The sequence below is a fragment of the Carettochelys insculpta genome, chromosome 4, assembly GCF_033958435.1.
Source record: "Carettochelys insculpta isolate YL-2023 chromosome 4, ASM3395843v1, whole genome shotgun sequence".
Taxonomy (NCBI): Eukaryota; Metazoa; Chordata; order Testudines; family Carettochelyidae; genus Carettochelys; species Carettochelys insculpta.
In genome coordinates this window covers 49301671-49771989 of record NC_134140.1, presented here as the reverse complement: position 1 = coordinate 49771989, position 470319 = coordinate 49301671, and the positions used below count along the sequence as shown (strand labels likewise).

The 470319-nt window shown below is 43.1% G+C and overlaps 3 protein-coding genes, 4 long non-coding RNA genes and 1 other non-coding gene across 16 annotated transcripts in view; 3 read left to right on the top strand and 5 right to left on the bottom strand.

Moving 5' to 3' along the window:
- The first annotated feature begins 12969 nt into the window (after positions 1-12969).
- SCFD2 (sec1 family domain containing 2) lies at positions 12970-300501 on the top strand. Of its 2 annotated transcripts, XM_074992763.1 has the most exons (9): positions 12970-13933; positions 24470-24638; positions 63881-64008; positions 99429-99604; positions 143705-143954; positions 272323-272468; positions 278488-278622; positions 290792-290911; positions 297692-300501. In XM_074992763.1, the coding sequence occupies exons 1-9, from the start codon at positions 13105-13107 to the stop codon at positions 297782-297784; spliced, it is 2046 nt and encodes a 681-aa protein (XP_074848864.1). In that variant the 5' UTR covers positions 12970-13104; the 3' UTR covers positions 297785-300501. The 2 variants fall into 2 exon arrangements, with proteins under 2 accessions (XP_074848864.1, XP_074848865.1); XM_074992764.1 differs by lacking the exons at positions 272323-272468; positions 278488-278622; positions 290792-290911; positions 297692-300501 and adding an exon at positions 216743-216917.
- Positions 300502-303483: 2982 nt separating this feature from the next.
- RASL11B (RAS like family 11 member B) lies at positions 303484-307889 on the bottom strand. Its single transcript, XM_074992762.1, has 4 exons — positions 307607-307889; positions 307293-307349; positions 305998-306074; positions 303484-305100 (listed from the first exon to the last, which is right to left on the bottom strand). The coding sequence occupies exons 1-4, from the start codon at positions 307749-307751 to the stop codon at positions 304633-304635; spliced, it is 747 nt and encodes a 248-aa protein (XP_074848863.1). The 5' UTR covers positions 307752-307889; the 3' UTR covers positions 303484-304632.
- Positions 307890-345849: 37960 nt separating this feature from the next.
- On the top strand, positions 345850-361473 carry LOC142012488 (uncharacterized). Of its 4 annotated transcripts, none has more exons than XR_012645363.1 (3): positions 345850-346223; positions 352740-357695; positions 358767-361470. It is a non-coding gene; the product is annotated as an uncharacterized LOC142012488 (long non-coding RNA). The 4 variants fall into 4 exon arrangements; XR_012645362.1 differs by having other exon boundaries at positions 345851-345960; positions 346066-346223; positions 352740-361472; XR_012645364.1 differs by having other exon boundaries at positions 345859-345960; positions 346028-346223; positions 352740-361473.
- A 6335-nt stretch (positions 361474-367808) lies between these two features.
- LOC142012485 (uncharacterized) lies at positions 367809-371129 on the bottom strand. 2 transcript variants are annotated; one of them, XR_012645358.1, is made up of 3 exons: positions 370574-371129; positions 370195-370259; positions 367809-368060 (listed from the first exon to the last, which is right to left on the bottom strand). It is a non-coding gene; the product is annotated as an uncharacterized LOC142012485 (long non-coding RNA). The 2 variants fall into 2 exon arrangements; XR_012645359.1 differs by having other exon boundaries at positions 370730-371123.
- On the bottom strand, positions 369922-370039 carry LOC142012954 (small nucleolar RNA SNORA26). Its single transcript, XR_012645514.1, has one exon. It is a non-coding gene; the product is annotated as a small nucleolar RNA SNORA26 (small nucleolar RNA).
- An 8067-nt stretch (positions 371130-379196) lies between the features above and the next one.
- LOC142012486 (uncharacterized) lies at positions 379197-382769 on the bottom strand. The gene is made up of 4 exons (XR_012645360.1): positions 382637-382769; positions 380230-380330; positions 379338-379464; positions 379197-379219 (listed from the first exon to the last, which is right to left on the bottom strand). It is a non-coding gene; the product is annotated as an uncharacterized LOC142012486 (long non-coding RNA).
- On the top strand, positions 382645-427763 carry USP46 (ubiquitin specific peptidase 46). Of its 4 annotated transcripts, XM_074992757.1 has the most exons (10): positions 382655-383098; positions 384364-384485; positions 397948-398028; positions 398902-399115; positions 400580-400809; positions 403447-403523; positions 413353-413436; positions 414072-414269; positions 415683-415761; positions 420316-427762. In XM_074992757.1, exons 2-10 carry the CDS (start codon positions 384405-384407, stop codon positions 420415-420417), a joined length of 1146 nt encoding a protein of 381 aa, XP_074848858.1. In that variant the 5' UTR covers positions 382655-383098; positions 384364-384404; the 3' UTR covers positions 420418-427762. The 4 variants fall into 4 exon arrangements, with proteins under 4 accessions (XP_074848860.1, XP_074848861.1, XP_074848858.1 ...); XM_074992759.1 differs by lacking the exons at positions 415683-415761; positions 420316-427762 and adding an exon at positions 415111-415671 and having other exon boundaries at positions 382645-383098; XM_074992760.1 differs by lacking the exon at positions 415683-415761 and having other exon boundaries at positions 382652-383098; positions 420316-427763.
- A 30681-nt stretch (positions 427764-458444) lies between these two features.
- The window catches only part of LOC142012487 (uncharacterized), a 126949-nt gene continuing 115074 nt past the window's right edge, over positions 458445-470319 (bottom strand). Inside the window, exon 3 of the long non-coding RNA XR_012645361.1 lies at positions 458445-458664. This is a non-coding gene — a long non-coding RNA (uncharacterized LOC142012487). The remainder of the gene's footprint in view (positions 458665-470319) is intronic.

Below are 470319 nucleotides of genomic sequence, written 5' to 3'. Positions count from 1 at the left end.
GCCCTGCCCCCGCTGGAGCATGCTCATTGCAGCTGGGAGAATCCTCCAGCCCTGCCTAGGCCCACGTTAATGAAGGCCTTGCTCAGGTTAGTGGCAAGGGGGAAAGGGCTGTTCCCTTGCAAGTTCTACCTGTCCCAGTCCCTGTAGGCATATCTACTGCATCCTGCATTGCCAGGCCCTCCTGATGTCCATTTATGGCAAAGGAGATCGTTTTCCTTAAGGGCAGCACTGTTTCAGTCCCTTTGCAGAAACAATAGGTAATGTCTGCCATCTTTGTTATGAGAAGCCTCCCTTTCACATGCAGCAAATGCTGTGGGAAAATGGTGGTCATCATTAATGTGGTCGGAGTCTCATACCAGCGAAGGAAAGACTTAATGGTAAAATGTAAGAAGACTGAGGTGTGGAAACAAATTTGGCCCTCCTCCCTGGGTCTGCTTCAGCCAAGTGTGGGTGGTTTTCCTCATCCCAGGCTCCTGCAAACACTGAAAAAAAGCTCTCACACCATGGTTCAACCTCTGAAAATCAAAATGGAAGCCTATACGAAAAAAGAAAAACGAAAAAAAAAGCTTCACTGTGTGCTGGGAAGCTCGTTCTTTGGATCACCTATATGGACAACCTGGTTTTTCAGCTCTGTACTTGTCATAGGTGTAGTCTTAAATGCACTTTCCCTTGTTTGAAGAAATCGCCTTTTGAAATAAATGTTGAAGGTTTGAGAATGGTGTAATGAGTATGAGATGTACATTGCTTTTGTTATGTAACCATGCAGTGAGGTCAGATCACTTGATAATTTTAAGTGGAGTGAGAAAGGTTTTGATTTGGAAAGTTTGAGACCTGGTTTTCCTATGCAAGGAGTTTGTATGCACTTTAAGGAATTTCTCTCTCTTACTATTTAAGGAATTTGTGTCTTTTATTGAGGGACAGTATTTCTCTTTGCCATTCTACCCTCCACACCCTTATTTGTTTACTTGGTACATTTCACACTGTTGAATTTGTTCAGAGCAGGCATTCTATGTAGACACAACAGTTCATCTGAGAAAAGTGCTTTGTAGGATTGGGCCCTCAGTCTATGCCAGTTACGCTGTTTCACTTACACAGTCAGGCAGTTTTAATTGTTTGGACTTTCACACAGATGAGAAAATAAAACATTGAATTAAAAGAACCTGATACTAAACCCACAAAAATTGACAGGACTCAAAGGCAGCTGGAGAACCTGAAACTATTTTTATATCTTTTTTTTAAAACTTGGAAGATTCCAAGTTTACAACGAGTCTTCAGATCAGTACTGACTATTTTAATTTCCGGAATGCTTAAATATTTGCATAGGCAGTAACTAAAATAGACTACAAATAACTGCCAATGTAAATTTTCTCATTAGTGGGGTCACTCTTGATTTACACTGGTTAATTTGAAGTTGTGCGTTGTCTTACTTCCAAGCTGTCCTTTGAAGAGAAACAGTTGCAAAACAGAACTAAACTGAAAAGGCCTCATGATTTCTTGACATAACTCCCATTGTTTTGATTTTGCATAATTGTGAAAATAATGTTAGGTAGAATATTGACAATAAAAATATGACACCCAAAAACCAGAAGGAAAGAAAAACAAAAAGTTTCAGCCTTTGTGATATGCTGAAGAAAAAAATTCAAGATTTTTAGCATCCAAAATAATTCAATCTGACAGTGAATTAATTGTGTATGCTTATAGGCCCAGTGATCAACCATCACCAAGCCCTTTTGGTACTAACTGTTAACGTCATATAATTTTCCAAACTAATTTTGTCTTTCATATTGTTCAGCTTTGTAAAGTTTTACACTACGGTTAGTAGGTTAAAATAATAGCTCTGAGCTGAGATAAACAAAGATACATATCAGAACTGCGCATTGAAAAGAAGATCAGAGTGGGAGTAAGAGGGAGACACACCAGAGCTGTAATTAAATGATCCTTCTGCCATTCACCATCACAGAAGATCAGAAGTGTTGTCAGCCCAGGGCCATCCTGAGGAGGGTGGCAAAATCTGGGGCAACCTCCTGCACTCTGTGTGCCTCACTCTGCCCCCAGACCCTCATCCACGACCGGCCTGGCCAGGGATTACCTGGGGCCAGGCATGGAGTTGGGAGCAACAGCAGTAGGTGGTTGCCTCACCTCAGCTTCCCCCTTACACTCACCACACAACGGCTTCCCAGTCTGGTGAGCTTTGTTTCTCCTGCTGCTGCCTGATCCCACTGCCCATGCCCTGCCCCAGGTAATACTTCCCCGTCCAATCCACAGGATGTCTGGAGTGGTTGTCGCAGTGTCCCCAAAAGTGTGGGGCCTGTGGTGGCCACCCACCTCATTTTATGAATGGGACGGCTCTAAGCAGGCCCATTATTACTTGTCCTACCTTCAGCAGACGTGAAGAAGAATTGAACAGTGTCTTCTTTATAAAACCCTCAACACGGGTCTGCAACCAAAATAGTGAGAAAAGCCATTTTTTCAAATTCAGTTACAAAATCAATACTTTAAGAGTGGCTATACATGTGAGTATGGAGCAGTCCTTAATAAATAGCTTCAAACCATACTTTTTGTCACACCTATTTTAAGAACAGTGCACACACAATGATTTGTTCCAGTTAAAAAGCTTCTTACTTTTACTCCTGGATTTGAGAGCAAATGAGGACAAGGAAAACTCTGTGCCTGACGATAGGCTCTTAAGCAGTCAGGAGCAATGTTCACATCAACCTTCCATGCTCCCCCCTTCTGCCCCACTTTTCCAGGCTCTACCCCCATTGGCCCACAAACCATCCCCCGCATCTGTTGGCTTAACCCCTCGCAGCCGCAAACCTGCCTCCCCATCCCCAGGCTTAACCCTTCTCAGCCCCAAACCCCCAGCCACATCCACAGTATTAACACACCTCAGCCGACAAGCTCCTCCAGCTGAGTGCAGGGTGGCTCCTTGCCCTTCCTGCGTAAGATCTCCTGCAGCTTGAATTGCAGGTACCCGTTGTACTGGTATGCATGCTTGTGCTAGGCCAGCAGAAGGTAGTACTGCTCAGTCAGCTCCATGTGCTGCTGCTCCTCTATGGCTGCCTCTTCCTCCTCTCAGGGGGCTGCATGGCTCCAGCAGGGGCAGACTTGGCCATTACCTCCCACCCCCAGCTCTCCTACATGCTTAGCATTTCCCCCACCTGCAGTGTGGGCAGCTATGTGCTCTGCCATTGCTGAAATAATGGAACTAAATTTAATTGGTTTCACAGCCAGATCCCCCCAGCAGTCCTGCCAGCCATTAAACCAATTAAATTTAATTCTACAGTTTCAGCGTCGGCAGGGCAGTGAGTCACAAGAGGAGTCAACGGCGGCAGCTTCTGGAGCCACAAATGACTCCTTAAAGAGCCACAGGTTGCCTCCCCCTGCCTTAACATATCTGAAAATTGTTATCAGGTCCCCACTTCAGTCTTCTTTTCTCAAAACTAAACATGCACAAACGGCGTCTTTCCTCCCAAGCCCACTTTTCTAAATCTTTTATTGTTTTTTGTTGCCCTTTGGACTCTTAATTTGTCCACATCTTTCCTTAAAGTGTAGCACACAATACTCCAGTTGTAGAGGCCAAATAGAGATGAACAATTATCTCTCATACAACACTCTTGTTAATATATGAGAACTTGTGGGACACGAATCTACAGTAGAGGAGTTCTAGGCTACCCATGCCTCTACATTGCTATTTTGAACTTAGGTCAGATTGCCTGTAGAGCCTGGGACCCTAGACAATGCAGGAAGTACGGACCAGCAGGATCTGAATGGCAGTCCTCCCCCACCCCACCCTCCTGTCTACAGACTGGCCCATGCTGGTATATAAACCAGGAAGCCATCATGTGTAGTTAAGTAAGCAATAACACAGACCGTCTGCTTGCTTCTGTTCCAGACCGTGCCTCACTGTAGAACCTAGCCTCTGGCTTCTGATTTGTCCTTGCCTGCTTGATTTGATACTTGCCTGCTGTCTGTCACCTGATGCCAGCCTGGCCCTGACTTCCTCCTATTCTGGCTCAGCTCCCAGCCTGGGAGGCAGGAGGCTCTACTTCTTTGCCATTATGATCTGCTGCTCACTTTGTGTTGCTAGTACAGGGTACTGATTCCTGACTGAGATGGATGTGAGTCCTGGGTGGGTGTAGAGCATTGTCTTCTGGCCTGGATGGCCAGCCAGTCTCCTTCCTCTAAAGCAGCTGCTTCTCCTTCCTCCTCTGGTACCAGCATGGTTGTGTAGTTAGCTAGTATAAGAACAGCAATACCAGGTCAGATCAAATGTCCATCTAGCCCAGTATCCTGTCTTCTGATAGGCCAATACCTGATGCCCCAGAAGGAGTGAACAGAACAGGTAATCACAGAAGTGATCCCTCACCTGACCTCCATTTCCAACCTCTGACACACAGAGGCTAAGGGACACCATTCCTACTATGAGGGACACACCTAGTTACCTCTCTCCATTCTGAAAACTTAGAATTTATTCCTACCCATTTTTTTCTTGTCTTTTCACCAGTTTTCAATCCATGAGAGGATCTTTCCTCTTATCCCATGACAACTTATTTTACTTAAGATCCCCCTTGTCCATGTTCTTATTGACCTTTACAGAGATCATGTTGACTTCTCCCCAACAACTTACGTTCATCTATCTACATGACTGACAATTTTATTCTTTTCTATAATTTCAATTAATTTGCCCAGTACTAATGTTAGACTTACCAGTCTGTAAATGCCAAGATCACCTCTAGAGCCCTTTTTAAATATTGGAGTCACATTAGCTATCTTCCAATTAGTAGGTGCAGAAGCTGATTTAAAGTATATGTTACAAACCACAATTAATAGTTCTGCAATTTCACATTTGAGTTCTTTCAGAACTCTTGGATGAATGCCATCTGATCCAAGTGACTTGTTATTATTGGCTACGTCTACACTAGCCCTTTCGGAAAGGGTATGGTAATGAGCAAGTTGGGAAGATGCTAATAAGGCATTACCATGAATATGCAGTGCCTCATTAGCATAATAATGGCTGCATGCGATTTGAAAGTGCTGCTTTCGAATTGTGTGCCTCTCATGTAGACCGGGGCCTTTTGAAAGGACCCACTGGACTTTGAAAGCCCCTTCTTCCTAAAACCAAATAGGATGAAGGGGCTTTCAAAGTCTGGGGGGTCCTTTCGAAAGGTCCCCAGCTACATGGGTGGCGCATGATTCGAAAGCGGGACTGTCAAATTGTGTGCTGCTGCCATTATGTTAATGAGGTGCTGCATATTCATGTAAGCACCTCAGTAGCATCTTCCCAACTTGCTCATTGCCATGTCCCTTCCATGACGGAAGCCATTATCAATTTGTTCCAAGACCTCCTGTAATGACACCTCAATCTTGGACGATTCCTCTGATATGTCACCTAAAAAGAATGGCTAAGGTTGGGAATCTCCCTAACATCCTCAGCGGTGAAGAACAAAGCAAATTTTTCATGTAGTTTCTCCACAATGGCCTTATCATCTTTGAATGCTCCTTTAGCATCTCGATCATCCAGTGACCCCATTGGATGTTTAGTAGGCTTCCTGCTTCTGATGTACTTAAAAATATTTTGCTATTACTTTTTGAGTTTTTGGCTATCTGTTCTTCAAACTCCTTTTTGGCTTTTCTTATTTTGTTTGTATATTTAACTTAACAGAGTTTATCCTCCTTTTCTACTTTCCTCACTGGGATTTAACTTCCACTTTTTAAACAATGCCTTTTTATCTTTCACTGCTTCTTTTACATGGTTGTTAAGCACTTTTTTGATACTTGTATTATGTTTTTAAATTTGGGGTATACACTTAAATTGGGCCTCTATTATGGTATCTTTGAAAAGTTTCCATGCAGCTTGCAGGGATTTTACTTTTAGCACTGTATCTTTTAATTTCTGTTTAACTAACTGTCTTGTTTTTGTGTACTTCTCCCTTTCTGAAATTAAATTGCTGAGGTGCTCTACCCACCACATGAATGTTAAATTTTATTACATTATAGTCACTATTTCCAAACAATCCAGTTATATTTACCTCCTCGACCAGATCCTGTGCTCCACTTAGGACTAAATCAAGAATTGCATCTCCTCCTGTAGGTTCCAGAACCAGCTGCTCCAAGAAGCAGTCATTAAGAAATTTTATCTTTGCATCCCATCCAAAGGTGACGTGCACCCAATCAATATGAGAATAGTTGGAATCCCCCTTAATATTAAGTTTTTTGGTTTGGTAGCCTCTCTAATCTCCCTAAGCATTTCATAGTCACTATCACTTTCCTGGTCAGTAATATATCCCTACTGCTATATTTATATTATCAGAGTACAAAATTACTATCCATGTAGATTCTATGGAACGTTTAGTTCATTTGATTCTACATTCTCTTTTACATATATTGCCACTCCCCCACCAACATGACCTGTTCTGTCCTTCCAGTACATTTTGTGCCCTTATCCCATTGATAGTCCTCATTCCACCAAGTTTCTTTGTTGCCTATTGTATCAATATCCTCCTTTAATACAAGGTACTCTGGTTCACCCATCTTGTTATTTAAACTTCTAGCATTTGTGTATAAGCACTTCAAACATTTGTCTCTATTTATCTGTCTGCCTTTTCCAGATGCATTAGATTCTTTTTCAGTTGATTGTTTCTCTCTGATCTTACCTGTATTTTATGATCTTCAGTTCTCTCCTCCTTTGTAGAATATAGAGAATCCTTATTTATAGGCCCTCACATAAGAGATGTCTGTGCACAATCTACATGCTTCTCTGCATCCATCGGCTTTCCCCAGCCCTTATTTAAAAATTGCTCTATGACCTTTTTAATGTTAAGTGCCAGCAGCCTGGTTCCATTTTGGTTTAGGTGGAGCCCATTCTTCCTGTATAGGCTCCCCCTTCCCAAAAAGTTTCTATCATTTCTAATGAATCTAAACTCCTCCTCCTTACACCATCGTCTTAACCACACATTGATATTCTGAAGTTCTGCCTGCCTAATGGCCCTGCACGTGGAACTGGAAGCATTTCACAGAACACCAACATAAAGGTGCTAGATTTCATTCTCTTTCCTAGCAACCTAAATTTGGCCTCCAGAACCTCTCTCCTCCCTTTCCTTATGTCATTGTGCCTATATGTACCACGACCACCGGCTCCTCCCCAGTGCTACACATAAGTCTATCTAGAGGTATTGAAACATCTACAATCTTCGCAACAGGCTGGCAAGTCACTGTACGGTTCTTCCGGTCATCACAAACCCGGCTGTCTGTGTTTCTAATGATTCCCATTACTAACACCTGCCTATTCGTAATGGCTGGAGCTTCCTCGCCCCAGAGAGGTATTCTCAGTGTGACATTATCTGGAAGGAGGGTCCCATCTATGGGATGGTTTCCCTCTGCGTCAGTTGAATGTTCTCGTTCCCTGAGACTTTCACACTCCTCAACAGCACAGGGGCTGTCTGAATGGAGATGGGACAGTTCTAAAGTGTCCCAGAAAACCACATCTGTGTACCTCTCTGCTTCCCTTAACTCCTCCAATTCAGTCACCATGGCCTGCAAAACCCATATATGGCCTCTGAGGGCCAGGAACTCCTTGCACTGAATGCACACAAAAACCACCTGTCCATAAGGCAGGAAATCATATGTGCTGGATTGGGTGCAATAAACAGCAAAACTTCCACTCTGCTGTTGGGCTTCTGACTGTATTTCCTCCTACAAAAAATTAGATTTTTGATAGGGTTTTTATTTAAATCAGGTAGTTTTTATTTTAGTTTAATTTCAAAGAGGTTTTAAAGAATGTCAGATGTATCTATTCTCCTTCAAAACTCCCCCACGAAACTCCCTGTTAGCTATCCCTGTTAGCTCAGCTCCCAGGTCACAGGATCCTCCATTATAGCATTGCATAGGTCATAGCATCCTCCACGCTAGGTGTTCCCACATGCACATTGTCAATTAAGTCTTCATGTTCCTGCTGCAAGTCAAGACCAGGATAGAAACCTCCAGGCTCAGGATGCCTGTTTGATGGTGGGCCCCAGGGGTACAGTTAGCAACGGCATTGGCATTTCATGTCTCTTCCATTGTCACTTTTTCTCATAGGGAACCTGCAAATTAAGGAATATCAAAATTCTATGGCTCTGCTTTTCCTCCACTAGCAAACGCCATTACCTAACTTCCTATGGTAGAGGTCCCCAGACGGTGGGTTGCAATTGCTTGGGGGCCATGGAGAACTGCTTAGGTGGAGAAATCTGGGTCCTGGGGCAACCCCCAAGGAGGGCAAGGTGGTGGAGTGCCACACAGCTCCATTCCCAGCCCTGGATGCTGGTCCCATCATCAGGGCCTCACTTCCAGCCCATCATCCAGGGTCCCATCACCAGGCTGGGACCCCAGCTCCCAACCAGGATTCTGCTTCTGGCTCTGGCCCCCACAGTAGCCACAGTCTCAGTCCTCTTACCCATGTCCAGGTCCTTGTTCCCCACTGTCAGTGCCCCAGCCTTTATCAAACTGGCTACATTGCTCATGGCTTTGAAAAATTTCATGTTCTGAGGACTGACTAGTTTGACCTAATCCCTAGCTTAGATGCAGCCCACATGACAGAATTGTTCCACAGGCTTAGCTTCTACCTCTTGGAGAGATGGATTAACTGCATGGACAGAAAAATACCTTCTGCAGGTGCTTTAAATTCACCCCTTTGAGATGCAGTAGCTAGGTCAATGGAAAAATTCATGCACTGACTTAGCAGTGTCTACCCTGGGACTTCAGGCTTACTTAACTACATCTCTCCGGGTTTTGAAAATTTTATCCCCATGACTAACATGGGTACATAAGTCTAAGGTTAGGATGTAGACCAGAGCTGAATCTTTCAGCTGCTTTCATCTTACAACAACTGGGCACATACATGCTTTTGAAAATCTGGGCCCCACACAAAGCTGCAATGGATTACTTCCCCTGTACGGTGCAGAAGTGGCTCAGGGTCAGTGTTCCTTGTAATTTTTTCCATCAATGTGCAGAAGAGGGAGTGGTGGATAGATGGAACACGTATCCCTATCTTGGCACCAGACCACCTTGCCATAGAGTCCTTAAATCACAAGGGGTCCTTTTCCATGATGTTTCAGGCTGTTTTGTCAACATCGTGTGATGGTCGGGAAAGGTACATGATATGTGCATCTTTACAAACTGTTCAGAAAGATGCAGAATGGAACTTTCTTTCCATACCATAAAATCACCTTTGGAAATGTGGAAATGCCCACAGTGATCCTGGGAGATTCAGCTTACCCTTTGATCCCTTGGCTCATGAAGCCATACACAGGCAGCCTAGACTGTGGTAAGAAGCAGTTGAACTACAGGCTGAGTAAGTGCAGGATGGTAATAGAATATTCATTTGGCCACTTAAAAGCCAGGTTCAGGTGCCTCCTGACTCACTTAGACCTCAGCGAAAGCAACATTCTCCTCATGCTGGCAGCCAGCTGTGCGTTTCATAATTTACATGAGAGTATGGGGGAAAATTTCGTGTCAGCCTGGAGGGCAGAGGCAGATTACCTGGTCACTAATTATGAGTAGTCAGACACAGGGCAATAGGGAGAGCACGGTGAGGGGCAATGCTAATAATGGAGGCTTCGAAAAACAACTTTATGAATCACCAGAGAACAAAATGACAGTCATGTCTGTTGCTGTTAAAGAGGTGCCCCCTTTATGATGTGTACTGGCCTGTAAACTCTGTAACTGCATCTTATCCCTGTGCAACACAGATAATAAGACACTGTTTTTGAGTGCTTAAATGTTTTTATTTAGGGGAGAAAATGTACACACTAAAGGAGTCCATGGTAGGGGCTTTAGGAAGGGGTAATCAAGGGCAAGAGGTGTTTTGCCACCACAAGCGGGGGAATATCAGCCTTCACCTTCAGAAGCATCCCTGGGAGTAGAATGCAAGGCTGCCCTTGACTCCCCCTCACCTGCATTCTCAGGTGCTGATGGGAGGGGAGATACAGAACACGGTGAGGAGGGCTTGTTGTTCATGGGCTGCAGTGGGGCTCTGTGCTCCTGTATTGTTATGCTTATAAGAAGCACACAGGCTCTTTTCAGAGGGATAAGGCAAGAATGCTACATTCATTCAGAATACAGCACAATCATACTATATGCATATAATATACTTAGTTTACTCACACACGCACCATCTTGTGGTTGCTTACAGTTGCCAAAAGTTGCTCACTCTAATCCACTGGCCAGATGGATTAGATGTGTGTGTGAAGCCAAGTGCTATAGATCCGGATCAATGTTAACAAGACAAAATGAACCCAACTCTGTAGTGGTGAACACATCTTTTATAGCTTTTAGTCCAGCTTTTAGTGGTTCTGTCCCACTGCCCCAGGCACTATGAGTCACCGGTCAATGGCAGAGAGTTCCCCTTTCCTCAGGAGCCCAGAGAAGGGAAGGGGTGTCAGGGCATGGGGAACAGGCATGACAGTTTGGCTTGTGCTTTCCTCCTTGGGGCTGTGTATGGGGCCCTCCTGGTCACGATGTACTTCCCCACCCCATTGAGTGGGACAGTGAAAGTTTTCCTTATCCCAGGTGCCCAAGGGGTGGGGCAGGCATGGCAGTGCAACTTCTGCTACTGGAAATGTGTGGATCTCACATATGTTGCATGCTTCTCCTTCCCACTATGCTGGGACTGTGAAAGTCTCCTTTCACCTAGGAGTCCTGGGAGGAGGGTCAAGGCATGGTGGAGTAGCTTGTGCTATTGCTTAATGCTCCTTCCCCTGCTTTCTCTAGGATGCCATGTGAGAAATTAGCTTGCTTAGAATAACGCACATTAATAAGCAAAGGATGCTGACTGAACGTGGGCAGGAGGCTGGTTGGCATGCTGCACTGCTGTGTGGTGCAGTGATGCCAGATTACTTACTGCTGGCTTGGCATGGAAAGGTGTCCTACTGCGGAAGTCAGAATCAGGTGGGTGTCCCCAGAAACCTCATGGGAAGGATTAAAGAGTTCTTGTTTGAGAGCTTCATGTAGATGCGCAGGGAGGATAGGCACTCCACCTCCAGACCCATTACCAAGTTGATACAGGGGGCCTGGGATGTGCAGGTACAGTGCCTGCCACAGATTGACCCAATAGTCGTAACCCACTTGTACCATGAGTAAAAATGAGAACTCCCCAGTGGTGCCCTAACTGCCATCTGGGTTGGGCTGTGAAATGTCCTGGGATGAGGGTATGAGATCCAAAGTTTCAAAAGGTTCCTGGCTGCTGGAGATCATCTCTGTTTCCCTGCTGACTATGGCTCTCCTCCTCCTCCTGCATGTCTTCCCTGATGCTGCCAGAGACTTCCTGAGAAATCGCTTTCGAGATATCCAAGGATTCTTTGGGGGCAGTGGTTGGGTCCTGCCTAAAATCCCATGCAGTTGCTTATAGAAGCAGCATGTTTGCAGTGATGATCCAGAAGGTCTGTTTGCTTCCTTTGTGTTCTACTATGCCTGCACGAACACCTTTATTTTCACATGGCACTGCTGGGTGTCCCTGGTGTATATTTTTCCCTGCTTGCCCTGTGAAATTTTTGCATAGCTGTTTGTGTTTCTTTTGCTTCTTTATATTTCTTCTAGCAGAGCTTCCCCCTACCCCAACCCACAGCAATAGGGTCATGGACCTCCTGCACGTGCCAGGCTGGAGCTCATCTGAGACTCTGGGAATTCATGGCCAGGTGTACTGCTGAGGTGTGTTGCCTGCTCCACTTGCCACACTGGTCAAACAGGAAATGAAATTCAAACTTTCCCAAACCATTTCCTGCACATCTAGAGAGGAGCAGAGCTGAAAATGGTGGCTAGAGTGGTCACATTGGGGCACTGTGGGACACTTTCAAAGTGACTAAGAATATCACAATACTCCATCTGCACTACCCTAAAGTCAACTACGCCAGGTCAATTTTGGCTTTATTCCTAGCGGAAAGTAGAAGTACCAAAGTCAACCTTAGGAGCCCTTAAAGTTGGTGGAACAGACCTTATATTGTGGGCTGAGGGCTTAGAAAAATCGACCTAAGTTAGCTAAGTTCAACCTAACTAACATCCTGTTGCAGTGTTTCATAAACTTTTGAGAACACCAAACAATAATATTTTTATTGAGAATATCAGTGAAAATTTTCTTCAAAACAATTATCAGATCAACAAAACAAAAACAACCGAACAACAACATATACCACAAAACCAAGATGACGAATCAGATAGCACAGCATCAAAGAAACATTGTATCTGGTTTTAATAATAGAAAATATATGCCATCAGTGTGTGATATCAAAAAAGTGTCAGATGCTTATGGTACACTTGCAAGTTGTTCCTGGAACACCAGTGTTCCCCAGGACATAGTTTAAGAAACACTGTCCTAATGTAGACCAAGCCCAAATCACAAAGCCACAGTTTGTGGAGCCCTGCTGTGGGTGCCATGGTTTTTAACGTCTCTACTCTATAGCGTTGCAAACAAACGCCTGGAAGCGTGAACCTTACATATGCTCAAAACACGGGCAGAGACAGGGCTAGCTTGCCGTGACCCCCAATGCCGGATACGTGAGCGGGCCCTCCGCGCACAACACATAAAAAGAAAGCCAAACAGGGGCCCCTCGAGCTGCTGCGGGCTCCACGCTGCTGTCTAGTTTGTTGACAGTCAGCTCCGGCTTTGGGCGCCAGATTTAAACCCCCTCAGACTTTCAGTCCGTCGTGCTAGATTTTGACACGTAGGAGGGTCACGCGGGAGAGGCGCCGGCGTAACCCCGCCGCGCGCGCGCACACCTCTGTGGCCGCCCAGCGACCGAGGCCAGCACCGGCATAAGCGCCGCTTAGCGCCGCTTTGACACTTCCCCTCGAACCCGGCTCGCAGCCGCCGGTGCCGCAGGCTCACCGTATTGCCCCGCCTCGCCCTTAATCATCCAATCAGTGCCCGTCGTCGGTTCTTTACGTCATATTCCTGCGCCAACCTGCCCCTGGCACGTGTGTTGTGTTGTGCCTGTCATCGCCAGCTCGGCGTTAGCTGCCCTTTCGTCGCTCTTCCGGGGCCTCACTCGCTCCGCGGGGATCGGGCTGCCGCTCCGCCGCGCGCCTCCTTCCCGTTCCCCTTCCCCTGCCGCTGCGCTGCCCGCGCTCGGCATGTCGGGCTGCCCCGCCGCCGCCGTGCTCGGCGCCTGCCGCGAGGCCTGGAGCCAGGTGCTGGCTAAGGCCAAGCGGGCCGTGGTGTTCATGGACGCGGCGTGCGCGGAGAGCCTGCACTGGGCGGGCGGGGGCGCGGGCAAGCTGCTGGAGGCCGGTGCCCTCAACGTCAAGGAGTTCTCCAGCTTCGAGGCGGGCGCAGCGGAGCAGCCCAAGGCGGTGTTCGTGGTGAGCAGCCTGCTGAAGGGCAGGGCGGTGGACATCATTCGCGACATCGTGAGCCTCAGCCGCTTCCAGTACTGCGTGGTGTTCACGGCCGTCAGCCACGCCGTGCACCTGCTGGCCCACGGGGCGCCCGGCGAGCCGGAGGGGGGCAGCCAGGTGGTGTTCGAGCAGTTCGAGGAGAAACTCTGCCAGTGGATGGGCAACATGAACTACACCGCCGAGGTTCGGCATGCCCCTCTGCTCTTGGCGCCTATCTCGCCTCATCTCTTCGTGACCCCCGCCTTTGCTTCTCTCTTCCCCATGACGCTCCAGGACCTGGGTCGTATCAACTCTTCCAGGCCTGAGAAAAAAAAGTTTAGCAGCTTGAACGACCTGGATTTCTCCTCTCTGCCTTTTGAGCTGCAGCTTCAGATAAGGATGCTGGTGTCTAGCATGAACTCCTTGTTTGAGAGCCTAAATGTGAGAGAGGAGTTTTTTGCAGTTGGGACGCTGAGCAAAATTATTGCAGGGGATTTGGCAAATTACTCACAAGCCAAAAATAGGAGGAAGATGGCGCAAAACCGAGCCTCTGTCATCTTCATAGACAGGACATTGGATCTGACAGGTAAGAAGCTTAATAGTATGGGTGGCAGTTACTACTGTTGTGAGCCATGCTTCATTCATATTATGGTGATTGCTGGATATGGAACTGCTTGTACAGATAGGTGCTCACATACAAATGTGAATATAGCGGCCCATAGAGAGGGGGTAGAAATAGGAGATGTGACCACAAAGGTATGGACTCTTGTTTTAAGCAGGAGACTGAGGCTGGGATCTTGTAAGTTCTGTACCTGCTTCCGCCACTGACCTTGTGAATTAAAGTCTGTTTACATCATCATGCCTCAGGGTCTCAATCCTGGGAAAAGGAAATGTGCTTTGAGATTTATTTTATCATGGTTTGTAAAATGCTTTCAAATCTTTAGATTTACAGTGCCACATAAAGGCAATGGATTTGTTTTTTATAATGAGATACAAAACCTTAGTTGTATCTTTTTTTTAATTTTTTTTAATTTTTAGATTTTATGTTATCTTTCCTGCTCAATGCTATTTTAACAAACAAAATAGCAAAACAAAATAACTTTCGTTATGCAGTATATTAGCTACGTCATTTAATGCACTTGTGGAAGGTGCCGACATATTACAGCTGATGAGCGCATTGTAAGAACCTATAAGGGAAGGAAGAGAAAAAAGATAAAATGCTGAGCCATTTATAAGACACTTCTCATCTAAATAGTGGGGAAAAAATTGTATTGATAAGCCGAAATGAAAGACTTGAGTAGAAGAATCACTAGCAAGCTTCAGGAGCAATGACTGTGAAAAGCCTAAGCTTTCATATTTTGTGTTCGGATCTGGCAGGTTACATGTCTGATAGGCTTGATTGCCTCCCTCCAGTGATGAAAGAAGAAGAAGATTTCTTTTCCTTTCCCAATCCATTTTGTTTCAGGTGATTGTTTGTGGAGAGAGACGGTGATAAACTAGCCCTCATCTCCTTGAGGGAGGGAAAGGAAGATGAGAGTTGTGGGGAGGAGGGGCGGATGGGGGAAGAGAGCTGGGAAAAAATGTAGAACCCATCCACCTCAGAGCAGCCAGGCAGCTGATGAAAATTTTCCTTCCCCATACATAACTTCAGTGTGTTGCAGTAATTTCCCAAGAAGTAGCAGTGAATAACTGAGGTATGAGCTGCCATGCTGGATGTGATCAGAACATGTCTTTTACAGTAATCGGTAGTAGAGGCATTAGAGCAAGCTCCATTAAAGGATGCCCTTTTGATAATGTGTCTTTGAGATGATGTGTTTTTCTATTTCCAGGCACTTATTGATTGGCTCATGACTTTAAGAGCACTAGTCCTTATCTGACTTCAGTGGGTCTCATGGTTCTGAACCATTCAGGCATTTTTGACAATGTGACCAATTTATCATATACTTAGTTAACTATAAACATTTAATTTTTTCAATCATGGTGAGATCTTTGGCTCACTACCTTTGACAGTGACTTTCACAGGTTAATTTTAAGGGAATTTTTAAAAAGGTTTTCTTTTATGTTTGACATTTACCTATTAATTTTTGTTCCCTAAATTTTTTATATTCTGAAGCTTAGATTGAAACTTGCACAAGCTTATGTAACAGTAAACCCTCAAATTATGCAGGGATTGCATTTCTGCAGCCCCTGCAAAACTCGAATTTTCATGCAAGTGGAGGGGGAGCCAGGAAAATGACCAGCCCTTGTGCGTTGGTCAGTTTCCTGGCTCCCAGGGTGGCAGGGAGCTGGGAACCCTGGGGCAGCCTGCCTCCAGTCTCCCTATGGCTTGTGGGACTCAGGACCTGGAAACTGACCAGCCTGAGAAGGCACTGTCTGTGGGGTCTTCCCTCCCCCCAGCCAGGGACCCCATAGCTGGCTCTTCTCCAGTTGCAGGGCTGTGGGGTATCTCTGCCCCTGCACAGCACTGCCCCACCGCTTCACGTGTAAGTGTGATATACACACTTTGAATGCGCATATCTGGGGGGGATTACTGTGCTTATCTTTTCTATCATAGAATCCTAGGGCTGGAAGGGACCTCAGGAGGTTGTCCAGTTCAGCCCCCTGCCTAAAGCAGGATCAGCCCAACTCAGTCATCCCAGCCAGGACTATGTCAAGCTGGGACTTAAAAACTTCTAGGGATGGAGATTCCACCACCTCTCTTGGTAATGCATTCCAGTTCTTCACCACCCTCCTGGTGAAACAGTTTTTCCTAAAATCCAATATATGCCTCTCTGTTTGTAACTTCAGACCATTGCTCCTTGTTCTGCCATCTGACACCATTGAGAACAGTCTCTCTCCATCTTTAGAGCCCCCTTTCAGGAAGTTGAAGGCTGCTATCAAATCGCCCTCAGTCTTCTCTTCTGCAAACTAAATAAGCCCAAATTGCTGACTGGTCATGTGCTCCAGCCCCTTAATTGTTTTTGTTGCCCTTTGATGAACCCTCTCCAAAACGTCCCCATCCTTTCTATACTAGGGGGGTGGGGGCCCAGAACTGGACACAGTACTCCAGATGTGGCCTCAGCACTGCCAAGTAGAGGGGGATAATAACTTCCATAGATCAGCTGGAAATGCTTCTCCTAATGCACCCCAATATACCATTCACCTTGTTGCCTACAAGGGCACGCTGTTGACTAATATGCAGCCTCTCATCCACTGTAATCCCAGGTCCTTTTCCGCCGCACTGGCACTTAGTCATTCAGTCCCCAGCGTATAACAATGCTTGGGATTCTTTCATCTCAAGTGCAGAACTCTGCACCTGCACTTGTTGAGCTTCAAATTTCTTTTGTCTCAATCCTCCAGTTTGTCTAGGTCACTCTGTACCTTATCCCTACCGTCCAATCTATCTACCTGTCTCCCTAGTTTAGTGTCATCCGCAAATTTGCTCAGGGTGCAATCCATCCCCTCATCCAGGTGATTAATAAAGATGTTGAACAATACTGACCCTACAACCGATACCTGGGGCACTCCACTTCAAACTGACCACCAACCAGACATTGAGCCATTGACCACCACCCATTGGGCCTGTCCATCAAGCCAGCTTTCTATACATCTTACAGTCCGTGTATCTAATCCATACCTCCTAACCTTAGGGGAAAGAATGCTGTGGGAGACTGTATCAAAAGCTTTGCTGAAGTCAAGGTATATCACATCCATTGATTTTTTTCCCATGTCCACAGAGCCACTTGCCTCATCATAGAAGCTAATCAAATTGGTCAGGCACAACTTGCCCTTGTTGAATCAATGTTGACTACTCTTGATCACTTTTCCCTCTTCCAAGTGCTCCAAAAAGGATTCCTTGAGGATTTCCTGCATGATTTTTCTGGGGACAGAAGTAAGGCTGACCACTCCATATTTCCCTGAATTGTCCTTTCCTGTTTTAAAGATGGGCGCAACATCTGCCTTTTGCCAGTCATCCAGGACATCTCCTGATCTCCATGAGTTTTCAAAGATAATGGCCAAAGGCCCTGCAATGACATCTGCCAATCCCCCAGGTACCCTAGGATGCATTAAATCCAGACCCATGGATTTGTGTGCAGCTAGCTTATCTAAATAGCTTTGAACCTGTTCTTTCCCCACCGAGGGCTGCCCACCTCCTTCCCATACTGTGTTGCCTAGTGCCATAGTTGGGATGCTGACCTTGTCCGTGAAGGCAGAGGCAAAAATAGCATTGAGTACTTCAGCCTTTCCCACATGGTCTATCAACAGGTTACCTCCCTCTTATTGTTAACATGCCTTTAGAAACCCTTCTTGTTGACCTTCACATTCCTTGCTAGCTGCAATTCCAATCCTGCTTTCACTTTCCTGATTACCCCCCCAGCATTCTCCCACCATATATTTATACTTAGTCATCTGTGCAAGTTTCACCTTCTAATACACATCCTTTTGAGTTTAAGCTTGCCACAGATTTCCCTTATAAGCCAAACTAGTTGCCTACCGTATTTGCTTTTCTTACTGCTCATGGGGATGGTTTGTTCCCCTTCATATTAGCTTCCCAGGGGATTTTGCCCATCAGTTCTCCCAGGGGGTCTGTCTGCTCTTCTGAAATCCAGGGTCTGTACTTCACTGCTCATCTTTCTTCCTCTAAGCTTTTTATTGTGCAATAAACTTCTGATGTTTACCCTTTTATTAATTGTTCAGCTGCATCATGCTGATTTCTTTTTCAAGTAAGAACAGCCCTATTGTATGAGAGGAAAGGTCCATCTAACCTAGTATCCTGTCTTCTGACAGTGGCCAATGCCAGATGCCCCAGAGAGAATGAGAAGAACATGTAATAATCAAGTGGTCCACTCCCTGTCATCCACTCCCAGCTTCTGACAGACAGAGGCTGTGGACACTGTCCTTGCCTGTTTTGTCTAATAGCCATGCATTCATCCAGTTATTTTTTTGAATCCTGTTATAATCCTGGTAGGGATGTAAAATCCCACTTAATTAGTTAACCTGTTAACTGATTACAAGGTGGGGGGCAGCTGGATCTGCCTCCCCAGGTCACCCTTGCCCGGTCTGAGCCTGCTCCCTTCAGGGCAGCCACAGATTGGGATGCTTGTGGTGGCCCCACTGGTTTGGAGCAACCCCCAGCCCATCATTTCCTATGTATGGTTGGGAATATGTTTTCCAGTGTGCATTACTTTGCATTAATCAGTATTGAATTTCATCTGCCATTTTGTTGGCCTGTCACCCAGTTTTGTGAGATCCTTTTGGAGCTCTTTGCAGTCTGCTGTAGACTTAACTATTCTGAGTAGTTTTGTATCATCTGCAGATTTTGCTACCTTGCTGTTTACGCCTTTCTCCAGCTCATTGATCAATATGTTGAATAAGACTAACCCTGGTACAGACACCAGGGAAACACTCAGCTACATCTCATAATCAAAGGCAGTCTGCTTATTTAACAATATTGACATGGGTATTTGATGTGCATTCATTGGCAGGAAAAAAGTCATCCACCAATGCAAACAGCTATGTCTTTGTCCATTTAGTTTCTGCCTATAAAGGATCAAAGAGATCTGATGCATAAAATTACCAAAAGTTGTTTTTTTTATCACTACCTTTTCAATAAGCTTAAATAAAAAGAGCATGAAAGATTAATAAAGAGTTGGCTGCACTGTCAAAATCAATTGATTGCCAGTGCTTCTTTGAGACAGAGATGAGTAGCTTTAGCTTTAAAAAAAATATAGTATGCATATGGCTGCTTTTCCGGAAACAATCTCTACCAATCATGACTATTCACTGTTTTTTCCCTGAGCTGTGTACAGTCATATCTTCTTGAACCAAGTTCTCCCACCAGTGCCAGTACTTCAGATAGCTATAGTGTCTGACATGAAAATAGAAGAATTAGCATTTGTCTCCTAAAGATATTTTCTTATCTCCATAGAAGCAGATATCTCTGCCTGTATCTGAGCAAAATCTCTCTACCAAAGAATTCTCGCAGTGATAATGACTGTAAGATCAACCGTTGAACATAACCAGGTTGAACTAAACTTATCCCAGCACCCAAAACAAATCTGATGGTCATAGCTCAGAAACTTATGCAGGTCTGGAGCCTTTGATCAAGCTGTTATAATTTTATTGGCTGCTGATCCTACATTAATGAACCAAAGGCTGTTCAAAGGAATTCTTGGGTGGGTGTCTTGCATCTGATGTGGGAGAACAACAAGACTGCTATTTAGGGTTGTTAGATGTCTTGTGGTATGAAATGTTTTAAATTGTTGAAACAAAAAAAGCAGTCAAGTAGCACTTTAAAGACGAACAATAATTTATTAGGTGAGCTTTCGTGGGACAGACCCACTTCTTCAGACTGTAGCCATACCAGAACAGACTCAATATTTAAGGCATTGAGAACCAGGACTAACTGATGAGCAGAAGATTGGTGGTCAAAATAAACGAGGCCTTGGTAACAAGAAAGGTCAGGTGTTTTGTCCAAAGTTTAATCCAAAATCAGATTTACTTATAGTCTGCTTTGAACAAGCTGAAGAAGTTAATGTGACAGTTATCTGAAAGATCCGATTTGGGTGACCTGAAAACCATGTATGATGTATTGAAGAAAGCAGTCGGACCAAACATTACCAAAGTCACCCCACTCAGCTGATCACAGATGAAAAACTGCAGATGTTCAGATGGGTGGAACACTGCTTAAGTCTTTATTCCCACGAGCGTACAATACAACCTGAACTTGACAACCTCATTCCAACTCTTCCAGAAATGTCTGAGCTAGATATGGAGCCTACAGAGGAGGAACTTTCTCAAGCTCTTGATGCTCTCTTCAATGGAAAAGCACCAGAAAATGACATAATTCCTGCTCAAGTCCTGAAGGCAAACAAGGCTGTGCTCTTCCCCTTCCTCTACGATTTACTCCTAAAATGTTGGAGAGCAGGTGATGTCCCACATGACATGAAGGATGCAAACATCATCACTCTTTATAAAAACAAAGGCGACCAGGATGACTACAAAAACTACAGAGGCATCTCATTACTGAGCATCACAGGCAAAGCATTTGCTCGTGTCATTCTCAAACACCGGCAAAAACGCTCAGATTGAGTCTACCCAGAAACACAATGTGGCTTCAGGGTTGGCAGGTCAACAATGGACATGATTTTCTCACTTTGACAACTACAGGAAAAATGCAGAGAACAAGGAAAGCCATTATTCATAGCATTTGCAGATTTAACAAAGGTGTTTGACACAGTTAGTAGATCAGGACTGTACAGAGTATTAACCAAGATTGGCTGCCCAGTGACTGTACTCAAGCTCATAACATACTTTCATGAAAACATGAAAGCATCAGTGCAATATGATGGATCTACATTGGAAGAGTTTGCAATGAACAGCAGAGTCAAACAAGGCTGTGTTCTCGCCCCATCCTTTTCGGCATATTCTTCTCAGTTCTACTAAACTGCGCATTTCAAAACTCATGCAGCAATGCGTTTCTCCACAGAAGATTAGATGGCTCTGTCTACAACCTGGCAAGACTCAAGGCCAAAGCTAAGGTCAAGAAAGTCCTTATCTGGGAACTCCTCTTCGCATATGATGCAGCTCTTGTCGCTCATAATGAAGACACTTTACAGTCACTGATGGATTCTCTATCCAAAGCCAGCAAGTTGTTTTCTCTTGACATAAGCATGAAGACAACAGTTGTGTTCACTCAAGGTATACCTCAGCGACCCAATGTGATTCTGGATAACAGCCCATTACACAGGGTTCAACAGTTCTGTTACCTTGTGTCTACTGTGACCACAAACCTATCCATGGATGAAGAACTGAGCATCAGAATCAGGCAGGCAGCTACAATTTTTGGCAGACTTAAGAAGCAATCATGGACCAGTCCTAAGCTGACAGAGAAAATAAAGATATTAGTCTACCAGGCAAGTGTATTGAGCATCCTGCTATGTGGTTCTGAGGCATGGACCACTTACTCGAACCAGGAGAAAAAATTGAACAGCTTCCATCTTCACTGCCTGTGCAGAATTGGGAATATCAGCTGTTAAGATAAAGTTTCAAATGCAGATGTCCTGTCAAGATCTGGCATACCCAGCCTCATAGCGATCCTCAGCAGCAGAAGACTACGATGGCTCAGTCACATGAGAAGAATGGGTGACAAACATCTTCCCAAAGAAATCCTCTTCAGTGAACTATCATGTGGGTTGAGAACTAGAGGAAGACCAAAGCTAAAATTCAACATAGCATGCGAAAACGCCGTGAAAAAATTCAACATTGATCCAAAATCTTGGGAATCTACATCATCAGATCGAAATATCTGGTGACGATTGCTACAGCAGGGCACATCATCCTTTGATAGTATATGTGCAAGCCAAGCAGAAGAGCATCGTCTCAGAAGGAAAATCTCTCAGACTCAAGAATGCAGAAATTGACATGCAGTTATTGCAGTCAATGATGCAAATCCAATATTGTACAGATAAGCCACAAGAGAAGCTGCACAGTCAAACACTGCCCCTAGATCCTCACCAGCACTGCTAACCATCATCTCTCAAGATGAAAAGGGGCCATATTAGTTTACTCACTATGATGATGGGAACTGGGACTGATGAGAGCAGCATGGTGGTGGGAATCAAGAGCGTCTTGAAGCTAAGTATCGGTGATGGCAACCAAAAGCGCCTTTTAGAGTTCCTTCTCCTTCCACTCCTTCAGAACTCTTTTTCTTGTTGACGAGCAATTAAGACAGGGAAATATATGGGCATTACTATTGTCTTGCTATCAATGACTTTTATTCCAGTTTATTTACTATTTAATGTTGATCTTACATCTTGGGCTGTTCTGGAATAAATGTGACCCCTGCTGCTCATTTGTATGTTTGAATTGATAGCATGCTGCTCATATTTAATACAGTAATCCCTCAAAAAGTATGATTTCTGGTCGTGCTTAACTTTCATTAATGTGAGTTAAGTGCAACTCAAAATCCTGCTCCCCTCTGCCTCGGCTGACACCCCCGCTGCACGGGGCTCTGGCTCAACCCCACCGCCCTGGTCCCCTCCCCCGCAGTCGCAACCCACCTCCAGGCTAAACTCTCCTTAACTGCGCCCTCCCCTGAACCCCAGGACTTACTTTTCAAAAGGAGCTCCAGGTGCTCGTGCTCCTTCCCCAGCTGCAGATTGTGTTCCACTGGGGAAAAAAGCTGCCCCCCCGACTTAAGTGAAATTCAAGTTACGTGAGGTCGCGTGGGAACGCAACTGTCACATAACTTGAGGGACTACTGTACCTGGATCTCAAAGAGACAGGAGTTAGAACTAGGAAGGGGGAGGCTTGTTTGTAAGCAGAAAAGACAGCTGCTGTTTGTTCGGACATGAGACTCTTTTCATGATGATGCCACTTTTTCTTCAAGGGAATTTTGCTCCGTGTTGCCATGCCTTGTCCTCAACTTGAAATGGTTTCCGTCTCCCTTGTGCAACAAACCTCTTCCCTTAATATCCGCTTTTTAAAGACAAGCCCGCACTTGTCCAGCAAAGCCTTTCTACAACAGATGTAAGTTATTGCACTCAGTGTGGTGGCATGAGGGTGAAATTTAATGGTTTATGAGGTACAGGCGGTCAGAATAGCTGATTTAGTGATCCCTTCTGTCCTTAAAGTCTGTGATTACCTATGGGAGAGGAGCTGCACATTGTTTCAAAATAAAGTCTTTAACAGATGGTTTCTTACCTATAAAGATGCAGCCCCTTTCCTTTTTTGTTTATATGGTATTGTGAACTAGCAGTATAGGAGCAGAGTTTCTTATATTGTGTTCTGTGGAACACAGTTTATGTTCTGAACAGCTCACAGGTGTGCCATGAGAACACACTGATGGCATACGTTTTCTGTTATGATATCTGACAATTTTTTTTCTTGAAGAAAATTTTCATAGGTGTTCCACGTTAAAAAAATATTGTTTGTTTGGTGTTCTATGGTCTCAAAAAGCTTGAGAAACACTGGTGCAGAGCAAATATATAGGTTTATGTCTACGCTACAGCAACCTGTCAATAGAAGTTACTGTTGGAAGAGATTTTCCAGCAGAACTTCTGTTGACAGATCACATCCCGGCACAAAAGCAGATTGAAAGAGCAATCCGCTCTGCTGACAGAGAGCAACCGGGCTGCCCAGCTGCACTCTCGACAGAACAGCCCACTAAAATCTCAGCAAACAGGGCTGCCTGGCGAACTGGAATCCCTGTCTGTCAATAGAGAGCCCCCTGGAGCATCTACACAGCTTTTTTGTCAACAGAAACTATCGACAAAGGCATTGTTCATCCCAGAGAGGCAGAAGGCTGTTGACAGACTGTTGACAAAACACCTTGGCTATATCTACACTAGTCCCCTGGCCATTCGAAAGGGGGATGCTAATGAGACACTTTGGGATATGCTAATAAGGCACTGAAATGGATGTGCAGTGCCTCATTAGCATAATGGCAGCCATGGCACTTCAAAAGTGCTGCTTTCGATTGCATGCGGCTCATGTACACGGGGTCCTTTTCGAAAGGACCCCACACACTTCGAAATCCCCTTATTCCAATAACCAAATGGGAATAAGGGGTTTCGAAGTATGTGTGGTTCTTTCGGAAAGGACCCTGTGTAGATGATCTGCGTGTGATTGAAAGTGGCACTTTCAAAGTGCCATGGCCACCATTATGCTAATGAGGTGCTGCATATTCATTGCAGCCCCTCATTAGCATATCCCAAAGTGTCTCATTGGCATCCCCCTTTCGAAAGTGGGGGGGGGCTAGTGTAGACATAGCCATTTTGTGTATAGACACTTCATGGGTTTTGTCGAAAAAAGCAGTCATATTTTGCTGACTTCTCTGAAACTACTATAGCACTTTGTAACTAACTGCTAAGAATTCACAAATGCTGCTGTAAAGCTCCATATATAGCGGTGTGCTTAATTAATTGTGAAAATTAATTCACAAACTGTATCTGAACACAGCTTAGACCTTATGAGCCGGTGTGTTTGGTCCTGTCTGAAATATTTTCAGATGCTGTCAATCCGTACATTAAAAGTCTAAACTATTAAAAATATAATAATTTAATTTGGCTTTTCTGTGAATCCTATCTTGGCAACTATCTGTCAAAATTGTTTGACTCCTTGTTTCTTTATCTTTTCCCAGGGGCAGTTGGTCATCATGGTGACAGCCTAGCAGAGAAGATTTTCTCTGTACTTCCCCGACTTCCTGGCCACACAAATGATGTGATGGTTAATATGGTGGAGCTCACTGCGTTGGAGGCTGAGGATGAAACTTGCAGTATTATAGCACCTGGCTGCTTGGCACAACCTAAGTAACACTGCTTTTCTTATTTTTAAATTATAGAGTTTTGAACGTGGTATAGAAAAAAAAAACCAGTAATAGTCTTTCCAGAAGAAGTGGAGGATTATAGTTTTAGAGCTATTGTAATAGATTCTGAAAGACACTGGTGGGTAAAATAAGATGCTAATAGTGATATGATTCCAGTTCTCTTCTTCAGGTTAAATTTATTTTTTAAAGGAAAACAGTGCAAAATAAATCAAAACAGATAAGCCAGGTCCTGCTGCAGGGCCTTTCATAAAGCCTCTACCTCACAAGACTTCTGCTCCCACATAGAGTATCTCTGGCCTGGTATTCCAGCTTGTCAGGGTAGAGGGAATCCTTCCAGATTCTGTCTCCTACAGGAACCTTCCTGCTCTTGTAGTCTCTCCCTAACTGAGCAGCTTGCTGGCCTTTTACCTGAGGACTGTGTGACTTTCAGCTTATCACCATATCACCTCACTTGCAGAGGGAGTTAATTAGGCTCAGGTGAAGCTAAACTCACTTTATTTAAAGGCTATCCTGCTCTGTGGTTACGCAGAAAATAAGTGACACTTAAAAGAAATAAATTTTATTTACTTTGCCCATATTTAATCCAGCACAAGTATTTTCTTTTTATGCATATAGTGTGCCCAATTTGAAGTTCAATTTTTAGATGTAGTTGCATGTTTGTAAATTTCTGTGCAGCACCTAAAACTATCTCTGTGTAGCTGTCTTATAAATAAAAGCTCACTGTTTTTAATCTTAGAGATATACCAGATTTGCTCAGTACAGTGCTCTGAAAGGCCTAGGGTGGGAACAAATACGTTAGGTTATTTTCCTTTTCCCACACATCCCCAACTCACATTGGAACATGATGTTCTGAGAGAAGCTGTAAAGTATGTTTTGTTCCTTCTGGGCTGACAACTTTGGGCTCATGCTCTCCACCCCTCATCTTTTGAAGAGGACCTCCCAGTCTAGTACGTTCACCCTACAACCTTTACAGGATTTCTCTGTGCCAAATACTCTGTCCCAGCTCCTACCCCAGAATACCTAGGTACTGGTGGGTCCAGTTTCTGAAGTAGTACACAGTCTGTTCTTCAGAGGGTGGGAGAGAGGGGATGTGTGTGCTCAGCTAGGTGGACTTTACCTTCGGTTATTGCTCTGATGACTGGGTTAGTGGAAATCAACCATTTGCTGGATTTTCACCAGTCTTTTTGCATGGTGCTAACTGGTCCTTTTGAGTCTTGCTTTAAGAATGTGGCTTCCTCAGACTCCAGGAAACAGCATCACTCCGCTGAGTTATTGTAAAGCAGATTCTAGGGTAGCTATTGGTGTATTTTGCACTGTCTGTTTTTCTGTAGCGAGCTGAAAGTGTTTGTGTTACTTTTCCAGCTATATTTATATCTCCATGTCACTCACAACTGGAAAAGTATTACATGACCCAAAAAACTCTCACCCCCAAATCAGACTGCTATTCTGGATAATTCAGACCAAATGTATTTAATGATTTCTATAAACTATGAAATGTTTGAAAAGAGTTTTCAATTACAGCTGGCATTTCTGAGGCAGTTTGACATTTTGCTGAAAGTCTCTGAATCTGTGACATGATTGGAGTGGAAGTCTAACTATTGTAAACTGGTTGCTATTCTTTAACACAAGTCTTTTTTGAACTGTCACATCACAAATATTGATCAGTGTGTAGCGCTGAAGTCCTTCCACAATACTGAAGTTCATTTATAATGTCTGACAATGAGCTCCAGTGCTTGTGGTGCTGCAAGTGATCTCACTGCTCATCAAAATGGCTGTTGTAATTAAAAACAAGCAAGCTCAAAAGTGCTAGTTGTAATTAAAAATGTGAGCATACAGACATGAAGTGCAGTTTCTGCATGGCACGAAATGCTTCTCGGCTTGTAAATTTTCCAGTTACTCTACAGAGGGAAGCTGCTGACACCTCTGTCAGGGAAAGGACTGGTAATATAATGTAGCATGGAAGTGGACAGAGTGGGAGTCTTCGCAGTGGTTTGGGAGCAGTTGTGCCAAATGCAGTGACACCTAACAAATGCTAACTTCTGCATTCAGAATCTTTTAAACACTTAAAAGTGTTTTTCCCCCCGAGTGAATATTCAGATATATCGTGGTGGGGAAATAGGAGGAGAAAAGGGTCCTCCTGCCACCCAGCTTGCTGTGTTTAACGTCTTTAAGGAATGTTTCTCCAACAGAAACATCTGGGCTCAGTTACGGGGTGAGCAAACAGAGTTAATGAATAATTTATAGCTGGTGTGGTGAAATAAAGCAGGGTTATTTTCTTAAACCTAAGGAAATAATGGGCTTCTTTAAAGATTGAAATGAAAATTTAAATGCCATATGCTGCCTAAGTTGTTATACTTTGAAGGTGATATCTTGACGAGGGAAAAAAGTTCAAAAAGGGCTTTTTTAGAATTTTCAGTTATAGTATTAGCAATACAAAAATGGAAGAACAAACGTTGCGTTATTGTTATTATGGACACATTGCTATTCCAGCATGAGTGCGTTACTAATCAAAAATATTTTGAAAGGAGCCAAAGACGCTCTTCTAATTTAAAGAAAGAAACAACTTACGGAATGAGAAGTAAAGGCATCCATGTTCTATCAGTACTATGTGCATCTCCATTATTTTTTTTGAAAGCAGGAAAAACCTTGCTTTTTCAAACCAAGAATGTACAACACGAGTGAAATAATGGTATGATATCAAAATAAAAAAGCAGTCAAGTAGCACTTTAAAGGCTAACAAAATAATTTATTCGGTGAGCTTTTGTGGGACAGACCCACTTCTTCAGACCATAGCCAGACCAGAACAGACTCAATATTTAAGGCACAGAGAACCAAAAACAGTAATCAAGGTGGACAAATCAGAAAAAAAAATTATTAAGGTGAGCAAATCAGAGAGTAGAGGGACAGAAGGGGGGTGGAGAGGTTAAGAAAAAGATTAGGTCAAGTATGCAGACAAGCCCCTATAGTGTCCGAGAAAGTTCCCATCCTGGTTCAAACCACGTGTTAATGCGTCAAATTTGAATATAAAAGAGTTCAGCAGCCTCTCTTTCAAGAGTGTTGTGAAAATGCCTCTTCAGTAACACGCAAACTCTTAAGTCATTAACAAAAATGGGCCCACTCCATTAAAATGCCAGCTTACAGGTTTGTGAATCCGGAGTGTTTTTATGTCTGTTTTTGTGCCCATTGACTCTCTGTCTAAGAGTTTGAAGTCTATCCAATATACAAAGCATCTGGGCATTGTTGGCACAGGATGGCATATATGATTTCAATGGTATGAGAGAAACAGTTGTAGACATGTAAGAATGAAAGCATGATATGGATGACATCTTGGTCTTAGCATTTAGATGAGTAGTAGAATACTTTTTGGAATCAAGTTTGTATTCATATCATTTCAGTTACTTTTCTTATTAAAGACAACAACAGTTCTTTGGGAGCACTTTATGCCCTCTTTGGATGAATATCTGGGTTCCTTCTTTGGACTTGTTTTGTCCACTTGAGGGCAGGATTTGGCCATTTACCTCATTAAAAAAACGGACAGTCTATCCTGGGTACTTGTATGTTCCTCTGTTACCGTAGTATCTGATCATTTGTTCATTCTCACAACATCTTGAGCTGTGTTATGAGGCACAAAAGGCTTAGTGACTTCTTCGAGTTCACATGGACATGGAGTCTGTGAAAACAGGGACTTGCACCCAGCTCTGACGCGTTCCACTTTAATGTTCTCACCAGCAGGGCCAACAGCTTCTGTGGGCACCTGGGCAAGGTGTGAGGAGCCCAGCTCCATGCCCCAAAAAGAGGTGGGGCCTTGGGATGGAAAGGCAAGGCTGGAGGCAGCCCCCTGAAGCCTTTTAGCCACATAACGGGCAGTGCTCTGGTGGAAATGTAAGGGACCCAGGCCTCTGGATGCTGCCACACTAGTAGCAGTGGTGGCCAGGAGCCCTGTGCCTCTTTAACTTGCTGGACCCTAGTGCAGTGCCCCCCTTTAGGCTCCCCCTTCCCTTCTCTCCCTCTCCCACCTAGTCAGCAGGCCTGGTCCTAGCTACTGGACTATGATGAATAAAAAGAAAGCATACTGACTAACATGTTGCTAAACTATGGGAAAGTTATTAAAATCTTTTTAAATTGTGCCTTTTTATTATCCCACCATATCTTATGTTTTCAGTATCTAATTAGCCAAATTATAATACATTATACATGTATAAGTGACTTCCTGAATACAGCTTGTTTTTCTTACCTTCCCAAAACACTTGGGAGCTTCTCAGTTTCTCCTGTGTATACATTTTCAACCAACTTGGCAGTAAATAGAGCTCAACAGAGTGCCAGACATTTATGCAGAAGATAAACAGTTTTTATAAAACATGAAATGGGATATTAGCTACTTACTGTAAACATTTTGTCCATGGGAATGCAAAGCCCTACTAAGGTAGATTTCACATTTGGACTGCAGTGCCCAAAGCAATTCAGTAGGCAATAGCGGCAAAGGTGTCTAGACCTTTTTGACAAAGCAATTAAAGTAATTAAATCATCTGGGTTTGCATTGGTAAAAATTATAAGCTCAATGTGATGATCTTGTTCATCGGGGTGCGATTCAGTAAAGCTTGAAGTGCAGACCAGATGTTTAAAATAAAATACATTACAAAACTTTTTCTTTTGTGCCCCCAGATAAAATACATAGCAGATTTATCTGGTATTACTGTGTGTATTTTTATGAAATTAATTTTTATTTCAGATTTCTTAGAAAAGGGATTGCTTACATTTATCAGTTTTTTTTAAATTTTTTTAGTAGTTTTTAAAATGGGAATTCTGTCAATTTTTTTCTTCATCCTTAGAAACTCTTATTATTTACCGTGTTTTAACAAAAAAGGGCTATTGGCAATTTGGTTTCCAATAACATTTTGTACTAATTTTCAAACCTTAAGCATTTCTTCACAAATTTCTCTGTTTTATCTCTTTTCTGTAAGGTTTATTTAGAAGCAAACCTGTTCCAGATGCATCCTATTTTTCTGTCTCTTTCAACATTTGCTCAATTCAGCATTCACTTAGTTCTGTCAGTTTTGAGGGCTGTACTTCACTGGGTGATAACTGTCTCTTTTCTGTCTGATTTTTATGAGAAGCAATCCCATTCCAGACTCATCCCATTTTCCTGGCAGAACTAAACTGTTGCACTGCCTTAAATTGTGATAAGAGGAAGTTGTATTTTGAATTTGGTGGTCCTAGTCCTAACCATTTAGGAGGAGTTCTTGATCAGACAGACAGACTCTATAAAATATATAGTAGATGTACAGTGGCAACTTAATCAGCTGTTGAGAAACTATGGTAGTTTTTTTTTTGTTTTTTTTTAAGTCAATGCCTTTCTACTCAAGAATATGATGAAGCTGGAGACAGGTGTCTTCCTCAGTCCTGAAACAGTAATTGCACTTGTTTAACGTTAGTCATGTATTATCTTTGGCAACTCTACAGGCGCACATATGTGTGTTCTTTTGGTCCTATGATAATAGTATATCTTCATCTTTCTGAAAATATTTGTCACATTTTTAAACTAGGAAGAAAAAAATTCCTAAAACCCACTAGCTCTTCCATTATATTGACGTTCTTGCAGATGATGTGGTAATGAGGGGTCATGCAGTAGACATGTGGAACTCTGCAAAACTGCAGAGGCATTTATGAGTGTAGATCTGGGGCAGCATGTGGCTCCAAAATACTCTAGATGGCTTGTGATCAGTATTGGTGGTGGCGAAGGCTTTTAACTGGCTAAACGCAGTTTAATAATAATATAGCAAGCCCTCACTTTACACGGAGATTGTGTCCTGGGCAACCTCTGCATAAATCAAATTTTGCATAAATTTTTGGTGGGGCGTTGGGGAGATCCCTGGAATTCCCCTGGCGGGGGGAAGCAGGTGGTTAGAGCCTCTGGCTCCCCCTGTGGACAGGTGTGTGGGGGTCAGGTTAGGGGCGGGGAGGGGCACCTCCTGCTCCAGCCGCCAGCCATGCAGAGTAGCCATGGTGCCCCTGCTGTGCCCCAGCCGCGGTGCCGTTTGGCTCCGAGGCTGCTCGGGCGGCAGCAGCTCCATCCAGGGTGCTGGAGCCCTGGGCAGTTTTGAGCCACAGTGCAGCTTGGTGCTGGGGCCACTTTGGTGGTGGCAGCTCCAGTGCTGGAGCCCTGGGTAGCTCCAGCTGCAGTGTGGCTAAGCCACAGGCAGCTCTAGCCATGCCTGCCCTTCTCTGCCCCCGGCATTGCACAAGACAGAAGCTGCTTCCTAAGGAGCCCCTGAGCCGGCCGGCAGCACTGGGGTAAGCGGCAAGGCAGGGCACAAGAAAGTAGGGTCCTCCCTGACTCGACTTGCATTAATATTAAAACGAGTAAGTCGAGTCTGCGCAAAGAGAGGGTCCACTGTAGTCCTTTCGTGTGTGTGAAGTGAGCTGGGTGCTAATTCTAATTGTACTGTCAGTTTGCTGTGCGATCTTGGGTAAGTCTCTTCATCTCTTTGTGCCCATTTCCCCTCACTATCTGCCTTGTCTATTTGGATGGTAAACTCTTTAGGACAGGGATTGCCTCTTTTTATGTTTGTCCAATGTGTAGATAAGAGTCTTTGCTCTCAGTTGGAGTGTAATTAATTAATGGTACTTGTGAACATACTTAATAGGCACAGTCTCAATAATTTTACTATTTTTTTCATTTTCTTTCAACATTGCATCCCCTGCATCATTTTAGTTGTGTGCTGATTTTTTTTTAAATGCATTAGACTTCCTATTGTTGCTTGAAGGATGAAAAAGGCTATATAAAAACTACTGTAATGCTTAGATTGGGTTGTCAACCTGAGGCTCCAGAGTAACATGTGGCTCTTTAAAGAGTCATTTGTGGTTCTGGACACTACCACTGCTGACTTCTCTGCAGCTCTCTAAGCAAACCCTGCTGGCAAGAGCCCCTCGGGCAAGGCCTGGCCACAGAGCTGCCTCAGGCAGGCTCCCCACTTTGCTGGCAGGCTGCCAACCCCGGGACTTGAGAGAAGTCTTGGGGATATGCTCCCTCAAGCTGCATGTGGCTGTTTAAACAATAAAATGCTCAGAGCCACAGGAGCGCTGTGGCCTCTGTGAGGACACATCTGGTCTCAGCGCTTCAAGGGAGAAGTGGCTGGCAGTAGTGGTGGCTCTAGTGAGTTGCAGCATTGGATTACAGCAGTGGGGAGGGGTCTGGGGGTGCCTAGCTCTGGAGGAGGGGAGCAGGGATTGGGTTAAAGCAGGAGAGGGAGCTGGGGGTTGCTTGCACTAGAAGAGGAGGAGGATTGGGTTAATGTGGGGGAGGGGACTAACATTGCCTGGCTTTGGCGGAGGGAAGGAGAGGATTGGATTAAACCAGGAAAGGGGGCTGGGGATGCCTGGTTCTAGAAGAAGGGATGGGGGATTGGGTTAAAGCGGGGAGGTATTTATAATTTTTTTTAAAAAGGGGTACTTGATTTTTTTTTTAAAAAAAAGAAAAGAAAGAAAGAGGTTGACAAACACTTGTGTGGAGGGTTGATGTGAACATTGCTCCTTCCTGCTTCAGAGCCTATCCCCAGGTGCAGCGTTTTCCTTGTCCTCATTTGTTCTCCAATCCATTGGTGCAAATCTGTGTGTGTGTGTGTGTGTGTGTGTGTGTGTGTGTGTGTGTGTGGTGCTCTGAAAAGAGGGGTTACAGAAAACACTGTTTGACATCATTTATTAGGAACTTCTTTTATTCACATACATTGCTGCTTTTGAAATATTGATTTTTTGTAACCAAATTTGAAAAATGGCTCTTCTTGCTAGTTTAGTTGCAGACCCCTGACTTAGCTGTACTCACCCATCAATGTATACTAATAAAAATTAATGAAGATAGGCTCTTCTTGGTCTTTTTTTTTTCTTGACCATGAGAAGGAAGATTCTTTTTCTACTTCCTTTGGAAAAACAAAACTGCAAGTCGTCGTCGTCATCAATAGCCAGGGGCTCAGCACCCGTTGGTGTCTGATGCCTCCCTCACTACTTCCTTCCATCTTTCCCTGTCCGGTGTGAAGTGCCTTAGTTTCTGTAGACTAGCTCCACAGCAATCTAGTGTATCATCTATCCATTCTCTGTGGGGTCTGCCTCTCCTATATGAACTGTCCATTATGCCAAATACCAGGGTCTCAATTTTTCGTTCATCATTCATTCTGCAAATATGCCCAATTAGTTGTAGCTTCTGTTTTATAACCTTCTGCAGCAGGTTCATAGAAACATAGAACAATAGAGCTGGAAGAGACCTAAAAAAGCCATCGAGTCCAGCCCTCTGCTCTAAGCAGGACCAAACCCATCAGATCAGCTCCACCAGGGCTTTGTCGAGGCGAGACTTAAACACCTCCAGGGATGGAGACTCCAGTATTTCCCTGGGTAGACCATTCCAATGCTTCACCACCCTTCTAGTGAAAAAGTTTTTCCTAGTGTTCAACCTGGACCTTTCTCATTTGGCTGTATCTTTCTATATAATGCCTCACTGGTGACCTTCTGCATCCATCCTATTCTCAGAATCTTTCTATAACCACTCCTTTCGAATGCGAATATTCTTTTTTTCGAATCTTTCCTTATCACCCATGTCTCACATCCATACAACATGCTGCTGAATATGCACGTTTTCAAGATGCTCAGCTTCATTCTTAGGCTAGTTGCTTTGCTTTTCCAGATCTTATCCATCGCCTTCAAACTCGCTCTTGCTTTTGCTATTCTGGTTGCTATTTCCTCCTTGCAGTCTAGATCATACATTATGTTGCTCCCCAGATATGTGAACTTCTCTACATTTTCTAGTTCAATACCATCAACACTGGTCTTCCTCCCTATTTCCTTATCTCCAAATACCATTTTTTTTTTTTGTTTTGTTGATGTTCATAATCAGTCCGTACTGCTTCCCTTCTTCGTTTAACACCTGCACCATTTTTGCTAGCTTCTCCTCATGTTCCTCGATAACTATATCATCCACAAATCTCAAGTTTAATTCTTTTCCCATGCACAGACACCCCTTCTGCCTCTTCCTTGATCTTGTCCATTGCTCTCTCCAGATGTGCAGTGAAGATACTTGGCAATTTTGGATCTTCTCGTCTCATACCTCTACTTGTTTTAAACCAACTTCGCAACTCTGCGCATTACGGCGAATGAAAGACCAGGGAGATGTATAAGGCAATTAGGAATATTAATAGGACATGGCAACCAAAGCAGATGGCAATCAAAGATGAGAACAAAGAAGTGCTCATGAACTGGGAGAAGACTGTGCAGCGATGGACGAGATATTGCACCGACCTATACAAAGCACAGTTAGACCCAAGTGTTTCAGAGAGACTGACTGAAGAACTGAAAGATATCTCCACCGAGCATTGAGATCGAGACCGATATTTCGAAGGAGGAAGTAGAAAAAGCAGTGAAACGACTAAAGAACAACAAGAGCCCTGGAAATAAGATCACAGGAGAGATGATCAAATATGGAGGAGAAAGCATGATTCAGGAAATACACCGACTATGTATTTATAGCATGGAAAGAAGGGAAGGCACCTAAGGAATGGACAAGATCTGTGCTAGTGACAATACTCAAGAAAGGAAGCACATTGGAGCGCAGGAGCTACAGAACGCTTGCCCTAATGAGTCATCTAGGCAAGGTGCTGATGATGATACTGACTGAGAGATTAGGTTCACAGATAGGAGAACATATAGCAGACAAGCAAGCGGGGTTCAGAAAAGATAGAAATACCATACAGCAGATATTGGCACGAAGAGTGATAGTGGAAAAAGCTCGACGAAAGGACAAGAATGTATACAAGTGTTTTGTCATTTTTCAGAAGGCATTTGACGGTATAGATCAGAAAGTGACTTGGGCAGTGTTGCAGTCATGCGGAGTGGATGGCAGGCTGATAAGGTTGTTGAAGGATATCAGCGACTGCGGAGGCAGCAGTGAAAACTGCAAGTGAAAGAGAGTTTATTTCCAGTAGCAGGGCGTTGTTTCTGATATTGTACATACATGCTTTGTTCTTTTGACCTATGTTCTTGAACACAATTTTTAAAAAAAAAAAAAAGAATGATTGTTTCTCTTTAATGCTGAATAAATATGTCATACTGCAATTTAACAGTCATATTGGATAATGATTTTTTTGTATTTTTTTTTTTTGGCCTGTGAGAGAGAACTCCTGGTTTTCACAATGCAAATCAGAGCATTTGTTGCTGAATGCAAATTTGAATTTCATAATTAGAATAACCAAATTATCTCCATAGCATGTAAATATATTATTTTCCTTCAATGACAGTATAACAAAATCCAGATCATTCTTAACTAAATATTATTCTTCAAGAACTAGGGGAAAAATGTTGCAGAATGGTGTATGCAGAGGGTCCTTTAAATGTAAGATATGCGTGTGTCTGTTTTTTCATCCCTCTCTGCATTGGTCTTTCTTCTGTATCCATTCTACAAACTCAGTGCTTCAGTGGTTCAGTGCTGCTTGGATTTTCAGCCTTTCTCTTGTATACTGTCTGGTAAAGATTCCTCTTGCAACTCTCAGTTGTTTGACATTTCCCCCTGCTGGATGGTTTCAGATACTGCACTCGTGGTTGGAAACCAGTGTTCTAAAGGCCTGCATAGATGCAGGTCCACAGTTTTGTATCCTTCAGGCTCAACTCCTAATCTGATCTGTGATCTGGATTTTACTAGCATCCGCACAACAAATCATCTGGAGGGAAGGGAGCACAGATGAGAAAAGGAGAGGGAGAGGCAGGGTCATGTAGGGAAGATGCAGCCATCATAAAAGCAGGGAGTGGGGGTAAGAGGCAGCAGGGATCCAGGACCAAGGCTTACAGGGAGCTTTAGGATGGAGCTTCTTGTGCCCTTTCCCTGACAATAGTGGGAGGGCACCACGGCAGGCCCCTGCATCTGCCTGGCAGCCAGGCAAAGAGGGGAGACGTCCATGGGCATCCACAGATTTGCAAGGCTCTACAGTGTCCTTCCTCAACTTCAAGGCTTTCCTTTAGTCATCTAGGATTACTCTGTTTTCAGATATGATAATGGCCTTTTTAGCCTCCCTCCCTACACGAGCTGAGTAGCTGTGCTGGTGTGTGCAGGTGGATGTTTGTTGAGGGTTTGATAGAAAGCAGAACGTATTTTAACTCTCTCTTCTCAGCAGAAGCTTCAGCAGACTCTAGTTAAAATCAAAGGCGTTTTCCCTTTCAGATCCGTGTTCTGTTGGGACTCTTTGTTCCTGCCCACCTTTTCTCCTGCAGCAGGATGACTCTGGACCATTTAGGGTTCTTTTCTGGCAACAAGTCTTGGCTTTTTAGGATTTGTATATGAACTTCTGCTCCTCCAGTTATCAGAAGTCAGGTGTCTTCTGGTAACAAAAATTCCTGAAATGTGTCCCCTGTTCCCTGGCTACTGGAGTTGCTGGCTTGCATGCATAGAGCCTCGAACTGTAGGAACTTGATTTAGACTGATCAGTCAATTTATTTAATTTTGGGGGGATATTACAAATTAGGAAAAACTCTCTCAAAATTTGTGATTGCTGTGTCATCTTGTGAAAGGATCATTCTGCTTTCTGTAATGAAAAAACATCCACTTGCATTTAAACACACACAGAACAGCTTCACAGCCTACAGTGGAATGAATTCCTAGTTGGGAGGTTGCTTCGCTAACTGCATTTAAGGCCTGAGAACTAGAGAGAGGTCAAAGGATCATGTACCAAAAAGTGGCCTTACAAATAGAAAACATTCAGAGGCAATTCCTGGAATTCCACTGTATCACCATTAAAATTTTTTTATACATATAGAAGAAAAGACAATTTTAAAATGTGTGAACGTTTTTAGTCCTATTATTAGCTTCTCCTGCAAAAAGTGATCCAAAATATTAGTTTTGCATATATGAAGGACATCTATTGGATAATAAGCTAGTGTGTCTGTAAAAATGGACTTGGCACTCTGGATATAATCCCTGAATGTGGATTCTGTTCTCAGCACCTTATTATTAACTGCTCTTTCATTGGAATTGTTCTTTTTAAAATAACCTTATTTGATGGTGTTAGAACAGAAGTTGTTTTAAATCATTATGTTTCATGTAGAATTCCCAAGCAATACAGATGTTCCAAGGATCAACATATGTTATAAGCATAATTCATTTGCTTTGTCCAAAAACTAAATTCAGATCCCTGACAAATGACTCTTAAATATGCATTGCATAGACATTTACTTGGCAAGAAATTGTGCTGAATATCTGACTTGGAAACTTTCAGTTAACTAAACTCCTACAATTATAACTCAGTCTGGTGTTCTCTATAAAATTGTTTCACAGCTTATATGAATAAAATGTTTACAGAGAATTTTCATTGGGGTAAGAGGCAACTAAATGAAACTCGGACAAGTCTGAAACAGTGCTTGTGAGTAAAGGTTTTTGTGGAGGTAGCTTACGCATGCTGGTTGTTAGGGAGTTTGGCCATAACTAGAGAGAGAGGAGCTGCATTTAAGGTCGTGTCAGCATGATCTTTGTGTTCAGGCTCATATTGTGATAGTCGGCAGGAGTAGCTATTATGTTTCTGCCTATCTAGAAAAAGTACCTGTTTTTCTTCCATATGGGCTTTACCATAGTCAGTCACGTTTGGGCTAGATTGCTTAATGTGTGTCCAGTCATGCTTTCAGCCCAACTGTTGTAGAAAAAAGATGCTCCTGGTGTCTCAGAGTAGGAGGAAGGGGAATCTGTTATGACTACTGCCGGGGGGGTGGGGGGAATCGCGTGTGGGCAGTAATTGCGTGTGGGCAGGATATTCAGTATTTATCCAGTTTGGGTTTTTTGCATCTCCCTCTGAAGCATCTGATACAGTCCACTGTTGAGAACTGAGGCTTGGACTATGGATCTGATGTGGCAATATTTATGTTTTTAACTTATTTAAAGGTGAGCTGCAGGACCTGAATGATGACAAATTGTGCCCTCATGGTGTGCGTGTGTGTGCGCATGCGTGCATGCATGTGTTTGTGGGTTTTTTCCCCCCTTTCCTTTTTAAGGTACATAATGAATAAAGTAGGCTGTCCCAGCTTCAGGATGTCCATTGCAGGAGGGGAGTCCCCTCTCAGATCTCCAGCCATATCTTGTCTCTGGAGAGGAATTGTTGCGCCACTCCCTTTTGATTGGTGGCTTTATGGCTGCGCAGTTTCCTGCCTTACACTTCGATATCCCCTGCAAGCCAGTCTACCTTATGGCCAGTGCCTATGCTTTGCTTTCTCTCCCAGGGCTATGAACAGAATTGCCAGAAGTTAAGCCATCACACAGCTCTTTCAAAGCAAGCACTGCGGAGAAATCATAGTAAAAACAATTAACAGTTGGGAATCTCTGTTGGACGGAAAGTCTTGTCTATTTGCTGGAACTGAAAGAAGACTGAGTCAGTTTAAACTTATCTTTAAAAAAAAATCAAAAGCACCCCCCCACAACTTTTTTTTTTTTGTTCTTAATCTCTGGATAACTGAGATTAAACCAGTATGTAAAAGTATCTATGGGGGGTATTTTGCAACCTAAACGAGTCACGTTAATTGCCCCAGCCTCACCTCTTTGTGGTTTTTGGTGTCTGGAGGAGCTGTGGTAACCCTCCCTCCTGGAGTTTCCCATAGTCTCTGTTACACTGTGATACATAAACAATAGCATATAGTCCTGAAAGATATTGCAAAGGGGATATGGGGATTGCAATAGCTGTGTATGCTTTACTGAATAACATGGGCCTCGGGAGTTTTATAGTTGTTGGCTCCTTCTTCAACATTAGAAATATCCTGTCTACATTTTCTCTTTTTGAGGGAGAACTCAATGGCCTAGAGAATTGGTGGGATTTATGACCTCACAAGAGACTGATAAGCAAGACATGAAGGAATTTTTAGTTGGATTTTGTTAAGCTTCCTCTTCATTTTTGTTTATACAGTACAAGTTGAACCTCTAAAAACTGGGACTCTCTGGTATGGCAACATCCATATTCTGGAGCCCATCCAGGGCTGGCAGCAGTGGGGCCAGCAGCCCGGATGGTGGATGGGGGCCAGAGTGGGACTGCCAGGTGGGGCAGGAAGCTGGTCTGGAAAGCTGGCAGCCATGGCTAAAGGGAGAGAGGAGAGGAAGGCAGACAGGAGGCTGGCAGCTGGGTCCAGGATTGGAGCCAGGCAGGGTAGCTGGGATTGATCTACCCTGGTCTGGCAAACTTCTTCCTTCAGGACCAGGGAGGTCCAATCTGCGAATTTAATTCAGATGCCTGACTAACACTTGAAAGAAAATCTTCCTTTGATAAAGATTCATCTGAGATGTGAGAAACGTCAGTCCTCAGGTTAAAAAAAAGAAAAGTCAATTTTGAAAATTATTAGTATGTCTGTACTGCCTATAAAGCAGAAGGCATCTTTCCTTTACACAGGAGGACTTAGTCCCTGCCTCTGGCCAGCTTACCTTAGAAGAAGAAGCAGGCATGCATATAACTTTTTTACATTCTTTTACACACACACGTATGTAGGTACCTATCTATGTATGTAAGCATCACCTGTACCTGAGTGGCCTTCAATCCAGAGGCAGGGATTTGAGAGGGGGGAGGCCTGGGGGGCTGAGAAATGGGCTGCATGGCTCACCCATGAAGGGGCTCCCATGACTCACCCCTTCCCTGTCAATTCCCCTCCTCTGCCCATGTCCTGTCCCTGCTCCATCCTGCCCACCACTTTTGGTGAATCCCTCTAGAGTGGCACATAGCCTAGGAGTAGCACAAGCTAAGAAACTTACGCTGCTTTCATACTGCGCCACTCTAGGAGAGGCTTCTGCACTCATAGGAAGTAGCACTGATGGTTAGTGTCTGTGTGGGGAGGGGGGTTCCCCCATGTAGCCTTATGTGTTGCCTATGCTTCAGTCCACTGGTTATTTATTAGTCAGTTTTTTCAGCTGTCACAGAAGTGAGTCTTGAGGAAGAATTTGGAGGATGCGAAAGTGGTTTTGGAGAGCCAAAAAGTCATTACCTTTATATTCCATTCAGGATGGATGTTCCATGCACAAGGCAGCCCAGAAGAAGGTGCAAAAATGATTGCAGAAGAAGCAGATTAGTTAAGGTTAGCAATATTCGTAGAGCAGTGGAAATGTGGTGAACAGACAAGTAATAAGAGAGAGGCGTGGATATGGAAGTGTATCTGTAAGGTTAAAAACGATTAATTTTTTTTTTTGAAATCTCCAAGGTCATTGTTTACATCCATAAAGGGCACAAATTAAAAAATCCTAAAATCCTTTAACGTTCATATTGAAATAACTGTGTGTACTGTCAAAGATGAGTTGTATCAGATGAGGGGTATTTTATATAAAAAGCATCTTAATGACTGGTTTCTGCTGAAATTCCAAAAATGCCAACAACCAGTATCTGTCAGACTTCTTTGAGAAATGTTATCAGTTTTCAGCATGAGGTTCAGTGGTGGCAAGTATGTCAGAAAGTATTTCTGTCTTGTGAAGATCGTTCTTTATTTCTTGCACTTTATTATTATTTCTTGCTACACGGTGAAGACTTATCTCTTGACTGCAAATGAGGAAAAGACACTCAGGCTACGTCTACGCTACAGAGATCTTTTGAAAGAAGCTCTTCTGGAAGATCTCTTCTGAAAACTTCTTTTGAATGTTTGTGCCCACACACGCAAATAGTGGATCAAAAGAGCAATCTGCTCTTTCGAAAGAGAGCATCCACACAGTCCCAGCTCTTTTGAAAAAAGGGCCAGAGATCGAAAATGAGGACTGCTCTCTCGAAAGAAGAGCCATGCTGAGCATCTACACATTCCCTTTTGAAAGGGAGCGCACTTCCTGAAACGGGAAAGGAAGAGCAATTTTTGAAAGGAGCATCACATACTTTTGAAAGAACATGTTTTGTGTGTAGATGCTCTATGGGATCTTTCAAAAAATCGTTTGAAAGAACTTGCTAGTATAGATGCAGCCTCAGATATGTAAACATCCCCTTCCTTCTCTCAACAGACTGTCACTAGGTCCTGAAAGCCTTAAGTGTGTCTAGGCTCCTGAAGCGAAAGTGTTTCCTTGCAATTGATACTTTTTTATAATGAACTTTGTATATATTACACTCTCACTTGAGGCCTCAACTGAAAAGAGAATCCTGTTGTATTAGGCATGTATAAATGCATAATATGAGACTGTTCTTGCCCTAGAGAAATTACAATCTCCTTTACAATCATTTAAAAATATTTAAGCAGCCTTTGGTAAGCAAAAAGGTTCTGGTGACAGTCCAGATTATTTCTTTAACTATGGCAATTTATTTTCTTTTCAGCTATGGTTGCATTCATTAGTGATAATAAGGGACTGTTGCTCTTTGATAATACATTGTTCATTGTTCACTGAATAAATCAGCTCTACTGATTGTTGTGTTACAGCTGAGTATGATGTTTGCAATGCAAAACAAAGACAACATTTCTTCTTATACATATTTTCACTGTTTCTATATTTCTTCCTATAAAATATAGTTCTGCAGTATCATTCCTTTGCAGACTCTACCCATTTGCTCTGATATAGCACATAGAATAGGTGAATTTCTTTAGGGAGAAACTGTCTTCTGTCTTAAAATGTATACATCTAAAAGATGCCAGTAAAACAATTCAGATCCTCTGAATTACAAATTCTTCTGCACTGTCTTTTCTTGTCTCTTGATGTTCCTGAAAGAGAATATAAAAGATCACAAAAACTGCTAGAATGGCTTACATGTTAAGTGCTTCACATCATAGGGTTTGCTTACATTTGACCTTGAAGTTTACAGGTTCAAATTAATATTAACGATCTTGGGAACAGTCAAACTAAACAGAAAGAGGTGGTGAGAGCTCATAGTTCATTAAACTACTGTATGATCCAGGGTGTTATTGAATTGTGCAATTTCACTTTAGTTTAACGTAGCGAAATGCTCTAATTTTACCAGTGTTTCACCTTTTAGAGTATCTTTTCTGTAAGGAAAAACAAGAAGGATTTTGGTGGCATTGTAAAGACTAACACAGTTATTACGCATAAGCTTTTGTGAGGTACAGATCACTTTCTCAGCTGCTGAAGAGAAAAGAAAAGAGAAAAGGAAGAGATACAGGGATGGGCGACATCAATGCTGATTGTTGAAACTTGACCGCACCTCTCTTTAAAACAACAACAAATTGTATATAAATAAGTTTGGATACTCTTTTAAAAAAATGTTTCAAACAGCATTCAGTGTGTATTATGCATTCTTACTTTGTTTTTCATTTTTTGTGGGAGAGATTTGAACAATGAAGTGTTTTACCAGAACATAAATGCTTTGTCTGTCCAAATGAACAGGTTTATAATTACAGATTTATAACCATGTTCTAGGTTTTACTTCATGCCAGCCCTTTCTTTGTAGTACTCATGAGCATGTTTGACTACTCATAAAATATATAATATGGTTCTCAAGATTTTTTTTTCTACACTTCTTGGTTATTTTCCTTGTGGGTTAGCACAGACCGACAACACTGAGTCATACTGTTACTATTGAAGTTGGGGGTGGAGGTGGGGGAAGGCATAGTGAGCTGAGTTGAAACATGTTATTCCTTAGGCAGATGAGTTGTATCTTGCTAATACGGTGATCAACAATTAAAGTTGTTCCATGTCACAGAGACTAAAATACACTTTAAACTTTGACATTCTAAATCCTAGGAACTTCATCTTTGTGTGTATACTTGAGTGCACTCTTCTATATCAGCAGTGAGGACTGTGCTTAAGATGCTTGTCCATGAAAAATTACAAGATGCTGACTTGCAGGAAATCTTTGATTAGAACTTGAGATACGGGATTTGTTGGTGGTTTGGCAAGTTATGAACTCACTTAGAATGTTGGTTGACCACAGCAGACTAGATGGAATACACATTCTACCTCATGAGTGCATTTATCTATAAGATGGATTTGAGAGGCATGTGGTACAATCTGTTCTCTGCACACTTGGTAAACTTAACCAGGCTATGTGATATCTTTTTCCCCCCACTGGGGTCATCCTCTGATATGTGCAGAATCGTAGCCAAACTTTTTGTATCTTTTCAGTTTTTACTTTATTATAGTCCAGATTATTCTCTGGACTAAAATACATAATGGAGAGTAAAGTTTATTAATGGCTAACTGTAAAGCAAGAATGAAGTAAAATATTGGTGTTCTGCACTGAGGTTTGGGTTAATCGCAAATGTTTCTAGGGCATTTCAGGATTTGTAGCTCTGTTGTGCTTGCAAGAACCTTTGGAATTCTGTTGTTTTCAAGATCTCCCATGTTTCGCAGATGTTGGGATACATACACAATAATCTTGCAAGTTCATGTTATTTCAAAGTAATATTAAAAGATGTTAACTCTTTTTTGTAATCCTTAGCTGACTAAAAACCAATAGCGGTTACATACAGGCTGTGGCCACACTTGGCCAAAACTTCTTCAAAATGGCCATGCAATTTCAGCGGAGGGGAATAAGGGGATTTTGAAATGCGCGGGGTCCTTTCGAAAAGGACCCCCGTGTAGCTGCGCTGAGCCACACGATTTCAAAAGCGGCGCTTTGTAAGCGCCGCGGCCGGAAACGTCCTAATGCTAATTGAGGCGCTGAATATTCAGTTCAGCGCCTCATTAGCAGTCTTTGAAATGGCCATTTGCATGGCTATTTTGAAGTTTTGCCCGAATGTGGCCACAGCCATAGTCTCAGCATCACTTAAACATTTTGGCCACATCTACATGCGCAGCTTTTCCCAGCAAAACCGGTCTTTTGCCAGAAAAAAATGCAGAGCATCTACATGGCGAATGCGCTAACAGTTTGGCAAAACCCGGCACATCTGCTGGCAGCATTATACCTCTCCCCATTCAGGTATAACACCTCTCTCGATTAGTGTTCTGTTGAGAAAACATTTGTGTAGATGCTTCGGGGCCCTTTTGTTGACAGACAGGGCTTCTGGTTAACTGGGCAGCCCTGTTTGCAGAGCTTCCGGTCAGCTGTTCTATCAACAAAGGGCAGGGCAGTCGGGTTGCTCTCTGATGATGGAGCAGATTGCTCTTTGGATCAGCTTTTATATGTAGATGCAATCTCTCGACAGTAGTTTTGCTAGGAAATCCCTTCCAACAGTCATTTCTGTCAGTAGAGGCTTCTCATATAGACGTGGCTTTTGAGAGTACCTTTGCAGAAAGGTGTCTCCCCAGCTAGTCTGAGTGGACTCTGGGAATTCTGTTTATAATGAAGTGGACGTATGTCTTCTGGAGAAGATCATCATCATCAAATTGAGATAATGTTTCTTTTATTTTTAAAGAGGTCACTGGCCCCACCCAAGGAATGCAGGGTCTTTCCCACCACCTCAATGCCATGTAGCTGCCTGAGTGATTTTCCTCTAACTGTAGATATGATCTGGGGAAAAATACAGAGAGTTATTCCATTCCCTTTTAGATTAGGAACTAAATGTGCCAATATAATTAACTTGTTTATGGCTACATTTTCACTAGATATTCTACTGTATCTAGGGAAGGTATTTGAATGCAGTTCTACCTAAAACACTTTTTATGGCGCTTTGTAAGGTGCTTGTCTTACCTAATCTAGAGCATAGTTTTAAAATTGTTTCATTCCATTTGTGCTCTCTGGCTAGACTGTAATAGAAATCATTTAACTGTATCTCTATTTAAATGACTTTTAAATATTATATACAATTAAATTAGTACCGTACTATATGGGAGTGCCTAAGTATTGGTCTACCTTGACTCCAGTGCAGATTATAGATTTTGTAGGAGCAACTGTGAAGTCAATTAGGTGATAGACAGACAGGTTTCATGCCACAAGCAACCTAACGAACTGGGCTATGCACAACCCTTGAACATGGGTTTGGATTTGCCTTTATCTCCTGGTGTGCATGGTGTCCTGCAGTTATATTACGCTATTCACCAGACTCCACATTCATGGTCTGCAGCCTGGGGGGCCAAACTGATATACCAAAGAGACTCATCATGAGCACCATAGTGACAATTCCCACCATCATGAGGGCGTCACTAGCTTGGTGAAAGATCGTGAACAATGGTGTGTGACTCCTTCTGTCCTGGTCCCCACACCATAGTAATAGCAGTTATAATAAGCCTCTTACACTCTTATTTCTTGGGACATAAGCCATTGATGACCATTCGCCAGTGTCACCTGTCCTGTGCAATCTTTTCCAGTTCTCACCATGTGTATCCCCACACCTGACAAGACAATAATTACAGAAGCCGCCCTCCTAGTCTAGGGAGCGCCTGTGGATTGTCACACAGCACAAAGCATTTGCATGCACAGAGAGATTTGAATGCATATAAAATCTTCTGATATTCCAGGGAGCACAAGTAGTTTTCAGAGCATTCTAACAATCTGTTGTAACGTGCTGTCTGATGTTATCAGTAAACATAATTGTCAATTCTACATTAACAAAGAAGGAAAAGTGAAATGCATTCCCCCTCTGTATAGCAGTTGTTAGCATTGGAGAACTGATGTATCAAAAACCATATCTTATTGGCAATGTTCCTTCAGGAACCCAAAATTCATTGGCAGACAGCAGGCAAGAGAGACTTACACAATTCACTAGAGAACAGCATTTTCTCTTCAGTGAGGAACCCCCCACTTGGAATCTGTCTACCTCCCAGGCAAAGCAACATATGGCACTTCAGAATAGCTCAAAGAAAGCATTCAAGATGTGATGTTTTCCTATTACATTGGACTGATCACTTGCGCTGTGCATTTACTCCCAGCCTGCTGCTATCTTGAGCTCTATGGAAGATTTGATTGGCTAGAGCACGTGTCACCTTATTGTACCCAAATAGCTCTGACTGTTATGGTTTCCAAAAATTTCTTATTAATATCATCCAATCTACCTATCAGCATTTGGTCTTTCATGGATCTCTTGACCCAGGAGAGTAACTGAGTCAAGGATACCCACCTGGATGTATTTCATCTCATGGCTTTCTGCTTGGATGGAACTCAAACCTAGAATGTTCTTGTTCTGAAGTGGTGTAAACTGTTCTCAATAATAGCAGAAAAGTAGCTACCAGAAAATTGTTACTTAGCCACATACATAATTTTGCTCAGCCCTGAGAAATATTTTTATCTCCAGAATAGTCTAAAACAATGAAAATATCCACTGTCTTCTTACTCACTAAAGAATAAGTCTTTCCCTTAGTTCTGTTGATAAAATTAGAATACATTAAATTATTTTAATGGTCTGCATTACGTTAATGGTATATGTGGCTAGATCGTCTGTCTCGTTAAAGAATATTCAAAAGGATAGTTTCTAATAATGAAGTTTGTTTAAACCCAGGCTCATAACAAACAAAGGTATAAAGGTTTTTGTTTGCGGAAGTTTTTAACTGTTCTTTAGTGTTTAACTATATGCGTATGTGCCACTTAATGAACCCAGAATCAACGTGTCAGGATTAACTTTCTTCCTTGGTGTAGGTCTGGTCTCACGCCAATGTCCCTTACTCCATGTGGTAGCATGGAGTACCAGGGTCGCCGGCTGAGCCCAGAGAGAGTGATTTTGCTGCATCTTCACAGACACAGCAAAATTGAACTCCAGAGGATCAGTTGCAGAACATTGACTGCACGGTAAGTATAGACATACCCTAACTCCCCTTAAGCAAGTGAAAATGTGTGTGAGCATTCTGAGTGGGCCTTCTGAGTGACTTTTCATGTTGTATTGTTTTGCCTTCATAGTGTAGTGTTTTGAAAAAGATTTGTAGCACAAAATGTCCCGCAAACTTCATAATGTACATTCACTGGCAGATTGCACCCCTCCACCACCTCCAAAGTCTTCCATCATCAATTAACTTAACTAAAACAATATTCTTATTAGTTAGTCTCAAACCTCCAAACTCATAGTCTCCACTAGAATTTGGAAGAACTCCAGGAATTTTATAGCCTTGGGTTATTCACATCTGTTTCCAATTGAGAAGCCACTGCCTCCACACACCATGCCCCTGGAAATGTATTTCTAAACCAGCTAATCCATTTGTAGGAAGAAAAAAAAACACCCTATTTTTTTTTTAAAGCCATATTTTGTTTTCCTTTGGCTGTACTTCTGCACCACTGTTCTGCTGAAGGAAAAGGTGCTAAAATGTAAGCTCGTGAAAGTCCTTCATCAAACTGATGCACTGGTGTGAGTCAACTCATTTATAGACCTGTTAGTTTTAACCTTCCTGGAAATAAGATTTATTGCATTTTACGCTGTATAAGATCTCTTTGCTGCTTATGGATTTGAAGCTAGAATTAAACTATGCAAATCAGTACCACCAGGATGTTAGTTTAATTTTCAGACGATATTCTCATTAGACATATTACAATGAAGGTAACCAAATCAGAAAAAAACTTTACATTTATATATTGCCTTTAATACAAAAGGATATCAAAATGTTTTACAGGCTAGTTCAACGCACAGACCATTTTCACAGCAGTGAACGGCAACTGGCTCTGGCAGTTAATTGACAAGTGTCTTGTATCTCATAAAGGCCAATGTTGAAAAAGATATGAGGATCATCTGCATTAACTCATTCTCTGCCAATTAAAAAATGTTCCTTTGTTGAATTTTTACTAAAGTATTACTCAGTTTAGTTTTAAAAGGCTCAAGCAAATGGCACTTCCACTATTTCTCGAAAGAGACATTTTATGGTCAGTATTAGGAAATTTTCTGGATATTCAGCTTGAATTTTCTTTGTCTTTAATGTCATTCATTCAGAAATTTTAGACTTGGCAGTTTAATCAAAACCATCTTTTAAAAGGCTCCTACAGCATTGGCCTATGTTAAATCATTTTGATCTTTTCATAGTAAATCTGTTAATTTTGTGTCTGTTGTGTTCCTATTTCATTTTGATTAAAAACAAATTTGATTTCTTCTGCTGATTCTTACCTTCAGTTTTCTACCACGTGATTATTGCTTAAACATCTGTAGAAAGATGCAAATTTTAAGAAAAATTTCATATGATTCAAGCACAGAAAAATTATATTTTAAGAGGCAAGAGTGTTCTTATTGTTGTTTTTCAATTAATTGATAGCATAACTTGATTGACAAGTCTAACAATAGGTTAATTGGATAATTTGATGTGACACAGCCTTCTGTAATTAAATGCAGAAGGCAGGTGAGGGGCAAGTCTGTCCAAACAGCCCATGTAAAGGGTACAGCTAGCAGCCTGTCACTAGTCCTTTATCTGTGGACTTTTGGCAAATAAATCAAATAACCTCAAAGTTTTGATCCTGTGCCTAAATACACAGGCATAGTTGAGTCTAGAGGAGATTACACCAACCAAGTGGCTTGAGGGTTTGGAATTAATGTTAAATAAGCTTAATTCACTCAAGAAAATATTTATATTCTTTAATATTGGATAGCTGCTTTTTTAAAATATCCATTTGCATGTGGTGATTTTTAGAAAAATCCAGGCATTGAGGGGATTTAAGCACAATAAATCCAAATGAGGGTAAAGTCCAGTGAATTCTATGATTGTTAGACAGCTGTTGTTAATAAAAAAAAAAAAATATTGCATGCTGTAGTTAGCTAGACACTCAGTTAAATTACTATTAACTCTTCCTGTAGTCTGCAAGATGAATCAGCATGAGTGGACTTGCCATTCATGTTAAAAATTCAGCCAACTAATATGAGCCATTTTAATGGCTTAAAAAAGTTGTCTGTGATTATTTTATAAATAGTCATATTAATGTTACAAACCCCAGATTAGTCACCATGTTAGTTCTAGAATTAAATGTTTTGGTTTAGTTTTGGTTTTTGTTTCATTAGGCGAAACCACTACCATTCACCCAGTTAAATTAATTCTAGTTAATTGGAGCTAGCAAGTACACGGTTTGTTCGTTTGGTGTACTCATACTAAGGCATTATTTAAAAAAAACAAAATCCAAAAATATTAACACTTGTCCCATCTCAAAGCCAGTTACATTATGTATCAGAGGCACATTACTGTTTTTGAAAAATTAAATAAAAGTGCTACTAAGTCAGGGCCAAATAGGGGCTTATGACTCAAATCTCCCATTACACTTGTGTGCCAACTACCAGCATCATGGCTTGTCAGCATGGTAAGGCAAGAGGGTTCTGCAGGGCTGATACGTTTTCTACATCATGCACTTGGGACCCTCGTTTTGTTTTGGTTTTTTTTGGTTTTCCTTTTCCCACAAGCCTGTCCAGCACTGCTCCACCTCAGATGCTTCTCTCAACAGTCATATACCCTCTCTGGTCAGGACCCAGCTGCCCACTGCTTTGGTGAGCAGCTCCTTATGAACAGAGTTGCCCCAGCAACTCACCCTCTGATTGGCTCCATAGGAGCCTTTTCCTCATTTGCTGGAGCTCTGTGCAGGCTGCTCCTGCCTGCTTTAACCCTTCCAGATGGAGTGGGGCAGCTGCCTCACTGCATGGAGTTAATGCATTGCCTCTGTGAAAGGTACTCTCACTAGTTGCTCATTTTCTTTGCAGTCACTCGGTCTTGGCCAGAATGAAGAATTAATGAAACACCAATTTAATCCACGTGACCTTGGTTTTTTTCCTTCTTGCTAAAATATACATAGTTAACTGAGCTTCATAGACATCAAGTGAAGTAGTTCTGCTGACTTGGTAATCATAGAATCTGTTCGCTGTCTCATGGTTTTGCTTTTTTTTTTTTTCTTACATATAAAAGAAATGTTTAGAAACACAGTAAATGGTTAAATACCATTATTGAAATGCATTTCTGTCTGAGGTAATCAGGGCAACAATGATGTACAGTTACTGACTCCCAGTGGTTCAGATATTTCCTCACTTGCAAACCTCTCTGCTCCAGCTATTTTAGGATGCCAGGAGCAGAGATGACTGCCATTGGCTTGCCATCCCTCTCCACCATGTCTCAGGCATGCTGCTTCACATGTCCTCTTCTTTACCACTTCTTGCTCCTGTGCATAATAGGCAATTTGAACAGGAAAAAACTCCCCATCTTCCTCCTTTACCAGAATAAGATGTCTGATGAAGAAGCAGGGCTCTAGAGGTACTGTGTCCTAATTTAATTTTGAAAGAGCTTTTCGGAGAGTTGGCTGGACCATAAATGTTGGTTTTCCAGTTAAGTCCTGGAACAGTGAGGAAGTTCCAGAGTACTGGAAGACAGCTAATGTTGTGCCAGCACTTAAAAACGGTGAATGGGTTGACCTAGGTCATACTTTGGCTACTAGGTAAAACGATGAAACTATTGATACAACATGGTTTAATAAAGTATTAAGAGGTGGTAATATAGTTAATACCAGGCAGCCTGAGTTTATGGAGGATAGATACAAACTAGCTTGATGAAATAACCCTTCACTGATAAGGAACAGGGTGTTGATGTAATATACTTTGCCTTGTATTAGGCATTTGTCTTGGAACCAAATGACTTTTTAATTTAAGAAAATAGAAGTGTACAAAATAAATGTGGCAAAAACTCAATAATGATAATGGATAATTAGCTCCCCGGTTCCTCAGGCTTAAGTCCAATCAGTTAATTAAGAACTCCAGTCCTCAGTCATACTTTTTCTGGGGGTACTAATGAATGCTGAAGTGATCAGAGTGGTGGGCCAGCTACTGGCTCTCACTATTCTGTCAGACAGACCTTATAGCTATAGATGCAAGGAGCTCAATCTGTTTAGTTCATCAGGAAGAATCACAAGGAGCTACTTGCCACAATCTGCATGAAGGACAGAAATGTGGTACTACAGGGCTCTTCAGTCTAATTTACAAAGGTATAAAATCCAATGGCTGGAAGTGGATGCTATTCAAATTTAGGCTATAAGCAAGATGCAACTTTTTAACAGTGTGTGTGGGGGGGAGGTGGGAAGGGGGTAATACACCATTGAAAAAGTTTACCAAAGTTTGTGATGGATTCACCATCAATGGAAATTTTAAAATCAAGGTGGATTGTTTTTCTGTAAGGCACGTTATAGTTCAAACAAATAATAATTTACGGAAGACTCGTCCTGCGTTACGCAGCAGAGCAAAGCAGAATCACTTGATGTTCTCTGGCCCTGTCTGGCCCTTCATAATCTGTGAATATTGGGAAATGCTCTTTCGAAGAGGAGAGGAATTCTGTACATGACCCCAGTTGTCTTGATAATAAGTGTCCTTATGTAAGTACATATCTTCGGAGTTCAAGTTGCTATTCCAAATGTGAGAAGCACCCAAATTAGAGGACAATAGAATCCTCAGGGATGACACATAAGATGTGCAGCTTGAGTTCTGTGACAACGCTCTTGGTTTTCATGGATCTAGCGTCAGATCCAAAAGCATCCTGCTTTAAAAACAAGTGTTTACGTGTAAAATTGAGCTGGCAAGACCATCAAATGTATTGTACAGAATGATATTTTTCAGTTCTCCTTTCTATTAAATGCACAAATCCCTCTTCGCAAGAAAGAGGGATTGGCAGTAACTTGGGTGTCAGTCAAGAATCTTCTACAAGGATCAAATGACAGTATTCTTGCTGAGAAGTTTTTGTTATATATGGCTGTCTTTCTTAATGTTAATGGAGAATTTGGTGTTACTTATTCATTTTGCAAGATTTATGATCGACCACCAAATAACACCATGGGAACTTTTTTAAAAAAGTACATATGTGGAATTGTAGCACATGAGGGGTTGCTGGTGTGTTGTACTGGTTTATTAAGTACCAAGACCACATAATAAAAATAAGAGACAAGCCTTAAAAATATCTGGGGTAAAATCCCTGACAAAATATTGATAGTCACAGGAGATTAACATTTCAACTTTGGGTTCTAATTCCTTGCTTTTTTCCCATTCTCTGGCTTTGGGCAAGTTGCTTAACTTGTCATCGTCATCATCAACAACAACCATGGGGCTCAGCGTCCGTTGGTGTCTGATGCCTCCCTCACTGTTTCCTTCCATCTTTCCCTGTCCAGTGTGGAGTGGCTTAGTTTCTGTAGCCTATTAACTTCTGTGCTACCCCTTCCCCACCCCCATAAAATGTGTTTTATAATCCTTAAGAAATGTTGTTAGAGTTTTTAAGGTAGTTTAGGGTTCCTTGAATGTAAGGTTCTATGAGAATAATGAATTGTTTAATATTACGAATATTAAAACTTAACAGCTTTATGTTGTTTTGCTTTTGCAATAAATAATTAAAGGTAAAATCCATCATCGCCACAGGGATTCTGATGATGTATGCAGCTATGTAAAGTGGCAGGAAATAGAGGAAAAGGAACTAGGGGAGATAATGTATTTAAGACAGAAAAGTTGCGTAAGTGTAAGGTGTTTGAGCAGGTCTACACTACAGTGAAAAATTGATTTTAAGATATGCAACTCCAGCTACTTTAATTGAGTGTCTGAAGTCAACGTATTGCAATTTGATTTGTCGTACCATACCCACAGCAGGGGGATGATGGGAGAAAGTCTCCCCTTGACTTCCCTTTCTCCTGTCATGGGAAGTACTGGGGTTGACGGTGGAGCCCTGATGGTAGGATTTAGTGTGACCTCATTGGGTGCACTAAATTGAACCCTGGAATGTCGACCACCACTGCTTCCATGGTAATTGTAGATGTACGCTTTGCATCATCAGAATAAACAATTTGGAGTGAGAGTGCAGGAACCAAAGATGAAAAAGGTGGTGAAGAGAACTGTGGTGTGACAGAGAATATTAAGATAATAAGTCTTTCTCTTCCATTTTTTTGTTTTGGCTTATACTGGCAAATAGGGTGATCCTCTCTCCATTTTTCATTTAGTTCAGGATTCTAAAACACAATGTGGTAACGTTACCACAGTTACAAGGGGGACAAACAACAAAGACATGTTTGCTTCTCCGTGTCATTTACATCCATTTACTATTGTACTCATTACATCCATACTCACTGGGAAAATTATGGAGCTTAATATTTCTTTAAGTTGAAACCATTCCCCAGAGCTGCAATAGAGTAGGGGAGAGGAACTGCAGAAGGATACGTATGAACATTTGTGTTACTCTTTAAATCAGTTGGTGACTAGTCCTTGCTGCAGTATTAGGCATAATGCAAAACCAGACTATTTTTCTATGGTCTGTTGAGACTCAGAGTTGTTCTTTGTTTAAATTATTTTAATAACTAGTCTGTCCTAATGCTAGCACACTAGATCACGCTAACAAAAAGTGATGTGATCTACTAAAACATATGTGGTCTCATGCCACGAATGAACAATGCATATTAGCAGTTTAATTTTGAAAGATCAGGTATTGGTGACCCATGGGATAAATTTTGGTTTTATTTCCTTTTCCACTCACTCTGTTTTAATTTATAAGAAGGTTGTTAAGAAGTGAATCATAGGAATGACTCAATGAAGTGCAAAATAGAAAAATAGACTCACATTTTATCTTATTAGCATTTCCTGTTAGTTTCTAACAAACTCCAGCTGATATTTATTGCATGCCATAAATTTTTCTAATGCTTTATCCAGATTTATGTAGCACTGGTGAAAGATAGGAATTGCTTTTGGTGCCATGCTATTTACTGATAGAACATCTTTAATCTATAAAAGTCTATTTTCAAATCTTGAGGCGACATTTGATAAAGATTGGTAAAGCTGTGCATTCTGAGTGGAATCCTCTTTCCCAGTAAGATGCCAGTTTTTTACAGATTTTACCACAATAAGTGAACATTGTAAAAATGTAGACTTTCACTGTGTTCAAAATTGCCACTTAGAGCTTTATGTATGGCTGAAAGGATGGTGTTTCAAGATGGAGAAAATTCTTTGGCTGGTCATAAAAGCTGTGTCTACCCATGCAAATAAATTCGAAATCTCTGGCCCCCTCTCAAAAGAATGCAAAGAGTATCTGCACATACAGTGCATTCTTTTGAAAGGAAGTTGAAGGAACATGGTGTAGATTTTGCAAACCTTACCCGATCCTGTATTAGAAAGAGCATCCTCTTTTGAAATTCTCCATCGGAAGAAGATGTGTAAACACTTCATGACCCGCTCTTTCGACATAGAAGTTCTCTGTGGTGCTGGCTAGCTGGAGTGCGGAGATGCCCTGGCCCAGAGCAGTGGGGCTCCATGATATCTGCGTCCAGCAGCCTTGAAAGCTGCATGGACCCAGAAACCCTGTAGCAGGAAGCTGGGATCATGCTAGCAGCACAGCCGCAAGCTGCTTTCAGCAGGCCCTCGCACCCACCCCCCAAAATTGCAAAAAGAGAATGGCCAGCTGCTGTCTACTGCAGGATTCCCAGGCCCCTGCTCAGAGCCCTCACAGGAGCCACAAACCAGGGGAAAAATGAGCCCCCTCCTGGACAGAGCTGGAGCTCCAAGATCTCCTCAGACTACGAAAGCAGGAGGAGGTGTTGAGGGAGATGGGTGTGAAGCACTGCAATGCCGCGGCCTTTGCCCACCTCACGCCTGGCCTCAGTACCAGGGGACACCCCGAGCAGACTCTGGACCAATTCCAGAGTAAAGTAAAGGAGATCCAGCAGGGCTACGCCTGGGCCCAGTATGAGACAGGATGATCGGGGCAGGTCCCTCAACCTGCCTCTACTGATCAGAGCTCCAGTCCATCCTGGGGCCCAAGGACAGCTCCCTGCCGCCTGCCATCCTGGACACTGCTGCAGACCAGCCAGAGGCAGAAGCCCAGGAGGAGCTGGGACCAATGAGCCAGAGCCAGGGGCTAGACATGAGCTTGGAGCGGTCGAGCAACAAGGGGGAGCTCGTCATCAATGTGCCCTCCTGGTCATCCAGCCAGGCGACCAGGAGCTGGGCATCACTGGACTCTGTCGAAGGACCCTCTGGTAAGTCCCTGGTGGGGCACGCTCTCTGGCTAGTGGGGCAGGGATGACAGAACTGCTAGTGGGACATACACATACCTAGTGGTCCTGACTGGGACGCATCCCAGCTTGCCGTGGCCCCTCAGCATGCCATTGCCCCCTGGCACACCATGACACCCGCTGGTGGCAGCCGGCACCTGCCCCCATGGACAGCGCCATGAGCTGCACTTATGGCAAGAGGTAGGTGGGGCTGGAACACATCTGGGGACTGTCGCACATGGGCAGGGAACCTCTACGCAACCGTAGCACCCCATGCCTCCTGTGTCCATGGCTGGGGGGGTGCCCCTAGGAGGGGTGGGTGTTGCTTCCAGGGGAGTGTTGTTACCAGGGGGATGGCCCCAAGGGCTATGATCAGGGAATTAAATGCCATCTTCTCTCTTCTCCTTTCAGCTGTGCTGTCCGAGGGCCAGGAGAGTCCCGTGCCCTCCGTGGTCCCAGAGAGCCCCGCAGAGGTGGTGGAAAAGGACCAGGCACCCCCGACATCACCACCACATTGGGTCCACAGCCGGAGACCTTAGCAGTGGTCGGGGGAGGACGGTGCCAGTTTCCACCAGGCCGAGGTGGCAGAGCAACAACTCCTGCAGGAGGAGGCCAACATGGCCTGGCAGAGGGTGGCCTGGGGCGGCTAATGTCCAACCTGTAGCACATTAGCAGGATGCTGCGGGCGAACATGGCATACTGCTGTGTCCAGCCTGACCCTGCCAAAGCCCTCCTAAGGCCCTACCTGCCTGTGGTTCCTGCCCTATCTCCCTGTCCCTTCACAGTGTTGTGGAGGGAACAGCAGGTGCCTGCCACCTGCAGCACATTTTGAAATCTGACCTCTAAGCGTGAGAAGAGGCAGTGCCACTGCCCCTTCAGGTGCCAAAGGCCTGCTCAACCACACTGCGAGCCTCACGTGAGGCAGGTATTGAAGGCCTCCTCTGTGGGGTCAAGATGGCTTGTATAGAGCTGCGTGAGCCACAGCTGCAGGGGGTAGGTGGCATCCATCACCATGCAGAGTGGCAAGGTGACATCTGTGACTGGGAGCTCCCGCTGGGGGATGCAGGTCTGGGCCTCCATGCACTGGCACAGGCCAGAATTCTAGAACACACAGGCATCATGTATCTGGCTTGCCCAGCCCACATACATGTCCATGAACTGGTCTTTGGAATCCACCAGAGCCTGGAGGACTACAAAGTAGTAGCCCTTTCTGTTGATGTATTGGTTGGCGCTGTGGGCCGGAGTGCAGATGTGTGTCCCATCCAGGGCACTGAAACAGTTTGGGAAACTGAGGGCTGTGAATCTCCTTATGGCTGCATCTGGTCCCGGATGCAGACAGCTCTGTGGAGGAGCATCACCTTGATCTCGCAGACGACGTGCACGGGGTGGAGGATGTGTGCTCTTGTGAAGGTGTGGTGGGTAGTTTCCAGTCCCCTCCCCGTGGTAGGGGTGTGTCCTGGGGCCTGGCTTACCTCCATAAGGACAGCCCTGACAGTGGCCTTGCCCACTCTGAACTGATGCCCACAGAGAAGCAGCTGTCCGGGGTGGCCAAGTTCCATATGGTGATTGTGACACACTTCTCAAGGGGGAGAGCAGGCTGCATGGAGGTGTCCTGGTGTCTGAGTGGTGGGCGAGCCAGTGGCAGAGCTCCTTCAACGTCTGCCTGCTCACGTGGAAGTTCCACAGTCATCTGGCATTGTCCCACTGCCCCAGCACCTCCCACCAGTCTGAGCTGCTGGGGTGGCTCCAGAGGCACCGGGGCATCTGGGGGAGGGGGAGCAGGTTGCCAGCAGGATCCAGGCTGGGGGACTCCACAGCTCCAGGGGAGAGGGGGCAGCTTGGCCACCTGAGGAGATGGGGTGTGGCAGTGAAGACTGCACAGCAGCTGTAGCACAGTGTTCAGCAAGTTGGCATCTGAAGCCAGGAGCAGGCAGTCAGACTCCATTATGCTGCGTGCTGGCCTCTGCGTTGCTTGTGGCAGCTCGGCAGGCCTCAGCTCATGCAGGCCCGGGTGTTTGGGAGAGGCCTTTTAAGGAAGCGGCAGGCTGTGGGCCCTAGAAGGGCTTGACAGCCATGCAACCTCGTCAATGGCTCCTTGGGCTCTGTTCTTTCGAAGGAGTGCCCAGACGTGTGTGGATGCTCCCTTTCCAAAGAATGAAGTGGTCTTTCGAAAGGGCAGATCGTACCTTCGATCTGCTCTTCATGTGTAGTTGGATGCTTTTGACAGACTGGAATTTGATTGATATCATTTGAACTTTTACCATTTTGGAAGAGAGAACTCTTGTGTAGACAAAGCTACAGTGTTTTGGAACTGGTACATTTTTGTTGGTACATTTCAGCCGTAAAGCACATCACATAACCTATCAGGAAATCAGTAGAGTGCACTACAGACTGCTATTTTACCCTCTCCCTTAAATTTTTTGATCTCAAAGACCCAGATCCTGAGAGTTATATAGGCTTCTAACTTCTGTTGGTTTCACTTGAAGCAAGGAACCCAAATTCCTCTGGGATCTAGACACAATCTCTGAAATATGATCAGTTTCTCTTCCATCAAAGTTTTTAATATTGACTATTGTTCTTCCTCCTCTTTTCTTTGATTTCCAGGTTGGAAATCAAGTTGATGAATTTTATTAGGGATGTTAATCTCTCCTTAAAAGGGGAAGGAGAGAGTACAGTGCTCACTTTTAAAAATTTGCCTATTTTACTATAAATAACTAAATTATTTTACCTCCTTAATTTCAGTATCATGGCTATCTAAGGAAATACAGGGCCTACTGCAAATACTTGAGTAACTTTATTTAAAGTAATATTACAAATTTTTAATTAGCATTTCTACATACATGAACTGAATTACCCTATTGGCTGTTCAAAGCACTGAGAGAGATTGGTTTAAACCAGAAGATTGGGGTGGCCAGCAGAAGACTGAGGTGGCCAGTCTAATTTAGCCCAGAGAACTGAAATCGAAAAAACTCTTCTTTCTTGATTTTGCACATTTTGAAGCCAATGGCAATTGTATATTTGAGGTTAGTCTGCTTCATCAGACTCTGCAAGAGGATATGCCTTAACCTCTATTGGAAATGTGAGGTTCGAGCTGCATGTATTTCCTTGCTTATTAACCCAAGAGGCATATACTGGTGATCCCAAATCCTTATGTGATCCTGGATCACTTCCAAATATTTGTATACAAAGACTTAGATCTTGGATATTTTGTTTTTTGACGTCTGTAGAAAGAATAAAATATCTATGATATCCTCACTGCAATTTACCCTTCTTGCTATTTTTCCTTTTCAACATGAATTTTGTCTGGAAATACTCATTGTAATTTGTGCACAGCTACAGTCACATGGGAATATGGCAGGCCCCAGTTAGCTGTAAGCTTTCACCACACTTCTCTTTTTTTTTCCTCCTGTTTTAGTACATTAAAACAATCCTCCTCCACACAATGTAAACCAGCAATAGTTAAATAAATAAATAAATAAATAAATCCACTGGGTCAACAACAATCTGCTAGGTCAACACTACGTGAAAGAGAAGAAAAAATAGAGCTTTGTTTTTAGTACGTCAGTCTGGCTCATCCATAAGTCTGTTTCTTGGTTTTAAAAAATGTTTATTTAAATAATAATAATAATAACTAGCTCCTATATGACACTTTTCAGCAGTAAATCTCTAGGTGTTTTACAAAGAGAGATCATTTTTCAAATGAGGAAATAGAGACACAGAGAAGGATCTAGCTGGCCCAAGGTCATGCCGCAGGATAACACCTGAGCTGGGAATAGAACTCAGTTGCTTGAAACTCAGTCTGATGGTCTTTATACTGGATCATAATGCCTAGACAAGGCAGAGAGAGGCTAAGGGAAAAAGCACATAACATACAAGAAAACAAAGCAACAATGAAGTTCCCTCAAAACAAAAAAGCAGTCAAGTAGCACTTTAAAGACTAACAAAATAATTTGTTTGGTGAGCTTTTGTGGGACAGACCCACTTCTTCAGACCATAGCCATACCAGAACAGACTCAATATTTAAGGCACAGAGAATGAAAAACTTTAATCAAGGTGGACAAATCAGAAAAAAAAATTATCAAGGTGAACAAATCAGACAGTAGAGGGGCAGAAGCAGGGGGAGTCAAGAATTAGATTAAGCCAAGTATGCAAATGAGCCCCTATAGTGACCCAGAAGATTCCAGTCTCAGTTCAAACCATGTGTTAATGTGTTGAATTTGAATATGAAAGAGTTCAGCATTTTTGAAGGGTGTTGTGAAAGTTTCTCTTCAGTAACACGCAAACTCTTAAGTCATTAACAGAATGGCCCACTCTGTTAAAATGCTGACTAACAGGTTTATGAATCAGGAGTGTTTTTATGTGTGTTTTGTGCCCATTAACTCTTTGTCTAAGATGCTTTGTATATTGGACAGACTTCAAACTATCTGGGCATTGTTGGCACATGATGGCATATATGATGTTAGTTGAGGAACATGAGAATGTGCCCGTGATTCTGTGAATAACCTGGCTAGGTCCAGTGATGGTATCTCCAGAAAAGATATGTGGACAAAGCTGGCAGTGGGCTTTGTTGCAAGGAAAAGTCCCAGGACTGGTGTTCCTGCAGTATAGACTGGGACTGTTGATGAGAATCCTCATAAGGTTCCCTGTTTACTGTTTTAATATCTATGCTTTTTGGGTGGGGTTTCCAAATTTGATTTATGTTTAAATATAATATACTGCAGCCAAGTAGTAGGAAAGACAGCTGTTCTGTCATGTCTCACAATTCTGTCAGTATTGGAAATTAAAGTGATCTGAAGTGGGTCTGTCTCACAAAAGCTCAACACCGAATAAATCATTTTGTTAGCCTTTAAAGTGCTACATTTCTGTTGCTTTTTTTGTTGGAGTACAGACTAACATGGCTACCTCTCTGCTACTATTCAGTTTTGTCAGGAGCATTGCTATATCAAAGCCCAAGCTCCTGGAGGCACGTGACTGTGAAAACTGCATATTACCTTTCTTTTTTAAAATGAAATTTTCTAGCCTCATGTTTGTGGAGAAAAGCAAGAAAATACGAACTCTCAAAATCCAGGATATTAAGACAATTTCCTCATATTTTGAGTCAGATTCACAATAGTTGCGTGCTCAGAATTGGTCAGGGGGAGTCTGAAGGCAAGTAGCCAGAAGAATAAAAAGAAAGGGAGGTAAGAGGATGGGGCCCAAGAATGGAAGCGCATGGGAGAGTGTGTTCCAATGAAGAAACTGTGAGGATGGGGATTATTGGGGCAAATAGTCAACCAGCAGAGGGGAAAGAATGTTTAAAATAAAATTATGTAAAACCTTCTCATGATGTACAATCTACATGGGCCCATAGAACAACTGAGGCACAAGGCAGAAACAGATGTGAAGCGACAGTGGCATTGAATGAGGTGGAGGACAACAGAAAAACATGCAGAGGAGGGAAAGGAAGGAGATGAGATCCAACCCTCACCTCCCAAGTACCATTGTAAATGATCACTAGCAGAAGATTTCCCATTATGCTACAGGCTGGGAACCCAGTTACAGCATTAATTCATTTTATAATTTGATAGGGATGCAGCTAAGTTCCAGACAAAAGTCTTGAACAAATCACATCCAAGGCTTTACCATGCTTGGGTAGTACGTTAGTATCCCGTGTACACTGTGGAGCACAAGTGTTGTAACAAGATCAAGGGATAACTTGTATTAACGTAACCCTGAGACACAGTTTAAAATGATAGATGTGCCTTATGTGATCGGTTCGAACAGAGTAAGTTACATTTTTATATGATGATGATATCTAGAAAGGAATTTAAGGAGTAAGCCCAAGCAATCCAGTAATCATAACTGTGAAGCAACACAGCAGTGCATTGGTTCAAGGAAGTTGCATTGAAGCATACAGTTAGTTACTCTTGGAACCTCTGAATAGTAACAGAGAGGAAGCCGTGCTAGTCTATACACTATCAAAACAAAAAGCAGTCAAGTAGCACTTTAAAGACTAGCAAAATGGTTTATTAGGTGAGCTTTCGTGGGACAGACCCACTTCTTCAGACCATAGCCAGACCAGAACAGACTCAATATTTAAGGCACAGAGAACCAAAAACAGTAAGCAAGGAGGACAAGTCAGAAAAAGATAATCCAGGTGAGCAAATCAGAGAGTGGAGGGGTCGGGGGGAAGGTCAAGAATTAGTTGGCTCAATCTAATTCTTGACCTTCCCCCCATCCCTCCACTCTGTGATTTGCTCACCTGGATTATCTTTTTCTGACTTGTCCTCCTTGCTTACTGTTTTTGGTTCTCTGTGCCTTAAATATTGAGTCTGTTCTGGTCTGGCTATGGTCTGAAGAAGTGGGTCTGTCCCACGAAAGCTCACCTAATAAACCATTTTGCTAGTCTTTAAAGTGCTACTTGACTGCTTTTTGTTTTGGAACTTCTGCTGTGTCTTGAATTCTAGTCCTTGTATCAAAAATCTTGTGTTATGAGAGACCAGGCTGGTGCTGGGCTGGCCATTGTGGTACTGCACTCAGATGGCCTTTGCACATGGGGAGTCCTGCATGGCTTCTGGTTACAGCATGAGAGGGCTGGGTGGTCTCTGGAAGTAGCTGTCCCCCAAGCCTCATTGGCCTGAGAGAGATGTGATAGTGTCCTCGAAATTAGAAATGGAGAGACTCACTAGGTCAGCCGGTCAGCTCCTCTGCTGATGGAGGATTGTGCTGTAAAGCAGACTTTTCTAGTGCTTTATCAAGGCTAATTTTTAAATTACTCAAGTGATAAGTCTCCTGGAGAGACTCTTTCCCAATTGACTCCAATCTTTGTCTGCTGTTTAACTTGGATTATCTCTCTCGGGCACATCCATGGAATGAAATGTTTGTTCTTTTATTCATATACACATATAGCATACACTCCCTTCCCCTACCCTGGTTAGCTGGGGGAGGCATTTAGTTTCTTTCCCATCATCCGCTTCTCACCGTGCCCCCTGCCAAATACAAATGGATTGTGGGATTGTTAGGCTGCCAATAGAGAGGTTGGAAACCACTGTCACCACCATATCATCAACCACTGCAACACTCAACATAACCAGATCATTACAGTGGACAGAGCACAGCACATTTTTCAACTTAACTACGAGTATTTCCTAAAACAAAAGTATTATTTCTGGCATGTATAAAACTTGTGGTCAGGGTCTCTAGAGGAAAACATCTGAGAGAAAACAGAAGGAAGCTGTTTCAAACAAACAAACAGAAAAACAGCCCAGTGAAGCAAATGTGTATGGATTTAACCCAAGGCAAATTTGTTCTGGTAAAAACACTGGAGCCATTTGTAATACAAGATATAGTATCTTAGGTGAGAGAGCATATCGATGAGGAAATGAGCTCAGATGAGAGAGAGAAAACATTAGGGATATGGTTATATTAGCAAGTTTTGCTGGCAAAACCCCAGTTTTGTGAATAAAACTCATGGAGCGTGCATGCACAAAATGGGATTTGTCGACAGTATCTCAACAAAACACGGCACTTTCGCTGGCAGCATTATGCCTCAAAGCTTGGAGGCATAACGCTGCTGTTGACAGATTGTGTCAACAAAAAAGCTGTATAATGCCCTCAGGGGGCCTTTCTTGACAGACAGTAAATCTATGACAATGGGCAGCCCTGTCTGCTATGCTTCCGAGTGCCTGTTTTGGCAAGAGAGCAGCCAGGCAGTCTGGCTGCTCTGTCGAGAGAGCGGAGCCTTCTCCTGATTTTGATTTTGTGTGTGGCCATGCTCTGTCAACAGAAGTTTTGTTGGGAAATTGCTTCTGACAGTAACTTCTGTTGACAGAGTGCTGTAGTGTAACCACAGCCTAGGTGTCTTTTACTGAAAGCTAACTGCAAATAATTTGAGCATTCTGTAGATACCAAAAACATAGACTGCTAAGCCTTATTGCATATGGTTTGTTTCTTGTATATAAGTATGAGGGTAATAAATAAAAGCCCTGAGATACGATACTCATGGTACCCAATCAGCACATCGCCTCCAAAATTTTACGAATGTTTGCACCAAGGTCCAGACTCCAACTTTGGAGTTAGAGTTTAGCTGTACTTTGGCTGCAGTATTTGAAAAACCTCAGATATATTTCTGAAGAGAACATCTGGGCTTTCTTGTTTGTTTTAGTTTATCTTGATATCTGTGGAAATATAAATATGTCTCTTGCAACATGCAAATATATGGTTTTAATATAGAAAATGATGGGGACTAATTTAGCTATAACCTCTTGAGAGAGAGCTTGGAGTCATTGTGGATAGTTCTCTGAAAACATCCACCCAATGTATAGCAGTAGTCAAAAAAGCAAACAGAATGTTAGGAATCATTTAAAAAGGGATCGAGAACAAGATAGACAATATCTTATTGCTTTTATATAAATCCATGGAATGCCCCATCTTGAAACCTACGTACAGATGTGGTCGTCTCATCCCAAAAAAGATATATTGGTGTCTGAAAAGGTTCAGAAAAGGGCAATACAAAGGCCGTGTCTACACTTGCCCCCTCCTTTTGGAGGGGGCATGTTAATGAGGTAGTTCAGAAGATGCTAATATGGTGCTGACATCAATATGCAGCACCTCGTTAGCGTAATGTCGACCGCCCACAATTCAAAAGTGCTGCTTTTGGAATGCACGCTGCCTGTGTAGCCAGGTTATTTCCTATTTGGTTTTAGGAAGAAGGGGCTTTCAAAATCAGCGGGTTGTTTCGAAAGGCCCCCATCTATACGAGTGGTGTACGTTCCAAAAGTGGCACTTTTGAATCATGGACGGCTGCCATTATGCTAAGGAGGCAGTGCATATTCATGCCAGTGCCTCATTAACGGCCCATTCTGAAAGGAGGGGGCAAGTGTAGACATGGCAAAGTGATTAGGTGGTTGAAACGGGAGCCATAAAAAAAGAGAGCGAGAGAGTGACTTTTCAGCTTAGAAAAAACGATACTAAGGTGGGCCATGCTAGAGGGCTATAAAACCATGACTGGTGAGGAAAAAGTGAATAAGGAAAAGTTATTTATTTGTTCCCTTAATGTAAGAACCAGGGGTCACCAAATGAAATGAATTGGGTGTCAGGTTTAAAAGGCCAGGACTTTAACAGGGGTTAAAAAAAAGAACTAGACAAATTCATGGAGTTAAGCTCCATCAGTGGCTGTTAGCCAAGATGGGTAGGAATGGTGTCCCGAGCCTCAGTTTGTCAGTGGCTGGAAATAGATGACAGGAGAGGGATCGTTTACCTTTTCTGTTCGCTTCCTCTGGGGCATCTGGCACTGGCCACTGCTGGAAGAGAGGGTACTGGGCTAGATGGACCTTTTGGTCTCTTCTGATGTCCTTAATCACAGTAACTGTTTTTGAAAGTTAATATTTAGTCTATATACTATCCATCCCATAGAAGTTACTGCATATGAGAACACATTTAAATTGTAAATATTACTGTGAACTTATTTCATTATGCAACAGGTGTTTAGTGTAACCCTCTTGGTTTCTTACAGTGAACCAGCTGCCAAAGCACTCTGGGAGTCCTTGATGAATCTCAAACAAAAGGAAGCTGTGATGGAAGTTAGGAGACACCTGGTGGAGGCTGCAAGCAGAGAAAACTTACCCATTAAAATGAGCATGGGTAAGCATTATGTTATATTCTTCACCACGTAGTATGGGGAATGTTTCAGTATCCATGCTTCCTTTGGTCTGAAGCATTTAAAGCCCTGGTGCCCAAATCTTTTCTGTCATTCCCCCTACCCTCCATGGAATGTGTCCATGCTTCCTTGACCTGGGAGTGGAACCCACGGGATGGGGGCTGGGAGCTGGTGGCCTAGAGCCAGGATTAAACCCTGTCTTCAACTATGGCTGGGGGTGGGGTGAAAGTGAAGCTGGGAGCAGAGCGGCGCTGGGTGGTTTTCTATCCCTGCCTCCCTGGGTAGTCTGGCCTGAGTCCTGCTGCACCCTCCCAAGCATTTCTCCACACCCCTCAACCCACTTCATGGAGATATGCCCCTTGGTTTCGAGGCCACAGCTTTAAAGGATATGCATTACTATCGAAATTCTTAACCCACTATCATCACTTCGTCCCTGGTGAATTTTGAGGCTGAATGAGAACAATTTGTGCTTGTATGCATGATGTAGTTGTGTTTTTTGGAGCTTAATGGTAAAAAATAAAAAAGGGGGGGGGTGTTGTTTTTTGAAAAAGATTCAAAAGCCTGTTAAATTGTAGAGCTATGTGGAAGATGATAAATACACTGACGCAAATGCTTAATCTTTTGCCTTTGTACTGTGAAGCATCACAGTTTGGGACATGTTTACAGAGTAGTCTGATGAGTTTCTGTTCTTGACAAGGAGACAGGCTAGTCAGCAGTAGAACTATTGGCATCTGTGCTGATCTCTCTCTCTCTTTTTATTTTTTTTTTAAAACTGAATTTTCTGTGAAGCAAGGCTACCGCTTAGAAAACTGAAAACAATATTTAAAAGTCTATGGACTCGGAATCCTTAGAAATATGCTCGCTGTGCGGCATGAAAGTTTTTCAACTTTTTGAATATATTATTCTCATTGGACCAAAATAAAGCAAAGAAACATTGAAATGCAAGAAGTTAATGGTAGGCTTGCCTATTTAAACAAGTCACGAAATACAAAAACAGATGAATCTTGTGATTAGCAACAACTCACTCATATATTCTCTATGCATCTGCTGTACAGTAAAACCATGAAATGTACAGTTTTGAATTGCGCTTAACTCACATTAATGCGAGTTAAGCGCAACTCAAAATTCTGCTCTCCCCCCACCACGGCCCTGCGTGGCCCCGGTTCAACCCCTCTAGGCCTGGGTTAATTCCCACTGTCATTGCTTGGGCTCTGCAGATGTTGGTAAATTCCAGTGGACTATACAGTGTCTTTTGCTGTTTAGGAGTAGTACCTCCATCTCACGTGTATTTAGAGTGGAGGTTTTGAGCTCTTTTAGGCCTTGCCTGATATTTAATACCATAGGCATCATTTTCCAACATGAAGAAAATCTCTTCACGCTTTGTCTTCTATCAGATGGGAAAACTGTTTTTTTTTTTATGCTTAACATAAGGAGGGAAATGCATTTGGAATCAAAGCTTTACATTCCAGTTGGTATTTCTGGAAAGTCCCATAGAGGGCAGAAGGCTGAAAAATGCCATCATGTTTGATACTGGCAGCGTGGGAGTCCTATTTCAGAGAGTATAAACTATAGTCTCTCATCCTTTAATATGTGTAAAGAAAGTAAAACAACTTCTGCTTCTTATAGTGCACTAAAATATCCTTTATGACTTACTGCTGTCAATCAAATCATTCTTGTGCCATCGTGTGTGTGCGTTTTCATATTTTTTCCAGACAGGCAAATACTAAGTATAGTAAAACTGAATTATCTAGAATTTGGATAACTGACATGCTTAATTAACTGGCACTTGCTCTGCCAGTGGCTGCTTGGCTGGGGCCAGCAGAGCTGGGCCATTTGCCACAGGGCCAGAACAGCCAGCAGCTTCAGGTCTGGCTGCCCAAAAGGTGCTGGAAGCAGCCCGGATGGGGCTGGGACTGGTGGTCGTGGGGCAGCTGCAGGGTTGGGGGCCAGTGGCAGCAGGGGCGGGGGCCGGCTGCCCAGCCTGCAATGGCAGCAGTCGGGCTGGTGGAGCAGGGCCTGTTGCGCCACTCCAATATCTGGCACATTTGATTATTCGGCGCACGCACGCACGCACCATTTCCTAGGGTTGCTGGATCGTAGAACTTCTACTGTACCAGCTTTTTCCTTTCTTGGATTAGTCTTATGTATTAGGAGCAGAGCACCTGTCATAGGAGCGCAGCTTTCTGTGTGAGACCCAGTCATCCAGAACCTCCTCGGGTTCTGCATCAATGCTCCTCCCCTATGGTGGGAGGAGAGTGAGAGATCTTATGAAACCAGCTATGGGAGAAGAAGAGTTGTCATTGTAACTGTTCCTGCACCTTCTGGCAACCACATTTCCTCCACTCTTGAAGCTGCAAGAATGAACAGCGGGAGAGAGTTCCGTATAAGTGCCAGGAGAGACAGAGAAAGGGAACAGACATCAGCCCTCCCATTAGCCAAGAGGGGGTGTGTGGGTGTCAGAAACCTGGCCTCACCATTTGGGCACTGCCTTTGAATCTCACTGGTGCTGGGATCCTTATCTGTGCTTAGCCTTCACTAGTATGCAAGCTTGAGTTTCATTTTAGTAGTTAAACCCAAGTCAAGTTTTCAGCATTAACAAGCTCAACGAATAATAAAGATGAAGACTGGTGAAGAGAATCCCAGGAGTCAGCAATTATCTATCAATCAACATTCATAAAAAAAATGTATAATTCTATTCATGCCTTATTAACCACTACATGTCTTCCACTTCGATACCAGGAAACCCTTTCTTACTAGCCTTTCTGAGTGCTTCACAGCAAAGCTGAAACCAAAGTATTGTACTGTCTAGAAGCAGGTTTATTCCACTTATTGCATGTTGGTTCCCTGACACTGTGGGACCTGGGGCGTTGGTGGACCTCAGTGCCTGCTCTTCTCTGTCTGTGTAACACCGTAGTCTGCTCTGTACATTGTAATGCTTTGGTCTCAGTTCAGTTGTTTGGTTTGTTGTATGAGTGCTAGGTGAAATTGGTGTCTGATACTATTCAGGAGATCAGACTAGATGATCTGGTGGATCCTTCTGGCCCTAAACTCTGAAACTGAGGCTGCGTTTACAGTATGTGATAAAATTGAGTTTAATTCAGTTAGCTGGATTTTGCCACATGACTGTCTTCACTGTGAAGACCATTAGCTCGATTTTGGGTGCACTGATCTCAATATTACACAATCACAGTTACCTGACTGGTATAGCATCAAGCTCAAATTCAGAAGTTCGATTAAATGTAAATGTGGAAGTGTCACGTCTTAAAAGCGAATTTATTAGCCTCCAGAGGTGTCCCGTATGTAACCCATAATGCCCTTTGGTGTTCCTCTCTGACTGCTGCTCTCCAGTAACAGGAGGAGCCTGAATTTCCAGGCAGAAGCAGCAAACTGTTAGCTGTGGACTCCTGTTAGTATGAGAGTCTGAGAAATTACTTTTCTTTCTATGCTGTTAGCAGTGTGAGTGCATCTACCCATTCAAAATAGCCCCTGCAGGGAGTTCATGGTTCTGCCTGTACCACGTGTCAACAAGGCTGTGCTGGGGGTCGTGCTTGAATAACACGCCAAGAAACTTCTTCTCGGCGGTTTACATTTTAGCGTGAACCCTCTTGCCTCCCCCACAGGTGCCATGCAGTCCGAGTCTGTCCCACGTTCAGCCACATCACATGGGTGGCCCTCCACCCAACCCAGTAAAAGGAGATGTGCCTGCCGTTCGGTGCTGACAATTTTGCCAGTCATGCAGGAAAGAAAGTCTGGGCTTTGCTGCTGCCGTGGGGAAGTCTCCCCTGCTGGCTAAAGGGCGTGGTACTGCTGCCAGGGAAGGAACAACTCAACTGATTGATTGATTGTCCACGGACCCCACTCCCCGCCTTGGCCCATACCTGGGCTTCCTGCTGTCATCGGGGAAAAGTCTCCCCAGTGGCTAAGGAGCTTGCTGCTGCCGTAGGGGAAGGAACAACTCAACTGGTTATCCACTGACACCAACTCCCCACTTGCCCCATATCTGGACTTGCTGCTGGGGAAAAATCTCTACCCTGGCGGCTAAGGGGCTTGCTGCTGCCTGGAGAGGACCACTTCAACTGGTCATCCAATACCACACATCCCCCTTGGCCCATACCTGGGCTTGCTGCCACAAGGGGAGAACCAGATATTCCTTTTTTTCCCCTGCACTTTTCTATCCTCTTTCTTTTAACTTTAAAAAATAGTCTGGGACCCTATGTTAAGACTCTCCCCAACACCAATATAGTGTATGGGGAAACCAAAAATTCTTTCTTCCTATGTTCTTCTCAATGTAAGAAACATTCTGGGGCCCTGCATTATTTTCAGCAATAACATTTCTGCAATGATGGGAGGTGGAATGCTCAGTGGATGGCCAGTTGAGAACTCAGTCGTATGGAAGCCTTACAGTGTAGTGGAAAGCCACATGCCCTTTCCATTAAAAATATAATGAATGAGGAAACAAAAAATTCTTTCTTCCTGCATTCCTCTCAAATTAAAAAGCCTTCTGAGCCCCTGCATAATTTTCAGGGATCTCATACATGCAATCATCAGTGTATGTCCAGTTGAGAATAAGTAGCTGCACCCGTGTTGTCAAAGTAATGTGTGGGGAAATCAACAGTTCTTTCTTCTAATTTTGAGTGTAGTCGGCATTATTTCCAGGGATTGACATGTTTTCAGGGATCAGGAGGGGAATGATGAAAATGCAATGGGGGAAGATGATGTCAAGACCAGCGAGCATACTCAGAATGCTACGGAGATGAGGGAACTGTGGGATAGCTTCCCACAATGCACTATTGCAACAGTCAATGTTAACCAATGTGTGTGTGGCAGCAATGACTCGACTTTGTGGGGAGCCTGGTCTGAATTAGAAAATCAATATAAATTTGAATTTACCTCGTAGTATAGACGTAGCCTAAGTATTGGAGAACTTTGGAAACTACTTTCTTCTTGCATGCATAGAGTCCCTGTGCTGCCAGTGTCCCAAATGATGTCATTTTTCAGGAAAATCTCTGCCACCTGTAGGAGACTCATTATTGTCTCCTTAAGCTTTCATTTGAAAGTTCTGGGCACCATTTACCTTTTGAACTCGCAAGAATGGATTGAGCAAAATTGCTGGTACCTTCCTGTTAAGGGCTTGTGTATGGTTCCATTACAAATCCCTAACTGTAGGGAATTCTGACTGAGCTGTTAAAACTGCCCTGAGGCTACAGCTGAGTGAATTACAGGAGTCTATTGAAAGGATTGGAAGGATAGGTTAAATCCTCCTCTGAACGGCACTGTTTTAACAGATTTTTATTCTATAGGGATTAATGCTTTAGAGAAGTGATAGGAAACAACTCTGAGAACATTTTCCTGAGCTGAACAGGCAAGGTGTGCAGTGTTTTTAAGGTTTGTTTTGGTCATGCAACGTTACCGCTGGCAAAAGCGTCATCAGGTTTGAGGAGAGCACTTCTGGAACAGCTGGAGACTTTTGCAAGAAGCCTGAACGTAGGAAAAAGTGAAGCAGGGTGCAGTGAGCATCTCTAGCTGAATCTTCTGGGAGCTCAGAAAGCAGCATAATTCTAAGGGGACGAGAGCTCCCTGACATCTACTGAGGAGTTTTGTTTTCTCCCATGAATGTTGCAGTCACCTTATGCTGTTGTTTCCAGGTAGTAGGTATGAGCTCTTTAGAGAGTGTGTGCCATTTTCAGATGTGTTTGTTCCCCCCAAAAGAGGTCAGAAAGAACATTGGCCTCTTAAAGTTGCTGGTAGCAACCACATTGTCCAAGACAGATATTGTGCCACAATTTTACAATGTCAGGGTCAGATTCCTGTTCAGCTGACTTCCTAGAAAATACTTAAGAAATCTTTATCGATAATACTGATGCTTCAAAGTAGCATCTGGATGAACTTCGGATATCTTTGCCAAAGGAAAACTTGAGGTCCTGGGGAACCATCTCACAGAAATAGACAAAGAGTGGGCCTTTGATGGCCTACTGTAGGCCAAACATGTGAGTCAGCCTTGCTTCTCCATAGGGGAGCCAAATGTGATTTTTGTAGGAACTGCTAGAATAGGGAAAAGGGATATCCTTTTATCCATATGACTCTGCATCTCAATTTAAAGAGCATATTTTATTTTCTAAGATTAATATCTGAGAAGAGACTTGAAGGAGGAAGACTAAGGTCTACATACTATTTTAAATTGGGACCACTGTTTTATTTTTGACTTTTTATGCTATATTTGGATTATTTATGAATGGTTTTAGAGATGACTGGTGAGGTAATATCTTTTATTGGACCCATTATTGTTAGTGAGAGAGCTTTCAAACTTATGTAGAACAATGGTTTGGGAGTTACTACTAAGATTTAATTGTAAAGTGTTTTTACACTCCATGTGCAAAAAAGGTTATTTAGTTTTAAAAGTCTTAATATGTTGGGGTGTTCAGTAATGTTTTTTTACCATTTGTATTTTTTGTTATGAATTTCTTGTTCATTGTGATTTTTGTTTATTGCAGTACACTGAATACTAAGTGTGTTTCAATGGGTGCACTAAAGCCACGGGGTTGAGATTATTATTGTGGCAACAGATCAGAGAATTGTTGGAGTTGCTTTAGTTAGTTCTGTCTGTTTTGGATGTATTTCCCAGAGCAGTTCCACCTAGTTTCTAAAGTCCAGGTGCAACTCTGGACTTTTCATTTTGGTTGGTTGGTCTGTTTTTATTAAGAATTCCATAAAATATATAAACTATTTGAGAACCATTTGTACTGAAATGCATGGAGTACTATACTTCTTTATTATTTAAAATAGTAAATGAAAATGAAATTGCTTCGTCCTACTTCTCAAATAACTATGAGTGTTTAGTAGGTTAGCACTGTTAGGTTATGTCCACACTATAAATTACTTTGATATAACTTACTTCATTCCAGGGTGTGCGTAATCCCTGAGCAATGTCAGTTATACTGACCTAAGTGCTGGTGTGACCCGTAGTATGTAGATGGGATAGCTTCTCCCACTGACCTAGCATATGGCTCTTTTGGCAATGGGAGTTGAGACGTCTCTCCTGCTGGCTTTTAACATCTTTATGTAGAAGTGTTACAACGGCACAGCTACATTGGTGCCGTTATGCCACTGCAGCTACTGTAGAACAGAAATAGCCTTAAATGCTAAGAGAAGATGAATATTGTACAGGGCAATTCTGATTGGCTGGTGGGTGGGTAACAGTCATTATTTTCTGTACAGTAGGGTCTTGACATTCACAAGTGGCACATTCGCGAATTCAATTATTCGTGAGTGGCCTCACTTCCCTAGGGCCCTGGGGCGTTGAGCACTGGTGGCTGCCATGGCTTCCCCAGGGTCAGAGCACTGGCAGCCGCCACCTCCCCAGGGCCCCGGGTGGGGAGCACCCATGGCTGCCACTTCTTGGGACTCCAAGCCCCCCCCCCCCCCCCATTCATGAGGGTTCTGAACACTGAACCCTCGCAAACATTGAGACCCTACTGTATTTTGGTGCAATAAACACATTGTAGCTTTTATAGAAAATCATTCATTTAAATTAAACAATTTTAAAACAGTCTGTTTTCAGCAAACCTTTTGTTGAGATCATTTTGAAGGTACTGTATTTATTTTTTTGTGATATGCAAGGAGAATGACGTCATTTAAAAATCAGCGTCCGATGTAGCGTGCTTTTACTTAAGAACATAAGAACATAAGAACGGCCATACTGGGTCAGACCAAAGGTCCATCAAGCCCAGCATCCCATCTGCCGACGGTGGCCAATGCCAGGTGCCCCAGAGAAGGAGAACAGAAGACAATGATCAAGTGATTTATCTCCTGCCATCCATCTCCTGCCCTTGTTATGAAGGCTAGGGCACCATACTTTATCCCTGGCTAATAGCCATTTATGGACCTAACCTGCAAAAATTTATCAAGCTCTTTTTTAAACCCTAATAGAGTCCTGGCCTTCACAGCCTCCTCGGGCAAGGAGTTCCACAGGTTGACTGTGCGCTGTGTGAAGAAAAATTTCCTTTTATTAGTTTTGAACCTACTACCCATCAATTTCATTTGGTGTCCCCTAGTTCTTGTATTATGGGAAAAGGTAAATAATTTTTCTATATTCACTTTCTCCACACCATTCATGATTTTATATACCTCTATCATATCGCCCCTCAATCGCCTTTTTTCCAAACTGAAAAGTCCCAGTCTCTCTAGCCTCTCCCCATATGGGACCCTTTCCAAGCCCCTAATCATCTTAGTCGCCCTTTTCTGAACCTTTTCTAATGCCAATATATCTTTTTTGAGGTGAGGAGACCACATCTGCACGCAGTACTCGAGATGTGGGCGTACCATAGTTTTATATAGGGGAAGTATGATATCTTTTGTCTTATTATCGATCCCTTTTTTAATAATTCCTAACATCCTATTTGCCTTACTAACTGCCGCTGCACACTGCGTGGATGTCTTCAGAGAACTATCCACTATAACTCCAAGATCCGTTTCCTGATCTGTCATAGCTAAATTTGACCCCATCATGTAGTACGTGTAATTTGGGTTATTTTTTCCAACATGCATTACCTTACACTTACCCACATTAAATTTCATTTGCCATTTTGCTGCCCAATCACTCAGTTTGCTGAGATCTTTTTGTAGTTCTTCACAATCCCTTTTGCTTTTGACTGTCCTGAACAACTTGGTGTCATCTGCAAACTTTGCCACCTCACTGCTTACCTCATTTTCTAGATCATTGATGAACAAGTTGAACAGGATCGGTCCCAGGACTGAGCCCTGGGGAACACCACTAGTTACCCCCCTCCATTGTGAAAATTTACCATTTATTCCAACCCTTTGTTTTCTGTCTTTTAACCAATTCCCGATCCATGAAAGGACCTTTCCTCCTATCCCATGACCACCTAATTTACATAAAAGCCTTTGGTGTGGGACCGTGTCAAAGGCTTTCTGGAAATCTAGGTATATTATGTCCACTGGGTGCCCCTTGTCCGCATGTTTATTAACCCCTTCAAAGAATTCTAATAGATTAGACAGACACGACTTCCCTCTGCAGAAACCATGCTGACTTTTGCCCAACAATTCGTGCTCTTCTATGTGCCTTACAATTTTACTCTTTACTAGTGTTTCTACTAATTTGCCTGGTACTGATGTTAAACTTATCGGTCTATAATTGCCAGGATCTCCTCTAGAGCCTTTTTTAAATATTGGTGTTATATTGGCCGTCTTCCAGTCATTTGGTACCAAAGTGGATTTAAAGGATAGGTTACAAACCACTGTTAATAACTCCGCAATTTCACATTTGAGTTCTTTCAGAACCCTTGGGTGAATGCCGTCTGGTCCTGGAGACTTGTTACTATTCAGCTTATCAATTAATTCCAAAACCTCCTCTAATGTCACTTCAATCTGAGTGAGTTCCTCAGATTTGTTGCCTAAAAAGGCTGGCTCAGATTTAGGAACCTCTGGCTTAAAGTCAAATTGTTTTTAACAGACTTTGAGAATATCATTTATGACTGGTAAGTTAGCTGCAGCTATATATTACAAGTTCCATTCTGGAGTTAGGGACCCACTTAATCCGGAGGAGAAATGTTACTGCTTTTTCCTCTTCAGTAGAAGTGCTTCTTCTTGCCTAATCCTGACTTCTTCTCTGACCCAGTTACTAATCCTGTGTATATTTTAGTGAGCCTTTCACTGGGATGGTCCCCAATTCTCATGTTGAAAGCTGTGCTATTAACATGTTACTTGGCAGTAAAAGAAAGCCTGCTACAAATATCTTTCTGTTGTCTCAAAACAGCTTTGTTTGGCAGTTTTAACAGAGGATGGTAAATCTAGATTGAATCTGAATCCCTTTATTGTTTTTATTGATGTAGTGAATGATCAAAGTTGAAACACCAGTACTGTAACAGAAACAAAGTACTTTCTGTTGTTACTTTATCCTTCATTAATTGAAGGAAAGCCTTTTCAATTTCTTTCTATTAAAGTATACAGAATACAATGTGAAAGTTCAAGTTAAAGAAAAAAAAATGGAGAGCCCAGAAGAGACCTATACTAACTACATAGTCCAGCATCAGGCATTGCAAAAGATGGTGGGGTCAGAATCCTGTAACTCCCTAAAATGGTGTGGTAACTCCCTGAGTAAAGTTTGAACTGAATTTACAGATTTTGAGGGGGGTTGAAACATACGTGAAGAATTGGCCTGGCCTCAGGGAACATGAAAGAATAGCCTGTGAGGTAATTGAGGGAAGGTTGGGGATAGTCATTAGCCTGGGGGGGATTTTTTCCTGTGGAAAATTGATCTGGAATTCTGTTTAGAGAGTAAACCAGCAACTTTTCACTGTGCTGGGGAAGTGCAGTGTCTGAAGCAGATGTAGACTAGGAAACAGGCGTTTTAAAGAACCTCTTTGCATGACATTTACTAATATGCTATTTCTAGAGACATCATCAATCCAAAAATATTGAAGTCTCAATACTATCAAGTTGAGGGATTAAACAAAATTCAGGAATATCTATAATACTTTTCACAAAGATTACTGCATTACTGTATCATAACATTGCAAACCACTGCAAATTATTCCTTATGAAGAGGAATTCTGGCTGACTGGCTTTCTTCTGCTGCACATCTAAACCTAAACAGTGTTGACATAGCTTTCCATGCAATATATAACCAGGGCTGTCCCTGGGGGCATGCAGGGCTTGGGGCAATCACCTGTATGGGGCTCCCCTTAACATTTTTATACAGGCAAGGAAGCCCTCATACAGCTCTATCATCTTGCAGACTTCCCCTTGCCCTGTGTGTATCTTCATCCACATATATGGATGTGGATAGCAGTGGCTCATTTTTACAGATACAAATGCGGACATGGATGCAAATTTTGTATCCATGCCGGGCTCTATCCAAAAGGATGCCCTTGCACAGGTCTCATACTATGTTCTTTCAGAATGTGAGTACGTACATGGAATCATAGTTGTCATCGCCAGCTTCAAATGGGAGGAGATTATATAAACATAAAGACTGCTTCCTTCCCAGCCCAAGATTCATGTGGAAATAGAATTTGGTGGCTCTTCATCGAGTGTCCCCGTGGGTGCTCCACAATTGGTGTGTCGGGCTCGCCCGGCGCCACAGATCGCAATTCTTACAGCAGTTTCTCCTGGATCATGCACGCGCCGCTCCCTTGCGCATCCCCGGCCACGTGCGCGATCCGGTCCCCGCCAGTTCTTTCTCAACCGCCATCGGCTGCAGATGGAATCCGCTCAGGCTACGGCCAGAGTCAGATTAGACAGTGTTTCTACGTGTAAATTGTTGTTTCCTTTTTTCAAAAAAAAAAAAAAAAAAAAAGGATCGAGAGGAGCGGAGAAGAAGAGTGGACGTGAAGGCCAGTAGGCCGCCTGCTGCCCTGCAGTCCAGGGTCCGCAATTTGGGTAAACAGGCATGGATAAGGTGCTAAGTACCCTATTAACAGTAAAAGACTCACCGAGATGGCTTCTTCAGACTTTAAAAAGTGTGAGTCCTGCCGTGAAGCTATGCCGGCCTCCAATGGGCATAGTGAATGCATCCGATGCCTGGGGGAATCACATGTTACCCAGAAGTGTTCCCGCTGTGCTAAGCTCACAGCCAGGGCAAGAAAAGACAGAGAAATGCATCTTAAAATGCTCTTGTTTGATAAGGCCCTCCAGCCAGACGCGCCGGAGAGGCAATCAGAAGGCTCTGGGTTCCACAAAAGGAAGGCATCTTCTCTGACCCCCTCGGTGCAAAAACGGAGGAAGCTCTCCCCAGCTTGATCCCTGCCGGCGGTCTCAGCGAGCGGGACGGGCGGAACACACAGCCCCCAGCCGCATATTCAGGCAAGCGGCACCACGGCAGCGCACGTGGCAGAGGCTGAGCCTCCGATTACAAAACAGCCGGCACGTGCAGGGCCTAGAGCGGCGGCCAGGCCAGCGCAGGAACCGGGGGCACCGCCACAGGCAGCACCGACCCCTGCGGCACCAACGGTGCAGGGCCAGCAGGCACGGAGCCCACAGGCACCGGAGGACGTTATCCACGCGGCACCGCAGCTGAGCGGGCAGAGTGCGGCGCCGACAGCGGGGCCGAGATCCCCGGTGCGGCAGGGGGCGGTGCCAGCCCCGCAGGGGAGGGGAAAGGCAAGAGCCAAAACCCAGCACCGCAGCCCTTCTCTGGACAGGGCTGCGCTGCTGCTAACAACAAGCTCTCCCCCTGTGCTACACATGCCGCCCAGAAGGCCTGGGTCTCCACTGGCCCATCCAGAACCTCCTTCTCCGTTCCTCCAACCAATGTCACCATGGCTCGGGCCACCTTCGCCCTTTCTAGGATTGGATCCGCTGGAGTACTGTCACAAACCAGTGTCACCGCTATCTGTGTCATCGCGGAGGTCTCGCTCTCCCAGACATCGGGGGTACACACCCCGAGAGTGGTCCAGGTCTCCGTCCCCGGACCCGTGCCTGTGCTGCCATGGTTGTTCCTATCATGCTGGACACAGACACCCCAGGCCTACGCCCAGGGGCAGGTCCGCCCCGGCCAGCCAATACCCCCGTGGACACTCCCGGGCGGGGATGGAAACTCAGTTATCTCAAGGGGAGTTAATTTTAGAACCCCGAGACTTTCCTTTGCAACCCTCCAGCGAGCAGGTACACCATCGACTGCAGGAACCTGAGAGTTCGAGGGAGGTTTACCTTAGTGGTTCCTCCTCATCCCCCCCAGATGAGGCCATGGCCCCTGGGGATGTCGCTCCCCCGGATGACCTTAAACAGTTTCAGGAGCTGTTTAAAAGGGTGGCTTTCACGCAAGGCATTCAAACGGCAGAAGTGCAGGAGAAACATCACAAACTCCTGAAAAATGTGAGACCCCCGGCTTCATCCAAAATTGCTATCCTGCTGGACGAAGCCATTATGGAGTCAGCCACTACCATATGGCAGACTCTGGCCTCTGTTCCGCCTATGAATAAAAAAGCGGACAAGAAGTACTTTGTCCCGGCAAAGGGCATGGAGTTCCTCTTCAGTCACCCACAACCGAACTCACTGGTGGTCGAATCATCCCAGCAGAGGTCAAAGACTTTTCAGTACAAATCGGGGGGGATCGGACAAAGATGCCAAGAAGCTTGAGCTGTTTGGCAGGAAGGCATATTCCTCTTCCACCCTGCTATTGAGAATGGCAAATTATGCGGCACACCTAGCAAACCATAACTTCGATAATTACTCCAGGCTTACTTCTCTCATGGATTCACTTCCGGAGGATAAGAAGCCAGTGTTAAAGGCAATTGTGCAAGAGGGCTACGCCGCTTCGAGGACGGGAGTCCAGACCTCCCTGGATGTGGCAGATACGGCGGCACACTCAACGGCTACAGCAGTGGTCATGCGTAGAGAATCCTGACTCCAGACATCGGGCATCCCGAGGGATCTACAGGCGAAGATCGTGGATCTTCCCTTTGACACGCAAAAGTTGTTTGCAGACTCAACCGACTCGGTCCTCCACTCCAGTAAGGACTTGAGAGCTACACTTAGAGCCCTGGGTATTTATACCCCTCCATATAGGAAGAAAAAATATTACCCTCAGCAAAGACGCTACCCGTACCAACCACAGCGTGCACAGTATCAACGGGGCTACGACCAAGGGCGACATCAACAGCAGCAACAGTACAGAACTCCCAGGCGACGTTCCCAACAAAGCCGTACACCCTCAGGACAGGCCCAAAGGCAACAAGTTTGACGGGCATGTCGAGGGCTGCACTATCACTACCATCGCGCAATGCCACTCTCATCTCATGTTCCATCATCGCCTCAGACCATTTCGCTCCCAATGGCAAAAGATCACCGCAGACAAATGGGTTCTGGAGATCATAGCCATGGGTTACGCAATCCCCTTCCAGTCGCTCCCACCGACGAAGCCTCCCTCCAGGCCCCACCTCCGGGACGCTGCCCACGAGGCGAAGCTCAAGCAGGAGGTGGACCATCTTATGTTCATAGGGGCGGTGGAAAGAGTGCTGGAACAATTCCAGGGGAAAGGGTTTTATTCATGCTACTTCCTCACAGAGAAGAAAACAGGAGGCTGGAGGCCCATCTTAGATCTTCGGGGCCTCAACCACTACTTGCACAAGCAACGGTTTTGGATGATTACAGTCGCCTCCATACTCACGGCACTTGATGATGGAGATTGGTTTGCAGACCTCGACTTACAAGGTGCTTACTTTCATATAACGATCCACCCGGCACACAGGCGCTTCCTCCGCTTCATGGTCGGCAAGGAACGCTTCCAGTACAGGGTTCTTCCGTTCGGCCTCTCCTCGGCCCCCAGAGTCTTTACCAAAACCTTGGCAGTGGTGTCAGCCTACCTGCACAGACGGGGTATTCATATTTCCATACCTGGATGACTACCTACTGAAAGGAGCCTCGAAGACAGAGGTCCTACGCATGATATGCATCACAGCGGACACGTTTGCTTCGCTGGGCCTAGTCGTCAACCTCGCGAAGTCAAAGACTGACCCCACACAGGACAGAGTTTATGCGTGCCCCTATGAACTCTATATCACAGCAAGGGTGTATCTGCCCGAGGCCCACTTTCGCGTCATCAGTACGCTGGTGCAAGTCATTACATACAGCCCCATGGTGCCAGTCTTAACGTGCTTACAGCTGCTGGGCCATGTGGCGGCAGCAACATTTGTGGTACAGAATGCCAGATTGCACATGCGAAGCCTACAGCATTGGCTGGCGAGCGTCTACAAACCGGCATCCCACGCCGTTCACAGGGTAGTGTCGCCCACAACAGAGGTGTGCAGATCCCTGGCGTGGTGGGTAAACCCCAAGAACTTGCTAGCAGGGATGCCCTTTCACCAACCAGAAATTTCTATTTTTCTTACTACCGATGCCTCCCACATAGAATGGGGAGCGCACATCGGTGACAAGGTGACGCAAGGGCCGTGGTCCCCTGCGGAACAGTCACTGCACATAAACATACTAGAGCTCAGAGCAGTGTTCAATGCCTGCAAGCATTTCCAAGACCACATATGTGGCAAAGTAGTCGGGATCAATACAGACTTATACCTCCACTATGTTTTACATAAATCGACAAGGAGGAGCCCGATCCCGTGCCCTATGTGCGGAAGCAGTCCGACTGTGGAACTGGTGCATCGCCAACATTACGTTGAAAGCCTCGTACTTGCTGGGTGCTCACAACGTGAAAGCAGGTCAGCTGAGCAGGCACTTCGCACTCACGCACGAATGGCAAATCCACGCCGATCTGCTACAACTGATCTTTCATACACGGGGGTTTCCCCAGATCGATCTGTTTGCCACACAGCACAACAAGAAGTGTCCCCAGTACTGCTCCAGGGCAGGAGTGGGGCGGGGGTCCCTGGGGGACTCATTCATGATTCCATGGAGGGGCCACCTACTTTACGCGTTCCCCCCCAACAGCGCTTATCCACAAGGTCTTGCAGAAAGCCAGAAGGGGGAGAGCTCGCATGATACTAGTAGTCCCAACATGGGATCAGCAGCAATGGTTTCCCTTGCTTCTGCGCATGTCAGACCGTCCACCGCTCCCCCTACCGGTGGCGCTGGACCTACTCACGCAGGCCCAGGGGTCCGTAGTGCACCCGAACCCTCAGAGCCTGCGCCTACAAGTATGGCTAATCCGTGGCTCAGCTCCTTAGAAAGTACATGCACGGAGGGAGTACAACAAGTCCTGGAAAGTAGCCGAAGGACCTCCACCAGGAAGGCTTAGAAGCAGAAATGGACTCAATTCACAGCCTGGTGTTCCGCCAAACAGTTAGCTCCCCTTGCTGTTCCTGTACCAGTAATACTTGAATACTTATTGGACCTCAAGAGGGATGGACTTTCATTATCCTCGCTAAAAGTCCACCTCGCCACTATATCAGCCTTTTGGCATACAGAGGAGGGGCCCACGGTACTTGCCCATCCTGTCGTTACCAGGTTCTTGAAGGGGTTGGTAAACCTGTACCCCCCTCGGAAACCGCTTCCTCCATCGTGGAACCTGGACCTGGTGCTCAGCACGCTTACGGGTCCACCTTTTGAACCATTAGCCACGGTTCCCCTAAGTCTCCTTACGATAAAAACAACCTTCCTCCTTGCAATTACGTCAGCTCGCAGGGTCAGTGAGCTTGCAGTTATGGCAATGCCGCCCTGCACAGTATTCTCAAAGGAGGCGGTAACCTTAAGGCTGCACCCAACCTTTGTTCCAAAAGTTTCATCAGAATTCCATCTTAACGAGCCAATAGTTTTACCCTCGTTTTACCTGAAGCCTCACAGCTCCAGCAAGGACGCATGCCTGCATCTCCTGGATGTGAGAAGGGTGTTGGCCTTCTACATAGGCAGAACTAAGTCCTTCCGGAAAACAGACAGGCTTCTAGTCTCTCTCGCTCCCAGGTCAAAAGAAAAAGGTCTCTCTTCACAGAGAATCTCGAAGCACATTGTATCCTGTATAAAAATGTGCTACGAACTTCGAAAGACTCCTTTGCTGGCCCTGCCCAGGGCTCAGTCCACCAGGGCGGTGGCGGCGTCAACAGCCTTCTTTAAGGGCATTGCATTGAAGGACATCTGTAGAGCGGCGACCTGGTCATTCTATGACACTTTTGCCAAGCATTATGCCCTACATCAGGTATTCCAAGAGGATACCCGCGTCTCGACAGCGGTCCTCTCGGAGGCAAGCTGCACATAAACCGATTACCCGCCTCCTTTCTTGGGTTACTGCTGGGTAGTCGCCTATTGTGGAGCACCCACGGGGACACTCGATGAAGAAAGAGAAGTTACTCACCGTAGTAACGATGGTTCTTCGAGATATGTCCCTGTGGGTGCTCCACCACCCGCCCATCCTCCCCGCTTCGGATCTCTGTCTAGTGTTTTTCAGGAGCATCTGAGGCAGTTGGTCAAGGAACTGGCGGGGACCGGATCGCGCACGTGGCCGGGGACGCGCAAGGGGGAGGCACGCGCCGGCACATGCGCAATCCAAGAGAAACTGCTGGAAGAATTCCGATCTGTGGCACCAGGCGAGCCCGACACACCTATTGTGGAGCACCCACAGGGACACATCTCGAAGAACCATAGTTACTATGGTGAGTAACTTCTCTTTTTCAACCTTAGTAATTCATTTCCTCAGTCAATACATCTTCCTCTGAAGGCCTTTTCACACACATCTTCTGTTTTTTCAGTTGATCTTCTTCTGATGCATCTGAAAGGCTTAGTACATAGGACGTTCTGCATATTCGTTAATGGTTTTTCTTTTATGCGCAAATGTGTATAGTCATGTTTAAACATATCTCCATGTACCTAGAAATGTGGAATTCTCCTGAGTAGCTCATGTGTGCAAGGCTAAGTACAGCTCACTTTTTCAATAAAGTAATATTTAAAGTTGAAGTGCTTCCTATAGAGATTTGCATAGAATTAAAAGTCAAAACTATAGGAAGCAACATGATCGAATTTTTAAAAATCTGTTCTTTCACATTAAGGTTGCACACACTGGCTCAAAGTGTACAATTTGTGTGGATCACTTGGACCTTAAAACACTAATCTTGATCTTTTTTTCCTTGAAATAGCATTTTTTCTTACTTAAAATGCCACTGTTTTTTGTTTGTAATTTCACAGCATAATTGGTGCAGGTCCCACAGCTATGCTTATACTAGAACAATATTTGCTTTAGTTTGTTTGTGTAAAACAGAAAACAAATGTACTAGTGCTTCCAGTCCAACAAGCATCTTTAGAGCCTGGCTTCCGAGAACCAACGTCTCCTTCCTATCTCCCAGGCACCTTTCTAACAGGTTAGCTATGGGCATGTCTTTCTCACTGATTGGACTCCCAAAAACACAGAAATACTTGTTTTTGGAAAAGTTTTCCTTACCGTGTGTGTGCCCAGTTTTGGGATGTATTCCAGTGACTTATTATTGTGTACTGATAGCTGGCTTGATAAATTACCAGTGCCCTCTAGAGGAGCATAAGAACTAAGATGTTTTTGCATACGTGTTTAAAAGGAAACTGTTAGTGCTTTTCAGAGTCTGTGCATGATAATCTGTCAAAGAAACCAGTGATTTTAGGAATTTATACTGGATCTCTCAATTGCTTGAAATGTACTTATTTTTATCAAGGATTTATTAAAAACTATTGTGAAAGGTCCTACTGTCAGCTTATTTAAAAAGGCAGGTTTATTAGAAACCTCAGATTTTCAAAAAGGCAGACAGACATCATTATGTCAGGATTCTCTGTTAGCTTAATTTAATTTTCAGCTGTTCTTTTCATTTTTATTATGTTTTCATGAACTGCTTGCAAAAGTTCAGGTAGGGATGAAATTCAAAACTGTAATATGTTCAAGAAACACAAAAGTAAACTAGAACTGGTGCAGAAAAGAGCTACCAGGATGGTCATTAGCTTTCGTGGGCAAAAAAAACTATTTTGTCAGCTGCATCTAACCAAGTTTAGTTGTGCCTTCAAAATCTTATGTCCAAATAAATCTGTTAGTTTTTAAGGTGTCACAGGACTCCTCATTATTTTTGTGAATACAGACTAACATGACAACCCTTCTGATACTTGTCAGGATGATCAGTGGACTGGAGCGCCTATCTTGTGAGAAGAGGCTGAAGAGCTTGGCTTGTTTAGCCCAGCAAAACAAAGGCTGAGAGGTGATGGGATACTGTCTATAAAACAGGGTAAATTGCAGGAAGGGTGAAGAGCTGTTTACTCTAAAGGCCAGTGTTGTACAAGAACAAATGGTATTAAACTGTCCGTGGACAAATTCAGGCTGGAAACCAGAAGGTTCCTAATGATCAGAGAAATGAGCTTGTGGAACAGAGTCCCAGTAGGAGCTGTGGTGGCAAACAGTGTAATTAGTTTTAAGACAAATGTGTACAAATTTGTGAATGGGATTATAGGGCAGTGGGGTTTGTGTTGATGGAGACAGGACTCGGGAACCTTGGGGATTCCTTCCCGTTTGTCTCCTGTTCCTAAAACTTATGCTTCAGGTTTCCAGCTGGTTATCTGTAGGGGGCAGGAAAGACTTTCTATCCTCTCTCTTTAGTGTATTCCTAGGTGGGTTTTTTGATCTTGTTCATCTGAAGCAGCAGGGATGGCCATAGTGGGAGATGGGTGGGGCAGTGGTCTGAACTGGCTCTGAGCATTCTCTTTCAACTGAGTTTAGCTGGCTTGTTTTTGCTCTTAGGCTTAATAGCTAACTGATCACTGTACATGGGGTTGGGAGGGAATTTTCCACCAGGTCAGCCTGTCAGTGACTTTTCCACTGCAGTGTTGGGGATATTTGCCAGGATTAACTGGAGATATTTCATTTAATCATTTCCCGGCCATTGCAGGTGCCTTGTGTATTGGTCTTTCCTAGTTTCAGAATGTAGCATACAATAGTCCTGTCTCCTAAATGGTGATGGTGAGGTGCCTCACAACCCTGGGTGCCTCGGGGGAGCATCACAGCTGGTGTGGTCTGTTAACAGGGCAACAGGTACAGCTCATGCAAACAGGATGTGGTGGAAGTGTTTTCAGTGACGTAAAAAAATTAACTACAGAGCAGAGGCTATCGAAAGATATTTGCCCCATTTGGAGGGAGGCTGAAATGAGTAATGGGAAAATATATTCATAATTGAATGATATTATGTTAAGCAGTGCAGGTTAGCAGCCACATTGTAGAAGAGGTGCTGATGAACCAAAGAGGGAGAGAATTCTGCCTGTTCAGAAGAGTATGTATCTTGAACATTAAAAAAACTTTATAAGTCTTCATTGGCTAAATGTAACTAAATATGCATAGGTCAGAGCAGAATTTGATCTTTGATATTTTAGGATACTACTTTAGTAGATAAATATTGGAATTTCCTTTCTTCTTCATCTGATGTAGCAGCTGAATAATAATTTATTTTCTAAGTCTGCATAATAGCTTAACTATGTTCATTTATCTTGGAAGAGGAGGTATTAAGGCCCACAATAATTTATAAGGAAACAAGATACAAATATTCAGTTTAGAAAAAATATCCCAGTTCTCTGTTGTAATACAAGAAGTGCATTCTGCTGCTTCATATCTTTTTGCAGAGATCATTGGCTACTCTGCATTTCAGGGTTTCAGAACTATTTTAGTCATGTCTTCACTTGGCGAATAATCTAGAGCATCTGTAATGTCAGTGGTGTAAGATGGGTAACAGTTCAAGCCCAAAGAAAATTGTAAGGCGTATCATAATTGTGCCTCATAGCTCGCTTACTTTTCCCTTTTATTGTAGTAAAACCATTTGCAGATGGAAGTGAGACATTATTGGAATGCAGTGTAGTGATGTGAAACAGCAAAATACTGGTAGTGTGTTATTTTTGATTAAATTATAGTTGGCAAATGAAAACAGTACTTCTTGGCTAACCTTACTATTATTCCGTTTAACAAGGGAGTTTGTTGACAATAGCCTCTTTGTAAGCCTGGAGGTTCTGGATAAAGCTCTTATATTTTTAATCTCAATTTTTGTCATAGACAGAAATCTCAAACACTTAATTTGAATTCATAGGCAGGTCACTTTATATGTCTGGTTGTTATTACAGCTTAAAGGTAGCTCAGAAATTGGGAAAAAAAAACAAGTGTGTTGCTCTTATAACAATGATACAATTAAATCCAATTTTGTTGTTGTTGTTGCTGTTAAATTGCAAATAGTGAATATCAGCTTCATCAGAGACTCAGACATTTGGGCAGAAGTCTCATAGTAAAATTTTCAGCTCTTCTTTAATGTGCTCTTATGTTACATAATTTGTGGGGTGTTTTCTAATGATCAGTTATGGTAAATATTAATCCACTGATGCGTATCCATCACATTTTAAAAGGTTTAACTAAACATGTATTGTCATTCATGTATTATAATTCTTTTCATGCAATTCCTTTGAAACTTGGGTTGGCTTTTAAAATGTTGGTATGCAAAACTGACAAAATACTGTTTTAGACTGCTTACTAAAATAATGAAAGTCTTGGTTCTGGAGTCTCGGAAATACAACCCACTGTAGTTAGGACACCACTTTCTAATGTTCATGAAATAGGTAATATGTGACAATATGGCCGTGTCTACACTAGCCAAAAACTTCGGGCCATTTCGAAGTTTACTAATGAAGCGCTGAAATACATATTCAGCGCCTCATTAGCATGCGGGCAGCCGCGGCACTTCGAAATTGATGCGGCTTGCCACTGCACAGCTTGTCCAGATGGGGCTCCTTTTCAAAAGGACCCCGCCTACTTCAAAGTCCCCTTATTTCTATCTGCTTATGGGAATAAGGGGACTTTGAAGTAGGCGGGGTTCTTTCGAAAAGGAGCCCCGTCTGGACGAGCCGTGCAGCGGCGAACCGCATCAATTTCGAAGTGCCGCAGCCACCCACATGCTAATGAGGCGCTGAATATGTATTTCAGCGCTTCATTAATAAACTTCGAAATGGCCATTTGCATTGCCATTTCGAAGTTTTTGGCTAGTGTAGACGTAGCCTATATGTGGTAAACTTCTGACTCCCAGGTCATCCTGTAATATGTTGAGGCCATTATAGGTATGCATCCTGAGATATGAAACAGGCAAGAGTTGTCCAATAACACATCCATCAGTTTTTACTGATTATCCACTAATCGACAGTAGATGTAAAATCCCTGCCTATAGGCAACTTAAAGGCAATCAACAATGCTATTAGGCACCACTGGAAATTGATGCCTTTCTGGTTTTTGGTCTCTGCTGAAAGTGGCACTGTGTCATTACAGATACACATGGATGTTTCATTTATTCACTGGATCAAGAGAAGTACGTTATGGCTTTGTAGTAATTATTCTATTTATATTTTCTCATAAGAAAAAAAATCTCATTGTACAGCAAAGAAGGACAATGTACTGAAATGAATACCTCCACATAATGAATGACCTCTCTCACCTTGAAATAAACAAACGTCCGCACAAGATGCCACATTGCAGGACTTTCATAATACTGTACAAAAAATCTATAATACACCCTTCTAGTTCCTGCAAAAAAGAAAGGACCTCGTTTCTCTGATCCCGCTTCAGAATACCAAAATAAACTGTACCACCCTCTTAAGGAACTCCCTGCTTCTACTTGGGACCAAATTTACACAGATATGCCTTCTGCGCCCCGACCAGGATTATTCTGTTTGCTTCCCAAAAATCCATAAACCCGGAAACGTTGGACACCCTATCATTTCAAATATTGGTACCCTTACTGCCGGACTATCTAGCTAGGTAGACTGGTCTCTCAAACTCTGTGCCCTCAGCACTCCTAGCTATCTCTGTGATACCAGTGGCTTCCTGAGGAAATTATAAAACATTGGAAAGCTTCCTGACAACACCATCCTTGCCACTATGGATGTAGAAGCTCCCTACACCAATATTCTGCCTGAAGATGGACTACAAGCTATCAGGAATACTATCCCTGATATTATCAAGGCAAATCCGATGGCTGACCTGTGTAACTTTGTTCTCACTTGCAATTATTTCCAATTAGAGGACAACTTATACCTCCAGATCAGTGACACAGTTATGGGCACCCACTTGGCCCGACAGAGTGCTAATATTTTTATGGCTGATGTAGAAAAACGTTTTTTTCAGCTCTCGTCCCCTATTAGTTCTCCTTTACTTTTACTACACTGGTGACGACATTATCATTTGGACCCATTGTAAAGAGGCTCTGGAAGAATTCCATAGAGTTTTTAACAACCTGCACCCCACCATCATTCTCAGCCTTCACCATTCCACATAAGACATACATTTCCTGGACACCACAGTACAAATTACTGATGGCCAAATCAATACTAGTCTCTACCAGAAACCCAGTGACTGCTACACTTACCTGCATGCCTCCAGCTTCCATCCAGGACACACCACACGATCCATCTTTTATAGACAAGCCCTTAGATACAACTGCCAGACGAATACCCAGAGACCAACTACTTCCAGATAGGCTCAAGAAGGTCAATAACAGAACACCACTTGTCATAACCTACAGCCCCCAGCTCTAACCCCTCCAACCCATTATCAACAGCCCACAACCTATACTGGAATATAATGCTATACCCCGAGAGGCTCTGGGTCAGAGGTGTCTTCTCTCCCACAGACAACCAGAAAATTCTCACTAGCAACCACAGGCCATACCACAGTAATACGAATCATGGAACTTTTCCTTGCAACAAACCCCATTGCCAACTTTGTCCACATATTTGTTCTGGGGATGCTATCACTGGACTTAACCACATCCGTTACATGATCAGGGGTTCATATTCCTGTACCTCAACTAATGTTATATATGCCATCATGTGCCAGCAATACCCTTCTGCCGTATATATTGAGCAGACTGGACAATTACTTCTCCAAAGAATGAACGGATATAAAGCAGATATTAGGAATCTGAATACACATAAACCTGTCAGTGAGTATTTCAGTGGAGCGGGCCACACTGTTAAAGACCTGGGAATATGTGTCTTAAAACAAAGAGACTTTAACAGCAAATTACAAAGGGAAACATCTGAACTGGAGTTTATGCTCAAATTTGATACTTTGCTCCTTGGCCTCAGTAGAGAGAGCAATTACCTTATGCATTATGAAGACAGCATCCTCGTCTTTGATATTCATGGTGATCTCAGGCAAGCCACTTAATAGAACCCTACAGTAAGTAATTTTCTCCCTCCTACTGTCCATCCTTCACTCCCTTCTCTCCTATGTACCTGATTTGTCGGATTTCATTTTAAATTTTTTTTTGCCTGTATTTCTGTGTTATATAATCGTCGTGCCAGTTCACCTTCAGCACTATTTCCAGTACAGCACTATATCCAGATCTGAAGTGGGTCTGCCTCATAAAAGCTCATCACCTAATAAATTATTTGGTAGTCTTTAAAGTGCTACACAACTTTTTTGTTACCTCCACATAAGTGTAGGTCGCTGAACTGTGGTGACAGCAGCTTGGAAATGTTGAATGTTACATATTCACTGATAATACTAATGAAAAAAGAAAGATGAGTTCTCTGTTACTTAAAAGCACAGCAAAAGCTACATGTGGTAAATATAATCTGCAAGAAGGTAGTACTGAGCAATCAAACATACTCAATGCAGAGAATATTTGCCAAAAAATCTGCACTGCAATGTAATGTGTGAAACAGAAACTATGTCTTTAGATTTACAGAGCACCACAATAGATGAGCTGTGCAGGTTTTGGTTCAACAAGATTCCACATTCTAGATGAGTTGCATAATAAAAGTGTGACCTGTATGTGGGTGACTATCAAGATACACTCAAAGAAACCAAAGTGGCTCCTGTGGCACTCTTGCAACATGACTGTTGGACCATAAATCTGGAAAAGAGAAGACCAAGAGGGGATATGGTAACGGCTTTCAAGTACCTAAACGTTGTTCTCCTTGACCTTTGGTGGTAGGACAAGATGCAACAGGCTTAACTTACAGCAAGGGAGGCTTAGGCTGGACATTAAGAAAAACTTCCTAATCATCTGGGCAGTTAAACACGGGAATAAATTGCCTAGGAAAGTTGTGGAATCTCCATCATTGGAGATTTTTAAGAGCAGGTTAGACAAACACCCGTTAGGGATGGTGTGGATGAGGGTGGGCAGTGTACAGCCCACAGACTGGATCTGGCCCATGGACCACCTCAGTCACAGAGCAGCCCCGTGCTGCTTTAAGCCTCTCCCTCCTCCATGTAGCTCTTTGCTCTGATCCCCAGGGAAAGGGGGCAGCCTTGGACTGTGCCCCCTGCAAAATTTCTCCGTTCCCATTGACAGGTTTCCGGGCGATAGGAGCTGAGAGCTTGTGCTTTTCGGGGGGGATGGGGGAGATTGAGAGGAAAGGAGAAACAGTACATGTAGTCTTCTCTCCTCCTGGCATCTAAACCAGAGAGCTGGGGCAGCAGTGGGCAGCCTCAGAGGACGGCTGGCCAGGAGCCGCCTTCTTAAGTGCCTCCCAGCCAGCACCTGCCTGGCAAGCGAGCCTCAACCTCCCCTGCAACTCTGCCACAGGTCACCACCCACACCCTCTGCAACCCCTCTCCCACCCGCTGCAGGTCACAACTCCCTCCCTGACCCTGCAATCCTCACCCAGGCCAGAGTCCTGCTTGGATCAGTATGTCAGAGCAGGAAGCCAACTGGTAGTCATGTCATCACAAGTCCTCCAGACTTCTGGTTTTCACATAGGATACAGAGAACATGCAGTTTCAGAAAAAAATCACTACATAGAGACTGACTCGAAGTCTGAGGAAGCAGCAGCTGCCAGGACGAAAGGGCTGATGCCCCCAAATAAATATGCAGTTAATAAACACAGACATGAATCACTGAGAAGCTGGTCTACTGTAAATCTGCTAAGAAGTTCATCATGTTTGTATGTGGAGCAAACCCAAAACAACTTCAAAGGCATATGTTGAGGCTATGTCTACACTTGGAAATAAAGTCAAATTTATTAAAGCCAAATTTAATTTATTCGCCTAGATTTTATAAAGTCGATGGTGAGTGTCCCCATAGTGTGTCCCCATTACTTTGCTAAGTTCGACTGGCAGCAGTGTGTTGTGGGTACCTATCCCACAGTTCCTCCACTCCCATTCTGTTCCACTGTGTTATGGGGAAAAATGTGCCGCAGGTGGTTGTGGGTGTCTGACTTATCATCCCAGAGTGCATTGCTCTCATTCTGTGTTCCCATTGAAAACAAACTGCCAAATGCACCGCTTTTCTACAGCCTGCTCCAGCACACACCTTTACAAGGCTCGTGGGCCAGTCCTGAGAAATGTAAGATGCAGAAATAAAAATCTGAAAAGTTTAAATTTGGAGCTATTGAAAATTTGTGTGTTTTTTTTTTTTTTTTTGTATTGTTAAAATGCTTTGTTTTGCCTAGTGTTATTTTGATTCATTTCATTTTGCCCTGGCAGCTGTGTGGTGGGGCGGGGGGGGCAGCTGGCGAGCCCAGCAGCTGTGTGATGGGGGAGGGGGGGCAGCCATGTGCTGCAGGGGGCAGCTGGAGATCACAGGTCAATTCCTACTTCCTGTTTCCTACTTCTTGCTCACCTGAGCTGCGTCTACACGTGCACGCTACTTCGAAGTAGCGGCACCAACTTCGAAATAGCGCCCGTCGCATCTACACGCGTCGGGCACTATTTCGAAGTTAACTTCGACATTAGGCGGCGAGACGTCGAAGTCGCTAACCTCATGAGGAGATAGGAATAGCGCCCTACTTCGATGATCAACGTCGAAGTAGGGACCGTGTAGACGATCCGCGTCCCGCAACGTCGAAATTGCTGGGTCCTCCATGGCGGCCATCAGCTGGGGGGTTGAGAGATGCTCTCTCTCCAGCCCCTGCGGGGCTCTATGGTCACCGTGGGCAGCAGCCCTTAGCCCAGGGCTTCTGGCTGCTTCTGCGGCAGCTGGGGATCTATGCTGCAGGCACAGGGTCTGCAACCAGTTGTCAGCTCTGTGTATCTTGTGTTGTTTAGTGCAACTGTGTCTGGGAGGGGCCCTTTAAGGGAGCGGCTGGCTGTTGAGTCCGCCCTGTGACCCTGTCTGCAGCTGTGCCTGGCATCCCTATTTCGATGTGTGCTACTTTGACGTGTAGACGTTCCCTCGCTGCGCCTATTTCGATGTTGGGCTGAGCAACGTCGAAGTTGAACATCGACGTTGCTGGCCCTGGAGGACGTGTAGACGTTATTCATCGAAATAGACTATTTCGATGTTGGCTGCACGTGTAGACGTAGCCCTGGAGAGCAGCGAAGGTGAAAATGATGGTCGGAATGGACACACTTCTGGAGGCCAATAAAATCCAATTGAATAATACTGTGTCTGCACTACCATTAAATCGGTCTGGCAAATTTGAATGTGACATTACTCTTCATGAAAAAGTTGGAACAGAAAAGTCAACCTTAGGACCCCTTAACATTGACCTAGTGATATTTGTAGTGAAGACAGTACATTATAAAATCAACTTAACTCCCTTAAAATTGACTTTATGCTCTAGTGTGGACATAGCCGAAACACACAGAGATGCACCCCACCCTGGGCTTGTTCAAAATACGTGACAAAGGGAAGATAAACTGCAAGTCTCTGTACTCGTCATCTCCAAAAGATCCTATGGAGCCCTGCTTGAAAATATTGATACTGCTGTCTGGTTGTTCCTTATTCAAAATGAAAAGGGTGGTAAATTGTTGACCAAAACACTATGTATGCCGATATTAAGTCTTCTAATAAACCACATCACCATGTCTCATAACTTGGGGATAAAGAAAAGGACGTCTGCATTTATTTACGCAGAAGTGAGATAGCCACACCGGTGGCCCAAGAACACAGGCAAATTCTCTTTCACATGAGAGGACTTCGTGAAAGGAATGAGAAGAGTACAAGAGCAAGACCTTATTGAGAGAGCGCTATCTCGTGAAGCGCTGAAACCGTAGATGTCTTTAAAGCACAAAATGAAGACGTAATACACATTTGTGTATCTGTGCAGTCTCCAAATGTGACACTTAAAGTGAACTATCATATGACACTGAATCTGGATGAACTGCGCTTGATACTTTTAATGGAATTGGAATCAAGACCCTATTTCAAAAATGTTTACAGCTACATAAACTGTACCTCTAATCCATACACATCATCATGGTTTCTACACACTTTGGATTACAAAATGCCCAAGGTGATCCTTTAAGTATTCTCATCTGTAAAAGTTGTTGGAAACATCATCAGACAGATAATCAGTCCCTTGAATAATGTACTGACCTATTGCAATGACCTGCTTGTCTTTGGAACAGCTTGCCAAGAACATGATAAAGCACTCAAAAATGTCTGAAAACACATGAATTGATGCTAAATGAGGGTGTGTGCATTTTAAAAAAAACCACCTGAAATCCTCAAGGCATATACTCTTTCAATCAGCTCATCTTGCTAAACGATCTAGGAGATGGCTTAACCAAGCAATGTAGTAAATTTCCAGTCATTTTATAGACATCAGCAGTTGGTGCTAGCATTTCATTTTAAATTTGCAACTCTTGCTCCTCCACTTCAGTTGCTTCTAAACTATGACTGAAAAGCAGATTCAGAGAAAAGTATATAATTTTATTTATGTATCTGTAAGAGGACAGTCCCCTTCTGAATACCTCCCAATGGCCATGGGTGGCTCTTGCAGCACACTGGTTCATTTTTCCTGTTGGTTCCTCAACAACTTGAATAAAAAAGAAGGATTTCACAAGCCTAATAACAGCTTTAGGGTCTTGCTTTATTAACATAAAGTTCAAAATGAATTCATAAAGATTATCTACTCTAGTCTTAAGATGGGAACATGCCTCTGTTTTTATTATTCCTGCAACAGAAGAGTGGTTTTAGTCACATGACTGTCTGGCATGTAATTTAATTCATTCCCTTTCATTTGGATATGCAAATCAGCTGCAACAGAAGTGAGCTGAGCTCTTTCTCCCCTCATATGGGCCAGCCACTCTTTTATTTGCAAATACATAAATAACTGCTTTCCACAAATGCCCCTCGTCCTCCTGATGACAATGCTCCTCAGCCTACCCACTAAATGCAAGTTGATTTAGAACAGAAGAATGGCCATACTGGGTCAGATCAAAGGTCTGTCTAGCCCAGTAGCCTGTCTTCCAACAATGGTCAATGCGAGGTGTTACAGAGGGAATGTACAGAACAGGTAATCATCAATAGTCTCAGAGGGGTAGCTGTGTTAGTGGTGATGGAGTGGGTCTTACCCACAAAAGGTCATTATTTCGTAAGTAAAAGTGTTTAGTCTTCAAGATGCTACAGGACTGCTTGGGCTGGTGTGTGATTTTTGGTTTGTTGAGGTAATCATCAAGTGAATTGTCCCGTCAACCATTTCTGTCAAACAAAGGCTAGGGACACCATTCTCTACGCATCTTGGCTAATAACCGTTGATGGACCTGTCTTCCATGAATTTATCTAGTTTTTTTTTTTTTTTGAACCCTGTTAAAGTCCTGGTCTTCACAGGATCTCCTAACAAGGAGTTCCACAGGTTGACTGTGTGTTGCATGAAGAAATACTACTTTTGGTTTGTTTTTAAACCTGCTACCTATTAATTTCATTTGGTCAAACCTAGTTCTTGTGGTATGACACTACAGCAGAAAAGAGTGCTGAGAAAGATTTGAGTGGAGAAAGTATTAGGCTTACAGATCATTTCAGGCAGTAAAGTCTGTGCAGAAGAAGCAGCGGGGAAGAAGGCAGTAGGTGATAAAAAGGTAATAATTAAAACATTTATACATTGTACTCACAATGTAGAAATAAATATTGAAAACTCAAAATGAAAGTAGGCTGAAGAGATGGTGGGTCAAGGATGAATACAAAGACAAGTGCTCTATATACCATACAGGTTGATCTTCTCTAGTCTGGCACACTCTGGTCTGACAACATCCATGACTGGCATGATTTTAGTTGGCCACATATATGATAAGTGGATATCAGGCTAAGTTTCCTGCAGTCCCATGGAGTTTGTTTCAAGCACCAGTCCTTAAAAACCTCTAAGGGTCAAGATCCCACCACCTCCCTAGCTAACCCATTCCAGTTCTTCCCCACCCTCCTAGCAAAATAATGTTTTTCAAATATCCAACCTAAATTTCCCCCACTGCAACCTGAGTCCCTGGTTTCTTGTTCTGTAATCTTCCACCAATGAGAACAGCTTGGCTCCATCCTCCAGCCTCCCCGCTTCAGGTAATTGAAGGCTGCTTTCAAATATCCGTCCCCCGCTTCTTCTCTTCTGTAGACTAAAGAAACCCAGTTCCTTCAGTCTCTCCTCATAATTTGTTGCCCTCTACGGGACCCTCTCTGATTTTTCCATATCCTTTCTGTAGTGGGTAGGGGGGCCAAAACTGGAGGCAATACTCCAGATGTGGCCCCAGGAGTGCTGAATAGAGGGGAATAAACACTGCCCTTAATCTGCTCGCAGTGCGCCTACTATCTTTCTCAGAATTATCTGTCATTAGAAAGGCAAGCTACTCAATGAGACGGGGCTGTGTTTGGAAGGGCAGGTCTACGCTACCACTTACATCAATCTAACATTGCTCAAGGATATGAAAAAGCTTCCCTCCCAAAGTGGTGCGGTGTCACACTATCCACACCAGTGCTGGTGGGAGGGGAGATGCTCCTCTGCTGACATAGCTTCCATTTCTTGTTGGGGTGGAGTAACTATGTCAATGGGAGGGTGCTTTTGACATAGTGTATCTTCACTGATGTAGTGCTATAGTGTAGACTTACTTGCCCTAAAATACTAGGAGGGGGACATGCTCTCTTTCATATTCCATGGCACTGCAAAGTCATCCTTGTGAACATAAGTGTTCCAAGATGACCACCAGTTAACTTCTTTTCCTTGGATTGGTCAAGTGAAATATGGACCTCAGCAAATGTGTTCCAGCACTAGTCAGTGAAGTTCAGAGTGTTCAATTTTATGCAAGACAACTCGGTTCAAAGTTGCAGATACATGGCAGAGCCTGCAACTTCATCAAAGTGTCCACTTACTGAGTCGAGCCTTCCCAAACTTACTAACCTAATAGCTTGTTTGTTGGCCTCTATGATAATTAACAGGGTGTTAGATGCTAAAATAAGTACTTATATATATTTGGAACAATGTGTTGATATTTCAGGTCTTTGCTGTTCAGACACCTCATTCATCCATAAATTCTGGTGTGAAAAATAACTTGCTCATTTAGGAGCTTGAATTTTAAAAACCTGTCACTTTTAGCACTAAATCTATCTTGCAAAATAATCATCCTCTTGAAGTGACGCTGACATAAAAGCATGCGTCAAACAGGGTTCCATGATTTAATTTGTACAAAAGATGTTTTTAGTTTAACTTTTAATGTACATAAAGGACTTTCTGTTAACTCATTTGTATACTCTTAATATGATTGAAGACAGGCATGCTTCAGCTTTGTCTCAAAATGTAAAGCTCTGTACATATTGGCTGTTTTACTTTGTAATTTCTCCCTACTTGAAATGGAGCAATGTTACTTGATTTTTTTTTTTTAAATTTGTAAAGTTGTATCCTTTCCCACAGTTCCCTACCAATGTGCCTCAGCCCTGCACTGCAGATGTCCATCTGAGTGGTAAGAAAGAGTAGTACCGTCTGTCTGGCCAGTCTCTTTTTGGTGTTTCCGTTGAGATGCCAGAACGGATGCCTATTGTGGTGGTGGTGGTGGTGGTGATGTTTGAGATGCATGACTCATGCTTGGAATCACCCTGTGATCTACCACACCAGCTGAGATCAGTCCTCTGTCCCTCAGATTCTGTCATTATTGGACCCACTGCTGCAGACAGTTGCATTTTGAAATGTAAATGTTTTTATAGCACTGACCAGAAACACAGTGTACAACTCAAAACAGTTAAGACTTTAGAATGTCAGCTACTGGATGATTTACCCTGTCCAGTATAATTGTGTTAGGATTAATGAAAGGTAGGAAAAAATCAGTAAAAATATCTTGTTTATTATTGTTATTTTTACATTGTTTATTTTGAATTCCAGGTAAACGAAGATAAAATTTCATTCTAGACTTCTCATTCTAGACTTTTCTCTGTATTGAATGGCGGGGTGGGGATGGGGAGGCAAAGTCATAGTTCACCTTGGGTACCGAAAAACATTGGGTTGGCCCTGGCTGCAGCTAGACATTTTGTATCACAGTTTTGATGTATACTGCTTCTTCTGATAGGCACCAACTTGTAGCTGTCCCTTTCTCATGGAACCTTGCCAGTGGGCCATGGGTTTGTAACTTAAAGGCTAAATTACTGCACTGCACTCTAAGGGCAACCATTGAAGAGGATTCAGAATTGTCAGTCAGTGCAGATGGAGCACTGCGTTGTGAGCATGAAACATAAGTTCTCCATTCTCTATAGTGGATTCCTACTAATTCATGAGGGGACATTGTGGTTCTAGCTCTAATCCCCCATTTGGTAGGGATACATGTTATCTGAGGTATTGTTTCCCTTCCTTTATTCCTTTATCTGATGGAGCGTTGCTGTTATTGGGTAGAGAGATTTTCCTCAGAAGTAAAATACGTCTCTGGAGCCTTCTTGGTCCACAGCTCTAGAAAAGCCAGTGTTTGAGGGCAATGTGAGATCTACTTTAAGTATTTTTGGTGAAAGTTTTTGATTGACCTACGAGTAGTAATATAGAATGGTGTGGAGGGGTTAAGTGATCACAGAGGATTGTTATATTTTGTTTAATTGATGGAAGGCCAATAAGCTGAAGTATGTCTGTAGAAGACTGGTAGATATTTCTAAAATAAATGAACTAACTTCACATTGACCGTTCACAAAACAGCTTAGAGGTAACAGCTGTCATTGTTTTTGAACTGAACTAGATTCAAACCATTAACTTTTGAAATGAAAGTATTCCATAATGAGTTCCCTAAATCATGTGCAACCCTTCTACTAGTCTTCCTTCAACTTTAGCCTAAGTCTCCAAGATTGTTGTTACTTTATTTGTATTGCTTAACAGTTTTTGCACAAATATGTATAATATTAAGCTTTTTAAAAGCTTTGTACCAGGAAGACAGACTACTTTCCTCTTTTGACTCCATCTCAAGCTAATATAGGTCATTATTTGTGCATATAATATTCTTATCTTTAGTGTTCATTCTTTTATCTGTTGTTTTCAAAGTTGTTACAGAGTTACTTGAACACAACCCCATAAAGGAAAAATATTGTTGTTTTGGGATCTTCATTTCATGCCCAATAACTTCCAGTTGGAATTCAAGTTAGTGTTAGCCTAACTGGTCCTAAAAGTTTTGAGTCCTTGTTTTGTGGGAAATAGCTTCTTTTCTTTGGACTTACAGAAAAAGCTGAGGTCAGCAGATACTCTTGAAATGATTCTTCTTCACTCCAAACAACAAAATTACTGTTAAGATGCTCTTGGAGAGGGGTCCTCACACTGGAATTCACTCCCCTCATTGTTCTGCCAGAGCTCGGATCTGTTAACATTTCAGAGGTATTGCAAAATCCCTTTTTTTCCTTCCCAGGCCTTTAGGAAGTGGGTGGGCTGAGATTTAGAGGTATTGTTTTCATTATTTTGCCTTCTGCCGAGACTTTTTATTTATTATCATATTTACTAGGGCATGTTTGTATATTTATTGCTGGAGTGTGATTTTAATCCGGTCGATTAATTTTCATAATAAATATCTTAATGTAATGACAGCCAGAGTCTGAGTTGAGTTCTTGTTTGTTTTTGCAAATGTAAATAAATGGTTGCCTTCTGCTGTATTTTTTGTCAAAGTTCATTTCCTAATCTCTGTTTAGTTTTTAACTTTTGTGCTAGAACGGATATTCTTAACTTATTTGTATCCCTTAGCAAGACAGTGTGGCCTCTATCTCTGTTATCTAGGAGGACTTTAGAAATAGGTAACTACTTTGCTTGCCTAATACAGGAAATTTGTTCCCTGTGGTCAGACCACTGTGTCCACAGAGCCTCTTCAAAAAGCAGTGAGGTTGTGCTCAGATCCAGTGTCCTGGAAATGAGTAGAGACAAAGAGGAGCAGAAAGGAGGTAGCTGGGAAGGTGGGGGACACACAGGAGGATACATATACTCTAGGTAGATACAGAGAAGAAAGTATGGCAATTGTAAATATTGCAGGTGAAATCCTGTCTCCACTGCATTCAATGGAATGCTTGCTATTGGCTTGCAAAGGCTGAGATTTCGTCCTATGATTTCACATGCTGTGGAACGTTCTCTTGTTTACTACTCTAGAGCTAGCAGAGGTATTATACATTTAAAAAAAAGCTGAATGGATCTCAAAGGAATAGACCCAAAAATGCATCTGGATTCATTCGTATAATGACTAGCATAAATAACTGAATTTTCTATATTGATATCAGAGGTCTTGATGATCCGTGTGTGTGTGTGAAAAGGAGGACTTACAGCTTCATGTTTTCTAAATTGTAACAAGGTATCAGATTTTTTTTTATCAGGACTACTAAAGGTACAAATATGTTCATTATCAAAGGTATGTTGCAGAGCCTCATGGGGTGACATTTTCCAATCACCATTTAAATCTCCCTGACACAGTTTTAAAAGAACTAAAACATAACTAAAAGTTCCAGTGTTTAGACTAAAAACACATAGGGCTGAGGTTGGTGTTTTAGGCTATGTGAACTAACTATAGAAATCTTTTGTCAGCTCTTTGTTCCGCTAAGCCTTGTCAGCATGACTAATGTGTTCATTGCTGACTCCTGCCTTAATGCTTTGAGTTAAGTTTTCTGTAGTCTTGCAATATTTTGTTTGTTTGTTTTTAATGGCTTTCCATATTTTAAAGATACCTTTGGAGGCTTGCTGTTTGGAATCACTGGGGTTAGAAGGAAGTCCTTTCAAGTTTGTATCTCTGTGAATAAATCTGAGCCCTTGTCAGCACTACCACTTTAATTAATCAGCTGTTGCACCTCTACACTCCGCTCCTTGTGTCAGCAGAGTACACCATCATTAGCAGCTCTTGTCAATACAGAGAGCAGTGCACTGTGGGTAGCTACTTCGCTATGCAACTGGCTGTAGAGTGCTTTGGAAAGGTTTGCAGTGTCTCATGGAGCAGGTACAGCATCACATGATCCAAGTTTCTCAATCCCATTGTTCCACAGACAATCTACTAGGTTCTCAGATACTTTTCAACTGAACTGCAGTGGTTGCAAGGGGAGAGTATGTGTGTTGATGGAATGTGGGAAGGGGAAGGAGAAGGGAAAGTCCATCAGCATGCTGTCTCTTTGATTTCAGACAGCATTTGGAAGCAAGCAGTCCTGCAGCAGGCATGGGGTGGAGGACACGTGACATCACTTGTTAATTAATCCTGTCATGAGGGCAGGTGACTGGACTAGATGACTCTCGAGGTCTCTTCCAGTCCTATGATTTTGCACAGCACAGCAGTCTGTCTCTTACACACAGACGCACTGACTCCTGTCCCCCTCTGCCTGGCATTGTGTTGCTAATGCTGGAGATGTAGGGTTCCACATTAAAGATTTGCTTATTGATGCTTGATCAGTGGCATGCCCAGGAACCAGAACTTCCCAAGGCTGTGAAAGGGGAGAGGTATACATGCCCGTGTAGCTGGAATTCAACAGTTAAGGTCAAAACAGTGAACAGAGTGGTCACGGCAGGCATTGTGGGATACTGGGAGAAGCCAGTTATGGGGACAAAATGAACAGCAATGTCTGACACTTCGTTGCTTAACTTTGCCTCAGAAAGCTTTATACCTCTTGTCCAGGTGGCTTTATTTTGTTGATAATTTTTTTTTATATAAACAGCAAAGGGTAACTCCAGCTGACTGCAGTAGACCCAAGAACAGGCCCGTAGTTTGTGAAACTTATTTTCTGACTGAAAAGCAGTACATAAATATAATCCATCATCATTAAAAAAGTTTGTTCAGCTATTTCATTATTCACTGTTGTAAAATGTTGTTAATACTTCCTGGATTTTTTATTCTTTTTAACAGGGAGAGTTACCCCAGAACAGCTCAGTTCATATGTCAAGCTTTTCAAAAACAATTCAAAAGCTCTGAAGAATCACTGTGGACTTCTACAGCTTGTGTTGGCCACAATCCAGACTTTAAAACACCCCCAGAATGCCAAATGGGACAACTTCTTAGCCTTTGAAAGGCTACTTTTGCAGGTACAATATTATATGAGCCTAATTAACTTTATATCAAGTAAACAATGTTACTTTTAAGTAACTAGTTTTTAAATTTTGTGCATAATTTGTTTGAGCTATATGATATTAAAAAGCTACCTCCGGAACTTTCATTTTTCATACTTTTTAAGCTATTTAAAAGAATGTGAAATTACACAGTTAATATATTTGTAACTTTTAATCTAATAATAATTTTAGATACACTTAAATGCTTCAGCTGAACATACATAAAGCAATCTGAATTGGGATTGGAACAATTTGCATATTAAATTGTAAGATGACAGGGTAGATTTAGCTCAGCAATTAACATCACCATTAAGCTTTTAAGCAATTATGATAAATAATGGACTTCTGGTGCCAAGGCATAGTCAAATTCAGAGATGACTTAGAGTGGTAAATTACAGATCTTTATGTGAGTGTAAGTTTGTGTAATTTACATATTGTCACATTTTAAAAGGAAAAGCCACCTTCAGGAGAATGTGATATTAATTTGTTCGCTCACACATTAAATGTATAAAAAGTATTTACATGATCCCATTCAATTATGAATTGTACTCAGGGCCTTCAAACCATTATAAGTTCAACACTTTAGTTAAAGAAGCTTTATAACACAATGTTATGACTTCTGTTCAAGCATATGTTCATGTTCTGTGCTTCAAAGAACAATGATTTTGAATTATACAGACCATAATGCAGATAATATATTCTGAATCAGAGATGGGGATGTAGTTAAGCTCTGAAATTGGTTTCTAGGAGAGGTTTAGGAATCTTCATTATTGCAGGTTTTTAAGAATAGTTTGGACAACCATCTGACAGAGATGGTCTAGCATTCACTTGGTCCCGCTTCAGTGCAGAGGGCTGGGCTTGATGATTTCTTGATGTCCATTTCACTTCTACATAGCTTGATTCTATGAATTCTTACACTGGGATGCTCCTGGGGCAGCAGAGCAAAGCACCATGTCTTAGTATGGTTTGTGGTCATATAATACATAGCCCTGAAGATTTTAAAGTATTAGTGGCTAGAATCTCCCACCCTCGTTCACAGTAACTAGCAGTTTATTCCATGGGTAGTCTCATTTGTTTCAGAGTGACTTTTGTAAGGGAAGGAGTGTTTACAATTAGTAAGAGTTGCAGAATCTTGTTCTAAAATATCATAGATGGATAAATACGTTTGGATGACTTAAAATATCTGCTTTTTCCCACAAAGAAGCATTTAAAATTTTACTGCTATATTTCAGATTTATAACAAAGTTCAGAAAAGGGCAGATGTAATCTGACTACAAATTAATATAAACTGGTTTAACAAATGCATTTAGTTGAGTCATAAAATTAGTTTTACTCCTATTGGCATAATTTCTGTCTGACAACAGGTTTAAATTCATTTAATCTACTGACATGGTATGACATACAGTTTTTTGCACCTTCTCCTGAGCCAAAAACATCAAGTGCGGATTTTATTATGTAGATGTGTCTAGTACATGAAATGGATTGAAATTGCCATCTCTCTCATCTATAGTTGTTTTCCCTTATTTGGACTCATACAATGGAAAAGACAGATTGTTATCTAGGCTGCTTAAAAATATAATGCTTGGAAATTAATTTGACTAGGAAAAGCAAAGTTTCTTGTTTCTATGATACATTGCTGATATTTTGTGTTACTCTTCAGAAGGAAACTTTTTTAGTGGGAGTTTATTGAATTTTTTTGAAACATGGCACTCCATAAATGCTGAAAGCCAACAGCTGTTTTCAGAACTTTTTTTAAGTGAGCACCTCTTTTGTAGGAGGTTGTTCTTTGTTACAATAGCATTGGGATAAAAGCATGGTAAGAAGAGTAAAAGTCATGATAACAAAACTGTTAAACCAAAACATCATTGCATTTAGAGCTAAACTGCCCAAAACAAGGAAAGGAAGTTCTCCTTAATCCAGTCCTTCTGCCTAAGAATCACTGCATAATACTGGGCCTTGTAGAATATGGTCTATTGTGAAATGCGGAACAAGAGGGTAACAATATTTGTAATAGTAACAGAGAGGAAGCCATGCTAGTCTATACACTATCAAAACAAAAAGCAGTCAAGTAGCACTTTCAAGACTAACAAAATAGTTTATTAGGTGAGCTTTCATGGGACAGATCCACTTCTTCAGACCATAGCCAGACCAGAACAGACTCAATATTTAAGGCACAGAGAACCAAAAGCAGTAAGCGAGGAGGACAAATCAGAAAAAGATAATCAAAGTGAACAAATCAGAGAGTGGAAGTGTGGGTAGGGGGAGGTCAAGAATTAGATTAAGCCAAGTATGCAGACGAGCCCCTGTAGTGACTCAGAAAGTTCCCATCCCGGTTTAAACCACGTGTTCATGTGCCGAATTTGAATATAAAAGCCAGCTCGGCTGTTTCTCTTTGAAGAACGGTGCGAAAGTTCTTTTTCAGTAACACACAGACCTTTAGGTCATTAAATGGAATGGGGCATTCTATTAATGACCTAAAGGTCTGTGTGTTACTGAAAAAGAACTTTCGCACCGTTCTTCAAAGAGAAACAGCCGAGCTGGCTTTTATATTCAAATTCGGCACATGAACACGTGATTTAAACCGGGATGGGAACTTTCTGAGTCACTACAGGGGCTCGTCTGCATACTTGGCTTAATCTAGTTCTTGACTTCCCTCCACTCTCTGATTTGCTCACTTTGATTATCTTTTTCTGATTTGTCCTCCTTGCTTGCTGTTTTTGGTTCTCTGTGCCTTAAATATTGAGTCTGTTCTGGTCTGGCTATGGTCTGAAGATGTGGATCTGTCCCATGAAAGCTCACCTAATAAACCGTTTTGCTAGTCTTGAAAGTGCTACTTGTCTGCTTTTTGTTGTGATAATGTTTTGGAAATTACCTAGAAAGTCAACATAGATTAGTAGACTGAACGTTGGACTTAGGACCTATTAAGACTGTGTTGTGATCCCAGTTTTGTTAGTGGTTTTGCTATGTAATACTGTGTAAGACATGTAATCTAAGGGTTTGCCTATACTTGAAATAACAATCATGCTTTAATGTCATTATTAATTACATTGAAAATACTAGCATAGCCAAGGACGCAACTGATCCTGTTGGTCTGGTTAACTTTGGGATCTGTGACCAACTAAAACTCCCCAACTTTTTTCTGCCACTTGATTTAAGATGTGAACTCTTTGGGCTGGGATTGTGTCTTGTTGTGTGTGATTCCGGACTTGTTCAGTAACAATAAATGATAATAGATTGCTGGGTGCCAGAGATGCTGGCCTACCATTCATTGCTGAAAGTGACATCAGTAAGCTTGAATCTCCCTGTTCTTCGAACTCTATGAATACCAGTTATTTAGGTGGCACAAATTGGTCATCAGAGAAGCAAGGTGCGTCCTGCCTCTGAATGACCAGGAAGAGTGAACAAAGACTCAATCAAAACTCCCTGTTTTGTATGTGCAACACTTATTATATAGCTGTTATACTTTCAGGCTAGTTCAAGAATTAGGTTATTTTAGTAGAGCATTTTAGGTTTTAGTGGCTCCTGTCAAAGTGAATAGGTCAAATATTGTGGTGACAGCAGCCATTGAAGTATCTAAACGGATAAATAGTGGCAGAGTACAGTATTTTCATGGTCTGAGTGTCCACAACATAATTTGTTGTTTTTAACCTTTTGTGTTATTTACTTTGTTCTCTTTCCCAAGAAAAATTTTGAAAGGCAAAATCGTGGGGTTTTTGTTCTGCTAAATGTCTTGAATAAATAAAATTATATGCATATATACATTTGAAAAAGATGAAACAGAAGCTTAATGCCAGCTGGTCATTCCAGTGTTTTTATTCCTCTCCTACAGGAAAATTATAAGGTTAATAAAATGACATCATTCTCTCACCCGTAAATGCCACAGTGCAAACTATGGAAAAAGGAGTGGAAAAATAGTATAATACATTTGAACATATTGCATTACAGCTGGTATTTAATTGCAGGTAACACCATACTCTGTGTCATTTGCCTCCATTTTGCCAGAAGCTGGGAGTGGATGATGGAATGGATCGCTTCGGCCTTGTCTATTGTTACCCCCAACTTTGAAGGGGGCATGTTAATCAGGGCGATGGGAGATTACTAATGAAGTGCTGCAGTGAATATGTAGCACTTCATTAGGCTAATTCTCCCCCGTGGCAACTTCGAAGTGTCAAACTTTGAAGTGCCCAGAGCTACATGCATGCTGGCACTTCGAAGTTTGACTCTTCAGAGTTGCTGCAGGGGACAGTTAGCCTAATAAAGTGCTGAGGATTCACCACAGGACTTCATTAGTAATCTCCCATCGCCCTGATTAAAATGTCCCCTTCCAAGTTGGTGGCAAGAGTAGACCCAGCCTTGGTGTTTACTTGTTCTGTTCATTCCCTCTGAAACACCTGGCATTGGCCACTGTTAGAAGATATGTTGCTGGGCTAGAAGAATCACTGGTTTGACCCAGCAAATCCCGTTTTCATGTTTCAATAACAAATATAAGTTAATGTTAAATGTTATAACTTTAAGAAATAGATACGCAGTTATTGCAGCCCATGCTGTGATTCTGTCTCATCTTCTAGGGTGAAGCAGGGGTTTGTCTGGCTCAGTCCTTAACAGATGACACAAGGTTTATTTATTTGTATAGGTAGCAAGTGCACACACACATATTACAGGAAGTGGTACACATCGTTCAGTAAGGTGGGAATATTCACTCTGAATACCAGTCCAAAGCCTAAGGACAAAGTTAAGAAGTGCTATTTGGGATGCACAGTTCTTGACAGTCCTTAAAGTGCCCATTGCACTGCGCAGTTGGCATTTATGGACACAAAGCTGCTGCTGACGCATGAGAAGACAGCAAGGCTGAATCTGTTTCTTTTGCTAGTGAATAAAATAATTTTAGGACTCATGCATTGAGGTGTGATTATCTTTGTCTTTCATTATTCTATACAGGGCTGTCCCGAATGGGGCCAGGTGCAAGCCACCCCCCACCAGTGCCTGTATTGGGCCCAGGACACCCCCACACACACTTCAGACCCAACTCCTGTTCTGCCCCCCCCCCCCCACTCCCTTGCCTGAAATCTCTTCCCCTGAGCACCATGAGCTTGATGAGTTACAGGCAAGACCTGTTTTGGGGTATGAGCTTTCCTCCACCTCCAAGTTTCCAGCCAATGGAAATGTGGAGCCAGTGCTCAGCGCGGGGCAATGCATGGAGCCCTGTGGCCCCCCTGCCTAGAAGCTAGACTTTGTGGATACTTCCAGACCGCATGGCATCAAAATAGGTAGGAACTCCCCATTGGTTTTCAAAGTGTGTAGGCGAAAGGTGACCCCAGCGCTTTATATTCCATATCCCAGTGCAGGTCGTGATCTGAAGTTCGAAAACCACTGGTCTAGAAAAGAGAAGTCCCTAAAAAGGTGTTACAAGGAGGAGGGAGAAAAAAATTACTCTCTGATGACAGGACAAAGAGCAATGTGCTTAAACTGCAGCAAGGGAGGTTTAGTTTGAGCATTAGAAAAAAAAAGCTTCTTAACTATCAGGGTGGTTTAAGCACTGGAATCAGTTGCCTGGGGAGCCTATGGAGTCTCCATCACTGGAAATTTTTAAGAGCTGGTTCGATGAACACCTGCTAGGGAAGGTCAAGATAGTGCTTGCTCCTGCCATAAGTGCAGAGGAGTGGACTTGATGATCTGTCGAGACCCCTTCCAGTCCTGTGAAGCCATGTGTAGAATTTTATGAGGTATGAATTAATTTCCCACCTTTTAAAGTATGTTTTTTTCCTCTCTTGCTAGGTTTTTTGAACTTGAAGGAAAAAAATAGGGTAGGGATTCTAATTCTCAAAATAAGGCAGAAAATACCTTTTAATTGTGCAGCATTGAAACAGGCATAATGAGATGTTAAGGGGGAGGGGTTAGGTTTATGCTTGTGTAGCAACAGCTTGTTTTCAGTCCTCTGTAGAAAATGAAAAGTACACTGGTCTGGTCATGACTCTCATTTAAAAGAGTATCTTTTAAAAGAAAAAAAATTCTGTGCATCCAAATAAAATTTATACACAGCCCTGAAAGCAAACACCTAGTGAAGAAACAACTTTGTTATATGAACAACTGTCTACAGCAGTAAAACATAAAAGCCTTGGAAAAGAATGCTGAATGTGCTAAGAAAAGTGGACCTTTTAAATGAAATTCCTGTGTACCAAAACAAAACATGTGCTCTAAAATATTAGAATTTTGTTAAATAAATGACTGTTAATGGAGCTAACTATTAATAACACATACATTATTTTGAACGATTAAGTATTTAACAGATTTTTATTCCCTTTCATACCATATGAAATCTATTTGCAATTGATGTGACTTACTTTCTAAGTGTACCCTAAAAGATTGTTTTATAAGAACATTAGTCATATGAGATTTGTTGAAGCCATTCATCAGCATCATGGGAATGTCAAAAAGAGTTATAGGTCTACGTACTGCTGTCAATCACATGTCACTCTTATTCTATATTCCTCTCATCCTCAGATGTATTATTAGCTGTTCACTTCCTATTAAATAGTTCACTAATAGGGGTCAAAGGCTAAGTACTGTGATTGTATGCAGTGCAGAGGTAAGGAATAAGGTAACATTAGTGATACAAGAAGTTAGGTGCCATGTACCTTTTTAAAACATTTGTTTTCTGAGTATATAAATTAATCTGTTGAGAAATTTTATAGAGATGAATTTACACATAAGGATTCTGCCACCTTTAGTCAGTGACAGTAGGCTCTTATTCTGTGGGTAGTCTCACTAATGACTCTATTGAATGAATAAGGTGTTACTCAGCTGGAATAGAAGTGGGTGATTCTGGTCCCAAATCCCTAAATTCTTAAGCAGGTTATTGTAAACTTCATTAAATAACTTCAGCACAGTGTTCCATCATATAAAATGAATGAATTTCACAAGTTGTAGTGAGTGGTCAAAAATACAGAAACTTTTCAGAAAACAGGGAAAATGAGTCCAATGCACCACCCAAGTTTTTTGGCTTACCAAACGTACAGGAAAAAGTGTTGGACATGTTTCAGAGCTAACAAAGTGATGAATTCCAAAATCCTAGGCTGAATTTTCTAAATATATAATATGGAAAAGAAATGGTGTCTTTAGATGTGGCCTTTGTGGTCCTATAAAAACAAACACAACTATGACATATTCCCTGTTGTGCCTTTTGCCTCCAAGTAACAGAATGCCCAAGGAAGACACCATTCCAATCTTCATTTTGAGTTTGGTTTGTCAAACAAGCTATTTTGGAAAGATTCACCCAGTACTGATTTTCTTTTTTTTTAAAAAGATGGACTGTGCTGCTGTTTTAGCCGTGCAAGAACTGGGCATTACTAGAGAGCCACTGTGTTGGAGTGGCTGGGGTGCTGGCTTGGGAGACCACTGCTCATTTCCAGGCTGTGCTGGTGTGCAACACTGGGCATGTCAATTCTCTTCTCCTTACTCTTGTTTTCCATCCATCCCTTTATCTTTTATCTAGCTACACTGTGGTCACCTCAGATCCAAATTCCTTCTCTCTGTTTGTTTATACTGTGCCTAGCACTTTAGTGCTACAGTCCCAGTTGGGGGCTTCTAGGTGCTACTCTAATGGAAATAGTAGCAGCACCACCATGCGGGTGCAACATGTAATCTTGTCTTTAGAGGTTAGTCTATGAAGGCCTATGTCAGCAGTTCTCCACTGGGAGTCCATGGCCAATGGGTCTGCTAGCCATTTCTGGGATCTACTGAGTAGGATTGCTTGGAGCCCTGAGTCTGGCAACCTGCAAGCAGAAACCCCAGTAGAAGTGCCCTGTGCTCCAGCAGAGGCTGCCCCCAACCAGGCTGAGGATGCAAGCCTTACCCCAGCCCTGGAAAACTTGCCTCTCCTACCATGCCTGAAACCCAGAGGTCCTCCCCTCCTAAACCATGGAGTTCCTATGACTTTTTTTGGGGAATGTGGGCTCTGAAAGACAAAGCTTCCAAGCCCCTGTTGCACATCATAACAAACCTCGCCTATATAGGCAGTACATTTTTTTTAAACAAATCAAACTGATTTATTCAGCACCAGCACTGGATTTACTAACAGTTTTTAACTAATAGGGTTTCTAAATCTGACCACTCAGATTCCCCGGTTGCTTATAATCTTTGGAGATTGTCTAACTGGCCTCCTTTTTTGCCTCTTCTTGATGCCTAGGGGTTGGTACAAGTGAAGTGACAAAACAAAATTAGCATGGGGGAAATATTTATAATTGTAGCTGTGGCTCAGTATTAGGATTGGGACTGCTAATTAGATACCCTCCTGACCTTCTGTATTCTGCATATCATTTTAGAACTCCCAAATAGCATCAACCAACAGGCCAATTTTGGCATATTCCCTTTCTCTCAATAAATACATTCTGCCTCTCAGTAGCTCTCTGCTGAAATTTGCCCCGTTGCTCCCCAGCTTTTGAAGCAAGAGACGGTTCCCCTTTTCTCTCAGCTGCCCTCTTCTACCAGCTAGGGTGCCTGCTTTTCTTCTTTGTTCCCCTCCAGCCTCACCCCCTTTGGCTTTCAGGTTGTTGCCGGCTCCTCCTTGCACTGTCTTGCCTTCACCGCTGGGTAGTCCTCAGCCTGCTGCATCCTTGAAATGATCACCTGCCTGGTCCTCAGTCACTCTCAGCTGTCCTCCACTTGGGCCCCTGCTGTTCCTGTGGTGGGGTTGGAGTGCTACCCTGGGGTAGTGCCTGTGTTTAGGCTCTTTGGAGCTAGTCTCCTTTAGCCCTTAAAGGCGTTGTTTCCTCAGAAAAAAGATATGTTCTTAACTTGTGGTTAGCTAACTGGTGGTAAAATCCTAGGGAAGACAAGGCAGTTTGTAATTTTCACACGAGTTAGCAAGTTGAGATAAATCTGAAGATCTCCCGTAGTCTTTAACTCAACCTTCTGTAGGAGAGCCTCCGATTTACCATGACCTGCTAATTTGTGTGAAAACAACAGCCGTGTCCTCACTAGAATTTACCATGTTTTAGTTACCTCAGATTCAGAACCCTCCTTTTTCCTAGTGAAGTCACACCCAAAGAGGACTGGAAGGGCAGCTTGTGAGTCTTCTCTGGTCTGTACTTCTTTTGGAATGACTTCTCCGAGAGGAAGAGGGGGAAGCTCGCACAAAGCAAAGTTAGCAAAGATTAAATCCACGTATGCCCACATCTTGAATACTGCTTTCAGATGTGGTTGTCTCATCTTAAAAAAGTTATCTTGGCATTGGAAAAAGCTTAGAAAAAGGCAATAAAAACGATGAAGGGTACGCAGCAGCTGCCATATGAGGAGAGATTAGAAAGGCTAGAACTTTTCAGCTTGTAAATGAGATGACTAAAGGGGATGAGATAAAGGTGTATAAAATCATGAGTGGTCTGGAGAAAGGGAATAAAGAAGAATTATTTACTATTTCCTGGAACACAAGAACTAGGGGTTGCCAAATGAATTAGTGGGTAGGAGATTTAAAACAAACACAAGGAAGTACTTCACACAACACGCAGTCAACCTATGGAACTCCCTGCCAGCACATGTTGTAAGACTATAACAAGGTTCAAGAAAGAGCTAGATAAATTCATGGAGGATAGATCCATCAATTGCTATTAGCCAGTATAGGCTGGGACGGTATCTCTAGCACCTGATTGTCAAAAGCTGGGAATAGGTTACTTCATGACTACCTGTTCTGTTCATTCCCTGTAGGGCACCTGGCATTGGAGACAGAATACTGGGTTAGATGGACCTTTGATCTGACTGTCGTGGCTGTTTTGACGTTATATTTTTAAGTATAAAGAGCGTGTGGCTGGGCTTCTATTCCACTATGAAAAAATTCCATTCTTTGTAATACCATTCTTTATGAACTTTGAAACAGTCTTCCCAAATATCCATCCTTTAGGCTTGTGCGTATGTTTCTGAAGGGCAAATTCAGTCAATTTTGATTTCTCAATTTGGCATCTCTAGACTAGGAAAATAGCTCTTTTAATGCATTTTAGCTATTGTGATTTTTAAATGGGCCTTAATAACAGATAGTGTACACACGGCAAGTAGTGTTTTCAGAATAAATTTGTCTGGCCAGGTTCCTGTCTCTGGGGGAGTTGGGTTTCCACTTCCTCTTCCCCATGAAAAATGACCAGAGGCTTTGCTGCTGAAACAAAAGAAAACCCTCTGGCTGCTTCTGCAGTTGCCCTGTCTGGTTGGAGGTGGCATGATAATGAGCAACGAGAAGACTTGTGGCGCCATATAGACTAACAGATATTTTGGAGTATAAGCTTTCGTGGGCAAAGACCTGGCTCGTCAGATGCATGAGTCAACAGGTCGTCTTGTTGCTTTTGAAGATACAGGCTAACTTGGCTGCCCCTCTGATACTTGTCACGATGGTAATGAGGCAATTTGAAGCAGGCTAATGAGGCACTAATGTACATTTCAGTACCTCATTAGCATAATGATGGCTGCGTGAATTTCAAAGTGCAGACTTGGAATTGCAGATTGACAGTGAAGATGGGGGCAGCTTCGAAATAAGCACCCCACTTCGACATTCCCTTACTCTAATCTAGTTTTGTGGTAGTAAGGGAATTTCGAAGTTTGGGGGCTTGTTTCGAAGCTGCCTGCATCTACACTGTCAATCTGCAATTCGGAGTCTGCGCTTCAAAATTCGTGCGGCTGCTATTACACTAATGAGGTACTGAATATGCAGATTAGCACCTCATTAGCCTGCTTCAAATTGCCTCATTACCATGCCGCCTCTGATGTGGGGGGGAAGTGCAGAGGCAGCCTCTGTCTCAGAAACAGGTGATGTATGAGACACATATAGATAACCAGAGAACGAAGGGGCACTTCATGCTGGTACACTAATTGACGCACGTGCATTCATGCATGCCACATGCAGTGTTATGGATTAATTCCTTATCTGTCCAAGTAGAAACTTTCTAAACTTCCTGGGGAAATGGAGAAAGGTGTGCTCGCTCTCTCTCCCTCTTCCCCCCGCCCCCTGCATCATCCTTCCAGCTTCCTCTGTTAGTAGCACAGCTTCGTGCATTACAGTAAATCAAACACTTAAGGAATTCAGACTTTCTCTCTCAACTTTCCTGACACCCTGCAGCCCTCCTGCACCTGACTGGCTTCTGAGATGCATGAGAATTACATTAAGCACACTTAAACATTTTAGGGGGGACAAAGGTGGCTCTGTGTCTAAGGCTGTCTGGGAGTCAGAATGGTCCCAATGAACATACAACAATGTAAGGGCTGATCTAAGCTACTTAATAACAGCCCCAGAGGGCACAAAGGGGAAGACTTAGTCTAGGCCTGGATGTGACAAATATTTAGTATCTCCTCAGACCAGAGGTGGGCAATGATATTTGATGTGGGGGAGGCACTTCAGGAATTCTGAAAATGGTCAAGACCTGCACTCTTCCATGATACCAATGGAGTGTGTGTGGGGATGGAAGTTGGGTGCAGAAGGGAGCTTGGGATATGGGATTGGGGTGCAGGAAAAGGAGTGGGGTCTGGGAGGGAGGTTAGGTGGAAGAGGCAGTTTTGACCTGGTACAGGGGTCTGGGATGCAGTGGAGAGGAGTGCACGGGTTTGTGCTGTGGCCTAGGGCAGGAGGGGTTGTGACCTGGGGCAGGGGACTGAGGTGCAGCATCTGGGAGAGGGTTTGGGTACAGAAAGGGGGGCAGAGGGTTAGGGTTATGTGGGGTAGCGGGGCTTAGGGTCATGGGGGGGCAGAGTTTGGAGTATCAGAGGCAGGCTCTGGCTGGGAGATTTACCTGAGTGGCTCTGGGCCAGTGGCCCTCTGAGGCAGGCTCCCTTCCTGCTGCAGCCCCAGACCACTTCAGATCAGTGCCTGCTATAGGGAGCTCTTTGCTCCAGCCATCAGAGGGCAAGGGGAAGCTCTGCGTGGTGTCCCCAACCCCCAGCAATCTCTCAGCTCCTGTTGGCTGGAATCCGTAAACTGGCCATTGGGAGTTGAGATATTTTGCAAGGGGGTAGGAGCAGCACACAAAGCCTCCCCCTCCCTCCCTCCCTCCCTCCCTCCCAGCATTTGGAGCAGAGAGCTCCTGGAGCAGAAGCAATCTCTTAAAGCAGCAGCTGGTTGCTCTGTGTCTGAGGCAGCCCATGGGCCAAATCAGGCAGCTTGGCAGACTAGATCCAGCCCCCGGGTTGCATCTTAAGCACCTCTACCTCAGACTCTTGAGCAAACTGCTTCAGTGAAAGGGTAGTTTGTTGATTATACCTATAATACTCTAGCTTCCTTAGAGTTAGTTTAAATAGTTTTCTGTAATGTGTATGTAATTTGCTAATGGGTTAAAATATCTGTTGTAGTGACAACAAATAGATGAATGAGTCTGTTGACCTCTACCATGCATCAGAACTGCCTTGCTGATGTCTGATTAATCCTTTGTGGGAGTAAAACGTATGTAAATAGTGGTGGCAAATAGACTTCTGTATGGGTCTCTGACTAGTGAAGGAAAACCAAAAATTGTCAGAATATCCTCAGTTAGGGATGTAGTAAGGGAATGGGAAAAGGCAATGCACTAGAAATGAGAAGCTCTCTCCAAATACGAATCTGGTTACCAAAGATCAGAGCATAATAGGAAAGAAAATACAATACACCCCTGACTTACATGTAGGTTACTTTCCTGGGCAAGCACATGTAAGTCAAATTTTGCGCAAGTCAGGGGACCTGGGAAACTGCTCAGTGCTGCTGTGCTGGTCAGTTTCCTGGCTCCCATAAGTGGTGGGCAGCTGGTTCCCTGGCAGCAGAGCTGGTCATTTTCCCCATTCCTGCAAGCAGAGGGGAGCCAAGAGCTTCCTGGTTCTCAGCTCCCCGCCACTCACAATTTGCGACTTGTGTTAATCCAAATAACGTGCAAGTTGAAATTTGCATAAATTGGCCTATGTGTACACTAGCCCAAAACTTCGAAATGGCCATGCAAATGAAGTGCTGAAATACATATTCAGCGTCTCATTAGAATGCCGGCAGCTGTGGCACTTTGAAATTGGCGCAGCTCACCGCTGTGTGGCTCATCCAGACGGGGCTCCTTTTCGAAAGGACCCCAGCAACTTCGAAATCCCCTTATTCCAAACAGCATTTTTGGGGTAGTGTCGACACGGCCAAGGGGTTTTACTGTAATGGTTGAAATTATCACTGTCATGTCTATATACTTTATTTCAAAAAGGCTTGAGAAATTGATATAATTGTTAGGCCTTAATTAGAAAGGCTTTCAGACGCATAGTAGTGTTAACTCTGAAGCAGTTCTGCATATGTGGTCCTCTTTTTCAATGGTGATGGCTCTGTTTTAAGAGAGAGAAGGTGTCTTAAAGCAATGTATTTTATTTTATTTTATTTTATTTTATTTATAGTAATGTCTTTAGTGCCTCCTGTGACCTTCTTATAGCACTGGAATACTCCAGAACCTAAAAACACAATAACTTCAGTGAGATCTCACAGTGCTATCTTCACCTGAAATCAAACTGATCCATTGAACCTATAAAATATACCCAGCCTAAGCTGTGTGTTTCAATTGACAGTAACAAAATGTTAACCAAGCAAAATATACTACCAAGAAAGATGAAAGGCTTCTCATCTAACCATTGACAGTTTTGTTAGAGATGGGAATGCATTTGTATTCACATTTTTAAATCTTAAGGCTATGTCTACATGGTGCACTGCCCAGTGCCGCTGCCAGCAGAGCTGTGCAAAATGAGCTTTTTGGGATTGCAAATGGCATCCCATTTACATATTCCCGAAGCTCATTACCATAGCCCTGTGAGAGTTCGGCATCGGCAGAAGGGGTGCCAGTACTGCAGAGGCCGTGTGGACGTGCCTCTGCTGGCTAAACCCTCCCTCTGTTGCCAAGGCATAAGGGACTGGCAACAGAGGGGTTTAGCCTTCCACACGGCCTCTGCAGTGCTGATGCTCCCTTCTGCTGATGCCGAACTCTCACGGGGCTATGGTAATGAGCTTTGGGAGTATGCAAATAGCATGCCATTTGCAATCCTGAGAAGCTCATTCTGCATAGCTCTGCTGGCAGTGGCGCTGGGTGGAGTGCCATGTAGACCCAGCCTAACTCTTGGTCTGTCCTGTATTTGTGTTTTGTAGACACTAAAGCTGCTGCAGTCTTTCTTTTTCTGATAGAAATCTGTTTGCAAAATAAACTAATAAGGGGATTTAAAAAACCTTGTCTTGTGGTGCAAGACATAATATTAAGTACTTGATGTCGCATACTTCCACTTCTCTATGTATGCTTAAAGGTTAACTACTCTTTTAATACGTATCCTGGTCTGTGTCCTCAACCAGATTTAGGTTTTGTGCAACATAGATGAAGAACCATAGCAATATATTTGAGTCAAAATTTTCATCTATCAAGAAGCAAGTGGGACAAGCCATATTCTGTTATTTCTGATCTTCTTGCTCATTGTAAGCATACTTCTTTGTCTTATATTAATAGAATCACCTTTTATTACCTATGAGAGAGACTTTTTTTTCTTCATGTGTACTAGTGGATGACATGTACCTCAATTATTTTATTGCTGTATGTCTTCATTCTATAATTAAGAAATTCACAGGAGCAATATATTTACATAGGTTCAAAATTTTCTCCGTCTGCTTCATTTTGTATTTTTAACAGCCTTTGTTTACTGATTTGAAGGAGATGTATTTTTCTTTTCCACAGGAAAAGAGCAGATTATTTTTAAGAGCAGCCCATTGGTTCTCACTTGAGATGTTGATATTCTAGTAAAAGTTGCTGAAATGTTATCCGTTACCTTTCACTACATCTATGGCAGCAATAGCCTCAGGGGGAAAAGGTTGCTATTTATTCAGTAGAATATCAATGACTTAAGCAAGCAAGGAAATTAAGACCATGTTAATTTTGGTTGCTCTTTTGCTTATTTCAGGAGCAGAGATTTGCCATCGTATTAATGATATGCCTTTCTAGATTAATTGACAGGAGGCTTAATATACACATCAGTTTTAATTTAAACTCTAGAGCGCGCGCATGCATTTTGGGGGACTGAGCGGCTGAGAAAATTAGCAATGAAACACATCCTTTGGCTTCCAGTCCATAAGTTCAGATTTTAGAAAGTTTTGTAATTATGACAGAAGTCCTCTTGAACTCCATGCAAATTGACTCCACACAGGGCTATAAATTTAGATGCTGCCTATTACTACCTGAAGATGTTTTGGTGTCTTCTATGAAATCACAGTGTCCTAATGGACAGCTGTCATAACATAACAGCTGACATAAAAAAGGTGACTCATGTTCTGCTGTCAATTTGGTAAGAGATGCTAAGGATGGATTCAGCATGGAAAATGAACTACACTTTGACTTACTGCTTGGGGCACACCAGTGTGGGAAAGCGTGTATTGCTAATTCCCTGTCTGTACTCTTTCAGTAAATCAACAGATAACTAAAAATCTCCTGGTATGTTAATCAAGTACTAGGTGTCTTGCTTTTTTTTTTTTCTTCTTTTTTTCTTTTTTGGTCTTATCAGTATGTGTGGAGAGAAGGGATACCATTTCCGTGAGAAGTATCGGAGGGGTAGCCGTGTTAGTCTGGATCTGTAACAGCAACAAAGGGTCCTGTGGCACCTTATAGACTAACAGAAAAGTTTTGAGCATGAGCTTTCGTGAGCACAGACTCACTTCATCAGATGCTGGTCCCATCTGTTAGTCTGTTAGTTTCTGTTAGTCTATAAGGTGCCACAGGACCCTTCGTTGCTGTTACATTTCTGTGAGGGTTGTTGCAGGAGATGGTGACTTTCCTTAATACAGGATTTTTTTGCTGTGTAGGATGAGGATGGAATTAAATATTTTGTAAAAGAAGTACATCATCATAAACAGCTGTCTCACCCAGGCAGTAATATATTACATATGGATGGATTCCGTAAGAAAGGTAGAAATGTGAACTCACGTATGGCCAGGTGACCTGTTTTTCTGGCCTGAAGAACAACAGGTTGAACCTCTCTAATCCAGAACTCTCTCATCCAGCAAACTCTGTAATCCAGCATGATTTTAGTTAGTCAAACAACCACTTACATGGTTGTGGCCATTTCCCATGGTCCTATAAAGTCTGTTTACAGCTCCCAGTCCTGGGTTTCAGTGTTCTGTGCCGTTTATTTAGCTGTAATTTACTCCTAAATGTCTTCTAAGAGCCCAGTAAGCAGTGGAAGCGTTGGTAATGGGCTAGAAAATATTGACCTCCCATTGCCCAGCAATTTCTCTCGTCCGTCACTGGTCAGGTCCCAAGGGTGCCGGGTGAGAGAGGTTCAATCTGCATAAAACAATTTACAAGGTTTTAAAACACTTGCATGTCATCTTTGTGCGATTACTGTTACATATTGAACTGATTAGATTAAACTTCGTTGTCGCAATATTCTCTTACGTCCAAGTGCCATATGGGCTTCACATCTGGTGAACATTCAAGACCTTCTGAAAAGCACCATCACATTTTCTGCTTAGAAACATGTACTGCAAATATGCTTTTTAATCTGCTTCTTCTGTTGCCTGCAAGCACATTGCAGTCTAAAGCCGCAATTGCACAATTATAATTCCACCAAAGATAACTGTAAGAAGTTCAAGACATTAGCTGCTTCCCTATTGGTTCTCCTTTCTTGCATCTGTGTGTGATAACGCTTCTTTGATGTTCCCTTGAAATTACAATGGATTGTTATGACTATACTGGTATTTCAGTCAGCTCTGGAGTTGTGGTCCTTCTGGCCATGTCTAGCAGGACAGTCATGAGTAAAGTGGCTAAGAAAGGAGTGAAAAATTCTGTTATATTTATAGTAATCTGTGTGCTTTTCTCCCTTCATTCAGTTTTGTTTTTTGAAATTCCTCTGTTACTGATGCTAAATGGATTCTTGTAGGAGTAGTGCATTAAAACTGCTTGCATTGTGTGAAACATTAAAAAAGAAAGAGGCACAAGGAAACTAAATGGCTATGTGTACACTTGCCCCCTTCTTTGAAGGGGGCATGGTAACCAGCCTGATTCGAGAATACTGATGAACTGCAGTGATGAATGTGCAGCACTTCATTAGGCTAATTGTCCCCATGGCAACTTTGAAGTGTTGGCACAACATGTAGCCGTGGTCACTTTGAAGTGGAAAGTAAAGGCATTTCGAGGTAACACGGGCACTTCAAAGTTTGACACTTCAGAGTTGCCACAGGGGAGAATTAGCCTAATGAAGTGCTGCATATTGATCACAGCACTTCATTATTATTCTCCGATCAGGCTGGTTACCATGCTCCCTTCAAAGAAAGGGGCAAGTATAGACATAACCAATGAGATGTAACTACTAATTATAAAATTTCAGTTACCTGGAAAAATAGGAACACTTAATCAGTGCGATAGGCTATCAGTGTTGATGCTACCTGGAGTTAGAAATGAAGGTTTTCAAACTGAAAGGTTCTCTTACATATCCATGAAGTACAATTTCATGCATTTTTGTAATGCATTTACATAAACATTTACCATATTGAGTGATAATCATGATGTTCAATTTATTGTGAATTACTTATGGCTGTAAAATATTTCCAGAGTGAGCACCATCTGTTTAGAATATTTGATTCCCAATACCAAATCCATTGCATGTAAGTGGGATTGCACTGTACTTTTCACACATTATTTATTGTGTAGAACAAAGTTCAGACTTGCGATCGGTGTCTTCTTACATTTCACCCTTAGGTGTGCATGAAATAAAATCTCATTTGGAGATGCATAATACCAAACCAAAACCTAAAACATGTTCAGTAGGTCTTAGAATGAAGAACGAGAAAAAATGCTCCTGACTTAATAATGAACTTCATTTCTCTTTTGAGACTTGACTTTTGACAGAGAGAGAAGACCAAAATAAAAAACAGAGTGAGTGAGGGGCCTGACACAAACCTGCTTTTAATTAGGCTTTTTAAAGGCGTTTTTCTGCTAAAACTCTCAGGTTGAAGAGTTCATGAACAAAACCTCTCTGTGGCATATAAGAAGCCAAACTTGGACTTTCATAAAACATTTCACTATAGTAACAAGGTCGCTGTGTTTTGTTAAAGAAGGTTCCCCTTTCTGGTTATCATCCCTTTGTAGGATACTGTGTGTTTTAGTTTAAAACTTAATGCCAATTCAGAGTGCTTTGATACTAATAAACATAAAAAATTAATAAGTTTGGTTTGCCTTTTTCCTATTTTTCATAATTTCATGAGAATCTGATCTATTCCAGCCATATACAGTTAATATGTACCAGAAATGCATGCACATTTGAAGTCAGTATCTTTATATGCTACTGGTAAAAGCCAAAGTACCATTCTTGGGGGAAAAAAACAATCAGATACATGTAATTTTACTGCATGAAGAAATTGATCATACTAGTTAAAAAACCCGAGCTTAGGTCTGTATTCTGAAGTGTTGGTTACATTTCATAAGTCAAGTATCCACTCTGTATGTGAGGTGATTTCCATTGCATTTTCTCAGTGCCCTCTACTGGATGGCTCAATTTCAGACAAAAGTTTGTACTTCTACAAAATAAAGCTTTGGCTTTAATGTCATGATGAAAACAGAGAGCGGAAAGATAAAGATAAAACTCCGCAAAATAGTGCTAAGCATGAATAAATAGTTCCCTTTCCCCTGCAAGTAACAGGTACCAGATCCTAAAGCTTCCTTAATCATCCTACATGATTAAATGAGACCGTAAACTGAATAAGAAGAATAAACTTGAATTTAGCTTAATTTGTGGTTGTCACAGTAAAAATCAACTTATTTCCCTAGCGAAGATCCGATCTCTGTAGTCTCACATCAGCCTCCCTTCCTACCATGATAGCTTGGCATACAAGGGTCAATGGCCGAGCCCAGAGAGAGTGATTTTTGCTGCATCTTCACCAAACATGTAAATTCGAACTCTGGAAGATCAACTGCCAGTGTGTCGATCTTCCAGCAAGTATACAAGCCGTTAGTGTTTCAGTTAGGGTTGGGGGCCTTGATGTTTTGTTCTTGTCACAATCGCTTCATTATTTCTTGCATTTTGAAGTTGAGATTCACCTCTGTTTTTCTGATTGTGAGTTTCAACCTCAATGTTCAATGAAACACAAGAATTTTCAGAAAGGTCTAATGGAAAGTATGATCCTTCAAGCAGAGCAGATAATCTTTTATGCCTCACCAACAAGTAGGTGGCTTTCAGGTATCAGCTTATGTGGGTTTGTCCTCAGAGATTACACATCATAAACAACAAATAAAGCAAGACCGAAGATACTAACAGTGGAAAAAGTCTCAGGAGTAATTTAATCAATTTTCATAAAATCTTTTTAAAATCATGTGTTGTCGCCATACAGGAGGCAAATATAAGGTCGTGTGCCCCCATTCTAATATTCATAAAATCAGCTGATCCAGAATATGAAAGTATTTTTTTTGTTTTTGTGCTTTTGTGCTTCATAGTAATGAAATAATTTGATCATGATCATTCCCTAGTAAACAGCTAAATATTTAAGAGCAACTGGTAGCTCAGAGAAACTACGAAGTCTCTCATTCCTTCTGTAGTTGTTCATATGTTCCCTTGTGTCTTTTTAGCCTGTTTACATGCACCAAAAGTTGTGATTTAAGATTGTTACTTAATAATTAAATCATCAGTCATTCTACTTCCTGCTTCTTCAGCAAGCTTCAGGGAATCAGATGTGACAAAAAGATTCTATTAGCCATCTACCCTTACAGAAATGAAGAAGACTAAAAGTGACTGTTCCCAGTGTAACATATACTCTTTGTCCAATATAAAGGATTGATTCTAGCATCAAGACCTGGCAAAGGATTTTATCTGGCTTGGCCAAAGGGAATGAAAGCCATTGAAGGCAGTGTATCCAATACAAGCAGTTTCAGTTTCCTTTCTCAGCACTCCTGCCAAGAGTCTTCTCAGACAAAGAAAGGTTCAGCTAAATAGAAGAAAATTGTTGCACTTGTCACAAACATTTGCCTATCCTGAGTATTTGAAAACAACGCTCAGTGTATTCAGGTCATCTTTTTAGGTCTGAAGTACTCAGGGTTTTTTTTTTTTAAGAAGAATTATGTAGTAAGAAACATCTGGATTTTTGTGTAAACCACTGGGAAATTCTGCATTTTAAACAGTGACATTCACTTTCTATCAATTAAAAAGAACAAAATAAGTTCATACTGGTAATTCAACAGCAATTTTGTTATGTGTGGGTAATTACAATGACATGGCTGAAGCTTAACTTTGAAGTCTGTTACATCATTTCAAAAAGCATTTTACGTTTTTTGTGTCAAGGCAACCAGTATAGTGTAATACTGCCACCTACTGTAACTGAGTTATTTGGAGATCCCACTTCATGCGGTATCATATGTCCATAATAACATACACAAAGCAAGAAGCTGCTAATAGCTGGTGATGACTGTAACCATTACATTGGGGTATTTATAAATTGCATGATTAAGGGTGGTTGCTTTTTGTAAAAATAGTGTAGGCAGGATGCTGTGGCATCAGCCTTGTTGATTTTTTTTTTTTTTAAAGTCTTTCAAATTGAATAGTGTTATTTGGGGAAACAATACAAGATATTATTTTAGGCTGGAATAAGAATGATACTTTTGTCTCCTGGACTACTTTGTTTTTATTTATAATTAGCAAGAGTTCTATGGTATAGTGTATCTATGTAACAAAATGTTACCTTCTTGCCAAACCAAACATATCAGTTTGCAAACAACTCTCTATCCTTAAGGCAAAGAGAACCAAAAATTCATTTGGACAAACTCATAAGTCCTGATACCTATATGGGACAGTTTTTCATGCAAAAGTTTAATTCGTTAAGTTTTTTTTTTTCTTTGAATCAGTATTATTATATTAAATGAAGTTGGTGGTAATTCTTATGCTTTTTTCTGATGTAGAAGAACAAATCAGAACCCACTTATCAGATGAATCATTGTTAAAGTCAGCAGTAATCCTCTGTGTAAAATCTACCCATAAAAGCCAAGAGGATGGGGGATTAAACCTGGAGCACATTAAATTCGTTCCAGCCTATCCAGAGCAGGCTGTGCGTTGCTTGCTTAGGCAGGCACGACGGAAACAGGCAGTTTATAACAAGCAGTCTGGTTTAAAAACAGTGGGGTTCATTGGAAAAAGATTTATATCCCCCACTTATATAAACATTACAAATGTGGGCTGTGAGCAGCAGGCAAATCTTTATCAAAATCTCTTTAAGAGCTTTTTCATTGTGAATAAAATAGCTTTGTGTTTGAAGATTCGCTAGTATTTGTAGAATCTGTTTCTTTCAGTGCTCTGACTAATTAAATCACAGCTTTATGTGGAACAGCCAGACCCCCAGCCAATAATTTACCTGGTTGCTGAAGATATTAGAATTGATCAATGTGAGGGAAAACAGGCAGGGAAGGGGGGAAATCTTTACTGGTCTGTGAAGTAAAGCTAATCACTTTTTTGTAGAGAGAACTGTAAAAAGTTCAGTGTTCGTTTTTTAAAAAGAAAAATAACTGTGACCAAATGAATCTCATTTCCTTGTTTTTTCACATCAGTATTTTAAAACAATACTGTGCAAATCCCGTTGTTGTTGTGAATGATAGAAGGAGGTGGTTTGTAGTCTGACACCTACCTCTGAAAATTTTGCTCCCATAAAACTAAAAATGTAGCCTGGGAGGTGACATCACAATTTTAACATGAGTAGCTACTCTGTTAAGATATTTTCAGGTTAATAACTAATATGTGCTGATGTTGGTGTGTAGGTTTATTTTTAGGAACATACAATAATACATCAGTCTAGAAGAATTTAATTTATTTTTCTTGTTCATTTAATAACAGCTAATATGGAGTCCTCTGTAGCAATGTCTAGTTCCTATTAGGTCATTTTATTTAGTTTATTTAATATATTCATTGAACATGTTGTGCAGGTCCTGGTTTTAATAGCAAGTGTTGTTTATATTTTGTTTCAATGTCGTTAAACTATGATTTCTCAAGGTACATAAATATTCCTATCTTACTTTCCTGAACAGGGGTGCTAAGCACTTCTCAAATAAATGCCACAAAGTATATTGTGTGTTGTAACATATAACTGAGATTCATTGGATTTCCTAGATGCCACATAGTGTTTCTTGCCTCTTCCTTACTGATGATAGTTACTCTCCACAGGGACAAAAAAGCAGTCACGTAGCACTTTAAAGACTAACAAAATAATTTATTCGGTGATGAGCTTTCTTGGGACAGACCCACTTCTTCAGATCAATAAGAAGAACAAGTAGTGAAGATCTGAAGAAGTGGGTCTGTCCCATGAAAGCTCATCACCTAATAAGTTATTTTGTTACTCTTTAAAGTGCTACGTGACTGCTTTTTTGTTTTGATAGAATACAGACTAACACGTCTACTTCTCTGTTACTATTCTCCACAGGGAGTATGGCTTACCCAAAAGATTTTGTTGTATCCTTGCACGGCATTAAAACTTAATTCTTCTATCCTTGGATTGAGTTAAAATGGCCTGTTCAGGTATCAGAAACTGTCACTGGTGTGGGCAGAGTTGCGCACTTACCAATAGCCGCCAAGCAGAAGTACATATTTAGGCAACATCTGCACTATAGCTTTCCTCAGCATAATTTATGCTGTTCTGGGGGTGAGTAAATCACCCCCCTGGGTGACATAAGACATGCCGTTAGAAACCTTGTGTAGGCCATGCTGTACTGGGGGAGAGCTTCTCCCACTGGTGTAGCTACTGCTGCTCATAGGGGTTGGGGTGCTTAAACCAATGGGAGAGCTCTCTCCTGTCTGTTGAGAGCTGATATAGAGATCTTACTGCGGTGCATCTGCACCCCCTGTAAACGCTCTAGTTCAGCCATGCTCTTCTACATGGTTACTGTCAGGTACATCTCAGGGGTAAAGCTGCACTCCCAGTGCAGAGATCCCGTGCCTCAGACAGCTCCTGCACTCTCTCCCATCCAGACTTCCTCACCCCTTCCTGTGCCCATCTCTACTCCTCACCTCACCTGCATCCTGCCCCTGCCCCCTCACCCCAACCCTGACCACCTGCATCCCAAATCCTCCACCCCTCCCGCCTTGACCCCACACCCTCCTTCAGCATCCCCCTCCTGTCCAGACTCTCCACCTGCATCCTTCTCCTGCTTCCTCCCTCGCAGACGCCTCACCCCACCCTGTCCCCTTCCTTCCAGACCCCATGCCCAAACTCTCCTGTACCCTTCCTCTCATCTAGACCCACACCCCCAGTCTGCTCATATGCCCCCTCCCACCCAGGTCCCCTGCTCACAGCCCACTCCTACCACCCGTCCTCCTGCCCAGACCCTCTAATTCCCAGCCTTCTCCTGCACCCTCCCTGCCACCCGTAGCCCATAGTCAGGGACCACATCAGTGAGGTGTTGAGGTGTATTTTTTTTTCGTTTGGTTTGAGGTTTTTGCATCTCACTTCAATGGCCCCTGACTGATTTATCTATGGGTCAGTGACTGTCAACCCAGAAAAAGTTCCCCACTCCAATCTAAACCATTCCTGACAGGTGTTTGTCTTAACTTGCTCTTACAACTCTGCATTGATGGAGATTTCACAGCCTCCCTAGACAACTAATACCAGTGCTTAAACACCTCGACTGTTAGAGTTTTTCCTAATGTCCAACCTAAACTATTCTCACTGCAATTTTAGCCCATTGCTTCTTATCCTATCACCAGACATTAATGAGAACAGTCTTTTCTCTCTCTCCCCTTTGTAACAATTTTTTATATACTTGAAATCTCTTGTCATATCTCCTCTGTCTTCTCCCCAGAGTAGACAAACCCAATTTTTTTCAACCTTGTCTCATAGCTTGTGTTTTCTAGACCTTTCATTATTTCTGTTGATCTTCTCTGGACTTTTTCCAGTTTCTCTGCACCTTTTCTGAATTGTGACACTGGACAAAATACACCAGTTGAGGCCCACTCCTTGTGCAGTAGAATGGAAGAATGACTGACTTCTTATGTCTTGCTTGTAACATTCCTGCTCATGCATCCCAGACTGTTTGCTTTTTTTTGTCACGGTGTTACATGGCTGACTCACATTTAGCTTGCGATCCAGAAACACTGCCAAATCCCTTTCTGCAGTGCTTTTTGCTAAGCAGTCATTTTCCATTTTGTATTTGTGCAACTAATTGTTCCTTTCTAAGTGGAGTACTTTGAATTTTTTTTTTTTAAATTTCATCCTGTTTACTTCAGATCATTTCCCCAGTTTGTCCAGATCATTTTGAATTTTAATCCTATACTCCAGCCCTTGTTACACCTCTTCACTTGGTAAACTTTATGGTTATGCCTAAAGTAGAGTGATCTATCGACAGAAGTTTGTCGGAAGTTATCTTCCAACAGAAACTTCTTTCAACAGCTGGCAGCCAGACTGTCAAGCAGACTGAAAGAGCAAACCATTCTGTTGCCAGAGTGTGGCTGAACTGCCAGAGAGTTCTCTCTCGACAGAACAGGCAACTGGAAGCGCAGCAGACAGGACTGGGTGGTGTCCCGGAAGCCCTGTCTATCAACAGAGGGCCCCCGGGAATGTCCAGACTAGCTTTCTGTGGAGGCGTTCTGCCTCATGGGGGGAGTGGCAGAATGCCGTTGACAGAAGTGCCTCATTTTGTCAATTAACTGTCGACAGAATGTCTTGGGAATGTGGACGCTCCACAGGTTTTGTTGGCAAAACTCGCGAGAGTAGACACAGCCTTCAAGTGTCTTCTCTATGGCTTTGTCTAGTTTGAAGCAGTTACCACTTGCTACTTTCCTTCTTTCAATGCCTTCTCTTACCTTCTCACTAACCCCATCCTTGTTTGTGCAGCAGAACAGCAGGAAGGTTTGGGTTGTTCTTTTGAGACAATTTCCCTTTGTCTTGTTACTGCAGCTCTTTTTACTCTGTCAGTTGCTTTTGAAACCATTCATTCCTCCCATACGACGAGTGACACAACTTACTGTTCTCATGATCTTCAGTTAGTTGCTAACTTGGGGCTTTTTCTCTCCTCGCCGTGACCTATAGGGAGCAAACATTATCTTCTTAACCAAATGTAGAATAAGTTAACTTTTTATTATTATTCTTATCCCACATCCATGTATTATAATATATGAAGGTGAGGATTTCTGCTTTGTTAAACAGTTAAGCAAAATGTGAATTCAAACAAATTAATCTCTGTGAAGGAAAAGAGGGAATAACAATCTATCCTTGGCCAGACAGTGTCACCATGACGGAGTGAGAAGTGAAATAAATGGGTATTTAGGAGATTTATACCTTGTCCCTAGCTTAAGCCCCAGTAATAATTAATCCTTAAATACCTACGTTTGTTTATAGTCTCAACTGATTAGCCTATTGTGCCTGTTATTTTCATCCTTTAATATGAAAAAAGAATAATAGTAGCACATTTGAAATACAACTTTAGATTATTTCACCCTCCCAAAAAGATTGTAAACCAATCTTCTTTTAATGGCAGGAAACTAGGATATTTAACTTGATACTAAGTACAGGATGAAATTCGATTTGAACATGTACTAGAGATGGTGTTATCTTTCCTAGCCTAGGGAGAAGGGAAAGAAAATACACTCCATCATTTAAAATCATAGCGGAATGGGCATGCTTTGGGTTGTATTTTAACTGTGTTCTGATCCCAAGATGGCTGTATGGCTACCAAGTCTCAGGGAGTAGAACTGAAAAGAGCATATGGGTTAGTGGAAAATGGACATTTATGGCACAACATGTACCATGTTTGGTAGCGTCCAGAAAACTGATGTTTATTTTGAATTGTGTATTAGGACCTGCCTTAGAAGGAATGGTACTTTACACATGTATTTGATGGGAGATGGCTCTTCTCAAGTGTTTGTGGAAATATGTAATATCTAGTAACATTAAACTTCTGCTGGTTGACATATTGGTCTTGAATACATTTAGTTAAAAGTCTGAGAAGCAAAATGTAGGTAAGCAAAACACAGCAGTTGGATTTTGTAACGGAAAAGGAAGAAAGATGCTTTTTTTTTTTAAATAGTAACAGAGAAGTAGCTGTGTTTAGTCTGTACTCCAAGAGAACAAAGCAGCAGAAATGTAGCACTTTAAAGACTAACAAAATGATGGATTCGGTGATGAGCGTGATGAGCTTTCATGGGACAGACCCACTCTTCAGAAGTGGGTCTGTCCCACGAAAGCTCATCACCAAATCCATAATTTTGTTAGTCTTTAAAGTGCTACATTTCTGTTGCTTTTTTTTTTAAGTTTCAGAAATTGGGACCAAAGCAATAACAGTAAGTTAAACAAAGCACCCTGGTTTTTGGTGTGATGATGATCAAACTACTGTCCCGAGCTTCATTATGATCCAAGCATTTTTTTCTGTACGAGACAATTAGCTGATAAACAGCAGCTTATCTGTGGGTAGCGCAAAGAAACTGACAACCAGTATTTCTTGTAAGGTGATCAGTTTGGTAACAACCCGGGAGAGATTCAGCTGCCACCCAGCTAATTAGCAAAGCACCCACAGCCAGCAGCATATGTTTTTGCTGGTGGTTCACATCTGAACATACCTTGATGCACATAACAAAATATATTCCACCCACAGATGGAAAAAAATAGACAGATTCTTGCAGACAGCCTTTCGTCCCTGCCTCAGGTCTATCCCCACCTCCTCTCAGCAGCCTACACAAATAGGGGTTTTAATAAACTGAGAGAACCAAGGGGCTCAAGACATATTTTGTTTGCAGCTTTCCTGGAGAAGACACATTTTTTCCCATTCCTCTCTGTTCTAGTCAGCATAATTTCTTTGCTTGTGGTGCCTGTGGCTATGACACTAATGACTGACATGCTGCCAAAAGTCTGGAGTTATTCCAGAGAGTTTGAGAAATCCCTTCGAAATCAGAGGTTAGACAGTTGCAGAGAAGAGCAACCATAGACAGGGAGAACTGGTGAGGGACAATGAACTGGACATGGCTGAGAAGGGAAGGAGGGGGGAGACAGAGTAAGACAACGCAAGGCTGCAGGAGAAGAAATACAATGTGAGGTCATAAGGTGGGGCCATCTGTATTTATAAAGAATCTCTCTTAAATATTTTTTAATGCACGACAACCCTGAGAGTCACTTCTAATATTTCAAAAGTGGCCCCCCCGGTTCTTTATGCTTTTCCTAAGTGATTTCCGCTGGCTAGTCCACAGTTTTTGTTTTATTTTTTCCTGTACTGCTGTTAAGAACTGTGCCAAAGGGTTTAAAATTTTATTCACCAGGTGCTCCTCCAGCTTAGTGTCTTATTGAGATTATTCTCTCTGAAGCCCCTTACGGTATCTTCCCATATTATAAAACTGGGAAAACATAGCTGAGCTCACAAGAGAGAAACCTAGATCCCTACATGTTTTCCTGAGGAAGATATTTTCAACTAACTCCAAATGGCAAGTGGCCCAAACCATAGTCCCATTGTACTGAGAGAATTAAAACAAAAACAAAGGCCAGCTTAATAAATGGTGAAACTGTAGTGGATTCAAGATCTATCCTGAATAAAAATACATGTATGCAAAAATTAAGGGGCAATGATGCAAACTCACAAAAGTTCCCTTAAAATTCTGCTCGTAAACTTGGCAGGACTACATTATTTTCTTATTTCTGTATTTAATAGATATTTCTAAGGTATTTACTATTATAGTTTCAGAGGTTTGGAGGCTGGTCAGGATCATTAGATCATCTAATCTGATCTGCGTTTTATAGAATCATCAAAGAATTGTAGGACAGAAGGGGACCTCAACAGGTCATCTAATCCAGCCTCCTGCCCTTAAGGCAGCACGAAACATTATCTAGACCATTCCTCACATGTGTTTATGTAACCTGCTCTTAAAAATCACCTCCCTAGAAAACATATTCCAGTGCTTAACCACCCTGATAGGAAGTTTGTACAACTTAAAGTGCCCTCACTGCAATTTAAGCCCATTGCTCGTTGTCCTGTCCTTAAAATGTTTAACAAGAACATTTTTTTTGTTCCTTGTAATAACCTTTTATGTGCTTAAAAGTTATCATGACCCCCTCACTCTTCTCCAAGCTAAACTAATCCAGTTTTTTTTTCAATATTCCTTTGTAGATTGTGTTTTTAGACCTTTAATCATTTTTGTTGGTCTTCTCTGGACTTTCTCCAGTTTGTCCACATCTTTCCTGAAATATGATGCCCAGAACAGGACACAATACTGGAAATGAAGCCTAATCAGGTGGCCTCAAAGGCAGACACACTAGCTGCTGAAAAAGTCATAGAGGTCACGGAAACTAATGGAATCTGTGATTTCTGTGACAGAGTTCTTAGTTTGGGTGAGAGACTTTGAGAGACCATATCAAAGGCTTTCTAAAAGTGAAAATACATTATATCCACTGGCTCTCCTTTGTCCGCAGGTTTGTTGACTCAATCAAAGAATTCTAGTTGATTGGTGAGGCCTAATTTCCGTGTACAGAAACCGTGTTGTATGTGTCTCGACACATTTTGTTGATCTATGTTCCTGATCATTCTGTTCTTTACTGTAGTTTCACCCAATTGACATTTAACCAATGATCATTCTCTGTTAACTTTGTGGGTGACAAAAATATTGGCAGAATTTTATGATAATAGGAGTATATGGTAAACTGGTGCATATTAACAGGTGTGCATTAACAGGTGTGTTGTGAACAAAACACGAGAATCATTCTCCCGCTCTACTCTGCGCTGGTTAGGCCTCAGCTGGAGTATTGTGTCCAGTTCTGGGCACCGCAGTTCAGGAAGGAGGTGGAGAAATTGGAGAGGGTCCAGAAGAGAGCAACGAGAATGATCAAAGGTCTAGAGAACATGACCTATGAAGAAAGGCTGAAAGAATTGGGCTTGTTTAGTTTGGAAAAGAGGAGATTGAGGGGGGGACATGATATTAGTTTTCAGGTATCTAAAAGGGTGTCATAAGGCAGAGGGAGGGAACTTGTTTTTCCTTGCCTCTGAGGATAGAACAAGAGGCAATGGACTTAAATTGCAGCAGGGGAGGTTCAGGTTGGACATTAAGAAAAAGTTCCTAACTGTTGGGGTGATCAAACACTGGAACAAATTGCCAAGGGAGGTGGTAGAATCTCCATCACTGGAGATATTTAAGAAGAGGTTAGATAGATGGCTTTCAGGGATGGTCTAGAAAGTGCTTGGTCCTGCCATGAGGGCAGGGGGCTGGACTCGATGGCCTCTCGAGGTCCCTTGCAGTCCTACTCTTCTATGATTCTATGATATTAAACAAAATGTTTTTTAATACAGCCAAATGCAAAGCTGTCTATCAAGGAACAAGGAATGCAGGCAGTATTTAAAGAATGGGGGACTATATTTTGGATGGCCGTGACTTTGAAAAGGATTTAGGTGTCAAAGTAAACATGCAACAGATACTCCTGGGGGAATTCTGTGCCAAAAAAGTGCACATTTTTTTTAAAATTCTGCATATTATATTTGTCAAAATAACACTACATAATCACACTTTTGTTGTTTTGTTTAATGTATATCAAAATTCCTGTCAGCAATGTCTGTAACAATACATATGCAAAAAAAAAAAAATACACCCATGAATAGAGTTAAGAAAACCCCAACAACACCCTCGTTACTATTTTTCTGCTCCTTCCCCCTAAGAGTGGCTCCAAAGGGGCAGCCTTGCAGCCAGCCACATTGGCTGCTGCTGGAGCTGCCCCAAGACCAGCGTCATTGGCTGCTGCTTGGGCAGCCCTTTTCATTTGATGCCAGGGATCCTGCAAGAAGCAGTCCCTGGAGATGGAACGAGCACCTGCACTTTAACAGCCCCAGGCAGTAGTCCTAGGGGCAACCAGCGCAGCAGTTGGGGAGGGGTGGGATAGCCCCGGGGCAGCTCCAGCACTCACTGATTAGCAGCAACAGCTCCCTGTACCCTCCGCAGTAGCCCCCTCCACAAAGCAGTGGGTCCTCTGGAACTCTCCAGAGCAGTGCCCCCCCCCGCCCCAACTGAGGTTTAGTTACTGCCACTACTTAACCATTGTACTCAGAGTCAAGCACAGGTCATCTACAAGTCTCCTCCTCTTCACTCTGTCTTGGGACAAAACTTCTAGCTGACTCCAGAAGAACCGCAGTTAGGGGTATTTATATTCCAAGTCATGGCAGGTCAGGGTTAATACCCTTAACTAAATCATAGCCTTAGTCATCAGATAAGAGGGAAGGTCCTTCCATAGATCACTAACTGGTTAAAAGACAGAAAACAAAGAGTAAGAACAAATAAGTTATCAGAACTGAGAGAGGTGAACAATGGTGTTGCCAGGGATCTGTACTGGGGACTAACTGTCGTTCAACATATTGCTAAATAATCTTGGGAAAGGGTTAAATGGTAAGGTGCAAAGTTTGCAGGTGATAACAAAATTACTCAAGATAGTTAAGTTGTAAGCAGCAAGTTACTAATAAGAGATCTCAGAAAACTGGGTGTCTGGACAACAAAATGCCATTCAGCACTGGTAAGTGAAAAGTGATGCACGGTAGCATCTCCATCCCGAGAGGTTTTTAAGTCCCAACTTGACAGTCTTGGCTGGGATGATTTAGTTAAGGTTGATCCTGCTTCAGGCAGAGGACTGGATTAGATGACTTCCTAAGGTCCCTTCCAGCCTTGGAATTCTATGATCATCTCAATTATATATACCAAGTGATAGGGTCTAAATTAGTTGTTACAACCCCAGAAGGCGATCTGGATGTTAAGGATTGTTTTCCAGAAATATGCTCAATGTTTTCTTGCAGTCAAAAAAGCTGATGGAATGTTAGGAACTATTACGAAAGGGATAGATAAAACAAGAAGTACAATAACTCCATTATGTAAATTCATGGTGTACCCACACCTTGAATACAGCATACAATTCTGGTCTTCCCAGATAAGGAAAATAAATCTTGCAATTGGAAATGGCACAGAGAAGGACAACAAAAATGTTAAGAGGCCTATGGAAGAAATCCCATGTGAGAAGAGATTAAAAACACCAGGACTGGTTTTTCTTTTTACAAAAGAAACGATAAAGGGGGATATGAATGGTATGGAGAAGGTGAACGGGGAGTTATTTATCCCTTTGCATAAAACAAGAACTCGGGGCCACCCAATGAAATTATAGGCAAGGGGGCTAAAAAAACCAAAAGGCAGTGTTTCTTCATGCAGTACACAGCCAGTCTGTGAAGCTTGTTGCCAGGGATGTAGTGAAGGACATAAGTATAATGGGATTCAAGGTCAAGTTGGATGAGTGAATGGAGTATAGAACTATCAGTGGCTATTAGCCAAGATGATCAGGGATACGACCCCAAGCTCTAGGTGTCTGACTGCTAGATGCTGGGACTAGAAAACAGAGAATGGAATGCTTGATGATTGCCCCTGATCTCTTCATTCCCTTTGAAGTATCTGGCATTGGCTGTGGTGGGAAGACAAGATATTGGGCTACATGGACCATTCTGGCCTTCCTTATGTTCTAACATTTAATTCAGGATTGTTTATGAAAATGTTCAATAACTTTGTGCCTCGTGTTGGACTGATTTCTGTGGCACTCAACTAGCAACACCGTCATTCAGTTATAATTCCCCATTGACACCTACATTTTTTGTGATCATCAGCGAGCCAGTTCTTAATCAATTTAAAATGTGCTCTACTGATATATAATTATTTAAAATTAGAACATTGGAAGGTACTAAGGCAAACACCTTATGTCCCTTGTATTAGGGATAAGGCTTACCAGTTACGGTTACCTGATGGGGGCTGCAGCAGTGGGCAGAGAGCTTCTCTAGCTCTGCAGGGCCCACCATGGGTGGGGAGGCACTCCAATGAAGCCAGAGCAGCCCTCATCTGCATTGGGCCCGGTTATGCCATGGGCATGTGTGCTGCAGCCCAGCCAGAGTAGCCCCCATCTGCAGTGAGAGGGGGCACACCAGCCCAGATAGCCTAGAATGGTCCCTCCTCTTTTATCAGTTAACTGGTTAAATTTAACGTTTAATCAATTGACTAATTAAACAGGCTTTCATATCCCTACCTTGCATACCTAAGCTTTCATCTACATAATAGCCTTTTATCAACTGAACGTATGATCTTGCCGAAGAATGAAATTGTTTGTTGAACAAGACCTATTTCCACAGAATCACGTTGACTGCCATTAAGTATATTCCTATCTTTGAATGCTGTATCAACTTTTTCAATTATTTTGAGGGTTGATCTATTATATCAGGATTGATGTCAGGCTTGCTGGCCTGTAGTTACCTGTGTCATCTTACTTGACCTCTTTGATTGTAGCACAACATTAGCACTCTTCGTCATCTGGAGTTTCCCTAGTCTTCCAAGATGTATTAACAATTAACTTTTGTGCACCAGAGATGTGTGCCACTCCAAAATTTTAGGACTCTTGGGTGCAAATTACCTGGGTGTGATGATTTAAAAATTATTAACAAACAGATGTTGTCTACCATTCTCCTCAGTTGCTAATAGTTTGGAAAGTTTTCCATTGTCCTCGTTATACAAATACATCATCCTGTTTATTGCCAAATACAAAACAAATATTTATGCAACACTTCTTTCTCTTTTACAATCTCTGTCAAGTAATGGACCTGTGCTGTTGTATGTAAGGACCTGTTGCTCTGAAGCTAATGTCCCTTGGCCAGTAATGCACTGTTGCTCTTGTATTCCCATAATGTAAGTGTGTAACCCCTTGCTGCTGGTAGCTCACAGTCTCTTACTCCCTTATTTTTGACAGATTTACTTAATTTGCTTATTCATGGTTATTCTAAGTGTGCCCGGCAGAAAACAATCATAGCTAAAGGCTTTTGACCTAGCAGGGTTGGACTTAAAGCCTCCTTAACCCTTTCCTGGCTGATGATTCTCTTCTGTTAGATATTCAGTATATGTCTATGCTTCAGTAAAACACCCACGGCTTGTCTCTGTCAGTTGACTCTGGTTCATGGGGTTGCAGGGCTAAAAGGCTGCACTGTAGGTGTTCAGGTTTGGTCTGGAGCCTGAGCTCTGGGACTTTTTCCCCTCCAGGGTATCCCATATCCCCAGTTTCAGCCTTATCTGAGCTGTCTCCACTGCAGTTTTATAGTTTTGCAGCCTGAGCCCCATAAGCCCAAGTCAGCTGACATGGGCCAGCCGCGGGTGTTTTATTGCAGTGTAGACATACCCTCAGGGCTTTAAATAAAATTGGTCTTATGCTTACAGAGATTTGCCTAATAAAATCCAGACTTACTTTATATCTCCTTTTTTTAACATCCTGTTGCTATTGGGCCCCCATGAGCTCATTAAAATATCTTAACACAGCTGTAAACTTATATTGTTTCCAAAGTGAGACCAAGAGAAGCTGGAACTTGCAATATATTGCCAGGCAGCATAACTCATTGAGATGGATTAATTTTTGTACTGTGTCCACTCCCAGATTAGTTACTTGGAAGTTTATTGACAGCCTTTATGTTGGATAACTAAAGATATTTTATTTTATCTTTTTTTTTTTTTGTTAGAACACGTGTTTAATCCTTGAAGGTATTGTGTATTACAATTAACAACTAAATCTGACAGGCATATAACTAAAGAGAAACAAGAAATGATTGAAGATTATGTGAGTTTAATGAAAGCAGGAAATTGCCACTTAAACAACTGGGGAGTTCTGGAGAGGCAGGGAGAGTGAGGTGGGAGAGAAAGGAAGTAAAGGGCTTTATTAATTATACCCTTCAAAAAGGGTTTGATGTGCCTCTGGAAAGCAGGTAAAAAAGCACTGAAATACAGTCCCATAATTGGTTATGCAACATAACCAAATCTGCAAACGATCATTTCCAGGGCATAAAGATGGGCTAGATCAGTCCTTAATTCAAAATACTGTTCCATCCTTCTCTTACAAAATGTTATAGTGCGAGCAGCTTGTTTCAAACATTTTCTTCTTTTGTGCGTGTTTTAAGTATTATTAGTGTGTCAACTGCATGCTTGGAATTGTCCTAGATACACAGTCAAGAAAATTGCTGGACAGAAGTTTGTAAGTTTAATTTTTAGCTTTGTGCAATGAGTTATTTCCCTTTGATAGGTCACTATGTCATGCAGTAAACCCCAATAACATTAAAGATCTAGGGTTTTTTATGATTTTTTTTTTCTTTATGAGGCCTTAAATAGCTACACTAGGCCAACTCTTCAGTTGCTGTAAATTGGCATAGCTCTGTAGAACAGAGTAGAATTCCCCACATTTATTATATAATGCGCTGCTTGTGAATAGTTTGTTCTTACACCATTTATTTTCAAAACATTTCTCTTTGTTAAAGTGAAAACATTATTTGACCAACACACCCGCATCCGTGGTTATTCTGTGGGGGTTTGGAAGGGGTGAAGGGGCAAAGGGGAGGGGTTGTGGTGGGAATGAGATAGGGCTGTGGGCCCGAGTCCCATGCTAGGGATGTCCTGGGGAGAGTCATTGAGGGCTGTGGGAGATCTCCCTCAGGGCCTCACGAATCCACAGCCCACCCCAATGGGCCTGGCAGATTGGAGCTGCACCTTGCTGCTCATAGCTATGGCTGGTGTCTGCCCCCAAACCTGGGAGGAAGGCCTTCCCCTTCCCCTCCACTATGTTGTGGATGGCAAAACGTGCAGCCACAATGTGGGGTACGTTGTACTTCCCCGTATCCAAATGGGTGAGAAGGCACCAAAAGCATGCCAGTGGCCAGAAGTACACTTGGCCTGCGTCCAGGACCGGTTGAGTTGGGCATTAAAGAGTTCCTGGCTGGGTCCAGCTGGCCAGTGTACATCTTCATAAGTCAGAGTGTGAGCAGGTAGGTTGTGTTCCCCACAAGGCAGAGTGGCATGTGCACATCCCTGACCACTAGCTCCCGTTGGGGGACAAATGGGCCCGCCTCCATCCTTTGTCACAGGCTGGAATTGCAGAGCACCCGGCTGTCATGTGCCTGGCTCACCTACACAACGTAAACGTTGATGAAGTGTCCATGGTAGTCAACCAGGGCCTGCAGCACCACAGAGAAATATCCCTTCCAGTTGATGTACTTGGCTGTGCTGTGGTCAGGGTCATGGATTGGGATGTGGATCCCGTCGATATACCAAAGCAGTTTGGGAAACCCAGGAAAGCGAATCTGGCCGCGACCATGCCCACATCTGCCAGATGGACATCCCTCCTCAGCAGGAGCAAGTTGATGGCCATCACAACCTGCAAACGGAGGGGAACAAACACACACATCAGGGACTGAGGGAGTTCCGTGCTTCCACCCATTCCTCCCCCCCCCCCCCATGAGACACCCCCCCCCCCAAAGCAGGGCAACGTGAGGGCGGGATGTCATAGTCTCCTAGGCCAGGGATCCCACACACACCCCTTGCACTCTTGACCCCACCTCCCCAATATTCTCTCTTGGGCAGGATTCCCTCTCCACCCCCTGTGCAGGAACTGCAGCCCAAGAGTGCCTGACCACCATGAAGAGGGCCCTCTTCCCCATGCCAAACTGGTTGCCCTTGGACTGACAGCTGTCGGGGTGGCGAGCTTCCAGAGGGCGACGGCGACCTGCTTCTCCACAGAGATGTCAGGCTGCAGCCAGGTGTCCTGTCTCTGGACGGTGGGGAGAAGCTAGGTGCAGAGTTCCAGGAAGGCGCCCTTCCGCCTGCAAAAGTTCTGGAGCCACTGCTGGTTGTCCCATTGCTCCACGACCAGCCAGTCCCGCCTGTTGGAACTGGTTATGTGCCTCAGATCCACCTGTGCACCCAGGGGGGCGAGCGCAGGTGGGCCTGTGCAGCATCAATGGCATGTTCCTCAGAGCTGGTGCCAGGTCATCCTGCCAGAGGAAAAGGAGGGTGGCTGTGACGAGGTGCAGTAGATGCTGAAGGACCTGTGGATGGGGCTGGTGCAAGCCCGGGAGCTGCTCTGGCACCATAGCTAGCTGGAAAGCGCTGTGTCTGCCAGAAATCACTGAAGCCCTGCTGTAGCTGCTGGGCTGTCCCTCATGGCAATAGGCAAGCCTCAGCACAGGCAGTGAATGAGCATCGGGCGGGGGGGGCCTTTAAGGGTGCGCCTTGCTGGGGCTTCCAGAAAGGATTGCCGGACATACGACCCTGTCTGATTGGGTTCCAGGGGCCGTTCCATTGAGAGAATAGCCAGGCAGTCTGGCCAATCTCTGTCAGCAGAGCAGATCACGTTTTCGATCCGCTTTGCAGTCTGGCTGTATTCTGTCGATAGATGTTTTCTTGGAACATACCTTCCAACTGTAACTGCTGTTGACATATCGCTCTAGTCTAGACGTAGCCGAAGTGTTGCACCTATTGGGGCTGGCTTTAAAAAAAATAATCAAAACATTTTTTGGAAGCAAGTTGGCTCTTTGGTTAGGTGAAGTTTTTTGCTAAAAGTTTCTGCTTCCCACATAAACGTTTTTAAATTAAGCGCCTGAAAACACAAACATTGCAGCTGGAAACAAGAAGTTTGGATTTGTTTGTGCTGCTGTGGTGCCTCATGGGAGCTGTAATTCAATCTTCTAACGTCCCCATTCTCGTCTATGGGCTGGGGCTTCCCAGCTGGATTGTATCTTGCATGGTTCACTGTGACTGTGGACTCCCATGATGCAACCACCTCCTCTCACCATGAATTGCGACTGTGGTGTATAGCAGGAGTAGTTCATGCAAGGAGCCTCGCTTAGAGAGAAGAATGAGTGCAGGAGGCTCCTGAACAACAGTTACATGAATGTTCTATGGCACCATTTCTTTGGCGTTTGGCCATTTATGTTTTGCTATTTTACTTTCCACAGGAAACCTGAAATAAGATTTTCCAATTAGCTGTGAATTGCTAGGAGCTTTTTATCTCCCACTAGCTAAGTCTGTGAAGCATTTTCATCTTCACCTCGCCCTTGTAAGGTATTGCAGGCAAGCCTCTAGTTTTATGTGGCATTAAAAGCGTATGGGGCAAGATTTTTAAATGTTCTCAGCTCCCATTTAGACAACTAAGAAGAGGCTGGATTTTCAGAAGCGCTTATTAGGAGTTGTTAGATGCTGACAACTTCTGAAAATTCTGGCTAAGCTGCTTTGTTGACGTGCTCCGTTTCACATAGTACCCTGTTTTCGTGTCCGAGCTGGGAACAGACATTGGGAGTTACTGTTTCAGTGCTAAAGCCTCATTTTTAAACTGTGTCATCACTTTCTTTGTGCCCAACAGACATTTTTCCTTCTGTAATTAAATCTTCAGTCTGACTGATTTGTGTTTGTATTTTAAATGCCACGTACCAGTTTAATTTGAAAGTGGATGTAGGATTATCAGGAAGGGTGACACTTGTAAGAGATTGCTGGAGAGCGGACAGGAACCAGTGTCCTCTGATAGGCAAGGTCAACAACTATGCAGGAATAGGGGCCTCCAGCAAAGATTAACTGTAGAGGAAATGGTGAGATTGAGGAAACCTCAATCTTAGAAGTTCTCAAGGTTTGGGTCCAGAGTGCCAGTGTTTAAATGGATACAATGGCCAGTGAGCTCCCTGCTTTAGGAGGGGAGGCAGGGTTGACAACTTAATATGCAGCCTCCAGGGGGAGAGGGTGATAAGAGTAAAGACAGAGGAATCAGGCTAAGTCTGAGGGTCATCATTCTACAACCTTTGCCTTTTACCATGAGCAGCATCCTGTCTTTACTGGCCGCAAGAGCCGCAAGCAGCTTGATCATAACCCTAATCATCTATACAACAGAACAGAGTGCCGGCTCTGCCTTTACTCTTAGTTATTTGTGTCTTTCCACCTAGAAATGGCCTTTTTCAGCAGAACCTACCAACCCTATGACCTCAAGCCACTGCAAGGTTGCTGGCTGCCTCGTCTACTTCCTTTCTGTCTCCATAACTTGCTGAGGCTGGGATTTTCTCTGTTCCATCCACAAAAGGGGAGCCTGTCAGCTTTACCCATGTGTAAACCTGGAGCTGAAACAAGGAAGTTAATGTGTTGCTTCTGTGATAGCTTCCATGCTCAGTACTTGGAACCCTGCCTGATCTCTTGCATCCAATCTCAGATGTTATGAGAAGTGAAGATGTAGTCAGGATGTCCTTAACATTTTCTCTGATTAAACAGGTAAACTGCATATTGAGAGAGACCCTGCAGATTAGGGTACAACAGAAAAGCTTCTAAACTTTAAAGAGTTTTCTGTTGAAGGTGGGAACGAGCAACCCACCCTCTCAAATTCCCTCACTATGAGGGCATTTTCTGATTAGACCCAAATTTAACTACAATCCACTGATACTTGGTAATATTTTGATGTAAATTATTAATATCAGAGAGGTACAAGCCAAGTATATTTCAACTAAAGAGAAGAATCCATCCTCACTTTGAATGTCCTGTATGAATAATTCTGTGTTTTACATTTGGACCATTTCAGGTTCACAGTCACCATATGAGTAAGAGCTATATTTTTAAAGGGAGAGAGAAAAGAGGGAGCAAACGTGTTTGTAACTTCTCTTTTCGTTTTCACTCCCTTCCCCTCTGCCTTTATCCTAGTATTTAGAATTCAAAGCTACAAAGAAGATAATTTTATGTATAGAATGGTACATAAGTAATAAACTGCCCTGGCTTCTTAAATTTATCTTGAGAGGTATAATTTGCTTGATAAGATCTTATTTTGAATGTTTTGTTAGTGTGTTAAGTCAAACTAGATATAGCTCATGGCACTCACTCTATTCCAGATCTTGTTTAATGAGAGTAGGAAGCGCACAGGCCCATTACTCTCACACAGTGGAACTATGTTCTAGTCGGCCAAATCTCAGTGTGCTGAGTAGATTTGGAGCATCTCTGGAGCTGAGCAGCTGAAAGGAGTAAGTTCCTTCTGACTCTGACTGCTGAACTTGCTGAAGTTACCACTGCAGTAGCTCCCTTGACCTTGCCATAAACATGGTAGAGGAGGAGTGAAAAAGTATTTCTTGTGGATGAGGGGATCTTGATGCCCTCCAAAGAGGCTAGTGTTACTGCACCTCAGAACCATCTGACTCCCTCTAAGGATCTCAGTGACACACTGTCAGTCAACTGCAGAGATCTGACCCTCACTGGGATCTGTGGGACTCTGTATATGCATGTTTTGGAGTTCTGCAATGGTGCAATCATGTTTAATAGTACCTTCTCAGCTCTGTCGTCCTTTGATCTAAATGCTCGGGTGAAGATAGAGACTGGAGAATTGCACGCTGAAGTCTCAGGCTGCCATGAACCACACTGACATATTAAATATAACTGGGTATTCCTTTTCATGCATAGGAAATGTGGCCTTCGGGGTAATGGTAGCGTGATAATTCAGTGCTCTTTAAAGTGTGTGTTGTGGGGGAGGTAGGGTTAAGTATTGTAAAGCTATCTACTTTGAGAATAAACAGAAGGAGAACATGTAGCAGCAGCAGCAGAAGAGTTGCATACTCACACAAACTTGAGTTGCTTATGACATGTTTATTGTAGATTTATTTTCTTCTGGGCAAATCCATTCGACATACATCAGTCTTTACTTACAATGGCTGTTTGACACTTGCTACACCAAAATAATAAACAGTATTCAGAATTAGAATTACAAAAACATTAACTATGTATGCCATTTTGAATCTTGAATGTGTAGCTGTTATTGTTGACAATGAGTTCTGTTGTTCAACTGAATCTTAAATTTCCCATCTAAAACTTTTTCTAAAAGCCAACTGAAAATTGGGTGAGAGATTCTAAATTATGTACAGTAGTGCCGCGATTTACGCAAGGGTTCCATTCGTACACACCCTTGTGTAACTCGAATTTCTCATAAGTTAGGAGGGCTGCTTTTTACCGGCGAAACGAACATTCTGCAGCTGGGGAAGCAGCAGGAGTGTGCGGAGCTCCTTGTGAAAGGTAAATCCTGGGGTCGGGGGTGGGGTGCAGAATTAAGCCTGGTGGTGGATTGGGGCTGTGCAAGGAGGGCAGGGAGGTTAAGCCTGGGGGGGGTTAGGGCTGCAGGGGGAAGGGGGTGGAGTTGAGTGGGAGTTACATGCGGTGGGGGGGGGGTCGGTTGCATCAGGGCTGTGGTGGGGTGTTCAGCTAGCTCCAGGAGTGCGGGTGGTGAGCTGGAGTTGTGCTCTGGTGGTGAGCTGAGCTACAGGAGGTTTGAACTGTGGCCAGGGGTGAACCGGAATTGTGTGTGAGGGGTGGTGAGCTGGAGCAGCTCATGGGGGGTTGAACCAGGGGCGGGGGAGTTGAGCCGAGCCAGAGCCATGCATCAGGGATAGTGAGTTGGAGCCATGGTCAGGTGATGAACCAGTGGGGGTGGGTTTGAACTGAGGTTGCACATGAGGGGAGGTGAGCCAGAGCCAGAAAAGGCCGGAGCCCTGTGTGGGTGGTGAGCAGGGCTGGGGGGAGGGGGTTGAACCAACGCTGAGGGGAGCAGGATTTTAAGTTGCACTTAACACGTGTTAATGCGAGTTAAGCACAACTCGAAATTGCGCGTGTCGAGGGTTTACTGTACTGCAACTTTAGGAAACTGAACGCATCTGCTGCTCATCTGGGTATGCGGCACTCAACATCGTGGTATTTTGGAGTTCATATCAAAAGAGAAATATGTACTTTTGCCTTTGGCCCACACTACATATTAGAAAATATGTCTGATTGTCCTAATTTGGGGGAAAAAAGGTTCACTTCTTGACAATTTCTTTTACTTTGCATCCAAAGAGGAAATAGAAAAAGGTATGTCAGATTCTGGTTATCCTGCCACTCACTGACCTTCCCTGGCCTTGTTGTCATTAACACAAGCAAATCTCTATTAAATATCTTAAACGTGCACATGCCATCGTTGGGTGGACTAGTGTTTTCCTGTTCTAGCTTCTGTGATTCTATTTATTTTGTGCATGTTGCAAAGATCTTATGTAAAAATTCCAGCTGAAAACTCACATGAATGCGCATTAATTGCCACCTGTTTTGTTTGGCTTTTGTTTTTGTTTTGGTTGGTTGGTTGCTTTTGGTGGGGGGGGGCAGTATTAAAAACAGAGACTTGAGCATCAACAACCTTGTATGTTGGTCTCAGCTATAATTCTTTTCATTAAATGCTTGCAGTTGTAAGCTATCCTGTGTTCAAAAAAAATTCCTTTAATTAGCACTAAGAGAATAAAATATTCTTTTGTATCTTAAATTAGAAACCATTTGAATAGTGGCATAAAAGAGCAATTTATTGAAATATCTGATTTTTAGAGAAAATAATGAAACTCTTCTCTCTCTATTCACCTCTCCCAATGCTGTAGTTATTAATATTTGCAATAATTGTACTTGATTAAAAGTTTACTTTGGAATACAAAATATTATTCCTTTTATTATTTTTATGCTTCCTCTTCAGTGCTGTAGATTCTCAAAGTCAAATTTAGCTTAATTTTTGAAGCATGATGTCATGTTCACTTTTTGGAAACTAAAAATTTTATTTTTACTTTCTCCTGTATATTGCTCAGTCTGCCAAAAACAGGCCATTCGTTGGAGTCAGCAAACTGACATCAGTTCATTTGCCTTTAGGGGTACTAAATTATTGCTTGGCACAAGAAAGCAAAGAAAGAAAGAAAGAGCTTGCTTTCTATAGTCTGAAGAAGGGTCAATCATAGAGGTAACATGTCCGAAGAGTGCCACTGAGGAGACGATGATGAAGTCTGATTCTAAGTTGGTGCCGACTTGAATATTTTGAGTGTTCTTTATGGTGGCTTGGAAAGGCTAAAGATTGACCTATTTTTATTGGCTCCCTTGATGATACACAAACAGGGCTAACCTGAGGCCAACATTACCAGCAGGAAATTTGGGTCATGGGCAGTTACATTTTTAAAACTTGTGTTTTAGGGTCTGTTTAATCAGCATAATTGATTGATTGTAACGAGGCACAGAGAGCACCTTAATCATTGGAGGTGGTTGGATAATGACAAACTGCTAAGGATTTTATTTGAGACAAATTTCTCAACTGCCTGTAGTATTCTGCTCAGAAAAGAGGTGACTTGGCCCTTATTTCATGCAGAGTAAGTCCATCTAGCCTGTTTACACAAAATAGCCTCTTAAAATTGGCATTTGAATTTGAAATCCACTGTAACATCACTCCAAAGAGATGATAAAAAACATTTCAAATTAGATCATAATCCAAAAATCTCAATGCATGTTTTGAACTTAGCAGTTGATTATAGTTGATAAAATTATTATTTCTTTTCTTTTTTAAGAGATTTTTTTGAAGTTTTGTTTATACTCTTTCTTTAGTAAACGTTGTATAAATATAGGTGGAAAGGCCCAGATTTTTAAAGAAATTTAATCATTGACAGTCAATGGGATGTAATATTCTAAGTGCCTAAATCACATTTGAACATGAGACATAGGCTCCTAAATCAATTAGGTCTTGCAGTGCTGTGCACCACAATGCCTAAATACCTTTGAAAGTGTGGGCCAAAATTTATATCCATTATGTGTGCAATTTTGCACATACTTATTTTAGGTTCCTGTGTTTGCTCTGAGCTAGAAGTTGAGCCTGCTCTATTTTGTATGTCCCCAAACAACACATCCATTTTTGTGGACTTCTACACCTGAACAGGGTGTGTGCAAAAAAGAACATATCCTATTTGGGAGTTTGTGCCTGACTTTTTCTTTCATTGGTGGTCGTGGGACCAGTAAAATCTTGCTTTTGTGCACTGCAGATGGCTTCTTTCATGAATCTTTACAACTGTTTCTTTCAGTTTTTTCTTCCATGTTAGGATCAGTGGTGATTTGAAAAGAATAACAGTATATACATACATGTGAAACAATTTGTTACACCAAAAAAGTACTGCTTTCCAAAGACAGAGAATTAAAGCTAAGCTAATAATTAAAAAGCACATGCGCTGGATTCTTTCCAGCTATTCCACTGGGCATGAGCTTAGTCAGTGTTAGTGTTTTCCAAGTTATAAGCCTTTAAAATATTTTAGTTTGCACCTGCTTAGTAGAGACTTCTTCAGTATTTGAAGCTGTAATCTCTAAAGAATTTGTCCCCACTGAGGTGTACTGAAATCCCTCAAAGTTCATAGTGCTAATTAGATCAGTGTTTCTTAAACTATGTTCCACAGAACACTGATGTTCTGTAAACAACTCACAGGTGTGCCACTAGTATCTGACACTTTTTGATGCCATACACTGATGGTATATATGGTCTGTTAAAGCCAGCTACAAAGTTACTTCTTCAATGAGATGATACTTGATTAAATTACTTCATTAATTTTTGCTGTATATGTTGCTGTTTGGTTTTGTTTTGGTCTGACAATAATTTTTTTGAAGAAAATTTTCATAGGTGTTCCACATGAAAAATATTGTTGTTTAGTGCTCCATAGTCTCAAAAAGTTTAAGAAACCACTGGACCAGGTAGTATATGGACCATTCTCAGGGAGTGACCAGACATGCTCTAGAGAGCGGGAGGAAGGCTATCATAACGCATATGCAACTGAAAGCTATGAAAACAGCACAGGCAACTTTACTTCTGGCTTTTCCTAACTTTTGAGTGCTTGTGTGTGTGTAAAATGCATAAGTATTATTTCTGCAAGAAACTCAAACTAGAAAATATTCAGGTAAAGTCATAATGCATAGTCAGAAAATCTACTGCCTGAGTCACCGCCATTACTGATGCGTAGGAGTTTGTTACTGTGCAGGTACTCCCAAGAGTGTGCTCAGGACCCGAGCATAATTTTTTCGGGCCCAATACAAATTTATAATGCAGGCTTCCTTCCACACATATACCACAGTATGCAGAGTGGGCCAGGCCCCCAGTAAAGTGTACTCTTTCTTTTCCCTCTATCTTACACTGTGTTTGGGCCCTGAACATGCTGACCTCCTCACAGTCCAAATGAGAGGACACAATCCTTGCCTCAAGGAACTTGCACATAATAGGAGGAAAAGGGCAACATCACTGAGACTGTGCCCTTTCTCCATAAAGATTAGTTCATGGCATAGTGAAGGAGGCAGTGCTTGGATTTGTTTTGAATAAATGATGCGGTTTGGTTTTTGGTAACAATGTGGTAGAAGTGTTCTTCAAGAAGAATCTGAGAACACATGGGCAGCCTTGCAGAAGAATTTAGTAGGGCTGTTCCCACATGTAGGCAGCAGCAGCAGCAGCAGCATCTGTTTGAGGGTGGCAAAAATGACCTGTTTATGTCATAGAAACCAAAACCATCTCTTCTCTATTTTCAGAATATTGGTGAGTCAGAGATGCCCAGTGTTTTGAACCAGTTACTGCCTATGATCAAGTCTCATAATGAGAGGACAGCTAATGACTACACCTCTGAAGACTTCCTTGTCTTGCTAGTGTATATTTACTCTGTGGTTGGGGAAATCAAAGCTTCAAAAGAGCTGGATAAAGCTGAAGGAGAAGTGAAAAAGATGCTAGTCCGGGCTTTTTGTGATGAACCAGAACTATCTTCCTTACTGCAGAAAATAACAGGTGAGTTTGTATTTCAGTGCAACGAGAAAACAATAGGTTTGAAATTAGTATGTAAAGAAAGCATAGGAATACCATGAATGGTATGTGAGTAAGCATGAGGATTTCCTGTAGATTATTCCATCACTGATGTGCACAAAAGCCAAATGCTGACAGGTTATCCTGAATAATGCTGAAAGTGCTGTAATTTGTTCTTTTTGTTAGAGTAGTCAAGTTTGTGTGTTTGCATAAAATAATCTTTTCCGCCATTTTCTTACATTGATCAGTGTAAAGTTGACCTTGGAAAGTCAAACTTAATCCTGGAAACATGCTCAGTGAACCACAGGGTTGTGGATCCTAGGAAATGCCCTGTCTGTCAAAGTAAGAAGAATTGTGTCTAAAACTAACATTGAATTTTTAACGGAAGTAATAAGTGTGGTGATATAGTGCTTGCCAGAAAGGTAACTTATGAGCACCTTCTGTGGACTAGCCAAGTGCTAACTTGTGAACTTGCCACACATTTGAAAATTGTTCCAAAAGGTGGTTAAAAACTAGAACTGGAGATGAAGAGAAGAATTTCAGATTGGAAGGAAGGCTGTGATCCCCATTTCCTGGGGGGTTCACCTGCCTGATCACAGGTATAATTATTATTTATACTGCATTAGCACCTAGGAGCCCAAGTCATAGACCATTGTGCTGTGTGACGCTGAACAAAAAGCCCATCCCTGCCCCAGAGTACTAACGGTCTGTTTCCATATCAGTTGAAGGGTTTGTCTATGCTGGGCCTGGGGGCTGGGGGGGGAACCCAGAAAATCTACTAGCCCCAGACTCCCCGAAGAGCTAATCTGGCCCTGTAAGCCCTGATCCTTGGCAGCACTCCACCCCGCATGGGGCTGGAGCTCAAAGTGTGTGTCTTGTTTTTCCTTGCTTCTCTGTTGTGGGGCTGAGCACATCTGTGTGTGGTGGAGGGGGTGTCCTTCTCACCTGTGGGCCGGGTCAGTGAGGGATTTTCTTCCCTTCTGACTTGTGTGTGGCCCCCAGCTGATTTTTTTTTGTTGCTCAGTGGCCCCCTGATCCAAAAAAGTTTCCCTACCTTGCAGTCTACACAGATGTTTACTGGCATAATGATACCACTATAGTTATACCAGTGTAACTCACCAGGTTTTAAGAAGATCCCCAGATCTTCTTGATGTGAAGAAATGGGTCTGTCCCACAAAAGCTCGTCGCCTAATAAATAATTTTGTTAGTCTTTAAAGTGCTACTGGACTGCTTTTTGTTTTGATAGTATATAGACTAGCACAGCTGTCTCTCTGTTACTATTCCCCGGATTTAGTTTATGTCACTCTAGGAACAATATAAATTAACTCTGAATGACACTTATGTACTGGAATAAGCATGCCCGGGATTTATATTGCTATAGCAGTATAATAATACGAATATAATTATGCCAGTACATTTCGACACACATTGAAGCTCTTAAGATGATTTTTGTGCCCGTAGGAATGCAAGGTTTGTGTTCCACCTTAGTATACATCTCAGGGATCATACACTTGCACCCTGCTCCAAAGCCCAGTAGAGATGGTTGGAGACTTTCCATTGATTTCGGTGGGAGTTGGATTAACCATGAAATTGTTGTTTGTGGTGTGCAGCATGTAGTTTGTCCATTGTGCCCTTAGTTTTTAGGTGTTAGTATCGGACGCAGGGAGTGTCTGTGGTCTATATTTCTTGCATTTCATTTCCATGACACTTTTTTCAGCACATGGTGATGGTCTTGTGCTCCATATAATGTTTTCAAATGACCTCAATCGTATTCACTGTTGGATATTGCACAGACTGAACCCCGCAGTGCAGATCTCTTTCTTCAAGTTGAGGTTTTTCTTCTGTTGAGCAATGTTTTGAATCACTGTTTTATAAATCCCTTTATTGTGACTAGTGAAGAAAGAAAAATGTAACTTTTAATTTCATTAAGAACCAGCAGGGAAACTGCTTTCTGATTGGCACAGCATCTTTGCTCATTGCGCTGTACATGCTTACAGTCCATCAAAGTCGCTGGTACAAAGACAAAGTTGATTACATAGCTCACTGCACTGGAGTAAGCTCCTAACAATTTTCACCATGTTATGTTAAGTTCTAACTTTATATACATTTGCATATTTTATATATAGATTTCCTTACTTATTTCTAGAGTTTTGCATCTGTATATTTGCTAGAGTGGAAGCAAATGTCAGGATCTTCAAAGAAACAAACAAATAAAATGGTAAATGAAAGCACAAATACAAATGGGTTATATTTTGAAGAAAATTGTTTTCACATGGCAGACATAATATTTGAACAGTGGTGTCAGAAATAGAGCACTCACATGTGCTCCTGATTAAATAATTTGGAACTAGTATGGAGCTGCATTTCACAATTTAGGCACATTTTGAAAACTGAGCTCTCTGTCTGCGTAATAAACTTTGACTAGTGTGAAGGGGGCTTTAGCTGCTGACCAAAAGTTTTGAAAAATTCATGCTGGCATGCTAAAGGGGTTTCATAGACAGTCCAATTAATTGTGGATTAGGAAGGCCAGTTGCCCAGGCAATCTGCAGCTAGTTATACAACATTGTAAACAGACCAGTGTAGATGGGGTTCCTTTGGGAAAAAACGATTTTCGAACGAATCCTGTACACCTGCTTATTTTTCAGGAAGAAGTGTTCTTTTGAAAATGGCCCCCCCACCGCCCTGACAAAGGAGCGCCATCTACACGGCTGTTTTTGTTTTTGGAAAAGTCTCTTCCAGAAACATGATTGTGCCAGAATATGCAAATGAAGGATGGGATTTGTAAATCAGTGCTTCATTTGAATTTTCCATCTCTCTTATTTGGATTCCTTTTCCAAAAGGAGAATGGTGTGTGTGTGTGTGTGTGTGTGTGTGTGTGTGTGAGAGAGAGAGCGATTTTACTACATGGTCTGTTGTCTGTTCACTGGCATATTTTTTGACCTCTTGCAGTTCAGTGGTTTGTATCTTAATTAGATGTGTCAGTTCACCTGGCCCAATCACACAGAAAAAAAAAAAAAACAAACAACATACTGTTGGTGACATTTTGTTGGACTAACTAAAGAGAACAAAAATTGGCCTACAGGCAGGATCTTGTGAAAGAGACTATTGGGCTAGATTCTTGGCGGTGTAAATTGGCATCTCTCCTGGAGGTCAGTGAAACTGTGCTGGTTTACACCAAATGGAGATATGAAGTATTCCAATTAGAATATTTATGATTTTCTTTTAAATTAAAAAGTATGTTTTGCTTTTGAATGCCTGCAAAACTTAATTAAACTGAAACCAGTTTAACTGAATTTCTTTTCCGTGATAGAATAGAGGGAAAAACTCTTTTTATGCCTTATTTAAGAATTTCATAAACCTAGATTGTTGGCAGAACATGAAAATTGCACAGTTAAACATTAAAGTCAGGAAAAGCAAAAATTAAGGTTGTATGTGCTTTACGCATATAGTGCCATTTATCCCTCTTGGAGATATCACAAAGAGCCAGAACTCCTGCAGCTCCAAAGGTGGGAAGATACAGCCAGAACAAATTTCCCCCAACTATCCTTTGGACCTACCTCATGCTCCATCCCGCTTTTTGAGAAAAATCTGTGGCTGTTGCCACCTACTAGGAAATTTCATACCAAAAGGCTAAGTTGAAGTAATGTTATTAAGTTTGCTAATTCAAACACATGAAGGTTAGGGAATGCCAGTGCTGAGACTGTACAACCTGAGTTCAGCTCCTTTTGTGTATAAAGTGTAATAGGGTCTTTATTTACATGCTCACATACTGGATTTTTCCACAGGGGACAGCCTCATTGGGTGCACAGGATAAATGCAAAAGGGAGCAGGAAAGTGTAAACTAACCATTCATGTGCAACATTCTAAAGAAGAAATGTAATGTCATAAAGAAATAGTGATAATTAGGCCACTTAATTTTGCAGCAAAGGTAGCTATGTTGTTAAAGAATTCATAAGTAAAACTGCAGATTGTTCCAGTAGACACAGCATGGCTCTAAGGGTCAGGACCCATGTGTTCTCTTCCTGGTTCTGCTGCACATTCATTTTGTGACCTTGGGGCAATCCTGACTTTCTTTGGTATTAATTTATGTTACAGATTGGAAATTAAGACACATTCGTTTCTGAATCACTTTGGAAGGTATGGATGAAAACCACTCTATAAGGCCTACAGGTGATAGGTTATGTAAATCAGCCTCTGTACCAAATTACTGAGTGATAAATAATATGATACTCTTTAAAAAAGGCTTCAGAGGTAATCCTGGTCAGGAAGTCTAACTTCAGTACCAAGCAAATTGGTTGAAACTAGTAAGGAAGAGAATTAACAGACACACAGAAAGCATGAGATGATGTGAAAGAGTTCGCAGGTTTTGTGAAAAGAAATCATGTCTCACAATCTATTAGAATTTTTCAGGCAGTCAGCAAGGGCATTAGTGTTGATATTTTGTACTTGGATTTTCACAAACCTTTTAACAGGGTCTCACGTGGAAGGTTCTTAAGCAAAGTGAGCCGTCTTGAGATAAAAGAGAAGCTCCTCTTAGTAACTGATTAAAGACAGGAAACACGATAGGAATAAATGGTCAGTTTTCACAGTGCAGAAAGGTAAATAGAAGTGTGCCGTTCAACACATAACTCATTGCCAGGGGATATTGTGAAGACCAAAAGTATAACAGGATTCAAAAAGAATTAGATAAATTCATGGAGGATGGTTTCCATAATGGCTATTAACTAAGATGACCAGAAATGCAACCCCATGCTCTGGGTGTCCCTAAACCTCTGACCGTTGGGACTGGATGACAAGGGTTGGATCACTCTATAATTGCCCTGTTCTGTTCATTCCCTTTGAAGCATTTGGCATATGCTACTGTGAGAAAGCAGGATTCTGGGGTAGATGGACCATTGATCTCACCTAACATGGTCATTCCTATAATCTTAGTATTAATCAGAAAAACCCCTTTGAGTTTGACAGGTATTATTCTGTACTCCCTAAGTACAAACATTTAACAAGCCCATTTTCTGGTTCTGATTTGGACAAGGCTGATATCAAAATGCTGACTGTAACTGTGCTTCTGAACCTTAACCTATACCCCTAGTGTACCCTTCTGGGCTCACCCCTTCACTTGCAGAGTTTGTAAGTTGTGCAGGCTGAACCCATTCACATTTTTCCTTTCTTTGTCTTCTCCCTGTCCTTTAAAATACTAGGGAAATTAAATACCAAATCCAAATTTTAAAGGATTTTGTTGATGTCTTTTATTTAGATTGAAAGGTCAAGTAATCAAAAGTGAAGAAATTCTCCCACAACAACAACTTTGTCATTCTATTTTCCATTTGTGCTGTCCTTATTAAGCATAGGTATACATGTGTTATATGTTGGGAGGACCTGTGTACGTTTAGGAAATTTGTACTGCCGTAACTACATATATGAAGTAAACCCCTACTAGATGCACTGCACTGTAGCAGTGCTTTCTTTTGCTGCGTTACTCCTGAGGAAATTCTGTGTCACTGCACAATTGCAGAATTTACCTGGAAATTAATGTTATGTGTAGAGTTTCCTCCCCACACCCAGCTCAAAGAAATGGGCTGTGGAGCTGCTGGCTGCTAAGGGGCTGCTAGACCTGGTAGAGTCCAGCTCACAAATACAGGACAGAGCTGGAGAGTTCCAGACAGTTGAACTAATGACTGCAACAAACTTCAGTGCCAATTCTGCTCACATATCTATACCAGCAACATCATCCCAGGACATAACCACGTCAGCCACACCATCAGGGGCTTGTTCACCTGCACATCTATGCCATCATGTGCCAGCAATGCCCCACTGCAATATACAATGGGCAAACTGGACAGTCTCTATGTAAAAGAATAAATGGACACAAATCAGAATCAGGAATGGTAACATACAAAAACCTGTGGGAGAACACTTCAGTCTGTTTGGACACTCAGTAACAGATTTAAAAGTAGCCATCCTGCAACAAAAAATACTTCAAAAACTGACTCCAGAGAGAAACCCGCAGAGCTGCAATTCATTTGCAAATTTGACACCATCAACCAAGGATTGAACAGAGACTGGGAGTGGCTGGCCAATTACAAAAGTATTTTCTCCTCCCTTGATGTCCACAGCTCCACATTAGCTACTGATAATGGGCCACATCTTCCGTGACTGAACTGACCTTGTCAACTCTGGCCCTCATCTTGACTGGGACTCACTCCTTTTCATGAGCCTATATATTTAGACCCTCCTCTGGACCCCCACTCATGCATTTGACAAAGCGGGTCTTTGCCCACGAAAGCTTATGCTCCAAAATATCTGTTAGTTTATAAGGTGCCCCAGGACCTCTTGTTGTTTTTGAAGATACAGACTATCTTGGCTACCCCTCTGATACTTCAATATTTAGAATGTCCTTACTTACAAGTGCTTAATTTTAATATCCTTAACATTGCATGCACACATTTTTCATGTGAAATGTGTGATGATAATAATTTGTACTTGTATAACATCCTATATCAGCAAAGCTCAAAACTTCCTGAGCTCATTAATTACACTGAAAGCATAATAGGATAATCACCTAATTAAATTCAACAGCAAATCAGATATGAATTGTACAGCATATCCATTTTAAAATATGATACAGTTGTCGCTTCTTTTAATGTGGCTGTACAGTAGTGAGCATTTTGGTGAACTATTTTGATACCTTGGGTACTAAAACAATGTTTCAGTTCCAGGACTTTTCAGGGGTGTAATTTACAACAGGCATGTGTTCTTCATCACCGTTTCATGAAAAGATCTTGGAAATCGGGGCGGGAGAGGAGATGCTTAGAACAAAATAGTGATTTAAACTATAATGGAAAACGATGCTTTTCAACTAATAGCATTTTTTGGCAGGTGTAGGAAAAATGGGATATAATATATGCTATCATATTATTTTGTTTATTTCAATATTTAGCACAGAGCTTCACACAATAAAAACATGAAAAAAAATACCAATATGCCCGCACAACAACTCCGAAGTACGTCTTACAGTTTCCAAGAGTAACTCTTCCATCCCCTGCTTCATAGAGCAACCCTGGAAGGAAAAGCCTGGGAGAAAAGACACAACTTTATGGTGTGCTGGAAGACCAAAATGTGAGAGAGTCTGTTGGACTGAAGGACAAACCTACTGAGATACAGTAGTACAGTAAACTCTTGCGAGTTAAGTGCAACTCAAAATCCCTCTCTCCCCAGCTCTGGCTGAAGACTGCCAGCCCCTCCTGGCCCCTGTTGAACACTCCCCAGCCCCGCTCACCACCCACACATGGCTCCAGCTCAACCCACCTCTTCTCCCCGCCCCCCAACCCTGGTTCAAACCTTCCACTCATGCCTCTGGCTCACCACCCCCATGCGCGGCCCTGGTTCAAACCCCCCGCTTGCAGCTTCAGATCACAACCCCCACATGTGGCTCAAGCTCAACCCCACCAGCCTGGTTCATTTCCCCCCACCCCGCATGTGGCTCTGGCTCAGCTCCACCCCCTGCCCTTCTGCAGCCCTAACCCACCCCAGGCTTAATCCTCCCCATTTGATCCCCCCAGCCCCAGGACTTACTTTCCAAAAGGAGCTCCAGGTTCTCCTGCTACTTCCCCAGGTGCAGAAAGTGCGTTCCGCTGGGGAGAAAAGCTGCCCCCACCCAACGTACGTGAAATTCAGGTTATGCATGGGTGCGTGGGAATACAACCCTTGTGTAAATTGAGGCACTACTGTACAGTAATTCTAAACTCGTGGGAAGTGGCCTGTGACTGGGTTCCTAGGGACACCTAATGCATCTTTCTCCAACAGTCACACCAGCAGCTCTGTCTCACAATACCAAAAAACTTCACTTTGTGTCATTTTGTGACTCAACTCCATAATTCTTTATAGCCACAAAGGACTGAGGTATGGCAGACTGGGCTGTTTTTTTGTTTTTCTGTCCTTTGTATGTCTTGTAATGCAGGACTTACCACATGGTGTCAGACCCGTGGTCCCTTTAGCTTGGTATTCTTGTGTAGCCATTTGCTCACTCACCATTGTGGCGCCTCTTGCTGGCCTATCTAGCAATTTTCTCTTCCAGCTCTGGGGTACCCCCTGGTGGCTAGTGTCTCGCCCTCAGTTACCTATCTTCTTCACCACTTCAGGTCCTGTGTCTCACGGCCTACGGTACCCCTTTCCTCATGGTACAGCTCCATGGTAGTGCCCACACACTGGGGTCCTTTCCCACTTGCCTCAGTGACCTCCAGTCGTCATTTAGCACCTGCCTCAGGGGCAAGCTGCAGCCTGACATGGCCACTCCTTACTGGCACTGTGGTCTGGACCTGCTGCCTTCTCCTGCCCTGGCTGTCCTCCTGCAGCCCTTAAAATTAAAGCCTCAGCTTGTGAGGTTACCTGGTCAGAGTTCCTGAGCTCTGTCTACTTTTCCCCAGCACTGCTTTGTCTCTGGTACTCTCCCTTGATTACTTGACAGCCAGATTCTTCCTGATCCACGGCTGAAGCAAGTGTCTCCCTGAGCTTAGCAGCCCCTGTTTATACTGTCCCAGCTGGGCCCTGCTTGGCTGCTACCTGGCTTCACCTGATTGGTCTACAGTCCCAGCCCTCTCTCAAAGCTGGCTTTAACCATTTATTTCACCAGAGCAGGGTGACCACCCCACTATACCTTGTCTCTTACAGTGGCCAATACTGGATAAAGATACAAGAAATTCCAGAGTAGGCAGGTGTAGGATAATCTGCCCCGGTAAGTCATCATCTTAACCCCTTCCAATTAAAAATGTTCATAAACCTTTGAACCCATTAGTTTTGCTGTTAAATGTTTTGTTCTTAGCTGTTTGCCCATCCAAGGCGCCTTTGAATCTTGCTGAATTCTTGGCTGCACCACCAGCCTGTAGCAGTGAGTTCTGTGTAATGTAAGAAGGCATTTCCTTTTATCAGTTTTGAATTTGCTACCTTGCAGTTTCATTGACTGTTTCCTTGTGCTATGAGACATGGAAAACCAGCACAAAAAGTTTGAGAGCTACTCCTCTAGTGGATGAAATTTTTTGTTGCAATCCTTTACTAAGGGAGAGACGTGAAAAGGCTAAATAATTCGCAATGCCTCTGGTTAGAGGCAAAGTATCTTTTTCAGTTTTTCGCATTGCACAGGAAGGGATTTGGGCTTGTAGAACAAATGTATTTTCACGTATTACGTGTTTAAGATTGTAAACAAACGTAAATAAGGAAATTCAGAGTTGTTATACCCAGTCTTCTGCCCTCTACTCCCTCCCTAGCTGCCACTTTTTCTGCTCCTGGGGGATTGGCTGTCCCCATTCATATTGTCTGCTTGGAAATGGCAATACGAGAATAACATGTTGTTCTTGTCAAGGCAACATGGAGTGGTCAGGGTGCAAGAGTCTGGTATTGAGAATTGCTGCTTGATTGCAGGCATGTGTGGGCGTCCGCCTGTAGATGGGGTTATTAGATATAGATCTGTTCCAGGCCAGAGCTAAGATTTATAAACAAAGCTGTTTATTTTAAAAGTTCACAGCATGGTTAAAGGGGGCAGGGTAATGCCTCAAAGCATCAAACAGCAAAACATTTTGAATTTCCAGCCTCACTGCTCTCTAAAATACAGATTAGCTTTCTCCAGTCCCAGTTATTAGAGTAAAAGATTACTTTCCTGTCTGATGTAAGCAACATGACTGCAACGTCAGTTTTATATCACTAAGAAGATCTTGTTCCGCTGGGTTATCCTCCAAACATATTCAGCAGCGGGCAGTATTACTGCAGGAATCTACTCTGTTGTACAAAGCTCTTGCTATAAACGTTCCTCCATAATGATAGCAAAAGGTTGAAGACTGTTGGTCAGGGTCTGCATCGACCATCCTGGTGCAATTTGTATGGAAGCATGTCATTGCCGTGGAGCCATGATGTCTCTGAATGTCATAATGACTTTATTAAAATAGAAGAAAACGGTTAGTTGCAGACTGGCCACAATCAAAGTGTAAACAGGAGCCCTTCACAGATTTTATCTCCCCCCCCCGCCCCACGCCTTGGTTAAGAGCTTGGTCATTGTTAAGCATGACTTACCCGATGTCCTATAGAGATAACAGAGTTTATTGGCATGATTTCTCTTTTTATAGTTCATGTCAAATATGGCCTTTTCTGATCTCAATATTTGGCCTCCCACAGTGCCAAAATTGTTACAGCAGGGCCAAAGAAAACCAGATCGCTTTGGTCCAGGGCACACTGAATTGCTTTTCAGCTGCTATGACACTGGTTGTTTCTCCCTGCAACACCAGCTGCTATTATCAAAATTTGCAATGCTTGTTTCTCTGCCTTGCAGTGTGTGCATATAAAACTATCTCTCATACCTTTCAATCTTTTACCTGATATATTTTGGTCAAAATACAGCTGCAAACATTTGTAGGCAAGAAGCCTTAAAAATGGTGAATCTGACACAAAACTTGCTTCATAGCCAAATTATGGTGCTACATGAGAGGTGAAGAGCTCATGCAAATTAGCTTCCTTCAAGCTTCAGTGGCTGAATGTTTTAGTCCATCTTCTCATGGCAGTGCAGCAGCTGGGAGTTCATACTGCCCCAAGTAGCTCTAAATACTTGACAAATTTTAATTTCCCTGAGCATTCTTAGCAGTGAACCCAGACAGTGTTCCTGAGTTCGACATGATAAACAGGAAATAGCACTCCACCCTTGAAAATGAGAGGTGTGGAATGTCTGATTCAGATTTCTCTTGCTTGAGAAGAGAGAGTTCCTCAGCAGATGAAGAATTAAGATCTTTTGCTGTCTAATTAGGATGCCTCGGAAAATCTTCACAGAGCACCACCAAGGAGACAGTTTCATCTGTATTTTTGGCCATGCTAAGTCTAAATTGAGATATAAATAATACAGTGTTTGTTTACAGACCTCTTGTTGGATGTCTTATAACAAATTACTCAGTTGAAAAACTGGGTCAGAATCAACAGAAAAGAATTAGGCTTCTTTGTGCAGAACAGGGATATTTTAGTTTAGATTTCAAACTGATGTTTCAAACATATCCTAGAACATAATCCCCATAGAAGCCCAAGTTTGATTCTGCTTTCATATGTTACCTATTTATTTTGTCTTCAGCACCTGGTCGGAGTTGGCTCCAAACTGGATGGTAATTTTCATTGAAGTGTTTATAACATGAGACTTTTTAACATGAGACATATGCCTGCAGCTCTACAGGCCCCTGAATTGCTGCCAATATAACAAGACAGCCAACTGGAGCAGGAAACTGATATGGTGCAATATTCATTAACCATTTATATTATTTTTCAGCATGCAGATGCAATGGAATTTAGTTGATATTTTGACATCAAGTATTCCTATTCAAGTAAGCTGTGAAATGGAAACCAAAGCTCCTTTTTTTAAAATTAGGTGACCTTTTTTTTGAAAGGTACTTGTGCAAATGGATGTGGTGAAGTTAAATCTTGTAATTTTTTTCTCCTTCTTTTTAATACAAGTCACCTCCTTGCAAATGTTCCAGTTTGTAGGCTATAATTGACTAATTTTTAAAATATGAGTAAATTCTTACTAGTTTGCAGTGCGTGCTTACCCTGGCAAAGCAAAAACCAGGTAGGTGTTAGATAATGCAATTAAACATGTTTTTTAAGTGGTTCACCACATTTATAAAATAAATCTGGCACTTTCTCTGCTTTTCTTTCACACATCTAAACGAATGTTTCTGAATTTTTCTAGATTTTAGGAGCCAGGAACCAGCATCACTAGTACATGCTAAGCCTTGCAGGTAGTAGTTCCGAACAACTATACACTGTGCTCAATTGTTTCAACTTTTTCTCAGTGAAAATGTATAAGTTCAGACAACAATACATCATCTGAGGCAAGCAGGAATAATTATTTTCGGAACTGGACATTTGTTGGACTGTGTCAAATATATCCCAGTGTATACCAATGCGTTAAATGGGGTCATATCAGGGATTAATTTGATCCACTGAATTTAAGGCAGTTACAGCAAAAGAGGAATCTGTGCAGTTTTCCCATGGATACGGTATACTGAAAGATGGTATTTCAATGTAAAGCCGTACACAGATGTAAAAAAAGAGTCACAATGATCCAAAATCATGATGCCTGTGCAAAGCCAAATAACTGTCCTGAATTATTGATCAGAACCATTTCTTACATAAACCTATTGATACTTGTAAAGTCTCATCGTATGCATGGAATTAAAATGAAAGGGACACAGAGGAACATTTTTTAAAGCTGGTATGTGTTTTGCTTAATAATGTCATGTGTTCTGATTTTCATTAAAAATAAGTGTAGTTTTGCAGATGCCGTGAGTGTTACGTGTTCTCCTTTGGGAGCTTTCCTTAGAGGGTGTGAGTCTGTTATTGACTGTCATGACAAAGCCCCTGGATCTTTAGCTCAGGCTGTAGTGACTCATACTTCTAGCTCTAGAGGACTCCAGTTTAGTTCCCTGAGATAGACTCTGTCCCTTGTAAAATAATTAAGGGCCAGTTCCAATTACATCTGTCTAAAAATACACTTTGATGAGGTTCATTTTAAAAAATACATCTATCTCATAGAACTGGAAAGGACCTTCAACGGACATTGAGTCCAGTCCCCTGCACTCACAGCAGGACTTATCACCATCCCTGGCAGATTTTTTTTAATTATTATTTCTTTATTATCTGTTTGCCCCAGATCCCTATATGGCCCCCTCAAGGATCAAATTCACAACCCTGAGTTTAGCAGGTCAATGCTCAAACCACTGAGCTATTCTCCCCACCTCAAGGCCAAGATCAAATGCAGCCATTGTGATATGCCCTATAAACCCATTCAGACCTAGGAGCATAAGCCAGCAGACTCGGAGCTCAGCTGATTTCTGAAACTTGATGGTACAGCTCTGGTGTTTCACTGCCTTTACATAAGAATTGTAATAAAAATGTAATTAACAATTATTACGTATTTTAATACGGCATATAGCGTGCTGTGTATGCTCTGTGGTGTTGCTGTTGGTCTTTAGTGCCATTTAAAACGTTACTATCCTTTTCTTAGTCCGTTACAAAGGATCACATAACTAGCTCTTATTTGGATTTAAGTAAATACTGTTCTGTAGAAATCTTTATGTACACTCTGTTCCCTATTGCATACCCAAGACGGCAGAGCAGGAAATGTCTCTGGAGTATCTTTTGAGAGGTACTAAATTGTCTTGTGTTTTAGTTCAATATGGTCTAGGGGGCTCCTGCATTCCCTCCTTCCCTATTTGTTCTGTTTAATTTTAACTGCTGCATAAATATCACCTCTGGAAGTTAAAGTTCAGGTCAAGATACGTCTTGCTTTGACCCTTTTAGTTTGGTTTATGGACGTGCAGGCTGGCATCTGTCAAGATGTAAAAGTTCACAGACTGTAGTGCAGGATTTCTTTCTTGGATTTGCTTTCGGCACACGTAGTGAGTGACAGTCGTACACAGTTAGACAGAGGCAGTTCTGTTACACAGCAGTCTCCCACAAATAGCAGAGTGCAGCGTCCATACACTTCATAATTTTAGAAAGCATCATGCTTTTCCTAGCAAATGTATGAGCTTTGTTATTTAAAATTAGTTTCCTTTTTCAGGATAGTAACACTATTTGGGAAATGTTTGTCTGATGATCAGTGGCAAGCGGTGTGTCATTATCAATTAGGCATGTTTCTATAATGAAAAGCAATATGCCGGTGTATATGACGAATGTGGAGTTCTTATAAAGCGAGTTAAAATGCAGTTAAAGATCACACAGATTCCTTGTTTTGTCCAGGTTTTCCCTGGCATGTGCACAAACATACACACATCTACAATGCTATCTGTGTGTAGCGATTCTGGTGTGTCAGTGTACATGTTAGTAAATGTTACCATTTTAGTTTCCACAGCGTAGCAATGTTCTATAAGTTACAGGTACATTTTCAGAAGCAGATTTTGCAAATTCTAATTAAACTGGATTTCTGTTTGGTGTTAACACAGATACATTTTGAACAGCTTGTGCACAGATTTAGCCACATGACCTTAAATACACTGTAGCCTTTGAGGAATACTGATATGCATGCCTGTTCAGCAAGCACAGTTAGCCAGAGAATAATTTCTATGATCAGGAACAGTCGATGTGGATTCACCAACAGCAAGTCATGCCTGATTAATCTAAATTGCCTTCTATGGTGAGATAATTGGCTCCGGATATGGGGAGAGAAGTGGGCGTGATATACCTTGACATTAGCAAGGGTTTTGATGTGCTATCCCATAGTATTCTTGTCAGCAGGTTAAAAGTATGGCTTAAATGGAAAGACTATAAGATGGACAGAACACTGGCTGGATCATAGAGCTCAGTAGGTAATGCTTGGTTCAATGGAGTGCCCCAGGGGTCAGTCCTGAGGTCAGTTTTGTTCAAGATCTTCATTAGTGATCTGAATGATGGGATGGATTGCATCCTTAGCAAGTTGCAGGTGACACTGAGCTGGGAAGAGAAGTACATACATTGGATAAGATCTTGAGTGACCTAGACAAACTGCAGGATTGGGCCAGAACAAATCTGTTGAGTTTCAACAAAGAGAAGTGCAAAGACCTGCACTTAGGACAGAAGAATCCCATGCGGCAGTTCTGCAGAAAAGGACCTGGGGATTATATTGGACAAGAACCTGGAGAGGAGTCAGTGTGTCCTTGCTGCCAAGAAGGCTAATGAATTGAGCTGCATTAGTGGGAGAATGGCCAACAGATCAAGGGAAGTATCTGTTCCCCTCTGTTTGGCACTGATGATGCCACATCTGGAGTATTGCATCCAGTTTTGGGCCCACACTACAGAAATGACTTGGACAAGTTGGAGAGAGCCCAGCAGAAAGCAACAAAAATCGTTAGCATCTGAGGTGCACGTCTTATGGGAAGCTGAGGGAACAGGACTTATTTAGTTTGCAGAAGAGAAAAATGAGAGGGGATTTGATAGCAGCATTCAAATAATAGAAGAGGGGTTACCAAAGAAGGTGGAGCTAGGCTGCTCTCAGTGGTGACAGATGACAGAGCAAGGAGAAATATTCAGAATGAGAGTGCAAACTGTATGCGGTATAACTAAATGTGCACCATCATTGATACAGTATTTGTATGGTGAAAAATACACCCCTTACCATGTCTTACTGCAGTCACTTTTATACAGGCGTCAAATAACACTGAGTTTTGAGAGTGACAGGAACAAGCATCTTTGGTATTTTATGAGAAAAGCTTCAAATGGCAGTATTTTTGTCTGTCAGACTATGATTTGACAGAACTGTCTTTGCCTTTTTTTTTAAAGGCTCTCTAAAGAAAGTATTTCTAGATAAAGAAGAACACTGAAGAATTATGAAGCTCTTATGAAAAATTATTAAGAGCCTGAACATAACGATGAAACAAATAAGAAAGGAAAGATCTTTACCAGAAAATCTGAAAGCTTGATAATATATAAAACTCCAAACCAACCAAAAACCTCTGCTCATTTGTGTTGTATGACAGCACAGTACCCAGGCTTGTGGAAGATAAGTGTGTTTCGATTTGTCTGATGCTGCATTTTACCCATACAGCTGGGAGTAGAACGGACTTCTCATTTAGCATTATTAATTGGTGAAATATGAACAGTTTTGTTGAATTAGCCAAATTAAAATCTGAAAGAGGAGTAGGGAGCCAAAAATTAAGTCCAGCTGTCTGTCTTTTTTCCAGTTTTGTTTTTATAAAACGGTCAAACTATTTCCGTGACAATAGCATAGTTGGTTATTTCTACATCAAACATTTTGCAGTTCTTTGGCTCTTATGTGTGAGTTTCAGTTAATAAAAACAGAACTTCTCTTGACAGGTAGAACTAATTGTTCTTCCTTTCAAGTGTGGAAAGATTCTCAGCTCCATTGCACCAGCTCTTGTTTGGTGTATACTCTCACAGTTTCAGGATAATCACAAGTGTATTTCTACCTCCTCTCTTCACCTTGGTGTACTCTGGGAGTCCCCAGTCCAATCTCAGACCTCCAGCCATTGCCTGTTTTGGACTGGGACCTGATCCCACTCCTTTCTGAGTAGGGATTTTTAAGGCTGCACAGCTCCCTGCTTTATACTATACTAATCCCCAGGAAGTCACTCTGCCTAACAGCCACTTTCTCTTCAATGGCTCTGAGCAGCATATAGCCAGTGGTTACATGTTACCATGCTGCTCCTTCCAAGAAATCCCCTGTATTTGGAAGGTAAAAGCCTTACAGGGAAAGCACATACGAGCAGTAGAAGTCTTTATATACATCCTGAAGGCTTATCACAGGTCACCCAGCAGTGTTTTGGGACTCTAGTGGGCCAAAGGCTTCTTCGAGGATTGGAGTCTCCTCTTGGATTGAAAATCCTATCCATTTGCAGGATCAGAAAAAAGGCCCTATGTCCATTTAAACCTCGCCTTTTTATACTAAAAGCCCTTTTTTCTCTCTTCATCACTGGAAAAGCCACCCGTGAAGTGGGTCTGTCCCACGAAAGCTCATCACCTAATAAATTATTTTGTTAGTCTTTAAAGTGCTACTGGACTGCTTTTTTGTTTGGGCAGTTTGACCCAGTTTGTACAAGCCTCATTAGGGCCGATAGCTCTCTGGAGGACCTGTTTACAACCTGAGTGATTCATCTTAACGTTCCCCATTGTTTTGGGCTCTCTGAGGATCTAAAAGTAACCTTACGCGTTGAAGCTGTATAGAGTCCCTGCCCCTCCAGTGATATATAAACTATTCATAACATTAATCCAGTGTTCCCCCAAAGATGCCGCACGTGGTTGCAATATCTTGCTTTTCAAGTGTACAAAGACTGTCACCTCCATTACGTCAGTTTTCCTTTGGAACATACCAAACACTACAAATCTCAGCAGGTATAACAGTATGCAGCTGTGTGTGCGTCATTGATGTGGGGTGTTTGTCAAGGTACTGTTTAGATGAGCTCCTTTAGCTTGCTTTATATAGTGCAATGACAATGACTTTTCTAGATTAAGTCCCAGCTTGGTAGGTGAGTTGCATGAAATTAGTCTTTGAATGTTCAAAAACACTCGGTTTGTACCATTGTCCTCAGCGTAAGAGGAGAGTTAGGCCAAAGCTGGATGCTTTGAAAATCCAGGTTTTTTTTTAATTAGTGTTATGGTTTGGACTAGGGGCTCCTCAGCCTTTTCCCCCTAAGGTCCATCTGTGTAATGCAGTAGGCCCTGCAGCTCACTATTAACGCTTTTTGAGAAAAATTATTACTTTTAATTATTACATACATATGAACTGTGACACTGTAAAGAAGCATTGTGCATGTTTCCTTACCATGTAATGTAGGAAGTTGGAAGGATAGAAATCCCAAGCAATATGCACTCAAAGAAATAGTTCAAGATCTTTGAAACCAACTAGTCTGACTGGAGAATGCTGTTGTGCCTGCAGACCACGTTTTGGGAGCTCCTTCTTTTTACAGTCAGTCATCAAAAGCTCATGATTATATCATTTCACTCTGGCTGTGTCTACACTTGCTCCCAACTTCGAAGGTGGCATGATAATCAGGGCCACAGGAGATTACTAATGAAGTGCTGCAGTGAATACCCTAACCCTAACCCTATAATAGTTCAGCCTCAGAAGCTGAGGTTCCAGACATGGATTCTTCTCTGTTGCGTTAAGTTGTGATGTTGGTCTGCCAGGATGAATCCTTACTGTATTGTCATAAGTGACACAAGATGAAGGGTAATTTTGGAGGCATCTGTGGAGTGTATTTTATGAGACAGTATAAAATGGCTTTGCTTCTTCTGTGAAGCAGTGTTTGTGCTGGAGTTTATCGTGTGAATATTGTAACTAACATCGTCTGCTTAGTTTTTGATCGATCATGATGAGACATTGAGGTGTTTGTGTTGTGTTCACAAGCCACATTGTATTTCATTTGGAGTTGCTCTTTTCAGTTAGTGAAGGAGAGACAGCGGTATCCATAAATGAGTTAATAAATCAGTCAGAGAAATTCAATGTCAGTAAATTGCCAGAATTGGATGGAGTTTATCCAAGATTTCTGACAGGTCTTAAGATGAAGTACAGGTTGGACCTCTCTAATCCGGCACCCTTGGGATCTGACTGCTGCTGGATGAGAGAATTTACTGGACCACGGGAAATCAATATTGTCTAGCAGCATTACCAACACTTCCACTGCTTACTGGAAAATATCTGTTCTGTGCTTGGGCACCAGCCATTAAAGAAATGTTGGGTTACATTAAGAAGAGGATAGACTATCATAAGAGTAATATAATAATACCTTTTTATAAATTGATGTAATGTCCTGACCCAAAATATTGAATTCTATGTTGGTCACTTGTCTCAAATAAAACATAATGGAAATAGAAAAAATCTGGAGAAGAGGTGGAAGTGCTTAGACCAATGGGGCTGATTAGGAAACCAGATGAAGACACCAGGCCTATTCACCATACGGTGGAAAGGAAAGAAACTGTAAGCTTGTCAAGTGTCTTCTTTAGCCATTAGGTGGAGATGCTTTGTGTAATTAATATGCAGCCCATTTAAAATGGGTTTTTAATTAGTTTGTCACTGAAATAACTTTTTTATCCCTTTTCTGATATAATGCCAGAACATGTTTTTGTAAATTTGGGAAACACTGGTTTAGGATATACCCAGAAGGTATGGGCACTTTTCCCTTATGGTCTACCAGAACTAGAATCTGTTTGCCATTGAGGCATGAAATAAAGCTGAAGTCCTTTCATAAGCTTTTGTCTGAGGAAATTCTGAATGATCAGAGCCCAAATACTCAAGGTTGCAGTGTATATGAATCTTGTACATATTAACTGTCCAGTCTCTCCCATTTTTAAAGGGAGAGTGAAAACTAAAAGCATCACTCAAAGAGCTGAAAATTGTAAGTAATAGTAACTGGATATGGGTGAGAAATGATCTATTAGTAATGATGATGTAGCAGTGATAAAGTGGAAATAAAATGCCATATTTCACAATCAGACACTTCAAAGGATATTACTCTTGTAGTAATCCTCAGCTCTGTTTTGTGTCACAGGTCACCTTAGCAATGTTTACAAACCTCTCCAAGGCTTAAGGTGTTGAGATTTAAGGAGCTGTAATTTTCAGATGTCAAAAGTTGAAGTGCACTGATATTTTACAGAACAGTATGTCATAATTAACTTTTGTTTAGACTCATTTTTATAAATATGCTCTTCAAAAATAACAATTTATAGGCTGTTCTTTGAAGATACTTTTTGTTTGCAATGCAGTGTGATTCAAGGTGTTCATAGTAGTCCAGGCTTACTATTCTGAACGTCGTCTAGTGAATAGGAACCAAGATGGGAGTCAAGGACTTTGGTTTTATTCCTGAGCCTGTCACTGACCTGCTGTATGACCTTGAGCAAATAACCTCACTTCTCTGTGTCTGTGTCACCATCTGTAAAATGGAGGTAATGTTATATTAACACCACCTTTTGGAAACACTTAAAGCTTTCCATACATTGACCTTAGTGGAGAAAAAAAGGCCAACTATTATTCCCTTTAGATGTTTACTTTGCTGAAACAAATATACAAACCATGTTCTTTTTAATCCTTTAAGTTGTTCAAAGCTAGAACCACAGATAAGGATTTAAAATGCCACTCGCCACGTAACAATGAAATTATTTGTTCACCGCACAACTATTTTAAATGTCTGTTTTTCATGCAAAAAGGTGATCTGGAGAGGACAGAGATTTCCTTTCTCGCAGCTGTCCCAGGAACTTGAGATAAGTGAATGGAGATTATCGCCCTCCTCCCCCAAAAAAGGGGGAAAAGAGTAGAGCCACCCCAGACCCTTTAGCATCTGTAATGGGGGAGGAATTGGGAGTGAAGCTTGTCTGTAATTTCTCAACAGCCAGTACATTCTGACCACTGAGCCCTGTTAGGCCTATACTGGGCATCATCCTTGACTGTAGGTAGAGACATTTTCTCCAGTGTTATGTTAATTAAAAAGTTGATTTGCAGTCTTTTTTTATTGGCCAGTCCAGCCCCTTGCATTTAAATAAGACAGGCCTGTACTACTTTACGCTGTCCAAAAATCTGTCTGACCTATCAGAAAGAATGATAGCTTTAATTCCCCTGGTCCACTTACAGTTTTCTCTATTCCCTTGTTATAGCAGATCCACTTTGTACAGCCTAGAATTTCTACTGAGCATAGTTGTGGGCACTGTAAGAAATAATAAATGTCATGCTAAAAATTCTGTGTGCAGTTGTGTTGTAGCTGTGTTGGTCCTTGGATACTAAAGAGAGAAAGTGAGTGAGGTAATGTCCATACACTAATATCATTTATTGGACCAGAAGTTGGTCCACCAGAAGATATTACCTCATCCACATCCTCGCTCTTAAAATTTGACACTGAGGATGACAGGGCCAAATTGAAGTAAAGCTTCTGCTTGGAAACCAGAACAACTCAAGTCTTTATTTCAGGCACACTGTAAAGTTGGAATAATATAAGCTTCATTTAGGGATGTTGAAGTTTAACTGGTTAACTGGGAAGCCTCACCCTAAATGGATGAAGCTTACTGGTTGTGCTAACTGGTACAGGTTGGAGCAGCCCCCATGGGCAGGGGGTTGTTCTAGCCCCATAGGACCACTGCAGGCAGGTCAGAGTAGCCCTGTCCATGGCAGCCCCATGGGGGGGAGTGGTGGATGGGGAGGCTGAGGCTTGAGTGGCCCCTGTGCAACAGACAGGCTGCTCTGGCTGGGCTTGGAGTGCCCCCACTTGTGGCTGCTGGAACCGTGGCTGCTCCTGCCTGGCTGGAGTGCCACCATCATGGATGGGGGCTACTCTGGCTCATCCAGAGCCCACGTGACAACAGCTGCTGCGAGCCTGGGGGCAAGGTGGAAGCAGGGCCCAACTCTGTGCCCTGCATACCATTTGTGTGAGTTTGTAAACTTGCACCAATGTAAACTGATTAGAAATAATTACAATATGCACATAAAATAAGTTTCATGTGAATGAGAGAAGTAGCATGAGTGAATTCTGAGAGAGATCCATTTTGTTTTTTTCCACTGAGCAGGATACTCACACAAACATGCAAATTCTTAATGAATTCTCAGGTACCACTGGTGCTAAAAGTTACTGCCAGCTGAAAAGTGTTAGAATTCAAAATGCCTCAGTTTGGGGCTCCAGAAAAGATAAGAACACACTCTGTCCCCTGTACATGCACACACACCCTCCATCTCCTTGGGGATGTTTTTAAAGCACTTTCAGATCGGTTTTCTGTTACTAAACCATATTTGTCGTTGGAAAAATACAGTTTTGCAGTACTAAAGCAGGTTTTGAAATGACCATAGTAACATGTTGCTACAAAAGAAGAGATCCACTGTTGGTGCCAGAAATTAATTTGAGATTTGGGAAACCAGGCATCCACAGTTACAGAGTGACTGCACTGCACATACAGAAAAGCTCTAACAACAAGAGGGTGAAAGTTTAACCTGGATTATAACATTCCAGGAGGAGGGGTTGCTCCAGTACAAAAACACTGAACTTTTAATCACAAAAATGCGTTTTCTCTATTGGCTAGTAAAAAGGTGATAATGCATGACTGTGAATTTCTGATTATGGCAAAATATCTGTACCACAAAATAGCAAAAGAAACTTTAAATCCAGAAGTCTCCAACTGGATAGGCCAGTACTATGTAAATAGGCTGGCTACTTTAAGATAAATAGCCAGTTGAAACATTTCAAGTGTAGATTTAGCGGTGGATATCATTTCTGTTTCATAGGAGATTAAGTGGATCATAGTCTTGCACCCATTGTGTGTCGAGGCTTTCCAGTTAGTTCAGTGACAGATAGCTTTTAATCAATGGGCATGAACGAATATTGCCCTAGGTATTTCTGGTTACAAACATAGCTAACTCATTCATCAAAGAAGGGAAAAGGCTTTTTCCAGATCTGTTGCTTGACATAAGGCCAGCTTTAATATACCCAGGAGAAATGCTTGCATTAACAGATCGTTGCTTAGTTATGCCTAATGTAAGTTTATGCAGAATGTTTGAAAACTGGACACTGATAAATCTACAGACACAATCAAAATAGTTTCAGACAGTTAAATGAGAGCTTCCCACATCCTTTTCCTGTTTTCTGAACATTCAATGACAGCTCCATTCCTTTTGCCTTAAGGGAAAGAGTAAGGACCACTGGGGTCCTCCTATGTCTTGTGGTTTTACATTGTAAAATAAGTGCCTGTTTCACACCAACTCTGACCTAGTTTCGGTATTGGCAATGAGAAATTCCAGGCAACAAAAGTTGGTTGTGTTCTGAAGGATCCTTTCTAAGTAAATTCTTCAAAGAAATGTTGCTTCTGGGCTATTTTTCTGAGAGCTGGGTAGAAGCAACGTCTGGAATGACTGGGGTCCCTCCGTGTTTTCTCTCTGATTGATTGCCACAAGAATGTCTTTGCATGAGAACAGATAAACTAGGGGGAATATATTGTGCTTTCACAGCAGAAAGAGAGATTTCCAGATATGTGGCAAACGAAGGGATCTCATTCTTAGAACTCTTGGGGTATGAAATTGCCATCTTATAATGATGGTTCCTCAATAGCGTAAATATGTAACATAATTCTGCCATTCACAGGGCCATCTCAATGTCATAAGTGAGTATGGAAAAAAACACACTGTCTCAAGCAGTGCTGAAGATACACACCTGTTTTGAGATCCTGGAGAGAATTTGCAAACGTTCTCCATGGCTGTTTCAAATTCTGAAGAGACTGATTAAAAGCTGCCTGTGACATGGGTAGCAGGCTCTGTGGGCTGCTGCTCCCCGTCCTGATCTGGTGCGTAGCATTTGGCTGCAAACCCCCTCCCCACTGATCAGCGCCACTGAGATGACATGGAGGGAGGTGAAGTGAGCTGCACTTATCTGGCCTCCTTACTCTCTCACTAGACCGAGGAAGGGGAAAGCAGGGACTGAATTGTGCTTCTGGGGCATTGAACTATACACTTCCCCTTACTTTAGGGTAATTGTTACCTCACCCTGGAAAGTGAGAAAAGTCGTCAGCACTTTTTCTGGGACCTCTCACTGCAGGCACTAAATCCCAAAGACCTTTCCTGAAAGGTGCAAGGAAATGAATGTCCATCCCTCTTTAATGCCAGAAATCGCAAGGATTATTTGGTATGTTTGAGCATTCTACTTTTTCAGAAATCCATAGATCTGAAGTCAGAGAGTTTGTGTCCCAGTGCAGATCTGTCCTCTGCCGCTGTGATGGGCTGCAGATTGTCAGAGTACACAGTTTCAGAAGGCCATTTTCATTTATGGACCTGAAACAAACAAATCTTTATTTATCAATGTTTTGTAAGTTTACCTTACCTCAGGGTCATGCTTCTTCCTCTGGGAAACTGTTCAGCCATCTAGTGGCCAGAACAAATATTTTTGAATCTCTTTGCACACATGAATGGGAAGTTTTCCCATTTCCCACAACAAGGTTGGGGTTTCCATACAGATTTCTGTTATTTGGGCCAAACGTATATTTTTAGAAACTTAAGCTGCGTTATAAGAAGTTCATTGTACTCTGGCCTTGCATTTCCCTGTAGATTACAAGGTAGTAATTGGAAAAGAAAACTGGAGAGGAAAAAATTCCTCTCTCTTAGCTGGAATTCTGAAGGAAATTGGCTAAATGTAAAAGATCTGTGGAATTATAGAATATAGAATTGCCTCTGTCACACTAACTTAACTTCACATAAGTTCTAGCATGATAGCCTCCTTTCAGGTCTACTGGCTGTTCCATTACAAAACCCTGTTTTTACATACCTACAGCTTCCTCAAGAGCTAGGGTGACCATCCATCCCATATTGGGCGGGATGGTCCCATATTTGGGACACCAAAAAGGCATCCCAACTTATTTTTTAAAAGGGACTCATTGTCCGGTATTTGGGCTGTTCTGCCTCCCCACCTTTTCCACCAGCAGTTGTTCAGGCACAGCTGCTGGTGGGAGTCACTTCCCTGAGCCTTGGGGAGGTGGGGGGGAGTGTGGGCACCTGCCGCTTCCCCAGGACTTAGGGAGAGCCAGGGGCTGTAGCTTCCCAGGAGTTCCCAGGGAGGCTGGCGGCTGTGGCTTCCCCAGGGCTCCAGGGGAGGGCTCCCAGGGAGCGCTGGCAGCTGCTGCCTTCTTCCCAGCTCCGTCGTGCTTGGAGGGAGACACCCTTTCCCCCCATATCTCCCTGTCCCATATTTGGGACAGGGAGATATGGTCACCCTACCAAAAGCTCTCTTTTTATATTGAAATTTTCCTTGCTTGATCTCAATCTGAAGATGATTTTCACTCTGCATTATCTTGATTTTTGACAGTAGAGATTCAGTAATGAAGATGCTCATCTGAATACTGATGCAAATCCACTAATTGCTGTGAATTTATGTATGCCAGCACACTTCTCAATCAGACACGTTTCACACTATTTCAATGTGAAACATCTTCGATGGAGCATTGCTATTCACTATTCTTTCAGGCCCCTGTTTGCAATTCAGTAGGACCTTACAAGTGAAATTAGTTGGTTTTTTCAAATCAAGATGGGACGGTGCTTCAAGTTTGCAACATTGGTTAGCAAGTATTTATTTAAATCATTATTACAAGAAGACTGTGGTTACTCTAAACAGTCAGAATTCGGAAAGGGCCTCTCCCAATTCACTATCAAACCGCACAGACCTCCCTCTCCTTCAATTTACCTGTAAGACTACAAGGCAAAACATCTTATTTAGGTAGTTCATAGCATCATTACTTGCTGGAAATACATTACTTGCATGGAAATACACCAGCCACTACTGCTCCTTCCCAGCAACTGGAAGCCCTGACTGGATTACCTCAAAACATGTTGCTCAGGAAGAGTACAAATTAACCAAATTAACCCAAGACAGGAGATCTGTAAGGCAGACGGACTCCACTCGTGCAGAGCTAAATCTCTAGTAGTAGATGTGTGGCTCAAACTGCAGTCAGAAATAAATACTTAGAGTAGGGATGTAAAATCTCATTTCATTAGTTAACCAGTTAAATGTTAAGTTTAACTGGTTAACTGATTAAATGGAAGGAGGATCATGGTTGGCTGGGCTGGACGGCCCCTGCCTACAGGGCGCCTGAGCCAGGCCTGCGGTAGACCAGGGCTGCTCCCACCAGGCTGGACTGTCACTGCCCATGGGGCGGAGCAGCCCCCACTGGCTAACAGTAGCTGATAAGCCTCATCTGTTTAGGGTGAGGCTTATCAGTTAACTGTTAACATCCCTAGCTTAGAAGGCAGCCATTCAGTCAAAATATAGATCACTGGGACTTCCCTTATGAGTGCAACATGAGTCTGTGCAAGCATAACAGGTCTAGCTGAGTACAGTCAGCGCTCTATAGTTTGGATTGCTGAAACCATAGATACAGTAGTTTTGCACTATATATAACACGATTGTTACACACTCAGGAGGGAGAGGCAGGAGGCAAGAAGAAACGTCATGTGCCGAACTCTCTTCTCCCACAACTCTACTTACAGAAGTGGAGACAAAGTGAACAAGGAACTCTTTGAGTTCACATTTGTTTAGTTCCAGCCAGATTCTGAAAGGGGAAGAGTTTGAAGCCCTGTCTGTCTGTCCATTTATCTTGTATTCATGGTGATTCTGTGGCTCCAATAAGGAGCACAGCCTCCAAATCAGTGGAGCCTGAGGTTCTGTAGTATAATCCTGTAGATCCCTGGGCCTGCACACTAGATACTGGCATCTTTCACAGTTCTGCTTGGCCTGTCCCTCAGAGTGAGACCCATGACTTGCACCTCAGTGTGCATTGTAAGATGATCACTTGGGCAGACACCCAGGAAAGATTCAGGTGCCACCCAGCTGATTAGCAGAGTGCCCACAGCTGGCCACGTGTGTTTCTGTTGGTGCAAATCTGCACATACTTTTGTGCACATAACAAAATTTGTTCTGTTCATGAATGTAAAAAAAAAAAAATAGAGGGGACACTTCTGCACTGCCACAGAAAACCTTTCTAGCAGGGATTCGTAGGGGATGGTCTCTAATTCCTCCATCCCCTGACCCCTTGGCATGTGTCTTAAAATCCCATGGATTATATATTGTCAAATGGGCTTCTGTATGTGTGAAGGAAGTTCCCCTTTTGTGGATATAGATTCTTTGGTTTCTGATTTGCAGTTTATTGGACCCTTCTGCACTACAGTGCAGTGACGGGGGGGCGGGCATCAAGTTTGTAAGTTTTTTCGAAATAAAGACATTTTTGTAATTTTCTTTTTAAAGTTAATTCTATCCTTATCCTCAGAAGGTTTGCCTACGTGCCTGTATTTTTACATTTCCATAAGCAACAGAAGTTGCTAATGCATATGTTTGCACTCTGCTTAAAGGAACAAGTTCACAGGAAATCCTGTTATAATCAGTTCCCTCCGTCCGTTATGTCCCTATTCAGGATGGAAAGAAGCAAGTGTCTAAGAAGAGTCTCAAAAATGCACCTACAGAGTTATGAGCATTTGTGCACGCAGACTGGGCAACTGACCAGGCAAATGTGCATTCATCAATAATTGTAGTGGTTTGTGATTTCACGTCCATGTACTGCTTTGAAAATTTGGCGCAGAAATTGAAAGGCAGAAGGGACTGGTACATATCTGAATGACTTTAACGATAAGATTTGTAGATGTACATAAGTGAAAATACATTTATATGAGCAAGTGTTGAAAATCATAAAATGGCAGTTGTACAGCAAAAACATATTTTTAATGATGTATGAAATACAGACCTAATAAAACCTGCTTTTATAAGACCTAACTTGTCAGTTAAAACTAATATCATAGTTAAAACTTACACTCCAGAATCTGTGTTTTTATTTATTTCCTTTTTCTTTTCTTCGTCTTTTAACATTCAAAAATATTCAGCCATTTTCCTTCTGGCTACGAAAAAAAAATCAGCCGTTATAAAGTAGGTGTTCTCTGCAGAATCAGTGTTGATGAAAACCATACCGCTGAACAGGAAGTTCTAAAGACAGAGAGTGGCAGACGAGAGCTGCTCCATCTGCTCTGGAAACATATTACTGTACAGTGGAGGCCAAAACAACTGACAAGACTAAGTCATTATTTATGGAAAGACTATGAACTCTGGCTATTTGTCAAGCTGACTCAAGTAGTCCACTGCTAGACCTGATGAGCCAGCAAGTATCCAACATAGATTTGTGCTCTAATAACTGTCACATGCAGAGGTGTTACTGAAACAAATTGCTGAAGTATTAGAAAAAAAGAGGGGGGGGACGTACGTCCATCAGCCAGTGACCCTGTTGGCTCACTTCACTAATAAAGATTCAGAAGCATTTTTTAAAAGCCATTAGAAAAAAAGAAACAAAAATATTGGGTGAAATCCTGGCAGCATTGCAGTCAGTGGCAAAACTCCCATTGACTTTAGTGGGGCCAGGATTTCGCCTGCACTGTGCAACCTTTCATTGTAATACTCCTGTGTGATTCTATTTCATGTTACAGGAGCTCTCTTGATTTGTACGCTAATGAAATATTTTCTTTGTCTGCCACTAGTAAAGGTTCCAGTCCTCAGGCCAGTGAAAGCACTCCTTGTTCTCTTCGAACATGTGCATGTTTTGGACCAATTAAACATGATAACGATGACTCTGCTTCTCTCTCATGTTAACCACTGTTGAAATCTGGGAGTCTCAAGAATCGGTTGAAATATGCCTAGATGCGGTTGTAGCCAAGATAGGGTTTATATAATATATTTTTCCACTGTGTGAGGGAGTCTGGAATCGTGTCATTATTTTGAAAATTGTGAATCATTGCATGTTAGAAGATTTATTCAAAGCATTGCTCTTTTCTCTCACCCTACAGAATGCTGCAATGTACGCCGAGTTACCAGAAATTCATATATATTGTGGCTGTTATCTCATGGCTAGTCTACTTTCTGACTTTAATAGCTTTGAGCAATGTGCTGCCATCTCCACAAAATTTTTGTGGTATTCTTCTGGTGTCTGGAGGCATATTCTTGCTTCAGAACTTTATTCAAAATCTTTTATTTTCTGATGTTACCCCCTTTTCTGTTACATATGTGACGTTTTGCTATTCATGTTTTGTTACACTTTTGAACCTCTCTCATTCAGTTCATTCTGTTGTTCATTTAATTTATTTATTTGATATCGTTCATGCAGTCCAAAAGAGCCCGTGGGCAAGATCCAATCCACCAAGCCATCGTATCTGGCCTGCAGCCCAGCTGGAGCCTCAGCCAAGCTCCCTGCTTGCCATGCCTGTACATGCTGCTCAGGGAAGCTGGCCGTGGGGCCATGTGGTTCTTTGAAGACTGCAACCCCGGGGGAGGCGGGAGAGGCTTCTCATGCTGCCCCCAACCCGAGCACAGTCTCACAGGACTGTTTCCAGGACAGGCAGTGCACAAAGTACCCCTCTCTTTGGGCTCACAGCTTTCCAGAGAAGCACATGACCCCTGCAGCTGGCTGTCCTGATGGGAATGCAGGCGTGGGGCAGGCAGAGAGTCTGGCTGAGGAACCTGTTTGGCTGCTGGCCAGGAGCTGCCCATGTAAGAGCCACCTCTGACACCCCAGACCCTCCTTCCCCTCAACCTCTTCCCTCACTCCTGCACCATACTCCACATAACCCAAACCATCTGCACCCCCACTCCTGCACCCATACTTCCTCCCAGACCTTGCATCATAATCCTCTGGCCTCAGTCACAGTTCAAATCCCTGCACTTCCTTCTGCCCACTGCCCCAGGTCAGAACCCCCTCCAACACTCTGCATCTCACCCAACACTCTTCTTACAGGTCAGAATCCAATCCTGCACCCATACTCCCTCCCAGTCCCCTGCCCCAGATCACAACCCTTCCTTCTTCCAAACTCCCCCACAGATCCCACATCCCCTACTGCACTCCAGTCCTTTATCCCAATTCCCTTCTTCACCCTTCCTCGATCCCAGACCCACCAGCTCCTCCATTAATATCATGGAAGGGTGCGGCCCTTGCCAACTTTCCAAATTCTTGGAGTGGCCCCCTCCCCTTAGAAAATTATTGCCCACCCCTAGTCTAAAACAAAAGTACCAAGGCAGCAAACAGTATTTATTACAAACATACAGAAGTCCAAACTTAAAGCCTTGCCTTTTAGTAAAACAGGCCTAGGAGATCAGTCTATCAGACCTCAGCTAACATGGTTGAATATAGAGAATGCTCCTTGAAATGTTTACCAAAAAAGACTTTTCTGTCAAAAAATGCCATTTTGTCAAAACCAGAATATTTCTCAGAAAGCTACAGATTTCAGTGTTGGCTCAAGTGTGAGAGGGCTTTCATTTCCTCTTCCTTGCCAACATAGCCTCAATCTGAGGAGGTGGAGCAGAAGGAGGTCTTGCTCCTTCCACGAGTTCTGTGAATGTAATGATGTAAGAATCATCGCTGACTTTGTTTGGCATCTGATGGGTAGATTATTTTGCAAAGGCTGGTAGATCCTGTGCTGCTATCAAAGATTAACAGCTGATACTATGAGCCTTGTTCCTATAGTATCTGGGGGGGTTCTGCTCCCACATCAAAGGTATCTTGAGTAGGGAGGCTTGCCTGGGAACTGTGGAGGGAAAAGGGAGGGTGGAGAGACAAGTTGTGATTGGAGTTACTGTGGGTACTTTGGGTAACAAGGTAGCCACCTGCTAACCACCTGTGGTTCTACTGAGTGTTAGCTGTGGAATGAGGAAGTGTGTGCATTAAAGTTCTCATTCCCAGATGACTGAGGATGACAGGGATTTCATTAGATAGAATGTGTATGGGAGAAGCATGGACATGTTTATAAACAGTGCCTGGAAGCCTAACACCATAGGAGAAGATTTCATTCCCATTCATACAAATATTTCTTCTTCTCTGACCCAACAGATAAGAGGATGCTGACAAACCCAATAAAAAGTGATGAAGGCCCCATTTTGAGTAGCATGGACACCATCTTTGGAGGAAGGATTGAGCTGTCCTTCCCTTATACAGTATTGGTGGGGAGTCGGGGAGAGTATGTGGGAACCATTGAGAGTTGGATGCTATAGATTGGGGCATGAGCTCTGGCAATATGGGGGAGACTATCAAATAGGACCAAAGAAGCAGGGCAGGAGATGAAACTGGTGAGGGAACATCTGCAGGCGTTGTTGGTAATGCAGGAGTCTCATACACCAGGGATGGATAGGCTCCAGAAGTGGCACACTTTTAAGTTGGGAGCAGTGTTTAATGTGCCTGGCTTTGGGAACAGGAGAGTTCCATGAAATTGAAATGGAAAAGACAGGAGACTGCTGGGGCTATGCTAACCGTGGGCAGCCCCTGCTGTCTGAGCCACACCGTATGGTCACAGTTCAGACAAATAATGGTTCTCTGTCTTTAGGTACTGCCTTAGGCAAGGGAGACTTAAAAAGGAGCTTCTGATGCATGACAAGCATATCTGTTGTGGGATGTGGATTTTGGAAATTCGGAAAGAACTCTTTGAGTTGGGATCAGGATATGGGAACTTGGGGAGTTCCCTAGTTTGAAAGTAAAGGAAAAAAGACATTTCAAGAAAAGGACAGAGAGAAGAAGAGATGGGTAGGAGGGAGGAATTAGTAAACCTCAACATGGCAATCAGGTAGATTAGCTTTGAACGTTTTAAGATGGTACTGAAAATAGCGAAGTGGATCGCATTCTCCATTCAGAGTGGGCAACAGAGGCAGATCTTTCAGTTTTTGAAGGGGCATGAATTAGATCTAGTGGGCAACTAAGTGTAATACAAGGGTGTCCACCATGTGGCCCATGGGCCAGAATCTGGCCCACAGAGCCTTTTCTTGCAGCCCACAGAGCTGGCAGCAGCACCATTTTGGAAGTCAGCTGGGCAGCTCCGAGCTGCATGTGGCTCTTCAAGGAGCCTCTTGTGGCTTCCGCTGCTGCTGCTGCAACTCACCTCTCCTCCGGCTCCCTGCCCTGCTTTGCTTAAACTCAATTTAATCGTCTTAACAGCCAACAGGAGTAATATAGCCATTAAACCAGTTACAGTGAGTTCCAGTATTTCAGTGCGGCAGTGCAGAGAGCGCTCGCGCTGCAGGTGTGGGAGGAAGTAAGAGGGCTTGGGGGAGCCGCGCTGCAGCTCTGAGGGTTTGGAGCTATTTTGTGTTCGGCCCCCGGAACATGTGAAAAGTTGCCAAATGGCCCCTGATGAAAAAAGTTTGGACACTCCTGGCTTAAGGAATGTTTTTCAGAACAACAGTATTCAGCTGTCCGGAAGGGTTTTGTTATGCCTTTGAAATAAGAGTTGCCTGCAAGTACAGGGATATGTCATGACAGGTATTTGATGGTATATCAGAGGCAACCTATGAGGGGAAAAAGATAGTAGATATACTATGGGAGGAAGGCCACTCTGGATCAGAGATTATGAAATACTTTTGGCTGTACTGCTCAGTTAATGTCGGTATTAAGAATCTGCTGCCCTCAAAGCTGGCAGTGCTTCTGTTGCATGGCCAGACTTATGGATATCCAGCTTTCGAATTTATTTATTTAATAAAGAAGAATAGACTTTTTCCAAGTATTTTCTTTGAGACCCTTACAGATCTGAGCACGGCAGTGTTATATTGCTTGTGGCAGAGCTGCTGCTTGGCCACTTTTCAGACACAGGATGGCATAGTTGAAACTTTAGTTTGAACTATTTGTACTGTTCAGTGGCTAGTAATGGGTGAGAAAAAACTGTTGAGTTCAGCAAAATGATGTTGATGTGGGAGCCTATGATGGCAAAGTGACTTTTGGTTTTCAGAACAATGTGTTTGAAGGGTGGAGGGTCGGGATGTTTTCTTTCTGTACCTGTGTACTGCCCCTATTGTCATATTTGGTTACTGTTTTGAATTGTCGTTTCACAAACATGAACAGAGGAGGATACTCCGACGCCTCTCTGTAACCCAGGATTGATGATAAGGAGGATCGTACAAAATCTACATTATTTAAAATGTCCAAGTATCTTGTTCTGGTCAACCCAACTGACTGTCCCTTTCTGGCAGTAAGTATAATCAATGACTTGTTCCCTGTTGACCTCATCCTTACCTCTGCCCCGCTGTTTTGTGAAACTTTGGAAAGATCTTGTTTTTATTATGCAATGGAACAAAACCCAAATGTTTCATGAAACAGTACTGCTGTTTTCTATCCAGCTTTGGTTATGGCCTTATCTTGACCTACCCCATTCAGAAGGCAGGCTGCTGTGCTCTGCCCATATGCAACTTCTGGTTGCCCCAAAAGTTGATTCAGTAAACCAGAATACAGGTTATGATAGAACTGATGGCTGTGATAAAGTTTGTGTGGTAGAGGAGTTACAGTCTACGCACCCATAAGCGGCAGAGGATCTAACAGGGCTCTGTAGCCCATGAACTCTTACACCGAGAAAGAACTGGAACTGTGCCCCAAATTGAAAGTGCAGATTCAATTCCCCTTCATTCCCATATGTCTGAGGTTCCCAGACCTTTCCTTGTCGTGGCCTTCTTTTTGGCTGTGTAAATACCACCCCTTCATGGACTCTTACCTTTATTTATAACAGTACACCTCAGAAAGCTGTCCCAAATTCAGCAAGCCTATTACAGAGAGGAACAAAGTACGTAAGTTATGTGTATGATTTTTACATTAGTACTATACAGTACATTGTATAACCTTGTGTGTTTTAGTAAAATTCACTCGATTCTTCCATTTTTCTTCCTCAATTTGAAGAGGAATTACAATGTTGTTTTTAATGTCCAAAACATACAAATATTTTTCCTGTGCTTCTACTCAATGTTAATCTTATTTTGCAGCACAGAATGTAGGCTGAATGTAAGAAATCTGTAATTTATTGAGGTGCTCACTTGCAAAAAAAGTAATAGCCATTCATAAATTCCTAATGTCAAAGAAGTTCATGCCTTTTAATATGTTGCTGCGTTGTATATTTCTTAATTTCATATTCATTTTACTGTCGCGTATATAGTCTGTTCTTCCCACAGAGTCCTGCACATGTAGATGCTCATGGCATTGTTTGGATTAAATATAAATAAAGCGTCAAGAAATTTGGCACCTTTTTATTCTCAAATCAGATGACAAGAGTTAAACAAACCGTGCCAAATTAATTGCTGAGGTCTGTCCATTAATTTCAGTAGAGTTAGTTTGGGGTGAATTTGGCCCAGAATGTGAGTTTCAGACCATTTTTCTCAATTCTCAGATTAATGATTTCATCTAAAAACCTTTGGTAAAGGAAAATAATCCAAGATTTAGGGAATAGTATCTTCAGAATCAGTCTCAAAAGAATTTGCTAGAAGTTCGTATTTTTTTTCTAGCTGAGAGTTTTGAAATCTGTTATAGGCTTTATTAAAAGGGGGTAAAAAAATTCACTGAGGGCTGACTCTTCAACCTTTAGTTCTGTAGAATGTCTTTAGATTGTTCCATTGCATCCAGTAACACTGCTTGCAGGAGTAAATACAGAGAATGCAGGTGAATAGGGCCCTTAGATTTCACACAGTATTACTGGAGAAGATACTATAAATGGCAGTTATAAAACATTTGTGAAAATGTTTTTTCTGTGATTTGGTTTGAAAAACAGTCATTTGATCCTCTTTTGCATTAGAGTGGTAATGATGTCCATTTGTATGTCTCTAACATTTGCAAGATACAAAATTAGCAAATGACTTGTGGAGTGAATCAGTAAAGCTATTGTGCCCTGTGAAAAAGTGAATAAACTAGCTATTTAACTCAAGCATAGGCTTCCCCTTCTGAGTTCCCTAGCAGATCTTTTGAGCTGAATCGACTCCTAAAATAAAGCCACTTTTTATGCTTTTTTAAGTCCATATTGAGTAGTTGCCAGAGAATTCTATGAAGTATCTGTGAATTTACGCTGAGACAACACCACACTACTTCCCCTGTTTCCGGTACTGAATGGCGAATGCCAATGGTAAACTGTAATACGACTCAAGGTAGGAAGAATGTGCTGCCAGAACCTATTTATCACTTCACTGGCTTTGTACCATGCATATCCGTCTGAAGTTAAACAGAGCTATAAGAAGAGTTTTCCTCAGGTTTGTCAATGATAGTATCTTGCATAAAGATAAAATAGAAGTTGAGTGTTTACCATTAGATTTTCCCAGGCCTCTAAAAAGAAAGTGGAAGGGATATAATATGGACTCGGATGCTTGCAGCTACTGAGATAATACTAATATCAGTCTGTGTTCCGGGAGAAAAAGTGGCTTTCAGACAGTTAATTTTGACTTAAATTAATTCTTTTTATGGCAGCATTTAGGCAGATTGTATCATAATATCCATGTCAACTCAGTTAAGATTCATGTCGAATTTTGACCATTGTCATATATATCCTAGGTTTATTTAAAATGTCTGAAGATCCTGTTCAATTCAATGTAATTTACTTTACTTACCCTTTCTGACAGCAGGAATAAGTAGTGGCTTTCCCTCTGTGAAATCTTGTTTTAAGTCTTGAAAAATAAAGTGAATTTTTTTTTAAAACAGTTGTGTGAAATGTATTTATCATGGAGCCCTGGACAAGGCTTAAGTAATTGTTAACCACGGAGCAGGATACTCTGGAAGATATGTCCTACAGTAGAAGGGGAATTTGCCCTTTCTAATGCTCATGCAACTGCACAAAAGCTGACATGTTACTTTTGTGTTCTGCTGTTTGTGATTAATGGGTTATTTAACAGAATGAACAAATTTAGAAACCAAAATCCACATCACAGCCCTAGGATTTCTCACATTGGCACAGAAAAAGTAGATGTGCACCTCATCACAGTTACCCATTGTTATTAGTATTGTTGTTGTTTGTTTTGGGGAGCATCCAAAGGTCACTGTTGGCTGGAAAACAAGAACTCTGTTTAATGAAAGAGCATCAAGTTTTCTGCACTATTTTTTTTGTTCCAATCCATAACGTCAGCAAGAACTTTCTCAATCTTTTGGGAGTGGGAGGTGATGAGGAAGGTGTGTGTTTCGCAACACATTGGGCATTAAAGCACTTGCCTGGAGTGTGAGAGACTGAAAACTTTCATCAGGTAGGTTTCTCAGAACCAGGATGGAATTGATGGTGAAAGCCAGAAAGAGAGAGTTGTCGTCCCCTCCCCCGACCCCTGAATAGTCTGTAGCCCTGAACACCAGGCTATTGGCTATCCTGAAGTCTCTCTCCCTGGTTTCAACCCAAAATTCTACTGTAAGCTGAAGAAACCTTCCAGCTGAAGGTTTAGTCAAAACTGGCAAGTTTCCGAAAAAAAGAAACAAAAAGTTATGATTTTGTCAAATCATTATTTTCCAACCAAAAAAAATGTTTAACCAGAAAGTTCCCAGTCAGCTTAGTCACCACCCTGTTGTGCAAAGTAATACATTGACACAAAAAATGACAGCCCCCTGTTACACATACATTGCATTGTAATTGTACAACAAAACTTAGGGTAGATCTACACACCAAAGTTATTTTGATAAAAACATCCTAGTGTCTACACAATGCAACTGCTATTTCAAAATAGTTTTGGAATAGCGGTTGGCTTATGCTATGAAGAATAGTGCCTATTTCAATATAGCTATTTCAAAATAGGTGCTGTTAAGACAGAGGACAGAGCCTATTTCAAAATAAGCCATAGTATGTCCAGTGGCTGTATGTCAAAACAGGCTGTATGGCCGTGGCTACACTACCCCTCCCTTTTGGAAGGGGCATGTAAATTACGACCATTTGGAAATTTGGGAAGAAGGGTGCTTTTGAATTCGGGGCTCCCTTTCAAAGGAACCCCAGCTACATGGCTATTTTTAGTTCGAAATCAGCACTTTTGACAGGCTGGGGGGCTGCCGTTCTTATCAGTGCTTCATTTGCATTGTTGAGTGGCCAGAATTTACACACCCCTTCTGAAAGGGAGCAGTTGTGTAGCCAGGGCCTATGTGTGTATGCGCTATATTTCAAAATAGCTAAGTGCTATTTCAAAATGCATTTTGGCTATGTCTACACTAGCCCCTGCCTTTTGAAAGGGGGATGCTAATGAGACACTTTGACAGATGCTAATGAGATGCTGCATGTGGTGAAGTGTCTCATTAGCATCCCCCTTTCAAAAAACGGGCTAGTGTAGACATAGCCTTTGTGTATAGCTGTGTTATTCTGAAATAAGCTATTTTGGAATAGTTCTTCCAGAATAGTTTATTTTGAACGAAGGATGCTGAGTAGACAATACCCTTAGGTATAACATGCCTTAGACACCAAGCGGTTGGGTGACAGCACTGTGCTGTGCCAGTGGGTACACCTTGAAATAATTCAGTAATTTCAGCTAGCACAAAATGCAGCTGGGTGCCTGTTAATCGATATTTCCCATAATTAGCACACAACACCGATGCTTTACTATCTGCCTTCGCAGCCAGCTATCCTCTGGCAGAAGTTTTAGGTGTGCTTTTTGGCCTGTCATCTCAAAGTGGTCTGACTATGAGATGCCTCGTTCTTCAACTCCGATCAAGCCACTTGCATTGACAGCTTCCTTGCTTAATAAGGTAGAGGAGCTGGGGAGCAGGGCATTGTATTCAGGAGCAAGCTTCCCTCACCACCTTACCCTGTTTCTTTGCAAGAACATGTATTTAGTGACCTTCTAGTCACTCTACAAAAGTGGGACTGGGCTGTTTTTTTTGTTTTGATACAAAATATGTGTTTTCCCAGGTCTTTTCTACAGGTTGGCAATGGTGAAAAGTTGTGTAGAGTGAGTGAGTGATCAGAGAGCCTGAATATTGGACAGGAGGGATTGATATGTGCGTTATATGGATTTTGTATTAATATTTTTGTATCTGTGCCTGAAGCTTTAAGTGAATGCATGTCTAAATCAAAATAACTAAATAAATTTATGCAGACTCCTAGGTATGAGCAAAAAGCCATCATGCAATCAGAATTGTAGATGCACATTATATATTATAAATTGTGGCAACTGCACATTTATATTTATGTTCAACTTGCTTCAACAGCTGTAACAAATAGCGAGGACACATTAGTACAATTAGCATGCTTTCACCCCAAAGATGCATCACTTAATTTTGTCCGAACTTAATTTTGCGGTAAGCAAAAACACAGAAGTAGTGCATCACAACTACACCATAGTTTCTCTCTTTTCTAAGAAATGAAAATGCAAGTGTTTTTACACAATTGTTTTAATACTTGTATTTGAAGAATTTCAAGACTTAAGAATTAGTCCTGGTCAGTACGTTGACGTGTGGTGGCTTTTCTTTTATGAAGTAATGGTGGTATTAAAGCCACTCACGGTAAAGGAAGCATTTCCAGATAAAAATCCAGTTCTCTTGATTTGCTTCTTGGTCTTGCCATAGAGACTCTTTTACTTTGAATTTTACTCTTACAAGAGTAGCTAAATAAATACAGTAGCATGAAAGCAAATGGAAAACATATGTTGTTGTTAGAAGTTCAGTGAATTAAGTTGTGTGATCACCTAAATTTGTCACTTACACTTTTATAGTATTATCTATATTTTAATGTACTCTGAATAAGAAAAACATTTGAAATAGTCACTATTTCCACATCTGAAGAAGTAGATCTGCCCCACAAAAGCTCATCACCTCATAAATTATTCTGTTAATCTTTAAAATGCTACATGGCTGCTTTTTTGTTTTGATTCGAAATAAAGAGAATGTAAAAATAATAATTGGAGTGATCTTTATTGATGCAAAGGTTGTACAAAAACAGATAATGTTTTGATATGAATTATGAGAAGATAAAATTATTCAGAATCTTGACAGGCGAATAGAAGTGTAATATAGGTAGAATATTTTGCAGGTCATGCTGGGAAGGGGCAAAGATAATCTGAAGCAGACAAAAGAGATTAGATTTGGTGAGGGGACAATGCATGAGCTGGGAAAATATTATAATGTGGCTTAATGAATGGGTCCTTGTAATGTAAAATCCTTTAAGATATAAAGTGGTAATAAAGAAAAATGACTCTAACTGCTTGGAATGTTTTACTGTATAATATACAGATTAACATATAAGATACCATTTTTCCTTCCAGTATGGCCTGTTCTCTGTTATAATGGTGGTATTGTGTAGGTTCTTCTGTGGTCTCTCTTTCTCAAACTAAAGCTTGTATTTGCTCTCTCATATTTTTCTCCAGTTTGCACAAATTCATACTCCATTCAGGACTTTCTTCTATTCAAATTACTTAGTTGATAAATGTATGCATAGGTGTCATGTAAATGAGCATAGATGAGTGTAAGTTGTCTTTTGTGAAGCCTGGTGTTTCCATTTCCAAGTTTTTATTGGTGAGAATTATTACACACCCACCCTGACTCAGTAAATTATCTCTTTGCCATCTCTCTTTTTAGAAGCGCTCAGGAGTAGAGAAGTTCCCTTCTGTTTCCCCCCTCACTGATCCAAATGAGAGAAAAGAATTCATTTAACTTAAGTTTACACTTTGCATAGTTTATTTAAATTCTCTTTATTTAGTGTCGAGCAGCTTTTTCCTCACCAAGGAAACAAGGAGAGTGCATTTTCATCTTGGCACAGCAGAAGTTCCATAACTACAATTGGAATAATTTGGCTTCCATATCCTTTCAGGGCACCATTTAAGACACAGTTTATTATCCATGCTTCAGTTATCAGAAGCTGCTGCTGGTGCACAGCAGTCGTGCCATTCAGCACTTACTACTCTGATAATTCCTGCCTTGTTTAAGTATGGTGGCCATTCCCCCTCATGTTTTTGTGTTCCTCAAGGCTGCCCTAAATAGTGTGTATTGATCTAGGAAGTCCTACGTCGTTTCAGTGCATGAAAACAAAATAAAGAGCATTTTGTAGCCTTGAACATTGCACTACTAGTATTTTCAGTAGCTAAATAACAGAGTGGAACACAACAGCAGTTTCTACATTAGCTTACAGATATGTGTACATGTGTTGTTGGGTTCAGTCCTACAGCTGCTCCATGCACACAACTTCCACAGATTTTAACAAGAGACATGTGTGACTACTGCTTATTGAATCAGGCCCACCCACAGATAGAAAAGAAAAATAGTTCCATTTATCATCCATAGTCCTGTTTGCATGTGCTAATTATTAGCTTAGGCATGGGTGTTACTCAGGTTTTTTTCTAGCAACAAAAGTGGAAAAAGTAAAAGGAAGTAAATTTGTACCAAAAATAAAAGTCAGGAGGAGAAGAGAGAGTGTCACAGGGTATGGGTATGTGCTAACATGTTTGGTCACTTTATGCAACCAAAAAGTTAAGCATAAAAGCCACTAATATAAATAAGCTGCCAAAGTGGGTCTTTTAGAAGTGATTTGAATGAGATGAGGATGGAGGCTTGGCTAATAGATTTTGGAATAGCATTCCAGGCATAAAGAGAAGCATGAAGGAAAGTCTGGAGGCGCTTGTGAAAGAAAGTATCGGAGGGGTAGCCGTGTTAGTCTGGATCTGTAGCAGCAACGAAGGGTCCTGTGGCACCTTATAGACTAACAGAAAAGTTTAGGGCATGAGCTTTCGTGAGTTAACTCACTTCTTCAGATGCTGGTCCAGCATCTGAAGAAGTGAGTTAACTCGCGAAAGCTCATGCTCTAAACTTTTCTGTTAGTCTATAAGGTGCCACAGGACCCTTCATTGCTGTTGTGAAAGAAAGACATGTAAGAGGCTTTGAGGAAGACACCACTGGCTTTGTGCAGAGGCTAAGGGAAAAGTGAAAGGGAAGAGGCTATCGGCATAATGAATTTCCTAATCATGGCTTTTTCTTTTCTCTTACTAATTTATTTCTTGGTCAAACACAGATTTCAACAGCTGCTATTGTTAACATTGTTGTCGGTGTACAGTCTTCGCAGTTTAGTCCATGGCGAATTGGGAGGAACCTGCTCTGGTAAGCTAGGTCTAATGCAGAAGCAGGATGAAATTTGCAAATCATCTGTTATCTAGGCAGGAGAAAATAGGCCTGAAGGTGGCTGGGCAAACTATAATGAATGTTTTATGATACTTTAGGTTATACTGTAAGAAACTAATATTTTCATAATTTAAAATTGTCAAGTGATCTCATATCTGACCATCTGATCTTCTCACCCTGTTTATTTATGGTAATTAGTAGATTTTTGAAAGGTTACTTAATTTCCATCAATATTCCTTTTTCCTCTTCTAAAAAGTCCTCAAAAAACAAGCTACAGACATTCATAAACAGATGCCTGAGATACAGCCTTAACATCAAATGGCAAGACTTCATCACAGATGAGGAACTTTGGAACAGAGCAGGACAAGAACCAATTGACATTGAAATCAAGAGAAGAAAGTGGGGATGGCTAGGCCACACTCTCAGAAAACCATCCTCCAGCAGAGTCCATCAAACTCTCAAATGGAACCCACAAGGAAAACGCAAAAGAGGAAGACTTGAAACAACATGGAGAAGATGTACTGAGACTGAAGGACAACAACTGGGGTATTCCTGGAGTCAGCTAGAAGTTTTGTCCCAAGACAGAGTGAAGTGGAGGAGACTTGAGGTGGAGGAGACGTATGCTCCACACAGAGAGCAAGGGTTTAGTAGTCATATTGTACAGTAGTGGTGGCATAAATCCTTTGAAATTCTTATTACTCAATAGCACACTGTGGCTGGATCTACATGGATCTGTAGTGCTGGCAGCATCATGGAAATGAGCAGTCTTACCATTGCAAATGGCTGCTCATTAGCCTAAGCATGTGGCTAATTAGCATAGCCACATGGGATCCCCTAAACAGGCCATATAGAAATGCCTCTGCCAGCAAAACCCTGCTCTGTCGCCAGCCCCTTATGCCTGAAAAAATTCTGACTGTTGACAAAACAGACTGCCTTGGGCATAAGGGGCTGGCAACAGAGAGAGTTTTTGCCAGCAGAGGCATGTCAACATGGCCTGTTTACTGCTGGCAGCAGCCTCTGCCGGCAGGGAGATCTCATGTGGCTGTGCTAATAAGCTGCACAATTATGCTAATGAGCAGACATTTGCAGTTGCGAGACTGCTCATTTCAATGAAGCTGCCAGCATTACAGGTCTGTGTAGGCCCAGCCCATATGTAGAAATAAGGAACATTTAATGTAAAATATATTCTGGCACATTTGTGCTTTTAGGACATGAGAGGAGACTTAGATGATCCAGACTTTTATTTTGTATCATCCAAAGGCACAAGCAAGCTTTTTGGGTTCTCTTAAGAAGTGCAATAAAGATTTTTCACGTCACCAGGATTTCATAAAAACACAGACTAAATGGAACAGTTTAAACAGTGTTTGTGCCAAGCTTATAAGCTTGTTTTTACCACATTTCCTTTGGGGGAATGAGCAAAACTATTAAGGCAAATTAACCTTGTTTTGTCCAGTTATATAACTACATGCATGCAAGGGCACCATTCCAGGGGGTAGTCAGGGTGGCAGCCATGCGTACTGGGACAGGCACAGTGCCCATAAATATGGCCTGTCTCAATTTCCCTTCACCCGGGATACAAGCAAGTCCAGGAAGGATTTCTAGGTGGAGATTCTCTTTTAGAAGCAGAGAAAACCAACAGGTGTCATACGCAAAATCTTTATTTCAGCACCTTAGCTGGGAGACGGAGTCATTCTGAGCTGATCTGTCCAGAGGCCACTGCTCACATCTCTCCAGACCTCCTGTGAGCAGGATTCTCTTGACTCGGGTCTCTTTCTGCTGTCTGGGGAGAATTCTTCCCCAGAGCCAAGGGAGGACTTGCCAACTGTGGCTCTTTCCTAGGACAGCTCCATAGGTCCTGAAAGGCTGGGTTTGCTACAGCTTTGGGGGATACCTTTGCTAGGTCCTTCCATGTGGCCTACTGATTATAATTGTCTGCTTGGGGATATCTTTATAGGCTTTTTCTCCAGTGGGTTCTCTTGATCCAGTTCTCCTGAAATCTCCCTGCCCTGGGAGCATACATGCCTTCTGCAGGGCTACGTCTACACGAGAAGCATCCATTGACAGAAGTGACTGTTGGAAGAGATTTCCCGGCAAAACTTCTGTTGACAGATCACATCTACACATAAAAGTGGATTGAGAGAGCAATCCATTCTGTTGACAAAGAGCAGCCAGACTGCCCAGCCCTCTCTCGACAGAACGGCTGACCAAAAGCTGTGCAGACAGGGCTGCCTGGTGAACTGGAAATCCTGTCTGTCGACAAAAGGGCCCCAGAGCATCTGCATGGCTGTTTTGTTAACAGAACGCTGTTGAGAGAGGCATTATACCTGAACGTGGTTTGTTGAAAAAGCGCATTTTGCATGTAGACACCCCACAGGTTTTTTCAACAAATCCCAATTTTGGTGGAAAAACCCTCTTGTGTAGACATAACGTATGTGAAAGTTTTCACTTTTACATCACCTTCACCCTCAGAGTATTTATCCTAAACTCAGATAACCCATTTTATTAGAACCAGATACTTCTTTTCCAGTCAGTCTTTACATTGCTTCCTGGCCAGTCAGTTGTCCTCACGTAGAGCTTCTGATGTTACTCACAGGTAGATTAGGCCCTCATTTACCTTACAGGAGCCAGTCACTCTGACACCTGCACCTACATTCGCTGCTGATGCTTTTTTTTTTTTTTTTTGCACTTCCATATGTCTTCTTTTCTACTTCTGTTCCCTTTAGTAATGATCCATTTTCCTCCTGACCCTCTCTCCACATTTCTGTTAATTTCTCTCATTTTATTTCCTCAATTTCTCCCATATCTTCCTGTTTTTTTTCTTTTTTTCTCCCTTTTACCTTCTTTTCAAACTCCTCAATCTTACTTTTTAATTTAGCAGTAAAATGAAGCAGTCCCTACCTTTGATACTGGAGACAGAGAAAGTAAAGGACTTACTGCTGAATGCATGTGTGACTAATATTACAATATATTTTGGTACAATCGTTAACTATTATTAAAAAATGCATTGGCTTTCTTTTAGCAATGGTGCATGTAGAGTGAGCTCTAGGAAATTAGAAAGATTTAGGCAGATACTATAGGAAATCAAGAAAACTGTAATCATTTAATAACATAGTTATGATTTAATGTCCGAAAAAAGGTACTTTTTATAAATGAGACCTCAGACCAATACGTTATTCCTTGCATGTGACCTTTCCCCATGTTCAGAATAACTTGTAGAACTGGTTACCACTTATTTCACCTTTCAAGTGATGCTGTCAGTTACTTAGTTGATTCTTTTAATTAAAAAAAAAAAGATGAAAGTGCTGTGGCATATTTGTTCACCTCCCTTGCCATTTTCTGTTATTTTTATCTTCAGGTTTCCTATTTTTAAAATCTTTTCCCCCCACATTGCTGTGTGAAAGACACACATAATCAGTAGGAGAAAATGGCTGTACAGGGGAAGCGGTGAAGCTAATTTTACGCAAAGTGCTATAAAATCCATTACGTAAACAAATTGAAAAAACAGTGAAAATGTTTTTTCAGCATATCTTACAGTTATAGAGACTAGATAAAACAATTCAGACAGAAATGTGTGGGGAGGGTTACTTTTAACTTAATAGTGTCCTGTTAAGTTGGTACCTTTTTAGAGATAAGCTGCACTTAGAACTCTGATTTGTCAACCACCCTATTATCATTTGATGAAAACTTATGTATTACAAACTTCTGTATGTAGATCTAATAATAATTTCATCCTTGATTTGGCATGGCTGTCTTCTCTATGAGTGGCAGGTAATTCAGATAATATATTTAACTTCTGAGTGAAAATGAGGTCCAGATGCTTTAAATTGTGCAACAGCCAGATTGCTCGTGATATGTAGACTGAATTCCCTTTGGGACTTGCCTAAGGTCAGTAAATTGATTTAATCTATATCTATTGGTTATGTCTGAATCCAGAGGAACAGCGAGAGTACAAGGCTTTATTGTGTCCTGCACATTTTATATTTGTTTTTACGTAGTCCAGTCAGCTTTACATGTTTTCCTTTTGGATTTGCATGCTAGAAAGTCAGCTGTTTTTAAAAGTAGTGGAACACCCTGACAAGGTTGGTTTGGAAAAGCGCTTTTGTCAAAATCTGGCAAAAGAATTTGTTGAATGTGCCAGGCTTAGAAGACCATAGACAGTAATTTCTTACATTCTACTTGCCATTAGTTGTTCCCCTTAGTTAAGTACCACATCTGAGAACGGACCGCAGAAAGAGCTTCCAAGAAGGTGGTGGTTCTTCTGATGTTGGTCAGTTGTGCACACAGCAGTCATTATCATTGCAGTCTCCCTAAGCAGTCCAGACAGGTACATTATAAACCGAACCCTTGGCAGTTATAGAAAATACATAGCTCCATGGTCTTACCAAAAATAAACAGTACACACTTCTACCCACCAGCCTACCTAGGTTAACCATTGTTTCTACCTGTTGTGGTTCCTGTGACTGCCATGTATTTCTAACAAAGACCTTGTGAGCCTCGCTGGGTCTCTTTCTCTGAATAATGTAGCTATTAGCTGATCTGTACTTTTCTTGTGTTCTGGCTTCATTGCTAGACTGTTGATTTTTATAGGTATTGGAAATATTTGTTCCCTTTAGGATGCAACGGACATTTCCAGCTGTATGTGTGTGCGTTTTGTTGTATTACTCACATTGGTAATGCAGAAAGCTGAGTCACATGGCATTAAAAGTGGCACGCTCTTACGTTGTTCTGCTCCTCGGTTTAATTAAACACAAACCTTGGAAATAAAAAATTATCTATATGGTAGAAGCAGAAGTACACAACCATTAAACTATGACCTGCCCCAAAGTCCACTGATCGCATTGTTTCTTTCCATTAACCTCAGTGAGTCAGGCTTATCATGAAGAACAGTGATGCTACATAAGTCGCAGATAAACTTGATGATCTTCCAAGTAAACCGCAGATCTTCCTCTATCTAAATTCTTATAGGAAGCAAGGACCAAGCGATCTAGATGCCTTAGTATTCTTGGCCTCACTAGTAGATAGACCCGTCAATGTGGGAACAGTGATCAAATTCTCAGCTGATGTAAATCAGTATAGTTTCACTGAAGTCAAAGTGGCTATCATGATTTACACCACGTGATAATTGGCTCATTATATCTGTCTGTGTAGAGCTGGACAAAAGTTTTCAGTCAAACAGTAAATTTGCTGAAAAATGCAATTTGGAGGGTGAATGAATAGCGCTTTTCATTTCAAAACAATGTTTTAATTCGAAATTTTGCTAGGTTTTTTTATTTTTTTAAGGTAATGAAGCACCCTAAACATAATAGAAAACCGAAAAATCATTTAGGTTGTATGATTTTTTATGTGTTTGTTTTTGTTCTGGTGAGAAAAGTGCAGTTAAAATTGAGGTGTAACTGAGAGTCATATCTGACTGGTAATGAGAAAAGCAAAAATTCCTGCTTTTGATGAAAGATGCATTGACCTCTCCAACTCCCGCAATACATCTCACTTTAAAAGAGGGGTTTCAGACATTCTATCTGCGTTAGTGTCACAGGGGGCATGGCTGTTTAGTATCATAGGTTGTGGTAGCTTTGTAGCACCTACTGTTTTCTCTAGTGTTCATTGTCCATCATGGCTGAGATCACTTCCCATTTATGTTTCATGGCCTGTGCCATAGGCCTCTCATGTGAATCACGTCTCCTACAGGACTCCTGTAACGCTACCCGGGATCTGTCCACTACAGAAACTAGGTCTTTCACAGGTGTTCCCTCTAGGACTTCATAGTTTCCTATCTCTGTCATAAGTGCTAAGTCTGTTCTTTCTACTACATCTGTGTTCAGCCTTTTATCATCACAGTTTTTCAGTTTGTTTTCACGTCTCAACTTTTTGTCCAGAGCTCCTATCTGCTAGTGAAGGGCAGAAATCTGGCTCTCCAGATCCCTCTGTCTCTGGTCGTCTGCTCTTTTAGGTAGTTTGTCTCTGCCTCAGTTGGGTCCAAACACCTCACCTGCACATCCCTACTTTTGGGGTCCCTAACTGTCCCCTGGTTATTAAGTTAAAGCTCTTAATGGAACAGAGTCTATTAATGTATTCTGCCTTCCAAAAAAGAGAAACATTTCATCCTACAGGACTTTCCATCTCTCTTCTTGAGGGGGAATGCTGCTGTTCTGATTTCCATCTTCCTGCACCTAAAGCACACAAGAGCATTTCTCCCTGGCCTGGCCTAGGCTATGCCTTCCCAGTGCTGCTTTTGCATGCCCTCCAGCAACCTCAGGAGGATTGCCACCAGCACACTGAAAATGTCTTCTACTCTTTTTACTCTTTTTTGGCTGGCGGCTCACCAGAACCATCCTGTCCCTACATACACCAGCCTGGGAAGGAGGCATCTGTACCTGTCCCCTATAATTGCCCTTTGAGGGCAGCATGGCTGTCCTGCCCAGCCAGTTTCTCTCTAGAGGGTTGGTCTCCTTGGCTCCCTAGATGTCAGTTTGTGCTGGAAAATTGTAAAATCACAACAAACATACCCCCTTGGGGGTTACCAAACAAAAAAGTCCCTCTGCTGTTGAGATTTCCTTTAGTCCATCCTCTGGGCTGTGTGTGTCTTATGTCCTTCCCAGCTCTGGAATAGACCCTTGTGTCCCATGGCTGGTTACCCTAGAATAGTATGTACTCCCTTTCCTTACAGAGCTGGCTAAGGGCCTTTCATAGGAGCCCGCCTGCTCCTTCTGCTTTCAACTGCAGATTGATCTCACTCGGTCATTTTGTACAGCCCAGGTGTCCATTAATCAGTCACCTTCCTTGGCCCTGCCCCTTGAGGGAGCCAGCTATCCTGTGGTGATTAGACACACTTGCCCCCCTCCTCTCCCCAGCTGTATTTATGACAAGTGAAGATAGACTAGCTGATTTTATAAGGTTTTTCCATCTCCCATTTCTATGTTTCTGTGTCTGGTGGCAACTCCCTTTCACATATATTGAAAAGTCAGGATCATTTTTTCCAGGTCTAAATTCTCTGCGTTGATAGCGAGGCACAGTACAAAACTCGCCAGGTGACAGTGAACAGCTTATGTGGCTTCAAGCTGTGATGGCACCATCCTTATCTTGGGCTGCTGGGACAGGAGGGGCCCTGCTGGCAATGTAGACAAGCCTGGGGACTGAACTGTGAACTACTCTGCTGCCTGGAATCTCTGCATCACTCTGTGATGTGGCCATGCCCCTTCTAGCACCAATGCCAGCAAGCCCCACAAACCCAGAATGGCAAAGGGTCCTCAGAGCATCCATACATCCCCCAGTTTCCAGGTGGGGACACAAGGACAGGGATGAATGGCAGAGCCAGGAATAGCTAGCAAATCTCCTGATTCTCAGTCCAGTTTTCCAATCATGGGCTTGTGCTTTGACCTCTTTCACAGACTTAGTTTTACTGTTCTCCCCTCCTGTCTCAGGCACACACAGCCACAGCACAATTTAATGCTTTAATTGTTTTCCAAATATGAGTTTAAAAATATTCTTTTCAGCCTTGGGCAACTGGACCCCAAACAGGTGAGAAAACCCTCAATGTTCTATTTCCTAGTTCATCTAGACGTGCCAAGCGGGGCCCAGAATACCCTGTGAAAATTATTAGACTGCAAGTCCCTAACTCATTATTAGCCTCAGCCAATAATGTAGCCTCAGCAAATTTTAAGCAGATTTTTACCACCCAAGTTCCCTGGGAGCACATCTGGAGCTGGTAGGCTTTTCTGTGTATGACCGTGTTCCATTCCAATTCAGTGCACTTTGGCCATCTCTCTGACTCAGATCCCAGCTGCAGTCTGTGGCTTCTTGAAACTGCTGTTCTTTTCTACTGGTAATGGGAAGGAATGGCCTGAAATTCTTTCTCTTCCCGTGTCTGCAAGGGAGAGAAGAGAAGACTGGAAAATGCTAATGAGCTGAACTAAAGCGTTTGAGAGCAGTATGCCAAATAAAGTGTTTTTACTTCTTTGTTTAATATATTGATCAGTACATTGGCTTAATTGTGTTACTGTACCTAACCAAGTATCCCCTCAAAAGGTAATATATCTTCATGTTTCAGGGAATAAGGCAAACTCAAGCTGTCCAGAGTTAGGAAGTAATTTATTTCATCATCATCTATCAAGGTGTTTCTTGTGCCTTCTTCTAATACACCTGGTACCAAGAGGACCAGCAATTGGACTCTCCTGGAGTTTTCAGATGCTTATAAGATTGTCAGGTGCTTAATTCCCTCAGGCTCCTCCAAAAATCCCAGTTTAGGTGTCTCAGTCAGGAGGGCAGTTCCTGTTCTCTGGGTTCCAAGCACATATATGGAGCTTTATCTACTCCCAAAATGAACGAAACAAAGACTACCAAAATGTCTGGTATGGTTCTCTGGCAAGCCCAGATGTGCAGATATGCACTAGTTGCATCTCTGTTAAATAAAAAGTGGATGCTGTTATCGATGGGTAATATTCTTCATGGTGTTATCGGCAGGTAGTGGATGCTGTTATCGGCAGGTAGTATTGTTTGTGGTGTTTTCTTAAAGTAAAATTTAGATACATTTGTCTCTCTTTCTCACTCTTAATTTTGTGTCTCCTGTCTTGCTGCCCTTATATTTAAGACAGCCATTCCACTAATGTGTGAAAACCCCATCACTCTCTTGCTCCAGATAATCCGTCCCTCACCCCCACTCAGAGATGTAGTTTTGGTAAAATGCCTCTATTATAGCATCAGTCTCTATTACCTTTTATTGCTCCAGCTTGTTCTTGAGAGGTCATTGGGGTAAAGGGTATATGGTTTGTTTGGTACAGCCCTCTTGCATAAATAGTACTCTAATCTACATATATCGAATAATAATGGTGCTCCCTCTGTATGCATGAAGAAAAACTTGACATTAATTTAACACATTTGTCTGTAAATAAATATAATTTTGACTCCATTTTGTGACATGTGACTGGCTTGTTTGGCATTAATAAAGAAAAAGAGAAATAATTCTGACTATCTTTGGCATCTAGGTGTTAGGACCATTGTTATCTGAGACCCTTCCTCCTCCTCCAAAACAAATCCACAACAAAACTAGTTTAAGTAAGAGGTTTTTGAAATCACTGTGGTGTGTATCTTTCAGAGATGATAGGGAACGTAAGCTCATTTCTTGCTTGCTCTGACCAGACAGAGCAGCAGTTTTCTCACCACAAAAAGAGTGTATTGGATTCTGGAATCCATGCAGTTTTAGAAGGAATGACACGTCTGACCGTTGTGGTTGTAAAAATCTCTACTTCCAAGAGCCAGAAAAATCTGTAGCTGAAAGCAAATGTGGTGCAGTACTACTAAAATGTTCTTCTCAGTTCAAGGAAAGCCAAATAATGCTTATTCCCATTCTTCTGAAAAAGAAATGAATAAGCAAAAACTTGGTTTGCAAATATAGGGGAAAAGTCATTGTGGGTTTTCTTTGGATTCAAATCTGACACCATGGAAGTGTGTAAATACAAGAAGGAAAGTTTAATGACTTGCCTCTTGAACTGGAACTAAGTTAGTGTGTGGCATTTCAGCGTGGTGGCCTTCTTCTGCACTTTGAAGGAGGAAAAAGAAAGAAAGACAGAATTTTAATGAGGAGGAAGCAAGCAGGGAGTGTAAGGAATAAGTGGTAAAGAATGAGGCTGCATTCAGAGGTTGCAGATGGTGCTCTTTTTCATCATATGGTAGCGTGGCAATGGAAATGTTCTGGAGTTAGGGAAATGAGGAGGCCAGACACATTTCCCAAATGCACAATGATTTATTTGTGAAACACACACATGCAGGGAATGAAAGTATTGAACAGCCCCTGGAGACTGACATGAAAATGATACATTATTTACATGCAGTTTATATTGCACCTCGAGTGAATCATTTGGGATCTTCAACTATACAGTCTTAGTTTGTCTGACAACAGCATCCTGTGTCCACTAGCCATACAGTCACTGCTTTCCTCACTCTGTCACCTATTCTGCTAAGATTTTTTTTGCATGATGTACAATACCTTTTTCCAGAACCCTCCGACATGCTTTTTCCCTTGGTGGTAGTAAAGTTGACTTACTTCCTAGAAACAAACCCAGTAGAAAGATCCTTTTAGTGTCGTCAATGCCTGTGCACCCATGAGAGAAGACTTCTGTTTGGGTCAACGTTCCATCAAGAAGATATTCATTCTAGACAAGCCATTACTCAATTGCTGCAGCAACAGGCCCCCGTCTCCAGAGGACACAGGTATTTGGCTGTGTATTTTACCTCTGGACAGTGTTCCTTCTTCAGGAGGAATGGTACTGTTTGTACATATAGCGCTGAGTATCTTCTTATGCACATTTTTTAATAGATCAAGGCTGTCAAAGACTGAGTCAGTTTTCTATAACTTAGTATTTTAATATGGACTTAAGTCATCAGAGAGAGGCTCTGGTTGGCTGGCAGTGACGATAATACAGGTTAAAACTATCTAGTCTGGCACTCTTTCCTCCAGCAGCATCTGTAACCTGGCATGATTTTAGTTAGCTGGACGACCACTTATCATAGGTGTGGCCAAGTTTCCCATGGTCCCATACAGCCACCAACCCTGGCTCTCAGTGTTCTGTGCAGTTATTTAGCTGTAATATGCCGCAAATGTCTTCCAAGAGCCCAGTAAGCAGTGGAAGTGTTGGGAATGCTGCTAGTCAATATTGACCTCCCGTGATCTGGTAAATTCTCTCATTCGGCAGCACCAGGTCCCACGGGTGCTGGATTAGAGAGGTTCAACCTGTACATAGCTGGAAATAGATTCTGAAGAACCATACAGCAAGGAAGTATTCCACTCTTTAATTCAGAATTGTCGAATATGTTCGCATTGCATGGCTGTTAGGTAGCTATGTTTTTCTACTGGTTAATTACAATCATTTGAGTGCTGAGGGCAGACTTACATTATGGGGACAAGTTGATCTAAGTTATGCAATTTGAGTTATGTTAGTAGCATAAGTTAAATCGACATAATTTAAATCTACTTACCACAGGGCCACATTGGGTCAACAGAATAAACTCTCTCATCAACTTCAGGTCATTCAGAGTACCAGAGTTGATGGGAGAGCGATCAGCAGTTGTTTTAGTGGGTCTTCATTAGAGCCACTGAATCGACTCTTGGTTATCGATCTCTGCAGCATCAATCCATCCCATAATGGAGACATATCCTCAGTCTCAAATTCATCTAACCATTCAGTGTTTGAATACACAGAACCCAATTTGCATACTGATTCATAGAAAGTATGTGCCACATACAGACCTGTTATTTGGTAGAATATTTATGTGACTTTCTCAGACTTGAGGAAAACAGAGCAACCTTGCAGTATTGTCAAGAAAATTGAATGGCTTACTCACAATTGTCTTAACTTATTACCACCATGATGAAATGAGTGATATTTCACCAATACATTAAAAATTACTTGCATCAGGTGAGTGAGCAAGGAGCATTTAGCAGTGTTGTAATAAATGCAGTGTAAGAACTTTCCATACTTGGAAATGTAAACAAAGTCCTTTCTGGAAAGTTATGGATATATAAATCTTACTGAAAGTCCTCATAGCAAAAAGGATGCTCAACATGTTTAGCTACATAATATTGTAAAAATTAACCTTTGAATATTAAGTTTACAACTATTCATGCAGGAGTGAATGTTTATTTATATACTGATGAGAATGGAGTTCTAATGACAGAACATTTTTCAAGTTTTCCCTGAATAATTAGTATTCTTAGAGAATAGGGTCAAAAATGTTTTTCAAGCTTTTTCCAGTGTATGTGTTAGATTAGTCTTTATTATGTTCTTGTTGGCATCCCTAAGATACACGTCCATGGCATTCCCTGGAATATGCAAGGACACATTCCAATGAACGGAAAGATACTGAGGGGCTCAACTTGTTAGGAAGAATATTCCAATGGAGAAGTTGCTAGTAAACGTAAATTCTTTGAATAGGATGCTCCTGTAATGCAAAATCATCAGCCTCCTTCCCAGATATGACAATTTAGAAAAAGGACTCTTGAATTAGAAGTAGTGTTTAATGCTGTACATACATTTGTAATTGTGGAGATGGCTTTTCCCCCCTATAAATAGGACAGCATTACATCTTCTCTGGAATGGTGGTCAGCTCTTTTTGAGTCCCTGAGTAAGATGTGGGCATAGCGTTGGGTTCGAATTGACTTCAGCGAGACTATGGTGCTTTAAACCAATGAGACTCTGGCCATTTGTTGTTCACTTTTAAAAAAATGAAAGGTGCAGGAGAGGAAATGATGGCGTGCTTTATTAAATTGTTGTTTAAAGTCACGTTAAGCCAACAGCCAAGAATTCCTATTACAAGGGAATCCTCAAATGAATGGATGGCATAGACAGCTCGGCACAATCTCCTTCTCCAGTACGGGGTATTTCAGGGCATGGAAAGGGGATGGCCAGAGCACCAAGAACTCCAGCAGCTCTGGCCAAGAGCACACCTAGTGTACACGACTGTCCTTATTTGGCCCAGGGTAGAAGGGGCAGAAAAGTAGCAACAAGCTGCCAAACTACCAAGTGCTACCCTGGCAAAACTAGAGAAAAAAATCTGTCTAGAGAACCACACATAATGTATCATGACTAAGCTTCAGTCTGAATGTAGTTCTGCATTGTGTTGGAGTGTCTTTCCTTAAATAGTACAAAATACATTCCCTTCATTCCCACACTTTTGGTTGGAAGTCCTTTCTTTTTGTTTTTCAATACCAGGTTGAACTGATTTACACTCCCCACTGATTTGCCAGCATTGCTGGCTGGTTAAAGTAATTTGTAAGATTAGCATCCTCTGTTGGCTTAGGTCAGGGGTCTGCAACCAAAGTAGTAAGAAGAGCCATTTTTTTTTAAATTCAGTTACAAAATCAGTACTTCAAGAGCCACAATGCATGTGAATACGAGACAGTCAATAAATATTGTCAAAATGTACTTTTTGTAACCCCTATTTTAAGAACAATGCACATACAATTATTTGTACCAGTTAGAAAGTTTGTTCCTTTCACCTCTGGATTGGAGAGTAAATGACGAAAAAGAAAACTCTGTTCATGGGGATAGGCTCTTAAGCAGGAAAAAGCAATGTCCACATCAACCCTCCATGCCCTCACATTCCCAGTTCTACCTCCCCTTGGCTCCCAAACCCACACCCCCATGTCCAGGCTTTACCCGCCTCAGCCCCCAAATTCCCTCTGTCCCCAACTTTACCCCGCTATCCCCAGGCTTAACCCCTATCAGCCCCAAACCTATCCACCCCATCCCCAGGATTAACCCACCTCAGCCCCAAACCTGCCCCGAGACAAATCCATCTGTAGTGCTGGCTGGGGTTCCAATGCTGTGCAGCCACATTTACCCAGCAGAAGGAAGGCTGGCATGGAGGTGTTCTGCTGGTGGGGGTGAACCAAGCCATGCCCACCGGAGGGATGTGGCCGTTCAGGTAGCAGGGTGAGTGAGGGCTCTGTGGCTCCCTGCTCTGCTGCCACTGAAATAATGGAACTAAATGTAGTTGGTTTAACAGCCAGATCCCTCCTACCGGCCATTAAACCAATTAAATTTAGTTCTACTGTTCCAAGTGGTGGCAGGGCAGGAAGCCCCAGAGGGAGTCAGTGGCAGCACCACCCAGAGCTGCAAAGGACTCCTTCAAGAGCCACATGCAGCTCTGAAGCCGCAGGCTGCTGACCCCTGACTTAGATAAATGCTGAAAAGTAAACCCATATATCTGAATCTGTAGATGATGAGTTTCAATGACCTTCTCCACATTGTTGGTAAAACTGCTAAGAGGAATGTTTTAACACAGTTGCTCATAGCAGTCATCTAATGCAGATTCCTTAATGAGTATTGGCAAAAATTCTTTCTTTCTGGGACCGAACCCTATAATAATCACATTACAACACTATGCTATAGACTACCAAGCAGAGGTGATGATATGCTATGTAGCTAGGGACAAAAAACCCTGTCCGGCTTTGACATAGAAACTATGACTGCAAACATGTTTCAAATACAGTTTTTAGTAACACAGTTTTGAATGTAAAAACAAAAAGCAGTCAAGTAGCACTTTAAAGACTAGCAAAATAGTTTATTAGGTGAGCTTTCGTGGGACAGACCCACTTCTTCAGACCATATCCAGACCAGAACAGTTTTGAATGTAGTGTGGACAAGTCCCTGTTTTATGAAGTGTTGTATAAACCTCAAAAGTTTTTGTGATTTGTTTCAGATAAGTGCATCTAAAAATTTAATTAGTTTACCTAAATAAATCAGGGGCTCTGCAAGGTCTTGTCTCCCTTTTCTGCTTCCTGCACATCTCACTCCCTTCTACCTAGCCAACCAGTTTTACAGATCATATCTCTTGTCTATAATATAATTAGTCCTCTGGCTTCTTTCCTCATCTGTCTTTGTCAAAGCCTTGGCTACAATTCTCTTGTTCCTGACCCAATCAAAGGTCTGTTCTACTTCTCTTTCCATGCACGCGCATTTTCTGATATTTGGCATCCATCATGGAACCTTAACCATTCTGATGGTGTATTTCTCAGGATGCTGTGTGAAAATGTCATGAATTCTTGAATTTTCCTGCACCAGAAGCTTCACTGAGTGTGTTATCCATCTTTGACTCTTGGGGCTGAAGTCAGTGGGAATTTTGCCCGATTGCAGCATCATCAGACCCCTATTTTGTAGATTCTTTACTCAATGATATCCTCCAAATTGTGAATTCTATTTTTATATCAGCACGGCTGGTGTCCATGTGTTACTCTAAATGCACATGTTAAACTCCTCAAAAAACATTAGAAAATGTTCTGCACATGCTGATTAGCTCATCAGTAAAGCTCAATATCTTTTCTTTTTCCTCCGTTGTTTGTAGTCCCTCATAGCACAGGCTAATGATAATACAGCTGTCTTTTTTCTTAAACCAAGACAGTTTTGAGTTATGGAAGTTCGAAACCAGATTTTAAAACCAATGAACTACTGTTTTTATCCTCATAATTTTTAATGCAATAAAGATGTATATTGTTTTTTTTTTTTTCAGAATACCTAAAAACAGTGAATGAAAACCTGTCCTGATTTGAAGTCAGTGGCAAAACTCCTATTGAATTCACCAGGGCGAAGATTTCACATAGGGCATTCATTCTTAAACTGTATTGCATACCAGTCGTTAGCCTAAGGTGAACAGTTACAAGCACACAAACCCCTGAAAACCTGGGTTCACAAAGACAACACTGGCAGACATCTACCTACAGCAGCAGTATAATTTTAGATCATGTAGACTGAAACTCTATTAGGACTTCCATAAATTGAGTTATTAAACGCATGTATGATTATGAGCAATGAACCTTAGAAGCAGTAAAGCGTGAGTATTGCAATACAAATCGCTGAATATTTTCTAACAATGTAGCTATTATTTTTTTTCCAAATTGCTTTCAGTTAATTCTTTGTTATGAACCCCTTTATGATGAAATTGTCCACATGGCTTCTTCTGTCTTTACTATTTAAACGAAGAGGAAAAATCTTTCTAGTATGAAGTGCCAGAGGAGAAGTGTGTTTATTTTTAAAGTACTTTTGAACATTTTCCTGTGATAGAGTAGCGGGTCAGTCTTGGTGGTTCTGTACTCCCATTCTCTTAAGGTCTTATCCACGCAAGGTGCATTTCCTTAACTGTTGGGTCATCATAGGTACATCTATACCAAAATGTAAAACTAGGGTTAGTAGGACTTGAGTCCTTTGGCCTGTATTAGGAAACCCAATGCTTGAGCATCTGTTGTGATTCTGAATTCTAGGCTAAGAGTTTTCTAACCGGGGCTCGGATCAGGGATTCTGGTATCCACGCTGCAGCCTTAGTACTCAAATCAAGCCAACCGTATCTCTCATTCCCAAGCACACTCCTAAAATGTGATCTTTCTATCCCTATGACAGTGGTGTACTAGGGAAAATCTTTACCACCCCCACGCCCCCCACTGCAAGTTTCAGGAAGTTTGAACAGCTGCTGATACAGCAGTCAGAACAACAAGCAGCTAAACTGGTCATCCACAAACTTCGGCTCAAAATTAGGTAAGAGTTTCTCACCTCCAGAGGAGTAAACTTCTGAAACAGCCTTCCAAGGGGTGCAATGGAGCCAAGAAGCCTAACTAGCTTCAGTACTTAGGCCGTGTCTACATGTGCACGCTACTTCGAAGTAGCGGCGCCAACTTCGAAATAGCGCCCGTCACGGCTACGCTTGTTGGGCGCTATTTCGAAGTTGAAATTGACGTTAGGCAGCGAGACGTCGAAGTCGCTAACCCCATGAGGGGATGGGAATAGTGCCCTACTTCGAAGTTGAACGTCGAAGTAGGGAACGTGTAGACGATCCGCGTCCCGCAACATCGAAATAGCGGGGTCCGCCATGGCGGCCATCAGCTGAGGGGTTGAGAGACGCTCTCTTTCCAGCCCCTGCGGGGCTCTATGGTCACCGTGTGAAGCAGCCCTTAGCCCAGGGCTTCTGGCTGCTGCTGCTGCAGCTGGGGATCCATGCTGCATGCACAGGGTCTGCAACCAGTTGTCAGCTCTGTGGATCTTGTGTTGTTTAGTGCAACTGTGTCTGGGAGGGGACCTTTAAGGGAGCGGCTTGCTGTTGAGTCCGCCCTGTGACCCTGTCTGCAGCTGTTCCTGGCACCCTTATTTCGATGTGTGCTACTTTGGCGTGTAGACGTTCCCTCGCAGCGCCTATTTCGATGTGGTGCTACCCAACGTCGAAGTTGAACGTCGACATTGCCAGCCCTGGAGGACGTGTAGATGTTATTCATCGAAATAGACTATTTCAATGTTGCTACATCAAAATAAGCTACTTCGATGTAGCGTGCACGTGTAGACATAGCCTTAGTGTGGTAAGTTTATGGAGAGAGTGGTGTGATGGGAGTGCCTACAGTGGAATGTGGCCCACCAGCTACTTCCAGTAACAAACATACCTGATGGAGATGGGACACTGGCTGGGAAGGGCTCTGACTACTGAGAATTTTTTTTCCCAGGTAGCTGCCTGGTGGGTCTGACCCGCATGCTCAAGGTCTAACAATGGTCACACTTTGGGTTGTAAAGGAATTTTCCCCCAATTCAGATGTGCAGAGACCCTGTTTTTGCGGGGTTTGTTGCTGGGGTTTTTGTTTTTGCCTTCCTCTACAGCCTGGGTTATGGGCAGGGTGACCATATCTCCCTGTCCCAAATACAGGAGAGGGAAATACAGGGAGAAGAAGCAGCTCCTCCAAACCCCGGGGAGCCAGGAATGAGGCGGCAGCTCCTGGCGCTCCCTGGGAGCCCCAGGGAAGCTGGCCACTGCTCACTGGGAGCCCCAGGAAAGTGGCAGCTGCCAGCGATCCCCCCAGAGCCCTTGGGAAGCCGCAGCTGGCTGTGCTCCCCCCAGCTTCCCCGAGGCTGCTGGGAGGAGCAAATATGGGACAATGAGTCCATTTGAAAAAAAAAAAATCGGGATGCCTTTTGGCATCACGAAGACGGGACCATCCTGCCTTATACGGGACGGATGGTCACCCCATTTATGGACCACTTGCAGGTTTAAACTAGTGTAAATGATGGATTTGCCGTATCTTGAAATCTTTAAGCTGTGATTTAAGGACTTCAGTAACTCACCCAGAGATTAGGGGTTATTGCGGAAGAAGTTGGGTGAGATTCTTTGGCCTGTGATGTGCAAGAGTTCAAACTAGATGACCATGATGGTCCCATCTGACCTTAAAGTCTATTGGTGTGTGAGAATGGATTCATATAAGGAGGTGACTGAAGGGTGCATTGCTGTACCTGCCTGTACAGAGGAATAGTGTTTGCTTACCAATTCCTAACGGTTCCCAATCCTGTTGTTAGCTTTATTATTTCAAATATTGATTGCATGATGAAGTGGCAATATGCTTTCTTGATGACATAAAAACCTGTATTTGTAAATGTGTTAAAATAGTACAATAATAACCCACTGCCTGGTGGACCAGATGCCATCCTCCCACAAACACCAGTTACAAAAGAACATTTCCAAAACAAAGAAAAGTCCATGGAAAAAGTGCAAACACAACAAAAACGCCTCCTGTTGCATCTCTTCTGCCTCCTGTCTCCTGCTCTCTGCTCCTTCTTCCTGTTTTCTGTGGAGCTGGCACTGGGGGAGGGGAGTAAGGTTTTGAAGGGTCAAGGCAGATGACTGCATAGGACTTAGCTGCCTTGCCTGTGCGCTCATGGCAACACTGTTGGGGGAACTGAGTAAGGAGCACAGGGGATCCCTTAAAGCACAGATACACTGGGACCTAGGAGATGGTCTCTCACTGCTTTCCCCCATCACTTCAGTACCAATCTCGCTAACATGGCCCTTGAAACCAATAAGTCATCTGCAAATTAACGGCCAGGTTCATCTGTACCAGTGATATAAAGCTGCTGTAAAAGTAGCAGAAGTGGCCAATGCACTCTGGCTGCATTATGGTGCTTTGTTGTACCAGTGACCTTGTCCGTACTACTTAATTAGAAACAATTTAAGATTGTTAATATATATCTTGTTCAGTGTTTGTGTGTGAATTTCTTAATAATTTTTAAGACCATGGGAATTTGTGGGCTAAAAGCCATGGTAAAATAGAGTTGAGGTTGAGTGTTCCTATCAATAATTTAAAGAGAAAAAATATTTCAGGGATAGTATAATTACGTCACAATCAATTGCATTATAAGCATTATAAACCCCAAAAAACTGAATTAATTATGCTTTAAAGAAATCCAGACATGTTAAGGCAAGATACACAACTGAGGCACTCAAATAAATTCATTATGTCTGGTAGTGACACAGTGAGAGTTGAAAGGAGGGGACAAAAATCTTTACAAAAGAGTTTAAACTGAATTGGGATCACAAACACTAAAGCACTTTAACTCTAACCATGTTGTTATCACACAACATGATTGACATTCTATCAGTCTCATAGAATTGATATTTTTGGAGTGCCTTAACTGTTCATTTTGTACCTTAACATATTTGGATTTCTTTGAAGGGTAACCGTAACTCTGCCTTATTCCTACTGAAAATCTGCTTTTTTTCCCCAGGTTTATAACTTGTCAGTTACCTTTGCATTTGACAAAAACCATAGCACAAAAATTCTCAATCAGGGATGGTGATTTTTAATACACTGTTGGTGTGGGAGAAGGAAGTCTCTCTTAAAATATAGGAGAAATATCAGAACCAAGTAACTGAATTTCCAAAAGTATTGAGTACCCATAAACTTCTGCCATTTATTTAGGTGCCTAAAAAGGACTTAGAAGCCAACAGTGTTGGCCACTAAATGCATTTCAAATGTACACAATAGAGGGACAGAAACCTCAAAGTTTCACAATGCTTTTCTTTTTTGGTACTACAGATACTTTTGGTAATCCCTAATCCAGAACTCTCTCGTCTGGGTACATCCATAATCCACCATGATTTTAGTTAGCTCCATGACCACTTATAATGGGTGTGGCCAAGTTTCCCACGATCCCATAAAGTTTGTTTACAGCCACAAGTTCTGGCTTTCAGTGTTCTGTGCTGTTCTTTAGCTGTAATTTACCCCTACATTTCTTCCACAAGCCCACTAAGCAGTGAAAGTGTCAGTGATATGCTAGAAAATATTGACCTCTCATGGTCCAGTGAATTCTCTTGTCTGGCACCAGTCAGGTCCCAAGAGTGCCAAATGAGAGAGATTCAACCTGTATGACAGTTTAGAGATATTTTTTTTAAAAAATCTTTGTGTATAATATCTGAAAGATCCTCATGAACAGAGTGGTGGGACGTGATGAGTGCAGTAAAAGGCAGTTAGTGCATATTATTTCATGAAGAAGTAAAACATTTTCAGACTTTGGCTATAAGTTTATTTTATAGAGGAGATTGTGTGATTTCATATTTTCCAAAATGTCTATTCTATAAGAACTCTACAAAAACTTCAGAACAATCAAATAAAAGACTTTCATTTGAAAATACTATTTTATGAGGTGTCTTTGACATCCCCTGTGTAAACTGATCTGGCATTGACCATATCCGTGAAATGTGAGATCTGATTGCAACAGTTCTTGACACAAACACAGGCAAACATTCCCAGCACTTCTTGCCCTAATTTCATGTTGCTTCACAGTTGTCTCACCACCTTCACAAGGGAATATAACTCCCAGGTTGTTACAAGCATGCCAAAATAAAACAATAGTGGCTGCAGAATAATTTTTTAGAATGTATAGTACTGAAGATTGTAAATACGTCTGTTTTCAAAGTCTAAGATGTGCTATAAATTAAAGACAGCAATTGGTTACTTTGTGTCACAGTGCAGTCAAAGGGAAGTGTGAATTCTGAAAGTCTGAAAGAAAAGTAAAATAAGTAAGTCCACAGAGTAAAGAGGACTCTTTTTATTGTCTTTTAAGAGGAAAATGACATTCACTCCATTGACAAGTGGCTATTTTACACAGTGACACATGAAAATTCCCTTGCAACAGAAAACAAATGGAAGATGGAGAGAGAACTAGCGTTCATCCACTTGAAAAACATTTAAACTACTTGTAGTATATGATAAACTAGGCACCTGCTCCTGTTCCCATTTCAATGGGAGTTCTTTCCGCTTACTTTTGTAGAAGCAGGCTTGTTCCTTAACATGCTGTTAGCTTAGTATCCAAGTAATCACCACATTTGATAGCTGCTGAAGAGCAGCCTTTGCAGTGTACATAACAAAAACAAGAGCTTATTTCTCATTGGCCGTGTCTACACGTGCACGTTACTTCGAAGTAGCGGCGCCAACTTCGAAATAGCGCCCGTCACGGCTACGCTTGTTGGGCGCTATTTCGAAGTTGAAATAAATTGATGTTAGGCGGCGAGACGTCGAAGTCGCTAACCCCATGAGGGGATGGGAATAGCGCCCTGCTTCGAAGTTGAACGTCGAAGTAGGGCACGTGTAGACAATCCGCGTCCCGCAACATCAAAATAGTGGGGTCTGCCATGGTGGCCATCAGCTGAGGGGTTGAGAAACGCGCTCTCTCCAGCCGCTGCGGGGCTCTATGGTCACCGTGTGCAGCAGCCCTTAGCCCAGGGCTTCTGGCTGCTGCTGCTGCAGCTGCAGCTGGGGATCCATGCTGCATGCACAGGGTCTGCAACCAGTTGTCGGCTCTGTGGATCTTGTGGTGTTTAGTGCAACTGTGTCTGGGAGGGGCCCTTTAAGGGAGCGGCTTGCTGTTGAGTCTGCCCTGTGACCCTGTCTGCAGCTGTGCCTGGCACCCTTATTTCGATGTGTGCTACTTTGGCGTGTAGACGTTCCCTCGCAGCGCCTATTTCGATGTGGTGCTGCCCAACGTCGAAGTTGAACGTCGACGTTGCCAGCCCTGGAGGACGTGTAGACGTTTTTCATCGAAATAGACTATTTCGATGTAGCGTGCACGTGTAGACGTAGCCATTGTGTTGCCCTTCTTCCATCCAGTTTTTCTATTTGCTCCTTCATATACCCATGTGACCAGATGCCATCCCAATCTTCTCTCAGACACAGTCCACTAATGAGTGAGAGCCAAATACATATTTCCTGGGCTTTGACATGTTTTTACCCAGCAGCAGGAGATGCTGACTGCAGCTCAGAAATATTGTATGAATATCCTCTTTGGCTCCCACTAATATTCATATTCAAATTCAACACATTAACATGTGGTTTGAACAGGGACAGCAATTACCTGACCCATTATAAGGCCTCTTTTACACACTTTAATGTTTTATCTAACTCTTACTTCCCCACCCCACACACCCATCCCTGTCCCTCTGCTCTTCTGATTTGCCAACCTCAATAATTTTTCTGATTTGTCAATCTTGATAACACGTTTTGGACCTCTGTGCTTTATATACTGAGTGTGTTCTCTTATGGGCTATTGATCTGATGAAGTAGGTCTGTCCCACGAAAGCGCATCACCTTATAAATTATTTTGTTCATCTTTAAAGTGGTACATGACTGCTTTTTTGTTTTGATAGAATACAGACTAACACGGCTCTCTCTGTCACTCTTTGGCTCCTGTTGGAGTCCCTGAAGTCCCTTTTGTTTTCTCTCAGCTGGTTTCTTGGTCCTGCAGGGCCATATCTACTGCCCACACATTTCAGTCCCTCTGAGATCTCATTTTTCATGTAGCTTTCTGTGTGTCATGCAGCTTCTGCTGTCATAGACAGCTCATGCTGATATTATGCGTATTTACTGTCCTAGGCAGAGTGTCTAGAAACAGCTCTAGGATAACTAAATGGATGAGTTCTGCCACAGTCTGAGATTCAGGCTTGAGCCAGATTGTTGTTGATTCAGTCAGTCTCTGCGAGCAAAAATGTCCAGTCATAAGTCCCAGGGGAATGGGCACCTCTGTAACTGCTGCCAGTACTTTTCTCTTCGGATCCTCAACCAGTCCAAAATGGCAGCTTTGATGGTCTTGTGATTGGTGGCAGTGCCCCTACCACTCCCCACTATGCAGCCTGGGCAACTTCTGTTAATGAAAAGAAAGCAAATAAATGGCTCAAGGCTCTTTCTTCCACTCTACGACCTTGGCTTATCACTGGAAAGTGACAAGAAAAGCCTCAGGGACATCATTTAGCCCCTGTGTTGGGTTTGTCTGCACCACAAATGAAGGTTTGACTGTTATTTGTAGTCCTGGCCCTACCCTTGGACACTCTAACACTACTAGTCTAGGTAGTATCTTTGAACTAAGGATCTCTGGAGCTTCTGTCCCAGTAGTTGTGCTTGCTGTTCCTCTGAAGCTTCAGTTCCTTTGTGAATTGCAGCAAGATCTGCTGCTGATGTTGGGGATTTACGGTTCCATCTTGCACCTCAGATCTCTGTCACTTGTCCTTCTGATACCTCCTTTGCAAAATGGTCTTTAAAAATTCTAGCATGTATGAACTAGTGCCATTTCCAAACTGCTCTCAGACATAGTCCACATGATATGTAGAGTCCAAACACAACCCTTTTCTAGACTTGGTTTTATGACATCTATGTCAACAGCAAGCTAACATAAAACATAGTTCAGATTTTCTGAGGCTTGAATGTTTTTAGAATTCCTCCTTAGAATTTTTCAGTCCACACTTTATATTCTCTCTCTCATGAGAACTTCTGTACCTCCCTTATGTATGGTTCAGATATTGTTAAAAGTAAGTCTGCTCTACTCTGTGTTGATTAAGCCTCAACTGAAGTAAAATGTTGTAGTTCCGGGTGCCACATTTCAGAAAAGATGTGGCTGGATCAGAGAAGGTACAGAGTAGAGCAACAAAAATGATCAAAGGTCTAGAAAACATGACTTATGAGGGAAGATTCAGTTGAGGAGAACTGGCAGTATTTTAAAGAAGTCTTGCTGAAGGCACAGGAACAAGCAATCCTGCTGCAAAGTAAGAAACGCAAATATGGTAGGCAACAAGCTTGGCTTAACAGGGAAATCCTTGGTCAGCTTAAAGTCAAAAAGGATGCATGTAAGAAGTGCAAACTTGGACAGATGAGTAAGGAGGAGTATAATATATGGCTGGAAAATGCCGGACAGTAATCAGAACAGAAAAGGCACAATTGGAACTGCAGCTGGCAAGGGATGTGAAGGGTAACGAGAAGGATTTCTGCAGGCATGTTAACAATAAATGGGTTATCAGGGAAGGTGTGGGGCCATTACTTGATGAGAGGCAACCTATTGACAGATGATGTGAGAAAAGCTGAAGTACTCAATGCTTTTTTTGCCTCAGTCTTCACAGACAAATACAGCTCCCAAACTATGGTGCTCGACAATACAATATGGGAAGGTGGAGGGCAGCCCTCAGTGGGGAAGGAACAAGTTAAGAGCTACTTAGAAAAACTAGATGTACAAAAATCCATAGGTCTGGATTTAATGCACCCAAGGGTCCTGAGGGAATTGGCAGACATCATTGCCAAGACTTTGGCCATTATCTTTGAAGGCTCTTGGAGATCAGGAGAGATTCCAGATGATTGGAAAAAGGCAAATGTAGTGCCCATCTTTAAAAAAGGAAAGAAGGGCAATCCAGGGAACTATAGACCGGTCAGCCTTACCTCAGTACCTGGGAAAATAATGGAAGGGATCCTCAAGGAGTCCATGTTGGAGCACTTGGAAGAGGGAAAATGAACAAAAGTAATCAATGTGGATTCACCAAGGGCAAGTCATGTCTGACCAATCTAATTAGCTTCTATGGTAAGGTAACAGGCTCTGTGGACATGCGGAACTCAGTGGATGTGATATACCTTGACTTCAGCAAAGCTTTTGAGACAGTCTCCCACAACATTCTTGCCCATAAGTTAAGGAAGTATGGATTAGATACATGGACTGTAAGGTGGATAGAAAGCTAGCTTGATGGTCGGGCCCAACAATTAGTGGTCAGTGGCTCAATATCTGGCTGGTGGTCAGTTTCAAGTGGAGTGCCCCAAAGCTCGATTCTGGGGCCGGTGTTGTTCAACATCTTTACTAATTACCTGGGTGAGGGATTGGATTGCACCCTCAGCAAATTTGCAGATGACACCAAGCTAGGGGGAGAGGTAGATACATTGGAGGGTACAAAGAGGATCCAGAGTGACCTGGATAAATTGGAGGATTGGGCCAAAAGAAATCTGATGTGGTTCAACAAGGAGAAATGTAGAGACAGAAGAATCCCAAACATTGTTATAGGCTGGGGACCGACTGGCGAAAACAGCAGTACAGCAGGTTATGGTGGATGAAAGGCTGGATATGGGTAAACAATGCGCCCTTGTAGCCAAGAAGGGCAATGGCATATTGGTCTGCATTAGAAGGAGCATTTCAAGCAGATCTAGAGAGGTGGTTGTTCCCCTCTATTCAGCATTGGTGAGGCCACATCTGGAGTATTGCATCCAGTTTTGGTCCCCCCAGTTTAGAAAGGATGTGGATGTGCTGGAGCAGGTTCAGCAGAGGGCAACAAAAATGATTAAGGGGCTGGAGCACATGACCTATAAGAAGAGGCTGAGGGATTTGGGCTTATTTAGTTTGCAGAAGAGACGACTGAGGGGTGATCTGATAGCAGCCTTCAACTTCCTGAAGGGGTCCTCTAAAGAGGATGGAGGGAAACTGTTCTCTGGTGATGGATGGCAGAACAAGGAGCAATGGTATGAAGTTACAGAAGGAGAGGAGTAAGTTGGGTATCAGGAAAAACTACTTCAGCAGGTGGTGAAGCAGTGGAATGTGTTGCCCAGAGAGGTGGTGGAATCTCCATCTTTAGAGGGTTTTTAAGTCCCATCTTGACATAGACATGGCTGGGATGACTTAGTTGAGGTTGACCCTGCTTGAAGCAGGGGGCTGGACTTGATGACCTCTTGAGGTTGCTTCCAGCCCTGTGATTCTATAAGATTGAAAGAAATGGGCTTGTTTAGTCTTCAAGGAGATCTCCAAAAAGTAGAAGCACTCCATCCCCAGAAATATTAACAAGCTGCTCTGAGGGGGCGCAGATCCACAGAAAATTTATACTCATACCCATGCTTAAACCCATATCCTCCTGCAACCCGCTTGTAGCATTCAGAAAAAAATACTGAGCAGAACAGCTTGGTGCTGGGACCAGCATAGAGGTGATCTGTTCCAGCTTCAGGATAAAGAGATCTTGGCTGTCAGGAAGAACTTCCTCGGACCCCTGCTCATCGTCCCCTTCCTCCTATCCATTGGCCTTCTCCTCCTGGGCCCCCAGCTCTTCTTGGATCACCCTGGACTCCAGACGAGGGCCTCCACAAGCGGCCTAATTAATACTGGGCTCCATGGTGGGGTCACCCCCCATAAGCACATGTCGCTGTTCGTAATAGAAGCAGGTCTGTGGAGATGACCCTGACCACTGGCTAGCTTCCTGGACTCTGTGATAGGCCTGCTGGAGTTCTTTCACCTTCACCCAGCATTGCGTAGAGTCCCAGGAGTAACCTCTGGTGGTCATCCCACGTGACATAGGTTACTGCATTTTTCTTGGCCATCCTAAGTCTCCTCGCCACTGATTCCTCTCCCCAAACTGCAAGAAGATCTAGAATCTCCTGATGGGTCCATGCTGGAGCTCTCTTGCAAGCCTGAGAACTACGAGGCTGATCACTACCCTGAGTGCTCATGATTGCAGGAGACAGCTACCGATGTGCTGCGATGGTTACTCATGCGGTGTGAGGTGATGGGTAGAAGAATTTTTTCATTGTGGGCGCCCTTTATATTTGCATGCCTGGGTGCTGATGAATTCAAATTCAAATTTAATCTAAATTTGTGGGCTTCCTGTGACCTTCTTCCTGTGCACCAGGGTGGAGAGCAGCGGAAAAGGTAGCAGCCATACAGGGCAGGTAACCACGTAGCTTTGTGGGATACATATGGAAGAGTTCTGGAGGCTAATAGATTCGATTTAAAGACATGGCGCTACCACACTAGCCTTTATTTGAAATTTTAAATTCAAATTTGATGCTACACCCACCCAGTTCCGACGATATTATGATGTTGACATTAGTGCTCCCTAATTCAAGCTAATGGTATTTACAGTGAAGACAGTAGTGGTAATATCAAGCTGCCTTAAATTCAAATTTATCTCATAGCATATACGCAGCCCGAGAGGGCCATAACAGTTTTCTAGTACCTAAAAGGTTGTTAAAAGAAGGAGGGAGAAAAATTATTCTCCTTTAACCTGTTAGGGATCATCCAGAAAGATGGTGCTTACTCCTGCCAGGAGCGCTGGGAGCTGATTCGACAACCTTTCAAGGATCCTTCCAATTCTATGATTCTATCTCTGTGGACTTTGTACTGTTGTATCTGATTGTCTGATGGAAATAATGTAAAGTAAACAAGCCACAAAATATCTTTAAAGTATTAGGATTTCAATGAGTAAGCTTTATATTCCTTATGGTGTCTTTAGTTTTGCTTTCGGGAGATATCTAAGTTGAAAAGATGGGTTTTGCATGTTATCTTGATGGGAGAAAATTTTCACCCCTGAAGTCCTACAGTCATTCTGGAGCTTTAAAGAATACCCTGTAGCCTGTGCTGGGAGTTTAGCCCTAGGAACAGCCAGTTCCAGAACTCCGGGTGAGCATAGTTCCACCATTTTCATGGTAATGCCTGAGCTCAGGGGCAGAAGCAAGTCTTGGTAAGAACCCAGGCCTAATGCATGGAAGGCTGTGCAGATGAAGAGCAGAACCCTGGATCAGGCAGACTGCTGCATTCTGAACCAGCTGGAGAATTTTCAGAGACTGTTCATTCTCATTGCCTGATGGAGAAGTTTATATTTCCAACCGGCTTCAGAGTAGTTTTGAATTGCTTTGCTTAGAGAACATTTCAAACATCAAATCTTCCCATTTTTAAGCTTTTCTTAATGTTTGGAACAAAACCTTTTTTTAAAATGACTAATTTCAACTGCCATAATACATTTTATTATTAATGGTTATAGTAGTTAGAATCTAAATGATTGTTATTGAGAATGAACTGAAATCTGCCAAGATAAGAGGCAGCAGGAGTATGGTTGCACTCTGGGGCCCATCAGATTTGCACTTCCCTGTACAATGTCAGGACTAGAGCTGTGCCAATTATGACTTAAGGCTTTTCGCCAATTATGGAAAGTTTAAAAAAAAAAATTCAGGTGAAACCAAAAATATTTGTTTTATATTTTTAGGTTACATTTCCAATTAATTGAAAAGTCAAAAAAATTGTTTGAGTCAAACATAACATTTCTCTTTCACAAAATCAAATCACAAAGTCTTGTTATTTTGATTATTTTCAAAATTTTTGATCTTTTTTATAAAATTGAAGGTGATTTTGAAAAAAAAACCCAAAATTCAGAAATCAAAGACCAAAAAACAGCATGTTTTGTTTACAAATCGTTGAAATGAAACACTTTTTTCCCTGCAATTGTTTGATTTTTGTATTTGACGAAACCAGGATGAGTTCACAAAAATTACAATGTCAACAAACCTGCATTCCTCACCGAGAACAGTTTCAGCTAGTAATTGTGGCTCAGCACTATTAAGGAGATTTTAACTAGCTGTGGGAGGAAATCAGCTCTGGCTACATTATTCCTTTTGGGAAAACACACAGTTCCACCCCTTCCTGCCTAAATTATGGAGTGATGCCGCTTGGCTGGACTTTCTGTACTATTCCCATTCAGATTGCTTACTGCAAGGAGAAAATGGGAGATGAAATTAGAATTGAAACAGCCAGAGACAGAGCCATCCTGTCCATGAGTTGCGGTATAGCAGCAGCACCAGGCCTTGTGCTTTTGAGGGCCCTGCACCAGCTGTCCCAGCCATTCTATGGACAGGAGAGGGGAAGGGTGACTTGGGGCTGGGGCCGGGCCAAGGGATTACCTGGGCCAGGAATTGCATGCATTAGCAGCTGCAGGGGGTCGCCTCCCGGCCCCACACACACGTTCAGCATGTGGGTTGGTGGGAGCTGCAGCTTGCTACATTCTCCATCATGCGGCCCTCCCAGCCGTCTGTGCCCAGCTTCTCCACAGCAGCAGGAAGTGTGGCAGAACGAACCAAACTGCAGCTCCTTTTGCCCACGTGGTAAGCGCTGGTGGGACGAAGTTGACCCCCTGCTGCTGCTGTCATGCACAACCCCCAGCAGTTTTGCTTGGGGGGGAGGGGAAAAGGAGGGGGGCACTGGCGGGAGGAGGGGGGCCCTTGGCCCTGACCACCTCGGGATGGCCATGGCCGGAGAAATAGGATGTTTTGAAACTTAACTTTCCCTATTCAGCTGATTGTGAAGTTAAAGCAGAGAGAGGTCATCTTTTAATGCCTGAGGCCCTCCAACAAAAAATTGAAAATAAATCCTAATCCCCTATAGGATCTGGTCTTGCAGCTGAGCACGCTCATTTACTATTAAAATCCTGAGAATGCAAGCAGCATTGGGCCCATTGATTAAACATTATCATCTAAAGTTAATCTTCTCAGCCCCACTTTCTTTGTAAGGCACCTTATTTGATCATTATTTTACCTTTTCTACAGTCCACCCAGACCCCCGACATCCTTTGGAATTACAAGCAGACAGCACTTCTCATATTTGTATCAAAAGAGTTAAGTGTGAAGAAGGTTTCCAACTGTCACCAAGATTGCTTTGAAATAAAAAGCTCAACAGCATCTCCAGTGGCATTTGCATTCATGTTTTCTAATGCATAGTCCTTTAACCTCTCTTTATTTTTTATCCTGGAATCCTGGCATTCAATTGTTTAGATAGAATTGTCCCAGTTCTGTAATGCATTCCATCTGCTGACTTGGCACCAGTATCCAAAAGGTGTCGTTTGGTTCCTATCTAATTGTTCACTGTGCCAAGACTGGAGGCCTTGCAGAAGAACAGGCTATCCATCTCATCTCCTGGCAATGTTTATTTTATTTTAGCAAAACAAGATTGTGCTGATTTATGTAAAAGGAGAGAGATTAGTTTTGAAGTAATAAGTCTACTGAAAGAGAGTTCTTCTTGTACTGAAGCTACAGATTATTTTATGTAAAAAAGTCTGGCTATTTTTCATCAAAATCCAAAACAACCGTCCTTGTGTCCTTAGTTGCGCCATGCAGTACTTGAGCATGAATTTAACTATGATATTTGAGTCCAACTTTGCATTCTTTCAATTTTTACAACACAGCTGCTTTTCTCAAAACAAATCATTGTAGATTTACCCTCACAAGTTTGCACTGAGCCTACAGTATGTGTGTATCCATGTCATGTGTTTCTGAAACAGCACCAAATGCCTAGGTTAAAATCACATTCTTATCACTGCATTCAAGCAGTGATGCATTGTTTTGAAAAGAAAAATCCCCTATTTCTTATTCCAACACGTTTTATTCCACGCAAAGGACTAAAATTTGATTTGGAAGAAAAAGTACAAAGTATTATTTACAGTCTTCAGGTTAAATGCTACACTATACTTGGGTATCTTGAAACAAAACATTTGTGGCTTTATACAAGGTTACCTAGTTAAAATAATTACAAAATTAAGCTGACTATTTAACACCACATGTTTAGCTCAACCTTTAAATAAGCTAAAGTAAACTGCAATTTATTTTGCAAAAAATATCCAAACTCTACTTGTGCAGTCATTGGAAAAATCACCGATAGATTTTGAAAAATATCTAGATTTGATATAGCCATTGTCATCAGTAGATCTCAAAGAACTTTACAAACGAGCTATCATTATCCCAATTTTAATGATGGGGAAACTGAGGCAAGAGAAGTGAAGTAACTTTCGCCAAGTCGCTAGATGTCTGTAGCAGACTCAGGAATAGAACCTACTTGTGATTCCTAAACTAGTGTTTATCCACTAAATCACACTGCTTCCTATAACTATAATAGTCCTGAAGAGTCCAGAAACATTTGTTTTTCTCTTGATTCCTATCGTTTGTTAAAAGAACTTCTGGTTAGCATTTGACTGAATAAGTACTACTGCAAACACCTACCATTGTTTTTGCAGTAATTCTAACACTCATAAATAGTAAGCAGACCTTTCACTTTGGTAGCGGTGGTAATTGTGACTTATTGGTGGAAGCGCTTGGGACCCAGGACAATAATTCCCTCCCACCGCTCCCGGCCCCACACCTTCCTTTGTGAGCACTATACATACCTTATGAGGTTCATAATTTGCTCTCAGTCACCCTTTTGCAATCTCACTGAAGTCAGGGGAAGTGAGAGCAGAATTTGACTGTATTTTTTCACAGACACCTCCTCATGCTGGCAATATAGTCAGTGAGGCAGACCTTTTTAAAATGTAATGTGCTAATTTAGGAAGCAATAGAAGCACACTAGACACATGGGTTCAAATCCTGAACTTATGTAAACAACAGTGTAAGTTACCCATCAAAAAGGCCTGGTCTACACTATGAGGAAAAATCGATTTTAGTTACTCAAATCCAGGTACGAGAATTGTGTAGCTGGAATCGACTTATCTGAAATCGATTTTTGCCACTGGCCGCTCAGGTGGAGGTCAACAGGAGAAACTCTCCCATCAACTTCCCTTACTCCTCATGACTGCCAGGAGTACCGTGGTCAACAGCGGTGCCATGACAGTTCAATTTAACATGATTTTGCTAAATCAAGCCAGAGAAGATGAACCGCCAGCGTATTGATCTTCCCATAAGTGTAGAAGTACCCGAAGTGTCTGTAAGTGAGCATAATACCCTGGAAACAAAAGGATAAAGTTGAAATGGAGTTGGAGCAGAGAAAGCTAGCTTTTGGAGGAGCTCTGAAGCTGTAAAATGAAATGGCCTCCCTCTATTTAATCTTACCCTGACATATGGGGTTGGTTTTCAAGCCATTCCCTTGTGCATTTAAATGATATCAGATTACTGGCATGTAAGTTACATCATCAGTTACATCACCCCAGGATTTGACCCAATGTGTCTAGTGCACTTTTACTGCTCCAGAGTAAGTTCAGTCTCAGCGACAAACTAAACAGAACTAAAATAAAACTGACAGAATCCCTTAAGGGAAGCAAATGCTTAGGCTGATTTCTTTTTTTTTTTTACATGGGTCTTTGCTGGTACAGAGAGATATACATGCTTGCCTGCTCCTGCACAAGGGAACCTGGCCGTAACTTGGCAGGGGTTATGAATGATTGTTTCTTGCCGTCGCACAAGGCCATTTGCATATTTTTAAAATGTTTAAGGCATACCTGTTGAAACCCTTTATAATGTATAATAAGTACTTCTGGAAGAATGAGACAGATTTGTAGCTTTTCAGTTTTAACATGTGGGCACAGCACCTAGAAACTCCTACTCAAAAGTGAGAGGTCTGGTTCAAAATAATTGACAGCAGCCTACATTAGACACATTAGTGGTGACCATGTATAGTAGGCAAACTGCATGCTGATTTCTGGAGTTGAAGACTGGGTTCAGATGGACGATGGCCCATGCTTGTCTTCAGCGAGACTGACAGACTGACTGTGGGGCAAAGTGGGAGGGGGGCCCAACTCCGCACTCCAGAAGGGGCAGGACCCAGGGCAGTCAGCCCTTATCATTGCTTAGACCACTGCACCCCTGCTCCCCCCAAGCTCTGCAGAGCAGCACAGCTGCAAGAGGCCATAGTAGCAGCATTGGCGGCCAGACCTCTGGGCCCCTTTGAAATGCCAGGCCCCATGCAACTTCCTCCATTTGCCCCATGGCGTCCCCCTACCTCCAGTGTCAGCAGGCCTGTTCGTCTTGTGTGTTTAGAGGACATCGTCTTCACTCCCCAAACCAGGGGGTGATACTCTTACTGGGTTTGAGGACACCAAAAAATAGAGGGGAACTTCTGAGACTAACTGTTAGCCTATGAGCTGCACATCCTTTTCAAGTAATAATTAGCAGGGGTGTAGAACCAGCTGCTGAGGCATAGACAGAGATGGTGCTATGGCTTTGCCACTAAAGATCTACTGCACTAATCTAAATTAAATCAATGGTTCAGGGAAGGTGCCCAGTTCCTTGTTCCTACCCTTCCTCCCCCTCCCCCACCCCCACCCCATGTTTGTCTGGGCCATTTCTTAGAGAAAGCTTGAAACTATGAACAATTATAAACAATATGAACAATTCAATATGAAGACAAATAATTGCTGGTCCACAACAGAATTTAATCACTTTTCTGTTGCCTACCTAAGAATAGTGATCTAGATTTAGTGGAAGTTGAAGCATTCAATTCTTTTACCAGCCTACTTTATTTTATAAGACAGTATTTTTTGAGAAGTTTATCTATGATCTGAAGCATAGATAATACAGAAGTCTGTTTTCAGGAAATGCCTGTCTGGCTACAGAGAAAATACTGTGACAGTAAGTTCTTGGCCAAAGACTGGATTAAATCTTCCCTAATTCAGGAATGATTTGATTGCAACCCAAGAGGGTGTCAGTTATTCAGGTTGGTATTGGCCTCCAAGAGTTCCGTGCGGCTGAAGAAGTCACAGAGGAAGAAGCCTCTGAAAGCTGAAGCATTTGTAATGTGCATTTAGAAGTGACTTTGAAAAGAATGCCTGGGATAAAAGCAAATGAGCTAGATTCTTCACTGCAGCTGAATGGAGCTTGAGCACAGTAAGAGGGGAGTTCCACACAACTTTTCCTTTTCCTTTTCCTTTCACTCCAGAGGGAGGAGAGCAAGTGCAGAATGCCATGGACCTGCCTTGGCCATTTTCACTGGCAGATCGTTCCCCTGAAAAGGGAGAGCCAAAAATTCAGCCCAATAAAGTGAAAAGTCTGCATCCTTCTCTGTGTTACCGGTAAGAGCGAACTCTGCTGAAACGTGATACATTTCAAAATCTGATTTACCTTTCACACATTTTTCTGCACTTAGACGTGTCTTCTTATTTAATATTAAGGTAGCACTCAGAGGCCCTGACTGGGCCAATGAGTTCTGCAAACTTATATCCGGATTCTCTAAGTCACTGAACTTTATGGAGCCCCATTGACTCTTCTGGGACTTCACGTAGACATAAGTCTCTGTCCATATGGAACTTGGTTACGGAGAGGTAGTTGCATTCGTCTGCTTCAGCAAAAACAAGGAGTCCAGTGGCACCTTTTATTATGGTATGAGCTTTTGTGAGGTGTAACTCACTTCCTCAGATGCCGGAGTGAAAGAAAAAGAAACAAACAGTAGGGCTACAGAGATGAGAGTGATATATCGGAGCTAATTCAGTCAGGGTGCATGTGTATAAGAAGGTGAAAAAAACTAAAATGGAAAATTACTTATTGTAATGAGAGTGCCACTCGGCCGAATATTCCTATCGTAGCTACTCCACACGGGGGGCAGGAATGAAGCTGTGAAGGAAAAGGTCACCAGCTCTCCTGGTCTGGACACCATTGCAGTAAATGGCTTTTGGCCCAGGAGAGTGGGCAATGCTGCAGCAAGGCCAGGGTGGGAGCACAGGCTAGATGAACCGCTGGCAGTCACACAGCCAGCAGGAGAGAAGCAGCTCTTTTAAGAAGAATGTGCCACTTCTCTCCAGCTGCTCACTGCACAACTGCCCCCACTTCGTCTCAGTCCCACATCCCCATGAGCGCCCCTCAAACCCATTTGGTGAGCAGTTGCTGGGCACTGAGCCCTATGGGGTGGCTAGGAGGTGTGTCTGGGGGCTGCCAAGCTGGCATTGAATCTAATTGTCTCATGCCTTATATAAAGCCAAGGTGTGTTCTTCAAAATGTCCAGGCAGCAGCGTGAGACTTGCACAGCTACCAGCACCATCTCTGCTCTTGAGCTTCTGGCTTTGATCTCTGCTTGATTTAGAGCCTCACCTGTTCACCCAGTCCTTGAAACCTGACTCAAATTCTGATCCTTATATCGACCCCAGCCTGGAACTTTCCCCCCTCTTCTTAGCTTTTGGAGTTGACCTGCTCTGACCTTTGGTCCTATCTTCCCTTGTCACGATCCTGCTAGGTTCCCACCTCGAAAAATTTAGTCTTTGGCCCCAGTCAGGTCTGTATAGGAGTTTGTTCATGCAATCCAATAGCAGAGTTAGAGCGCAAGAAGTAAAACTAGACTTGTTTATGTTCAGTTTCGCTCTTTGACTACCCATAGTGCTGTAGTGTGTGAGGTACAAATGTTCCAGTTGAACACTTACATCCAGGATATGTTTGTTATTAAGTTTATCACAAGACCTACGTTTTGGCCTGAGCTGCTGCTTGACTGTATCTGTGCAACGTTATGGGAATATAAAAGATCAGTTTTTATGGGCAGGATCATCATTATTTTAAAAGAGACCCTCCAGGGCCCTGAAGTTAGTCTAGATTATTTTAGCAAAAGAATGTCTTAGAAACATTTTTGAGAGAATGCCATTGGTAGGTGATATCACACTGTGGTTAGCTCGCTTTCATTTGGAAACTATTGTCCACTTGTATGTCTGGCTGTTGAACAGGTTATAACAATGCCAGGTTTAAGCCTTAAATTTATGATCTCACGGGGAGACAGTGGCTCACAAGATGGGGTTCAATTCCTGGTTCTGCCAACTGGCTTGATTGGGGAGCTTGAGCAAATGATTTTGCTGTGCCTCAGTGTCCCCATCTGTAAAATGGAGATTATGACATCAAACTTCTTTGTAGAGTACTTTTGAGATCTGTGGATGAAATGTGCTGTATAGGAGTTAGAGATGATCTTTATTTTACCATTCACATTTTCCCCTAGAAATGTCTTCCTTCAAGAGTTTTATCTTAGGTGCCTGGCATTAAAGAATGAGTGAGAGCAAGACTAATTCTTACAGATCTGAAAATAATGGAAACTGCTGATTAAAAACCTCCAAAACAGACATTTGGGAAAATACTCTGTTAATGTCCATTTCTTTATCATTCTCACATTTGCAGCACGGCACAGAGTGGATTAAAATCTGACAGTTGTGTTAAATAGGCTTGAAAATCATGGAAGGAAGCAGAGCCACCCCTCTGTCTGTGTCTGAGCCGATGGAAGCCATTTAACAGAGCAGCAAGAAGCAGGGGCTGTATGAGAGCATTGGGGTGACAGAGGGGTTTAAATCTGGCCGCTCTCTGTAGATCTTTCTGTATAATATCTTTTTGGCTTCCTGAGCTTGTCTGGCAGTTCCCCGGTCCCAGTGGGTGTCTTGTGCTAACTATCATTCTGTTCACGAGGCTATGACAGCAGCTTCTGCTGTCCTTTAGCAGCTGAGGTACTTTTGCTGGCACTGTGTTTTCCAGTCCACCACACACATCATCTCTGGATGCAAATCTAGCAAAGCTGTGCTGTCTCCATATGTGATGTTGCTCCATGCCATCCATTTGCCGTGTCCCCAGGGGGAATTGTAAACCATGCCATACATCTACCAAAGACTTGACATGTGCAAGTGTTAGAGAAGATGGAACCAGCTCTTCATAGCCATATTTTTTGCTTCTTCCTTATAGGCAAGTATAAAATATGGCCCATGGAAAAACTGTTTGCTCGTGTCTGTCAGTAATTAAATCACTGACGTAATGGGAAGGAGATTTTTAATCTCACTTTCCTGGTCAACAAGTTCACCTCTGTTGAGAAGGTTTCAGTAAAATAAAATAACATTTAAAGAAAGATTTGAATTCTGGAAAGAATTTTCAGACTTAAAACTCCATTTATTTTTTATCTGCTCCCATAATTTTCTAGACTTTCCCAAAATATGTATCTTTGCTAAATTCAGTAGTTAACAAGCTATTCTTAAAACAACCAACCTTTTCTATTAATATCTGGTCCTGTTTTGGTCTGATTGTAAATCTGTGACATCACATTTGTTTCCACGACAACCAACTCTGATGTGGTAAACAAGGGATTGTTGTCTTGTTGTGGGATCAAACAAAAAGGAGAACTTGGACTGCAAGGGAAGAAAGTGTCTATTCAAATGCTCACATGATGTATTTCCAAAGGGAATAGAGAAAAGAAATAGCCCAATATATTTCTCTACTTTCATTGTTCTCATTTGTCAAGTTTGCTCTAGTGTAAAAGTGCCTCTTTGAGGGAAGATCCACAACAGCAGTAGTAAAGCTTGTTAGCCCTGCATAAGGAATTATCTCAAACATCTAAGCTTGAACTGGCCAAACATCTGCATACCACAAAGCCAGCTGTCCTTCATGATGTTAGATAAGCACAGGCTTCTTTTGGTGAGCCCCTACCAGAAGTAAGCAAGACTGCACAAACTAGCAATAAACTCAGAAAACAGGTCACTGCATCTTTTATTTGTTAATACATAGTGCCGCCTTGTGGACAAAACGTCTAACTCCTAAATGAAATCTGCTTAGTTGAAATGCTATTTTCCCTTTTTTTCCCTTCTCAGACAAAATGGCTAAAAGACCAAGCAGTGGCAAGCACGTAGGGGTGTACCAAGATGTCTCTCAGACATTACCACATCATATTAATATTACTCTTGTGAAATCTGTTTAATTTTAGTGCACTTTAAAGCTCATGCTTTGCTTCTGATTTTTTTCAAAGGTTCTGAATGTCTCCTTTCCTGTATTTTCAAGAAGAAAAATTATGTCATTTTCCTCAGAAGTAGAAATAGTATAAGTAGTTCTTCAGGCACTCTCTCCTTTTTTTCTTCTTCTTCCTGCCCCACCCCAAATAAAATTTGTTTTAAATCTGAAATTAAGGTAAAACATGCATAAATACTGAGAGAGACCTCTCATTTTTAGGCCTGTGCCTGTGGTGCTAGATAGGTAGGGCAATGTGTAATATTGTTTGAGGGAGACTTTTTGCTCTTCTGTTTAAAAGTTGTACAGAGTAGTAGGGTAAATACCTCTTGAGATGTTCAAAATCAGTTTTATGTCCCCATCCTGCAATGTGGTGTTCACAGCTGGACCACTGACTCATTGTCCAAACATACAGAGTCAATCATGAATTCATATCCCTTCTCCCACCAAATAAATAAATAAATAAAATGAATTGACTCCAAAGTGGGTATAAGCTAGTAGAAAAAGCCAGGATTCTAGCAATGCCCTGCAGCTCTCTTGATCTGAGTACTAATGACCCCTTGATAATGAGGAAGCTTGGCTGTCAACACAGGTATGCATCATTGTTCATACTGACATAAGAAACCTGTGACACACAGAGAAGCTTACGTTGAAGTGGAGGGAAAGGAAGTCAAATTGTATTTTGCTCATGTGCATAGTTTGGTAAATTTGCTTAGCATCTGTAACAGCAGGATGCATCCTATTTTAAGAATTTTGAATGTTTTCAAAACCGAACTGCAAATGTGTTTATTGCTATGATGAGGCTTCCATTTGAAACTGGTTCCTGAGTTTGTAGCTTCTTTCAGACTGTTAGTATCAGTCCAAGTGTGGGGAGTTCAGTTTAGTGAAGGCCTCTTCCTGTCATAAATAAGATTACTTTCATTTAACTTGTGGAGTGTGTTATTCCTCAGAGTAATGAATTTCCTCTGTGCCTTTGAGCACATAAACATGGTTTTCATTAGGTTTCTCTTAAAAAATCTGAGTAAAATTAATAAAATGACAATTAACTCCATAAATGCAGATGTTTTAACTGTATAACTGAAATAGGCTGGTGATCTATGATGGGAAGAGACTACTTCATTTCTGAAAACTAAAATCTAAACAAAGTTAAATAATTCTAGAGGAGAATTTGGATTCTGCTTCATGAGAGTTAGAGAAATAAGTGGAAAATCTGACTTTTTAAAAATTAGTTTCTGGGGGGGGCGGGGGAAGGAATGTCAGATTAATTGTAGACCAGACTAATAGCCTCAAGGTTTCTACTTAATATGGAACACATGTGATAATACTGGATTCTCCCCCTATATTTACAATTGCAACTAACAGTTTCAATATTGTTTCTTTCTTCACCGGATACTTCTCTGCAATTTTATAAGGAGAAATGCTGACAACTGCTAATATTTCACTGATAGACATCTCCCTTGATATTTAGATTCTGCTGTTCATAAAGACTTCATGTACAGTTTGTATTTGTGGCTTGAAATCTCTTGTCAAGTGGTGAGTAACTACACCATCATTGCGGTTTTCTCACAGCTAACATCATTTCTATTTTTTTAATCACCATGCATGAATACATAAGTCAGAAGGTTTTGTAACATTGACCATTAGGCTGTTCCAATTTTTCCACTTCTCCAGTCACATGTAAGTGGCAGAAGTCCATAAAGCCAATGTTCAAATACACGATGTATGCCCTTTATATGTACTTGTATATTTTGTTAAAGACAACTGAGTTCACAAAGTATAAATGTATGTAGGTGGATAGCTATTCAAAAACCCAAGCACATTGCAATATTTATCAAAGTTAAGATGCTAAAACTTTACCAGATACTGAGAGTTCAAAGAATTATTATTATTGCAGTAAATTATACTAGTCACACATTGCCATTCTTGAGTATGTACTTGTAGTCTACACTATTCTAAAATTCTTAGTTCTAGAAAATCAAGTTTAGGTGCATAGTTTCCAAATTTGCCCTTCTTTAGTAAAAATGTAATGCAAACAACTGAAATGAATTACAGAAGAATTGGTGCTCTTAATATGGACAGAAAAGAATAGCCTACAGAGAGATTCTGCTTGCATGCAGAAATTGAAATGGCATCTTCATACCAAACTGATGCTTTCAAAATAAATCTTTCACTTTTCTGATTGCTCCCTTCATTCCCCAGGAATTCAATCAGGAAAATCCCGCCAGATCTACCTGAAATTAGTCTGATGCTGACCGTATAGATATTGTTCCTTGTTACAGTCCTAAGTATTGCATTGCATTGCCTTTGGTGTAAAAGTGCAGATGGTTTCTATTTAAAATTATAAGCCTAAAGTTGCTTAAGGAGCCGGTCTCAGTTATGGGTGAAAGTTTCAGGTTGAAACCTCGACAAACAGGAAAGGAAACCTTAAATACAAATTCTCATTTCCATTAGCTTTTGGGCAGGAAATTGTTTTTGGCTTGTTTTTGTTGTGAAGATAGAAAGCACTACATGTTAAAAATTCACTCAAGTTGCTTAATGTTTGCTCAGTAGTGTACTGTTCCCCAATCATACCCCTCTAGACTGTAAATCATGTCCACTATGTCACTGTTTTGATTGGAAGTATGAGTTGTACTATTGCAGATCTCTAGGGAGGGCAAACTTCTGCAGCTGCAGAAAGCTGGAACTATTTTCTGGAATTATTAAAGGAACCTGAGGATTTTTTATGTAAAGATGTAGTGAAATTCATAAAGTGAACAGAGATTTAGTATGAAGTTTTTATTACAAGCAAGGCCCATAACTATACTGCTCTGGTAATAGAAACTGAATTGTTCTAATTGTCAAAACAGTGGACATGTAAAAATATAGCCCCTCTGTCCTCCCTTTTCCTCCATCTTGGGAGAAATGAAATGTGGGGTCACAACTTATTTCAAAATGTTAAAAAGTCAGACTTCTGGTCCTGTATTAAAAAGTGTTCCTGCTGAATTACTCCAAGAGTGTTTCATCAGGACATGCTGTGGAAATCTTTACATATAGCTTTGTTTTCCTGAAGGTATTTATGGATATTGCTTTGATATCTGAAATGCAATTATAACATATGGAACCAAAAGGATAAAATATTGACTTCACTCGAACAGGAATGTAAAGGCTTAAATTAACTTAATATATTTACGTATGAAGAACTGTCCACAGATGGACAATAACTTGCTTTTCAGGATGTTCTAGCATCATTCTTGTGGTTAGGTGAAATGGATTGTTCAAATAAATTCATCCATGACATATGTAACTCTGCTGTCTGAACAGACAAATCTCGTGGTGGACTTACTGCAGTGTTTCTTCTCATCAGTTTTAATTAATCAAGTTTTAGGGCTTGATTAATTAAAGCAGTACTGCTGGAATTTTGCTGTCAACAAATCTGGTTATATGAGGTACCTAGTTTAAAACTGGGAAGAGTGGAATTGTAGGCTTATTGGCACATGGCTTACACAAGCACATAGAATACTTATGTATCCTGATAAAATATAGACGAATTAAAAATAATTCCTGTTTGGCTGCCAGAGAGTCTGCCCATGTTTAGACATTTAAAACTAGCCTTTATGTTTAGTGAAACAGCATCAGTTTTTACTGCTTCCTCATAACAATGGTATGTCTAATAGCCATGGTGTCATCTCAACAGCACCTTTTCTTCAAATGTAACTTTACTTCACTGTATGACTTCAGCCTCAGAACCAACCTACATGTAGTGCTTTCCTTGTACTGCTACTAGCTATCTAAGAAAGTGAGCCAGACTAGTTCCAGTCACAGAATCCAAAAAAGGTAGGTCTGGAGGGGACCTCAAGAAGTCATCAAGCTCCCTGCATTGAGGCAGGCTCATCCTTGACAGGTGTTTGTCCAACCTCTTCTTACAAACCTCTAGTGATGGGGTGCCCCAAACTCCCTTGGGAAGACTCTTCCAGATCTTAACTACACTTACAGTTAGAAAGTTTTTCCTGCTCTCTTGCCTGAATTGTGTTTGCTGCAGATTAAATCCATTATTTCTTTTCCTACCTTCAGCGGACATGGAGAACAACTGACCATCATCCTCTTTATAGCAGTCCTTAACATATTTGAAGACTGTTATCAGATGCCCCTTCAGTCTTCTGTTTTCAAGACTGAACATGCCCAGTTTTTTAAATCTTCTCTCACAGGGTCATGTTTTCTAAACCTTTGATTTTTGTTTCTCTGCTCAGAATTCTCTTCTAATATATCAAGATCATTTAGAATTCTCATCCTATCCCTCCAAGTGCTTGCAACTCCTCCCAGCTTGATACCATCAGCAAATTTTATAAGCCTAGTCTGCCCTCTATTATCCAAGTCATTAATAAAAATATTGAATGGTACCAGACTCAGGACTGACCTCCTGTGGGACTTTACTAGCTATGCCCTGCCAATTTGCAAGTGAGTCATTGATAACTACTCTTTGAATAAAGGCTTTCAGCCAGTTCTGCAGTACATTAACTTCATGTAGACCACATTTCCAAAGTTAGTTTGTGAGAAGGTCATGTGGGAGTGTCAGAAGCCTTATTAAAATCAAGATATATCATAATTACAATTTGCCTGCATCCAGTAGACCAGTAACTTTGTCAAAGAGGAAAAATAGGTTGGTTTGGCAGGATTTGTTCTTGACAAATCCATGCTGGCTATTCTTTCTAATTCTGCTGTCATCTAAGTGCTTACAAATTGATTGTTTCTTCCAGTATTGAAGATAGGCTGGCTAGTCTGTAATTCTCTGGGTCCTTTTTGTTGTCCTTTCTAAAGACAGGTACTATATTTACCTTTCTCCAAGCCTCTGAGACCTCAGCTGTTTTCCAGGAGTTTTCAGAGATAATTGATAATAGTTCCAAAATTATTTCAGCTAATTCCTTAAGTACCTTAGGATGAATTCCATCAGGCCTTGCCAACAAGAATACAGTTTACTTACCTAAATATTCTTTAACCTTTCCTTTCCTGATTTCGCCTTATGTTCTTTCTTCCTCACAGATAATATTAATTATGTTGAATATCTGGGCACCATTATCCTTTTTAGTGAAGACTGAAGCAAACTAGGCATTAAAAGCCTCAGCTTTCTTACTGTCATCTGTTATTAGTTCTCTTTCCGTATTACATATCATAAAATCATAGTTCTGGAATGCTACCTCTACACAGCACCCTAAACTCAAAATAAGCTATTTCAGCATTTGGCGCAGTCTAAACAGTGCCAAATGTCAAAATAGCATGCTATTGCGAAGCATCCCTTTAACCCTCCTGCAACGAGGAGTACTGGGATGCTGAGATAGTGCCCCTGTTTATTTCCAAAAATATTTCAAAATAATGGGTGCATTTCAAAGATGCGGAGTAGCTGTTTTGGGATACAGAGATATCTAATCTGCCGTGTAGACGTAGCCAAAGGGACCTCAAGAAGCAACCATCTTGTTCAGTCCTTTGCATTCATATCAAGACCCTACAATACAATCAGGACCTTCCAATACAAGTGTTTGGCTAGCTTGCTCATAAAAATCTCCAGTGATGGAGATTCCACAGCCACCCTCTCCAATTTATTCCGGACAATTCTGAACGGAAGTTTTTCAAGTTTTTTTGTTATCTTCCAAGTGATTGTGAATTGATTGCTTAATTATTTGCTCCGTTATCTTTCTGGATACTCAAGTAGGTACCTTTTCCAATGTTTTTGTCTTGTTCCTATAAAATGTGGATAGAGCCCTGCATGGATATAAAATTTATATCTGCAGCTGAACCATGATCCGTGAGCATGATCCGAAGATATCCACAGCTATAAAGTAGATAGCCACAGATTTGCAGGGCTCTGCATAGGGAGCAATGTGTAAATGCAATAATAATATAATAATAATAATAAAAACCCCGCACTGTTCCGAAGGCTTTCCACAAAGGAGTAAATGATTATGCTTGCTAAACACACTCTAATATTAATGCTTAACATGCAGTATCTGATGCTCATGTACACGAAGGCGCCTTTAAACTATTCTGACTGGAATACAAGAGTGTTAGCATAAAGAGAGTCAGGCCTGTAGTATTTTACATCTTCTAGGTGCAGTACAAATATTAGCTACTTTATGCTTATAACAACTCTGTGAGACAGGCAAACACTATCTTCGTTTCACAGTTAGAGATGCTGGGAGACAGAGAGGTTAATTGACTTGCCTAAGGCCACACAGCAAGTTAATTGCACATCTGGGATTCGAGCTCAGGAGTTGATTTCTTGCAGTCTTACAGCCAATTCACTACATCGAGGGACCCACGGAATGAAAAACATACGTGCACCTACTCTGATTGGCTGTGTTCACAGTATGCCATGGGATTGTGAGAATAAATCTACCGCTCCAGATTGTCTGCTGGCCATGAAGCTGCAATATAGTCCTCCAGAGTCACTATTCCAGCATCAGATCCAGAAATGCTGCACAGGTTCTGAGGTTCTCCCCCAGTCCATTGCAAACAGCCTTTCCTATGCTGTGCTCTGTTGCTATGGTGTGGAATCCCCATCTGCAGTGTGCACACAGTCATTTTACTCATGCAGCCTCACAGCAACCGTTAATTGAGGCAGTGGACCATAACCCTTCTTGCCTTGAGGGAATTTTAAAGCCCTGTTGACATATGCTGCCTATTTTGCTGTTGTTTAAAAGTTGTTTTGTTTTTATAGGGTAGAAAGGGTAAATGCTGAACAAAAACTGCCCAGAATTCAGCTCATGGCTGCTATTGTACATCCTCCAAACACCTTTGTCTTGAAAATAGCCTTTATTCCTACAGTTGCTCTCCATTGCTGGAGTACCCCTGTTGTTCCTGCAATTTTCTCAAGTGGCCAGACTTAAATTGTACACTCTGATCCCCATATGGTAGTACATCCTTCTACTGCCAAACAGTTTGTCTGTTTTGAACATGCAGTTGTGTTTTGCCTGTTGAGGTATTGCAACTGCATCTCTTATTTTATTGGAATGTGTTATGAAATGTCAGGCACCACAAACATCCCTAGAGGGTCAGTAACACCTATATTTAATAAGGTTTGCATGTTATTTTACTGTGTCTTAGCATTTTGCTTGCAAACTTACTATGATATGGTAGTCCAATAATGCACCATAAGCAAAACTACTTAAAGAAGCCATTGGGACTCAAAGACATCACTGTTGTTTATTTAATAGCTGTGTAAACCATTTTGAGAAATATATTGTAGAAGACTGAGGAAACTTGATATGCTGTAGTTTTAGTTATGCTAGAGCCATTTTAATTTTTCTAGAGGCAGTTCTAACATGATGTGCATTATTCATATCATATTTATTTACCTGCTTGTGAAAAAAGAATACATTAGAGTTGCTCTTCCTGCTCAGCGCTGCTTTCTATTGTGTCTAATCATTTCTAAGGCTATCCAACCCCCGATGCAATTTTCAGGTCATCTAAGATGTGTATGAGGTTTGTAAAGTCATAATGTCTGTCTGTTGTAACCCATGTAGAAGATTAATGTAACTTGCCTATATTACATGGAAATCTGAGAAATGCGATATTTAAGGTAATGCCTATCGGTTAATACTATGTAAGTTGATTTGCTTTTCTCTTTGGCTGTGTCAACACTTGCATTCCTCTTTCAAAAGGCATATGCAAATGAGGGAAATCATAAATGCAAATGAGGTACAGATTTCCGTATCTGGCATTTCATTTGCATATTCTCCTTTTGAAAGAAGAAAAGCAGTGTAGATGTGGCTGTTTCCACAGTAAACCCCATCTTCGAAAGAACCCTTCTTCTCTTGCTTTGGAGTTCTGAGTCAGACTCTTTGTCTCTTATAGTTATTTCATCATTTACCAAATGCCATTTGCGAGTTCTGAACATGGACTTTGTTACTGAAATTCACTCTGTGGCTAAAAGCTAAATATCTAAGTATGGTTTCCCTTTATAGAACACTGTAACTATCCAATTCTCTAATTAAAAGGGAACCAAAGTATTAATTTGGAAGTCCAAATTAACCAAAGTATTAATTTAAGAATCAATCAGGATTATTTTTGACTTGTTGAAGTACGTATTTACTAAAATAAGTAGGATTCCCTTTCCTCTTGTTTACTGTCTTCTGATGAGAAAGTTCTTAGAGATTTGAAAAAATATTGCTAGGTTTAGCAATCTATTTTTTCTCAAATTCCAATCCAATAAAACAAATCAACATTGTGCCAGGATCCTAGTGAGCTTTTCGCGCTACAGCTAAGCTAATGGTGCTTCTAATTTTAATATGTTAAGGTAGGTCTACACAGCAGAGTTATTTTGAAACAGACGTTATTTCAAAATAACTATCCTAGCATCTACACTAGTGGTGTCCAAAAGCAATTGAATGGATCACCACATGCCCCCACCCCAACCAGGCATCACCCCCTGAATCAGGTACCCACCCACAAACTGCTGGTGACTCACCCGAGCCACGCCACCCAGCCCAGAGCTACCTGAGCTGCGCTGCCCGGGCCCCAACCCGCCTCGTGGTCCAAGTGAGCCACAGGAAATGCCTACCTCCTCTGCTGCCACCACACTTGTCCCATCAAGTGGCAGGGCGTGTGCATGGAGGGCCGGAGGGCACTCCATGTGTGCGGCTCTACTGAACCGCTTTGTCCCACCATGCTGTCCAGCTCACCACATGTTTAGACCGGGCAGCATATTGGACACCGCGGGTCTAGAACACATCACCATTACTTTGAAATAATTTTGAAATAGCGGTTGCCTTATTTCAAAATTGGTAAACCCCATTCTGTGAGGAATAGCTATTTCAAAACCATGCTTTTGCCAGAAAAAAACATAGCACATCTACATGGCAAATGCGCTTTGTCGACAAAATCCAGCATAGTCGCCGGCAGTGTTATACTTCTCCCCATTCAGGTGCAACACCTCTCTCAACAGTGTTCTGTCAACATAACAGCCATGTAGATGCTCCGGGGCCCTTTTGTCGACAGAAAGAGCTTCAGATTCACCAGGCAGCCATGTTTGCAGAGCTTCCAGTCAGCTGTTCTGTCAAGAGAGGGCCAGGAAGTCTGGCTGCTCTCTGTCAATGGAGTGGACTGCTCTATCAATCTGCTTTTATGTGTAGATGCGATCTGTCAGCAGAAGTTTTGCTGGGAAATCCCTTTCACCAGTAACTTCTGTCAGCAGAGGCCTCTCATGTAGGTGTGGCTCTAGAGAATTATCTTTTCCTGTTTCTTTCTCTTAGTTTTATTTTAAACTGGTGCTCTCTTTTTTAATTTTTCCATTTTGAGTCCCAAATTAGTTAGTAACAAATTACCTTTTGAGAAAAAATATAGCGAAGAAATGTACTTTTCATGATTAAGGGCCCTCTGTTCACACACTTCCTTCCAGACTGTATAAGCCATAGATTCTAGAGATAGGAGAGGACTAGAAATTAATTAAAACCCCTGTGGCTTGTCACCTTATTAAAGAAATATTATTTGGAACTGACCTAAAGTTTAATATAGTGGCTAATATTTTGGCTCTCATTGAGCTATCACTGAAGTTATTGGCAAAACTCCCATTGATTTCAGTAGGAACAAAATCAGGTCCCTTAGCTAATGGACACAAGTGTATGAACAGAAGTATGAAAGATGAGGTGGGTGAGGGCATATCTTTTACTAGACCAATTTCTGTTGGTAAGAGGGACACACTTTTGTAGCTCAGAAGCTTGTCTCTCTCACCAACAGAAGTTGGTCCGATAAAAGATACCACCTCACCCACTTTGTCTCTCAAATGTCCTGGGATCGATGTGTCTACAATACTACATACAATGGCATGAAAGGCAGGCAACCAAGCAAATCAGGAAGGAGAAGTGGTTATAGATTCCTTATTTTGTGGAGATAAAGTATTCATGAAGAAACATAGGTAAACTCTTTAAGGGAAGGGGATTTAATCCTATGTGTCTATGTGGACCTAGCAATGGATCTGCAAAACTTGATTAAGATCTTTAGGAAAATAAGAGGAAGAACAGATGGGGTGAACTCTGCTCCTGCCAGTAATTGTTTTGTCCCACGTGGACAATTGTAAATTACTTAATTAACAACATATAAACTTTTGTAAAGCAGTATTTCCCAAATCGGGACCAGGACCCCTTTGGGGAACCATAGCTTCATGTCAGGGCACAGGGAAAATATGGGCAGAGTAAAGAAACTTTATGGGAAGAGAAAGCTAAGTGATTTTGGATACACCATGTGCTCACTAAATCTTTGGGAGTACCTATACAGATAACTCCTTGCAAGACACTTGCCATTTCTCCCTATTTCTGCTGCCAGCCTTGTGTAGCCATCTGGCAGTCCACTGCACATGTGTGGGTCAGCAAGGTTCAGCAGGAGCCAGATGTCTTACGTTTCTCTTTTCTGCTCCCTTGGCATTCAGCTGAGTTGTTAGGGCACTTCCAGTCCTGCTCCACAGAGCCACCATTGGATGTCCTTGGTTCTACTGAGGCCACCGATTAAACGAGCTTCCTGGCTGCAGCTTTGTCCATACTATTTCTTATTTAGCACAGTTAGCAGTCTCTGGAATGGGATTACAAGGTTCTGCAGAAATGCCTCCCTCCAGAGGGGCAGACTACAGCAGGGAGAGAGCAAAGACTAAGGAAGAGCGAAAATAATAAAACCAAAATATAACTAAAGTGGAAAACAGAAATAGAGAGAGTGACAGAAAATCCACAAAGGAGAAAGCAAGAGAGAAAAGAACAGAAAAGAAAGAAAACGGAAAGAAAAAAGAGAAATGGTGGGTAGCATACCTGGGTCTCAAAGGAAGATTACCATCTGTTAATCCATGTCAAGTGAGGCTTTGGCAAAACACTCTTTTTGGCACATTAATAAGGAGAAATAGTATCTGTTATGGCAGTGTCTCAGGTCTGAGCAGGTCTGAGTTTCACAGGCTAAGCTGTCACAGTGCAAGGATTTGAAAGATCTGGTGCTTGGTGATCTTAAGCTGCAGCCTAGAACAGCTCTGCTTTTCCTTACTGGTGGTCATATGGTTCATATTTATAGAGTGCAATTGAATAGCTGCAGGTTTACCACTCGCAGAGGCAAGAGATCAATTTACGGTAAAAGTCTTGGTTTCTTTTCCTGCAAGTACAGAAAGGTACACAAAGAGGACAATGTCACGAAGCCTTGCAGAACGCTCAGTGGGGAGTGCAAGGTAATAGGACTCCAGCGCACATGTGAATGACTTGGAAGCAAGTGAAGTTCAACACAGTGTAATCCTCTTCATTGAGCAGAAACAATTTGTTAACTCCTTGGACAGTCATGCTCCTGTCTCTATATAGTGCATGGTAAGAACAGTAAAACAGGAGGGAAGAGAATGGGCATGTCTGAGGAGGCCTGAGCTACAATGTGATCATCAGCGTGCAAATGAGGCACTTAGCTACCTCCTCCCCTTGCTGCGAGTCTGGAGTAACCTTATGGCTACTAGCATGGTCATTAAGGCAGGATTAGGTCCCCTTCCTCCTATCATGTTTATCCCCATTCAGCTTATGTTTATACACATAGCATTGCCAACTCTCAGGGTTTTACTTCAAGTATCATACTATTTAGGGGTTTTCTTAGAATGCAATGAAAATCATGGGATACTAGAACTGGAAGGGACCTCGAGAGGTCATCCAGTCCACACCTCTGCACTCACGGAAGGACCAAGCACCGTCTAGACCATCCCTGATGGATGCCTATCTAACCTGCTCTTAAGTATCTCCAATTATGGGGATTCAAATTGGATTTAAGTTGCTGCCTGAATTTGGTTGGATTTTTAAAGTAAATTTCTGTTCCTCAGAGGGAAATTAATGTCTTTGGGGTTTTTTTTGCAGGTTTTTAACTAATTTTAAAATATTTGATCAAAAAATCTTGAAACTCCAATTGAGGCTTTGGAAAGGAATCTTTATCTTTAGTTGTTATTGTTGTTCTCTAGCACTGGAACAACATTTTGTCTTCTATCTACAAGGGATTTTTTTACTGGAGAGGAATAACAAATACAGACAATCTCATTTGTTCTTGGCAAGTCACAGAATCTACATTGCTGTGAGGGTCAGAAATGTAATAATTCATAGATCTCCTCTTGCTGAGCTGGGCTCAGAGTCTGTCTTTTGTGCTTTTTTTTTGTTTTTCTTTTGGATGAGTAACAAGTTCTGTGAAAATGAGCGTGAAACTTGCCATGCTGATATGTAAAAGCCACTGTGGAGTTATGTGTATCAGGACAACTCGAGAGAACAAATATAATAAAATGTTTCCAATACTTATTGTCCATGGATGGAAGTTAATCATGGTAGGAAGTTCTAGCAAAAGGGTTTTTTTTCCAAATCTTCTCTAGCCCATTGGCTGGGGCTGCGTGAAAGGTGCAGGTTGCTCTGTCCATGCTAGTAGCCACATTTCACACTATTTTCTCCCCTGTGGAAGAGTATGTTTGGTATTAAAATAAACCTGAACCATATTCCTTATCCCCTTAAACTCTAGCATTGAGGAGTTAAAATAAGGCTGTTAGTGTTAAATATAAGAGATCCCAAGGATATGTCGTGTTTGGAGTGAAAACAGAAAAAGGCCAGAATGAAATGAGACTGAAATTAGCAGTTTTGTGTATGTATAATATCATGTGATAGGACAGCCTGTTCTTGTGGTTAAAGTTAAGTTCTCACAGTCAACAGATCTAGGTTCTTGTCTTAGTAGGGCTGTCACTGAATCATCATATGATCACATCATTCTGTGCCTCAGTTTACCAATCTCTAAAACAAAAAATAGTCTCAGCTGAGAGCTGTGAGTTTATATTCCCTAATTAATGTTTTAGCGTGCTCTGAAATCCTTGGATGGAAGCTGCTATCAGTGGTCAAGTTATTGATTATTATTTTATTAAACAACTCTAGGTTGTTAAGATTTCGCAATGTACACTGTAAAAATTCCATTTTAAATTGCAATTTGACCACATCACTGTAAAGCTCAGGTTTAAATGTCTTGCTGTTACCACCTAGATGCTGGAGCAACTCAAAAGACTGTTGAAAAAAAATTAGAATAGCAAAAATATATATTTTATTATCAGTCTTGTGTTCGCAGAAGTGGCTGATCCATTTTTAGCCTTAGATTTCAAAAACATTCACCCTTTGAGAAGAAATCAAGTGTGTAAAATGTCAGTCCCAAAAGCTAACATTTAACAATTACAAGCAACATCAAAAAGGACCTTTTTAGAATGCAAGCAGGCAGCCTTTTTGGCTGTATCTCCACAGAGCTGCTCTCCCACCATCTCCATGCTAATGAGCAGCCTCCCAGTTGTGGGAAGAGTTCTGGGGGAGTTTCGCCCATGTGCAGCAGGTTTGAAATCAGTCGCCAATTTTGTTAATGTGATCTCATGGATAGAATCGGGAACCACACAGGCCCTCTGTGGAGAGAGCTGGTACAGCGTCTATTCAAATCAGCCACATTGGAGTCTTGGTCAATTTTCTATAAATTTTGTAAGTAAAACTTTAGTTGTAAAGAAATTAGAGCAAATAATATCTAAATAAATAAACACTCATGGTTGTAATAATGTTGAGTGAGCTTATCAGCATCTATCTGAACCTGAGAATTTGCAGAACCACCGTAGGTCAATATTGTTTGGCACAGGGATCAGCAACCTTTCCAAGGCAGAGTGTCGAAATTTGACCTGTTCACCTCTATATATGGGCCAGATGCTGGTGATAATTGTTAAAGGCACTAATGGTCTTACTTACAACAGCTTCATTAATAAATTAAGATACAGGGCTTTACCGTTTAGGTTGGGGTGGGCGACCTGTGGCTCCCTGAGCCTTTAAATGTGGCTCCTCAGGGCCACATGCTGGGAGCAACGTGTGTGCTCCATGCACACGCCCCACCATTTGGTATGAGAAATGCATAGCTGCAGCAGCGGCTCCGGTGAGTTGTTGGCATTTATTTAGAGCAGGGAGGGCTGAGAGTGCCTGGCTCTGGAGAAGGGGGAGGGCATTGAGCCCCAGATCACCTACTTACAGATGTGTAAAAATATAGCTAAAATATTACATATATATAATAAGTAAATATTATAAATAAATGTATAATAGCGTGGCTCTTTGCAGTCTATCCCCCGCTATTTTGGCTCTTTGTCTCTAACTAGTTAGCCACCCTTGGTTTAGGTGGTAGTTGGTAGCTTTAGCTGGTATTTGGTTAATCCACAGGTGGCATGGCTTTGAGCAAGCTCCCAGCTTTGGGGAGGAGGGACAGGGTTCAGCTCCTGCCTTGCATGCTGATAAAAATCAGCTCACATGCCACTGTTGGCACCTGGGCTGGGGGTTGCTAAGCCCTGTTCTAGCAGCATTGGCAACACCTCCACTGCTTACTGGGCTCTTAGAAGACATGTGGGGATAAATTAGAGCTAAATAACAGCACAGAATGCCAAGAGCATGGACTGGTGGTTGCAAAACTTTATGGGACTACAGGAAACATGGCCACACCCATGATAAGTGGGCATCCAGCTTTATTTTACTGGAGCAGACCCCACCTGCAATGGCCTGGGAAGCTTGGGGAGAGCCACTTGGGAGGCTGCTCCAACGTAGCCAGGCTAGAGTGTCCTTCCTCCCCCTACCCCGATTCCCCTCCTGCTGTAGACAGAGGTGTCTCCGGTGTGGCTGAAGTGCCACCCGCCCACAGCCGCAGCCTGACTAGAGCAGTCCAGGGTCCCTGATGTGCTGTGGGTGAAGGCTGGGTGGGTCTCTCTGCTTCCCCCACTCCCAGACCCCCTTTAATTGGTTAAATGGGTTATCCAATTAAACGTAATTTCACATCGCTAATCTGGCTAACTAAACTCACACTGGACCATGGATATTACCAGACCAGAGAGTAGTGGACTGAATCAGTGCAAGGAAATTTAAGTCAGAACAGAACAGTGACCAAGACTGAAGAAAAGCTACTGCAAGATACATGAGAACAGTTTTTTAAAAAAAAAGGCTAAAAGAAGGATAACAGAAAGGCTAAGGCTACACTTCAGCAGTCCTTTGAAAGAAGTTCTTTTGGAAGATTTCTTCCGAAAAATCTCAACCCCATACAAAAAAGTGGATCAAAAAATCTATCTGCTCATTCAGTAGAAAGCAGCCACATCCCGGCCGCTCTTTCAAAAGAACGGGCCAGGTAATGCTGTGAATTGAAAAATCCAGTGCCATGGAGGACTGCCCTTTCAAAAAAAAAAAAAAAGGCCCCCAGGGAGTCTACACATGTGTTGTTTTTTTTCTAAAGATCTTTTGGAAGAAGGCGCTGTTCCTCATCCTGGAGTAGAAGAGGGCCACCGGAAAAAGTGCCATGATCTTCTGATTTAATATCGAAAAAATACAATGTGTGTGTAGAAGCTCCATGGGATTTTTTGAAAGAGCCCTGGCTTTTTCAATAAAACTCATTAGTGTAGATATAGCCAAAGAGAGAGCAGAACATCTGAAGAGAGAGAGAGTAATAAACACTCTAGTTATTTTTTAAAAATCTGTTGTCAAAATATTCATAAGTAATCCTAATCCTGAATTGTTTTATCTCTTTTTATACAAATGGATGTTTTTGGTCAACTGGTGGACATTAAGCAGTGTTGACTATAATGGTTGTTTGTTTGTTAGTGGATAGGAAACCAACTGAGATTCCACAATGCAGTAAGCTTTTTTTTGATTTGGGTTATGGTTGAGAAGAAGAGCCAAGTCATTCTGAATAGGATGAAGTTTAGAGAACCAGAACTTAAGGAGATTGCAAAGGAAGAAATCAAGGTTAGATAACTGAAAGAATGGATAAATTTTGGTAGAGTTGTTGTCTGATGCAAGTGAGAGGATAGTAAGCAGACTGACAGAATAGAGGAGATGTTTTAACTGCCTTAGCATCTTTATTATGACTCACTAATTGCAAATGTATCATGATTAATTTGTGTCTCACTCCATGCTTTTATTATTATAGTTCTTTCTTTGTTTGTTTGTTTGTCGTGGTGCCACTTTATGGCTTCTCTCAGGTCCAAAATTTGATCTTTTAAAAAAAATTAAAAATCAAATAAAGATATGATGAAATTTAAACTCCCAAGTTCTGCAGCCTAGATCTAGGAGAATCACATAAATGTATCAGAGGGGTAGCCGTGTTAGTCTGGATCTGTAGAGCAACGAAGGGTCCTGTGGCACCTTATAGACTAACAGAAAAGTTTAGAGCATGAGCTTTCGTGAGTTAACTCACTTCTTCAGATGTAGGGTTGGAAGTGTAGTAGAGAGACCATCAAGTCCAGCCTCCTGCACTGAGGTAAAAGCAAGTAAATCTAGATCATTCCTGACAGGTGTTTGTCCAACCTGTTCTTAAAAATATGCAGTGATGGGGATTTCACAACCTCTATTGAGGCCTAGTCCAGAGGGCAACTACCCGTATAGTTAGAAAGCTTTTCATACCATCTAATCTAAAATCTATTTTGCTTCAGATTAAGACCTTAACTAATCAAGTGCATCATTTTTGTGTTTCCTACGTGACATTTTTGTATTGAAATAGTAGCTGTGAAATCCCAGGTTTATCAACATGATGGCAAATCACTGATAGTGTCCAAAAGCTATCTACATCAGACACAGCAAAATCACTTAAAGTTGTTACATAATTCACGGTTATGTAGTTTCCCGTTTATTTAGGAACTTGGCAGACACAACAATTAACAATCGTCTCCAATTGTTTCCAGCTAGTTCAGCACTTTTTTGCCATAGCGTGCATCCTATTGGCTGCAAAAGCTCAGTGGAAAAGAACTAATCAACTGGGAACTCCCCTGTGGTTGTGACCTCTGTCAGCAAGCTGTTTCTGATCCCCAGAGTAGATTTAAATTAAGGACTAAATCTTCCTCTGCTGTGAGATGTGGTAGGCTTACAGTCAGTGTTTAAAAAAAATCATGTAATGACATGAAGGAATAAGTACATCTTTGGGTTTTTTGGGTTCTCTCAGATCATCACCTTATTGCTTTAACAGAAATATATAGCTCATAACAAAATCATCTCACTAGGATCCAAGCACAACAAAATTGCTGGATCTCCTGCCTAAACAAAATATAAAATTTTTGAACAAACATTCTTTATTTCCTTTTTTCTTTTTTCTTTTTTTTTTTTTTTTACAGAAAGAGCATTCGTGTAAAATTATGCTGCTTTTTTTTTTTTTTTAACCAATAAAGGGAAAAAACTTCTAAGTTGTGCTTATAGCTTTTCCAAACAGTATGTACCTTGCAGAAAACAGCAGAGGTCACTGTTCTCATTATGAAAAAGTGTCGAAGGCTGTATGATATCCTGTGATACACAGTTTTGCTGTCCTTGATTTTTTAATAACAGAATAGAAATAGTACATCCCAGACATAATCATTTTCTTCCCTGTAGAGTTCTGGGTGAAGTCATAATAACAGTTTAAAGCCAGATGTTTCCACCAAATAGCTATCCTGGAGGAGGTACAGTGTACAATTACAATTTGAAAGCTGAAATAATGACAGTCATCATTTTAACAGGTCCCTATCTTTTTTTCCGTTCCTCCTCTTTTGCTGTTCTCATGGGAATTTGTGGTAGAGATGCAGTCTCTTGAAACTTAAAAGAAGTGCTTTAGGAAGCAGTATCTTTGTTTGAAGTATTATAAAAGTGAGTATTTACTTATTTCGCTTGCAAGTAAAAGATGTCTTATTTTCTCTTTGCCCTGCAAATTTGAGCTGGTATCAGAGAATCAAGCGTAGTTCTATCTAAGTCAGGGATATTCACTGATGACTGATTGTAAACATACTTTAGCTCCACTGCTCCCTTAATTTACTTCTGTACAAAGCTGTCATCTCCAAATTGTGCATGATTTTTACCTGTACAATCTGCTGGTGATAACAGGGTTGCACTTGCATAACGGCAAGCAGAACTGGAAGGCAAGTGTTTGTGGACATGGCTGTGCAGTGGGAACTTAGGGAACAATTCAGCTGATGATGTACTCGTCAGATAAGAACGCATTTTACGCTCCCAGAAAATGACCTCGAGGGCTAACAGTAGTTAAAACATACTTTTTGCCATTAAAGTGAGCAGATAAAGCTGCGTCTTCACATGGAGCAGGTTGGCAGAGTACGAAGAACCCATTTTTCTATTCACTATTCAAAGAGAACCATGCTTTAATTCGGAGGTAAACAACCTTTCCGAGGCAGAGTGCAGAAAGTTGACCTTTTGACCTCTATATATGGGCCAAGTGCCCGTGACACAGTAAGGTCTCAGAGTAGGCGACCCCGCTCTTATGCGTCTGACCCAGACCCGCCCGATTTAAACCACCTGCAAGCAACTCTGGTTCGAGCTGCCCCCACTGCTCCGTGTGGCTCCGGCACAACCCCCCTGCTGGTTCACAAGCTGCCTGCCCACCTGTCCCCCCCACACTCCCCGGCTCCGCATGGCTCCAGTGCAACCCTCCGCTGGCTCACAAGCTGCCTGCCCCGCACAGCTCTGGTGTGCTCCCCCTGCTGGCTCACAAGCTGCCCCCCACCAGCACAGCTCCGGTGTGACCTGCCCACCTTGCGCAGCTCTGGTGCAACCCCCCCCCGCCCCCCGGCCGGCTCACCACCCAGGCACAGCTCTGGTTCCAGCTCAGCTCCACCCCTCACCTCCCTGCAGCCCTAATCCACTCCAGGCTTAGCCCCCGCACCCTGTCTCCCACAGCCCCAGCCCACTGCCAGGCTTAACCCTCTCCAACTACCATCCCCAGCCCAGGACTTACCTTTCTGCTGCTTCCCCAGCTGCAGAACGTGTTCTGCTGGGGAAAAAGCCCGACCCCTACTTGCACGAAATCTGGGTTTGCGCGAGGGTGCGTGGAATGGAACCCTCGCGTACTCTCAGACCTTACTTGTTAAAGGCACTAACAGTCCAACTTACAACCGCTTCGTTAATAAATAAAGATGCAGATCTTCACTGTTTAGGTTGGGGTGGCCAGCCCGTGGCTCTGTGAACCTTTAAGCGCGGCTCCTCAGAGCTGCACACTGAGAACTGCACCTGCTCTGCGCCTGTGACCCACCACTTGGTGGGGGAGGTGTGTAGCTGCAGCAGCAGCTCCAATGAGTTGCCAGCATTTATTTAGAATCGGAGGGGGTGGGGGCTGGGTGTGCCCAGCTCTGGTGAAGGGGAAGGGCATTTGTTTAGAGCAGGCTGGCGGGGGCTCGGAGTGCACAGGTTTACTGTTTAGGTTTTGGTTGGGCGCATTCGCTGGTCTTTTGTTAATCCACAGGAGCTTTGAGCAAGCTGCTGGCTGCATGGAAGGGGAAGGGTGCAGCTGAGCTCCTGCCTCATGTGCCGATGAAAACTGGCTTACGTGCCACTCTTGGCACCCGTGCCAGGGGCTCCTGACGCCTGCTTTAAGTCATGCTAACTGGATTCCCAGTTTTAGAATAGCTGCGGGGCATACGGAGCCTAATATTACAACTGCGCTGAACGCCACTGGCCACAGCATGTTGGGTACGCATAGCAGCACAGTGAAAAGCAGGCTGCAGGCACCCTTGGGTGTGTAGCTACTTGTGTCAGGGAAAACCTTTCACAGAGAGGAGACGTAAGGAAAGGCTTCAGAGCTCCCGACTGCCAGAGCCTTTCACTTTGGCAAGGAGGAGGCAGTGGGGAAAGGTTGCTTCCCCACTGCCAGGCCCTGTTCCCTCAGCAAGAGCCCTGTGACGGGGGAAGGTTCCAGCCTTGGGGATTTGCCAGTCTTTCCATATGGTGGGGGAAGAGCTCCAACAGCAGGGCTCTGACAGAGCCTTTCCCCATTTCCTCTCCCCGTGCCAGAGCCTTGCCCATGGAACGGAAATAGGACAGCAGTGGGCAGCTGGCAGAGCCTTTTCCCTCTACCAGAGTCTTTTCGTACAGCAGGGCAGGCCCTCTGTGGCAAGGAGCCTATCTGTGTGTGTCAAGTATCGGAGGGGTGGCCGTGTTAGTCTGGATCTGTAACAGCAACGAAGGGTCCTGTGGCACCTTATAGCCTGACAGAAAAGTTCTGAGCATGAGCTTTCATGAGCACAGACTCACTTCATCAGATGCTGGTCTTGGAAATCTGCAGCGCCAGGTATAAATAAGCCAGAGCAAGGGTGGGGATAACAAGGTTAGCTCAGTCAGCAAGGGTGAGGCTTACTACCAGCAGTTGATCTGGAGGTGTGAACACCAAGGGAGGGGAAGCTGCTTCTGTATTTAGCCAGCCATTCACAGTCTTTGTTTAAGCCTGAGCTGACGGCGTCGAATTTGCAGATGAATTGTAGTTCAGCAATTTCTCTTTGGAGTCTGGTCCTGAAATTTTTGTGCTGTAGGATAGCTACTTTTACTGTGTGGTCCGGGAGATTGAAGTGCTCTCCTACGGGTTTTTGTATATTGCCATTTCTGATATCTGCTTTGTGTGCATTTATTCTTTTACAGAGAGACTGTCCAGTTTATCCGATGTATATAGCAGAGGGGCATTGCTGGCACATGATGGCATAAATTATATTGGTAGATGTGCAGCTGAATGAACCCACGATGGTGTGGCTGATCTGGTTAGGTCCTGTAATGGTGTTGCTGGTGTAGATATGTGGGCAGAGCTGGCAACGAGGTTTGTGACTGCGAATGGCTGGCTAAATACAAAAGCAGCTTCCGCTCACTTGGTGTTCACACCTCCAGATCAACTGCTGGTAGTAAGCCTCACCCTTCCTGACTGAGCTAACCTTGTTATCCCCACCCTTGCTCTGGCTTATTTATACCTGGCCCTGCAGATTTCCATGACCAGCATCTGATGAAGTGAGTCTGTGCTCACGAAAGCTCATGCTCAAAACTTCTCTGTTAGTCTATAAGGTGCCACAGGACCCTTCGTTGCTGTCTTTCTCTGTGTGGGGAGTCCTTTCCTTCAGAGGAGAGAGGCTGTGGCAGCAGGATACTACACTGCTAACAGTAGCAATGTAAACAGGGAGGCCTGGCTTGGGCAGATAGAGGGGTGTAAGGTGTTTGCTCACATACATCCCCACACCCTTCATGTGTGCCTTTATTTGCCCCGGCCACAACTCAACAGATGTAATACTATTTATATCCAGTCGGGGCAGTGGGGGCTGTGCAGGTATGTACACTACTCACTACCAAAAGAGCCATGCAGTATAGGCTAAGCCTTTGCTGCAGAAAAGGTGGGGCCTTTTACAGTGAGATGTCTAACCGCCAGGTGGCTTAGTGACATCAAAACTAGGTCCCTGCTTTTAGTTGTCTCACCTTTTTTACCTCATGGTAAAACAACAGTGTCTTGTCTCCACTAGAATTTTGCAGAGGGATAGCTAACTATCCCACCATAAAGTTATCCTGGTGTAAAGTTAGTTATTGAGGAATCCTAATGGCAGTGTAGGTAGCCTCTAAGCTATCGCATGTGTAGTCAGCATTAATAGCACCAAAGGAGGTGGGGAGAGCCTTAAAATAGAGCAAAGGAGAGGTTGGGAAGTTTAGACAGAAAATATTAGCTGCATATCTGGCATAATTGATATTTATTAGACTTTCAATGACTTTTTAATCACACTTGTTGTATGGGTAGCACAAGTACTTCAGAATATGTTTTCATATCCATAGAAGCACACTAAACCAGGTCTGAACATGGTTTAAAAACTCATTTTTTTTCCACATGGTTAAATAGAGATTTCAGTTTCCAGCTAATTTTTAGCCTAGCTGCAGCACGTTTAGAATTGAACAGCAGAGGGCAGAATTGTTTTGAACACCAAAATCGGGTACAAATCTCTAAAACAAGATACTTAGGGATAAAATACAGGTGCCTATGGAACTATGTTTTGTTTCCATCAGAAAAGCGATAGATGCCACCATTTCGTCTCATTAAATAGAGGTCTGTGTTTTATAGAAATTCTTGTAATTTAAATCCAAAATTGTTTAATAGGCTAATAGTCAAGAATGCTATTCTTATATTGATATCTTGGTTTTATTTATTTTAACTAATAGAGTTCTGCTCACTTTGGGGACCACAAAAAATACGGTAGTACTTCTGTTTAAATTTAGAGTAGGTCAAGGTAATAGAATTACTTTGCATAGCTGTCCAGAGTAACAGTGTAATTATACCTCAGAGATAAGGCAAAAATTTGTTCTTCCATGAAGATATATATCTGTGTCTAGTAAACAGTGGGGCTGTATGACTATGCCAACCAGCTGCTCTATAACTCTCTAGTGAGACTAATCTGAACATCCGTTAGTTCATGGGCAAAGTTAAATGTGTCTGGAACCATAGTACTGTGCATGAAATGGGTGCTACCCAGCTTTGACCTCTGACACTGGGAGATAGCTGAACCTTTTAATGTGGTTCCCCTGACTTACAATGATGTTGAAATGGTTCTATGATCACATACCATTGGGTGATCCCATAGGTGAGGATATAGAATTTTTGTGTGACTTCCCATTCTCATCAAAAGCCTGTGTTTTTGTCAGGGCATGTAAGGGACACTGTGCCTGTAGAGGAAGAGAAATCTGCCCCTGCTGCATACTATGCCTCACCTCCCAGCCTTTGGAACCCCTTCCATGTTCTCTCTCCAGTCAGAGAAGGCTGGTCTATAAACAAAATGAAGTTCCTCCAGATTCTTCCCCTCAAAACCATGTCAGCCAAGACCAAAGCAGCCCAAGGCCAGGTCACCCATCTTCAATGGGGTTGTGGCAGTAGCCACCACAAGTGAAGTTTGGAAGCTCCATTTCTGCAGGAAACACAGTGACCATTAATCAGTAGAACTGGACAACATGCCAGAAGTGTCCACACTCAAGCCTCTTGATCCCTGAGGCATCAGTAGCTAAGAGAGGAGTGCAAACTTGTTTTCTTCCCTGATACATAAGTTAAAGTCACTACCAAAAGAAAAATAAGAAACTGTACAGGTTATTAGAGACAGAGAACTAGCCGTATTAATCTATATTCTACCAAAACAAAAAAGCAGTCATGTAGCACTTTAAAGACTAACAAAATAATTTATTAGGTGATGAGCATTTGTGGGACAGACCCACTTCTTCAGCTCATAGCCTTATCAGAACAGCCTCAATATATAAAGCACAGAGATCCAAAAATTGTTATCGGGGTTGAAAAAATCAGAAAAATTGTTGTCAAGGTTGGCAAATCAGAAGAGCAGAGGGACAGCAAGGTGGGGGAGTTAAGAGTTAGATAAAACATCAAGGCTACATCTACACTAGCCAAAAACTTCAAAATGGCCATGCAAATGGCCATTTTGAAGTTTACTAATGAAGCGCTGAAATACATATTCAGCGCCTCATTAGCATGCGGGCGGCCATGGCACTTTGAAATTGACGCAGCTCGCCGCCGCACGGCTCGTCCAGACGGGGGCTCCTTTTCGAAAGGGCCCTGCCTACTTCGAAGTCCCCTTATTCCTATGAGCAGATGGGAATAAGGGGACTTCGAAGTAGGCGGGGTCCTTTCGAAAAAGAGACCCCGTCTGGACGAGCCGTGCGGCGGCGAGCTGCGTCAATTTCAAAGTGCCACGGCCGCCCGCATGCTAATGAGGCGCTGAATGTGTATTTCAGCGCTTCATTAGTAAACTTAGAAATGGCCATTTGAATGGCCATTTCGAAGTTTTTGGCTAGTGTAGACACGGCCCAAAGTATGTAAAAGTCCTTATAATGGTAGTCCATCGATCTGATGATGACAAATTACCTCCCTTACTAGGGTGAGCAGTGCTGTCCTAAAGAGGACTGCTCAGACGCCTGGGATGCTGCCGGGCAACTCTGCTGCCCCAGGTACGGAGCTGGACAACCACTTGTCCACAGGCCGCCTACGTGTGGGATTGGGACTACGACTCCCAGTGGTAACCTCCACCTGTCACTTCTTCCCACACCCGTCGCCACAGGACTTGGGTGATGTGATGATAGGATGAAATGCACAGGACCTGTGCGTGAAAGCTTTTTAAGTGGTAGAGCAGTTGCACGGGAGCAATCCCACTCTCTCAACCTTGGAAGCCAGGCACCAGTGGTACGTAGAATCGTCACAACCGGTAACTTCTTTGGTTGCAGTGGATGGCCTTGACGTCTTTCGTGCCTTGTCAAGCCCTTCACTTTCCACAAAGCATTGCAGAGCCGCCTTCTTGGCCATTGGATCTAAATGATCTCTTCCGCCCAGTCTGCCGGAACTGACTTCACATGCTGGGTAGGCACATGCGAAAATTCACTGAGGGTTTGAGCCCCATCAGTTACACTCACCTGGTTTGGCTGGCCTGTCGATGCCGTTGCCCAGGGTGTGGCCGCTGGTGCATGCTGCAGCAACTGGGAGCCACAAGTGAGAGCTGAATGACAGGCGGGGACCAAAGTGGATGGACTACCCCTGAAGGGGTACGACAAGTCCCTCCAAAAGAGGTACTACCCCTCCCTGTACACCCCATCCACCCCAAAAGTCCGTTTAATGGGTCAGGTAATGGCTGTCTCTGTTCTAACCCCGTGTTAATGTGTCAAATTTGAATATGAATGTTAGTTCTGAGCATTCCCTCTGTAGACGGTTGTTAAAGTCCCTTTTCAGTAGGACACACCTCTGGAAAAACAGGTGTGAGTGTTTGGTGGGGAAGGACAAAAGAATCTTTGTCAGGAGCTCTTCAGTGTGTCCTCCTGCAACACCTCTCAGGGAAGTGGGATTTGGGATGAGGAGAGTACTGAAGTGTTAATCCTCCAAATTTGCAGAGCCCAAATAAATGCACAGAACAGAGCTATTTTACTGGCTGGCTTCTGAAGCCTTTCCAGTGAAGGTCTGACCATTTGAGGTGATCAGGTGCAGTGGGGCACTCGGTGGCAATACAGATCTCGGAGAATGTGTCAACACTATACACTAAGCTCAGGCCGTGGCTCAAGTTTGAGCCCTAGATCCTCTTATATCTACACGCAAATCACTCTTGCTCAGGTCAGCAAATGCTCAGGGTCTGGGTCCCAGGACTCTGCTAATGGACTATCACAGTCTGAAAATGCAAACCAGACCAATAAAGGGCTATGTTGCAACTTGCCATTGAGCCCTGGAAACCTCACTGTGCTTTGCTGCCATAGCTCCCAGCCTGGGGTGCTCAGCCAGCTTTCAAGCAAGTAGATTACACCCTGAGCAGCTGCATTCTAGACACCCCTGGGTCAGCAGTTCTGACCCCAGCAACCTGTCTGCATCCCCACTCTGTCTTCCACCAGCCTGGATTACAACCAGGATGGTGACTGGTCAGTCACGAGTTTCCCACCAACTCCGTGCCCTGAAGTGTGGAGACCTCACCTGGACGGCTCAGAGAAGTAAGTTTTGTTTCTGCTTTAAATAAACAAAAGCATAGCACAACTTAACTTGGGTAGGTAACTCTTCCTTTCAAACACAGCATGGAATTGGTTCATAGTAAAATAAAACAACCTTATTAGCAATAGCACATAGGTTAAGTGATGCTAACTAAAAGAAATAAAAGTAGAGATGGCTGCAAGCAAATAAAAGTGAAAACGTATGTAAAAGTCTAAAACTTAGTCTAGCAAAGTACAGACTTTGTTCAAGATGATTTCTCTCAAGAGTCAGCATGACCTTATGCTTTTTGCCCCCTTCTTGTACGTAAATAGGCCTTCCACTGTTTCTGGTCACACCAGATCCCTCTTTTCATGTTTCCTCCATTGCTGTGCACCCTGTCACACCCCCATATCTCTTTTGCTGTCCTCTCTTTCCATTTATCTTTTTTCCTCTCCAGCAATAGCAGTGGCCAGAAAACAATGCAAATGTCATGAGCCGTAACACCTTATGCATGGCGGTGGTTGCAGAAGAATATACTCGCGAGGATTGTTAGAATTCTACTCGGTTTTCAGCCAGCTGCAGACTCAAATGACTTTTGTGCTTGTGTAAAGCAGAGCCGACACCTTCGTGAGATCCTGAGCAAGAAGGTGGGGGCAGCTCTGCACTCCCAGAAGGGGCGTGGCCTTGGGCAGAACGGGCATGGCTGGGGCAGCCAACCATCAGCATTGCCCTCACCTCTTAGAGCTGCACGGAGCATGCGTTCCAGTGGCAATTTAAAGGGCAGTATCAGCTTTGCCCCTCCACCCCGTCAGCAAACCTGCTGATACACCTCCATGCTGTTCAGATGGTAACGACGAAGTACTAATGACAAATTCAGACCGGAAGTAAGACATGCATTTTAAACAGTGAAATTAATTAACTGTTGGGACAGCAGTGAGAGCAATTAACCATTTGGTTGTGGTAGGTTCTCCATTCCCAGCAGTTTTTTTTTTAAATCAAGGTTGGATATATTTCTAAAATGTGCTGTATTTCATCTAGAAATTATTTTGGGGAAGTTCTATGGCCTGTGTCATTCATGTATCAGACTCGCTGATCATAATGATTCCTTCTGGCCTTGGAATCTATGAATACTCATTGACAGCTACAAGTTGTCCTGCAGCAACAGTCTGCCAACCAAAATGTGCCCGGAGAGGTGGGAGGCTGCCACGTGGGCTGCACAGCTGGGGTGCTTATGATGGTTGCTATATTTCTTGTGTATAAAGCATTGAGGGAAACAATGACACCAGTGTTTACAGATACACACAGCAGCTTGTGGGGGTTGTTGATGAGTCACCTAACAGAAGATCTGGGATTGAACTTTTGGGCCCTCCGCCTTGAAAGTGTCTCTTTCAAGTTTTTATCCTCTAGCTGCAAAAGTGGACTTTTTGTTTTTCTATTGAGAATGTCAAATAGTGACTGAATAGTTTGGTGACATAACAGAAACACACATGCAATTGTTTGCGTCTGACCTATGCTGATCTACTCCCTACTGAGTCCGTACCATGTGTCAAGTAACCCTTCATAGAAGATGCTGTAAAATATAATGGGCTTTATATGAAGTGTCAAATGGGATGAATCTCTTTCAGGTCATTTTCTCATTCTGCCACATCGCAGAATATTTTCAAGTTTGCTTAAAGAAATCTAAAAACAGATTTTTTAAAAAAATTCTCAATTTTTGTCAGAAACTGCAGAAATTTTGGAATAAAGTACAGTTTACTGCCTCAGAATGAATAAGTGCAGAGTCACATCTCAGTAGTATTTTTTGAGGAGGTCCATAATACCACCTCAGGTATTATGGCAGTGCAAATAATAATAGTAGGGAAGAGGTGCTACAGTATGGCGCACCTTTTTTTGTTTCTGTTTACTTCTCTTATGGAAGCCTAGTGTATAAAGAAGCCATTTCTTCAGTGGTACGTAATAAAACGTGAGGCACAAAATCCTGCACAATAAATCCACTCCCAAACCATGTGATAGACACAGTAAATATAATCTAGGTATACAGGTATGGATAGATGTTGCATCCTCTTGCCTCAGGGTGCTGCCAGGGGAGCAAAGTTAAGGAAAATGTCATTGGAGGGGCCGTACAGCAAGGGAACAGAATGCCTGCAGTAAGTCTGTGCAGCTCAGGAAATGAGGAATGTGATCAGGAAGCCAGTGAAAGGGCTGAAGAGCAGCCTGTCCGCAGCAAATGGCAGCTTAAGGCAGGAGCTAGCTGTGCTCCTTGAGGGGACCGTAGAAGAAGCCATGTAGCGAGAACTCCACATGGGCTGGAGGCTGGAGTGCATGTGGACGCACTTGTTCTTTGCTATTATCCTGGCCCTTCCTGCTGTTCTCTGCAATCCCTGTGGCTTCTCAGATGGAGCAAAGGTGGGAAGAATGAAGTTAAGAGTTTGGTTTCAAAACCTGTAAGGAATTTTTATTTATTTGTTCCCCTCTGGTTTTTATGTGGGAAGGGAGGGAGCATGGGGGAAAATTAATCAGGCTCTTTAGTAACAAGGTGCTTAATAATTAGACAATACTAAACCATTGCAAAAGCTGTGAAAGATTCATGCTGTTTCTGACAGGTGTATTTGAAATCAGGGAGAGATTGTATCTGTTAAGTGCGATCTTGACTGTGTGTACATGCAGCACTATCGACTATAATCAAAAAGGGACAAATCCCAAGATGCTTCTTCAGTTATTACTCTGTCCTTACTCAGATGAATTTTCATTGATGTCAGTGGGAGTGGGCATATGTAAGAGCTTTGTGTTCAGAAACAGTGAGTTATTCTGCTCTCCTTAAAGAAAAAGAGGACAGGATAGAAGTGTAGATAATCTATAGGTTTGAAATAAAAGAAGCAGCTGCTATTCTGAAACATATTATGAATGTTAACTTTGTTACAAAAAACGGTTGACTGAGAAGGCCTGCTTTTCAAAAGTGCTGGGCACCTTCTACTCCCATTGAAGTTCATTGTGAATGCTTTGTACACCTGAATATCAGATCCAACAGCCTAATTTTGCCATCCCGATCATGTGAAATCTGTGATTTCAGTTAACGTTGCACAAAGCCATGTCAAGTTAGGGTGGCCATCCAGGCATTCCCAAAATAACAAACATTCCAAGAACTGTTGAGAATGGAATGGACCTTCTCTCACTGGCGTGGTTCCCCATTATTATGACCTCATACACACAAGGAGGAAGGTGCCATTTTAAAGAGCGCAATGCTCCTCCTCTCTCAGCATGGCTGTGTGAGGTCACACTGACGGGCAGAAGGAGGCAGACAGCATTCTTCAAAATGATGTACCTGGTCCAATACTGAACAAAATCATGTCCTGTTTTGTGTCACTGGCAAACGGGACAGATCACCGAAAAAGACGACTGCCCACTTTAAAATTGAACAAATGACCTGCCTATGTGGTTGCTATCAGTTCAGGGCTAGATTTAGATTCATGTGACCCAGGAGGCCACCTGAGGTTCCAGGTTTAGGAGGCACTGGGATCTGGGTGTTTGTGTTCTAAGCGCCAAAACACAAAACAGAATATTTGAAGTAAAATGTTTTGGGTATTCTGTATGTGGATTCAGAATGGAATGTTCTGGACCTTTGTAGAATGCCCTGGAATGTTTTGGACCTTTGTAGAATCTCAAGGATCCTTCCAGACTTTCTGAGAACTACATTTTCCATAAACTTCCTAGAAATATTGTCAGCCACGCCCTTATAGGTGTAGAGGGGGTGGGCTGCATTCCTTCTAACATGCTGCACCAGAGCCCATCAAGGGTCACACACCTGATTAGGAGACCACGCAGTCATGCAGCCTGGATAGGAGAGATGTTTAGGGTGAGTTGGAGAAGAGGGGATAGGGAACGGTGGAGTCAGGTGGGGGATGAGTTGCTTGGGGCATTTTATTTGCTTACATTTGGCATGCATAAATACAGATTTACCGATCCTAGTGTATTATGTGCTAGGGATAAATTATGCATGGAAATCATGAACTGAGTTACAAATACAATGAAAAGTAAGGTATTCAAAAGCTTAACAAATTGGGAGGAGCGACAAACACATTCCTTGTCTTGGAGCAGCATTTGGTCTGGGGCTAGTTCTGTGTCCATTAATAATTTTTGCATCTGTTCAATAAGATTTACGATGATGATTTTTCTTAATTTATTTTATGCTAGATGCTGCACAAATATGCATAGTAAATAATAGGCCCGGCCCAAGGACCTTAAAATCTAGAACCAAGATTTCTTCTCAGTAACTCCTGTTGTCCCATTGAAAGCAATAGGACTGTCACACCAGCAAAATTTGGCCTTAAAAGACCATAGCCAGCATCCCAGAGTCTGTTATTGTTGCTTGTTTTCACACACAATCAGAGAAAATGCATTTTAACATTGAAAAAGCACATAGCCTTTTGAAGTTATGCAAGCACAATTTGATGAAAAGAGCCTTGTGCTAACGTAGTACGCTTGGCACATGAATCATTTTTATTCATTACTCCTTCTGGCAGAACAAACAGGTGTTAAAATATGATTGCAACATTATGAGTTGTTTTCATAATTACTTTTTCCTGGAAATATTAACATTTTACAGTAAGTGATTATTGTGACTGGAAATCATGTACATTTTCTATCATTTTATTCTATTTGCACATATTTGAAAAAGAGTAGCTCCTATTAGTTGTACATTATTCATTATTCTGTACGTATATTTGATTATTTTAGACAGAAAATATTCATTCATAAGACCCGCCCCCAAGAGACGTGCATGCTATGAACATGTGATGTACAGTTTCTAATAAAATGACTTCTCCACTAACTTACAGGAAAAAGATAAAGTTACAAAACACAACCATCCTTGGCTTTGATCTTTAGTGTAGACCAGAGGATCATAATTTTGTGGGGGTGGAAAAACTGTTGCTATGGGTATGCAGGTTATTATGTTACCTGACTGACACATAAAAGGTACAGATTTTAGAAAAGGATGAGCACACAGCTAGAATAGCTATGGCACTTTTTAAGGTTAACATGTAACATAGTGTGCTAATGTTTGAGACTGAAGAGGTTTGTGTGGCCCGTCTTCTAGTGCACCAAGTGTTGTTCTCCTCCAAATCTCTCCTTCTTTCATTTTACTTTTTATTATTGCCCTTCACACTCATGCTGTCTATGTCTTACTCTCCATTTAAAATTAACACCAAACTTAGATTCATTAACAATATAGCACAGCACACATGATTTATTTGTTTAAACTGTGGCCCCTCACTTCCATTCCGCTTATTTTCATGTTTTATTTGCTTGTAGATTTTTTTAGCTCTTTGGGGTTACAGACCAAGTATCGTTTCAGTCTCTGTGAAGTACCATGCAAAGCTATAGCTATGAATAAACTTTGTTAATACAGAAAGATTAATTTGTGTCAGATAGCTGTTTCAGAGTTACATATATAACAAAATGTTTTCATAAACGTAATTTTTAGTACACGTTTTTTTCTGGCCACTGATCTGAAGAATTTCCAGAAGAGGAAAAATAGGCTTATGGAAGCTTTAAATATTATGTGGAGGAAAAAGTCACTTATTCCAAAGTGATGCATTCAGATGAAGTATCTTCATAGAAAATAATATAAGAGTACAGAGGTATAGGCAAAGGGTCAACTGAGAGGTTCACAAGACCTCTTCTTTTGTATTTCTCTGTCAAAGTGCAATAAGTTTCTCAAGTGGATGTTTTCATGAGATTCATTATGTATTGAAAAGAGAATAAGCATCACTGCTAATAATAATTGTATAATATCATCCAGGTGCAGTGTTTACTCCAACTCACATGCTCAGCCAGGCACTAGACAGATGTGTCATCTACAATTTTATCTTTTCACAAAGCTCTTTAATATTAAACCTTGAGTTTAGCTTTCTTTCACAATGGAAGCTAATTTTTCATGATTTATAGCTTTAAAAATGAGTCATAGAGCCAGAATCCATGTGTAGAATATTTTGCTTCCTAGGCAAGCAATTAGTTGTGAAAAGTGATGACTGGTTTCTTATGTATACTGTTCATAGAAAGGCTTACAAACCATAGGCATTGCAATTAATCTAGTCAGATCAATATATTGTCTCACTGGAGACAGAATTTTGTCTCCTGAGTATATTTCATACAGTAGTTAAAGTACATTTGATCTAATAATAGAAACTTAATGTAACTAATACTTTAAAAATGGCAATAGGCTTACTGCTCTGATGTGACAGTGTTTGACTCTTCAAGCTAAAGAGATGAAAAATATGTTTTTCTTAAAGTTTGAATAGCAAAAGACATAAAATGCCAAAGCTCAGGAAAGCTGTACCACTACTGTTATTTCTGATCTACATTCAGAATTCATCAGATGCAATATGCCAAGTTCTGCCCACAGTTTTACTCATGCAGCACCATTGAAGCTAGTGGATGTAGCTGTGGTGTGCGATTTGTCACGAGGTAGATGCTAAGATTTGTGTTACTCAGGTTCTTGATCCAACATAGCTATAACACTCTTTGGCATGTGCCATATGTGACTTATTTTGTAATAGATGATAATTAAGCTATTGTTAAAGTCTTTAGTGTGAAAAATTGTGGCTATTGAATTTATTTCCATATTGGCACTGCATTAGATACATTCTTCATTTTACTCAGTGCAATCCTTGACCATGCATTTTCCAATATTTACCTCAAGAGTTACTCTGTTTTGTTTACGGTGATGTTAATTTGCAGGAAATAAGACACAATGTATCTTTTTTCTTTGTCTTGGCTACTGTAATGCTTTCAGCAATTTTTCCAACACTTTTGTCTATGTTTATTTATAAATGAAATACAGCACTTGAAAATTCTGATGAGCCTTCTGATAGACATTTATGAGGAAATAATATTAGAAGGTTTGTTCTATCAGAAAATTGGACCATCTACTCCATTGGCCAATACCTGACCATTCAAAAACACCCAAACTCTTCCTCCTTCTTTTACACAACACTTAACCATTGCACAGTGCAGTATGTAATGAGGAAGGACTTTCCAACTTGACTTCTTCTAGCATTCAAGTTTATGCCTGGTAACATGGTATTTCCTTATGCTCCTCATTTTCTTTCCTGTCGCTCTTTTGGGCTTTGTCCACACAGTTCAGACTAGAGGGTTGTAAATTGCAATACATAGCTGCTGTTCTAACTGCCCCATGTGGACACTGCTGATGCAGACAAAAAGGTACTTGCTTTGTGTTAACACAGTCATATTTCAAAAAGGACTATATTACCATAATGGTCACAAAAGTCTTACTGCGCTTGACAGCAACAACAATGGAATATCAAAATTTTGAATTCCTATTGTTAGGAATGCTACTAAAATGTAAAAGCTATTATGGTTGGCTTTCTATGGGACTTATGTGCATATTGAAAGACCATTCCTGAAGAGGAATCACAATGTACAAAGCAGACTGTAGGGCTTTTCCTTTGAGCCTTAAAAGACCATAGCCAGCCTCTCAGGCTCTGTGAAATGTTCATGTCACTAGAAAAAACTGTTTAGTGTTACTTTGAAAGGTTGAGTGTTTATTAATGTCAGGCACATTTTTGTTTTCTTTTAATCAGAGCAAATTTGGCATTCATTCTTTCATTTTATCCATGTTCAGAAGTATGGTACTAAGAATAGCGCTTAAAATATAACAAGTAATAACTTTTCTTAACCGATTTTTTCAGACTGTCCATTCAGACCATTTTAGCATTGTAATTGGCTATGTTTTTATTTATTTTCCAGTCCTACCTCCTGATGAAATCAAGTTGATAAACATTTTACAGAGTGGTAATGTCCATTCAGCACAGGAGAATACAGTACTCTCATTGAAGTCACGTAACCTTATGCCAGTTCTCCTGTAGAATGGCCGTCTACTGTTTGGAGAACATTTAGGCCCTTTTACACTGTTCCTACATGCAGATAAAACTTTAATTTTAGAATACACACAAAATGTCATTTATTCTTAAAAAAAAAAAAACAAGAAAAGCGTTCTCAGCCTTGCTATGGACTGGAGGCAAAAAGGTATTTTAGGCATGTGTTGTAATTCCATTAATCTGAATGAGAAGCAATGAAATGTTCAAAATTACAATTATCTACCATTAAGTAAATGCTATTAAATGGAGCCTCATGCCTATTATCCTTGTCAGTTTGCAGATGGCTTTTCACTTATTGTATAACATGTCAGAGAGAGGCTTTTTTTTCTTTTGAACAGCAAGTTGTGTATTGTATTATATTTTTGCCTTTGTGTTGACAATGTTTTCTCTCGTTATATTATTAAATAGATTATAGTTGTTTGTTTTAATTGTGGGACAATAACAGTATAGTCTCATCTTTTCATACATTTACATTTTTGGGCATAGCTCTAATTTTATCAATTAAAGCTGCCAGGTCCATTATGTTCACTACTCACCACATACGGCGAGTAGGACGCTGCATTGTGGCCAGTGCATACCTAACTCATAAAAAATAATAATTCTTCGAATTCATCACACAAGCTTAAGATGATTGGCACAGGATCTCACCCAGGTGAGGCAGCCTGCCAGTCGGGCAGGGATTACCTGCAGGCACTGATGTCACCCTTGCTGAAAGGGAGCACTGCAGGGCATGGCAAGGATGGGGATTTGGTGTCACGGCCTCTAACATGTAGGGGGCGGTGCTGCTGTCTGTTCATTACTTGCATGAACAGCTAGAGCCATGCCACTCCCATCCACGCGGGGGTGTATGTTGTTACAGGCTACACAGGGTTCAAAGCCTTTCTGTAGTTAGCCATTCTTTGCTAACTACAATGAGTCGTGTTGCTGTTCTTGTGTCTGTGATTATTACATCAGGTCCCAGTTAAGTGCACATTCAAAGGCCACAGGCCATTTATTTTTCTACTATTGTTGAATAAAATTTTGTAGAATCTAATGTGGCGATGGCGAATACGGAAAGATGACAGCCACTTAGGTGGTGAGCTTTGAATTCCTATTGGACATTGCTGAATTAAAGAATGCTGTCAGTTCAAATCTGGCTCAGAATTTAGATATGGATAGAAAGTTTGCCTTCCTACACAATCATCACAACAGTAGAGTTTTTAGAGAGTCGAAGTCCCATAATTTCATGCATTTAAAAAAATCCAAATGAAACTGTCATTTTTAAAAATGAATATTCCCCTGTTGTGCATGCAACCCTAAACATGCAGCAGAGATAAGTAAAATCAAAACTATGGGCATAAGTGTAATAGATAAATTCATTTTTGTTATCCGCAGTGGAAAAAGACGCAAAAAATAAACATGAGACTACAGTGTTTGTTAGTGTTGGAGATCTGAAGTGTTGCTATTAACGTAGGTCAGGAAGCCAGCTCGTTTAAGATAAATGGATTTTAAGCTGACATAAAGAGGGCCTGTCTTCTAGAGGTAGTTGCTCAGTACATTCTGAAAATCAGGCCCCTTTAAGATATCCCATGTAAAGAACCTAATATGACTAGCCACTCTCTATGGAAAATCTTAACATCTCTCTTTAATTGTTTTGGCGGTGAAATGGATCGGGCTTTGTCCTACATCATGTTTTCAGTATGAAAATTTCTATTCAGCATTTTTCCTACTGTTTTGATTTTTTCAGTACAAAGATTGGGTAGGGTAGGCCTATGACTTGCCTCCCTCATGAAGATTTTTCACATAGTTTACTCAGGCTGTGTCTACACTAGATCATAAAGTCAATTTTAAGGAATTTAGCTTGATTTTACAGTGTGACTGTCTTCACTGTGAATAACGTTAGGTTTGATATTAAGGAGCTCAAAGGTCGACGTTCTTGCATTGACCATCCAGTGCAGCGTAACTCCAAGTTCAAATTTAAAAGGACGGAATAATGCTAGTGTAGAAACAGCATTTATTTGATTTTATTGGCCCAGAATGTGTACTTTCTTGTCCTATTTTCCAGGTGTGCAGGAAGTAGGAAAACAGGAAGCTCAGCATTTTGAATTCATTTCTTTATGATCAGCATGGTGATTGCACCTAGCCACTTTAGAGATCCCCAGCATGGAGCCATCAGGAAAGCCAGGATCGCATTTCAGCTGGCAGGCTAGCCACCACCCCACCACACTGCACGACGGCTTAGCTATGGGGACCAGACAGTGGCATGTCCTGCCCTGCATGAGGTGAAGGCAGCCTCCACCAGACATCATGCAGTCAGGGATCTAGCCCACACTGCACCATGTGCCAGCACTGCCCCCACCCCAGGCACCATGTGGCTGGCAAACCAGCCGCCTCCCCACCACACCATATGGCAGCTAGGCTGTGGGGGTCGTGAGTGAAGAAGTAGCATGTCCTGCCCTGTGCAGAGCGGTTTCCTCCCTGCACAGGATTTAGCAGGAGAGGCTGAGAAACTTCTTTTCTGTGCTTCACATTTGTACAGAGCAGCCCCTCCCCATAGGTGTCTTGCAGCTGATGGGCTGCCCCCATCCCACCACACCACATGCCAGCTGTGCAGTGCAGACCATGCTGCCATACAGCAGCATGTCCTGGCCTGCATGCAGTGAAGGCTTCTGCACTTCACATTTTCCAGGGGCTCACCAAGTGCCGGGGGGCGTTGCTGGCCCCTGTGAGGCAACCATGGGGATAGCTAATAAGAAACCAGGTGACTGCATCATGTCAACAGGAGCCTCAGCTGACCCCTGATTTCAGTTGGGGAGCCAGCCACCCCAATGTACCTATTTTCAAGTCTGACCCCCGCATCTAGGCACACAAGTGACAGAGCACTGTCAGCAGATGACAGGGGGACTGGCCCGGCAGAGAGCAGCATGTATTTTCTGGGCTGTCCCCCCCGCCATCTAATGAGAAACCAGGTGACTGCACCATGTGAACAGGAGCCTTAGTTGACCTCTGAATTCAGCTGGGGGGCTAGCCCCCTGTCACACCTATATTGGGATGCCCCTCCCGCCTTGGCACACAGGGCCCCCGGGCCCTGCTCCAGTAGTCTTCCTTCCCAAAGCTTGTGTCTCGGGGGAGCCACAGTCTCAGTAGTGACCTGTGGTGTATTTTCACTGGGAAGAAACTAGTTGACGGTACCTATTGACATGGCATAGTCAGCTGGGTGCTCGCATAGCTGTTTTGGGTGATTCCCTCCCTACTTTTCTGCGTGCGATCTGGTTTTAATCCACTGTTGTCATAAACAACATTTTAGTGTATGGGATTGACCATTCCGTGACGTGCTGCCTTATAAAAGATGTTCCTAGATTGAGGGAAAGCTTGTTGAGGTGCCTGTTGACATGGCACAGCCAGCTGGGTGCTCATTTGCATATTTGCAAAGGGTACTTCAGCTTCTGAACACCACCAGCTGTTTGGCTTTCTTTCCATTGGGATGGATCCAGATTCTTCCAGTTTGCTGTTCAGCCACCTTCTGCAGCCCCCCGTCTGGTTTTCTTTCCCCTGGGATTCCCTACTTTTCCTTCTTTCCTTCTGGAAAAGTGGCCATTTGCTTTCCGTGGGAGGGGAATGAAGGCAATGCAGCCTGAGAAGGTGACAGTGGGTGCTTTCAGCACACAATTGGTTAAAAGGTCCATAATGTGGACAACTCACACAATTTCTCTCATCAGGGAAAGAGACTTCTGAAAAATGCCCATTTGTTTGCAATGGGAGGGAATGAGGGCAATGCAACCTGGGAAGATGACATCACATACCCACAAGCACTTGCGGGGCATTTTGTTCCCATAATGCATGAGCAAAAAAAAAACAATGCCATGGGGCTGAGGGAACTGTGGGTTAGGTTCGCCAAAGCACTGCTGAAACAAACTTTGGCAATTTACTGGGGACACGCAAAGTCAACTTTGTGGGCAGGTGCAGACACTCAGCTTCAACTTTATAAAATCTAGTGCCTTGCATGTTGAATAGTAACAGAGAGGAAGCCCTGCTAGTCTATACACTATCAAAACAAAAAGCAGTCAAGTAGCACTTTAAAGACTAGCAAAATAGTTTATTAGGTGAGCTTTCGTGGGACAGACCCTGCCTTAAATATTAAGTCTGTTCTGGTCTGGCTATGGTCTGAAGAAGTGGGTGTGTCCCACAAAAGCTCACCTAATAAACTATTTTGCTAGTCTTTAAAGTGCTACTTGACTGCTTTTTGTTTTTATAAAATCTAGTTTTACAAAGTCAACTTTAAAAAATTCAACTCTGAAAATTAGGCTAAGTTATTTAGATGCCTAACTGGAGACTTAAAATCTTTAGTTACCTATTTTTTCAAATGCTTGTCCAAGCCACAAATGGGAGGTGCTTGCTGTGATAAAAATAAACTGCATATTGCACCCTGGCTGCTCACACTGCTAGTTCAGGAAGTTTCAGTGCTTGTTTTGGCAAGGCTTAAACTCTGCCTTGCACTCCCTCCTCCAGACACAGAAACCACATTCATACCTTAATTTGAATTCCTTGATACTCTTGACTGCTCCAAAGTGATTCTCCACACTACTTCATTTTCATTCTTTATATGCTGGTCATGCTAGAAACTGACATTTTAGAGTCATTTTGTGGCTGATTATTTTGTGACTTTTCCCATTTCATTTCTTCTAAAATTGTAAGTCAGTTGGAGTTGCATAAATAAGCCTGTATACTGCCTTCAGTTTCCATACATATTTGTGTTAAATGTTCATCTGTAATCCTGAGAGCAGAAAAAATACTGTTCTCTTTCATCTCTACAGCAAATCTATTGCTTGCTAGTCTCAGTTTTGCTTTTCTAATATTTTCCTCCATTGTTCCCAGCTTTCCTTTCCCATTCTATGTACAGTATCTTTGTTTTCTAGCATTCATAGTGTATTATTTTGAAATGTTGTGTATGTGCTTGAGCAGAAGACTCAGAGCATGCCTGTGACGTGTCTGTGATGTGGAGCCCTTCAGTGCCCTTGGGTAGTTTCTCTTTCACTTTTCACCATCTGTAAATTGTAGATAACTTAACTCCTTTTTTCTGATTTATCAACCTTGATAACAATTTCTGGACCTCTAACTCCAAAGGAGTCTGTTCTGGTAAGGCTATGATCTAAAGAAATGGCTGTGTCCCATGAAAGCTCATCACCTAATAAATTATTTTGTTCATCTTTGAAGTGCTACATGACTGCTTTTTTGGTTTAACTCCTCCGAAGCGGTGTTGTGAAGGTTGATCAGTCAGTAGACTGTTATCAAGGATATTATTAGTGATTTTTAACTTGTTGAATTTTTTCATTATTCATGTTCAAATATTACTCATGTTTCATTGCAACAAGATATAATAATACGTTTTCTCAGTCACCCTCCTTTGGAGTTAGAGTGAAATCCACCACTGAGGTCAATGACAGAAGTCCCATTGACTTCAGTAGGATCAGGATTTCACCCCCAGCTCTCAGTATTGGCTATCAAAGCAGCTTTGATCTACATGTTCTCGTAGCTCTGCTTTTGACTTACAAAACAGCTGTGTGTCCGTGGGAAAAGTGTGGGGGAAGGATTTTAAAGCTCACACTTGACAGTTAAATCCTTTTTTGCAAAATCTTCCTCTTTCCCAAACTTTTCAGTTTTCTTTTCCTACTAGCCACTCTTGGCTGCTGTAGTATCAGAAGTGATTGGTGATGAGAAGCGCAAGGCCAGCTGGAGTCCAGCTGGTCTTGGTAGTGACTCATATTATGGCTGTTTAGTGGCCTATGTGCAATAAGATAGTGGGCCTCCACTTAGTTCCTTGAGGAACATTGTCAAGACCACAAAAATGACTTCCAGAGCTGACACTAAATGGAACCTTTGTGGACAGTTTTAGCAGAGAAGCCCGGAGCTCAGCGAACTGAGAATTAACAATATTCATCCATAGAAGCAGAGTTGAAGTCTGTTGGCGAGCAGAGTGGAAAAGCTTACACTTGCATTGTCTATACGGTTCTCTGTATGTAAATGGATGACTTCATTCTCCCAAGCTGTCACGTTGATCCTGTTCCAAGCATTTAATTCACTAAGTTCTACTGTAATTTGTGTAATTAAATTCTGATTCTACATTTCTTCTGTAATTTGAATGCAGATATATAGTACCCGTGCCCTCTCCTGAATTGTCCTTTGGTGTTAAACAGCTTATGTGTTTGAGCCCAGGGAGGACTGACTTAATTTTTATGCATGTGCTGGGATCCATCAGGGTTGAAGGTCATATCCCATAATACCACTTCAGTTCTGATTGTTATGCCTCTTCCTTAACTAGCTGATAAGTATGAAGTCCTGCATACAAGTAGTAACGATACTTAGATGCACATGAACTATTATGAAACATGGGGTTATGCAGTGTCAACATAGCCTTGCAGGCTAACAAATTTATTAGATCATGAGCTTTTGTGGGCAAAAAGCCACTTCCTCAGATGAAAATACAGAGAGGAAAAACAGAATCCCCGGTTTATATGAGGATGAGCGGGGAGAAGGAAGGAAAATAAGGGTTACCTGTGACTAGTCAGAGTCCCCACAAAGACATGTGTTTAGGTCACCTGATGTAACGTATGTTCTTACATTAGTCTGCTAGAAAAAGAGAGGGATAATACTCCTCTGGTGTAGATCAAAAGAACAAAGGTGAGATTTTCAGTAGCTTGAAAAATGGTGCTGTCTTCTGTTTGCGCACACGTGCACACACACACACACACACACACACTTTTGACACTCCATCATCTCTTTTCTTTCTTTGTCTCTTGCTGAAGCGTAATGGTTCAAGTGAGCTGACATTGTACACATACCAAAAAAAGCAACATTCATAATGAGATCATGCTGCTGGGATTTATTGTTGATAACTTTTATTTCTGCTCAGCATTCTGCTTGTGCTCATGGAACAACTCCCACCAGTTTAGTATCGTGGTTTTCAGGGTTGGGGGTGGGGGGGGTTTGTTGGTTTTTGTTTTTGTTTTTTTTACAGACACTGTCACAGTTCTGATCACAGCTGCAATATGCCTCGGTTGTTCCAAACAACGGCCCTACATTGTGTACCTTAGTGAACTCACAAGCTTTAGAAGAATGTTTGATCTTTCCTGGAGATTGCAGCCTTTTAAGCGGCATTATCTTACTTAAGGACATGTCTCAGAAAGAACATCTTCACATTAAATGACAACAATTACAGATTTATTTTTGAAGAAACAAATGTTTACTTCTAATCCCTGTGCTATAGACTAAGAGACACAAAGTATGATAAATGTCTCAGTTGTGATGTATTCCTGCCAATGGGGAGCTCAAAGGAGGCAATTGTTCCCAGGCTTGGCGTTTCAAAGGTGCCCAGAGCTGCAGGTGCTGCCGCTGCCAAGGTAGCAGCAGCAGTGGCTAGAGCTCCAGACCCCTTTGAATTGCTGTGGCAATGCTGCTGTGTGTAACTGAGGGGTGTGGGGAGGCGCAGTGCCACAGTCAGGACGGTGCAGAGGGCTGAATGCCCTAGGCTCCCCCTTCCTGCCCTTGGTCCTGCCCAGCGCAGAGCCGGGCCCCCTCTCACCTTGCCTTGGCGCCTGCGGTGCCTCTCAGCACCACTGGTGGTAAGTCAAGGGGCCCAGTGTATGGCAGCAGCACCTGTTGTTTAGTTTCCCACCTTTATGTAGATTTTGCCCAAGATGGGAATCTTTTATGTTCAGTTCACACTTTTCTCACCTTCCGTGGAAAAGTACATTGTTCAAGATGGGTCCCTGCATCAGGTCACCTAAACACATGTCTTTGTGGGGACTCTGAGCCCCTCCTACTGGCTGGCCCCATAGGAAAAACAAATCTTCCTACCAGTGACAGGTAATCCTTATTTTCCTTCCTTCTCCTGCCCACTCCCATGTAAACCCTGGATTCTGTTTGTCCTCACCATGTTTTCATCTGAGGAAGTGGGTTTTACCTCATAAAAAGCTCATGACCTAATAAATGTATTAGTCTCTAAGGCTATGTTTACACTGTGTCCTTAACTCAAAACATGATATGCAATTTGTGTGATGAAAATTGCATATCCTGTTTCAAGTTAATTTTGAAATAGGCCATATCAGCATTTGGAGCTGTCTGCACAGCACCAAATGTCAAAATACTGTGCTGTTTCAAGGCATTGCTTACTGTTCCTGCAACAAGGTGTATGTAGAGGGTTGCTGAAATAGCACACCAGTATTTCGAAAAATATTTCAAAATACCAGGCGCATTTCATACATGTGGAGTAGCTATTTTGGGGTGCCTTAGTATCCTGAAATAGCTCCACAGTGTAAACAGCCTAAGGTGCCACAGGACTGCTTATTATTTGTGAAGCTACAAGCTAACCCCGCTACCCCTCTGAGCCTGTAAAGACATTTACAGATCATTGTCATTATCAATCATTTATTAAGTTTCTGAAGTACTCTTAGTGATTCCCACTTAGCATGCCTAGATGTACGCAAATGGAATATACACATTCAGCAGATTGTAACTTTTCAAATGATACCTTACAAGGAGTATTTTTCATAACCCATTTTCCAGTTATGCATATTCATATTTCCATTAAGAATATGAAATGCACCATCACACCCATCTTCCTGCCCTCAAGGCTCTCAGGCCTTCTCCAGCAGTGGCAGAGAGATAGGAATCATAGAATCATAGGGTTGGAAGAGACCTCAAAAGGTCATCAAGTCCAGCCCAAAGCAGGACCAATCCCAACTAAATCATGCCAGTCGGGGCTTTGTCAAGCCAGGACTTAAAACCCACTAGGGATGGAGATTCCACCACCTCTTTTGGTAACCCATTCTAGTGCTTCACCACCCTCCCGCTGAAATAGTTTTCCCTAATACCCAACCTAGACCTCCCGCACTGCACCTTGAAAACATTACTCCTTGTGCTCTCATCTGTCACCACTGAGAATAGCCTCTCTCTGTCCTCTTCAGACTCCCCCACTTCAGGTGGTTGAAGGCTGCTATCAAATCCCCCCTAACTCTTGTCTTTGGTAGACTAAATAAATCTAAATCTCTCAGCCTCTCCTCATTAGTCATATGCCCCAACCCTCTAACAATTTTTGTTGCCTTTTGCTGGACTCTGTCCAGTGCATCCACAATCTTTTTGTAGTGGGGGGCAGGGCAGTACTGGACACAGTATTCCAGATGTGGTCTCACCCATGCCAAATAAAGGAGAATAATCACTTCCCTAGATCTGCTGGCAATGTTCCTACTAATGCAGCCCAATATGTCATTAGCATTCTCAGCTCCAAGGACACATGGTTGATGCATGTCCAGCTTCCCATCCACTGTAATCACCAGGTTCTTTTCTGCAGAACTGCTGCTTAACCAGTTGGTCCCCACCCTGTAGCAGTGTTTGGGATTCTTAAGTCCTTAGTGCAGGGCTCTGAACTTGTCCTTGTAAAGCCTCATCAAATTTCTTTTGTCCCAGTCTTCCAGTTTGTCTAGATCACTCTGGATCCTATCCCTACCCTCCAGCATATCTACCTCTCCCACTAGCTTAGTATCATCTGCAGACTTGCTGAGGGTGCAATCCATCACCTTAACCAGGTCATTAATGAAGATGTTGAACAAAATCAGCACGAAGACTGACCCTTGGGGTACTCCACTTGATACCAATTGCCAATGAGGCATCAAGCCATTGATGACAACCTGTTCAGCCCAATGATCTAACTAGCTTTCTGTCCACCTTACAGTCCATTTATCCAATCCATACTTCTTTAACTTCCTGGAAAGGAAAGAATACCATGAGAGACTGTATCAAAAGCTTTGCTAAGCTCCAGGTATATCACATCCACCACCTTCCCCATATCTACAGAGCCATTTACTTCATCATAGAAGGCATGACTGATCAGGCATTATTTGTCTTTGGTGAATCCATGTGGACTATTACTGATCACCTTCTTAGTGCTAACGTGGGTCACAGCCCTCTGCGGTATAATTCGGACTCTGAGGTCACTCAGCTGCAGGACACTCAGCTAAAGGGACATGCCTCAAGCCTCAGAGGGACTTGAACCTCTGATAAATCAATCTTACTCTTTATAAACTTTTATAAAAGGTAAGCTCATGTTTGCCCAGTTTCACAGGGTAGAGAGAGATGCACAGACTCCTTGCCTGCCCACCCGCCCCACCACTTTACTGGGTTTATTCATAAAGACAAGTAATTTCAGTAAGTATAAAAGAAAGAATGTATTGGTCATAGCAGACAGCAGACAGAGCAATGTAGGTTCATAAACAAAATAAAACAGAACATGCAAGCTAAGCTTAATATACTAACAAACTTCTTTTATGTAGTATTTCATCCTCACAGGTGTTCTAATAATCACCTTCATAGACTCTCACTTCCAGTCTTACAAAGTCCTGTCCCCCTGTACAGTTTCAGTTGTTTCCGGTAGACATCTTGGATAGCAAACAGGTGTGTCTTGAAGAGTGGCAGCAGACCCAGTTCTTCGGCTTCCTCCTCTATATATAAATTTTGCATTAGGTAAGGATCGTTTATGTTGAGTTTAAACTTCTTTCCAGCTCTTCCAGGAAAAGTAAATAATGTATAATGTATCAGCTGACATGGTCTCATGCTTCCCAGGACCCCTCACAGCCCTTCCTCATGGACTTACAGGAAAAACAAGTCCCTTCACAGATCATTGTTCTGAGTACTGGGCCATTAAGTTCCTTGAGTACTACTAATGACCTTCATTAATAACACAGAAATATACTTCATATTTTAACTTCAGATATAAAAATGATACATGCACCCAAATGGCATGTTCACATTCAGCAGATTATAACCTTTCCAGTGGATATGTCACATTAGGTATCTAACTTAAAGCATATTCCAGTTATGCCATTCATCTTCATAAGCATAGTTTCATAAAGCATACAGAATGCCCCATCACAGATACTGTCTTAATTACATTCATTTTTTGTGAATTTAAATTTTAAATAACACATGAGTTATACTCCAGCTAATATATTCCACCTCTGCATTATTGTAAAAAAGGAACATATTTCTTGGCAATGTCAGGAAGCTAGAGTATAAAGGTTCTGTTCTTCTCTCCATATGCACACAAACGCCCACTGACATGAAAGGTGTGAATAGGGTGTGATTTGTAGGATCATATCATTTGTATAACACAATATTCTTTGTTTTCCTGATTTTGGCAACAGATCATGGCAAAGTTGCTGTATTTTACAGACATATTAGAGCACTGTGAATACATAACAGGCTTCAAAGAACCTGGGATTTTTTAAATTAATTCCTAGTATAAGGGATTGACAAACTACCAATACATTTAAGAGGAGAAGAATGTAATTGTCTTGCTGCCAAAAGGAGAACAGAAGGAGTTGGTTTCCTTCTCATATGGGCTTTATGGACCAACAAAGTCCCAAAACAGACATTTTTCTGATGGATGGAGATGGCTTAAAAGGTGCTCTCTCCTTACTCTACTGTGTCAGCAATAGAGGACAGAGAAAGGTATGACAGACAAGTGTTTTCTCTAAGCTCTGCCACAGAACAGTAGAACAAAAGACCAAACCCTTACTGTAGATCAAGAGTAACTGCAGATTCATTGTCCAGCAAAGGTATGCACCCCTCTTACCCCTGCACCCCGGGGCACCATCTCAGAATTTGGTGGGGAGGTCACCTGTGCATGTTGCAGTAGTGGCGGGGGGCAAGTTGCGGGGGCAGACTTAGGGCAGCAGCTTCAACAGTGTTACTGAGCATGCTCAGTACAGGCCAAGAAGCAAATAGGGGTGGAGATAACAACCCTATCCCTCTCCCCTCACATGCATCACCTCTTTCCAGGGGCTACAAAGGCACTTGAAAACTCTAGTTTTTTGGCAGATCACATAGTAATTAGCTGACAGGAGCACTGTATCTAATCTAATTGTTATCTAAAAGAAAGAAAATTAAAGACATGTTAGACCCACTCAACTATAACATTAACATTAGCAAATCATTTAAGGGATACTGGTTAGGCTGAAATTTTAAGGGCCTAAATTTCACACTCTGTGGGGGAGGAGATCCTAGGAGGCCTGAGAGTGTCTGCCTCAGCTCTAGGAGGGGAGTGGGATCTACTGTGTTACAGCCTAGCGGAGACATCTGGGTTCTATATAAGAACATCAGACTGGCCATCATGGGTCAGATCAGTGGTCCCTCAAACCCCATATCCTGTCTTCCAATGATGGCCAGTAACAGGTGCTTCAGAAAGAGGCCATGAACAGGAGGGGCAATCATCAAGTGATCCATCCCCAGTTGCCCATTCCTCGTTTCTGGAAAAGAGAGGGTAAGGACACCATACCTACCTACATATCTGGCTAGTAGCCAGTGACGGACGTATCCTACTTGAACTTATTTCATTCTAATTAGAACCCTCTTATAGTTTGGACTTTTCCACCATCTCTTGGCAAGGAGTTCCACAGGTTGAGTGTGAAGAAATAATTGCTTTTGTTTGTTTTGAATCTGCTGCTTATAAATTTCATTGAGTGACCGTGTTGTGGTACGTTCGTAAAGGAGTAAATAACATTTCCTTATTTGATTTTTCTGTACCCGTCATAATTTTGTAGACCTCTAAAATATCCCCCAAGCCTTTAGTCATGTCTTTTCCAACCTGAAAAAAGTCAGCCTTTTTAATCTTTCCTCATATGGAAACTGTTCCTTACCCCCAACCATTTCTGTTACCCTTTGTATACCTTTTCCAAATCTAGTGTTAGGATATGTAAGTGTTAATATGGGTCTGGGAAGGCAATACAATAGTGTGGGGGGGCAGGGTCTGGCCAGAGCTGGCTTTTTCCTTGCTGATGCGTAGACATATTTTATTCCTCCTTGCTTGAGGCCTGGAAAGATAGATAAGCATATAGTTGCACCAAGGCTGTAATTTGATGAATGCATCTTTTGTTAACACTTTCTCTTGTGTTTTTTTGTCCAGTTCTCACTCACACAATAAGAATACCTTCAGGGTCACATCCTCTGTACTCTTGGTAACCTGCTGATTCAGGAAGTTTGTAGTATAGAAAGTGTTGATCTAACTGAAAATCCTGTAAACAGAAAATGGAGACAGGTAAAATAATATTCATCACCTGCTTATTAATATTCATTGTAGGGGAGTTAGCATTACTAAATAAGGGTTTTATGAAAGTAGAGATCTATGGGTGAATTTACATACTAAGGTTGATATGAGAGTGTAACTGGTGCAAATTGTTGCTCACTCAGAACAGTGTGTTGGGGGTCTGAGGTAGGATGAGTATTGGCAGTAAAGCAATCTTATTCCATCCTCTCCTCAGCCTCTTGTCCCCTCTCTAACATCCAGTATATCTTTTTTCAGATCTGCATGCAGTATTAAACATGTGGGCACACCATGACTTTATACACAGGCAATATGATATTTTCTGTCTTATATATTTCTCTTCTAGTGATTTCCAATATTCTGTTAGCTTTTCAGATTACCACTGCACGCTGTGCAGATGTTTTCAGGGAACTATCCACGATAACTCCAAGACCTCTTTCTTAAGTGGTAACAGCTAATTTTTGTATGTATAGTTGGGATTATATTTTTCCATGTGCCTTTGCGTTTATCAACACTGAATTCCATCTCCCCTGGGGGTGCCCAATCACCCAGTTTTGTAAGATCCCTTTGTAACTCTTTGCAGGCAGCTTTGTACTTAACTATTTTGACTAATTTTGTATCGTCTGTAAATTCTACCACTTCACTGCTAACCCCTTTTTCCAGAACATTTATTAATCAGTTGAACTGCCCTGGTCTCAATACAGATCAGTGGAGCACAGTCCTATGTGTTCCTACCCTTTGTTTCCTGTCTTGTAAGGTAGTAACAAAGAGGTAGCCATCTTAGTCTGAATTCTAACAAAACAAGCCAGCAGTCACGTAGCACTTTAAAGACTAACAAAATAATGTATTACCTGATGAGCTTTCGTGGGACAGACCCACTTCTTCAGATCAATAGCATTTCCAGTACGTACTCACATTTATATAGCACGGAGGTCCAAAAATGTAAAAAATAGCAAATCAGATGCATGGAATCAGATACACCCATCCCACCCCACCCCTTCAGTTCCATGTATCTGATTTGTCAGGTTTTTTCCATTTTTTGGACCTCTGCTATATAACTGTCAGTCTGCACTGGAAATGCTCTTGATCTGAAGGAGTGGGTCTGTTCTACGAAAGCTCGTCCCCTAATATGTTATTTTGTTAGTCTTTAAAATGCACACGACTGCTGGTTTATCTTGTGAGATGTAAGTCGAGTATCTGGCAATGTAATAAAATAGTGGTGTGCTACAAGGATCTGTGTGGTGACTAGCACCGTTCAACTAATTAACAAATTATCTTGAAAAAGGGTTACCTGAATTACTTGACTGGCAGGTCTTTTGTTATCTTAATCACCCTGCCTCCCTCTGTTTATAAACAAATTCCCTGCCCCAGAGGCAAAGCTGGGAGCCGTGCAAGCTCTGTTGCAGTTAACAGCTGTGTCTAGAGCTAACACATGTGCTTTAAGCAGACCTCAAGTATGAAATTCAAGGGTTCAAACTTCAAGGGGGATACAGACCCCCAAACACATCCCCTGCCCCCCAGATAGTGCCCCTGCCTGCAGCACTTCCAGTTACTCCATAATATGGTGGCACGAGCAATTGTTATCAAGATGACGATGTTCTGTTGGTGTCAAGGTGTCCAAACTGCGAAGAAGAACAAAAGCCAAATTCTGGTTCCAAAGAAAGAAAGTTATGAGAAAAGTCCAACTTGACTGGAGCACCCTTGTCATAATCACTACCATGTGAAAAGTGTTACTTTCTGGTGGCACAGAAGGAATAAACCATTGAAGATAGCTGATGGAAAGAGACTGGAACTGGCCCTGAACTGGAACTCTGGATCCAAGCACCCTCAGACTCCAAACTGGATCCAAAACCTGGGAAATGCCAGTTCCCACTTCTGGGGAGGAAAGCAGAAAATAGGCACCTCCACCAGTGCCCATCTCCCCCAGGTACACTCTTCTTCACCATGGTCTTCCCACAGGCCTTTACTTCAGCTTTATTTCTTCAACAATTCCAACTCTCCATTTCCTCTCACTTCAAAGAGCTACAAGAGCTATCACCCTGTCTCATCACTTCATATATCAGTTTTTCCCTGGTTTCCCCATCTCTCTCTATTTTGTACAGTGCAATTTGATAATCCAGCATGCAAATGAAAAGATATATCCTAGAGCTTTGGATGCCTGTGGTTCTGGTTTATAGCAGAAGCTTCTGATGCTGCTACATTGAACACTAGGGACTGTAACGTGGATTCTACAAGAGACTACAGATTGAAATAGTGGGATCTGAAAAGCAATTATTGTAGCAGTTTAAAGAATGTTAGAAGGATGGTTTTCATAACTATGTGTCACAGTCCTTTTATTCTAATTATAATAATTGTTAAAATTGACTATATTATATCCAAGGGGAGTTTAAAATGGTGTATAATCTATGCCCAGCTGTGCAATGTGGCATAGATTTCTAAAGGTGGAAAGAATATAGCTCTAAAATGGGAAAGGTCAGAGGAGGAAAATGATTTGCTTGAAACTGAAGTACTTGTAATCAACCTGACTCAGTGAAACCCTGGGCAGCATATTTATTACTGATGTCTGTAGAACTACTCATGTAAGTAAAGATGTAGACATATTTAACTGTAAGAAGGGCTGGGGGCACAGTCCTGTCATTTGCACTACTGTCAATTGCAGGATTAAGGGTAGTTTCCTTGTCTGGGCAGATTGTTCACACAGCAACAAGGGAGAGGGGAGCCTTTTTTAAAAACAGGAAATAGTTATTGTAAAGTTGCAACAGTTCGCAGGGGCATTTGAACAAACGTGGTACCTGAAACAACTTTTCAGTCACTTTTCAGAAATTGCCTAGATTTCAAGTGACTTGCCCAAAGACATCTGAGTGAGTGTCAGTTTTGGGGCTAGAACGCAAGAGTTGCAGTGCAGAATACAGACATTGATGTGCCATTGCTGGTTTGCCAGGCAATGAGATGTTAATATTTGGCATCTCTTTAAAGCTGCATGGCTTTACTTCACTTGTTGTCTGTGTTTGCAGCGTAGAAACAATTGGCCACTATTCCATTCATGGCATTTATTCAGCATTGTTACAGGATACCATCTGAAGGCATTTCCAGTGTATGAAGGGCCCATTTGTTGCAGACTAATGCATGTAGGCAGTCCTTTATGCCTAGAGGGAGCCCCACTTATGTGAGTAGGATTGCTGTTTGTTAGGGTCTGCCCATGCAGATCATATTGCAGAATCGGGATGTAAACCAGCAAAACAGAATGCATCCTGTGTCCCCAGTGGTAAATTGTTTTTGGGGCTGAGAGTGGAGATTTGTCTTACACCCACTTTATCCTTTATTATGGTGGTGGTGGCAGGAATGCTGAGGAATGACAGCAGAAAAGTAGGCAGCGGCAGCGGCAGAATTGGCAAGTGCAACGAGCATGTCAATATAAACAATGAATTTCCCAATAATTCCTTAGCTGAGCCATTTAAGTTTAGAAAGCACTGTTTCATTCCTTTGTATGATACAAGTTGGATGGTGTGGTGATTAGAGCCACGGACTAAAATCCTTCCTTATGAAGCCATTGTCTTCCAACTGAATATGGCTTGAGGGGAATAATTTCACCATCCACTCATTTGTGCCTGCACTTTATATCAATTAACAGAGAACTGGGTTAAAAAGTAAAGCCTTAATGAATATTAACACTCCTATCTTTAAATCTGTTTTAAACAAATACATTCCAAAATACTGTGGTAATTAGGAATTAGCATGGATAATCCTGCATATTCCTTGGCAATTCACAATACTTTTTGTTAAGCTGTCTGGTTAGTTTGGCATGGTTAAGAAAAACCTTCTCAGGGCAGGTTTATACTAGGCAGGTAAATCAATTGTAGATATGCAATGCTAGCTGTGGTAATTGCATAGCTAGAATGGATTTATCTGCATTAGATTTACCTGGCTGTCTTCACAGAGGGAAATCAAAAGGAGAAAATCTCCCTTCAACCTCCCTTACTCCTCACAAGAGTGAGGAATACAGGGGTTGACTGCTGATCGTAGATAGTTTGATTTTCTATCTCTCTACCAGGTGCGCAAAACCAAACACTGGAAGATGGACCGTGACTGGGTCAATCTTCCATGTAATCTAGACATACCATTCGTCACTGGACTGTAAGCAAAGGTTTGAGTACTACAGTAAACTCTTTTGTATCCAACAACCTCAGGACTGGGAGGGTTCTGGATATTCAAATATTCTGGATAAAGAGAGGTATATCTAGTAAAGCATAACACTAAAGATAAGCAAGATTAGATATTAAGAAACAAACAAAAATATATGCAGAATACCTGATTTGCTTTATTTACCAACAGCAGTGCAGTAGTCCCTCAAGTTACGCGAGGGTTGCATTCCCACGTACCCTCACATAACTCAAATTTCACTCATGTCGGGGGGCGGGGCAGCTTTTTTCCCCCAGTGGAACACACATTCTGTAGTCAGGGAAGCAGCAGGAGCACCCGGAGCTTCTTTTGAAAGATAAGGCCTGGGGTTGGCGGGGGCAGTTGGGGAGGGTTAAGCCTGGTGGTGGGTTGGGGCCGTGGGAGGGGAGCAGGGGGGTTAACCCTGGGGTGGGTTAGGGCTGCAGTGGGGGTGAGCCGAGGCCATGCGGCTCTTTGGAGGGTTAAGCCAGTGGTGAGCCGGAGCCAGGTGCGGAGGGGGATGAGCCAGAGCCGCATGGCGTGGGGGTGAACCAGGGCAGGAGCATTTGAACCAGGGCCGCGCAGGATCGGGAGGGAGCTGGAGCCACATGCCGGGGGTTTGAACTGAGGCAGGGTGGGCAGTTGAGCTAGAACCACATGCTGGAGGATTGAACAGGGGCCAGGTTGGGGGGTTGAACCAGGGCTGCGGGTTGAGCCGGAGCCATGCACGGGGGTGGCGAGCCCCTGGGTGGCGGGGGGTTTGAACCGAGGCTGCACATGTGGTGAGTTGGAGTCATGCATGGGGGCGTTTGAACCTGGGCCTGGGAGGGTGGTTGAGCCAGGGCCATGGGGAGTGGGACATTAAGTTGCGCTTAACTCGCACTCGTGGATTTCGAGGGCTCACTGTAGTATTGTCCACTGTAAACTCACACCATATTTGCGGTATTTATTTGTATTTACTTTCACTCTACTGTACTTAAGGAAAACATAACTAAAATTTACTTATGCCGGTTATTTGAGAGTTCTGGATAATAGTATGCCGGATATGAAAGAGTTTACTGCATGTTGTGAGTCAGTTTCCTTGCATGGTTTTGCCACAGACTGGCAAAATGAAGGTGGTCATTTTAGCAGGCTTCTATCCCTCAAAGGTCTGGTGACATAACTACCTTCTGTACCTGCTTTGGCAACCAGAATTTATTGCATTGCTGTTAAATTGTTTCATAATCCAAGGTGCGCATGTCGGAAGCACATCCATGGTTGACTTTGCTTACACTCTAGATTTGTGGCTCATTACTGAGCTGTTCTACACTGGGAGCATTCTGTACAGACCTGTGGGTTTCTAAAATCTAAAAATATTTACACTAATTCAAAATTTCTTCCTCATCATCCTTTTCCTGCTGCTCATAAAAAAGAAAAAAAAAGCAAAGACCTTTGCTCACCCAGCCATGTGTTTCTGTATTGTTTCAGGCTGTGAATCATCTCTTCACCTGACATTTGAGAAGGCTACGACTGCAGTGGACAATATTTTTAAGTCTCTCAGGGATGTTACAAAAGCTCGAATGCACATGAAACAGTTTAATTCTGTACATGTCCCAGGAGGTAATACCTGCCAAGTAAGTAGATCATCCTTTTCCCATCTGTGTGATATTGTTCTACAGCTTCACAGAGATGACTAATTTACTTGTGTATGAACACAAAACTAATTCTGCAAACTCACAGAATAGGTTTTTGAAAGTAGGTGTTAGAACTGACATAAACAACAGCAGCCTCCTGAAATCCCTAGTCACTCCTGACTCAATCAAATTTCCCTTTACTTCACTGGAATTCGGTGGGAATTTGCCTGAGTAAGGACTCAGGAATTACTTAATGTTGTGAGGTTGTCTTTCTGTCATTCTGCATCCTCATACACAATTTTTGGTAAACTGGCCTGTCCGTTTGTGGGGCACATCAATTTGTTAGCACCTTGCTAGCAAGAACAGTGTTTAAATGCAGTTTTGTACAAATATGTTGGCACTTTCAAATCTCCAGACTGTGTCTTAGAATAGGCATAGGGTTATAAATTAATTGTTATTGTCATTCTAATGTAGGAATTGAAAGAGATGTTATTTTTGAATAACTTTGTAAATTGCAGCTAAGATTTTAAAAAGTGAACTAATGAGTTTGTGGCTCTCAAGTTTTGGGGTGCCAGCCTGACTCTTGAAGGGTCCAGATTTTCAGAGCATGGGTATCCAGGCACCCAAAATTAGATCTGGCCAGAAAACAAGAATTTTGTTTTGCAAAATAAGTTCAGGTATTGACATCTTGTTTTGTTTTGAACAAAAATGTGACCTTTTGAAATTTTTAACAAATAAGAGAAAGAGAACTTGGCCCAGGAGTAGTCAGTGTCCTGGTAGCTTGCGTATTCACCTAGGAAGCAGGAGACTCAGTGTGATGGGTTGACCTCAGAGATCCCCTTGAGATTGTCGCCTGATGTGCTGTTCACACCTCAGAACATGCCAACCTGCACTCTCAGATTCCCCTCCACCCAGTCCTTTGGTCTCCCCAGCGATGGCACAGAGTTGGGGTCATTGCCTACAGCAAGGCAAAAAAAATGCTGAGAACACAGCATTCAGGTGCCCAGCCCCATGGCGAGCAAAACCCAGATGAATCCATCTCACTGTGCATAAAGTTTATACAGAGTGAGCTCATAAGTTGCCTGCCCCCTTATCAATGGGAGACATACACAGCTGTTTCTCTCCCCCCAACCCATACCTGAGTAGCAATTGACAAAATTGTTATTAATAAACAAAAGTTACTAAGCAAAATAAAGCCAAACCTGCTAGCGATGCCAAATATTCTAAGAATCTCCTTATATGCAATATCTTACCCTGACAGTAATTCTACTCACCTTTTCTCACAAGCTAGGCAGCCTCCCAGCCTGGGGCCCGATCCTTCCCTGTTCTGTCTTACATTATTTTCAGCAGGCATCTTCAGTGGTAACCAGGGCTCTCCTGGCATCCAGCTGCAGCTCCTGTTGTTTGGCTTCGTTCCTTTCAATGTATATTTGAGCCCAAGGAGGGAATCCTTTATATTCAATTTAAACTTTTCTCACCCTGGAAAAGTACAGCATTCAAAATGGATTCCAATGTCACATGACCTGGTCACACGTCTTAGTAAGACCAACCTAGTTGAGGCTCACAGGAGAAGCAAGGCTACTGACTGCTCACTGTTCAAGTTAGGCATATACATATTCAAGAGCAGATTTCTGTAAAGAATATGGGAGTGCAGCATCACACCCAGGTTCAGGTCCTTGCACTATAAATTAGGCAGTATGGGAACTTGAGCCTGTGTATTCCCCATCCTACGTAACTGCCCTCTGCTGAACTATGGGCAGTTCTCTCATTTTGACAAGTTATTCCATCCTGGGCCCAAAAAAGCTTCCTAGGGAAATTTTTTTGCAAGCTTTTATACTCCATGAAACGTTTTGGCTTCCTTAAATGGCATTTTTGATGCAGAAAAATTCAAAAATATTTTGACTTACCTTAACTCATTGGTCCCTCTTCAAAAATCTTAGCTGGTAAGTATTCAGTTATGACGGCATTCAAATTATATCTAACCTCTATTTCATATAATAGGTGTCTGGTTACCTCTGGTTTTCATCTCTGCTCCCAATGTTTAGTTTTAATGTATTTCTGTTGCTCATATGTGGCTTTAAGTGGTATTATGTAGAGCTTTACACTGGATTTCAAGCTTATGAGTGGTATTTCAGGCACTCATTCACTGCATAACTAGATTTGACCCAAGTCTTGGAATGTCTTACTACAGAAAGACTATAGCTAGTGTCTGACGGTTTTTCCTGATCAGCTTAACTTAAAAGAGTGCTCATATATTGTAGAAGACCTGGAAGAGATACATAAACCTTCTTTGATGTGAAGTACAACATTTTTTTCTCACATTGTAAATTGCTGGACAAAAATATCTCTTTAATTATAATAACGACTTGAAAAGTTCCAAGTTACATAATTCCTGCCTAAGTTTTTCACTTTTTCTTTATTGTATGTGTCATAAATGATGCTTCTCTCATTCATCCTTTGCGAAGCGTGAGTGAAATTGCTCATGAATCTTCTTAGAAAACCAGAGATGTGACATTCCCGGAATAGGGAAATATTGTGTACTAGACTTGGAATCAGCTAATTTTCTAAAACTGTTTTATTTGTTCCTGAAACTGTTTGTTATTTTAAAGTTTTAATCTTCAGCAAACCTTTGAAAGCAGAACAGTATATCCCCCTCCCCATGCCCAGGTATAAATTAAGTAAAGTAGATTTTTCAGTAAAAGAAGAATTTGTGCAGGTAAGCAAGATCCAAACGGACTGCTAGTGCACAGCAAGCTAGAGAAATATAAAGTCACACTCCAGCTTAGCCACAAACTCACTGGCCTTGTAAACAATCCCTTAGAAATATTCTGAAGGGTGACTGGGCGGCTCATGCCATTAGTAATGTAATATGCACCCTTTCATCTCTAGATCGCCAGTTCAAATTCAGCCCACATTGAAAGACACTGAAGGTTATCACCTGTTAGCTACCTGATGTATTATCAACAGAATTTGTGATCTCAGTCCATTCACTATTGAACGGGTGTCCATGTCACAAAATCACCATGTCCCACCTATATTGGTGTAAGTCAAAGGAAAATTGGACCCAGTGTCTCAAAATGGTTAAAAGCACATTTACGGCACAGGGGCAGTATTTGTGTTTGGTGTTTTAACGTCTGGGTGCTATTTATATTCAGAGAGCTCTGATACTCTCAAAATCAGACCTTCAAATGTCAGAGCTGAGTCTGAGCACTCCCTTCCCCGCACTAACCCCCCACTGAAAGGCTCTTCTCCTCTTCCTTTTAGGGGAGAATCCTTTCTTTCTCAGATCTTCAGGAGTATTTTGCTGGCCCTTTCCTGGGTCTTCAAAGGCAGCAGACAAACGCCTTCCTCTTTCTGTCCTTTTCAAAGGAAGACCAATAGTCTCACTGCACCCTAAATCTAATATCTTTGGGGGAATAGGAAGTTATTTACACCTTTAAATACTCTATCTGTGCTGACCCTTTAACATTCAGAAGTCCAGACCATCCCAGAACGTTCTAGAGACTTAGCCAGCAACCAATGCTTCCCGTTGGTCACCTTGTCTGATCCAGACCATAGAAATGAATGGTGTAGCTTGGCAGGATCAAGAGGCGTGCTTCTGTGAATAGTTGTTGTAGAGGGAAGAAACAGGCAGAGCTGACCAGCTTTCAGTGATGACGTGGCACTCAACTAACCCTGAAGTTCTGGGAAGGGGAACAAGCTGGCCATGCCCAGAAGACAACAGAGATGTAGGTGTCTTTCTCTTCATTTCCGCACATGGGAAACAAAGTTTTTAGGTGTCATGGTTCTGAAGAAAACAAGAGTGGTATGTTCACCAGTCCAGTCACAGCTTCATAAGTTTGCAGACTCATGAAGGGATGTGAACATCAAGGTTCACTCCAAGATTCACTAACTCCTGGGGGCTCTGCCAGCACCACACAAACAGAAGACCTTGAGTAAATCTGTACTGGAAACAATACAGTAGCATGATGCAGATACATTACAGTAATACAGAACTGGAGTGTAATTCCCAATCTTTCCAGGAACACAGCACACTTCAATGAGACAAACAATTCCACAGCACACCCCCACTTTTTTCAGCTGAATCAATTGCTCATAAACATCACATTTACTTATATTCACTATGGTCATAGTCTTACTGGAGAGGCCTCCAACATAGTAGAGCGCACAACAAGCTAAACAAGGATCACATGGATTAATATTTGAAATTGAGCACAGACACATTTTCAAAATCTGCTCAACACCATGCTAGGAATATTGGGTAAACAAGTAACCACGGGAGGCAGGCTTCCCTCCCTGCTAGCCCCATTGGAGCCAGGACACAGCATTTAAACCATGTCCCTCTCCAATGGGTTCTGCCTCCCTCCCTCTCTCTCTCGCCACAGCAAGAAGTAGAGGCAGGCTCCCCTCCAGCTCATTTGGGCCGTGAAGCAGCATTTCAAATGCTGGGTCAAATAGAGGGTTGGCATTTCGCCTCACGGAGGTTCTGCAAAGACCCACAGCTAGGGGAAATTGGCAAAATTTCATGGCCCACATGGACAGCTCTCATGGTTGAAAATCCCTGGTGTAGACAGTTCCTACAGTGATGGAAGGGGTTGTCCTGTCATTGTAATAAATCTTCTTTGAGAGATAGGAAGGTCAATAGAAGAAGTTTTCTGCTGGCGGTATCCGTACAGAGGCTTACGTCTGCTCAGCTGTCTCTCTCAAGAGTGTGAATTTCACATGAGCAACATAACTAGGCTGCTCTAAGTTTTAGGTGTTGTGCAGGCCTTTGTGTGTGGCAAACACACCCACTTAAGTAACTGACTGCCATATAAAGTACACGAGTTCCTTCTACTGCCCCCTGCTCTGTGTGGGACAAGTGACCCCTCCTGCTGCCTGTGCTGTGTCCAAAGTGATGGAGGCCTTGACCACCATACCTATACGGGGAAAGGGCCGCTGGCCCTGCTGCCATTACATCAAATGGAGGGTTGGGCTGGGAAGAAAGAACTGCAGAAAGCTGCATGTTATTGTGGGTTATGAAGCTATTATGGACCTAGGCCCTAGATTGTCTTAATCTGTTCCCATTCTTCCGTGGAGCTAGGAGGCAGGGTAGCTGGCTCTGCAGGCAGGGAGAGCTAAAAGTATATGATCATTCCTCTTCTAACTTTCCCTGGCTTATTAGGACCAGAGGCTGAATTGTAATTTCCTGTATTGTCATTGCCCACATCTAATTGCCAGCACAGCCTGTTTCAAAGGCACTAATTTCTCCTGAAAATAAACATACCCTACTATTCCTTTCCATTTCTGTGTTCAACAAAGCAACGTGTCTCCTTGAAATTCTGCCTTCTGGATTCAAGATAACTTGCAGGTATGGAGACAATGCTCTGCCCTCTCTGTATGACCCTAAAGAAGCTTGAGGTTGGAGAGAAACATAAGCCCATATGCCTTACTATGCTAACAATAACAGCCTTGATTGGCCACTTGACCGCTTCTCCCCCAGGAATCTTCACACTTTTTTCCTTGCCTCCCTTTACAATGGAGTACATGCAGCACCTGGGTAAATACAGCATTTGTCTGTCTTTTCAATTAGATGAGAATTCTGTGCACATCTTTGGTATGCAGTGCTGCAAATGCAATTGTTGCTTCAACCTTGTAAATGTGTCTGATCAATAGAGGGGTGGGAAAAGTACCAAAAAATTTGCTCAAGTAAAAGTGCAGCTGCTTGAGGGGAGTAAGGGGGTGGGGGGATGGGATATACTTAACTACAAGTCACCAGCGTCCTTCTGGAAAACCACTTGAGTAAAAGTACACACATGCACAAACACACGTCACATCTTTATTATACTCAAATACCCGGAAGTGAAAGCAGCTACGCTTTTATTCAAGTAGCTTTTTGGGTCCTTTTTCTACTTCTGCTTATCAATTTGTATTCTGTGACCAAAGCTTTTGTTTCCGTTAATGGAAATTAAATTCTAAGAAAAGCAACTAGCCACAGGTACAGGCAGTTTTGTCTTCAATGCATGTTCTTCTTTTGCAGGCCACTTACAAGCCATTGCTGAAGCAACTGATAGAGGAGATATTCAGTTCTGATCGACCTGACCCTGTTGATATTGAACACGTGTCTGCAGGTCTCACTGATCTTTTGAAAACTGGATTCAGTATGTTCATGAAGGTAAAGTAACTGCCCCACGTTCATATTTAAAATCTGCGTCTTTCTTTAGTTTAACATGTCAGCCCTGGGCATTCTATACAGTTATTTATCGCTTCCACCAGCTACCCAGGAAGTGGTACGCAACTTTGTTTGCCTTTGTCATTGTAATAACTGGATGAGATTACTTCCCAAGAAAATGAAGACCCAGTTATCTCAGTAGTGCATACATGTAAGTGTGTACGAATGTGTATAGATCTATAGGAAGGGATAGGAATGCATCTATTGACATTATTAAACATATGTATTTATTTCAGTTTTTAAGAACAATGTTAGAAGAGCAGCACCTGAATTATGAACTCTCTATATGTATCTTGGTCAAGTCCTAACTCCATTTTGAGGGCACAACTTTTTGCCTTCTCTGTTGTCTGTTCTTTCCATGTTGGACTGAAATTCAAAAGGCTGGTGGCAAAAGGATAACAAGAGAAGCCCCTTGACATTAAGTGTTCTCTTATCAAAATGGAGAAACTCTAAACAATAGACTGGCTCCCAACCCAGAGAACTAGTTTAGCTGAGGAGTGGTTGTCTTGGCTACAAAGTCAGCAGGCCAGAGGCTGTGACCACGCAAGGACGTCACCTGAGAAAGGAACAAAAAGTTATAAGAGGGGCAAAAGCTGTTCTTCAACAGGCCATTTTTCTCAGCTCAAGATGAGGTTGGGGTCAGAGGGCCGGTGAGGGGCGTCAATCCAACCCACGCAAGCCTGCGAGAGAGAGGCCGCCCTTTCATTAAATGCAGATGGGCTTTGAGGACTCCCAGATGAAGTGGGGTGCTAGTGAGGGACGCTGTATTTAGGGTGGTTGCAGTCTGTAGGAACTCTACCCTTTCTTAGGCATTTATGATCAAGTACAAGAGAGTGGTGTTAGAATCTGTGCAAAGTGCTTCTAAGTGTGTGTTACATACTTCACTACTGCCACGTGCCTCCTGAGAGAGTTAAATGATAAACCAGAAGGACAAGCCTTGGAGGTAGTCCCGGAATAGGCTGTGTTTAAACAATGAGGGAGGCTGAAGGGTCAACACAGAGCCCAGGAGCTAGACAGCTGGACATGGGTTCCAGCTGGAGGGAGCATTAGACACTGGGTCTTCAATACAGCAATGGCACCAGCAACCCCAGAGACTGGGGCAGTGTCTGGTTTCCAGTCAGGCTCCAGGGAGCTCAAACCATGCAGTGATCCAGATGCTTGGATTCCCTTCACAGCCATTTGATGGGCAATTGGCAGAGGGCGCCCACTGGATCTGTGACAGGAGAATGCAGAAGAGTTTAGTCCGGGGCTCTGCTAGCCAGATGCCAAGGGCTCCATGTGTTTCCATTTTGCCTTTATTCAGTTTTCCAGTGTTCTCCAAAAGCAAGAGGTTCTGCCCTGCAGAGAACATTCCCTGGCATTTTGGAAGAATCAGATGTGGCAATCAAAAGTCATTGTATTAAATACAGGCAAACAAATAAATAGAAATGTCAGAGTTGAGTTTAAAACCTCCCAAGCTCTGCCAAAAATTCTTTGTACTTACTATCAGCTTATAAGAGGGTTCTTGTTGTGTTACTTTAGAGTAAGTTATCATCAACCGCGAAGTGTAACCTGCCTTTATTTTTGTGCCTGATTTTCATGTCTCTGCCCCACAACTGGATCTACATTTCTTAAAGAATCAGCTGCCCACTGAGGTGCCTAAATAAAGTAGCTTGATTTCCAAAAGCGCTTAGCATTCTGCTGTTTCCATTATACTCATAACCCTGATATTAAAATTACTAAATATAAAGATGTACTGTCATGGTTAACAATCTACAAACTGATCTACTGTTCTTTGCCTCTGGAAGATATTTCCACCCCATGTGATTTCTAAGAAACGATCCATTTTGCAGCTCCAAAAAAGAAGAGAACAGACATTCCACTATCCAGGTGTATAAATTAGCTGGTGCACGCATGAGCTACGTCTACACAGGGATGCTACATCGAAATAGCTTACTTCGATGTAGCGAAATCAAAATAAGCTATTTCGATTAATAGCATCTACACGTCCTCCAGGGCTGGTGCCGGTGCCGGTGACATTCAACATCGACGTTGGGCAGCACTACATCGAAGTAGGCTCTGCAGGGGAGCGTCTACACACCAAAGCGGCCCACATCGAAATAAGGGTGAAAGGAACAGCTGCAGACGGTCACAGGGAGGACTAGCACTTCTGGGGCAACAGCAAGCTGCTCCCTTAAAGGGCCCATCCCAGACACACTTGCACTAAACAGCACAAGATCCACAGAGCCGACAACTGGTTGCAGACCCTGTGCATGCAGCATGGATCCCCAGCTGCAGCAGCAGCAGCCAGAAGCCCTGGGCTAAGGGCTGCTGCACACGGTGACCATAGAGCCCTGCAGGGGCAGGAGAGAGCGTCTCTCAACCCCTCAGCTGATGGCTGCCATGGCGGACCCCACTATTTCAATGTTGCGGGACACGGATCATCTACATGTGCCCTACTTCGACGTTCAACGTTGAAGTAGGGCGCTATTCCCATCTCCTATTGGGGATAGTGACTTCGACGTCTCGCCGCTTTACGTCAATTTCAACTTCGAAATAGTGCTCGCCACGTGTAGACGTGGTGGGCGCTATTTCGAAGTTGGCACGGCTGCTTCGAAGTAGCCGGCTTGTGTAGACGCGGCTATGATGTTTGAAAGAATGGGATTATTTACTGGAGGTTTCCCTGTATTGCACACCTGCATTTATTTCATTGCATTTGTCTGTTTGTTTGTTTGTTTTATTTTTGAAGCAGGAACATAGGTTAGTTTTTCTAAAAATCACCCATGGTCTCCAGAAGGTATACCATTCAGACAGAGCCATGTTCAACATTAACCAGTTGTTAGATAAAGGTTGACCCTCCCAGGGCAAGCACCCTTGGGACTTGACCAGTCCTGAACCAAAGAATTTGCCAGGCAGAGGAGGTCAATGCCAGCTCCTCTGCTCCCAGCCACCGGCTGACATTTCTCCTCTCCTCTGAGGCATCGCTCTTCCCTAGTACAGCAATGCTCCTGGCCCCAGCCCATCAGTTTGTCCCTGTGACTGCCCCAGCCCCAGAGCACCCACAGAGTCACTGACAATGCTGGATCGCCGTGTTGCTGGAGAAGGGAAGCCCAGATTACAGAATTTCAACCTATATACCCAGTTGTTGTTACTGTTATTTCTATTACACTATCATCTAGATGCCGTCTAAGTTGAAGCGCCATTGAGCAAGGGGCTGTACAGTCATAACAAAATCAGCCTCTTCCCCAGAAAGTGGAGAGCTTTGGGCCACATTCCTGCAGCTGGACCTGGGCAAACAAAGCCTGAGGCCTGCTCAGAGCCCCCTTGCCCCGTACAAACATAATGGTGAATTCCTGTGCATTGCTTACGGCAAGCTGTAACATGTTGGGGGGCTGAGAAAGGAAAAGAGTCGGGGGTGGGGAGAAGAACTGGGTGAAACAGCAGAAAAGGAAGGGAGTTATGGGCATAGGCGGTGCTTGAGCTCGAAGTCGACATCTCCTGAAATACGTTTTTTTCTGAAAAACGTGAGACACTAAAAGCAATTTGTAATCATACATGTGTTCACTCTCTCAGCAGTGGTAATAAATCTTTCTCTGTGTTCTGACAAGTGTCTGTTCTGTTGGTTGCTGTAGACATTTTTCATCTCTCTCTGGGCAACATTTTAAAAAGCATTACCCAGCTACCAGTTAGTGTTTCACAATGCACTGTATCAAGAAAGCTCTCATGGTGCCTGAATAACTCATGTCATCAGGTCAAGCTGTTGCTTTCACTACTAAGATATGCATGTTAGTTACAGCACCACAGATGTGCCTGGAATTTTACGGTGTGTTCACCAGAATGACTCACTGAGTGCTGTTCCAATTCAGCATTTATGACATCACAATTTCTTTCATGGTAACAAAGTATGATGTCACAAACACTTCACTGAGACATCCGGGAATGAAACAAGTGAATCACAAAAGAGAGAGCTGGTTACGTGCTGTCATGTAATGTCATAAATGCTGAATTGGAACAACACTCAGTGAACCAGCTATGAAGAGTAATGAAATACTTCAATACGTGTTAGTTAGATGGGATTTAGTTACAATTATATTTTTCTAAAGTTTACTTGACAGTGTGATGATCTTGAAAAGTTCCCATAGGTGAAGTTCCCCAGCAAGTCATTGGTCAATATAATTACCACGCTAACCCTGCAGTCTGCTAATTGCACTCATGTCCGACAGAACCGGGCCACTTCCACAGAGAGAAAACAAAAGGCAAAGATATGTGAAAAGAAGATCTCACCACTTTTCTCTATGTCTTCTCTCACCTTTGTCTCCTTCTATTTCTGACAGCTCTGCTTTTCTTTTCCTCGCCCTCCCTCTCCCTTCCCTCTCTCTGTGCCCGCCCCTACCTCCTGTTTTTTGGCCTTCCTTTTTAGGAAAGCCCAATTGGTGGAATTCAAATCCGGGTTTAGGTAAGGTATTCATACCCTGCTCTTCCCTTTAAGTATGGGACTGTTCAGATTTGGGTTTCCAAATCAGAGAGTGATGCTTAGCTCAGACTTCTCCAATCTCAGACATATTGGAAATGTGTCCATCAACTAAGTGGAATGAACAAAAAGTATGAGCAGACAAAAGTGAAGGTGGAACTTTTCTGAGGAATGTGAAAAGTGCTGCCTTTGGGGATCTTAATGTCAAGGCAGCAAAACTGTGGCCTGATTCTTTTGTTGGTGGTTGTGTTTAACACAAAATAGCAGTCAAGTAGCACTTTAAAGACTAACAAAGTAATCTATTAGGTGATGAGGTTTCATGGGATAGACCCACTTCTTCAGATCTATAGCCTTACCAGAACGGACTTGTGATTACTGTGAGTTGCTCATACCTTGCAAGCAGACACTCAGAACCTCCAAGAATATATTCCATGACAAAACATATGAGTTTGATAGCAATGTCCTTGCAAGAAATGCTTGACATTTGCAAGAGTGAGACTCCAAAAAGCAGATGTGTTTATGGTGGGAAAAGTAGGACCAAGTGGACAATTAAAAAGACAAATGGACACACAAAAACACAGTCATTCATTTTTCCCTCCTCCACCTCCCAACTCACCCATTGTCTGTGAGAGAGGCAACTTTCAAAGCCTTCATAATCCATGTCACTGTTTTCACTTGTCCTTGTAGTAATTTATACCTTGCTATATTTGAATCACTAGGCTCTTAAGTTTTCTTTTTATGGCCTTTCGGCAACATACACTTACCACCTTAAATGCCTATAAATCTGCTAGTAAGATAAAGCAAATCTAAATGCATAACAGATGTGCAGGTATGACTATTTCATGGACAAAAACCCACCATCACATTCCATCCATTTTCTGTTGTTTAGACCTCTGGTTAGTTGGCAGGGTGCTGAACTATAGTGTGAGAGATTTTGAACCAGCCAATTAGCTGTGTTCATCACAAAGAAGATGTTTCACAGATTTCCCTCTTTTTCTGTGACTATCATGTTCCATGATTATTTCACAAGCAGCCTTAAATTTGTTGTACCTTAAATGCATGACAGCTCAAATAAATCAAATAAGTGGAGTTTTGATCATTAAAGTTACGTTTGAGGAGTTGGTAGGTGTTAGGATTCCAGCCAAAAAGCGGCCCCTACTATCCCATGTGCAGTAGAATATGCCACCCTCCGGGTCTATATAGCCACCTTCAAAGGGACTAGCTCTTCATTCACTTCACATCTCCCTAGGAAGCGCTTTCCATAGAGGAATATTGTGACCTTGCTCTTTCCATTGAATCCTTTAGGAACATAACATCTGGAGACATGTCAAACATGCTGGATGACTCAACCACAATCATCCAGGGAAGGCAACAGCTATTACCACACTCAGGCTGTGTCCATACTACAACAATAACTCTGAAGTTGCTTACTTCAAAGTACAACTTCGAAGTAGAGTGTCTATACACACCCTACTTCCAAGTTAAACTTCGAAGTAGGGCACTACTCCATTCCCACGAATGGAGTAAGGACTTGGAAGTTGGGCTCCCTACTTTGAAGTAAGGGAAAATGTGTGTAGACTCTCTGCTCGCTACTTCGATGTAGTGCCTAACTTCAAAGTTAGTTCCTAGTGTAGACGCACCCTCATTGTATCCCCTTGCCTGGCTAAATGCTATATGTTCAACATGAGAAGAAGTTTAAAGATTCCGCTCACCCTGTAGTGATGTCTCTAGCTGACATGCCCATTCCAGAGCTCAGCCAAGGGAGACAGGGAAGAGTTCCTCTGAGAAAAAGATTCCTTGTTATCTAGTGCTACTCCAAACCAAATGGTCATTTAAAGAGAATCCATTTCATTTATATAACAGTGCTCAGCTACCGCTATACTTGATTCATGGGCAGGAGAGATTCACCTGCTAATGGGCACTGTTTTCATATTAACTTGCACTGCAAGGTCTAAGACTCGGGAATACCTTCCCAGGGAGCTTTGCAAGTAGGCCCCTTCTATAATCTGTGGGGCCCCAGTGAGGTGGTTCAGGCCTGTGTATAGGGAGGTGCAAAGGGTGCAAATGCACCAGCCCCTCCATGTCTGGTTTCTCTCTCGTTCTCCCTGCTGCGCTGTGCAAGAAAAGCCTACAGAGCATTATGGGGAAAGCCAAGGCGCTCTGGAAGCTGTAGTTCCTTGGCCAGTTCCCTGTCTAGAGAGCTGGCCCTGGAGCAGGGAAAGGACTACATTTTCCAGCATGCCCATAGCCCTAATAGGAAAGGAAGGGGGGACGAATATTCTGAAACATTGTTTTTTGCTTACAATGTTACTGCAAGATCCCAGGAGGGATCCCAATCACTGTTTCCACTCAACTTTTTCATTAACCTCTCTCATGCACACTCATTGCACAACTATTTTTAACTCTTTTGTATTTAAAAAAAATTGCAGTCCACATTTACAAAAAAGTGTATACGTGCACGCACACACGCATGCACGTGCGCGCACAAACACACACACACACACACACACACACAGAGAAATTCCTGCCTTCAGTATGAGGAAGTGCAGAGTGGGAAAAGCTCAATTCCAGCATTTTCTGAACAACCAAATCACTACTTCCTACAATGGAGCTTTTCCCTTTTAGCCACTCAGGGTGGCCTGTTCTCTCTACTGCAGTGACAATCCCACATCACTGTCTGTCTCTGCTCTTGTGCTGCCCAAAAGGCTACAGATAGTTGTTTCTAAACTAAGCTTCTCTCACATCTTTTTTTTTCCTATTAGAATATTCAAAAATGTTTTCCCTCCCTCTGTTTCCCCCTTCCACTTCATGAGTCACAGCCTTCAAAGGGAAGTCCTATCTCTAGCACCCAGCGCAGTTACTTAGCTGGGTATCAAGCATCTTTTTGGGAAAGGAAGGAGAGTCCTTCTCTTAAACCAAAGGACAGCAAACAGGCAAATTGTCCTGTATTTTGCAGGGCTCCTCTTCCCGGGCACCCAGTGTCTTGAGGCGGCAGTCCCCGCTACGAGGCAGTGCATCCGGTGGGTGGCTGCCCTGTTCCCTGGCATTCCACAGAGGCAGACTCCACTGCCAGTGAGCTTTGCCCCAGGGTGGTCTCTTAGAATCACAGAATCATAGAATAATAGAGCTGGAAGAGACCTAAAAAAGCCATGAAGTCCAGCCCCCTGCGCTAAGCAGGACCAGCCCCATCAGATCATCCCAGCCAGGGCTTTGTCGAGGCGAGGGATGGAGACTCCACTGCTTCCCTGCGTAGACCATTCCAATGCTTCACCACCCTCCTAGTGAAAAAGTTTTTCCTAATGTTCAACCTGGACCTTCCCAGCCACAACTTGAGACCATTGTTCTGTGTTCTGCCATCCGTGACCACTGTGAACAGCCTCTGTCAAGCCTCTTTGCAACCTCCCTTCAGTAAGTTGAAGGCTGTTATCAAGTTCCCCCTCAGTCTTCTCTTCTGCAAACTAAACAGTCTCAATTCCCTCGACCTTTCTTCATCAGTCATATGCTCCAGCTTCCTAATTATTTTGGTCACCCTCCGCTGGACCCTCTCCAGTGTATCCATATCCTTCCTATAATTGGGTGCCCAGAACTGAACACACTACTCCAGATGCGGGCTCACCAAAGCTGAATAAAGAGGAATAATCACTTCTCTGGATCTACTGACAATGCTCCTCTTGATGCAAACTAATATATCATTAGCCTTCTTGGCTACGACTGCACACTGTTGACTCATGTCCAGCTTCTCGTCCGCTACAACTTCCAGGTCCTTTTCTGCAGAACTACTACTGAGCCAGTCAGATCCCAGCCTGTAACAATGCTTGGGATTCTTGTGGCCCAAGTGCAGGACTCTGCACTTGTCCTTATTGAACCTCATCAGATTTCTTGCGCCCCAGTCTTCCAATTTGTCTAAGTCGCTCTGGACCCTATCCCTGCCCTCCAGCGTATCTACCTCTCCCCCTGGCTTAGTGTCATCCACAAACTTGCGGAGGGTGCAGTCCAACCCCTCATCCAGGTCATTGATAAATATGTTGAACAGAACAGGACCCGGAACCAAACCTTGGGGCACTCCACTAGAAACCGACCGCCATTCCGACATCGAGCCGTTGATCACTACCTGCTGGGCCCGGCCTTCTAGCCAACTTTCTGTCCATCTTACCATCCATTTATCCAATCCACATTCCTTTAACTCGCTGACAAGAATATTGTGGGAGACCGTATCAAAAGCTTTGCTAAAGTCAAGATAAATTACATCCATTGATTTTCCCCTATCCACAGAGCCAGTTATCTCATTGTAGAAACTCTTCATTCCCTGGTGCCCCACTTCTGGGAGGTTGGCAAGCTCCCATCCTCCACTCCCTTTCATCAGGAGTCTGCGGAGCCCCCATTTTTTGTGCCTCACTGTGGGGCAGCTGCCCCCATCACTGAGGAGCCCTGACATGGAAAAGCAGCCCCCCATCTCCGGACGCCAGTGTCTCGTGTTTGCCATAGGGCAATGTGGTCACCTTACTGTGAAGAGAGATTCTGTGTGTTACCTTCTCTTCTCTCCACCAACATGAATTGCCAAAGATAGTTGCCATGGTAATTTCTAATTATTTTTAGCCTGGGGCACATTGTCTAAATTAAGATATTTTGAAATGAATTTCTGTGAGCGATTATCAAAACATTTTGGGGCTGCCTGACATTTCACATTAAAAATGAGATTTTGAAAACTTGAAAACCTCATGAAACAAAGTAGTGAAAGGTGTGTGCTATTTTGAGAAAGGAAAAAAACTTCTCTGATTTTAACTAGGCATAGTATACACCAGCATGACAGAATGCATGTGTTGTTTTTTGTTACAGTTCATTTCTAGTCTTCTTTAGCAGAGAGTTGAGTTGTGTTTTAGCGCATGGAGCTAGCCTGAGGTGGTGGTATTATCAAATGGAAAAATGTTAGCAGAAACCCACATTCTTAGCCAAGTTAATTATTTTGTACTCAAAGCATTGTCCTCCTCTAAAGCACTTGTGATAGTATTATAAAATTAAAGGTTCCAATCCATCTCATGGCAACTTTAATTTAGAACTTGCATGCCTAATAGTTGGTATTTTTAATTTGCATTTCTGGACTTTGTGGTTTGAATTTGTTTTCTGAAAAACAATACATTTTATATGTGAACCATATGTTTGGATTGGAGGCTTATTTTGACTGATGGAAATAATTTGTCAAATGTTTTCTCCTTTTTTCATTCCCATGAAATGTTACGTTTGGTAAGCTTGTAATGTGTTTCCAGTTACACATGCATGTTTATAATGAGTTTCTGAGTCCACTGATAAAGTTCTTGAGCATGACATTCTGACGTGAATACATAAAGCTTAAATTCTTCAAATCTTACTCTTTGATCCCCATTTTTGTTCTGTGTGGCAAATCAAATAACACTAGGAAGTGGGAAGCAGCCATTTAATGTTTATTCCCAGCTAGCCTTTTGGCTGACATCTGAAGGCTAGTGGTTCTTACTGCTTTTGGCTGCCTCAGCCATCCTCTGGATGGTTCTGGGAGGATTACCTGGGGCAGGACGTTGTGGCTGTGGCATCAGCAAGGGGTCGCCTTCCCAGCTTCCCCTCCCTGCACACTCACCACTCAGGCAGTGTGAGCTGCAGCTTGCTCCTCCACTCCACCATGCCCTCCACGCCACTGACTCCCCGGCTCTGCAGTAGAGGGAAGCAGCCTACGCCACCCACAGAGAAGCAGGGCTCACTGGGCCGGAAAGACTCAGAGGAGCGGAGCAGGCTGCCGCTCGTGACGTGGTGAATGTGAGGAGGAGACTGGGGGAGGCTACCCCATGCTGCTGCTGCCTCCCTCTACCATTACCACACCCTGCCCCAGGTAATCCCCAGCCCCTCTCATCAGGGAAGGGGTAAGGGACTAGGGCAGGGCCTGCAGCATGGTGCAGGGGAGGGTTGCTGGGGCTCTGTGCCTGGGCCCTGTTTGTACACTGTATAGCAGTACCCTAGCACAGCCCATTGGCGGATATTTGTGTTTACTGCCATTGTGAAGAGTTTGTTCTTTTGCTTTGTGGCAGTTGCCCGTGCGGCTCACTGTAAAATCCTTGTACTACTCCAGCACGTGAGCCAATTTTATAATCCTAGCTGCCCTACATTTTACTCAGTATTCATACTAAGAATGGATTTTGTATTTTATTAATGATAACAATACGTGTTATCACGCCATTGTTCTGCATTGGGAAATTAGGGACAACCTGCGTGCAGGGGGGAGAAATCAAGCTTAAACTGACTGATCGGTGGTGTGTGGGTTTCATTAGAAAGCGGCTGAATGCAGTTCTTGAATTGGGGTTATACAAGAGTACAGCACTAGCCTTACATGTCTCTACTGCCACTGTAATACAGATGAGTGAGGGAAGGCTAAGATACTAAACATCATACATATGCACACTGTTCAGGCACTGGCAGTGTATAAATTATCTGCCCTACTTTCCAGATGAGCCCAGGAGCTCTGCACCTAGAAGCAGCACTTGTTCAAGATCACGGCTTTTTCAAAGGCAGTTTGCTTGAAGTTCTTGGAAACCTTCTGTTGGTTTCAAAGGGAAAAGCCACAGAGGGAACCTCCTCTTCTGAAAACTGCCAGTCAGACCCAGAAGGGAAATCATGAACTGGAGTACCACCAAAGAAACAGCCCAAGCACTAAATATAAAAGAGGCACAATAAAGAAGAGGGGAAGAGCTGTACTCCTGAGTGCCAGAGCCACCAGGATCAAAGAGAGATGCCGTGGGTGCTGAAAGGAAATGGAACCATGTTCCACCTAAACACAGATTGCTACTTTCGTTTTATAGAATGAATGTTGGCAAAAACAATAATGAAAAGAACAAATTAAGCTCTTCTCAGGCCTCAGAGACAAATGCTTTTAGCCTCGTGCATGGGAATGTGGTGTTTTAACAAGAGGAGTTGCTGAGTCTCCCCCAGAATGATCTCAAAGGAAGTGTCCTATCAAAACATAACTGTGGAAGACCGCAAAATAAGCATGTTTATTGAACCAGTAGAATGTGTTAAATGAAAACAATGAAAATGAAGATGGAATTTTACATTGTTTTATTTATTAAATGCAAACGGTATTTTCTTTCATCTGAAACCTCCCATGCAGTAGTTGCAATCCAAACACTGCAGAATTGTTCTACTGCAGAAGAGAACCAACAAAACTGTCTGAAGTTTGATTTTAATTTAAATTTTAAATTATTTATTTTGGAGGAATTGCCAGGAGTAAATTGTCTAGATGATTCAAAGCCCAATAGACATTTGTAATTAATATTTCACAACCTAAGGTAACATATGTAAACACATTTGAGCTATTGAAAATCATTGACTTCATTCTTAGGCCTCCTGAGTGCACACAGCTCCCTTTGACCTCAGTGAGACCTGAGAATATATGCCACACCTAAATATCATCCCAGTAACTTCTAACCTGCCAGCATCTATTTAATTTTCTTGCCAACTTCCACAGAAACCACCATTTTGCAAATATATCTTCTGAGTTTTTTCTTAATCCTTTCCTGCTCCATCTCGACAAGTCGTAAATAGGTGTTACGGTTTGTTGCACTCATATGTTAAGAGCTAAGAACCCTTGTGTTTCAGAATAAATTGATACAATGTAAGTAATCCTTTCTATTATTTTTATAGGTGAGTCGTCCTCACCCCAGGGATCATCCTCTCTTGATCTTCTATATGGTTGGCGGTGTGACAGTCTCTGAGGTCAGAATGGTGAGGGACCTAATATCAGCCCACAAGCCTGGTGTCCAGGTATGAAACCTTAAGTGCTGGGATTCATATCTGAGTAAGGACAGATGAAGAGTAACAAAGAAAATGCTTTTGTGGCACTGAACACTGCCCTGCTCCAGAACATGTGCCATAACATATAAATAAGGATAATAATGGTGTCGGGTGCCTGTTGTGAAACATCTGTAGACGGGCAACTTTTAGAGACAGGTTGTTTAAAGTCTGTTGTGTGCACTAGATTCAGTGAGACTCAGAAGTTGCCACAGGACCTCAGAATTGGCACATGCCCTTTTCTGTGAATGAGCATTTGCTTGGGAATCAGCATACACAGACTGAATTGCAAGCAGCAGTACTGCCCAATAGAGCAGTAATTACTGTCTTTCTGAAATACTCAGTTCTCAGCCAGAAAGCTGGGATTGGGGGGTCACTTGGAGGTGGAAAGGGGATGGTGTTAGAGGCCTACATGTCAATGTCACAGAATGACGCAAGCTCTTTAAGAGCAAAAAGACCTGTGCAATTGTGATTGCTCAGCTGTCTTCCACCTGGGCTTAAAAGAGGGTGCCTGTACCCTATGGGAGAGAGGCCTAATGAGTCAGAGCTTCCCAAGAGAGGCAGAGAAGGGCAGATGAGAGCTGCCTGAGAAGGAAAGGGGAGTCCCTGGCAGTGGCAGCAATGAGCTTTATAGAGAACTGCGAGGTAGAGCAAAAGGTTGTTTGTGAGGACTGGCCAAAGCTGGGGATCCCCTGATGAGTTAGAGGAGAGAATTTGTAGAAGCCCTGTGGAAAAGGAGAAGGTTAGGGGAAAGTAAGCACAAAAGGAGAGTGTTGATCGTGGAGTGTGGATCCCAGGAGCAGGAGTTACAGGCAGAGTCTGGCTGCATGGAACGCTAGGGGAAGTTGTCTTGGAGCGAGCCTGACTGAGAGGCTGTAGGAACCTGGGCCCAGAGCAAGGGTTGGTCCTAGAGGGACATGCCCTTGGCAGTAGTAGGATTGTCAGGCAGAGAGGCCTGGCTGAATGGAACCCTGAGCAAAATTCAGTTGTGGGCTACAGGGGTGGGAAAATGCACACTAGAGAAGCTGTTCCAGGAACTAAGGGGTAGATGATCTGGAGAAGGGGGGGGCCCTATAAGAGACACTCAACAGACTGGGAGAAAGTGGCTAATGACTCTCAGGTGGGTACCTGAAAGTGGTGATCCCCAAATTGGGTTGAAGAGCTGCTGTAGTGTAACACTGTTTTACGTTGGGGGTTTTGAGAAGAACCGTCTTTACAAGGGATCTGTGAACTATGGCACTTCATACGAATAAAAGGGTTTGAGTTTGCTAAGTAGAGCAATGTGACTTTGCCTGGGTGCATTCTGATGGGAAGCTGAGGCAGACACACTAGTCATGTCATGACCTGCCGCACGAGGCTGCCCCGAGCAGGACCACAGTCAGGTTTGAGTTGACGCCCTACAGCAACAGGGTTGACTTTAGCAGGGCTGACTTAGCCTCTCATCTTTCTGTACTAGCTAAATGACGTGTTTGCTATTTACTGAGTGAAAGATCTAGCAGCTTTGATGGGCCTCGGATCCCCAGACATTTTCTGCAAGAGTTTGCACCAGCCTTGTAGATCGAAATGTCATCCTTCCCACCTGCAGTTCAGTGTGCTGTGCTCAACTTGACAGCCTGGCCACCATCCTCTCTCTCAGAGTTAAAAATACCCATCTCAAAGAGTTTCCAGGTGAATAAAGGACAGATGAGGTCTGTAAATAATCAGATAAGTAGCCTGTCAAGTATTACCTACATTCCCTCCAGGTGTGTCTCTCCAAACCATCCTACTCCCCTGATCCATCCCCTCTCTTCTGTTCACATGCCCCTGACACCAAGGTGCCATTCATTGACCCAGCCCAACCTCCAAAGAACATGGGGCTCAGTCAGTTAAGGGGAAGAGAAAATTGTCAGAAAGAGTCTCTGCTGAGAGAGGACAGCTCTGTATGATGGGGTTTCCTGAAAGAGAGGAGAAAAAGTCCCTCAGACTGGTCCCTGCCCCTTTCATTCTCTGGCTCCTGGCTTCATTCACTGTCATCCCAGTAGGGTGGGGAGGGCAGAGGTCACTTCTGTCAGGCTCTATGGTAGTGATAAGTTTTAATTTGGAGGAAGTTTTATGGGAGCTGCTGGATTTCTCCTGGGTGGAGCAGGCACAGAGGATGATCCTTTTAGCTGCAGGAGGGATGCAGAGAAATACTCCATAACAACCTGCCTGTGTCATTAAACATAAGTCTAGTTCCCAAGGTTGACTATAAACTGTTTTAATTCCTCCAGAGTACAGCTCTGACTAATGAAAAGTCTTCAGCAAAATGAAGCCAACCAAGACAGAGCAGCCTCTGGCTTGATAGCATGTTTTCCACACTTCACAGCATCCTTGAGTTGAGAACTCAGTATTTTTATAAGATTAAATACCCATTCCGAGGACACTTTTTTCCATCTGATAATATGTTTCTCTCCAATTAACTTCTAACTTACCTCATTAACACAGTGAGTCAAATTCTTTGCTATCCAGAACAGGGACTGAGCTATGATGTACTGATGGACAAGTTAATCCAGATTCTAAATGTATTAATATAGCTTGGAAGATAAGCACAGAGTTAATGAGGAAATGGTGTAAAGCTATGCAAGAAGGCTTTTGGCTAACTCTCTATAAAAGGGATTGAGGTTTGACAGTGGTGACATGGAATCTGACGTTGCTTTTCTTTGGTTGACCCTCTCACCAGGTCATCCTTGGAGGCAGATTTCCTAAAGAATTTAGAGTTGCCACAGCTTTTACTGCCATTTGCCTTTGTATAAAATTGTTACATTAGGGGCTAAAGAGCTTTACGGGAAAATTCTGAGGGGGAGCGGGAGGAAGAAAAGAAATGGTTGTTTGAGTCTCTCACATATAAAAGTGTCTGAGTTAGTTGGATTTACCTGGATTTCTAGAGTTCAGCTATGAATACGTGCCACCTGTTTGGGATTATTCTCTATTCAAAGAGCCAGGCATTCATCTACCACAAGCCAGTGTTTAACAGAGTTGTTTTTGTGATGTTCAGATGATCCGTTTCAGACATCAGGGCAAGGTGAAAACGTTGGCCTCCTGGTTCCATTCCACTTTAACAAAAAACTGACATTTGCACTAATTATTGGCACTTCTTTTAAACCAGAGCTGCCCATTGGATGTGAAAGTAAAGAATTTTATAAAATAACAGTCAACTTGTCAGCAGACCAGTTTCCCAACCTATTAAAGCTCCAGCACTTGCTTTAAGTTTAGATAAAGGAGAGTTAAGTCTGGCAATAGAAAACATATGTTTTATTCATATGGGCGAATATATATTTTCGTGGAGATAGGGGAACATTTGGTTTTTCTCATTTCATTGTGAAGCACAAAAGAGAAAAGGGTATGTTAGGTATCATTTGTTTTTGTATGAAGCTGAATAGCTCAGCCTACCACTTCCTTACAGATACCAGCCCATAGTTGTAGTGAACTAGTACTTCTAGAGGCATCTAAATTGGGAAGAGGTAGAAACAACTGAACTAACAACAAAGGAAAAGAATAACTTCAAGAAAAATGATAAACTAATGAGGAAAAAGTGGAAATTTTAATCGGGAGTCGGCATTCTGAGGCAGAGGGCCGAAATTTGATCCTTTGACTTCTGCGTATGGTCCAAGTGCCAGTGATACTTTTAAAAGTCACTAATAGTCCGAGTTACAACAGCTTCATTAATAAATGAATAAAGATGCAGAATTCTACCATTTAGATGGTGGCTGATAGCAGTAGCTGGTCTTTTGTTAATCCACAGGCAGCACGGCTTAGAGTAAGCTCCCAGCTTCATGGAGGAAGAGGGGTGTGGCTGAGCTCCTACCTCACTTTCCCATGATAATCGGCTCGTGTGTCGCTTTTGGCACCCACACCGGGGGTTTCTGGCCCCTTTTTAATCCCTTCCTCTGTATGACATCATTATCAACCCACAAATGTTTGAACAGATACAAATATGTTTATATGTGTGTAACCCACATACCTATTGGGTGTGGTTCACTGTTCCATGTAGTGGCACTTAGATCACTTACAGAGAGCAAGAATGAGTATCCGCTACAGCCTTAGCTGGCTATTTATTTTATGGGGAATTCTACAAAAGACTGGATTGTCTTTTGTCCATAACACAGAAGGCTATATGCTCTCCTTCATCTGCATCTGAAATCCCTGTTGATGTCTGCGTGCATAGAGAGGCAGCAGCAGAACTGTGTTCTAATATAAGAATAAATCATCACTCATTTGTTTGTGCAGTCTCATGGATCAATTCAACATCGACCCTGGAAGTTCCCTGATAATACTATGAAGGTGAAATTACTATTATCTGTGAGTGGCGGTGGTTTGGTCTGTAAGTTCCTGGACCACATAACATGAGTAATATGCCATCTCATATTTCTTGAATTAAGATGAGCATCTAAGAAGAGGAGTGAACAGATTGTACTGTACCCTGATTCCTCCACAACATAAATAGAACAGTAGCAGCCTTTGGCAGGGTAGCGCCTGCAAATTACAGAGATGGTCCTAAGCAATGGGAAATAGAAGAGATAATCAGTGTCATTTTGCTGTAGTTTGTGTGGGAGAGCCCGGGATGATGTTAGCTCAAAAGAAAATGTAGTAATTTAGCTCCAGATTCTTTTCATTATTTAAAAAGAGGATGAAAGGACAGGAATGTGGAGCAGCGAAGACGTATCATACTACTGAGATTTGGGATATTTGGTATTTGATATCTCTGTTCTAATCAGCTGCAATGTCTGAATATACAAATAACATATTTATATGTGTTGTTTTTTTACAGTAGATGACAAGTATGCACAGTTTGATGAACTACTAATAGAAAATAAGTGCAGTCACATTCATTGTTGTTGGGATTTAAATTACAGCTCCCGTAATGCATGCTTTCTGTATTTTGTATTTTTCTAAACTAGATACATTTAATCTTACATTGAGAAAGCGAGTTCATTTTTAAGTGAGTCTAGTAGACCCCTCCTCTCCAGTTCTTCCTGTTTGTAATCTTTGGGCCTGATCTCACAAACACTGGTGAGCAGGCGGCCTACTATACTCAGTTGTCCCATTGGCTCTAATGGAAGTAAACCCTACAGGCCATTAGATCTTCAGGATAGGGAACTTAGCTGCCAATAAAATCTAGTTAGAGACATGCATACCCACTGTCCTTTGGGGAAGAAAAAAAAATATAAATTTATATTGTGTACAAATATCTGTTCGTGATGTTCTGCTGCTTAAAGGATGAAAAGAGTAGGGCTGGCCAGAAAACAAAAAATAGTGTGTTGTGGAAAATGTTAGTTTTCAAAGTTTGGTTTTGTTCCAGTGTTGGATGTTGGTAGTGTTCTGTGTAAAGAATTGAATACTCATTGGGCCAAGAGGAATGGGAGTGGAAGGTTGACTCTAAAACTTGGTGCTTTGGGTGTTTGTCAGGAATTTGAGAAGCCTCAGGTTGAAATCCCTGCTCTGAATCAGGCAGAATATAGCTTCATCCACGGACTCCCACACCTCTGACTAGAAATTCACACTGGGGAGGGGAGGGGGGCAACAGCCTGGCTGGGCCCCTGGGCAAGGTGGGGAGGACAACTCCACACTCCTGGAAGGGGTGGGGCGGAAGGGGCAAGGCTGGGGCCGCCAATCCTCAGTGCTGCCTAGAACGCATCGCACTGCCCCCCCACCCCCAGCTGCAAGAGGCCCTCAGAGCTGCCCAGAGCACATCATGTGGCGTTCCAGTGACAATTTAAAGGGCCTGGGGCTCCAGCCACTGCCACTCCTTTGGCAGTGGTGTCAGCAGCCAGGAGCTCTGGGCCCTTTTCAATCACTGGGCCCCAGGGTTACTGCTCCCTTTGCCCCTCCATCCACAGGCCTGATTCCACCCTTGACCTGAGAAACATTCCCAGTGAGGATGGTGTCCAGTGGCGCCCACATCTGTCGCAGACCCCGGGGCAAGGTGGAAACAGAGGGAGCCAAGAGCAGGAGTGGGGCCAAGGGCAGCCAGTCCTCAGAGCTGCTCGGACCTCAGCGTTGAAAGGCACGGCCTGGTGGTAGTTGCTGAACACCCTCTACCCACTTCTAGCGGGCCTGAATATGTCAGAACCAGGGCGTTTCTGGAAAACACTTTTGGGTTTGGCAGAGCAGTGGCAAAAGATTTTTTAATCAAAACTGTTTTGACCAGCTCGAGTTAACAGGATGCTGCTGCCTTTCCTTAGGGGCGTGTTTTCTCCTTATGAAAAGAGTGACAAAAATCATCCAAACTGTGGCTCTGCTTGAGCTGCAGTCCTGCTGCCTGGAACACAATGTGCCTTGTCTCAAGAGGCAACTTTCTGGCAGTTGACTATGTCATTGGCTAGCCACAGCAGGCAGGCAGAGCATTCTGCAATTTTCACCTTGGCATACGCAAAGAGAAGACAGCTGCAGTTTGGCTCACTTGTTGACAATATTCAGTGCTGTAGCAGGGGAAACTGCTGGTCGATTCACTCATATGTGACAAGGAAACATAATGGGAGTCATAACAAATCACTGTGTGGGGTGAATGAGTCAAACTACAAATGCATTAGGAGTAGGATAGTAATCGCTGTTTTGTTCCCATTAAGATGGGTTGCATTGTAATTGTTTGCTGAGCAGGTGGTAGCATCGGATGATCCATATTGCCACCTCACAGCTAGCAAAGGACACCAGTAATTTTTTTTCTTGTTGTGATCGCAGACAAGATTAGTCTCCTGAATTGTTTTTTTTTTTTTTTTTGACTTCTTCTGTCCTCAGGTAATTGTGCTCTCCTCAACTCTCCTGACACCACTTAACATTCCTGAGTTGTTGTTTGCAACGGACCATCTACAACCAGACACAGGCATCTGAAGAGTGCAGATCTGCAGAGAAGATAAGTGATTTGCTTTGGCTGGAAATACCACCCTCTTGCCTGTCAGCCTTCCTGATGCTCTTCCAAAAAACGAATTAATCTGCAAACTAATTGTGTCTGTAATTGAAAACTGAGTGGAGTGATTTGATAGCTGCCTGCCAGGGGACTTGACTGGATTGTTGGCTTGTTCACTGACATCAGGCTGACACTCAGCTCCTCCCAGCTGAATGATACTGCTAACGCCTGCTGACGGGCCCTCCCCACCTCATTGCCCAGAGAACGATGGATGCCTGTTGCAAGTCTCCCCAGAAAAGGGGGTAATTCTGTAATAGCTGCAACGGGCCAGACTCCACCACCTTAGCTTAACTGAACAGTGCTTTCCACTGTTCGGAATCCCTTTGATTTTGCTGGGGTTCCTTGTAATGTAAAATGGAGGTACAGGTAGCAGAACCTAGGCCTGGCCTGTTTGTTTCCCTGTAAAATGTATGTGCCTTAGTTAGTGGTTATCTCCTTCTGCGGAGTCTGTGTCCCTCGCTCCAGAGAGAGGCCATGAAGCACAGCAGTGCACTGAATTGGCAGTAATAGAATAGCTACAAGTCCAGTAATGGCTTTAGTGTGCCGACAGGGTAGAGGCAGAGGAGAGCCTACCACTCTCAGGCTGGTGAGTCATGTACTAGCTTTCTCACGGGTCCCTGGTTGCCTCTCCTCTTTGTCCCCGTCATAGTCCCATAAGAAAATTCACTTTCTTTGATGACATTCTCCTCTGCATGATTTTGCACAGGCAAACATGTGGGCTGAGATGATTAGATGTTTCACTTTGTTAATCCTAGAGGATTGCTTCTCATTTGCAAAAATATTAGCATTCCAAAAACAGAATACTCTTTAAAGTGGTATTTCTGAATAATCCGGGTAGGAAGAGCTTTTGATTTTAATTTATGATTAGGCAACAGCCTTTAAGAAGGCAAGCTGTCTGAGTTATGTAACTTTGCTTTTTTAAATGGTGCTTTAATCTTTGGAGTTAAAAACATAAGTGCTTGAGGATTTCAACTGCATTCAGCATGGAGGTTAATAAAAATGCAGCATAAAACAGTGACACCACAAAGATGCAATGTATTGTCCCAGTTTGTTCATCCCAGGGGTGTTGAAACTCCATTCTACACCAGGAGATTATTTGCAGCTATATTTTAGGGGCATGTTTTGAGGCCCTCTTTCTATATGCAGAGATGCTCCCCTACTTTGGCATTCTTTGTGTGCCCAAAGACTAGGTTCAATAGAAACATCCAATTACCAATCAGGGACCAGAGGCTACAGCTACACTACAATGATCTTTGGAAAGGAGTTCTTCCAGAAGATTTCTTTCGAAAAAGCTTCTTTTGAAAGAGCGTGTCCACACACAGAACAGTGGATCGAGAAATCCATCTGTGCTTTCAATAGAGAGTGTCTGCACAGCCCCTGCTCTTTCGAACGACTGGGCTGGGGATCGAAAAATCCAGCACCAGGAGGTCTGCCCTTTTGATAAAAGGGCTCCCACAGCATTTACACATGTTTTTTGCCCAAAGAGTCTTTTGGAAAAAGGCACTCTTCCTCATCTGAGAGAGAAAGAGGGCTGTCAGAAAAAGTGCTGCGTTCTTTCAATTTCAGATTGAAAGAGCACGTTTTATGTGTAGGTGCTCTGAAGGTTCTTTTGGAAAAGGCTCATGTTTTTCGAAAGAACTTGCTAGTGTAGATGCAGCCTCAGAATGTTCTGCTACTAGAGGTATATGGGGAGAAAAAGGAGAAAGAAATTGTCATGGCTGTAACAGCTTCTTAGGATGGGTGATTGCTTTCCTGAGGGATAGAGCATTCTGTGTGCCAGGAACCCCTGCCTGGAATCCACTGGGGTAGCTGAAAGATGGGCAAAGGGCCATGCAGTATGGGGAATTAACAACCAGCCAGCAGAGGGGACACGCGACGCTGAGTACCCCTTTCTGGGTATGCTGCTCGTGTATATGTGTTGAGTGGGATCGCGGAAGAGCAACAGATATAGGTAATAAAGACTAGGGCTTGGCGTATATGAAAAAGCCAGGAAGATGAGCAGATTCAGATTCTTTTCTTTACTGCTGTGTCATTTCCAAAACCTCTGTATTCTGATGAGATAAACAGAAGAAAAAGAAATGTAACCAGAGACAGGTTGTTTGCTGTCATTTCTCTAACTTGCCCAGTCAAAGAGACTTCATGAACGTTTAGCAATACATACACGTTTTGATCGCTACGTTACTTTCCTTTCAATAACATATGATGTAATATTCATTGTCTAAATCTGTTTCCATAAAGGCCACTTTGTCCATGCTTCAGTCTAAACTTTATAGTCAGGCTTTTGTTCCCTTCTGGCCACTGCCATGCAACCTTAAAACAAAATTAAGGTTTTCCAAAAAAGGTTATATTTAGCAGAACAAACTAGTGAGCAAAGGATAAATAACTAGACGTGCTATGTGGGTTCTTGGGCAGGGCAAACCAGTGGGGGGGTTGATGCTTAAATAGGCTTTGGTGTTGGAGGTTTCCACAGCTCCCTGTATAGGCATGGGTAATCTTTCTACATCCACCTCTTAGGAGCCCTTCATAGCCAATGTGCCATGGCGAAATGGAACAACAGACTGGGCCACTGTACTTCAGCAGCAGGGAGAATGGGCTAGCAGCCAGGGTCTCAAAGGGCATAGATGACTGGCTGCTGTTTAAGGACAACGAGGCAGACCTTGGGCTTGGGGGGATGATTTTTGGAAAGGAGGCTGGTGGCTGTGTCCCCTAGTCTGGGAGAGGAGGGCAGGGAAGAGTGAGCATCAGCCTTAGCTCACTGTACATCACCTTCCCTCAAAATCCCCAAAGCGAACAACCACCAAAATGATGCTCACTCTTCCCTGCCCTCCTCTCCCAGACTAGGGGACACAGCCTAAGTGGGGTCAGGGTGAGCACTGCATGCTGGGAACTGGCAGGAGGATGCATGCTGTTCCAAAGTTTGGTCCATAGCTACCACCCAAATGTGCTGCAGAGGCAAGCAGCTAGACAGGTTGCTCATCCTTCTGGGAACTTTCTCTTATTCCTCCAGAGAGAAAGAGAGAGGGGGACGGGGACACACACACACACACACACACACACACACACACACACACACACACACACACACACACACACACACACACACACACACACACACACACACACACACACACACACACACACACACACACACACACACACACACACAAAATTTAAGAGCCTTCCAGTCAGCCACAATCAGGGGTCCTGCTCAGCAAGGGTGTTTTGCTTCAGCAGGCAAACCTCTTCTCCACGGTACAGGACATGGCCGTTCATCACTGCAACAGAGGTTTGAATTTTACATGTGGAAGTGTAGGATGTTGCCAAAGAAGTGGGGAAGTCAAAGGATATTATAAGAGACCTGCTACGTTTGGAAGGCTTCCCTATCTTAGCTGTTGTAATGAAATGGGTGGCAGGAAGCAGGCCTTTGAGAATAAGAAAGCGAGGCTCTGGTTGTTCATGCATAACATTGCCCAGTGGCTCTCAGCCTTTTCCATCCCACCCACCCTTTTTATGGCATACCTGTGCTATGCCAGGAACCTGCTCTCATTTAGCATCACGGAAACGGTGGGATGCTTGTAACTGCTGGTCCTTTGCCTCATTTTGGCTTGTTTGTGGTACTTTGGCCAGTCTGTCTGGGCCTTAGTCACATAGTGACACAACTAGTGAAGCTGAAATGAGACTAGCTTAAGTTACAGCACTTGAACCTTCTGTCCAGGCTGGTATAATTGCACATTACTGCAGCAAGTGTGCTGGGGAAGCAAGGCCCCTACTGCAGTTGAAAGGCAGAAGATGTATAGCTTGGTATTAGGTGGGGGCACCCTAAGTCAGGCCAGGGGCATGGGAAAACCTAGTGTGTGCCTTAGTTAGCCTTTCACATGTTGATGATGAACACATTGCTTCTCGTAGGCACTCAGTCCAGCTGACAGCCAAGAAATGACTAGGCACCTCCTGGGGCAGGATGGTGTTGGTGACATTTTGTAAGCATTTGGAAATTAATTTAGGGTGAATAGTCACTCTCCCGCTTGAGTGGTAGGGAAAAAGAGAGTGATGATATCTCAATAAAACGGAATCCAGCAAAAGAGGCTTCTAGGAGCTGACCTTGGGCGACTGTAGCCCTTTTCAAGATGACAGAATGTTTGCGAACAAGCTGGCTGGGTCTGCAGAGTGGACTGTGTGGTTAAGAGACCAGCTGTTCAGACACCTCTTTTAGGCTGTGTTTTATAACCATTATGATTGTGTGATAAAATTAGGCCTATGTCCCATTTGTTCTAATCTGCCTGTGGCAGCAGCCTAGCACCTCTGTGACTAGAATGGAGTCACAGGTTTGTACCAATTTACTCTACCCGATGCACTGATCATGTTCATTTTAATTCTTCAAGGCATTGTATTTATCACTTAGGAAAACTATAGTGCAGTTTGTGCTACTCCTTCCAATTTCTAACGGGGTTGAAAGAGGTGTAGGGGTGGGTGTTTAGCTCATGAGTAAATTCGTAGTTAAGTAACATTTGCTGCTCTACTCTGCGCTGGTTAGGCCTCAGCTGGAGTATTGTGTCCAGTTCTAGGCACCGCAGTTCAAGAAAGATGTGGAGAAATTAGAGAGGGTCCAGAAAAGAGCGACAAGAATGATTAAAGGTCTAGAGAATGTGACCTATAAAGAAAGGCTGAAAGAATTGGGCTTGTTCAGTTTGGAAAAGAGAAGGTTGAGGGGAAACATGATAGGGGTTTTCAGGTATCTAAAAGGGTGTCATAAGGAGGAGGGAGAAAACTTGTTCTTCTTGGCCTCTGAGGATAGAACAAGAGACAATGGGCTTAAACTGCAGCAAGGGAGGTTTAGGTTGGACATTCCTGTCAGGGCTGTCAAACAGTGGAATAAATTCCCAAGGGAGGTTGTGGAATCTCCATCGCCGGAGATATTTAAGAACAGGTTAGATAGATGTCTATCAGGGATGGTTTAGACAGTACTTGGTCCTGCCATTGGGGCAGGGGGCTGGACTCGATGGCCTCTCGAGGTCCCTTCCAGTCCTAGTATTCTATGATTTCTCTTCCCACCCCACCCCCTGCCATTATTAGGATTTTATGCCAGATGGATGGATCCCGACACCTAGATTTGCCTTGATTTTCTTTTGCATGATGGACAACATATGGTGCACTTAAAGATTCTGAATCCTTCCCACCTTTGGCTCCAACTCTATAGGTGTACTGGAGCACCTGGGGCCAGGGGAGGAGGAAATAATGGGTACTTAGCACCTAACAGCAGCCTCCATCCCTGCCCTGGCCCCCCTAGCTCCTTCCTCTCTCTCCCAGTGCCTCCAACCCCTCATAAATCAACTGTTTATAGGAAGCACTGTGGAGGAGTGAGAATGGGGTCAAGAACTCCCCTTCCCCAGCGCTTTGGGAAGATGGAATCTTTGCTTCCCCCACTACTAAATGTGCTTACACCTCTAAGACTGTAACACACTCAAAAAACCCAGGGATTTAATCCATATTTCTGTGTGTTTTTAAATGGGGTTAGTATATAGGAAATTGGGAAGGAAAAATAGATGCTTATAAACAATGCTTTGTCCCAAGAGTTCACACGTTGCTTCCAACTCTGTTTATAACAAAAACACTACATGAGAAAATACGCAGTTCCAAAAAACTTTAATGCTCAAACAGACTCAGGCATGAAAAGTCCACTCCACAGAAGGAGTTACTGTACACAAAATAAATAAGTTACAGTTTAAGCAAAAGCACAAGTGGCTTTTTAAAGTGCATTTGTATTAGGCCTTTCGCCTATATTCTCAGGCTCCATTGGCTGAATGTAAAAATGCACACATCTGCTATGTGTGGTTAAAGATGAATATCCCACTGAACTCAGAGAAATGACTCAGCTAAGAATGATCCAACCATGTATATCATAAAACACTAAAAATTGACAAAGTGAGCTCCTTCCATGCCTACTACACACAAGGGTGGCAGGGAAGGGAAAGGGTTTTGCACTGAGCATATACCAAGGACCAGCATTCCAGCTCAGGACTTGCATCTGAAAAGCAGCAGTAGTGTAACAGATGAACAACTTTAAGATTAAATCTACACATTTTTCAGACAGTATAAAAAAGTTATTTGTAATAATAAAATACACCTAGAACCTGGGCACAATGTCTCTGTGTACAAAATTTCTGGTCCACCCCTCAGTAATAACGTAAGTAAAAATAGTGTAGTGTAGTTGTTTTTACAGTCATGAAACTCAGTCACAGGCACTCGTTTTACATTGACTATTCAAAACAAGCTCATTTGTGCTTCAGTATACACGGATAAAAACAAGCTCTACCGAGCAGTAAAAAAACACACATGCTGTCCTTCATTCAGTACTGAAAACAAGCATACAACTGTAAGACTCAAATGGTTATTTCCAATAAGCTGCAGTCAGCGGTTGTTTTTTTTTTTTTTGTTTTGAGTCAAACTTAGTTAAGTGATGTGATTATACATCAAGCCATCCTAGGAAAACAAGATGAAAGTTTTGTGGGTTGTTTTCTTTTCATTTACTAAAAGTTTGGTTTTAAATGAAGATTGATGTTCTACCAGTCAGTTGCTAGAACCACTTCAGGAGCTTACTCAAGCGGATCTGTTGCTTCTCGTCTAAGCAACTGTTTATTTCTACAGCAGTTCAAAACAACTTCTGACCCGTCCTTCTTTCACACCGCCTTGGACTCCACAGTGCCAATGTTTAACATTCCAAGCTTGGAACTTTATGACAACAAGTTGAGAAGACAAACCCCACTTAGCTTTGCTTTCAGACAGAAGTGACAGTCCTCACTTTAGCTGACAAAGCTTGCTTAAACCTTCTCTTCAGATCCTGCATGTTTGGCGACTTTGGCCTTGGGATGAGAGAGGTTCTTCTTTTCTCTGGGGTGCTGGTTATCTGTTGTTTACTAACTTCCTTACACAGCAGCTGGAAGGCATTGAAGACATCATTGTAGTTCTCACTAACAGATACTTCATAAAAAGTACAACCCAGCATGTTCGCCAGTTGAAGTCCATGCTGGGGCTCAACCTCTTTAATATGTAAGAGATCAGCTTTGTTTGCTACAACAACAATAGGGACTCTGTTTCCTGGGTGTAACTGTCGAACTTGCTGGTGAAGGCAACTAAGTACTTCATAGCTCTTATAATCGGTGATGGAGAAAACAATCACAACAGCATCTGCCCATCGAATACATCTGTTCAGCTGTTCATTACAGTCCAGACTGTGTTCATGGATCTGAGAAAAAGGAATTGTTTTAAGTTATATGGTTATGTCACAAAAAAATTAAAGTAACCTGACTTTAAATTGAAGCCTCTGATGCTAAATGCATTTCATATTATGATATATTTGTACTTTGTATTGGAAATAAAACTCTGTTGTTTTTTTTTTGCACCGTCACAAAATGTTGATCCAGCTGCAGCAATCTGGACTAAATAAAACTGAGTTTGCCACACTCCAGTGGAAAATTGACCTGAGTAGTTCTACATGCAGAGAAAAGCTTTGTAGTTCCACAGAATGGGAAATTAACTGGCTAGACAGTAAGTCTGGGGAAGCAAAAATATGAGCTGGAAGCATTTAAACCTGGAAAGTTGCCCAGTTCAAAACAGCAAAAATCCAGCATTGCTCTTGTCTAACTTTCCATAAAGTTTAAGTCATAACAAAGCTTAATGAATGCAGCCACAATACTGTGGGTTTTTAGTTTCATTTGTGCATGTTTGTGAAACTAATAAACTTATTTCTTCCAAGTTTTTTCCAACAAATTTCTTGCTGGCACAAAAATAGAATGTTCCTTCTTCACAGTCAGTGCTCCTAACCCATTAGAATGTAAATCCGTATTGGATAAATCAGTCTTCACAGACAAGACTGCTTTTGTCTCCAAGAATACAAAGATTAATTGAAATAGCGGGTGGTTTCTTTTTACTGTCAACACACTACATACATAAAGTACATCAAGCTTTCGCTCTTTTTAAATGAGGTTACCAGTTCTGCCATTCAAAATACTTGATATGAAAATGGATAGTAAGCCATTTTCTAGGAAGATAAGAGGTTTAAGATCTCATCTGGCAAAAGATTTAAAGATTAAAGCTTATTTTACTACTACTACTTTAAGAGATGCACAGATGTATAACTCACCTGAACGCCTGGTGTATCTTGCACTTGAATAGCAAGCATCTCTCCATCTATTTGGATCTGTCTGCTATAAAGATTAGCTAAAAACAACAAAAACATTGTTACAAATATGCTCGCAATCATATGAGCAGACACGAAATTGCCTGGAGGATAGCAGGCACTTAAGAGCACAGGATGACACGTGTTTTATCACTAACCACACAATTTACAGAGGATAAGCAACTGCAGTCAGAGAGTGACAACTTTAACATAATGACAGAGGGATGGCTTTAGCGGTTTGTGATGGTTATCAGAACCCATCAGAATAACATGCTTGCAAGTTTTCAGTATTTTAAATTTTATAAAAGATTCAGAGTTGATTACACCATGCAAAAGAATGGGACAAATTTTGATTAGCAGTAAAGACAAACCAGTTTTCATTACAGGAAATTAGTTCCTTTGACAATTAGCGGTTCCTTACTTGAGTTAGTATTTTTCTCTTTTAAATGTTTCTAGTGTGAATGCATTTTGAGCCTGTGTGGTCTTGAGATATTTAAAGTCATATGTCCCTATAAGAGCAACATCTAGATTGGTTTGTGAGATCACTAGAAACACCCAATTCTTGGAATATATTTGTTGCTGTATTTATGTAATATATCCTATTTCAAAGATTATTACCTGACTCTACATTAATTTTACTGTGGCTATCACTCATACTTCCTGTCTAATTTGGCTAAGGTTGTTTTCCGGTCTGCCTTCACTGGATGACTGACTACTTTTAAATGTGAAAGAAGAGAACAGGTCCAGAGGCATTGAAACAGTTTTTAGAGTAGTGATGCCAATAGCCCTTAAACAGAATTGTAAACTCCCTGTACATGACACAAACCGCTTCAAGCCAGGGATGTGGCAATAGCTTGGGTTCCAGCCCCCTTGAAAGGGGAAGGAGTAAGGCTTGGCCACTCCATTTGGGGTCACAGATCTAATAAAGCAAGGAGAGCAGAGGTTTAACAAGTCAAAGTGCAGCTCAGACTTTCTGAGAAGATCGCTCTCCCATCACAGGAGCAGGAGGATGCTTCTCGTCTGCTTTAGCCAGAGATCAGCATACTCCAGTGCAAGGATGCTTCTGGCTTTGCTGATAAAAGACGTTAGGGTTAGTGGGGGCAGCCAGGGCATTAGATGGTCACCGATGCCTTTTCTAAGTGGCATCTACCGTCCGCCCGGGTGAGCCAGAGTGCAAACGAGGATGTACCCTCCAGTTCCCCCGCCATGCTGCAAGGGGCTGCGCCCCAAAGCCTGCAGCCGCCCAGCCCCTGGCCTACCTGCGTTTCTCTCGTAGTCCCCGATGAAGCGTTTCGTGAGGAATCTCACCACCAGGGCTGCAAGGGATGCAAAGAAAAGCCCGTCACACGCGGCTCCCGGGACCCGAGCGCACAACGCCCCTCCCGCAGCCTGGGCGCTGCCCGGAGTCAGGCAGCGGCACCCCAGTCCGGGAAGGTGGGTGGGGGTGGAAGAAAGGGACTGGGGCGGACGAGGCACCCGCCTCTGATGGCTTGCGCCGAGCAGGAGGGAGCACCCCGTCCCCGCGGCTTCTCGCCCCCAGCCCAGCCACCGCGCCCCGGCGGGCGGCACTCACCGGTTTTGCCCACGCCGCTGGCCCCCACCACCGCGATCTTGATGAGGCGGGGGCGGACGGAGGAGCCCCCGCTGCAGCCGTCTCCGTTCGCGCTGCCAGCCTGGGGGTACTCGGCGATGGTGCACATGTTCTGGACAAGGCGCATCGCAGCTGCACGCAGGGAGGGAGCCGTCGGGGAGCGGGCGCGGCAGCTGCACGCAGGGTGGGCGGCAAGGAGACTGGGCCGGCACAGGACCCCCTGTCCCCACGCTGGCAGCTCCCCGCCGCGTCCCTCACTGCCCCAGCCGCCAGCCGCCCGGCGCTTTTCTGCCCTGCCCTAGAAACCCCGCCCACCCCCTCCGGCGGCCAATCACCGCTCCTTGAGCCGCCCGGCCCCGCCCAGCCGCGGCGCCGCCGGCTGGGTCCAACGGGGGAGCGGATCCGGTGCAGCGTGCCAGTGTGTGCCCAGCCCTGCGTTGGGCTGGCAGGGGACGCTGCTGAGGGCGGCTCCGCGGGGTCTGGGGATGGGAGCGACCAGGCAGGGCTAGCCCCAGGAGGGGCCCGTAGGGGCGCAACAAGTCACGGCAGAGCCGTGCACAAGGGAACAGCTCCCCAGCCCCAGCCCCCCTCAAATCCTAGGCCCAGGTTAGGCGGCTGAACGGGGCCAAGCGTGGCGCCCAAGCTAGCTTCGAGCACCTGCTGTAACAGCCCTAGGCTGGTGTCCTGTGGCCAGCCCCTTCACTGAGGGCAGCAGTGGTTAGGCAGGCTCAACCCCGGCTACATAGGACCCCCACCAACAGGGCTCAGCCCCATGAGTGCCACGCCTCAAAGCTAACCCTCCTGCTTGAGCCAAGCAGCCTTTCCCAAAAGAGTTTAATCCTTCATGTAGCTTAGCCTAAGCCCCTTACTCTTCCCAATATATAACCCATGCAGGGTGGTAATGGCTCTGCCCTCAGTTGCTATGTTACGAGCAGAGGCGTATTTAGCATATGTGTTAAGGTAGCACCTAGACTCCTCACCACCGCCACCCCCATCGGTTAGGCCTGACACAATCACCAATTTGCTTTTTCAAATGATTAAAATTCGCAGCCCCATTGCTAAAGGGCCTCTTCATCGGGGCTCGGATGGCGTACTGACGCAGAAGGCGCCACATCATATATTTCTGCTGAGATTTGCCTTCTGAGAAATGCTTCTCAGCCACTGTGTTCAAGATGAGCACAGGTCACGTGCAAAATTGCCAGTGCTATAAGTAAGCTGTCTGACTGCGTGCTATTTAGTGCTGGTGACCCATGATCAGGCTCCACCCTAGAGCCCAAAATCATTTCTTAACCCACTGAGCAAGCAGAGTCCGTGGTGAATTAACACATGGAGCCTGTGCCCCAGCAGGAGCACTGAAACCTGGGCAGAAGTGTGGGGCCCTCCACCAGTGCCAGAACCATGGCCCTGCCCACAGCTTCCCTTCCCCCTGGAGCCCTGCCCCCCTGGTGCCCAGGCCAGAAGCCAGGGTCAGGCCACAGTAAGAATCACCCAAGTTGCTGTAGGAAGCCCCAGACCTGCTATCTGCTCTGGCTGGGGGGGGGGCCAAAGGGCCTGACTCCCCACTTCTTGGGCTGTACCACCCACGTAAATGAAGGATCCAGGGCTCTCCACACCAGCTTTGGGGACTGAGCAGCTCCAGGGACAGCCTTAAGGAGAGGTCACTCAGGTGACTGCCAGCATGGCATGGTCAGGGGATCTCTCTGAGGCAGAGCAGAGGTGCCTGCTGCCAGCTAGCAGGTGAGTGCTGCTAACTCTTAGAAGCAACACATGGTGGGGGGCAGATTCCTCCCTGGTGGAGAAACAGGGAGCAGGGTGGGGTGGGACAGGGTGATGTGCTCTCCTACCTCCCCTAGGGGGCTGTGCAGGGCAGAGCAAGGAACAGCACCAAGCATGCTATCCAGGTCACTTTCTCTACCTGGGCTGTGCCCCTTACACAGCCCCAGCAGGAAAAGCGACCTGGCTGCAGGAAGCCCAGCTGTGGCTCCGCGCTCCCGCCCCATCCCTAGCCACCTTGCAGGCTGAGGAGCAGAATTTGGGCGTCGGCATGAGCAGCAGTGCTAGTCATGCTGTGCATCCCAGTCAGTTTCCCCACAGGGGCGCAGAAAGGGAGTGCTGGGATTAGGCATGACGAGGGCCCAGCGCATGGGTGGGGGCACAGGGGTAGTGTGCAGGGGTACAGTGCTGCACAAAGTACCGATGACTGCATCACGTGCCATGACACCCCTACTTCTCCACTTCGCTGGGGCAGCAGCACTGGCAGCAGAACTAGACACCTCGTCAGCAGCTGCCAAGCTGCAGCTGCCCAGACTCCGCTTCATTTGTGCTGGGGCTTGGCGGCTCTGAGCCTGGCCATTTCTTTCCATACAAATTAACCATTGTCAGGGAAGAGAGTGGGGTCTGGGGCAGCACCTGTGCGGGGGGGACAAGGCTGGGGGGGGCAGTTTGCAGGGGCCAGAGGCAATGAGTGGGCACTGTGCCCACAGGACAGAAGGTACCAAAATATAAGTTCACCCCAACCTCCATGTTTCCTAAAGTCAGCTGTGAGCGGCTCTTACCACAGCCCAGCTCCACCTTCTGCCCTCGCCCGGGGCATGGCCTTGAGGAGGAGCAGGAGGCAAAGCTGAGGGATGTGGGCGGGTGGAGGAACAAACTTTCTTTGTGCTCAGGGCCCCAGGCGATCCACCTTTGAGCTGGGTATGAGAAGCGCAGGAGCACAGCACAGGGTTCCTCACGATGAACCCAGTCTAGCCCACTGGGGGAAGCACCTGAACAGGCAAGAAAGCAGTGCTCGCCCATGCCCAGGCCTCCCTTGGGCATTCTGCTGAGCCCACCACGATATGTGGCAATGGTGGTCTGGACGACAAAGGCAGCTACCAGTCCACAGGCAAACGAGCGAAGTCTATACAGCTTAATTCACATAGGGCAGGAAAAAACAGCCAAGTGCACAGTTTCCCTCAGACTTTTTTATTAATGTCATTGGCTGCTGTTCTGTGAAATTCTGAGCCAGCAACACAGTATCAGCCAGTAGCTCTGTGTTCTTTACAATAGGTTTCTGTTAGAGGTGCATGATAAGGGGGCAACGCCCACAAAATAACTATGTAAAGAAACGCCAGTTGGGAGCTATGGGCTGCACAAGGTTTGATGAAGGACCAACAAGAGGGAAGAAAGGAGAAAAAAAATAGCCAGGAGGGTAAATGGGATCTAAGGGTTATGGAATGGGGATAGGAGCCCCTTACAGCATGGGCTGTGTCCAAGATGAAGTTCACATGGTACTAGAAAGTGGAGCTGCAAAAGTGGCTTTAAACCAGTTTTGTGTATCACCACTTCTTGTTGAGCTGCCTAGATTGAAGGCTGAACCCTAATGTAATAATAATCTTAGGGATCCTTTGTGTTAGGGCCATCTGCTAATGGTGCCAGCAGGCTATTATGTCACTGAAATAAATAGAGACCCTTAAGGATGACTCAGGCCCAGGAAATATTTGGACCAAGGTCTCCCACATTACAAGCATTTAACCTACCCATTGTACTACGGGAGGTCGCCTGTGCTTAGCTTTGCTTTGCTTTGGCCGAAAAGCGAGAAGTAGAATTCTGCCCCAGCTGGCAGGCCAGGTAATAGAATCAGTTATCTAAGGTCTGGTCTACACCAGGCCAGAAAGTCAATTCTAGCTATGCCTTTAGTGTAGCTAGGCTCAACATCTCAGGCTCAAGTGCTTGCCCCGGGTATGTCAGAATGCTTCAAGGTTGTGCCAATGTCACTGACTCCACACAATAGTGAGGAGTACCAGGGTCAATAGCTGAGCCTAGAGAGATCCATTTTGCCATATCTTAACACATGCTGCAAAGTTGAACTCCGGAAGATCAACTGTGCAGCAGTTCATCAGCCAAAAAGTATAGATGTGCCCTAACATCCCAAATGAATACTTCATCCCTCTGAAGGCTTCCCACACTTGAATCTTGCTTTGAACCAATTAACAGCTAGTTAAAGTGGAATGTTTTCAACATGAAAGCTTCAGTGTTGTCACTGTTGAAATCCCATCTCATGAGGCCCAAGGCAGAACTGACCCAAGAGCTCCATTATTGGCACTGCTTAGGCTTGTTAACGGAACACTCCAGTCTGATTTGACTTCTGTACCCTCAAGTTTTGCCTCACTTAAAAACTCACACCATCAGACATAAAATACAGACATGTCGTAGAATGCTGTTACTGTTCGCTGACTTTAGAATTACATGGCTAAAAAATGAGAAACAAAAATCAATTGTAATATAAATATTGGATTTTCATTTCATTGAAATAGTTGAGCCTGTTTTTCACGCGCACAGCTTGGCTGACGCCCAAGCCCCACCACCTGGGACTGAAGCAGGTATATTGGCTTAGTGCAGCCCTTGGCCAATTGCTACCCTGTAGTGCTGGCCCTACACTTGCAATGCTCCTAACCCCATCCTGTGGCACATACAACCAGGGCCAGGATGAATGAGTTTTGTACCCCAAGAGACATACATACCCCTGATTGTCCTGCTATACGGCACATAATCTCATGGCCAGTCCCACTGCCCTCCTGGAATATACGTTTTCTCCTCCTTAGGGCTTCAACCAGATCTCACTGATGTCAGCTTTAACTTTCGCTAACTTCTTGGCTATCTCAGTTGCCCCTCTCCACTTGGTTAGGTGCACACCTCCTTGCCAGCCTTGACAAACCTAGTCTTACTGGCTTCAATTGATGCAAGAGCATGCTCGGGGTTTGTATAACATTTTGCTGGGGGGGGTACAGATTGTAATGCTGCTCGGAATCCACCATCTAGCTGCAGGTAGAAGCTCTCTAATACAGAACTCTGTCATCCAGCAGACTCTGTAGTTGGACATGATTTTAGTTCGCCGGACAACCATTAATTGTGAGTATAGCTAAGTTTCCCACGGTCCTGTAAAGTTTGTTTCCAGCCACCAGTCCTGGCTCCCACTATTCGGTGCTGTAGTTTACCCCTAAATGTCTTTTAAGAGCCTAACTACCGTGGCAGTCCTGGTAATGTGTTAGAAAATATAGCCGTCCCGTCATCCAGCAAATTCTGTTGCCCAGCGCTGGTCAGGTCCTGAGGGTGCTGAACAAGAGAGGTTCAACCTGTAGTACCATATCAGCTGCGATAATGACTCTTAACATCATCATGGCCTGCTAACGTGAGACCTTGACTGTATGCAGCAGTGGTGAAAAAAAAGAAAGTAATAGCATGTTAGCTTGCATAAGGAATAGGAGACCATTATATAAACCAATATGTTCTCTCATGTAAAGTAACATATGCAGTATAGAGACCTATGGCTCTCATAGAGCTGGATGGGACCTCAAGAGGTCATCAAGTCCAGCCTCCTTGCCAGGACCAAGCACCATTCATGTCAGGTTTGTTTTTTTTAAATCTACTTGCCCTAGCCCTTAAATGGCCTCCTCAAGGATTGCGCTCACAACCCTGGGTTTGCAAGGTCAATGCACAAACCGCTGAGCTATCCCTCCCCATACTGGTACTGCTCTCTCAAAAAAGATGCTGCAAGACCCAGGCTTTGTCTACACTTCTAACATTAAAGCACAGCTGCATCAGCTCATTAAAGTGAAAGTGTGTAGCCAGGGCAGGAACACTTCCAGTGTTCTGTGTTAACCACCTCCACGGGGGGAATAGCTAACAGCACTGGAAGGGAGCCAGTTTACACTGGTGCTTTACCACACTGCAACTTGCTGTGGTCAAGGGTGGGTGTTTTTTCACTCTCCTAACGCAGCAAATTGCAGTGCCAGAGCTGTTCTCACCCATGTGCAGCTGCATAGGGCATCGGGAAATTTGGGGCACCACGGGTTCATAATGTCCACCCATCTGCCTCTTCCTATTTCTGTTCAGGGGCTCTCTTTGCGCCAGAGTGGATCCAGTTAAATTAAAAGTGAAAAAGCCTGCCCCGTCTATTAAAAGAATCTGTGATAATGTAGCCATTTTACCGGTATTTGCCACACACTTTCAGTCTGTGAATTTTTCCAGGACCTTAGTTTAAAGTTTGTTCTAAAACTATTCCTTAGTGTGCTGCTGAAGATTATTTAAAAAAAAAAATCACATCGCTAAAAAAATTGTCATCCCGCCTCTCACCCCACAGCTCCCCCGCCCCCCGCCCAGCTGCCACTGTGCATAGATACACCACTTCAATCATATCACCTAGGACAGAGATGTGGGGGGGGGGAGCAAGCCCCTCTCGGGGCGGGGCATGACATTTTCTAAGGCGGGAGGGGGAGGCTTATCCATCGTATTAAAAATGTTGAAATATGTTACTGTTTTAATTTATGTGTAGGCACATTTATACATTTTACATTCTTATTTTCTTACACGTGCCAAAAGGTTTTGGGTTTTTTGTTTTTGTTTTTTAATATATGAACAAAACCAACATTTCCATTGGTTTGGATTACATCAGACAGGTTGCAGGGAGGCGTGGCAGGGAAGGTGCTAAGGGCAGGGATGAAAAGTGCGGGCCCGATGTAAAAAGTTTGCTCGCGCCAGCCTAGGGGACCATAAATCATGACAGCTCTGTGCAGCACAGTAAATAGCAGCATAGACTAGTCTCAGAGAGGGTTCTGAGAAGAGTGATGAGACTGACAAGGGAGCTGAGCAAACTTGTAAGAGGTGAAAGACAGCCCCACGCCCAAGAGATTGGGACTTTTTACCTGTAGGAAGGAGATAATTAAAAATGGGATGAGACCGGGGTGCTGGAACCAGAGGTGCTGGGCATGTAGCAGCAGCCCTTAGCTTGAATTGATTTCCATCAATACCAGGTTTATCATTTTAGTCAATGGCTCTCAGCTCCCTCAACTATACCAATTGTTCCAAGGCCACTGCACGTGACAAGAGGCTATAAAATAATGATTGGTCTGCAGCAGGCAGATCTAGAGCTGTTATTCTCCTGGCTCCAGGGGACAGTCAATGAAACTGAATGGTAGAAAATTCAAACCTGCTGAAAGGAAATACTTTTTCCACAGACTAGGATTCCGTTCTGGAACTTGTTGCTACAGTAAGTCAGGGGAGCCAAATGCTTTGGCAGACTGGAAAGGCATTAGACCGCGGTCAGCAGCCCCCCCGGCCCCCTGGCACGAGTGGCATACAAGCCAATTTTCATTGGCATGTGAGGCGGGAGCTCAGCCTTGCCCCTCTTCCCTATGCAGGCAGGAACTTGCTGAAAGCCACGCCGCCTGCGGATTAACAAAAGACCAGCTAATGCTGCCAACCACCACCTTAATGGTAAAACTCTGCATCTGAATTTATTTAAGAAAGAAGCTGTGGGAAGTAGGACTATTAGTGACTTTAACAAATATCATTGTCACTTGGACCATACATAGAAATCAAAAAGTCAAATTTTGGCACTCTGCCCCAGAAAGGTTGCTGCTGGGTAACAAGCTACCCCATTTTATTAACCCTGTTAATGCTACTATGAATTTTGGAATCAATATAAACCTCATGTTTCAAGGTTTAAACCAATCTGAGTATTAGAGGAGGCAGATTATCTCAACTATTAACCAGACTAACATGAAGGGTTTTTTTCCATCTTCCTCTGCAGCTTCTAATACAAGCTACAGTCAGACCCAGGTTACGAGACTAGATGGACCAAGGTCTAATCTGGTGTTACCACTCCTATATTCCTGTGAACTCTTTTTTGTAGGCTCTTTTAAATTCATTTCTTCCGTGCTGTTGTTCAGAAAGAAGCAGTTCATGCACAATTCTCTGCAGCTCCATAAAGAAGATAATATATTGACAGCACTGACAATGAGTTTAATTTTATAACTCAGTTTCCCTTTTTTTTTTTTTTAATGTGTATGGCCTTTAACAGCTAAAGTGTCCTAAAAAAAAAAAAGACTGGGTGGACAAAGTGTCCAGAAACACAAAGTGTAGGCCTTCCACGTCAGCGTTTTCTTTCTAAAGCATCCTTGGCCATGTGTCAGAAAGTCGAATGCCACCCCGCCTGATCCCATGTTCCAAACTTTTATGTAAGCCAATCTGGCATAACCAGTGGGGAGGCAGTTAAACCACAGAGACTAGTTTAACTGCTGTTTTGGCACAGAGATGCATCACTTGTCAACACCAGAAAGAAAGAGGGAACGAGCTGAGATTTTAAGAGAAATCAAAAAAATAGGAAAACAACTTTTCTTTGTACTGAGAACAATCGTCTGGGCAGCAAAGCACAAAACTTATTAAGTAAGAATAGATAAAATCTTCTTTCCAAGAAAGCGGGGCGGGGGGGGAAGAGAGAGAGGCGCGCGCACACACACACACTCTTCCTCACCCACCCACTTACCTACCCTGCTTGGTTTCTATAGCAACATAATAGTAGACTTTTTTCTTTTTCACACACAAGTCTGACTACAACTCTGCAGTTACATTAGTCTGGCTTTCAATAAGATTTTATCTTATGTTTTTGGGTCCAATTTCCGCACCTCCATTCACTTCTCCTTCTCCTCCTTATGTAAAATGCAAATTCTGGGCCAGGAAGTGAACAGGAAGGTGGTGGGGTTTTTTTCCCTCCCCCTTTTCTCATCCACAACAGCCCCTGTGCCTGTCTTATTTCATTACATTTGTTTGTGTTTTCACAGTACACATAGTTCTCTGAGAATGGAATGCTTGTTTGAGAAGGAACCTGATGACAGGCTAACTAAACCCAGGATTCATCCTCATGCAAAACTTACTAATGAGCAGTAGGCAGGATTTTTTTTTTTCTTAGAAAGAAGTACGTGCACTTGTCCATTTTAAAAAATGTCTTGGGCTATGAACGAAACTCTCTGTGAGCTGACATTACTACAGCATTAGAGTGCCATCTCTTGTGCATATTCATCTCTTTTGGGGTCAAATAGATGGTCCTAAAAATTCAAGGGCCTAAGCTACTTTGGAATAGGTTGGAATAGTGCTGGAACAATTCGTATAGTGGGATGGTGCTGAGAACTGTTGAACCGAACTGGAAACTCTGTATATAATGGAAGCCACATCAAGCCAGGAGCTGCTGAAGCACCACCTCCACCTGCACGCCTCATTGCAGCACCCATGGGTTTGCTTGTATAGCTGTGAAGGAAGGTGTACTGGCAAACCCCCCCTGCTAGTGATGCAGTGTGTGTTTTGGCAGTACAGCTGATACTGGCTCCCTGTGTAAAGCTACATGAGCAAAAACACTTGTACGGTGGTGTTTCAGCAACTGCAGTAGGGCCTTTACTGGCATGGGAGTGTTGGTTTGAGTTTTATTTAATGGCATTTTAAACTAGTGTTACTACAGCTAGAAAAATTTTACCTTTAGGCTTGTCCTAAGAACTTTTGGAGGGCAAATCCGAGTGAATTTCCCTAGGATTCTTTGACCATCCTGGCCACAGTGTCTCATATGACCGTGAGCTTGATGCGCCAAGCAGTTACTCATGTGAATACTCCCGTTGAAGCCAATTCCTCTATCAACATGTATGTGTATGTGAGAGACAGAAAGACTAGATTATATAATCAAGAGAGAACATATGTTCGCTTCAAATTTACAATATTTTAGCTACCTCTTGTTCCCTAAAAGGAAAGCCATAAAGAAATTACAGAGCAGTTCATGCTGAAGAATATCTCTGTAAATATAATATCCTGTAAATTTTGCAGAAGACTTTTATGCTTTCCTAATCATTTGAGTGGAACGTTGTTGCTCAAAGGATCCCAACACGTGCTGAAAGTAATAGCACAGGGTTTTATCATAGAGAGCCTTCTTCCTTGGGGAAAGGTGCAATTGAACATAAGTCATATCACACTGCAAAAAAAAAAAAAACGGATTAACGTATATTAAGCAAGTCAAACATTCAGAAGTCAGGAAACATCAGAGTTGTACAGGTACCTTTAACTCTCACTTGGTCCCCACCTTGCGTGTATGCGACATGATACAGCCTACAGGTCGTAGAGACACTACTAGGCTGACAGGCAAACTTCTGTCAGCATGGTTAATCCATCTCCCCAAGAGGCAGCTATGTTGACAGAAGCAGCTCACCCACTGACATAGCAATGTCTGCATGGGGGTGGGGGTTAGGTCAGTATAACATGGGTCAGAGGGACAGATGAAAAATCCACACTCCTGCGCAATGTAGTTATACCAATATCAGCCAGTAGGGTAGACCTGGCTTCTATAATTATATGATCTTATGCTATTTTTTCCCCACAGAACCCTGCTTCATTCATAGAAAGGGTGGTTAATTAGTCAATGTTCATTTTTCTCCTCACTCAAGGCGCCGGCCTGTTCATGATTTACTACATGCCATCCACTGAATACAGAATTATCAGTTTCCTCATTGGGGTTTCTAGGACAGTCACTCTGAATTAGCTTAGTTCTTCACCCACAATTTTTTTTTCACAGCACCCTATACGGTGGTATTATCATCCTCATCCCAATTGTACCCAGTAAAGTCACCTGTTTCACGTATAGTGATGGAAAAACAAACCTGGGTGCAGCACCCCGGAAGGAATGAGCCACTGCCCCACTCACATATGGTAAGCTAACTGATGTGAGAAAAGACTACATGTGTGAAGGAGGGTTTGCAGAGGTGAGCTTATCGATTGTGAGCTCTTTAGCGTAGGGCCATGTCCTTTGGTTTTAAAGCACCACGTACATCAGCGGCTCAGTTAGTGAGACTTTCAAAAGCAAATCAATAATTATGTGCCTGATTCCCATTCAGTTTCAGTGAGACCTGGATATCTACCCTCAACTCTGTAGGAACTTTTGGAAACCTCCCCTGGGATAAAAAAATAAATATTAGTAAAACTACCACTAAATGGCTCTAATTGATAGCTAGAAAAATGCCCACTTACTTTGCTTCTAGAAATCAGATCACATAAAGCATTTCAAGGTTAATACAAAACAGCCAAATAAACAGCAGTTAAGCCAACCCAGGGAGTAATTGGGTAAGTAATTCCCACTGGAGAGACATAACTACACTCCAGACAGGACTAAATGAGGCTGGATAAATATGGCTGTGCTTTAGATGATATGAGCCATTTTCCATTGGTAACTCTCTTCATCTCCCTTTCATAAGGTAAGATCCTGATTGCTATAATTTGTGAGGGATGTGGTTTAAGGTATGTAAATGAGCCAGCACTGCTGCCTAAAAGGTTGTATAACAGCTTCAAATAGTTTCTATTCAACGATAATCATTAGTATTCATACAGTTATTATTCTGGAACTTCACTGCAGATAGGCAGCCAAAAGTTGACAGAAAAAAAAAACTAGTAATTTTTATTGGCAAAAATGAGAACTCGGAGCTACTGCAGTATCCAGCACATGCAGATGACCTACTTTTGAACAACATGCTGTGAAAATGGTTAAACATGAACCGGAATTAAACACAGGAAGCTTGAGAGTGGACTCTGTTGGTATCTTTCTGTGGTTATAATGAAGTCCACCATAACAGAGAAGGATAATTCAATGCTATTGTATTGAGATATGTCAAATAGTTTCACAGGGTCTGACAAGAGCACTGGTTTTCTGTATAAAGCATGGAGTTGGTCCAAAAATAGAAGTAAGACTTTGAAGCATGCAGCTCCTAGACAAATTACAAATTCCACGTACCAAAAAAACACAAAGGTTCGTATGGTAAGGCATCTCTGCTGAGAACATTGTGTAGAAGCCATTAATATTTCATGTGGAATGTAAAGCTATTGAATCCTACTTGGGACTTATGTGTTTCACTGTATAACTTCAGTTGTTTGCTAGAACCAGTTTTAACTGGTTACACCACTTTCATGACCATTATTATCGTCATTTTTTTGTTCAGAACTCATACTTTTTTTCCCAGTTATAGCTGCAATATATTACATTCCAGATTTTTAAAGAGGTAGGAGTCAAAATACAATAAAACCACCATAATAACATTTGAAGAGATGACCAAGGCAAGGTGATTGAAGTCCCTACACTGTACAAGCTCAAAAGCTCATCCTTTTCTCCAGCAGAAGTTGGTCCAATAAATGACACTGGTTCACCTAGTTTGTCTCTAACATGCTGGGGCCATCACACATATCACTACATTTTAAATGATTAGGCCTTTTCTTAAAAAAAAATGGTCTTTATCTTTTAGGCTGTAGGGTGCAATGTTATCAGAGGCAAGTTTGTGGCATCTTCCCATCTGCGCCATTGACAGCATGAAGTAAACAGGACAAATTAAAAAGGACAAGAAGATGTCCTTTGACCTCTGAGGAGAGAACAAGAGGCAATGGACTTGAACTGCAGCAAGGGAGGTTTAGGTTGGACATTAGGAAAAAGTTCCTAACTGTCAGGGTGGTCAAACAGTGGAATAAATTGCCAAGGGAGGTTGCAGAATCTCCATCACTGGAGATATTTAAGAACAGGTTAGACAGATGTCTCAGGGATGGTTTAGACAGTACTTGGTCCTGCCATGAGGGCAGGGGGCTGGACTCAATGACCTCTTGAGGTCCTGTCCAGGCCTAGCATTCTATGATTTTATGTCATCCTTCCTTTTTCAGGTAGTTCCTTTCCCTTGTTTTCGTCCTCCTTCAGATACTCAGTGTCTTTGAAAACAAATGTTCTTTTCCCATAGACCTAAGATGGCATTCATTAGCGGGATCAAAGCAAAGGCTACTGCTGCTTGTTTAGTCATGCCGGCAGTGGCAGAGGAACACTCCCCCACTGGCACAGAGCAGCCACACAGGAGACTTGACAGCAGCTGCAGGTGGTATGGCTATAACACTGTAAGGTCTGTAGTGCAGATATAACCTCAGGCTGCATCTACACGACCCCCTCCCATTTGGAACGGGCATGTAAATGCAGCATTGAAAATGCTAATGAGGCGTGGGTATTCAGTGCCTCATTTGCATAATGACAACACTCGCCATGTTGAAAGTGCGGCTTTCAAAATGCAAACTCGCTGGGTAGATGGGGTTCCTTTGAAAGGAAGTTCCCCCTGCTTGTGAAAGCACCCTTCTTCCTAACTTGTTTGGAAGAAGGGTGCTTTTGAAAGCAGGGCTTCCTTTCGAAGGAACCCCATCTACACAGTGAGTTTGCATTCTGAAAGCAGTACTTTCCATGCAGTGAGTGACCATCTTTATGCAAATGAGGCACTGAATATTTATATCAGCACCTCATTAATATTTTCAATCCGCTGCATTTACACACCCCTGCCGAAACCGGGGGCGGGGGTAGTGTAGATGCAGCCTGAGAGTTATGTAAGAAAGAAACTCAGAATTCACAATCCAAAAATCCAAATAGTATTTTCATAAATGATATAACCCTCTAATTATGTTAATTGTGTTTGATCTCACTTACACCAATGTAAATTAGGCCTTGCCCCCCCCCGCCCCCAAAAATCCCTGATTTTAACCCCACTGTAAAACTGGTGAGAATGGGATCCAGCTAAGGTTCATTGTGTCAACTCACATTTCCTCTTTTCCACATAAGCAGCTCCCATTAAAAAGTTTTCCCTTTTCACCCTGTATTTAGATAGGCTGAAAAGCTAAAGTGGGTCTTGCCCACGAAAGCTCATTACGTGCTAAATAAATCTGTTAGTCTTTAAGGTGCTATCAGACTCTCGGGGTTTTTTGTTTTTTTTTTAAATTAAGCTACAGCCTAACATGGCTATCCCTCTGAGACTACCACCCCATTGATATGAACATCTACTTACTATTCCTTGATTATCTGCCAAGTGGGATATTTTTAGCAGCCCATAATCCAGAAATTCAAATATTATTCTCAACAATCAAGAGTAAAAGTTTTATGAGCTCTGTGTATACAGTCAGATTATATATTTTGTGCATGGGCCATTCATTCAAATAATCATTCCTTTCTTGGCCCCAGCCACAAAACAAGTTATTTATCCTATCCCCAGTGTAACTTTACTTGCGAAACCAGCAACACAGAGCTTTCAACCATGGATGAGAGACTTAAAATATTGTTGTTTTAAATTGTCTGGTGTTTGATTGTAGCTCCTTCACCTTGCTGTATAATAAACACAGACAATGCCCTGGAGTATAATGAGAATGAGCAAGTTAGCTCCTCATTTCAGCATCTACTGATCCATGAAAGCAAATGATTATGTGTGATGCTCTGCCATGGAGATTCTTGTATATGTTTGAGTAGCGCAGATTGTAACATGACTGTGGGAGCCAGAACTCCGACATTCTAATCGTAGCTTTGTTACTAATTCACTATGGCTGTGTCTAGACTAGCCCCCAACTTCAAAGGGGGCATGGTAATTAGGGTGTTGAAAGATTACTAACAAAGTGCTGTGGTGCATATGCAGCGCTTCATTAGGCTAAATCTCCCCCACGGCAACTTTGTAGTGTGAAAATTTTGAGGAGTAAAGTGACTTCGAAGTAGTGTGAGCACCTGTGGCTACACACGAGCCGGCACTTCAAGGTTTCACACTTTGAAGTTGCCGTGGGGGAGATTTAGCCTAATGACGCGCTGCATATACACTGCAGCTTTTCATTGGTAATCTCCCAACACCCTAATTACCATGCCCCTTTCAAAGTTGGGGGCTAGTCTAGACACGCCTATGTGTTCTTCCGTAAATCACTTAACTTCTGGGTTCCCTTGTAGTCCTTTGTAAAATTGGGAGGAGTTTACAGTAGAGATGTGAGCTTAATTAAAGGTAATCATGAACTATAAAGGGCTTTGAGTTTAAGAGGAAAGGTCACCAGAAGAGCAATATACTATCATTACTGCATTAGAGTATTATTATTAGAGTATATGATGCAGTATATATTGTTATTTCAATATAGCATATATTTCTTTACACGTTTGATCCTGCTCCCATTGAAGACTGTAACTAAATTCCATTTATTTCAATGGTATAGGAAAGGGGTCAGCAACCTCCAGCACAGATACCAAGAGTGGCATGCAACCCAATTTTCATTGACTCAGCCCAGCTCTTCTTCTCCCAGGCACCCTGGAACTTGGTCAAAGCCTGTGGATTAACAGAAGACTAGCTAATGCTACCAACCATTACCTAAATTAAGATGCAGAGATTTACCATTTATGTATTAACGAAGCTGTTGTAAGTGGGACTATTAGAGTCTTTAAAAAAGTATCACCAGCACTCGGGCTGTACATTGAGGTCACAAGGTCAAATTTCGGCACTGTGCCTCAGAAAGGTGGCCAACCTCTGGTGTAGGATCAGCCTCTGATCATTAGTCTTTCATTATGGATTTATCTCCTACTTTGATTTGAAGCTGGACCAAAAAAAAAAGGCTGTGAAGTTTTAGAAAAGTTTAGTATTTTACACTTGTACACTTAAAATTAATTCTGATCCAGACTGACCCGGCTCTCAAGTCTGAGCCTGCTGTGATTTTAAATTGTTCAGATATTAGCTCTTGACAATCAAGGTCATAGCAAGTCCTCTATAAAAGAAAAGTTTGAAGAGATTATGTCAGTGATAAGAGCAATTCCAACAGCTCCTTTGAGGTGACAATACTTGCAAAACAGACAATATCGACATGCAGCAAGTACAGACATCCCTTTACTGTCTTCTGCATTTTGTTTGTTAGCTAGATAAAGAGCCACCAACGGTGGACTCCTCTAGCTAGTTATTCCCAGTAGACTTGTTGAATAGTTTTAGGAGCACATGAGAACCTATTTTGCATTAAAATAATTGGATGATCAATGGAGTGAAATGTCCATTCCAATCTACTCAGCAAGAGAACCTAGGAACACTTGTTTTGCTTTAAAAAAAAAAGCCACACACACTGTCTCAAACCAGGGAAGCTATTTCTTAAAATAGCTCAAACGCCATAAATTGACAATTGGCTTTCTAAATAAGAAGTAAAATTATTTTGCATTAATATTGCACATGGTCATGAATAAAACATTAAAAAGTTGCTAAAATGCCTTTTCAATTTATTTGAAGATTAAGTGCTATCTCCGTGGTTTCAAAAGATGTACTCTTTTAAAATACCAGATGGCACCAAATACACAAAACACCAAATACATTGTGGTGTATGATACACCCAGAGGAGGATCCAAGTTATATTTCATTCCCTAGTCTGTTCATGGGGGAGAGTCTAATGTTAAAATTACAGCCCCAACACAAAAAACTTCTGCAAAATCAGGATCCAGTATGAAAGCACTCACAGAAGTACTTGGCATGGTTATAAAATGTTTTAATTAGTCTTAATTCCTATGTAATATATTCTAAATTAACCTTTGAATTGTTTATAGACATTGTTCTTTTTTCTGTGGTCAGGGTGGCCAAAGATCTGCTGTGAGTTATATTAAGCAACTCTGGGGTTTTAACAAGAGCACATGGCAAACATTCAGCAAATTTATGATGTTGTCACTTATGACCTTTCCTTACACAGGAACAGACTGTCCTGTAGTTAGCAAGGAAGCTTAAATATTAGCAAGATGTTTTATTTATCATGTTTTATTGTTTTAAATCAAATACAAACTCAAAAGTACATCAAGAAAATTCAAGCCTTGTTTTAGTGCTTCTAGCACCAGTGCATTTGGAAGAGTGCTTGAAATACTTTCAAGGATAAGCTTGTCAAACACTGGGGAAGAAGGAGGCCATAAATCTAATTTGTGGAATGGAAGGAAAGTTCTACAATAAAAACAAACCTAGACCAGCATGTGCTCAGACTTACAATCTCCTGATATGAGAAAACAGTTTTTCCCCTACTGTTTTCTGTGCAAAGCCAGATGTTTGGTTCCTTCATACATTGTTCCCATGATGGCAGCATCCTTTTCAATCGCCTTATGATAGGTCAATCTTTGTCCTCCACATTTCCTCCTCCCTCTACATGGAATCCAGTCTAATGCGTATCTTGAGCTTCTGACACAGGCAGGCTGGTGTTATGGTCAAACCACTGTAGCCGCCTCTGTCTAATCATTGAATCTGCAGTCTGCTGACCTGTGTACTGCAACACTTTCACTTTGGGTACACAGTCTTTCCATGAATTACCAAGAGTCTTAAATTAAGCTGGTGCTTTCAGCTTCTTATTATGGACTTCCACCAAATGCCTCGTGCTAGATTATACAGTCATACTGAGATGACAATAGTATTGTAGCATTTAGAAATAACATCCGTCTCTTCCCGATGTTTGACAAACAGAAGAATGATCCACGTGCTTTAACAATTTGATTGGCGGAAGAGGTGAGACCACAATGATGTGCCCTAATTACACAGCATACCAAGAACTAAAAGTGTCCCAAAATGACAGTTTCAATCTATAATTTCATATTTTATAATCTGTAGGTTTCTTACATGCAGTTAATATTGTACCATGAAGATAACTAATGTTTTCTCCAATCATTACATCCTCAAAGCACTACCAATTAATCTTTGTGACACCACTGAGGTACATAATTTTCATACTGTATTATTTTTAAGATACAGTTGATACTATCTCAGCAAAGGACCTAATCCAAAGTCCTCTCATCTTGTTAAAAGCAGAGCAGGGAATCATTTTGCTGCACTTCAAAAATTTTCACAGGTACATTGGGATGAAATCAAGACCTTTTGAGCTTTTCATTTAAAAAAAAAAACCTGAACACACTGCTTGCCAGAATGGCTATTAGCGCAGTAATTGGACAATCATCTACAAGGTGGGAGATGTTGATTTAAGCCCTATACACACCTGGGACTGGAACCAAAGTCTCTGCCTTTCCAGATGCATATCCTAATCACTAGGCTATAGGTTATTCTAGGAGGACTTGGTCCTGCTCATGTTTTGACTGAAATTCTATTCTGTATCTTAGAAATCTTTCCCAATTCCGGATTTAGTAAACACTGACATATTCCTACAAAGAAAGTTCCAGTTTTGAAGAAGAGCTATTTTCCAATGGAAAACTGTTTCATCAAAAACATTCCCCAACCATCTCTAAGTCTTCCCACTAATATCAATGCATTTTAGATCAGTCCCACAGAGAGGCTAAATGACCTGCTAGAAGCTGTCTAGCCTGTCAGTGAGTGGGTAGAAGCTGGATCAGAACTCAAGAGTGCCTAATTCCCATGACTATGTCAGCAGCAGGTTCTCAACTTTTTCCCCCTTGGGACACAAAAAGGCAAGCCAAGTCTCTTGGTATTAAGGAATAAGGCAAGAGATTTCAAGTAGTTTGTGGATCCTCAGCGTGGATTTAAGCATGGCTGTTGCTGAGTTATGGGCTTGTGCTGGAAAACAGGAATAGCAGAGGTGCAGGCCTGCTGGCTCCTGCGTAGAGATGCTACCATGCTGCTTTGTATCAGAGTTTGTCAACATTTATTATAAATATATTGTACATGTTCAATTTTTTCACAAATTACTTGAGGCTGAATGCTTCATTTTTAGAAAATTAATCTTTGACCATATTCCAATCTACATGCTGTAAGATTCATTTCAGGCATCAGAATTAAATTTTACTCTCAAAAGAAGAGATCTGTTGTGGAATTATTAGGCACATGAACTGAATCACAGTGTGCGCTACACAGAGGACTTTTAAGCTGCGTTAGCAGTTGTGTGCCTTATAGTTTCCCAATATCTTTTGTTTGCCTGCCAGTTCAGCTGACTTGTCCTGCCTTGCAATTCTTTGTAAAGAAAGAGCAGGCTTAACTGGCATCCTTTTGAGGAAGAACCAATGCAAGCTTCTGTGATCTCTAAGTATTTCAGAATATGGAAAAAGACAAGGCACGTTGCAGGTAAAGTTACACAAGATCCTTCATGTAGGCAATAAAAACAGCATGTGCTGAATCACTGAGTTCTAGTATACAGGGTTTTTTACTTTTTTAATTATATATGTTTGTTTTACAAGAAAACCGCAATCAGCTTAGGGAGACAATTAAAGGAATTCCACAAGACCAATGATACAAGACCCATATGAACACTTGCATCAGTTTCAGTACCCTGGAATATAGTTTATACACACCCTGTAGTGGTGTACCTCTCTGGTCTGGCACCCTCAGAACCTAAGTGGTCCCATTTTTGCCAGACCACAGGAGGTTAATGCTTCCCTCTGGCTGTTAGCTGCTCCCAGCTGCAAGCCCCAGCTTGGCCACCTCCAGCTTCTCTAGCCCCAGCTGCAGCTTCCACTCTCCAGCCACTGCTGGCTTCCTGTCCCTGGTTGCAATTCCTGTTCCCCTGCTGCAGGTCCCACTGCAGGATCACCACCTGGCCCTCACAGCTCTCTGGTGCTTAAACATCAGTGGGCCTGCTGAACAAGGGATGTTGCCAGAACAGGGAGTCACTGATTTCAGAGGTTCAACCTATAGTGGCTTTGCTAGATTCTGGCCTTTTTCTGAGGCTTGAATACCCAACACTCAGTCAGCTCTTCCTAGAGGAAATTCACTAAACAAGAATATAAAATTAACAATAAAGCATTTGGAACAAACAGAAGATTGCCTGGTCTCAGAAAAATCAGGAACACATTACTCACTGTTCTAGAAGTTCCTTCCCCTCCCTTCTCATAATTTTGCCGTTGGATTTAAGTAAACATATGCGGGTTGTAGCCAAAATTGACTGTGCATTTCAAACATTCCCTTTCTTGGTCGTTGAGCTTTAAAATATTTTGAGACTTCTTTAGCTGCTCTGAATTATTAAGACATTTGTCTTGTAGTCTGTAGTGCAATCACTCATCATTAAAGCCAGATTAACTGTTTTGGGCCTCAGTTTCTCCATGTGAAGACTCAAAATACTAATAACCTGATCCATCTTTGCAAAGTCATCAGCCCTTAGGGTGCTCTATCTAGTACAAAATGCAATGCAGTAAACCTGATTTAACAAACTTTGGAAATAATGGATGCTGTCCACCTCCCTCCTCCCGCATCCCTGCAAACAAAGTAAATGCTGGCGACTCACCAGAGCCGCCGCAGCCACCGGAGCTGCTGGGGCTGGAGGAACTGCAGTGCTGAGCATGCTGAAAGCCGCAGGAGGTGGAAGGAGCCAGGCCAGTGTGCAGCTCCTCTCCCAGTAATTGGGAGAGGGAGATGGAGGTGTGAGGGGAAGAATGGGGTAGCAGGAAGGAAGGGCAGGCAGGGGCAGAGAACAGGGGTGTGTGTTGGGCTGGGAAGGTCAGTGCATTGTTATACGGTAAACCATTAGGATTTAATGGACTGTTGGCATTAGTGGACACCCATTCCCCCCAACATTAAATCCAGGGTTTACAGTAGTATAGCTCCCTCAGTAACACCATGAGCACATCAAACCTCCACTTGCTACACTGTCTTCCTATAGCACACTTAATCTAGTTCAAAGTCTTGGGTCTTATCTTCAAGATGTGCAAAGGCCCAGGCTCAGTGTATCTAAAGGATCACCTAAAATGGAGATAATGGCAGCAGTTGGAAACTTCACGCCTCTGGCACAAGGAAATTATAGATTGGTGGACCTAATCACCAGCCTGGGACAAACACCAACCACCTCCTAGGTTCAGTTTGTGGAGCTTACCACAGGGCTTTGCTTACACTTATGCACACGTACATGGGGGGCAGGAGAGAAATATGCTTGTCCTCTAACAGTTTTCTGCTACAGCCTCAGAGGAGCCCACTTCATCACGTTACTGGTCCTGGGCTCTCTTATAGATCACTTATCTAGGAATCATCAGGCCCAATCATGCGATATGTTACAGCTGGATCAGATGATTCCCAGCTCCAGTCCAGAACTGCTACAGGTCCTAGCTGCTCCCCAGTCTCCCTGGTCCTTAGAGAGGCAGCCTGATCTGTTACAGGAATTTTCTACCATAAGGTAAAGTTCATTTGTGCAGGAGACAGTTTTCTAAGGATCATCACAAACCTTATTGCATTCTCACCCAGGTGCAAGGCCCAGTGCTTCAACCTGGCTTTTTTTAACTCAAAAGAGAAGCAGCTTATAGAGGTAAACAACAAAAGGCCCCCTAACAAAACCAGGCAAAACAAAGCTTTATCCCCCCACACACAATTTTTCATCCTCTTCTTGGGGAGAGGCTGAGACAGAACACAAACCACATTTGACGGCTGTTAGGCATGTCGCTGCTGGGGCTGCTGGCAGGTGCTCAGATGTGGACAGGGACAAGGGTGGTATACTAACATATATGGAAAAGACCCTATCAGTCTCTTATTATAGTTGCAGTTCCCATTTTGAGATAGGTGAAATATTCAATATCTAGTAAAGAAATATCACACTGTATGCTGTACTTTATGAAGTAGATTTTTCCCTTTACACCTATTCTAAACCAAAATCACGGCCATCAGCACTTGTCAATTGCTAGCTTTAAGAGAACAGGTGTTTGATTAATGCAAACTCTCACTCCAGCTGTGAAAGTAATAGCATGAGCAGAATTCTGCCTTACTGAGAAATACAAGATTCTCTCTAACTATAACAATTCTGCAAATGCCACTAGGCTGAAATGCAGTCTGAAGAGAAACAAGCTGATGACGCATTAGTATTCATAACTTGAAAGGTATCAGTCTTGTATGCTGCTGATGAATTCAGCCTCTTATCTAGTTTCATAGCAATAATTCTACAGTTAAGGCTGAGACAGCTTCTATCATTATCATTTATTTGTATAGTAGTGGTGTCCAGGCAGACATACCAACTAGGACCAGAGCCCTACTGCACCGTTTACTTTACAAACACATAGAAAGATACAGTCACTGACCTGTGGAACTTACAGGATGGAGAATCCCAGATCACATGCTGGGCCACCCAACAATAACCTTCCCAGGGAACCAAATTTATCAGGGTCATGGGTATGTATACGTACTTTGCACCATTCACTTTCTCTCCTCTTATGGCTCTATTCTCAAGATCCAGTCTGAAGTTGAAAATGGCAACACTATAGCCCTGTGAATTCCTTGGAGAGCACATTAAAGTCAAGGTCAATCTCCTTCTTGGTGAAGACAACAGAGCCGACAGGGAGCATCAGAATGGAGCAACATACTTAATATGTGTCCCAGGCCTTGGAGTTGTCACTGTGGATGTGGGCTTGCCATACTAAGGAGCTGGACTTTTAATGCTGTTGCAGCCCTTATTTTGAAGGCTGATCATTTTTTCACTATCAGCATTCTTGCTAAAGCAAAGAATCAAATTCTACCCTTGAACGTGCAGGCTGAGCTCCCAGAGAAGTCTCCAGAGTTTATTATGGTTACATAAACAAAGACTTTTATCTGGAACATTACACTCTATTGTTTATTCAAAAGATGAGATGATGTCATTTTTAAAGATGCTTCAATTCCATGGAACAAAAGTGTTTACACACATCTTTACAAATACACTCACACACAGTATATAAAGATATTGACCATGTCTACGTTGAAGGGGCATGGTAATGAGAAAGCTGGAAAGATGCTAATGAGGCTCTGCTATGAATATGCAGTACCTCATTAGCATAATAACAGCCATGCATGATTCAAAAGGCCCCTCATCCACACTGGCTGTGCTCAATTAGCATCTTCCCAACTTGCCTTCGAAAAGGAAGGGGGTAGTGTAGATGCAGCCATTGACTGCAAAGGACTGTAACATCAGTTGCAAAGGGAACTAAAAAAGTTCAGTGAAATACATCTAGTCGAGAGGAACATTAATACAAAAACTGGACATTACTTTTCTTGTAGCGTTGTGGGCAAAAGATGGGTTGGGAGCTGCTATTTAATAGCAGTGAAAAAAAATCCACTCCAAGTCTCACTGCCGATTACTGTGAAACAACATCAGTGAAACGAAGATAGAAAAACCAATAGCAGTTTCACCATTGTCCTCAGTGTGCACAGTGTTAGGTCAATGCTGAGTGCTTCGGCAAATCTCGTCCTCTTTATTAGAACTTTCATTCAAGTTAGAAGAAATTTCAGTGATTATCTCAACAAGCTCCTGACAGAGATAGGCAGGTTATGGATCTTGTTGACCTTGAGAGGCGTGGAACAGCCCCAGTTCCCATGGACTTTACCATATCTCAAGATTGTGCATTATCAGTGGCAAGTCACAGCTCTACTGTATGATAAAGACTCTCCTCTGTGTTTATAAACTGGATAATCACTCTCAGACAGCTACAATACCCAGAACAACTGGACGGCCAAGGAATTTAAAAGATGAATGCTTGGCTGACCTATAATGGATTTTGAACCATGCAAGAAGCAGAACTAGAAAATGAGATACAATCACCCAGTCTAAATACACTAATGGTTTGAGGCAGGAGGGAACAGAAAGCAACTGGCGATATGTTAAGGACCAGGATAAAAATAGGAAGACACAGAACTGGTTATTACAACTTTCAACATCTTCATATATATATGAAAGTATGTGTGAGAAACAATGAAAACTTCAATGTAATACTAGTATTTTAAGACCCAGATGGAAGGAATTTCCAATGATTTTGGACCCTGGACTCTCAAAAACTGCTCCCACTTAAAATAACGAGGTAAAACAACAAAATAACCATATAACTAGCTATCAAATGGAGAGAGAAAAATTACAGGTAATCATGTTCCCATCACTATTTTCTTTACATTGATGAGGGAATGCATTATATTGCCTGAATTAGAGTGGCGTGCTGTGAAAAGGATCCTTTTTTAAAAGTCATTATGTGTTTGAAAGAGTTTAACATCTAAATATAGGAATTACTCAAATGGTGTTTAGAAATAAATCAAATGGCTATCTTATTAGCTGAGCTGCCCTCTGAAGAAGTGAAATCTAAGCAGACATATTTGAGTACTTCGCATAGACAGAGACAATTTCTTTCAAGATCTAATAACATTTCAAACATTTAGCTGTAAAGATCCCTTTTTGCATACTAAAAGCAATCTAACAGTGTTGCCAAAAGGATGAAACCTATCAAGGACAATTTGCAAAGCAGGGATGCAAAGACTGGTTTTCGTCCCTGATCAATAGATTTTGTAGGATTAGTGTCAGTTTGAATCTTTATGATAGACATCGCTAGGAAATCAAAACCATTACATGAGAAAGAGGGTTAGTAATGGTAAATGGAACTTTTCACCTGTGGCCACCTAGTTCAACTCTGGTCCAAGTCAGTTTTGACCAAAAGTTGTAACTGTCTAATGGCTGCTGTGTAGCCTATTAATTATGCTAGTTGTTATGCATTATTTGTGTTACTGCCATGCCTAGGAAGCCCAGTCTCAGACCATAACCCCACAGTGCTTGATGCTGTGCAAACACAGAGCAAAAAGAAGGTGCTAGCCTCACATACCTGAAAGCTAAGTATCAGATGTGAGAGAATACAACTGCCATCTGTACAGTCTCAGCAAAGAGGTCAAGGCTTGCTAGTGAATGGGGACTGAAGTGCCTTGTCATTCATACAAGAGTACAGAAGCACATAAGATGAGAAATCTCACGTTCTTCTCCCTGTGTGGGGTCTGCCTGTTCAGAGGACTATATCACACCTGTCCTAAAATCTCATAGGCTACATCTACACTACAGAGGTCTTTCCAAAGAAGTCCTTGCGGAAGATCTCTTCTGAAAGAACTTCTTTCAAAAGAGAGCATCCACACAGCCTCCGTGCTTTCAAAAAAACAGGCCAGGGATCAAAACATCAGGGCCCATGAGGACAACTTTTTGGAAAGAAGGGCCCTGAGGAGCACCTACACATATTTTCTTTTGAAAGAAGCTTTGAAAGGGGGCGCTCTTCCTGAAACAAGAAAGGAAGAGTGATTTCCAAATACTTTTTGTCCGCTCTCTTATTGGTTGGTGAGATGGAGCCGGGTGTCCACCAGATATTATCCGCAGCCTCTGGAATGGAATCATCTAATGGAATGGCAATCTTGGAAGATGTCAGCAGTCATAGATTCTTATGAAGCCTATGCTGCTTTTCTTGTACCTCCATGACTTGTATATCCTGTGTCTACATGACCCTCTTCAGGAGCCCCTGAAATTGTATAAGACCATTAGGAGGGCATCATCCAGGGATGATGAGGAAACATCTGTTTGGTAGGCATCCATTTGCTCTTCCGTGATTTCTTCTGGCTGCTCCTCTATGGGTTCTAGGGGAGCAGGGAACATTGGTTCTAGGCGTTCTCTTGACGAGGGGTACCTATGCCACTATGGAGGTGGAGACATAGAATGTCTGTATGAGGAAAGTGACTCTGGGGTCTGTCCCTGGATCTATGAGAGTAGTGTTCTCTATAGTAGTCTTTGCGATCATATGGGTGCGAATAATAATAGAATTGTGATCCCAGTGAGGAAGATTGGGACTCTGAATGTCTCCTGTAGGTACGCTAGTGAAAGGAGTAAGGTAGGTGAGACTTACCCAATGACGGAGGAGGAGATGGGGGTATCTGGTGAGTATATTCATGTGACTGGCACGGCTGTTGTAAAGTAGGAGAGGGAGGTCTGAGCCAAGGAGAAGAGAGGCCTGAGGAAGGGAGATGGAGGTCTGAGGAACGGTGACATAGGAGTTAGAGGCCATTCTAGTATGAATGGTTCTAGCACAGAATTATGGGATAGCGGAGACGACATGATAAGCAAGTCAGGAGAAGGACTAGGGTGGAGAGTTTTTGTGTGCATTTGCAGGTTATTTCACTGGGTGGCTGTCTGAGGTCGCAGTGTACAGTGCTGACGGAACCAGTGCCGACATAAATGGTACCACACCCGGCGCTGTATGCCTTGGTGCAGAGTCTATCAGTGCTGTTTGTTTTGATGTTGTCAGTACCAACCTCGGTTCCTATGCTCTTAGTGACAGTTCTGGCCGTACCGAGATCTTAGGTACGATAGGTTTATGCACTAGATCCTCCAGTGCCAACATTGTTGTCAGTGTGGGGGACGATTGTCTTGGTGTCGCAGTTTCCGGTGCTGATCATTTCGAGGTGTACAAATTCCTTGGTTCTGAGGCTTGTGCATATGCCTGTGGTGTCATCTCTGAATTCCACTTTAGCCTCTTCTCCCTATCTTTTCTGGCTCTTGCAGTCAGTTGGGATCAGTGGGGACATTTCTGAGGTATATGGGCCTCCTCCAGGCAGCGAATGCATTAGCCGTGGCTGTCTGAAGCCAGCATGGCTTTACAGCAAGAATCGCACTTTTTAAAGCCTGCTGCAGGCTTTTTTCTTTTTTTTTTTTTCACAAATAACAACAGTAGTTAATAGTACTTAGCAGTTGCAAATGATTGTTAATAGTCAATAAAAGCCATTTTTAGGCAACTTGCAGATAAGATTTAACTTATTAAAACCTCCTTTCTCCCTTCTTTCTTCTTCTTTTTTTTTTAACTATATACAATAAAGAAATTCTTGAAAATACTGGGAAAAAGTAAGACAAAGTATTTACAGACAATTTTTAACTTTTGTTTCAGGCATGCGTGGAACACAATCAAGTCCATCTGCAGCCACTGGCAGTTGAGAGGAACTAGCTTGGACCAGATTGCGCATGTGACCAAAAGCACGCAATGAGCCCAGCACATTCCTGCACATGTGTGTGCTAACTATGGCTTGAAAATCTCAGAATTGTGAGATTTTCACCTGATTCGGAGTGAAACAACATTCTGCCCACTTTCAGTATGCAGCTCTTTAGGGCTCCTGTATGGCACATAGAGGGTAAACACTGAATAAAAAGCTGGGGGCAGAGAAGGAAGTCTCCTGCCTATTTTCCTCTTCATATGTATTAAACTAATTACTCTGCTTTAACAACGGGGACTTTGTTCTCATAATTTCCAAATTTCATTCCAAGCCCTGCAGCTAATCATGACCATGGTCACTGATAACGAGTAGTAAATTGTTATAGTCCTTGGAGTCTGATAGGTACATTCCAGTCTGCATCATGCAGCCTTGATTTTCTATACATTATTGTTCACAGATGGTAGCTGTCAAATGCTGTCAGCTTCATATACACATTGAGAGAGTCACATCCGCATTCCTGGAATTTATAACCACTCAGACCTCACCTTCTAGGGCCCTCAAGTCAATAACATGTCATGTCCCTTCAGTCTCACCCTGTTCTAAAATACTTTCACCCACTTATGGGCTTCCAATTTAGGCAAAAAAACTCACTGAATTAATTAACAGAGTAGGAAAAAAAGTCTATCTGGCTTAAAACAGACTCCATTACTACTCTAAGATTAATAGGCAGGAGCTAATGGAGCATTTGTTTCTCAAAGTTTATTTAACTTTACTGGACAGGAAAATGGATCTATATTGGGTGTCATATCGTCAGGTCTCTGGGTACAGTACACAATGCACAGGACATGTGCTGTAGTTTGATCTTTATAGGAATGTTATCAACCCAAACTTGGCCCAAGCTTTAGAATGAAAGTCCACTAGAAACATTTTCATGATTGGTTTTAAATTACATTTTGAAGGCATTTGTTTTAAAACAAATATTCTCCTGCAGGGTTTGAAGCCCCAAAACTGCAACTGCACTAAGAAGAAGAAAGGGGAAAAGATTACAAATTAAATGGAAATTGCCTCCCTTAAATGTTCATTATCCAAACAGAGAGAAGGGTGACAATTAAAGCTCATGATCAGTGTCAAGAAAATTTTAAACTGTACATTTTTATGTTCAGTAACCCAAAATGGATTTAATACCCCATGTAAAGGAATGTGCTTGTTTATAATATCTGCATCCCTGAGGTCTGTGCCAAACAGGCTAAGGTTTGTGCAGGAAAAGAAGAGTGCAACAGTGAGTTTATCTTTACTCATAGTCCAGGGTCTAGCTCCGGCGTAAATTAGAGGAGCCTGAGAGCCATCAAGGTACCATTTGTACAGTGCTATAAAGATGGTCCCTTCTCTGAAAAATTTACAGGCCAAGCCTAAGACAAAAGGCAACAGAAAGCTGTAAACCAGGGGTCTCAAACTCAATTTATTGTAGAGGCAGTGCCAGCCCTCCAATCCTCCCAGTGGGCCAGCTGGCAACCCTCTATGACAGCCTCCAAGGTGTGGGTGGGCTGTCTCCACCTCCCCCCCCTCCACACAAATCCCCTGGCGCCACCTGCCACCCTCAACACATAATCTAGCGGTCCCTGATGCTACCACCGGCAGCACAGCCCTGTGACCCGGGACATGTGTGTGCAGAGCTATCTGAGCCATAAGATGGTTGGGTGGAGCCACCACAGGTCCTGTGCTTGATGGGTGGGGGGGATGTCCCATGGTGCCTGCCCCAGCCATTTTATGGTCATGGGAGTCCCCCATACTCAGGTTAGCCTCTGGGATGCTGGGCGGTCTGGGGCTGGGCTCCCTGCACTCACTGAGGCAGCCATGGGGAAGTGGAGCAATGCAGCAACTGCTTGAGGTGCTCTGGCAACTGCTTGATGGAAGAGGTGCAGCGGGGTGAGAGGGCAGAGCAGGGGTAGGAAGAGGCTGAGTTGGAATGGAGTAGGGGCTGGACTTGGGGGAGAGGTATGGGCACCCCTCCTCCCCCCAGGGCTGCAGGGACTTGTGTGCTAGCCGCTGTAGGTTGGCCAGATTGTGGAACTGCTGGGGCTGCAGATGGCCCCTGGGTTTAAGGCCCCTGATGTAAACAGACAGAGGCAGCAGAGGGTATCAGTGAAACAATGAAGAACTCCACAAGACTATTTGCCAATTTTTTGTAGGCATCATGAGAGAAGGGGCTTTGAAAGAGGAAAATGAGATTTTTTTGGATGTTTGCAGGGTGTTCCTTCCCCCTACAGGGATCGGTAAGGCAAGAAATTTTGAAAACTTGACAAATGGGCATGCGAGAGAAAGGTGAGAATTGCTAACACCATGATACAGGCTGAACTTCTGAAATCCAGGACTGTCTAGTCTGGAAAGATCTGTGGTTCTGGCAGGTGAGAGCTGCTATGCATAACAGGGAAACGACAGCCAGGAGCCTTGGCTGCGGCCAGGTTGGCAGCAGGGAAGCCAGTAACAGCCACAGAGCCCTGGCTGGGCCAGTGGCAGGGAAGCACCAGCTAGGCCAGTGTAAGGGAAGCTGGTGGCAGCCCAGAAATTGGTGGAAGCCAGAGAAACTCACCCAGGAGCTCGGATATCCAGGGAGCCCCAGTGATATCTGGAATGCCATGTCCAGGACTTCTGGGTGATATGGTGGCTGGGAGTTCTGCCAGACTGGGAGCAGAGCCCAGCAGCCAGGGCTGGCACCCAGGAGGAAGGAGCTGGATGTCAGCAGTGAAGCTTTGACCACCCCAGTCCAGCAAAGTCCCTGATTCAGGACTACTGAGGTCATGGGGGTGCTGGACTAGGGAGGTCCAACCTGGATACAAGAGCTGACTGGTAGTATAGGAATAGACCACAAAGGCTATGTCTACACGTGCCCCAAACTTCGAAATGGCCACGCAAATGGCCATTTCGAAGTTTACTAATGAAGCGCTGAAATGCATATTCAGCGCTTCATTCGCATGCGGGCGGCCGCGGCACTTCGAAATTGACGTGCCTCGCCGCCGCGCGGCTCGTCCAGACGGGGCTCCTTTTTGGAAGGACCTCGCCTACTTCGAAGTCCCCTGAGCTCATGGGAATAAGGGGACTTTGCAGTAGGCGGGGTCCTTTCGAAAAGGAGCCCCATCTGGACGTGCCGCGCAGCGGCAAGGTGCATCAATTTCGAAGTGCCGCGGTCGCCCGCATGCTAATGAAGCGCTGAATATGCATTTCAGCGCTTCATTAGTAAACTTCAAAATGGCCATTTGCGTGGCCATTTCAAAGTTTGGGGCACGTGTAGATGTAGCCAAAGTGCCCTAAAAGTGAAGACAAAGATTTTTTTTTCCCCTGAAATAGTAGAAAAGAAGGAGCCAGTGGCAGGACACCTAAGGCCTGATGTGGTAAAAGCAACAAGTCAGGGAAATGACCTTTACAGAAGTGTTTAGTATGAATATATGTGAAGCTTATTTATGCACCTTTACAATGACCTTCTGGGGTCTTTGTGTCAGTTGAGAACAGACAGGGCACAGCAACATAATGGTGTCCTGGTTCATGACTAGGGCTGCTTGGTGCTATCCCCAAATCAATAAATAATAAATAATAATAATAATAAAAATAATGATGATGATGATGATGATGTCATCCTTGGCACACCCCAACACCAGAGTATTTGAGGGTGGGAGGCCATACAGCCAGTTGTACCAGCTTTACACCATCAAGGGAAGCCCCTCTGTGAAGGCTATTTCTTGAGAAGAAGAGCCCATATGTTACAGTCCCTTGCTGTCAAGGCTACCTAGTGTGTGGAGAATTGGCCTCCTGGTATGTAAACGGACAGTTTCCCTTCAGGCATCTCTGATCTCTCCAGCTGTCAGAGCCTAGCACATGGGAGTCAGTGAAAATTTCTGAAATGTTATCCCGCTCACAAACCAGGGGCACCTAAGCTTTGTCCAACAGACAGTTATGCAAGTAATCTGCCAGGAACCCCAGGGATACAGATGACACAATACTAATGAGCTGTATCCTTTGCTTCACCAGCATCACTAGCCATGCAGGTGGCAGGATCTCAGTATTCCGTTAGGGTAACTTCATGACTCAAGCTTAGTGGATCCAGTTCTTCAATTCTCCTCTCAGGGATTTACTCCAAGTAACTCTATTTGCTTCACTAGAGCTATTCCTGAATTTTGCCAGTGTAGCTGGGCACACTGGAGTTTATCTGGCCTGTGAGAAACACTATAGCTATCTCACTGAAAGAGAAGAAAATGTCTGGTATGGGCTGCTTTCCAGGTAAGCTATAATTCTCTCCATACATTATTTAAATGACCCCAGGATTTCTTCCAACCTCCCTTGTAAACTGAGGTAGACCTGGACACGTCTTGGGGCTTATGGGTCACATAGGAATTCAAGTTTTGCTGTGATTTCCTCCTTTATTTCTCTCTTCACAGAGTGTAAGTTGGGCAAGAGGATTATGGGAGCTGGACTGATCCAAAACAGCATTGGCTGTGTCTACACTACAAAAATAACTTGGAAGTTGCTTACTTTGAAGTACAGCTTTAAAGTAAGCAACTTCAAAGTAGTGCGGCTACACACTGCCTACTTTGAAGCTCAGCTTCAAAGTAGGGCACTCCTCCATTCCTGGGAATGGAGTAAGGACTTCAAAGTTGGGCACTCTACTTCGAAGTTAACGTCCAAGTAAGGGAAAAATGTGTGTAGACTCTCTGCTGGCTACTTTGTTGTAGTGCCTAACTTTGAAGTTAACTTTGAAGTTAGTTCCTAGTGTAGACGTACCCATTGGCTACGTCTACACTAGCATACTACGTCGAAGTAGCCTATTTCGAAGTAAGGACATTGAAATACGCTACTTCAATGTGTATCATCTATGTCCTCCAGGGCTGGTGCCGTCGACGTTCCATGTTGAAGTAGCGACAGGGAACATTGAAAGGAGCTGCCCTGGAAGGAGATGCAGAGCGGCCACACACACACAAGTGCTCCCCGTCACAATAAGGGGCCAGTGAAGACCGAAGCTGCTCCCTTAAAGGGTCCCTCCCAGACAAACTTGCCCTGCACAGCACAAGCTCCACAGAGCCAACAACCAGTTGCAGACCCTGTGCATGCACCACGGACACCCAGCTGCAGCCAGAAGCTCTGGGCTAAGGGCTGCTGCACATGGCGACCATAGAGCCCCACAGGGGCTGGACAGAGCGTCTCTCAACCCCTCAGCTGATGGCCGACATGGAGGACCCCGCTATTTCGACGTAGCAGGACCCGGATCGTTTACACACACCCTACTTCAATGTTGAATGTTGAAGTAGGGCGCTATTCCCATCTTTGGATGGGAACAGCAATTTCAACATCTCAGAGCCTAAGGTCGATTTCAACGCTGAAATAGCACACGACGCGTGTAGACGCGACTCGTGCTATTTTGACGTTGTTCCGGCTACTTCGAAGTAGCTGGCTAGTATAGACGCACCCATTATGTATTTTGAGGCCACAAAGGTTGTGACCTCGAGAGCATTTCATGGCAGGACTATTTTAAAGTCACTTTCAAAGGAGAGGTCATCTTGCCCATTTTAAAAATGTAGCCTAAGGCAGATGCTTGTGTAGGGAATGTGGCAGAAGGAATGCAGTGCTGCTGAAGGCTGGGAGGAATGGGTCTCCCAGAGGTCATCTGCATGAGAATGCAAAAGGTGTGCATGTGTGATACCTTTTCAGGCAAAGCCTAATGGGTAGCAAGTAAGCCATGAGATTTGGTCTATTGTAAACATGTAGTTGTAAAATCACAATTTAAGCTGACACTTAATGCGGGAGTTGTGAGATCTCACCAATGCTCTGGGTTGTTGTGGGGGACAGGGCAGTCGCCTTAGCTGTGTAAGACATTGATTACACAGGGCTCCCTGGTTTAAAGCATTGTGAGAGAGAGGAGAGGGGTACTGGTTCAGTCAGCTTGCTGAGTGCCTTGGCCCTGCCTATGCTTTAGCCATATAGCTATAAGCCTGGCTTGACTAACCCTCCCCACCTGTTAAAAGATAGAGCTGGATTCTAGGGTGTTTGTGAAACCCCACACTAGAGCTACCAAGAGCTGAAATCACAGAGTGGCAGCTGAGGCCCCACAGAGCTGAAATCACTGGGTTCTGCCTTAGGGCAGTCCCAAGCAGTGGGGTTAGGACTGGCGGACAACAGCAGGCCCAGCAGGCGGCCGGTAGGAGCGGCGGCAGACGACGACAACGGCGGGCGGCCGGTAGGAGCGGTGGCGGCATTAGATGACGGTGACGGGCGGCCAGTAGGAGCGGCAGCAGACAACAGCGACTGGCAGGTGGCCGGCCGGTAGGAGCGGCGGCAGACGACGGCAACTGGCAGACGGCTGGTGACAGCAAGGGGAGGCTACAGACAAGTGGACAGCTAGTATTGCCCTGGTGATGTATCTGTGGGCTTTGAGTTTGGGACTGCACCGCAGAGGGTACACCCTGTAACTGTGTGTGTGTGGAAAAGGGCCAAGAGCCCCAGCAAGAGACTGGGTTCTACTGCATATGGGGATGGTATCTGCGTAAAAGGGGTTTTGGTCTCTTCTGTGTTGAGATATACTGCATCTGTCGCTGTAACCTTGGGGTAGGTTACGGTCATTAAACAAGCCATTTCTATCTCAGACTCTGTGCTTGCGAGCGGGGGGGAGAACCGCCTTACAGGCACCCAGCACAGGGGTGAAATTGTCCCAGGCCACTGGGTGGGGGCTCGAGCCGGTTGGTTGTATCCTTGATAGGAAAACCCCACAAGAGTTGAACCCGGCCCTTCTGGCAGGCATCTGGCGGTAACAGAAGGGTTACACTTGTGATTGCATTATGTGGGGAATAACTCTGTAAAACAATGTGTTCTATTGTCTTGCTTCACCTCTCATCTCTTGAGCCTCATGTTGCTTAAAAGGGATGATAACATATCTGGCAAAAGCCAGAACAGAAATAACTGAAAACGTTGATGTTTTTGTTTTGGGGGAAGACAGAAAGCGAGAGGGAGCGGGTGAGAGAGACATTGAGTCCATTCTGAGCTGTAATAATTGGGCTAGAAAATACAAACGTAGCCATGTTGCAACATACCACTGTAAATAATTACAACACAGTACATATAAACATTGTACATTTGTTCTCACCAAATGACAGGTTCTAATTCCTTGGTGGCCCAAATTAAATCACAGTTCTTTTTAACCCTGCCCTGTTCACTGTTTAAAAAAAGCAAAAAACAAAAAACAAAAAAGATGTGCTACCCTCTACCACTTTTTTCAGCAATCTGTTTAAAGATTAATTTGTATTGTGAAAGGTTGGAGGGCTTTTTGTTTGTTCGTTTATTTTTGTTTTTTGGTGTTTTTGAGGTGCAGAAGGGTATTGCTTCCACGAGGGAAACAGAAAACATACACACGGGCTACATCTACACGACAGCGATCTTTCAAAAGAAGTTCTTCTGGAAGATCTCTTTCAAAAAAACGTCTTTCAAAAGAGCAGCTCACTCTTCTGAGCCACTTCTTTTGTGTGTGGACGCACTCTTTCAAAAGAAGCTCTTTCGGAAGGGATCTTCCAGAAATGCTTCTTTCGAAAGATCTCTGTAGTATAGACATAGCCCATGGACGTACTTAGTATAATTCTCACTTCTGCATCAAGGATGATATAGTGCTATTTGGGCAGCACAGAAATTCCCACTCAAATGAAACAGATGTATTAAAATCATTTCTTTAGTGCCTATCACAAAGACCACCTGAGACATTGTCAAAGGGAATACAGTAGTCCCTTGAATTATGCAAGGGTTGTGTTCCCATGCACAACTCAAATTTTGCCTAAGTCAGTGGGTGGCTTGTTTCCCTGGTGGAATGCACATTCTGCAGCCAGGGAAACAGCAGGAGCACCGGGATCTCCTTTTGAAAGGTAAGTCCTGGGGGCAGTTGGTGAGGGTTAAGTCTGCAGGTGGGTTGGACTGCCGGGTAGGATGAAGGGAGGATGGAGTTGAGCTGGAGCCTGGTGAAGGGGTTGAACTGGGGCAGGGTGGTTGAGCTGGAGCCTTGTTGGTGGGGGAGAGGGGGGTTTGATACAGAGCCATGCACAGAGGATTTGAACCAGGCCTGCAGCGGGGGAGGCTTGAGCCATGTGTAGGGGTGGTGAGCTGGGCCACAGGGGGGGTTGAACCGGGGCTGAGGTGGTAAGCCAGAGCTGGGGCCACACGGCAGGTGGTGAGCTGGGCCATGGTGGGGGATTGAGCCAGGGCCAGGAGAAGCGGGAATTTGAGCTGAGTTTAGCTCAGGTTAATGCAAAGTAAGTGCAGCTCGAAATTGCACATTTTGAGGGTTTACTGTACTCTCATACTGCAGTTCAGGTGATGAAATTCTAGATGGCCACTCCGAAGAACATATCATCAATAAGTGTTTTGAACTGTACTCTCATACTACTAACAAAACAAATGAAAAAGAGCTCAGGGATTCAACTCGAATTTGAGAAAAACTTTATCTATACATATCTTAAACCCCAAAGACATGTCAAAATAGGTCAGAAGTCCGCACGGCCCTTTAGGAAAATGCTGATAAACCTATCACCTACTTTTAAGAGGAAAGATGGTCTAACGATTAGTGGAATTAGCCTGGGGGATGCAAGTTCAATTCCCTGCTTTGTCAGATGCTTTCAGTTTGGTTCTGGGCAAGTCATGTAGTCTCTCTGTGCCTCAATGGGAGTAATAGTACTCACTGGTTCCCAGAGAACCCGTTAAAGACTGTGCCCAGATATTACGGTAATAGGGGCCAGATAAGAACCTTAGATAACTCATTCAGTAATTTTTCAGACGCCCCTGTCATTCTGACTGTGAGAAAACTTGCCACTCTTATAGGGCACTTCCTTGGCTAGCAGGAGCATCCTCTGCTACAGAGGAATCAGTGGCTAAAAGGAGATCGATAGGATGACCAAGGGGAATGGTGCCGTGCTGGCCAAAAGGGGACAGATGGTCACCCTGTCTGGCAGTCAGGCGGTGGCTGCCCTGTGGGGGCTGTCACCTTTCCAGTGAAGCTCCCAGCTTCCACCAACTGGGCGGGGGGGGCCACCATGCTGCCACTCCAGCTCCCGCAGGCAGCCTCACTGCCGTGTGGGTCCAGCTCCAGCTCCCCCCACCACACCTGAGGGAAGCCGTGGGGAGAAGCCACAGCATGGGTCTGGTTCCTGACTCCCCGCCTGGCAGGGGGAAGTTCAGGGGCAGCCACATCACGGCGGGGGAGCCAGGGGAAGCTGAGGGGTGGGGTAGCGGCAGCTGGGTCCAGCTCCGCAAGCCAGGGGAAGCTGGGGGGGCAGCCGCACCGAAGCCAGAGAAAGTGGGCAGCAGCCACCTGAAAATACAGGGCAATTAGCCCCTTTGACAAAATATATCAGGACACCACCCTGGCGTCCCAAATACGGCACTGTCCCGCCAAAACCAGGATGGATGGTCATCTAAACAGAGATCAGAGACCCAAACAGCAGCAGCTCTCAGAAAAGCATTTCTATTGCAGGGAGTGCTTACTGTCATGAGTGTGTTTCACGAAGCTGTACAAAATGCTAAATCACTGTACTTCTTATATGCTATTATTAAGATGTCTGAAGAACCAAAAGTTGTTTTTTGGATTTTTGCATGTGTTGTACAAGCCATCTTTATGCTTGTTTAGTAAATATAAATTACCATTCAGAACACAGTGACCTGTTAGCACTTTAAGTACAGTTATGGCACTTCTGTCGTAGCTGTTAAATATTCCAATACCCTCATGTTTAGGACATATTTCATAGAGCTCTTGTCCTTCTTGCTCACTGGTCCATAGTGTCAGCCATTCCTTCTAAAGTTCTCACTTAACCAAACTTCTGAAGTACCCTTCGCTCAGAGAGACTATATAGCAACCTTCTCATTTTAAGGCTTTTTTTTGCTGTTTTATTCGCCATTTCATTGCCCAGACCCTGACATGTGCCAACAGCTACACAATTACAATTGTACTATTGCCTCAGTTAAGAAGAATATTTCACTGATTTAAGTGATTTCCTCAGTCTGAGGATCTCTTTGGAATGGCCATTATACCTGATAAAGATTCAGAATAACAGTCACAGCAAGACATACATGCCTTATCCCGGTCAGTGCCAAATGTACACATCAATTTGGTGGCCATAATGTCCTCAAAATTGGATAGTCTTATAGATCTCTTAATTCCAAATTTAAGAGTATCAAAGGCCTATGCTGTCATATCTAGACCTGTCAGTATAGACTTGGCAATGCAGAACCCATTTGGTACATATGAACTCACAAGTCAGAGGCATCATATTTGACATTCCTGCTTCTCTCTTTACCTCAGGTATAATTTCAAATCCATAGCCGAAGACACAGCCATCCAGCTATAGTTAAGATTTTAACTCCTTCCAGGCCTATCCTTTTAACCAAGTCTTTTACCACCTTTTCACTTTGTTCACATGTAGGAGTTTGTGGCACCTGGTTACTTCTTGTCTACTTAATTCCCAAACAGCCTCCATGTATTTGGTTGGTACTCTTCTCTGTACTATTTCTGTTAACCTGAGCCTCAAAGGTTAAATCTAATAAGGTTATCCTTAGATGTATGGGCATTTCTACAGCTGTTACAGCACACAAAAAGATGTCAAAATTCTTGTACCACTTGTGATTTATAGAGTTTGGGCTATGATCAGGTCTTTCACTGTCACTCTTAAGTGTTAATTTAGAAGCTACGTTAAAAAGCCTGACACCCATAACATACAACTGACCATATTAATTCCTCCTGTTGCATCAAAGATTTATTATCTGTATCACAATTGTTCCCAGTAGAACTTTTAAAAAGATTCATTCTATCTAGGCTTGATTCCTCCAACTTGGTTTGTTAATAGAAGTAGCATCTCAGAATGTAAAATTTTGAACTACCTGATTTTTTTTTCTGTATAGAATCATAGAATGCTAGGACTGGAAGGGACCTTGAGAGGTCATCAAGTTCAGCCCCCCCGCCCTCATGACAGGACCAAGTACAGTCTAGACCATCCCTGATAGACATCTATCTAACCTGTTCTTAAATATCTCCACAGATGGAGATTCCACAACCTCCCTAGGCAATTTATTCCAGTGTTTGACCACCCTGACAGTTAGGAACTTTTTCCTAATGTCCAGCCTAAACCTCCCTTGCTGAAGTTTAAGACCATTGGTTCTTGTTCTATCCTCAGAGGCCAGGAAGAACAAGTTTTCTCCCTCCTCCTTATGACACCCTTTTAGATACCAGAAAACAGCTATCATGTCCCCCTTAATCTTCTTCTTTTCAAACTAAACAAGCCCAAGTCTTTCAGCCTTTCTTCATAGGTCATGTTCTCTAGACCTTTGATCATTCTTGTTGCTCTTCTCCGGAACCTTTCCAATTTCTCCACATCTTTCTTGAACTGTGGTGCCCAGAACTGGACACAATACTCCAACTGAGGCCTAACCAGCGCAGAGTAGAGCGGGAGAATGACTTATCGTGTCTTGTTCACAACTCACCTGTTAATGCATCCCGAAATCATGTTTGCTTTTTTTGTAACAGCATCACACTGTTGACTCGTATTTAACTTGTGGCCCACTTTAACCCCTAGATCCCTTTCTGCCATAACATATACATTCTAGTCTTCCCAGCCTTCCTTTTTGTGAAGCTTGCTCCCTTTGTTTTAGCAGGTGGGAACTTAAATCCCCAAGTATCTTCTGCAATCTCTGAGTGCCTCTTGGGTTTTCTCCATAGCTATCTTAAGCCTTCTGTGTTTGGCCCTTACAGCAAGGTCATCTGCTAATACAGTAATACCTATTCCTGTCCTCACACTTTCTGGGAGAGCAACAGTCATCAAGTTAAACAGGCTCAGGCTGATAATACTCCCCTGTGGAGTGCCATTAGTAAGTTTATAAATATTTGATAAAGCTGCCCCCACTCTGACTTGTATGGTTCTAGCATTTAAGATATCTTTTATCTATCATAACATTCTTCCTCTCATTCCAGTTGTGACCAATTTGTACAAGCTTTCCCTCCCTAGTACATCATTCACTTTCTCACTGTCCCAAAAGACAGCTATCATAAACGCTGTTCCTCATGGCTTTATGAATTTTTATATCTAGTCTTACCATGTGAGCAGCTGTGCATCATTCTTTCCTGAAGCTTCTTTGTACACGTTTTATAGTTTATTTTTTCCAGCTATACTAGTAATCTCTTATTTATTATTCTTTCCTTAGTTTTGTCCTAAACTGACTGTAAAGGTTAAACCCAAGGACAGTGGGTCCCTGGGAATCTCCAGGAAGTGTTGGCCAGGAGCCAGGAGAGCCAATGGGAAGAGAGTGGCATTTCTGAATTGAAGTAGTGATCCCCGCTGGAATCTTTTCTGTGAGCAGAGGTGAGCTGGGTGGGGTGGGGTGGGGTGGGGGGGGATCGATTAAGCCAGGAGCCAGATATGTGACTAGAACAGGGAATGCTTGCTCAGATATGATCAGGTCATTTTCTTTATTTTTGATTTGTGGGACTTCTCTGTGTTTTCATTTACCTTTCAGTTGCTCTAACACCCAGCAACCAAGTAAGTCTTGGTTTTGTTAATAAAATAATCTCTATAAGACTAGGATCTGATTCCCATGACCTAAAAGGAAGGGTGTTCTGTTTACATGTGACTGAGATTGGCAGGTCGGCTATTATGAAATTGCAGTTTATTTTCAAGCTCCCTGCAGAGGGAGGCTTCACAGCTTGGGGTTACCCCATAGGGATGCATCCCAAGTGTGTCTTGCTGGGTTCTCAGAAGGTGTTTTTGCACTTGAGCAGTGGCAGTGTATCACCTGGGGAGGTTTGTTTTTGCACACAGAAGCCTTCAGTGGCAAGGTACTTAAAAATTCTTATAGACCCCCAGTTTCTGCCCTCAAAGTGGGAAGGAGCCTTAACTGTCTCTTTGCCTCCATAATACTTTCTACAACTCTCTGGCTGTGTCTACACGTGCCCCAAACTTCGAAATGGCCATGCAAATGGCCATTTCGAAGTTTACTAATGAAGCGCTGAAATGCATATTCAGCGCTTCATTAGCATGCGGGCGGCAGCGGCGCTTCGAAATTGACGCGCCTCGCCGCTGCGTGGCGCGTCCAGACGGGGCTCCTTTTCGAAAGGACGCCACCTTCTTCGAAGTCCCCTTATTCCCATGAGCTCATGGGAATAAGGGGACTTCGAAGTAGGTGGGGCCCTTTCGAAAAGGAGCCCCGTCTGGACGCGCCGCACAGCGGCAAGGCGCGTCAATTTCGAAGTGCTGCTGCCGCCCGCATGCTAATGAAGCGCTGAATATGCATTTCAGTGCTTCATTAGTAAACTTCGAAATGGCCATTTGCATGGCCATTTCGAAGTTTGGGGCACGTGTAGACAGCCTCTCTGTCTCTGCCTTTTTCATAATTCCTTGTACCACTGCCTAAGTTCAAACACCAAGTGATAAAGGCATACAAGTAGGATGCGTTATCTTGCTTAAAATGTCTTAGTTATTCCATAGTCATATATTTTCATAAAGAATATAGAGTGTAATGTGACAATATCCTATAGTAAGCACTATCTATAGTAACCATCTTGGGTAGTGCTGCATCTTTAAAGCCATTTGGATGGCTGTGGAAGGCTTTACAATCACCCTCTTCTGTTAATCAGTGACTTAATAAGCAGCACCAGGGCATCACCTACCCCCGTTTTAAATTTAACCCTCAGTCATGTCTAGTGGAACCCCACACATTACCCCAGGCTTCTGTCATAAATTTAGGTAGCTGACACATTACTTTTATTTCTCCTATATTGTAGTTCAAAGAAGTTTCTCAACTAATTCCTTACAGGTATATTCTATAACTAGATCTCCACCTTGTATTTTTATAAACCTCTGATATTTTGCCTAATCTATTCTGCTGGTTCCAGGGGATTTGCGTCACTTATCTTTACATCTTCCACCAGGGAGGTGATAATTATAAATCAACACTTTTCCCCACTCTTTTTTCCTTCCCCATCTGCTCATCAGATTCAGATACCTCTATACGTTTTTGCTTCTTCCTAATCTGAAACCATTCCTCACTTCTTCTCCTTCATTTTCCAACATAACTTCCAGCCTGACCCCCCTCAGCCCGAATTTCCAGCTCTGTCCAGCTAGCCTAAACTGCCCCTGCATTCCCTAGCCAGTCACCCCACCACTTTCTGTAGGGGCTTTCCCTTTTCAAGCTTCCTCCCTCCAGGCTGAGCAAGCCTTGCAGGTGTATCTGGTTAGTGCTGGCTGAGTCCAAAGGAGCTTGTTCACATTCTTTCTGTGCTTAAAGTTACACATGTACTCATAAGAACATAAGAACATAAGAACATAAGAACATAAGAATGGCCATACTGGGTCAGACCAAAGGTCCATCAAGCCCAGCATCCCATCTGCCGACGGTGGCCAATGCCAGGCGCCCCAGAGAAGGAGAACAGAAGACAAGTGATTTATCTCCTGCCATCCATCTCCTGCCCTTGTTATGAAGGCTAGGGCACCATACTTTATCCCTGGCTAATAGCCATTTATGGACCTGACCTGCAAAAATTTATCAAGCTCTTTTTTAAACCCTAATAGAGTCCTGGCCTTCACAGCCGCCTCGGGCAAGGAGTTCCACAGGTTGACTGTGCGCTGTGTGAAGAAAAATTTCCTTTTATTAGTTTTGAACCCACTACCCATCAATTTCATTTGGTGTCCCCTAGTTCTTGTATTATGGGAAAAGGTAAATAATTTTTCTATATTCACTTTCTCCACACCATTCATGATTTTATATACCTCTATCATATCGCCCCTCAATCGCCTCTTTTCCAAACTGAAAAGTCCCAGTCTCTCTAGCCTCTCCCCATATGGGACCCTTTCCAAGCCCCTAATCATCTTAGTCGCCCTTTTCTGAACCTTTTCTAATGCCAATATATCTTTTTTGAGGTGAGGAGACCACATCTGCACGCAGTACTCGAGATGTGGGCGTACCATAGTTTTATATAGGGGAAGTATGATATCTTTTGTCTTATTATCGATCCCTTTTTTAATAATTCCTAACATCCTATTTGCCTTACTAACTGCCGCTGCACACTGCGTGGATGTCTTCAGAGAACTATCCACTATAACTCCAAGATCCCTTTCCTGATCTGTCGTAGCTAAATTTGACCCCATCATGTAGTACGTGTAATTTGGGTTATTTTTTCCAACATGCATTACCTTACACTTACCCACATTAAATTTCACTCAAATACTTTATAGAACCCAGATCTCTGTGGCTCAGTTCCCCAATTGTACAATGGGGATAAAAACACTGCTCCTACCTTTGGTGCATCTGTTGTATTTAAAATTGTAAACTTCTCAGGGAGGAGGCTTTGTCTGACTGGAAGTAGGTACAGAATCTAGCACTGTGGGCCCCTGATCTCAGTCAGTGTTACAAATTTCTACTGTGAATTACAAATGTGGCAAGATTTTAGAATACTGGTTTCAATGTTTCTTAAGTGGAAACACTGGGAAACCTCCCTGTCATTCTTAGTCATATTAAAATTCAGCGTGGTATTTTCTCAGCATGAAGAGGCACAGAACATAAAGAATGAGACTTTGAGCTGAAAAAAATTAAAACAGCTTTTTACAGAAGAGGCAAAAATATTTCTGTCTTAATCACATAAGAATGTTTGGTTTGTTTCTATAATAGCTGTAATGATTAGAGATATTATGGACTGTGGTGACAAAACTTATATAATAATTATTAGAATTGGGCCTCCACTATAACCCATATCTAAACAACAATGAAAGTTAAAGGGGCTCAAATTCTGGACCCAGATGTGTATCAAAACTTTGACAATGGTTATTCCAAAGTCTGACCCAAACTCCAGGATCTGAACTCTCTTGAAATTTGTGGTCCTCAAAATCTAAGCGCAGAGTTTTCAACCTGTGTGCATGTCTAAACTGAATTATTTCACCCTAAATATCCATTGATGATGCTAGTTATGCCCAGAAAAGGCAAAGCAGTTTTTCCTGTTTATATACTGGCTGCAGCTTAATTAGTGCTACAGTGGAACTATTGTACTGCAGATTTCATACTGACAAGCACATTCCTTCAGGTGTGATAGGGTGAAGGAATTAAGACCAACCTTATCAAGAAGAATTGTACAGGTGCACAGAAGAACATGTTGCTCCTATAGTGATGATGGAGCTGCATTCTTTTCCCATACCATGGCCCATTTACACAGAAATTATTGAGAAATACCCACAACAGAGTCTATTTTCTGAACCAAAGTCCATAAATAGAAGCATTTTCTAAGACGACCAGAAATTATTGCAACTCAGACAGAATATCCTCACCTGCCAAAATGTTTGAACAGGAACATTCCACTGCTGAACAATGCAGAGCAAAAAGGATTTATAATTAGCTGCAAAGACTACATAGAAAAAAAATTGAACATGTACTCACTAAAGCTGCCAAAGAGTAGTTTTAAAAAAGAATTTGTTAATTCTTAGCACAGTCTTGATGTCCCAGAAGACATAGCCAGTTTCCCATTATTTCAGCAGGGCCTCCGGAGCTATGTCTAGATGGCACCCTAACCTTGAAATAAGGTACACAATTTGCACTATGCAAACTGTGTAGCTTATTTCGAGTAGGTTTTGAAATAGGGCTTTATGTCTGCGTGTGATGCTATCTAAATGGCACTACATGCCAAAATAAAGCCCAGTTTCAAGGCACCCTGTACTCCTCATGTGATGAGGTTTACCCGGATGCTGGAGTGGAGCACTCATTAGCTCAAAAACTGTTTTGAAACAACAGGCCCGTTGCACAGACACAGGCAGCTATTTCAGAATATTTCTGTACCCTGAAATAACGCCTGCCATATAGTCAAGTGTTGTGATGGGAAGGATTTTTGCTTGGGCTGTGGGGCAAAGTTCGGCCTTTTGGGAGGAGAGCATTCAACCCAATCCAACCCTCTACTTCCCTCTTCCCCTGCATGGTTATTATGCCTGGCATTCCCATCTGCTGGCAGGTCAGACTGGGAACAAAGAAGGTGGGAGAAGAAGGATCACACTGTAAGGTCAGGCTAGGCAGAAAGGACTTCACACTGATTGCTTAGGACAGGCAGCGGGCAAGCAGGCAGTATGAGGTTATTCGCCTGCTCAGAGGAAACATCTGTACCAGCTGGCAACAGAGTGCGGGTAAGGTCTCATATGGTAACAAAGAGGCCCAAGAAGCTGGGCCCCTAGTAGGAGTAGAGAATGGGTAGACCTGGATTCAAGTTCACTCATTTCCGGCCCCTTCCTAAAACACATCTAGTGCTCTCATTGCTTATCTAACCTAGATAAATGATCCCAGCAACACTGTTCTCAGATTGGTGGTAAACAGAGTTTGACCCAGCGTGTGTTATTATCTTGATAAGGATTATATCACCCATTGTGACCAAAAGCATACAGGAGTCCTGGTAGAAAATACTATCCAGCCTGGAAGTATTCCTGGGAAGAAGCTGAAAACATCTTACCTTTAGCAAACTGTTCTGAACACTATCTGATGGGAGTCTGGGAAGAATCACTATCGGCAATGGCTTGTGACCAACAAGACATTTGCTGATTGCAGATAGGTAAAGAGCTCAGGAAGATGTAGTTAAGGAGACAGGTGGAGATATTTCATAAGCATCTGATGCAATTTAAAAATTAAGGATTTTGTGTGTTCCAGAGTTCCCTGGCACGATGACACAACCAACCACATTTAAAAACAAAAATTAAGGAGAAAACCAGGGTGCTCACAACTGCACACAGTCTATTTCCCTTGCCATCTTCTACACAGTTACATGGAGATCCAAAAGGACTCAGTGCAGAAGAACCAGCAACCCCATGAATACCTTCTTGCATTATCAGACCCTTATATTTGTCCACAGTAGGAATTTCTATTGTGCCTTTTTCCCTCTGGCTTTCTCTCAAACAAATCTTTGTAGCTAAAGATAAAACAATTAGCAGATAAAGTACTTATTTTACAAATACAGAGATCAAAATCTTAATTGTTTGGAAGTTAACTTTGGTTTCCCACCATTTCTAATTGCTGCTTCTAACAGGCACTTGACTTTGGGGTATGTTTTAGACCTACATTTAAGTCACTCTTCAAGACCCACTTATACTGTTTTCAGTGAATCATGTTAACTTGTACATAAATTATTTGGCTATTGTTCCTCTCTCCTTAACAGCAGTCTATTTGTCTGTCCATCCATCCAGCTTTAGACTGTAAGATCCTCAGGGTGGAGTTCATCCTTCTTGAATGGATAACACATACCTGGCACTAGTAACAATGTATTAGTGCAGTGGTTCCCAAACTTTTCAGCATCACGCCTCGCTTTTGATTTTTGAGAAACCCTCATGCCTACCTCTATTTTACCCCCACCTCTATTTTACCAGGGGCCAGCCACCCCAGCAGCCTGTGAGCCCCCTGCCTGAACCCCCCTTCCCCAAAGCCAGCCCCTCATCTAACCCCATCCTCCTCCTCCTCCCCTCCAACCCACGCTCACTCACCTTTGCAGGAGGTAGCTAGCTCCACATGAGCCTTCACCAGCTGCCTGCTTTTTATAGCGGCTGCACCAGGTAACCTGTATGAAATGGCAGGGGGTGAGGGCCAGAAGCAAGGGCCAGCTTTTTCTTCAGGGAGGAGGAATGACTGGGGGAGGGGAGGCTGGGTTGCCTCATGCCCCGACCCCCGGAATTTCTTCATTCCCCCCAGTTTGGGAAACCCTTTATTAATGCCATAATTAATATTATTGTTAAGCATATTACACTGTGCATCCGACTGATGTTTTTATCACCCAGTTAGATCTGATTTACACTGTCATGCTGCTGTATTTTATACTTAATTCCTTTCCCATTTCCCCAAAGTTAATTTGGTTCTTTCGTTAACAGCACGTGTGTATCCGTTCTGCTCTAGCTGACTCGCATAAGGGATGCCCACTCATGCATCTGACGAAGTGGGTCTTTGACCACGAAAGCTTATGCTCCAAAATATTTGTCAGTCTATAAGGTGCCACAGGACTTCTTGTTTTTGAAGATACAGACTAATTCAGCTAACTCTCTGATTCTCATATTCGATGACCCTCATCTATAAAGGAGCAGTCCCTGAGCACATGCACAGTTCAATCCTTCATATACCAGGCATGTGAACCTTAAAGGAGTTCTTCAGCAAGCCAAGAGCATCCATAAACAAGCAAATTATTTTGCTTATTGAATCAGAATTAATCGTGACAACTGCAGTACAATCAAAGTCTTCCCATTCCAGTTGCTTGAGCCCAAAAGTTGTTACCAGATGATGAGTTATGGTCTATGTGAAATTAATGTGGCGGTCAGTCTAATCTTCAGCAGATGTCTGCATCAGGAGTAATACTCAGAGTGACAGAAAGCAGTTGTAGTTGCATTACCTTTTCCTCCCTGTTTCCCTCCACCATCCTATATGTTTGTTTCATGACCCTATTGTGTTCTATCAGAATCTAGCACTTAGGGATGGAGTTGGTCTTTTTATTAAGTATTCGTACATTTCCTAGTACAATCTTTGAATGGTTCCTGTGGCCCTACAGTAGCACAGTTAAAGAACAGTGCTCAAAATCATCACAGCGTCTGTAATAGTTACAGCCTGAGTGGACGAAGGTTGGAAAAAACATCTCTCCAGTCACGGTTTTAGGTGTATGCCCACATGGACCAATAGAAGGTTCACATCATTCCAGTGCTATGGAAAAACAGAAGGCTTCCAGCTCCAGCACTGACAATCTGAAATCATTCACAAGTAATCAACATTTAAAAAACAACAAAAATGTAAAAAGCGTCAGGTGTCTAAAAAGCGTAACTGGGGAAATGGAATGTGTGGAATCGAGCCCTTGGAACATTTAATCTATACACCAACTTCAGAATTGTTGCTCAAAAAAAACAAAACAAAACAACCACCACCAACAGATTACAAAGAACTAGATTAATGAAGGGGTTTAGGTGCCTAAGTCCAACATTTTAGGCTCCATTGTCATTCACAAAAACCGTTCTCTGAGCAACTACCTAGACATTTGAACACCTTAGGCATCTAGATTTACATCATTAAAGTTCCCAGAGTGCCTAAATTTCAGTATGCACATTTGTGCGCAGCTGCCTAAGTCCTAATTCCACTCAGCAACTTGACATCAAGCTCATGTTCAAGCCCCTGTAGGATCTCTGCATTCCCCTGCCCTTCTCGCCTGTGGGACCAGTCAGGACAAGTGAAACTACACAAAATGGCAGCGGAGGAGGAGGTGGTTACGCCCTTCATCCTTTATAATCTTCAGACCTCTGGAGCCAGGACTGAAACCTGGAGATCTCATCTCCCAGAGGATTGACCTAACCACTGGAGTCTCTGTTGTCCTATTTATTCCAAGTGAAACATTTTCAACAGGAGAGATGAACAGAGCTCCAACCCCACCATGTGAGAACATCCCAGAGCTTATGGTCAGGGACACTCAATGAGAGGCAAAAGATGTAAGAATAGATCTCTTCTCTGCATCAGGTAGAAATAAACATGGGTTTCCCACATCCAGGGTGAGTGCCATAACCACTGGGACAAAGATGTAAGAATGGGAAGGACCAGCAGCTTCTCCTCCCCTCACCTGTACTGCAAATAACAGCTTAGGTATCCAACTGGGGGAGAGGATTCATGGCTGTGAATTCCAAGTGGAGAGAGGCACCTGATTACCTCTGAGGGGCTGGCCTTAGGCTACACCCATCTCCTCAGTATTTCCTGCAGGGTAGCTTAGGCGGCTCCCCACTTTGCAGACTGGCATTTGTGAATCCCATTCTTAGGTGATTAATTCTTCCAAAGGATTTTATAGGAAACCTGGATGCCTAACTGAGGGTTGTGAATATCAGGGCCTGAAACGGTTGGATGCTGTGATACTCCCCCTTGCAGGACCTAAGTCCCTTTGGCTGGGTCTACACGGAGCCGCTCTCCCAGCAGCTCCATGCTAATGAGCAGCCTCACAATTATGAGGCTGCTCATTAGCATGGAGCTTCTGGGAGAGTGGCTCTGTGTAGGCCCAGGCTTTGTGATTGTAGCCCAAGAACACAAATGGGAGCTCGACCTCTGTTGTGTCCTTCCCCTTCATGTTCAAATGAGACCTCTCTCTCACAGAGGAGTCAGTGATCATGCTAGTCACAAATGGAGGTAGACGTCATTACTTTGAACTTTACTCAGGCAGTAAGAATTACACTTGGAAAGTCATCAGCAATGGTGAGAACAGGTCAGCTTGGTGGGGTATGTTTTATTGGTACCCTGCAGTAGTTCTCACTTCCATTGTTCAATACTTCAATTGAAAAATCATCTGAAGTGTTACAGTGTGATGGGTATTGAGGTCTCTGTCCACAGGGAAGGAAAACTTCCTGAATTGTTTTTTCCATCTGTTAGTGAGATGTGTAATAGATGGGAAGATAATATATTTCTCAAGGAGGCTCAGTATAGGCCCTTGAATTCAAGCAGTGAAAGGTCAGTGCCAAGTGATCTTGTACTCTCCAAGGGACTCTGAGAATGAACAAATAACTGATTTCCCCTGCTTATTTTAAGGGTTTGCAGGATACAGTTAAGTGGAAAACAGCACCTGCATATACAGCCAGTCTGTCCACAGAGATGGTCTGTTTAACCACAAAGCTCCAGGGTGCATCCCTGATGGTTCTAAAATAGGGTTGACAAGATTGTTGTTAGTGACTCTTTAGCATGCTAATCTAGTATGTCAGCCATCAATCTCTTACAATTAAGGGCTATAAACAGAGGCAAAAGAGGTGAAATTCACCCCTCCAGTGAAAACAGATGCAAGAGCAAAATTTATACTTCATCAGAGGTGGCACTAGACACCCACTCCCCCACCAGGTATGTGTTAAAACCAGCTGCCTAAGAAGAGGAGGCATTAGGAGTCTTCTCCATAAAAGTCAGTAGCAGCAGTAATGCTCACAAGAGGAACCAGTCCATAGTAAAGAGGGGACGTCAGCAGAGCAGAGATCAATCTCCCAACTGTGTCCGTGTAGTGAAATTCATGAAGGGACTTAGGTACCGCAATACGGAGTATTGTACTTCCCAGCCTGTTTAAGGGCCCTGATGTTCACAAGCCTGCATTACACATAGAAATTAGATATGGATTTGATTATTTGGGCCAAGTATAAACCTAACCTAAGCAGGTGCAAGTCCATTAACTTTACTCAAGCTGCATCTGCTTAGATCAGGTTTGAATTTGGGCCATTGAGTCCTTTTCTTTGTGAGTTTTCTAGTATTCTATGTAGACTAATTGCAGTGCTCTGACTAGCCTTGATAAAGCTTCTAATATTCCCCTTAAAGCTGTTCCACAGACAAATGGTTATGAAGAGCTAGATTTTCCTTTCCTTTATAACTTTTATAACATCTTATTGCTCTTAGCGCCAACTGAAACAATTCTTCTCTGTGATCATATCCTTCAGGAATTTATAGCTAGTTATATAGCTTGGTTAAATGATGGATTCGGTGGGAACACAGGATTCTCTTGTTCTTCGAGAATCAATCCCTCCAGTACTTTTTATCAATGTAATTGGTCTCCCTTCCTTTCAGAGCTAAGGTCTTTAAATCTTAACACAGTTACATACAGCCTTACCAGGGTTAGGGGGAAGGGCCATAACCTTTCTACTTCCTGCATGCACACACATACAATAAAATGAGATACGAGTTTTGAATATTCTTATTTGCTGCTGCTTCTCACTGCAAACTCTGAGCTAATCCACCATTAATCCTAAATTGCTGTTAGTTAGGTTTGGATTCCACAGATCACTTTCAAATTTCTGAACACAAAGGGATCTCTCTACATATCCTTAGAATATACTCAGAGATATATGTACTTTGCTTTGTGTACCTCTCAACAAGAGTCTAAAAACTAAAAATTCAAGTGTGAGTCTAAAAGATTAATTTTCCAAAGAAAATATTCTCCTCTTAAAACTAATATTATAGTATGTTAAAACAATCGGTATTATGTTCTTTATTTTTCTTGGCTGGTAATCTGTACAACATTTTTCTTTCTTTCTTGTCAACTTTTACTTGTCATTATTTCAACAGTTAAGGGCAAAATAAATTGATTAGCATACTATTTTTGCCATGTATTTCCCCTTCTCTTCCCTTCCCACTACTTTTGATCATCCTTTTCAGTCAGCAACAATACAAAATGTGGCATGACACAACTACTTAGGCCTTTCCAAACGTTCCAGCATGGCAACATTCAGTTCTAGCAAATGTAAGCTGAATAACACTTTTAGATTTGATTGTAACAGTACAGCATATGCAGTTTTACAGAGTCACAGACAAGGAACATCTGGAATTCATATTCAGTGGCTTGGTATAATAATCAATCTCTTAATCCTGTGATAAGAACCCCTGGCTACAAAGTTCTTTAAATACCTGGCACTTTTTGCTGCCATAAATAATGGCACAAATGTCTTTCAAGTGAAATACTGCATGTCCTTCAGGGCTATGCAACTTAATTCTTATTTTTGTTAAGTCACCACAACAGAAGAAATATATTAATGTTAGGAAAATTTTGGACCCTTTGATTTAAGGGGTACTGTTTATGAAGGGAAGGCAATGGCAATATAATGAATATGGTGGAATAGTTATACAAAATATATTTTTCAGTGGATAAAAAGTTTTTATGTTCCAGTTCATGAGGTCTTCAAATCCACAATTTTATCATTCCTTGAACCAGGCGTGATTTCTTCGATGTTGCTTCAGATTGTAATAAACCAGTTATGAAAACTCTGAGTAAGATACAGTTTATCATCATACCCAGAGAATCTAACCGCGAGGATGGCCTATGTGAATGGATTACAGCGCATCTAGAGGTAAACTAGTAGATTCCTCCCTTCGTAGGAAAGACAGTTGTGCAATGATGTTCATGTAACAACAATAATAAATTGAACGGCTCATCAAGATAAAACTTACTACTTAATGGCAGGGTGATAAGGAGGCATATTTCCATATTTTGCATTATAGACAACTTTAGCCACTAAACACGATTGCTGTCCTGCTTAGGAGTGACACCTCCAATACAATGCCGCTGTTGTAGCTTCCCACTATTGAATGCTGAACCCTTTAGAAAATCGGTTCACTCAGAGCTCTTTTGGGGCTTTCCCATGATGGCCTTATTTGGAGTAGTACATTGTTGCACTTTCCCCAGGAGTGGACCAGGAAACTAATCTTCCTCCAGTACATACACAGCTCTAAATTCTCCCCTATCGCTCAGGATCTGGGAGGGGAGGTGTGAAAGAACAGCTCCTAACCACCAAAGGATTTACCAATGAAAAGTAGTGGTGTGGCCAACGCTTTGTTGGCACTTGCCTAACAATGCAGTTACCACTCCTGGTTACAGGTGGCTTAATTTTGTGGGTGGGAGAGCCCTCACCTTCCAAGAAAGAGCTGGTACCTTGAGTACCTTAAAATGGTGGTTTGTAGCAGCACAGCCATGCCACTATAATACAGATAGGATAGACATAGGCTAAGAAGGGAGTAGTGTGACATGCTAAAGAGCCTACAAAAATAAGGGGTGGTAGGAAGGAGCTCAGGACATGGCCAGGGTCCTCAAGTCTTGAGTCTGCCTGTCCAGCTTAAAGACACAGTGGAGTGTATAGGGCTGGGTTCCCCTGTCAACCACAGGTGATGACGTCTATTTTTGCCAGTGGGTGCTCCACCTCTGCTCTGCCCCCCAGTCCCACTCCTGCTTGACTTCTTCCCACAAGACCTTGCTCCTACTCTGCCTCCTCCCACCCCTGCCCTGTCCCCTTACCTGGAACTCCCCCATCTGCTCCTTTCCCTCTGAGCACCTCCTGCCAGCCACTCACAGATTGGTGGTCAGTCATTGGGCCGCAGAACTACTGGCCGGTCAGTGTTGAACACCCCTTATTTTTCTCCTGTAGGTCTTCAGTCCCAGAGTGGGCATCAATCCTGCCCAACCCCTGAGATACATGAGATGAGACAAGGATTTTACATCCCATGTGCACTCTGAACTGATTGTCCTGCCAAACTGAGCAAACTCAGGTGTAGCCATCACCTGCCCAGAGGGGTACTGTTATATATACTGAAAAACCAACCCATACACACCAGCATCTTTTTTTTAAAAATGTATTCCAGTCATAAATCCAAAATAAACAAAGCCAGTAAAGTCTTATCAATATTATGCATCAAAGTCAGACTTCATGGCTAGGAGGATGTTCTCATGATTTCATGGATGCATAGACTCTAAGGTCAGAGCATTATTATGGTCACCTAATCAGATCTGCATACCACAGGCCACAGAATGCCTCCCAAAGTAATTCCTAGTGCAGATCTTTTAGAAAAGCATCCAGTCTTGGTATGAAAAAGGACAGTGACAGAGAATCCACCGATTCCTGGTAAATTATTCCAGTGGTTAGTTACTCTCACTGTGAAAAATATATACTATTTCCAGACTGAATTTGTCTAGCTTTGATCTCCAGCTGCCAGATTGTGTTATACCTTTTTCTGTTAGACTGAAGACCTCATTAAATATTTGTTCTTCCTGCAGATTTTCTAGAATCCTTAACATTTTGTGGATTGCTTAACCTTTCCTTTGTTAAACTAGATAGATTGGGCTCCTTACGTTTACCATAAGGGCACGTTTTCATAAGCTGTTAATCATTCTTGTGGGTCTTCTGTGAATGCTCTCCAATTTATCAACATCCTTGTTCAACTATAGATACCATAACTGGACACAGTGGTCTAGCAGCAATTGCACCAATCCCAAACACAGAAGTAAAAGAATGTATTACTATTTGAGAGTCCCCTGATTGTGTCTTTCTGGGTGGCATTAGGTCTTTTGGCTATAGCCTTGCACTGGGAGCTCATGTTCTGCTACATGTCCACCATAACCACCAAATCTTTTCCAGAGTCATTGTTTCCTAGAATTGAGTTCTCATCCTGTAACCGTGGCTTACATTCTTTGTTCCTAGCCATATCCATTTACATTTAAACACAGTTTACCAAGCAATCTAGACCACCCTGAATTCTTCCTTATTATTTAGCAGTCTTCCAATTTGTGTGTCATCTGTGTCGGGGATTTTTTATCTCTGGGACATAATCACCCCCGTGTGTCAGGGGAAACAAGCCTCTGGCTGAGGTAAAATCAATGCAAGTACATGGAAAAACCTAAAGTGTCACAGGCTGCCATTTTGCTGCAGCACCAATGGCCATTTTGAGGCAGTTGGTTTCCCCAGTAACCTGAACTCATGGAGCCAGGATCAAAATGGAGTCCTCCGATTGGCCGAAGGGGGAGAGTTTCTAGAACCTTCAGCTGAAAGGAGGACCTAATTGAAAACTGTGACACAATCATGAATATTAAAATCACCTCATACATAATCATGAAAACTCTCTATAAATTCTGAGCCCTCAGCTCAGTCGGGGCCCTTCGGTACTGCAGGCAAGGACTCTGCTGACCCTATACAGGATAGTGTGGCTAACCAGTGTTCACTATTCCCAAGGCCAGAGCTGAAGAAATCACTGCAGCGTCTGCCCTTCAGGTGGCGCTGCCTCAAGAGAGCTGAACAAATCACTGCAACATCTGCCTTTAGGCAACGCTGCCTGAGAGCTAAATCACTGCAGCTGCAGCCCCCTCTGAGGGAAAGCTAGCAGCTGTGAAGTGGCACCGTCGCTTAAGCACCCCTCTGAACCCCAGCACCGTGCTTGCATTGAGGAGCGGCAAGTGGGCTTTCGGGTGTACTCACCGGGTGGTGAACTGGCCCGTGGCTCCAGCCACAGGTACTGCATACCCAGTGAGGAAACCGAAGGCCCACCAACACCATCTTGTCATCACCGCTCCTCCGGCCACGCCACCGCCCACAAGCAGCTCGTGTGCTGGGATTGACATATCGACCATACTTCACTGGACTGGACAACTTACCTGATTTGACCTACAACCTGAACTGGACATCACCATCGTCGACAACACGTAAACTCTATCAGGGGCGGGGCAAAAACCCTAGCCTTACACCTAGACCAGACAACTCACATATTCTAAAGACATTGGAGTAGGCACCAGGACCCCTTGCAGGAGAGCAGGAGGTCGCGGCTCCTGCTGTGCCGTGTTCTGACGGGGGGAGGGCAGTGCCTGTGGGCCTGACCGCACAGGTCAGGCTATGGTCTGAAGAAGTGGGTCTGTCCCACGAAAGCTCACCTAATAAACCATTTTGCTAGTCTTTAAAGTGCTACTTGACTGCTTTTTGTTTTGACGGTGTGAGGCCAAGAACTCAATCCTGCAGGAGCACATTGGAAACAGAGCTACTCAATGATGTTATTCTATTTAGAGTTACGTTTTGAGACATAGCAGTTAGCTGGGTTTTAATGTTCATTTTATATCAGTCTAGTTTGGTGTTTTTTGACAAAACGTTCCGTGGTATTTACACAGCCCTAAAAGCGAAAACAGAGGGAATTTTGGGAGCATCAAGTCTGTAAAGGAAACAGGCAGCTCGTGATCTATGCTCACAATGTATATCTGTTACAACCAAACATAAAAGCAGAGGAAAATGAAACAGAAATGAAAGAACTAAAGCCAGTCTGATTATCTGTGGGGCACTAGTGGCAAATTTGTAATTATTTTAGTATTTTGTCTATAATAGAACCCAGAGGTCTCAACCAGAAGTTGCAGAACTGTTCAAAAAGAGAAGACCTGGTCTCTGCACAAAAAGCCTATAGTATAAGGGGATGAATAAAATACAAAAGTTGGAGGAGACAGAGATTTTTATTTTATATATATATATATAAAAATTGTAAAGTAAGTACAAACGTTAAATGTCTTTTAGCATGGGAAAGGCATATTGAAATGCTTGACAATCAACAATATGCCAATATTTTGCAAACCTATTGAGAAACCTGGGAAGAAAGGAGAATCCAAAGGTTATGGAAAAGTTTCCTTCATTTCTTTGGCTATGTAGTTCTAATCCAACACAACAGAAGCCAATGGGAGCAATATAAATCTCTCAAAGAGGAGCTATTATTCACTCAGGGCCCAGTCCTGCAAATGGTGGCAGGGGGGGTTCCACCCAGGCAGTGCTCATTACAGGATCCAGTTCAAGTTACTTAAGGAAAATTGAGGGTCGGGATGCGGGGGAGAAGTATGATGCTCAATTGCTACTGTGGTAAGATCCCCATTATGTGCAAAAAGATGTACAGCAGAGTTAGGAGTGAAGGATCAGGACCCGTGATCGCAACTGCTTCTGAAAAAGGAAACGTACACAACACCGACAGGCAGAAAAAAAATCATATCTGACAACTCAAAGACACTTTTTCTGCCTTCCTAAGAACGGATAAAAATGAATTACGTAATAACAGTTTCTGCAAGAAATAGCCATTGTGCTATCTTGGCTACTGCACAGAAAATTTAAAATAATTATTCTAAATGATCAGCATTTATTTCTTGGGAGTGGCTGACTGTAAACAATTGGAGAGGGTCAGGGAAGAATCCATGATCAGAAAGACCAAATGAGCTTAGGAAAGGACTTATGAGTTAACAACTAAGATGTTCATTCAGTCTACCTCAGCTTCCTGGAGACTCTGAAAATTGTATTTATGAGATGATGTAATTGTGAAGTCACCAGCCTTTTGATATACGATGTGAATAAATATATGTAATTCCTTAGAGATGTTCTAAGAGTACGTATATATATTCACACACAAACTGATGAACATAGATTGCATTTTTAAATATTTTTTTAAAGATTGTGACCATGAACAAAACATAGTGCTCTCTTTCTATACTAACCCCGATGCCTGGAAAAAGGAGAATCACCCAGATCTCTTGCTTTTACTGACTTTACCATCATTGTAAACACACACACACACACACACACCCCCCCACCAGTGGATGAACAGTGTAAAGAGGATGTGTGATTGTGTATGTTTAATTTCTTTTTGAACAAGAAACACTTGCGGTAAGAAAAATAAAGATGACACAATATAGTCCACAGTCCAAAACCTCATACATGACTTTCTTATTTACAAACATGTTTAAGTTCCTCTTGGATTAATTTTGGCCACCCACATCGGTTCCTAAAATGAACTTAACATTATAATTCACATTCAATGAATAGTTTGTGGGTGCACTGGAGTGTGCATTTGGAATATCACAGACAATACCCCTCTCCACTGCCTATTTATAAATGATAGCCTACTGTCAATTGTAAAATATGTGAATGTATTAAGTACTGTGGATTGTGTATTCCCATTTCCAGGTAATTTTTTTGGGAATTTTGTTGAGGGACAATGGGAGGGGGCAAACAAACATTCTGTTTGAAACTATTTGTGAATCAGTCAAGAGCAACCAAATCTAGTACCCAGGAGCTTTACAAATTGTGTGACATCACTGTTTCTTTGCACTCTGGTTTCATTCTTTGGCATCATTCACATAATCCTATGCGCCTCTTATCGGTTCATGGAAAAATTATTTAATTAAATATGCTTTAGTTTTCCAGCTCCAGGAATATGCAGACCTTCAGAAATAATTGGCTATGTATACACTAGCCAAAAACTTCAAAATGGCCATGCAAAGCTTCCTCAGCAACATGCCAAGGGAATGTTGTGTCACAGCAATAATGGCAACCGCAAGCTGCCTTTAGCCTCAGCCCTATATGATAGGACCCTGGAGCCCATGCCAGGTCACTCAAAAGGGAAGAAAGACGACCCATCAGGTCTTACAAACAAACCAACCAAACTACCTTCTGTGCTGCTGCATGCTCCAGAGAACAAGCTGAGGCAGCTGAGTGAGGGGAAGGGGGTCTGTTCTGGAGAGAGCAGCACAGAGATCCAGCATAATTCATATTCTGACTTCTCTGCTTAGTGCTGACTGACTATATCCACAGCATTCTATATCTATATCTATATCTATCTGTCACTTACTCATGGTGAAAGGAGTTTACACACAGTGGCTACATCTACACTAGACGTATATGTCTACAGAAGTTACTGTCAGAAGAGATGTTCCAACAAAACTTGTCGATACATTGCATCTACACATAGAAGTGAATTGATCTCTTGATCCACTGTCAACAAAAGGAGCCCCTGGAGTGTTTACACAGCTTTTTTGCCATCAGTTTCTGTTGACAAAACACATTGTGTGTAGATGCTCCGAAAGTTTTGTCTACCAAACTCTCTAGTGTAGACAGAGCCACAGTGCATAGAGGGGGCAAAAAGCTCCCTGAACACATTTTCATGCTGAGGCTGAAAGCCACAACACAGTATTTCAGTCTTACAAGAGCCACTTATCCCAGAGATGTCGGCATGGGACAGGAGAACTCCGAGAGATTGTAGGAGGAGAGAAAGCACTCAGCTTCTGCTCCAGAGATCATGACACTGAGGAGTTCACCCTATGCCAGAGAATCTTTGCTGCCTGAGAGCTGCTTGCTGTCTGCCTTTTTATTCTCCTCACTCTCCACATAGCAGTTTCAGGAGCAGCAATATAGCTTGTAGGTGGCACAGACAAGCATGGAAGATTAACTGGAGGGGGAGAAGCCCCTGAACCACTCAGGTACACACATTATGATCAGCAAAGCCCCAAACAGCCAGCAAAAGGTGCCTACTACCCAGAGTCTATGAAGACACTGGATCATCACTAAGCTAAATTTGCAGACACCAATGAGATTCAAAACAGGAAATGAAGAGAGCAGAGAAAAAAGAATGGGGGAGGGAAGGGAAAAGTTATGGAAATGCATTTTGCCACTGTTATTCGTTTTAATCTCAGGTGCACAACTTTATACTGCTGAAGTCTACATGCTGCAAGTCAACTATCATGCACAATTCTACAGTTAGTTACACTAGTATAAATCCATTAAATTCTTCTGTGTTACTTCACTTACCTTTGTGTGACTGACAATAGTATTTGGCCCTTTTAAGATTCAGAATAACCATTTTCCAGTGCTGAGCAGATATGCTGTCTACAGCTCCTTTAGATTTCTTCACTGAATTATAATGGAGGAAAAATGCCAGTAATTTTTTGTATTACCACAGTACCAGGGACAGATTAAAATAAGTTTATAAAGGCACTAATAACCTGCTACTCACTGTGGCACTATCATAGCCTGTTGTGCAACCAAGGCCCCATACACACCCTGCTGTAGGAGCAACTTGTTGCCTGCCCACATCCCACCAGGGAGGGTAAACACACAGTGCCCTTACTCTCCCCATCAGCCATAGAGCATAGGGAAGGCTGCCATTGCTAGGCTGACTGAAACACAGGCAGGCCCAGGAGACCGGGGAAAATCATGCAAAATGGGGTGGGAAGGGGTCATCCTTGGGGGCAGAGTGTAGGCAGGGCTATCCAGGCAGATTGTGAAGGTATTGCCTTCCCCTGCTTCTTGTACCCACTGCCCATGAGCATTATACTGCTGCAAGAATCACCATGTAGAATAGTGGCTTATGTAATTCTCATTAATTGCATTTGTCCTAGCTCCTTACGCTAGGATGGTAAGTTGCAAAATTTGTGTAGAATGCTTTGTTGCTTTACATGTTAAAGATGGCATACAAATATATTTCCCCCCACTCAGTTAATCAGGGGGGTTATAATTATGTATCAATAACTTACACCTCTTTTGCATAAGTGTACCTAAACAGAGTGTTTTAATTTTAATACTTCTGCTTTCCAAGAAATGTCAACAAATGACTAAGATGAGCAAGAGGATGACCACTCCTTTTTTCCAATGTCTTAGTTTTAATCATCAATACAAAGCCATGATCTATGCCCAATACTCCTCGCAAAATATAAACCTTATTATGCATGTAATATAGAAGGGCCTCAATTTACATGACTTAAAGTAGTAATTTTCAAGAACACAAGAAGTATTGACTATAATTGTCAAGTTTGCTTTAAAATACTAAATACTTCTGATTTTGTAGTAAAAATCCAATAGTTGTCAATCCTTTCTAAATGCTGTGCATTTTCATTTCCATGTAAACAAATGTATTGCACTTATTTTCCACATTTATCTTGCACAGCCAGTTTAACTGACATGTGCATTAGTTCCAAAAACAAATCCCTTCTAACAATGCATTTGCACTTCAGACTTTGGAGCCAAACAAAGTTGTGGGCGATTACTTTCTCTAACAATTTTCAGAATTATTGCTTGTGATAGTGAGGTTAGACATAATTTTCCAACTTTTATGCTTACAGGCCCCTCTAGGAAAAGTATATTCCTAAACAAAGGGTTTCCTTCTAACTGCAGTATTCCTCTGCATACCCTCCTCATACCCCATCATCTATACTTGACCTTGGTCATTACAGAAATGTTAATGGCTCGTGACACTATATAGGCAAAAACTTAAGTGCCAGTTATAATTTTCATGGATGGGGGAGGTACTCCACACATCCTGTAAGTTGTCATGGTCTGGCTCTGAACCCCTAGACAGGGTGGGACCTCAGACAGATGAGGAATGGCAAAAGTGAGAAGACAGATTGTGACACTAGCCCCTTCCTTTGAAAATCAACTTACCCATCTTCACCCACAGTTAACAGAAGCCTGTCTCCCATCAGCCTCCCTTACTTCTCATAATAGCAAGGAGTGCAAAAGTCCACTGCTGACCAGACAGATTGATTTTGGACACCTTTACCAGATGTGGAAATTTAAACTCTGGAAGATCAATGTTGACTGAGTCAACCTTTATGGAAGCATAGATATGGCCTTAAAGATGCCAGGCACAAGGCAGAACAGCTCTCCATCTCCCCCACTCATGGATTGTGTGTTGGGATTCAGCATTCCCCCTCACTTGTGCTGAGGGGCACCTCAAAGGCAGCAGCAGTGAAGACTTTTACCCCCACCCCCCGCCATCTATATACATGGGGCCACACTGGCTGCTTCTGGGGTAGGAGCAAGCAGGAAGTTCCCATGGGTGAACCAGCTCATCTAATCAACTAGACAGTGACCACTAATTTAGGATATAGGTTTTTTTTTTTTTTTTTTTTTTTTTTAAAAACACACTACTATATCTTTAACAGTTTATTCATCAGGTGCACATCCTCTCCAAACACCATACACGGAAAAAAATTTATAATTATATACAAGTTCTCCAAAGCTCTACCACAGCAGACAAATTTGAGACACTTTTGTTAAACTGAAGGTAGTCATTAAAATAAATTTGTTCAGGTGTACGGTCCATTCTCTAGTCCTTTAAGTCTCCAAATTAAAATTTGACACTGATCACATACGTATTCATCTCCCCTCTATGGTAGCTAACTGCTGAATATAACCACTTCAGCTCATCTCTGCTATGTAGGAATATCTAAACAGCATGCAACAGCTCCAATATGTGTACCGTAAGTGATGTTTGGTATTTTGCACTGAGTCATGGCAGCCAGAAATACTCCTGTAGTTCTTAAGGTCTGTCTCATCTGCAAATAAATGTGTTTCTCTTCTAGCCATTGCTTATCTTACTAAGATTTTTTCTACAGGATACATTACAGCAACCAGTTAAGTGATCATGCACAAAGACAGTAACCACTACCACAAGCTCTCACCTATCCTTTTTTGGTTCTCCTGTAAAAAAGTTAACACCAGCAACATAATTCATAAATTGCAATATATAGTAATCTGTAATGTAGGCAAGATCATGTCAAAACTATAAAAGGTGTTTATCAAATTAATGCAAACCTCTGAATCTTCTTAAACTGAATCCTGGTGCATATGTCTAACTATTTCCAACTTTATTTGTAAATAGCTGAGGAAAGCCTGAGATATACAAGTTTTGCTGATCAAACAGTCAAGAATGAAAGTCAAGCTATTGAGTGGAAAAATAATTTATAAGCATAAACTGTGATATAAAATATTGAACTGAATAGTCATATGAATTCACAGGTATAACAAGGAGTCCTTAGGTGCCACTGGACTCCTTGCTGAAAGACTAACATCAGAGCTCTAAGGCCCCACTCACACACACCAAAAAATGAAGAGGGCTACCAGATAATCTTACATTCAAGTGTTTATTCTCTTTAGAGACAGTTTTATTTCTATGGAGGCACCTTAGTTAAGCACGTGAATTTAGAATTCCTTCTGCATCTTCTACCTCAGCCTGATGTTCCTATTTACATTACAAACCTGGGAATATGTCATTTTTAACAAGAGCTTCACATTCAAGGAGATTTTCTTATGCCAAATGTCTTGCACTTCATAGAACTTTCATCAAGGCGTTGGATAACTGCAGATATATTCTTGAAGCCTCTAAAACCAGGAAAAACAAATGTTACTGGAAGTTGCTCTCCAATAGTCCAGTCCTCTGCATTCATGGCAGGGCCAAGCACACTCTAACCTGCTATTAAATATCTCCAACTGAGACTTCACAATCTTCCTTGCCAATATATTCCAATGCTTAACCACCATAACAGGAAGTTTTTTTGCCCCTAATGTCCAACCTAAACCTTCCCTGATACAATGTAAACTCCCTGTTTCTTGCTCTACCCTCAGAGGAAAGAGCTTATTTTCTCTCTCTCCTCCACATCGCACCCTTTTTAGTAGTCAAAAAGTTATGCCCCTTTCTCAATCTATTCTTTTCCAAACTAAAGTTTAATTCTTTCAATCTTCCCTTGTAGGTTATACTTTCTCGACCTTTACTCATTTGTTGCTGTGCTCTGGACCTTCCCCAATTTTGCCACACCATTCTTGAAATAGCAATGAAGGGTCCTGTGGCACCTTATAGACCAACAAAATTTTGAGCATGAGCTTTCATGAGCACAGACTCACTTCATCAGATGCTGGTCTTGGAAACCTTCTGGAATTTGTATAAATCTTATTGAAATTGTATAAATAAGCACTGGCCCTGCAGATTTCCAAGACCAGCATCTGATGAAATGAGTCTGTGCTCATATAAGCTCATGCTCAAAACTTTTCTGTTAGTCTATAAGGTGCCACAGGACCCTTTGTTGCTGTTACAGATCCAGACTAACACGGCTACCCCTCCGATACTTGACATTCTTGAAATGTGTGCACAAAACTGGACACAATATTTAAAGTGACCCATTCCCTGTCACTCATTTCCAGCTTCTGGCAAATAGAGGATAGGGACACCATCCTCACCCATTCTGGCTAACAACTGATGGACATATGTTCCACAAATATATTGAGTTCTCTTTTCTACCTTGGCCTTCACAACACCCCCTAGCAAAAGTTCCACATTACATAAAGATTACTGCCTTTTATTTTAAGCCTACTGCCTATTAATTTCAATTGGTGACCTTCCTAGTTTGCATTAAAGGAAGGGATAACAAATATTTGCATGTTTTCCTCACAAGAGTCCTGCTTTTATAGACCTCTATCACATAGCCCTTTAGTCATCTCTTTCCTAAGCTGAGAATAGCTAACCATATTAATCTCTCTTGATAGAAAAGCCATTCCACACCCCTAAACACTTTTGCTCCTTTTCGCTAAACCTTTCCAATAATATCTTTTCTGAGATGGTGTGACCACATCTGCACTAAGTACTCGAGATATGGACACTCCATGGGTTCACACAAAGGCGATATTAAGAAAGGGATACACAAATCACTCCCAACATTCTTTTCACTTTGACTGTTGCTGCCCATTGAACATATGGTTTTCAGATAACTATAAACAATGACTCAAGATCATTCTTGAGTGGAAAGTTAATTTAGAGACCACCATTTTGTATGTACAGTTGGGATCATCCTATGTGCAATACTTTGCAAAGCATGCAGATGATGCAATGCAATCTGTTCCCCCCCTTCAGCCAATCATTCATGATTATGTTGGCTCTTGGAGAACAGCACTCATTACTTCCCCATTCTGAGAACAGAAAATTTATACCCAACCCTGGATTTCCTATCTTTTTAGCCAGTTACATATCCATGGGAGGACCTCTCCTCTTATCTTAGAGCAGCTTACTTTTCTTAAGAGCCTTTGGTGAAGGCCTTTGTCAAACACTTTCTGGGGGGGAAAAAAAAACTAAGGATGCTATAAGCCCCTGGATCCCCCTGTCCATATACCTGAAATCTGGCTTAACTCAATGAGCCTGAAGAAAACATTCAATTCCCTTTTTACATAAGCTAATACATTAGATTTCTCTGGAGGTTGTCTCCCCCGACAGGATCCAGAGGAGAGTTTTAATCTCACCTCTGGGTTTAAGAGAGAATTACTATACCCCTCTGTGTTGGCCACTTAAAGCACAGTCTGCCTTAAGAGGGCAAAGCAAAAAAGGGGAAACGCTACCAAAGCATTAGTCTTGACACGCTGACTAATTTACAGTTTATTTGTAGGCAAAATCATAAAATTCCACTAATTTAATCAAATGAATTAGAACAAATTAACAATCAAGGCAACCTTCATGTAACTAGAAGCTTACCTTCCAGCAGAGGAACGCCATTTCCACGTGGTGTCTTCATGACCATTTCAGTCTGGTACGACTATCTGCACAGTATTTTAAAGAACATGTTACTAGATTATGCTTAAATAAAAATAATTTGCTTATATTTAAAAAGTTGGTGTGATCAAACAGATTGATTTTATGCAAACAATTTTATCAATTAACAGTATAAAAGCAGAGTTTGGGATATATATTTACTTTCCCAAACTGGCAGTCATTTAATCCATGGTGATCCTTGGGAAGTAAAAATTCTTCCCACCCATTTCTTACCATTCTATTAGGATATTAATAGCGAACACATGAAATTTGTATTTATAAACACACATGGCTACTCCATAGCTAAAAAGTGAAAGCTCACCTTTTTTTGCTACAACTTTTACATATTGTAACAAATTATCCATGAAGTTCTCAAACAGCCAGAAGATTAAAGTGCACAGCAATAGTTACATAGAAGCAAAGGGAACACTGTTTGAGGAAGAAGACGGTTTGTTCAAGGAACACTCCTGCACGTTACCTTTTCCCGATTGTGCGTTGCATATCAATGGAGTCATTAATACAGCAAGTCCTAATTTCCATGGGCCAGTCTCTCCCTAGAGCTCATTTTAAAAATACCAAACGCTGTGGAGGTTTTCCACGGGAGGACCACTGGCAGCCGGCAGCAACATACTTGGGCAAGTCGGGCCGGCTCGGAGTACGGAGCCTCGGCTCACAGCGCCCACGTGCCCGATGTACAGCCCCCCTGCAGCGCCCAACATCCCCACCCCCCAAAGTAGACGCTCCTTCGTTACTGCTGCCAACACATCGGACACGCCACCGGAGCAGCCTCACCGAGCCGGCACCAGAAACACCCCCACCCCGGCCCGGCCCCCGCCAATGCATGAGTCAGTCAGGCCGCTTGGGCCCACAGCCCCCATTGCCCGTAAAAGCCACGTGCGGCGCAGCCTCCGCAGGGACAGTAAAAGGCCGGTCTACCACCCCCAGCTCCCCCAGCAAGAGGCCAAAGCGGCCCCGCCTGGGAGCTTAAATAGCGGCAGGCAGTTACCGCGAGACCTCACAGGCGCCCCGTTCCCGCGCTGAGGGCGGGGCTTAGGCTGGCCCACTCCGCTACGCCGTGGCGTTATTGGTGGGGAGGAGGCACGTGATCTGCTCACCCCCTACCCTCTCCCCTCTCCCCGCGCCCGAGCGGCTGGGGCCAGGTTATGGCTCGGACCTTCCGCCGCCCGCTCCCGATGCATCCGGGACTCGGCACGTGCCGCACAGCGTGGCAGGGTGGGGGCGAAGGGCTGCAGCAGGCCCGACTGAGCCGCTTGGGGCGAGGGGGGCAGCGGGACGTCGTGCGGGGCGTTCGACGGCCCCTGGGGCAGTGGAGCTGACAGGGGTCCCGCTCCCCCCAGTGACAGGCACGTTCCCGGCTCGCGCTGCCCGCCTCCGCTGCTCTACGGGGCCGGGGCCGGGGCCGTGCCGCTGCAGACAGCCCCGCGCCCCCTACACACAAAGGCACGCTCCCCTGACACCACCACCCCCCCCGCCCTCAGCCCCGCGTGGCAATGCCGTGAACCAACATGCACAGATCTACTCCCACTGCCCAGTACCCTTCCGCACAGCTCTACCGCCAGAGCTGCACAGAACTCCACGTTCCTCCTCGTAGCCCACGATACACAGGCCTTCCCACACGGGGTGGTGCCTCTCCACCCCACAGCCCACCCGATTCCCTCAGCCCGGGCCAGCTGAGTCAGCGCAGAGCGGGGATCTCCTTCCCAGCACAGCGCTAGAGGCAGGGAGCACAGCAGCCCCCAGCTTCTCCAGCCCACCACTTCTGCAGAACAGCAAGGAGAGGTGGGCACAGCCCACAGGGAGCTGAGATTGGACTTTCACTGGCAGCAGCAGCAGCAGCTGAGGACTCTTCTTTGCTCCTAGTTCTACTGGTGGTTGCCTGTCGGCAACAGGGGCAGAGAGGAGCCCTCTTCTGGCTGCCAGCCAAAAGAAGCAAGTAGTGGGCAGATGGGAAAAGCGGGAGGGGCGGGGAGAAGAGTTGGTACATGCGGCTAGGGGCAGAGAGAAGACCTGGCTACCCAGCTGAGAGGAGAAAGTGGTAGGGAGCAATAGCTTGGGGGCTAGAAAGTAGACTGCTGTTCCAGCACAGCACAAGTTGAAGGAGCCAGCCCAGGCTCCTTTTGTTGCTGTGGTAAACCCAATACTGACTGAGCAGAACTTGTCTCCTAGACTGCAGCAAGAGGTAGCTCAGATCTCACTGCAGCAGCGGCCGTGGTTACCACCTGCCTTGCAGCCTAGACAATATATGTCAGAGCTCTGAAAGCTAGCTATTTGTCAATCGAAGGTACTGTGATCCTCACCACCCTTGTTGCAGCAGATTCCCAGTCTGTAATGTATTTATTCTGCATGTGGGATGGTGTAATTACCATTACCTCTTCCCCAAAACACCCATTCTTTCTCTCGCTACTCACTAGGAACTCAGACCCAGATCCAAGGAGGCATTTTGTTGCTAACACCTTTGAAGGGCTGGGTTTAAGTGATTCTTGCAAAGTCACTTGGAGCATGTACAAGTACAGCAACTTGAACCCTGTCTCCCGAGGCCCAGGCTCTGCCTACTGGACGAGCCTTCCTCTGCTAGTTACTGAGGAGACTTTCACCTTAAATTAATTTATTTGAATCCAGATGACTAATACCTAAAGAGGTCATGCTGGTCTGCAGAAAGATATTTTGAGAAGTCTGCAGCCATGGTGCAGTCTCCTTTGACTGAAGGCTTCACATCCCCAATCCGTCAGTGCAATCCACACTTAGGTGTACTTCTGGATTTGCTGAAGCCGACCTCTCACTTGCAACAGCCACAACTATTGCTTTCTACCATCTCATCCTGCTGGAGAAGTATCTGGCCTCAGTTATTCATGATGCCACTTCTCAATGGCACCACCATATTTGGGCATGAAACCTTTTGCACTTAGAAAACGCAAACTTGCCCAACTGCAATTAACACAAAAGACTACAGCACATCTCCTTTGCAACACAGGTTACAGTGTGCATAACTCGCCTGCCCTCTGCTCCCTATATGGTTCTTGCCATTTTATTTTGAATCATTTAAGGTCTTTATCTTAAAAACACTCCATGGCCTGGGTCCAGGGTATCTCAGAGTCTATTTAATGTTCTCATATAAAGATTGTGATTGGAAACTTCATTTTTCTAGCACAAAGGAATGGTAATAAGGATCTGATTCAGTCACAGAGGTCCTGGATTTCAGAACTCTATGACTTCTTCAGCTTCAATCCCCACTGCAATGACCAAGCTGGGGCTGGAACCCCCTGCAGGCAGTGGGGCTCTGGCTGTCACTCCTGTGGGACTTGGGATACAGTCCCCAGAAGTCATGAATCGGTCATGAGCTTCTGTGAATTTCTGTTTATTGTATGCAACCTGTCTGTGATTTTTAATGAAAACAACCAGGACAAAATCTTACCCTTCATAATTAGATTAAAGCTGATCTATGAATAACAGAACCTTTTCCTCCCAGTAATTAAAGACTCTCATAAATGGTTCTTTGTTCTTACCTTCTTGAACATAAACACATAAAAACAGGAGCATTAAAAAAAGAACAACCTTATCAAAACAGGACACTCCACATCTCCCTATGGGGAGCGGATGAGAGAAGAAAGAATGTGACAGATTTGCTGTCATAAAGCTTAAGGCAGTACTGGAAGGTACTCAGATACTACAGGGATTGTATAAAAATCTAGACATATCAGAAAATTATCCATATATCTTCTATATGCCAATAGGAAATAATCACTAGAAAGTGTTTCACACTTTTATCTATAAAAATTACAATACTTGGAACTGCCAAGGTGTGCAAGAACTACATGACTGATCTTATTTTCATTACTGCCTCACTTCCTTACTTCAGCACGGTTATTTGTCACTTTTTTTAAACTTAGGTCTAGTCTGGGCAGGTGCACCTTGTGAGCAAACCTTATGCCCAAATAGATAACTATAAGGATCTACCCACATAAAATAATGTAGAGGACTGGGACATTCAGTTGAAATAACCTTTGTCTATTACACGTCTCTACAGTATCTAGCACAATGGGATCCTGATTTTGCTATGAACCCTTACGTGGCACTAATAAAAATAATAATTTGTTTATAATCTATACCACAATTTGAATACAACTAAAAGTTTATTTTAAAAGAAGCATAGGGAAAATAGACTAAGTTCCATTTGCAGCCCACACGCTGTCAATATATTCTCTTAATTTCACTTCCAGAATTTATATTCCCTACAATTGACACATGTAGATTAGAGTTAAAAAAAACCACTTTGGAGGCAGCAAGGCAGGCAAATGAAATTAGTATTATGTCCTTTCCACAGACAAACAGCATTTTGCAGTTTTATTACAAACTTTAAGTGTAATATTATTTTTGCTCTTCACTTATTTGATAAACTGCGTATTTTGGGGACTTTAAAAAGTCTGGCTTCTCTTTTTGTGCAAAATGCTTTTTAATTAGCACTTATAACACACTTTTTACTATTCAACTTTGATATTTTGCATTTCAGAGAAACAAACCTGTAAGATTCAGCACTGCTTTTTGTTACTGAATAAACTACTTGGCAAAGAGGTTGTTTTTGTAATTGCGTGCAAGCCTCCACCCTAGTGAAGCTAGGGAATATTTTTAATTGTGTAAAGCACAATAAAGATAAATATTATGTAAACAGATGAAGCCATAGTTTTATATACAAAAGATGCATTGTTGTTACATTTTTACAAATGTATTAATCTATATAGTGAACAAAGATCTATGGAATTTAAGTAAGCATGAAGGTAGAAGCTGGAGTAGGTATGTTAGGAGATAATCACACCATAGGGTATTGCATCAAAGTGCCTATAAATACAATTTAAGGTTGTTTGCTGCAGGGGGTGGGAATCCTTTCTGGGTGAGGGGCTGTCTGCAAATCAGTTGGGGGTGCCACAGAAGTGAGAAGCAAAAAGAAAAAGGGATGGAGGAAACACCTTACTGATATGATCCAGGACTGCATGGGGGCCAGGGCTATGGGGGCTGGAAGGGAGGGTGCACAGGCTGCAGGTGTGGGTCTGAGAGAAAGGAAAGGTGTAGCAAGGTCTGGAGTGTGGGGTCTGGGAAGGAGGGGTCAGGGTGGGGGTGAGGACTCTGGGAAGGAGGAAGCAGGAGCAGGAAGAGGGTGGGGATTGGGTGGGAGGGGGTACTGGAGATGAGTGTAGGGTCTAGGTGGGAGGGAGATGGAGGATGTGAGGGGTCTGGGACGGAAGGGGACAGGAGCAGGGTGTGGGTGGGGAATTGGGGTGAGAGGGAGGGTCTGGGTCCCAGGGGTGCGTTTACCTTTGTAGCATCTCCAGACACACATGGCTGCTCCCCTCTATCCTGATACCAGGCACCGCCCTCTGCTGCTCTTATTGGCCGGAATTTCTACAGGCTAATCGGAGCAGCGGTAGGAAGCCACCGGAGAGCCCCCCCCCCCACCTTTGCCCAGCTGGGAGAACAATACTGACCGGCCGCGGAGCTCCGAGCTGCTTCCTGGCAGATCCTGTGATCTGCACCTGGGCCGTGGCTTGCTTGATCCAGCCCGTGAGACTCGGGGCTCCTCACCCTCCACCCCACCACGGACTGGTTACAATGGAGGGGAGCACCAAGGCTTCGGGTCCGGATCCAGACAATCTGCAGCCCGGATCTGGACCACCCGTCGAGTGTCCCCCTTACTGCCCAGTTTACTGAATAAACGCCATAACCGCTACTGCTATAAAATATACATCCCCTTTACTGACTCATTTTATGTCTTTTTGTAATTAACATTAACATATTTGCATCTATTTCATTTTGTAATTTTTCATTTCTAAAAAATAAACTTGTTACAATTTAACCACAAAAACTAGTTTACTTCCGCTTTTCTGTTTTCTTATTGAAATAGCATCTATCAGGGAAAGATTAAAAAGGAACAGTTATTTCACAAGGCTTTCAATATTTTCTCACTACCAGCCTGCACATTTTAAGGCACCAGTGGGCCTAAGGTGGGCCATATTGAGAGATGAATTTGGGCCAATGTTTCTAATGGCAGAGTTTAAGTCTCTCTGCACCATACACAAGTATGAGAGTGGTAAGACTTGCTAACTTTTTGTAGCAGCAGCTCCAGAGAGAAGGTAACACTAGCTGATAACCACCAAGGAAAATGTCTATTCTCTTTTTAGGAAAAGCAGTTTAGATAGGGGGCTACCACAAAGTTGATCCTATCCTTCAGAGGATTCCTGGTCTGCTCTATGGGGGGACTAAATAAATACAGCATAAATAAAGCAGTGAATAAATAAATAATCTGTTGGAAACATCATAAAGTGAAAAAAATCATGTATTTTTTCCATCCTCTATCTCTTCTCTCTTTTTCACATGGACTAATTCCTCTGTTTTTACATTACTCAAATTCCCACTGACTTCAGGAAGATTAAGAACTGAACAGGGAGAGATATATCATACCAATGATTTTAAGTAGTCTTTCCCATTGAAATAAGTGAAGAAATGTATGGTACTTAAAAATGGATGGCATAATATAGCCCTGAGTAAGATGTCCAATATTTATATAACATATATTTTCATTTTGATTTTTTTAAATCTGGACAAGTAAGAGACAGTTAGTTGCTTCTCTGTTTCAAGACAAAAATCTAGATTTGAGGAAATAAGTGAATAGTTTATGTTACTGAAGTGTGCCTCTCTTTCTTCTCTCAACTGGTGACCAGAGAGGTCAGATGTACACCCAACCAACAGCGATGGTCTCTCTGACACGAACTTCGTGACTATTACTGATAAAATAATAGGTGGATTTTTTTAGAAGTATCTTACCCAGCAAAAAAAAAAGTCAGCTTTCAATAAAAATACCCATTGTCATCCAAAGAATCCATCTTATGTATATATGCTTAGTCCTTCTGGTACTTCAGTTAGACTCTGACTATTTTAACTGAAATTATATTCATATGCCATACAAGATAGGAAAACTGAAAACTTTAAAAGATCCAAAGACATGTTCAGTATTGTTATTGTAATGAGTCAATATCCACTTTCTCCTAAATTTGAAGATATTGTATATGGTTTTAGCTGCCAACTCCCAAAGAAATGCTCTTTTAACAGCTTGAAAACATATCCTTTAGTATGGAAGAGACAAATCTTGCTTCTTGTTTAGCCCACTTTTTTAGCCAGGCCAGCTGACCCATCTCTGAGCCATGTTTGTTAAAATACCAATTAAAAGAAAACATTCAGCAGAAGATTCTAATACATCTAGAGTAGTGGTGTTGAACCTGTAGTCCATGGACTACGGGGGTCTACAGACTGTGTTAAGGGGCCTGTGAAAACTTGTCATCACCATAGAACATTGGTTTTCAACCTGTGGCCTGTGGACCATTGGGATTCTGCAGACTACATCTGCAATTTCCAAAGGACTCTGCAAATTAAAGTAGTTGAAAGCCACTGCTTCGGAGGATACGGATAATCTTGTGATTATAGCACTGAATGAAAAATGAGTTCATTCCCCACCATTGTCACAGACTTTCCTATGTGATCTTGGGCAAGTCACTAATCTCTGTCCCACTCTTTCTCTTGTTGTAAAACAGATTAATACTTGGTGCACATGGCTGTTGTGAGATTCATGTAATGTTTGTAAAACACCTTCCAAAAGTCATCTGGAAAGTGTTACATAAGTCCAAAGCACTGCTAGCCTGCTGGGATATTTGCTACGGACACTTACTTTTATGCAGCAAAGATGCTTCAAGTAGCATTTTTAAGCACAGGAAGCCCCCAGTTTACAGAAGGGTTTGTAAGTCAGCTGTTTGGAACTTGGAACACATTTCCCACAGAAAGTGTTATAATAAATGGCTGGTAGATTCCCAGGATAGCCCCCAAAAGCCTATTTAGCTCCCAGTGTAGTTAAACAAAGCAAAACAGTAGTAATGTAGCACTTAAAAGACTTAAGCATTTTGTTAATCTTTAAAGTGCTATATGACTGCTGTTCTCTTTTGTTAGAATACAGACTAACACGGCTACCTCTCTGTTGCTATTCCAAATAACATAGTTGTAATACTGTATATTTACAATGGAAAATAGTAAGAAATATTTTTTTTATTTAAGCATGAGTACGGGTTCACATATCTGGGGAGCAACAAAACATATAATCTAGACTGTAAAAAGGAAATAGTGACTAGAACAGCGAAAGCAAGATCGAGTTTGAAGGCGATGGACAAGATCTGGAAAAGCAAAGCAATTAGCTTAGGAACAAAGCTGAACATCCTGAAAATGTGTGTATTCAGCAGCATGTTGTACGGATGTGGGACATGGGTGATAAAGAAAGATTCAAAAAGAAGAATATTGGCATTCGAAAGGAGTTGTTATAGAAAGATTCTGAGCATAGGATGGATGCAGAAGGTCACCAATGAGGAATTATATACAAAAATACAGCTGAAAGAGAACCTGCTGCAGCAGGTTATAAAACGGAAGCTACAACTATTTGGGCATATTTGCAGAATGAACGACGAATGAAAAATCAAGACCCTGGTATTCGGCATAATGGACGGTTCGAATAGGAGAGGCAGACCTTACAGAGAATGGGTAGATAATACAGTAGATTGGTGTGGAGCTAGTCTACAGAAACTAAGCCACTCCTCACTGGATAGGGAAAGATGGAAGGAAATAGCGAGAGGCATCAGACACCAATGGGCGCTGAGCCCACAGTTATTGATGAGGAGGAGGAGGAGGATGTTGGGTGCTCGAGGAAAGGCAGGTTTAATTACCAGAAGATGAGGTAGGTGGAAATTTCAAGGGGGACTTCTGGGCATCCCCCAGCTGCCACTAACCCTGTCCTCTGCAGGCTCTGTACCAGCTCCTTCAGCCAACCTCATTCCATCAGTGGCTCCCTACCTTCTGCACGGGTGGCACCCAACCTCCGCTCCTGGAGATGGTGAATGGCAGGAGCAAGGGCCAGAGGACTCTGGAACAGAGAAGTGGCAGTGTCCCCTCCAAAGTAGTGCTTCTCTCCAGCCCCTGGCTGTGTGACCACTCCCTGTTCCTTGGGAGTGCTCCGACCAGCACTTACGCTGCTCACCCACCTGTGCCTTGTGTCTGTTCCTGTGAGGCTGCAGATGAGCTTTAGTTTTTATGTGCAGATGGTCTTAAGTCGGATGTTTGTAACTCAGGGAGTGCCTTCACATCTGTAGCCAGATGACCAAGACTGAGCTAAACAGAAATGCAAAGGTTTATAGATTACATAAGGCTTTTTGGGTTTTAAATAGTTCTTTGTTTTACTACAGAAAAGAACCAGTTGTTCCTCATGAGGAGATAGTGCAGTACTTTAAGTTTTTAATACAAAACTGGAAAAATTATTCACTGTTCTTTATTTGATCTATTTCTGTATTGTTAAAGAACTAGCGTTAGCTTCTTTCCACACCACGTTTTTGTCATTAAAAAGCCATAAGAACAAACTTTTCTAGATCTGCCGAAAAATCCCAATCTGACTACTACACAGTCTTGCTTTTTCCTTGTTATCACTTCTAGCTGAACAGCAATAAAATAAATGGTACCCTGCAGCTAAAGTGGAGCAAGAGCATTTGCATTATTCTTTTAATTTCTTAACTCCAATAAACAAATACATTAAATTAGAAAATTCTCTGCACTCTGAGTGTGGTGTGAAATGTCTGTTTAAAATGTGTGAGATAATCAACAGAATCATCCTTCTTCCTTCTAAACCATATTCCAGATGTTGCTATTTATTTTTCTGCTTATATGCTGTTCAGAGGACTCCCACTGATGTCACTCTAAGCTTGGTTCACAAAATTATTATAGAATATCCAACAGAGATCTGGGCTGAACAAAGCAGTCTGCGAAGAACTGCAAAAAGATCTCACACAACTAAGTGATTAGGCTACAAAATGGCAAATGAAATTTCATGTTGATAAAAGCAAAGTAATGTACATTGGAAAAAATAATCCCAACTATACCTACAAAATGATGGGGACTAATTTAGCTGTAACTACTCAAGAGAGAGATCTTGGAGTCACTGGGGATAGTTCTCTGAAAACATCCATTCAACGGGCAGCAGCAGTCTAAAAAGCAAACAATGTTAGGAATCATTAAAAAGGGATAGAAAATAAGAGAGAGTATATCTTGCTGCCTCCACATAAACCCATGATATGCCCTCATCTTGAATACTGTGTACAGATGTGGCTGCCTCATCTCAAAAAAGGTATCTTGGCTTTGGAAAAGTTTCAGAGCAGAGCAACAGGAATGATTGAGGGTTTCGAACTGGTGCCATATAAAGAGGAACTGTGACTTTTCAGCTTAAAAAAGAAAAGACAAAAGGGGGATATGCTAGAGGTCTGTAAAATCATGACTGGCATAGAAAAAAATGAATAAGGAAAAGTTATTTACTTGTTCTCATAACATAAGATCTAGGGAGTCACCAAAGAAATCAATGGGTAGCAGATTTGAAACTATCAAAAGGAAGCTTTTGTTCTCGTTAGGCCTCTGGAACTCCTTGCCAAGGTTCAAAAAAGAATTAGCTACAGTCATAGAGGTAAGATCCATCAATAGCTATTTGCTCTTAGGAATGGTGTCCCTAACCTCTTGTTTGTCAGAGGCTGGAAATGAGTGTCACATGGGAAGAAACACTTTAGCTGCGTCTACACGTGCACGCTACTTCGAAGTAGCGGCACCAACTTCGAAATAGCGCCTGTCGCGTCTACACGCGTCGGGCGCTATTTCGAAGTTAACTTCGATGTTAGGCGGCGAGACGTCGAAGTCGCTAACCTCATGAGGAGATAGGAATAGCGCCCTACTTCGACGTTCAACGTCGAAGTAGGGACCGTGTAGACGATCCGCGTCCCGCAACGTCGAAATTGCTGGGTCCTCCATGGCGGCCATCAGCTGGGGGGTTGAGAGATGCTCTCTCTCCAGCCCCTGCGGGGCTCTATGGTCACCGTGGGCAGCAGCCCTTAGCCCAGGGCTTCTGGCTGCTTCTGCGGCAGCTGGGGATCTATGCTGCAGGCACAGGGTCTGCAACCAGTTGTCAGCTCTGTGTATCTTGTGTTGTTTAGTGCAACTGTGTCTGGGAGGGGCCCTTTAAGGGAGCGGCTTGCTGTTGAGTCCGCCCTGTGACCCTGTCTGCAGCTGTGCCTGGCATCCCTATTTCGATGTGTGCTACTTTGACGTGTAGACGTTCCCTTGCTGCGCCTAGTTCGATGTTGGGCTGAGCAACGTCGAAGTTGAACATCGACGTTGCTGGCCCTGGAGGACGTGTAGACGTTATTCATCGAAATAGACTATTTCGATGTCGCAACATCGAAATAAGCTATTTCGATGTTGGCTGCACGTGTAGACGTAGCCTTTATGATTACCTGTTCTGTTCATTGCCTCTGGAGATCTGGCATTGGCCACTGTTGGCAGACAGGATGAACTTTTGGTCTGACCCAGTATGGCTAGATGAACTTTTGGTCTGACCCAGTATGGCTGTTCTTATTATCTTGTATTTGTGGACTGTATACTTTTGTGGCCCTTATAGGCCAGCAAAGTAGTATTTCTGTTTAGCACACCTCACAGTCAACTCATCTCAAGCAGCAAACAAGTTTAAACTGGTGGTTCTCCAAGGGTGGCTTGGGACCCCAAAGTAGGTCACCAGAGTTGGCTCACATTTGCTGGGGCTGAGCTAAAGACCAAGCCAAACCCCAAGTCTTCTGACTCATTTTACAGGGTTCTCTTTTGCTTTGGCCCCCTCCACCCAGGAAGGTGGGGCCCAGGCTTTGGCCCTGCCCCTAGGGCAGCTGGGTTGAGGCTTCAGTCACTGCTCCTGGGACTCTGCTATAGTGGCTACTGCCAGAAGTGTCAGGGGAAAAGCTGTGTTAGTCTTTATCCACAAAACAATGAGAAGTCCTGTGGCACGTTACAGACTCACAGATATCTGTGGAAGAAAGCCCACGAAAGCTCATGCTCCCAAACATCTGTGAGTCCGTAAGGTGCCACAGGACTTCTCGGAGAAGGCGGTTGTGGTGCAATGAAATGTGAGAGGCCCTGATTGAAACAAACAACTTCTCCCCAACCAGCGCCCCGCAGCAGCCCTCCCTCGTGCTTCCAGCGTGTTACTGTACGAGGGGCCAGGGGCGGCCTGCCCCTTCCTCGGGCCCCCGGGCAGCCACGCCAGAGCTACAGGACCGAGGCCCAGCCCCCCTTCCGCCTGTTGCGTGCAGACCTCCCGGAGCCCCACGTGCCCCGCAGGCTGCAGCCCACAGCCGCCGGGGAGGGAGCGGGGCCGAGCGCCTTCTCCGCCCCGGCGCCGCATTGGCTGCCGCCCCAGCCGCCCCCCCCCGGGCCCGGCTCTGCGGGTTGGCGCCGGTAGCTGCCAGTTCCCAGCGCTGACCTGCTGTCAAAGTTGATCCCCGGGCGCTGCGCGGCCATGGAGCGGGGAGCGGCCGCCGGGGAGGGCGCGGGGAGGGGGAGATTAACGCGGCCCCGGCTGGCCTCGAGGCGCGGCTGAGCTGCCCGTGCGCTAGGTGGGAGGGATGCAGCAGCGGCGGCGGCTGGTGCAGCGCGCTTAGAGCTGCGGGTCAGCCCTTGGCGGGAGCAGACGCCGGCCGCGGCTCTCGGGCTGCGAGGCAGAAGCCGAGGCGCTGCCTGTTGCCTGCCTGCTGCAAAGCGTTGGGGGGGGGGGTTTCCACGGGTCGTGCCGCCCCCAGGTCCGCGGCGTATCCTCCGACCCTCCCCGCCCCGCGATCTTCCAACCATGAGCGGGTCTGTTTTCACCCTATAAAGATGGCGGTGCGGGATCGCTGCAACCTTTAGACTAATGACTGTCAGAAACATCGCCTCCATCTGTAATATGGTAAGTGCTTGCTGACCTGCATGCTGGCGCCAGGCGGGGGGCACCAGGCAAAACCCAGTGATGCAAAATCAGAGTGGGGGGAGGAGCTTCCTCTCCAGGTGCACTGGGGGGATGCGCGGGGGGGTAAAGTTGTGGTTATTCTTATCTTGGTTGGATCCCCTCTCTGGAGGCTGCTGTGATCTGGAAGGGGGTGAACTACAAGGCCACGTCAAGAGAGGCGTAAGAGGTCATTCGAAACGGGGGAAAAGCTTGAGGTGCTTCCTCCTTGCACCGAATGTAGATACTAACAAAAAAGCAGTCAAGTAGCACTTTAAAGACTAATAAATTATTTTATGATATAGACTAGCACAGCTTCCTCTCTGTTACTGTCGATACTAATTCTGTCTCCCCGAAGGAGGGGGAGTTCACAGCACAGCTGTCCACCACCCCTCACCCCTATCTAGGTATAAGGTATGGCAAGGAGTTCAGAACTGGGGAGGGTCTCCTCCTCTGTACTGTAACATATCCACAAGCTGACAAGGTCATAACTTGCAGCCCCAATAACACTTGAGCCAATATTTTTAAATACAGGATTCGTAAAAGTAGGTTCCTGAATCCCTACTGAGGCTCTTAAATAAGAGGCCTGATTTTAATAGCCACTGAGCACCCAAAGGCTCCCACTGAAGTCAAGAGAAGCATGTGATGCTGAGCTGTTTTGAAAATCAGGCCACCTATTTAGGCTTTCTGATTGTGGAATTAGGAGCCCGTCTTAGGCACTCAGTTTTGAAAATGACCACAGGATCAGAATCTGAGCTGATTTTATATACCAAAAGGGAAATAAAGTATATGAGAACTGGTTTTGGGCCAAGATGTCGTGTCTAATATATTTTCAAAACAGGTAACATTTCCCACCCACAGGTTAGAAGATTAGAAAAATACATTCAAAATAATTTATTTTAGTTTGTGTTGGATCTTGCTGCTTTCAGTCCCAATAAAATATGGCAGCAAGATTTCTTTACAAATTAGAACATAGCTTTCATTTTGACTCTGCAGACCTTGGGGTAAGAAGACTCCAAAGTGCTTGTGGAGTCAAAATGAGAACCTTATTAGACCACATTGCCATGTTAAGATTCGTTTGGTGATAGTGTAAGTACTCTAAGGTTTTAGTGGACCCACAAAAGAAAGCAGTTTATGGGATTGATTATAAATGCCAAAAATAAATAAGGTAAGAACATATCTCAGCACCCTTGTTGTTGTAGTTTATATTTTTCCCACCTTGTTTTCAGGTTCTGCAAGAACAGTTACATGCAGTCGCCAGCTTCCTCCCATGTGGTGCCCCAGCATACCCTTTGCTGGTGATGTCACACACACCATTCATCAGCACTGGAGAATGGAGACTGCCTATAGGGTAAGGCAGTGGTTCTCAGCCTGTGACTCATGACTCCTTTCAGGGTCACCAGCAGTTGTCCAAAGGGGTGAGGGATTGTGAACCTGCTCCCATTCAATGTCTCCAGTCTTGGGCAAAAGTCAATTTGATAAGTCACTTGCAACCAGTCATTCTTAGATGCTAGGAATGTCTCCTGCCCCTTCTCCCTCCTCCACTTGTTCAGAGGCCCTTATTGCCACCTCTAAAACTCCTGTTCCAATGTGCATTAGTGGAGGATTAAATTTAGGGGTCACATTAAGAAAAAAGGTTGAGAATCCCTAGAGTAAGATAATCTGGGTTCTTGCCTTCCCTCCCCAATGTGGTTTCCTAAATATTCAATTGTTCTTATGTTTTTTAACCCTGTGGAATAGGTAGCAAGTCTATTGCAAAGAAATAGATAGGAAACCATACAGTGTTACTATACAATATATGGGGAGAAAACCTGGAGTTACTTATCTTACTCTGTAGGCAGGCTTCAGTTTTCAGTGTTTGATGAATGGTGGGTGCAGTCACGCCTAGACTGCATGCTTCAACACCGCATGAAATAAAGCTGGAGATCCTTAAAGGGTTACAAGGGTTTAACATTGGCATGATGTCTTAAAAAACCTGTTTCCATCCACCCCCACCCACCCGAATTCTTTTAGAGGGATGCATTTGTGCTTTCCCCGAGATCTGGAGGAACCACAGAGCAAAACCAACCAGGCTTGCATCTGTTTTACTTTGCTGTTGCTGCTCTTACCTCCACTGGTAGGCAGCTACAAAAGTAACCTCTTACGAATTTAAGACTAGGGAGGAGAATTAGACTCAAACAGGAAAGGGGCACAAGAATGGAAGAAGGGCATGGCCTAGTGAAGCATCATGTCCAGGCCCAAGTTTGTTTTCTTGGACTCCTTGCTTAGGGGGGTGTGGTGGGGGTGTAACAATGCTTTGTTTCTCATTTAACAATGACTTTCAGCTGAACAAAGGTGCTCTGTCAGTGGACTCCTGAGGAAGCTATGTCATCCCTATATGGGAGGGCTGCTGCAATGCATGTCCAGTTGCAGGGGAAGGCAAGAGAAGCAAGAAGTAGGGAGGAGAGAGACTTACCCCTCTCCCCCCAAAAATAGGGGAAGACAAGAACAAAATGTGTAACATCCAAAAGAGGGGAAAAGGTCCTAAGTGAGGGACTGTAGAATGGCAAATAGAAATGGATTTAAGTCAGCCTTAGAGATTTGTTAGTGTAAATTCCAGCCAGAACTATTAATGCCCAGATCTTAATCCTAGAGCATGGTTCAGTGGTTCACGTCAAGTGGATTAATTTTTCTTTGGCCTAAGAATTAACCAGTTAAAGGAGAGAGATATCTGGAGTTTATTTCGTAGTTGAAAGGAATTTTAAAAACACACTCTCTTCTTTCCCTTTTTCCCTTCTAGTCCCCTTCCATTTGAACATGTGTGTATGGAATGAGCCCTCATTCCCTGACAGACTAAACAATAAATGAAAATTACCCTCCTCTTGCTTGGCTGGTATTTGCTCACCTATGGTGCTGTAAATATTTATTATTCCAGCATTGGATGTAATGATTAATAACCCATTTTGGATTGTAGTCCTCAATTGATCAAGGATTTTTGTTTGGACATTTTTATATTCTGGTTTCTAGACTAAATGAATAAAATGGGAATTAACAGGGTGAAATTGGCTGGCTCTAACTGGTTAGTCGGTGTAGTAGGAAGAATGCTTGTTGAGATTTAATTGACTGCCTGAGGGTAATGCGTATCAAATTGTAAGTCTGGTTTCCTTGTTATAGTAAGGCTTGGACCTTTTTTGAGAAAACCAAACAAGTGTATTAAAACAAATGTGTGGAGGAGAATATATTAACTTGTTTGAAAAAAAAATTAAATCTAACACTGCGTATTCAACAGGAGGCCTTATTTACCGAGACCAAAGCAAAAGAGTTGGGTGGCAACACTAAAAAGTGACCAAAATAGAAGAACAATTTAGCAGATACCCCTATTTTTAAGCAAAGAACCCTCAGCTTTTCAAATGGCCCAGTAAAGGGCCTTTGCTTTCTCTTTCTCCTGTCCCTGCAATTAGAAATGAAATTATCACCACTCGTAGGTGAGGCCTAAAGCCCTGATCTTGCAGCTTGTTCTGCATGGGTGTACCCTGGTATTCACGTGGTGCCCCACTAAAATGAGTGAGATTTTTGTGTAGCCAATGGGATCCAGTCTCTCTTCCCAGATTTATTGTAGAATCAGGGCCCAACCCTGTATTCTTACATATCTGAGAAGTTGTTAATCAAATATGTGCACAGTGCTCTAATCATGTAAGGTCATATAAAAGTGATTATTAGCAATATTGCTTGAAGGAGAATATATTTGAGACACACGGTACAAGGGAGTGTCCATGCCTGAATGTTACCCCAGATGAAGGGAGTCCAGTTGAAATTAGCGACTCTTTCTCATCCCTCTGCCCTCCTCCATCCCAGTACGTGTGTTCACTCATATCATACCCATTTTAAATTTGCATTGTAATCCTTTTTGGTAAGGCTGCCTGAAGGCAACCAGCGTGAAGAATACAGAGTATTTGGTCTAAAGCATTAGTAGCATGTTGTAATTACTAGACTGCTACTGAAATCCTCTGCAGTGCATTTCTCTGTTGTTTGCTTTAGGATTCTGGGTTAAACTCAGGCTGCAGCTGCAGCATAGAGAATGTTACTGTCTTGTGTAAGAACTACATCTAATCACTTATGTTTGTATAGAGAGATCTGACAAGCTCTGTTGTGGTCTGAACAAGAGAACTACACTTTTGTGTTGTCCTGCTAAAAGCAGGTTTTATATTCTCCCCCCGCAATAGTTTTCAATTGTGTTTGAAATCACCTGATCTCCACTGCAAGCTGATCTGTCAGTGTAGTGCGCATATTCATATGACACAACTTGTGAGGATCTTTTGTTATGCAAAGTATCACATGTCACGTAGGTTGTAGTTAAAGTAGTCAGATATGTTTGCTTGGTAAACCTATGAAATGTATGGATATGAAAACAAGATACAGTGTAAAAAATCCTTTCAAGTTAATTTGGTTCTGTACTCTATATAAGCATGACTAATTTTTCCAGCTCAAGATTTTATTAAGAATCTCACAACAACTATGTTTTTTTAAAGTCCCAGGAATTATGTGAATGCACAAGAATCTCAGTTTTCAGTAAAAATTATGCTTCTAGCTGTTGTGACTGAGAAGAAAAGCATGAAAACATAAAAGGCTCAAAACCAAGAAGTCAGATTAAAAAAAGAACTCATTTTATTATTTTTAAATATGTTTTTTTTTTTGAATGATGGGAGTTGGCATTATCAGGATCTTAGCTACAGAGACAAGTATGAAAAATATTGGATTCTGGAAACTGTGAAAATTCTAACTATTTCTCTAAACAGAGATTTTGAACCAGATTTTGCTCTCTGCAATTCAAGTATACTTGAAGTGCAGAAGTTAGCCTCACGAGTTTTAAATTGGCATGTTTGATAATGGTTAAAATTATTTCAGAACAAATTAGATAATCATTTTAATTTTGTAAATTCTAACAACAAAAACTTTGAGCAGTCTATCGTTGTCTAGGCAATCAACTACCAATCTGAAATTATTGGTGGGTAGGTTAAGAAAGCGCTGTGAACCTTTAGGTGCAAAAATATAGTTGCAGGCACAGTTTAGATTCCAATCTTTAGAAGGTGATCTTCGTCGCCAAAATTTTTATTTATCTGATTTGTTTCTTCTGATGATCTTTGGTCAGCTAAAACAAGTTAAATTATTTTTGGTTAATTTTGCAGTTGCAGCTAGTATAATACATGTGTTTTATGTCATTTCTTATAACGTTAGAAAAAAGAATGAAATACATTTAAGGTTGATTTATTTCATTAAAAATAACTTAAGTACATCAAAAGCAGGAAGCTTCTGAAACAACCATTGGGCCCATTGGATGATCAAGATGCTAAAGGAGCACTCAAGGCCAATAGGGACATTGCAGAGAAACTAAATTCTTTCCCTTGGTCTTCATCACTCAGGACGTGACACAGATTTCCAAGCTGGAGCCATACTTTTAGGTCACAACTCTGAGAAACTGTTCCATATTGAGGTGTTATTAGAGGAGCTTTGGGGGGCAAATTGATCACAGTAACAAGGTACCAGGAGGAGATGGTATTCACCCAAGAGTTCTGAAGGAAAGCAAACGTGAAATTGCAGAAATATGGGTGCTTGATGCTGCAACTGGTATGTGTGTGTGGAAGAAGCAGCTGTATCTTCTTCTGGTGAGCTCAGATGAGGAAGGAGAGACTAGGAAGCAGCCTCCTCTTGGACCCAGAGCTGGGGAGCCCAAGCAATAGCAGCTACTCAGGAGACCACTCAGCTGTCTTTGACCATGTGAGGTTTAGCTCTCTCTGCAGATCTTCCACATTATAGATTTGTAGTTTGCTTATTACTGTCTCCCACCCATTTTAAAATATGTATATCTAATTTCTTTACAGTCTATCAGCAGGGGTGAAATCCAAATAGCTCCGCTGTAGAATTGGTTGACAAATTTCCTTGGGAATGTTTTCCATCAGAAAATGCCAGTTTGATTAAACAGAAGCTTTTTTGGAATGTGTTGAGTTCATCAAACTGTGATATGGGAAGTTATCCAAATGTTTCGTTTCAACTTGGTCATTTTGACTTTTATCATTTTATAATATCGTAGATAGTAAAAGTCAAAACGAAACCTTTGGATCAAATGAGAATGAAACATTTCTAGGAAGTTGAAATGTTGAATGAAAATTTCTGAATTTCAGCGAATTCCAGATTTTATTTCATTCCAAAATAGAACAGAATAAAATCTGCAATTCTTAGAATTTCCTGCTTAGTTATTATAAACCGCAGCCTGCCCCTGCCAGCAATGCTGCAGCTATGCCAGTAGCTGAGCACTGATTGGTGATAGTGGTTTATTCCTGTTTATAAACGAGGCCTCACTGTTCTCATTGCTACTTTGTATTTCTGTTAGGAGATATAGCTTGCGTGGGATATAAAGTGCACTCTCATGTCTGCGCTCCCTTTCTGCTTCATGTTGATTATGGGAGCAGAGTTCTGATTTTAAACATAATAGCGCGCTCTGCTCTCAATTACATTGCACTGCCACTAGCGGGCAAGACTGGCTAGCTACCCGTGGAGATGCAGATCCTTCTTGCTATTGATTTTTTCAAAATTCTCGGGTTGTTATTGGGTGGCCCTGCAGTCATTTGTATTTTTACTCTAATTTCTCTTACCGGTTTTAGTATCACCCATCATTTATTTTAAGCTTTTAAGTCCACAGTGACAATACGTTTGCCACTCACCCCATGTGGCAAACAGGACACAGTTTTGGCTCTGGAGCCCCATGTGGCTCTTGGAGCCTTTAAATGCGGCTCTTCCATGAGCTGCACATGAGGAGTGCTGTCTGCCTGCTCTGCGCAAGCGGCCCACTGCTTCGTGGGAGAAGCGTGTGGCAGCAGCAGTGGCTCCAGTGGCCCTAGTGACTCCGACCGCTCTGGCAGCCCCAGCGGCCCCAGCTCCAGTGGCCCCGCCGCTCTGGTGGGTCCAGTGGCTGCAATGGCAGCGGCCCCAGTGACTCCAGCGGCAGCAGCACCAGCAGCTCTGGGGAGTAGCTGGCAGTGATTTAGAATAGGGGACTGCGTGTGTCTGGCCCCTGGGGAGCCTGGCTCTGGGGGGAGGGGGTGGGCTGTGGTAAATATGGAAGGATGACAACCACAAGTGTGGTAATCTTTGAATTCTTATTGGACACACTTTTAAGTTGTGCCCTGCAGGAAGCTTACTGATTTCTAGCATGTTTCTCTTGTGTTCCCTAGCAGACACTGAGACAAAATAGTGTTTAATTCCCAGCCATTTTGGAGCCTTAACTCCTCCCAGTGGCAGGTTCTTTTCACTGATCCTTATGTATTCATTAAATGTTGTTTTTTACAGTTTACTTTTGTGTTTTACATGAGCCTTTTTAAACGTTCTTTCATTTTTCATTTCTCTTACAGTAGCAACTCTATCGCTATTCCTTCTTTTATTTCTCCATGGTCGTTAATATTGAGTTTTCAGTTCTAATGTGTTATTTTTTCAGAATATCTGTTCATTGGGCTCCCTACATTTAACATGACAAAACTTTTTAATTTCCCCTCTGGATTGACTTCAGTAGAACTATTCGTATATCTAGTGCAAACACGCATGTGCTTAACTTTATTACAAAATTAGCATCCTCCTTTGTCCCTAATTTCTTTTAGGTTTACTGGTTCCCATTTTTTATCTCTCAATAAATACCTGGGCTTTACTGGTTTTACCAAAAAACCCATGATTTTATTTTCAAAAATAAATATTTGGTTATATTTTTGCCCATATCAGGTTCTTTACGTAATTTTTCTCTTACGATTGGTGTCACTGTCTTGTAAGACTGTCTAGATTAGAGGGACTTGTTGGCAAAATGGCCATTTTGTTGACAGAGCCGGTAGAGTGTCCAGATTTCCAAGGGCATCCCAATGCAGCACTTTTGTTGACAGCTGTATCCTGCTCACCATGAGGAAGAACACCTCTGTTGAAAAAAGCTGGTCTGGATGTCCCAGGAGGCCTTCTGTTGACAGAAGGGGCTTCTGGGACACCGGGCAACCCTGTCTACTGCGCTTCCAGTTGGCTGTTTTGCTAATAGAGCTGCCAGGCAGTCCAGCCGCTCTCTGGCAACAGCGTGGATCACTTCTTCGATCCACCCTGCGGTTTGGCTGCATTCTGTCTACAGAACGTTTTGTCAGGAACATATCTTCCTACAAAAAATTCTGCCGACAAATCCCTCTAGTCTTGATGTAGCCTAAGAGATTAATGAAGAAATCACACAAGACAGAACCCAAGTTTTTCATTATCTCGACAAACAGCTGTTCTTTGCCATTTAAGTCAGCAGGAGCTATGCATATACTTCTATGAGCAGAGTTCAGTTTTTAGTTTTGTTCCTGAAATTCTCAACTAATTGACTGCTTGTACATATGTACAGTAATCACCTAGACTACATTGTCTGAAAGGCAGCAATTTGTGCCTTGGAGGTAGCTGATATGTTCTCTTTGGGAGAAGGGTTTATCAAAAATTTGCCATAGTTGGATAGTGTTCCATAGAAGTCTGTAAAATGCAAAGACTCACAATTAAAATAGGAGACAATGTTATTAAAATTAATAATTGTACAATTATATAATGAAGATAAGATTCTCTCCTTGAATTGCAGAGTTTACATTTTAATCTCTTTTAACCTTGATAATTTGTTTGGGAGGGTTGTTAGCTTGGGCTTTGCTTTATTATTTCCACAATCATTTTGAGAACTGAACAATTAACTTAGTTAATCTGCTATTATTTCTTGTTTTGCATGGTCTTCCAGTGCAAAAATCATTATCAGACATCTGAGTAAACTCAAGTGTAATAAGACCAGGTACAAAATGAGAAAAGATTATTAGAAGCTTACATTTGAACCAAAAGCACACTCACTGGCATGGTTGTGTTGCAGAAGTCTTGCCAAATTCATGTGTGTTTGAGTTAAACTAGAAGTCTCTAACTGTATTCTTTCCCTGTTGCTTTATAACCAGTACATTTAAAAATGCTAAAGGTGAACTCTTGTCTCTAGTGTATTCAATGGCAAAACTCCTATTGACTTCCGTGGGGCCAGGATTTCACCCATACTGCAAACCATAAGGGAAATTCCTCTGAATTCTGGTCACCATAAGACCCTTTACTATTTCCTTCTGTAACCTACTCTTTTTTAAAGGTGGTGATCTTAAATAGGCTGAGCTCACCAAATCTGTTACCCTGAATCCTGCCTGTAGATTAACACCCTGAAATCCCAGTCCAATGACTCTCACTGTAAGGCCTCCTCAGTGCAGGATCCTTGTCTGTAGTAGGATTCCTACCACCCTGACTTACGATGGAACTCAACTATGGAAACTCTGCCAAAATTCCTGGTGGAGATACTGCATAAGACCATGTTTACAATGGGAAAATATATTGGACATTTTAGTTAGTATTAATAAACATGGTTTTTCTTTGAGTATGGCCAGGACAGAAATGTTTTAAAAACCTATTAATAGAGCCTTGTGTGGATACAAAATTGGTATCTGCATCCACATCAGTGTCAGCAAAAATTAGCTCTGGATATCCACAAATCTGTAGGGTTCTAGATACAAAGTTTGAGTCCACGTCAATATCTGCATCTCTGGATGCAGATACCTATGGATAGAAAGTGGGTGTCCATGGATTTACATGACTCTACCCATTACCTACAGGTTGAACCTCTCTCATCTGGTACCCTCAGGATCTGACTGGTGCTGAATGAGAATATGCGGACCATGGGAGGTCAGTCTTGTCTAGCAGCATTACCAACACTTCCACTGCTTACAGGGTTCTTAGAACACACTTGGGGTAAATAACAATTAAATAACAGCACAGAACACTGAGAGCCAGGATTGGTGGCTGTAAACACACTTTATGGGACCACAGGAAACATGGCCACACCCATAGTGAGTGGTTGTCCAGCTTACTAAAATCTCCTGGTTTATGGATGTTGCTGGACGGCGGAGTTCTGGATTAGAGAGGTTCAACCTGTAGTTACGGTTTACTATAGGATAGGTTAGCCACAAGAACTAGCGTGCTTTTTCCAAACATGACTTGTCTATTTCTACACTAGGGATAACATCTTATTGAACATCATGTTTGTTGAAACATTGGTTAACATGTTCCTACTGTAGACAAAACATTTTCCTGCTTCTCTGAGCTCCACAGCTTCTTAATATTAGGGGAGTCTTCCTCTATTAAAATATTTACAATGTAAAGTTTGCACTTTTTTAATAAACATAATGTATACTGTGTGGATCTTCCTGTGTGTGGGAAATGCATCTGCTGTTTAAAACACTTCAACTCTGAAGACTTTTCAGCAGTTTACAGCTTCCAATCTCTCTGCGTAATTTTGACGGTACCTTCTCAGGCACCTTAAAGCAGGGGTGTCCAATACGTTCACCACTCACCATATGTGACGAATAGGACACTGGGTTGTGGCAAATAAGGCTCTGGAGCCGCATGCAGCCCCTCCTGAGAGCTGCACTCGGGAAGTACCGTCTGCCCACTCCATCCAGGCCCCCCCACTGCTTAGTGGGAGAAGCCTGTGGCAGCAGTAGTGGCAGCCTTGGAGGCTTTGGTGAGTGGCTGGTATTCAGTTAGAATGGGTGACCTGGGGGTGCCTGGCTCCAGGGGAGCCTAATTCTGGGGGAGGGGAAGCGGGAGGGCAAGGGCATTTATTTAGAGCAGGGGTTCAGGGTGAGATAATGTGGTGAATATGGAAAGACGACAACCCAAAGAGTGGCGATCTTTGAGTTCCTATTGAACAACTGCTGCCTTAAAACAGTAGTTACCAAGCTGAATTCACCCTCAGTGTAAACTGGCACAATTCTCCATTAAATCAATGGATGTTATGTAAGCTTACCCAATGGCTGAATTTGGTCCTCTCTATTTTATTTTCTCCAAAGGGGATATTCAGTGGTATGTTGTGTAATTGCCATGTCCAAGGCCTACTTTTGGAATGAGAAGTGTATCTCTTTGATGATTAGTAGAGTTTGAACCTCTCTGGTCTGGCAACATCATGATCTGGCATAATTTTAGTTAGCTGAATGTCCACTGATCATAACTTGTGGCCGAATTTCCTGCGGCCCCATAAAGTTTGTTTACAGCCTCTAGTCCTGGTTCTCAGTGTTTTGTGCTGTTATATAGCTGTAATTTACTCCTAAATGTGTTCTGCAATTCCAGTAATCAGTGGACATGTTGGTGATGCTGCTAGACAATATTGACCTCCTGTGGTCTGGCAAATTCTCTCATTCAGCATCAGTCAGGTCCTGAGGGCACCAGACTAGAGAGGTTAAACCTGAACTAAGCGTATGTTGTTTTTGTGACGCGTGCTTCAGCAACTTCCGTGCAAAGAGTTGATGTTAGCATTGTTCCCAGGATTGAAAAGCAGTTAGAACCCAGAGTTTTAAATATAGATTGTATAATGCACAGCAGGATTGCACACATCATGGACTTCCATTGATTTCAACAGTCATCATCTATTAAACTCTGATTCTTGCAGTTTCTCATGATGCTTAAGAGATATTTTAAGTTATCGAAAATATCTTTCAAAGCTACTTGTCATTCTTTGACCTAAGAAACTATGATGTCAACTCTCTGAGAGCAGGTATACACTGCGAGGCAATGTTGACCTAATTTATGCAACTCCAGCTATGCGAATACCTTAGGTGGAGTTGCCCAGGGGTCTCCATTGTGGAGGGTTAACAGGAGAAACTCTCCAATTGACTTCCTTTGTTGTTCTTGCTCTGGTGGAGTACCAGAGTTGAAAAGAGCGATTAGTAGTCCATTTAGAGGATCTTCTCTAGACCCGCTAAATTGATTCCCAAGGGATCAGTTGGCGTAGTGCTGATCCCCTGGTAAGTGTAGACTTGCCTGGAGAATTCAGAAGTCACTAATGCAGGAGCAATTTATAAGCATAGCATTTGACCTCCACACGTTTAAAGGCACACCCACCATCTGCACACAGTAAGTTACAAAAAAAAGTAACCCACAGGTCATTATTTCCTAAGGCCTTTAGATTGGTTTGTTTGTTCGTTCATTTGTGTTTAAGGCCAAGACACTTTCTGCAAAGCTGAAAAATGACCTAATATATCTTTGCCCGGGGACAATTTGAATGCTAGTCATGTAACAGGTGGAAAGTATATTGGACAGTTAGATGAACTTAAACTGCTAGGTTTTTCTGAGACCTAATATCTGTGCTTTCATCTGAGTAACATATCAACTGAAGATATGAAACCACTTTACACTTCCATATTTACACACTGAAACATTTTCTTTTAACAGATGGAGTTTTCAGATTAACAACGATAGCATTTTGCTTTCCTGCCAGCCTTTTGTATACCTTAGATTTTTAACTTTTTTCCTCCCACTCAGCAACAGCTGTTTTGTACTTTGCTGAATCGGTGCATCTCTGGGGAGTAGTAACTAAGAAATACAGGCTGGTATTCACAGCAAACAAACTAATCGTCACACGGTGTTTGTAATGTATGCAGTATGTCATCTTTTCTTCTGTCTGGAGATGCAACCAATACCTTAGTATGGTTGCAGCTCTCTTTGGGTGGTTTAACGTGAGTTTCTGCTAGGAGTTTGGTTCCCTCAACAGTGAATACACTGTAGCTACTTCATTTATCTTGATATTTTCTGTGCCAGCTTCTCTTAATAACCCCAGCATAGGGGAGATACTGGGGTACGTGAGGAATGAGGTGTGGGCAAAAGGCAGCCACTTCTGTTGCTCTTTTACTGGTATAAGGTGACTGCATGCCAGTGGCAGAAGTTGGAGTGCACCTTCTGTTGCTCTACCTTCTGCTGTGACCAGGTGGCTGACAATCAAGGAATCACAGCTGACCCTTTTTACCACCATCCATCCACCCACCCCTGCACGCTCTATATCAGAGCTGGAGAATGACTTGGAGAACTGAGCCCTATTGTAGTTTAACAAAAATGAAACAAAGTACTTTGTTTTCCAGTGCCACGTGTGAAATATTAATGCACTCAGACACATACTTGCTCCCTGGGAATTAAGCTGAAAGGTGCAGGATGTGAAAGGGTCAGAACAATGAGATGAAATGTAAGACACTTGAAGCTGTATTGGAAGCTGATAACATCAAGCAAGTCATTTTCTTTGGAAGGTTTCAGGTCACCAACGGCACGTGTCAATTTTCAGACAGCTGATTTATCCAAAAAGAAACAGCTTCTTTCAGTGAGTGATGGGAGATAATAATGAAGTATGACAAGGAGTTGGCTGATGACAGTAGTAGTGTGAAAATTTGGATTGGACTTAGGAAAAAAAGTATCATTAAAAATTATGGAAGCCAAGAGGTATATGTATACTTACACTGAAAAATCTTGGAACCCTGGGGAAGTTCCAAAGTCCTGGAAAAAAGCTAATGTTTTGCCAGCATTAAAAAAGGGTAAAAGGAATTACCTGAGTTTATATATAGGCTAGTTAGCTTGACACTGATCCCAGGGAAAATAGATGCATGTAGCTCACCCGTACAGAATTGGTGACTGTACTTGGCAAAGCACTGACTCTGAAAATAAGGCGAAAGCTACACTACTGCAGAAGATCAACACACCCAGGGTTGATCTTCCATGTTTTTCTTTTGTGCATGTGTGAAAAGGCACTTTTGTGGGTCAGAGTCCACCCCAGAATACCTCACGAGCAGCAAGGTTTAAGGAATGTCGACGGGAGAAACACTTCTATGGACCTTCTTCTTTGTAGACAGCCATTATAGTCGACCAGTGATAAGTCAATTTTAGCTACGTAATTGGCATGGCTGAAATTGCATATCAGCATTTGACTTCTATATCTAGTATAGACATAGCCAAACATTGGAACCGTGGGGGATAATACAGATGAATATAAGCCCTACGTGCCATGAAGTGGTTAGGTGAGCTAACATCATCTTTAGATGCATAAACATAGGAATAGCAAGTGAAAAAAAGGAAGGTGGCATTCCCAGTTCATATGGGATTAATAAGACTACTGCTGGAATTCCTATGTACAGCTCTGATGCCCACACTTTCAAAAAAGATGTTGAAAAATGAGAAAAGGTTCAAAAGAGAACTACGATAATCACAAAATCTGCTTTATAGTGAGACTTGTTTAATCAGGAGAATGTTGGGAAGTGACTGATCACAATCTGTAAGTGTCTGATATTAGAGGACTTTATCTAACTAAAGGGCTGCAAAAAGATACTGAGCTCCAATGGCTGGAAGCTGAAACTAGACTGATTCAGACTAGAAATAAGACCCAGTTTTTAAAACAGCAAGGATGTGGTGGATTCTCCACTTTAAATCAAGACTCTCTTTCCTAAAGGTTTGCTGGAGGTATGGGCTCGATGGAATTTCACCAAGTGAATTTTGCATGGCCTGTGCTGTGTAGGTGGATGAAGCAATCATTGTGGTTCCTCCTGGCCTTAAAATATTGGCATGTGATGTAGAACAAGGAGACAGACTGGGATTTTGGATGATAGAATGATCACTTGATCTACGGGTGGAAGGGAACTATGCAGCTGTCAGTTCAGCGCTCTCAGAAAGGAATGCTCCTGCTCTCTCCTTTTCATTTACTTATCTCTTAGTTCTGTCTCTCCCCAGATTGCATGAATTCCTTCAAGCAGGAAAGTTATATTCGGGAGGATAGCAATATGGCATCCTGCTTACCTCAAACCATATTTTTGTTGGCTAAGTAGTTCCCATGTTGTCCATCCCTAAGGCTTGTCATAGCTTGATTATTATTCTGTGAAAGGAGAAATTGTTTGTCTGATTACTCATAACTTTATTTTGGAATCTGAAATGGAAGATAATTGGCTTTTTCCCCCTTTTAGGGCACCAATGCCTCTGCTCTGGAAAAAGACATTGGTCCAGAGCAGTTTCCAATCAATGAACACTACTTTGGGTTGGTCAATGTAAGTACCATTTCTGTGTGATGTACCCTATCCTATTTTGTAATGAGCGTTTGTCAAATTGACTCTTTTGTGTTTCGGTGTGCCTTCAGTTTCAATGGCCTCCAGTGCAAAACCGATTTCAGGCTAGAATTTGGGAAGCTGCTGCTAGTGCTCCATGAGAAATCTTAGGTCATATGTTGAGAGCTTGTTGCAGCTCAGTCAAACATTTGTGGCCCTCTCCCACTTGAGGAGCACAGGTTAGTGAAATCTGAGTAGTTTTAACATTTATAACCCACTTCTTTCCCTGACCCCAAGGAAAGTTAAATATCTTTTTTTCTAGATGTAAAACCCCACTTTGATCCCTTTACGTTTTAAAATCAGGATGCATGAAGTCAATGGGACTGAACTGTTTTCATGGTTGCAACTGGACATACGCCTAGGTGCCCCTGCCAGAAAACATTATTTACCTGATGGAGAGTGGATGAATGGGAGCCTCAATTCAAAAGGGTGTTTTTCATGTCATGAAAGAAACTGATTTAAGTTCTGCTCCTAGTGCAGTCACCGAGAGTTCTGCCATTGATTTCAGTGAGAATAGGAGTGGGTCATTCCAGAGCATATTCGTTTAATGGAACTCTTGTCAGAGATGCTCTCATTGCAGTGAATATCTTTTAAATGATGCCTTACATGTGGCACTTTTATTTTCAGTCCTAGTCTAAGATTGTCCCACAGGGGAAAAACAATCAGTAAATGGTACTGAGCCTATATCCAGCCAGTAGCTGTGTGGTAGTGGATGGGATATTCTACTGGGGATGCTGACTGCAGAGGCTAGATGAAATGATTAGTTTATAATACCTTGCACAGTGATTCAGGATATTTTTGCTTTTACATTGGCAGTTTGGGAACACCTGCTACTGCAACTCGGTGCTACAGGCATTGTATTTTTGCCGGCCGTTTCGCGAGAATGTGTTGGCATACAAGGCCCAACAGAAAAAGAAGGAAAACCTCTTGACATGCCTGGCAGACCTTTTCCACAGTATTGCTACTCAGAAGAAAAAAGTTGGAGTGATTCCACCCAAGAAGTTCATTTCAAGGTTACGAAAGGAGAATGGTGAGTGCAAACTCTGATTCCTCTGAGAATCAGGTAATTCCGAGGAAAGTCAAACCAATTTGACTGCATTGTTCAATCAATCAAGTTATATTTGTAATAAGCTTTTAATTTTGTTTCCTAAATATGAACTCTTTAATGTATGTATGTGACATTGTAGCTGGCAATAACTACTAGGATTTGCAGTTAGGGGCCAAATCTTCCCTCTGTGGACACTGCATGGAGGGGCAGACTGTAGAAAACCAGCAACAGGCAGTTTGATAGAGATGAGAGGCTCTGCACATTGCAGTGGAGTGCTGTGCAGTGGGTTTTTATACAGTACCAGAAAGAGGGATATTTTGAGAAGTGGTGGGGCTAATAGGCATGTCAACAGTACAGACCCACATGCCCAGGGGTGTGCAACCTGCGGCTCCAGAGCTGCATGCAGGTCTTCTAGGACTTCTTTGTGGCTCCCGACATTATAATTGTGAAGTAAAAAAACAAACAAACAAAACCAAAAACGCTTTCCTGATTATTTTAGGTAAATAGAGAGCATCTAAAAGGCCAAACGAACAACTCATATCTAAATAACGAACGATATGTGATCTCAAAATGTTGGATAACTCCCTAAGATCCCCCAGAGAGAGGGCAGGTTTGGGAGTGAAAGTCAGGAAGACAGTGGTACAAACACGCATGTGTGAAGTGTGAGGAAATAGAATATGTAAAAAGTTTGTGAACATCCTGCAGTAAACATGTATCCCATTACAAATCATTGTGTATGCGTTGTTCTTAAAATAGGGGTTACAAAAATATGGTCTGACATTATATATTAAGGACTGCCTCATATTCACATGCATTGCAGCTGTTGCGTTATTGACTATACGCAGCCTCGTGTCTCTGATGGAACCCCCCTCAGATTCAAACTTATCTTGACTGGAGCGAGTTGTGCAGGCTAAAAAAGCCATGCATTTGCTGACCAGAAGTTCCTGGTTCTACAGCAGAGAGTGGGATGGGGCAAATCAAACTGCTGATGGAAAAATTCAAAAGAAATTCTGAAATGGGAGCATCTCAAATGACATCAGCCCAGAGATGCCTCCTGTGAGTTTTCTTCTGGTTTGTGACTGTGCATGCATGCACACCATCTAGCCCATTTATTGATGTTTATTGATAGTGTTTTCTGGAGCAGTTCACTCGTTAAATTAGTGTGGGAAAACAATATCCCTTTGAAAAAAAATTACTACACCCTTTTGTGTCTCTCTCCCTCCTGCAATCCTTGCCCATCCTTTTTATTGCCACAGTTAAGAACATCGAGCACCCACTGAAGTCAATGGGATTCCTCACAAGCTTAACACTGGCACCTTTTTTTAAGTAGGTTCCTGAATTGGGCTTATGATTGTATTTGAGAGAGAACCTGAATTTAAGTATATCCTTTCCTCCGAGGAGCAAAGGAACTTTAGAAAGAGACAATTCTGTCTTTCTCCTTGGCAGATCTCTTTGACAACTACATGCAGCAAGATGCACATGAATTTTTGAATTACTTGCTCAACACCATTGCAGACATCCTGCAAGAGGAGAAGAAGCAAGAAAAGCAAAATGGGAAACTGAAAAATGGCAACATGAATGAAGCTGAAGAGAACAATAAACAAGAACTCACCTGGGTGCACGAGATTTTTCAGGGAACACTGACTAACGAAACTAGATGTTTGAACTGTGAAACCGTAAGCATCGGGGTGGTTGCTTTTTTTACACACTAGTAGATTGGTATAAATGTGAATCTACTCTGCCACCTGAGAAATGCGGATATTCCTGTATAGCTTCACTTCTTGAAGTGAGTATATTATTCTCCAGAAGTACCTTTATGTAAGCATAACGTGACTAACCTGTCCCAAACTTTGCAGTTACAATATATATCTACACAATTAGATGCCTCATTAACTAATCTGAGCTACCCTTTTTATTCAAGGCATTGTATTTATACACAGTGAAGTATATATATTTGCTGAAGCTGCGGGCAGTGAATTTGCCTCATTATTCCAAGAGTGAGGGATAACTGCATAACTCACAAGTGGCAAAGTTATGATCAAAATGTTGCTAATTCATGCCTGAGAATTCAAAGTATTTGCCAACAGCACACTGTAGTTTTTGTGTGTGTTTTAAAAGGACTTATCTATCTGAAAATTAGTCACTTAGAAAAATGAGTCCACACTTGTCCCACTTGATATAACAGGGTGAGTTCCCTGCCCATTTTTGTAGTTTTTCTCTCCCTTCTTGCTGTGTGAAAGACGCATGAAAACAACAGGGAAACTGGCTATCCCCAGACAACAGTGGGCATTGATAGAAAATGTTCTTGAATGCACGGAGGACCAAATTTAGGTCCCCTGTGGAAGTAGAGTAGCACTGGACTCCACAAAAAAGTCTCCTTGACCTAAATAAAATTACTTGATGAGTGTAACAGTATGAGACTGTTGCCCAGAGTGAAGAAACAATGAGAAAAAATCGCTCTAATTGTGATATTTTGCTCTAATGAATTTCAGTTAGAATAATAACCCTAATAAGAATAAGCAGTTAAACATTTATGGAAAGGTGGTTTTTAAATGAATCATTTTCCTTTATACTTTTGAGATGAAATCCTAAATTTATATTCAGTATTTATTCAGGCAAATTCTCCCTGAAGGTGGGATTTTTGTCTTAGCAGGTGGCTGAGCCCAGTATTTTATAGTTTCTATTTGTAAATTGTTACAATGGATCAGGCCTGCTGAGAGAAATTTGGGGCTCTGGAACATCATGTTCGCTGGGACCCCACCCTCTACCATTTCACTTTATTTACACAGAGATTACAGATGTTTGAGCCTCCCTGCCCCCCACCAGCTTGGAATCCTATTACAATTGTCCTCCTTTTCCTCAGCCTGTTGTCAGCCCTGCAGTTGGTCCACAGTTTGGTGGAAAAATTAACAACTGAGCATTCCTATTGTTATTGGAAGGTTGATCCTATGGCTTCCTGTGACTGCAGAAAAAAATCAGGTCATACACATTTCTATTTGTGTTATGTATTCTTTTTATTTATTGCCGCGTACTTTTTGGGAAGCAATAGAATAGATTAAAAGATGTAGATAGAAGTAAGTATACAAAGAGTTATTCAGGTACAGGCAGCTGTATTCTCACTTATGAATGCTGATTGAATCCACTTTTCCAATTAACTGTAGTACACGGTACATCTCCCTGCCTTCAGATCAACAGGTTTTCTCCCACAGTCTCTCTAGGGTTTTGCGACTGCACCCATTGAAACCAATGGCAGAATTCCCAGTGACTTCAGTGGTAACAGGATCAAGTCAAAATATTGAGTATCTAAGTACATTTTTAAAATTTGATAAGCCAGACAGAATGTAGTTTACTCTTCACTCCAGCACAGGAGACAAAGTGTGCTCTGAAGTGTTGTTCCTCTGATGAATCCTAGCTGTGTGTTTACACTGCAGGAATTGTTGACTTTCTGGTTTCCTGTCATTTTGCCTGGAGTTGTGTCCCAGAGGAGATTTTTGTTTGACGAGTTGTTTTTAGTTTTATTTGCACATATTTTATCACATCTTTGAGAATACCAAAATTTATCCCAGAGCATGTTCGTTTGGGTTGAGGGTTGGCGTTAGCTGTATTCACAATGTCAGCTAAGTTCGTGGTTACTCTAACAATGGGCTCAAACCAGAACACTGAGTCCAGAACCCCTTGAATTTTGAGGATCTGAATCAGAGCTCCATGATCTAGTTCCAACTCTGCAACATGCCTTCACTGTCCAATACAAGATCCAACTCCTCTCCAACTTTTGAGACATTTGGGTCCAAGATCTAGATTTGAACTTTGCTTCTCAGTTCCTTATTTTAATGAGATGCAGACACACACGATATTCCTAACTGTTTAAATATTCAATCAGCGTACATTACTTTCATTTATAAATAGGATTTGGTTTTCATGAGTGGGCCGAAATGAGTTCATATGGCGGTCCTGCTTCAAATGTTGTCTTTTTCTGAGCTGTCTAATACATGGCTGCCTTTCTGGATTTTGAGGATTTTTTGCAGCCACCAGCTGAAACATTGTGTACTTATAATACCATCAGAGGCTAATGCTTGAATATTGGAGATGACTTGAAAAGAGCATATTTTCAATATTTAATGTATGATGGGTTTTGTTTACTTGTTGAAGAACCTCTGTGGTTGCTATTCTTGGGTGAATCAAAGGCTGGAGGGTCCATGTTAGTTTTATTTTGTACAGTTTGTATTTGTAGTAATTTGTTTCAAATGCAAAATGTATGTATGGGGTTCAGCTGTATTTAAACATGTGTATCTTTATATATTTTTTTGCTACAGGTTAGTAGCAAAGATGAGGATTTTCTTGACCTTTCTGTTGATGTGGAGCAGAACACATCCATTACACACTGTCTAAGGTAAATAAATGGAAGAATCATAAATGCATCTGTTTAGAAGATATTTCTACCCCACTCTCCAAATTGTGTTTTCTTTCTGATTCTCCCAGTCCAATAAAGATTGAAAGTAAAAGTTCTAGGAACATTGCTGAGTGATGAGATGCAAGTCAAACTGTGCAATGTACACTAAGCTTTTGCTGAGCAAAACTAAAAGAAGAACTTGAATGTTCATGGTGCAATGGAGCTTTTAAGAAATTTACTTTAAATTCATTTTGTGTGCATGTGAGAGAGAGGCAGAGAGAAAATATGTTTCCTTCTTCAGGAGTGAAATTGATCATCTGTTCACCTGAACAGTTACTGCTGAATACATATTTGTTTCAGTGTGATTTAAGTATGAGCTTAACTTCAAGATCATGCTCAAGTGCATTGCTGATTAGGGCATGTGCACATGCTAAAAGTTAAGCATATGTTTTGCTGAATTTGGCTCAGAGATCCTTGAAACGAAGGGTTGTGCAAATCTAATTTTCTGCTTTGTAAGTTGTGACCTGTTGTGTCATCCTAAAACTATCGTTGAAACGGAATCTTGACTTGTAAGGTCCAATTGTGTAGGGAAGCTGAAGAGCATCAGAAACTAGCAACTTTTTAACTATTATACCTGACTCAATTTTTAAAAATACCAATTCCAGGTTCGCATGGACTGACAGCACTAGTTGGATTTAAAATATCTTAATATCTGGCACTGACTACAATAGACAGATACCTATCTTCAAAATATGTTGTTTTAATTAAATACTATCAGAAGGCCAAAATAGTCTTTCAATGTCCAAAGTTACTTAGTGCTTTTAAAAATACATTTAAGTGAAGCTTCAGCATAAAGGAGAGACCTTCTTATAGCATACTACCCTTAAAACACACACATGCAGATCAGCAGCCAGATATGAAGAGATTCCTGAACCAGGTGCAAGTGTGCCATTCCTCAGAGTACTGGAGAAGGTGGATTATTATTGCATTTTGAAATGCTATTTATGTGGCGTGTCAGATTTGCTCAGTAACTACCATTTCAGCTCCTGACTCTGGAGTCAGGCTTGAAACTGAAAAGGGAGAATTCCCCTGTCTATTTTAGGGTTTTGTACTGATGCTCATCCACACAGTACAGCTGCACCAGTGGAGCTAGTTATGGGATCAAAAAGGACTTTGCCTAGGAAAACAAGATGTCATTTTTTCTGTTCTCTTAGTACAGTGCTCTTAAGCTCTGATGTTGATACTTCAGCCTTTGTCACTGACACTTTAGTCTCCTGACCTAGGTCACTAAGTTGGGCCTATATGTGTCACTGTTGATCATCTCTCATTCAGTTGAATGCATTCAAATTCCAAATGGCGCATAAAGGTCCCCAAACAGGAGATGAAAGTGTGTAACAAAGTTTGTAAATACAAGGCAGGAAGCCCTGACGTTTTCATCCAAATCTTAGTCTGATAAACTTGTTAGAAACAGCTGTTCAAGAAAACAGTCAATCCCCTGTCTATGTAAATATCCTAAACCTTATTTCTGAGCACCTGCCTGTGTTGTAATAATATATAAACAAGATGCAAGAATAAGGTATACTAGATATTCTAAACAGAGTGTAACGTTTCATCTAAACTTGTGTTTCTTCTTCGAGTGTCCCCGTGGGTGCTCCACATTAGGTGTCGCGCTCGCCCGGCGCCGCAGATCGGATCTTCCAAGCAGTTTCTGCCGGACCGCGCATGCGCCGGTGCGCGCCACTCCCCCGCGCGCTCCCGGCCACGTGCGTGATCCGGTCCCCGCCAGTTCCTCTTAACCGCCGTCGGCTGCAGACGGAATCCAAACTAGGCTAAGGCCAAGTAGCGTATTCAATGGCTTTAACTGTTTTTTCTTTAAAGTTTTTCAAGTACTTAGGCTACTGCAAGTTAGCCGGTTGTTATTTTTCAAAAAAAAAAAAAAAAAAAAAAAAAAAAAACAACAAACGAACTACAAGCGGGACAGCTTCAATCCAGTCCCAGTAACAAGCGCCGGAGGCCAGGAGCATAGGGCAATCAGCCTTCCTGCTGCAGCAGGCCATCAGAAGGGGAAAACAGCACAGAGAAGGTGCTAAGTACCCGTTTAACAACTGAAAGACTCATCAACAATGTCCTCTTCAGGATTTAAAAAATGTGAGTCCTGCCGAGAGGTGCTGCCAGCATCTGATGGGCACAGTCTATGCATAAGGTGCCTTGGGGAGTCCCATGTTGCACAGAAATGCTCCTTCTGTGCTAAATTAACAGCCAGAGCAAGGAGAGACAGGGAGATGCGGCTTGAAATGCTGCTTTTCGACAAGGCCCTCCAGCCAGACGTGCCGGAGCGGCCGCAGCAGGAGGGACCCTCCGGGGCCCATAAAAGGAAAGCTGCCTCCCTCACCCCATCAGCGCAAAAACGGAGGAAAGTCTCCCCAGCCCGATCCCTGCCGGCAACAATAGCGAGCGGGACGGGAGGAGCGAGCAGCCCCCAGCCGCAGCAACAGCTGATCGGCGGCGGCACGGAGAGCCACGTGGAAGCGGCTCAGCCTCCGATAATCAGCCAGCCGCCCCGCACCGCAGGCAGGGTGGCGGCTAAACAAGCGCCGGTACCGGCGGCACCACAGGCAGCGGCACCAACCCCCGGGGAACCGGCGGTGCAGAGCGCGCAGGCACGCAGCCTGCAGGCACCGGAGGACACCGCACGTGCGGCACCGCCCTCGAGCGTGCCGAGCTCGGTGCGGACGGGGCCGGGATCCCCTGTACGTCAGGGGGCGGAGTTACCTCCTCAAGGGAGGGGGAAGGCTGCACACAAGAGGAGGCATTGCAGCCCCTCTCCGCACAGGGCTGTGGAGTTGCTTTCTCACAGCCCTCCGCTTATGTTGCAGACTCCAACCAGAAGGCAGGGGTCCCCCCTAGCCTACCCGGAGCCCCCTTCTCCATTTTTTGCAACCAGCCTCACCCTGGCTGGGACCACCTTCACCCTTCCTGGGGTTTGAACCGCTGGACTATTATGCAAAATCGCTCTCTCCAGCCCTCCCCCAGACGCAGAGGGTATGCACCAAGGGAGTGGTCTAGGTCACCTTTCCAAGAGCAGTGCCTATACTGTCATGGTCGCCCCTACCACGCGGGGCATAGACACCATCGGCTATCTACTAGGGAAAGATCCCCACAAACGATCTCGTACCCCCGAGGGCAATTGCGACCGGGGACAGAGACTCAAGCATCTCAGGGGGGACTGGTTATGGAACCCCGAGATTTTCCCTCGCAAACCTCTAGTGAGAGGGTGTACCATCACCAGCAGGAACCGGAAGGGTCCAGAGAGACGTACCCCAGCGGTTCCTCGCTCTCCTCCCCGGATGAGGCTACGGCCCCGGGGGACGTCCATCCTCCGGACGATCTCAAACAATTCCAAGAGCTGTTTTACGAGGGTGGCCTTCACGCAAGGCATCCAGACAGCTAAGGTGCAAGAGAAACACCATAAGCTCCTCAAAAATCTGAGACCTCCGGCCTCCTCCAAAATAGCAATACCGCTTGATGACGCAATCTTGGAGTCTGCCACTATGATATGGCAGACTCCTGCGACTATTCCGCCTGTCCACAAGAGAGCGGAGAAAAAAAAAACAAACTTCGTGCCGACAAAGGGCACGGAGTTCCTGTTCAGCCACCCACAACCAAATTCCTTGGTGGTGGAGTCGTCGCAATGTGGGGGAACAGACAAACATGCCAAAAAGCTAGAGCTGTTGGGCAGAAAGGTCTACTCCTCCTCCACTCTACTGTTGCAAATGGCAAATTACGCAGCGCATCTAGCGAACCATAATTTCGACAACCACATTAGGTTAACCTCCCTCATGGACTCGCTTCCAGAGGGCAAGAAACCAGTGCTCAAGGCCATCATGCAAGAAGGCTACGTGGCCTCGAGGACAGGAGTTCAGATCGCCTTGGATGTTGCGGACACAGCAGCACGCTCCACAGCTACGGCAGTGGTGATGCTAAGGGAGTCCTGGCTCCAGACTCCGGGTATACCAAGGGCCTGCAGACAGAGATAGTCGATCTTCCCTTCGACTCGCAGAAGCTGTTTGCTGAATTAACTGACTCAGTCCTTCATTCCAGTAAAGATTTAAGAGCCACACTTAGGACCCTGGGGATTTATACCCCTCCATACAGAAAGAAAAGTACTACCCTCAACAAAGATGGTACCAGTACCAGCAACAGCGTCCCCAGTACCACAGGGGTTACGAGCAAGGGCAACATCAACAGCACCAGCAGTACAGAACTCCCAGGCGTCGTTCCCAACACAGCCGTGCGTCCTCGGGGCAGGGCCAAAGGCCACAAGTTTGACACACAGATCCAGGGCTGCGCCATCACTACCATCGCAAGGTCATCCGAAGCGGTTATTCCACCATCGCCTCCGACCATTCTATAACCAGTGGCAAAGGATCACCACAGACAAATGGGTGCTGGAGATCATAGCCACGGGGTACGCCATCCCCTTCCAGTCGCTCCCACCGCCATGACCTCCACCCAGGCCCCACCTCCAGGAGGCCTCCCACGTAGCGAGGCTCAAGCAGGAGGTAGACCATCTCATGCTCATAGGGGCAGTGGAAAGAGTGCCGGAGCAACTGCAAGGGAGAGGGTTCTACTCCAGGTACTTCCTCACGGGGAAAAAGACAGGAGGCGGGAGGTCCATCTTAGATTTTCGAGGCCTCAACCGGTACCTGCGCCAGCAACGCTTTCGGATGATCACAATCGCCTCCATCCTTACGGCACTAGACGATGGAGATTGGTTCGCAGCCCTCGACTTATAAGACGCGTATTTTCACATAACTATTCATCCGGCTCACCTACGATTCCTCTGCTTTTTCATGGTAGGCAAAGAACATTTTCAATACAAGGTCCTACCGTTTGGCCTCTCCTTGGCCCCCAGAGTCTTCACCAAGCCCTTGGCAGTGGTGTCAGCCTACCTGCACAGACAGGGGGTATTTATATTCCAGTATCCGGATGACTGCCTACTCAAAGGGGCCTCGAAGGAGGAGGTACTACGCATGATATGCGTCACAGCAGGCACGTTCTCTTCGCTCGGCCTGGTTATCAATCTGACAAAATCAAAGATAGACCCCACACAGGACATAGAGTTCGTAGGGGCACGCATAAATTCTATTACAGCGAGGGCGTATCTACCAGAGACTCGCTTTCGGGCCGTCGGCTCCCTCGTGCAAGTCTTCACCTTCAGCCCTATGGTGCCGGTTCTGACGTGCTTACAGCTGCGGGGCCACATGGCAGCAGCAACGTTCGTAGAACAGAACGCCAGGTTACACATGCGCAGCATGCAGCACTGGCTGGCGAGCGTATACAACCCGGCAGCACACACTGTTCACAGGGTGGCGTCGCCCACAACAGAGGTGTGCAAATTCCTGCAATGGTGGGTAAACCCCGAAAACCTGCTAACAGGGGTACCCTTCCACCAACCACACATATTGGTTTTTCTTACTACAGATGCCTCCCTCATAGGGTGGGGAGCACACATGGGCGAAGAGGTGACGCAAGGGCTGTGGTCCTCCACGGAGCAGTCACTGCACACAAATATACTGGAGCTCAGAGCAGTGTTCAACGCCTGCAGACACTTTCGAGACCATATAAAAGGCAAAGTAGTCGGGATCAGTATAGACAATACCTCCACCATGTTTTATATAAATTGGCAAGGAGGAGCTCGGTCCCGTGCCTTATGTGCAGAAGCAGTCCGGTCGTGAAACTGCTGCATCGCCAACAATATAACCTTGAAAGCCTCGTACTTCCCAGGCGCTCACAATGTGAAGGCAGACCAGCTGAGCACGCGTTTCGCACTCACGCACGAGTGGCAGATCCGTCCCGATCTGCTGCAACCGATTTTTCATGCATGGGGTTTTCCCCAGATAGACCTGTTTGCTACTCAGCACAACAAGAAGTGCCCGCGATTCTGCTCCAGGGCAGGACTGGGACGGGGGTCCCTGAGGGACGCTTTCGCGATCTCATGGAGGGGCCCCCTGCTTTACGCTTTCCCTCCCACAGTGCTCATCCACAAAGTGTTGCAGAAAGCCAGGAGGGAAGGAGCCTGAATGATCCCGATAGTCCCAATGTGGGATCGACAGCAATGGTTCCCCCTACTCCTGCGCATGTCGGACCGGCCACCGATGCCCCTTCCGGTGGCGCCGGGTCTGCTCACGCAAGCCCAGGGGTCCATAGTGCATCCGCACCCCCAAGGCCTGCGACTACAAACGTGGTTAATCCATGGCTCAGCTCCCTAGAGAGCACATGTACGGAGGAAGTGCAGCAAGTCCTAGAAAGTAGCAGGAGGACTTCCACCAGGAAGACCTACAAGCAGAAATGGACTCGCTTTACGGCATGGTGTTCTACCAAACAGCTAGCCCCCCTTTTCGGTGCCTATGGCTGTGATATTTGAGTATTTACTGGACCTCAAGAGAGGAGGACTCTCGCTATCCTCGTTTAAGGTCCACCTTGCCGCCTTTTTGGCATTCAGACACGGAGAGACAGGGCACATGGTGTTCGCCCATCCCATGGTTACCAGGTTCCTTAAAGGGCTGGTAAACCTATACCCCCCTCGGAAACCGCTTCCACTTTCGTGGAACTTGGACCTGGTGCTTAATGCGAAAAGGGGACCACCGTTCGAGCCTTTGGCCACGGTTTCCCTCTGCCTCCTTATGCTAAAGACGATCTTTCTTCTCGCAATCACGTCAGCTCGCAGGGTGAGCGAGCTTGCGGCAGTTATGGCAACGCCACCCTGCGCTGTTTTTTCCAAGGAGGCGGTAACCATACGGCTGCATCCAGCCTTTGTTCCTAAAGTTTCTTTCTGAGTTTCATACTAACGAACCTATTGTTTACCCTCGTTTTATCCAAAGCCTCATAACTCTAACAAAGAGGCGCGCCTACACCTCCTGGACATGAGGAGGCGCTAGCTTTCTATATAGACAGGACCAAGTCCTTCCAGAGAACGGATAGACTCCTAGTCTCTATCGCTCCCAAATCAAAAGGAGAATGTCTCTCTTCGCAGAGACTCTCGAAGCACATCGTATCTTGCATAAAAATGTGCTACAAACTCAAAAAGACTCCTTTCCTGGCCATGCCTAGGGCTCATTCCACTAGGGTGGTGGCAGCATCGACAGCCCTTTTTCAAGGGCGTTGCGCTAAAAGACATTTGCAGAGTGGCGACCTGGTCATCCTGTGACACCTTCGCAAAACATTACGCCCTTCACAGGGTATTCCAAGAGGATACCCGTCTCTCGACAGCGGTCCTCTCGGGGACAAGCTGCACATAATCCGATTACCCACCTCCTATCTTGGGTTACTGCTGGGTAGTCACCTAATGTGGAGCACCCACGGGGACACTCGAAGAAGAAAGAAAGGTTACTCACCGTAGTAACGGTGGTTCTTCGAGATGTGTCCCCGTGGGTGCTCCACTACCCGCCCATCCTCCCCGCTCCGGATCTCTGTTTAGTGTTTTGCAGGAGCATCCGAGGCGGTTGGTCAAGGAACTGGCGGGGACCGGATCGCGCACGTGGCCGGGAGCGCGTGGGGGAGTGGCTCGCACCGGCGCATGCGCGGTCCGGCAGAAACTGCTTGGAAGATCCGATCTGCGGCGCCGGGTGAGCCCGACACCTAATGTGGAGCACCCACGGGGACACATCTCGAAGAACCACCGTTACTACGGTGAGTAACCTTTCTTTATTAAACTCATAAGAAATGTATTGTCTAAACAGATCCCAATTCTTCAAGGCTACACAGTTCTTCAATAAAGGATAGTCTGGAACGGAAAGCCTTTCTACTGCTGTCATTTGAACCTGTGCAATCCATTCCTTTCCTCGTACACTTAGCTGAAAGACATATGACCCTGGCAAAAACAGAAATTAGAAAGTTTCATAACCTTGCTGGATAACCTCCCCTGCACATACAATAGTTTACAGTACTGGCATAACTAAAACCCTAGCAGCATTCACTATAACAGTCTTATGGTTTAAGTAGCTTTTCCAACCTCCATTGAAGGAACAAAATACGCCAATTTTTTTTTCTGAGACAACAGCTACAGATTGTTACCTATAAAACACACAAGTCAAAGAACCCACACTTATCGTCGCTTATAATATCCTTTTATACCAGGAGCACATTTCCTTCCTTGGAAGAAAGAGAAAAGCCGCCTCTTAATTAAATATTTCTAAAGCCTTCCACAGCTGCATAGCTGTCTCAGTCCTGATTAAAATGGACAAATGCCTCTGCAGGCTTCTTCAGCAGGGAACATTAAATTACGTTCCTAGATTTCACTGCCTGCTTTATGTGCCAATAACTGCTTTTACTGCACCTTCATTATTTTAAATACCATGGTGCTGAAAAGAGGAACAAGTAAATAGAAATTGTTCAGTATTTCAGTACTATATCTTTACTACTACGGATGAAATTTTTTCTAGTTATTTCTGTCTTTGGCCAAAGGTATTTAACTAAGTGCTCCAAAGAACACATGCCTCCAGCATAGACTTTTCCTTCTGAGCATATCTGGCAAAGAGCAGGAGAGGAATTAATCTAATAATAGAATGAATTATGTATCAATTATTTTTATTTCCATTCTGAGTTGTAAAGGTCAGTTGACTTGGTCCATTCGATCTCAACTTTCAGCTCCAGTCTGTTTCTTTTATTTCTTTTTATCCCATTAAAAGATATTGTTTATATTGGCTACATAACTAAATAACACCAACACACTGCTTGTTTGAGGAGACACAGTTCTGACTATTGAATAAGTGTTACAAAGAGAACCAGAGGTCTTTAAAAAAATCTAAATTGGGTTAATCCAGACAGGGGCAGTTTGGGACAAGTTAGGGATATGTGTGTGAGTATCTAAAAATTCTTTTCTGCTCCCTGTTCAAACCACATAAACAGAATTAAAGTCTTTTTTGATTCAGTGATGTGGAGGAGAATTTAGAGGGTCTTGAGAGCTGCAGCTGTTGGGTTAGGTTAGAGTTACCTCACCCAGTCTTACAGCCTTTATTTTGCCTTAGGGATGGGTGCACTGCTGTGTGCACACAGAGTGTATGCCCCCTGCAGATATTTCTGCTTCCCTGCAGAAATAACTTCTGATGGAGAAGCAAAGGGAAGGCACAAGAGCGATCATGTGCTCCTCTCCAGCAGCAAGGGTGTGCTGTTATGAGCACCAGCAGCAGCTAGTGGGGGGAGAGAGAGAAAAAAAAACATGGAGGACTGGGGACGGTGTGGCTAGTGAGTACTGTCTTGTGCTAGGCTCAGCTGCTAGTTTTCTGGCTATGCTGAGAAGTGGGGATGGACAAGACTTCCTCTTCCTCTTCTGCAAAGACCCACCCCCAGAAACTTTCCTCAGCTGCAGAAAGCTGCTTTCCACCCCTGCTTCCTAGCCTCCTCTATCCTCCGTGACAGAGGCAAGGGTCACTGTATAAGGAGCTGCTTCCTCATCTGTCCACCCCACTGCAGTCAGAATTCTACACTGACCACCCATCACTGGAACCTTCCTGCACCCAGACCTCTCTTTAACACTTTTAATGCATGTTGAGGTTTAAGCACCATAGTCACACTGAAGTCAATGGGACTAGTTGTGTATTCAAGCACATTTTAAGTGCTCTGTTGGGTCTGAGCCTTTTTAAGTATAAGCTGTGAGAGAAATAGCACGTTTCAGAAATTGGATGATTGATTGGATTCCTGCTGATTTCAGTGGGGCTAGGTTTTCACACATTGTGGGTTAATGGTTTTTAGCTCATCAGTCCAAGTGCCGCATGGGTGGGGGAAATTTCAAGAAACTTCAAAAACTAATACTTATATTTATTCACAGAGACTTCAGCAATACAGAAACATTGTGTAGTGAGCAGAAGTACTACTGTGAAACTTGCTGCAGTAAACAAGAGGCACAGAAAAGGTGGGTAAAGAATAGTGCAGTTCTATCCCTGTTCAGGTAATTGGGACAAAAGGGAAATGGAAATCAAACCACTGCTATTGGTTTTACGATACACAATAAAAGACCCATGGCCTGGCCACAGCTGGTCCAGGTCTGCTGGTGCCTGTGCTCTGAGATCCTGCAAAGGGAGGTGGTCTGAGGTGTGGTGACTTGGGTTGTTTATGGTATTGTAGACGTATCCTTAGTAGATATTTAAATCACTGCTGAGGTACCGCTTCACTCACTCAACTAAAACATTGAACTACGTTCCAGTCCCCAAACTTCTGTGTTTGTACAACATTCCCAGGCTCACGCCTGCAGTCCCCAAGGCTTCAGCAAGTTTTCTCCTGAACCTGTTTGCAGTTTCTTGGCCCTTGGTGGCTGTGGCCCTCTCCCATACATTCAGACTCTGGATGGACATTGAAACCAAGAGACGGAGTCACAGTTTCTGCATGCATCATTTAGGCCCTCAGTTACAGTGGATGATGATAGAATACATGTATTTATAAAGTGTATTCGTAATGGGCAGGCAAAGGATTGCAAGAAAAGAATGACACTGAACTGATCAGAGCTGCTTAATATACATCCTATGACTGTCATTAATGATGATTTCACAGGATGAGAGTAAAAAAGCTGCCAATGATCCTTGCATTACACCTCAAGAGATTCAAGTACATGGAACAGTTACACAGGTACACCAAACTCTCTTACCGTGTGGTATTTCCTCTGGAGCTACGTCTCTTCAACACATCTGGTGATGCCGTCAATCTGGATCGCATGTATGACTTGGTGGCTGTTGTCGTTCACTGTGGCAGGTAAAGTACACTCAGGTATAACCAAGCTCTTTTTAGGTCGGTAGTGCTGTAGTAGTGCTGATTCCAAATGTACAAAAATCCGGTGTCATGCCTTAAAATATACTGCCTGGTAAAGGGTTTGGGACCTGGGGTTCCCCAGAATTCCCAGCAAACTGGTAAGCGACTGTGGAAGTGCGACTCCTGTGCTCCTCAGGAGGTGGGAAGTATACTTGTTTGGGAGAAGCCAAAATATTCTGGGGAACATTTCATTGTTTCCCAAACAGGATTAAGCAGAATTTCAAATTCTGAAAAAAAAAAATTCAGTGTTTTGTCATTTTGCCATAATTTAAGACCAAGCAATTTCTGAAAGCCTCGAGTTATTCATGGATGTCAAATTCTATTTCCTGATCTGCTCTAATTGAAACAGGTGCAATAGGATTAGGAAAATGAGATGTGGGAAAGGGTCTGTAAATTGTTTAATTCAGCTGCCAATACAGAGATATCTAGAAAACTGACTCTAGGTCTGAATTTGAACAAATTTGCACATACATACCTTTACTACAGTGCAAAATCCCCTTGAAGTCCCTGGAACAGCATATGAAAGTAAGGTTCTGCTGGCACCAAGCTGTTTATGTAGTTAATAAAATGTTAGGTTACTTAAAGTGAAATATTATGAAACAGATATGACAAAAAATAATTATAGGCCGGCCCAAAACCATAGCAGTAATTCTGCATTGCCATATGAAATACATTTTTATAAATGAAGCTGGTTTAAGTCCAAGTGATTTAAACAGAGTTACTTTGTTTCTATACCAGTGTAACAAAGACTAGAATCTGGCTTGCTGTATCTTTCTTCTGTTAGGTTGGAAATATATGGAGAAAGCATATTCAGACTTTACCAGGAGGCAGAGGTTGTATATTTTTTTCCTCACTAAATAGAGATTGCTTTATCCAGCTGATTTTAAGGACTGGGATGATTGATTAATATGAAGAATGGTAGCCATAGTAGGAGCTCTCTGATGTGAGGGATTGTCAAGCATGGGGGTGGGAAAAATGGAGGAATTCTTAGAGCTCAAAAGAAGTGTGAATAATTGCTCTCTCTACCTAGGAGAAGATAAATAAGTGTATTTACATGTTTAATATCAGCCTCTTTTCTTTCCAGTTAAATTTAATTGAGCAATTTTGAAAATGTCATTTATCTCTGCTGCCAACTAATTGTCAGTTACTTTTTAGCTAGGTTTATAACTACCATAATACAGATAATTAGAGGGCATTTGGTTTTCAGTTACCATTTTAGGTAAGTCGGTAAAGAAAAATAGCTCATATGTCTATTTAACAATGGCTTACAATAGGCTACAGTAGAAATGTAACTTATTTACTTTTAACATCTGACTTTTCAAAACCAACCTCTTTGTGTTTCTGATATTCTTCTAGTGGACCTAATCGTGGGCATTATATTACCATTGTCAAAAGTCATGGATTTTGGCTTTTGTTTGATGATGACATTGTAGAGGTCAGTATGTTGATGATCATGAGCAAAATTACTGGTGTGTAAATTTCCAAGTCCATTTGCTGTGGCCTACAATTCAGAGACCAGCAGCTTTTGATGGTGGCTTGACTTTCCCTTCCCTTTTACCCCAATTTTAAGAAAAGATATGCATATTTTAGAAAGATAAAGAGTTAAAATAATGCTGTAAAAATGCAGTCTAGTTCTTCCATTACATAAAAGTCAATAGGCCTTCCCTCCACAAGAGCTCAGGGAATGTTTGGATTTGGACTTACTTGTTCCCACTACAGAAACAGGGCATGTTGAATTTTGACTCCTGATCTCAGAGCTTAAAGCCAGAAGGGAGCACCAGATCATCTAGTCCAGTGGTGTCTGAAGGGAAGTCCACTAATCACCATATGCCCCCCACCTGGCACCACCTCCCCACAGCCAGGCCTCCTATTCCCCCCGACCCCAGTGACTCACCAGAGCAGCGCTACCAGAGTCACCCAGCCCCAAGCCATGCTGCCCCAAGAGCTGCACTGGGAAGGAGCCGCTGGGAAGGAGCTGCACCAGGACAGCATCAGCTGCAGGAGGGAACATGGTGCATGGCTTCTGGCTGGAGCCAGACTGGGAAGGAGCTGTGCCGAGGCAGTATTGTGGGGCACGGCACCTGACCAAAGCCTCAGAAGCTGCGCTGGGGAGAGGGCTGCCGGGGCTGCCTCCTCCGCTGCTGCCACGCTCTTGTGGTACTGAGCCACTGAGTGGCACTTTGCTGCACTGTGCTGCCCCATTTGCCAAATGTGGTAAGCAGGAAGCATATTGGATGATGTGGATCTAGTCCATCCTGCTGTAGATCATGAGCCACCAGCACTCCTCAGCACTAGCCCACTAACTCCAGTGACTGAAATTGGACTGAAGTATTGTGGCCCCCAAGAAACTAGATGATTATGATTCTTGGGCAGAGAGTCCCAAGGATTGGTGGCTCCCACAAAGGCAGGGAAATGGTTAACCAAAATATAGCCAGATAAACTCAGCGAATGACGCAAACCCACATGCTGTGGAAGATTTCTTTGCTGAGGCCACGCACATGAACAAGAATCAGCCAGCCAAGCGCCCGAGAGAGAGAAAGCTGGGCATCACCTCAGAGCACAGGCCTCCACAGCCAGTGGCCTGTCTCCAGCCATCTCTGATTCTTCAGCGGGGAGAAACCAAATTCCCTCCCTGTCTGACTCCCCACACTCCCAGAATCCAGTGGATGTAGGGACAGAGAATCTCTTTATGACCCCTGCCAGGTAGATGAGCTTTGGGAACATGAACCATAAATAAGAACTGAGCCCCTGGGCTGCTGAGCCCTGCCCCCTCTCACCCCATCACATCACAAGCAACCCCCATCTTATAGTTGCACTCATTAAGTTATTCAGCTCTCCCTTAAAAATAAGTTGTTCCCACTGCCCCTTCAGAACGCTACAGGAGCGAGGCCCAGGGAACCTCGCTTTTCTGACGGTTAGAACCTCCTTTTCATTTCCAGCCGGAATTTGTTCATGGACAGTTATATCCATTGGGTTTTGTGCCAGCATCATCTTTTAGGTTTTCACCTGCCCTGATACATTTATAGAGACCAAACATATCCCCTCTCAGCTTTTGCCAGAGGCCAAGCTCTTCTAGTTTCCTCTCATAGGATAAGACGATCAGGGGCTGCAGGGCATTCCAGCTCTTTTCTGCATCTGGTCCACTTTGAATTCATATTTCTAGAAGGTGGCTGACCAGAACTGGGGACAGGAGTCCAAATGAGGTCTGCCCAGTGCCTTGTACAGTGGGATTAACGTGTCTCTATCTGCTGGAAGTGCCTTCCCTGATACATTGTAAGGGCACATTTGCCTCTTCTACAGCCGCTTCACATTGGTGGCTGATAGTTCCCCAGTGATTGACCTACGCACCCAGTTCTTTCTTGTTCTCTATCAATTCCAATTGATGAACCCCCTTCATTTTTAGCACAGTGATGGGCAACTGTGGATAGTGAGTGGGCCACATGAGCGTCCCTCCTTCACCCCAATGGGCTGCAGAAGCCCACGGTCCACTGGAGACTTCCTGAGGCGCCACAGCCTCCTCTCTGCCCTCTTCCCCCCCCATGCCTCATGCACTGCCTGTGCTTCCACCTCTCTTGCAGCAGTTTTGGAGTGCTGCGAATCTGCTGATTTGCACTCGTCCTCCTGCCCATAGCTGGAACAGCCACAAACAGCTGATTTATAGCATTCCACTCTGGGATGGAGGTGGGAGGAGTGAGGACAGAGTGTGAATCATCTGATTTGTGATGTTCTGAAAGTGCTGCAAGGAAGTGGGGAGGGGGGAGGCATGGGAAGTGCAGGGCTCCAATGCCCTGGTGCATGACAGGTACATAGGGGCCAGGGGACAGCCGGGAGACCCATGGGCCACAGGTGAAGCCCCAGTGGGCCACATGCTGCCTATGCACTACAGGTTCCTTACCACTGTTGTAGCAGAAATTCTTACTATTAGACCCTCATTATGTCACTTTGTACTACTGAATTTTTTCCTATTTGTTATTCCAGTCTTCAGAGTCATCCAAATCTTCCTGTACAAATACTTTGATCCTCCTCTGTATTGACAGTGCCTCCCAACTTTGTGTCATTAGCAAATTTCACGAGTATACGCCTTCTTTTTCTGCCAAAGTGATTAATAAAAATACTGAATAAGATTGGTCTGCAGATGGATCCTTGCGGAAGTCCATTATTAGCTTCCTCCCAGCGTGATAGTTCACTTTTGAACTCCTTTTAGCCAGTTTATCTAATTTATAATTCTTGGACTAATTGCTGCTTGGTAAAATCTGCGCTGTTTTGAGAGTTTTGGTCCAAGAAATTTCCATTAAAATGTAAGATAAAAAAGAGTCCTCATGTCTTATTCAGAAAACAAGCTTCCATTTACATCAGTGTAGTTTGTTTTATTTCAGACAAACAAACCAACCGTGTTTTTTCTATCAGAATCTATGTTTTAAGTTACAGGTTGAAGCGCTCTCGTCTGGCACCCTCGGGACCTGACCAGTGCCAGATGAGAGAATTTGCTGGATGACACGAGGTCAATATTGTCTAGCACATTACCAGCACTTCCACTGTTACTGGGCTCTTAGAAGACAATTGGGGTAAATTACAGCTAAATAACAGCACAGACCACTGAGGGCCAGGACTGTTGGCTGTAAACAAACTTTATGGGACCTTGGGAAAACTTGGCAATGTCCATGATAAGTGGTGGTCCAGCTAATAAAATCATGCCAGATTACGGATGTTGCCAGATGAGAGAGTTCTGGATTAGAGAGGTTCAACCTGCATTTTGAATTTTTTCCTAAGTCTAATGAAGTCACCTCAAAATACTTTAAAACTTAAAACATCTAGGGCCTCATGTTGCAGTCCCTAATAGTGCAAAGCTCTCATTGACATCTATGGCAATTTTGCTCTCTTATGGAGTGCAGAATTCGACCCCAGTCATTTATCACTGAAGTGAATGTAGATTTTAAATATTTATTTCTATATTTTCAGTTGTGATATCTGTAAGTCAAGTTACATCACTGGATACTACATTCAGACTGTAAGTCAGAGCAGAATCTGCCAACAGTTGATGCACATACAGTCTGTTCTGAAAACTTCTGCACAATAAGCAGACACTAGAAATCACTCTGTATGCTCCAAGAGTACGGGCTGATTCTGAGCTCAGACCAGTGTAGTTCAGGAGTAAATTCATTGCAGTTGTAGGTGATTAAACCTGGTGAGAGATCAGATATAAACCCGTTGTTTAGAAAGGGAGAGTATTATACAAGTAAAAGATAAGTGCTTGTGGTCAGGATGGTCCAGTGGTCTAAGGTGCTGCATTAAGATTACAGTCTCCCCTGGAGATGTGGGTTTAAATCCCACCCCTGACAGTCTGGCCATTTCTTTGTGGGGATGGGTAGCTCAGTGGTTTGAGTAGTGGCCTGCTAAACCCAGGGTTGTGAACTCAGCCCTTGAGGGGGCCATTTAGGGATCTGGGGCAAATAGATTAAAAAGAAAAAAATCTGCCAGGGATGGTGATAGGTTCAGCTGCAAGTGCAGGGGACTTGTTGACCTCTGAAGGCTTTGCAGCTCTATGAGAGAGGTAGATATCCATAAGGATAGCAAAATCTGTCTGAAGAGACACAGCAAAAATGAAAGGAGGGAAGCAGAGAGCCCCTGGAGTAATGCAAAAGTTAAAGGCAGTATTGCTATGGTAGCACTATCCTACTGTTACATGTATAGAAAACCTATATCACATTTTACTCATGTTTGCTATTGTGTAACAGAGAAACGGTTCTTTCTATTACAGCCAGTTCCTGCTTGTACTACTCAGAGGAATTGTCCCATTGACTTCAGTGAATGACACAAGTAGATGTGGCTTCCAAGCTATTAAATTGCCCGGTTACTTCTTAAATCACTAATAAAGTTTGCTAATTGTTACCCTGAGCAAATAACATACTTGTTGTATTTTATAATAATTTAATCCAAGCTTAGCAGTTTTCCTTAGTAAACATTTAAAACAACTGTTTATTTTTTGCAGAAAATAGATGCTCAAGCTATTGAAGAATTCTATGGTCTGACCTCTGATATATCGAAAAATTCAGAATCTGGTTATATTTTATTCTATCAGTCAAGAGAATGACTTGGAGAACTGTGAAATGCTGCAAGTGGAGAAAACTGATCCGCACCATCAACTGTCTTTTATACACAGCACACCCTGAATGATCAAATGATGATCTAATTTATCTTCTCCTAATGGGATTAATGTTCTTGACTATTACACTTCAGTTCTCACATGCAGCAGTTTTTTGTTTGTTTTTTTTTAAGTATGACTTGAAGTGAATTGCAGTCAGACCTTAGTGAAATTTATATAGACTAACATTTACAGATAATGGATCTGGGTCATCTGTTAAATCCAATTGAACTAGAATAGTATTTTGTATTGAAGTATGCATTACATTTAGGGCAAGTTGTTTAAACTTTCTAAATAGCTTTGGGAAACCATTTTATGAAGCATTCCTTTAAATATATACTAAAACGTACTGTTACTCATGTTAACTATAGAAAAAAATCTATTTCATAAATGTTGCTATTGTGGTTGCATAGGGGTTTTTGTCATGTTACTCTTTACTGCTAAAAAGATATTCACTGCAAATCCTTTAAGGCTGAGGTTATTAAAGCTTTCAGTGGGTAATGTCGGGTCAACAATGCACATAAAGGGAGTTAAATCACATTGGAGCAAAACGATGCAGTCTTAATTTTATCTGTTCTCTTTCACTAGCATAGACAGGATCAGGTCATTTTGATTCTAAAAGCCACACAGGGCACTGAGGGTTTTGTGGGGGAAAGTGGAGGGAGGGGTTCCTAATAGGTACTTTTCCAAGCTGTGATCTTAGGTTTCAGCCAGAAGGAACAACAGAATGTGTGTGCGCGTATGTGCTTGTAGAGTTTGCAGATATTCCAATATTGCTCACACAAAACCATCTCCTTCAACAGGGCTAACATTACAAAGTCTAGCTAAGTAGTTCTGTTGATACAATATTCATCCTCAGGCTCGATCCCACAATGTGCTGAGCACCTTACCTTCAAATGTCATCAGTGGTAACTGTAGGTACAAGACACTCTGGACAAGGTCCGTTGTTTACCAGTGTAGAAAAATTATTGTGTAATAATCTGTAATTTACTCCTGCAGTAATGTAGTGACCACTCTGAGCATGAGTAGTCCTGTTTGCCAACATCTCAGTCACCATGGTATCAGAGCTATTCAAGAGAACATGGCTCGAGAGATATCAAAAGGCGTAATGTAACCATTCACGTTTTCCTTTTCAAACCTAGTTGGCACTGGTCATGTTCTACTGATAAGTTGTTATACCCGTAATACTATAATTATTTGGCAAAGAAAGAGGGCCAGAGGAAGTAATAATAGGGCATGAGAAGGGGTTGATAGAGATGAAGTATCAGTGAGGCATGAGAAAGGGTTGAAGTATCAATAGGGCATGAGAAGGGGTTGATCGCATTTTGAGAGTAATTTTCTGACAGCGGCCTTGGTGGATTTGACAATTATACTTTGTATGAACTTTAAAGATCAAATTTTGATCTCACTGAAGACATCTGTAAAGCTCACAGTGTCTTTATTAGAACCACAATTTGGCCCTATTATAGGGAGGGGGGGGGAAGGAATTCTAGAAAGAAATATCATCATCTCACAGTATTTACCGTTACATATTTTTAACTTTGTCACTTTCAAGACTTCCTTAATAGACCAATTATAGTTTGTTGTTGAGCTTTTTATTTCAACTAATATTGTTTAGAACAATGTTGAATCTTATAGCTCATGCTCTCTTGGGAGGATGAAAAAATTTACTTATGTTACAATCTACTTTGAAAGTGAAATTGTTTTTGTTACGTGATAGTGAGCCTGCAGTGTTAGCCTCTGATATAAGATGGGTTGAAGTTTATTTGGAATTATCAGTGGCCGTTTTAAAACCAAAGCAATATAGCACTTTACCTTGGAAGAAAAACAAACCTGGCTTTTTTGTCTTCAAAGATACCTGAATTATTCATTGGGCTATTATACTGATTGAATAAATCAGACACGGGATCTAATCCCACAGCTCTTTTTATGAGAGTAGACCAAGGATATTTCTATGCTACCAGCTGGTCCATGGGCAGTGATTGATCCAGTTGTGGGCGAGAGGGGATTCAATTTATTGAGTCTGGTATAGGCTCAATAAATTGATCGCTAATTGCTCTTGCCTCAACTCTGGTACTCCACCAGAATGAGAAGCACAAAGGGGAGTCGACTGAAGAGCATCTCCCTTTGACACACCACAGTGAAGTAGAAGTAGCGGTAAACAGATCTAAGTACATCACTTTCAGCTACCTTATTCACATAGCTGACGTTGTATAACTTAGATTGGTCTCCCCACATAGCACAGACCAGCCGCAAGTGTTCTAATGTCCCCATTCACGTGGGTAAAGGTTGGTGGGTTGAGCCTACACAATTGCAAAAACATTTTTCTCTTTTACTCACAGTGGGATGGAAGTTTCACCACAGGATGATGATATCTCTAAATTAGAGATCACTCAAGCCCCTTACTGAGCCAGTCTCTGAAGTCTTGTGACGGTCGTTCCATTGACTTTAATGCAGCTAAGATCAAGTCCTAATATCAGCAAAAATCACTTGCCTTCTTTAATGGACTATTTATGAAGATTCATATCTTTAATTTAATAGTGTGCCCATCTGTTGTCTGGCAAGTAAGACTATATTCTGGTTGTGAATAAATGCACTTTTCAGAACAATTTTAACCAAGGTCAGACAACGTGTTCTGTATTTTGCAGTTTGCTTCCATGTAAGTTTTAGGATGTTTGTGTTTAAACTTTACAACAAATCAAAACAAAATATCATTAATGTGTAACTTGAGTGTTTGGGACTGATGTTTGTATGAACAACAATTGTACATAAAGAAATTATATTAAAAAGAGCTGAACTCGAGCAAAATGATTTTTGTGTTAATAAGGTTTGAGTTTTGCAGTAGTAGTTCAATATGAATGTCTAAGATTCAGCATATTTTAATGTTTGTTTTTCCGAGGCTTCAAGACAAGACTTTTAGGCTGGATAATAAGTTCTGAGAATTAAAGTTTGTTATTTAACAGTAAATTTGTTTTGCCAGGTTTGTTAAAACTGTATGGGGGTCAGCGCATTTCTGTGATTTATTAGGGGGACCCAGAGGAGTTATATGAAAATCATGCGGGGTTGTTAAATCAAATGGATTTACTAGCTCAAAAAAAGATTTCCATTAATGATCCAAAATGAGTAGAAAATCAACAGTCGGATTTTAATTTTTGAGAAATCATGAGAAAGACTGCAAAGTACATAATGTCACCATGAATTTTAGTCACTCACAGAATTGTAGTCATGATGCAGTCATCATCATTCAGACTGGGACAATCAAGACTCTTTTAGCCAGCAATTTTAGAAAAAAAATGTAGCTGGTATTTAACACTATTTTGTCCTCCCTTATAATATGTTTTTAGTTTATTGAGCTCCAACTGGGGTAGGTCCAAGAATATTTTGTTCTTATTTATAGAAAAGAACATTTTTTACTCTATGTTGGTTTTCCACTCAACCTCAGGAAGTGTTTTTTATGCACTGTGTAGTTAGTTATCTTGGAGGATAAGCTCAGTCCCAAACTTTATATATCACAGAACAAGCTGACAGCATATTATATACGTTCGATTTCTGGAGCTTAGCAGATAGGAACAAAAGAAGGGATGGGCAACGAAGGAGGATTAAGGAAAGCAGAATAGCTAGCTGAAAATAAGGTGTACGCAGTCACCCCAATATTCATCCAGTTTCAGTGGGTTACAGATGCAGTTCAAGAAATAAACATTTTAAAATCTAGCTCCCTTAGCAGTTAAAATTACAAAGCAGCAGATGTCTCCTATGCATTGAATTAGCAGGAGATACAAGGCTTGTCTGAGCTGCTGTGCTGCAGTGCAGCCTATGGTGGGGTGAATTGCAGAGTGCATGAAAATGTTTGTGTGTTTAACTGTCCTGTGTGGCTATTCTTGGCCAGAAACATCTGGTCCATAGAACACATTGGGGCAGCTGACCTAGGCCCGGTGCTTTGGGGGGCCCTGCAACAGCCCCCTCAGCCATCCTATGGACAAAGCCTGGGAAATTACCTGGCACCCGCAGCAGCAGGGGTCACTCCCACTACTCACTGCAGTGGTGGGAGCTGGTGCAACCTAGCAGCCTGCTTCACGTCACCCTGCTCCACGGCCCTCTCTTAGTCCACTGTGTTCTGCTTCACTGCGGCAGTAGGAAGCAGAGTGCCCAAGTCCCAGCTCCAGGGCACTCTACTTCCTGACACAGAGGTGCATCAGAGTGCAGTGGGCTGGGAGAGGGCAGCAAGGTAGCATGGAGCAGGCTCCCAGGCTGCCTGGTGGGTGCATGAGGCCGGCGTGCAGTAGCAGGAAGGGTTGGAGCTTGTGTGAAGCAGGGATGGAGCAGAGGCAGGGCGGGGGCAGGGCAAGGGGTTTGCCTGGACCCTGCACCTGGGACCCTGGTGGTGCAGGGGTTTCCCAGGCCTTGCACCCCCCCAGGAACGGCTCTTGTCTTGGCACAAACCAAAAGGTATCTAGTTTCCACGAATGTAGTCCTGTTTAAAAGGATGAAATTTATGCAAACTAGATACCTTTAATTTGGGCCATGTCCACATGGGCCAGCTGATTGTATTAAAATGCTATGCTCTTACAATTCACATCTCCATAATCCACTGTGAAGAGCAGTGTAGCCATAGCTTAAGACTTGAACAAAGGCCAGGTCTACACTTAAGGAGAAAGTTGACTTAAGATATTACAACTCCAACTATGTGAATAGCATTGCCGGAGTCAACATACCATAAGCCAAATTTCTACGGCATCCCCACCGCTGAAGAGCAACAGGGAAAATTCCCCGCCCCCCACCCCCGCCGACTTCCCATATGCCTTGTGACCCTGTGGAGCACCGGGGTTGACAAGAGTGATGAGTGGTTGATGTAGTGCATCCCTACTAGACCTGCTAACTCAAGTGCTGGGAGGTCGATTTCGAGAGCGTCAATCTCTAGTTAGGTGTAGACAAGACCTAAGCTTTAGCATACAATGCTGCACGCAGTTACATTACAATGGATTCAAGAATTTTATTGTACATGGCTTTTAGATTCAAAGAGTACATATTTGAACACAAATTTGCACCCATATGTGTTGTGTTATATTGTGCACTTGGGGCCTGATCCTGAGCGGCACTGAATAATTGCAAATTCCAGGGACTCAGCACCGCTCTGAAACAGGTCTTTACTATTTTGTCTCGTTTTTTGTTTCGTGGCCAAGGAGTTTGAGTGCTGTTGTCTACAATTTAATGTATATTTTAGGGGATTCTTTCTTTACACCTATTTTACTCTAGTACCTTTTATCAGTGTTATGTTTTAATTTGTCTATTTGTCAGTAACTATTTACTGTTTTTGTATAATTATTTAATTGTGTAGCTGATACTGCTTAGCCTTGTTTTAATTATTAAATTTAATTATTATTATTAAATTTATTATTAAATTACATTATTATAATTTAATAATTTAAATAATTATTTAAATAATTTTAAATACATTTAAATTATTTATTAATTATAAATTAAATTATTAAATTATTATTAAATTTAATTAATTATTATTAATTTAATTATTAAGTTTGATTAATTAATTACTTTGACATTTTTCATTGATCCAAGCACTTTAAGCAATAATGTTAATCTTGTGAAATTTTGATGAGTTTAATACTTTGCCTCTAAAATAAAATTTGCAGAACAAACACAAAAAGTTATCTAGAGAATTGTCTATGGAGTGTTTTGTATTCTCCTAGGAACTGATGACACCTTCTCTTCCCCAAAAGTGCATCAGAACTAGGTCTGCCATATTGTAGAACAAAGTGACTTTTCCCATGGTGCCATACTTTGCACTTTAGTGGCTTCCATTGGAATACTGTCAATTCAATTAAAAAATGCTGCCTTAGCTGACCTTGAGAGTTAAATCACCAGATATACAGAGTGGGAGAAGAGCTAACAAGAGTTTAGTTGACTGAAGACTATAAAATGGTATGTATAAGCTGACCCCTTATCCCAAAACCGTGCATGTAGATGGGCACAAGGAAAATGAAATGAAAATGTCAGAAATCTCTAGTCAAATCTGAAGTGATAAACATGAAACATAAGAGCCGTGTCTACACGTGCACGCTACTTCGAAGTAGCGGCACTAACTTCGAAATAGCGCCCGTCACGGCTACACGTGTTGGGCGCTATTTCGACGTTAACATTGACGTTAGGCGGCAAGACGTCAAAGCCGCTAACCCCATGAGGGGATGGGAATAGCGCCCTACTTCGAAGTTGAACGTCGAAGTAGGGCACGTGTAGACGATCCGCATCCCGCAACATCAAAATAGCGGGGTCCGCCATGGTGGCCATCAGCTGAGGGGTTGAGAGACGCTCTCTCTCCAGCCCCGGCGGGGCTCTATGGTCACCATGTGCAGCAGCCCTTAGCCCAGGGCTTCTGGCTGCTGCTGCTGCAGCTGGGGATCCATTCTGCATGCACAGGGTCTGCACCCAGTTGTCGGCTCTATGGATCTTGTGTTGTTTAGTGCAACTGTGTCTGGGAGGGGCCCTTTAAGGGAGCGGCTTGCTGTTGAGTCCACCCTGTGACCCTGTCTGCAGCTGTGCCTGGCACCCTTATTTCGATGTGTGCTACTTTGGCGTGTAGACATTCCCTCGCAGCGCCTATTTCGATGTGGTGCTGCGCAACGTCAATGTTGAACATCGACATTGCCAGCCCTGGAGGACGTGTAGACGTTATTCATCGAAATAGGCTACTTTGATGTCTCCACATCAAACTAGGCTACTTCGAAGTAGGCTTCATGTGTAGACGTAGCTAAGGTGTTATGCTGTGAAGACAAGCTAAAAATAACAACAATGGAAAGGTACCAAAGTACACAGTCAAAACTTTACTCTTTGACCATACATTTACTTGTGATATTTTAAAGTTATTTACAAAATTTAGCCTCTCAAACAAAAAAAAGTATTGCTCAGAATTAAATATTTTGAGGGTTTGGAAGGTTTAGCTTTCATAAACAAGATTAAGCATCAATGGAGTTGCGAAACAACAGCTAATTTCCCTCATGAGACTATTTACTGATACGTCAAAGACTGATTTTGCTTCACTTCTGTATGTTTCACAAGTGCCTTGTTTATTTATTCTGTTTTCCAAAAGAGGAATTGTTAATTTGGGAATGATCCAGACTGGCCAAAGCCAAGAAAGTAGCAGGGATGAAACTGTGTTGTTTAACTCAGGGGGTGGGGGTGTTGGGTTCCTTTCTTTTAGAAAGAAAAGTAACCACAATAAGTTATTCTGACATTGTTGATACATAGTATCTTTCTTATTGTCCAATTTCTTAATGTAATAAGGGGTATTTCTTAATGGAATAAGAAGTATTAAAGTACTACCATGCAGTAACGTGCAGCCTATTGGCGAGTCTGTTTTCTTGTCTATATGTCCTTTATTGTAAGTTTCTTCATATGGGTTTGATTATTTGATTTATTAATAGGTTTACAGCTTTATAATAGAGGATAGTTTGTCTGTAACATAAGGGACCTTCAGCTGGTAGGGTGGAACACACACACAGTTCTATCACCTCATGATAGCTGTTCAACTCACATGTCTGACCTTGCTAACAGGAACCTTTCTTGGTTTTGTTTTTTTTTTGGTTGTTGTTTACAGATGAGAACATCTGAAAGTGAACAGAATAAAAACCAGGCAGAATGAAGAGGGAGGAGTATCAGGGAAGCAACTAGAATCCAAACACTTATTTCCCTATGGCTGCTAAAAGGGAATGTGTTTGCTAATAAAGTCTAAAACTGTCAGAGAAGTTGAAGATTCTCTCAATTAGCTCATATCCCTGAAACTATTCATTAGCAAACACTATTTACCTTCTATAGTGGCAGGCAACTCCCAGACTGGCATTTCTTTCCGTGCCTACATGGATTCTTGTTACTTCCCTTGAGAACCAAAATCAAATATAGCTTAAGACAGTATATTAAAATTATAGCTAACATTCCACAACACTTACGGATTATCAAAGCATTGGAGAGTGAAACAGTACATCTAAGGTACAGAATTCCTGTGAAGACAAAAACCTTGAATCATATTTCATTTTCTTTTTTAGATTATTAGAAAGGAAGCTTTTAACTGAGTAAGCCAAGGACATTTTGAATGACTTCAGTCATCTTTTATCAGTCTCAACAACATAGAGAAACACTTTCAACAAGCTAAATGTATAGTATGAAACATAAATTAGCCAGGCAATTAACACAAGATGACATGGACAGGGCCAACTTCACAGTACGTGCTGTTCTGCTGAGATAAGTGGAATTTCTCTCACTTATACCAGAAGGGAATTTGCCTCCTTGATTATGATGGGAGGCTTAACCATGTGTTTGGAGGCTTTTTAAAATATTCTGTGTGACCTAGATCAATCTTTTAGATTATGGTGTCTATTTCATGCATATTAACAAATAAAAAAAAGACAGAAAATAGGTTATTTTGCTACAAAAGAAATGCTTGGGAAAGTATTAGTATTGTCAGTTAAATGTACACATTTGACTTAAATATCACATCAGGACTGTACAAACATTTGACATGATGACATTTGCCAAGAGCCTCATAGCAACATCTAATTTCCTTGCAAATCTACATGCATTTAGGGAAAAAAAATCAAAGTTAAATATGCGCTGGCAATAGAATGACAAGGAAACTAACTCAACAACGCTACATTTCATACCCATAGCAACTATACATAAGAACTAAATATTGCCCAGTCAGGTGGGATAAAGTGTACATTAGGTTCTTCTTCAAGTGTCCCCATGGGTGCTCCACAATAGGTGTCGGGCTCGCCTGGCGCCGCAGATCGGAAATCTTCCAGCAGTTTCTCCTGGATCGCGCATGTGCCGGCGTGCGCCACTCCCTTGCGCGTCCCCGGCCACATGCGCGATCCGGTCCCCGCCAGTTCCTTTTCAGCTGCCATCGGCTGCAGACGGAATCCGCTCAGGCTATGGCCAGAGTCAGATTAGATAGTGTTTTCTACGTGTAAATTGTTTTTTTCCGGTAAAAAAAAAAAAAAAAAGAGGACAAAGAGAATATCCAAAAAAATATATATATATAATACGAGAGAGAGGAGTGGAGAAGAGGAGTGGACGTAAGGCAAGTAGGCTGCCAGCTGCCCCGCAGGCCGGTGACTGCGATTCAGGTAAACAGGCACGGACTAAGTGCTAAGTACCCTATTAACAGTAAAAGACTCACCGCGATGGCCTCTTCAGGTTTTAAAAAGTGAGAGTCCTGCCGTGAAGCTATGCCGGCCTCTGATGGGCATAGTGAATGTATCCGATACCTGGGGGAATCACATGTTACCCAGAAGTGTTCTCACTGTGCTAAGCTCACAGCCAGGGCCAGCAAAGACAGAGAAATGTGTCTTAAAATGCTCTTGTTTGACAAGGCCCTCCAGCCGGACTTGCCAGAGAGGCCTCACCCAGAAGGGCCCTCTGGGTTACACAAGAGGAAGGCAGCTTCTCTGACTCCCTCGGTGCAGAAACGGAGGAAACTCCCCCCAGCTCGATCCTTGCCGGCGGTTTCAGCGAGTGGGACGGGCGGAACACACAGCCCCCAGCCGCATACTCAGGCAAGCGGCAGCACGGCAGCGCACATGGCAGAGGCTGAGCCTCCGGTTACACAACAGCCGGCATGCGCGGCGCCTGGAGCGTCAGCCAGGCAAGCGCCGGAACCAGCGGCACCGCCGCAGGTGGCACCGACCCCCGCAGCACCAACGGTGCAGGGCCACCAGGCACGGAGCCTGCAGGCACCTGAGGAAGTTACCCGTGCGGCACCGCAGCTGAGCGTGCCAAGCGCAGCACCGACACCGGGGCTGAGATCCCTGGTGCGGGAGGGGGCACTGCCAGCCCCGCAAGGGAGGGGCAGGGCAAAATCAAAGGCCCGGCACTGCAGCCCTTCTCCGGACAGGGCTGCGCTGCTACTGGCAACAAGCCCTCCCCCTGTGCTACACACGCCGCCCAGAAGGCCTGAGCCTCTACCGGCCTATCCAGAACCTCCTTCTCCGTTCCTCCAACCAATGTCACCATGGCTCGGGCCACCTTCACCTTTTCTGGGATTGGATCCCCTGGAGTACTATCACAAGCCAGTTTCACCGCTATCTGTGTCGTCGCGGAGGTCTCGCTGTCCCAGACATCGGGGGTACACACCCCAGGAGTGGTCTAGGTCTCCATCCCCGGACCCTTGTCCGTGCTGCCATGGTCGTTCTTATCATGCTGGACACAGACACCCCAGGCCTATGCCCAGGGGCAGGTCCCCATCGGCCGTTCAATACCCCCGTGAACACTCCCGATCGGGGATGGGAACACAGTTATCTCAGGGGGAGTTAATTTTAGAATCCTGAGACTTTCCTTCACAATCCTCCAGCGAGCAAGTGTATCATCGACCACAGGAGCCTGAGAGTTCAAGGGAGGCTTACCCTAGTGGTTCCTCCTCATCCTCCCCAGATGAGGCCATGGCCCCCAGGGATGTCGCTCCCCCAGATGACCTTAAACAGTTTCAGGAGCTGTTTAAAAGGGTGGCTTTCACGCAAGGCATTCAAACGGCAGAAGTGCAGGAGAAACATCACAAACTCCTGAAAAATTTGAGACCCCCGGCTTCATCCAAAATTGCTATTCCGCTGGACGAAGCTATTATGGAGTCAGCCACTACCATATGGCAGACTCCGGCCTCCGTTCTGCCTATGAACAAGAGAGCGGATAAGAAGTACTTCGTCCCGGCAAAGGGCATGGAGTTCCTCTTCAGTCACCCACAACCAAACTCGTTGGTAGTCGAATCGTCCCAGCAGAGGTCAAAGACTTCTCAGTACAAATCAGGGGGATCGGATAAAGATGCCAAGAAGCTTGAGCTGTTTGGCAGGAAGGTATATTCCTCTTCAACCCTGCTATTGAGAATGGCGAATTATGCGGCACACCTAGCGAACCATAATTTTGATAATTACTCCAGGCTTACTTCTCTCATGGATTCACTTCCAGAAGATAAGAAGCCGGTGTTAAAGGCAATTGTGCAAGAGGGCTACGCAGCATCGCGGACGGGAGTCCAGATTGCTCTGGATGTGGCAGATACGGCAGCATGCTCAACGGCTACAGCAGTGGTCATGTGTAGAGAATCCTAGCTCCAGACATCGGGTATCCCGACTGACCTACAGGCGAAGATCGTGGATCTTCCCTTTGACACGCAAAAGTTGTTTGCAGACTCAACCAACTCGGTCCTCCACTCCAGTAAGGACGCGAGAGCTACACTTAGAACCTTGGGTATTTATATTCCTCCGTATAGGAAGAAAAAATATTATCCTCAGCAAAGATGCTACCCGTACCAACCACAGCGTGCTCAGTATCAATGGGGCTACGAACAAGGGCGCCATCAACAGCAACAACAGTACAGAACTCCCAGGCGACGTTCTCAGCAAAGCCGCACGCCCTCAGGACAGGCCCAAAGGCAACAATTTTGACGGGCATGTCGAGGGCTGCACTATCACTACCATCGCTCAATGCCACTCTCATCTCATGTTCCATCATCGTCTCAGACCGTTTAACCCCCAATGGCAAAAGATCACCACAGACGAATGGGTGCTGGAGATCATAGCCACGGGTTACGCGATCCCCTTCCAGTCGCTCCCACCGACGAAGCCTCCCTCCAGGCCTCACCTCCAGGATGCTGCCCACGAGGTGAGGCTCAAGCAGGAGGTGGACCACCTTATGTTCATAGGGGTGGTGGAAAGAGTGCCGGAACAATTCCAGGGGAAAGGTTTTTATTCACGCTACTTCCTCACAGAGAAGAAAACAGGAGGCTGGAGGCCCATCTTAGATCTTCAGCGCCTCAACTGCTACTTGTGCGAGCAACGTTTTCGGATGATTACAGTTGCCTCCATACTCACGGCACTGGAAGATGGAGATTGGTTTGCAGCCCTCGACTTACAAGATGCTTACTTTCATATAACAATCCACCCAGCACACAGATGTTTCCTCCGCTTCACAGTCGGCAAGGAGCACTTCCAGTACAGGGTTCTTCAGTTCAGCCTCTCCTCGGCCCCCAGAGTCTTCACCAAAACCCTGGCAGTGGTGTCAGCCTACCTGCACAGACAGGGGGTGTTTATTTTCCCATACCTGGATGATTGCCTGCTGAAAGGGGCCTCAAAGGCAGAGGTCCTACGCATGATACGTGTCACAGCGGACACGTTTTCTTCGCTGGGCCTAGTCATCAACCTTGTGAAGTCAAAGACCGATTCCACAAAGACATAGAGTTCATAGGGGCACGTATAAACTCTATCACAGCAAGGGATTACCTACCCGACGCCCGCTTCCGCGCCATCAGTTCGCTGGTGCAGGTCATCACATACAGCCCCACGGTGCCGGTCTTAACGTGCTTACAGCTGCTGGGCCACATGGCGGCAGCAACATTTGTGGTACAGAACGCCAGATTGCACATGTGAAGCCTGCAGCATTGGCTGGCGAGCGTCTACAAACCGGCATCCCACACTGTCCACAGTGTGGTGTCGCCCACGACAGAGGTGTGCAGATCCCTGGCATGGTGGGAAAACCCCAAGAACCTGCTAGCAGGGGTGCCCTTTCACCAACCACAAATTTCTATCTTTCTTACTACCGACACCTCCCACATAGGATGGGGAGCGCACATTGGCGACAAGGTGACGCAAGGGCTATGGTCCCCCATGGAACAGGCACTGCACATAAACATACTGGAGCTCAGAGCAGTGTTCAATGCCTGCAAACATTTTCGAGACCACATGCAAGGCAAAGTCGTCGGGATCAATACCGACAATACCTCCACTATGTTTTACATAAATCGACAAGGAGGAGCCCGATCCTGTGCCGTATGTGCGGAAGCAGTCCGACTGTGGAACTGGTGCATCGCCAACAATATAACGTTGAAAGCCTCGTACTTGCCGGGCGCTCACAACATGAAAGCAGATCAGCTGAGCAGGCGCTTCGCACTCACGCACGAATGGCAGATCCGCTCCGATCTGCTACGGCCCATTTTTCATGCATGGGGTTTTCCCCAGATCGATCTGTTTGCCACCCAGCACAACAAGAAGTGTCTCCAGTACTGCTCCAGGGCAGGAGTGGGGCGGGGGTCCCTGGGGGACGCATTCATGATTTCATGGAGGGGCCACCTACTTTACGTGTTCCCCCCGCACAGCGCTCATCCACAAGGTCTTGCAGAAAGCCAGAAGGGAGAGAACCCGCATGATACTCATAGTCCCAACTTGGGATCGGCAGCAATGGTTTCCCTTGCTTCTGCGCATGTCGGACCGCCCACCGCTCCCGCTACCGGTGGCACCGGACCTACTCATGCAGGCTCAGGGGTCCATAGTGCACTCGCACCCTCAGGGTCTGCGCCTACAAGCATGGCTAATCCATGGCTCAGCTCCTTAGAGAGCACATGTACGGAGGGAGTACAAGTAGTCCTGGAATGTAGCCGAAGGACCTCCACCAGGAAGACTTACAAGCAGAAATGGACTCGATTCACAGCCTCGTGTTCTGCCAAGCAGTTAGCTCCCCTTGACGTTCCTATACCAATAATACTAGAATACTTATTGGACCTTAAGAGGGGCAGGCTTTCTTTATCCTCGCTAAAAGTCCATCTCGCCATATCAGCCTTTCGGCATACAGAGGAAGGGCCCACGGTATTCACCCATCCTATTGTTACCAGGTTCTTGAAGGGGCTGGTAAACCTGTACCCTCCTCCGAAACCGCTTCCACCTTCGTGGAACTTGGACTTGGTGCTCAGCACGCTATCGGGTCCACCTTTCGAACCATTAGCCACAGTTCCCCTACGTCTCCTTACGATAAAAACAACCTTCCTCATTGCAATTACATCAGCTCGCAGGGTGAGTGAGCTCGCAGCAGTGATGGCAACGCCGTCCTGCACAGTATTCTCAAAGGAGGTGGTAACCTTAAGGCTGCACCCAGCCTTTGTTCCAAAAGTTTCATCAGAGTTCCATCTTAACGAACCAATAGTTTTACCCTCGTTTTACCCAAAGCCTCACAGCTCCAGCAAGGAGGCATGCCTGCATCTCCTGGATGTGAGGAGGGCGTTGGCCTTCTACATAGACAGAACTAAGTCCTTCCGGAAAACGGACAGGCTTCTAGTGTCTCTCGCTCCCAGGACAAAAGGGGAAGGCCTCTCTTCACAGAGACTTTCAAAGCACATTGTGTCCTGTATAAAAATGAGCTACGAGCTTCGAAAGACTCCTTTGCTGGCCCTGCCTAGGGCTCACTCCACCAGGGCGGTGGCAGCATCAACAGCTTTCTTCAAGGGCATCGCGTTGAAAGACATCTGTAGAGCAGCGACCTGGTCATCCTACGACACCTTCGCCAAGCATTATGCCCTACATCGGGTATTCGAAGAGGATACCTGTCTGTCGACAGCAGTCCTCTCGGGGGCAAGCTGCACATAAACCGATTACCCACCTCCTTTCTTGGGTTACTGCTGGGTAGTCACCTATTGTGGAGCACCCACGGGGACACTCGAAGAAGAAAGAGAAGTTACTCACCGTAGTAACGGTGGTTCTTCGAGATGTGTCCCCATGGGTGCTCCACCACCCGCCCATCCTCCCCGCTTCGGATCTCTGTCTAGTGTTTTTCAGGAGCATTCGAGGCGGTTGGTCAAGGAACTGGCGGGGACCGGATCGTGCATGTGGCTGGGGACGCGCAGGGGAGCGGTGCGCGCTGGCACATGTGCGATCCAGGAGAAACTGCTGGAAGATTTCCGATCTGCAGCGCCGGGTGAACCTGACACCTATTGTGGAGCACCCACGGGGACACATCTCAAAGAACCACCATTACAACGGTGAGTAACTTCTCTTTCCTTCACCTTAATAACCTCCTCAGTTTTCTTCAGATTTCTCAAATGTAGAACTTAAAAAAATAAGATGAAATATATATTTCACACTTCTGTTTGCACAGATGGCAATTGCAACTCTTTCCACACAGCCCTACCCTGTGCTTCATGAAAATTGAGTTCTGAACATAAATATGTATAACTCAGAGAAGCTTTAGACAAAATACCTCATATAGCTTATCAATTTCAATGTTACAACCTGCTGGATCTGTATATCCTATTTTGGTGTGTGTATACTTCTCGGATGTGAAATTAGAAACATGAAGTGTAAGTCTGTTTATAATTTTAAATGTGCTAATGAGCCTAATGACAGGGTGATCAACTTCATGTTTTGTAAACAGCCTGGTTTGTCCTGCAAGTCTGCAAGGTGGGCTGTCTGGAGTGACATGATCATACTGCCTGGTACTGCGTTCCATCTTGTACCTGGTATATTCCATGGAAAGGGGATGTAAAACAATAGACTCCCACCTTGGAAGAGAGTCTATTTATGCAAAAACAAAGAGAAGTCCTGTGGCACCTTGTAGACTACCAGATACTTTGGAGCATAAGCTTTTGTGGGCAAAGACCTACTTCATCAGATGCAATGACGAAACAGGTCTTTGCCCACAAAAGCTTACGCTTCAAAATATCTGTTAGTCTACAAGGTGCCACAGGACTTCTCTTTGTTTTTGCAGATCCAGACTAACATGGCTAACCCTCTGATATTTATGCAATGCCAAGCTATCAGCTCTTTGTCTTTGGCTGGTCTGAGAAATGACCTGGTACATCTTAAAAAGATACAAAAAGGGCTGGAGACCCAACTCAGAATAAAATAGTTTCTCTCTGATTTATAGATTATACTTGAAATAAGAACAGCTCTTTAGGATAAGAATAAGTTTCTTGGTGAATTAGAACAAATTATACATCTTTTTTTTTTTAATTTAGTAACTTGCTTTGATCTGTCTGTTTGCATTTGCAACCACTTAAACCCTACTTTTTATACTTAATAAAATACACCATTGTTTATTATCAGGCCCAGTATAAATAACAGTTACCTGGGAAGAGGCAATGACTGTGCATTTCTCTTTCATTGATAAAGAGGACAAACTTATGAACCCTCTCTATGTAAAACTTTTACACAAAGAGAAAAAGATTTATTTGGGGTTTTGATTTATTTGGGGTTTTGGGGGTTGGTTTCCTGGATGCTGTGCCCTAGAACTGCATCCTCAGAGAGCTGAAGTGGGTCAGTGTCTTCATTGCTTTGTAGGGGGGTGGTTACCCCAACTCTGCCTTTTCTGGTGGACACCAGAAGATTTGGGCCATCAGGACGGGGTGTTGGGGAGCCAGACATCAGTGGCATGATCAGTACACTGGGAAGCAGTGACCTCCCCAGCAGAGAAACACAGATGCTGATAACAGCTTTGGGAGGGATCAGCTACAGGGACTTGCCAGCATCCAGACACACAGCCTCAAATAGGACCAAAACCCCTAATAAATGTGTCTCACTCTGTATAAAAGTTTTACATGGAGAAGGCTCATAAGATTTGCCCCCTTTATCAATGAAAGAATGAGATGAACAGTGGTTGCTCCCCACCCGAGGTAACAATTGTTGACACTGGGTTTGGTAATAAACAAAAATGTTAGGATTTAAGTCAGAGATTGCAAGTGAAAACAGACAGACCAAAGCAAGTTTCGAATCTAAAATAAATAAAACATGCCAGCTAAAGCTACGTCTACACTAGCAAGTTCTTTCGAAAGATGTATGGTTACTTGTTAAAGAAAAGACCTCTCATTCTCTTAACAAAACTATTTTAGGTGGAGTAGTGAGTGGAACTGGAATAGTTAGTGCTATTGACATAGAAGCCACGGAAAACAAATTAGTATTCTTAGGAACTTATATTGGAACCATGACCTGCATAACTGAAAAACAAATTTTATAGGAAGCCTCTGTGCTTCATCAGGATGTACAGGTAGTAATGAAATATTTCAGTTTAACTACATACCTCCTTAATTTCACCAGGCAAGGAATAAAAAACATCATTATAATGACTACATGTGCTGTGATGCAACTAGGGAATTTAATGAAATTGGAGCATGACATTCAGGACTGGCATAATGGTGAGACCCACAATTAGAAGAACATATTATAGGATATGGATATCAGTTGGGAATGGATAAAGGTAACTAGATTCATAAGACGAAACTCTTTACTACTGTTTTCAGTAACTGTGGCTGTCAAAGGGATGGAGACAACTTCTTCTTCGAGTGGTCCCCGGGGGTGCTCCATAATAGGTGTCGGGCTCACCCGGCACCGCAGATCGGAAATCTTCCAGCAGTTTCTCCTGGATCGTGCATGCGCCGGCGTGCGCCGCTCCCCCGCGCGCCCCCGGCCACGTGCGCGATCCGGTGCCTGCCAGTTCCTTCTCAACCGCCATTGGCTGCAGACGGAATCCGCTCAAGCTAAGGCCAGAGTCAGATTAGATAGTTGTTTTCTACATGTAATTTGTTGTTTTTGGTTACTAAAAAAAAGAGAGAAAGCAAAGACAAAGAGAATATCAGCAAAAAAAAAGAAAAAAAGAGAGGAGCAGAGAAGAGAAGAGCGGACGTGAAGGCCATTTAGGCTGCCCGCTGCCCCGCAGGCCGGTGATCGCTATTTGGGGTGGAAAGGCACAGATTAAGTGCTAAGTACCCTATTAACAGTAAAGGACTCACCTCAATGGCCTCTTCAGGTTTTAAAAAGTGTGAGTCATGCCGTGAAGCTATGCCGGCCTCCAATGGGCATAGCGAATGCATCCGCTGCCTGGGGGAATCACACGTTACCCAGAAGTGTTCTCACTGTGCTAAGCTCACAGCCAGGGCCAGGAAGGACAGAAAGATGAGGCTTAAAATGCTCTTGTTAGATAAGGCTCTCCAGCCGGACTTGCCGGAGAAGCCTCACCCAGAAGGGCTCTCTGGGTTGCATAAGAGGAAGGCAGCTTCTCTGACCCCCTCGGTGCAGAAACAGATGAAACTCTCCCCGGCTTGATCCTTGCCAGCGGGTTCAGCGAGCAGGACGAGCGGCGCACACAGCCCCCAGCCGCATACTCAGGCAAGTGGCAGTGCAGCAGCACACGTGGCAGAGGCTGAGCCTCCGGTTACACAACAGCCGGCACGCGCAGCGCCCAGAGTGTCAGCGAGGCAAGCGCCAGACCTGGCAGCACCGCCGCAGGTGGCACCGGCCCCTGTGGCACCAACGGTGCAGGGGCACCAGGCACGGAGCCTGCAGGCGCCGGAGAAAGCTACCCATGCGGCACCACAGCTGATTGTGCCGAGTGCAGCGCCGAGATCCCCAGCACGGGAGGGGGCGGTGCCAGCCCCGCAGAGGAGGGGCAAGGCGAAATCAAAAACCTGGCACTGCAGCCCACCTCTGGACAGGGCTGCACTGCTGTTAGCACCAAGCCCTCCCCCTGTGATACAGACGCCGCACCAAAGGCCTGTGTCTCCACCTGCTTATCCAGAACCTCCTTCTCCGTTCCTCCAACCAATGTCACCATGGCATGGGTCACCTTCACCATTTCTGGGAGTGGCTCCCCTGGAGTACTATCACAAGCCAGCTTCACCTCTATCTGTGTCGTCGCGGAGGTCTCGCTCTCCCAGACATCGGGGGTACACACTCCGTGGGTGGTCCAGGTCTCCACCCCCGGACCCTTGCCCATGCTGCTATGGTCGTCCTCATCATGCTGGACACAGACACCGCAGGCCTACATCCAGGGGCAGGTCCCCCCCGGCCGCTCAATACCCCCGTGCACACTCTCGATCGGGGACAGAAACACAGTTGTCTCAAGGGGAGTTAGTTTTAGAACCCCGAGACTTTCCTTCACAATCCTCCAGGGAGCAAGTGTATCATCGACCGCAGGAGCCTGAGGGTTTGAGGGAGGTTTACCCCAGTGGTTCCTCCTCATCCTCCCCAGATGAGGCCATGGCCCCCGGGGATGTCTCCCCCCCGGATGACCTTAAACAATTTCAGGAGCTATTTAAAAGGGTAGCTTTCAGGCGAGACATTCAAATGGCAGAGGTGCAGGAGAAACATCACAAACTCCTGAAAAATTTGAGACCCCCGGCTTCATCCAAAATTGCTATTCCGCTGGACGAAGCCATTATGGAGTCAGCCACTACCATATGGCAGACTCCGGCCTCTATCCCGCCTATGAACAAGAGAGTGGATAAGAAGTACTTCGTCCGCGCAAAGAGCGTGGAGTTCCTCTTTAGTCACCCACAACCAAATTCTTTGGTGGTCGAATCATCCCAGCAGAGGTCGAAGGCTTCTCAGTACAAATCGGGGGGATTGGACAAAGATGCTAAGAAGCTAGAGCTGTTTGACAGGAAGGTATATTCCTCTTCTACCCTGCTATTGAGAATGGCAAATTATGCGGCACACCTAGCAAACCATAATTTTGATAATTACTCCAGACTTACTCCCCTCATGGATTCACTTCCAGAAGACAAAAAGCCGGTGTTAAAGGCGATTGCTCAAGAGGGCTACGCAGCATTGCGGACGGGAGTCTAGATTGCCCTGGACGTGGCGGACATGGCGGCACATTCAATGGCCACAGCAGTGGTCATGCGTAGAGAATCCTGGCTCCAGATGTCTGGTACCCTAGGGACCTACAGGCGAAGATCGTGGATCTTCCCTTTGATACACAAAAGCTGTTTGCAGACTCAACCGACTCGGTCCTCCACTGCAGTAAGGACTCGAGAGCTACACTTAGAACCTTGGGCATTTATACTCCCCCATACAGGAAGAAAAAATTTTATCCTCAGCAAAGACGTTACACTTACAAACCACAGCGTGCTCAATATCAATGGGGCTATGACCAAGGGCGCCATCAACAGCAGCAACAGTACAGAACTCCCAGGCGACGTTCTCAACAAAGCCGTACGCCCTCGGGACAGGCCCAAAGGCAACAAGTTTGACAGGTATGTCAGGGGCTGCACTATCAATACCATCGCTCAATGCCACTCTCATCTCATGTTCCATCATCACCTCAGACTGTTCCACTCCCAATGGCAAAAGATCACCACAGACAAATGGGTGCTGGAGATCATAGCCACGGGTTACACGATCCCCTTCCAGTCACTCCCACTGACGAAGCCTCCTGCCAGGCCTCACCTCAGGGACGCTGCCCATGAGGCGAGGCTCAAGCAGGAGGTGGATCACCTTATGTTCATAGGGGCGGTGGAAAGAGTGCTGGAAGAATTCCAGGGGAAAGGTGTTTATTCACGCTACTTCCTAACAGAGAAGAAAACAGGAGGCTGGAGACCCATCTTAGATCTTCGGGGCCTCAACCGTAAGTTGCGCAAGCAATGTTTTCGGATGATCACAGTTGCCTCGATACTCACGGAACTGGACGATGGAGACTGGTTTGCAGCCCTTGACTTACAAGATGCTTACTTTCATATAACAATCCACCCGGCACACAGACACTTCCTCCGCTTCACGGTCGGCAAGGAACATTTCCAGTACAGGGTTCTTCCGTTCGGCCTCTCCTCAGCCCCCAGAGTCTTTACCAAAACCCTGGCAGTGGTGTCAGCCTACCTGCACAGACAGGGGGTGTTTATTTTCCCATATCTGGACGACTGCCTGCTGAAAAGGGCCTCGAAGGCAGAGGTCTTACGCATGATACGCATCACAGCGGACTCATTTTCTTCGCTGGGCCTAGCTATCAACCTCGCAAAGTCAAAGACCGAACCCACACAAGATATAGAGTTCATAGGGGCACGCATAAACTCTGTCACAGCAAGGGTGTACCTACCTGACGCCTGCATCCGTGCCATCAGTTCGCTGGTGCTAGTCATCACATACAGCCCCATGGTGCCGGTCTTAACGTGCTTACAGCTGCTGGGCCACATGGCGGCAGCGACGTTTGTGGTACAGAATGCCAGGTTACACATGAGAAGCATGCAGCATTGGCTGGCGAGCGTTTACAAACCGGCATCCCAAACTGTCCACAGGGTGGTGTCGCCCACGACAGAGGTGCGCAGATCCCTGACATGGTGGAAAAACCCCAAGAGTCTGCTAGTGGGGGTGCCCTTTCACCAACCACAAATTTCTATTTTTCTTACCACCAACGCCTCCCACATAGGATGGGGAGCGCACATTGGCGACAAGGTGACGCAAGGGCTATGGGCCCCCTGCGGAACAGACACTGCACATAAACATACTGGAGCTCAGAGCAGTGTTCAACGCCTGCAAACATTTTCGAGATTACCTACATGGCAAAGTAGTCGGGATCAATACCGACAATACCTCCACTATGTTTTACATCAATCGACAAGGAGGAGCACGATCCCGTGCCCTATGTGCGGAAGCAGTCCAATTGTGAAACTGGTGCATTGCCAACAACATAACGTTGAAAGCCTTGTACTTGCCGGGCGCTCACAATGTGAAAGCAGATCACCTGAGCAGGCGCTTCGTACTCACGCACAAATGGCAGATCTGCTCCGATCTGCTATGGTGCATTGTTCGTACATGGGGGTTTCCCCAGATCGATCTGTTTGCCACCCAGTACAACAAGAAGTGTCCCCAGTACTGCTCCAGGGCAGGAGTGGGGCGGGGGTCCCTGGGGGACGCATTCATGATTTCATGGAGGCGCCCCCTACTTTACGCGTTTCCCCCCACAGCGCTTATCCACAAGGCTCTGCAGAAAGCCAGAAGGGGGAGAGCTCGCATGATACTCGTAGTCCCAACTTGGGATCGGCAGCAATGGTTTCCCTTGCTTCTGCGCATGTTGGACCGCCCACCGCTTCCTCTACCGGTGGCGCTGGACTTACTCACGCAGGCTCAGGGGTCCATAGTGCACCCACACCCTCAGGGTCTGTGTCTACAAGCATGGCTAATCCATGGCTCAGCTCCTTAGAGAGCATGTGTACGGAGGGAGTACAACAAGTCCTGGAATGTAGCCGAAGGACCTCCACCAGGAAGACTTACAAGCAGAAATGGACTCGATTTACAGCCTGGTGTTCCGCCAAGCAGTTAGCTCCCCTTGACGTTCCTATACCTGTAATACTAGAATACTTATTGGACCTCAAAAGAGGCGGGCTTTCTCTATCCTCGCTAAAGGTCCACCTTGCCGCTATATCAGCCTTTCAGCATACAGAGGAAGGGCCCACGGTATTCGCCCATCCTATCATTACAAGGTTCTTGAAGGGGCTGGTAAACCTGTACCCTCCTCCGAAACCGCTTCCACCATTGTGGAATTTGGACTTGGTGCTCAGCACGCTATCGGGTCCACCTTTCGAACCATTAGCCACAGTTCCCCTACGTCTCCTTACGATGAAAACAACCTTCCTCCTTGCAATTACATCAGCCCGCAGGGTGAGTGAGCTCTCAGCAGTGATGGCAACTCCGCCCTGCACAGTATTCTCAAAGGAGGCGGTAACCTTAAGGCTGCACCCAGCCTTTGTTCCAAAAGTTTCTTTGGAGTTCCATCTTAACGAACCAGTAGTTTTACCCTCGTTTTACCCAAAGCCTCACAGCTTCCAGCAAGGAGGCATGCCTGCATCTCCTGGATGTGAGGAGGGCGTTGGCCTTCTACATAGACAGAACTAAGTCCTTCCGGAAAATGGACAGGCTTCTAGTCTCTCTCGCTCCCAGGTCAAAAGGAGAAGGTCTCCCTTCACAGAGAATCTCAAAGCACATTGTGTCCTGTATAAAAATGTGCTATGAGCTTCGAAAGACTCCTTTGCTGGCCCCGCCCAGGGCTGACTCCACCAGGGCGGTGGCGGCGTCAACAGCCTTCTTCAAGGGCATCGTGTTAAAAGACATCTGTAGAGCGGCAACCTGGTCATCCTACGACACCTTCGCCAAGCATTATGCCCTACATCGGGTATTCGAAGAGGATACCTGTCTGTCGACAGCAGTCCTCTCGGGGGCAAGCTGCACATAAACTGATTACCCACCTCCTTACTTGGGTTACTGCTGGGTAATCACCTATTGTGGAGCACCCACGGGGACCACTCGAAGAAGAAAGAGAAGTTATTCACCTGTAGTAACGATGGTTCTTCGAGATGTGTCCCCGTGGGTGCTCCACTACCCGCCCATCCTCCCCGCTTCGGATCTCTGTCTAGTGTTTTTCAGGAGCATTCGAGGCGGTTGGTCAAGGAACTGGTGGGGACCGGATCGCGCACGTGGCCGGGGGCGCGCGGGGCAGTGGCATGCGCCGGCGCATGCACGATCCAGGAGAAACTGCTGGAAGATTTCCGATCTGCGGCGCCGGGTGAGCCCGACACCTATTGTGGAGCACCGACGGGGACACATCTCGAAGAACCATCGTTACTACAGGTGAGTAACTTCTCTTTCCTGTCCATATCTTCCACTTCCTAATATAGTGAATGGGTATTTCTGGGTCCCCCATTTTAACTCACACCTAGCCTCAGAGCACTCTTTCATCATGACCATGCAATGCGAGCAGTGAAACTTTCATAAATGGCTTTGTCCCAAACACACAACTCCGTTTTGACCCTGTGCATGTAACTTTAGTAGTGCCATGTGTGTGAGCCCAGCTAAGTAGTGATGCACCTAGAATACTTAACAATGGTAGGGGATGTGTCTGTATTGTATACCTAGATGTCATATATTAGGAAAACGGGTACATATACCAGCCACCAGTGTGAGAATGTTGCTGTAACGTTTCTCAGCTCTGCACTCCCACAGGCTACTATATGTCTATTGGATATGAAAATCGAACCCTGTGGTGGTAAGCCCAGGAGTGGAGCATCACATTCCCCATGGGTTTTAATGTCATGTCAGTGGCTCAGGCCCTGTGGGACAGTAAAGAAATTCAGGCTAAATTAAAAGATTTGTTTGCCAAGGATAAGGGAATGATGCTAAAAATCCAACCCAAACAAGTAGAGCTGATTAGGGTCATACAACATGTAGAAGATCTTCCCACTTTTTAGTGGGATATCTGTTCAGGATGGAGCCCAAGTATGCAAAATATTTTAAACCTAGCATGGCATCCTGTGGTGTTTATTAAACAATTGTATGCAAAAGTCCAGGCTCTGATATGGTGAAGTGGACAGGAACAACCAGGCAAAAAGAAAAGGATTGTGTACACAAAGGGGTGGAGTGTAGTGGAAATGTGGAAGACAATTGTGATATCAAGTAGACTAGGTGGTGTACAGCAGTCGTTCCCTTTTATGCCTGAGTCTCCTCTTCAGGCCTGGATACCCTAGGCAGACATTTTTGCTTTTTTCTTTTCCTTATTTTCTCATCATTCTCAAAAAGTTAGCTGCTTGCTCAAGATCATAGTTTAGGAATGCACTGTTTACCTTCAACAAGTTTTGGAACTGGTCTCAAGGCTATCCACCTGGTATCGGGGTATGGGAGTGTCTGGGATGATCACATAGTTGACCATTTGCTACTTGACCACTTGCTATGTTGACCATTTGCTACTTGCCAAATCTAAATTATCGGACCTGGGAAAATATGCAATGTATCAACAATCTTGCCAGGTTCTCAAAACAATCTAGTTGGGTTCTCAGAACACTAGGTGTGGTCACTGTAGATTCAATAGTATGTAAATATCAGGGAAATTCCTAACATTGGAACCTCGGTGTAGACCAGAGCCACAGGAGGTGCTACGTACCCGGCCACTAGGGTCCGTCCACTATCCTTCAGGGTGTTCCCAGCAGCAGCAGGGAAGTAAGCATTACACTTCACTCTGATATTCGCTTTATAAAATCTTTAAGGAAAGAACCAGTGCCTCTTGGCATGTCGCTTGAGTAATGGGCCACTAAGTTCCTAAGTACCACTAACAGCTTTCACTAAAAATTCTTGATTAATAAGGAGGTTTACACTTCAGGTTTCTAACTTCACATACAAGAATGATACACGCACACAAATAGAATATACACATGCAGGGGATCACAGGCTCTCTTGAAGAACAGATTATTTGCCCTGTTTTGCATAAAACATATTCAGGTTATACATATTCACATTCAAAACATATTTCCATAAAATATGGGGGCATGGCATCACAAAAAGCTTTTGAAATTGTGTTACTTTGCATGAAATGGGGAATCTGGTGCTGGCCCAGCGCTTTAGACTAGACATCACTTGCTTTAGCAATCACCAGGAAAGAATGCATATTTGCATGTAGGGAACAAATGCTGTTCTCAGTTACACAACTGTGAACCTGGCTAACTCCAGACCAGGGTAATCCGAGTGGACATCAGCACACGGTTTCTTATAAAACCCACAGAAAGCTTTATGTGCTGAGAGTTCTTAATCGTATGCAGTTATAAGCTACACTGATTTGTGTAACATTGTAAGGACGGGAAAAGATTTCAAATTGAAACTAGAATTAGCTCTGCAGTTTGAAAATGCAGCTCAAGGCTCAAGTTTATCCAGAACTTTACACTTAATTAAAATCACTGGCTGAATTAATGATTAAATTTTATGTAGCATTTTTCATCTTCCAAGCAGCTTACACAGTAATTAAATTAATATATAATTTAATCTGATCAAAACCATAGCAAACATATCATTTGCATTAAAAGTGACATGTCTTTATAACTAAGGCTACCACAGAATGTGACTGTCAGCTAGCCAAGAGGGACATTATTTCAGTTTCAGCAGTTCTTCAACAGCTTCATTGGTGTCCTATTCACTTCTGGATAAGGTTCAAGGGGTTGATCGTGTTTCTATTTCGCACTATGTGACTTGATCCCCGTCTATCCAAGAAACTGCTGCTCTTCCCTGGAATCTACCATAGCATTTGAAGTCAGCTGGGGAGTTTAGAGCCATAAGTTCTTACTTTCTGAAGCCGGAGTTCAGAATTCTGTGTCCCCTGAACTAGCCAATCACATTGCAGGCACAAGGGTATTTTAGCTCGAGTTGGGCCACGCTATTTATTTGGTTTCTGTATATTTTTCAGTTCTAGATGTTTCTTTTTCTATTTTTACATCTTCACAAATATTCTGAGGCCTTGTAAGTGACCTTACTAGCAACCATTTTAATTCCTGCTCGACGAGTGACCGAGGAAGAGCGTTAAAGAACCCACTGTCACCAGACCATGCAAGAATCTATGCCACCCATAAGAAGCTGGCCTTGCCAACAAACACAACCTAAAAGTATCAATCCTTTACAACAAGGAGTTTTTAAAGTGTTTAAGCACTGGTTGGCAATTCATTTGGTTACGTAAAAAGGAGGCTTACTCTGAACAAAAACCACATATTCATATTTCAGCACTAAGCTTCGGGCTTCAACAAGCACTATAACAACATACATTTCACTTAGCCCTGCAGGACTTTATGCTGGAGTAACCTGAAAGCTTTTAGCTGTTTCCGGCCCACTGACCCCCTAGATACCGCCCTACCCGACACGCCTCTCATGCTCTGTTTGTCGCATTCCCACTCTGAGAGAAAGGGGGAGGAGTGAGGACAGAGTGCAAATCAGACAATTTGCGCCACTCCGAAAGTGCTGGGAGGGAGAGGGACGAGCAGTCAAGTGTGGGGCTCTGGTGTACAAGAGGCATGTGGGGGGAGGAGGAGAGATGGGGGACCACAGATGGAACCTCTGTGGGTTGACGTGGCCTGCAGAAGTGAAGGACTCATGCAGCACATCCACTATTCGGGATAGCCAATTGGTGTTGCAGAGTCAACTAGACTGAAGTTGATCTTTAAAAGGTCTGCAGGCAACTAGAGAAAAAAAGAGGAATTGTAGTGTCTGAGGAAAAAGTGATTTTTACGAGGACCTGGAAAGCAGAGGCTGAAAGATTAGAGAAAACATGAAAACTCTGTGCAGGCCTGACTGGGAAGGGAATAACATTTTCTGATTATTCTCTGTAACATCCATCTCTCCTGTGTCTGGAACAGTGACAAAGCCTCTTGCTATCAATGGAAAAGATCTGCTGTTATCTGTTATGTCCATTGTCCTGTTGAGGTCACCCTAGTGTTTGAATTCCTCCCCTAGCTCCTTCTTCTCTACTACAGGAAGTTGAAGCTTCTCATCAGCTTCCAGACCCCTCACATTTTTGTCCCTCCCTACAGGGTTTTCACTGGGTTAGTTCTGCATCTTTTTCTCTGCCAATGACTCTTGACCAGGAAGAGGATTGTTTTATGTGGTGCATACTACAGGCAACTGCTCTACCAATGTCTGTATCCTGGTGTTTATTATCATGGTCCAGAGAAGATAGCAAACAAAAACAAAAAAAGAAGACAGTTTTACTTTAGAGCAATATTGTATGTGCATTTAGCTAGAAAAGTAATTCCTATTATTAATGTATTTTTACCACTTTAGGGCTTGTTTTCAAAGTTTCTTTCCTGTCTCCAGGAAACAGCTAATTTGCCCTGGCTTTGTAATCTGAACTTCACTTAATCAAAGGACAAAGCACATCTGGCACTCTCCATGATTAAGTGATGATTAAAGATGGGCCAAAACTCGAACCTCACATCCAAATATGTTACATTAGTCAGCCAGGCCTCTTTCACTCAAGTCATGTTTATTTCAGACAAGTGAAGAGACATTGCACCAAAGGCATAGTAGACCCCCATTGTCTTCAATGATGTAAATGTGGGCAGAATTTATCTCCCTGTGGTGCTATGGGAATTCATAAGTGGGTGTAATGCAGTAAGCTGAAACCCATAATGCAATGAAAAGATTCTGAACCGCAGCAGAACATGGCTTTCGGCAGGTGATAAACATTTTATCATTTTTGCTGGCGTATTCCATCTCAACCTCTGTGAAAAAGCCAAATGAGTCAATGTACTGGAGAAAACGTCATTGGACAGAGCAGTTCAGTTCATCATAGAGCAGTTGGTTGTGGAAGTAAATGTTTTGCATCAGTTTGTGCCTCACATTCACCTATCTTACGTACGCAAAGTGGTTTGTTTTTAGACAAGAATCTGCTTAATGAAGGGATCACCTTTGGACTTGGAAATGGGGAGAGCTGAAAAGAATTTAGTAGAAATTGGCATTAACCTTTCAAAAAGTATGCCAAGCTCCCTTTCTGAGACGGCATGCCTATTTTCCACTGACAAATGCATACAAAACAATTCCGTCTTAGCTAGAGTCTCTTTTTATTGGCCTGCATTCTTCTCCCCTGTGGGTTAAGTTTCCAGTTTTATTACTGTGGGCATCTGAAATCCAAATAGTTGTATTGAAATTAATGTCTATTCCAAGGTTGCCAACAGATTTCGCTGCACCCTGAGCAATGTGGTGCGGGCTCAGGCAGAAGGGAGTGGAGCTAGGGGAAGCCACCCCTCAGCACCACCGCGATAGTGTCCCATGGGTTCTAGTGGTAATTTAAAGGGCCTGGGATCCAGCTACCTCTGCTGCTGCAGTGGCAGTGGTGGAAGCCCAGAGTCCTGGTCCTTTTAAATCACCAGGCCTCAGGGCAGCTACCTCCTTTGCCATCCCCAGTCAGTGGCCCTGGTCTAACATTTAACCTCTGGTTATTTTAGAACTATTTTTACATAACCAACTCAATCACAAGCCTGTAAAACTGACCAATAAAAATGTCTTCTGCAAGAGTCATTGGTACATGTCTCTATAGCAACACCCAAAAGAGCAAAGCCTTTAGTTTTGACTGTGAATATTCACTATAAACCTGCATTTTTTACAAGGTAGCACATCAGGTAGACCACTTTCACTAAGGCTATGTCTAGACTGTAGACTCCTGTCAGGAGACTGCAGGTCTTTTGACAGAAATCTGCTGCGGTTGGGAGCATTCTGCTGATCCTGTCTTCCTTGTTCCACAAGGGAGAAGGGATGTCTTCGGCAGAGGGGCTTTTCCTGACACTTGGCTCCGTGTGGACAAGCCGAATGCTGGGAAAGCCTCTCCCGACAGAACTGTTGGCAAGAGATACACAAATGCGGTATGCAATTTGCATATCTTTTGCCGACCTTTTTCAGCAATCTAGACACAGCCACTGTTTTTGACAATGGCAGCAGTGGTTGCAGGTTCTGCAACTAAAGGAAAAGCACTGAGGGACAAATCCTGAACCTCACATTAAACTCAGTTGAGGGGATTAAGGCAACAGGGTTTCATGGCAGTTGGGCTGGATGAAATCCTCTGCATTCATACCATGGAAGGGAAGTGACAGTGCCTCTAAAGTACACTGCGTTAGCATGTCTTGTTACAAGAACAGGAATATTACAAGTATTCATTCATTCCACCTCAGAGCTGGGAGGCAGGTAAGTTTTTGAGGGATGGTGAGCAGAGGAAGACAGGATAAATGACTTGCCCTGGATCACATAAACAGTTAATGACGGACAGCAGTAGAACCCAGAATTCCTAAATTCCAGAGCTATTTATTTTTAAACTGTTTCTGTATTTAGAAAGTTTAAACAGGTTTAGAAATCCTAGTCATGTAAATATGAGAGACAAAAGTGAACTTCTGTATATAGAAACATTATCCAGCACTATAAGCACTGGTGCTCCCAATTTAGCAGTGTTTCCATATTACAAAGTGAGCATTGGTACGCTGCCCACAACATATCATTTCTAGGGATTTTATTAAATTACAAGACCATGAGTCTGATCTTGCTCCCTCTGACACCAATGACACGCTTTCAACTGATTTCAGTGGGAGCAGTATTGAGTTCAAGGCATTCACAAGAATGTGGCCTTCACCAAAATGCTGGTTTGATTTAAAATATTAGCATATCATAGGGTAGCATGAAATTTATAGTCAGAAAAGCAATTCTTTTGAAAATATTTTGGATTCCTTATTCATTCTAAATTTTTTGCATGTCAAATGTTGCACAGTTTAAAAGTCAAAAGGCTTTTTTTTTTTTCCTCAAGTGCATACTCAACCTTGGAACTTGTTTGTCTCTTGCAAACGAAATACGATTATAGATAATTCCTTCTTTTTCGAGTGTGGACTTGATAATAGAATGAAAGCTATTGAACAAGTGTATATCCTTTTAGATTCTCATTGTATCTCAGATGACAGTGCAGTTAAAATCAAATAATTTTTTTCAGGAATAACTGGGTGATGAAAACAAAAGATTTATCTAATTAGTACAGGTAAGAGAAGTTTTATACTCTGCAAAGAAATCATTATCTTGGAAACCCAGAAGAACATTTAATATTTTGTGTCAGCAGAAGTGTATAACCTATGCACAGACAAAAGTCTTTGGTTTGAACCTGCTATAGAAGATCTCAACCAAGATTGATTTTTTAACGAACATTGACAATGTCATCTAATGGTTAGGAAAAGCAATTGGGAAGACCCTCCCAAATTTACGCAAAAGTACACAGTGTTTCTCAAACTGAAAAGAGTTTGCAAGCCTATTGGGGCTGACTTGGGTATTGCCACTCTGACTTTTCTGCTGCCATCAGTGCTGGGCAGCTGGAGAGCAGCAGCTGCCAACTGGGCTCCCAGCTCGGAAATCAGTGCCCTGCTAGCAGCAGCACAGAAGTAAGACTGACATGGTATGAACATATCCATGAAATTTGCTATTAATGCCAGAACCAACCCATGACAAATGAATGATTTCTCCACATCTTCAGTAGATCCCTAGGAATTAGGAGTCAGGAGACTTCAGCTCTATTCTCAGAACTGCAACAGAGTTAATGTGTGACACACAGCTAATCACTTATGTTCTTTGCACCTTTATTTTCAGTCTGTAAAACCAGAACCAAATGCTTATGTGCCTTTGTAAAGTGCTTTAGATCCTCAGGTGAAAGGCTCTGTCAAGGCTGTCACACACTCTGACACTCCAAGTGCAAAAGGTGGGAGCCTGAAAAAGACCTGAAAAATACCTTGCCTCCATAGGTTTCTGCTTAAAAGCTTCCCAGTCACAGATTCCCTGACCCTTGGAAGTAGCTGCCACCACTCAAGTGAGAAAAATCCACTTTAAAGCCCAGGTAGAAACATTTGGGGTGGCTCCCTAAGGGGTTACCCCAAGCTCTTAAAACTCCCATAGGAGAATTCTTGAATACAAAGCAGAAAAAATTGAGCTGTAATCTGACAGATGACATTTCAGTTTTAGGAATGCATATCCACAGACCTTTCTCTAGGACACAGGAATCATTGCCTCAAAAAAAGGTGATTTATTAACAAAACAACAGATTTAGGTGATACTTGTTTGGTAGGTGTTACTAAGCAACTAAAAAAAAAAGTTAGGTTAAACAACAGAGAATTACTTCCCTGGGATCCAGTTATTAGTTACAGTGTACAGGGAGAACATCAGCCAACTAAAAAGTCCCACAACAAACCCAAAATAAAAAATAATCTGACAGAGTGTGAATAAACACTTCCTTTCTACTTACATACTTGTAAGCCCAAATCTCCTTGTGGACTCAATATTTACTGAATTTCTTAAGCCTGCTCAGGCTCAAACACCTCTCTCCTCGACCACACAAAAGATGACCCCTCAGCAGGTAACTGCTTCAATTCAAAAATCCCCCCCTCTCTTCCCATTGGCTCACCTGGCTGCTTGACAATAGAGAACCCACTCTCTCTGGGTTTAACCCTTTACAGGCCTTCATTCATGACAGTGTCCAATGTTATAGTCATATTACTAAAATTTGGCTGCCCAAGAAAATTTGTCCAGATTATACGCCTTTTCAATGACGACATGACAGGCAAAGTACTGTCTGATGGAGCCACATCAGCCCCCTTCAACATCACCAATGGCGGGAAACAAGGATGTGTTCTCGCTCCTGTTTTATTCAACCTGTTCTTTGCATGTATCCTTAACCATGCAATGAAAGACCTGGACTGAGGTATATACTTGAAATACCAACATGATGGTTCACTTTTTGACCTCCGTCGCCTGAATGCAAAGACTAAGACAGTGCAGAAACTCCTTTCCAAGGCACTCTTTGCCGATGACTGTGCCCTTATGGCTCACACTGAAAACGATCTTCAGCACATTGGCAACAAGCTTGCTGAGGCCTCGCAACTTTTCAGACTAACTATCAGCCTCGGAAAGACAGAAGTTCTCCATCAACCTGCACCTGGATCAAATGCTCCTGTCCCAAGTATCTCCATTGACTGCACTCGGCTTAAAGTAGTGAAGAACTTTAAATACCTGGGTAGTGTCATATCCAGTGATGGATCACTGGATAATGAGATCAACACGCGAATATCCAAAGCGAGCCAGGCACTTGGCTGTCTGCATGTCAAAGTTCTAAACCACCATAACATCCGGATGTCAACAAAACTGCTTGTGTACAGGGCTGTTGTTCTCTCATCTCTTTTGTACGGATGTGAAACATGGACACTATATAGGTGTCACATCAAGCAGCTCGAAGCATTCCACATGCGCTGCTTCTGTAACATCATGAAGATCCGCTGGCAAGACAAAGTGCCCAATCTTGAGGTCCTCGAGACAGCCCAGATGACAAGCATCAAAATAATAATTATGAAGTCACAACTACGTTGGACTGGTCATGTCAGCAGCATGGATGCCAACAGAATCCCTCGCCAGCTTCTGTATGGTGAACTCTCCCAGGGTATCCGGCGTATAGGTCGTCCACGGAAACGCTACAAGGATACCATCAAAGCCAATCTGCAGTACAGCAGCATCAAACCTAGGGACCTTGAGGATGCTGCCAGTGACAGAACACAGTGGTGTGCAACAGTCAGAAATATCTGCATCACCTTTGAGGAAGACCACTGCCAGCATCTACAAGAGGCACACGAACGATGTCACAGAGCATCAGCAATGCACAATCCACAGATTGCAAACTTCCCATGCACCATCTGCAGCAAAATGTGCACCTCTAGAATTGGCTTATACAGTCACCACAGGGCATACCATAAGACCAATAACAGATGATCTTCACAGATCTGTCATCATCGGATCGATGGACTACAATTATTACTAAAATTTACCAGTGCTTTTAGCAAACCAGAACCTCACTTCGTTATCAATACTTGCATTGGCTCAGGAGGAGTAAGAACTTATTTTTTGTCCATAAAGTAAGCAGCAAAGACACTAAGAACAACATACAGCACATTGATTATGAAATTGTTCTTATCAGCCATAACTATGTTCTAATAGAAGAAAACAGACTAATATAAATATGTATATTGTTCAGAAGCATGGCTCATTTTAAAAAAAGTTCAGAATTGCAGCGAAACTTGGATTTAACCTGTCTTTGCATAATCTAGAAAGAAAACTACAAAATGAATGAATGACTATATATATATATATATATATATATATATATATATATATATATATATATATATATATATATATATATATATAAAGGGATTGCCTTTGGTTATGGGGTAGAGCAGGGGGCATCGGAAAAACATTTGTTCAGTTTTGTGTTTCTCTGGATGCTGCTTTCAGAGAGTTGCTATTAGCAATGATAGCTGAGTTGGTGGCAGTATATGCACAATGATCGTGCTTATTTTATTACAGGTATATTTTTCATACATTTTTCATTTATTAGACGTATATTTTCTTTTTTGCTTTCCTACCAAAATACACAGCACTACAAATTATGCACCACCACCCCCGTAGCCAGGCATCTGTTTGTTGGCAATTCTGTACGTATAATTGGTTAGTCTATCAAAACCTTTTCATTTCAGGTAATAGCTGAATGAGCACTACAAATTATGCTTTTGTAGCACCACCACCCCCCGTAGCCAGGCATCTCTTTGTTGGCAATTCTGCATGTGCAACTGTTTGTCTATCAAAACCATTTTATTTCAGGTAACAGCTGAATGCAGTATCTTTAAAAAAATGACTGTGTTTCCGTCTGACACACAAGCAAGACATTCACATATCATAAGTACTACAGACAATCATGTTTTGGCTTTTAAAATACTGTTTCTGAGTTTACCACCCCACTCCACAACTTGTAATTCTTCTGGATAAACATATTTCTGATTTGTGACGGTATCCCAGGTGAAAGTTACTATAGTGCTTCGCAGGATTTCATTTCTGTGCATTCTTCAGAAGCAAATCTTTGGCTAGCTCCGTGGGAGGCTCTGAGTTCCACTAACCTCAGATTTTACTGGCTTTCCTGTTCTGCCCCATTCTGGAATAATGTTCCTATGTATGCCACTATCATCTCTTTCACCTTGTTCCCATATAGCATACCCAAAATGGTTCTATCAAAACTCACTCTCTCTCTCCCCCCCCCCCCCCCCCCCCTTGATCTAGGACTATATCACATGCCCGTTCAAATTTCTCTACGGCTAGGGCGACCATATCTCCCCAAGTACAGGACCGGGAGATATGGTGGGGAAGGGCGGCTCCTCCCAGCTCTTCTAAGCTACGGGAAGCCAGAAAGGAGGTGGCAGCCACCCGCCCTCACTGAGCCCTGGGCCACGGCAGCCCCCAGCACTCCTAGGAGCTCCGAGGAAGCAGCAGGGATGGGGCAGCCGCGGTGCATCCCCACCCCACCTTCACCGAGCCCCAGGGAAGGGGTAGGGACAGGGACAGGGACAGGGCAGCTGCAGAGACTTCTTCCCCCTCCCCCATACCCTGAGGAAGCAGCAGAGATGGGGCAGCCATGGCACTTTCCCCCACCCCGCCTTTGCTGAGACCCAGGGAAGTGGCAGGGACAGGGCAGCCACCCATGCCCCTGCCCCCCGTTTCCCTGAGCCCAGGGGAAGGGGAAAGTAGACTAACCTGCAGGCTCCCTGCTCTCCAGCCAAATATGGGACAATTACTCCCTTTTCTAAAATAAGTCAGGACACCTTTTTGGCATCACCAATATGGGACCATCCTGTCAAAAACAGGATGGATGGGCAACTTATTTATGGCTCCTTTTTGCCTTCTGTTGCCAGTTCTGGCTACTTTCCCTTACAATACCATAAGACCTTTCCTATCAGACCTCACCAGATATTGAATTTTAAAATGTCTGTAACCTATATGAAATGAAACATTGAATAATACCAAGTAGCCAAACATCTGATATTAATTTCCTCCAGAGCTCCCTGCAAGGTCTGTTCACCACTCCGTACATGTACAAATGTTTTTCCCAATTCTACGTATTCTTACTCAACTTAATTTGTTGTTTTGCTCTGGTTGTTGTTGCTGTGCTCTTGAGCTAACTCCTAAAGTCCAGTTGCTGATGGAACTACTAGTGTAGGGACTAATCACACAGAACCAAGTGCGCCAAACAGATTCCTGTTGAGTAGCACTGCTTACACCAGGGGCGGCCAACCTGGGGCTCTCAAGTCGCATGAGGCTCTTTGAGCCTTTACATGCAGTTCCTCATCACAGCTGCACATTGGGAGTGCCACCCACCCAATCTGCACATGCAATCCACCACTTGGTGAAAGCAGCACATAGCAGTGGCGGCGGCAGCGGCTCCAGCAAGTTGCTGGCATGGGGGTTTGGGGGTAGGATGGGAATGCCTGGCTCTGCAGGGAGAGGATTCACTTAGAGCAGGAAGGCTGAGGGTGCCTGGCTCTGGGGGAGGGAGGGACCATTCATTTAGAGCAGGGAGGGGCTGGGAGTGCCTGCCTCTGGGGGTGGGGGAGGGCATTGAGCCACATATTATATATTTATTTGTATATATATCTATATATAAATATATAAAACAAATACAAATATATACTGTATATAATACACGGCTCTGTGCACTCTGTCCGCTGCTGTTTTGGCTCTTCATCTCTAGCTGGTTGGCCACCCCTGGCTTACACCATGACTTGTCCCAATGAAGCTGACACTGAGGAATCAATGTAACCATTGCAGAATCTGGCCCACAAGAGATGCATGATCAGGGCATGTGATCTTTTAAATCTATATCAGCATTTCCCAAACTAATTTGGTCACGGAACACTTTTGGGCTTAGAACATATTGACGGAACAAATACATGCTGGCTTGGGAGGTGGGGGGAAGGTTTCATACTGAAAAATTGCTGCACATAATGCTCAAAAGTTAATTTTAAATGGTTAGGATTTTTAGATGTCTTTTTAATTTTACAAAGAACAAAAAAGGCCGCATCTACACTAGCCCCTTCCTTTCAGAAGGGGCATGGTAATGAGCAAGTTGGGAAGGTGCTAATGATGCGCTGCCATGAATATGCAGCGCCTCATTAGCATAACGGCAGCCATGTGCAATTCAAAAGCACCACTTTCAAATTGTGTGCACCCATGTATATGGGGGCCTTTTGAAAGGACCCCCCAGACTTTGAAAGCCCCATCTTCCTAAAAGCAAATAATGTCCTTCTGTTAGGAGGATGATTAGCAACCCTATAAGTATACAAAATAAAACTTAAGTACAAAACCAAAACAAAACATCAGCATACCAGTCAAAAGAAGGCTGGCTAGTGTTGTTCTTTTGTACAAAAATAGACAGGACGAATATGGTTCAAAAAAGGACTGTGCTTCCTTAAAGCTTAAAAACCGTTTTTTTATGAAAGAGAAATGCAAAACAAATTACGTGTGGAAAATCTTTAATTTTTTTATATAAATTTGTTATTTTTACGGAAAACTACTGGAAAATAAAAATAAGAAACATTTGACAGCTTTTTTTCCTTCTTGGGAGAAAGTTTTTACATCTTTTGATCATAAATCTGCTTAATATTATGAACGATGCTGGAGAGTTGGATCCTCATATCAGATGCAGCATCACATGATTTCCCTGAACACAACTCATGCCAAAACTATCATGATTTTACAACATCTAAGGACATTATCGTCCCTGTGGGCCAGGGAATACACACCTTTGGCTATGAAAAATAAGTGCAGGCACATGAAAAATCTAAAGTACCATAGGCTGCCATTTAGCAGCAGCATCAACGGTCACTTTTTGTCAGTTGGTTTCCCCGGTAACCTGAACTCATGAATTATTCATGATCAAGTGTTTGAATTCTAGGCTTCTGATTGGGCAGAGGTGAGAACTTCTAGCACCTTCCAAGCCCCAGAGGACATAATTGAAAACTGCAGGTAAAATCATGAATATTCATTTGGAATCATGAATAATACATGGACTCTCTGCATATAAGCGGGCGCTGCGCAGGGCTTGGTGGCCCTTGGCAGCGCAGTACAAACTGTGCACCCTACACAGGGAGGTGTTGGCCACTTGTGGCATCCACCAGCCCTCAGGCCAGACGCTCAGGTGGTGAAGGCTTTGCGAAGATTCGTCGGAGCAGAGCTGATCTCACCTGGGCAGAGCTAAATCATGCAATGTCGCCCTGTCACCACGGCACCATCGCACGCTACCAGTGTTTCCCCTCACCACCGCCAGGAGCAGCAAGTGGCCTCATGGGGAAGTGACCGGGTGGTGAACTGGCTCACCTCACGGTGGGTACTGCATACCCGGTCACGGAACCTGAGGCTGCCATCTTGTCTTCACCAGCTGCTACCTACAATTTCACCGGATTGGACCTCAACTTACCTGATTGTGACAACTACTACCGGACTTGACACGTAATTCTATTCACCAGCCCGTGTCTTCACGTGGAGCTCATAGACATTTTCTCTCAGACTAGCCTGGGATACCGGGACCCTCAGTGAGGGAGCAGGGGTAGCTCCCCTGCTGTGTACCCTCCCCGATGGGGGAGGGGCAGTATCTGGGGGCCTGACCCCTGAGGCCGGGCCTGAAAGCCCAGCCTGGGATATTACTTCAGATATCTTAAAAGCACATTTAATTAATAATTTCATTAATATTTATTAGGTATACATTTGTTTAATAATTAGTATCATTGGTATTTATTAGACTCTTAGTTATTGTAATTGTCATCTAAAAATAAGGTGAAGGTTCAACCTCCCTTATCCCCTTTTGCCTATCCCATCTCTGTATAAAAATATACTGCAGGTATAGGCATAGCCACCCTGCCTCCCCAGTCGCTGTTCACCCTAAGGGACCTGAGGAAGAGCATATTGCCTCCCAGGTATCCTCTAGTTAGGCCTACTGGAGTAGCAGGGGCCCCCCAAGAGAGAGGGACAGCCCTGACAGCCTCCTAGCCCTAACCCTTTGGGGCAAGCTAGCACCCTGCCCCCGGTAGGGGGTGAGATTAGCGACCTCACCTCTCCTTTCTAAAGCGAACAGCGGGGATTTAAAACCCTAATCCTAAGAATACTTACCTGTATCTATTCTCCTAACCAATTTTCTGCCTTCCGGTTAAATAAAGTCTAAAGACATCTGACAGGAATCAACTAGGACACAATGTTTATTGTAAGTTTATAAGTTAGTCCTTCAAAGTTGATACAATTTAAATTTGATGGTGTTCCTCAAATAAAAATTTTAGTTACTTTTTTTTAACTTTAACCCTTGTCCTGGTCTTGTTGTCTCTGCCAGCCACTTCTTTCCACGAGGCCTTAGCGGGGACCAGAGCTTACCGGGGTGGCACTCTCCCATCTTGGGGTTGCAGCAGGGTTCTGGTCGGGTCTTGGGATCTGTGCATTCAGAGGCTCACATCCTCTGTGTGGAGGGTTTCATTTCAATCACATCTAAAATCTGTCCGCCAAGAGAAACCCCAGCAAAAACAATATGAATAGACTCTGAGAGTTTTGGCACAAGTCACATAATAACCATACTATTATGAATGCATTATCAACACTGATATACCTACTATCTAAATACTATTCAAATACCTTAGTATTGTTGATACACAGTTTCATATTTAATATTTTAGAAGGAAAATTATCACCAGCATCAAATTTTTTTCATGGAACACATATTCACGTCACGTAGAACACCAGCGTTCCACAGAATGCAGTTTGGGAAACGCTGATATAGAACCACAGGGGAGCGTTGACTGTTACAATCTGATAAAAAGACTGCTCTGCAGACTATGGTATATTCAGTCCCGGCATCATATTCTGCCCCCAAAGTGCTGGTGAATAGGCACTTTACTATACCCTCTTGTTCAAGGCAAGTTCTGACTATCAGAAGTGTATGAGAAACAGACAAAACTTATTTCTCACAATTTCGCAATTCAGTTTCTGAAACTGTTGAACCAAAAACAAAGGACAATGACCTATAGCAAAACAAAAGGGCAGTTAAAGAAGATTAAGTTTGGGGTGGAAGTTAATGGAGATGAAGAAACTCCATCATGGCTGGGCATAGCAAGACACCCCTTTATGTAGAAAACCTATACAATAATGATTGAAAGCTACTTTTGGGAAAGACTGTGACTTTGTGCACCACCCTTATTCAAGGCTGGCCTAAACTGTGCCACCTCAAGAGTAGCCCTGGGAGGGCTCAGACACAAGCTATTTCTCGCTCTGGAGAGGCATGCTGAAGCAACAGTGGAGTTTACTGCTGGTGTAAGCATGCTGCCCAGCAACTACAGACTTTGCCTATTTCCTCCCCCACCTCACACACCTGTTCAAGTGCTGGATGGTGCTAACTAGCTGAATTGAGATCATCCTGTCACTGCACTTTGCACATAAACCATCTGTCACTTATTGCACCAAATTACTTTTCAGAACATTATTTAAAGTATGTCACAGTCTAGAGGCAAAAAGGGAATGGGATAAAATGCTATTTTGAAATTTCTAGAAACTGGTGTATTTTAAAACTTGCAGAATGAAAAACTATAAACAGGCTTATGATAACCCCTTGAGCTGAACCCCCTAAACTTTATGGTCAGGGTCGTAAGATCTTTCCAAATGCAGATGTGAATCTTCAGGCACTGGCCTATCTAGATTAAAAAAAAAAAAAAAAAAAAAAGAAAAAAGGAAACCAAGCAACAAGGCGCATGATGTTTATCAGTAACCTTTAGTCTAGGTTACAGTTTGAATCAAAAGGAAACACATTCTTTTAGCAATCCATTCCTAATGAAACCACTCAGTGTTTAGTTTATTTCAAGCCAAAATAGAACTTTGCACATAACTGGCTTCTTCTTTTATTTTGTATTTTTACCCCAGTATCAATTCCTGTCATCCAAGAGGAAATTGCTAAGGAAACTAAACCCAACCTTTCTAAACATATTGTAGCAGATTTATTTTAAGAGCAATTATATAATGTGTGTATCTTGGAAACACCCAATAAAGATTTATAAATATTTTACAAGAAGATTTAAGTGCTAATGAAATAACTGGCAGAGGCAATAGAAAAAGCCAGGCATAGCACAGCTAGGTGCCTAGCAAGCTTCCTCACATAGTTTTATCAACGCTCCCAACATCTGATCTGCAAAACTTCTTTTTGCTGATAGGGCTCCTGTGATCCAAGACCACCAGGGGATTGTTTGCAACCTACTCAACAGGTTTCAAAATCTCCAGATTCCAAGCATGGCCCAAGCAGTGAAGGAGGAAGTTTATTACGTTAACTGCAATGTTTTTGATACACTGGAGGGATACCACAGTGAATAGGGTGAGTAAAGATACAGGAAAGGACACAGAGACAAGAGCACAATGTGGGGACAGGCTAACTGGAGGTTTATTAAGGCTGGGATGCTGGTATGAGAACAAAAAGATTAGAATGTGGAATTGAGGAGAGGACGAGTTCAAGAGACAGACTGTCTAGTTTGTGTTACAATTTCATTGACTGTCACGGCCGCTGATAGCAAGGTTAAAGAATAAATGGCAAAATGAGTTGATTGGCAAACACCATTAAATGGAGAGCATCAAAGTGGTTAAACACAATGAAAGATAAATGGCAGATTGGTCAAATAAAGGGGGATCAGTTACACAGCAAGAAATAATTGACTGCCAAAATCAGCCAGTTGATAAATGTCACACTTCAGTTTTTCCTTTGACAGACTTTTTCACATTGATGAGCTCTAGGTCAACAAAAGATAAGTGGCAAATGTAAGGTATCTATAAAAGTAGCTATAAAAATCCCAATAAGTCAGTCAAATGGTAAAATCCTTTGAGGTGTTCAGGTGTTTTGCTCACTTATGGAACGAACAGAATCTATGTATCGTAAGAAATTATTCTGTCTCACACAAAAGATCTCTCAGACACAGCAGAAAAAAAAAGTGGCTTTGCAACCACTGTAGTAGAACAAAGCAAGCAGTCCTGTAACACCTTAAAAACTAACAATTTTATTTATTAGGTAATGAACTTTTGTGCATAAGATCTGCTTCATCAGATTTGGAGCAAAAATAATAATACAGGGCATATTTTATATATATATATATATGTATCAGGAGGGAGGGAAGGAAAAAGGAGGAGGAAAAAGAGCAGGGCGGGGGTCATCTATCATTAATAAGACCTGTGGAAGTAGTAAATTAAGTGGGGTGGGTGCCATTCCTGAAAATATCAAAGGTGGGGAAATTGTCCTGGTAAGGCATAAGATAATTGAGATCTCTGTTGAGTGCCAGGTTAAAGGTATCAAACTTGCAAATGAATTCCAATTCAGATGTCTCCCTTTGTAATCTGGTGTTAAAATTTCTGTGAAGTAACACACACAAGTACTAAATCCCCACTGAAAATCAATGGGAGTTGAGCACCCTGGGGCCAAAGGACTGGTGCTTGGCTTTGCAAGACCCTGAACACACAAATGTGGATGCCGGTCAGATTGATTCCTCTACCCCAATACGTCTGAGGACTGGGTGAGCAGAGCAGGGTTGGGACACAGGTATTGCTATTTTGGTGTCCTGGGTGGGAGCAGGAGGAAAGGATTTCAGTTCCAGTTCTGACAAGTGTGAGTATATGACTGTGCACTGTTTGGACTAGCCTTGCAGCACATACCCGTATGAGTGTTTCTTTATAGAGACACCTCTCTCTTTGTTGTTGTTAATGGAGCGGAACATTCTTCTGAAGATGAAAGAATTTTAGTCATTCTGCTTTTTTTCTTTTTTTACCCATTACATTTACAAGCATATTTGAGCTGATAAAAGTTCTTTTAAATAACATGCTAAGAAGAGTCATCTAGTAGAGCCTAAGTAATTTAAAATTGGTGAAAATGAGGGTTGTGTATTTATCTTTGCTAATGTACAAGGTTTTGCTATTAATACAACCAGTTTTAAATGACTATCAAGGTGTCTTGATTGCATAAATTTCATCCAATGTTTCAAATTCTTTCTTTAAGAAAGAGTCATTTGTTTTTGTTCTTTGTTCCCATTTACATTTACTTTTCTCCACATCTGATAACAGTTTTTTGAGCAATTGGTATTTTTCTCTTAAGATTGTTGGCTCAGCAGGGTTTCCACAGTTTCACTGTCCTTAGGATTCTTCCCCTATCTAAGTCTGTTCTGAACGGTTTCTTTTGAAGTTCTTTGTGTACCCCAGATTATACTGTCTGTGTTGGAAAGCAGTTCTCCTTTCTGATCTTATCTTAAACCATTTAACATTTTCATATTCTTCAATTAAACCCTCCTTCAAACCCACCCTTTTACATTCTTTCTGTTGGTGGTATAAAGGAAAGGTCCTTAATTTACCCTCCTTGCTCTTTTTCTCTAATCCACGCTATCCTTCTTATGTGTCAGAGGGGTAGCCATCAAAACAAAAAGCAGTCAAAGTAGCACTTCAAAGACTAGCAAAATAATTTATTAGGTGAGCTTTTGTGGGACAGACCCACTTCTTCAGACCATAGCCAGACCAGAACTATGCACAAAAACAACAACAAGTCCTGTGGCACTTTATAGACTACCAGATTTTTGCAGCATAAGCTTTTGTGGGCAAAGACCCACTTCAACAGATGCATGTGTACATCCTGCTCAGTATGTTCTCCACTGGAATGGGTTGGGTTTTATTAAAGAAGGTCAGCAATACTTCAGTTGTTGTTTTCAATTTACTGTGGGTTTTACAAAAATAATAAGATTTTTTGCTTCTTCATAGAGTTTAGAATGAAAGTATTAACCTTGTCGACCCGGACATGAGGAAGCACTGTTGTTCTGATACCTTCTTTTAACTAGTCTAGGAGACAAATAGTTTCTGTTTCAAAACCCCAACTGTATACTGTCCCAGAAGGGAGTTGGTGTTTTATTGCAAACAGATGGAAATTTCTTTGGAAAATCTCCGGGTCAAGTCTTTTGATAAATAATGAAGAGTTAGAATCTGAAATTAAATGAGGAATGGTTCTATGGGGAAAAGTAATTCACTTCCAGAAAGTTGTGTTTAATTTAGAGATGGGCTCAAGGGACAACATTCTGACTCAGGCCCAGATGCCCCCCAGCTTGAGATGTTTGGATTGGCGTGATGGTGCAATCCAGTGTCAACAAAAGATGACTTTTGAAAATTCAAATCCTTGCCTCTGCTAGAGCTCTGCCAATTGACACCAGCAGTAGAGCTTATGGCCAAAGAAGCCAACTGAGCTCTGCCAGTTTGTATACATACACGTGTGTGCATGTTCATGCATGTGGGGAAATGATATCTGTTTTTCTCCCATTTCCAACTTGAGCCTTTATTTTATGTTTGTTCTTAACACAGTGAACAGGGTAAGGAGCAGCTGCCATTAAACTGAAATAAACACATTAGAGATGTGTTGGGGTTTGCTTTTTTCCTAGAAACGACTACCAAACGCTTCAAAAAAGAGGAAAGAAAGATGAAAGCTTCAATGGGAATTGGAAACAGAACATTTGAGCTCAGAGTTCAGTCAAGGTCAGAGCGACAGTGAGTCTCTGCATAGGCCGGCAGAAGCTGCACTTCCTTGCACAGCCATTATCTGATCAGAGATTAATCAACTATTAACCAGCTCTGTCAGAGGAAGGAGATTGCTAAAACCTGGCAATATGGATGGAAAAGTTGAGGCAGTTATTGGAAAGGTAGATAGTCACAGAGAGATAGTTGTGTAGAAAGGTAACTGCGTTAGTCTGTATCATTGCAAAACAAAACAGCAGTCCTGTAGCACTATAAAGACTAACAGAATAATTTGCTAGGTGATGAGCTTTTGTGGGGTAGACCCACTTCTTCTTATCTGGAAGTAGTACTTACTGCAAGTGTCCAGTAAGTTAAGCGACTTGCCTGAGATGTCTCCCTTTGCAATCTGGTGTTTAAGTCTCTGTTGTAGGATGCAGATTCTCAGCTCCTTAATATATCTGAACTGGAATTTATTCTCAAATTCAGCATGTTGCACCTTGGCCTTAACAGAGCAATTACATTACAAAGACAGCTTCCCCATCACTGATATTCAGGCAAGTCACTTAACAGATGCTTGCAGTAAGTAATTTCCTCCCTACCCTTTGCCAGCTGATTTGTCAATTTTCTTATAATTGGAGCTGTATATCTCCTAGAACTGGAACAGACCTTGGGAGGTCATCTAGTTCAGTCCCCTGCCCTTTTGGCAGGGCCAAGCACCATCCCTGACATCTATTTGCCCCAATCCCTAAAGAGCCTCCTCAGGGATTGAGCTCAGAACCTTGCATTTAGTAGGCCAATGGGCAAACCACTGAGCTAGCCCTCCCCCTCTCTCTGTACCAGTTCATTTTCAGCACTATCTCCAGATCTGAAGAAGTGGGTCTGCCCCACAGAAGCTCATCGCCTAGTAAATTATTTTGTTAGCCTTTGAAGTACTACAGGACTGCTGTTTTGTTTTGTAAAGGTAAGGTTTTGTGCCGAGGATCTTCTAAGAGTCTCAGCTTTTATAAAATGTTACTACTTCTAAGTCTCTGTTTGTATCTCACTGTTCCAGAATGAGACCTTCTTGGAGAAAACACCTACTTTCTTCCACGTTTAAAGTGGTGGCTGTCACACAGAGAGTCCAGCTAGAATGGCAGTTGGGTCATCAGAATTAGGAGGAAAAAAACCAAAACAAACAAACAATCTACAAACCATACAGCACTTCCTAAAAGGTTTAATTCCTGCTGGGTGATTATTACTGTCTGGGGCTTAGACCACAAGCACCCAACTTGCCAATTTTGTTTCGGTTTAGAATAAATAATCTTTTACTTCACCCTTTGCTTTCCTTTCACCACTATTCTGTCAAACAACTTTAAGATGGTCTATTTTCAACTTCTAGGAATGTTTTGTAGAGTTGAAAGGCATTTTGTATTGTACTGAATACACAAAGAAACTTCTCAAAAAAGATCTACAAAGGTATATTCCAGTTAAAATTTTTATTCACTATAGTTAAAAAGAGTATGCTATATTAAAGGAGACACTGAAAAAAATTAGCTAAATTGATAGGTACAATAGCAAAAAGTAAGGCTCCAATCCCCCTAAGCACTTCAGTGCATACTTACCTTTAAAAAGCTAAGTAGTTCCTCTGAAATTAATAGGAAATTTTGCCAGAGTACAGACTTCAAGATCAGACAGTGTTCAGTTGCACAAAATTTCATAAAAACCCAGTTGTATGGGATTAAAAAAGAAATATACATGGTCATCCAAATCTCCTACTTCTTTCTTAGACAGTGAAACCTACACAAGTCAAAATCATTATTAGACACACTTCTGTTTTAGCTGATCACACCAGCATATCTCCAATTCTTCTGTGTACAATTCTGTTTCACAGCTAACAGGACATCTCCTTTAAACATATTTTAGTCTGACTGGTTCTTTAAGACAGGTTTCATGGTACTTTGTGTCCATAGGTATAGCTAATAGGCTAAGGACTTCTTTATGAAAGTTAAAAAAAAGATAGTTTAAATGAGTCTTTGGCTGCATTTTAATGGGGTGGCGGGGTTGCATTTGACAGAGTGAGACTGTTTTATAAATATAGATGTTATGAATGAAAGAAAAAGAAACTCATTTTCAACCCAAGAATGCACAGAGCAATCTAAGAGGAGAATGAGGAGCAATGCTGGCTTCTACAAGACTTGGTGAGGCATGTCATTTATAGACTAGTGGTTCAGATTACTGTTTTCCAGGTAACAGCTGAGATGGCAAAACAGTTGATGCAGGAGACATTCACTGACAAAAGCCCAACAAGGACTTCAGGTTTCACCTTAATCTTCAGCTCCACAGACATAGGCAATGAAGATCAAAATTTAATGTACCCCACAGAACACAATATGTCATATGTTTCATGTTATAGCACGTACACAAAGCTAGAATGGGCACTTTTTCAAGGGCATCTGTAACGCCAACAGACCCAGGTCACCAGCACCAGGGTGCACCTGTGAGCATAGGGTCTAAAGCCCTGCACTCTACCACACGAGCTAAAGGCCAGCTGGCTCTCAGCTGAGGCTGTAGAGCAGAGACTTCACTCACCCCAGATGAGGTCTCAAGTGCCTCTGGGTACGACACATGTATGTACCATATCTTAGGTATTGCTAGAGGATATCTAGAATTTACTCATATAACTTTACTTTTTCTAATAGTTGTAAAAGCTTTACATAAACAGTGCTTTTTGGTTTAGGCATAGGGGAAAATGGGATGTTTGATTAAAAATGTACAGTGGTGTACATGAATGACAATAGGGCCATCCCCAGTGGCGAGTGGTAATCCATGAGGGAGTGGCACAATCTGAGAAGTCCCCCCACAGTGCAGATGAGAAGAGGTGGAGAAGCAGTAAAGATCAGCAAAAACTGCCTTGCACTCCTCCAACAACTATAACACCTTCCTCTTCTGTGATACAATTGGTGGCTCCAGAATTGGGCTGATCAGCCATCAATGGACTCACAAATAATAGGGTGACATGAAGACGTCCCACTTGTTATCGAGTGACCACCAAGAAATAGTCAGATATAACTATTTTATTCTGAAGAATGAACTTGTTGTAGTAACTGGCTTCAGGCATCAATCTTTGTCTTATCATGAGCTGTCATTTCAATTAATACTACCTAATGGAACAATCCTATCCAAAGTACCAGTGATTAATTTGAGAATAATTTTGGAACCCTAGAATACTAACTTTCATGGTTGGTAATATGAAAGGATCTGCAATAAGCTGGGGCTTCTCTCATTAAGCAGCAAGTAATGCCAAGAAACAGAGAAAAATTAAGATGTTCAAACCCATAGTACCTACAACAAATCAAAGTTCAAGATCAGCACAGCTCTATAACAACGTAAAATTAGGGAAAAAAAGTTATTTACAGGACATCAGGGTATTTCCTAGGAATTACCAGGGTGAAAATTTGTGTTTTGCTTTGGTACGCTGAGGGACTCCATTAACCTACACATTTTGTTTTCTGCCCTAATTAGCAGGAAAGAAATATGGAAGCACAAACCAGAAGAATATACTGAGGATGCAAACACGCAGAGAACTGGCTGTGTTGATGATGGGTTAGCACAGCTTCAACATGCTTACCTATAATGGTCCATTTCTACTCCCATTAAAGTCAATGAGTATTTTTCTTTACCTTCACTGGGAATAGGATCATGTCACAAATTGTCTATTTAAAATTATATCTTAAAAGACTGCATTTTCATTTAAAATAAATATGAACATTCATTCAATGGTATCCAAAATATTGCCCACAGCATCTAAATAACGTTTAAAAGTCAGATGCTTGCATTTAATTTATTCTATTATTCATTTTCATTCATGACGCAGAGCCTGATGGAAGGATCTTTCAAAAATCCTATGGAAAAAGGGGGCAGGTTTGCTTTGTGGCAGTTAACAGAGACACACTAGCGACTCTATCTGACTAATCAGCTGTTTCCCCCATACTATGTGTGCATTTCAAACCTCGGCCCAGATCTTACAAACATTATGCATGTGCTCACAAGCAGTTCTGTTAATTTCAGTGGGATTATACATATAAATAAAATTATTCATATGTTTAAAGGTTTTCAGGAATTGTCCTTTTTATCTCTCAAAGATAAATTGGATCATGCTCTCTTACTACACATGCATTAGGAAGTTTTGTAACTCGCATAAAGTCAATGCATGAAGCCAGAAGCTTTCTAGACAACTGTAAAATATTTAGTCTTTTTTTTTGTCCAGATGTATCCAGTGCACCATGAAAAGTATGAAAAAAGCACAAACCAAGGTACAGTGAAAGCTTTTCAGACAAATAGCAAAAGTAAACTTCCAATGACACAAAATAGAAAACTAGCTTAATAAAGTAACTGATACAGGAAGTGAACACATTTTCTTTACGTACAGAGACAGCAGAATCTTCATATACCAAAGAAGTGGACTTGTTAGAAATTTCTGCCCAAGCATGAGTTTTATTAACTGGGTTCCAGCTGTATTACTCAAATTAAAATCTGCAAAAAAGAGATATTCAAATTAAAGTGCTCTGACGTGGAAACTCCTGCAGCTGGCATTTAGGTCTTTCAGAAACTGCTCATATGGGAATGATTTGAGGAAAGCTGCCAGCTCAAAAGTGCTCAAAGGTGGGAAATGCAGACAGTCCAATATGAAATTGAGCCCTTGTAAATGATGTCCAATTAGTGCCTTCTTGTTGTCATTGGCTATATCTACACTAGTGATCTTTCAAAAGAAGTCCTTTCAAAAGAAGTTCTTTTGGAAGAGATCTTCTGGAAGAGCACATCCACACACAAAAAAGGCAGATCCAGAGAGTGATCTGCTCGTCTGAAAGACAGCCTCCACACAGCCTGTGCTCTTTTGAAAGAACGGGCCAGGGAGCGAAAAATCAGGCACCATAAGGACTGCTCTTTTGAAAAAAGAAAAAAAAAAAGGCCCCGTGGAGTGTCTACACGTTCTCTTTCAAAAGAAGCTTTCGAAAGAAGGTGCTCTTCCTGAAGCAGGTGCGGAAGAGCGTTTTTGAAAGGAGCGCTGCTTTGTTTCAATTTAATTTCGAAAGAACACTCTTTTGTGTGTAGACGCTCTACTGGATATTTCACAAAAGCCCCTTCTTTTGAAATAGATTTTGAAAGAAGTTGCTAGTGTAGGCACAGCCATTATGCATTTTTTTCTCCCCCAGGGAAATGATGGAAAAAGTACATTGCTGCTGGGTTCAGATTTGGCAGCGTCTATCTGAGTTAGCAGTTCAAATCCTACGGCAAGGCAGCCCACTGCCTAGTCAGATGAATAAATGCACCTATTTGATCACTATTCCCCTTCCTCATAGGAGGCTCATTCCTGCAGTTTTGTCATTACAGTCATACCCTGAGATACACCCATTTGGGCTACGAGAATTCAAGTTTACAAGCAGCTTGATTAAGGACCACTACTTTGCGTTACGAGGCATTTATTCGAGTTTATGGGTGCCTCAGCAGGACGCAGACACCCTGCAGCTGGAGAAAGTCGGCTCCTCCTGGCCCTGCCCCTGCCACTTGCTCCTCAGGCGGTTATGGGGCTGCCTCCACCCGCCCCGCACAGCTGTGCCTCGGGCGCCACTCGCCGACTGGCGACGGTTTCCTGGTGCCCTCAGCCCAGCCTTTACTTGGGGCTAGTCTGGTCTCCACCTCAGTGCCACAGCAGCAGCATGCCCCGGCCCAGCTGGCGGCCGTGGGCTCCCAGGTGCTCCTGGGAGATGTGGCTGCTGGGCGCACAATCCATCCTGGCCCCGCCCCTGCTGCTCACTCCCCGGGTGGCTAGGGGGCCGCCTCCACCCGCTCTGCACAGCTGTGCTGTGGGCATCTCTCACCACCTGGCAGCGATTTCCCAGAGCCCCCAGCCCAGCCTTTACCTGGGGCTGGTCTGGTTTCCGCCTCGGTGCTGCAGCAGCCAGCAGCCGCTCCCAGGTGCTCCTGGGAGATGTGGCTGCTGTGCACACAGTCCATCCTGGCCCCGCCCCGCCACTCAATCCCCGGGCAGCTGGGGGCTGCCGCCACCTGCTCTGCGCAGCTGTGCCCTCTGCCAGGTAAGCATAAGTGGGTGTAAATTTTGAGGCTCAGGAACGCATAAAATTTTTTCCCATTGAAATTAATGGTAATTACATTTTCGACTTACAAGAATTCGCCCTAAGAGGAGTTTTTCAGGAACGAATTACCCTCATAAGGCGGTGGGGAGACTGTAAAACCAATGAGAGCAGAACTGGACTCATGGCAGTAGGCATTAGAAAAGCAGCATTTAATAGCAACAAATGTATCATGGCGTCTGATATAACCTCAGAAAGAGCCACTATTCCGGGCAGGAAATGGTGACTGTATTGTCTCTTTTGTGAGATATGTTTTTAAGGGTGACTGCCTAATACAGAAACAGAACTACGGACTAGATCTATGAATATTGCAGTCCAGAAGTTTAATAGCTGTTAAAAGCATACGTACAGAGATACTGTGCAGTGTTCAGCAAAGGGCCAGAATGTAATTTACTGAGCTATCAGCACTTAGTGGGGAAGGTGCATATGCTGTCACAGAGGCAGTTTATCCCACTTTCTATGCTGGATGCAGGGGTGGATTGAGAACGGGTGGGGCCCTGGGACAACACAGC

Bases quoted from the DNA above. Each gene is read 5' to 3' on its own strand.
- SCFD2 (XM_074992763.1), top strand. From the start codon at position 13,105: ATGTCGGGCTGCCCCGCCGCCGCCGTGCTCGGCGCCTGCCGCGAGGCC. The intron at 24,639-63,880 runs GTAACACTGCTT...GGTTTCTTACAG, and splicing joins GGCTGCTTGGCACAACCTAA to TGAACCAGCTGCCAAAGCAC. The intron at 99,605-143,704 runs GTACAATATTAT...CTCTATTTTCAG, and splicing joins TTGAAAGGCTACTTTTGCAG to AATATTGGTGAGTCAGAGAT.
- USP46 (XM_074992757.1), top strand. From the start codon at position 384,405: ATGTGGTGCCCCAGCATACCCTTTGCTGGTGATGTCACACACACCATT. The intron at 403,524-413,352 runs GTAAATAAATGG...ATTTATTCACAG, and splicing joins TCCATTACACACTGTCTAAG to AGACTTCAGCAATACAGAAA. The intron at 414,270-415,682 runs GTAAAGTACACT...ATATTCTTCTAG, and splicing joins GTTGTCGTTCACTGTGGCAG to TGGACCTAATCGTGGGCATT.
- RASL11B (XM_074992762.1), bottom strand. From the start codon at position 307,751: ATGCGCCTTGTCCAGAACATGTGCACCATCGCCGAGTACCCCCAGGCT. The intron at 306,075-307,292 runs GTAGGCCAGGGG...TGTTGTTTTTAG, and splicing joins GGACTACGAGAGAAACGCAG to CTAATCTTTATAGCAGACAG. The intron at 305,101-305,997 runs GTGAGTTATACA...CCTTTTTCTCAG, and splicing joins AAGATACACCAGGCGTTCAG to ATCCATGAACACAGTCTGGA.